Source organism: Lepus europaeus, chromosome 5 (genome assembly GCF_033115175.1).
Source record: "Lepus europaeus isolate LE1 chromosome 5, mLepTim1.pri, whole genome shotgun sequence".
Classification (NCBI taxonomy): Eukaryota; Metazoa; Chordata; class Mammalia; order Lagomorpha; family Leporidae; genus Lepus; species Lepus europaeus.
The window spans coordinates 35,250,119-35,714,970 of NC_084831.1; the positions used below are offsets into that span (position 1 = coordinate 35,250,119).

At 51.8% G+C, this 464,852-nt stretch overlaps 9 protein-coding genes and 2 pseudogenes across 20 annotated transcripts; 9 read left to right on the forward strand and 2 right to left on the reverse strand.

The window, feature by feature from the left end:
- Positions 1-20,743: 20,743 nt before the first annotated feature.
- On the forward strand, positions 20,744-65,364 carry KDM4A (lysine demethylase 4A). Of its 2 annotated transcripts, none has more exons than XM_062191121.1 (22): positions 20,744-20,851; positions 23,381-23,556; positions 25,732-25,907; positions 27,851-27,965; positions 30,203-30,396; positions 32,369-32,418; positions 33,035-33,138; positions 33,814-33,951; positions 34,512-34,759; positions 35,435-35,634; positions 36,741-37,111; positions 45,827-45,947; positions 50,663-50,844; positions 52,190-52,394; positions 52,836-52,912; positions 53,487-53,542; positions 54,746-54,854; positions 55,135-55,320; positions 58,924-59,094; positions 63,782-63,901; positions 64,181-64,273; positions 64,403-65,364. In XM_062191121.1, exons 2-22 carry the CDS (start codon positions 23,419-23,421, stop codon positions 64,541-64,543), a joined length of 3,195 nt encoding a protein of 1,064 aa, XP_062047105.1. In that variant the 5' UTR covers positions 20,744-20,851; positions 23,381-23,418; the 3' UTR covers positions 64,544-65,364. The 2 variants fall into 2 exon arrangements, with proteins under 2 accessions (XP_062047105.1, XP_062047106.1); XM_062191122.1 differs by lacking the exon at positions 20,744-20,851 and adding an exon at positions 21,077-21,147.
- A 2,078-nt stretch (positions 65,365-67,442) lies between these two features.
- ST3GAL3 (ST3 beta-galactoside alpha-2,3-sialyltransferase 3) lies at positions 67,443-300,973 on the forward strand. Of its 5 annotated transcripts, XR_009865916.1 has the most exons (13): positions 67,444-67,573; positions 95,195-95,339; positions 158,820-158,867; positions 188,083-188,125; positions 211,019-211,111; positions 271,339-271,433; positions 274,519-274,582; positions 275,342-275,437; positions 275,691-275,877; positions 293,715-293,861; positions 294,054-294,200; positions 299,247-299,379; positions 300,796-300,883. XR_009865916.1 is itself a non-coding variant. In XM_062191123.1 (12 exons), exons 2-12 carry the CDS (start codon positions 95,225-95,227, stop codon positions 300,883-300,885), a joined length of 1,125 nt encoding a protein of 374 aa, XP_062047107.1. In that variant the 5' UTR covers positions 67,446-67,573; positions 95,195-95,224; the 3' UTR covers positions 300,886-300,973. The 5 variants fall into 5 exon arrangements, 4 of the variants coding, with proteins under 4 accessions (XP_062047109.1, XP_062047111.1, XP_062047108.1 ...); XM_062191123.1 differs by lacking the exon at positions 299,247-299,379 and having other exon boundaries at positions 67,446-67,573; positions 300,796-300,973; XM_062191125.1 differs by lacking the exons at positions 211,019-211,111; positions 299,247-299,379 and having other exon boundaries at positions 67,443-67,573; positions 300,796-300,973.
- A 3,061-nt stretch (positions 300,974-304,034) lies between these two features.
- Positions 304,035-306,782, forward strand: ARTN (artemin). Its single transcript, XM_062193306.1, has 5 exons — positions 304,035-304,192; positions 304,381-304,529; positions 305,732-305,858; positions 306,114-306,237; positions 306,313-306,782. The coding sequence occupies exons 3-5, from the start codon at positions 305,799-305,801 to the stop codon at positions 306,780-306,782; spliced, it is 654 nt and encodes a 217-aa protein (XP_062049290.1). The 5' UTR covers positions 304,035-304,192; positions 304,381-304,529; positions 305,732-305,798.
- Positions 306,783-318,305: 11,523 nt separating this feature from the next.
- Positions 318,306-338,651, forward strand: IPO13 (importin 13). Its single transcript, XM_062191128.1, has 20 exons — positions 318,306-319,062; positions 320,769-321,505; positions 327,684-327,824; positions 327,930-328,071; positions 328,180-328,346; positions 328,521-328,641; positions 328,728-328,875; positions 329,328-329,509; positions 329,593-329,619; positions 329,731-329,865; positions 330,037-330,180; positions 331,448-331,528; positions 332,063-332,200; positions 332,381-332,477; positions 335,247-335,299; positions 337,453-337,519; positions 337,608-337,666; positions 337,808-337,897; positions 338,216-338,397; positions 338,484-338,651. Exons 1-20 carry the CDS (start codon positions 318,979-318,981, stop codon positions 338,578-338,580), a joined length of 2,892 nt encoding a protein of 963 aa, XP_062047112.1. The 5' UTR covers positions 318,306-318,978; the 3' UTR covers positions 338,581-338,651.
- A 2,647-nt stretch (positions 338,652-341,298) lies between these two features.
- On the forward strand, positions 341,299-344,430 carry DPH2 (diphthamide biosynthesis 2). Its single transcript, XM_062193307.1, has 6 exons — positions 341,299-341,621; positions 341,844-341,956; positions 342,166-342,389; positions 342,594-343,277; positions 343,365-343,541; positions 343,621-344,430. The coding sequence occupies exons 1-6, from the start codon at positions 341,475-341,477 to the stop codon at positions 343,743-343,745; spliced, it is 1,470 nt and encodes a 489-aa protein (XP_062049291.1). The 5' UTR covers positions 341,299-341,474; the 3' UTR covers positions 343,746-344,430.
- A 2,458-nt stretch (positions 344,431-346,888) lies between these two features.
- On the forward strand, positions 346,889-349,936 carry ATP6V0B (ATPase H+ transporting V0 subunit b). The gene is made up of 8 exons (XM_062193308.1): positions 346,889-347,064; positions 347,798-347,846; positions 348,005-348,088; positions 348,215-348,292; positions 348,471-348,540; positions 348,651-348,702; positions 348,867-349,057; positions 349,648-349,936. Exons 1-8 carry the CDS (start codon positions 346,998-347,000, stop codon positions 349,672-349,674), a joined length of 618 nt encoding a protein of 205 aa, XP_062049292.1. The 5' UTR covers positions 346,889-346,997; the 3' UTR covers positions 349,675-349,936.
- A 1,037-nt stretch (positions 349,937-350,973) lies between these two features.
- B4GALT2 (beta-1,4-galactosyltransferase 2) lies at positions 350,974-360,429 on the forward strand. 2 transcript variants are annotated; one of them, XM_062191130.1, is made up of 7 exons: positions 350,974-351,053; positions 352,542-352,897; positions 353,079-353,314; positions 355,952-356,142; positions 356,285-356,407; positions 356,522-356,626; positions 359,619-360,429. In XM_062191130.1, exons 2-7 carry the CDS (start codon positions 352,594-352,596, stop codon positions 359,767-359,769), a joined length of 1,110 nt encoding a protein of 369 aa, XP_062047114.1. In that variant the 5' UTR covers positions 350,974-351,053; positions 352,542-352,593; the 3' UTR covers positions 359,770-360,429. The 2 variants fall into 2 exon arrangements, with proteins under 2 accessions (XP_062047114.1, XP_062047113.1); XM_062191129.1 differs by lacking the exon at positions 350,974-351,053 and adding an exon at positions 351,338-352,094.
- A 617-nt stretch (positions 360,430-361,046) lies between these two features.
- Positions 361,047-364,242, forward strand: CCDC24 (coiled-coil domain containing 24). Its single transcript, XM_062191131.1, has 8 exons — positions 361,047-361,172; positions 361,395-361,570; positions 361,681-361,797; positions 362,821-362,898; positions 363,323-363,377; positions 363,682-363,751; positions 363,838-363,916; positions 363,999-364,242. Exons 1-8 carry the CDS (start codon positions 361,047-361,049, stop codon positions 364,240-364,242), a joined length of 945 nt encoding a protein of 314 aa, XP_062047115.1.
- Positions 364,243-364,577: 335 nt separating this feature from the next.
- On the reverse strand, positions 364,578-396,810 carry SLC6A9 (solute carrier family 6 member 9). 6 transcript variants are annotated; one of them, XM_062191133.1, is made up of 14 exons: positions 396,600-396,810; positions 391,155-391,269; positions 379,972-380,045; positions 379,197-379,328; positions 378,225-378,495; positions 371,037-371,169; positions 370,728-370,862; positions 370,503-370,606; positions 369,937-370,174; positions 369,714-369,848; positions 369,517-369,616; positions 369,334-369,434; positions 365,974-366,144; positions 364,578-365,842 (listed from the first exon to the last, which is right to left on the reverse strand). In XM_062191133.1, exons 3-14 carry the CDS (start codon positions 380,042-380,044, stop codon positions 365,648-365,650), a joined length of 1,788 nt encoding a protein of 595 aa, XP_062047117.1. In that variant the 5' UTR covers position 380,045; positions 391,155-391,269; positions 396,600-396,810; the 3' UTR covers positions 364,578-365,647. The 6 variants fall into 6 exon arrangements, with proteins under 6 accessions (XP_062047117.1, XP_062047116.1, XP_062047122.1 ...); XM_062191132.1 differs by having other exon boundaries at positions 379,889-380,045; XM_062191138.1 differs by lacking the exon at positions 396,600-396,810 and adding an exon at positions 380,725-380,809 and having other exon boundaries at positions 379,889-380,045; positions 391,155-391,264.
- An 18,982-nt stretch (positions 396,811-415,792) lies between these two features.
- On the reverse strand, positions 415,793-416,224 carry LOC133760725 (calmodulin-1-like; annotated as a pseudogene).
- Positions 416,225-417,777: 1,553 nt separating this feature from the next.
- Positions 417,778-418,543, forward strand: LOC133759068 (small ribosomal subunit protein eS6-like; annotated as a pseudogene).
- The last annotated feature ends 46,309 nt before the right edge of the window (positions 418,544-464,852 follow it).

The following is a 464,852-nucleotide window of genomic DNA, read 5'->3' on the forward strand; positions in this document are numbered from 1 at the left end:
TCACAGAGCTGGGACCGGCACCTACTGAGGACTGCCAAGGAGCCTCCCTGTGCCTCCTGACAGCAGCCCCACCTCCAAATGCCTCCAGTGCCACCCCTCAGCCCTTGGCACTCCAGGCACCCAGTCTTCAGATGACACCTTCCTCCCTCATCCCCACATGCCACTCATCACCAGCCCTGCCTGTCTGGCCTCTCTTGCATCTGTTGGACTGTACCTTGCCGCTGTGTCCGGGCCACACTGGACCTCACTGGGACAGCTGCTGTGCCTTCTGCCTGGTCTACCTGCCCCCAGCCCTGCCCTGGCCTAGCCATTCTCAACACAGGAGCCAGAGCAATCGTAAGCCAGACACGGGCATGACCAGGTCGCGGTCCTAAAGAGACTTTGCCGTGCCTCACAGTGAGACATAGCTCCATGGCTTGGTCTCTGTGACCTCACCCTCAGCCCTGCCCTCCAGCCTGCTTTGCCATTTTATCTCCACTCCAGACCTTCCCATAAGCTGTTCTGGAACATTCTCCCCCACCTCTGGCCAATGCCTCATCTTTAGGGCTCAGCTGAAAGCATTTCCTTCAGAGGCATCCCTAACTGCCTTCAGCGAGGTTAGGTGAACCTGCTAGGTAAGTAGCTTGAGCTCCTTCACGTGATCCACATGATGAGCTGTGAGGTAGGGCGGATTGTGCTCACTTTAACTATGAGAAAGGCCTTATCCTCTCACTGAACAGTTATCTAATGTGCATTTGGCTACGTGGTAGTCGCCGTTCTAGGTGCCTGGAGTGCATCAATGACCTGAGCTCTGTGCTCCAGGCATTTATACTCTTCTACCATGAAACATTTAACACCTATGGAAACCAGTGAAGATGGTTGGTTAGGAAGTGATAAGTGCCATGGGAGGTTACATAAAGAAGGATGGTGCTCACAGGGAAGGTTGGGTTTTTTTTTTTTTTAAAAAAAAAAAACATTTATTTTGAAAGGCAGAGTTAAAAAAAAAAAAAAGATGGGGAGTCATACAGAGAGGTCTTCCATCTACTGGTTGACTCCCCAAATGGCCATAATGGCTGGGGTTGGGTCAGGCTGAAGCCAGGAGCTAGGAGCTTCTTCTGGGTCTCCCATGCAGGTTCAGGGAGACCATCTTTCACTTGGGCCATCTTTCACTGCTTTTCCAGGCACATTAGTAGCAGGGTGGATTGGAAGTGGAGCAGCCAGGACTCGAACTGGCACCATTATGGGATGCCACCATTGCAAGCTGTGGCTTGCACTAGCTCCAAATGCTCGGTTTTTAATTAGGGTGAACAGAGAAGCCTTAACTGGGAAGGCAGGATTTCAGGAAAGACTTGGATCTGGGGGAAATTTTGCCTAAACATTGAGATAAGCAACCTCGCTGAGGGAGTCACTGGAGTAGGGCTCTGGGCAAGGTGTTGGCCAGAATGCTCTCTCTGCCCGAGGGCAAGAATTGCAAGGGGAAAAGGACAGAAATCCAGGTATGAGGGGCCAGTGCTGTGGTGCAAAGGGTGAAGCCAGTGGATGCCAGTTTGAGTCCTGGCTGCTCCACTTTCAATCCAGCTCCTTGCTAATGTGCCTGAGAAGCAGCAGAAGCTGGCCTAATTCCTTGGGCTCCTGTACCCACACAGGAGACCCAGATGAAGTTCCTGGCTCCTGGCTTCGGCCTGGCCCCTCCCTGGCTTTTGCAGCCATTTGGGGAGTGAACTAACAGATGAAAGATTTGTCTCTCCCTGTCTCTTAACTCTGCTTTCAAATAAATCTTTAAAAAAAAAAAAAAATTCACTGCACGGTTTTGGCCTGAACAACAGCCAGGATAAAGTTCACATTTGCTGAAACGGAGAAAGCTGTGCCTGAGTGAAGCAGCCTTCTCAAGGGTCCCCGGGGGAATTAGAGTTGGTGTCGCTGCCACGGCTGCCTCACTCTGGGGCTGTCTCCACCTGAGTAATGCTACAGATTCAGGTGCCTTGGGCAGAAAATGTTTGGAAGTAGTGCACCAAAAACCTGATGATGAGTAGAGAGGTTGTTTTGCTTTTTTTTTTTTTTTTTTTTTTTTGCATGTTTATAATTTTCTGAATTTAAATAGTCAATTTTACCTTAATTTTTAAAAACAATACTTCCTTATCAAATATCTCTTTTAAAAACTTTCACAGGGGCAGCGCTGTGGCATAGCTGGAAAAGCCACCATCTGCAGTGCCGGCATCCCATATGGGTGCCAATTTGGGTCCCTGCACTCCTATGGGAGACCTGAAAGAAGCTTCTGGCTTTGGATCTGCCCGGCTCCGACCATTGCAGCCATTTGGGGAATAAACCAGCGGATGGAAGATGAAAGATATCTCTCTCTTCCTATCTCTTTCTATCTCTATCTCTCTCTCTCTCTCTGCCTCTCTGTAACTCTGCCTTTCAAATAACTAAAAAATATTTAAAAATTTTATTTTAATTTTATTTGAAAGGCAGAGAGAGAGACAGAGATTTTCCATTTGCCAGTTCACCTATCAAATAGCCACATCAGCCAGGCCTGAACCAGGCAAAAGCCAGGAGCCCAGGCACTCCAATATGGCTTAACTGCAATACCAAATGCCTGCCCCATATTTCCTTTTTTAATTTTTTTTTAAGATTTATTTATTTTATTTGAAAGGGAGAGTTAGAGAGCGAGACCAGTATCTTCAATCTGCTAGTTCACTTCCCAAATGGCTGCAACAGCTGGGACTGGATCAGACTGAAGCTAGGAGCCAGGAGCTTCTTCCAGGTCTTCCATGTGGGTGCAGGGGCCCAAGGACTTGAGCCACCCTCTGCTGCTTTTCCAGGCACATTAACAGGGAAGTGGAGTGGAAGTGGAGCAACCGGGATTCAAACCGACATCCATATGGGATGCTGGCTTCACAGGTGGTGGCTTTACCTGCTGTGCCACATCAGCCCCCCCCCCCCCATTTCCTTATTTTTAAAAATAAGAAAACCCAGCCGGCACTGCGGCTCACTGGGCTAATCCTCCGCCTTGCAGCGCCGGCACACCGGGTTCTAGTCCCGGTCGGGGCTCCGGATTCTGTCCCTGTTGCCCCTCTTCCAGGCCAGCTCTCTGCTGTGGCCAGGGAGTGCAGTGGAGGATGGCCCAAGTGCTTGGGCCCTGCACCCCATGGGAGACCAGGAGAAGCACCTGGCTCCTGCCATCGGATCAGCGCGGTGTGCCAGCCGCAGCGCGCCTACCGCCGCGGCCATTGGAGGGTGAACCAACGGCAAAAAGGAAGACCTTTCTCTCTGTCTCTCTCTCTCACTGTCCACTCTGCCTGTCAAAAAAAAAATAAAAATAAAATATTAAAAATTTTTTTTTAAAAAAATAAGAAAACCCTCCTGAACTTGTCCTGTCCCCCAACTTCCTGGAAGGAGTTTAACAATTTAGTCGAGATCTTTCTGAGCATCTTCTATGATATGAACATACAGACATGTATGTGAATTGTATTTTTTTCCAGAATCATACTGCTCATATCTTTCTGAAAATTGCTATTTCTTTTAAATACACTGTGGACTTCTTTCTACTTCTGGAGCTCACTTATTAAACAGCTTCGTACTATTCTGTTATGGGTGTACTCTAATTTTTAAGGGGTTATCAGTGCAGTTTTCTGATTAAAGAGGAAATAGATGCACATAATAAAATAGATGAGAGCATTTCCCACTGTCTTGAGGGGTACAAATAAATAAAAGATAGGTTTTCTTCCCTCCCCCACCAACTCCACTTTCATTCCCTGGGATTCGGGTTCTTGCAGCGGCGAGAACAATGCATCTTTATCAGGTGGTGTCTGTTGACTCCAGAGGGGTTGAGTCTCTTTCCGAGGCCCTCCTCTCCACCTCCAGACTGGGTACAATGCATTATTACAGTTCATCTTCCCTTCGTGTCTTTGAACACTGTGTTTAAACATCCATTTCTGGGTGGGTCTCATGCAGTATCTATTGATCACCTCGATGAAGAATGAGAAAATCACTTTCCAATGACGCCTTTTCCTTATCTCCATTGTCCAGGCTTCCAATGCTTCTGGTCTTCTAATAAAGTCTTTCGTTCTAAAACTTGAAAACCGATAAACGGCATTTTAATTGTGTGCTTATGAAAAATCGTTCAGGCATCAGTTGCAAACAAGTCCTCCTCCATTCTTGCCTTTTGCACTTGGCTGTGGGATCTCACTGGGCTGCACCACTGCTGCTGCAGCACGTCGGTCCTTGGGTCTCCTCCCACGGTGGTCGGCCCCTCCCTCCACGCAGATTTTCACATTGGCTTTTAAACTCTCTCATTCTTGGGTGTATGCAAATATGCTTTACACGCACAATCAGTTCTAACTTTGCCTGGCCTGGTTTGTTTTTGTTTTTTTTTTTCATTTGAAAGAGAGGGCGTTGCCGTTTACTGGTTTACTCTTTAAGCACCTGCAGCAAACAGGGCTGGGCCAGAGCTGGGAACTCCATCCGGGTCTCCCACATGGATGGCACAGACCCGAGCACTTGAGTCATCACCTCCGCCTCCCAATGCGTGTGTCAGCAGGAAGCCGGGGACCAAACCCCGTACTCCTATGTGGGATGTGAGTGCCGGAGGAGCCAGTATCTTAACCATGAGGCCAAACACCTGCCCCTGAGCTGCTTTATGCTGAAGAATTTTCCTTCAGAAGTTTTAGGGACGTTGTCCACAGCCCTGCAATAGCCAATGGTTGAAGCAGGAGGGTCGTATGGCTGTAAATTACCCTGACCCTGGCACGTGGCCCACTTTGGTTTTGTATTTGTAGCTTTGGAGCCTGTTCGCAGGTGAACAGTGCGGCTTAGTGGTTAAGACAACGCAGTCCCATATTGGAGTCCCTGGACTCAGTCCCCAGCTCCAGCTCCTGATTCCAGCTTCCTGCTAATTGACCTCGAGAGGCAGCAGTGAGGGCCCCGTCCTTGGATTCGTGCCACCGCGTGGGGAGACCTGGATTTCAGATCCTCATCGCCTCGCTTCCACCCCAGCTGTGACCATGCTGGGCACTGGGGAAGTGACCCAGTGGATGGGAGCTCTGTCTCTCTGCCTCTCAGTCAAGTAAATAAAATTGAGAAAAAAATAGAAGACACCTGTTCAGGCCTCGCCTGGAAAGCAGGACCTTTGTGGTGTCAGGGCTGTGGCTTTCTCACCTCTGATTTTCACCATCAGTGTGGTTCCATCTGCTCATTCTGGGAGCCGTCGTCTGCTGCCTCCCAGGCTTCCTACGGGACGCAGGCGTTCCCCACTGCGGCTTCAACATGCTGCACCACCGTGCCAACCCCTCATGGAACGCTGGCAGCTTTATTACCTGACACAGCTGGTTCCCTAACTTTTTTTTATTCTTTCAAGATTATTTAGTGCTTTTCTCCCGGTTTTCTTCTGAGTGGACATTGGATTTTTTTTAATCCCCCTTTCTCAGTTCTGATTTCAGATTTTTATCATACCTCAATAAAGTTGACAGTAACATATTTGATGAATATTTGTGTTAACATGAAAGAGAAAGCTGGTTGGAGCCTAAATGAAGTTTAAATTTTGTCATCAAAAGTAAGCTGTGGGGGCTGACACTGTGGTGTAGAAGGTTAAGCCTCTTCCTGCAGTATCGGTATCCCATATGGGCGCCGGTTTGAGTCCTGGCTGCTCCACTTTCAGTCCAGCTTCCTACTAATGCACCTGGGCAAGCAGTGGAAGATGGCCCAAGTGCTTGGGGCCCTGTCACCCATGTGGGAGACCTGGAGGAAGTTCCTGGCTCCTGGCTTTGGCCTGGCTCAGCCACGGCCATTTCGGCCATATGAAGAGTAAACTAGGGGATGGAGGATCTCTCTCTCTCCAGCTTGCTCTCTCTCTCTCTCTCTCTCTTTCTCTGTAATGCTACCTTTCAAATAAATAAGTAAATCTTTAAAAAAAGAAAAAAAGCTGGCACTGTAGCATAGCAGGAAAAGCTGCCACCTGCAGTGCTGGCATCCCATATGGGTGCCAGTTTGAGTCCCAGCTGTTCCTCTTCCAATCCAGCTCTCTGCTATGGCCTGGGAAAGCAGTAGAATATGGCCCAGGTCCTTGGGCCCCTGCACCCCCATGGGAGAATTGGAAGAAGCTCCTGGCTCCTGGCTTTGGATTGGTCCAGCTCTGGCTGTTGTGGCCATTTGGGGAGTGAACCAATGGATAGAAGACTTCTTTCTCTCTCTCTCTCTCTCTCTCTCTCTCTCTCTCTCTCTCTCTCTGTCTCTTTCCCTCCCTTCCTCCCTCTGTAACTGCCTTTCAAATAAATCAATAAATCTTAAAAAAAAAAAAAAAGGTAAACTGTGCTGGAGTGGTATGTGGCACAGCGGGATAAGCCACTCCTTGTAACACTGGCAATCCATTTGACCGCGGGTTCAAATCCCGGCTGCTCTGCTTCTCATCCAGCTTCCTGCCAATGCACCTGGGAAGGCAGCAGATGATGGCCCAGGTGCTTGGGCCCCTGCCAACTCCAGGGGGAGATTTGGATGACTCCTGGCTTCCTCCTGGCCTAACCATGACTGTTGTAGACATTTGGGGTGTGAACCAGTAGGTGAAAGATCTCTGCCTCTCTCACTGTCACTGCCTTTCAAATAAATAAACAAATTGGCCCTGCCGAGAAGGAGGAAACACTGTCTGATGTCTGTGACAATCCCAGTTTCTGGAGCAGAGCTCTGATGGGATGCAAGGGTACTGGTGATTTCTCAGTGGTTCTCCAGTGACAACGGGCTGGCACCTTGGACACTTGTCCCCTTTCTCTTGTCCTGTACAAATTATTGAGGTTTCTGAAGCACATTTGTGACAACAACAGTAACTGTGACAAGGTTTCATAACAAGTGATTAAATCTGTAATATATCAAGTGTCTTTCCAATCAGTAAAAACAAAAGTAAACACTGTCATAGAAAATGGGCATGGGCACAAATAGGCAATGTCCAAAGACAATATACAAATTCCAGTAAAAACAGGAAAGATAATCAGTCTCACTAGTAATCAAAGAAATGCAAATCGAGACAAGAATGAGCTACTATTTTTTGACTATCAAATTGGCAAAAATTACATGTCAATATGGCATGGGGAACTGAGCTCACCTATGTTGCTAGTGAGACTATAAACTGGTTCTACCTTTTTGGAAGAAAAATTTTCAGTTATCTATCAAAAGACTTAAAATACGCTCTACTTCTGACCCAGCAATCCACATTTAGGAATTTATATAAAGGAAACAATCAGGCAAATAGTTTCAGAGTCTGCAGACAAAATCTCACTGCCACATGGCTGGTGGGACCGAAGCGTCAGAGCCAAGCCAAGCTGGATGTGGCCGCCCACACACAGAGTCCGTGCTCTCGCTGTGAATCTAGAGGCCAGCGGCAGCTGCATTGCTGCGGAGCTTCTCAAACATTTTATTCTGGGGGCAGGTGTTGTATCACAGCAGGTTAAGGTACCATTTGCGATGCCTGCATCCCATATCAAAGTGTCACTTCAAGTCCTGGATGCTTTGATTCTGATCCAGTTTCCTGCTAATGTACCTAGGAAAGCAGCAGATGATGGCCCCAGTGCTTTGGCCCCTGCCACATACATGGGAGACCCAGATGGAGCTCTTGGTTTCTGGCCATGTCCTGGCCCAACTCTGGTTGTTGTAGCCATTTGGAGAATGAACCAGCTGATGGAAGATATCTCTCTCTCTCTCTATCTCCATGTCTGTCTCCCTCTCTGTGTCACTCTGTCTTTCAAATAAATAAATATTTTAAATAAATTTATTTTTAGGGGCCGGCGCTGTGGCGTAGCAGGTAAAGCCACCATCTACAGTGCTGGCATCCCATATGGGCTTCGGTTCGAGTCCTGGCTGCTCTACTTCCAATCCAGCTCCCTGCTAATGGCCTGGGAAAGCAGTAGAAGATGGCCCAAGTCCTTAGGCCCCTGCACCCACGAGGGAGACCTGGAGGAGGCTTCTGGCTCCTGGCTTCGGATCAGCTCAGCTCCAGCAGTTGTGGCCATTTGGGGAGTGAACCAGTGGGTGGAAGACCTCCCCACCCGCCCCGCTTCTCTCTCTCTCTCTCTCTCCATCTGCCTCTGCCTCTCTGTAACTCTGCCTTTCACAAATAAATCTTTAAAAAATGTATTTTTATTTAAAAAAATGTATTCACTTTTATTTGAATAGCAGTCAAATGGAGAGAGATCTTCAATTCACTTGTTTCCATCACCAAATGCCCACAACAACCAGGGCTGGGCCAGGCTGAAGTCAGGAACTAGGAACTCCATCCATGTCTCCCTGGGTGGCAGGGGAGAATCAAACTACCAGAGCTGTCATCTGCTGTCTCGAAGGGTATACATTAGCAGGAAGCTGGACCCACTGTGGAGCGCTGCGTCTTGAGCCAGGCATACAGGAATGGCATGCAGGCACCCCAAAGGGCGGTGTAACTGCTGTGCCACATGCCTGGCTCATGGGAGCTTTACTGTTTGTTTGTTTGTTTGTTTTTTAAGATTTGTATTGTTTATTTGAGAGGTAGAGTTACAGACAGAGAAGCAGAGACAGAAAGAAAGGTCTCCATCTGCTGGTTCACTCCCCAATTGGCCACAACAGCTGAAACCGGGCTGATCGGAAGCCAGAAGCCAAGAGCCTCTTCTGGGTCTCCCATGTGAGTGCAGGGACCCAGGGGCTTGGGCCATTTATGATGCTTTCCCAGGCCATCAGCAGGGAGCTGGATCGAAAGAGGATCAGGCCGGGACAAAAACAGGTACCCACAAGGGATGTCGGCACCCCAAGTGGAGGCCCAGTCTACGATGACACAGCGCCAGACCCCCTGGGCAGCTTTTAAGAAATGCAAATAATGAGGCCCCACCCCAACCTGCTAAATCAGAAATTATATTTTGAGAATATTATATTTTGGCATATGTGTGAGCATCAGAATCAGAGAGGCCGGGCCCAGGATGGTCACCAGAATGCCGGCAGCAGCTGGGAGTGTTGATGTTCCCTATATACTGTGAATGCATCTTCACGTTGCTCCCCGTCTGACACATCCTCTTTTTCACAATCCTGTGTCAGGGGAGAGATGCATACTGTGCTGTGGTTGCCGGAGAGGCTCTTCCCAGCTGCCCTCCTCCCGGGCCGGTCCTCTGGGTGAGCAGCCTGTCCCTCCCACATCCTTGACCACCAGCACATCCAGCTGCCTTATTGGTCCAGTAACCACAGCACTGTGCTGAAATGATTCTTCTTGCTTCTTCAGTTGTTCAAATACTAAAATAAGGCAAAAACAGCAAGAAAATTACCCAGGCGGCACTGAAGATATGAAATGCAAATTAGCATTGTAACTATGGTTTGGTTCGTGTCTCTGCTGGACTGTGAACTTCTTGAGCACAATGACTGCGTTGCGCTTGTTTCCCAGCTTAGAGGCTGACTCCAAGTAGCAACTTGGCCCGTTTGCTGCGTGGCCCACGGAGGGCAGCTTGCCCTGGTCCTCACGAGCATCGCGGCTGGGTCTGCCCGGCTCCCAGGCTTTGGCTCTCTGTTCCCAGCTCCTCACAGGCTCTGCCTTTTGTTCCCACCCCCAGCACACACTCTCACCAGCTCCAGGAGGGCCTCCCCCTATACACACATCTCCTCCTGCCACCTCAGCCAAGAAGGACCTGCATCCTTCACACCATGCTGTCCCTCTGTGAGGAGCTGCCCCTCCCTAGTCTCCTGCATCCATGGTCCAAATGGCTTGAATGGAGATCTGCAAAGCAGTATGTTTAAAATGAATACGGGGGCCAGCGTTGTGGCACAGGTGGTTAAGTCACTGCCTGCAACACCAGCATCCTAGACAATATAGGAGTCCCAGGTGCTCCAGTTCTGATCCAGCTTCCTTCTATGAGCCAAGAAAGGCAGCAGCAGGTGGCCCAAGTGCTTCGGCCCCTGCCACCCACGTGGGAAACCCAGAGGGAGTTCCAGGCTCCTCGCTTCAGCCTGGCCCGGCCCTGGCTGTTGCAACCATTTGGGAAGTGAATCAGTGGATAGACAATCTCTCTCTCTCTCTCTCTTTCTCTCTCTCTCTCTTTCTCTTTCTCTCTCAAATAAGTAAATGAATAAATAACTTCACAAAATAAAATGAATACATAAGGGTCACTCAGGACCTGGCCCAGGATTTAGCCATGGGGAGGAGTTGGCTCCAGAATTGGGGTGATCCTCAGTCTCAAAGCCCTTGTGTCCCGGACCCCTCTCAGGAATGGTCCTTTCCAGCCTCCTCTCTGGCACAGCAGTTCCATCTGAGCTCCTCTGTGGTCCTAAATTTTTATTTTTTTTTAAAGATTTATTTATTTTTATTTGAAAGAGTCACACATAGGGAGGAAAGGCAGAGAGAGAGAGAGAGAGGTCTTCCATCTGGTGTTTCACTCCCCAGTTGGCCACAATGGCTGGAGCTGCACCAGTCCGAAGCCAGGAGCCAGGAGGTTCCTCCAGGTCTCCCTCATGGGTGCAGGGGCCCATGGGCTTGGGCCATCTTCCACTGCTATCCCAAGCCACAGCAGAGAGCTGGATTGGAAGTGGAGCAGCCAGGTCTTGAATTGGCACCCACATGGGAAGCCGGTGCTTCAGGCCAGGGCATTAACCCACTGTGCCACAGCGCTGGCCCAGAATTTTTATTATTTTTAATGTATTTAAAAGAGAGAGAAGAAGATAGAAAGATCTCCCATGCACTGGTTCATTCCCCCAAATGCCCACAACACCTGGGGCTGGGCCAGGCAGAACACCAGGAACTCAATCCAGATCTCCTATGTGAGTGTCAGGGATCCAGCAACTGGAGCCATCACTGCTGCCTCCCAGGGTCTGCATTAGCAGGAAACGGATTGCTGTGCCCAACACCAACCTGGGCCTAAAAACTCAAGTCCAGCTGGCGCCATGGCTCACTAGGCTAATTCTCCACCTTGCAGCACCGGCACACTGGGTTCTAGTCCCGGTTGGGGTGCCGGATTCTATCCCGGTTGCTCCTCTTCCAGTCCAGCTCTCTGCTGTGGCCCAGGAGGGCAGTGGAGGATGGCCCAAGTGCTTGGGCCCTGCACCCACATGGGAGACCAGGAGGCAGCACCTGGCTCCTGGCTTCGGATTGGCGCAGCACGCCAGCCGTAGCTGTAGCGGCCATTTGGGGGGTGAACCAACGGAGAAGGAAGACCTGTCTCTCTCTCTCACTGTCTAACTCTGCCTGTCAAAAAAAAAAAAAAAAAAAACACCAACAAAACTCAAGTCCAACAATCATATGATATATACTGATTAGTGCTATAATAATATCTGCTCGCATCACCAAGTATTTAAATGTGAAAGCATTTTCCCCACATTTTTAAAATTTAAGGGGCAGATGCCAATTAAAATGTCTGCATCCTAGGGCCAGCATTGTAGCAAAGTGCCTGCCACACTTCTGTCCCATATGGATGACACTTCTAATCCTGGATACTCTGCTTCCAATCCAGCTCCCTGTTAATGTGCCTGGGAAAGCAGTGGAGGATGGCCCAAGTATTTGGGCTCTTGCCACCCAGGTGGGAGACCCAGATGGGATTCCAAACTTCTGGCTTTAGCCTGGCCCAGCCCTGGGCATTGTGACCATTCTGGAGAGTAAACTAACAAGTGGAGGACTCTCTCTCTGCCTTTGATTTAAAATAAATAAATCTTTTTTTTTTTTTTTTTTTTTGACAGGCAGAGTGGACAGTGAGAGAGAGAGACAGAGAGAAAGGTCTTCCTTTTTGCCGTTGGTTCACCCTCCAATGGCCGCCGCAGCTGGCGCGCTGCGGCCGGCACCGCGCTGATCCGATGGCAGGAGCCAACCGGCGCCGCAAGGCAGAGGATTAGCCTAGTGAGCCGCTTGGCGCCGGCCTAAAATAAATAAATCTTAAAAATAAAATAAAATAAGGCCGGCGCCGCGGCTCACTAGGCTAATCCTCCGCCTTGCGGTGCTGGCACACCAGGTTCTAGTCCCGGTCGGGGCACCGATCCTGTCCCGGTTGCCCCTCTTCCAGGCCAGCTCTCTGCTGTGGCCAGGGAGTGCAGTGGAGGATGGCCCAAGTGCTTGGGCCCTGCACCCCATGGGAGACCAGGAAAAGCACCTGGCTCCTGCCATCGGATCAGCCGCGGCGGCCATTGGAGGGTGAACCAACGGCAAAAAGGAAGACCTTTCTCTCTGTCTCTCTCTCTCTCACTGTCCACTCTGCCTGTCAAAAAAAAAAAAAAAAATTAAAAAAAAAATAAAAAAAAATAAATGCCTGCATTCCATGTTGTAGTCCCTGGGTTGGATATCCAGCTCTTGATTCCAGCTTTCCACCAGTGTAGATCCTGGGAGGCAGTGGTGATGGCTCAAGTAATAAGGTTCTTGCCACCACATGGGAGATTGGGATGGTGTTCTTGACTCCTGGCTGCAGGTATTTGGGGAAGAAACCAGTGGATGAGCGAATTCTCTCTCTTTTTTTCTCTGCCTCTCAGATTAAAGAGTAAATAAATAAAAATGAATTTTAAAAAAGATTTATTTACTTATTTATTTGAAAGCAGAATTACAAAGAGGCAGCAGCAGCAGCAGAGAGAGAGAGAGAGAGAGAGAGAGAGATTCCATTCTTTGTTTTACTCCCTAAATGATAGGAGCTTCTTCCGGGTTTCCCATGCAGGTGCAAGGGCACAAGCACTTGGGCCATCTTCTACTGCTTTCCAAGGCTGTAACAGGGAGCTGGATGAGAAGTGGAGCAGCTGGGACTCGAACTGGCACCCATATGGGATACCGGCACTGCAAGTGGCAGCTTTATCTGATAAGACACAGCACTGGTCCCATAAAAATGAATTAAAAAAAAAAAAAAAGAAAGAGAAAACAAATATGTGTTTGACACATCAGGTAAATGCTATTTGGGATACTCACATGCCATATTGGAGTGTCTGGATTTGAGTCCCAGGTTTGCTTTTGATTCCTGCTTCTTGCTAATGCACACCCTGGGAGGCAGAGGTGATGGCTCAAATACTTGGTTCCTTCCATTCACGTGGGAGACCTGAATTGAGTTCTGGGCTCCTGGCTTTAGCCTGATGTGGGCATTTGGGGAGTGAACCAGTGAATAGGATCTCTCTCTCTCTCTCTCTCTCCCCCCACCTTTCAAATAAAATGAATAAAAATGAAGAATAAAATTTCTCTTTTAGAAAAAGAAAGGTTACATATGATCACGGCTCTCATAGATGTTTTGCAGGAAAAATGTGAGGTGCACTGAAAGAAGCATTGTGCATTCAGGGAGTGTTTTAGAAAAGCAGAACAAAGAAGACCGGCACTGTGGCACAGTGCCTGCGACGCCATCTTCCCATATCAGAGTGTTGGTTGGAGTCTCGGCTGCTCTACTTCTGACCCAGCTCCCTGCTAATGTGCCAGGGAAGGCAGTGGAAGATGGCCAAGTGCTTGGGCCCCTGCTACCCCTGTGGGAGACCCAGATGGAGCCCATGGCTCTTGGCTTCAGTCTGGCTCAGCCCCAGATGTTGCAGCCATTTGGAAAGTGCAGCAGCAGATGGAAGATCTCTCTCTCTCTCTCTCTCTCTCTCTCTCTCTCTCTCTGTCTCTCCCTCTCTCTCTGTCACTCTTCATTTCAAATACTTAAATCTTTGAAAAAGAACAGGAAAAAAAAAAAAAAAAAAAAAAAAAAAAAAAAAAAAAAACCAGAACAAGTGTTGGCTCGGCTGTAGGCCAGAGAACAAGGGAAGGGCTGGGCAGAACAGGATGGAGCAGTGGTAAGGGCCAATTCATGGAGTGTGAGGGACTCGGAATTGTGCAGATTGCACTGGAACCTTAAAATGGCTTCCAATAGGCAGAGAGTTAATAAGATTACCCCTAATTTTTTTAAAAAAATAGTTATTTATTTTGAAAGTCAGAGTTATAGACAGAGAGGAAAGATAGAGAGAGAAGTCTTCCTTCCACTGGTTCACTCCCCAATAGTTGCAATGGCCAGAAATGAGCCAAGCTAAAGCCAGAAGCTTCAATCAGGTCTCTCACGCAGGTAGCAGGGGCTCACCAAACACTTGGGCCATCTTTTGCTTTCCAAGCCATGATCAGGGAGCTGGATCAGAAATGGAGCAGCTGGGACATGAACTGGTATCCATATGGGTTGCTGGCATCACAGGCAGCAACTAAAGCTGCTGTGACACAATGCCAGCCCCAAGATTACCCATTTTTTAAAAAGATTTATTTATTTGAAAGGTAGAGATACAGAGAGAATGGGAGAAAGAAAGAGATCTTCTATCTACTGGTTCACTCTCTAAATGGCAGCAACAGCCAGGGATGGGCCAGGCCAAAGCCAGGAGCCAGGAGTCTCTTCTGGGTCTCCCACATGGGTGCAGGGCCCTAAGTACTTGGGCCACTTTTTGTTGTTTTCCCAGACACACCAGCAGGGAGTTGGATTAGAAATGGAGCAGCCAGGGACTATAACCAGCACCTATATGGGGTACTGACACTGCAAGCAGAGGCTTAACCTCTACACCACAGCACTGGCCCTCAATATTACTCTTTTAGGAATATCACTCTGACAGTTATTTGGAAAACAAGTGGGAGGGAGAAGAGCCGAAATGGGGACCTGTCAAGTTGGGAGGCTGTTGTACTGGCCTGGGTGAAAGGTGATGGGGTAAGAGAAGAATTCGAGATATGGTTTTGAAAGCGAGCCCAAGGGAGCTGGCACTGTGGCATAGCAGGTAAAGCCACCACCTGCAGTGCCAGCATCTCATATGGGTGCTGGTTTGCATCCTGGCTGATCCACTTTCAATCTAGCTCTCTGCTATGGCCTGGGAAAGCAGTAGAGGATGGCCCAAGTGCTTGGGTCCCTGCACCAACATGGGAGACCTGGAAGAAGCTCCTGGCCTAGCCTTGGTCATTGCAGCAGATGGAATGTCTCTCCATCTCTGTCTGTTTCTCTCTCTCTCTCTCTTTCTGTAATGCTGTCTTTCAATTAAATCAAATAAATCTTTAAAAAAAAAAAAGAATAGATGGGTTTTGACTTCGAGAGGAAGATATTTTAGTGCCTGAGATAAACAACAAATAGAACAGACGGTGGAAGCAAAGGATAACAGAGTGAATATGAAGAAGACTTGGTCCATGGGGTGCCTCGTGTTGCACCTTTGCCTAGGACACTGAGCCAATCTCTGCAGGGCAGAGTAGATCAGAGCTAGTAAGTGTCCTTGCGGGTGTGTGCCTGTCTGTCTCCATGCATTTTTATGTTTGTGTACATGTATTTCGTATATCATAGGCTAGAAGGTCCTTGTCTTCCCAACTGACTTTGTCCATGAGGCTTAATTAAGGCTGAATTCTGTCCTCCTTCCATGGACTGAAGTGACTGCAGAGGCCCCCTCCTCCGGGGCCGGGGCTGGGCAGGTCAGGCCGTAGGACGATGCCTTCCTGGCACTTACTCTCAGGGCTTCTAGAGTCCCAGAGAAGAGTGATTACTGTCAGCAGCTGTTGCCCAAGCAAGGGTGGGAGAGTGACTGGTCCAGAGGTGAGGGGCCAGAGGCATCATTAGAATTTCAACATAGTTCTTCCTGGTCGTGGAGTCAGTCCCTCGTGCACTCTCTCACACTCAGCATTCAGCAGACTACTGCTCACTTCGCCCTCGTGTCCTCAGGCACGGAATGGGGGCAGAAATGGTGCTGTCTTCAGAAGTTCACTGTGTGGATGAAATGAAGGAATATATCGTTCACTCTACAAATGTCTAGTGAGCACATACAAAGAGGCAGGGCAGTGCCAAGGGCCAAGGGTGGCAGTGAACAAAGATGCTTGTCTTCATGCAGAAGGTATTCTAATGGAGAGAACGAAACAACAAACAAACAAACAAAGCTTGTCAGGGTGGGCAGGGAAAGCTTCACTGAGGAGGTGACATTTCAGCAAGGCCCTGAGGCAGGTGAGGGAGCAAACCATTCAGACCTGTGGCTGCAACTAGGAGCTGGAGGGGTGAGGTGGGGGAGGAGCTGCCTGGAGATTGGAGGTTGGCCATTAGAGGGCTTGGCTTCTCTCCAGAGGTGGGAAGTATCTGATGGTTTAAGAGCAGTAACATGATCTGACTCTCTCTGTGTGCAGGGGCAAGGGCAGAAGCAGGCTGTGCAATTGCCTGATTCAGGCTACAGATGGCTTGCACCAGGGTGGCAGCAGTGAGGGTGGAGGGAAGTGCTGCATTCTGGGTATATTGTAGAGACAGGACATGACTATGTCAGAGTTAACATCAGTGTGCTGAAAGCACAATTTATGAAATAAATTGATAAACTGAACTTCATCAAAATTAAAAACTCTTGTGCTTCAAAAGGTACTCTAAAGAAAATGAAAAGACAAGCCAGCAGCATGAAGAAAATATTTATAAAGCCTATATCTGATAAACGATTTGTATCCAGAATATATAAAGAACCCTTCCAAGTCAATAAGAAGAAGATAAACAACCTAATTAAAAAACAGACAAAAGATTTGAATAGATATTTCACCAAAGAGGATATATGAATGACTAATAAGCACATAAAAGATGCTCAACATCATTAGTCATTAGGGAAATGCAAATTAAGACCACAATGAGATACTGCTTCACGCCCACGCCCACTAGAATGGCTATAATCACAAAGACAGACAATATGAAAACGTTGGCAAGGATGTGGGGAAATGGAAATCTTCCTATATTGTTGATGAGAATGTAAAATGGTACAGCCATTTTAGAAAACAGTTTGGCAGTTTCTTTCAAAGATAAACATAAATGTACTATACAACCCAGCAATTATTTCACTCCTAGTTATCTATCCAAGAGAAATGCAAACATACATTCACGCAAAGACTTGCATGCAAATGTTCATAGCAGCATTATTCATAATAGCTGAAAGGTGGAAGCGATCCAAATGTCCATCAACACTACAATGGCATAGTATTCAACAATAGAAGGGAAGGAAACACTGAGGCGTGCTACGGCATGGGTAAATCTCCAAAAACTTATGCTCAGTGAAAGAAACCAGACACAAAAGACCACAGATTGCTGGTTCTATTTATATGAAATATCCGGAGAAGGCAAATCTAGAGAGACGGAGAGTAGACTAGCAGTTGCCTGGGGGCGGGCCTGGGAACAGGGACAGACGGCCACCAGGCTCCAGCAATCTCACAGAGGTGGCAGATTTCAGGGAGGCGAGGGAAACGCTCCAAAATGGATTGGGTGGTGGTTGTACGACTCGGCAAATTTATTTCAAAATCTTTCAATTACACCCTTAAAAGTTGTTAATGACAACATGTATCTAAACATAAGCAATTTTTGTGTATACAAAGCAATTAGTACAGTGTTTGGAACATAATAGCAGCATAGTCAATGTAGTTAAATTTTAAGGGAATATTACCATTATTATTAGTTACATCAGGCCCTACTATGTGCTAGCCACTGTGCTGAGTGCTGGATAAAATGAAGCTCCAGGAAAATCCCTCGGCTAGGAACACAGCACACGTTTTATGCCATGGCAGGGTTTTATTTCCAAGCCCTGTTGCCATTGCAGGCAAGTCTCTCTTTTTTCACAGCAAGCACAAGTTTTGTAAATCCATTTCCTTTTGTGAGAACTTGTTTCATGTAGTCTCCCACCCTACGCTGTAAATACTGCGAGGGCAAGGAAAGGCCTGTTCACTCATAGGTGGGAAGATTCTGGTTGACATTTTGCTGGTCTGATAGAAGGAACAGGTGCTGCTGCCACTGTCTCTATCCTCCTTATCCCCCAAGCATGTGCACAGGATGTCTGGAGCTGCAGCAATCACCTTTTAACGTGAAGTACATATATGAGGGCTAAAGCGAAATTGCAAAGGATGACGGGGAGCGATGGAATGAGCCGCTAAGTCTGATGACTTTGTTGAGCATTGAGACAGTGCTCACTCACCTCCAGACCTCTAATGACCTGAGAAGAATAACTTTGTACTTGTTTAAGCCGCTGTTACATTTTTTGATCTCTGGCAGTGGAACACATTCCTAAGTCATATTACCACTAAGACCAAAGTGATATGTTTGAGATTGCATCTGGTGGAAGAAGACAGTGAGTGAATCCACGCATTTGTAAACCCTCACTTTGTGGCACTCTGCACAGGGTGAGGTAATGCCTGCATCAAGCAATTCCTCATTGGACACTGGTTTCTGGCGTACGCCATCTGATGGATGGCTGCTCCACTACCAAGCTAGAACACTTAGCAGGTGGAGGGGCAAGATTAGTTCTGGGCCTGAGGGTTTTAGATTATCTGTAGGACATCCAGGAAGGGTCCAGAGAGCAGGACCCAGGGATCTGAGCTCAGGAGAGAAGACTGAGCTGGGGGCATAGAATGGGCATCAGCAGTGTACAGGAGAGTGAAACCCAAGAGAGTGTATCAAGCTCTTGTTTCAGGCTGAGTGGTTAGCACTTATATCATCTTCATCATTATCATCACAGCTAACATTTGCTAAGCACTTACTGCCTATCAATTAGATCTTTGCTTGACCTCATCCCACTGCCTCACTTATATCCCATTCCATTCTCACAGCCGAGAAAGGAAAGCACGATTCTGATTTAAAACTGAGGGTTAGAGAAATCAAATAGTTTGCCCTAGGTCATGCTGCTGGTGAACTGTGGAACCAGAACATCCAAGGAGGGTGTGAAGAAGGGGGCAAAGGACAAACAGTCATGAGGACATCAACATCAACATCTTTTCTTTTTAAAAAGTATTTATTTATTTATTTGAAAGGCAGAGTGATAGAGGGACACACACACACAGAGGGGGAGTGAAGGAGAGAGGTGGGGAGGTGGAGAGAGAGAGTGGTGGTGGGGGGAGACTCTTTCAGCCACTGGTTCACTCTTTAAAAGCCAGCAACAGCTGGGGCTGGGCCAGTCCAAAGCCAGGAACCAGGAACTCCATCTTGGCTTCTCGGGTGGGTGGCAGGAACTCGAGTACTTGAGCAATCATTTGTGGCCTCCCAGGTGCATTAGCAGGGAGCTGGATCAGAAGCAGAGGTGGGTCTTGATCACAGGTACTGTGATAAGGAATGTGGATGTCCCACACAGCGATCTAACCACTGCACCAAACACTCCTCTAGGGTTGTTTTCTTTCTTTTCTTTTTCTTTTCTTTTTTATTTTTGACAGGCAGAGTGGACAGTGAGAGAGAGACAGAGAGAAAGGTCTTCCTTTTGCCGTTGGTTCACCCTCCAATGGCCGCCGCGGTAGCGCGCTGCGGCCGGCCCACCGCGCTGATCCGATGGCAGGAGCCAGGTGCTTCTCCTGGTCTCCCATGGGGTGCAGAGCCCAAACACTTGGGCCATCCTCCACTGCCTTCCTGGGCCATAGCAGAGAGCTGGCCTGGAAGAGGGGCAACCGGGATAGAATCTGGCACCCCGACCGGGACTAGAACCCGGTGTGCCGGCGCCGCAAGGCGGAGGATTAGCCTGTTGAGCCACGGCGCCGGCCCTTTTCTTTTTTCTTTTTTTAAGATTTATTTATTTATTTGAAAGTCAGAGTTACACAGAGAGAGGAGAGGCAGAGAGAGAGAGAAGTCTTCCATCCATCCGATGGTTTACTCCCCAATTGGCTGCAACGGCTGGAGCTGTGCTGATCCGAAGCCAGGAGCCAAGAGCTTCTTCCGGGTCTCCCACGTGGGTGCAGGGCGCCATCTTCCTACTGCTTTTCCAGGCCATAGCAGAGAGCTGGATGGGAAGTGGAGCAGCCTGGTCTCGAACCAGCGCCCATATGGGATGCCGGCGCTCCAGGCCAGGGCGTTAACCCATTGCACCACAGCACTGGCTCCTCTTACTTTCTTTTTAAAAATTCATTTGAAACGTGGAGAGAGAAATCCCCCATCGGCTGGTCTTCTCCCCAGATGCCCTCAACGGGGCTGGCTGGGTCAGGGGCAAGCCAGGAGCCAGGAACTCAATCTGGGCTTTCCGCGTGGGTGGCAGGACGCCTGCCGCTTCTGTGCGCATTGGCAGGAAGCCGGGATGGCGAGCAAGGAACGCAGGCACCCCCAGACCCAGGCGGCCACCCGCAGTGCCGGAGCCCGCCCAGGTACTTCACTTTCCCGTCTGACCTACAAGAGCGCCCCATGAGGCCTCCCTCCCCTCCGCTCTTTGTCCAGGTGATCTGGGAACTCCCTAAGGACCCCCAAACCGCCCCTGCCCCCAGAAGGGCTCTAATGGTTCCCCAGGGCCCCGCCCTGCCCCAAGAGCTGCCCTAATGACCCCCAAAGCTCTGCTCACAGAGGAGCTGCTGGTTAGCGACCCTAAGAGCACGCCCCTTACCCTCCGGACCTGTCCTGGGGACCCACGGGGGCTCTTTCCCCTTCAGGGGCTGTTCCGGCTCGGCGGCCAAGGACTCTGGACAAACCGGGGCGGTCGGTGGCCTTATGAGGCCTCTGGGGCCTCGCAGGTGTCCCCCGAGGGGCCTCCATCGCACTTCAACCGCACGCGAAGGGACTGCTCACCCCAAGAAAACTTTGGCCCAGCCTCTCGCTGGAACATCCTCACCGTCCCCATTCACCTACACGACCGGCCCATTCCTAGGTCCTCGCCACTTTCAACCCCGATTAGTTACGGGCGGCCAGAGGCCCGCCCGTGATTGGCCAGCTCCCCGACCCAGCCGGGACGCTCAGTGGCCGTGGTCCCGAGTGGTACAGCGTTTCCCCCTGGCAACAGCCCGAGCCGGCGCTGATAGGCTGAGCAGACCGACATTCCCAGACCCGGAGGCGGCTCCGGAGCGTGCTCATTGGCTAGTGGAGGGTCGATAGCCAGCCTCGCATTGGTTGATGTGTGGGGCCCCGTGCGGCTGCGCAGAGGCCGACTCTCGAGGAGGCGGAGCTTCGTGCTTTGCCTACAGCTAAAGCAGTGGGTTCGGCTAGGGGCAACAGCAGAAAACGGGCCTGGGCCCTGCCAGGGCTTTGGGCTTTAGGTGAGAACCAAAGGATTTTGGATTCCTTTAGGTTTGTTGCTGCCGTGGCCTTGACCCTGGGCTCCGGTGGGGGAGGGGCAGTGGGGTGGTTCTTGAGCGGTGAGTGATCGGCATGTTTCTCATCCAATGGGAGAAGGAGCTTCTAAAATGAGTCATGCGATTGGTCCTTTCCAATCTCTTGCGGCCAATGAACGTCGGGAGAGGGGGGCGGGTCCACCGGGCCTTATTTTCTTCTTCCTGCGGCCGGGCCTCACTCGCCTAGGCGGCGGGGCCGGGAGGGGCCGGACCTGTTCTTGGTGAGGATCGGGGATCTTGGGAGTAGGGGGCTGTGTTTGGCGCGGTGCCGGCGGGAGCGGCTGCGCGGGGAGGGTGTGGGCGCTGGAGGTGGTGGTTAGCAGCAGCTGCCTTTATTGAGTGGTTGAAGTACCGGGCCTAGTACTTGGTGTTACGCTTGCATCATCTGAGTTAACCACGGCGGGGCCGGGGGTTGGGATCCCCATTGTACAGGTGGAGAAACTGAGCGTGCGTCCGCGCGCGCGAGCAAGGTCGATCAGCTGAGAAATGGCAGCGACCTGATCTGTATTCGAAGTTGGGACTCCGGAGCCGGTGCTTTCGAACCACTCGGCTTTGTTGCTGGGAGCAGGAGGAAAGGTGTCCTGGAACGGGAGCTTCCCCCACGGCCTAGGTCGGGGAATGGAGTCCTAGGGCTGAAGAAAGGGGGTGAGCACCTGAGGTGAGGGAGAAAAGCAGTTACTGAGCAGCCTCCGAATGCAGGCTCCGTGCGGGGCATTGTTCTAGGGCTGGGCGTACAAAGATGAATAGGGCCAGAGGCGGAGGAAGCCCCGAACGGGCCCCTTTCAGGGCCCAGGGACGGGTCCCAGCCCTGTGTGGATGCGAGTGTGTTTCTAACATTTGCGGAAGCTTACTTTTGGACTCTGCTTTCTTTCTTTCTTTGATTTTTTTTTTTTTTTTTAAAGACTCGGCATTGTATAAGCTCAGGTTCCTCCGTACTTGGATCTGCCCTTGGAAAGGATGTGGTCCAGGTGGAGTTAGGCGTTAGGCAGTGTAGAGTAATGGAAAGTGGGCTGTGGGCAGATTTCCTGGTATGTAAAACCGGAATAACAGTATACCTGCCGCGCAGTTTCGGCACGGTTCATGGAAAGCACCTGGCCGGGAGCACAGCTTATTTTTGGTAGAATGGAAGCCTGGGAGACGCAGGCAGTGCAATTTGTCTACTCTCGTGCACAGGCTGTTTCCAATTTTGTACTAGATTGCTGGTGGGTTGGAGGCAGTTTTCTCCTGAGTTATCCAGCTTCAAGGGAGTCTTGGAGCAGGGCTGCGATGACTCTGGACCCCGGGGTGGGGGCGGGGGGAGGAAATGCAGTTCTGCTGACCACTTGAAGTTCATAGAGGCAAGGGTATTACTATTTTTGCTTCTACACTGCCTTTTAGCTGGGGTGGGAATGCACTTGCTCAGCTGCAGGCCTCATCTGAAAGCATTCATTTTGCCTTCTCTAGTCAAATGAAGTTTGCCCTGTATTGCCAGTTTATTGCCTGTTAATTTTGTCCTTTGAGTTCTGGGTACAGTGCATTTGAACGTGTCTCTAGCTTGACTTAAGTACTGCTGAAGAGACACCTTGTTTTAGGTAGGAGGACAATTTTCACTTTCAAAATCTCAAGTCAAGCTACTCCTTTCAGAGTACTTTTTAAACACTTAGACATTGTAATTTTGTAACCAGGTAACTCTCCTTTGAAATCTAGACTCCTATTTTAAACTATGCCCTAGAAAAGAGCCCATAGGTGGCTGTTAAAATCAGGTTGTAGTATGTCAGCACTCTGAGAAGTGATTAGCAAGGTGTGTATAAGGGAGTAACTTGAAAAGATTAGGATAGAGTGATGGTGGGAGGGGTGGTCAGCTGTAACTTTTGGATGAAAGATTAAATAATTACAGTTTCTCTTTTTAAGCTGAAACTGTCTCTGTTTAAGTGAGATCTGGATACATGCAGTTTGATATATCTGGTTCTTTTTGAAGGGAACTGTTACTGTGTGTACTTCTGGTTCATTTAAATGACTTCTAGAGCCACATTCCAGGTGTCAGGTCTTAATGCTTCAGAATTTCTGTATCATCTACTATTTTCAGCACTGACAGTCCCAGCATTTTTTTTTTTTTTTAAATTATTTGAAAGGCAGGGTTACAGAGACAGAGAGAGATACCTTCCATTTGCTGGCTCACTCCCTACATGGATGCAGTGGTTAGGGTTGGGCCAGATAGCAGCCAGGAGTGAGAAGTTTATCCTGGGTCTCCCACGTGGGTGGTAGGGGCCCAAGCAGTTGGGGCCATTTTCCACTTCTTTCCCAGGTGCATTTGCAGGGAGCTGGAAGAAAAGTGGAGCCCCTGGGACATGAACAGGTGCCCCTATGAGATGCCAGCTTCACAGGTGGTGGCTTTACCTGCTGCACCAGGACACTGGCCCCAGCATTTGCTTTTAATTACATTTTTTATAATGTGCTCTCAATGTACTTCTTCAGATTCCTGTTTGGCCAAAGTGACCTAAAAAGGAGGGAAAATGACTTCTGAATCGGAAACCCTGAATCCCAGCGCTCGCATAATGACCTTTTATCCGACCATGGAAGAGTTCCGGAACTTCAGCAGATACATTGCCTACATTGAATCTCAAGGTGCTCACCGGGCAGGGCTAGCCAAGGTAAGCAGCAGTGAGCTACTTCCTCAGTGGAGGCCAGCCCTAGGTTTTCCTGAAGATTGGGGTGGGGCGATGACTTCAAGGAATGCTGTCCTATTTGCAAGTTAATTTCAGTTGTTAACATCTGAAGCCTCTGCTTTCTCCGAGAAGTGGAGCTGCTGGGAATCCTCACCGAAGGGGACCCATCTAGGTGGAGCTGGGTGCTTTTGTTTTTTGTCCATCACTGAGCTGTTCCACTTCTCTTGCTCTCATTTCAGTCTCTTTAGGTGCTCTGACAGTAATTTGGCTTCCCCTGTGGACTTTGTTCAAGGGGTGAGAATGCACTAGCTAGCTAGCCGATGAGTATTCTCGTCCTTGTTTATTTGAAATTGGTTTCTGGTTTGTACTTTCTTCTATGAGTTGGACCAGTTATTTTTTTTTTTCCCAAGTCAAAGCAGCCCTTCCTTCCTGTATCTGTCACATTCAGGTTTCTGAGTCCCCGAAGATAAAATGACTACATTTCTGGAAGCATCTTCAAGAAACTTAGAGGAGGAAGCTTTTTACACAGTTTATGCTGATTGAATTTCCTGCCATGTACATGTGTGACTTTTTCAATATGCAAAATGAAAAACAAAAAACAAAAAAGCAAAGACCTTGATTACAGAGCCCAAGATCAGCCTTGGACCCTGGTGCAGTGAGGCTCAGGTCGGCTCCATGTTTGCTCGTAGGTGGAGCTGGCTGCTGCTGGGTGAAGGCTAGCACATAACCGGCAGCAGCCAGGACCCACAGTGCGGTGTTACAGTGCATTTGTGGGTTTTTTGTTTTGGCTTATCAGCTTAAAAAATTACAAATGAATGTGCTTGTGTTACAAGTTACATAATTCAGAGAGGTGTAAAGAGGAGGCTAATCATCTGCAGCCTCCAGTGCCATCTCCTTAAGGTAATCAGTGTTAATAGCTCCTTCCACAGCTTTTTCTCTGCTCACACAAATATATACACATGCAGTGTTGTTTTGTTTAAAAAAAAGGCATCATGCCATACGTATTCCAGTGTTGTGGTAGTTTGTGTGTTCTTTTTTCCTTTTTCTTTTACAACGTGCATTCCTCCTTCTAGGTCAATTAGGGACTCCACTCATTCTCTTGCATATTAACTAGCTTAATTTATTGTTATTGGAATAGGTAACCTACATGGATAGGAACAAAATTCTTTTAGAAGGTAGATAAAGAGATAGAGACAGACAGACACACACACACACTCAGATTTTTTTTTTTTTTTTAGACAGGCAGAGTGGACAGTGAGAGAGAGAGACAGAGAGAAAGGTCTTCCTTTTGCCGTTGGTTCACCCTCCAGTGGCCGCCGCGGCTGGCGCGCTGCGGCCAGCGCACCGCGCTGATCCCATGGCAGGAGCCAGGTGCTTCTCCTGGTCTCCCATGGGGTGTAGGGCCCAAGTACTTGGGCCATCCTCCTCTGCACTCCCTGGCCACAGCAGAGAGCTGGCCTGGAAGAAGGGCAACCGGGACAGAATCCAGAGCCCCGACCGGGACTAGAACCTGGTGTGCCGGCGCCGCAAGGCGGAGGATTAGCCTGTTGAGCCACGGAGCCGGCCTCAGAGATCTTTGATCTGCTGGTTTACTCCCTAAATGGCCAGAGTTAGACCAGGCTTAGGCTAGGCCAGTCTGAGGCCTGGAACCTGGAACTCCCGTCTGTATCTCCCAAATGGGTTGTAGGGGCCTACTCACTTGGGGCATCTTCTGCTGCTTTACCAGGCATATTAGCTTGGGAGCTGGATTGGAAATGGAGCAGCCAGGTTTCAAACCCATGGTCGTGTGGGATGCTGGTGTGTCAGGCAGCGGCTTAACCCACTGTGCCACAACTCTGGCCCCTGTTTTATTTTGTTTTTAAAAGAGCCCTGGGCTGGTAGAATGAGAGAGCGTCAACTCTTCAGCTTTCTTTTTGGTGTCTACATAAGTCGCTGAGGTTGAGAGCAAGTATTTATTACCTGGGGTCATTGCAGGGAGGCCACTAGCTGGTGGCAGACTGTGTCCAGGTTAGCATGACAGTGTGAGTTCTGTGTCCAGGTGAGCGTGGGTGAATCCAAGTTGCTTTCTAGTGAACGCAGCTGTTGGGCTTGGTAGCAGCCTGCAGGCTTCCTGATCTCTGGCCCACGAGATTTCTCACCTGTTTCTTGTGTTCTCTACAGGTTGTTCCTCCAAAAGAGTGGAAGCCGCGTGCGTCGTATGATGACATTGATGATCTGGTCATCCCTGCCCCCATCCAGCAGCTGGTGACAGGCCAGTCTGGTCTCTTCACTCAGTACAACATTCAGAAGAAAGCCATGACCGTTCGAGAGTTCCGCAGGATAGCCAATAGCGACAAGTGAGTGGGGACACCTTTTCCTGTCTTGGCATCCCCGGGGCTGTGGTCATTGCCCTTCAGGGAGCACTTTGTCCTCGCTGTCCTGTCCTGCTGAAGAGCAGCTCTGCTGTCCCGGCTTCTCATCCCTCTCTGCTCTGGGGCAGCGTTCCCCCAGCTGGTACTGCGTCTTGTCCTAAGCCTGTCTGTATTGTCAGAAGGAATCCCACTGTTTCCCCACCTGAGGGAGAATCATGTCAGTTGCAAAGGTGGTTTGGAAGAGCTTTTGCTGGATGTCTTGATACCACTCGCTCATGACAACGAGGCTTTCCTAGTTTCCCTGTCTCCTCTTGGCCCTTCTGACTTGAGTCATGTTCGAGAGCTGTCTCCTTTCCGTTTCGACAGTAGCCAACTGCCAAGCTCGTTGCAGTCTCCGTCTCTCTGGCTCCCGTCTGTACAGGCTTCTCTGCTTTAGGAGCGGCTCTTATGCCTGTTCTCCATCGTCTGTCTTTGAGCTTGGTGATATTTCACTCTCATCGCACCTCAGCTTCCCAGGGAATGCGCTCCTGTTTCCCTCATTGGGCCAACTGCTCCTTAATCCTCTTTCTTGCACTTTCTCGCTTCCCACTTTGCTCCTGAGTTTTGTGTTTCCACCCAGGATGCCCCCTTTTGCCCTGGCTTCTTTTCCAGAGCCTTTCTGATCTGTGCGTGTCTTGATTTCGGCCTGTAGTGTCCCGAACCTTCACCATGGCCAAGCCCAGAAGTCATGCTTCTGGGAGCGCTTTGCTCCTACTTTCCCATCAGGTCTTGTGCGTGCTATTCCCACTGTTGGTCTATTCATTTGACTTGCCACATCCTGATGGAGGTCTTCCATCTGTAGCTGCTGCTGGCCTGGGAGTAGATTGACAGAAGAGCAAGTGGAACAGTGCAGTGTGCCCTGTAGAGGAAGGGCTCTGTCTTTCTTTATGTCTGTGAGCAGTGCACTGGGGCCAAGCTCATTTGCTTTCTGTTTCTCACATAGGGTTCCACCAGGAACTTCAGGCATCTGTGTCTCTCTTCTCTTCCCATCAACACACATGCTAGGCTTTCTCTTCTTTCAAGATACTTCTTTTCCTTTTCAAGTAGCTAGACCTGGGTTTATATCATTCATCCGCATAAAGAACAGATTCTTAGCCCTGAATTCTTTTTTGTCATTTAAAAATTTTGATTTATTTTCATTTTATTTGAAAGGCAGAGAAGGATCTTCTGTCTGCTGGTTCACTCCCCAAAAGCCCTCAACAACCAGGGCTGAGCCAAGCTGAAGCGAAGACCTGGGTCTCCAGTGTGTGGGGGTCAGAAGTGGAGGAGCAGCAACTCAGGATCAGTGCCATGATGCAGTTGTCCCATGAGGCAGCTTAACCTGCTGGGCCACAGCACTTGTCACATTTAGTGCTCATTGGACTCCTGGTTACTCTGCTTTGGATCCAGCTTCCTTCTGATGTCCCTGGGAGGCAGCCCAAGTACTTGGCACCTCGTTTAGAGCTGGCCCAGCCCTGGCTGTTAGTGGACGTTTGGAAAGTGAACCAGTGTCTGTCTCTCTCTGTCACTCTTCCTTTGGCAAAAATTCAGTCCTGAGGCTGTCATTGTGATGCAGTGGGTTAAGCCTCAGCTTGCTAACCAGCATCTTATCTGAGCACTGGTTTGAGATCCTGCTGCCCCATTTCTGATCCAGCTCCCTGAAAAGCATCTGAAGATGGCCCAAGTGCTTGGGCCCTGGCAAATACCTCCCCACACCCCTGTCCTTGGGAGACTCTGGTAAGGCTCCTTCAGCATAGCCCAGCCCTGGCAGGTGCTGCCATTTGGGAGTGAACCAGCGAATGGAATATCTCTCCCCTTTTTAACTCTGCCTTTCAAATAAATAGATAAATTTTAAAAGAAAAACCTAGTCCCCATAAGTCATTCAACATTTCCTTTTTGACTTTTGAAAGGTACTGTACCCCACGCTACAGTGAGTTTGAAGAACTTGAGCGGAAATACTGGAAAAATCTCACATTCAACCCTCCCATTTATGGTGCAGATGTGAATGGTACTCTCTATGAAAAGGTGAGGCACTGGAAACCTGCAGCATTTTTTGTAATGTAATACTGTCTTTTTCTGCCCAGCACATAGTAGGCATCTCAAACCTGTTTGAATGGGTTAGGTGAACAAATGAATGATCTCCCACCCGCTGAAGTGCTACAGCTTAATTGTCGGTGGTTTTGCATGTGACTGGATTTCACTTCTCCCACTCTGCATGTGAATTGGATGATAAGGTGTTCTTTTCAGAGGCTGTTAGCATAGCCTGTGGGTGGTAGCTGATGAGTTTTTGAAAGGGTGGGTTGGATCACAGCCAGTGAAATGTGGGAGAGGTAGTGTGGTTTTTGCAACGAAAAAAAATCCCTGATTAATGAAAGGGGTATGTAGTTAAGAAGGGAAATATACTTAGAATTTTAGAACCTTCAAAAAGATTCTGTAGCAGGAGCTATTTTAACCAGCATTGGTTTGGAATGTAGTGTTTCTGGCATAAGAAACTTCCTTAAATCTGGTTACGGGGGCTATCTGCGACTTTTTTTTTTTTTTTTAATGATTTATTTAGTTGAAAGGCAGTGCAGCAGAGAGGAAGAGACACAGAAAAAGAGATCCATCTGGTGTTTAACTCTGTAAAATGTCAATACAGGCAGGGCTGGGCTGGGCCAGGCCAACGGCAGGAGCCAGGAACTGCATCCAGGTCTCCCACATGGGCGGCACGGACCTGAGTACTTGAGTCATTACCTGCTGCCTCCCAGACACATCAGCAGGAACCGGATTGGAAGCTGAGCAGCTGGGACTCAAACCAGCACCCTGAATTGGGATGTTAACATCCCAAGCCACAGCCTAGCCTACTGTGTGCCTCAATGCTGGCCCTTTGAGATGATCTTTGGATAATTGAAAAAAGTGTATGGCATTTAAGGGATTATCACTCAGATTAATCTCTTTTAAAAAAAATTTCAAAGGAAGCCTTTTACAATTTTTTAAGATTTTATTTATTTGAGACGCAAAGAGAGAGAGGAGAGACAGAGATTTTCTATCTGCTGGTTCACTCCCCAAATGGCCACAACTGCTTCAGGAGCCAGGAGCTTCTTCCGGGTCTCCCACATAGGTGTAGGGGGCTCAAGTGCTTGGGTCATCCTCTGCTGCTTTCCCAGGCCATTCGCAGGGAGCCAGATTGGAAGTGGAGCAGCCAGGACTCAAACTGGCACCCATATGGGATGCCTGTGCCACAGTGTCAGCCCCAAGCAAATTAATCTTACTAGTTTTATAAATTATTGGAAGGAAGGAGTTTAAAGAATGTTTGCCAAGGGGCCGGTGCTGTGGTGCTGGCATCCCATATTGGTGCCGGTTCATTTGAGTCCCAGCTGCTCCATTTCCAGTCCAGCTCTCTGCTATGGCCTGGGAAAGCAGTGGGAAATGGCCTAAGTCCTTGGGCCCCTGCACCCACGTGGGAGACCCAGACAAAGCTCCTGGCTCCTGGCTTTGGATCTGTGCAGCTAATTGGGGAGTGAACCAGCAGATGGAAGACCTCTCTCTCTCTCTCTCTCTCTCTCTGACTTTCAAATAAATAAATAAATATTTAAAGAAAAAGAATGTATTCCAAGTTTGTTGATAACAATTTGGGGGTGGGTAGTGGGAATTCAGGCTTAAAGGGATGAATGGCAGGAATTTGCTTTAATTAAGCATCTGGGATGGAGGCAGAGACACAGGGTGTGGTAACACTGCAGTTGGAGGGGGTGGGTAGGTTCCCAGCTGACCATTACAAATCAGGAAAGGGACATTGCAAATTTTAGTTCCTTTTAAGTTTTATTTATTTGAGAGGCAGAGGCAGAGGGATGAGGAGAGAAAGAGAGCCAGATAGACAATGATCGACTCCCATCAGCTGGTTTACTCCTCAAATGCCCACAACAGCCTTGTCTGGGCCAGACTGAAGCTGGGAGACACGAACGCAATTCAGGTCTCCCAGGTGGGTGGAAGGAACCCAATTACTTGAGTCATCACCTGCTGCCTCCCAGGTGCATTGGCAGGGAGCTGGATCAGAAATGGAGGTGGGTCTCTGTTCCTAGGCACTCTGATTTGGGATGAAGGTGCCCCAAGCAGTGGCTTAACCTATTGCGCCATAATGCCTGCCCCATCCATACTATCTTGACATTATTACGTGGGTTTCTCAGATGTGACAGCTTACATGTGACCTTCTCTATGATGTTTAGGTTTGGGGCCTTCATTCATATTCAAATGTAATTTGTCTTGGTCCTTGATTTCCTTTGCAGCACGTTGATGAGTGGAATATTGGCCGGCTGAAAACAATCCTGGACTTGGTGGAAAAGGAGAGCGGGATCACTATTGAGGGTGTGAACACCCCATACCTGTACTTCGGCATGTGGAAGACATCCTTTGCCTGGCACACCGAAGACATGGACTTATACAGCATCAACTACTTGCACTTTGGAGAACCGAAGTCCTGGTAAAGTCAGCCTGTGGTTGTACTTGGCTTCTCAAGCTGGAGCAGGGCTGCTCACCACCAGTGCCCCTGGGGAACTCCCGGGGTTGTGTCCTGATGCCCATCAGTAGGCTTGGCGTGGGGCTGGCACCGCACATTGCAAACCAATGTGTCCTCTCCCTGCACTCTCCGGCTCTCAGTCTGGGCCTTGTGGTGAAGGTACTGCAGAGGACAGCAAGGAGTGAGCTGGAGGAGGCACCTGCCCTCACGTGGTCAGGTGATGGGCCAGGAGATGCCAAGGAGGAAGTGTGTAGCCAGGCTCTGATGGGGAAGGCTGGGTGGGAACTCAGGAGTCCTCCTTAGGGGAAGTCACCTCCAGTGGAATGGTGGTGAGTTTCAGAGTGGAGACTGAGGGACGTGTCTGGGCAGTTGGACACAGGTGCAGAGCTCCTTGGTTGACAAGAGCATGTTGTATTTGGGGAGCCGCAGGATGTCTGCTGTGTACAGGAGGAGAGGCAGTGTGGACGCCGGAGGGGATGCTGTGGCTGGCTGATGGGCAGTCTGGGAGCTCTGCCGTCCATTTCCTTTCCTGGGGATTTTCCTTCTGTCAAGTGTTTTCCAGTCTAATCTTGGGGGTACTTTTGAGTCTGTGGTTACCCCCTATTTTCTTCTTTGTGGCTAGACTTGTAGATCCTATCAATGTAACTTCTTTTTCCTTTGTTTGTTCCAAAATTCCCTGACAGGGAGTATCTGTTCTTCCAATAAGAGAAGGTTTTCTGATTGTCCTCTAGGGACTTCTGCACGAAGTTGCCTGACATGTCCCATAGTCCTTTAGGTGACATTTTTCTCAATTTTGTTCTCTATTTTGTTTCACAATAAAGCTGTTTGGGATGGGAAGTTTTGGTTGTTGTGGAATAATCTTGAGAATAGATTATAAAGGTTAAAATTACTGGGAGTTTCAGAATATGAAATTTAAAGGTTTTGCAAAAGCTTTCAATATGAAATCCCAGGAATTCTTTTTTGGATTTTTTTGAAGTTTTTTTTTTCTTTTCCTTTTTTGGAAGATTTTGTTTGCCAGAGCAAGAGAGAGAGAGAGAATCTTGATCTGATGCTTTACTCCCTAAATGGCTGCAATGGCCAGGGCTGGGCCAGGCCAAAGCCAGGAGCCTGGAACTGCATCCATGTCTCCTACATGGGTGGTAGGAATCCATACCTTGCTGCTTTTCCCAAATGTATTAGCAGGGAGTTGGAGCAGAAGTGGAGCAGCCAGGACTCAACATAGGATGCTGGCATCACAGGTAGCAGCCTAGCCTGCTGTGCCATAATGCCAGCCCCTCAACTACTCGAGTTACCACCTGCTGCCTCCCAGGATCTCACTAGCAGGAAGCTGGATTGGAAGTGGAGTAGTTGGTACTCAAACCAGGTGCTCGAGTATGGGTTACAGATGTCCCATAGGGCAACTTAACCCACTGCTCCATGAAGAGCAGTTTCTGTGGTGTCTAGACACCTACCGGGTGCAGGACTAATTAACCACTGAGTAATCAGTATAGCTGTTATGAAGCTGAAGGGAAAATAGCTCCATGTACAGACACAGTTCGGATCTCTAATCCATCTGTACCTTGTTTTCCATTCTTTGTCTATCCTACCCCCATTTAGGCCTTGCAAGCTCTGCCAGGCTGAGGTTATGTAATGCCATCCTCCTCCCCACCCTGACTCGAGTTTTATTACATGAAAAGCGTTATACAGGAGAGAAACATTGTGCACCTAAATTCTAGCTCGTGGTGAATATTCAGTAAATGTCTTCTTAAGCCCTTTGAATACAGAAGAAATAAATTCACTCACCATGGCGTGGGCTCCCTACTTGGCTTGTTCAATCTAATATTTTGTTTCTCCAGATTGATTTCTGGTGGTTGGGAATTGAGAGCTCTGCTCTCTCCAGGTGTTTTGAGAATGGGAGCCCCTTAGCCCAGCATCTGATGCTCTCATGTGCTTGCAGGTACTCTGTCCCACCTGAGCACGGGAAGCGACTGGAGCGCCTGGCCAAAGGTACTGTGTCTCCCAGGTGCTGCACTTGTGGCTCTAAAGCATCTGTTCTCTGCGGTCAGGTTCTCATGAGGCCTTTTGCAGGCCTGCAGGAGGGGGTGAGTGGGAGCGAGCCTAACAGCGGGCTCAGCAGAGCTGCTGCAGTCAGCCTTCACTGCTCTGGCCTGACCAGGGACTTGGGCTGTCCTTGCCTCAGCCTTGCCAAACCTGAGTTGATTTGGCTGGGGATAATATACCAGTCCTGTTGGACCTGGTTCTTCTGCCAAAAACAATCAAAATTGAACTATTTTATGTTCTGATTCTCTTTAGATTTGTTCTTTGGTAAACTTGTACTTCTGGTAGATTTGTGTCCGTAGAGAGCCTGCTTCCAGGAATCCTGGGTAGACTGTCCAGTTTCCAAACTGTAAGAACAGAAGCAACTGGGGTGTCTCAGTGCCCCCAGTAGAACTGGATCACCTGTGTGTCCTGCGTGGGTGAGAGCTCAAGGGCTCCCTTCAGAATTAAAGGATGCGTGCTGGTCACAGTGGTGACCCCGCCCTTATCGTCCAGAGCGGGGCACAGGGATTGCTGAGCTAGTGGGGAGCCTTGTGCTAACCTGTTCCCATTTTTAAATAACCAGGCTTCTTCCCAGGAAGTGCTCAGAGCTGTGAGGCTTTTCTCCGCCATAAGATGACCCTGATTTCCCCTTTAATGCTGAAGAAGTACGGCATTCCATTTGACAAGGTGAGCTGCTCAGACACACGGAAGCCTGTAGGCTTGCAGAGGAGCCAGCTTTGCCGGGCTCTGCTTCCCAGGGTTTACTGCGTGGTCACCCAGCTACACTGGCTCACAGCACTGTGATCTGAGGGAGGAGTCAGAGCCCCTGAACAGTGAGAACTTGGAGAAATGTTAGCGATAGTCCTGGCACCTGCTAGGCGAGGTGTCTACATGTCTGCATTTCTTTCTTTTCTTTTTTTTAAATATTTATTTGAGAGAAAAAGGTCTTCCGTCTGCTGGTTCACTTCCCAAGTGGCTACAATGTCCAGAGCTGTGCTGATCCAAAGCCAGGAGCTTTGTCTGGGTCTCCCAGATGGGTGCAGGTGCCCAGGGACTTGGGCGATCATCCACTGCTTTCCCAAGCCATAGCAGAGAGCTGGTTTGGAAGTGGAGCACTCCGCCGGAACTCAAACCCATGTAGGATGTGCCCAAACGGGATGCCGGCACCGCAGGCAGTGGCTTTACCTGCTATGCCACAGCGCCGGCCCCATGGTGTCTACATTTCATAGCAGGCCCAAGACCCCTGTGCTTTGTGACCTATCCTTGGTTGCTCAGCTAAGTTGTGACAGAGCCAGAGCTTAGAATTCCAGGTGTGCAGACTTCTGCCGTTCGTGCAGTTACTGCAGTTCTGTTCTTGTCCAGGTGACTCAAGAAGCTGGAGAATTTATGATCACTTTCCCTTATGGCTACCACGCCGGCTTTAACCATGGCTTCAACTGTGCGGAGTCCACCAATTTTGCTACCCGCCGGTGGATTGAGTACGGCAAGCAAGCTGTGCTGGTAAGTCCACTTGCTTCCTTTCTGCAACACTGTGACTGGAGGTGTCTGGGTGACCAGCATCTTGTTGGTGCTGGGAACATTTCCTTGAACTGCTGCGGTTTGGAATCAGTCATGGGAATGTGTAAAAGTGGCAATATTTTGTGTTGATAAAGACTACAACACGCGTAGAGTGAGGTTCCATACCTAAGTCCATTAGCTGTTAAAATCACACCCACTCACATCCATCTTTCTTGCTTTAGCTACTCTATTATTTCTCTATTGAGAAACTCTTAGTTTATTTTTATTTTGAGTCCCGCAGCAGGGCTGGGCCCTTGGTCGGGAGCTTGCTGGTGTGGTCCTGGCTCGAGGAGATGGCCAAGGGCAGGTGAAAGTTGACCATCCTGGGTCCTAAGTCCAAGGACACTGCCCTCAGTCTGTGGGCCCAAACAGTTTGCTTTTAAACCTTCCTGTGCTTTTTTCCACTCCGAGGGAAGAGGGGGTGGGGGGTGGGAGGCGGGCCCAGGGCCGAGGCGGCAGCAGTGCAGGTGCGCTCACTGAGCTCTCCTGGCTCCCTGCGACAGTGCTCCTGCAGAAAGGACATGGTGAAAATCTCCATGGATGTGTTTGTGAGGAAGTTCCAGCCGGAAAGGTACAAACTCTGGAAGGCTGGGAAGGATAGCACTGTCATCGACCACACTCTGCCCACGCCAGAGGCAGCTGAGTTTCTGAAGGAGAGTGAACTGCCCCCAAGAGCTGGGCAGCCGGAGGAGTGCCTGGAGGAGGACATGGAAGGGCTGGAGGACGGAGAGGAGGGAGATCTGAAGAGGAGGTAACCGAGCCGTGCTTTGGGGCAGCGATGTCTGGACAGTCCTCATGGCCACCAAGAGGCCGTTTCTAAGTTGGGTGTCAGCCACAGCCGAGGGAGTTTGCTTCTCCATGCAGGCTCTGGAAATCTCAGGGCCAGGGTTTCCTTGTGGCCCTGAGCCAGGAACGGGAGTACCTGTAGGAGGCCTGCAGTCTGCCTGTCCCATATGATGCAGGACAGGAGGGTAGGGCACTCTCCATGGCAGGCAAGTCAGGTCTTCCCACTGTCCCGGCTGAGTGCGTGGTGGCAGGCATGAGACTCACAGGGGCAGAAGGATCCTGTGATTGATGTCTGTCTGTGTCGTCCTGTGCTGGGCTGAGGGACCTGGGCTCTGAGCAGAGTTTATCCTTGGCCATGTGGGAAAGAGAGAGGAGCACTGACTGGGAACCTGTCTAGACCAGGGACTCTGCACACTTCTTCCAGCTCCTCCCAGGCAGTGTGCGAGGTGGGTGGGGATCCCGTTTTCTAGATGGTACAAGAAGCTGAGAGAAGTGAAACGTTTTGTCTCGGGTCACACGCATACTAGGTGGCCCTGAGATTCGCCTGGCTGGCGTTACCCATTCATTTTGGCTGTGTGTGGATGTGGTTGTGTAAGTGGATGGGTATGTGGGCTCTTAAGGGTCTGCCTTCTCCTTGCAGCCTGGCCAAGCACCGTATAGGGACAAAGCGGCACCGAGTTTGTCTTGAAATACCACAGGAGGTGAGTCAGAGCGAGCTCTTCCCCAAGGAGGAGCTGAGCTCCGGCCAGTACGAGATGACAGAGTGCCAGGCTGCCCTCGCCCCGGTGAGGCCCACCCACAGCTCTGTGCGGCAGGTGGAGGATGGTCTGACCTTCCCAGGTGAGTCACCAGCGGAGTGCGTTCCACAGCCCTCACTGTTGCCCATCTGTGTTCTAGGCCCTGCTGAGTGCAGGGTTGGACATACAAAGGGGAGAGGCGGGTACGTGAGCAGGTGGCGTGCTTAGAGTGGGAGGAAGGCTCAGGTTAGGGACCTGCAAAGCCTCCTGGGTGTCTGGGGAAAGGCTCACACCACTGCTGGTGAAAGGTCAGGAAAACTTTGGGTGAAGGTGACTCTTCCGAAGAGAGATGGGGGAGGAGAGGAGCCGCCCGAGAGCAGGAGCTGGGCAAAGCGGGCAGATGGGTACCAGCAGGAGCCCCTTGTGGGTCTGCAGTGATCTGTGGTGATTTGCATGCGAGGGGTGGGGATGGTGAAGACGGTTGACAGCACGAAGTAGAGCCGAGGAAGCAGGGTAAGGGGATGCAGGGCCGCCTGCCATTTCATTTTACTCATTTTTGGAGATAAGAATTATCATGTAATAACTGCCCATGCTGGTGGGCCAGAGTGGTGATTTGATCCAGGCACACAGCGTGTGAAGATCAGGTCAGGATGCCTGCCATTGCAGGGTCGGTTCACTTGGAGGCCTGAGGGGCCACGTGTGCTTTGGGAGAAGGGTGATGTGGTCGGCTGTGTTAGAGCAGTCACCAGGATGGAGTGTAGAGAGAGACTTGAGGAATCTCCGGGGACGAAGCCAAGCAGGTCTGCCGACAGCCAGTAGCACCAGTGGCAATGACCCTCAGGCAGGCCTGGCTTCCCTTCAGTGTGTTCCCTAGTTTGAGGTGGTCAGGTCTCTGCTGAGCTCCGCCTGCACTTGCTACAGGGGTTTTCTGAGGCAGGGGCAGCTGCTACTTACTGAGTATCTGCTGTGTGACGTCCTATGTACCCTATCTGGATGCAGGACTCTCAGTGACGGGTTCCTCCCTACAGAGGGAGAAATGGAGGCCCCGCCAGGCTGCACAGTCACCCCACATCACACTGGGACCCTGTAAGCGACAGAGACAGGATTGGAAGCCAGGGCCCACTGCCAGCCCCTGCGCCTGGTGCGTTGCTTACAAGGGGAGCTGGGCGCCATCTGATGTGTGTGTGTGTGTGTGTGTGTATGTTTCAGATTACTCGGATTCCACTGAAGTCAAATTTGAAGAGCTCAAAAACGTCAAGCTGGAGGAAGAGGATGAGGATGAGGACCAAGAAGCAGCGGCCTTGGACCTGTCTGTGAATCCTGCTTCCATAGGGGACCGCCTGGTCTTCACGGGTTCCAAAAAGAAACCGTCTTCTAGCCTGGGCTCCGGTTCTTCGCGTGATTCTATTTCTTCCGATTCGGAGACCAGTGAGCCTCTCTCCTGCCAGTCCCAAGGGCAGACAGGGGTTCTCACTGTGCACAGCTATGCCAAAGGGGACGGCAGGACCACTGGGGTGGAGCCGTGCGTGAGGAAGAAAGGTGGCGCCGCCCGGAGTTTCAGTGAGCGGGAGCTGGCAGAGGTACGGACCCCAGGCAGCGCTGTGGGAGGGAGCTGCCCGGAAGCAGGGAAACCCTGTGTGGGGGCAGTGGGCCTGGGGGAGGAAGTGCTGCAGGCCAAGGAGTGCCTGGGAGACCCGCAGTCAGGGCCTTCAGCATGCCCTGTTTGTATTGAACAGAGCCTGGTGCATCCACTCCTCTGGCTTACTCTTTGCCAAGCGTTCCTTTACTCTTCTCTGTGTGACTGTTGATGGGGAGAATTGTACTGCCGCAGCCTCAGTGATAGTGGCAGATCCTCACACACCGTGGGGCACAGGGTAGAATGGCAGAGGTGGCTCAGACACTGGGGGTTTGAAAGGAATTAACCTTTCTTACCCTAAAAGTCAAGGTTTTTCCCTGCAAATCTTGTCTGCCCCGTAGACTCCCAGTAGACTACTCCAAGAGTGTCCTTCTGGAGACCAAGATGAGTTCCCAGAGCTGTCACTGCTCAACATGTTTGTTCAGGCTGCCTCCTGGAACACAACATTGTCACCAAAAGCTGTTCCCTCTTTGTTTTGTGCAAGATAGCTCTTGGTGGGTCTGCCACTCTGAGTGGGATATGGTAGAGCCCTGTTGGGTATGCGTGCGGCTGGACCCACACTGCTCCAGGTCTGCTCTTCCTTCCCAGTCTTGCAGCTTGTTTGGGTCAAGGGCAGCCTTTTGCAAGAGGTGGTGGCTCACCAGTGCCAGCACAGCAGGTCCTCTGGATTCCTCATTCCCAAACCTCTATTTTGTAGACATTTCTCTCTTGGAAGTTTTGTTGTTTGTTTTTATGAAGATTTAATTTATTTATTTGAAAGGGAAAGAAACACAGGGAGAGATACAGAGATCTTCCATCTGCTGATTCACAGCCCAAATGGCTGCAATGACCGGGGCTGGGCCAAGCCAAAGCCAGGAGTCAGGAGTTTCATCCAGGTCTCCCATGTGGGTGTGGGGGCCAAAGGACTTGGGGCATCCTCCTCTGCTTTCCCAGGTGCAGTAACAGGGAGCTGGATCACAAGTAGAGCAGCTGGGAGTTGAACTGGCACCTGAATGGGATGGCATAACCCATTGTGCCACAGCACTGGTCCCTTGGAAGTTTTTCTTAGGAAAACTTTTTTTTTTTTTTTTAAAAGATTATTTTATTTGAAAGGCAGAGAGAGAGAGAGAGAGAGAGAGAGAGAGAGAAATCAGTGTTCCATGAACTGATTTACTTCCCAAATAGCTGCAACTACCAGAGCTGATCTGATACGAAGCCAGGAGCCAGGAGCTTCTTCCATGTCTCCCACATGGGTGAAGGGCCCCAAGTACTTGGGTCATCTTCATTGCTTTCCCAGGCGCATTAGCAAGGAGCTGGATTGGCAGTGGAGCAGTGGGGACTCGAGCTGGCACCCATATGGAATGCCTACTGCAGGCAGCCATTTTGCCGGCTATGCCACAGCTCCAGCACCTGAAAACTTTCATGTACAACTAGAATACCATCACAAGGTCCCCACAGATACTTATACTCTGTCTAGTCATTAACACGTGGCCTGTTTCCTTCATATTTTGTTAGGCTGAAGCACTGACGCTGTCCATCAGATTTCCCTGGTGTTGCCAGCCTCTTGTCATGGTTGCTTTGCCCCCTTGTCTTTGATCCTCTCTGCCTTCTCTGGGTCTCAGGGCTCCATTTCTGAGACTTCCTTTTTCCCAGGTAGATGTACTTTGCTCTGTGTTGTGGTGGTTGTCAGCCAGTGAATAGATAACCACTATGTTTCCTTCTCATTGCCTCTGATTGCCACTCTGCTGTCTTAAGGCAGCTTCCAAAAGAGTGAGGTTTTCAGCTCTGAAACCCAAGTTGCCTTATACCCAGTGGCCGCCTTCACAAAGCCTTGAATTGCTTGTTGTTGCTGTGCAGATCACACTGGCCTTCTGCTATGTCCTGGCTTTTTTGCTTCAAGTTACAACCATGAGCACAAAACCAGCTACAAAGTAGCAAAGACTTACTCTATGCTAAATACTTGGTATGCATTGCTCAGTTTGTATTTGTATGACTGCGAACTTCATCTTATGCCAGAGCCAAGCTTTTTGTGGGCTTTTTTAGGGAGAAGATGCAGGGAGCCAATAAATAACAGCCATCTCTTTTCCTCTGAGATCTGGAGCCAGTTACATGATGGATATGAGGATTAGGCATATGTCACTTTATTAGCAGTTAAAATGATGGAAGAAAGTGGCTTTTAACCTGTGGCCAGTTGGCCCCGCCACTCATTTGCTCACTATCAGACAGATTACCTGCCTAGTCACTGGCAGTCTCGGATGTCCCCAGACCCCTCATAGAGACAAAGCCCCTCCTATTCTGCTTCCATGCGGTGTGGGAGCTGACCAGCATGTACTCTCTCTGCACAAGGCAGCGCCTTCCAGAAAAGTGCACTGATGTCCACAAAGTGGGGAGAAAGGCCAATAGGTAGAAGTAAGGGGGCAGGGGAAGTATCTGTTATTCAACTCCTTACAAAGAACCAGAAGTACCTTCCTGGCTCCTCCTCATTTCTGCCTGTGCTTCTCAGCTGTACCCAGGGGGTAATAAATACCCTTCTGTTCTCCATCACAAGCCATCCATCCACCCCCAGCCTGGGCTGGCTGGACTGAATTTCTTATAGTCCCCTAAAAATGTTTTGGCTGCTCTGTCCCCTTGCTCTGCTTGGTAGTCATTTATGCCCTTGCCTCCCTGGGCCAGGACTGTGCCTTCAAGGAGCTCACAGTCAAGAAGAGCAGGCCCAGGAGCAGGTGTTTCCAGTACTTCATGCTAAGTGTTGTGAGGAAGTTAGCTGCTCAGCCTAGTGGTGGGTGAGGAGTTCAGGACAGCACTGGAGAAGGAAACTTTTAGGCAGACTGGAGGTTAATAGGATCAGGTGAAATTGGAGCAAGAATCTGGGAGAAGAGTGCTGAATGGAAATGCTCACGCCAAGGTCGAAGCGTTTGGGGTCTGCAGTGGTCTCTCTCTTTTTTCCTTTTAAATATTTCTTTTATTTATTTGAAAGACAGAGTAACAGAGAGAGGTAGAGACAGAGAGAGGTCTTCCATCTGCTGGTTCACTCCCCAGATGGCTGCAACGCCTGGGGCTGTGCCAATCCGAAGCCAGGAGCCAGGAGCTTCGTCCAGGTCTCCCATGTGGGTGCAGGGGCCCAAGGACTTGGGCCACCTTCTACTGCTTTCCCAGGCCATAGCAGAGAGCTGGATCGGAAGAGGAGCAGCCAGGACTAGAACCGGCGCCCATATGGGATGCCTGTACTTCAGGCCAGGGCTTTAACCCACTAGGCCACAGTGCCGGCCCCTGCAGTGGTTTCATTTGTTTCAGGCCTGTGGGACTGGAAGGGGCCTCGGGAGGGTTACTGGAGGATGCAGTCAGGACCTGTAGTTGTCATGGGCTGCTATGTGATACTACCTTCATCCTTGTTTCTGGCACCAGCCTAGTGCTCAGGGCTTGACCCTCGGGCCCTCTGTCAACGTACAGTGAGTGGCTGGAAGGGCAGGTTTTTTTCCAGCAGGAAGCCAACATCAAGCTTAAATGGGTGGATGAGGACTGCTAGTCAAGGCTTGGAGGCTGAAGCTGAATCACTCTGCTCTCTGGAGAGCTCTGATAACGCTGTGTCTGTATTTGGTAACAGCTCAGTTCCCGAGAGCACCCTTGTGTTCCTTCCCCAATCCCGACTTGAAGATCCCCCAAGCTATAATTCAAGCTGCTTGCTGTTCAGCCTTCAGCCTGTCCAGGGTCTTTTCTAGGGCAGCCTGGTGAACTGCAGCCTTTGGGGGAGGCACCCTGGCTAACTGAAGCAGAAGCAGCAGGCTGCAGCTTTCTGTTTGACTACAAACCAGGCCACAATGAGGGATCAGCTGCATATGCACTTCATAGAAAAGTGGGTTCCAGCAAGAGGAGAAAACACTTCACAGAATAAGTCCCTTCAGGAGCACTGACCTTGACCGTGGGGTCAAGGGGTCAAGCAGAACCTGGAGCTGCAGCTCTCTGAAGGCACAGGCCTGGGACACTCTCCTGTTTATCCATTCCATTTTCATGAAGAACCCTTTGGGGCTGGGTCCGTTATCCCCATTTTGCAGGGTGGGGTATGGTGTGGGGGTTGGGATTGCTACTTGGCCAGACACAAAGCTGCTTGGTTGAACCTGGGCTTAGCCAGCTCTCTTATATTCTGAGGGAATTTAGAGATAAAAACATGTCCCCGGGGAAAGGCAGCTCTGCAAGGAGGGTGACTTGGACATCAGGGCTCCTGGCTTGGGGATAAACTCCGTGAGGTTAGAGATCACGTCTCACTCCTGTCTGCATTGCCCAAGCAACAGGCAATGTCAATAACAGTGGGTAAAGGCGTGCTCTTCCATCCCAGAAGCTGCACTTAACCCCTTGCCTCCTCTGTATTGGATGTATAGAATGATCTGTCCCCACTTCCTACCCTGTATTAGTTTTGTATTTGCTTCTATAACAAGTTACTTCAAACTTGTTTGAACACAACTCAGATTTATTATCTTAGGGTTTGTTAGTTCCAGCGTCTGAGATGGGTCTCACTGTGCTACGGTTGCAGTGTCAGCAGGGCTGGGTGGTTCCTTGTCGGCTCTTGGGGTCAGAGTCTGTTCCCTGCAGGACACACTCACTCCTTCAAAGGCAGCCGCAGCCAGCAAGGGCTTCCCTGCCTCACGGTGCTCAGATGCTCTCCTGCTTTCCTCAACCCTCACTGAGCACCCTTGTGATTGCATGGGCCCACTCGGATAATCCAGGATAATCTCCCTGTGTTGAGGTCATCTGATTAGGTGCCTTAATTCTCCTTTGTCATGTTAGCATAATGTATTCACAGGGATTAGGACAGGGACATCTTTGGGAGACGATTATTCTGTCTACCACATATTCTGATATCTCCCTGTCATAAGCTTCTTTCCTCTTTGCCTGTAAGTAGCCCCTATCTTAAATACAATATTAGAGGACATTGTCTAACCTAACTATGATCTCATTTCTTCCCTTGGTCATCTCAAACGTAGTCTGATGTGTTCACTCCCTCCTTCCTCATTCTTCCTACCAGAACTTAGCTTGACAGAAGTCCTCTGGTCACTCCCTGCTCAGCTTGTCAGTGTTCTTCCTCCCTGTGGCTCTCCTGCATGCCATTCCCTCCTTGGCTTTCTAGTATACCTTTGAACTGTGTGCTTCCGAACCTCCTTTTAAAAAAAAAAAAATAATTATTTTGTTTATTTGAAAGAGTTACAGAGAAAGGTAGAGCGTGAGTGAGCGAGAGAGAGAGACATCTTCCATTCTGCTGGTTCATTCCCCAAATGACTGCAATGGCCAGAGCTGAGCTGATCCGAAGCCAGGAGCCAGGAGCTTTTTCTGGGTCTCCCATGCAGGTGCAGGGGCCCAAGGACTTGGGCCATATTCTACTGCTTTTCCAGACCATAGCAGAGAGCTGGATTGGAAAAGGAGCAGCCAGAACTCGAACTGGTGCCCATATGGGATGCCAGTGTTGCAGGTTGGGGCTTTAACCTGCTGTGCCACAGCACCAGCCCCGTGAACTTCCTCCTTTTCTGTCTTGTCTTCTTTCTGTTCTGGAAGGCTTGGTATTCGGTCAACTCATCTTCCTCCCACAGCTTTAATTCTGAACCCGATGCTCCAGAGCATTCCCAAGTCTGCAGCTCTTGCTCCTGCATCGTTTCTGAACCCCTGGCCTGGGTTTCTCACCACCCCTGGCCATTTCCAAATGAGGGGCCCATAGACCTGTGCTGTGTGTGCCACACAGGCATGTGTGATGTGGTGGGTCGTCATCCCTTTGTGTGCACAGTCCTCACAAATGTCTCACCTGGGTGATGCAGGCCAGAAATCCCTTCCTCCATGGCTCCTCTGTTCCCATCCCTTTTCTTCTTACTCGGCTTGTTGTCTAGGTGTGGGAGTACAGGACGATTATTGTGGTACAGGGATGAAATAAAAAACTTTAATTTGATCTTTTTATGCAGCCTAGGTTTTGATAAGAGAATGAGCTCCTATCTGCTGGTTCAATCCCCAAAGGCCTGTAACAGCCACTGCTGAGCCAGGCTGAAGCCTGGGGCTGGGACTTCAGTGTAGCTCTTCCATGTGAGTGGTAGAGACCTTAGCTACATGAGCCATCACCTGCTGCCTCACAAGCTGTGTGTCAGCAGGGAACTGGAATCAGAAGCAGAGTTCAGCCCAGGACTCTGATAGAAGGATGCAAGTACCCCAAGCAGGCATCTTAACCACCAGGCCAGATGCCTGTCCCGACAGTCTGTTCTTTTTTTTTATTTGACAGATAGAGTTAGATAGTGAGATAGAGAGACAGAGAGAAAGGTCTTCCTTCTGTTGGTTCAACCCCCGCAAATGGCCACTACGGCCAGTGGTGTGCCGATCTGAAGCCAGGAGCCAGGTGCTTCTTCCTGGTCTCCCATGCTGGTGCAGGGCCCAAGCACTTGGGCCATCCTCCACTGCCCTCCCAGGCCACAACAGAGAGCTGGACTGGAAGAGGAGCAACTGGGGCTAGAACTCGGCACCCATATGGGATGCCGGCGCTGCAGGTGGAGGATTAGCCAAGTGAGCCACGGCGCCAACCCCCGACAGTCTGTTTAAAGTGTGTAAAACAGCATTAGTATATATGGTTTATTATTAGTAGGTATACATACGTTAGGGGCAGACTCCTAAATTATTATTTACATGATAATGCTATCCAAAAAGTTTGGCAAATATGGGATTTCCATTTTGTTTTCTCCAAGGAACCCTTTCTTTAGGCGAAATCCTAACTCCTTTAACAAATGTCAGTGAAAAACAGAGCTGTTCTTGTTGGAGAGGAGGGTGCACCCAGAGCCCTTCCTCTTCTCTGATGGAGGCTCCTGGAGTACTATCCTGAAGGCCATTCTGAAAACCACTGGTTTAGACAGCAGTGCAGTGCAGTGCTTGTTTGAATAAAATCTGTGTTCAGTCTTCATGTGGACCAGTGGTAAAAGGTCCTTGACGTCATCATTCCACACTACTGTGGCAGCGTTCCTGGATCCCATCCTTGCCAGCACTTCTCTGTACCTTCCTCTCCTGGGCAACTTTGCCCACAGTAGGTGCTCAGTGGGCAAATGGATCCTGAAACCTGTGGGTAATATTTACATTTGGAGGAGCATGCTCTATTCTGCCTGCGTGTGGCCTGCTCAGAATTTGTTTTCTCGTGACAGTCCAGGTGGGGTTCTGTGGAGTCTGTAGGCCCAGGGAGTCTTCTCTGAAGTGGCACCACTGTGCTGCCACTTCCCTGGGGCAAGCTAAGGCATTAATTTTTGTCACCATTGCAAAGTGGCCCTCCTCCAGGCCTCATTTCCTCACATAATGGGCTTTGCTAGCCCTGAGTTTCCCACTGTCAGTATAGCCAAGTTTTCAGTGTGTTGATTAGAAAGTTACGTACATCGTGTTACTGAGTTAGTCGTGTACATCTTAGGCTTAATTATGTTTGCTCTGGCATTATGTTAATGCAGTGTGAAATCAGCCTTCCCTTCGCCCCTAAGCCAGCATTATAGATGTACTCTCCATCCTGGCTGCTGTTTTTCCTGGTGCAGAGGAAGCTAAGTGGTGGAGTAGCAGTATCAGCTAGGGTCCAGGTCTCCACAGTGCATGAAAAGCTGGCCTGTTCTACTTTTAATGGGTCAGTTGCTTCTCTTCCCTTTGGATGTCCTTTGTCTGGTGTGTTGTAACAAGCCCTGGAAAGGGACACTCTTGCTGTTCTGGGGCTCTCAGATGCAGGCTTGTGGCAGTGGGATGAAGGGGTGGGGCGTGGTGCTCCTTTTAAGCTGGGATGGGTTTATTTTTGTTACATTTGTTTTAGGCTGCTGCTGAGAAGGCTAGGAACCACATTTATTAGACACATTTTAAAAAAAGATTAAAAGGCAGAATGACAGAATAAGAAAAAGAGAGGGAAAGAGAGGAGGGAGAGAGATCTTCCATCCACTGATTCCAAATGGCCACAATAGTTGGGGACTGGGCCAGGCTGAAGCCAGGGGCGTGGAACTCCATCTGGGCCTCCTATGTGAGTGGCAGGAACCTAGGTACTTGGGCCATCATCTGCTGCTTTCCCAGGCACATTAGTAGGGAGCTGGGTCAGAAGCAGAACACCGGGGTTAAAATTACAATTGCCATATGGGATGCTGACATTGCGAGCAATGGCGTAACCTGCATCACAATGCCAGCCCTAAAATTTGTGTAATCATGATTTTGATTAGTTTGCATGGTACTGCCATTTGGATTTTTTCTGAGAGGTGTTTTCTGTGTTTGGTTTTGTATTTCCTTTTTTTTTTAATTTGACAGAGTTAGAGAGAGAGAGACAGAGAGAAAGGTCTTTCTTCCATTGGTTCACTCCCCAAATGGACGCTATGGCCAATCCAAAGCCAGGAGCAGGTGCCTCTTCCTGGTCTCCCATGCGGGTATAGGGGCCCAAGCACTTGGGCCATCCTCTGCTGCCCTCCCGGGGCATTAATTTTCCAGTCCAGAGAGCTGGACTGGAAGAGGAGCAATGGGGCTAGAACCCGGCGCCCATATGGGATGCCGGTGCTGTAGGCAGAGGATTAACCAAGTAAGCCACGGCGCCGGCCTGGTTTCATATTTCTTAGTGTTTCTTTGTACCCTTCTCCTTTGGCTTTCATTATAAGGCTAACTTATGCTGTGTATCAGCAGAGAAAAGACATAATCTGATTTCTTCTGGTTTATCTAGGTTGCAGATGAATACATGTTTTCTCTGGAGGAGAGCAAGAAGTCCAAGGGTCGCCGCCAGCCCCTGAGCAAGCTCCCCCGCCATCACCCGCTTGTGCTGCAGGAGTGCGTCAGTGACGATGGTGAGTGTTGTCCTCTCTTCACTAGGAGGAAGGCTGCTCACTGCATTAGGACTTGCTGCGGGCAGGGAGGAGGGTGGGCCTGGCTTAGCCATTCTCCCAGACACTCCCTACAGAGGACGGTGCTTCCTCCTGTGTCTAATCAGATGCATTATGGGTTTGAGTGTCTCAATGTACCAATATGGGATAATTGCATGTAGGTTCTTTCCTTTCTTCTCCTGGGAGGTACAAGTCTGGTTTTTTAGGAGAGATAGCAAATTCTGTCCATGATGCCAAGCCCTGTGCTGGATGTGTGGATGCAAAGATAGCCAAGATATGTTTATCCTTGCTCTCAAGAAGCTTATGTGGTGGTGGGGGGGAGGGGGGCAACTGACAGGTAAACAGATCTAAAGGAGGAAGAGATGTGAATCCAGGCTGAGTGGTCAGCCTGAGTGTCCATGGAGAGAAACAGGAAGGCACCTACAGAAAACCTGTGGTAGCTCAGTGTGGCTGGGTTAGAGGGAAGGCCAGGGAGTGATTGAGTGAGGTGGGGTGAGGCCAGTCGTAGACAGTTGCACATCTGAAGCCAGACTGATGGCCTTTTCTCACAGGCATTCAGGAGCCATTGAGATATTTTCTTTCTTTCTTTTTAAAAATTTATTTATTTTTACCTATGTGAAAGGCTGAGAGAGAGAGAGAGAGAGAAAGAAAGAGAGAAAGAAAAAGAGATCATCCATCTACTGGTTTACTCCCCAGATGCCTGCAATAGCCAGGCTAGGAGCCAGGGCTGAACCCAAGAGCCTGCTGCAACTCCATTCGGGTCTCCCACTTGGGTGACTGGGGCCCAAGTACTTTATAGCCATCATCTGCTGCCTCCCAGGATGCATTAGCAGGAAGCTGGATCAGAAGAGAGGAGTCACAACTTGAACCAGCATTTCAATATAAGATGTGGGCATCCCTGGTGGTGGCTTAACCTGCTGGGTCACAGTGGCTTAACTTGTCCACCACTGGGGGGTTCTAAGCAGAGGAATGACATGGTCAGGTTGACATTGGAAAGAATGTGTCTGGTGATAACTTTGAGATGATTGTTGGGCTTTGTGATGGTCTCCATCAGATAGGAAGGTCTGAACTGGGGTGGTGGTTTTAGGGAGCAGGAAGGGAATGTAGTGAAAAGATTGGGAAGGGAAAGTCAGCTGGGTTTAGTGAATGGCCATGGGAAGTGAGAAGGGTGAGCTGAATGCTTCTCTGGTTTGTAGCTTAGGTTGGGTTTTGGAAACCCAAGTTCGGTGTCTGTGGGTGTTAACAGAGCGGGTATTTGATATCATTGTGTCACTCATGGGGAGGACACAGGGGGTTGCATAGAGTCTGGGGGTAGGTGGACAGAGAAAGGGGAGGGGAGCCTGTGAGGGAGAAAGATGGGAGCAGGCAAGGAGAACCAGACATGTGTGGTTGACACCACTGAGAGCAGACTCAGCCCACAGACCAGTGAGGTGACTGCTGAGGACCCTGGACCCTCAGGGCAAGCAGAGGCTGGGTGCTTGTTACTCTGACTAGTGCCAGCCCGTTCCCTTCCTGTCCTCTCCTCCCTCTCACGTCGCTGCCCTGTGTCTGCTGGTCTCCTTGGCAGATGGATAGTGCTAAGCTGGGGGACGGCAACATCCCTTGAGCTCCTGTAGTTTTTGTGTGGCCGGACCCCAGGTCAGGTCTGAGGAAGTCCTCTGTGTTCTTGCTGTAGCCCACGTGGGAGCAGTAGGGACTCTGGGTAGTAGCAGCCTTGTTTTGTGATTTCTCCCCCAATGCTTTAAAAGCAATATGAGTTGTAGAAAACCAGAGAAGCAGAAAAAGTGAAGAGAACAAAATAACCCATATGCCTACCCCTCAAAGATGGACATTGTGAACATTGTAATGTGCTATCTTCCTGACTTTTCTAGACATACATACATAATGCTCATATATGTATTTATTTATGTTTTTAAATAATGTCTTATTTTAAAAAAGAATTTATTATTTGAAAGTTGGAGAAAGAGATTTGTCATTCTCTGTTTCATTCCCCAAATGGCCATAACAGCCAGGGTTGGTCTACACCAAAGCTAGGAGCCAGGAACTCCGTCTCAGAGCAGCCATGTTCCGCTGCTTTCCCAGGCACATTAGCAGCAATCTGGATCAAGAGTGGAGTGGCAGGGACTCCAGCCAATGGTCTGATGTCAGATGCTGGTGTCACTGGTGTTGGCCTCACCTGCTGTGCCACACATTGGCCCCTTGTCTTTTTTTTTTTTTTTTTTTTCAATTGAAGCATAATGTATTCAGTGAAATATACACATTGAACTGTAATTGTACACCTCAGTGAAATCTTAGTTATGTGAACTGTAAAATTTGATTCTTATTAATTTTCACTTACCATAAATGCACATTTTCCCTCATCATTCAATAGCCACAAATGAATAGAAATGATCTTTGGCCACATTTGGCTCTGTGAATGGAACAGATGTCAGTGTGTTAGGTTTTTAATTGTGATTGTGAGCCTGTCTGTTTCTCCTCCTTCTTCCCATTTGGTCACTCTGGGTTTGGCCAAGATAAAGAAAACAGTCTGTGCTGGGGTTTGGGTACTAAGGCTCCTGCCTGGACCCAAGCAATGGGGGCTTTCAGGGGTGGGTTTTATTTATTTTTATTATTATTATTATTATTATTATTATTTTGACAGGCAGAGTGGACAGTGAGAGAGACAGAGAGAAAGGTCTTCCTTTTGCCGTTGGTTCACCCTCCAATGGCTGCCGCGGCCGGCGCACCGCGCTGATCCGATGGCAGGAGCCAGGTGCCTAGCCTGGTCTCCCATGGGGTGCAGGGCCCAAGCACTTGAGCCATCCTCCACTGCACTCCCTGGCCACAGCAGAGAGCTGGTCTGGAAGAGGGGCAGCCAGGGCAGAACCGGCGCCCCGACCGGGACTAGAACCTGGTGTGCCAGCGCCGCAAGGCGGAGGATTAGCCTAGTGAGCCGCGGCGTCGGCTATTATTATTTTTTTAACAGGCAGAATGGACAGTGAGAGAGACAGAAAGCTCTTCCTTTACCGTTGGTTCACCCTCCAATGGCTGCCGCGGCCGGTGTGCTGCGGCCGGCGCACCGCGCTGATCCGAAGGCAGGGGCCAGGTGCTTCTCCTGGTCTCCCTTGGGGTGCGGGGCCCAAGGACTTGGGCCATCCTCCACTGCACTCCTGGGCCACAGCAGAGAGCTGGCCTGGAAGAGGAGCAACTGGGATAGAATCCGTTGCCCTGACCGGGACTAGAACCCGGTGTCCGGCGCCGCAAGGTGGATGATTAGCCTAGTGAGCCATGGCGCCGGCCCAGGGGTGGGTTTTAATTGTCTGCATCGGCCACCTTAGGCCACAGTAGCTTTCACCAAGGCCACACACAGTGGCAGCTGCCAGTTCCCTTTAGGTGAAACCTGACTGAGGAAGTGGAGTATAGGACTCATCTCCACTGAGCGGGACTTACCAGAGGTGACAAGCATGTGCCACAAGCCTGCCCAGCAGAGCTTTCCCTGGGCTATCGCCTAGACCTCAAGGCCTCTTGGAAAGTGCTTCTATCTGGAGGACGTGAAGTCATTGGGCAGCCTTGTCGCTGGGGATACCGAGGCCCCCACGCAGCCAGATGCAGTGATCCTTTGGGATTGCTTACGGGCTGGGCTGGTCTTGGTCACACCTGCTGAAGTGTGCACTTGGCAGCTGTGGCTTCTTATTCCTTCCTCACACTAGGGAGCACCTGAAGAAACAAGTTGGGCACCAGTGTTGGTTGATACTTGCTTCTGCTTGTACCAAAGATTGTCCTCCTCACTTGCAGCCTTCAGAATTATTGTGACTTCCCCTGCTTGATCTCTTATCTGCTGGTGGGCTGTGCCCCAGTCTCACCGATTTAGGGGGAACCAGAACGCGGGCACCTTTGTCACTTATGTCTTGTTTTCCATTGGGCCTTAAGCCCCTTTCTTCTGGGGAGGTGCCTGCAGGGGAATTCTTCTTCCCCATTGGTGATTTGGGCCTGATGGCTTGAGTACCCGAAAGACTCAGGTTTGTCTTGTAGGAGCAGGGGTCTGGGAAGACCTGGGGAGCAGATATTGTAGGCTTTCCGGAGCTCACTGGCCTCTCTTTTTTTGATACTGGTCCTTTAAAAATACAACCACGATTCTTAGCTCCATGAGTGGGCTGGATGCCGCTCGCAAGCTGTCATAGGTCTGACTGTGGTCTTGACTCAGCGTTGCACCACATGACTGGGAGGGATTCACCTCAGACATGTACGTGCTTCTGCCTTCTCCTGAGGCAGAGCCCAGTGGAGTTGGGAAGTCCTGACCCAGGTCCCGGTTGTGCCATTTTCCTTCCTTGTTTCCCTTTGGCGCAAGTAAAGGGAAAGTCCTGAGAGCTACAGGCCTTGCTGTGCTCACATTTTGCCGCAACAGACAGCGTGGTTTCTGGCAAGGTAGCCCTCTCTCCCTCCGCTGTGCCTGCTGAGGGCCAGCTGTGCAGGCTGAGCTGGGTCAGAGAGAGGCAGGGTGGAGGCCATGAGCCAGTGTGGCCAGAGCAAGGGGGGGCCCCATCACCCGGGGTACGGAGGAGCCTGTTGACGACCCTCAGGACTCATCAGTTTACTCGGGCCCTGGAGGCCTGGCTGAGCTCACCTGCGCTCTGGGGCTCCAGGGAGAGCCCCAGACGTGCAGGGCTGGTGCCGACTCGTGTTTCCGCTTCCTCCTGCAGAGACCTCTGAGCAGATGACCACTGAGGAGGAGGCCGAGGAGACAGAGGCCTGGGCCAAGCCCCTGAGCCAGCTGTGGCAGAATCGGCCCCCCAACTTTGAGGCGGAAAAGGAATTCAACGAGACCATGGCCCTGCAGGCCCCTCACTGCGCCGTGTGCATGATCTTCCAGACTTACCACCAGGTAGTCGCCTGGGTCGGCTGGGGCCTGGCAGCTGGAGGGAAGCCAGGCTCATCTGTGCTCTCTACCTGTCCCTGGTAGCCTCCGTCCCAGCTGTGTGTGGGTCAGCCTTTATCAGGCAGTTACCTTAATAGTGCGGGTTTTCACTGCGAAGGCTTGGGAGAGGAGCTGAGGACGTGGCTTGGACTCCCATGGCACTCGCACAAATCACAGACTTCACCATGTGCCGAGCAGTCTGCCTTTTTGTTCTCACTCTGGCCCGTGATTATCCCTGCCAGTCAGTGTGGAAGTCTGCGACGGCTTTACTACTGCCGTCTGAATGCTGGGCGGCATGCCAGGTCCTCTAACGGCAGCCACTTTCTTTCCTGCTGCCACGGTGGGTGTTGCCTGTAGCAGAAGGAGCTTGGGCTGAATAGGGGGAGGGCGGAGAAGCCTGGTTGCTGAGCTCAGCTGTGTCCTTTCCACTTAGAGGCATTGAGGACATCACCGGTCACGGGTCTCTTTGGGTCCAGCTCCAGGGGGCCCAGAAGGCGTTCACCACAGCAGGTGCCAGGTGATCAGCTCAGTGTCAGCTGGGACCTGCACTGGGTGGCCAGTAGCTAAGTGGTCCTGCTCTGGTGATTAATGTGGTGTGACTACCGCCGAGCCTGGCAGGGCCCCAGGTTCCTGCTTGCCAAAGATTAGAACCTCAGACCGACACATTTTAGACGAACAACTCACTACTTCTTTCCATTGATAAAAAGCAGAAGCAAAGAACTCTGTGTGCCATGGCTGTGAATGGCCCGGCTGTTGCCGTCGGCACATCTGCTAAGTGGGTGGCAGACGTTCCTGAGTGCTACAGGCACAGGGCTATCAGGCCAGGCTGGAAACGGTGATGGTGCCATCCAGCGGCAGAGCCAGCGTAGTTCAGTCAGTTTACTTCCGGAAGGAACTATGTGGCCATAATGTTCTCCTGGAGGGGCCACAGCTCTGCGATAGTGCTGCGGCTCAGGCGACCTGGGACGGCAGAGGCGGTTGGTGCTGGCCCATGGGGAGCACCCGCCCTGGGTGGTGCAGCGCTCAGGGCTGCTAACATCTCAGTGCATTTTATTACCGCGTGGTTTGGGAAGATTGAAATCCCAGTTGCCTCTTACCTCGCTCCCTCTTCTCAGTTGTCCCCTAGGGGCCTCTGTTGTTGCTGCTGTGAGAAATTGAATTTGAGTCATTAGAGGTAACTTCAATTAGTAGCTCTGGGATAATGGCCATGCACCCGGGAGCCATAGGCAGAGTCTTCTCAGGGACGGAGCCTGCTCCCCGCGCTCGAGCAGGCGGGGGTTCACGGCACTGTGCACTCCTTCTCTCCCCGCAGGTCGAGTTTGGAAGCCTCAGCCAGAGCTGCGGAAGCACACCCGAGTTAGCCCAACAGAAGCAGAGGACCAAGCCATTGATTCCAGAAATGTGCTTCACCTCCACGGGCTGCAGCACGGACATCAACCTTTCTACCCCTTACCTAGAGGAGGACGGCACCAGCCTTCTCGTTTCCTGCAAGAAATGTAGTGTCCGGGTCCACGCCAGTGAGTGCCACTCGCTTTCTTCCTTGTCCTGGCCCCAGAGCCTGGCCTCCTCGCTGGAAGCCCTTGCCACCTGTTGGCCCCCTGTAGTGCTTGCTGTCCGCTTGGGGCAGGGTAGGAAGAGAGTCTAGAAGTCCAGACTTTCCGCACCATGAGGGCTGCTGTGTGTTCCCGGGAAGCTTGCTGCTGGTGCACTGACTTTCACTGTGACCCCCAGTAGCTCAGGGCAGACGTCAGGGAGGGTTCAGTCCCCGCTGCGTCCTAGGCGTTTGCACCATGCCCTGGGCCATGCTGTGGATTGAGCCCTGAGGATGCTCCCTGTAGAATCCAGGGGTTTCTGTAGATTCGGTTGTAGCTTTGGGAGGTGGTGTCTGGAAAAGCAATGCCAGTTCATGTTCTGTCTCTGACCTCTGAGTTTAATTTGCTCCTTTTGGTGGCCATTAGGTTGCTATGGGGTCCCCCCTGCGAAAGCCTCCGAAGACTGGATGTGTTCCCGATGTTCAGCCAATGCCCTGGAGGAGGTGAGCACCCACACTTCCAGGTGACTTGGAAGTGCTGCCCTGGAGACTTGCAGGATGGATGTTCAGGGTCAGACTTTCGCATTGGACTTTCTACCCCCTGCAGTGCACGTAGGGGCTGGCACGTGGTGGTGTCAGAGTGTGTTATGGGAATGAATTCTAGACAGAGTGCTTGCTGTCCACTTGGGGCAGGGTAGGAAGAGAGTCTAGAAGTCCAATCTGCTCCATTGTGGAGTTGGCAGCCCCTGTAAAGGACTTAGCATTGGGTTGCAGCCAGGGAACAGGCCCTATTGTCGTTTTCTCTGCACTGTCCCCCTGGAACCTGTAGCGGCCCCTGCAGGAAGCGGGCAGAGCCTACGTCTGAGCTGAGCATCTCTTGTGACTTTGCTTCTGTTGTTACCTACAGTTAACACTGATGAGGGCTGTGTTAAGTCTTGGGGATACTTATTTGGTGCACTTTGACCCTGAGGGGATTCTGGTTATGAGGGCCTAGAGTTGCCCACAGGAAGCGAGGGGAGAACAGATAGTGTGTTCACAACTCAGGGGTAACCACCTTCCACCTTCTCCTTTTGGGCAGGACTGCTGTTTGTGCTCCCTACGTGGAGGGGCCCTGCAGAGAGCCAATGATGACAGGTGAGTTCCCGGGCTGAGTCTCGGGCACCCACTGTCCTGAGTGATGGGTGAGGAGCTGGCAAGGGCACTGTGCGGGGCTGGAATCACATCTCCAAGACTCATTTTAAAAATGGGAGCCAAGGGGCGCCAGGCAGTCCTGGACATTTCCAAGGCGTTTCCCCCCGAGGTCCAGAGGAAAGTAGCTAAGAATGGAGCCATGAGACTGTGAGGCACTGTGAAGATGACACAGGGACTTCATGGGCTTGAAATGAGGACATCGACCTTGCTAGAGCTGGGGCCGGTATGCAGAGGTAGCCCTGGCCTGGTGAGCACTGCCCCAGCCAGCACTCTCCTTGGCTCAACCTCCTGATTGAGATGAAGGCCAGTGGGCAGCCAGTGCAGCTGTCCTGTTTCCAAGTACTGTCCCGTGGGCACTTGTGGCACACCTGCTCCAGCCTCTGCCCCTAGGAGCCTGGCATGCCGTCCAGATGCAGGGCTCTCTGCTGGCTGCTGCCGCTCCTGTAGAAGCATCCTTGTTGGGATGCACTCGTGATGATCTTCCTTATATGGAGAGAACATGGCTGTGCTGGAGCCTCTCCCCTGTACCTTGCAGTCTGTGTTCTGCTCTGCACTGCCACAGGACAGCCTTCCCAATGCGGCAGGTCGCTTCCGTGTGGCCCCAGCATTGTCTGTGGTAGGTTTTCATGTGGTCTGATTTTGAGGGCTTTCTCATCTTGGTGCATTTTAGTTTCCCAAAATGCCCAGAACCTGCCTTAATCCTGGCCCATGGGTCCAGACCTCAAGGAGGGAGTCTGCTGTGGATACAGGGAGCTGAAGGGGGAGGTTGGCTGAGCCTAGGGCAGAGGCTGGAGGTGGAACAGTGATACTGACACATTGGGGTACACTTGGGGGTACTTTCAGGAAGTGCCCAGGTCCTGTGGGGCAGTTCTCCTGCTGATTGCCACCCCTGAGACCTCCCACACCCCATTAGCTATGGCTCTGCCAATCTGCCATAGACTCTTGAAGAAGTGGCATGGGAAGTGAGACCCTGGGCTACCCTTGCACAGTGTGATCAGTGGGGACACTCCCCACTTCTCTGGGTCCTGGGGAGTGGTTGATGGAAGTCAGGGGTCACACTGGGTGAGGTCACACTGCAAGGCCCACGTTAGAAGGCCACAGGGCCTCAGACCCAGAGATGTTCAGGGCACTGTCGCCTCTTGGCAGGTGGGTCCACGTCTCATGTGCTGTGGCAATTCTGGAAGCGAGGTTTGTCAACATTGCAGAGAGAAGTCCAGTGGATGTGAGCAAAATCCCTCTGCCTCGCTTCAAACTGGTAAGGAAGACAGGATGGAGAGTGGGCCCGTGCACACCACGGGCAGCAGGGGAGCAAAGCATTTCCGCTTGGCCCAGCAGCCACCTGTGGCCCTTGGCTCTGGTCAGAGTAGGGGATCCATGCCTTGTCATTAAATGACACAGAACAAGCTGTCTGCCCTCTGTTTTGGGAGAGGCATTAGCTCTGGCTGGTTGGGCTGTGTGGAGTTGGGATGGGGGACAATGGAGGAGGCTGTCCTGTCAGTTCCTGCAGTCAGTGGCCTCCTTGTCATGTGCTGTAGAAATGTGTCTTCTGCAAGAAGCGGAGGAAAAGAGCTGCTGGCTGCTGCGTGCAGTGTTCTCACGGCCGGTGCCCGACTGCCTTCCATGTGAGCTGTGCCCAGGCTGCAGGAGTGATGATGCAGCCCGATGACTGGCCTTTCGTTGTCTTCATTACCTGCTTTCGGCACAAGATTCCTAATTTGGAGGTGAGGAGGGGGTCATTCTAGAGTCCTCCTGACAGTTTTCAGGATCATGTTCTCTGCATGCCTTTATGGTGAGTGTCATGGAGTCAAGGGCAGGGATTAAAATAAGCCACTTGTCCATCTCTCTTCCCTGCCTTGTACTTCATAATCCCTGGCACCAAAGCAGCAGTGGCTGATTCCTGTTAATGGTCTGTTAACTTGTTCCCTCTCTACCGGGATAAACTCCTTGAGGACCTGTATCTTACCAGTCTGGGTGATCTAAACCCAGTGCCAGGGACTTAGCAGAAGTGCTGGGAATGTTGAGGGCTAATCTGGAAAGCTCCTGACAATTAGCCGTGAGCTGCACTAACTGATGGGGCCCAGAGAAAGATACACAAGAATGTTAGTTGGAGGTATTAGGAAAGAGTTGGGGTAAGGTGGCATTTGAAGTGTGTTCTAAATGATAAGGTGGAGTTGTGAGCTGGCAGGTGTCCAAGGCTGCAGCAGCAGCAGAAGGAGCCAGTCTGCAAAGTATGACCATGCACGACTGCTTCTGGGAGTGTGTTGGGGTTGATGTTTGGCAACCAGCAGTGCTAGGGTGGAAGGAAGCCCTGAGCGGCCACACTGGGGAGTTTGACTTCTCTTCTTCCATTGGATGAGGAGAACTTTATGAATATTATGGTTTTGAACTACATATTTTTTTTAAAGCTCTATTTTTTGTGAGGCAGAATATAGAGAGAGATCTTCCTTCCACTTATTCGCTCGCCAAATGGCCACAATGGCCAGAGCTGGGCTAGTCTGAAGCCAGTAGCCAGAAGCTTCTTCCAGGTCTCTCACATGGGTGTAGGGGCCCAAGCACTTGGGTCATCTTCTACTGCTTTCCCAGATATTTTAGCAGGAGTTAGATGGGAAGTGGAACAGCCAGGATTTGAACTGGCGCCCGTATTGGATGCTGGCACCACAGAGAGATCTTCTAATTGCTGGTTCTATTCTGCAAATGCCTGCAGCAGCCAGTGCCTGGAAACTCCATCAGGTCTCCTGTGTGGGTGGTGGGAACAGAAGTACTTGGGCCATCATTACTGCCTCTCAGGCACATTAGTAGGAATTTGGACTAGGAGCACTGAGTAGCCAGGACTTGAATAGGCACTCTAATATGGAATGCAGGCACCCCAAGAGGCTGCTTAGCCCAATTTTATTTTTATTTTTTTAAAAAAGAGTTTCCTTCTGCTGGTTCACTTCCCAAATGCCCAGAATGGTCCTGCAGCCAGGAGCCAGGATCCCAATTCAGGTCTCCCACGTGGGCAGCAGGGACTCAACTGCTTAAATCATCACTTTCCAAGATCTGCATTAGCAGGAAGTCAGGAGTCAGACCTGGGTATTGACCTAGGTGACTTAACTGTTAGGCTAAATGCCCTTCCCTGCACTATGTTTTTAAGCAATAACTGCAGTGGTTGTTTGAGGATAGGATTCAAGGAATAAAAATTGGAGGGGCCGATGCCATGGGGCAGTAGGTTAATCCTCCGCCTGTGGCGCTAGCATCCCATGTGGGCACCGATTCTAGTCCTGGCTGCTCCTCTTCCAGTCCAGCTCTCTGCTGTGGCTTGGGAAAGCAGTAGAAGATAGCCCAAGTCCTTAGGCCCTAGCACCTGCATGGGAGACCCGGAAGAAGCTCCTGGCTTTGGATTGGCACAGTTCTGGTGGTTGTAGCCATTTGAGGAGTGAACCAACAGATGGAAGACCTTTCTCTCTGTTTCTCCCTCTCACTATCTGTAACTCTACCTCTCAAATAAATAAAAATCTTTTTTTAAGAAAATTGGAGGGTGTTGAAAACCAATTAGCCTTGGACAGAGTAAGATCTGAAATGGGAACGTGTAGGCAAAGCTTTGGGGTTGCTACTAACCCTGAGGTCTGCCCTACTGTAAGTAAGATTGACAGGGTGTGTTCACTGCCATGGGGACAGGATGCAGAGAGAGGGAGAGGTGGGGGAGGGGATGAGGGAGTAGGCGTTGAAGTTGACTCAGCTTACTCCCTTGAGAGATGGCAAAGATAATATGATGGTGCTGTTAACTGCAAGCAGCAATTGAGATGGGGCCGGGTGGAAGGCTGGTTTGGAAGCCGCGGGAGCTGTGTGGTAGAGCAACCAGTAGGCAGCTTGGATTACCTGGGAAGATGTGAATGTTACTGGCAGTTAGTGGGACAGTCAAATCTGGGTCCTGTTAGAAACTGGGCTCTGGAGATCCCCGTGCTGGGAGGCAGGTAACAGCATGAGCCAGTGGAAGCAGGAGACTGCTGCAGGCCAGCAAGGCAGCAGAAGGAACAGGAGAGCCACAAGCCGTCGGGGAAGCAGTCTGGCTTGGCGGTCATTGAGTACTGGGCAGTCTGGCGGGAAGCCAGAATGTTGTTGGGGACGACTCTGGTGTCGAAGTCTCTGTGCCTGGGTGCAGCAGTACATATAAAAGCCATTTAGGAAACAGGTAAGCGCTCAGTATGTCAGAAGGTGAGAAGCGCGCTGTGTAATATGAGGGCAGAATGAGGAGGTTGAAGGGAATGGTGCTAGTAAGTTTTATTTTATTTTTTAAAGCTTTATTTTATTGATTTGAAAGGTAGAGTTACAGAGAGGGAGAGGGAGAGGAAGATCCTCAGATCTTCCATTCGCTGTTTCACTCTCCAAATGGCGGTGATGGTCAGAGCTGGGCTGATCTGAACGGAGTCAGGAGATTCTTCCAGGTCTTTCTCATGGGTGCAGAGGCCCAAGCACTTGGACCATCTTCCACTGCATTCCCAGACACATTAGGAAGGAGCTGGATCGGAAGTGGAGCAGCCAGGACTGGAACTGGCACCCATATGGGATGCTGGCACTGCAGATGGCTTAACCCACTGCACCACCACACTGGCCCCACCAGTGAGTTGCCATTTGGATGTGAGAAGCCCTTGGGCAGACACTGGGAAACTGTGGCTCGGGGCAAGGGCACAGCAGCATGGAGACCTGAGCTGCAGGAAGAGCAAGGTGGCTGGCATGGCAGCAACGGGGTGCTTGGACAGGAGTCCTCTGCCTGCTTTGTGATCCACTTTGCGTCAAGGGTAAAGACAGGACCAGGAGGGTGATGTGAGGGCTACAGAGATGGCGGGGTCCTTGGAATGGGGGAGGGGGGACAGTCTGCTGCGCACCCAGGAAGCCTGTGTGCCCGGGCCCTGAGGGTAGAGCTGATGCTTGGGTTGATACGAAGCGTTGCCTGGGGCCCAGGGCCTCAGGTCACCTGTTAAGTCCTTTCTTAGATGTTCTCATGTGTGTCTAGGCCATGTGCATCAGTATGTGCTATTTGGTCAGCTTTTAGGGAAGTCCTGAGAGTCTTCACGGAGTTTGGGATAAGGCACTGGGGTATAAGGACCAATGTGGCCAGGGAGGAGCTGCATTTAAGGAGGAAAACATGACACTGGTTTCTTCCAGTGTCCTGGTCAGGACACAGATGCCTGGAAAGGCCTGTCACACCTCCCATCCCTTTTCTGCTTTCTGTTTTCCACACTCGTGTTTACCTTTCCCTGATAGAGAGGAGCCAAGTGATTTGCTCCCCATTTGCTGGACCTGTCAACTCAGCGTGTGAGTAAGCTGGTCTCTGTCTCTTTCAGCGTGCCAAGGGTGCCTTGCAGAGCATCACTGCGGGCCAGAAGGTCATTAGCAAGCATAAGAACGGGCGCTTCTACCAGTGCGAGGTGGTCAGGCTCACCACAGAGACCTTCTATGAAGTCAACTTCGACGATGGCTCCTTCAGCGACAATCTTTATCCTGAGGATATAGTGGTAATGTCTGCCTGGGGCCGCTCGGGCAGCTGGCGGTGGGGGGTGTTTCCAGGTGTGGCTGGCAGACTGCCAGCCTGGTCTGCTTGCCCTTTACAGCCCATCCTTGCCTACCCCGCCCTTCCCCGACAAGCAAAGGTACTGGTCTCTCCTTGCTACTAGGATACTCCACTTCTTCCCCTGGAATGTCGTGGGAATCAGTATTTCCTGCTGTTCTCTGAAATATTTATTGATTTCAGTCTAAACTGTCCTTGCTGGTCCTGGTACGCCACAGAACCCAGGCTTTGGAATCAAACCAGGTGCCAATGCCAGCTCCCTTGCCTAGCAGCTGTGTGATTGCAGGAGAATGGTCTAGTTCTCTTCTCTACCATGTCCTCTTGGTAGATAATCTCTTTGGGGACACTGCTGGCCTGCTCATGTTAGCAACACCTTAGACACTGGCGGCCTTGCCTGGACCTGATCCTAGGTTTCCTGGCTGAGTATTCAGGACTTAGTTCACATTTCACCTGTCCCACCTGCCTGTAAGTGGGGTAGACCAAGCACCAAGGCAGAGGAGTGAAGTCATTTCTTCCCTTAACAAATTGAGTATTTCCCATGTTTATACCACATTAGTTACTTAACTGCTAAAAGCACCTTCCTTAGTAACAAAGTAGACTAATGTCATGATAAAGGCATTAGTGGCATTCATAACAGTAGTATAGCGATGATTTATTAAGCTGTTAAAATATGGCAGTCACTATGTTAAATGCTTTGTATCAAATATATTTTCTCATACCAACTCTGAGAAGTTGGTAGGGTATTTTCATGTATTTATATTTAAAGGTTTATTTATTTGAAAGGCAGAGTGAGACACACATACATACACACAGCCCACATCCACTGGTTCAGTCCTCAAAAACCTGAAACAGCCAGGCCTAGGACAGGCAAAAGCCAGGAGCCAGAAACTCCTCCTGATCTCCCACTTGGGTGGCAGGGACCAAGCATTTGGGCCATTATCTGATGCTTCTCAGGTGTATTAGCAGGGAGCTGAATTAGAAGCAGAGCAGCTGGGATACAGATGGCTCAAGCAGTTGACTTGCTGTGCCACAGTACCTGACTCTGTCTTTAATTTAGAGAACAGTAATCTCAGGCTTTTTTGTCTAAAAATTAGTAAGGGCCTCGAAGCTTGTATTTTTGTGGGTTATGTCTCTATGTATATTTACTTATTAATGTAGTCAGTATATTTCAAGTAGTTCATAGATATACCTCCAAGAATATGACAGTTCCCTCCCTGCCTCCTTCCTTCCTTTTTTTTTTTTCCTTTTCTAACGTTCGTGGTATTTTTAGCTTTCTTTATAATCACAGGGTTAGTGCTTTACTAAATAAGGAGTTCAAGAAGTTAAAAGTAGAAAAACCAGTTTTTTAAAAGATTTTATTTATATATTTGAGAGGTAGAGTTACAGACAGTGAAAGGGAGAAACAGAGAAAGGTCTTCCATCCGTTGATTCACTCCCCAAATGGCCACAATGGCCGGAGCTGCACCAATCCGAAGCCAGGAGCCAGGAGCTTCTTCTTGGTCTCCCATGTGGATGCAGGGGCCCAAGGACTTGGGCTATCTTCTTCTGCTTTCCCAGGCCATAGCAGAGAGCTGGATTGGAAGAGGAGCAGAGGGGACTGGAACTGGTGCCCATATGGGATGCTGTCACTGCAGGCGGAGGATTAACCTACTGTGCTACGGTGCTGGCCAGAAAAACCATTTTTCAACAGGAATATAGACATGGGCTATAAATAATAATCAAATCCCAGGATTTCAGTTTCCCTCATATATATTGTTTTTGTTTTTGTTTTGTTCCGTATTCTATACATTAGCTGCCATAAATCAGCAACAATGTGATATTTGCCTTTTTGGGTCTGATTTATTTCAGTAAGCATAATGATCTCCAGTTGCATCCATTTTGTTGCAAAAGGCAATATTTCATTCTTTTTTAATGTCTGAGTAGTATTCCATTGTATATGTATATATACCACATTTTCTTTATCCAGTCATCAATTGATGGACATCTGGGTTGGTTCCATATCTTAGCTATTGTGAATTGAGCTGGTATAAACATGGATGTAAGTAACTCTTTCCTATGCTGATTTCATTTCCTTTGAGTATATTCCCAGGAGTGAGATGGCTGGGTCATATGGTAGATCTATTTTTAGGTTTCTGTGGAATCTCCATACTGTCTTTCATTATGGTTGTATCAGTTTACATTCCTAACAACAGTGTGTTAGGGTACTTTTTTTCCCTCCCATATCCTCACCAGTATCTGTTATCTTTTGATTTTTGGATAGTACCCATTTTAACTGGGGTAAAGTGAAACACTGGTTTTTATTTGCATTTCCCTGATGCCTAGTGTGTCTGTTGGCCATTTGTGGTTAGTCCTGTTCGTGTCCTTTGCCCATTTCTTAACTGGGTTGTTTGTTTTGTTGTTGAATTTCTTGAGATCTTTATGGGTCCATCAATATTTACTCTATTAGATATTAAAATTGATAAAATAACTTCTAGAAAAATCAACTAGTGAGAAGAGTGCCATTGTCATTTATTCACTCAACCTGTGATGATATGTTTTGGTTTAATTCTAGGATGAAAATTTGGCTTCATACAGAGACAGGGTTGTTGGAAAGGAGAGGGATACTTTAATAAGTGGCCTTTCGGATCATTATAGTTGTTATTGTCTGATAACCCACCCAGGCTCAGCAAATGGCAGTTTCCTAAGAGTGAGTTGCAGCGTGGAATCGGGAGGCACATCTGTGGGCTTTCTTACTGTGTTACGTTACAATCCACTGGACTCCATGCATGGTTTCGTACCTCATACCCTGAGTGTTCAGAAATCACTGGTGCTCTAGGCTGTGGAGCTCTTCCAAGTATTGTTACATCTTATTATAAATACAAAAAGTCACATTCATTGGTACAACCCATCTAAGATACTTTTCTGCAAGTCTCATTTTTGCTTGAAAACCTGAATTTTTTTTCTCAATAGACTGTTTTTTTCCTTGAAGTGACAGGGTCACCTCATTCATTTTCATGAAGCTGCATCATATTTGAGTCACTGTGGCTAGAATTCGTCAGTCATTATCCACCACACCTCACTCCCTCAAACCCCCCCCCCCCATAATAAAACTGGTGCTCCAGGAACAAAGCAGCTAGTGTAGCTCATTGCTCCAACAACAGCATGGGTGTCAGTCCTGAAGACAGGCATCATGCTGTGGCGTGTCTTGTGAGTACTAACTCATGTCCTCAAAGATTGAGATGTAACAAAAGGATTTTAAAAATTGTCTTAAAAAGAGTGATGGAGAGAAAGAGATCTTTCATTTGTCATTTTACTCTCCGAATGCCTTTCACAGCCAGGTCTGAGCTGGCTGAATCCAGGTGTCAGGAACTCCATCCAGGTCTCCTACTTGGATAGCAGAGGCTCCAAGTACTTGGGCCATTTTCTGTTGTTTTGCCAGGTGCATCCTGGGGCTGGATCAGAAGCAGAGTGGTCAGGACTCAGACTGGCACTCCGATACAGGATGCTGGTGTTGCAAATGGTAGCTTTACCCGCTGTGCCACAGCACTGGCCCCAGTAATTTGTATTGCTTCAGCAGGGGCATTGTTCCATGGAACGGCTTTCTTGCCCCCCCCCGCCTCCCCCAAGTATGAATGCTCAGTGATGACGAATGTAGTAACAGCAGAGCTGAGGGCCATTGTCTCAGAGTGAGCTCCAGTGCCAGCAGTTGTACCCAGCATAGATTTTACACAATCACTGCAAGTGTCAACACACTGACAAAGGCTAATGTTCTCATCATTAGGAAAATAGTCATGGCCTCACATGCTGCCCAGAAGGATCTCACAGGTTGCAAAGCATGCTGGGATACTGCTGTGAAAGGAGGTGAAGCTGAATTGCAGAGTGGAAGTGCTTTCTCAAAGAGCACGTTCATTTAAAGCTTCCGTCTTAGACTGGAGGGAGGAGATGGCTGAAGTTTCTGCTTCATTGTGAGATTCTTTCAAAACAAACGATTAGCTAGCCAATAAGTGAACTGGAAATTTACTGTAGAACTGTTTCTACTCAATAAATGACCCAGCAGGACAGCACAGACCCAGAGCCTGTGCTCCCTCTTGCCAGCTATGAACGCCATCTCTTTTCAGACTGCCTGGCCCTGCCCTCTGTGCTGTGTGCTTTTGGGCCATGTCCCTAAGGACCTTCTCCTAGTCTACCCACCAGACATGCACCCGCATGACCTTGCACGCCCTGTAGCCCGTGCCGGGAATGCCTGGAGGGTTCATCCCAGGGACCCCTTCTGGAAGGAGTAAAACTCTATTACAGTAATTCGCCAAGTCCCGTGGCAGGTGCTCCTTTCTTTTCTTTCCTGTATTTTAAGAACACATTTCTTCAAACATCGTTGAGTACCGTTGCAGCATTCCTTCATAGCAGCCCTTCAGGGGGATGTGATTCTGTCTTAGTTTACCGTAGCTGCTTGTTTTTGTTTCCTTGGTGAGCAGGATATGGGGCAGACTTTTGATACAGCAGGCAGATCTTAACCACTGCGTCTGTCGGCCTGTAGCGTGCTGCCTTCTGTGCGGGGTCTGGGCATGACTTTGTCCTGGTTTATTCCCTGAGTAGATGGAAGTTTTCATTGTGCTCAGGGGAACCTGCCTTTCATTCCTTCCTCCCTGTTTCCTCAGAGCCAGGACTGTCTCCAGCTGGGTCCTCCTGCTGAAGGGGAAGTGGTCCAAGTGAGATGGACAGACGGCCAAGTCTACGGAGCCAAGTTTGTGGCCTCTCACCCCATCCAGATGTATCAGGTAGCCAGCGTTCCTGCCAGTGAGTCGGGTATGCTTGGTGAATTTGGTGCTTCCTCTTGGAGCACAGGCAAGTCTTTGTTCTTGGGGAGAATAATGGGTTGGTAACAGCCCTTCCAGAACTAAGGTCTGCCTGTGTCCAGGCTGCCAGGTATGGCTCCAGACATGCCAGGCCTTCAGCGTTCTAATCCTATTGTGGGCTTCAAGATACTGCCACTGCACGTGGTGGACCAGGGAGAAAGTCAGGGGTATTCCAGCAAGAGACCTTTGTTTCCTTGGCAGGTGGAGTTTGAGGATGGCTCACAGCTCGTGGTTAAGAGAGATGATGTGTACACGCTGGATGAAGAGCTTCCCAAGAGAGTCAAGTCCAGGCTGGTGAGTGTGTGTTCTCTGAGCCCTTAGTTCCTGCCTGGGCGGGAGGGAGCAATTCGAGGATGTGTCCCTGTTTTTCCCTTGGGGTGGTTGGCCACAAAGTGATTATTTGGTTTGCCTGTTTTTCTGTAGTCAGTAGCCTCAGATATGCGATTCAACGAGATTTTCACAGAGAAAGAGGTAAAGCAAGAAAAGAAGCGGCAACGGGTTATCAACTCCAGATACCGGGAAGATTATATCGAGCCTGCGCTATACCGAGCCATCATGGAGTAGGTGCTTCCAAGGGTCCAAGAGGGTCCCAGCCAGCAAGCGCACTCGGGGGTCCACAGCACAGCAGACACTTGGGACTCGGAAGAAGGCCCTGCGAGTGAAGTTGTAAAAAGAAGAAGGAATGAACTAGCTGATCCCTTCACCTCCCCCACCCTCCTCGAATTCCATGTAGTGAAAGGACCAGCCGTCTCTGGACATGTGGCAGCAGCCTCTGGTCTCCCAGCTGAGGGGCTGAGCACTGGAATGCTGTGGCTGCACTGGCCCCAGTCCATAAAAGGGGTCGCCTGTGCTGGCTGGGCTGGTTGCCCTGTTCCTGGCCTGGGACTTAGCTTCCTAATGAGCACCTGCACCGACTAGTCAGAGGTGCTGGTACTTGTCCCTACCCCCTTTTTGTATTTATGTGTGTGCGTGTGTGGGTATGTGTGTTTGGTCTGGACCAGCTTCTGCCAGCCCCTGGCCTTTACTTTCTTCCTTGCCTATGTAGGGCAAACAAAATGTGAAATTCTGCCCTCAGCTGAGCTGAGTAAGGGCCCCTGGGGTTGGCCGGAGGTGGGTGTGGCATCTGTCCAGGCCTGGAACATGTCTAGAGTGCTGGCAAAGCTGCAGTATTGAGATGCTAAGGAGTCAGTGCCACCTCTTGTCCTCCCTTGAAGGAGCGCACAGGGCTAACGGGGTACAAGTCCTCAGCATTCTAGGCAAGGAGGCCGCATGGCACAGTGTTAGAGGGTGTCAATGGGGGATACCCTGAAGGGGAATTTTTAATGATGGAAGCAGGCAGAGCCTGGTGGGTGATTCAACAGAATTGCAATCATGCAGGGGCTGGGGCGGGGGGGTGTTAGGATGAACTGGGGTTGCTGGAGGCCAGGGGCAAGTGTGGATGTGCTCCTGGTCTTGGGGTGGGAGGGAGCTGATTTGGGGGCGGGGGGGTGGGACTAGAGGGCAACAACGAAGGGGTTAAACAGGATTTTGCTCCTCATGCATTTGTTTGCCTGGGCCCAGGACTGGAGGGCTTTACACCTATACCCTATGTATACAAGAATCGATTTATAATACTTCCCCCTTTTTTGTTACGTATGAACGCTATAAACCAAATTATTTTGAAAAGCGGTGCATCACCTTGTCCTTAGCAATAAAATGTTGAGCAGAGGATCGGCTTTGTCTGCCCCATGGAGCCCAAGAGGCCCAGGGTCAGGCTCAGGTGGACCTGGAGTCACAGGCCCTGGAAGCAGGGCGTGTGTTTGAAGGGGAACCAGTAAGGCAAGCTGTCCTGAGATGGTTTCTTCCTCGTCAGCTTCTGGTCTATTAGGACAAGCACAGTGGGACGGGGGAGCAGGGACGTCTTTGTGCTCCCTCTGCCTTGGAGGAGGAAATGGGAAAGGCCTAGCTTGGCTGCACTTGTGACCCATCTGATAACATTTTCAATGGGCGGGGCTGGCCTATCCTCAGCCTGGGGCTGGTCTGAAAGGGAAGTGCCCAAAGCCGGAGTCCCTGAGGCCAATCCCTGAGCTGCCTGTTTGGTGAGACAGTTCCTGGAGAAATACCAAGTTCCCTTGGCCTGGTGGGTTCCTCAGGCCAAAGTGGAAAGCGGTAGGGGTCATAGGGTAGGGAGGGGGCACTCCTGTGGCTTGCTTAGCCTGTCCAGGTGAAGGAGAGGCTAGGGGCAACTCAGTTCCTCCCAACCCTGCTTTGTGTCCCTGGGCTTGCCAAGTGGCTTACTTGGTATCTCAGTGTGGGGGAAGGGAGGAGCAGCAGGTGTTGGGCACTTTGACATGTGAACTAAGAATTCCCAGGGGAGCTGGGCAGTGCCAGGCCTTACTGGATCAGTGAGTGGGCACTGTGGTCACTTAAGTTTGCCAAAGGGACACTTCCCACCTTTCTCCATGGTGTCCCAGAGCTCACTCCCCCTCATTGAGCCCCGTCCCCATTCTTGCCCAAAGCCCTTTGGGGCTGGGTGCCTGGTGTAATCCCAAGAGTTCTCACTCAACAGTCAGCCATTCTTCCTAGAAACTTTGCACGTCTCAACACTTGTCAACAGGAATAAACCCGGACTTTCCCAGCTCACAGAACCGGCCTTGTGCTCCCCCGCTGCCCTCGGCCGCCGCCTATTTTAGGCCCCTCTAAGAAGCCTTTTGCCACAGCCACCTGCCTTCCTTGGGTAAAGGAGGATCTTTGGGTTGGCATCCAAGGATGGTCGTCCAAGTTCCCCCTTACTGCGGAGGAATGAGATTTTACATTGTTCCCGAGGGCGTACCGGGTGCGACCTCCCTGCTGGAATGCAGTGGGGTTGGGAGAGCACGGGACCCCTGCAGCACCTAGGTGGGCTGAGGCGGGGTAGGGAGGCGAACTAGACGTTTCCTACGAGGCCTTGAAGTTGCTAACGTGCCCTTGCACCACGGAGCCGGGGGTGGGGGGTGGGGGTGGGTGTCCAAGGCCTCGGGCTACGAGAGCACTAGCGGGGGTTCACGTTGCGGAGGACTACACGGGCGTGCCCTCACTTGGCACTCCCGCACGGCCGAGGAAGCGTCCTCTGGTCGGTGAAGGCGGGGAGGAGGGCTCCTCAGGGCAGCAGGACGCCGGAGAGGACGTGGCGAGGGCGTGTGCACTCCAGCTCAGCAACCCCTGGCCCGCGCATCCTGCGCTGCCCGGCACCCGCGGCGGGCGGGCCTGGAAACTCTGGGTTCCGCGCCTATTGGGTGGCCCCGGCCTGTGCCCGCCCGCTTGCTCAGCGCGGCTCCGCATTGGTCCGCACAGCGCTCCGCCCGGCTCCCGCGAGCTCATTGGCGGTGCAGGCCCGACCCCCGGCAAGGGCGCCGAGGCGGAGAGCGGGATTGGTGGTCCCGCCGTCCCCGGGTCGCGGCCGCGCGCCCCGCCCGCCGCTGCGTCCCCACTATGGCGGCGCCCATGCAGCCCACCGCGTCGTGGGCGCCCGCCGGGGTACCCCGCGGCTGTCGCCGCACCCTGCGCCGCCGCCTGCGCCTTCCTGCCTCGCGTGGGGCCGGGCACCGCCTCCCCCCTGCTTCCCTCTCCGCTGCGGTAAGGTCCTGCCCCACGCGCTTCGGGGCGCGACGGCCGCGGCTAACGGTCCAGCGCCGCCCCCTCCTCGGCCGCGGCCCCGGGTAGGGCGCGGAGCCCGCGCGACTGTGCTGGGGAAGCAGAGGTCGGGGCACGGCTCCCGGGTTCCCCGGGCTGGGAGCCTGCGCGACCTCGCCTGGGAGGGGGCTCCATGCAGGCCGGGGCGGAGGAAGGCCGACTGCTCTGCTCGCTGGCCGAGCGCTCGGAGGTCACCTGCGCGCGAGACCCCGCAGCTCTGTGGAAGGACGCGGTGGTTCGGAAGAGGAGGGAAAAGTGCAGGCAGGGAGCCCGAGCGGGAGTCGGCGCCCCCTGGCCTGCGCGCGGTCGCATCTTGGGGGGCCCCCGGGGTCACTTTGCTTGGCAGAGTACCTCTTGCGTCTGCCCTTCTGGCACTTTCTCCCCTATTGTGTCCCGCCTAGCTGGAGACGGCGGCTCAGCGAGGAGCGCGCGTTTGGTTAGGAGGGCGTCCCGTGAGCGCGTGGGGTTCCTTAACGACAGCGCCCGCTGTCACTGCTTCCTCAGTAAACCTCACTTTTGTTTGTGTTTCTCTTACATAGCAAGGAAGGAATGAAACGTGAGAACGCGTTGTCCTAATTAGTTGAGGAAGGAATAGTGTCCCGGAAAGGACACCATACAAACTTCCCCGTGGGTCTTTGAATTGTCTGTGTTGTATGTAGATGGTGAACGTAGGAACAAACCAAAACAAACCCTGGACTTATGAGACGGCTGAAAGTAAGAAGGCTCTCAGGACAAGTGGGGTTGTTTCTTAGCTCAGGTCCCTGCCCTGTCTGGTGGCTCCTCAAGGTGGGAGTCAGGCCAGGGGCCATCTGGATCGTTCAGGGGCCATTGAAAATCGTCTGCCTGAAAGTTAGCCTGCTGTAGATGTACTGAATTTCGAGGTTGCCTTGGCACCCAGGCCAAATGATTTCTTGGGCCTCATACAGCCAGTGGGCTGGACGTTCCCCACCCCTGGTCTGGAGGATTAAAAGGAAGCTGGCACAAGGATTTATGACTAAATGGTATTTTCAAATAATCTCTTAAGGCAACAACAGCTGTTAAGCTCAGGGGTTCTTAAAGATATTTGAGGTATTAAGTGGTGAATCCATTTCACATGTCTAAGTGTCTTAACTATGGTTTAATAAAAGTAAATTACTAACGATAAACCGAGACACGCATGTTCTTAGAGACCGATTTACTCTGGATCGGTCAGGTGTGTGCTGCGTACGTGTTTTGTGCGAGGCATTGGCTGAGGGGAACTTGGAGGCATCCGATACAAAAGGTAGGTTGATGGCGTCCATCCGAGAAGCGCTGTTGTGGCAGGTGGAGCAGGGAGTGACGCGCGAGAGTGCTCCTTCCTTCAGGTGAAGCTCAAGCTGACCGTCAGAAGGCACAGCAGCAGCATTGGGCTGCCGTTGTCACTTTTCTGATGAGCTACAGCTGTCTGGGGTAACAATTCCTTCAGCTACACAGGTTCTCCGTCTCAAGTTCATTCTTCTTTTCTCTCCACGTCCAGCTGGTTGCCAGGTCTTGCTGATCTTCCTGCCACCCTATTTCTGGCATCTGCTGCTTTGCACCCCTGCTGTCATTACACCACTTTGAGGAGCCTTGATACTGTTCACGTGCATTTCCCCATGCCCGTGCATTGCTCCAGGAACCCCCTAACATTTTGTTCTCATCTCCCATCTTTCCATGTGAAGTGCTGTCACTTCTGGCCAAGACCCTCAGGCTCTGCTCTCCCCACCCCCACCCTGTGTGGAGTTAGGTGCAGACCAGCCTGGCATGGACAATAGCAAATTCATTTCTTTTTTTAATTTTATTTTTTTATTTTTGACAGAGTGGACAGTGAGAGAGAGAGAGAGAAAGGTCTTCCTTTGCCGTTGGTTCACCCTCCAATGGCCGCCACAGCTGGCACGCTGTGGCCGGCGCACTGCGCTGATCCCAAGGCAGGAGCCAGGTACTTATCCTGGTCTCCCATGGGGTGCAGGGCCCAAGCACTTGGGCCATCCTCCACTGTACTCCCGGCCATAGCAGAGAGCTGGCCTGGAAGAGGGGCAACCGGGACAGAATCTGGCACCTCAACCGGGACTAGAACCTGGTGTGCCGGCGCTGCAAGGCGGAGGATTAGCCTGTTGAGCCACAGCGCTGGCCTGCAAATTCATTTCTTGCCACTCCCTTAGAATTTATTGTGTTTTCCTGATCAGTGGAAATCTTCGTGCTTTGTGTTCCATGTTGTTCATGTTGGCCTTGCCTATCTTAAATGACGCCCTTAGCCCTCTGATTGTTGTGCTTATGATGGGGAACTTCCATTGTAGAGCTCCTCTCTCCTGCTGCCGTACCACCAGGGCCTGGCCTTTTGCTATAATTGCCTTGTTCTTTTGTGTACTCGCAACGGAAGACTGAAGCTTTTGCAAAACATGAGTTGTTGGGTTCATCATCTGACACAGTGTTTTTACAGGGGAGGTACTTGACAGATACATTTTTATATTAAAGAGCTTTGACTTAGGAGGAGTGCAAAGACGATCCTTTGTGCAATCAACACGTGCATTATAAAATCTGTGAATGAAGTTACTCATGTGAGAGCATCCTCTATTGAGAGACAAGAAGTAATGGTCTGAGTGGCTTGACTTAGGCCGTATTAACCAAAAGCTCCAGACTCCAGTGGCTTCAGCAGAATGAGAGTTGACTCTTCTCTCATGCTGCCAGCCCAGCATGAGCACATGTGGAACTCTGCTCCTCACGGCCATTCAGGGCCCCAGGTAGATGAAGAGGTGGCGGTCAAGTGGTCACTGGCTTTTTTTTTTTTTTTTTTTAAAGATTTCTTTTATTTATTTGAAAGACAGAGTTATAGAGAGAGGGAGAGCGAGAGAGAGAGAGAGGTCTTCCATCCACTGGTTCACTCCCCAGATGGCCACAACGGCTGGAGCTGCACCAATCTGAAGCCAGGAGCCAGGAACTTCCTCTGGGTCTCCCACGCGGGTGCAGGGGCCCAAGGACTTGGGCCACCTTCTACTGCTTTCCCAGGCCATAGCAGAGAGCTGGATTGGAAGAGGAGCAGCCGAGACTAGAACCGGCACCCACGTGGGATGCTGGTGCTTCAGACCAGGGCTTCAACCGGCTGCACCACAGCGTTGGCCCTGACTCTGGCTTTTTAAGTTTCTGTCTCAGTGTGGCCCATGTCTCTTTCATTCACGTTGCATTGGCCTAAGCAAGTCCCACAGCCATGCCTAACTTTAAAGAAGGATAGGGGATTGCACATGCCTGGGAAGCAGAGAGCCAGAAGTACTTGATGAGCAGCACTAAAAGCCTGCTACATCCGTGGAAGATGAGAGGCACCAGGTCAGGCGGGCTGTGGAGACAGGCTTCCCCACAGTAGCAGGAAGTGGTTGTGACGGGGCCTGGGGAGTGCGCATCAGAATCACAGCTCTCACGAGTGCTTGTGAGTGCTGCTCGGAGCCAGGGACCATGCAAAGCACCGGTGAGCTAACATCCAAGGCTGTTGATGCAGGGGCAATCTGTTGTACCTCAGTTATAACACAGTCATCCCTGAGGGCATCACTACTTTATATCACCCTTAGTAATGAACATGGAGGTGGTGCTGAGGTGTTAAAAAAAAAAGGTACAGTCAGGGTATTCAATCTGAAAAGTCAGGAAGTATGTAATAATTTGAGGTGCATTTTCATTTGAGTGACTAAAATAGAAAAATCTTACCTTACCCTTTCAGGCTTGTTTAATTGGCTTTAGTAGAAGTTAGCAAACCCAGTACTTGGGGAGGCCAGAAGCATAGAATGCTGGTTGGAGCCTGGATTGGGGAGACAAGATCTGGGTTCAAACCCTGACTCAGCCACTAACAGAGCCAGGGCAGTGACACTGAGCCAGTGCCCTCTGGAGCCTGCCTTGCCCCATCAGTGCCGTGCAGAGAGGGGCTGTTGAGCAGATGAGTTAGTTTGTGTGCAGTGCTTTTCATGGTGCTTGGTTCAGAGCAGGCACTCGTGAGCAACATCAGGGTCTGAAGAAACTTGGACAAATCAGGTAAGGAAACCCCAGAGATGCAGGTGGACAGATTCCTGCAGGTTTTCCTACCTTCCCCCAGCTTCCATGGCTGGCATTCTTGCTGCACCTGTCTTGTACCTTTATGGTATCAAATGCTGTTTATTTGTATATGTGCCTCTCTCTCTCACTAGGCCAGGTGCTCCAGTCATTCCCAAGTACTCACTGAACACAGGTGTTGAGCTAGGCCTCTGTACCTCATGTTGTAAAAGATCTGTGCCTGGCCTCAGAGAAGAGCAGGGGAGCCAGTAGTTAGAACACCATTGTCCTAGAAATCCAGCCTCCCCATTATCACAGTGGTTGGCTCCAGGACAGCCATAGATACTAAAATCTATGCACACTCAGGTCCCTTATACAAAATGGCATAGTATTTTTATTTATTTATTTATTTATTTATTTATTTATTTATTTTTTTTTTTTTTGACAGGCAGAGTGGACAGTGAGAGAGAGACAGAGAGAAAGGTCTTCCTTTGCCGTTGGTTCACCCTCTAATGGCCGCCGCGGTAGCGCGCTGCGGCCGGCGCACCGCGCTGTTCCGATGGCAGGAGCCAGGTGCTTCTCCTGGTCTCCCATGGGGTGCAGAGCCCAAGCACTTGGGCCATCCTCCACTGCACTCCCTGGCCACAGCAGAGAGCTGGCCTGGAAGAGGGGCAACCGGGACAGGATCGGTGCCCCGACCGGGACTAGAACCCGGTGTGCCGGCGCCGCAAGGCGGAGGATTAGCCTGTTGAGCCACGGCGCCGGCCATATTTATTTATTTATTTTTGACAGGCAGAGTGGACAGTGAGAGAGACAGACAGAGAGAAAGGTCTTCCTTTTCTGTTGGTTCACCCTCCAAATGGCCACTACGGCCGGCGCTGTGCCCATCCAAAGCCAGGAGCCAGGTGCTTCCTCCTGGTCTCCCACGCGGGTGCAGGGCCGAAGCACTTGGGCCATCCTCCACTGCCTTCCTGGGCCACAGCAGAGAGCTGGACTGGAAGAGGAGCAACTGGAACAGAATCTGGTGCCCCAACCGGGACTAGAACCCGGTGTGCTGGCGCCGCAGGCGGAGGATTAGCCAAGTGAGCCATGTCAATGGCTAGTGGCATAGTATTTGTGTATAACTTACACACATTCCTTGTAAACTTTGTTATCTCTGGATTACTGATCATATTTAATGTAATAGCTGTGTTATCAGTTGTATTGTTTAGGGAGTAATCATAAGGAAGAAAGTATGTTTATGTCTAGTGTTTGGTTTTTTCCCCTGAATCTTTCATTCTGTGGTTGGTTGAATCTATACATGTGGAACCCTGTTACCAAGAGCAGATGCTGCACCAAGAGCTGTGGCCACGGGTCTTGTGGGATTCCCCTAAAAGAGGACCTGATGCCCCTTGGGAATATAAGTGATCGTTTTCTAGAGAAGTTTGTGCTTGACCTGAGTCTTGAAGAATGGGCCATCATTAGCTGGGTGAATGTGGGTTCAGAGGCTTCACACACAGGCAGCAATCGATCCCACGGCCTAGAAACCCAGGAGGAGGGCTACAACCTGAGGATGCTCGTGTGGCCCAAGTAGAGTGTGGGTGGGCCTTCAGGCTGCAAGTCAGTGGGGAGCAAGGGGCTTGGTGAGTGCTGGAGTACAGGCTTGATCTGAAGGCGATTAGGAGCCCCTGAAGGATTTGCAAATGCGAAGGGACTTTATCCACTTTGCCTTTAGGAACATGACCACACATGTGGAGGAGGCGGTGCAGGAAGTGCCCTGTTGCCCTGCCCTGGGAAGTTCTGAGGTTTGCAGCCATAGTACTATTGCCTGCTGCTCAAGAGTCATGCAGTACTTATGTCTGAGGGGAGACCAGGGACTGGCCTGTGGCACATAATGCTGAGCTGCAGCTTGCAGCACTGTATCCTGTATCAGAGCGCTGGTTCAGGTCTGGGCTGCTTCACGTCTGAGCCAGCTCCCTGCTGATGCATCTGGGAAGGCAGCAGATGGCCCAAGTGCTTGGGCTCTGCCACCCATGTGGGAGACCTGGCTTCTGGCTTTGGCCTGGCCCAGTCCCTGGCTGTGGTGGCCATTTGAGGAGTGAACCAGTGGATAGAAGACCTCTCTCTCTGCCTCTCTTCCTCTCTCTCTCCTTCCTCCCTCCCCTACTCAGTAACTCTGACTTTCAAATAAATTAATAAATCTTTAAAAAACAAAAACAAAAGTAATCCATCTTTTTTGGTTTTCAGATAAGGAAAATCGTTACCTTGCAAGGTGGTTCTGAGGACTGGAGGGAGCAGATGTCAGAAGCCTGGTCTTGTGCTATCAGAGACCAGACCTCTTCTGATCAAACTAGCAGTGTGAATTTCCATGTCACCTGGTCCAGGGCAGGCGGTCATCAGCCTTCAGCTCCACCACCTAAAGATGCCCACTGCTGGCCTATGGCTTTGTGGATGCACTCTGAATGCTGATGGTGTTGGGATTCATCTGAGGTCAGGAACAGGGAAGTTCAGACCCGTTTAAACAGTGTTGAAACGCACAGATTTTATGTGGTCATTTGGCTGTCCTCAGCCCTCAGAGCAAGTGCTTACGCTGTTCTGCTGGTGTTACTGCAGTGTGCTCAGGGCACAGGCAGCTAAAACACACTTGACTTCTCCTCTGTCACGGTCAGTTACTTTCCTCCTAAGATGTTGCTCCTCCTCAGTCATCTTCCCGATGAAGTGTGTGTGTGTTTATTTACTTATTTATTTATTTTTACATTCAAAACATACTGATCGGAGGCAGAGATTGATTGATTTTCTATCTGTTGGATCACTCCCCAAATAGCCTGAGACAGCTGGGGCTGTACCAGGGTAGAAGCTGGGACCCAGCAGCTCAGCCCAGGTCTCCCCAGTGGGTGGCAGAGACCCAAGTATGCAAGCTGTCACCTGCTTACCAGGCTCTGCATTAGCAGGAAACTGGAATTAGGAGCAGGGTCGGGTGTTGAACCTAGGCACTCTGGCATTTGGATGTGGGTGGGCCAGCTGACTTTTTGGCTGCTAGGCCGAGTGCCTGTCCCTGATTTAAAAAAATAGATATGTATTTTTAAAGATGACAGTGGGGTGTGAGTCGGGTTTATTCTCAGTTAGGTTCCTACCCAGACATTCTGGCTTGACCCGGGTGCCGCCTTTCTGAATGCCTTGAGCCTAGTTTGTGTTTCCAGTTAAACGTCACCCACTGTCGTATCTTGTCATTCTCTGTCTAGATATCAGTAAATACCCCTTTTCCTTGATGTCCGTTTTTCTTGCCAAGTGAATGGAAAGTGGCATGTTGATGTGTTTTTAACATTGCTTAAAACTCAGCCTTTTGGTTTGGAATCTATGAAACAAGTTAGAAAGTTCTGTTGCTAAGTGTTTCTTTGTTTGCTTTTGTTTTTGTTTTTTATTTATTTATTTGAAAGGCAGAGTTAGAGAGAGAGAAAGAGAGATCTTCCATCTGCTGGTTCACTACCCAAATGGCTGCAATGGTCAGCATTGGGCCATGCTGAATCCAAGAGCCAGGAGGTTCGTCCGGGTTTCCCACATGGGTGACAGGGACTATCCTCTGCTGCTTTCCCAGGTGCATTAACAGGGAGCTGGATTGGAAGTGGAGCAGCTGGGACTTGAGCCTGCACTCTTATGGGATGCTGGTGTTGCAGGCGGTAGCTTTACCTGCACAATGCTGACCCTGTTGCTAAATTTTTAAAGTATATTGCAGTGGTCTCAGGCTTTCTTATTTCAGTATCCATTTGCAGTTTAAACATTTTTTAATACCCCATGAATAACTTCCATCTTTGAGTTTTGACGAGGGAATTTTATCATAGGAATATACGGATACACTAGCAGGAGCCCTGAGAACAGTCCTGTAGTCCTGAGTTGTGTGGCCCCCAGGAAAATCTGTACCTCAGAAGAGAGAGGGTCAGGTGCGTACTGCCTTAGGATTCCTGTGGAAATAGTTTTAAATGTGGGATCCTCAGGAAGGGTGTTTGGTCCTTGAAGCACACTTTTTAATGCAATACGATTCTGTCTTTTTGGTAACTAACTTGCAGATGGAGGCATTTAAAGGCATCCATTTGCAGAATGTGCTCAACAGAGCTACTTTCTACAAACAGCTGGTTTCTAGCTTTTGTCAGGTGTGTCCTAGATCTGGGGAGGGAAATTGTGTGCACTCAGGGGTGATCTGCCCGGTTCTGTGCTGCGCAAAGACACCAGCCTTCTCACTGGTGGCAGCACCGGTGTTTTTTTTTTTTTTTTTTTTTTTTAAGATTTATTTATTTATTTGAAAGAATTTTAGAGAGAGAGGGAGAGAGTGAGCGAGCACTTCCATCCACTGGGTCACTGCTCATATGGCAGCAATGGCTGGTGCTGGGCAAAGCTGAAACCAGGAGCCAGGAGCTTCATCCAAGTCTCTCAGGTGTGTAACAAGGGTCCCAGCACTTGGGCCATCCTCTTCTGCTTTTCCCAGGCTCTTAACAGGGAGCTGGATTGAAAGTGGAGCATCTGAGACACAAACTGGTGCCCATGTGGGATGCTGAAGTTGCAGGCAGTGGCTTTACTGACGGTTCCACAGTGCCAGCCCCAACAGCAGTGTCTGTAGGAGATAAACATGTACCTGCCTTTATAAGAACTGTACGTCTTCTAAGTACTTGGCCAGGTAACAATGGGGGAACTTGTCTGGGGTGCAGGTGTCATGATGTCTCACCATCTCATTGTCAAGTTTAGTTATGATACTCAAGAGATTGAGTATTTTTGTGAAATTAACCACGTTGGCGCCATCTGTAATGATAAACTGCCCCACATTAGGCAGTAGGTGGGTAAGTGGCAGTGCCTGGCCCTCTGTGCCGGGGACCCTGCACGTTCCTGAGGATTCTCCTGAGCCTCACACGCTGCAGAGAGCTGATGTAGAGATGGCGTGGGAGGCCATCAGACGTTAACTATGACAGACGTTGGTAAGTGGGACTTGTGGCATTTTGTTTGGGCACCTGGTGAATCCCTGTGCCGACGTCTGTCCCCTCTGTGAAGGCAGGTGGACTGGCTCTTCTGGGGGCCTCTGCTTGCCCTTGGCCTGGCCTTCTGCCATCTGCTCTCCATGTTGCTATTTGAGCAGTCTTTCTAAAATACAGATCCATGCCCTTTCCTACACCTTTCCCTGAGGAATTCCCCATTGCCAACTGGACAGATTGCTGGCTCCTCAGCTTCCCAGGGTCACCTTAGTTTGGGCGTCGTCTCTGCAGCTCACAGACATGTAGCTCTCTGTCCCCTCTTGCTTTCTGGACGTGTGCGTGTGCATACTCACGTGCTTTGTGCTGCTCCTCCAGGGCAGGTGCCCCTTGGCCCTGCTTGCCTCAGGTGTGATAGTGGCTTTGATCTAGACTGATAAGGTGGCAGCAGCTTCTAGCATGGTTACTCTGCAGTAGCCTGACACAGCTGTTATCATGTTACACCATTTCTTTGTGTTTCTTCCCTCACCTTTTCTTTTTCTCTAAAGATATGGGCAGATAAGCAACTGTAGGAAGAGGCATTTAAAGCCTCAAGTGATAGCAATGAAGAGCAGCATGCATCTCATATTTTCTAATGACTCATTATTTCAAATGTTTAGAAACTATGTACTTACCCATCCTTAAATCGTTTTAGTTTTGTGGCCAGCACTGTGGCGCAGTGGGTTAATGCCCTGGCCTGAAGTGCCGGCATCCCATATGGGCACTGGTTCTAGTCCTGTCTGCTCCTCTTCCAATCCAGCTCTCTGCTATGGCCTGGGAAAGCAGTAGGAAGATGGTTCAAGTCCTTGGGCCCCTGCACCCACCTGAGAGACCCAGAAGAAGCTCTTGGCTCCTGGCTTTAGATGGGCACAGCTCCGGCCGTTGCGGCCAACTGGGGAGTGAACCAGCGGATGGAAGACCTCTCTCTCTCTCTCTCTCTGCCTCTCCTCTCTCTGTGTAACTCTGACTTTCAAATAAATAAGTAAATAAATCTTTTTAAAAAATCATTTTAGTTTTGCTTTCTTTAAAGAAATGGAATGTTGTATTTTCCTTAAAGGCCACTGATATGTTTCTCCTTACGCTCCCCTGACTTTGCACCAGAGAAAACCACTATCTTTGATTTAGAGGTTTTTTTGTGTTTTTTTTTTTTTTCCCTAAAGCAAAGACAATTAAAAAAAAAAACCCAACAACAAGATTTATTTTATTTATTTGAAAGACAGAGTTAGAGAATATCTTTTGTCTGCTGATTCACTCCCAATTGGCTGCAACAGCCAGGTCCAGGCCTGGCTGAAGCCAGGAGCCTGGAACTCTATCCAGGTTTCCCTTATAGCTGCCAGGGGCCCAAGTACTTGGGCCATCTTTCTCTGCCCTCCCAAGTGCATTAGCAGGGAGCTGGATGAGAAACACAGCAGCTGGAACTCGAACCAGGACTCTGATACAGGATGCTGATGTCATTATCTGTGGCAGCTTATCTTCTTCTGCCAGCTCCTAGAGTTTGTTTTTCACTCCCGTATTTGTTATTATACTTTTGCTATGCACTGTACAGTACACAGGTGAGGCTAGCATTGGAATGCAGTCCTGGTCATTGCTTACAGACTGGTGGGGTTGCCAATGTCATGCTCATGTTTATCTCCAGCTTTCTGGGCATGTTGTCATCTCCCAGCCCCACCTTCAGCTCCAGTCCCCACCTGGAAGGCCATCTTGTCAAATGCAGTTCAATTTCCCCAGGACCAGTTACGTTCTGAGAAGTCACCCTTTTCAAGTAAAAAACTATGTCTACAATCTGGAAACAAGCAAAACAAAAAGACCAGTGAAACCAAACCTTAACAGCTCCTATCAGAAAGTTTTTTTTCCCATAAAAGCACAGATGCCCTCGTGTATACAAAGCTGAAAGTTGTGTTTCCAGTTGTTACTAGTCACACCCCTACTGGCTTTTCGTCAGCTGCTTGGGGCTGTCCGTCCAGCAACAATGTATTTTTCATCTTCATCCATCTGTTTCCTACTCTGAAAGCCCAAGCAGATACCTATTTTCTTCTCAGAACCACTGACTACGCACTTCTTGGGATTCTGGCTACAGCTAGGAGGAAGAAATAAGCATAGTAACTTGAACAGACCAAGTATAAGGTGAGAATTACTGGCTGTAACAGAATGGGAATGACATGGGACCTGCAGGTAAGGGAAAGAAATCAGCCAGTGGAAAGATGGCCAGCATCAAGAACCATCTGGGGAATGCAAATCAAAACCCAAACCGCAGTCCGCCACCACTTAACACTCCCTGGGGTGTTTGGAATAAAGGCAGACAATGACAGGTGTTGGTGTGAATGCAGAAAGTGGGGCTTCCCCTGCGCTGCTGGCTGCTGGTGGGGGTTTCCGCAGGCATTCGTGTCTAGGGTTACTATCCGACCAGGCATGTTTCGTTCCTAAGTGTGTATATATAAAACCCCATTCCACTTGGGGCTGTATATCCAACAAGAGTTAAGATTTATGAAACTTGTGCCTGAATGTTCATAGCAGTCTTTGTCAGCCAAGAAAATGGAAATGACTCAAATGTCCATCAACTGATGAGTGGGTAAATAAAATGTAAGCACATTCATATTATGGACTATTCCTTGGCAGTAGAAGGCAATGAAGTACCAGTACATGCTGTGACATGCTTGTCCCTGGAAAACATCATGCTGACTGAAAAGCCGGCCATGTATGTGAAATGTCCAGAACAGGCAAATCTCTAGAGACAGGAAGATTAGGGCTGGAAAAAGAGGGGACTCTCTGACAGTAATGGAACTATTCTTTTTTTTTTTTGACAGGCAGAGTGGACAGTGAGAGAGAGAGACAGAGAGAGAGGTCTTCCTTTTTGCCGTTGGTTCACCCTCCAATGGCCGCTGCGGCCTGCGCGCTGCTGCCGGCGCACCACGCTGATCCGAAGGCAGGAGCCAGGTGCTTATCCTTGTCTCCCATGGGGTGCAGGGCCCAAGCACTTGGGCCATCCTCCACTGCACTCCCTGGCCACAGCAGAGAGCTGGCCTGGAAGAGGGGCAACTGGGACAGAATCCGGCGCCCCAACCAGGACTAGAACCCGGTGTGCCGGCACCGCAAGGCGGAGGATTAGCCTATTGAGCCGCGGCACTGGCAGTAATGGAACTATTCTAAAATTGTGGTGATGTTTGCGCAACTCTGAACTTTTTTTTTTTTTTAAAGATTTATTTACCTATAACAGAGAGAGAGAGAGAGAGAGAGAGAGAGAAATCTTCCATCTGCTGGTTCACTATCCAAATGGCTGCAATGGTTGAAGTTGGGCCGATCCAGAGCCAGGAGCTGCTTCTGGGTCTCCCACGTGGGTGCAGGGACTCAGGTACTTAGGCCATCTTCCACTACTTTCCCAGGGCATTAGCAGGGAGCTGTATGGGAAGTGGAGCAGCTGGGACTTGAACTGGTGCCCATATGGGATACTGGCACTGCAGGTGGAAGCTTAACCTACTTTGCCACAGTGCTGGCCCCAAATCTGAACTTTTGAATGTACTAAAAATTGAACTGTATGCTTTGGATGGGTGAAGATGAAACTGTTAAAGGGGCAGGCACTGGCTAGTGGTTAAGACACTGGATAAGATGCTAGCAGCCTTGGGCCGGTGTTGTGGCACAGTGGGTGGGCTGCTGCCTGCAAAGTCAACATCCATATGAGTACCAGTTTGAGTCCTGGCTGCTTCACTCCTGATCCAGCTCCCTGCTAATGTGCCTGGGAAAGCAGTGGAAGCTGGCCCAGGTGCTTGGGCCCCTGCCGCCCAGGTGGGAGGTCTGGGTGGAGTTCCATCCCCACCCTAGCCATTGCTGCCATTTGGGGGGTGTACCAGTGGATGGAAGATTCTTGCCCCCCCCCCCCACTCTGCCTTTCAAATAAGTACATAAGAGACTGGTGTTGTGGCATTCCACACTGGTTCATGTGCTGCCTGTTCCACTTCTGATCCAGCTCCCTGCTAATGGCCTGGAAAAGCAACTGAAGATGGCCCAAGTATTTGGGCCCCTGCCACCCATGTGGGAGACACAGAAAGCTCCTGGCTTTGACCTGGTCCAGCCCCAGGTGTTGTAGCCATCTGAGGAGTGAACCAATAATTGGAAGATCTCTCTCTCCCTCCCCCTCTCCCCTCTCCCCCTCCTTCTCTTCCTCCCCCCTTTCAAACAAGTCTTTAAAAACATATAAATAAATATTAAAAGATAAATATTAAAAGTGTTTGGGCCCTGCACCCCATGGGAGACCAGGAGAAGCACTTGGTTCCTGGCTTCAGATCAGCGCCGGCCGCGGTGGCCATTGGAGGGTGAACCAACGGCAAAGGAAGACCTTTCTCTCTGTCTCTCTCTCTCACTGTCCACTCTGCCTGTCAAAAAAAAAAAAAGAAAAAAAGAAAAAAAAAAAAGTTGTCAGCATCCTCTATCAGGGTATCTGGGTTCCATTCCTAGCTTCACTCCTGACTCCAGCTTCCTGCCAGTGTAGACCCTCAAGTACAGCAGTAATGACTCAAGTAACCAGGTTTCTGCCAGTCAGGTGGGAGCCCTGGATTGAGTTCCCAGTCCCCACTTTGACCTGGTCCAGCCCTGGTCTTTGTGGGCATTTGGGGAGTAAACCAGTGGGTGGGAGCTCTCTGTTGCTATCTGTCCCTGTGTCTTTGGGTGGAGAAGAAAACTATTAAAAAGAGGGCGCTAGGGGCTGGCGCTGTGGTGTAGTGGGTAAGGCTGCCGCTTGTAGTGCCAGCATCCCATATGGGCGCCGGTTCAAGTCCTGGCTGCTCCACTCCCGATTCAGCTCTCTACTGTGGCCTGGGAAAGCAGTAGAAGATAGCCCAAGTCCTTGGGCCCCTGCACCTATGTGGGAGACCTGGACGAAGCTCCTGGTTCCTGGCTTTGGATAGGCGCAGCTCTGGCCATTGTGGCCAACTGGGTAGTGAATCAGCGGATGGAAGCCCTCTCTCTCTCTCTCTCTGCCTCTCCTTCTCTCTGTGTAACTCTGACTTTCAAATAAATAAATAAATCTTAAAAAAAAAAAAAAAAAGAGGGCTCTGAAGAATATAGAAATGGCAGATACAAGGAGCAGCTGCTACGTCAGGAATGAGATAGAGCAGTGGCCAAGGATGCCCCCTTGTCCCCAGCCTGGACCGAGGTCCACACCCCAGTGCAGTGGCTCACAGCATGGCACAGAAGTGACTGATGCTACTTTGCAGAACTTACTGGAAATCTGTCCCTTGGGGTGCACGGAAGCTGCTTCCAGGGAGGAGCCTCACCAGAGGCCCTGTGCTACAGAGCGGCCCAGGGAGGTGCTCAGGAAAGGTGCTGACTGCTAGGTGCTGGAAAAGCCTGGTGCTGTGTGCAGCTGCCAAGCCCAGCACACTGGCACAGGGCCCCCAAACCGTTTTCCACCTGCAGTAGCTCTCTACTGCCCTCTACTGACAAGGCTTACCATCAGGTCGCCTGGCAAAAGAAGTATGCGTTCAGGGGTCCAGATCCATTTTTGCAGAGTAGGCAAAAAAGATGAAGGGGGGCGGGGGCTGGTGCTGTGGTGTAGCAGGTACTATTGTTGCCTGAGATGCCAGAATTAAATATGGATGCTGATTCGAGTCCTGGCTGCTCCTTGCTAATGCACCTGGGAAAGCAGCAGAGAATGGCCCAGGTGCTTGGTCCCAACACAAATGTGGGAGACCTGGATGAAGCTCCTGGCTCCTGTCTTCAGCCTGGCCCAGCCCTGGCTGTTGCAGTCATTTGAGGAGTGAACCAGTTCTCTCTCTCTCTCTTTTTCCCTCCTACCCCCCACCCCCGTGTGTGTGCGTGTGTGTACGCGCGCGCGTGCTTTTCTCTCTGTAATTCTGCCTTTCAAATAATAAAATCTTAAAAAAAAATTAACTGGGAGCTAAGAGTGGCACAGTGGGCAGTCAGGACCTCAGCACACCCTGAGCCTTTTAATTCCCTGTGGAGATCTCAGGTTGTCCTTGCCACCTTGGCCAGTGTGGTTCACCAAAGCCAGGAAACTGTCTTTGTACCAACTTCCACTCAACCCAGCTCTCTAATGGGCCACTTGTGCATATTTTTCTGTTCCATTTGCTTGGCTCTCTTTTCCATACACAAGTTTTGCTTATGCTGGATCTCTTATGACTTTCATTGCTACATATTTTTATTTGTTTATTTATGTACTTATTTGAGAGCCAGAGAGACAACAAGAAGCTGCCATCTGCTGGCTCACTCCCTAAATGGCTGCAGCAGCCAGGCTGGGCCAGGCCAAAGCCAGGCGCCAGGAAATCTGGGAGCTTGATCCAAGTCTTCCTCACAGGTGTCAGGAACCCAGCAACTTGAGCCGTCCAGAGTGGCCTCCCGAGGTGTGCATCAGCAGGCAGCTGGAATCCAAAGTGGAGCTGGGACTTGAACTCCAACATGGGGCCGCCTGACCAGTGTAGTAACAAACAGGACCGCCCTCCAGCCCCGCTGCTACATGATTTTGTTTCATAGATTGAGTTTCTTTTGCAAATGTTTTTAAACCTTTTATTGTTTCACATTGTCTCTTGCTCATTCTCTCCCCTTCAGTCTTGGCCTCCAGGACTCCTACTGAGTCCTTTTTTCCAGTGGGGTCTACTTTGTTTGCTTCCTGCCTTTCTGTGATGGTGTTGTTTTCCTTTGCTCACTTTTTCTGAGTGCTGATTTTGTGTAGTATTGTTGGTTTTATTGTTTGTCCCTAGAGATCTCCCTTTGCTCTCTCTGCCCTGGCCCTGACTTCACAGAGCCACATGGGTGGGCCTGGGAGAATCATGGTGTGGCCTCTCCCGTCTCTGCTCCCTGTGCCCCTCAGCCCTCCCTGTTCCTCTCCTCCACTTTTGTTCAGTAGTTTCGTGTAGGTCTTGCATGAAATTACTTATTTTAATTACTTTTATTTAATTATTCTGGGTTCCTAATAATTATTATTCTGATGTAACTTTTCTCATTAGTCTGAGAAGCAGTATGATTGAAGGCAGGTCTTCTGGTTTGAGTCCTGGCTCCGCCGCTTCCTGTAATCATGACCTTGGACAAACTACTTTAACCTCTGTGTGCCTCAGTTTCCTTTCTAAATTATTTTTTCCCTTACAGGGGCTTGTAATGATTTTTGAAAAATCTTACAGTTTTTATTTTTCTTTTTAACATTGATTTTCTTTTTCACTCCACTTGGCAGACAGAGACATTTCCCGTTTGCTGGTTCACTACCCTAAATGTCTGCAATATCCAGGGCTGAGTTAGGCTGAAGCCAAGAGCCAGGAACTCAGTCTGGGTTTCCCATGTGGGTGGCAGGGGTCCAGTTAGTGGAGCGTCACCTGCTGCCTCCCAGGCTGTGTCCTAGCAGGAAGCTGGAAGGGGCAGAGGCGGGTGGGAAGCTGAGTGGCTGAGAAACAGGCAGTCTGATACGGGATGCAGGAGTCCCAAGCGGTGACTTAGCTGCTGTGCCACATCTCTCCCCCAGGGACTGGTAATTAGAAAATGCACAATTCTTTGAATTACATAATTTCATTGATTACATATTAATTAACTGCCTAAAGCTGCTTGGTCATTAATAAAGTAGTAGCAGGGAAGCACTTGGGAAAATCATTCTCAAAACCTTGTTGAGGGGCAGGTTTTTGGGACTCCTGCATCCCATGTCAGGGTTCAAGTCCTGGCTCTGCTCTGCACTCCAGCTCCCTGCTAATGTGCACCCTGGGAGGAGACAGGTAATGGCTCAACTAGTTGGGTTCCTGCCACCCAGATGGGAGGCCTGGATTGAGTTCTGGGCTCCTGGCTTTGGCCTGGCCCAGCCCTGGACATTGAGGGCATTTGGGGAGTGACCCAGCAGGTGAGCCCCTCTGTTTCTTTGTGTCTCAGTGTCTCTCTCCTAAATAAATAAATAAATAAATATTTTATTTAAGAAATTACTGAACTTAGCAGTGACCTGCTTGGGAAGCTGGGTGTTAAATAGAACGTCTGATTAGCTCACCTCAGAGATCTGTAGGAGACAAGCTCCAGAAATACTTTTTTTCACTCTGCATGATTTTGTCATAATTGAGCTCATATCCGTTATGGCAGACATTTGAAGATCAACAAACTTTTGGCGTTTTAGACTAACGCCAAAATTGTTACCAGGTATACGTTCAGAGTGGCCATATGGTAGGGTGCTTTAGGATGGCAAGAGTTTGCTTCAGTGAATTCAGATTTTTACAGAGTTTTCTTTTTATGGCTCATTAAGATAAAATCTAGCTTTCTGTACCGCCTGAGCCTCTTCTAAGCGTGCGGTAGCTGCCTGAATTGCTGGTTGGTGAGCAGATCGTCTTTGAGCACCCACCAGGGATGCAGTGATGAGCAAAACAGACACTTTCCCTGCCTGGATTAGCCAGAAGGTAAATGTGAAATGGTTGTAAACATGAGCACTTCAGAAATTATATGTGCAATGTGTAGTGGACTTGGGACAGGCAGGTGTGTAGGAGTGTGTGTTGGGGAGATGGCACCTCCCTGAGGACTAAACTTTGAGCCGTAACAGAGGAGTGGGGTGGGTGATGTGCACTCAGAGGGCATGGTGAGTTCGGAACACTTGGAGAAGTTGATGCTGCAGGCTCGTAGGCGGTGAGGCGGTCACAGGTGGCAGGGGTGTGGGAGGAGAAGGCGGCGAGGGCCCTGTGGGGTGCAGATTCTGCCAGGCCTGGTTAGGGATTTGGGTCTCCGTCCTGAGGAGAATGGGAGGTTTTCAGAGTTGAAGCCTGGAAGTGAAGTCATCACAGCGTACTGGCCGCTGCGTGGAGAATGAACTGGACAGACGCAGGCATGGGTGGGGACTTGTGAGGATGCTGCTTGTTGTAGGATGGTGGTGGTGAAGAGTGAGGGGTTCAGGAAGCAAGAGGTGAAATTCGTGGGGTTTGATTGCTGGATCAGATGTGGAGGGTGAGAGTGAGGAGGAGGAGGGCAGGGTCAGGTGGTTCCCAGGTTCTGACAGGAGCACCTGTGCAGGTGCTGCCTTTGATTGAGACTAGTCTCGGAGGAGAGGGGATTTATTGGGAAGTCAGAGGTATCTGTAAAAACATGGAGGCGAGGAGTTGGCGTTAGGAGTCGTGTGCACACACGGGAAGCTCAGAATGGATAGCAAGGTGAATGGATATAGTTTGAGGCAGTCCCCCTCCAGAGGTAAATGAAGTCACGGAGGTGGATGACACTGCCTTGGGGGCATGTGCAGAAGGAGAATGAAAGAGAGCCTGGGGTTAAAGCACCGCTTAGGGCACCTGCTTCCTGTATTGGAGCGCCTGGATTTGATTCCCAGGTCTGCTTCCAATTCCAGCTTCCTGCTAATGGGCACGCTGGGAGGTGGCAAAGCAAGTACTGGTCCAAGTACTGGGTCCCTGCCACCCACGTGGGAGATCCAGATTGAGTTCCAGGCTCCTGACTTTGGCCTGGTCCAGCCCTGGCTGTTGTGGGCGTTTGGGGAGTGAATTAGTAGATGGAAGCTATTTCTGTGTTTCTCTCTGTCCCTGTGTCTTTCAAATAAGTAAATAATATTTTTAAAGAAGCTTAAGACAGTGCTCTGAGCTTTTCTACATTTAAAATTGCTGTGTATTTATACAGTATTCAGAAAGTTTATGAAAAATGGAATTGGAAGATGTTTGTTTTGGTATAAAAGGTCTTTGAAATCTATGTATAGTTTTTTCATAATATACATTTCCATGAAGTGTGTATTATATATATGGTCTTTTCATATATTGCACTGTGTATATGTGCATACAAGTTATACCTCTAGTTTGTATTACTTTTTGGAATGTGTCCACATGTTATTAGTTGAGCCTAGAGTTGGGGCATGTCATTAGAAAAAAGCTAATTTATTTATCCTTAAACATTTACTTCTTGGGTATTACTATGAATGAAGTATTATGTTGCTAAATGCTGGTGACTTACAGATCCAAATTAGATTTCCTGTTTACAAATTATATACTTATTCCCCGCAGAAACAGAAAAAGAGATGACTTTTTCTAAATGCTCCAGTAGAGGATAGCATGGGATGTTACTGGAGCACAGCCGGTAGGCTGTGATTCAGGAAGCTTCCGGAAGGAGGCAAGACTTGAACAGAGTTCTAAAGATGAGTCAGTGGTAGCAAGGCAGTGGAGCTGGAGGAAGGCTTGAGGACCACTCTGTCACCTCTTGCAGTTCTAGGTGCTGGGCAGAGGCCCAGTCATGAGGACAGTAGAGTGTGCAGTGGGTTTGGCAATTTAGAGGTCAGTGGTAAACTTACTGAGTGACAGGTGGGGTGAGGAGCCAGGCAGGATCATGGCGAGTTGAAGCATGAAGGGGAAGGGGAAGTCAACCAGAATCGTGGGGCAGTGTCGCTGTCAGGGTACCTGTGCTCTGAGCCTTGTAGGTGCCTGGGGTTTGTGGCGTTAGCTTTGGATGGAAAGGAGGCATCTCATTCTCCGAGGCTAGGTGGTGAGTGTGTGAGGAGTGTGTGCCCTGGACCTGGCTCACTGGCAGCATCTGCAGCTCTCTTCTGCCTGAGCTGTTCTGACCCAGGGCACCGTGCACACTCCCACAGCCAGAGTTCCCTGAAGGCATCTACCGTGAGCATTTTTCTGTGTGTTTCATTCTAGTCTTTCTCTTTTTCATATCCTATTGTATGATACTCATATCTTATTTTTTCACTCAATAGTATATTACAAGCATATCTCCACATCACTAAAATTTTTTCATAGATATTTTATGAAAACTATAGAAACTCATTTGGATGTTCACTTGAATTTTCTTTTTGAACACTTAAGAGTTCTTTTTCTTTTCTTTTCTTTTTTTTTTTTTTTTTTGACAGGCAGAGTGGACAGTGAGAGAGAGAGACAGAGAGAGAGGTCTTCCTTTTGCCGTTGGGTCACCCTCCAATGGCTGCTGCGGTAGGCGCGCTGCAGCCGGCACACCGCGCTGATCCGATGGCAGGAGCCAGGTGCTTCTCCTGGTCTCCCATGGGGTGCAGGGCCCAAGCACTTGGGCCATCCTCCACTGCACTCCCTGGCCACAGCAGAGAGCTGGCCTGGAAGAGGGGCAACCGGGACAGGATCGGTGCCCCGACCGGGACTAGAACCCGGTGTGCCGGCGCTGCAAGGCGGAGGATTAGCCTAGTGAGCCGCGGCGCTGGCCGAGTTCTTTTTCTTTTAAACTTTCCATCTTAGAATAATTCCAGCCTTACATAAAAGTTGCAGAAGTATTACAAAGAACCCTCATACATCTAGCTGACTTGTGGTATATCTTCCAGGTCTGCATTGTAGAGTTGCTGTTTTCCCTGTATAGTGAATGAGTATTTTGTGAGAAGATACTTTAAAACCGTGCAATAGCCTATTTCTTGTCCAACTTTCACCCATGAGTTTTAGCATCCTTTGATGTTTCTTAGTGAATTATTACTGTAGTGGTGGCCAAGCAGCATTATTCCTTCCACAGTCATCAGTTGGCATGCTGCTCTGAAGTCTTTCTCTTCTCCTCCTCCGTTAGATTCTCATTTGGTGTATAATAACCTGTTATTACCAGTCTTCATCTTGGTGCTAACTCACCCCAGATCTGCCAGTAGGAGCCCGCCAGCTGGCTGCTTTTTCCTTTGGACTTGCCCCCTCTCTGGCATTTTCCTCTTTCAGGCACCACAGGATGGTCCAGCTTGACTTGTGCCTTCTATGTTTGGGTCCCAGAGTCAGCCATTCTCCCGGGGATCCTTGCTTCCCTTGTCAGCGGAGAGTGGAATTTACAGACCAAGACCCAAGTGCTAGATGTGCTCATACCTCTTGGGATGGGACTGCTGCCAGGCCCTGTCAGTGGATAAGCTAGGGAGTGTGTGTGTGTGTGTATACACATGAAAGCTATGGAGTATGTGTGTGCATGCACATGAAAGCTAGAGATTGTGTGTGTACATGACAGATAGGGAGTGTGTGTGTATGCACACAACAGCTAGAGAATCTGTGTGTGTGCTTACACGAAAGCTAGGGGACCTGTGCACACAAAAGCACTCCATCCATATCTACATCAGCACGCACTGATCCCTCCAACTCCAACAGAAACTAAAAGACTAATTCTAGCTTTTCCCTTCCCATATATGTAACTCCCTTCTCCGTCACTGAGAAACCTGGCTCCCATTAGCCTCTGGGTTTCCCCTGTTGCCACGCCCTCCAGCCCCCAGACCCCTCCCTGCCCGTTCACCCCAGGCTGTGTGCCTGCCTTGCACAGCTCCTGATGCCTGGTGGGTTTGGAGTATTCATAAGGTAAAAAGGTGAGAATGGGAACTCGTGCCTTCTTTCCATGGGTGCACAGTGCTTCGTTTGTGGGTGCCCCCGGGGTTTAGTTGACTCTACGGAAAGACACTTGGAATGTTCATTCTTAGCCTTTTGGGTCACAGATGGCTGTGTGCATAGACTGTTCATATTTCCTCAGCCTATCTTTGGGGTAGTTTCTTGGAAGTGGGTTTACTGGGGGGGAGGGTGAGAAGCACGTGCAGTTTTGTTGCATATTGGCATGCCCCTTCCACCACCAGGAACCTGGGCTTTTCTCCACTGCTGCACCCTGGGATGTGCTGTCAAACTTCTGTCCTAGCAGAGTTTCAAATGACTTTAAAGTCAAAGTTATAGAGAAAGAGATTTTCTATTTGCTGGTTTACTCCCAAATGGCCTCAATGGCCAGGCTGAAGCCAGGAGCCAGGAGCTTCCTCCAGGTCTCCCATGTGAGTGCAGGGGCCCAAGCACTTGGGCAATCTTCTACTGTTTTCCCAGGCCATAGCAGAGAGCTTGATGGGAAGAGAAGCAGCTGGGACTTGAACTGGAGCCCATATGGGATTCTGGCACTACAGGCATTGGCTTTACCTGCTACGCCACAGTGCTGGCCGCATGTCATTTACTTTTGAAAACCAGTTTCTTCTTTGGGATGTTTGTTCCACACTCTTTGTTGAAGGTTATTTTTCTTGTTTAAATTACTATTTACTTTTATTTATTTGAGAGGGAGACAGGAAAGCAGGGAGAGGGAGAAATCTCACATCTGCTGGGTTACTCTCCAGTTATGCACAATGGCTAGGACTGGGCCAGATAGTTCTGAGGCCCAGGAACTCAATCTAGGTTTCCTATGTGGGTGGCAGGGACCCAAGTATGGGAGCTGTCACTTGCTTCTGCCCGGATGCATTAGCAGGAAGCTGGAATTAGGAGCAGAGCTAGGACACAAACCTAGGCACTTTAGTATGGGATGCAGGCATCCCAACTGAATTTTTTTCATTTTAAGATTTGTTTATTTATTTGAGAGGTAGAGTTATGCACAGAAAGAGATAGAGACAGAGAGAGAGGTCTTTTATCCACTGGTTCACTGCCCAAATGGCCTCAATGGCTAGAGCTGGGCTGATCCGAAACCAGGATCCAGGAGCTTCTTCGCGGTCTCCCAAGCAGGTGCAGGGGCCCAAGTACTCGAGCCGTTTTCCACTGCTTTCCTTTGCCAAAAGAAGAGGAGCAGCCGGGACACAAAGCAGCATTTACATGGGATGCTGGTGTCACGGGTGGAGGCTTAACCTACTGCGCCTCAACACCGGCCCCCAACTGGCATCTTAGCGAAGTGCTGCCTCTGAAGGTCGTTCTCAATGGAAAAGACTGAAATCAACAGGCGGTTAGTTCAGCCTCTCCACTGTCACGGTTGCTGGGTGAATGGGTGAGTCCGTTGACTTGGCATCTGCTGTGGGTCTGCCTCGAGCTGTGGAAACGGACAGCTGTGGCACTTCAGACAGAGAGTCTGCATTCAGGACAGAGGAAGGGACTGGCGTCATCACGTCAGCTCCTGTCGCAGGAAAGAGAAAGCTTTCCAAGAGCCGCTGCCTTAGATCCGTGGGCTGTGTGTACCTTACATTTTTAGATGTTTTCAGTGGGAAGGTTGATGAGGTATGCAGGGCTCTGGTTTCTATTTACTTTTATAAATACAAAAATAAAAATATTTGAATAGATACATGGATTATGAGAAATGCCCTCTCCAGATCCCTTTCAGAGTTCGATATGTACTTAATACTTTTTTTTAAAAAAAGATTTATTTATTTACTTGAAAGAGTTACAGAGAGAGAGAGAAGGAGAAGCAGAGAGAGAGAGAGAGAGAGAGAAAGAGGGAAAGCGGTCTCCCATCTGCTGGTTCACTCCCCAATTGGCCACAACAGCTGGAGTTGCCCAGATCCGAAGCCAGGAGCTAGGAGCTTCCTCTGGGTCTTCCACATGGGTGCAGGGGCCAAGGACCTAGGCCATACTCTGCTGCCTTCCCAGGCCATAGCAGAGAGCTGGATCAGAAGTGGAGCAGCTGGGACTCAAACCAGTGCCCATATGGGATGCCGGCACTGCAGGCAGTGGCTTTACCTGCTACGCCACAGCGCCGGCCCCCTTAATACTTAATGTTTGTGTCACTATTGTCCTTGTAGGGCCATACTATTTTTTTTTAAAAGATTTATTTATTTGAAAGACAGAGTTACACAAAGAGGTAGAGACACACAGAGAGAGGTCTTTCATCTGGTGGCTCACTCCCCAAATGATCGCAATGGCCAGAGCTGAGCCCATCCAAAGCCAGGAGCCAGGAGCTTCTTCCAGGTCTCTCATGCGTGCAGGGGCCCAAGGACTTAAGCCATCCTCTGCTGCTTTCCCAGGCACATTAGCAGGGAGCTGGATGGGATGCCGGCACTGCAGGCTGGGGCTTTAACCCACTGCGCTACAGCGCCGGCTGAGACCATACCATTCTATGAGATTTGTTTACTTGACAGTAGTTTCTGAACATTGTCCTGTGCCTGCATACGCAGATTTGCCCTGTTCTCTCCGATTGGTGCATCATGTTCTCCTGCCTCCAGACTGTCTGCTGGGCCGATCGGAAGCCTGGAGCTTCTTCCAGGTCTGGGGCCCAAGCACTTGGGACATCTGGTGCTGCTTTCCCAGGCCATCAACAGGGAGCTGGATTGGAAGTGGAGCAGCCGGGACTTGAACTGGTGCCCATATGGGATGCCAGTGCCGCAAGTAGAGGCCTGATCTACTAGGACTAAGCACTGGCCCCCTAAGCAGTGTCTTAACTGCTGCACCATGACATCTGTCTCAGGCCTTTTCTTTCTCGTATGCTTGCCTTAGAGTAACTTCTTGCATATATGGAGAAAGTAGACCTGTTCATATATGTGTGCTTCTTTCCGTATATATTTTTTTTAGGATTCATTTATTTATTTGTTTCAGAGGTAGAGTTACAGACAGAGGGAGAGACAGAGAAAGGTTTTCCTTCCTCTGGCTCACTCCCCAAATGGCTGCAACGGCCAGAGCTGCTCTGATCTGAAGCCAGGAGCCAGGTGCTGCTACCCGATCTCCCACATAGGTGCAGGGGCCCAAGCACTTGGGCCATCTTCTACTGCTTTCCCAGGCCACAGCAGAGAGCTGGATCGGAAGTGGAGCAGCCGGGACTCGAAACTCAAATCGGCGCATGTATGGGATGCCGGCGCCACAGGTGGAAGATTAACCTACTGCGCTATGGCCCTGGCCCCTCTCTGTATATCTATCTATATATCTATCTGTGTCTACCTGAGGGAGTTCATTTTTAGATTCTGTTCTGTTCCATTGATCTGTTCAGTTTTTTCCCATGGCAGGATCCATCCATTTTAGTAATTATGACTTTAAATTGGTTTTCTGCTACCTGGTAAGGCAAATTATCATCTTTTTTATTTATTTATTTGGCTCTTCTTTGGCATGAACTTCATATTATCTTTAGATCTAAGCTCAGAAAAAATTCTGGGTTTGGACTTGGCTTCAGCTGAATTTACAGAGAACTGACATATTTCCAATACTCAGTCTTCTCACTTAGAAACCTGTTATAGGGACAGACATGTATCCTGGTGGTTGAGCTGCCCGCATCCCATAACAGAGTGCCTGGCTTCCATTCTCTGCTCTAGCTCCTGATTCCAGCGTCCTACTAATGTGCACCCTGGGAGGCAGCAGGTAGTGGCTCAAGCAGTTGGTTTTCTGCCACTCTTGTGGGAAGATGTAGATTTTGTTCCCATCTTCAGGCTCTGACCTTGGCCCAGTCCTAGTTGTAGGCATTTGGGGAGGGAACCAACAGATGAGAGAGCTTGCATGTTCTCTGTCTCAAATAAATTTTAAAAACCCCTATTATGTCACATATTAACTTAGATTTTTTTTTTAAAGTCCTTTGATGAACGTCTTACCCATATCTTCCTAAGTTTATTTTTAGATTTTGTTACCATGAAAAATGGTACATTTGGGGCTGGTGCTGTGGCATAGCGGGTAGAGCCACCGCCTGCAGTGCCAGCATCCCATATGGGCGCTGGTTCGAGTCCTGGCTGCTCCTCTTCCAATCCAGCTCTGCTATGGCCTGGGAAAGCAGTGGAGGATGGTCCAAGTCCTTGGGCCCCTGCACCCACGTGGGAGACCCGGAGGAAGCTCCTGACTCCTGGCTTCGGATTGGCACAGCTCCGGCCATTGTGGCCAGTTGGGGAGTGAACCAGTGGATGTAGGACCTCTCTCTGCCTCTCCTTCTCTGTGTGTGTGTAACTCTGACTTTCAAATAAATAAATAAATCTTAAAAAAAAAAAAGCTGCATTTTCCAGCTGGATATTGCTGGTGTTGTTTTTAAGAACTGTTGGTATTTATAAATTAGTCTTGTAATCATGCACTTTATTAAGCTTCCTGTTGTATTTTGGAATTTGTATTTCTTTGTTTCTATTTTTTATTGGAAATGCAGAGACAGAGACAGGCTAACAGATCCTCCATCTGCTGGTTCAGTCCCCATTTGCCTACAGCTGCCAGCATTGGGCCAGGCTGAAGCCAAAATCCCAGAGCTGAATCTGAGTCTGTGTTTGTGGCAGGTACTCAGCTCTTTGAGCATAATTACTGCCTCCCAGCGTGCGTGTTAGCAGGAAGCTGGACTTGCAAGCAGTGCTGGGGGACTTGATCCCAGGCGCTCCAGTATGGGATGCAGGTGTCCCTAGCGGTGGCTTCACCACTGGGCCAGATGCCACCCCCAAGTAGTTTTCCAGTTGACTCTCTTGGCTTTTCTAGGTGAATAATTATATAACCTGCAAATTATAACTTCTTTTAAAAGCCATTCCACTATTAATATTTACACTTCTTTCTCTTATGTTGTGACTAAGATACCTGACTTGAGCTGATCTAGGCAGGTCGTCTTGGCTAGTGTTATTTTTATGGTGATTCTCAAAGGGTGGCACAGCAGGTGCACTATCAGGGTGTGTGGAAATTGTATTCCAGACAGGCCTTGAGGAGAGAAACAGCAGGGCAGCGATCAGGGGAATAGAAGGAAGAATGACTAAAGTCCAGGGCACATGTGAGATTTGGGCCTTTCAGGAGATGGATTGGAAGGTAAACAGGGGCTTGGTCAGAAGCCTCCAGGCCCTGAGGAGCAATTGGTTTATGCAAAGGAAATGAGAATTTAATGACAGATGTGTTTGCCAGAAGGGCCTCCGGAAGATAACCGCGTGCTGACCCCGCACCTGAGAGATGGAAGGGGCTTTGCGGACCTAGTTAAGGTTATGGGCCTTAAAATAAGGAGCGAGTCATGAATTATTCAGGTGGACTCAGTAGACTCACATGAGCCTGAAAAGCAAAGAAGTTTTCCCAGCTTCAAGGAAAAGTGAAACAGTAGAAGGGGCAGGTGGAAAGATTCAGAGTCAAAGAGACTCAACCTGCCATGGCACATGGGGACCACATGGGAGCCCTGGGAAGGGCCACAGAAACAAAGGCTGGCCGCTGGCAGCCAGCAAGGAAATGGCAGGTCAGGCTGAGCTCTGCCGGCAGCTGGGGTTGGGTGTGGATTCCCCTTCAGAGCCTCCAGAAAGGCTTGGTTTGGTCTTGTGGACTCGGAGCCTTTTCTCTACCGCATGGAGGCCTACAACATCATTCACTTAAAACTTAGCCTGCTACAGATGTCTTAAATTCCAAGTCCCACCTGCAGTTGCCTTGGCACTGCCAGATGTCGCCCACCCCTGTGAGTCCACACAAAGGACCCAGCTGAGCGGCATGCACCCTGACTTTGTCCTTCAGAACCCTGAAACAATACATTTATGTTATTCTAGATGACTGGGTTTCTTGTACTGTGCTACAGCAACAGAGCAGGGAACGAATGAGGGGGCTGAGCAGGAAGCAGCATTTTTGGGTGGTGTACTGTTGGGAGATTACTCCTTGTGCCATGTAGAAATGGGTCTGCAAATTGTTGCTCAGTTTCAAGGCAGGGCAGCTGCTTTGTGGGAATGCAGTGGTGGCACGGGCTAGGGCAGTAGTGGTGGGAAGGGGCTTGAGCTGAGATTTATTTGGGACATCAGGATGGCTAGAACTGGGACACTGAGTGGATGCTGGGGATGGGTGGGGGCCCTAGGACCACTGCTGATTTCTGGGTTAGGTGCTGGGTGATAACGAAGTTGCTCCCTGAGACAGAGATGAGCAGCTTGCATGTGCATGACGCCATGGTGTGGATTTAGTGGAGCCTCTAGATTGTTTTGCATTTGGGATGTTTCCTCGATCGATCTTTATTTTAAGCTGTTTGCTTTATCTTTTAAGACCTGTGTTTTCTTTTTTTTCTTTCTTTCTTTTTTTTTTTTTAGGTCATGTAGGAAATCGTAAATCATGTGAAGATGGGACTCTTGGTGTTTGTGCGCAACCTGCTGCTAGCCCTCTGCCTCTTCCTTGTGCTGGGATTTTTGTATTACTCTGCATGGAAGCTGCACTTCTTCCAGTGGGAGGACTCAAGTAAGTATGGTCATTGTAGCCACCCCAGCCAAAGCCTGTGGCAGGCTGTTTCTGGGTTTCCATGTGGCTGCAGCGCTCTCACGTCCTTCAGAGATGGGCAGTGAGAGCAAACAGCATTTCTGGGACACAGGCTTAGAGTCGCCTGCCATCGTGGGTGCTGTAGGCGGAGCACTTTGGTACATTTTTAAAACTGCATGCCATGGAGAGACTGGGTTCCTCTCCTGAACCCAGTGAGGATGTGCTCCTATTCTTCAGTTCGAAACCTGGAGCTTACCCATTCTTCCGGCTCTGGAAGACCTCTGTTCTTTGATTTGCTGTAGTGTATTTTCATTCTCATTTGCCATTTATTGCCATTAGGGTTTGATGTTGAAGTCTGTGTCTTCTTGTGCCCTCAAAGCATTCATCTTTACCTTTTTCCTTGAATTTTCAATTTCTCATTGTCTTTGTTTGGCTTTTCTTAAAGGAACTTTGCTTCAGCATTGAGCTTGCACCTGACTGGAGTCGTGGCTTCCTCACCCTACCTGATATTCCCTCTCTTCCGCATGTGTGTTTGGTCCTTCATGGGGTACGTGGTGATTTGCACCCGGCCCCACTCTGTCTGAGTTGGTTTCTGTGCACCCCACGCTGCCTGTGTTTGGGCTCCATTGGTGGGCACCGGCCTCTGCATGTTCTCTTCTCGGCTGCAGCTTCTGTGTCACCGCTGGCCACGAGTGATTTCCCTCTAGGTTGTTTTATGTAGTGGTTATCTGAGCTTAGTGCAGGAGGTCCTGGGTGCCCTGACGTTGTCTTCTTGAAGTGGTTTTATCTTATCTACCGGTGACCAGTAGGGAACTCTCCTGGAACTAGAGTTAGCACTTAGGATCAAGGTTAAAATGAGTTGCAAGAGGCAACTGGCAATTGACCTGTTGCACTGAGACCCCAACATGGGAACTATTCCTGGGAAACAGTTCATTTGCTTGGCCCAAACTGTTGAGGCAGTTTTATACCAGTTTTAAAATATGACATTGTATCTTTATTGTTTCTATAGAATGTGTGACTCTCAAATGGGTAGCTTATGTTTATCAGCAATTACTTAGTGTTTCAAGGGCTTATTGAAATTTCTCTGTACTGACATTTTAAAAACCAAGGACAGTACCCATGATAGAAATCAGTGCAGAATTCTGTAGTACGAGTCATTGTCTGTGTTCATAATGTGGACTCCTCTTACCCGTAATATAGATGGAAATGTGGGCAAGGAATGGGGTTTTCCTCTTTTAGGAGTTACTGACCTGTAGAAGGCATAACCAAAGATCAGATGATATTCTCAAAGGAAAAAGGGAATGGACTTTATGAACGACTCATTGTGTCTTAGGTGTGAGGGTAGATAATTTGCGGCTTTCATTTAATTTAATTCATACTTCAGTTCCATGAAGATGTCTTAATTATCCCCATTTTCCAGTTGAGCAAACTGTAGCACTTAGTATAACTTACTGAGGTTTCACAGCTACGTCAGTTCATGAATTGAATTCTTATTTTCTGTCTTTGACACCTGTCTTCAGGGCTGGCATTGTGGTGCAGTGGGTTAACTTGCTGCTCACGACACCAGCATCCCATGTTGGAGTACTGGTTTGAATCTTGGTTGCTGTGTTTCCCACCCAGCCTTCTGCTAATGCTCCTGGGAAGGCAATGGGAGATGGCCCAAGTACTTGGGCCCCTGCCATCCGTGTGGGAGACCAGGATGGAGTTCCTGGCTCCTGGCTTCAGCCTGACCCAGACCTGACTACTGGTTTCTAGTTGGGGAGTGACCCAGCAGATGGAAGATCTCTCTTTCCCCTCCCCTCCCCAGCTCTGCCTTTCACATAGATAAATAAATCTTTAAACAAAACAAGAAGTTTATGTTGCTTATTTTATTGAAAAGTATAACAAGTAGGATTAAATTCTTTATTCTGCCTGATAAAAAGAAAGAGAAAAGGGGCTTAGAGAAGAAGTGGAAGGGGTCAGGAGGGCTAGAAGAAGAAAAAGGAAAGTAAGGGGAAGGGAAAGAAAGTCCTCCAAAGAAGACAGTTTAATTACTTAATTAGACCAAGACAGAGCGCTTCTGTCCCCTAGCTCATTCCTCAAATGCCTATAATGGGTGGGCCTGGGCGTCAGAAACCCTATTCAGGTCTGCACTGTGGGTGGCAGAGACCCATGTCCTTGAGCCAGAGTGCACCGCAGCGGCAAGCTGGAGTGAGGCAAGAGCTAGGACCTGAATCCAGGTGCTCTGATCCTGCTGTGAGCATCTTAACCACTAGGCCAAACACCTGCCCCAGGCTTATCAGGTTTAGAGGTGGTGAGGTGCTGTAGGTGTTAGTGGGTTATTACTTTTTATCTGTTGTTAATTGGCTATTCAGTATTTACAGCTTTCTCATTTTTCTGACTCTGGAGGCTTTTTTGAAATTTGACTTTGAATAGGTTCTGTAGATCACTTCACCGCAGTGGCAGTGTATTATTTCTGTGCCGTAATAGCAGAGGACGGGGTGATAGGCTGTCCCTGGATGGCTCCCCAGGTCAGAGGGGGCGCCTTCAGTTCCCGAGCAGCCAAGCTAAGGAGCTTCCCAGCCAGGTGACCGCGATGTTGGTGGAATTTAGGCTGTGCAACTTCTAGATGGTGCTGCTGCTGCTAAGTGAGAATGGCACTTCATTCAGTGTCGCTGTATGTCTGTCCTGTAACAGGAACTTTATAATCACATTTGACCCTCATAGCTTTTATTGGTTATTATAGTCTTCATTTTATAGACGTGGAGCTGCAGCTTCAGAGAGGCTCCATAATGTAAAGTAGATGCCTCTCATCTTGGGAGTGTAGAGGGCATTCCCAAGTTTGAAGAACAACTGTCATTAGCGTTATTTCCCCGAACTTTTATAACATTAATAATTTACTCAGATTACCTATTGAAATTCCTACATAGTAGTGGCAAAGAGGCTAGAAGTCTTTTAAAAAATTTATTATATTTTCTTGAAACTCAGAGAGACAAGGGAGTATGTCAGTGACAGACAGAAATCTTTTTCTGTTGTTTCAGTCCTCAAATGCCTGCAGCATCCGGGGTTGGGCCAGGCTGAAGCCAGGAACCCAGGACTCAGTCCAGGTCTCTGACGTGGATGGCAGGGACCCAAGTACTCAGACATCATCTGCTGCCTCCCAGCATCCACGTTGGCAGGAAGTTGGAATAGAAAGCGAGCTGGAACTCAAACCCAGGCGCTCTGGAATGGGCTGGGGGAAACACCCACCCTAGCTTTCCACATTTTAATTTATTAATTTTAAATTTTATTCACTTTTCATTAATACATTAAAGTAGATCTTTCCTGGAATTAATTTTTTTGTGTTGTGGGACCTTTAAAAATTAATGCTACTGCATTTATCAATTATAGCAACTCCCTTTGTGTTATTGCCCATATTTATAAAAGACTATAACCAGAGAGATTATAAAATATGCATTATTGATGTGATTGCTTTGGAGAATACCATCTGCAAGTAAGTTGGAACTTGAATTTAATATTAGGAAAATGCAGGTAGAATTGAGCTTGATAGACATAGGATATTATAGTAACTCTAAGTTTTCCATTTTTAAAATAAAATGGAGGCTGGCATTTCTGGCTTGGCTTAGGTAGGCACTTTGCCTCCAATAATAAGAAAATAACTGCTATCAACACTGTATAAGAAGCCTCTATAAGAGATTATAAAATTAAACAAAATAAAGCAACAGTGTCAAGCAGTGGTAGTGTAAAATTTCTTTTAAAAAATATTTATTTATTTATTTATATTTTTGACAGGCAGAGTTAGACAGTGAGAGAGAGAAAGAGAAAGGTCTTCCTTTTCTGTTGGTTCACCCTCCAAATGGCCGCCATGGCCGGCGCACTGCGCCGATCCGAAGCCATGAGCAGGTGATTCCTCCTGGTCTCCCATGCGGTTGCAGGGCCCAAGGACCTGGGCCATCCTCCACTGCACTCCTGGGCCACAGCAGAGAGCTGGACTGGAAGAGGACCAACTGGAACAGAATCTGGCACCCCAAATGGGACTAGAACCTAGGGTGCCGGCGCTGCAGGCAGAGGATTAGTCAAGTGAACCATGGCGCCGGCCTAAAATATTTATTAATTTATTTGAAAAGCAGAATTATATAAAGAGAAGGAGAGAGAGAGAGAGAGAGATCTTCTATCTGATGATTCAAATAGACATAATATCCAGGGATGGGCCAGATCAAAGCCAATAACCTGGAGCTTCATTTGGGTCTCCCATGTAGGTATAGGGGTCTTTGCACTTGGAACATCGGCTGCTGCTCTCCCAGGCACATTAGCAGGGAGCTGGATCAAAAGTGGAACAGCTGCATTCAACTGGTATTCCTTTGGGATGCTGGCCTCACAGGTGGCTGCTTACCCTACTGTGCCACAATGCCTTGGTGATGTAAAATTTCTATCCTTGAAAGAGTCACAGTTGCCCGGCTCTCTGTCTAGGTATTTCTCAGCCCTGTTCTGAGAGTGGAGTCTGAACAGGCTATGGTGGTTTCCACTGAGCTAAGGAGGCAGAGCTCAGAGCAACTGAAGCCATTGAACTCTGCAGGATGAGCTACCACAGAGTAGGGAGTTGTGCAGAGGCAGGGTCCCAGAAGCCTGGAAGGGAATCCTTGTGGGTCTGTAGTTAAGCACTGGCCCGTGTAGACATGGGGCAAAACCACCTGAGTCTTGGTTTTTAGACAGCAGCTGCTCCAGGATGAGAGAGAAAAGGGTTACTAGAGGTCAGGCAATGTTGGGGGAGAAGCAATGCCAGACAGTGAAGTTCCATTCCTCACAGAGTGGAGACAGCTCATTAACTTTGCTCGCCCCCGTGCATCCAGCTGTGACACCTGAAAGGCCAGGCCCTGGGGATAAAGAGCTCACTCAAGAGTGTGAGCTGCTCTAGACTTGGCCCAGCACGGCCTCAGGCCAGCCGCTAGCAAGACAGACTTGGGAGTTTAGGTCCCATCAAGTTAAAGGGGTCAAAATACCATAGGCTTTCCCCAAATCCATATTATCTAAGCATAAAATCATGACTGTGCAAGTTCAGGGTGAACAGGTAGTAATTGAACTGTATGCTGAAATGTAGTCTTTAGAGGAAAGTAATGATTTTCATATTTTCTGTGTCATTTACATAGTATCTAATGGTCAAGAAAAAGTAAGATGTACAGGGGCTGACGCTGTGCCACAGCGGGTAAAGCCGCTGCCTAGCAGTGCCGACATCCCATGTGGGTGCCAGTTTGAGTCCTGGCTGCTCCACTTCCAATCCAGCTCTCTGCTATGGCCTGGGAAAGCAGTAGAAGATGGCCCAAATCCTTGGGCCCCTGCACCCGCGTGGGAGATCCAGAAGAAGCTCCTGGCTCCTGGCTTCAGATTGGCACAGCTCCAGCTGTTGCAGCCAAATGGGGAGTGAACCAGCAGATGGAAGACCTCTGTCTCTCTGCCTCTCCTCCCTGTGTAACTCTGACTTTCAAATAAGTAAATAAATAAATATTTTTTTAAAAAAGTAAGATGTACAAAGAAACAGGAAGATAGGATTTATGTTCAAGAGAAAAAAACTCTTAAGTCTGCAGGTAAGATGGCCTCAGGGGTGCACTTTGCAGACAAAGCAGGTATTATGAATATATTTTAAAAATTAACATATAGGAGCAGGTGTTATGGTGCTAAGGGTTAAACTGCTGCTTAGGATGCCTACATCCCAAATTGGAGTGCTTGTGATGGAGTCCCACCTCTACTTCTGATCTGACTTCCTGCTGATGCACCTGGGAGGCAGCAATGGTGACCCAAATTCTTGTGTTCCTGCCACCCATGTGGGAGATCTGGATGAAGTTCCTGACTCCTGCTTTCAGCCTGACCCAGCACTGGCTGTTGCAGTTACACGATGAGTGAATCAGTGGATCGAAGATCTCTGTCTCTCCCTCTCTGTCACTGTATCTTTCAAATAATAATTTAAAAACACTTTGGGCCGGCGCTGCGGCTCACTAGGCTAATCCTCCGCCTGTGGCGCCGGCACCCCAGGTTCTAGTCCTGGTTGGGGCGCCGGATTCTGTCCCAATGGCTGCTCTTCCAGTCCAGCTCTCTGCTGTGGCCCGGGAAGGCAGTGAAAGATGGCCCAGGTCCTTGGACCCTGCACCCGCATGGGAAACCAGGAGGAAGCACCTGGCTCCTGGCTTTGGATCGGCATAGTGCACCGGCTGCAGCAGCCATTTTGGGGGTGAACCAATGGAAGGAAGACCTTTCTCTCTCTCTCTCTCTCTCTCTCTCTCTCTCACTGTCTAACTCTGCCTGTCAAAAAACCAAAACAACAACAACAAAAAAACAAAAACCACTTTGGGGGCTGGTGCTGTGGCATAGGAGGTAAAGCTGCTGTCTGCAGTGCTAGCATCTCATATGGGTTCCAGTTTGAGTCATGGCTGCTGTACTTCTGATCCAGCTCTCTGCTATGGCCTGGGAAAGCAGTGGAAGATGGCGCAAATGCTTAGGCCCTTGCACCCATGTGGGAGACCCAGATGAAGCACCTGGCTTTGGCCTAGCCCAGCCCTATTGTGGCCATTTGGAGAGTGAACCAGTGGATGGAAAATACCCCTATTTTCCCCCTGTCTTTCTGTAACTCTGCCTTTCAAATAAGTAAAATAAACCTTTAAAAATTAGTCTCAGCAGAGAAACTGAATTTTAGAAGAACCAAATGTACATTCTAGAATTAAAAAGTATAGTAACTGAAATGAAAATTGCACTCAGCTTGGATATAACCAGAAATCAGTGACCTTGAAGAGAGTACACTAGAAATTATCCAATCTGAACCCAGAAAGAAAATGTAAAGGTGAGAAATGAATAAAACCCCAGGGACCTGTGGGGCAATATCAGATGGTCTAATATATATGAAAACTGGAAGCAGGCCTTGTGGCACAGGGTATTAAGTTATTGCCTGTCTTACCCACATCACATCAGATTGCCTGGGATTGTGTGCTTCCTCTGCTTCTGATTCAGCTTCCTGCTGCTATGCCTGGGAGTCAGCAGGTAATAATGGCTCAAGCACTTGAGTTCCTGCCACCCACGTGGGAGACCTGGATGGAGTTCCTGGCTCTTGCCTTCAGCTTAGTCCAACCCTCATTGTTATGGGTATTTGGGGAGTTAACTAGCAGGTAGAAGATCTTTTCCTCTTTTTTGTTTTTTATTCGTTAAGATTCATTTTATTTATTTGAAAGACAAAGTTACAGAGAGAGAGAGAGAGAGAGAGAGAGAGAGAGAGAGAGAGAGAGAGGTCTTCCATCCTCTGGTTCACTCCCCAAATGGCCACAGTGGCCAGAGCTGAGCTGATCTGAAGTCAGGAGCCAGGAGCTTCTAGCAGGTCTCCCAGGTGGGTGCAGGGGTCCAAGCACTTGGCCATCCTCTGCTGCTTTCCCAGGTGCATTAGCAGAGAGCTGGATTGGAACTGGAGCAGCCGGGACTCGAACTGGCGCCCATATGGGATGCTGGCACTGCAGGCCAGGGCATACAGTGTGCCATAGCACTGGCCCCTTTCTCTGTCTTTCAAATAAAAATGAGTAAATAAACTTAGTATGAGAATTGGGCAGAAAAGTAAATTAAAGAGGTAATGGCTAAAAATTCCCTAAATTTGTTGAAAAACAGACTTATAGACCCAAGAAACAGTGAAACCTAAGAAGAATAAATGTTGGGGAAAATATCTAGGCACATCAGTTTAATTCTGAAATCTAAAAATACACAGAGATTCTTGAAAGCAGACAGAGAAAAGGACATATTACATATGAGGTAAAAATTATCCCTGACTTCTCACCATAAACACTAGACATCAGAAGACAATAGAAGATCATTAAAGTATCCAGAGAAAGAATGGGGTGAGTATTGTGTTTCAGTGGGTTATGCCACGGCTTGGGACGCCCTTGTCTCATCTAGCAGAGCCTGTCTTGAGTCCCGGCCATTCCTTGCTTCCGATTCAGCTTTCTGCTAATGGGCCTGTGAGGCAGTGGATGAAAGCTCCAGTACTTGGGTTTCTGCCGCTCTTGTGAGAGACTTGGTTGGAGTTCTAAGCTCCTGCTGTTGGCCTGGCCCAGTCCTGGCTATTGTAGGTATTTGAGGAGTGAACCAGTGGATGAAAGATCTCTGTCACTCTGCCTTTCAAATAATAAATAAATAAATAAATTCTTTAAAACAGTATTCAAAGAAGAAAAAACCTTGTCATCCTGTAATTAACCCATTGCTCCACAACATCGGCCCCCTCCTATAATTCTTAATATAATGAAAATATACTTCAAAAATGAGGATGAAATAAAGACATTTTTCCAAATAGAGAAAATTTAGGGAAATTTGTTGCCAGCAGGGTTATGTAAAAAAAAAAAAAAAAAAAAGCTGAATTATATCCCTTTGGGCCAAAGGGAGTGTTATCAAATGGAAACTTGGATATACAGGGAAAAAAAAAAAAAAAGAGATCATTGGAAATGGTAAATAGTGCAGAAATGTGAAGAATCTTTCCTTCCTTCTTGTAACGACCTAACAGAACTAATTGCTCAAAGCAGAAGTAGCCTCATAAAGTGAGGTTTTGAACAGATGTAGAATAAAAGATAGGAGAATATTCTCACAAGAGATGAGGAGTGGGTGGATGAAGTTCACTGTGACAGTTGTTAATGCTTGTGAAAGAGGGAAGTAAGAAGTAGGAATGTGGTGTATAAACTGAGACGGGGGAAGGGTTAAGTAGGACCAATGTGATGATTTTATATTGACTCTAAATGGAATGAGCATTGTTAGCCCTAGAACAACTACTTAAAGTAACAAAAGGAAATATAGCTAGAAGTCAGCAGAAAAAATGAAATGAAGCACTAAAAAAATTTAGTTAATCACAAAGGAGGAAGGAAAGATTTTTTTAAAGATTTATTTATTTATTTGAAAGGCAGAGTTACAGAGAGGCAGAGAGAGAGAGAGAGGCAGAGAGAGAGAGAGAGAGGTCTTTCATCTGCTGGTTCACTCCCTACATGGCTGCAATGGCAGGAGCTGAGCTGATCCAAAGCCAGGACACAGGAGCTTCTTCTAGGTCTCTTTTGGCCCAAGCACTTGGACCAAAGATTTTCCTTTTTTAAGATTTATTTTATTTATTTGAAAGACAATGTGATAGAAAGAAACAGAGAAAGTGATCTTCCACCCATTGATTCACTCCCCACATGGCCACAATGGCCAAGGCTGAGCCTGTTTGGTCTCCCATGTGGGTGCAGGGGCCCAAACACTTGGACCATCTTCTCTACCTCCCCTGGTGCATTAGCCCAGGGAACTGGATCAGAAGTGGAGCAGCTGGGACTCGATTCTGCACTCCAGTATGGGATGCAGGTCTCCCAAGGCATGGCTTGACCTGCTGAGCCCCACACAGGCCCCAGGAAAGAAGATCTGACACACGTTGCAACAGAGCTAGACCTTGGAGACATTATGTTAACTGAATAAGCCAGACACAAAAAAGAAAACATTTAAATGTGATTCCTTAGAGTAGTAGCAGGGGCAGAGGAGCAATTAACGCCATTAGAACAACACACTTAAAATGGTAAAATGGTAGGTTTTATGTTATATGTATTTTACCGTATTAAAATTTTTAAAAAGATTTATTTGAAAGGCAGAGTTACAGAGGGAGAGAGCAAGCATCCATCTGCTGGTTCACTCCCCAAATGGCTATGACAGTCAGGTCTGGCCCAGGCTGAAGCCAGGAGCCAGGAGTCTTTTGGGGTCTTCCATGTGGGTGGCAGGGCCCAAGCACTTGGGCCATCTTCCATTGCTTTCCCAGACACATTAGCAGGGAACTGGATCAGAAATGGAGCAGAAATTGAGTCTGGGACTCAAACTGGTGATTGTAAGGGATGCTGGCTACCGTGATCTTTTGGAAGTGTACCAGCAGATGGGGAGATACTTCTCTGTCCATCTGTCTCTGCCTTTCAAATAAATAAATAACTTTTTAAAAAAGAGCATAAAGACTGGTAAGTAGAACTATATTTGCAAATGACATTATTGTTATGGATAAAAACCTTGAAGGATCTATCAAAGCAAAAATAAGTTCAAACAACTTTTAACTCAACAACTCGGGAAGGTCTGAAGGAAACACAGACCACTTTTTCCTACTCTCATGCAATGCTCAACCCTGCTGACACCAGTTGTGGGGTCCCCCCCCCATACACCAATTTCACTTAATTGAGTTCAGACATTATGTGCCTGGAGCGTCAGACCCCACAGGTTGAGGGCTCAGACCCACAAGGCTGATTCCACTTGAGATGCCTGTCACAAATAGTAGGTTGACACCAGTTCTTCTGGCCCACTGGCTGTAAATTGGAGTTCCCACGGAACTCAGGGAAACACATTCACCTGTTTGTTGTAAAGGGTATTACAAAGGATAGGGGTGACCAGCCAGATGCAGAGGCGTGGACGTGAAGTACAGGGAAAGCGGACAAAAGCTCCTGTGACCTCTCCGGGCGGGCCACCCTCCAAGCACCTCACAGAGATCCATGAAGCCGCCCGAGCAGCCCCGAAGCTCTCCAGACCTGGAGTTGGGAGTGTTTATGGGAGCTTCATGATGTATATCACTGACCCTTTAGCGTGTCTCCCCTCCCGAGAGGTCAGCAGGTGAGGCTAAAAGGTCCGTCGACGACCAACCCCATTCTGAGACTGTCCAGGACCCCACCAGCAGTCACTCATTAGAACAAAAGGTGCTCCTGTCACCCAGGAGTTTCCAAGAGATTTAGCTCTGTCAGGAACTGGAGTGAAAGACAAAATATGAGAATCAAAGATTTCTCGTGGTACCCCTGTCTACAAGAGTTTCAGAAATTCTGAGGAACTAGGTAGACCAAATATATGTATTTTTTTTTTTAATTTGTCCATTAACTTTTTTTTTTTTTAAGATTTATTTATTTATTTGAAAGGTAGAGGCAGAGAGTGAGAAGTCTTCAATCTGCTGGTTCACTCTCCAAATGGCCACAACAGCTGGAGCTGGGCTGATCTGAAGCCAGGAACCAGGAGCTTCTTCCAGGTCTCCCATGTGGGTACAGGGGCCCAAGGACTTGGGCCATCTTCCACTGCTTTCCCAGGCCATAGCAGAGAGCTGGATCAGAAGTGGAGCAGCCAGGACTCAAGCCGGCGCCCGTATAGGATGCTGGCACTGCAGGCGGCGGCTTTACCTGCTATATCATAGTGCCAGCCCCTGTATTTCTTATTCTATCACAGTATCACACAAGGTCAATATAAAGTTCAATTGTATTTCTATATACTAGAAGCATACAAATAGAAAATAAGATTAAGAGATTTTATTTGTAAGAGCAACAAAAAGTAAAATGCTTAGAAAAAAAAATGAACATATATGACCTCCATTTTGAGAACTATATCAAAGATACTGCTGAGAGGAGCTGAAGAAGATCTAAGTAAGAGATTAGATAATAATGCCCATGGATTGGGAGATCCGATATGGTTAAGATGCCTGTTTTTCCAAGGTTGATCTATAGATTCCATGCAGTCATAATTAAAATTCCAGTGGGTTTTTTTTTTTCCCAAAAGAAATCAACAGCTGGTTATAAAGTTTATATGAAAATGTGAAGGACCTATACTAGTCAAAATAATTTTGGAATAAGAATTGGCATGCCTACACTACCTCATCTCAAGTCATTGTGTGGTGATCCGGACAATATGGTACAGACAGAAGAGAACAGTCTAGAAATAGACTAATGTGTCTGTACTCAGTGGAATTTTGATAGAAGTGACAGCATAATTCAATGGTGTAAGGATGGTCTTTTTGGTGTATGATGTTGAAATATCTTTATATGCATATAGAAGAAAAAGAACCACAGTGTCCACCTTATACCATTAAAAAATCAGCTTGAAGTGCATCGAAGACCCTAAGCATAACAGCTAAAAGTGTAAGACTGATACACGTGAGCAAAGGAGAAATTGTTCATGCCTTTGAGGTAGGCAAAAACATTTTAGATAGGACACAAAAAACCATAAGAGACGTATAGCTAAGCTGGGTTTATTAAGATTCCCTTTGTTCTTCAAGTTATTCCACCAAATAAAATAAGTAAGACAAAGACTGGGAAGAATGTTGGCAAGATGTATCATGCAAAGGACTTGGATCAGAAAATACAGAGAACTCACAATTTAGTAAGACAAATAACTTAGTTAAGAAGTTGGCAAGAGTTTTGAACCGATATTTTGCCAAAAAAAAAAAAAAAAAAAAAAGAAGCTATAAATGACCAGTAAGCTCTTTGCTATGGTTTGAATGTTTCTGTCCCCTCCAGAAATTCTTGGGTTGGAAACTTAACCCCCAATGCAACCATGTTGGGAAATGGGTCCTTTTGGGGGATTTTTTTAAAGCTTCATTTGTTTGAAAGTCAGAGTTACAGAGAGAAGGAGAGACAGGGAGACAGGGAGAGAGAGAGAAAGAGAGAGAGAGAGAGAGAGAGTCAGAGTCTTCCATTTGCTGGTTCACTCCCCAAATGGCTGCAATGGCTGGAGCTAGGCCAGGCAGAAGCTATGACCCTGGAGTTTCTTTGGGTGTCCCACATGGGTGCAGGGGCCCAAGGACTTGGGTCATCCTTCACTGCGTTCCCAGGCACATTACCAAGAAGCTGGATCAGAAGTGGAGCAGCTGGTATGTGAACTGGTGCCCATATGGGATGCTGGCATTGCAGGTAGCGACTTCACCCAGAAGCCACAATGATGGCCCCCTTTTGGGAAATTTTTAGATCATGAGAATTCTGCCTGAGTGAAGGATTCGTGCCATTATAAAAAGGCTTGATGGAGAGTGTTTTGGTTGCTTTTTGCCCTTCCACCTACTACTGTGTAAAGACACAGTGTCTAAGGCCCTTGTCCTAGAAGTGGGCACCAAGCCCTTCCCAAACACTGAACCTACTGGGGCCTTGATCTTATACATCCCAGCTTTCAGAAATAAATTGAGGAAATAAATTTCTATTCTTTATAAATTGCTAATTTTCAGGTATGTTGTTAGAGAAGCAGAAAATGGACCAAGACATACCTCAAAAGAGATTCATCGGCTGGCGCCGTGGCTCAACAGGCTAATCCTCCGCCTGCGGCGCCGGCACACCAGATTCTAGTCCCGGTCGGGGTGCCAGATTCTGTCCCGGTTGCCCCTCTTCCAGGCCAGCTCTCTGCTATGGCCTGGGGGTGCAGTGGAGGATGGCCCAAGTCCCTGGGCCCTGCACCCCATGGGAGACCAGGAGAAGCACCTGGCTCCTGGCTTCAGATCAGTGCAGTGCGCCAGCCACAGCGGCCATTGCGGGGTGAACCAATGGAAAAAAGGAAGACCTTTCTCTCTGTCTCTCTCACTGTCCACTCTGCCTGTCCAAAAAAAAAAAAAAAAAGATTCATCATAATTAGGCATCAGGAGAATCCAAAATAAAACATCACTGAGGGATCACTGTGTACCTGTCAGAATGGGTAGAATCAAAAAGGTTGTCAATTGGCAATATTTAGCGTTGATGAAAATATGCAGCAGCTCAACTCTCTTATGTTGTTGAATGGAAAGTAAAATGGTACAACCACTGTGGAAAACAATTTGACAGTGTGTTTTTAAAAAGTAAATCCAATCCCTTAATTATTAATTATTTTGTTTGAAAGAGAGAGAGAAACAGAGATCTCTCATCTGCTGGTTTACTCTCCAAATGTCTGCAACAGCCAAGTTGAACCAAAGCTAGAAGCCAGGAACTCCTTCTAGATCTCCCACATGGGTAGCAGGGGCTTAAGCACTTGAGCCATCTGCTGTCTCCCAGGATATACCTAGATAGTACAAAAAATATTGAAATCCCTGCATATGGGAATTTTCATAAAGTTCATGGAAAACATGTATTGGAAAAAAACTGCGTGGATTTCAGAATTTTTTTTGCAAAATAACTATCTTTTAATTCTGTTTTTCTGTGAAATCTTTGAAATATCCTTGTATTTACAGGTGTGCACATTGCATCATTGTTTATTAGAAACAAATAGCTGATAGAGATTTGAGTAAATAAATACATTTGGCCCTCCTTATCTTTGGGTTCTGTGCATTCAACCAACTGCATTTAAAAAATATCGGGCATTGGGGCTGGTGTTGTGGCATAGCAAGTAAAGGCACTGCCTGAGACGCTGGCAACCCTGCTGGTTTGATTTCTGGCTGCTCCACTTCCAAACCAGCTCCCTGGTAATGTGCCTGGGAAGGCAGCAGAAGATGGCCTAAGTGCTTGGGCCCCTGTACCCACATTGGAGATCCAGAAAGAAGCTCCTGGCTTCAGATCAGTCCAGCTCTGGTCATTTGGGGAGTAAATCAGTGGACGGAAGACCTTTCTGTCTGTCTCTCCCTCTCTCTCTGTAACTCTACCTCTTAAATAAATAAAATCTTGGCCGGTGCCGCAGCTCACTAGGCTAATCCTCCACCTGCGGTGCTGGCACCCCGGGTTCTAGTCCCAGTTGGGGCACCGGTCCTGTCCCGGTTGCTCCTCTTCCAGTCCAGCTCTCTGCTGTGGCCCGGGAAGGCAGTGGAGGATGGCCCAAGTGCTTGGGCCCTGCACCCGCATGGGAGACCAGGAGGAAGCACCTGGCTCCTGGCTTTGGATTGGTGCAGCGTGCTGGCCGTAGCGGCCATTTGGAGGATGAGCTAACTAACAGAAGGAAGACTTTTCTCTCTCTCTCTCTCTCTCTCTCTCTCACTGTCTAACTCTGCCTGTCAAAAAATAAATAAATAAATAAAATCTTAAAAAAAAATTGGGTGGAAAATTGCGTCTGTACTGAACATGTACAGAATCATTTTTCTTGTTATTCTCTAAATGGTACAGCCTAGCAACTATCATATAGATAGCATTTATATTATTAGGTATTGTAAGGAATCCAGAGATGATTGAAGGTATATGGGAGGATGTGCACAGGTTTTGTGTAAATACTACAGCACTTTATATAAGGGCCTTGAGCACTCCTGGGTCCTGGTATCTGAGCGGGGTCCTGAAGCCAAGCCCCCAGGGTTATGGAAGGATGACCTGATGGTATTTACATCTGATGGGTGCTGCACAGCCATGGAAGTGGCTAATGTGAATCTTCATGGGCGGACATGGAAAGTTATATAGAGATTATCTCTCATTACACAGACACGCAGTCTCATGCGCTCAAATGCATTTCCATACATTCAAATCAATCCTTGGCTTCATTTGCAAGAAATCGACAATAGTAAACATTTACTGGGACTTTGAATATTCCTGGCGTACTCTGTGTCAGATCTTTGGGATAGAAAGATGAGTGTGGCACTGTCCTGCTTTCATGCTGCTGATCATCTCAACCTCATGAGGTGACTTAGGCAACATTTACCTGTGTGCTTGGAGCGCTCACCATTCTAAAGTACTTGGCATGCATTGTCTTATTTCAGCCCCTACTAGGTGTGTTTGGTGGTGTTTCCATGTTGTACAGGTGAGACTGTTGAGGTCACAAGTCGATGCCTGATTTGAGGTCACCCAGGTGGAGTGGGAAACGCTGGACTACTTTTGTCTCATTTTATAGATAGGAGAGCTGAGTTTTAAGCAAGTTGCTCACTAGTGGACACAGAGCTTGAACTAAGCTTTCCTGCCTTCAGCATTTGTGCTGTGAGTAACAGTCGGTACCCAGAGGCTCTGATCCCCTGCCCGATGGGCTCAGTCCTTTCCCCTGGGCTCTTCCTTACGTACTCCCTCATCACAGCAAACTTGGGACAAAAGACCTCTTGGTCCACTTGTTCTATATGTTTTTACTTTTTAGTGGACAAAGAACTGGGGATGGGGTGGAGTAACCCTCTGTCAGCAAATGTGGGGGTTTATGTGTAAACTTTAAGAAGTCACTCATGTTTGAACAGTAATTCAAGCTTGAGGTCTTGTTGTAAAAGTATGTCAGAAATCTTACTATGTCAGACGCCTGTGCAGCAGTACTCATCACCGGATTAATAACAAAGTTCACAACAAGCTGAACTAATGGCTAAGCTGAGATTTAAAAGCCAGAGTCACAGGGCTTGCATGCCATGCCCAATTCAAGACGACCCTGACGACACTGGTGACCCTCAGGCAGCTGCTTGCAGAGACCCAGAGGTGTTCTGTGTGTGGCCGGGAGCAGCTGCGCGGTGCGTGGTATACTGATGGAGAGTTTACGGAACACGACGGTAAAGTGCTGCTTTTGATTTTATCTGCACCATCTTTTTGTAACTCAGTGATTTATCTTGTGGGTTTCTAGTAACTAGGTAAGACCCAGTTATAAATAAAAATACATGTGTTACATGTGTTTTGGATGTGCTAGTGGACTATTAGAAGAACCTATCAGCAAGCATGGATCCTGCTTTGAGAATCGCCACCCTTACCGCTTTGTTCTGAGTGACGTTGGGAAGGATGAAGACAGCTCTGTGTCCCGTCTGCTCCTGCACCATCTTTGCTGACCTCATGTCCTGCACTTCAGTCTCCAGCCGTCCCCTCTAGACCGCTGACCTTGGCAGTGTCTTTCTTCTCTTTGGCTTGATGGTAGCTTTTCCCGTTCCTAATGAGCTGCTGTTTCTGAAGGGATTTCCCCAGCTAAGCCTCTGCTGACTGGGTTCTCTATAGCACAGTCCTTGCAGAGTTCACAAGACTCCTGGCTTAGGAGGGCTTCAGCCTGGTCGGAGCGTGCTCAGACCTAGCCTCGTGCTGTACCTGGAAGCTCTCTGTGCATCCCCTTCCAGCCAGACCCTCCTCTTGGCATGGTCGGCTCTCAGGTACGTTCTTCTCACCTCTCCCACCCCCACCCCCATCCAACCACCTTTAGAGAACATACCTTATTAGAGACAGCTGCACTGAAATTTCTCTGTAAACGTATTTTACGTGGCTTTCTAGATATTAAGACGTTCTTAACATTACACTGAAAAATAGAAGTGTTGATGTTAGGACAGCTGATGTGAGTAATTTAGGGAAGAGAGCTCAGAGAAGGAATTTAAGAGAGCGTGTAGAAAGGGCAGACTGGCTCACTGGATGAGGTCAGCTGCACTGGATCCAAACCCAAAGATTTAAATGAAAATGGTAAAATTTGAAAGTGATAATAGAAGAAAATAAAGATCATTTTTGTGAGCGTGGTGCTGTGGTACAGTGGGTAAAGCCACTGCCTGCAGTGCTGGCATCCATTTGGGAACTGGTTTGAGTCTGGCTGCTCCATTTCCGATCCAGCTCTATGCTGTGGCCTGGGAAAGCAATAGAAGATGTTCAAGTCCTTGGGCCCCTGCACCCATGTGGGAGACCCAGAAGAAGCTCCTGATTCCCAACTCCAGCCGTTGCGGCCGTTTTGAGAGTGACCAAGCAAATGGAAGATCCTCTCCCTCCCTCCCTCTCCTCTCCCTCCCTCTTCCTCTCTGCCTCTATAACTCTGCCTTTCAGATAAAAAAAAAAAATCTTAAAAAAAATCATCTTTGTGACTTGGGTGCCCAAAAGGAAGGACTAAAGAAAACCTTAAAAGCAGAAATTATAGGCAAAAATTTGATGAATTTATTTAAATAAAATTTAAGGAATTTGTGCTACTGAGAACATCATAGACCTATTTAATGTAGAGATACTATGCTAAGAGAAGAAATTCTCAATATTGAAAATTCACAAATATTGATATCTAGAATATACAAGGGCCTTCTGCAAATCAAGAAGAAAAAGACAGCAGCTCCAATACAAAATAGGTAAAGGATTGGAACACGTAATTCACAGAATAAGAAACCCATCGGGTTAAGCATATGAGAAATTATCAACTTCATAGGCTATAAGAAATATTTAAATCTAAACAAGATATCACTTAAACCTCTGACACCAGCAAAGATTAAGAAGTTGGTTATTGTCAAGTGTTGGCAGCAGCTTGAGAAAGTTGTAACCTGCACCCTTTGCTGGTGGGACGATAGACTGGTTCAGTGTTCCAGAGTGAAATGTATCAGTGATGAGTTGACTCGTGTGTGTGCGCATTAGCTCAGTGAACGCCTTTATTTGTATCCCACATGCCTGTCAGGGACGGGCATGCGGAGCCAGGAGTCAGAGCTGACTGCATTTCTGTCCTGAACAGACAAGGACCAGGGTGCTTATATCATGACAGACACGCAGCTGTTTGAGGTCATAGACATTTGTACACAGAACAACATGGAGGGAACTGTAAACACAGAGGTAAGTAGAAGCAGTAAGCAGAATAACACAATTTCATGCACATGAATTAGAAAGACATGGATACAAAGATATTTAGGATATAAACAGTGTAAACCATATTTTTTTTATTTGGCAGATAGAGTTAGTGAGAGAGAGACAGAAAGATCTTCCCTCCGTTGGTTCACCGCTCCCCCCCCCCAAATGGCCGCCACGGCTGGAACTATGCCGATCCGAAGCCAAGAGCCAGATGCTTCTTCCTGGTCTCCCATGTGGGTACAGAAGCCTAGGCACTTGAGCCATCCTCCACTGCCCTCCCTGGCCACAGCAGAGAGCTGGACTGGAAGAGGAGCAACTGGGACTAGAACCTGGCACCCATGTGGGATGCCAGCACTGGAGGTGGAGGACTTACCAAGTGAGCCACAGCGCCGGCCTCGTAAACCATAATTTTTTTTAAAGTTTTTTTGGGGGGAGCTGGCACTATGGCTTAATGGGTAAAGCCACTGCCTGCAATGCTGGCATCCCATATGGGTGCTGGTTTGAGACATGGCTGCTCTACGTCTGATCTAGCTCTCAGCTATGGCCTGGGAAAGCAGCAGAGGGTGGCCAAAGTGCCTTGGCTCTTGCTCTTGAGTGGGAGACCTGGAAGAAGTTCCTGGCTCCTGGCTTAGAATCAGCCCAGCTCCAGTCATTGCAGCCATTCAGAGAGTGAACCAGCAGATGGAAGATTCTCCCTCTCTCCCCCTCTCTGCCTCTGCCTCTCTATAACTCTGCCATTCAAATAAATAAGTAAATCTTTAAAAACCAAAATAAAAGAAATTCAAAACACCTAAATCTTTAAAAAATAACTTTAAAATTTTTGTTTGTTTTTTTTTTTTGTTTCAGGTTTATTTATTTGAAAGGCAGAGTTACAGAGAGAGAGAGAGAAGGAGGGACAGAGAGAGATCTTTCATTCACTGCTTCACTCCCCAAATGGTTGTCATGACTGGGGCTGGGCCAGGCCAAAGCCAGGAGCCAGGAACATCTTCTGGGTCTCCCACATGGGTGCAGGGGCCCAGGCACCTTGTCCATTCTCTGCTGCTTTTCTAGGCACATTAGTAGGGAGCTGGATCGGAAGTGGAGCAGGCGGGACTTGAACCGGTGTCCACATAGGATGCTGGCATTGCAGGCAGTGGCTTAACCCTTTACACCGCCACAACACCAGCCCTGAGATGTATGTATTTGTTTATTTGAAAGAGTTACAGAGAGAGAGAGAGGAAGGGAGGGAAGAGGAGAGAGAGAGAAAGAGAGAGAAATCTTCCATCCTTTGGCTCATTCCCCAAATGGTCACAATGGCCAGGGTTGAGCTAGGCAGAAACCAGGAGCTTCAGTCTCCAGTGTAGATTTCATAAGTTAAGCCCTTGGGTCATATGTTGCTATTCCCAGGCTGTTAAGGAGCTGGAAGGAAAGTGGAGCAGTTGGGACATGAACCACTGCTCATATGGGATGCCAGTGACACAGGTGGCAGCTTTACCTACTTCGCCACAACACTGGCCCCTGTGAATCATCAAATTAAAACCTGATAAATTAAACATGTCTGCTCTTCAAAAGACACTATTAAGAAAATAAAGCAAGGGGCTGGTGCTGTGGTGCAGTGGGTTAATACCCTGGCCTAAAGCACCGGCATCCCATATGGGTGCTGGTTCGAGCCCCGGCTGCCCCACTTCCTATCCAGCTCTCTGCTATGGCCTGAGAAAGCAGTGGAGGATGGCCCAAGTCCTTGGATCCCTGCACCCACTTGGGAGACCCAGATGAAGCTCCTGGCTCCTGGCTTCGGATCAGCGCAGCTCCAGCTGATGCAGCCAATTGGAGAGTGAACCATTGGGTGGAAGACCTCTCTCTCTTTGCCTCTCCTCTCTCTGTGTAACTCTGACTTTTGAATAAATAAATAAATCTTAAAAAAGAAAAAAGAAAAAGCAAGCCACCAAATGGGAAAAAATTTAATACTTTATGATGTTATCCAGCATTTGTATATATTCAAATTATCTAGCATTTGTGTATACTTGTGTTTGTATAAAAAATACATAAAAATTTGTAAAATAATAATGCAAAACAGCCTAATCAAAAATGTGTCAAAGGGAGTAGGAATTTGGTACAGAGGTTAAGTTGCCCATATACGATATCAAGTACCTGGTTCAAGTCCCAGCTGCCCTGTTTCTGATCCAGCTTCCTGCCAGTGCATACCCCCGGAAGCAGCAGGTGATGGACCAAGTACTTGGGTCCTGGCTTTGGTCTGGCCCAGCCCTAGCTGTTGTGGGCATTTGGGCAATGAACTAGGGGATGAAAGATCTCTCTATGTCTGGCTCTCTGTCTATCGAATAAAAAATAAATAAAACTTTTCAAAATGCTTAAAACATTTGAAGAGACTTTTAAAAGGCAGATGTATGACTCAGTACATAGGCATATAAGATCTTCAGCATTGTCAGTCAATGGGGAGATACAAACTTCAGTGAGATAACACTTGATACTGATCAGAGTGGCTGGAGTTTTAAAAGCCTGACAGCAAAGTCTGGCAAGGACAGGAGGCAAGTGGAACTCTCACATGTTGCTGTTGTAGGTGAAGATACTACAACCACTCTGGTTGTTTGGCAGTTTCTTTCTTTCTTTCTTTCTTTTTTTTTTTTTGACAGGCAGAGTGGATAGTGAGATAGAGAGACAAAGAGAAGGGTCTTCCTTTTTGCCGTTGGTTCACCCTCCAATGGCCGCTGTGGCCGGCACATCTCGCTGATCTGAAGCCAGGAGCCAGGTGCTTCTCCTGGTCTCCCATGCAGGTACAGGGCCCAAGGACTTGGGCCATCCTCCACTGCCTTCCCGGGCCATAGCAGAGAGCTGGCCTGGAAGAGGGGCAACCGGGACTAGAACCCAGTGTGCCAGCGCCGCAAGGCAGAGGATTAGCCTGTTAAGCCACGGCGCCGGCCTGTTTGGCAGTTTCTTAACCTGCTGTGCCACATTGCCCACCCCTTGGCAGTTTCTTAAAAAGGTAAAGATGTACCTGCCAAGTGATACTATCATTACATTTAAAAAAATTAAATTTACTTACTTATTAGAGAGAGAGAGGGAGCCAATCCCCTTCCGGCCATTCACTCCTCCAACTGCCTGCATCAGCTAAGGCTGGGCCAGGCTAGAGCAAGGAGCTAGAAACCCAATCCAAGTCTCCCACATGGGCAACAGGGACCCAGCTACTTGAACCATCCCATGCTGCCTCCCAGTGCACACGTTAGCAGGAAGCTGGAATCAGAAGTGGAGCCAGGGGCTAGTGCCATGGCTCACTTGGTTGATCCTCCACATGGCGCTGGCATCCCATATGGACACCGGGTTCTAGTCCTGGTTGCTCCTCTTCCAGTCCAGCTCTCTGCTGTGGCCAGGGAGGGCAGTGGAGGATGGCCCAGGTGCTTGGGCCCTGCAGCCGCATGGGCGACCAGGAGGAAGCGCCTGGCTCCTGGCTTCGGATTTGTGCGGCGCTGGCCGTGGCGGCCATTTGAGGGGGTGAACCATCAGATGGAAGACCTTTCTCACTGTCTTTCTGTCTCTTACTGTCTGTAACTCTACCTGTCAAATAAATAAATAAATAAATAAATAAAAATCTTAAAAAAAAAAAAAAAAAGAAGTGGAGCCAGGACTCAAACCCACAAATCTGACGTGAGATGTCGGCATCCCAAACCAGTGGCTTACTGCTAGGTCAAATGCCCTCTCTTAGTCCATCCCTAAGTATTTATGTAAGAAAGATGTAAACATTCATCACATAAAAGACTTGTACATGAGTGCTTATAACAGCTTTGTTCCCAGTAGTCTGAAACTGGAAATAGCCCACATGTGTAGAACAGGTCAATGGATAAACAGTGTTGTATATGTGTGTGATAGAGTACTGTTCAGCAACACACGAGCAAGTGTGATTGATACACACAGCATCACAGATGAATATCAAACCAGATACAGAAGGCAATGTGCTGTATGATTCCACAATATAACATGGAAACCAATCATTGGAACTTACAAGCAGGTCAGCCATTGCCTGGAGTGAAAGGGAGGGAAGAATGTGTTACAGAGGGAACAGGGAGTTTTCAGATGGACAGAAATGGCCTGTATCTTGATTGTGGTGTTGGTTTCTTGAATGTGTACAACTGAAAAAACTCTTCAAATTGCACACTTTAACTTATTGCAATTTATTATATGTAAATTATTCCTCAGTAAAACTGAGAAGAAAATTACTTGACATAAAAATACATGTATTAAAAGAGCATGAACCAATATGCAAGCACATGCCTATTAAACACAGTATGAGGATTACCTTGTAGGGGAAGGACATGGTGAACAGGGAGAAGAAATCTTGTGAGTTGATGTACATTACTTTCCAGAGAGTTCCATGCAAGTCCCTGGGGTGGGCTGGGGGATTGTTCTTTGAACTTGCACATTCCTGGATAGGAGGATGACCTAGGCATAAGGAGGGAGGCCTCTAGGGGGCAGAACGGCCACAATGTATGCTGAAAACCACAGATCACTGCTGTGAGAAACCAAGAATATTGAAATAGAAGGGCTGGTGTTGTGGCACAGCAGGTTAAGCTGCTCCCTGTGACGCCAGCATTCCAAAAGGGCACCAGTTTGAGCCCCGGCTGTTCCACTTCTGATCCAGCTCCCTGCTCATGGTGTGGGAAAGAAGCAAAGGATGTCCAAGTACTTGGGCCCCTGCACCCACATGGGAGATGGGGAAGAAGCTCCTGTCTTTGGCCCAGCCCTGGTCACTGTAGCCGTTTGGGAGTAAATTGGCAGATGGAAGATTGATATCTCTCTCTCTCTCTCTTTCTCTCTCTCACTTTCAAATAATTTTTTTTTTGGAAAAAGTAAATATAGAAATAGAGATCTATCATATTCATGGGTCAAAAGACATGTTACTGTTAAGATAGTGAATCTCCCCAATTTTCTTTCACGTGAAATACGTTTTCAGGATCCTGAAGGCTTAGGGTTGTTGTTGTTTTTTTAACAGCTACTGACAAGTGATTTTTAAACTTGTACTTAACCAGAAGGCCAAGAAGCGATTGTGATTTTGAAACTTATATGGAAACATGGAGAACCTTAGGGGGGCGTTGTGATGCAGCACCAGTGAGCCACTGCTTAGGTCGCTTGCATCCCATATCCAAAGTGCTAGTTTGAGTCCCAGCTATTCTGCTTCCAATCCAGCTTCCAGCTGATGCATTCTGGGAGGCAGCAGGTGATGGCTCAAGTACTTGGGCTCCTGCTACCCATGTGGGAGACCCAGATGGGGTTCTGGGCTCAGCCCTTGCTGTTGCAAACATTTGGGGACTAATCCAGGGGATGGAAGATTTCCCTTTCTGTCTCTATCAGGTGAATAAATGAGTAAACATTCAAAAAATATTTAGAGAATCTGGGATAGCCAAAACTATTTTAAAAAAGAACAAAATGGGGCTGGCATTATGGTGCAGTGGATTCAACTGCTGCTTGGGAGTCCTGCATCCCGTATGGGAGTGCTGATTCCAGTCCTGGCTACTGTGCTTCCAGTGGAGCTGTACCTCGCTAAGGAGCCACATATAAATGTTTTATTTTTGTGACTGGCTTATTCACTTAACAAGGTCTCCAAGGTCTATCCACTTTGTAGTATGTGTCAGATCTTCTTTCCTGGGGCTTGTGTGGGGCTTAGCAGGTTAAGCTATGGCTTGCGACATCAGCATCCCATATTGGAATACTGATTCCAGGCCCAGCTGCTCTACCTCTCAAGTAAATAAATAAATCTTAAAAATGGACATTATATCTCAGTTGCATACATGTGTATCAAATAACTAGGGAATCACAAAACCCAGAAATATTGATGTTGGTTGCCTTTTTTAAAAAAAAAAAGGTTTATTTATTTGAAAATCAGAGTTACACAGAGGAGAGGCAGAGAGAGAGAGAGAGGTCTTTCATCTGCTGGTTCACTCCCCAACTGGCTGCAATGGCCAGAGTTGCGCCAATCCAAAGCCAGGAGCTTCTTCCAGGTCTCCTACGCAGGTGCAGGAGCCCAAAGACTTGGGCCATGTTCCACTGCTTTCCCAGGCCATAGCAGAGAACTGGATCATAAGTGGAGCAGCTGGGACTCGAACTGGCGCCCACATGGGATGCCGGCACTGCAGATGGCAGCTTTACCTGCTATGCCAGAGGCCAGCCCCCAGTTGCCTTTTGGGAAGGACACTGGTAGCTGATAGGGAGACCAGAGTGGGTAAGGTGGGCCAGACACCTACCCCTGCAGCATTGTTTTTATTCTGTTTTGTTAAGATTTATTTTATTTGAAAGGCAGAATGACAGAGAGAGGGAGATCTACTTTCTGGTTTGCTCCCCAAATGGACGCAATGTTCAGGGCTGTGGCCAGGTCAAAGCCAGGAGCCTGGAACTCTGTCCTCGTCTTCCACATGGGTGGCAGGGGCCCAAGCACTTGGACTATCCTCTGTTGCTTTTTCCCAGGTGCATTAGCAGGGAGCTGAATTGAAAGCAAAGCAGCAGGGACTTGAACCAGTGTTCCAGTATGAGATGCTGGCACTGCAAGTGGTTGTCTAACCCACTGTACCACTATATAGGCCCTGCGGCTTTTTTTTTTTTTTTTTTTAAGATTTATTCATTGTGTTTGAAAGAGAAAGGGAGGGTATCTTCTGTCCAGTTTTTCACTTCCCAGATGGCTGCAATGGCTGGGACTGGTCCAGGCAGAAGCCAGGAGCCAGGAGCTTCTTCTGGGTCTCCTACGTGGATTCAGGGCCCAAGCATTTGGGCCATCCTCTACTGCTTTTCCCAGGTGCATCAGTAGGGAGCTGAATGGAAAGTGGAACAGCCAGGACATGTGCCCATATGGGATGCTGGCATTGCGGGCTGCGACTTAACCTACTACACCACAACATAGGCCCTGCGGCTTTGTTTTTTTTTGTTTTGTTTTGTTTTGTTTTTAACAGGCAGAGTTAGAGAGACAGAGAAAGGTCTTCCCTCCGTTTGTTCACCCCCCAAATGGCTGCTATGGCTGGCGCGCTGCGGTTGGCGCGCCATGCCGATCCAAAGCCAGGAGCCAGGTGCTTCCTCCTGGTCTCCCATGCGGGTGCAGGGCCCAAGGATTGGGCCATCCTCCACTGCCTTCCCAGGCCACAGCAGAGAGCTGGACTGGAAGAGGAGCAACCGGGACAGAATCCGGCGCCCCAACTGGGACTAGAACCCGGTGTGCTGGCACCGCAGGTGGAGGATTAGCCTAGTGAGCCGTGGCACCGGCCTGTGGCGCTGTTTTTAACAGCAAAATTTGGAAGCCATTCAAGTGCTCACTGCTAGTAGGGGGCAAACACATTAACTTCTGATTCCCCCATGCAGTAAGTGCTCTGCACCTGAGGAATGTGGTAGCTGTATGTACTGATATGAAAAGACATCTACAATATGTCATTAGGTGTCAACAGCATGGATTGGGAGTTCCCTTTGAGGCTTAGAATGTTTTCAGCTTTTGTCATTGATCTAAATGGTAGTGGAAACACTGCTTTTTTTTTAAACTTTTTATTTGCTTTTCTCTGAGCTCCCATATTTTGTTATTACGAGCTTTCTTATTATAAACAGTAGTTGGCAGGGAAGAATGGCAATGCCAAATTTTCAAGTTAACGAAATCCACTCCATTTCCGGCCATCAACGTTGCCTCCGGCTGTTAGCACCCAGATGCCCAGCGCCTCTGTGGTTCTTCAGCTCTTTTGCGGCACCTTGGGTGCAGCAGTCACCGTGAGCCACTAGAGGGCAGAAGAACCTTTTGATGGCTGGAGGATGCCCCTTTGCTGGCTGTCCCTTCTGGCAGACTCCTGCAGGCAGTGGTCCCGCCTGCTGGCCTGAGCGCACCTGGAGGGCAGCGCCTGGCTCTGAGGTTTCAGAGGAGAGAACGTGGACTCTGAGGTCACATAGAGCTCCCTTTTGCTCTCCCTCCTCTCCCCTGCACATTACGTGGTGGTGTAGTTACAGGACGTGACCTCACAGTGTGACAGTTCAGTCACACTGCATTGGAACCGATTGTGAAAGTTGAGACTTCAGGCCTGGCGCTGTGGCGAAGCGGGTTAAGCTTCCACCTGTGACATCAGCATCCCAAATGGGCACCTCTTCTGGCTGTTCCACTTCAATCCAGCTCCCCGCTAATGTGCCTGGGAAAGCACCCACATGAGACACAGAAGAAGCTCCTGGCTGCTGGTGTCAGCAGTGACCATTTAGGGGGCGAACTGGTAGATGGAAGATTTCTTTGTCTCTCTCCTTCCCTCCCTCTCTGTCTCTTAACTCTGTCTTTCAAATAAACAAGTAAGTTATTTTAAAGGGTTGAGGCTTTGGAGTCTGCCTCACCCAGCATGGAGTCCTGGCCCTCCAACTTTGGGGGGATTTGTCTCTTCTCTGTAAACCTGTGTATCATTCAGTAAGAGAATACAGATACAACTGTTGGCATTGTGAGCACCCCAGACGTGACTGCTATAATTATAATACCAGGTACACAAACAGGTGGAGGACAGATTCTCAGTCATTTTCATTATGTGGCTCTTTGTCGTGTATTTAATAATTTCTTCGATTATAAGCAAGGTGGTGGTATTTTCTTTGGGACAGTTTCAAAGCTCCTTCTTCTCAGAGGGGCTCACTGAATGTTTGTGGTCTCTCATTTTTGTTTCACATAATTAGTCTTTTAATAGTACAGAGCATTCTAAACTTTTGCAGAGTCTGTGTTTTTTGTTTTGTCTTGAGAAGGGAAGAGAGAGAGGGAGAGCACTTCCATCTGCAATGCCTGCAATGGTTCAGGCTGGGCCTGAGCCAAAGCCAGGAGCTGAGAGCTCAATTCAAGTCTGAAGTAGGTGGCAGGGGCCTAACTATTGGAGCCATCGCTGCTGCCTCCTAGGGTCCACATGAGCAGAAAGCTGGAGTCAGGAGCTGGAACCAAGAATCCAACCCAGGCCCTCTGATATGAAGTGTTGGTGTCTTCCCTGCTAGGCTCAGCACCTGCCACAAGTCTAGTCTTCAGTTATCATCCTCTCGTGGTTTTGTTTATTTCCCATGAGGAAGTGTGGTGTTTGTGCCACATGCTGAGACACAGGGGGACACCCTGATACTGCACCAAGGATTCAGTTGCCGCCTCCGGCTGAGAGCCAGGAGGAGCAAACTCCGAGACGAGGCTGGTTAGGGAGCAGGCATAGGCTCAACACCCCTGCTGGGAAAAGGAAGGAGCAGAGAAGGGCAGGGGGAGTGGCGTTCAGTCCACCCATGGAGATGTGGCGCTCGGGGTCTTTCTGAGTTGGATGAGCAGCTGAGCCCTGAGTTCCTTCCCACTGGTCCCCAAATGCCACTTGTCATCAGTGAGGACTGGCCACGAAGGGCCATGACCCTGGGCCCTGCGCGTTCTTTAGCCAGGCATTTCCTGAAGAGGGCCGGGACCGAGGGCTTTCTGTCCAGCACGATGCCAGCAGCTGGACAATGAGTTCTTCATTCCTTGAGGGGATGGCAGAGGCTCATGACGGCATCCACCACAGGGCTCAGTCACCTAAAAGAGAAAATCATAATATGCCAGTATCGGACAATGGGAGCTAGCTTTCCACAGAACTACTGGGAAGTAATACTTAGGAATGATTTTTTTTAATTTGTTTTATTTATTTAAAAGGCAGAGTTAGCGAGAAAGAGAGAGAGAGCGAGAGAGCGCATGAGCGCGAGCGAGAGATGGAGATCAGCCATTCACTGGTTCACTCTCCAAGTGGCTGCGATGGCCAGGGCTGGGCCAGGCCGAAGCCAGGAGCTTTATCTGGGTCTCCCATATGGTGCAGGGGCCCAAGCACTTGGGCTATGCTATGTTGCTTTACCAGGTGCATTAGCAGGGAGCTGAATTGGAAGTAGAACAGTCGGGTCTCTAATGGGTGCCCATATAGGATGCCAGCATTACAGGTGGTGGCTTAACCCATTAAGCCACAAAGCTGTCCCCAGCAATAGTTTTTTTTTTTTTTTTAAAGATTTATTTATTAGAAATGCAAAGTGAATGAGCAAGTGGAGAGAGAGCTTCCGTCCGTTGGCTCACTCCCTCATTGGCAGCAAAGCCAGGTCTGGCCAGGTCAAAGCCAGGAGCTGGGAGCCTCTTCTTTGTCTCCCACAAGGGTGGCAGGGGCCCATGTACTTGGGCCATCTTCCGCTGCTTTCTAGGACAGATTAGCAGATTAGCACTTGGATCTGTGATGTGGGCACTGCAACACTGGTCCGGTATTTTTAACATTAAGAATTCAGTATGTGGCTAGCATTGTGGCAGAGCATGTTAAGCTACTGCTTGTGACAACAGCATCCTATATAAGCACTGATTCGAGTCCCTGCTACTCCACTTCTGATCCAGTTCCCTGGGAAAGCAGAAGAAGATGGCCCAAGTGCTTGGGTCCCTGCCACCCACATGGGACACTTCAGATGAAGCTCCAAGCTCGTGCCTCCTGCCTGGCCCAACCCCTGCTGTTGTGGCCATTTGGGGAGTGAACCAGTAGATGGAATCTCTCTAACTGTGCCTTTCAGATAAATTCATTAGCTAATCTTGAAGTAGTAATTAAGGCAAGGTATAGAAAAATGAAATTATAAAACAGTTCAGGATAATGTCACTTTAGTACAGGTGGAACTTATTGTAATGAACTACCTCCACATTTCAGTGGTTTAGTCCAATAAAGACTTCTTCACTCCATCAGAATGTGATGTAGGTTTTGGGGATGGTAGTAGTGGTGGTGGTGGTGGTCCTATTCTATTTAATTTAGGGACACAGACTCCTCCCATCTAGTGACTCTATTCTTGTCTTTTATATAAAGGAGAATTAGCAGAACACAGAGGTGTCTTCTAGAATTTCTTCTTGAGTATCTAGAATTTAAAATTGGGGGTTATATTCCTTTATTTCCTCCATTCCTCCCACACCCATTTAATTATAATTATTAAACCAGTCACTATGCCAGTGTCTATGACTGGTATAGTTTCTAAGATTGGCACAAAAGATTTTAGAATTAATTTGATTTAATTTTTAAGGTCAAAATTAAACTGGACACACTCTTTGCTCTTGAGGAAGTTACAGCGTGGTAGATGAGATGCATGTTTTATTTCCAGCGCACTGGTTGCTGCACAGCTGGGCCTGGGTGTGCAGTGCCTGCCAACCTTTTAAAGGCCCACCGTTACCCTTAGTGGATATTTTACCCTAAATTCCTTAATTAAAAATGAAGGGAAATTCTCCTGCTCTACCTCTCCCCTTGATTTTTTAAAAACACTATTTATTTGAAGGGCCAGCGCTATGGCACAGTGGTTTAACACCCTGGCCTGAAGCCCTGGCATCCTATATGGGCGCCAATTCAAGACCCAGCTGCTCCACTTCCAATCCAGCTCTCTGCTATGGCCTGGGAAAGCAGTAGAAGATGGCCCAAGTCCTTGGGCCCCTGCATCTGCATGGGAGACCTGAAAGAAGCACCTGGCTCCTGGCTTCGGATTAGCACAGCTCCAACCACTGCGGCCACTTGGGGAGTGAACCAGCAGATGGAAGACCTCTCTCCCTGTCTCTACCTCTCTCTGTAACTCTGTCTTTCAAATAAATAAAATAAATCTTAAAAAAAAAATTATTTGAAAGAGCAACAGAGGATGGGAGGAGAAACAGAGACAGAGATCTTTCATCCGCTGGTTCACTCCTCAGATGCCTGCAACAGCTGAGACTGGGCCAGGATGAAGCCAGGAGCCAGGCATTCCACCCAGGTGTGCCAGGTGTATGGCAGAAACTTGTGTACTTGGTCCATCATCTGTTGCCTTCCAGGTATATTAGCAGGAAGCTGGATTGGAAGTGCAGGCAGAATTCAAACCCAGCACTCTGATATGTGATGCAGACGTCCCAGGTGGCAGCTTAACCGGCTGTGCTGCCACACCCACCCTTCCTTGCAGAATGGGAATTGGAAAAAGAGATACAGCATTGGGGGCTGCATGCAGGAGGTATCTGAGTAAGGGAGATGTGCATTCTCTTTGTTTTTTGAGAAGTGCATTCTAAGTAGAGGGAATAGCATGAGTGAGATATGGGGGCCCGGAATTGGGTGAGTCTTTTTTCTTTTATTAAGGTTTATTTATTTATTTGAAACAGAGGCAGAGACAAAGAGATCTTTCATGCTCTGGTTCACTTCCCAGATGGCTGCGATGGCTGAAGGTGGGCTGATCTGAAGCCAGGATCCAGGAGCTTCTTCTAGGTCTCCCATGTGGGATGCTGGCACTGCAGGCGGCAGCTTCACCCATTACGCCACGATGTAAGTCCTTGGCCCTGCACCCACCTGGGAGATCTGGAAGAAGCTGCTGGCTCCTGGCTTCTGATCGGTCCAGCTCTGGCCTTTGCAGCCATTTGGGGAGTGAACCAGCAGATGAAAGACCTTTCTGTGTCTGTAACTCTACCTCTCAAAGAAATAAATAAAATCTTATGAAAGAAAGGACGTTAAGCAGAAGAGAAATGTGGTTGGATTTGCATTGGGGGGGGGGGCAACTTTGGCAGCACCATGGAGGGTAGAAAGAGAAAGGGGGTGTCCGGGACACCAACTAGTGTACCACTTCATTGATGGGGAAGGGCAGGGGTGGAGAGAAAGCCTGGGAGGCTTCATGGCAGAGGCACTGCCCAGACTGAGTTGAGAGGGAGCGAGGAGGAGCAGAGAGTATGAGTAGGGGCATTTCTGGCTGAGGGATTGTGGGCAGCAGAAGCAGAGTGAAAGCATCCCATGTCTGGAAATGACGGGGAGACTGGCTGGGCTGGCATACAGCGAATAAGCGGGGCATGGTGCTCTCTGGGCTGGGTGGATCCTGATGCAGGGTTCTGAATGGCAGAGTTTAGACTTTATCAGGTAAATGATGGAGAAGCCACAGACCACACATGAAGCAAGTCTGGACAAGTGTCAAAGGACTGAAAGCATTTTGAATACATTCTCTGACCACAGGGTAAGTGGGCAAAGACTCAGTAACAGAAAGATAACCTGAATATCCCCGTATGGTTAGAGATGAAGACATAATCATGGGTAGTCAGACATCATCATTGGGTCAAAGAAAAATCAGGAGAATGAGGCAGCATTTGGAACTGAACGATTCTGAAAATACTATGTGTCAGTACATGTTTAATGCTACTGACAGCAAGTCTAGAGGGAAATTTATGGATATAAATGAATGTAGTAAGAAAAAAAAAAAAAAAAACCTAGCAGACCAAAATATCAATCACATAGACATCGATTTCAAGAAGTTAGAAAACACAACATGTTAAACCCGAAGAAGGAAAACAGAAAATGATAAAGAACAGGGTTTGCTGAAAAGGAAAGAAATGTACCTTACAGAAGATCACTCAACAGAGTAAAAATTTGTTCTTTCAAAAGATTCATGAGGCAGCCAGCACTTGGAATGCCACGTCCCGTACGAGCACTGGCTCTGGCCTGGCTGTCATGCTTCTGACCCAGCTCCCTGATAGTGTGCCTGGGAAGCAGCGGAGGATGGCCACCCATGTGGAGAACTGCAGGGAGCGCAGGGCTCCTGACTGCAACCTGGCCCATCCCTGGCCACTGTACATCAGCAGGTGGAAGATTCTCTCTCTCTCTCTCTCTCTCTCTCTCTCTCTCTCTCTCTCTCTGCCTGTCAAGTAAATAAATCTTAAGAAAAAAAAAAAAAGACTCACAAAACTGACAAACGTCAGGCAAGTGTGAGGTGAGGGTATGGAGTTGCAGGACAGGTGCCAAGTGCGCAGGCTAGGAATTAAAAGGGTTCACACCAAGGACTGGCATTGTGCTGCCGCTGCGTGGGACACTCACACCCCATAACAGAGGTTGTGGTTCAAGTCCCAGCTATGCAGCTTCCAATCTACCTTCCTGCTCATGTGCCTGGGAAACAGGGGATCATGGCCCAAGTACTTGAGTTCCTAGCCATTGTGGCCATTTGGAGAGTGATTCAGCAGATGGAAGATCTGTCACTCTGCTTTTCAAATAAGTAAATATTTTTCTTTTTCTTTTTTATTTTTAAAGAAAAGGACAACACCAGAGAAGCCACATACTTTAAAAAGGTAAAAAGGTGTTTTTGAATAATTTTACACCAAAAGTTCTGAAAATTTTCTGAAAATGGATCAATTTCTTGAATAATGTACTAAAACTGATTAAAGAAATAACAGAAAACCTAAAAATTCTGCAAACTATAAGTCACTGAAATCAGTAATCAGGGGCCAGTGCTATGGTTTGGTAGGCTAACCCTCTGCCTGTGACACCAGCATCCCATTTGGATGCCAGTTCAAGCCTGGCTGCTCCACTTCTGATCCAGCTCCCGGCTAATGTGCCTGGGATAGCAGTGGAAGATGGCCCAAGTGCTTGGTCCTCTGTACTCAAATGGGAGACCTGGAAGAAGCTCCTGGCTCCTGGCTTCAGTCTGGCTCAGCCCTAGCCATTGAGGCCATTTGGAGAGTGAACCAGTGGATAAAAGATTCTCTGTCTCTCCTCTCTCTACATCTCTGCCTTCCAAATAAAAAAAGAAATCAGTAATCAATATCTTTCCAGAGTTCCTGCCACCCATGTGGGGACTGTGTTCCTAGCTCCCTGGTTTGGCCTTGGCTTGGGCCCAGCCCTGGCTATTACAGACAGCTGAGGAGCGAACCTGTGGATGGAGATCTCTCCCTGCCTGTGTCTCTGTCTCTTTGCTGTGCTCTCTCAGTGTCTCAAATAAATTAAAGAAAAAATTTTTAAATATTTCCATAGAAAATCCTCTAAGCCTAGATAGCTTTACTGGAGATTTCTTCAACTGATTCCAAAGAATAAATAATTCTAGCCTCATCTGAACTCTTCCAAAAAACAGAAATATCCTTTAATAGGTGAAAAAGAAACACCCTATCATTTCAGTAGATACAGAAAAAGTCTTCACTAAAATCCAGCATTCACACATGCTGGAACCACCTAGCAAACCAGAAGCAGTAGAGAACTTTAACCAGGAAAAGGTAATCTGTAAAAACACAAGAAAGCATCTTGTTTCAGGGTGAATTATGCGTGTTCCCTCCCAGGTCAGAAACAACATTCCCTGACACACTTGTCCCCTGAGGATGTATCCCTGGTGCACTGAGGCCAGGGGCGAAATTGTGCAAGTCTAACCTGAGGAAGTAACGGGGTACAGGGGACCGTGTAGGGTTGAGTAAAGGTTAGCAAGAAGCTTGGCCGTGCCTGGGGTTCCTGTGTTCATTTATTTTATTCAACAAACGTAGATCAAATGTATTGTCTCGGGTCAAGCCTTATGGTGCAGTGAGTTAACCTGCCATTTGGGTCACACATATCCCATCCTGTGGTGCCTATTTTTGAGCCCCAGCTTTTCTACTTCCAATCCAGCTTCTTACACACCCAGGGGGGCAGCAGGTGCTTCAGCCCCTGCCACCTACATGGAAGACTGGGATGGAGCTGGGGCTCTTGGCTGGCCTGGTCCAGCCCCTGGTATTGCAAGGCGTTTGGGGAGTGAGTCATTAGATGTCACTCGGACTTCCAGAGTAAATGAGAAATAAGGAAATAATCATTTTAAAATATGTTGTTTGGGATCGGGGAAGAACAGAAAGAGAAGCAAAGGAAAGGGCCTCAGACATGTTCAGTTCCTGCCTTGGGAAGGCTCTGGACCAGATCTGTCCACATATTTTACCTCATTTCACTCTTATGTTTCTTCTGCTCTCTTGGAAACCTGTGTAATTATTAAGGAAACTGCATGAGAAAAAAGTAATGCACTGTATTTGTATTGGTTCAGAGCCATTGTTAAGAACTAGTTCAAGGTGTACTTAGGTTTTAGGAGTTTGTTGTATTTTATGTATTCATTCTCTTTTTATTTTTTTCGCTGCTTATTTTTTTTCCATATAGCAAATCTTTGAAATAGAATAGGCTGGCGCCATGGCTCAATAGGCTAATCCTCCGCCTTGCGGCACCGGCACCCTGGGTTCTAGTCCCGGTCGGGGCACCGGATTCTATCCCGGTTGTCCCTCTTCCAGGCCAGCTCTCTGCTATGGCCCGGGAAGGCAGTGGAGGATGGCCCAAGTGCTTGGGCCCTGCACCCCATGGGAGACAAGGAGAGGCACCTGGCTCCTGGCTTCGGATCAGTGCGGTGTGCCGGCCGCAGCACGAACCAACAGCAAAGGAAGACCTTTCTCTCTGTCTCTCTCTCTCACTGTCCACTCTGCCTGTCAAAAAAAAAAAAAAAAAAAAAAAAGAAGAAGAAGAAGAAATAGAATAAAGTCAGGCAATGCAAAATCACACTGATGAGCTCAGTATCCACATGGAATAATTCTTCATCTCAGTAGTGTAAACTGTGACTTGAAGACACACAGTCAGAAGATGTTTGAGGGTGAACTATGTTGGGGTCCTGGAAGCCTGGTTTGGGGAATCTCCTGGAATCCTCTGTGTGAGAGAGAGAGTGAGCTAGCTTCACAGCAACCAAGAGGGCTCAAGTCATTGACTGCATGTGCACAGATGAACACAAACAGCAGAATTTAAAAGTATTGGCACAGGAGGAAGGGGCTCTCTTGCATTGTTGTGACTTGCTGAGGTAGGACTGGTGGCAAAAACATGCTAAGAAAATGGTACATTTAATAGGGCAACAGGAACAAACTATCCTGCAGATGAGACTAGAAATGACAATGACTTGGACAGTTGTGGTCTGTTGACACTGGGGACAGTGCATCTGGTAACATCTTGCTTTGTTTCTCCTTGCTTAAAAGGGAAAAGAAGTGATTCAATTTAGAAAACATTTCTGAATTCCTATTGCATGCCAAGTGCCTGAGGTTATTTTGTTTAGTTTTATTTATTTCCACTTTATTTGAAAGAGAGAGACAGAGAGACAGAGAGAGAGATATCTTCCATCTGCTGATTCACTCTCAAATGCCCACAAAGCTAAGAGTTGGTCTAGGACAAAGCCAAGAGCCCAAAATTCCATCTTGGTCTCCTCTGTCAGGGGCAGGGGCCCAAGTGCTTGAGCCATCACCTGCCACCTCCTAGGGTGCGCATTAGCGGGAAGTTGGCTCAGAAGTGGAGCAGCTGGGTCTCAGACCCCACACTCTGGTGTGGGATGCAGGCGTCCCAAGCAGCAGCTTAACTGATATGCCCAGCACCCACCCTGTGCTTGGGATATTCAGTTCAGAGAAGTTTAAGCTCTGAGCTGGAAAAAGCTCTAATCCCTGATCTTTAGCAGGAAGAATCCAAACTTCCCCTCAAGGCATCCAAACTCCTTCAAATTCTGATCTCTGTCCTTGCAGCCTCATCCTTCACAACTACCAGGGCAGCTGCTGTCTTTGAACTTCAGGCAAGTAAGGCCCACGAAGCCCTCAATGGGATCCTCAGTCCCCTAGCTGTGGTTGGCACTCAGTGGAATTCTTTCTCTCATCAGTTGCCCCCTCTCTGGCATTTCCACCTTTTGCTTTTCTCCTACTGTGAGGAGTCGGCACTGTGGCTCAGTGGGTAAAGCCGCTGCCTGCAATGCCAGTGTTCCATGTGAGCATGGTTTGTGTACCAGCTGCTCTGCTTCTGATCTAGCTCTCTGCTAATGGCCTGGGAAAAGCAATGGAAGATGGCCCAAGTGGTTGGACCCCTGCCACCATGTGGGAGACCTGGATGAAGGTCCTGGCTCCTGGCTTCAGCCTGGCCCAGCCCCAGTTCTTGTGGCCATTTGGGAAGTGAACCAGTGGATAGAAGGACGGCAGATCTTTCTCTTGCTCCCTCTCTCTGTAACTCTGCCTTTCAAATAAATAAGTAAATATTTTTTTAAAAAGCCATGAATATATTTTATATTCACAATGAGTGCCTGATTATGTCTGCTATAAATAGATTGGTTTGTTTAGAAAATATAAATTAGAGACTTCTTATCCATATACTATGCAATTGATTCTTGGAAATAAATATAGTTAATACATTTTTTAGAAAAGATTTATTTGAAAGAGTTACAGAGAGAGATAGAGGCAGAGAGAGAGAGAGAGAGGTCTTCCATTCACTGGTTTACTCTCCAAATGGCCACAACGGCCGGAGCTGGGCTGATCGAAGTCAGGAGCCGGGAGCTTCTTCCAGGTCTTCCAGCTGGGTGCAGGGGCCCAAGGACTTAGGTCATCTTCTACTGCTTTCTCAGGCGCATTTGCAGGATGCTGGATCAGAAGTGGAGCAGCTGGGATTTGAACCGGCGCCCATATGGGATGCTGGTGCTTCAGGCTGGGGCTTTAACCTGATGCGCCATAGTACTGGCCCTGTTAATAAATTTTTATTTTTATTTGAAGCAGGGAGAGCGAGAGAAAGAGAGAGAGAGGTCTTCCATCTGCTAGTTTACTACCCAAATGGCTGCAACAGCTGGAGCTGGGCTAATCTGAAGCCAGGAGCCAGGAGCTTCTTCCAGGTCTCCCACGTGGGTGCAGGGGCCCAGGGACTTGGGTCATCCTCCACTGCTTTCCCAGGCCATAGTGGAGAACTGGATCAGAAGTGGAACAGCAGGGACTTGAACTGGCATCCACATGAGATGCCAGCACTGCAGGTAGCAGCTTTACCTTCTACACCACAGTGCTGGCCCCTCAGATATTTTTTTAATAAAGGGTGTGTGTGTGTGTGCAATATCTATACTATAGCCAGTGTGTGTGTGTGTGTGTGCAATATCTGTACTGTAGCCAGTGGTTGCCATAGTTGTGGTGATTGTACTATTAATTTCAGGAAACTGAATTTTCTTAGACAAATGGATACGTGTCCTTGTTTAATAGAAGATAGTTTCAGAGGTGCCTGCTCCTGGATGTTGGGACATTTGTCTTCCTCAGGAGCATGGATTTTAAAAGAAAAACATAGCCAATAAGAGAAAAAACGTGACTTGGAGCTGTGCATGCCCAGTCTCGGCAGTGCCTCTGTGTTCCCGTGCACAGTGCCTTGTGTAATGATGCCGCTGGCTCCTGAAATCCTGAGCACTGTGACAGGTCCAGCCTTCCTTCATGAACTCATTGCTTGTTTAGGTCTCTTTCTTGTCATCCATGTTCTCGATGCCCTTTCCTGTTTTTAAAGAAAGGTTTTGTTTTCATTTAGTAGAGCTGTTCAGTAATTAAGAAGGGGAAATATGTTTTCCCATTTTGTCTAATACTGCCTTTGTTGTCAGGTCTTCTTTGATAAATCACCGCATTAATGATTTCTTAATTGGGTTCTCAGAGCCCTGAAAAAGGAAGTGAGAAAGAAGGAAGTTGTGTAGGGGTCCGAGTGCTGTCCCCGGGGTTTGCTCACCCCCCCTTCGATGCCGTGGTCCACGGAACCACAGCCAAGCTGACTGCACGGGGTGAAGACTTGCTCCCCAGAGTCCCTGTCTGTGTTTGTGGAAGGGTTCTGCCTCACACGTTCTCTGGTGTCTCAGTGTTGACCTCCTGAGGTGACCACCTGCTCTGCTGCAGGGCTCCTATTTCTGACCCATGGTTAGTCCTCTGACTTGTTTCCCCTCAGCCTTTTGCCTTGGAAAAATGACAGAGCAGTGGAAAAGTCACACAAACAATCCAGTCAGGTTGGTGCTGTGGCGTAGCGGTTAAATCCACTGCATGTCATGGATTTAACTACTCCTGGCTGCTCCACTTCCGATCCAGCTCTCTGCTATGGCCTGGGAAAGCAGTAGAAGATGGCCCAAGGCCTTGGGCCCCTGCACCCATGTGGGAGACCTGGAAGAAGCTCCTGGCTCTTGGCTTCAGATCACCACAGCTCCCTTCTGATTGCGGCCATCTGGGGAGTGAACCAGCAGATGGAAGATCTCTCTCTCTCTTTCTTGCCTCTACCTCTCTGTGGCTCTGCCTTTCAAATAAATTAATTAATTAAAAAAAAAATCTCATGAGCATCAGGACCCTTTCAGCTACAGATTCACCAGTTTACATCTTAACATTTGGCCACATCTGTTCTCTCGTTGTAGATAGATGGATGATGGATGGATAGATAGATGGACAGACATACTTTGTTTCCTGAATATAAGCATGGGCCTGGGACATAAAGATGTCATTTTCTTTAATGGTTTATTTATTTGAAAGGCAGAGTTATAGAGAGAGGGAGACACAGGGAGAGAAATATCTTCCATTCATTTGTCCATTCACTAGTTCACTCCCCAGATAGCCGCAACGGCTAGGTCTGGGCCAGTTTGAAACCAGGAGCCCAAGTCCTCTGGCCATCTTCTGCTGCTTTCTTAGGCACATTAGCAGGAAGCTGGATCAGAAGTGGAGTGGCTGGGACTCAAAGTTGTGCTCACATGGGATGCCAGCATTGCAGGAGGTAGCTTAACCTCCTGTGCTAGAACACTGGCCCCCAGATATTGTTTTTACCTTGTAGGGAAGGAATAAACCCCGGTTATTCAACAAAGCAGTATGTTTAGTCCAAATAATGACCTTTCTCATATAATTGTATTGACCAGTGCTTCCTTGTTCATTTGACCAAAGTAAATACATTCCTTTTATATTTTATAAATTACTATTAATTTTAATCTCCAAATACCAATTCCCAACATTCTGAAGGAAAGAATAATTCACTGAATGACAGGATTTGTTAAAATTTCAATTGTTTCATTCCCTCCTATAAAGCTGAAATTTCAAAATATAATTTTAGGTTATACGTGTTTTTTTCCATCTCTTTTCACCTTTAATTCCAACCAGCAATTGGGATGGCCAGATTTTAGTGCCTGAATTAATACTTTTTTAAAAAAATATTTATTTATTTATTTGAGAGACAGAGAGAGGGAGAGAGAAAGAGAGGTCTTCCATCTGCTACTTCACTCCCTAGATGGTCACAATGGCTGGAGCTGGGCTAATCTGAAGCCAGGAGCCAGAAGCTTCTTCTGGGTCTCCCACACAGGTGCAAGGGCCCAAAGACTTGAGCCATCTTCTACTGCTTTCCCAGTCCATAGCTGAGAGCTGGATCAGAAGTGGAGCAGCTGGGACTTGAACCGGTGCCCATATGGGATGCCGGTGGCATAGGTGATCACTTAACCCACAGTGCAGGCCCCAATTGCAGAGCTTTTAACACGTACTCAGATATCTCAGCTTGCCTCTGCTAAGCCACAGTGCTACCATCACGCTAAGAAGGGCACAGTTACTGATTGCCAGGGGAAAGCATCCTATAGGTTAGGACCTTGACCATTTGATCTGATTTGACAATCACCAGTTGAGAGGCAGTCGTTGTGTACCTTCTGCAGGGACACAATAAGTGAACACTGCCCACACCGTGTTTGTGCAAAAATGCTTGACCTGAATCTGCTCATGAAAAGAGAATCAGATGGGGGCTGGTGTTGTGACATAGCCAGTTAAGTGACTGCCTGCAATGCTGGCATTTCGTATGGGTGCCAATTCGAGTCCTGGCTGCTCCACTTCCCATCCAGCTCCTTGCTATGCACCTGGGAAAGCAGTGGAAGATGGCCCAAGTGCTTGGGCCACGTGGGAAACCTGGATCAAGGTCCTGGCTCCTGGCTTCAGCCTGGCCCAGCCCTGGGTGTTGCGGCCATTTGGGGAGTGAACCAGCAGGTGGAAGATGTCTCTGTATCTTTCCCTCTCTCTCTATAATTCTGCTGTTCAAAAAACAAAATAAATAAAGATATTTTTTAAATCGATAAGGTCAGTCTCTCCAGATTGATATAGGGAGCTCCCATATTAAAAAAAATTTAAAAGAATCAGATAAAGCTACACATAGGACATGCTATAAGCCAGCTGGCCTGGACTTTTAATAAAAGGCAGTGAAATGAGAAAAAAAATGGAGGGGGTGGGCTGTTCCTAATTAAAAGAAGGCAAAGAGATAAAATAGCTGCTTTTATTAGAACCTGAATACATGGGCCTGTCAACCTTGTAATATATTTAAAATTGTTTTATTTATTTGAGAAGCAAACACAGATCTACCATGTGCTGGGTCACTCCCCAAATACCCTCAATGATTGGGCTTCAAAACCAGGAGTCTGAAACTCAATCCGGGTCTCCCACATGGGGGCAGGGACCCAAGTACTTGAGCCAACACCTGCTGCCTCTCAGGTGTGCATCAGTAGGAAGCTAGAATGGGGAGTGCAGCTGGAATTTGAACCCAGGCACTCATATGGGTCATGGGCATCCCAAGTGGAGGCTTTTTTTTTTTTTTTTTAAATTTGAAAGGCAGAGTTATATAGAGAGGAGGAAAGAGGGAGGGAGGGAGGGAGAGAGAGAGAGAAAGAGATCTTACATCTGCTGGTTCACTTCCCAAATGGCTGCAACAACTGGAAGGAAGACCTTTCTCTCTGTCTCTCCCTGTCACTGTCTGTAACTCTAACTCTCAAATAATAAAAAAAAGAAAGATTATTCATCTCTTTATGGAAGATGGAACCCAGCATCCATAGATCTGTGGGTATTCTAAAATACTGACTTTTAGAAATCAAAAAGCTGTCAGAAAGACACCTGCACTCCCATTTATAGTTTGTTGCAGCACTATTCACAATAGCAAACAAATTGAAACAACTCAGGAGTCCATCCACTGATAAATGAGTAAAAAAAAAAAAAAAGGTACATATACATAATGGAATACTATTCAACAATGAAAAAGATGAAAGCCTGTCATTTGTGACTGCCTGGGTGGAGCGTGGAGGTCATTATGTTAAGTAACATACTCCAGGCCAGAAAGACAAGCATTGCAAGATCTCCCTCATGTGGAATCTACACCAAGTTGATCTCATAGGAATTGAGAATAAAAGGAGGGAGATGGGCAAAAGTTAATTAACAGGTACTGGGTACAGTAATTAAGAGGTACAAATACAGAAAGATCTTCCATCAGCTGGTTCACTCCCCCAAATGACTGTAACAGCAGGGCTAGGCCAGGCTGAAGCCAGGGGCCAGGAGCTTCTTCTGGGTCTCCCATATGGGTGCAGGGGCCCAAGTATTTAGGCCATCTCTTGCTGCTTTCCCAGGCCATTACCAGGGAGCTGGATCAGAAGTGGAGCAGCTGAGACTTGAACCAGCACCCATATGGGATGCTGGTGTTGCAACAGTGACTTAACCTGCTGCACCACAGTGCTGGTCCTTCTGGTTTTCTCTTGAACAGAAGGGTGACTGTAGATAATGATAATGTTTTTACCATAAGCAAGTGATAACTATTCGAGGAGATAGCTATGTTTCCATGTATTGAAACATTGCATGGTATCCCATAAACTTGTATAATTTTTATCTATCAGTTAAAATAAATGTGTAGTTATTTTATCCAGAATTTGGTGTTTTTATTTCCAGAAGAAAAAAGTGAGTCCAAGATAGGATTTTTGTTTCCTGAAGATTGCCTGTTTGCAGACCGCATGTCACATCCTTTGTTCGTTCATTCGTTATTCGGCAAATATTCATTGAGTGCTGTGTGTTGAGCACTGTGCTCTGTGAGGCACACATGAATCCTCCCTTATCCAATAGGGGCACATCCCAAGACCCCAGTAGATACCTGAAATCACTGGTAGTACCGAACCCTTTTTGTACTAGATAGGGTTTCCCCTTACACACACACACCTATGATAAAGTTTAATTCAGAAATTAGGAACGTTGGGGCTGTTGTTCAAGTTCCAGCTCCACTCCCCATTCCAGCTTCCTGCTGGTGGACTCTGTAGGAGGCAGCCAGCAATGGCTCAAGTGGTTCAGTCCCTGCCACTCATGTAGGAGGTCTGGATTGAATTCCTTGCTCCTGGCTTTGGTCTGCCTAGCCCAGCCACAGCCGTAGCCACAGCCACCATAGCCATTTGGAGATTGGACAGCTGTTCTCTATTCGTCTCTGTCTCTCTCTTTCTCAAATAAATAAATAAAATGTTTAGAAATTGGCACAGTAAGGCCGGCGCTGTGGCTTAACTGGCTAATCCTCTGCCTTGCGGCGCCGGCACACCAGGTTCTAATCCCGGTCAGGGCACTAGATTCTGTCCCGGTTGCCCCTCTTCCAGTCCAGCTCTCTGCTATGGCCCGGGAAGACAGTGGAGGATGGCCCAAGTCCTTGGGCCCTGCACCCGCATGGGAGACCAGGAGAAGCACCTGGCTCCTGGCTCTGGATCAGCGCAATGAGCCGGCCGCAGCGGCCATTGGAGGGTAAAACAACAGCAAAAAGGAAGACCTTTCTCTCTGTCTCTCTCTCTCACTATCCACTCTGCCTGTCAAAAAAAAAAAAAAAAAAAAAAAAAGAAAGAAAGAAAAAGAAATTGGCACAGTAAGAGGTTGATGACATTCATAACAAGTTGGAACATGTTTTCTGTTCGTGTCTTCCACCCATAAGTTCAATGCCCTTTCCATGTTAACTAAGCACTTGTCATGTGCTATGGCCATAACTTTCAGAGTGTGATAGCAACACTAGCACATATCCATTGTTCTCTTCCTTACAATTTTATGGATAGAGGATTTCTTCTCACTGTAGATCTTAGCAACTGCAACATTTATTCTTTCCTTGGTAAATTGAGAACTTTGAGCATTTCACTTAAAGGAAGTGCCTCATGGTTTCTCTTTGGCATAGCTGAATTGCTAGCATCATTACACTTGTGCTTAGAAGCCATTATTAAGTAAAACAAGAGTTACTGAGACATAAACACTGCACCACTGTGCCTGTTGACCTGTTACCTGGCTGGCCACTCAGTGACTAGCTGGTGGGCAGTATATTTAGGGCACAGCGTGGGTACCCAGGCAGAGGCTGGTTCACATCCAAGGGCCTGGTGGAGCAGAATCGTGTGAGATTTCACCCCAGCATTCAGAATGGCACACAATTTCAAACTTAACAACTTGTTTATTTCTGGAGTTTTTCATGCAATGTTTTTGGACCACAGTTGGCCGCTGGGCATGAAAACCATGGGAACGGAATCTGCAGATAGGAGGGGCTACTGCATTTTGAAAGAGATATTAAGTGTCTTGGAATTGTCAATCCAGATGGGGAAGCCAACTTTAAACACAAACATTCAGTTACATCTGCAGCAAGTGCCCCAAAGAAAAGTTAGAGGCACTAGGAGAGAGACTAGCAGCAGGAGGCTGTGGCCTGAGGTGCTTCCTCTGGGTGCTGCTCCTACACTGGCACTCTCCTCCCTGGTGTTGGAGGAGAGCTCACCCCAAGAGTGCTTTGGATATCAGTTTCTAAAGAGAGCTTCTTAACCCTTGCTGAATAAGAAAAGCTCTCTTCACTATTGTCAGACTCTCCCTGTTTTTCAAGAGAAGCTGGGAATCGGAATTTTTATGTCAAATCCCCTGACTTACAAATGTCAACAAACTCAAAGCTTCCAGTACCTTGTGAATTAGTCTAACACACTCGTGAGCCTCGAGTTCAAAGCCTACCAGAGGCACACGAAAGTCTTGTTATGTGAGAATCTCTGCGCCAAGATTGGGGTGGGGGGAGTGGTTTGTCCAGCACTAAATTAAAAAAACAATTGTTTTTACATAAGTTGCTGAATAAAAGATTAAAAATACTGTGCCAGCCGGCGCTGCGGCTCACTAGGCTAATCCTCCGCCTTGCGGCACCGGCACACCAGGTTCTAGTCCCGGTCGGGGCGCCAGATTCTGTCCCGGTTGCTCCTCTTCCAGGCTAGCTCTCTGCTGTGGCCAGGGAGTGCAGTGGAGGATGGCCCAAGTGCTTGGGCCCTGCACCCCATGGGAGACCAGGAGAAGCACCTGGCTCCTGGCTTCGGATCAGCGCGGTGCGCCGGCCGCGGCAGCCATTGGAGGGTGAACCAACGGTGAAGGAAGACCTTTCTCTCTGTCTCTCTCTCCCTCACTATACACTCTGCCTGTCAAAAAAAAAAAAAAAAAAAAAAAAAAAAAAAAAAAAAGGAAACATGACATATAGAGATAGATATAGGTATAGAGATATAAACAGAAGAGAAAGAAAAAGAAAAAAAGAAAGAGAGGTCTTGCATCCACTGGTTCACTTCCCAAATGACTGCATGGGAGACCAGGAGAAGCACCTGGCTCCTGGCTTTGGATCAGCGCGGTGCACCAGCCACAGTGCAGTGGCCGCGGCGGCCATTGGAGGGTGAACCAACAGCAAAGGAAGACCTTTCTCTCTGTCTCTCTCTCTCTCTCTCTCTCTCTCACTGTCCACTCTGCCTGTCAGGAAAAAAAAAAAAAAATACTGTGCCAAGGTCACAAACCATTTTTTTTAAAGTCCTTTTATTTTCTCCTCAGTTCCATATTAAGGAGTAAGTAATTGCTTTCTTCACTGTTTTCTCCTCTTCCTTCCCCCAAACAGTAAAGGCCACGCTCCTTGTGAGGCCAGCCAAGGAGACTTGTCCAGGGCCAGCCTCTGCGACCACACCCTGGGCAACTTTCCCTGGTGGAGAAGGGACCGGCCTTCCACTCCTTTCTTTGTGTGCATGCATTCTTGAGATATAATTTACATACCATAACAATTTACTCATTTAAAGTTCGAAATTCAAAGGTTTTTAGTATATCACAGAGTTGTGCAAAAGTCACCACAGTTGATTTTAAGCATTGCATTTCCCCAAAAAGAAATCCTATGGCTGTCTGCAGTCTTGTCCCATTTTCCCCAACCACCACCAGCCCTAGGCAACCACGAATCTTTCTCATCACCATAGATTTGCCTACTCTGAAAATTACAAACAAATGGAATCACACAGTATTATGTAATCTTTTGTGATTGGCATTTTTCAGTTAGCATTATGTTTCAAGGTTCATCATATTATAGCCTGTATCAATATGTAATTTCTTTATTTTTTTTCAAATATTTATTTATTTGAAAGTTACAGGGGGAGAGAGAATGAATGAATGAATGAATCTTCCATCTTCTGGTTCACTCCCCCAAATGGCCACAGTGGCCAGGGCTGGGCCAGGCTGAAGCCAGGAGCTTGGAACTCCAACTGGATCTCCCACAGCTGCTTTCCCAGATGCCTTAGTGGGGAGCTGGATTGGCAGTGGAGCAAGCTGAACTCAAACCAGCACTCATAAGGCGGAGTTGCAGGCAGTGGTTTAACCCTGACACTGGCCCCAGTATTTCATCTCTTTTTATGGCCCAATATTCCATTATGGGATAATACCAGATTCTGTTTACCCATTTGTCAGCTGAGGGAGATATGCCCCCCCCCCCTTTTGACTATGATAAGTAGCTGTGCTGTGAATGTTCGTGTGCAAGCTTCTATGTGGACATAGTGTTTTTATTTCTCTTGGGTATATACCTGGTGGTAGAGTGGCTGAGTCATAAGAGAATCCTGTGTTTAGGCTGCTGAGGAATTGTGGACTGTTTTCCCAGGCTTCTGTGTCATTTTCCATCCCCCCCAACAGGGTGTGAAGATTCTACTCTCCCCATGCCATCTCTTCTAATACTTCAGATGATTGACAGTGCCAACCTTCTATTACAGCTTTTCATTTCTCAGCTGGGACACTGAGAGCTGTGTACCACCTCCCTTTTTTTCAGCATTTTAAAAAAAGATTTATTTGTTTATTTATTTTAAAGGCAGAGGCAGAGAGAGAGATCAATCAATCGATCTTCCATCTGCTGGTTCACACCCAAATGGCTGCAATGGCTGGAGCTGGGCTGCTCCAAAGCCAGGAGCCTAGAGTTTCTTCCAGGTCTTCCATGTGGGTGTAGGGGCCCAAGGCCTTGGGCCATCTTCTGCTGGTTTCCCAGGCACATTAGCAGGAAGCTGGATCAGAAATGGAGCAGCCAGGAATGAAACTGGTTCCCTTATGGGATGCTAGCACTGTAGGCGGCAGCTTTCCCTGCTATGCCACAGCCCTGACCCCTACCCTCTCCTTGTTAATAGGAAGATTATAAATTAATAGGCATGCAGAATTTCTTAGCACAGAACATAAACTGTTTTTGTTGGGTGCCACTTGTTTTTCTTCTGTCTTTGCATGCATTCTCTCTTTTTTTTTGACAGGCAGAGTGGATAGTGAGAGAGACAGAGAGAAAGGTCTTCCTTTTGCCGTTGGTTTACCTTCCAGTGGCCGCCGCGGCCAGCGCGCTGTGGCCAGCACATCACGCTGATCCGAAGCCAGGAGCCAGGTGCCTCCCCCGGTCTCCCATGCGGGTGCAGGGCCCAAGGACTTGGGCCATCCTCCACTGCATTCCCGGGCCACAGCAGAGAGCTGGACTGGAAGAGGGGCAACCAGGACAGAATCCAGTGCCCTGACTGGGACCAGAATCCAGTGTGCCGGCGCCGCAGGCGGAGGATCAGCCTATTGAGCTGCGGCGCTGGCCCACACATTCTCTCTTGAGAGTGGAATGGTGCTGTGTCCTCTAGCACCAGCCTAGCAAGTCCATCTTTGTCCCAGTTGCAGGAAAGGAATGCCATGTGGCAGATGACTCGAGACTGTCATCCTGTCCAGCAGTCTCCGGCATATACAGGTCCTGCTCTCAAGAGATTCATGCCTTTTTCATTATTTGGGTTTTTAAAAGTTTGTATTGGATTTTTGAAGCAAATCCCAGAGATCGTGTCATTGTATCCATAAACACTTCAGTGCACACTGTAACAGAGCTTGTTTTTAATATAGTCATCATGTTATCCTCTCACTTCAACAATAGTTCCTTACTATCCTCTCATCTCCAAAGTATCCTAAAAACGCCTCTTCATTAGCATTTTGGATCTGGGTCCAGACAAGGCCCACACGTTTGGTTGTTTTGTCTTTTAATTATCTTTTTTTCTATTAAATCTTTTTGGTGGGTCACATTTGGATAAGTAAGACAATCATAAAATAACATGAAGCAGTATTTAGTAAGGCATTGAGTAGGATGTGATGATACCCGAGGTGTCTGTGTTTCTAGTGGACACTTTGGGGTCCTGTTGGTAAGTATATATATGATGCATAAGTTAGGGAACCACACCAACTAGGTTGAAGCCTTGTCACTGAAGGCTGGGAAAATCTTGTACAAGTTGTTTATCCACTTTGAAGTCTTTTTGCAGATTTGCTAGATTCTCACCTCCAGATTATCTAAAAAACAAGCTGACGTTGCTTATCCTTAGTTTTCCTGTCTAGGGTATTACCTATTGACTTTCTACAGTGGGAGACGAAGGCTTAGTGCACTGTCATACTCGTCTGTCCTCTGCCACAGCCTTGCAGTCCATCTTCCCATTCTCCTAATTTAGAGCAGTATTTAGTCTATATATTATGATTATGAAAATGCTATTCGTGGATAACACAGTCATTGGTTTTTTTACTACACATTGTATTTTTCTTAAAGTGAAAAAACACAAAACTTTGTTTGCTTTTTTTTGTATGCATTTATCCTTATTCAACCCTCATCAAATTGCAGTTGCATAAATCATCCCTAACTATGTCAATGTCTTCTGCACATGTTCAGACACATTAGATGGTTGATGAGTCTCTTCTTGAAGAAGTGTCTCTGGGGCTTGATCCCATGCTCTGCTCTGGATGGCTTACCCCCAGTGTCAGCTGCACAGCTATGGTCTGGAAGCCTTCTGTCACCATCACCCTCTCGGGCTGTAGCTCACCTCCCGGGTCCTGTGTATTTTGTTTTCATTTACTTCATCTTGTACTAATCTCCTGAGAAAGGATACCTGAGAGGTAAATTTTTGGGAACTTACCTGTGTGAAATGTCTTTTTTCTGCTCTCATATTAATGGATAGTCTAGCTGGGTATAGAATTCTGTGCTAGAAATCATTATACCTCAGTATTTTTAAAGACTTGCCCCTACTTTATTTATTTATTTATTTTAACGATTTTATTTATTTACTTGAGAGGTAGAGTTGTAGACAGAGAGGGAGAGATAGAAAGAAGGATCGTCCATCCACTGGTTTACTCCCCAAATGGCTGTAATGGCTGAAGCTGGGACAATCCAAAACCAGGAACTAGGAGCTACTTTCCAGTCTCCCATGCAGGTACAGGGGCCCAAGCACTTGGGCCATCTTCCATTGCTTTCCAAGGCCTTAGGCAGATAGCTGGATCAGAAGAGGAGTGGCTGGGACAGTAACTGGTACTCATATGGGATGCTGGCACTGCAGGTGGAGGCTTAGCCCACTATACCACAGTGTTTTCCCCCTCCCCTCACATTGGATTCTTAAAATCTGTTTGTTGCTGTTCTCCCTGGAAGCTTGTGTGTTCTGGAATTTCATGATGCTATGGTAGGGGGGTGTTTCCTTGCTGTGCTGGGCACTCAGCCCTTTCAATCTCAAGCTCAAGCCCTTTTATCCTTGGAAAATATTATTGAATTATTATTTTCAGTATTTATTCCTTCCATATTTTTCCTCATTCTCTTTTTTAAAAAAGATTTACTTACTTATTTGAAAGTCATAGTTGCACAGAGAGAGGAGAGGCAGAGAGAGAGAGGTCTTCCATCTGCTGGTTCAGTCCCCGGTTAGCCAAAATGGATGGAGCTGAGCTGATCAGGAGCCAGGAGCTTCTTCCCGGTCTCCCACATGGGTGCAGGGACCCAAAGTCTTGGGCCATCTTCTTCTGCGTTCCCAGGCCATAGCAGAGAGCTGGATTGGAAGTGGAGCAGCCAGAACTCAAACCAGTGCCCATATGGGATACCAGCACTGCAGCTGACTATTTACCCACTACACCACCACAGTGCCGGCCCCCTCCTCTTTTTCTGAAACTCCTACCTTCAGACATGTTTTCAAGACTGGTACTCTAATTTTATTTTTAATGCAGAAAAATAAAAAAAAAATTTTTTTTTTGACAGGCAGAGTAGGCAGTGAGAGAGAGAGACAGAGAGAAAGGTCTTCCTTTTGCCGTTGGTTCACTCCCCAAATGGCTGCTACAGCCAGCACACCGTGCTAATCCAAAGCCAGGAGCTAGGTGCTTCTCCTGGTCTCCCATGCGGGTGCAGGGCCCAAGGACTTGGGCCATCCTCCACTGCCTTCCCGGGCCATAGCAGAGAGCTGGCCTGAAAGAGGGGCAACCGAGATAGAATCCGGTGCCCCAACCAGGACTAGAACCTGGTGTGCCGGTGCCGCAAGGTGGAGGATTAGCCTGTTAAGCCACGGCGCCGGCCTTTTCTTTTAATTTTTAAAATGATATGCTTTCAGTTTATTTTATAATCACAAGCTTAACCCTCCACTAAATAAAGAATTCAACAAGAGTCCTCTTATCTTTTTTTTTTTTTTTTTTTTTAAGATTTAGTTTATTTATTTGACAGGCAGAATTATAGAGAGAGGTAGAGACAGAGAGAGAGGTCTTCCACCCAATGGTTCACTCCCCAGATGGCCGCAATGGCCGGAGCTGTACTGATCTGAAGCCAGGAGCTAGGAGCTTCTTCTGGGTCTCCCACGTGGGTGTAGGGGCCTAAGGACTTGGGCCATCTTCCACTGCTTTTTTTTTTTTTTTTAACTTTTATTTAGTAAATATAAATTTCCAAAGTGCAGTTTATGGATTACAAAGGCTTTCTCCCCCCAAAACTTCCCTCCCACTCGCACCCCTCCCATCTCCCGCTTCCTCTCCCATTCCATTCACATCAAGATTCATTTTCAATTATCTTTATATAGATAAGATCGATTTAGTATATATTAAGTAAAGATTTCATCAGTTTGCACCCACACAGAAACACAAAGTGTAAATTACTGTTTCAGTACTAGTTATAGCATTACTTCACATTGGACAACACATTAAGGACAGATCCCACATGAGGAGTAAGTACACAGTGACTCCTGTTGTTGACTTAACAATTTGACACTCTTGTTTATGGCGTCAGTAATCTCCCTAGGCTCTAGTCATGAGTTGCCAAGGCTATGGAAGCCTTTTGAGTTCGCCGACTTCGATCTTATTCCGACAGGGTCATAGTCAAAGTGGAAGTTCTCTCCTCCCTTCAGAGAAAGATACCTCTTTCTTTGATGGCCCTGTTGTTTCCACTGGGATCTCACTTGCAGAGATCTTTCATTTAGTTTTTTTTCCCCCCCAGAGTGTCTTGGCTTTCCATGCCTAAAATACTCTCATGGGCTCTTCAGCCAGATCCAAATGCCTTAAGGGCTGATTCTGAGGCCAGAGTGCTGTTTAGGACATCTGCCATTCTATGAGTCTGCTGTGTATCCCACTTCCCATGTTGGATCCTTCTCTCCCTTTTTGATTCTATCAGTTATTATTAGCAGACACTAGTCTTGTTTGTGTGATCCCTTTGACTCTTAGACCTATCAGTGTGATCAATTGTGAACTGAAATTGATCACTTGGACTAGTGAGATGGCATTGGTACATGCAACCTTGATGGGATTGTATTGGAATCCCCTGGCACGTTTCTAACTCCACCATTTGGGGCAAGTCCGATTGAGCATGTCCCAAATTGTACATCTCCTCCCTTTCTTATTCCCACTCTTATATTTAACAGGGATCACTTTTCAGTTAAACACTTAAGAATAATCTTTCTTAAAAATTCTTTTCTTTCTAATTTTCCATCTCTTTCTGTTTTATATCCAGAGAGATTTTCTCAGTGTATTTTCCAGTCCTTTTTATTTCTGCTGTCATGTTTTAATTTTCAAGGGTTCTTTTTCTTTTTGTTCACTTAAAGTACCCTCATAAAAATCATATCCTCTGGGACCGGCATTGTGCTTAGCAGGTAAAGCTGTCACCTGTGACTCTGGCATCCCATATAGTTAGCAGCCTGGCTGCTCCACTTCCAATCGAGCTCCCTGCTAATACTCCTGGAAAAGTAGCAGAAGATGGCCCAAGTGTTTGAGCCCCTCCCACCCATGTGGGAGACCTTGGAAGAAGCTCCTGGCTCCTGGCTTTGGTCTAGCCCAGCCCTAGCCGTTGCAGCCATTTGGGGAATGAACCAGTGAATAAAAATCAATCTCTCTCTCTCTCTATCTCTATCTCCATCTCCCCCTGCCCCAACTTTGCCTTCCAAATAAACAAAATAAATCTTTTATAAAAAGTCACATTCTCTACCAGTTTCATAAACAAAAATTATTCTGAGAATTTTAATTTCAATTTTTTTCTGTTTCCATCCACTTATGTATTTTCTGTTTTTCCATGTTGCATTCATTCTTTCATTTGTTTTGGTCTGTTTTTAAAACTTTTTATTTATTTGAGATACAGAGAGTTTCATCTCAGTGATTCCCTGCCTAAATGCCAACCATGGCTGAGAACTCAGTCTAAGTACTGTGGCCATCACCTGTGGCGTTCCAGGGTCTACATTAGCAGAAGCTGGAGTCAGGAGCCAGAGGCAGGTTTCCGGCTCAGGTCCTGCAGTGTGGGAGGTGAGCATTGTAACTGGTGTCTTAACTGCTGGGCTAAATGCCTGCCCTGAGTGCCTGTTTTAAAATTAGGTGCTTTGTCTCATACCTTGCTGATCTTGGCCGCAAGCCCCTGTTCAAGGACGTCATGTCTTGTTTGTGGTATCATCTTCACTCCCACTTCCAGTGGCACCGGTGCTGCCAGTGATGGAGTCTCCAGGGAGATCTGTCGTGCATTTCACATCACAGCTGCCCTTTCCTCGCTGCCAGCATTGGGGTCAGCTTTCTTGGATTTTCTGAGTCCCTCTAGCTTATTTGCTTCTAAACTTTTCTTGCTGGTGTCTTCTCTCCAGTTCTTTTTGTCTTTGTATACGTGTGTAGCATTCTCCATCATTCTGGGGGAGTTGAGAGGGTGCAGGTCAACTAATTTAGGGCCTACAAACTGTGGTTCCCATGCCAAATCCAGCTACACCTGTTTTTGTCTGTTGTGACTTAAAAATAATTTTTGCATTATTATGGAATGTTAAGCAAAACAGAGCAAAAATCCAGCAGAATGTGTGATAGGGACCTTCAGTGGCCCACAAAACCTAAAATGTGGCCGGCGCCACGGCTCACTAGGCTAATCCTCCGCCTTGTGGCGCCGGCACACTGGGTTCTAGTCCCGGTCGGGGTGCCGGATTCTGTCCCGGTTGTCCCTCTTCCAGGCCAGCTCTCTGCTATGGCCAGGGAGTGCATTGGAGGATGGCCCAAGTGCTTGGGCCCTGCACCTCCTGGGAGACCAGGAGAAACACCTGGCTCCTGCCATTGGATCAGTGCGGTGTGCCGGCCGCAGCGTGCCGGCCTAGGCGGCCATTGGAGGGTGAACCAACAGCAAAGGAAGACCTTTCTCTCTGTCTCTCTCTCTCACTATCCACTCTGCCTTTCAAAAAAAAAAAAAACCTAAAATGTTTCCTAGCCACTTATGGAAAATGTTTTCCAACCCTCCTCTACTTAAATCTATTCTTTTTTTTTTTTTTTAGTTAATTTTTTTTTAAATTTGAAAGGCATAGAGTGACAGATACCCAGAGATCTTCCATCTGCTGATTCCCTCCTCAAATGCCTTCAACAGCTGAGGCTGGGCCAGGCCAAAGCCAAGAGCCTGGAACTTACTCTAGGTCTCCCAAGTAAGTGATAGGAACACAAGTACTTGTCATCACCAGATGCCTCCCAGGGTGTGCATTAGCAGGGAGATAGAATCGGAAGCAAAGCTGGAACTCAAACTCAGGCACTCTGTAATGTGGTTCTGGACGTACCAAGCCACATCCTAAATGCTACTCCAGGTACCACCGCAGACCTACTGTTTCCAACTGGAAGATGAATTCCTTCTACAGCCAGTGACCACGTGGCACATCACAGAGAAAATGAAGCTGTCAGGCAATCTGTACATTACTTTTCTTCCCTTCTTTCTTCCTTTCCTTCTTTCCATCTTTCTCTTTCTTTTTTTTCCAGGAGCTTCTTCCAGGTCTCCCGTGTGGTGCAGGGGCCCAAGGACTTGAGGCATCTTCTGCTGCTCTCCCAGGCACATTAGCAGGGAGCTGGACAGGAAGTGGAGCAGCTGGGACTCGAACTGGTGCCCATATGGGATGCTGGTGTAGCAGGTTGGGGCTTTCATCCACTGCGCCACAGCACCAGCCACTTTATCTTACTTTTCTGTCCCTACACCTAAACCCATAGCACATCATTCATTCAAATTGCAGTGAGTGGAGAAGCACTGAAGGCCTACTTATTACTGAATGCTGGCTCCTGTAGAGCCTCCTTCCTCACCACCTTACTTGAACCTGCTCTGAGGTCACCAGTAGTGTCCTAGTTGCCAAATCTAGAGACTACTTCTCAGCCCTTGGCGTGATCCTTCCTTTGTTAAGTGGCACGTTACTGCTGCCCATCTATTCCTGCAGTGTTCCTGCTCCCTTGTGTTCTCTCTACCATTTTCCGTGAACCTTCACCCTGACACCTCATCCCCTCCTCTCTGTTCTCTGGACAACAACCCCATGTTCAACCCTCATCCTCTCACCTGGTTCACTACAGTTCTCTCCTGTAAGGCCTTGGCTGCTGTATTAGCCTTTTGTTTCTGTAACAAAATATATGGGGAGGCTGCTGTCGCGAAAAAGAGATTGTTTAGTTGAGTTTTTGAGGCTGAAAACGCAGCCTGCATGGTTCAGGCTCTGGTGAGGGGCCTGGGGCAGCCAAGGGAGCATGAGCAGAGGAAGGATCACAGCTTCACACAGGAAGGCAGGAGTGGGTGTTTGGTGTAGTAGTTAAGTCGCCCACATCCATGTCAAAGTGCCTGGTTTCAGTCCTGGCTGCTCGCTTCCAGTCCAGTTTCCTGCTAATGCACACCCCAGGAGCTAGCAGCTGAAGCTTCCAGAAGTCCCTGCCACCCATGTGGAAGTCCTGGGTTGAGTGCTGGGCTCTTGGCTTCTGCCTGGCCCAGCCCTTGCTGTTGCAGGAATCTGGGGAGTGAACCAGTGGATGGGAGATCTTTCTGCCTTTCAAATACAAATGAAAAAAAAGTCAAACAAGCCAGAGCAAGACTGGGTGAGGCCAGGCTCAGGCTGTTGTAACGTCCTCTCCTGAGAACTAACCAGGGCCCATGAGGCATACCTGACTTCCTTGTGAGGGTACACCCCTAAGTCCTCCAACCAGGCCCCACCTGCCAAGGTCCACACCATCTCCCAATACCACCACCCTGGTACCCAGCCTTTAGCACGTGCACCTTTGGGGGACACTCAGACCACAGCTGCCTCCTTCCATTTCCATGTGCCACAGTGAAACACAAACCTGCTGATGTCATTAACTTGCCAAGAACTTTATAATGCCTCTCCGTACTCCCTCTCCTGTCAGTCGACAAAATCCAGGCTCCTAAATGGGTATTCTGAGCACATCTGGTCTACCCTTCTGCTGTCATTCTCACCCTGGTTCTTTCTCCATCCCTCCCTACGTCTCAACCCCCCTTGCCCGGGGGGCAGACCACTGCCATACACTGTGCTGAGTGCTGTGTGAGTCCTCACAGCCACCTGCGCAGTGGGACCTGTTGCAGCTCCACCCTTGTTGCACATACGAACCCCAGAAACCTTAAATAGTTTCTTCCCACAGGATTGGTATCAAAAGTTGTTTAGCAGCAAAATCTGACCTAGGATGATAGGAATTTACTTGTAGTCCCATTTAGTGTAAAAACTGAACTTTTAGCAAGAATACTAATATTTTATTACAGGACGCCACCCCAAACCTCAGGGCACGGCTGTGGTGTTGCACAGCGTGTGTTTTACGCATTTAGCTGTCTGGTTTCAGGGGCTTCAGGAAAGGGATTTGGGGCTTCTGCTACCATTTTTACAAATGAGGAGGTTAAAGCTCAGCAAGATTAAGTAATTTGCCCAGAGTCATGCAGTGGGAAAAATCCACAGAGCCCAGGTCAGCCCCTTGGTGCTTGGGTCGCTTGGTGTGCACCAGGCCACGTGTCATCACCTGTGTGGGCCCCGCGCCAACCTCTTGGGGGGTGCCGGCTTTTCACTGTCCCTGCCCCTGCCCTCCTTCTGTTCTGTACTTGGCCGCACTGGCCCACCAGTTTCACTGTGCCTCAACCAGTGCCCCTCAGCCTCAGTGGCTTCCTTCCCAGTTTCCAGGGCAGCTGTACCAACACCTGCCCTGTGTCCCTGAGCCTCCGGACCCGCTCTGCCTTGTCCCTCTCAGTTCTGCACGGGGGTTTGTGAGCAGTGCCCGCCCTCCTCCCTTGCACCTGCAGAGTTCCTGCTCCTCCCGGACTTCCTGGTCCCACCGCAGGTGCCGAGCCTCAACCAGGTGCCTTTTGTCTCCCCCGCATGACATAGCAGTTTCTTCCTCAGTCTCACCGTGACTCACTTTTTAAAAACCAGTCTTTGATGTGTCAAGGCCTTTTTTTGAAAGTCTTCATGGATTGTATTGCCTGGGTCCCTTTTAGTCACATGCGTTTTTACCTCCTGAAAGAAAACCTAATATATTCGTTAGGTGTGATTTTTCCTTCCTGAAACCACACACCCCTCACTAGCCACGCTTCAGTGCCTTCCTTAGCTGGTCCCACCCTCCCAGCGCGGCCCGTCCTGTTGGGCCATCTCAGTGCCGTCTCCCGCACCCGGGCTCTGCTTCTCTCCATAAGCAGCTCCCTACCTTGCACCTGCAGCCACTCCTCCAGGGGCTTCTGATGCATGTACTCGTGTCACAAGAGTTCTTAAACTCTTGATGTCAGGGATGATGTCGGATCTGTTTGTACAGCCTCGAACTTAGTGGCAGTAACTGTTCAGTAAGTTGAATTAACAGAATAAACCTGTGGAGCAACTTCTTTTCTTCTTTATTAAGGATTTATCTTATTGATTTGAAAGGCAGAGTTACAGAGGGAGAGAGGGAGAGAGAGAGATCCTTCACCCACTGGTTCACTCCTCAGATGGCCGCAACAGCCAGGGCTGTGCCAAGCTGAAAACAGGAGCCAGGAGCTTCTTCTGGGTCCCCCACATGGGCACAGGGCTCAAGCATTTGGGCCATCTTCCATTGCTTTCCCAGGCACATTTGCAGAGACTTGGGCAAGAAGTGGAGCAGCTGGGACTAGAAGCAGCTCCCCTGTGGGATGCTGGTGTCTCTGGCAGGGGCCTAACCCTAAGCCTCAGAAACTTCTTGAGGTGATGTCTCCTGCATCTACATTGTCCACTCATTCACTCAGAGGGGAAACCCCGCCCTCAGGCCATGGACTCTAGACGTACTCTATAGGGTTTCCCCCATACACACACATCTATGATAAAGTTAAATTTAGAAATTAGGCACAGTGGAGCTGTTGTTCAAGTCCCAGCTCACCCCCAAGTTCTGGTGCGCTCCCAAGAGTCATGCTGTGGGGTTTTTACAGCCCTCAGCTTCCTCCACCCTTCCCGCAGTTCAGTGCTCCCTCTGGTAATCGGTTCTCACCCTGTCCTGCTTCTGCCATTTCTTGGATTACATCACTCCCTTCTCTTGCATACAACCAATCCCTGTAAATTAACGGTGAGTTTTCCTTTCTCTCCGTAGGCTTTCTTTCTCTCTAGGTTTTCAGGTATCTCATTTACTCAGGTTTTGTTTCTTTGAGCTGGAGGTTGGGAGGTTAGGTGCCCCCGCCGGGATCTAGGCTCTAGTCACATAGGCATGAAAGTGTCCGGCCTTTGCGGCCGTGTGGGGAGTGAACCCAGTGGATGGGAGATTTCTCTCTCTCTCTCTCTCTCTCTCTCTCTCTGTAACTCTGCCTTTCAAATAAATTTTTTAAAAATCTTCAAAATGAAGAAGAAAGTGTCTGTTCATGGGCCACTAAACCCCCACAGTTGGGTGTCTTTCCATGAAGCTGGACTGGGGGACGAGGCTCAGGCCCGGGTCTGTGTGGGACCTCTTCTGGGAGTCAGAGCCTGTGGGCGAGTTGTGCCCTCTCAGCCAACCAGCAGGAGGGCAGGGAGGCCGCGAGGCAGCACTGAGCCCACTTGGACCAAGGAAGCTCCAAGACAGCAAGGGACGGGAGAAGACTCTCAGCACAGGCAGGCCCCGTGCGGTGGTGGTGGTGGTGGTGGTGTGTATGTGTGTGTGTGTGTGTGTGTTGCACAGGTGAGTCTCAGGCAGCCATTCCCCTAGGTTGTCCTGTTGTCCTTAGCAGCAGAGGGTGACTTCACTCTGATGTTCCCCCACCAGTGTGGCTCTTCCTCCAGCCCGGCCCACAGCCTCCCAGGCACCACTCTGCTTGTCTGCTTGCATCTCACCAGTGCCCCCAGCTCCCAGAGGTCGCATCTCAGATCTCCACGGGGTTGGCCTGGTCCGCCTCAGAGAGGGGAGGTCTGTGTAGGGACTGCTTCCCTCAGATCAAGCCACTTCCCATGGTCCAGAGAACAGGCAGGGTCGTGTGCACTGGGCACAGGCCACGCCCGTTGTCCCAAGCCCAGACTCTGGCTCTGACCATCCTCCTTTCTTATCTGTCACTCGTCTCATTGGCCCCTAAGTCCCTGCGTCTCTCCGCTTTCCAATGTGTGTGTGCTTATTTTATTTATTTATCTGAAAGTCATTTGAGAGGCAGAGTTACGGTCAGAGAGAGAGAGAGAGAGAGAGAGAGAGACGGAGAGAGAGAGGTCTTCCATCTGCTGGTTCATTCCCAAGTGGCTGCAGTGGCCGGAGCTGTGCCAATCCGAAGCCAACAGCCAGGAGTTTCTTCTGGGTCTCCCACGCAGGTGCAGGGGCCCAAGCACTTGGGCCATCCTCCACTGCTTTCCCAGGTCATTAGCAGAGAGTTGGATCAGAAGAGGAGCAGCTGGGACTCGAACCAGCGCCCATATGGAATGCCACAGGTGCTGCAGGCAGAGGATTAGCCTGTATGCCACAGCATTGGCCCCTGCGGTGTCTTTGGCACCCATCTGTTTTTCCTCTGTGGCTGTGGCTGCGGGCATGGTGGCTTCACTTCTCATCCGGAGCGTCAAGTCCTACTCATCAGTCTTGCTGCCTTCAGCCTCCCTCCCCGCCCTCCCTTTTACTCTGTTGCCAGATTCATCAGCTTGGTTCCCACAGAGCAGCCAAAGTTTATGTTCATTTTATGTGGGCCCAGGGGCCTAGGGCAGCGAGGAGGTTAGTCAGTGGGTACAGTGTTCCAGTCAGATAAGAGGAGCGAGTTTCAGTATCTGTGGTTGGCAGGTTGACTGTAGTTTACAATAATACATTCAAGATTTCAAAAAGCTTTAAGAGAGGATTTTATTTTTGCTACCAAGAAGTGATAAATGAAGTAGTAGTTTATGCTAGTTAGTCCGACTTGGCCATTATGCAGTGTATCCTTGTGTCAAAATATCACGTACTTCATAAATATGTGTAACTGTATGTCAGTCAGAAAATATGTAAATCAGATCCTGTTAGCTGATTTTGAGCAAGGGCTTCTTATTGTTGACCTAGAACACAGGTGTCTCCTGGGGCCTGTGTGGCCCCTGCAGACCTGGCTCCTGGCTTCCTTTCTGCCTTCATTTTCCCACCTTGTGCGTCCTGTGCTCTGTGCCTTGGCGACACAGCCCTCCTCTCCCTTTAGTGAGGTTGCTGTACTTGCTCTTCCTTCTGCCTGGAACTCTTGTCCTTGGACTTCCTCAGGGCATTGTAGCATGGTGGTTGGGCCCACATCCTGTGCTAGAGTGCCTGTGTCTGAGTCCTGCCTCCACTTCCCATCCAGCTGCCTGCTGTTGCGCACCCTGTGAACTTGGATCCCTACCACTCATGCAGGAGACCTGGATGGAGCTCCTGGCTCCTGACTTGACCTGGCCCCACCCTGGCTATTTGGCAGGCCTTTGGGGAGTGAGCCAGTGGATAGAAGATCTCTGTCTCTTTTGCTCTGCCTTTTAAATAAATCAACATTTAAAAAAAAAAAGAGAAAAAAAAAGAAAACCTTGAAACACTTTACTATTGCCTGTGCTTCTACCCATGGTACCTATTTCAGGACTTAATATTCTTCATAGCTCTTAGGTTTGTCAGAAATTATTTTGTTCACTTTTTGTACTTTTACAAAATCTCCCTGCCTAAAAATAAATTCCGTGGAGTAGGAACATCTTGTTCTTACTTACCGTTGTCTCCCTAAGCCTGCCGTGTAGCATTTGGTCAATAATTGGCTGTTAAATTAATGGACAGTGTCCTTCTTCCTTTTCCTCTTCCTGTGTGTCATGCTTAGCGTTCCATGTGTTTTTATCTCACCTGTTAGATTGTGAGCTGCCTGAGGGAACAGTCTTCTTATAAATTCTTTCATCTCGAGGGCTTATTCCTAGGGGATGGCAGGAGAGATGTGGTGAGTGTCCCGTGACAGGCAGTGCCCCAGCGTGGAGCGCGTCCGGTGCCCTCCTAGCTCATGCCTGGGAAACCACTCCAGTGGCCAGAAAGACTGAGCCCATTCTTCACGTTCTCTTTATATTTCTCTTATTCCGCTTCAAAAACCAGACACAGGAAACATCTGACCATAATAAAAGATTTCCAGTAAATTCTAGATTTCCTCATTGAACAAAGCCATGTGCAGCCAGGCTCTGTTGTGCTTTGGTCTGGAATTCTGTTTGGTCATTTGTGTAGCACACCACATGGCTGCCTCTGGCCTGCGAGCCAGAAACAGCTGGAGCCTGCAGCTCCTGAGTGAAAACGATGCGTTTGTTTGCCCGAGAGGCGAAAGTCTGCGTGTCCTTTGCTCTGTTTTTTGCAAAGCAAACGCCTCACTTTGTGGAACGCTCAGTTTTCCCGTGAGCCGTCAGAGTGGTTTATAACTAAAATAATCTCACATCCTTCAGAATAAACACAAATAATGAATGGCCAAACCGTTTCTGAAGTCTGTGCCTTCAGTGCTCAAAGCAAGATTCATCAAAACGGACACAAAACATGAATGTGTCACTAACTTCCTCTTGGAATTTCTAGCCTCTCACTTGTGTCCGCTTAGGTTTGGGGCCTTGCTCTCGGCAGCCCCCCTCTGCCTGCAAGACTTAGGCTTGTCCTGTCCTCCAAGACCACCAGTGCGTGCTGCTTCCCGCACTCACCCTCCTCACCCCCCAGCTCTGTGCACGCACCTGCTCGCTCGTCTCTGCTGCCTCACTCAGCCCCGGCTTTCTGTTATCTGGCCCTGGGCCTGGCGCATCACTGGCTCTTGACAATATTTGTGGGGAGGAGGGAAGAAGGGGAGGGGGAGTCTGGTCCACTTAGGGGTGGGGGTACGTTTAAGTGGCATGAAATGACCTCAGGGATGAAAAGTAGGAGCCAAGTGGCCTCTCCGAAGCACAGTGAATAAGGAAAGCCACCAAAAGACATCACCTATAATCCTATCACCCAGGGACAACCACTGTAGGCACTTGGTCTTTTTAGTCTCATGTCTCAGTCTTTTTTCTTTGCATTTTGATGAAAGTTTAAGGAGGGTCATATCAGGACTGCTTGTGCATGCGAAGAAGGTAAATTGCAAGTAGAAAACTGCTTGTCGCACTGCAGTAAGGAGTGAAGATGCTTCTTTGTTGTCGCTCATCTGAGCAGTCGGCTCCTCGGGAACCTACGCCTGAGCTCCTGCAGGAGTGCTCTCCTCTCTCCCCTGTGAGCACTTCTATCTTCCTGCGGGGAGACTGGGCCCGGAGCCCTGGGCAGTGCCAGGAGAGGTCCTCAGGACTGACTTGAACTGAGCTGCCGTCAGTGCCGAGCTTGGGAAATAACACGCAGATAACACCACCTGTGGAAGAAAGCAAGGACGTGTACTAGTTTATTCCTCAGTTCTTGAAACATGTTGACCATTTTCTGTATGTCAGTGAACTAGGCATCGGAGTCTCCATGTCCTAGTCCTCGGGGAAGCTGCAGCTCAGTGAGGAAGGAGAGAAGGGGCACAGGTTTGAATTTGGTGTGGTCCATGCTGCAGTAGACTTGCAGCAGTGGCCTGAAGAAGAGAGCAAGCCGCTTCTGCAGGGGAGGCTTCAAGAAGAGGGGCTGGCTGGCGCTGCGGCTCACTTGGCTAATCCTCTACCTGTGGCACCGGCATCCTGGGTTCTACTCCCGGTTGGGGCACCGGGTTCTGTCCTGGTTGCTCCTCTTCCAGTCCAGCTCTCTGCTGTGGCCTGGGAAGGCAATGGAGGATGGCCCAAGTGCTTGGGCCCTGCACCTGCATGGGAGACCAGGAGGAAGCACCTGGCTCCTGGCTTCGGATTGGCGCAGTGCGCCGGCCATAGCAACCATTTGGGGGGTGAACCAACGGAAGGAAGACCTTTCTCTCTCTCTCTCTCTTTGTCTAACTCTGCCTGTCAAAACAAAACAAAACAAAACAAAACAAAACAACTAAGGGGAAGGAGATAATTCCTTATTTAAAAAAAAAGAAGAAGAGGGGCTGGTTGAGGTGGGTCTTAATGGACTAGTGTGTGTGTGTGGGGGGGGAGTGTTTCACGCAGATAGGCAGAAAGAGCACGGGTGGTGTCTGAACACAGGGAGGCACATCTCTGTGGGGCCGTGTAGTCTGGCGTGTCTGGAACATGGGATAGGAGACGTGGCAGATCAGGGAAAATGGCAGCAAATTTGAATACCAGAGTTTGATGTTTGTTTTACAGGCTGTGGGAAGGCACTGAAGGATTTTAACCAGGAGCCCCGATGCAGTCTGCTGTGCTTTCTGGACTAATTGGTGTAGAGAATGGATAGAACTGGGCTGAGGTGGAGGCAGAGGTGTGGTTCCAGCAAAAAGGGTGGTTCCAGCAAAAAGGGACAGCTATATTTTCAGAGAAGTAAACCTCAGAGATGGAAACCAGCTTGGTAGCCTGGGGCTGGAGGTAGGGGTGGTGGTGAATGAATGAGCCCAGGGGGTCTGTTAGGGTGATAAATTGCTCTGCAGGTGCATTGTGGTGATGGTTGCAGAGCTCTGCAAGCTTTCTGAAAGGCATTGAGTTGTACACTTAAACGAATGAGTCTTGTGCTAGATAAATTGTACTTCAATAGCTCTTCTAAGTCGGGGGAGGCAGGGGACAGGCTTCTCCTTTATTGAGAGGAAACAGATGTGAGAAATGCTGATGAACAGGGGAATCTGTAGGAGGTAAACATTGTGTGAGATGGGGTGGTCGCCCCTCTCGGTTCAGCCAAGTGTCCCAGTTGTGCTTTTGCACTTTTGTGAAAAGATGGCAACCTCCCCTTTTCTTGGTGCTTTTCAAAGCATGTAGACCTGCCTTCACCTGGGAGGTACAGAGTATCTGTCTCTGGGTCCTCAGTGGAAGCCATGTCCTGCAGTGCACATGGTTCTCAGAGAAAACACTGATGGAGGGCTGCCTGCAGCTCTGCAGTCCATTCATCTTTCAGCAGTCGTTAGTGCCAGGGATGTGATGGTAATGGGTGCTGGGTATGGTAACGGGGTACAGCAGGAGCATGTCGTCTAGTGGTGGGAACAGGCATGGAGACAGGGAGCTCTCAGGATGAGCTTGCAGTGTTGTTTACAGATGTGACAACTGTTGTGTTGCGTTTCCACGTGCAGTGAGAGAAAATCACACACACACACACACACACTGGGATCTGGAGAATGCCAGGGTGGGAATGTGGCTGCACACCCTGGTCCTGCATGCATCCAGCTGTCATACCTTGGTCGTGAGGGAGCCTTTTGAATCTGATCCCTTTTAAGTCTGGGGTCCCCTGGGTTGTCTTGGGCCTGATGTCATCCTGGTGCCCCTTGTCATTGGATTGTTCGTTGGCTTTTACCATCACTTTGCTTTGGCTCTCGTCATAAGAAATAGCCACACTGGAGTCCGAGTGCTTCCTGCAGAAATGCTGTGGAAGATTCAGTCTTCAGCCACATGCAGCAGCCCCTTTATTAAGGCCCAGAGAGAAGTGCTGTCTGTCTCATTTGCTTTTATGTTCTGGTCTTGTGGCTCGGACGCCCAGGCCTGGTCTTGCTTCAGGCCCACACCTGGCCCCCACCTGGCCCCCTCTGCCTGGGACGCCCTAGTGCCCACTCCCCTTCTTCCTTGGTCTGGTTCCCAACACAGACTTTGAGAGCACTCCCTTTTCATTTGCATTCTGTCCATTGCTAGTTCAACGTTTCTAAACGTTTCTTCTTTGGCCCCTGATTTCCTTTCCTCTCCTGAGAGCAGGGAGATCCTGAAGGTAGAAAAATGCTTTTTTTTTCTTACTGCAGTGTCTCAAGGTCACGGTGTAGTTTTCTGCACATAGTAAGTGCCCAGTGAATATTTGCTGATCGTGTGAGTGACTGAAAGGGTGACAGTGTCGTAGGTACCCCTTTCTCCTTCTCCCCTGGGCTCTGTGCAAGCTCAGGCCCTCCTCGATTCTCCTGCAGGGCTTGCGTAGGTCCTCATGGCATGCGTTTTGTGTACTCCCATCTCCCTCACTGCAGTGTTTTTCCTGCCTTTGAAATAATAAACAGTTGGACATGTGAATATTAGAAAGAGAGAGGTCAAAGGGGAAGTGTTAATGGCTTTAACAGATGCAGGAGGCAAGTTTCATTTTGCTTTGTTTTAATTTTACTAGGAGAAGGAAGGAATCTGTGTGCCCCCTTGAAGAATTTGGGGGCTGCCCTTGCCCTGAGATGTTCCGGCTGGGGGCAGGAGGTGTGGGGTGCTAGGCCCAGCAGGGCCTGCTGGCCCGGGGATGGGTGGCATGAGCCAGGAAGCTGTCTGCCTGGCTGGCTTCCCTCCCTGGTGTCTCTTCCTCGGGAGGGTTGGGGCAGAGGCAGTGGGAGCTTGTTATTTTTTTACTGCAAGAAGAAGAAAGAAATGAACTTGTCCTCTTGTGTTGCAGATTCAGTGGTTCTTTCCTTTGACTCCGCTGGACAGACGCTAGGCTCAGGTACCATTCCTCCCCTCTGTCGTCTTTGCAGCTCTCAGTGCTGGCCGTGTTGGTAGCAGAGCCGAATGAGCTGGGGGCTGGCTGGGAGGGCAGGGGACGTTGTATCCCATATGCTCAGATACACACCTCCTCCAGGACAAGAGCCTGTGCCGTGCCGCGTGCTCAGTCTGGATGGTGTGGGCAGACACACCCCCTTTTGCCCATGTTTACCACACATATTGGTGCCCCCACCCTTTGGCCCAGACTCACTGAGGCCTAGGGTAGCTTTGCTGTCCCGTGTCTGAAGCAGTCCCCATGCTCTGCACGACTGCTTGCCACCGTCAGGTCCCTGGGGGAGCCCCAGAATGCCTTGATGTGGCTTCACTTGTACTGTGGGTGCTGCCTGTGAATACCTGGGAGACTTTGCTGGCTGTTGAGGGTGGTTAAGCCACTTGGAATGCAATTGATTGATATCTCACAGAACTGCCATGAGGTTGAGGCAGTTGTGGTGGAATGGACAAGAGGAAGGATGTTCTGAGAATATAGTCCCAGCTACCACTGTTTACTGAGGGCCTGCTTTTGCTACCAAAATGCTGAGTGCCATGTCCACCTCTCACTCATCCCTCATAATAGCAATGATGGCTCTAATTGTAGCAGAGAAACCAGTGCTTAAAGATAGGAAGCAGCCTGCTCTGGGCTGTTCGTCTCCGTCCAAACCTAGAGCCCATGCTCTCCCCCTTCCCCTATTGCCCTCTTGGACCTCATATCCTCAAGGTGCCCCCACCCCTGAAAATGCCAAAGCAGGAGAAGTTGCTTTCAGATAGAGTGCAGAGATAGAAAGAACTCTTATGTAGGTCCAAAGGTTGTATTTATTCTTTTAGGAAAAGATTGATCAGTTTTGTTATGATAGCTAGGAACTTGTTTATCAAGACTCCCTTAAGAGCAAGAAGGGACAGTTCATCTGGGCATCCACCCCAGATAACTAGCAGAGGGTTTGTTTCCAGAATAGAGACTCAAACAAAACCAGCAGGAATAAAGAGGCTGCCCAGGAGAGGAATGAGCAAAAGGCTTGAACAGGCACTTCCCAGAAGAGGGAGTCCAAATGGCCAGTAAACATATGAAAAGGTGTTTGGTGGCATTAGTGCTCAGGAACATGCAGACTGGAATCACAGTGAGGTGCCACTGTCCGTCTACCATATGGCAGGACTTGGAGCGCTAGACAGAGCCACAGCTGGTAAGGCCACAGTGTGGTGGGAGCTCTGTGTCTATACTGTTGGGGGAGGTTGAATTGGTACAACTGCTTTGGACAAAACCATGGTAGTGTCCCACTAAACTTGAATCCACATGTTCCCCAGGTCCTGGCAGTTCCTCCCATAGGTACATTCCCTATAGACATGGATGCTTTTTTATGTTTTTTAAAGATTTATTCTATTTATTTGAAAGGCAGAGTAACAGTGAGAGGGGGAGATTGACCTTCCATCCATTGGTTCATTCAACAAATGACCACAATGGCCAAGGCTGGGCCAGGCCAAAGCTAGGAATCTGGGGCCAGCGCTGTGGTGCTTCAGGTAAAGCTGCTGCCTGCAGTGTCAGTATCCCATATGGGCACTGGTTCAAGTCCCGGCTGCTCCACTTCCAATCCAGCTCTCTGCTATGACCTGGGAAAGCAGCAGAAGATGGCCCAAGTCCTTGGGCCCCTGTACCCACATGGGAAGACCTGGAGGAATCTCCTGGCTTCGGATTGGCGCAGTTCCAGCAGTTGTGGCCAATTGGGGAGTTAAACAGCAGATGGAAGAGCTCTTCCCCCACCTCTTCCTCTCCTTCTCTCTCTGTGTAACTCTTTCAAATAAAATAAATAAATCTTTTTTTTTTTTTTTTTTTTTTTTTAAGTTAGGAACCTGGAATTCCATAGGTTCTCCCACATGGATGGCAGAGGCCCAAGTACTTGGACCATTGTCCACTGCTTTCCCAGGCACATTAACAGGGAGCTATATCAGAAATGCAGTAGCTGGAACTTGAACCGGTGCTCATATAGTATGCTGGCATTGCAGGCTGCACCTTAACCCCCTGTGTCACAATGCCAGCCCTGAGAAGTAGATGTTTTCAGGTACCAGGTTATATGTGCAAGATATATGTATGTGAGGATATTCATGAGAACACTGTGGAAACACAGTCCAGCTGTCTAACAACATCTCAGTGAGTATGCAAATTATATTTGTATGGAACAGTAAAAACAAGCAAGCTATAGATAGATGAAACGACATATTGTTGAGTGAAAGAATCCAGACAAAAAGAACATATGCTGTGTTTTTCCATTTATATTAAGTTCAAAAGCAAATTAAACTGTATTTGTTTAGAGAAGATAATTTGGTGTTAAAACAATAAAGAAAAACAAGGAATTGAATTCTATAATAACTTGGATGGTAGTGTTCGAGGGTGTGTTGAGGGATGGGCACACAGGAGCTTCTAGAATGCTGTCATGTTCTTTTGTTTTTTGTTTTAATTGTATTTCTTTGAAAGACAGAGAGTCAGAGAGGGAGAGGGAGAGACAGAGACTGACAGAGTTCTCTCAGCCATTGGTTCACTCCCCAAATAATCCACACTGGCAGGGCTAGGCCAGACTGAAACCAGGAGCCAGGACCTCAATCCTGGACTCCCATGAGAGTGGCAGGGAACCAAGTACTTGAGCCATCACCTGCCGCCTCTCAGGGCTGGGAGCAGAGGGGTGGCCCAAACCCACGTGCTCTAGTATGGGATGTGGCATCCCGAGCAGCATCCTGACTGTTCTGCTAAATGCCCACCCCTGTCAGATTCTTTTTCATGGCCTGAGTGGAGCTACTGGGGTTTCCATTTTAAGTAACTTGGTAAGCTGTAAGTTTATGCTTTATGTGCTTTTCTATATATTTGCTAGATTTCACATTTTTTAATACAAATGGTTGGGTTGGTGCTGTTGTGGCATAGTAGGCTAAGCCTCTGCCTGTGGCACCAGCATCCCATATTGGTGCCAGTTCATGTCCTGGCTGCTCCTCTTCCAGTCCAGCTCTCTGCTTATGGCCTGGGAAAGCATGGAAGATGGCCCGAGTGCTTGGGCCCCTGCATCTGCTTGGGCCCCTGAAGAAGCTTCTGGATCCTGGTTTTGGGTCGGCTCAGCTCTGGCTGTCATGGCCATCTGGGGAGTGAACCAGCAGATGGAAGAACACCTTTTTCTCTGTCTCTCCCTCTCACTGTCTGTAACTCTACTTTTCAAATGAATAAATTATTATTATTTATTATTTATTTGAAAGGCAGAGAGAAAGAGACAGAGTGCTCTTATCTGCTGAGTTAACTCTATCACAGCAGGGATAGGGAATGGCCCAGAGCCAGGAACTCTCTCTGGGTCTTCTTGGTGGCAGGAACACAATTACTTGGGCCATTACCACTGCTTCTCTGTATTAGCAGGAAGCTGAAATCAGGAGCCTGAGCTGGGAATTGAACCCATGCACTCCTATGTGGGAAGCAAGTACCTTAAACACTAGGCTAACTACCTGATTCTCAAATAAAAAAATAAAATCTTTAAAAATAAAAATAATAATAATACAAATGGCATAATCTGTGTTGTCATCATGGGACAAATTGTTTTTTTATTTATGTGAAAGAGCTACAGAGAGAGAGAGAGAGAGAGAGAGAGAGAGAGAGAGAGAGAGAGGAGAAATCTATTCTCTGATTCATTCCCCAAGTGGCCACAACAGCCTGGCCTTTACCAGGCTGAAGCCAGGAGCCAGGAGCTCCATTCTGAATCCCAAGCACTTGGGCCATCTTCCGCTGCTCTTCCAGGCACATTAGCAGGGAGCTGGATTGGAAGTGGAGCAGCTGAGATTCAAACGGGCACTCATCTGATGCTCGCATTGCAGATAGTAGCTTAAGCCACAATACCAGTCCCATGAGGCTGTTTGTAGGAACAGCCAGTTCAGGAAGCAGCATTCTAGGTTGGGCTTGCCTGGGTTGGAGATGGAAGTGCAGCTAACTTGTACAGAGTGTTGACTATGTCAGACAGGGTTCTGGCCACTTTTATGGGTGCTAACTCATTTAAGTCTCATAGCAATCCTTTGAAATAGATGCTGGTGTTATCCTCATTTTTCAGCATAGGAAATTGTTGCATAGAGAAGTGGAATAACATATCCCACCTCAAACAGCAAGCCAGTGGCAGAGCCAGGATTCAAATTCAGGTACTCTGACCCTAGAATCCATATTCTCAACTGGAGTTCTCAGCCTCCATCTCTGTTCAAGTTATGCCAAGGTCATGGTCTGTACCTGCAAATGACTGTGGTCCATAGGATGAGCCTCTTGGGTTTATGCATGGTTCCGGGTGAAAGCTGGCTGGAGTGAGGGCTCGGGTGTCTTTCTGCCTGACTCTCTGAATAGAGGATTCAAAGTCTGCTTTAAATTAAGACTGATTCTCAGCTTGCTTCACAGTCAGATTCTCTGCGTGCCCTACTAGCTTCCATACCTAGTTCCACCTTATTTGTGCTTTCCTGGAATGTTCACAAGATACCAACAGTTTTGCTTACTCATTCTCTGCTCTCTATTGGTCTCGAGAGGGAATGAACAGTAGCAGGGAAGAGCCGGGCAGACGTCTTCACAGTGGACACAGTGCTGTTTTATTTGGAGAGAATTTATGCAGCATCAAGCATACCCACAATGCCATTGAAGTTTTAGAACCACAGCAAGAGAACTAGTTAACTTTCCTCCAACATTCTCCACTGGATTTAAGCAAGACCTAGAGTTTCATAACACAATATTCAAAATATCCAGGATATGAGCCAAAATTAATCATCATGTGAAGAAGCAGGAAAACCTCAACTTGCACAGGAGAAGACAATCGGCAGATGCCAGTGCTGGGTGACACAGATGGTAGAATAACTTGACAAAGGCCCCAGATAGCTCATAAAAGAGCTGTTGACATGCACGGAAAGAGAAAAGTCTTGGAAGAGGAAGAGAAGGAAGAAGGGAGTGAGGGGAAAGAGGATGAGGAGGAGGGATCAAGAACCACATGGAGATAAAAGAATGGAAAAATGAAATAACAGAACTTTAAATAACTCATTAAACTGTCTCTGTAACAAAGTGGAGATGGCAGAGGGAAGAGTCAGTGTCCTTGAAAATAACGCAGTGGAGGGGTGGGTGCTGTGGTGCAGCTGGCTAAGCTGTTGCTTGGATGCCAGTCTCCCATCTGAGCACCAGCTCGAGTCCCAGATGTTCTGCTTCTAGTCCAGCTTCCTGCTAATGCACCTTGGAAAGCAGCAGAAGATGACCCGCATGCTCTGGCTTGTGCATCCACGTGGGAGACCTGGATGAGGCTCCAGGCTCCTGGCTTTATCCTGGCCTGGCCCTGGCCATTGTGGCCATTTGGGGAGTGAACCAGTGGATGGAAGACCTCTCTTTCTTTCTTTCTCTCTCCCTCCCTCTTCCTCTCTCTCTCTCTTCCTCCCTCTCTCCCTCTCTCCTTCTCTCCTTCTCTCCTCCCTCTTCCTCTGCCTCCCATCCTTTCCCTCTCCCCCTCTGTCTCTCTGTCTCTGTGTCTCTGTAATTCAAGTAAATAAATTTTTTTTAAGATTTATTTATTTATTTGACAGTCAGGGATACACAGAGAGAAAAGGAGAGGCAGAGAGAGAGAGAGGTCTTCCATCTACTGGTTCATTCCCCAGTTGGCTGCAATGGCCAGAGCTGGGCCAATCCAAAACCAGGAGCCAGGAGCCTCTTCTGGGTCTCCCACACAGGTGCAGGGGCCCAAGCACTTGGGCCATCTTCTACCGCTTTCCTAGGCCATAGCTGAGAGCTGGATGGGAAGTAGAGTAGCCAGGACACGTACAGGCGCCCATATATGATGCCGGCACTGCAGGGCTAGGCTTTACCCGCTATGCCTCAGTAAATAAATCTTACCAAAAAAGGGGGGGGGGGGGAGGAGCTGTCCAATTTGGACCACAGAAGACAAAAGATTTTAATTAAACAGGGGCCAGTGACCTGTGGGGCAGCACCGGAAAGTTCACCGTCCGTGTTGCTGAGTCCCGGGAGAGGAGAGAGTGTAATGCAGAGGAATGAGTGGAGACACACTGGTTCACTGCCTCCCATTTGGTGGCCAGGGGTGGTGACCATGGGAATGGGAGACGGGTTCCACGTTTGAAAGTCACTCAGTGTAACCCAGCATATCAACCAGCTAAATAAAAAAGCCCACATGCTCATAACAGTTGGTGAAGAAAAGTGATTTGACAGACCGGCGCCGTGGCTTAACAGGCTAATCCTCTGCCTTGCCGCTCCGGCACACCAGGTTCTAGTCCCGGTCGGGACACCGGATTCTGTCCCGGTTGCCCCTCTTCCAGGCCAGCTCTCTGCTGTGGCCAGGGAGTGCAGTGGAGGATGGCCCAAGTGGTTGGGTCCTGCACCCCATGGGAGACCAGGATAAGCACCTGGCTCCTACCATCGGATCAGCGTGGTGCGCTGGCCACAGCGCGGCAGCCATTGGAGGGTGAACCAACGGCAAAGGAAGACCTTTCTCTCTGTCTCTCTCTCTCTCACTATCCATTCTGCCTGTCCAAAAAAAAAAAAAAAAAAGATTTGACAGAATTCAGCATCTGTTTATGGTGAACTTCCTTCACTTGATGGAGGGCGTGTATAAAACCTACAGCACATGTTGTCCTCAGTGGTAAAAGGTGGGTCTCCCCTCACACCAGGAGCCACTCCCGGAAGAGAAGCAAGGACAAGAAATACAAATCACAAAGGAAAAAATAGAACTCATAAATGGCTTGACTGTCTGCCTGGAAAGCCCGAGGTATCTCAGTGAGGCCTGCAGGGAACTGATAACTGAGCGCAGCCGTGTGACAAGAGCGGTGTCAGACCACACAAGGAGCCGTTGAAAACCAAGATTTTTAGTTAAAAATGTTTAATTATTTTCATTTTATTCACAAAGCAATGAAAAAGTCAGAGAGACAGAGATCTTCCATTTGCTGCCCCACTCGCCAGTGCCCGCAACTGCTGGGGCTGTACCAGGCTAAATTGAGGAGCCCAGAACTCAATCCAGATCTCCCACAAGGGTGACGGGGACCTAAGTACTGGAGCCACCACTTTGCTGCCTCCCAAGGTACACATTAGGAAGAAACTGGTTCAGAAGCGGAGTAGCCGGGACATGAACAGGATGTGGGCATCCCATGCTGCACCTTAACCACTGTGCCAAATGCCTGCCCCTGAAAAATCAAGATTTTCAAAAAACCTACACATTGGGGCTGGCGCCGTGGCTCACTTGGGTAATCCTCCACCTGCTGTGCCAGCATCCCATATGGGTACGAGTTCTAATCCTGGTTGACCCTCTTCCAGTCCAGCTCTCTGCTGTGGCCCGGGAAGGCAGTGGAGGATGGCCCAAGTGCTTGGGCCCTGCAACCTCGTGGAAGACTGGGAGGAGGCACCTGGCTCCTGGCTTTGGATCGGAGCAGCTCCGGCTGTGGCGGCCATTTGGGGAGTGAACCAACGGAAGGAAGACCTTTCTCTCTGTATCTCTCTCTCTCACTGTCTGTAACTCTGTCAAGTAAATTTAAAAAACAAGAAACCACGTTTAAAATAGCTCCCCCAAACTAAGACATCTATGTGTAAACCTGTATAGAATCTATATGCCAGTGCTAGCTCCTCTCCCATTTTTCTTTCTTCCTTATCTAACTGTTCAGACCACAAACCTAGGAATCTTTTTCTCTTCCTTCACTTTTCATCTCTCCCCTCCCTTTCTTTTCTTTAATTTGAGAAGCAGAGACAGAGAAAGGCCACACCCATCTTCCGATTCATTCCCCAGATGCCTGAAGGCTTGGCCTGGCTGAAGTTGGGAGCCAAGAACTCCATCCATGTCTCCCATGTGAGTGGCAGAAACCCAAATATTTGAGCCATTATCTGCTGCTTCTCTGAGTCTACTTTAAGAGGAAGCTGGAATTAGAAGCAGAGCTGGGACTCGAACCCAGGCACTGCAATGTGGATGCCCAACCTGGCGATTCAACCGCTACACCAAATGACCCCAGCCCCCGCCCTGGGTTCTGTCTTCATGATGTGTCCTCACCCAGCTGCTTTTTCTAGCACCACTGTCCGGGGAACCATCTTTTCTCCTGCAGACCCTTAATTATCTCCTAACTGGTCTGTCTTTGCTCATTTGTTAGCTTCCAAAGTCCATCCTCCATGCTGTAGCCAGGGAAGTCCTCTAGAGACACAAATGTGATCGTGATTTGTGGCGGCTGAAATCTCCCCATGCATTTAGAATCAAATCCAGCTCGGTGACTGCCAGGTCCTACCTGCCAGTTCATCTGGGTTCCTCTGCCCCTCCCTCACTGCCCTGGGGCCGAGTTGGCATTGCTGCTCTTCCTTTGGGCACCCAGGCCTTTGTGCTTGTGTGCCCCTGACTGTCTGCAGGCCCCTATGCCCCTGTCTCCCCTGCAGGAAGGCCCTCCCACACCACTTTGTCTGAAGTGGCATTCCCCTGACGCCTGCTCCTCATTCCTTCCCAGTACTCATTCTTCTTCCAAACTGTTTGCCTGTCGGCTCGCACCTCGTCAGTCCCTCCCATTACAGCACAGGCTTCATTTGCCCAGGGACCTTGTCTGCCGGGTTCACCGCTGCATTGCTTGTACTTAGAACAGTACTGGCCTGTAAGGGGTGCTCAGAAATTATTTGTTGAACAAATAGAAAGATAGGAACATGAATATCTATCATTTAATGGATGTTTAAGCATTAAATGTGGCATGTTCGTGCATGGAATACTGTGTAGTCATTAAAAATGCATTTTTGTCTATGTGACAATTTTTTTCTTTTTATATGATTTATTAATTTGTTTATATGCTTAAAAGGCAGATCAACAGAGACAGAGAGATCCATCTTCCACCTGCTAGTTTACTTCTCAAATGCCCACAACAGTCAGGGCTGGGGTAAGCTGAACCAGGAGCCTGGACCTCCATCTGGGTTTCCCACATGGGTGACAGAGGCCCAAGTACTTGGACAATCATCGACTGCTTTCCCAGGCGCATTAACAGGGAGCTGGTTAGGAAGCCGAGCAACCAGGACTTAAACCGCCATGCCGATATGGGAGCTTAACCCACTGTACAATACTGGGCCCAATCTTTTTTTTTTTTTTTAATTCTGTGTTACATGATGGGAATGGGCACCATAATCTATTTTTTAAAAAATGTATTTATTTGAGGCTGGCCCTGTGGCGTAGTGGGTAAAGGCCACTGCCTGCAATGCCGGCACCCTATTTGAATGCTGGTTCAAGTCCCGGCTGCTCCACTTCCAATCCAGCTCTCTGCTATGGCCTGGGAAAGCAGTAGAAAATGGCCCAAGTCTTTGGGCCCCTACACCTGCCTGAGAGATCTAGAAGAAGCTCCTGACTTCAGATCAGCGCAGCTCTGGCCATTGCGGCCATCTGGGGAGTGAACCAGTAGATGGAAGACCTCTTTCTCTGTCTCTGCCTCTCTGTAACTCTGCCTTTCAAATAACTTAATAAATCTTAAAAAAAAAATGAGTAAATAAAAATGAAGGCACAGTTTTGAAAAAAAAAAAAGTGTATTTATTTGAGAGACAGAGAGAGAGCTCCCATCCGCTGGCTCACTCCCCAGTGCTCCCAGTACCCCCAACCCTCCAAAGCTGGGGCTGGAGGTCTCCCACATGAGTGGCAGGAGCTTGGTCACTTGAGCCATCACCACTGCCTCTCAGGGTCTTCATTGGCCTTTGGGAGCAGAGCTGGATACTGAACCCAGGAACTCGATATGAGGTGTCTTAACTGCTTGGCCAGATACCAGCCTCCAGAATCCTTTTTTAATTGACATACAACAATTGAATTTATTTTTAATGACCTCAGAGATGTCAAGAGTGTTGTTGAATGAACAAAACAGGAACGAATAACATGCATGTTGAGGCCACATGTCAGTGAAATGATGTCTGTACATTCACAAACAGATTTATGGAAAGAGATTTCTGGGGAAATAGCCACCAAAATGTTTACAGTGATTAGGTAATGGGGATTTCAAATGGTTCTTACTTCATTCTTTGTTTTTGCGTTTGGATTTTTATTTATTTATTTTAAAATTTTTAATTTGCACGCAATAATGGCGCAAGGCTCTGGGTTCATGCATACAAAGTGTGCTGATCAAATCAGGGCAGTCAACTTCAGCATCTCCTCCCCCCCCATCGCCCTGTGTTCAGAGCACTCAAACAGCTCCCTTCTAGCCATTCATGAAATAGAATATAGGTCGGGGGGCACTATAGTCCCCTGCGTTTGGATTTTTATATTGAGCATGTGTTATTCTGTTGTATACAGTTGGGGGAAAATTTTGGGGAGGAAGACTCTGCCTTTTTTTTTGGTATATATAATTTCGTAGTGTCTTAGTGCATTAAAGCTGCTGTAACAGTAATGCCTCAGGGTAGTTTGTAAGCAGTTCTGGAGGCTGGGGAGCCCCAGTGCAAGGCCCTGCAGATGCAGGGTGTGTTGAGAGCCCAGTCGCCCTAGATGGCGTGCGTGCCTTCTCTGTGCATCCTCATGTGGCAAAGGAGGCAGACGGGCTTCCTGAAGCCTCTTAGACTTTTTATTTGAAAAGAGAGAGAAAGTGTTCTCATCCCTGATTCACTGTCCAAATGCCCAGTGGCAAGGGGCCAAAGCCAGGAGCTGCAAACCCAATCCAGGTCTCCCACGGAGGTGACAGGAGCCCAATACTTGAGCCATGACCTGCCGCCTCCCGGGGTCTGCATTAGCACAGAGCTGGGTGTAGAAACAAGTACTGTAATATAGGAGACAGGCATCTTTTTGTTGTTGTTAAGATTTATGTTATTTATTTGAAGGCAGAGTTACAGAGAGAGAGAAGAGAAGAGAGAGAGAGAGACAGGAAGAGAGAAATCTTCCATCCTCTGGTTAACTCCCCAAATGGCTGCAGTGGCCAGAGCTGGGCCAGACTAGAGATAGGAGCTTCTTCCTGGTCTCCCACATGGGTGGCAGGGGCCCAAGGACTTGGGCTGTCTTCTTCTGCTTTCCCAGGTACATTAGCAGGAAACTGGATTGAAAGTAGAACAGCCAAGACTTGAACCGGTGCCCATATGGGATGCCGGAATCACAGGTGGCAGCTTTACCTTCTATGCCAGCCTCTGTTTTTCATTTTTTAAAGATTTATTTATTAATTATTTATTTATTTGAAAGAGAGAGATCTTCCATCTGCTGGTTTACTCCCCAAATGGTCCAACAGCCAGGGCTGGGCCATGCTGAAGCCAGAAGCCAGAAACTCCATCCAGTTCTCCCACGTTAGTGGCCTGGACTCAGGTATTGAGCCATCATCCACTGCCTTCCCAAGCACGTTAGTAGGAAGCTGGATTGGAAGCTGGGCAGCAGGGACTCAGACCAGGCACTCTGAGGTGAAATGCCAGTATCACACAGTGGCTCACCCCACTGCACCACAGCCTCCTGCCTCTAGGATAAGGGTCATCTCACTCTGGAGAGCCCCGTGGCCTCCTCAAGGCCCTGCTGCTTGATACCGTGCCACTGCAGGGTCAGTGGTGTTGGGACACCCAACATTCAAGCCACAGCAGTGCGTGTCTCTGCCTTATCTACCCCGCTGAGCTGGAAGCTCCATGAAGTTTAAAGTACAAACCACAGAGTGATCCATTTCTTTGCATTTCCTCCACCAGCTGCTCTTTGGAATATCATCCCTCATATTCCTTGTGCAACCTAGTGCCTGAGGCCCTGGCGTGGCCAGGACACACCAGTCCTGGGCAGGACTGAATTCACTGCAGTGCTCAGCTCTCACGGGTCCACTGTTCTCCCAGGATGGGGTGGGAGGGATGTGGGTGCAGTGACCTCCTTGGCTGCAGTGGGAGGGGCCTCCCAGGGCTGCCACTGTGGCCTGTGATCCTCTTCCTTGGGACCAAGGGCTCCACGCTGCGTTGGTCCCTGTAGTGCCATTGGAGAAGAGCTGAGCTGTGCTGGGATGGAAGACCCCCATCACAGGCCCCCATCTTATCAGAAGCTTCTCACTGGGCCTCTCGCCTCCCCCACAGAAACACTTAGCCCCTTGAGACTGGATTTTAGTTTGGGAACTTCTGAGTTATTTTACGGGTCAGTTAATTTACTCTAGGTCAGTGGGGTTTTCTCTGTTTATTTTGTAAAACTGCTTCTCCTATTTTGGTTTGTCTTTGATAAATTAATCCCAGTTTGTGGTCTATTTCCTTGGCTTGAGACGATGTGGGAGCTGTTTGCACTTGGCCAGCCCCCCTCTGGCCCATGTGCACTCTCATGATTCATGTGTGGCATGGCCGGGCAGGGGTGGGAGGGAACGGCACAATTGTGCCCACAGCAGGCCCCCTGCGACGAGGGTGTCCTTGTTCCTCTGAGCGTCAACACGGCCAATGCAAGGGAAAGCAGCTTCAGGGTCAGCCCTGGGCCAGCTCAGCCACATCCCAGCCGGTGCACTCAGTGGGGGGAGGGGGGTGTCACAGACACAGATGCTGTCTCCCCTCTCTGAGCCCCTGCTTCCTCATCTGTAACAGGGAGACGGTACCTGCCTCCTGGGGTTGTCAGGATCAAGTCGAGGGCGTGGGTGACAGAGCAGCAGGAGTGTCTACTGGGTGCCCAGGCACATCCCACAGTCCATTTGGAACTGTTGCCAGCTTCTTCCTCCACATGGAGCTCGTGGTTAGTAGAGCCCACAACTTTTGTTGGCGGCTGCAGTGTCATTTCTTAGAAAGTGAGAGACCTGTGTTGATCAGAACAGGTCCTCCTTCCATTTGCTACTGTGCCCTTTGCACTCCGCTGTTCATCATATACCCAGCAGTGGGCACCCAAGGCCCCTTTGAAGAAGACCTGGTGAGCGGCTTCTCTGGTGGGAGTGGAGTTGTCCTGCCCAGTGGGCCCTCTTGCCCATGTGGCTTTTGTGAATTATCCTGTGAATGAAGCATTGCAGTTTTCGGATAGAACCAACTCTGTGTCTTTATCCCACAAAACCTGAAACTTTATACACCTCAGTAGTGTTCCTCACGCCGGTTGTCAGGGGCAGTGTCCCTGGTTGTCATCAGTCACGGTTATTTATTTGATTTGATTTGATAGGTTTATTAATTTGAAAGGCAGAGTGAGAGGAAGTGACAGACGCGGTGTAGGGGCAATAGGGAGAAGAGATCGATCTTCCATCCGCTGATTCTCTCTCCAGATGGCTGCAATAGCTGGGTCTGGGCCAGGAGGCTGGAACTCCATCCAGGTCTCCCACTGTGGGCTGCAGGGACCCAAATACTGCTGCCTTTTCACGTATACTAGCAGGGAGCTGGATTGGAAGTGGAGCGACTGGGGTTTGAACCTAGCGCTCCTTTGAGATGCTGGTGTTGCAGGTAGCAGCCCAACCCGCTGTACTACACCAGCAGTTACAGTTACTTGAGAAGCATCTGCTTTATGCTGAACACAGTAACAGTGGATGGGAATTGGTGGTTTTTTCAAATGAGTCAAGGGGGTGGGTCCCCTGAGACTGAAAAGTCCAGTAGCACCTCCTGCACACGACATGCAGCTGTGTTCCCTGAAACTCTGTCCTGGGGCTCCGGAGCCTGAAGCTTAGGGAACTTTCAGGAAAGTCGCCCTTTGTCCTGGAACAGGATCTCACTGCCTGGCATGATGCTCCCAAGCGCTTGCACATCAGGATATAGGCAGGAAGGATAACATTTGTACGCCAAATTAAGATAAACAGGGTGGACTTGGGGTACTGTGAAAACATAATTTTCTTTTATAATTATAGTGAGCATAAAGAAAGTATTTTTTTAAAGATTTATTTTATTACTTCTATGAAAGTCAGAGTTACACGGGGGGGGGGGGGGGGGTGTCTTCCATCTGCTGGTTCACTCCCCAGATGGCCACAACGGCTGGAGCTGCACCAATCTGAAGCCAGGAGCCAGGAGCTTCTTTCGGGTCTCCCACACGGGTACAGGAGCCCAAGGACTTGGGCCATCTTCTACTGCTTTCCCAGGCCATAGCAGAAAGCTGGATGGGAAGTGGAGCAGCTGGGACTCGAACTGGTGCCCATACTTGCTATGCCACAGCACAGGCCCCAAGAAAGTATTAAAGTATATGTGAGGAGACTTCAAAACATTAATGGAATTAAAAAAAAAAATCCATGTATAGTTTTTTTGTAATGCTCATCTCTTGTGGACCTTTTGAAGCCCCCTCGTATTAACTGTTGAATTGCTGTCAAACCTACAAGTAAATATCTTCAAAATTTTTCAATTAAAATCTCACACATTATTTCAGAGTTCATAAATGTCTATACTAGATGTTATGCCTTGGAAGGCTTGATGTAGTTCCTTTTAACGCTGCTCTCTTAAAAAGTACTCAATTGTCATCATCATAAAGAAATTTTATTGACACAAGTTAACTGATAAAAAATGTAAACCCATTTTCACAGTCATTCAGAAGATGAAACTCATTCAGAAAGTTCACAACAGTTGAACTTATATTGAAAGAGCCCAACAGTTCCTCCTTTCCTTCCATCCAAATTGTAATGAAGTTTCTCACAATAGAACAAGTGGATTTCAAACCCACTGTTGCTTTTTTGTGTCAAGTACTTCAGAATGGTGTGTTGGGATCCTGTGTTGGTGGTGCAGCCAGTGTGGAGACCATGCCAGGCCACGTGAGCTGCACATACAGAGGAATTTGGTGTCCATGAGGACTGGTGTTTGGCCTCTACCTGGAGCTGTGCCCCCTGGTTGTCCTCAGCGGGCCTGCCTGCTCCCGTCAATGTTGCTCAGAACACCAAGAACATCTGCTCCTGCAGAAGCTCCACACTGTGGGGGGAAGAAAGCCAGTTTTACTTAAAATGCCCTGGATGAAGCAGTAACAGTTGTTACATATATTAGATTTCTTCTCTGGTGCTGTAGTATTGTGGGTGGACCTGCCACCTGTCATGTCAGCATCCCATATGGGTGCCAATTCGAGTCCTCGCTACTCCACTTCCAACCCAGCTCCCTGCTAGTGTGCCTGGGAAAGCAGTGGAGGATGGCCCAACTGGTTGGGCCCCTGCACCCATGAGGGAGACCTGGAAGAAGCTCCTGGCTTCAGACTGGCCCAGCCCTGGCCATTGTGGCCATTTGGGGAGTGAACCAGTGAATGGAAAAATCTGTCTCTGTCTCTCTGTTTTTCTCTGTAACTCTGCCTTTCAAGTAAATAAATATTTAAAAAAAAAAAAAGATTTATTCCCTCCAGTGTGTGTCTTTTTAATAATCTGTGTGATGAAGTGGGAGCACACATGCGACACTTGCCATGTACCGGGAGGCTGGTTGCACTGGGGAGACACGCTGTGAAGTTGAGTGGTCAGCCGCCACATCTCTCCTGGAACATCATCTTCACTTGAAACAACAACTGACAGACAAACTGTGGTTCTTCAGGTTTTGGAATCTGACAGCTTCTCCTTGGTGGTGGAAGCGAGCTCATCACTGGGAGGGAAGGAACTGACAGTGTTTTGTTGCCGAGGATAAAATGGGAGCATTCAGCTGAAGATTAGAATTTGAGAAACATGTGCCCACTTGAGAGCTTCCCGTTGCTTACATTTTTAGTAATTCGTCCAGTTTGGGGACCTGGCCTTGTGCTGTAGCCTCACAGGTGGTCAATTTTCCAGAAAGTTCCCTGTAAACTTGAAAAGCATTTGCATTCTCTGTGAAATGTGAGGTTCTTGGCATCCGTTCACATTCACTAATCGTCTAAATCTGAATTCTCACTGGTCTTGCGAGCCCAGTCTTCAGAGTTATGTGTTTGCCACCATGGTGATGGGAGGTCCACCACGTATTTCTCCTTGTAACTGTCCACTTTGCATTCGGTGAGACATTTCTTTGTTAGGTGAGTATGCGTTTTGGTGCGTGGCTTCCTTTTGCCCATGTCCAGTTTCTGGATCTCTTAAGAGTTTTATCAGTTTTCTAGTTTTTCCCTATAATTTACATGAATCTTGCTGTGACTAAAAACATTGACTTGGAGGCAGCACTGTGGCGTAGCGGGTAGAGCTGCCGCCTGCAGTGCCAGTATCCCATATGGGCACTGGTTTGAGTCTAGGCTGCTACACTTCTGATCCAGCTCTCTGCTATGGCCTGGGAGGGCGGTGGAAGATGGCCCAAGTCCTTGGGCCCCTGCGCCTGCATGAGAGACCAGGAGGAAGCTCCTGGGTTCAAATTGGCCCAACTCTGACTTTTGTGGCCATTTGGGGAGTGAACCAGCAGATGGAAAACTTCCCCCGCCCCTCTGCCTCTGCCTCTCTGTAACTTTGACTTTCAAATAAATAAATAAATAAATCTTTTAAAAAATGGACTTACCCCTGTGAAGTGGCAGTGGAAGAATTAATGGTTAATTTCGAAGACTTTGGGCGTCTGAAAGGTGCTTGATGCACTCCCGGTGCTGACCTGGTGCAGGCACAGGTGCAGCAGGAGCCAGGCAGGGATTTGCATCACTCATGCATCACTCCCACCTGGAGCTGGGCGGAGGACACACGTGCTCCCTGGTCAGTGATTGTTGTAATCCCAGGCTGTCCAGCCTGGCTGAGGCAGAAGAGCTGTGCCCCCAGACTAAACATTTCCCCTTCACTCCACACTGCTGATTGCTGCTTTGATACCTGGGAGGAGTGTTCAGGGGCTAGGAGAACTGCATGTGACTATCCGTGCAGAGTGTGCCTGGCGGGCTGGGGAGTCCCAGGGTCTTCTGCCCTTAGTACAGATGTGGATCAGTGCACTACTGGTGGTGAGTCCTCTGCAGGCTTGCTAAGGGGAATTGTCCCTGAAATACCGCTTCATTTCCTCTGTAGGAGCCGAGTTCTCCTGCAACTCCGAGAACACATTTGTGTAGCGTGAGATGCTCTGAGGACTGGGGCTCTGTCCAAGCCCTCCTAGCAGTAAACAAGCTGTGTGCCCAGAGCATTATGGCTACACTTGCCTGGTTGCCTTCTTTTCTGGTTTATACCTCCTAACGATCATACCTAAGCTTGCCTGCTAGTCAAGGAAACCCTTGAGGAGCCGCACACAGAATCTGTAGCCTATGCCGAGAGCAGAGTACCCGTCAGGAAGGAGCCTCGGTTGACACGGAGGCAGGCCAGTCACTGGAGGCTCACTTGGTGGAAAAGATAAATTTTTATAAATGATACAGGGGCATTTTCTTGATAAGTTGTAAACCCCAGAGCAATAGCCAGAGACTGAAACAGGGAGCCTGAGAGGGCAGCAGACAGTCATGCTGGGGAAAGCTCTGTGTGGGCAGTGATGTAACGAGCTGGCTGGGCTGGGCATCAGGAATGGCCAGAGCAGGGAAGGGCTGCTGTGAGAGACGCCAGACTGGTGACTGGGAGAGGCAGCTCCTGCTGTTGCTGCCACCACTGCCACTACCAGTGGGGTGCAGGAACTCAGAGAAGCAGGCTCGGGGCTACTCCTTAGGCTCCTTGGGTCACTTGTCCACCCCTTGCATTCCTCCATTTCACTTGGTGTATTTAGGGAGCAGCAGCACTGGGCCAAGTGCTGGAGACACAGAAGCGAGTCCTGTCCTTTAGGAGGACCAAAGTGCATACAAGGACTGTGTAATCGTAAGCCACAGACACTGATTCAGGCTGACTGAAAAAGAATGAACATGGACAGAGTGACGGACAGAAATCCCGTGGTCATCTCAATAGGTGAAGGAAAGGCATTGGATAAAGCCCAGCATTCCTGCATGACAAAGACCCTGAGCAAACTATGTGCAGAAGGAATGACCCTCGGCATAACAAAGGTCACATCCATCCAAAACACTAACGTCAGACTCAGTGGGGAGAAGCTGAAGGCCCTGGAACAGGACAAGGAGGCCCACGTTTACCACTTCTGTTCAACATGATACTGAAAGTCCTAGCCAGAGAAATTCGGCAGGAGAAATAAATAAAGAGCATTCAGTTGGGAAAGGAAGATGCCAAATTGTCACTGTTTTCAGATGACATGATCTTATATATTAAAAACGCCAGAGATTCTCCCAAAAACTGTTAGAATAAACTAATTCAGCAAAGTGCAGATATGAAGTCAACATACAAAAATCAGTAGCATTTTATACACCAATAGTAAATTATCTGAAAAAGAAATCAAGAGAACAATTCTATTTCCAATTTACAGTAAAATAAAATACTTTGGGATAAACTTAACCAAAGAGCATCAAGACCTCTGCAATGAAAAACTGTAAAATGTTAATGAAAGAAATTGAAGAGGACACAAAAAAATGGAAAGACATCCATGTTCATGGATTGGAAGAATCAGTATTGTTGAAATGTGCATACTATCCAAAGTGATGTGCAAATCAATTTGCTACCTGTCAAAATATCAATGGCATTTTCACAGAAGACCCCAAATAGGCAAAGCAATCTTGAATGAAAAGAAGAAAGGTGAAGACATTACGCTGACTTTAAAATATACAACAAAGCTAAAGTGATTAAAACAGCGTGGTGTTGGCATAAAGATGGATGGCTAGATCAGTGTAGAGAGTAGAGTTTCAAAGTAAACTCATCCATCTACAGCCAACTCGTCCTTGACAGAGGCAAATGGTGCTGGGAAGAATTGGGTAGCCACATCAGAAGGATGAAACCAGAACCTCTATAATACCATGTGCAAAAACCAGCCCAGAATGCAGTAAAGATCTGAATGTAAGACAAGCTACTAGAAGAAAACACAGCGAAAATGCTTCAGGACACTGGATGTTACTTTTTCAATAATATCCCCAAAGCACAGGAAACCAAAGCAAAAAATAGACAAATAGGATTTCATCAAACTAAAGAGCTTCTGTACAACAGGAAGCAATCAACAGAGTGAAGAGACAGCATACAGACTGGGAGAAAATATTTACAAGTTGTACATCTGCCAGAGGATGACAGAATATAGAAGGAATTCGGAGAACAATGGCAAAGGATAGATAAATCAATCAATCAGTGATTCATTTAAAGAATAGGCAATAGATCTGTACAGTTTTCAAAGGAATGCATACAGCAGGCCAATAGGTACAAGGAAAAATGGTTCTCACTATTCAAGGGAATGCAAATTAAGTCATAGTGCGGGGCAGATGCATGGTTAAGGCCCTGCCTTGGTGCCTGCATCCCGCTGCAGAGCGCCTGGGTTTGAGTCCTGGCCCTGCTAAGTCTGGCCTGCAAACGCACGTGCTGGGGGCAGCAGGTCATGGTTTGAGTGCTTGGTCCCTGCTGTGCTCCTGGCTTTGGCCACAGCTGCTGTGGGCATTTAGGGAGTGAACAAGCAGATAGGAGACCTCTCCCTCCTAAAAACCCACAATGAGATATCATCTGTGCCAGTAGATTGACTATGCTCAAAAAGACAAAAGATAACAAGTGTTGGTGAGGATGTACAGAAAAGGAATCTCTTGCACACTGTTGGTGGGACTGTAAATTAATGCAGCCATTGTGAAAAACAACATGCTATTTCCTCAAAAAACAAAACAAAACAAAACAAAAACCTGTAAGTGAAACCACCGTATGATCCAGCAATCCTGCTCCTGGGTGTATACAGGAGCTCAAAGAAATATGTGCCCTCCCATGTTTATTGCAGCACTATGAGCACTATGTGCAATAGCCAAGAAATGGAAGCAACCTGAGTGCCCATCACCTAGTAAATGGGTCCTGGAAACGTGGCACATGTACCTGATAGCACGCTATTCAGCCGTGGAAGAGGTGAAATCCTGGCATGTGCAATGTGGTGGGATTGGAGGTCAGTGTACTGAGTGAAGCCAGCCAGGCACAGAACAACAAATACCACTCGAGCTCACTTGTGTGTGGACTCTGAACACGGTGACCTCATAGACGTTGAGAGTGGAATGGTGATTCCCAGGGGCTTAGGAGAGGGAGGACAGATGTGTGGGGAAAGGTTGAGTAACAGACAGGAAGTTACAGTAAGGAGAAGTTCAGGTGTTCTGTGGCACAGTAGGCTTACTGCAGGTTATAATAACTATAACTACATATAGTGTTCTAAAAAAAAACTAAGAAAGGATTCTGAATGTTTTCGCCATAAAGAAATACATGTTTCAGAAGATAGATGTGGTTTTCCCTCATTTGAATATTACAGGACTCAATTGTATACTTGTATTGAAACATCCCGTGGTACTCATAAATATGTACAACTTTTACGTATCTGTTACAAATAAAATTTAAGAAGAGAACAAGGCATTTATCAGAAGGTCATGGGTACCCACAGAATCAAAAGCTAAGTATTCAACCCTGAGAGAGGCCATGACGGGCAGCCTAGGAATCAGGACCCCCAGAGCCGGTGGTTCAGCTCTTCAGTTCACGGATTTTCTCCCTGGTGTCAGTCAGCTTAAAGGAGAAGGAAGGGTCCAGCTAACCTAGCTTTTGTCAGGTGCCTATCCTTGGGACACAAATCCCACTGACACTTGGACAGCTTGCCAAGGGTGCCTGCAGCCCCTGAAGGAAACTCAGGGGCGAGTGTCTAAAAGAGGAGCAAAACAATGGGTGTTCGCTTACTGCTTTGCACCTGATGGCAGAGTGCAACCAGTTCTCGCAGTCTGGCAGAGAGCACTGGCAAGTGGCACTTAGGCTAACATGTGAGGGCACAGTGTCGCTCATTCAGCATCTGTCTTGCATGCCATTCGCAGCCTCCGATGGTGCCGCCACGGGGAAGCCCAGAAAAGCCTCGGGACATGAGGATGAACAGAGAGGCACCCGCCCAGCAATCTGGTAGATACATGGTTCAGACTGCAGTGAGCGCTGTGCCGGCAAAGCTCCCCGCATCAAAGGAGCATTCAGAGTGGTGTGAGCTAGGAAGGAGAACGCTTGCAGTAGGGTCTGAAGAATGAACAGGAAAGGTGAGCGCCCACCTGAGGCAGGAGAAACTGCCTGTGAGAAAAAAAAATCCCTGGAACTGAGAGGAGGCCGAAATGGCCAGGCACAGAGCACAAGGCAAGAAGCCAAACAAGATGAGGCTGGGAGGCAGCAAAGCTAAATCATCATGCACCTTGTTGTACTGCAAGAACATATGCAAATGGGTTAATTGATACTTCCTCCCCCTTAATTTTTTTTTTTTTAAGTTTGTCTAATTCAAAGACAGAGTGAGAGAGAGATCTCCCATCTGCTGGTTTACTCCTCAAATGGCTGAAACAACTGGAGCTGGGCCCAGCTAAAGCCCAGAGCCAGGAACTCCATCTGGGTCTCCCATGTGAGTGTCAGGACTTACTTGAGCTATCACCTGCTGCATTTGCAGTGAGCTAGATCGGAAGCTAAGGCATGACTCCAATATGGGATGCAAGTGTCCCTAACAGCGACTTAACCCACTGTGCCAGTGTCCACCCCAAGAATATGCATTGAATTGCGCTTTGGTGCTGGCTGTGTCTTGAAGGGTGAGCACTTACCAGGTACACAGGAACTGCCTGCACTGGGCTCCGGCGTGAAGGCTGCAGAGGAAGGAATGAAGGAAGACGAGGCTGAGGAAGCAGGCTAGGCAGTGCTGCTTGGTCTACACAGCAGTGGGGACTTGGGCAAAAGCAGTGACAGTGGTATGGGGGGAAGGTCTGTGTTTAGAAACGAGAGACATGGGGCACACCCAAAATGTTTTTCTTGGAGGATTGGGTGACAATGCTGATTCTAGGAAACAAAACCCCTGGAGGTGAAGATAAGTCTCATTTGCAGCATTTTGAGTTGTAAGTGATTGTGGACCTTTGAGAACTGTGTAGGAAGTGACCCATGTGAATGGGGGTTGGGAAAAGTAGTTGAAGTGAAGGTGAGGCTATTTTGGAGCAAGATAAAATTGTTCAGTCTGGCTACCGCATAAAACATGGCAGGGGCACAGTGGGGGCAATGCAGGGAATCCAGAAGTGAAGTCGGCATAGTCGCTGGAGCCAGGTTGGGAAGGACCCAACCTGGTGCTGAGAACAAGAGTCCTTTCAGAGGTGGCAAAACCATGCGCATCTTCTAGAAACACAGCTCTGCTTACAGCAGGGAGAGCCTCTCAGAGACCTGCAAGACGGAGGCCAAAGTGCCCTGTAGGAGGTTGCCACGGTAACCCAGGTCAGAGGTGAAGCTGGAGAAAAGCAGCTCAGTTTGAGATCCATTTAGGAGGTGGAATTAAAAGGATATGGCAGTTAATTTAATGAAATAGAAGAAAGGCAGGAGTCAAGGGATTTCCTCCAGTTTGAAGCTTGGGCAGCTGGATGAAGAGTGGAAACCGTTCATTAAGATAGGAAATACAGGGGTCGGCACCGTGGCTCACTTGGGTTAATCCTCTGCCTGCGGCGCCGGCATCCCATATGGGCGCCGGGTTCTAGTCCTGGTTGCTCCTCTTCCAGACCAGCTCTCTGCTGTGGCCCGGGAAGGCAGTGGAGGGTGGCCCAAGTGCTTGGGCCCCTGCACCCGCATGGGAGACCAGAAAGAAGCACCCGGTTCCTGGCTTCTGATGGGTGTAGCTCTGGCCGTGGTGGCCATCTGGAGAGTGAACCAGTGGATGGAAGACCTCTCTCTCTCTGTCTCTCTCACTGTCTAACTCTATCTGTCAAATTAAAAAAAAAAAAAAAAGATAGGAAATACAGGGAGAGGACCAGATTCTGGGTGTGTGAAGGTGATGGAGATGAACTCTGAGCGGCACCTGGAGTTGTTTTTGAGACATACACACACACAAACACACACACACAGAGTGAGAGAGAGCACACGTTCTCATTTACTGGTTCACTCCCCAGGTACCTGCCATGGTCTGGGCTAGGCCAGGACAGAGCTGGGACCTGGGAATTCCATTATGTCTCCCATGTGGGTAGCAGGGACTCAAGTACTTGAGCCATCATTGCTGCCTCCCAGGGTTTGCATCAGCAGGGAGCTAGAATCAGGAGCCAGAGCTGGGAGTTGAACCCAAGTACTCGGACATAGGCATTTTAACTGCTAGGCCAAATGTCCTCTCCTGCATCTTGAGTTTTATGTGCCTATAGGATGTGGGGTAAAAGTGTGAATCACAGGGGAGAGGGGTAAACAGGAATGAGAGATTTGGTTTGGGTGCAGTGAAAAGATAGCTGGGTGGTCTAGGCAGGGTGTTGAGCAAGGTGAAGTCCAGACTGAATAAGGAAAGTGTGAAGAAAGTAGACACGGGGGCCAGTGCTGTGGCTCACTTGGTTAATCCTCCGCCTGTGGTGCCGGCATCCCATATGGGCACTGGGTTCTTGTCCCAGTTGCTCTTCTTCCTGTCCAGCCCTCTGCTGTGGCCCAGAGGGCAGTGGAGGATGGCCCAAGTGCTTGGACACCTGCACCCGCATGGGAGGCCAGGAAGAAGCACCTGGCTCCTGGCTTTGGATCTGCGCAGTGCCGGCCATGGCAGCCATTTGGGGAGTGGACCAACAGAAGGAAGACCTTTCTCTCTGTCTCTCACTGTCTATAACTGTCAAAAAAAAAATAGCAGAAATGACTGAAAAAAATAGACAAATATACAGAAAATTTTTTTTTAAGACATTGAACAATAGGCAGCACAGAACACCAGTCTCTCTAAGGAAGGGAAGTGATTGAGGTTGATCCTTGTAGTTGTCCAAGCTGATGGTCTGAAGAGAGTTCCAGGCACAAGACAGAGGAGAGCTCAAACAGAACCCACAGTCTTCCTGAGTTGAGTAAACAGAATTTGAGCAGACCAAGGCAGCTAGAATTCACAGGCAGATTATCAGAGAGGACAGAGTAACACATGGAGAGGGGTCTGGGGATCTGGTCCCCTTGGGCTTCTCAGCTGATGCATGTGTGTGGTTGAGGAGACTGCCGACTGCCTGGTGCTGGAGATGAACCACTGGAAGGTCAGTTGGTGTGGGCCATCTCATCGTGTGCTCAGAAGGGCATTTTTGTGGTGGGGCAGAATTAGTGATGGTACATTTTAACCCTAAAGTGCACGCTTGCCTCTTAGTCCTAGCCCTGCAAAGCCTTGAAAGGATCAAAGTGCCTCCAGGTAACTCAATTGGATTTCTAAACTAGTTAAGGAATGCATAAGTATCCTGCCCCCAACAAGATAAATTCATAAGTCTGGCACCCAGTCAGAAGTTACCACACAATTCAGAAAAGCATGAAAATAGAACCCATAATGAGGAGAAAAAGCAATTAGTAGAAATAGGTCTGAAGATGACACAAATGATAGAATTAGCCAGGGAGGTCGCAGCGTATTCCATGTGGTCAGAAGGTAAAGGAAAGCACAAGAATGTGAAGGAAATGCATGGCAGATATAAAAAGGAACTCCTAAAGAGGAAAAAAATTACAGTGTCTCAGATGAAATATATACTGTAGGGATCCTCAGCAAATTAGACACTGTAGGAGACCAGAGTAGTGAACCAGAAGATCTGTTGATAGAAAGTATCAAAATGAAAGGATCTAAAAAATAGCATCAGTGAGCTCTCAAACTTCAAGCTGCCCAATACAAGTGTAATTGTGTATGTGTGTGTGTGTGAGTAAGAGAGAGAGAGAGAGAGAGACCCCATTCCTGAGGGGCCTTTCTGTTCCAGGCAGCATACTCCTGGTGAGTGCTCCTTCTAAAGAACCATGTCTTTGCACAGTTCTGTCTCCTTAATCTGGGTTTGAGCAGGCCAGCCCCCACCCTTCCCCAGGACTTTGGCCGACAGGAGCAGGGAGGCTGAGTCACCATCCCCCTTTTGGGACAGAGCTGCAGGCTGGTGGTGGTGTTGTTGGACTTATAAGGAAAGCTGATCTGGGAGAACGAGCCAAAGGAAGGAGGCCTGATAGCATGGAACTCTGGGGTGGTCATTAAATCACCTTCATGTTGTCTCCCCTCCCTGGCCCCTTGAAATACTTCAGCATGAGAATACCAATGATGTCTTTGAAGATGATTTACTTGAAAGGCAGAGCAACAGAGAGAGAAAGAAACAGAGAGATCTTCCATTCACTGGTTCACTTCCCAAATGACCACAATGGCTAAGGCTGGACCAGGCCAAAGCCAGCAGCCTGGAACTCCGTCTGGGTCTCCCACATTGGTGTCAGGCACGTTAGCAGGAAGCTGGACTGGAAGCCAAGTAGCCTGGCACTCCCAATGTGGACAGCAAGCATCACAAGTGGTGGCTTAACCTGCTGTACCACGACGACGGCCCTTCCAGTGATGTTTTTGATACTTCTAAGGTAATAAAAATCCCATGGTCGCATTGAATTGCCAATTCCAAAATTACAGTGTCTGGTTTTATGTAATAGTTACAGCTTTCAATGCACTCAAAGCTGCAGTTGCTTCCCCTCCCCCACATGGGGACTTAATGGCAACAGGAGCCTGCTCTGGGGTAGGGGATGTGTGCTTTGTTTTTCTCCTCCTCCTCACTGCCTTTGCTATTTCTAACCTCTGTGCTATTGCTGTGAGAGGGAGAAAGTGGGTGCTTGGACCCAGGGTTGTGGCTGCTGCCTGCGGACCTAGCAGGTGTCTAAAGCTGACTCAGGTGGGGTGCTCTTGTGTGTAGGCGTTTTGTAAGCCCCTTTCCATGACCTCTCCTCCGCACTTCCCGTGTGACCAATGCACTTGCCCGGCCCGGCCATTCACTCCTCGTGTAGCTCCTGGGGACCAGGACGTCGGCCCCTACTGTCAGCTGAGGACCTGTCAGCCCCCTGTGCAGCTATATAAGGGAAAGGACCTAAAACAGCCCCACCCCAGCTCATCCACACATCCCCTTCTGCAGCAGGTTCTGGGAGTGCAGCCAGTCCCAGTGCCGCCGCCATGCAGCCCACCCACCCGTCTGTGAGCTCTAGGCCTGTCAGGCAGGAGGCAATGCCAGGCAGCCCACCGTGTCCCCCATTGGAAGCTCCCCTCACCCAGCCACAGCGGGAGACCAGGGCCACCCATTCTGCCCGAGGAGGTGGGCCTCATCGACCCCTCATCCTGAGGAGTTGTTTGCACGCCCTGGGCGCCTGTCTCCAGCACCCGGTCCCGTTTGTACTTGGTGCAGGACAGGTTCTGTAACAGCGACTCAGACGTTCCCTCTGAAAATCTGCATCTTAGTCTCGCACCTCACTCTGTCTGAAATCTGTCACCCCGGGGCTTGGCTAAAGCTACCTTTTCAGCTCCTGCTTTTGTGATTTGATGTGGATTTATGTCTGTGGAGAGCAAATAATCCTGATAATACGTCGGCAGCTACTTCTCGGGCATCTACTGCGTGCAGCCACAGACCTGGCAGGCTGGCAGTCCAGGGCAGCTGACAAGCTGCAGCCGCTGGTTCTGCCGTTGACATATTTTGGCTGATTCACGTAATCTTTAGATGTTTCTTAAATCCATTGCCAGTATTTACAAACTGAGAGATTTTACTTAAAAAAAAAAAAAAATACAGCTCTCTGACTAAGGGGGAAAAAAACAAACTCAGAAGAGGCAGTCTCGCTGGGCCTGTGCTGTTGCCTGCAAGTTAGCTCGAGGTGTGGAGGCTTCCATCCTCCGGTCTCCAGAGCATGTGGTCTCCAGATGGCTTCCATTCCCTCAGGCTCTGGCGCTGAAGCCAAGCGTCAGTCGCTGTTAATCGTCCATGGGCTCACACAGTTTTGTTTTCTTAAAGTAAAAAATAAAGTGAAATATTTCTGGTACTCAGTGATTCTGAATAAAAGAGAGAAAGCAACAGGTAGTTCAGGGAAACTATGGAGAAGGCCCAGAATTTCTTCAGATATAAAGTGTTCTATAAGGTGGTTTTTGTTTTGAGAGACAGAGCTCACCCACCCACTGGTTTACTCCCCAAACGCCTGCATCCAGCAGGGCCGGGCAGGGCCAGGCAGGGCCGGGCAAAGCCAGGAGCCAGTAGCTGGGAACCCAACCCTGGTCTCCTACGTGGGTGTAGGAACCCAGTTCCTAGAGATATCACCACTGCCTCCTGGGAGCTGTGTTAGCAGGCAGCTGGAATTGGATGTGGAGTGGAGACTCAAGTACTCTGCTGGGGGACTTGGGTGTCTTAACTGCAGGCTCAGTGCTCACCGCAGGGGTGGTGCTCTGTGCACCTGAAGGAGGAAGCGTTTTCTGGCGTCTCTGGAAGGAATCCAGGGCTGAGCTGAGGTCTGAGCGCGGTAGCACGCATGGTAGGTGCTCCAGGGTGGTCGCCACGTGGGGAACAAGCAGCAGCTGATGAGGCTGCCTTTCCCTGGAATGACAAAGCAGCATGGTTGAGAGTTGTAAACTTGAAACTAACTCTTTTTGCAAATTGTTTTTAGGATTTTAAAAAATGTAAACCTCTTTGCCCCCACCCCCCCACCCCCTTCTCACAAATTCTTTCTTAAAGAAAGTCTCCCAGCTATTTATCTGAGTTAGAGTCAAGCAGTTCTTTTGAGGAAAGGCTTCCGCCGGGTGCCCAGGGGCATTCTCTTGGGAGGGGAGCTGTCTGTGTCCTAGTTGCTATCTCCAGGCTTAAGAAGAGGACTCCTCATCACCACAGCTCAGCTGATTTTGAAAGCCCTGAGCCTGGCCTGAACTGGCTTTGCAGGATGATCCCCGTGAGGGGCCCATCAGTGTGTGTGGCTTCCCTTTCTTGGCTGAGTTCCCTGAGCCTTGCTGCCTAGCCTATTTCAGCCAGCGTTTTGGTATTGGTTTTCTGTTATATCCTCAGATCAAGCCAGGCCAGCTGAGAACTGCCTTCATAGACCATTTGTTTTAGTACACACACACACACACACATCCATCCTCCTTTTGCAATCATTGGCCAAAGCTGGAAGAAATTATGCCATGACACTTCCTACCATTTGCCTGATGCAAATGCTTTCTGAGATCACAGGGAATTTCCCTCTAACTCTGAGTACCAGGAATAGTTGCGATTCTCCCGGTTTATCTGTGGACACTGTGAACCGCAAACCCATTGCTTCCAGCTTTGTTTTTTAGCCACAGGAAGTCCAGGGACCAGAGCTGTGCGCCTCCTCTGGAGAGCACCCAGGGCCTCAACACATTCACTCTGGTGCCCTCCTTACCCCCAGAGAGAGTTACTGTTTTCCCCATGCATAGTTCCTCTTTGGCCCCCAGCCCCAAACATCCATTTTAAAATCTTGTACTCTATACAATTTGTAAAACCTTTTCAACCTCCTTAGGCAAGATACTAGAATATTAACAATGTATCATTTGTTGCAGACAGCTTGCCAATGTGTTTAAGTTTTATTTTAGGTATTTATTTGAAAGTTTATTTGAAAAGCAGAGGCGGGGCAGTAGGGAGAGATCTTCCCTCTACTGGTTCACTTCCCAAATGGCTACAATAGCCAGGTCTGGGCCAGGCTGAAGCCAGGACTCCGCCCTGGTCTCCCAAATGGGTGGCAGGGACCCCAAGCACTTGTCTGTCTTCTGCTGCCTTCGAAGTGAATTTGCAGAGAGGTGAATTGGAAGCTGAGTAGCTGGGACTCGAACCAGCACTCCTATATGAGATGCTGATGTCACAGGCAGTGGCTTAACTCACTGGCCACACAGCTGGCCCTTTAAATTTTATTTTAGCTCTCCTATTCTTTGAGCAATCAGATTTATCCCTTCTTTATGGTTCCCAGGAAGGGCATGGCTGTTACATCTTACCCCGGAGTTGACCTGGAGGGTACAGCAGTTAGATGCTTAGAGCCTAGAGGAAGCAAATGTTGCTTTTTTTTTTTTTTTTTTAAGATTTATTTATTTATTTGAAAGTCAGAGTTACACTGAGAGAGGAGAGGAAGAGAGAGAGAGGTCTTCCATCCGCTGGCTTACTCCCCAATTGGCCGCAACAATCGGAGCTACACTGATCTGAAGCCAGGAGCCAGGAGTTTCTTCTGGGTCTCCCATGTGGGGAGGGGCCCAAAGAATTGAGCCATCTTGTACTGCTTTCCCAGGCCATAGCAGAGAGCTGGATCAGAAGTGGAGTAACCGGAACACGAACCGGCGTCCATATGGGATGCTGGCACTGCAGGCGGCAGCTTTACCTGCTACGCCACAGTGCCAGCCCCCAAATGTTGCTTCTAACCTTCTTCTCCAGGGTTCAGTTTTGTGCTTTACTGAATTTCAGTTCCAAGCACCATGTTGTTACAGAAAGGCAGTTCTATGCCAGCATCAGACCAGTTGACCTAGAAGGCTTGGGAAGTGCCTTGTGTGACACTTGGTTCTTCACAGGCTTCGAGCTGAGCAGGTGTTTTTGAGACTTCAGGTTAAGCGTGGCAGGGTGCATCTGGGTCTGTGCCTTGCAGTGGTTGTATTGTCTTCTTTTCTGAGGTGGGTCTGTCCCCTGGGGTAAGATCTGGGGACTGTGATCCGCTTAGGTCAGCAGCGACCCGACTTCCTTGACATCTTCTGCTTCTTTCTTTTTCAGAGTATGATCGGCTGGGCTTCCTCCTGAAGCTGGACTCGAAACTGTGAGTAGAGTGAGAAGTGCCAGGGCTCCGCGGGGGAGGGGGCTGACCTTGGAGTCAGCTAGCAGATTCCCTGGGGCCTCCGTCCTCGTGCTGTCAACAGAACCTGCAGGGTCCTTGGAGCCTGGGGTGGTGGATGTCAGCATGGGCCTTAGATTTGCCTGGCACCAGGCAGCTCCTTACAGAGGGCTCCTGGCCCGGTTTGTGTGACAAAGAGGCCTCTGGGAGGACTTCTGCAGAGCAGAGGATGGTGGGGTCACAGCAGGAGGCGATGGCGTCTCAAAGATGGCCTGCTTCTTGGCAAGCAAAGCCTTCCCTGATCGACCCCCTGCCCCACTCCCCTCAGTTTCAATCACTGTCATGCCTGCCCCAGGTAAACCTCTTCTCACTACCCTTTTTGTTCTGCTTCTTATTGGTGCCTGAAACTCTTTCCTTGCCAGGCCACTTGGAAAACTCAAAGACCACTTCCTCCCCACACAAAATTAATTGTCTCTTCCTTTGGGTTTTCTACATCTGTTACCAGTTGTCTCACAATACTGTAATTAGCCATGTAGTAATTATTTTTTTTTTAACTTTTATTTAATGAATATAAATTTCCAGTGTACAGCTTATGGATTACAATGGCTTCCCCCCCCCCCCAATAACTTCCCTCCCACCCGCAACCCTCCCCTCTCCCGCTCCCTCTCCCCTTCCATTTGCATCAAGATTCATTTTCAATTCTCTTTATATACAGAAGATCAATTTAGTATAAAGATTTCAACAGTTTGCACCCACATAGCAACACAAAGTGAAACATACTGTTTGAGTACTAGTTATAGCATTAAATCACAATGTACAGCACATTAAGGACAGAGATCCCACATGAGGAGCAAGTGCACAGTGGCTCCTGTTGTTGACCCAACAAATTGACACTCTAGTTTATGGCGCCAGTAACCATCCTAGGCTGTCGTCATGAGTTGCCAAGGCTATGGAAGCCTTCCAAGTTCACCGACTCTGATCATATTTAGACAAGGTCATAAAAGACAGAGTGAGGATAGTAACCAATGATCCTAAGAGTGGCATTTACCAGGTTTGAACAATTATACAGCATTAAGTGGGGAAGAGGACCATCAGTACACAGAGGTTGGGAGTAGAGCCATTGGTGGTAGAGTAGAGGTTATGATTACAAAGGAATGAGGCCCAAGTGCACTAGACAGGGCCTAGAACAAAGGACAGAGTCATTATTAGAGGAGCTAAGAAAGGTGCTGTCTAAGCTACAATGAAGTTTTCTGATTGAGAGGCAAATAGAACCTGATAGAAGGGGCTTGATAATAATCTGGTGGGCTTTAGGCCTTGTAAATTCAGAGGCCCAGACCTATCTATCTCTTCACATGGGGTATATCCTAAGGGAGGTGTGAACCTCCTAGGGGAAGGCACTCTGTTGACTTTCATTACTTGGCTGGGCTGGGAGGAGAGCTGGCCAGGTAAAGGCAGGTGGCATCTCTAACAAGAAATTTACAGTTCTGCCTGCAATGTTGCTGACCCTACTTGACCATCCCCTCAGCTGCAGTGGTCATTTTGGAAGTTGGGCTGAGTGAAGGGCTTTTCAGCTTAGAGCCAATAAGATCTGTGGCTCTGACCTGGGCATCCTTCGACTCCAGGGCAGGTCCATTTCCAGTGATCCAACTCTTGGCAGAGCTGCCAGGGCTCTTCACAAGCTGACTTCTGCTGAAGCCCAGGCTTACCACATTGATAGCCACTGCAGTGGACTGGCCTGTTGGGTCTCCTTGAGGGCAGATCACTGTACAGATCAGCCATTAATAGGCCTGCCACCCATTGCTTCTGATGCCGAGCTTTCTTTTCCTCCTGGTTTGTGTTAAAGCAGACCAGAGGATGCAAGTCAAGGGAGTGCCCGTTTCCCATCTCTAATCTTCGGTGGCCTGAACTACAAGTCTATAGTCACAGGCATGTTCTGTAGTAGTTTTTCTAAGGTAGACAATGCCCATGAGGAAAATTATATTCTCACTTTCAAACTTTCTTTCCCTTTGGTCTGAAAGGGAGGTTTTTTCTACTTACTGTATACTTCGCTGATGGCGAAGTGAATCTAGCTATGAGATTATTATTTGAGTTCTTATTTTGGCTATGCTATTGCAGAAAAATGTTAGCCATCTCTTTTATAAGGTCTAAAGATTAAATTGTGCATTCTACAGATTCCTTCATAATAGAATTAGTTTCCTACCTTGAAGAGAATAGAGAAATGAAAGAACAAGTTGGGCTTAGAATAGAGAAATGAGGGAGCAAGTCCTAGATCGCTTGCTGACAATAGCAATATCACATGAATACTTAGCAAACCGTTTCAACCATTAGATAACAACTTAAGAAAACATTTACCAGAAGGTCCAATGCCTTCTATAAATTTTAAGAATCATGTATTTGAAAACACCTCTTAAATATCTAACATGGTGTAGTTTGTTTAGCCAGTAGACTTAAGCACAACCATCTAAAATGTTTTTAGTTTCTTTCTACCAACAAGTCTAAAACATATGATACACAGATTCAGGTCCCACAAATTAAAATGTATCTTTGATTGATTTTAGCAGCTTAAATTTATGGACAATCTTATCTATAAGCCATTTAAAATAAAACTCTTAATAAAATTTCCCCATGTGGACATACAATATGTACACACATATAATATAGCATAATAGACCAATACATCAATTTTAATAATAGCTTTTAAAATCTTTAACTCTTTTTGTAGATTGCCAATTGATTTGAATTGCTTTTTCTTTTTAGTAACCTCAGTTAACCATACTTTCTCTCATTTGGTACTGTTAATACATTATTGGCTTCATCTGTTTACAGAGCCATCCCAAAGTACTGAATACAATAAAAGTGGCTGGAAAAAGTCCATAGGAACCTATAGGAGGACAGCTAAACACAGAACCAACAACGCTTTAGTTTTATGAGCAGCAGATATTCAAATTTTTGAAAAAAGCACATATTTAAATAACCCATAGCTCTTAATAAAAATGCAGCTGTTTTTGAACAATTAGAATTTAACAGACATCAAGAGAACATAATAGATTACTTTAACACATTGCTTTAACAGAGCATCAGAGTTTAATTCTATGTCAAAGAGAAATTGAGCTTCCTGTGATCTTTTGCTGTGAGGTTTCCTTCCTTTACCTTCTTTCATATTGGTGACCATGTTTCTGTGTTTCTGTATGTAACACATCTTTAAGCATCTTCAGGGCAGGATGAGTGGCAACAAATTCTTTCAGTTTCTGTTTGCTATGAAAAGTCTTAATTTCACCTTCATTCACAAATGAGAGCTTTGCAGGATATAGTATTCTGGGCTGGCAGTTTTTCTCTCTTAGTACCTGGGCTATGTCTCGCCATTCCCTTCTAGCTTGTAGGGTTTCTGATGAGAAGTCTGCTGTGAGTCTAATTGGAGATCCTCTAAGAGTGATCTGACGTTTCTCTCTTGCACCTTTTAGGATCTTTTCTTTCTGTTTCACTGTGGTGAGTTTGATTACAACATGTCGTGGTGAGGATCTCTTTTGGTCATGTTTATTAGGGGTTCTATAAGCTTCCTGTACTAAGATGCCTCTGTCCTTCTCCAAACCTGGGAAATTTTCTGCTAGTATCTCACTGAAAATGCCTTCTAATCCTTTCTCCCTCTCCATGCCTTCAGGAACTCCTAGAACCCGAATGTTGGGTTTTTTAATAGTATCCTGTAAATTCCTGACAATATTTTTTAGATTTCTAATTTCTTCTTCTTTTCTTTGGTTTGCCTGTTTCCTTTCCTGTTCTCTGTCTTCTAAGTCTGATATTCTCTCTTCTGCTTCGCCCATTCTGTTTTTAAGGCTCTCTAATGTGTTTGTCATTTGATCTATTGAACTCTTCATTTCATTATGATTTCTAGTCACTATCAGAGTTTCTTGTTCCACTAGTTGTTTCATTTCATTTTGATTCCTCCTTAATATTTCACTTTCACGAGAGAGATTTTCTATCTTGTCCATGAAGGATTTCTGTAGTTCAAGAATTTGTTTTTGAGAACTTCTTAATGTTCTTATCAATTTTTTGAGATCTGCTTCTTGCATTTCTTCGATCTCATCATCTTCATAATCTTGAATTGGGGTGTCTTTTTCAATTGGGGGCGTCATAGTTTCTTCCTTGTTCTTGTTAGCTTGGTTTTTGCGTTTGTTCTTTGGCATGTTGGAGATATTTGGTTTCTTCACTGTGGTGTTTTTTCTTGTTACACTATAGCTCTATATTAAGTGGACTGTCTGCTTTCAGTGGAGCCTTAGAGGCTTGAGATGAGTGTGGACTGAGAGCTGTGTTTGGTTCCTCAGGGTTGAGGGTGTGTCAAGGATGACACTCCCAGGTTAGGTGTGGTAAATCTCTCTTTCTTTTTTTGATTTAAAAGGGAAGTAATTCCGCACAGCTGAACGTAATTGGAGGTAGTTAGCAGGCAAATGATATACCCACAGGAGCCAGAGATCGGAAGCTCTTTCCCAAGGACCACACAGGGAATCTCTGCTGCCCTCAGTGTGGGCTCCAATTCTCCTGCAGTCTCCCACTGGGTTGCCAAGTTAGATGCTAATCTCCTGTTATTTCACCCCTCCCCACAGAGTCAGGTTTTTCTGCTAGGCTCAGGGCTGGTGCAGACCTGAGGTCGCCCTGCTTATGACGTATGTCCAAAATGGCGCCTGCTCTGTCTTGCTCGCCTGTGAGAGGTGAGCGGAGAGAGAGAAACTTGTGTCCGTATCAGTCACTTTTTTTATTTTTTCCTCTCTCTCTTCTAGTTAGCCTGGTGAACTTTTCCCCACGGAGTTTCAAGCCTCGTTCCCTCTAGCCTCCTCTTTCCGCTTGCCTGCTGGTATCTCGGGCTATGGAGGTTCGGCTCACCTCGCGTTCCAGCGCTGGTGCGTTGAGTCTGCCGCTGGTGTCCCGAACTTGGGCTCCCACGCTCTCCACGCAGGTCCACTGTGAATCACTAGTTCCGGAAGAGTTTCCTCTGCTGTTTCATCCCCTACTCTTCCTTGACACTGCAGTATCTCCATTTATATTAAACTTTCTCTCCCCCCGGACTAAGTGTGCTTCCTGCCTATTCCGCCATCTTGCCGCCTCTCCACCATGTAGTAATTATTAATTTGTTAAAGGCACAGACTCGGAGCCAGGTGAAGCTTGATTCAAATTCTAGATGGACATTTATTCTTTGTGTGATTTGGAGTAAGCGATTTAACTTCTGAGAGCCTCCGTTTCACCTTAAAGAAACCGTTTCACCGTTAACTTAAAACAGTGTGGGACCAGTGCTGTGGCATAGCAGGTAGAGCCACCGTCTATAGTGCCAGCACCCCACATAGGCGCCGGTTCGAGTCTCATACTCTACTTCTGATCCAGTTCCCTGCTATTGCGCCTGGTAGTTAGGCCCCTGCACCCATGTGGGAGATCTGAAGGAGGCTGCTGGCTCCTGGCTTTGGATTGGTCCAATTCTGGCTGTTGTGGCCATTTAGGGAATGAACCAGCAGAAGGAAGCTCTCTCTCTCTCTCTCTCTCTCTCTAACTCTGCCTTTCAAATAAATGTCTTCTTAAAAAAATTCTTAATTTAGTGCTCTGGGCCCCAAACAAATTAACTATAATTCCTAAGCCAATGAAATGCCACCAGATCAGAAGAGATATAGTAAACATGAAGTCAAATCACATTGATGAACAAAGACATGTTAACTGGGACATGTGAACTACAGTATTTAAACTGTCCTCAGCAGTGTGAGGAGGAGAGGGGAGGACCCCCTGCCCCGCTGTCCTGGCAGTGGGTGGTACAGAGGGGGAGGGGAGGGGGAGGACCCCCTGCCCCACTGTCCTGGCAGTGGGTGGTACAGAGGGGGAGGGGGAGGACCCCCTGCCCCGCTGTCCTGGCAGTGGGTGGTACAGAGGGGGAGGGGGAGGACCCCCTGCCCCACTGTCCTGGCAGTGGGTGGTACAGAGGGGGAGGGGGAGGACCCCCTGCCCCGCTGTCCTGGCAGTGGGTGGTACCGAGCAGGCTGTCCGGTAGTTTTCTTTCACGAACCAGGCCACTTCCATCAGCCTGGTCTTTAGCCCAGGGAGTTGGCTTGGCCTCACCTGATTTAACTACACTGTAAGGTTCAAGCTAGAGCTTTCTTGCCTCTTACTGGAAAGGCTTTTCCAGTCCAGTGCTATCTTTAGATGACAGCACGAATATGTGAGAAGGATGCTGCTTGGGGGTGGGGAGGTGGGGGCAGCGCCGATCTTAGCACGTTCAGATCCCCCTGTGGCGTCCTGCTCTGCTAAGTGCTCTCTTTCAGGTGCTCAGGAAAGGACCTGAACTTGGATCGGAAGAACCGGATTTGGATTCTGCCTCTGCTGCTTAGATCACGTGACCTTAGATAGTTCATTTTAGCTTTCTGAATCCCAGGTTTCTTTATGAAAAATTAATACTAGAAAGTTGGTCGGCGCCGTGGCTTAACTCCGCCTTGCGGTGCCGGCACGCCAGGTTCTAGTCCCGGTTGGGGCGCCGGATTCTATCCCGGTTGCCCCTCTTCCAGGCCAGCTCTCTGCTAGGGCCCGGGAAGGCAGTGGAGGATGGCCCAAGTCCTTGGGCCCTGCACCCCATGGGAGACCAGGAGAAGCACCTGGCTCCTGGCATCGGATCAGCATGATGCGCCGGCCGCAGCGGCCATTGGAGGGTGAACCAACGGCAAAAAGGAAGACCTTTCTCTCTCTCTCTCTCTCTCTCTCTCTCTCACTATCCACTCTGCCTGTCCAAAAAAAAAAAAAAAAAAAAATACTAGAAAGTATGAGTAGGTATACAAATTTCCTTTGTTTTGTCTTGATTGGGATTCGTTAAACTTCCTGAGTGTAGAATTGATGTGTTCTGGACTAGCATTGTGGCTCAGCTGGTTAAGCTACTGCCTACAATACTGGCATCCCGTATCAGAGGGGCAGTTTGAGTCCCAGCTGCTCTGCTTCGGATCCAGCTCCCTATTAATGGTCCTGAAAAGCAACAGAAGATGGCCCAAGTATTTGGGCCCCTACCACCCACATTAGAGACCTAGAAGAGCTCCTGGCTTCTAGCTTCAGCCTGGCCCAGCCCCAGATGTAGCAGCCATTTGGGGAGAGAACCAGCAGGTAGAATTCCCTCTCTCTCTCTCTCTCTCTGCCTCCTCCCCCACCTTTCAAGTAAATATATAAGCCTTTAAAAAATTTATGTTCTAGAAATTTTTCAGCTATCATCTCTTTAAATCTTCTGCCCTATTCTCTCTTCTGAAACTTACTGAATTTGAGACCTTCTCATACTAGCCTCTGGATCTGTTAACATCTCTTTCACACTTTCTGTCTTTCGATCCTTTCCACATTGAACTCAAACCCCAAAGGACTCAGCATAAAGATGAATAAGAACTTAAGCTGCACCCTCAGCAGAACTGCAGGAAAGGTCACCATAGCTCTGAGTGAATCCGAGCAAAAAGGTAATAAAATAGCAACACTTGTTGTTCATTGCCAGAGTTGTCATCATTCAGGTGATCCAGGGGCCTCAAGTCATGAGCTCAGTTTAAGGCATTCCAGACCAACAGTGCCTGCAAGCACCTGGCAGAAGCAAATGCAAGGCCTCTCCAGAGAAAGAGGAATTCCTCACTAGTAACTATTCAAGGAAGCAAGGGGCTACAGCAAAAAGCAACTAAACTCATAAGGAACAAGCATTCATCAGTGAGAACCATAAAAAATGACAACAAAAGAAGACCCTTAAAGATTTCTGAAATTGAAAGTACAAAGTTTATGAAGCAATTACACATACACACACTATATTTAAAGAGACAAAAGACAAGCTTGAACTATATGCATGGAATAGGGAACTACAAAAAGTAAAATACTAGATTAGAAAAGCAGTGACCCATGCTGGTGCTGTGGTGCAGCGGGTTAATGCCCTGGCCTGAAGCGCTGGCATCCCGTATGGGTACCGGTTCGAGACCCCGGATGCTCCACTTCCGATCCAGCTCTCTGCTATGGCCTAGGAAAGCAGTAGAAGATGGCCCTAGTCCTTGGACCTCTGCACCCGCTGGGAAGAAGCTCTTGGCTCCTGGCTTCAGATCGGTGCAGCTCTGGCTGTTGCGGCCAATTGGGGAGTGAACCATCGGATGGAAGACCTCTCTCTCTCTCTCTGCCTCTCTGCCTCTCTGCCTCTCCTCTCTCTGTGTAACTCTTTCAAATAAATAAATAAATCTTTAAAAAAAAAAAAAAAAAAGAAAGAAAAGGAATGACCACAATTTAAAACTCAATAGATGGCTTTAGTGGCAAATTAGATGCAAATGAAGATAGTTAATGAACTGGAAAATAGATCAGAAGAAATTATTTATAAGAGGAGTTAACAAACCTTTTCTATAACAGGCCAGATAGTCAATATTTTAGCATTTTTGAGCCTTCTTATTTCTATTGCAAGTACTCACCCCTGCTGTGTAACATGAAAGCATGTCACTGTTGCATAGACTGTAAGTATGGCTGTAGTCCAACAAAACTTTGTTTATGGACACTAAAACTTTCATGTGATTTTTATGTATCATAAAATATTATACTTTCAAATTTTTTTCCTACCCATTAAAAATGTAAAAACATTATTAACTCACAGTCATACAAAGCACAGGTGGTGGGTTGGCGTTGGCCCATAAGTCAGAGTTGGCTGACCTTTTGCTGAGAATACAACACAGATAAATTACATGAGAATGATTTTCTCACCCAGGTATTTTCTGTTCTGTTATGTGGAAATATTGTTAACATTGCTGACTGTCCAGTCATAAAGTCTAGAAATAGATATTTTTGATTTTTAATATTAAACTTGTTATTTTTTATTTATTTGAAAGGCAGAGAGAAAGAGAGAGAGACCTTCCATCTGCTAGTTCACTCCCCAAATGCCTGCAATAAAAGGGACTGGGGCAGGCAGAGGCCAACAGCCCAGAACTCAGTCTGAGCCTCCCACATGTGTGGCAGGTACCCAGTTGCTTGAGCTGTCTCCCCGAATCCACAATAGCAACAAGCTGGGGCTGAAAGCAGAGGCAGGGCTCCAACTCCGGTTCTCCTATGTGTAATGCCGTCCCACACAGCGTCTTAACTGCTGTGCCAAACACCCACTCCATTCATGGTTTTCTTTTAATATTGTGTTTTTGGAATAAATAAATTGGTTTGTATTGCCTTTGAGAATTCTCTGCTGCTTGTATCCACATGACAAAGTCATTTGTTAGTGCTATGAAAATCATTCAGACTACTTATGTGAAAATTTATCTTTTAACTGCAAGATCAGTCATTCGGGAAGGCAGTAATTTTTTTTTTCTTTTTTGACAGGCAGAGTTAGACAGTGAGAGAAAGAGAGAGAGAGAGAGACAGAGAGAAAGGTCTTCCTTTTCCATTGGTTCACCCCCCAAATGGCTGCCACTGCCAGCGCTCTGCGCCGATCCACAGCCAGGAGCCAGGTGCTTCCTTCTGGTCTCCCATGAGGGTGCAGGGCCTAAGCACTTGGGCCATCCTCCACTTGGAAGGCAGTAATTTTTGGTGACTAAAAATGTGGACCATGGAGCCAAACATGGATTTTTAGGCCCAGTTCCACATTTTACTAGTCTAATCTTGAGTGAGTTATTTGAGCACTGAGTCTCAGTTTCCCACTGCAAAGTAGGGATAATAGTAAACCAGTGCAAGGATGAGATTGAACCTCTCCTGTAGCGGTCAGTGTCTGGTGAACTGGACGAGAGAGAGCCCCAGAATGCGAGCTGGACCTCACCTTGCCTCCTGCTCTGTATCCCAGATCTCACTCACTCACCATTCACTTAGCAGATGTTTCTGGAGCACTAACTATATGCTCTGTAAGCATAAGCTCTAAGCCGTAAGTACAGCCTTATGAGCTTGATGGGAAAGGCTGTCTAGGGTGTGAATGAGAAGCGAGAGAGAGGGCAAGGGTAGTGTTGCTGGTAGCATGAGCAACGAACAGCTTCCCTGTTTGTCTGTTTTGAAGTAAAAGTGACTTATTGGTGGTTTGGAAGCATGAATAAAGGACAGGGATCCTGAGGTGCATTGGGTGTAGAAGAAAGAGCAGCCCCCACTGCCGAGGGCTGTGAAAGGAGACCAGGTCTCTGTGAAAGCAGATGAAAGGAAATTCCTGGAAGAGGCTGAGAGTCTCAACGAACAGGGCCCATGGAACAATCTGGGAAGTCAGTGTGTTGGGCAAGGGGAAAGAAGTAAGAGATTGGGCCAAGGAGGAGCAGAAAGCAGTGCCTTGAGGATGAGCAACCTGACAAAGACCTAGTTGGGGGAGTGGGCAAAAAATAACCAAGATGTGGGACTGGTGAGTCGGTGGGTGTTTTTTGCCTCATGGTTGCCCAAGGATTGATCCTGTCTTCTAGGATCGGGTTGCTCATTGCACACAGCTGTAACCTGGTTGGATGATAGTTGTAGAGATTCAAGTCTGGTCTGTGGGTGGCTCCAGGTTCTCTGAACGGATCTGCTGTGTTCTGGTTCGTAGTTGAGGGTCCTGGGGAAAGGCTGAGGACTAAAGGCTCCTGCTCCAACAACGAGATGTGCACTTCCTCATTTGTTCAGCATATTTCCTGAGCAACTAGCATATATCAGGCAGTGTTCTATGCTTGAGAATATACCAATGAACAGGACAGCCAATAAACAAAATGTGCTGTAAATCAGGGAAGTTTCTGTTATCTTGGGAAGTGCTAAGTGCTGGGAAAGAAAATGGAGCAAGACAAGGAGACTGCAAGTTGAAATGAGATGGTCAGGGTAGGACTCACTAAGAAGGTGACAAGCGAGCCCTGAGTTAATGGAAGAGAAGAGGGTCAGTCCTGCCCCTGGCTGGGTGCAGAGCCTTGCAGACAGAGCCTAAGGAGCTCTTCAGTCTCAGGAGGAATATGGTGCCGCGAGCCAGGAACCTGCCCATTGCCCACAGTCTGGGTCCTGGTGCCCAACTGCATTCCTTGGGCCATGCTGAGCCTTTTGGAGCAGATTTAATTAAATGGAGGCTCCATCTATTTGAGCTACATATGGGTGAGTGCTCTGAGCTGTGGGAAATCTGTCCGTCCCTACGTTGTGGTATTTTATAATTGCCGTGTGGATGAGAGAATGGGATCTTTAATGCTCAGTGTGATTTCATGAGGAATTCTGCGTGAAGACACAAGGATGAGAGAGCCAAAGTGAAATCTTCTAACCCTCAGAACCATGTGAAAGGCAGGTGGAGGTGAGTCTACTAATTCCAGAACAGCCTGCTGCATTCCCTTTGGCTTCAAGGGGTAAGCATTCACTGAGCACCTGCTGCCCAGTGCTGTCCTGGTGCTCTCCAAGTGACCCACAGTTGTCACATTGATGCTCTCATCCATTATCATGGGAAAATAACAGAGAAAGAGGGAGATACAAAGAGGGAGAGAGAGAGAGCTTCTATCCGCTGGTTCATTCCTCAGACGGAGAAGTGGAAGAGTGGAAAGGGAGAGAGTACTTTAGAAGCCATCATAGAAGCGTAGAGTAGAACTCAGTAGAGAAAAACCAACAAAACCAAAAACTGGTTCTTTGAAAATATCAGTAAAATTATACATCTCTAGGCAGGTTAACCAAAAGACTGAAAGACTGACAGACAGAGGACACAAATTACTAGTATCGTAAATGAAAGAGGAATCACCACTGCCAAACCTTGGGTGTTAAAAGGATAATAAAGGGGCAAGTTTGAGAACTAAGGTGAAATGGACTGATTTCTTGAAAAATGCAAACTTTCAAAACTATGCAAGGAGAAGTGAATACTTGAATAGACCTATGTCTACTAAAGAAATTGAGTCAATAATTGCCTTCCAAAACAGAAAACACCAGGCCCAAATGGTTTCCGTAGTTCATTCTATCAAAATTTAAGAGGAAAGAGGGGTCAGTTCTGTAAAATCTCTTCCATAAAACAGAAGAAGGAGGAATGCTTCCTGACTCCTTCTGTTTCTATTGAAGACTTCTTTATTTGAAAGTCAAAGTTCCAGACAGAGAGGGAGACAGACACAGAGAGGTCTTCCATTTGCTGGTTTATTCCCAAGTGGCCACAACGGCCAGGCCTGAGCCAGGCTGAAACCACGTCTGATCCGGCTCCCTGCTGATGGCCTGGGAAAGCAGTGGAAGATGGCCCAAGTCCTTGGGCCCCTGTACCCGCATGGGAGACCAGGAAGAAGCTCCTGGCTGCTGGCTTCGGATCGGCACAGCTCTAGCTGTTGTGGTCAGTTCGGGAGTGAAGCAGCGGGTGAAAGACCTCTCTCTGTCTTCTTCTTTGTGTAACTCTTAACTTTCAATAAATAAAAATAAATCTAAAAACAACAAAAAAACAAAAACACAAGCCATGAAAGGAAAAAACTGGTAAGTTGATTTTATTGAAATTTAAAACTTGTGTTCTATGTGAAAGCCACTGCCTAGAGTATAGCAGATTGGGAAAAACAAGCCACAGAGTAGGAAAAATAAAATATATAAAACACATATGATAAAGAATATATATCTAAAATATACAGAACACTCTTAAAAACAACAGTCAGAAAAGAACCAGCTCAATGAAAACATGGGCAAATGATCTGAAGGGAGGTGGGACTGGCACTGTGGTATAGTGGGCTAAGCCTCTGCCTGCAGTGTCAGCATCCCATATGGGTGCCGGTTCAAGTCCTGGCTGCTCCACTTCCAGTCCAGCTCCCTGCTAATGTGCCTGGGAAGGCAGCAGAGGATGGCCCAAGTGCTTGGGCCCCTGCACCCACATGGAAGACCTGGTTGAAGCTCCTGTCTTTGGTCTTACGCAGCCCTGGCTGTTGCAGCCATTTGGGGAGTGAACCAAGAGATGGAGACCTCTGTCTCTACTTTCTCTAACTCTGCCTTTTAAATAAATAAATAAATCTTAAAAAAAAAAAATCTGAAGAGACACCTCACCATATAAGTCATGCAGATGGCAGAGAAGCACATGGGAAGTTGCTTGTGTCATATGTCTTTGAGGAAATGCAAATTCAAACAGTGATGAAATCCTATCACACACCTGTTAGATTTGCTAAAATAAAAATAACAAGACCTGGCCATCTCAAAAGCTGACAAGCATGTGAAGCAGTAGGAATTCTCATTCACAGCTGGTGGGGAGCAGAATGGCTTGGCCGCTGGGGTACAATGTAGCAGCATCTCAGAAAGCCCATCCCTGTCTGACTGACTGTTCTAGCAACCGCCCTCCTGGGTATTTACCCACCTGAGTGGAAAACTTTGTGTTCGTACGAAGATTGCACATGAATATTTTATAGCAGCTTTACTCATAATTGTCAGCAACTGGCGTCACCCAAGATGCCCTTCAGTGGGTAAACGGAGAAGCACACCTGGTTTGTCCGTGCAGTGGAATGTCACTAGGCACTCAGAGGAAATGAGCCATGTCTCCTCCCGGGACATGGAGGAACTTGAAATGCGTCCCTGCTGGCTGCTGTGGAATGCTCAGTCATGTGCGATGCAATAGAACATTAGTGACGTTAACGTGCCTCCTGTGCATCTGCACCCTGTACCCCTTACCTGGCTGCTGCGTTCCCTCTCCTTGTGACATCACCTCAGGATGCCCGCCCTACCCCCAGACCACTTTAATTGCCTTGTAGCCCCCACACCCCGTACCTAACTCTGGTTGTGCTTGTACTTGGAGGTGGTTTTTTTAGTTACTTATCTGCCTTGCTTGTAGAATAAAAGCTTCATGGGGGCAGGCAGGAGCTAAAAAAGAGAAAACTCAGACCCCTGTATTGCACAGCTTCCGAAAATTTCCTCCAGAAGAGCCTGAGTTTCAGAGCAGAAGCAACACAGACTGTGAGCAGCCAGTTTCACATGTGAAAATTGTCCAGGCCCTTTCACGCGTGATGCGTATATGTGGCTTTAATACTTCCTCTCCAGTCTTGCAGTACCTCTGTTGCTCCACGGAGATGTACTGTGCTTGTGTAAGGGCCTTTGTTACCCAGCCCCGCACAGTCATACCCACCTTAAGAAGCCGAGACGTAGTGGATTCAGGGACTGTGTTATCTGGAAATCATGATCATGACCTATGTCTTGTGCTGGGGTCCAACCCTGCGGTTTTCACCGTGGATCTGGTGAGAATTGCCAGTGGATCACAAGTCCCAGCTCCTCCGCTTCTGATCCAGCTTCCTGCTAATGTGTGCTCTGGGTGGCAGCACATCATGGCTCAAGTAGTTGGGTCCCTGTCACCCACTTGGGAGACCTTGATTGGATTTGGGACTACTGGTTTCAGCTTAGCCAAGCCCTAGCTGTAATGGGCATTCAGGGAGTTAACCAGTGGATGGAAGATCTCTTTTCCTATCTTTTTGCCTTTCAAATAAAATTAAAAGAAAGACATAGGTAAAATTTTAAAAACCAGTGGCACAGTAACTGACAGTAGTATACCTTTCAATGACCTGTATTATTGCAGACATTCATTAATCTCAGCAGTTCTATAATGGCTGCATTATTATAGCTACTTTGTGCATTGTTATAACTACTTCTAGAGTTAAGGAAACCAATTGTATCTTTTAAAAAAAAAAGTATTTATTTATTTATTTATTTATTTGAAAGGTAGAGAGGCCTTCCTTCTGCTGTTTTGCTCCCCAAATGGCTGCAATGGCAGGAGGTGAGCTGATCCAAAGCTAGGATTCAGGAGCTTCTTCCAGGTCTCACATGCAGGTGCAGGACCCCAAGCACTTGGGCCACCTTCCATTGCTTTCCCAGGCCATAGTAGAGAGCTGGATCAGAAGAGGAGCAGCCAGTTCTTGAACTGGTGCCCATATGGGATGCCAGCACTGCAAGCAGCAGCTATACCCGCTATGCCATAGTGCAGGCCCCTCAATTGTGTCTTAACTGAGGTTACAAAATTAGTAAATGGAAGAGCTATTTACTTGAACCCCAGCCTCCTTCCTTTAAGCCAGTTGCTGTTTGTTTTGTTTTTGTTTTTGTTTTTTTAATTTATTTTTGACAGGCAGAGTTAGACAGTGAGAGAGAGAGAGAGAGAGACAGAGAGAAAGGTCTTCCTTTGCCGTTGGTTCACCCTCCAATGGCCACCGCGAAGGATCCGGAGGCAGGAGCCAGGTGCTTCTCCTGGTCTCCCATGGGGTGCAGGGCCCAAGGACTTGGGCCATCTTTCACTGCACTCCCGGGCCACAGCAGAGAGCTGGCCTGGAAGAGGGGCAACCGGGACAGAATCTGGCGCCCCGACCGAGACTAGAACCTGGCGTGCCGGCACCACAGGCGGAGGATTAGCCTATTGAGCCATGGCGCCGGCGCCAGTTACTGTTACTGCCAAAGCAAAGGCTTTGCTGAGCAGATTGGTTTTGGGGTCATTCTTTTCAGAAATGCAAATAATATTTGCCTTAAGGTAGGGCTGCTCCAACTGTGTACAGAGCCCTGGCCTTTTTTGTAAGACCTCTACATTTAGCATATAGTTAAGATTCTGCCTGGGACATCTACATCCTATATCAGTGAACCTGGTTAAATCCCAGTTATTTTACTTCCTATCCACCTTCTTGCTAATTGTGCACCCTAGAAGTCAGCAGGTGATGGCTCAAGTAGTTGGGTCCCTGCCACCCATGTGGGAGACCAGAATGGAGTTTCAGGCTCCTGGCTTCAGCCTAGTCCAGCCCTGGCTGTTGCAAGCATTTGGTGAGTGAGCCAGCAGATAGGAGTGCTGTCCCTCCCTCCTACCCTCTCCTTTCTCTACCTTTCAAATAAAATGAAAATAAATAAAATCTTTTTTGAAAGGATGATGGGTCCATGAGAGGTATAATGATCTATAAATGATAGTTTAGGGACAGAAAAGATACATGTAGATATTTACTTATTATCCAGTCCATGCCCTTGAAGTTTCTTCACAGTAGCCAGATGCCATCTCTCCATTCAGGTTCAGGGTCCACCTCTGTGGATTTTGTCATCAGATGTATCGTCCCTAGCAAATATCTCCTGACACAAGGAAAAGGTAGCAGTGATGTTCTCATGACGTCAGGGCGTTTTGGGTAGATCCTCCCGCCCCTCCCACCTTGCAGTCCCGTGTGTCAGCTGCTCCTTCCGTCCTCGTGGCACTGCCTGACACCCACGAGTCCTGTTCCCAGTGGCTCTCAAATGTTGCTGGTGATGCCCACAAATGCAGAATAGGAATTAGTTTTTTTTAAGATTTATTTATTTATTTGAAAGGCAGTTACAGAGAGAAATCGTCCATCCGCTGGTTTACTCCCCCAAATGGCCACAACAGCCAGAGCTGGGCCGATCTGAAGCCAGGAGCCAGGAGCTTCTTCTGGGTCTCCCACGGGGATGCAGGGGCCCAAGCACTTGGGTCATCTCCCGTTGCTTTCCGAGGTAAATTAGCAGGGAGCTGGATTGGAAATGGAGCAGCCGGGACTTGAACCTGTGCCCATATGGGATGCCGGCACTGCAGGCGTTGGCTTTACCTGCTACGCCATAGCACTGGCCCAGTTTTATGGTGTAAACACAGAGCAGCCTGTCCTCCAGCCACGTCTTCTGGACTCTTGCAGCCCCACCTACCTGGGTCAAAGGGCAGGACTGCTTTGGAGGATTATGGTGTGAGCTAAATGAGATCATTAGACCCAGAGTCTGGCACACAACTTATGCTCTGTAAACATCAGCTCCCTTGATCTTTCCAGAAACAGGTTGTGGATTTATTCTTATGAACATATGAAAACAAAATTGAATGGGAGCATGCTTGCAGGCCGCTGTTGGAGGAACCCTGTGAAGGCTGCGTACCGCACAGGCCAGCATGCCTGGAGTGCCTATGGCAGAGCCGCCTGGCAGCCAAGGCCCTCGAGACAGATCAGGGGCAGTCAGGTCAGCTCGAGTCTGATCAAATAGGACGGGCCTGGCTCAATGGAAGCTATCACAGTGCCCAGTAGCAAGAGCAAAGAGAAAGGCAGGGCCTCCAGAGAAATTGCACAAATTCCAGAAGTCTCAGATAAAGCAATGCCTCCCCCCTTAAAGATGGAAGAAGGCGTTTCACAGCATGCCAGAGGTCACTGCAGGTGGCTGCATGGCAGCTAGAAGCTTACACTGAAGGTCACAAAGAGCCGCCCGTCAGTGGTGTGCAAGGTGTAGTGGAAGCAGATCGGCGCGCCCCAGCTGGGAGCACAAAGTCACTGGTTGTCACACAACAGGAGCCAGTGGAGGGCAGCCATCAGGAGAGGCAGAAGTTGTCCTGGAGGAGAAAGCTTCCACCTTGGAGCCCGAGCCTGTCGTGCTAATGTACTTAGCTTTCCTTCCATAGAGACTGTTTCAGAAACAACAACAACAAAATAGAATGAAAACGTTGCCGACAGAAGAGGATTTTCACAGCTAAGCAAAGCTGCTTCTGCCATGCCCCGAGTCTGTCCCTGTCCCAGAGACTCCTCTGTGGTGGCTGGAGAAATGCGTCCCCACTGGAGAGGGTGAAACGAGCTCTGTGCTGGGGTCCACTCCCGTCCTCCCCACGTGGTGACATTGGCCAGCTGTGGCCACGCTGCTCTGTTTCTTGTCGGGCATGGTCTCCTTTTCTCATAACGGGAGCTTTGAACTTTGCATCGCTGCGTCAGCACGTGGGATGAGGGAGAAGGCCTCACAGAGGTGGTTCTGAACGTCAGCTGGCTAGAGGATGGCTATCACCGATCTGTAGAGTCCATGGGAGTAACCCTCAGAGCCCCTTCCTCATTTCTTCTCTCTCACACTTCCTGTAGGTTAACCTTCCAGGTGGACATAACCAAATGAGTTCAATCCAAGATTCTGTTGAGTACTTATGTACTCTGTGCCATGTGTGTTGGGCTACATTTTCAAGGTCTGGGAGAGAAAGGCATTTAAATGGAAAGTTACTCTACTGTGTAACAAGTCCAGGGCCATAGCTGTATCCTAGTAGTCACTGCTTCCCTGACCCCAAGCCAGCGTCTGGCCCTTGGCAACCAGACAGGGTAGCATGTACTGAGTGACAACCACATGTCTGCCACGCATTGTGCCAGGTGCCAGCACTCAGTTCTCCACGTAATCCTCACAACAACTTTATAAAGTCAGCACTAGTATAATATCAGGTTTTAAAAAAACATTTATTTTACTTATTTGAAAGGCAGGGTTACAGAGAGGGGGCGAGATAGAGGGAGAGGTCTTCCATCCAATGGTTCACTCCTCAAATGGCTGCAGCAGCCAAAGCTGAGCTGATCCGAAGCCAGGAGCTTCTTCCAGGTCTCCCACGTGGGTGCAGGGGCCCAAGCACTTGGGCCATCTTCCACTACTTTCCCAGGCCATCAGCAGGGAGCCAGATCAGAAGTGGAGCAGCCAGGATTCTAACTGGCACCCATATGGAATGCCAGTGCCACAGGCAGAGGCCTAACCTACTATGCCACAATGCTGGCCCCTAGTGTCAGTTTTAAAGGCTGGCAATTTAAGGGCACACAACAATTAAGTAACATGCTCCAAGTCACACAGCTAGTAAGGGATGGAGCTAGGATAAAAATCCGCAGACTGACTCCATTGCTTCTGCATGATTGTTGAATGAAAATGAGGGGTAGAAGGTGGGCAAGAAAGAGGGTATGGGGACAGGTGTGGCGCTCAGGTGACAGTCTGCCCTAGCTAGGTTGGGTCCACTGGTGGGATGGGTTGGGTCCACTGGTGGGATGGACTGGTTCTACTTGGGAGAGGAAGTATCATGGGAACTTCTTACAGGAAGTAGTACTTGAGCAGCATCGGTTGGCCAGGGTGGGTTAGGGAGCAGAGCCTAGCTAATCCTTTTGCTTTTGTCGTGGATCCTCCCCTGCCGCACACACACTTGCTCAAGCATTCCTCCTGCAACTGTCCCATCTCTACTGCATCATGAGATTTTCTCATATTCTAGCCAGCTTATAAACATGCTAAAATATTTTCCAACCTCAAAAAATGCTGTCTTTACCCTTCAGCTATTGCCCCACCCCTCTCTCTCTCCCCACCCCTCCCTTCCTTTGTAGCAAAACTCGTAAAAATAGTCTCTAGGACTCTGGCTGCTCTCCTCCCATTTTTTCTTAGGTCCCATGAAATCAGAGTTTGCCCACACACATCAGTGAAACAGCTCTTGTCAAAGTCACCTGCGCCTCCATGTTGCCAAACTTAGCAGGCAATCATATAGTCACACCTTACCAGGCCACCAGGGGTTGTCACAGTTGGTCCCTTCGTCCTTCTTGCCGCATCTCCTTCCCTCTGCGACTATAACGTCACGTTGTCTCCTGATTAGTTTGCTACCTGTCTGATTGCTCCGCTCAGCCTCCTGCCACTTATCTCCCAAGCGCTGACCCTTCGAGGGTGCCCTCCTGCTGGGAGCCATGCAGCGGCTTTATGGTAATGCCAGTCCCTCTGGATCAGGTGCAGGCTTGAGGCTCAGAGCCTCCACATGCTGGCGGCTGGCCTTCATGCCTCATCGTACAGTAGCATCCATGTGCTGCTGCGGAGGACCGCACCTGCTTCCTCACCACATCCTCACCAGACCCTGGGAATTAACTCGGTTCCCAGTGTACACGAGGGAGCTGAGAATCACATTTCCCCCCACTTGCCCCAGGTCGCACAGCTGGTCAGCGCCCTCACTGGAAGCTTCTGATTCCAGAAACAACGGCCTTGCCGCTCGCAGCCCCCTCTGTGGCTGATTACTCATCTCGGTGAAGCGGGGGAGTGGAGTTCTGGTCCCTTCCCTGTGCTCCCCGCTGTCCCTGTGGGTGTCCCCTGACAGGCAGCGGCTTGCACCCGTCACGTTCGCGGGACAAAGGGTGCTCTTACTGGTTGCAGAGTTTCCTCTCGCCAGACGAAAGGCCAGCTGTGAGGGCCAGGAGAACAAGGGCCGAATGATTGGATCAGACATCTGTGAGGCCTCCTGGCATTTGGAGCGGGAGTGCCTGAGAGAAACTTAAGTATGCTGGCCTGAGGGAGTTGGCGACAGTCACTCTTGGTGGTTCTGACCGCACAGTGCCCCAGAGGTCCCAGCCTGCCGGATGACTCAGAATCCCCAACACTCCCCCTATTCTTCTCTTGCTAGGATACTCAGGAGGCCATTTCCAAGGCATTTTAATTTGGTAATCACTCGACGGCAGGGCCCACTGCGCCCAACTGTGCGTGTTAGAAGCCACTGTTGCTTTCGGGATGAAGGATTGATTGAAAGCTCTTCCTGCTGGCTCTGCCCTGTCCCCTGCCTTCCCTGCTGGGTTCTGGCTTCCCTGTGCTCCCCCCTGGACGATCTGAACCCGTGAACCCTGGACCGTCCCCAGCCCTGAACCTGCAAGCACCTTGCCAGGAGTCCACGGCAAGTGCTAGAGACAGGAAAGATGTGATCAAAGTGTTGGCTTGTGTCATACATTTATCTCTGCCATGCTCTGTGTTAAGAAGAGCAGCTGCCATCTGTCTTTCGACTTCTTTGTGAAACTTTCTGGGACTCTGGAAGACCGCAGGTGGGCAATGGGGGATAGGACAGGGAGGGATTCGGATGCTGCGCTGCCGCCTCGAGCCACCCCAAACACCCTGAGCACCCCTGTGCTGTTGCTGGGCCCTGCCCCTTCCTCTGTGGTCATGTGGCTGGTGGCTGCCAGGTTAGAGGGGAGCCAGTCAAATCCAGTACCTGCCATGTTCCAGCTGTATGATCTTGGATGAGATCCTGTTCTTTTTTATAAAAGATTCATTTATTTACTTGATGGGCAGAGAGAGGGAGAGAAAAAAAGGTGTGTGTGTGTGTGTGTGTGTGTGTGTGGAGAGAGAGAGAGAGAGAGCGAGCGAGCGAGAGAGAATGCTGAGGGGAGGTCTTCCATTTGCTTGTTCACTCCATAAATGGCCACAAAGAATGGGGTTGGCCCAGGCTGAAGCCAGGGGCCCAGAACTCCATCCAGGCCTCCCACATGGGTGGCAAGGACTCAATTAACTTTGGCCATCCTCCACTGCCTTCTCAGGTATGTTAGCAGGAAGCTGGATGGGAAGTAGAGCTGCTGAAACTCAATCTGGCACTCAGTATGGGATGTTGGTGTCGCAAGCACTAGCTTAACCTGCTGAGCCCATGTGTGGATTGGTCATTCACAGCACCTGCTCACATTGCTGTTAAGAGGAGTAACTGAAGGCGACCTAGAATGTTCTCATCACTGTGCCTAGGCCAGAAGCTCCTAGTGAATTCAGTAATTGCCGTGACGTTCAATTTTCATTTCTAAAGTATAGTTAGTTTGCATAAGGAAATACTGTTTTTCTCTTGTTGAAATCTTTGACTTTCTTTTGCCTACCAAATAAAATTCCAACTCTGGTGTGTCATTTACATTTCGGGCTTTGAGTTTCACTGGTAGGGAAGGTTTCAAAATGTAGATTTCTGAACGAGATCGCACATGGACGTAGGTGTGTTTGGCTCACTTACTCTGGGCAGGGCCCTGTACTTGGCCCATGGGGGTCCAGGAGTGAACCGGCTATTGGCAGCGCCATCTCTCACCGTGCAGTACAGGCACCACCAGCTTACCCCAGTCCCTGCAGAAGGCAGTGCTCACGGCAGACTTGCCTGGAGGCTGTGACACTGCACAGCAGCTGGACACCAGAGTGCTGGCAGTGGGCCCACAGGCAGGGGTGGAGGAGGTTGGGGCTTAGAACAGCCAGCCAGAGCTCACTCAGGTGCCCCACAGTCACTGAGCCCATTCACTGAAGAGACCCTGTTCTTGAGTTGTGATTTTCTCCAGGGTGCAGAGAGCAGAGTGCTGGGTGACAGGGTGGTGACTCCAGCCCCACAGTGAACCCATAAACCCATAAACCACACTGAAATCCAAAGATGATGGCAGTCACACAACTGCCAATCAGAAGCTCATTCCACAGTCCCTGGCCTGTGGGCTCCTGGGACTGCCTTGTCAGCCATGCAGAATACAATGGGGGCTATCAGGGTCACTTTGTTCCTTTGCAGAAATTAAAGAGATCTTCTGTGCACCTGTCTCTGTACAAGGAGCCAGAGGCAAAATTAACGCAGAGCCTGACCTCAGGAATTTACAGAGTGATGCGAGGACACTCGCCACTGACGATTACCAGACAGCCTGGCTAGTGTTGTCGGGTGTGCATGTCATGTGGGTGGCAGGGGAGGGACTGTCAGAGCGCAGAGGAGGCACGTGGCCCAGTCCTGGACTCGGGGCACTGCTCCCAGTGGAGCCCAGCGTGGCTATGATGAGCCGGTAGGCATTAGCAGCTGGAGAAGGACCAGGGGTAACCTTGCAGGAGAGCATGCCCCACTGAGCATCCAGTGGTTATGGCAGGAGTCCCAAGGACGCGTTTGTTGTGTCCATATTCAGGCCACTGGCCATGCTTCCCACTAGAGGGTCACAGCGTGTGTGCAAGAGAAGAGGAATGGATGAGACTGGGCATGTAGGAACATTCCAGGAAGGTGGAAAGGCAGGGCCGCTACCAGTCTCAACCCGAGGAGCTCCAAGTGCTGCTCCCTGGGACTGGGAGCCCGGATAGAGTTCCTGATTTTCTTGGTATCAGGCTTGCTGTAGAGGATCCATGTGAAGGGCAGGCATTGAGCCCACTGGGTAAGGTGACCACATCCCATGAAGAGCACCTGGATTCGATTCCCAGCTCCAGCTCCTGAGTCCAGTTTCCTGCTAATGCAGATCCTGGGATGGCTTACATAATTGAGTTCCTACCAGCCAGGTAGGAGACCTGGGTTGAATTCCCAGCTCCTGGCATCAGCCTGCCCATTCCCAGCCATTGTGAGCATTAGGAGAGTGACCTAGCAGATAGGATCACAGGGGCCTTGGTGTAGAAAAGGGCCAGAGGTGCTGCTGGGGGGGGGGGGGGGGGAGTGAGGCTTTATTCCAGGTGCAGACACCCATGTCTCTTCATGAATTGAAAGCCCAGGGACTGCTCTGTGCCTGGCAAGCTGTGACTGTCCTTCTCTCCCCATAGGCCTGCTGAGTTAGCCACCAAGTACGCAAATTTCTCCGAGGGAGCGTGCAAGCCCGGCTATGCTTCCGCCCTGATGACCGCCATCTTCCCCCGGTAAGCACTTCGTTTTCCTTCCTCTGCCTGGGCAGCCCGTGCCGCAGCCCTCTCGGCCATACACGGGTCTGCTGAGGAAACAAGATGCTGTTCTAACATCCCTCCTGTGTCCTAGAAAGGCCTTTGCTTGTGGCCACACTCTGTGCCTGGCCTCTTGGAGCTGGCACCTGGTGGTGTGGCTTGTGAGCAAGAGCCACATGGCTGTCCCAGAGAGGCACAAGCATCCATAGCAGCCAAGACCACCAATTAGAGAAGCTCCTGTGACCTGGTGTCAGAGACCAAGCAAAGTTTTTTGGAAGACAGACCCACGGCTGGCTTCGGAGAGGCCGATCCAAATAGAGCAGGGACAAGGAGACTTCTGAGGCTGAGTGTTAGCACCTCCCATGTCATTCCGTCTTGCATTCCAGAGCTCCTGGTTTCCTTGATACCAGGCTCACGGAAAATAGGCACTCAGTCCGGAGAGTTTCTTTTGCCAAATGCTGCTAAGGATTTAGGCTCACTCACTTACCCACCTTCTCCTTTTAGATTTTCTTTCCTGAAGCCGTGGTATGGAAGAGGGGCTTAAGGATGAGATTGTCTTGTGTCTTGGGGTGCAGTGAGACCATCAGGCTTGTCTTGTTCCTTCAGAAAGTGATAGGAGCTTCTGACTCAGAGGGTCTGAGGAAAAGTTACGTAGGACCCTCTGGACGTGGGGTGTGAGTAGCACATGGCCCACCAGGGGAGCCCGTGGGTGGGCTCTGCTCACTGGGGAAGGATTTGCCTCCCAGCCCTTGAACTGCCAAGGGACGAGGGATGGTACACAGTGTGCCTGCAGAGCCATGCAGAGAAACTGCCAGCCCCGGAGTAAATCCCGGGCCTTTGGGTTTTAGACTCCTTTGCTTTCCTAACGTGAGCAATCCAAGCGTAGCCCCGTGTGTAGGGCAGGGGGCTGTGCTGGCTGAGGATCCAGGGCTCAGATAGAGATCTCTTTGTCCAGGGGCCGCCTTCTGAATCGGTTCCAACTATTTGGCTTCCCGCAGCTGTTTACTGAGTGCCGCTAATGTGTCTGGCAGTGTGTTCTATGTCTTTACACATGTTTTCGCGAGCCAGCAGGACTCGGTCTTGTGGCCTAGACACCTGTGAGTTTTCTTTGACCCATGTGTAGGTTTCTTTTGCTTTTCCTAATTGAAAATAAGACAGGCATGTGGTTTTGAAAAACAAAACTCAAACAGTACAAAAGGGTACTGCCACTCCAGACCCCTCCCCAGAGGGGTCCAATGTTCCGGTAAAGGGAAACACGCCTTGTTTATTATTCTGCACCTTGATTTTTAACCCCCCACGATGTACGTTAGAGATGACCTCATTGCCAGCACATATGGATCCATCTCATTTTTGAAACAATTGCATAATATACAGTTGTACAGATGTGTCACAGTTTGGTTAAGTGAAGCTCATCAAAGTATGCGTATAGTACCAATTTGCCTCTTAGTGTAGTTCTGAGTTTTGACAAACGCATGCTTTGTGAAATCATCACAATAATCAATAGCACATTTGCTTCACCCCCAGAAAGCTCCCCGAGTGCCTTTGTAGTTAACCCCATCCCCCACCCCCAGTCACCAGCAACCTCTCATCTGTTTTCTGACCCTGTAGAGTTTCTGGGCTATGGGGTAAGTGGAGTCATATAGTACGTAGGCTTTTGCATCTGCGTCTTTCATTTAGTTGTAATGCGTTCGCAGCTCAGACATGGGTTGTGTATACCAGTTGTTTATGCCTTTTTGCATTGCCAAATCGTGTTCCGTTGTGTGGATATTACACAGCCTGCCTGTCCACTCTCAGGTCAAAAGTTCGGGGTGACTTTGAATAAAGCCACTGTAAGCCTACATGTACAGGTTTTTCTGTGGACATGCATGTTCATTTCTCTTGGGTAAATACCCAGGGGGTAGAATGCGTTTCTTTTTTTCAGATTTACTTATTTGTTTTTATTTATTTGAATGGCCGAGCAATGGGGGTGGGGGGGCAAAGGGGAGAGAAAGAGGAGAGAGAAAGAGAGATCAATCTTCTATCTGCTGGTTTACTCCCCAAATACCCACAATAACTGAGGTCAGGCCAGGCCATCCGGGTTTCCCACATGAGTGGCAGGGACCCAAGTACTTGAGCCATTACCTGCTGCCACCCGTAGTGGACATTAGCAGGAAGATGTGGGTCCAACAGCTGAATCCACTGCCCCACAACACGTGCCCCTCTAGAAGTTTTATAGGTTTAGGCCTTACATTTAGGTCTATGACCCAGTTTGAGTTTTTTGTTTGTGTTTGGTTTTTTCTTATTGGAACTTTTTTTCTTGAGGTTTTCCAGAGCCTAAATTTCTTCTAAATCGACAGTGACCCAACAACAAGTTTGGAAACTTTGCTTCTGAGGCCCATTCTCTGATCAAGAGCAGTTCCAGTTAGGGGAAGATACCCAAGTCCCAGCCTTCTCTACCTAGCATTATACCTCTCACCTAGAAAAATCAAGCAGGGGCTGGCGCTATGGTGCAGCGGGTTAACACCCTGGCCTGAAGCGCCGGCATCCCATATGGGTGCTGGTTCAAGACCCAGCTGCTCCACTTCCGATCCAGCTCTGTGCTATGGCCTGGGAAAGCAGTAGAAGATGTCCCAAGTCCTTGGGCCCCTGTACCTGTGTGAGAGACCTGGAAGAAGCTCCTGGCTCCTGGCTTCGGATCGGCACAGTTCCAGCCGTTGCTGCCAGTTGGGGAGTAAACCGTCAGGTGGAAGACCTCTCTCTCTCTCTCTGCCTCTCCTCTCTTTGTGTAACTCTGACTTGCAAATAAATAAATAAATCTTAAAAAAAAAGAAAAAAGAAAAATCAAGCAGACACCCAGGTATCCATCTTGGGCTGAAGGAAGTCATCCTTGCTTTTACCACACATGAGGTTGTCTAAGGTAAAATGCCATGGAGTCAGAAGGAGCTGCAGAAGACATCTTTGTTTTTTCCTGTAGGAGAAGGGAACACAAGGCAGCTTTTTTCCCTTTGTCCTCCCACTCCTTTGTGTCCAGAGTTGAGGGCAGTCTTTACTAAAGGGTCCATCGTGTCTCCTGTACTGAAAAGCCACCCGTGTCGTTGTCCTCCAACCATAGCAACATAGAAAACAGGGTCTGAAGTGCTGTGCAAGACTGCACAGAAAAGAACAAAGTCACTGGTAACACAGTGGCTTCCGTCCTGGGGAGGTGACCGGGCTGTCCGTCCCTGCATACAAAACTGTTTTGTTTTCTTTCACCACCCTTTAGATTAAATCCAAGCATGCAGTCAGCGGGTAAGCTGCTGCACAATCTTGTTGTCCCTTAGAAAAACGAAAACAAATTAAAAATATCAATTGTCCAAAGACTTCTGAGAAAGAAGTCAACTATAGCTTCCTTCTCTAGGAGAAAAATCCCTCTTTTCTTCCAAATATGTGGACCTGTGCATTGAAAAGAAATTCATCCACATGTGAAATCAACCTTCGTATCGCGTCCCTGTGTTTTGTAGCATATCCAAGATGTAATTGCAGACTTAGACCTTTGTTCTTGCCCAGCAAGTGAATCAGTGTCACAAGATAACCAGGATTTAAATACATAAACGTGTGTCACTATTTACCATCTCTTCCCATTTCAAGTTAGAAAAGCACATGTGGAATTTTCTGCAACAGTCTCTACTGTGCTTATTGTAATAGTGGTGAAACTGGAAGACATCTGAACTTGCTGTTTAGTCTTCTGGTTTGGAAGAAGAGGTAAAGGATTCACGACCACCACCCCCTACACCTGCTTCAAATTGAACACCAGCCTTCAGCTTGTAGAATAACTTCTTCGGAATTAGGCAGAAGACCTGTGTCCATTGCTTCTTTCTTCCTGAACAAGTTGGAGGAAAGCTGCATCCCACGGGTTTCTCTCTTGAATGTGAGAAGTGGAACAAAAGAGAAGCAGTCTTTTTCCATTCGAAGGCACAGAGGTAATGTGTAGAGAAGACATATCCTCGCTGGAAGAGCAGGGAGCCTGGATAGAGGAGTCAGGACCACCTGCTCCAGAGTCAACACAGAAATACCTGCCAAATGCTGAATTCAGAATTTTCCTTCACGGTGCATAGCAAAACACCTAAAAGTCAAGGAACATGTTCTTCCCATGATAAGGGATCCCGTGCAGTGCCACGGCTACACTCGGCCTCCCCAGGGTCACGCACCCCAGGCCCAGAGGCCACACCACACTCGGCCGTCTGTGCTCCTTTTGTTTTTTTTTTTTTTTAACTTTTATTTAGTAGATATAAATTTCCAAAGTACAGTTTATGGATTACAATGGATTCCACCCCCATAACTTCCCTCCCACCTGCAACCCTCCCATCTCCCATTTCATTCACATCAAGATTCATTTTCAATTATCTTTATCTACAGAAGATCAATTTAGTATATATTAAGTAAAGATTTCATCAGTTTGCCCCCACACACAACACAAAGTGCAAAATACTGTTTGAGCACTAATCATAGCATTAATTCATATTGAACTACACATTAAGGACAGAGATCCTACATGAGGAGTAAGTGCACAGTGACTCCTGTTGTTGACTTAACAAATTGACACTCTTGTTTAAGGCGTCAGCAATCTCCCCAGGCTCTAGTCATGAGTTGCCAAGGCCATGGAAGCCCCCTGAGCTCGCCGACTTTGATCTTATTTCGACAAGGCCATAGTCAAAATGGAAGTTCTTTCCTCCCTTCAGAGAAAGGTACCTCCTTCTTTGATGGCCCACTCTTTCCACTGGGACCTCACTCGCAGAGATTTTTCATTTAGCTCCTTTTAAAAAAAAAAGAGGACCTTTGCTCCTTCTTGAGTCAGTTTTTGTGGACAGTGAAAGGTAAGAGTGAAGTTCAATTCTTTTTGTTTTAAAGATTTATTTATTTTATTGAAAGAGTTACACAGAGAGAGAAGAGGCAGAGAGAGAAAGAGAGAGAGAGAAAGAGAGGGGTCTTCCATCTGTTGGTTCATTCCCCAAATGGCTGCAATGGCCGAAGCTGTGCTGATCCGAAGCCAGGAGCCAGGAGCTTCTTCTGGGAGGTACAGGGGCCCAAAAACTTGGACCATCTTCTGCTGCTTTCCCAGGCCAGAGAAGAGACCTGGATTGGAAGTAGAGCTGCTGGGTCTCGAGCTGGTGCCCATATGGAATGCCGTCACTGCAGGCGGTGGCTTAACCTGCTACACCACAGCGCTGGCCCCTCAGTTTTTGTTTTTTTTTTTTTTTTTTTTTTAAGATTTGTTTATTTATTTGAAAGAGTTACTGAGCGAGAGAGGGAGACAGGATCTTCCATCTGCTAGTTCACTCCCTAAATGACCACAACATAACATCCACGGCTGGGCCAACAAGGAGCCAAGAGCTTCATCCAGGTCTCTCATGTGGATCAGGGGCCCAAGTATTTGGGCCACCTTCTGCTACTTTCCCAAGCACATTAGCAGGGAGCTGGATGGGAAGAGAAGGAGCCAGAACTCAAAATGGTACCCATATGGGATGCCAGCGTTGTAGGTTGTGACTTTACCCACTATGCCGCAGTGCTGGCATCAAGAGGTGAGTTTTAAGACAAAATGAAGTCATCTTGGTGAATGTCCTGTGGATACTGAAGAAAACATTCTGCTATGGAGTAGTCTCTGACTATCAGGTTAGATTGCTTGCTGGTGTTTGCCAAGTCTCCCACATCCTTCTTGCTGGTTGTCTGTCCACTTACTCTAGCGATGACTGGCAGAGAGGTGTTGAAGTCTCCATTTATCAGCTTTGGCATCCTGTGCTCTGAAGCTCTGTCATTGGGTAATAAATGAGGACATTTAGGGTTGTCCTGTCCCATTTCTAAGATTCTTTCATTATTTTCAGATGTCCCTTGCTCTGAAATCTTCCTTATCTGATATTAGCATAACCACTTCAGCCTTTTTAAAGTTATCTTTACCGTGGTGTGTGTGTTCCTATCCATCTACCTTTCTTTGAAGAAGGAGGTTTATGTTTGAGCCATCTCAGGGCTGGTTGGGCAGCAGCCTGTCCTTTTATTTATTTATTTTGCCCTCTCTCTCCATTTACATTTAAAGTAGATCTCGTAGAAATAGCACAGTTAGGTTTTGCTTTTTAATCTAATCTGGCAGTGTTTCCCATCTGTTGGAGTATTTATAATGTTTCCATACTATTTGTATTTAGTGCAATCATCAGTATGATTGGGTTTAAATTGACCATGTTGCTGCTAGTTTCCTATTTGGTTTTTTCCCCCTTTCTTTTCCTGCCTTCTTTTGGATTGAGTATTTTATGATTTCATTTTACCTCCACTACTGGCTTAATAGCTGTACCTCTTTGTTTCATGTTTTCCTGGTTGTTCTAGAGTTTACAAAATACATCTTTAGTTTATAACCTATTTTCAAGTATTACTAGACTCTTGAGATTAACAACTTTACAGCAATATACTTCCATTTCCCTTTTCTATACTTTGTGTTGTTTTCCTCATACATTTTACATTCATAAGTATTATAAATAAACACTGAGCATTATTTTATTTTTATTGAAATAGTCAATTATTTAAAGTGATTTATTGGTGAGTGGGGAGGGGCTGGTGCTACAGTGCAGTGGGTTGAGCTGCCACCTACAGTGCTGGCATCCCTATGGGTGCCAATTCAAGTCCTGGCTACTCCACTTCCAGTCCAGCTCACTGCTAATGTGCCTGAGAAAGCAGTGGAAGATGGCCAAGTGCTGGGCCTCTACTACCCCTGTGGGAGACCCAGATGGAGTTCAGAGCACTTGGCTTCAGCCTGGTCCAATCCTGGCTATTACAGTCATTTGTGGAGTGAACCAGCAGATAGAAGACCTCTCTGTGTGTCTGTCCATCTCTCTCTCTCTCTATCACTCTGCCTTTCACATAAATAAACAAATCTTTTTTTTTTTAAAGCATTCACAAAAGGACAAATATGAGTAACTTCCAAAAAGCTCATGGAAAAATACATATCATAAAAAACTAATAAGGTTTTCAAAAAAATTTTGCACTATTGTATACTTACTTTTTTAAAAAAGTTCCAGAAATGTCTTTTTTAAGATTTATTTACTTACTTGAGAAACAGAGTTACAGATAGAGAGGGAGAGACAGAGACAGGGGTCTTCTGTCTGCTGGTTCATTCCACAAATGGCAAGGCTGGAGCTGGGCCAATCTGAAACCAGGAGCTGGGAGCTTCCTCCAGGTCTCCCACATGCGTGCAGGGGCCCAAGGACTTGGGCCAACATCCACTATTCTCCCAGGCCATAACAGAGAGCTGGATCAGCAGTGCAGCAGCTGGGACTTGAACTGATGCCCATATAGGATTCTGGCACCACAGGTTGAGGCTTAACCTACTACACCACAGCTCCTGCCCCTATATACTTACTTTTTAATTCCCTCTTCCATGAACTTTTTGAAGTACACACATATTGTTTGACTCCACTTGTATGAGGTGCTTAGACTAGTCCAGTTCATAGAGATGGAAAGTAGAACGGTAGTGACCACATGCCAGGGTAGCAGGGAAGGGGGAGTTAAAATGGATTTGGAGTTTCAGGTTGGCAAGATGAAAAAGAATGCTGAACGTTGGTGTGTGACTGTGTGAATGTTCTTAATAGACCTGGAGTGCATACCTAAGAGTGGTTCAGATGGTTTTATGCTGGGTATGTTTTAGCACAGGTAAGCAATGTTAAGGTTTTTAATGAGGAAGGTAGAGTCCTTAGGACTGTACGTACAAGCTTCACTGCTCGTTCTTCTTCCCTGTGCTCAAACATTCTATCTGGCATCCTTTCTCTCCTGTCTGAAGAACTTCGTGTAACACTTCTTGTGGGACAGGTCCAATGAGAGAGGAATCTTTAAATTTTTGGATTGGTATGCAGTTCTAAGTGGACAGCGCCCACCACCCCAGTACTTGAAGGATGTAGGTCCGTTTTCTTTGAGCTTGCATAGTTTTGGACAAAAAGTCTTCTGTCATTCTCATTTTTATTCCTTTGTGTGTAATATTGAGGGTTATTTTTTTTGGCTCCTGTTTGAGATTTTTCTTTTTATCACTGGTTTCCAGTGATAAATGTGATTATGATACACTTTGTTGTGGTCTTCTTTGTATTTATTTAGCTGGCAGTTTGTTTACCTCCTTGATTCTGTGGGTCCATTCTTTTCATTTTTTTTGTTTGTTTGTTTCATGAAATTTGGATTCCCCCCCCCCCCTTACTTTTTGAAAGTTTTTTTTCCTGCCCTATCTCCTTCGCCAGGATTCTTTTTGTCCCACCGTTCCCTGAGGCTCTCTCATTTTGAATTCTCTCTGTGCTGTGACACTGCTCTGTCTTCATGGCCACTGATGCTTTTTTGTTAGTGCCTAATCATCTGTTAATCCCATCAAGTGTGTTTTTATTTCAGATGTTGTGTTTTTAATCCCTGGTAAGTTCCATCTAGGTCTTTTTATGACTTCTGCTTTGTTCCCTATGATGTTCGTACTTTGTTCTGCCTTCCTGAACACGTGCAGCACGTTTATGGTATCTGTTTTTACATCCTTGTCTGCTATCTCTCCCATCCCTGTCATTTCTGAGATTGTTTCTGTTTGTTAATTTTTCTCCTTGTTAAGGCCTATGTTTTGCTAATTCTTTGCATGCCTGTTAATTTTTCTTTTCTTATTTATTTATGTGTTTGAAAGGCAGAGTGACAGGAAGATTTTGATGGACTTGTTCACTCCTCAAATGCTCACAACAACCAGGGCTATGCCAGACCAAAGCCAGCAGCTAGGAACTCCATCAGATCTCCCACATGTACTTGGGCCATCACCCACTGCCTTCCTGAGTACATTAGCAGGAAGCAGAGTTGGTGGGACTCGAACTGGCACCTGCTGCACCACGACATCTAGTCTGAGCCTGATAATTTTTTATTGAATTTCTAACAATGTGAATTTTACGTTGTTCTGGCTAGATATTGTTTCATTCCTTTAAATAGTGCTAGAACTCTCTTGGGCATGTATTTAAGTTATTTGGAGTCAGTTTTATCCTTTTGGGGCTTGATTTTTAAAAAGTGTTTATTTACTTTTATCTGTTTGAAGGGCAGAAGAACACAGAAAGAGAGAGTGAGTCTTCCATCCATGGCTCACTCCCCAGATGCCTGCCACAGCCAGGGCTGGACCAAGCCAAAGCCAGGAATCCAGTGCTCCATCTGGGTCTCCCACATGGGTGGCAGGGCCCAAGCGCTTGAGCCATCACCTGCTGCTTCCCAGGACATATTATCAGGAAGCTCAGTGGAAGCAGAGGTGCCAGGACATGAGCTAGCACTCTGACATGAGATGTGAGCCTCCAAGTGTGGCTCAACCTGCCATGCCAGAGCCCTTCCCGTGAGGTTGGCTGTCACATTGCTGGGGCAGGTCTTGAGCAGCCTTTTGTCTGGGGCTGGTTTTCTTTCTTTCTTTCTTTCTTTTTTTTTTGACAGGCAGAGTGGATAGTAAGAGAGAGAGACAGAGAGAAAGGTCTTCCTTTTTGCCATTGGTTCACCCTCCAGTGGCCGCTGCGGCCGGCGCACCACGCTGATGCGAAGCCAGGAGCCAGGTGCTTCTCCTGGTCTCCCATGCGGGTGCAGGGCCCAAGGACTTGGGCCATCCTCCACTGCCTTCCTGGGCCATCACAGAGAGCTGGCCTGGAAAAGGGGCAACCAGGATAGAATCCAGTGCCCCAACCAGGACTAGAATCTGGTTTGCTGGCGCTGCAAGGTGGAGGATTAGCCTGTTAAGCCACTGTGCCGGCCCTGGGGCTGGTTTTCTAATGCAGTATCCTGAGAACTCTACCCAGTGCCTCCTGTATTATGAGGAATTTCTGGGCCAGTGTTGCAGCATAGCAGGTAAAGCCACTGCTTCTGATGCTGACATCCCATATGGGCACTGGTTCAAGATTTGGCTGCTCCGCTGTGGCCCGGGAAGGCAGTGGAGGATGGCCCAAGTGCTTGGGCCCTGCACCCACATGGGAGACCCAGAGGAAGCTCCTGGCTCCTGGTTTTGGCCTGGCCCAGCCATGGCCATTGTAGCCGTTTGGAGAGTGAACCAGCAAATGGAATATCTGTCTCTCTTTCTCTGTCTCTTCCTCTCTGTATAACTCTGACTTTCAAATAAGATAAATAAATTTTTAAAGAAAAGTAAAATGAGGAATTTCCACCCTAGCAGGTTCATTCCCAATCTGCTTTGTGTGGATATGAACAGTTTCCACCCAGTGTGGACACCAGGAATTGTTTGATCCACTACTTCCCAGGGGCTCTTTCCTCGGCCTCAGGGTTTCCTCACGTGCGTTCATGGATCAGTACTTTTCTAAAGCCTTGAGGGCCTGCTCTGCAGATCTCTGGAACCGTCTGTGTAGTGCTCTCCTTCGCGGCAGCGTCGTCCTGACCTCCTTGGCCTCCCTAGACTGTGCTGTTTTCTCAACTCGGAAAGTCAGCTGAGCTCCGTTTGGGTTCCCCGTCTCTACACTGCAGGTTGGACTCTGTCATCAGGCAGTCGCGAGGAGATTGTGGGCTTGCCTCATTTGTTTCCTGTGTCTTGGGAGTCCGTTCCGTGCTGCTGCTTGTGCAGAGTCTGGAAAGTTTTCTAGCCACTTAAAGTACGGGGTAAATCCTGGCTCTGTTAGTCTGTCGCCGCTGGAAGCAGAAGTCCCCTGAGTGTTTTTTAAACAGCATTGCATCGTGTACACACATGTCCTGTGGTTGAGTTAATCAGTTCTCAGCTGATGGACATTTAGGCAATGTCCAGATAATGCAATTAGGAATCGTACTTCAATGAGTCGCCTTTTTTGTACATCATTTCCCACATGTGTGAGCTTATCTAGAGTGCAGTCATTTTTCTGGATCATCAGTTAAAGGTGTTTGTAGCTTGGGAAGTTATTGGCAAATCGCCCTCTGTCCCCATCTGTCGTCACATACACTTGGTAGTTGATGGTGCCTTCCTCTTGTTTTCTTCCATTACTTTTCTAGTTTCATTATTTATTTGAATTATGATACCATAGGGTTTTTTTGTTCTCTCCCCACCTCCCCCCTTTTTTTGGTATTAGAAGTAATGTTGGGATCTAGATTTCTTTTTTTAAAACATAAGATATAAGATTTATTTTACTTATTTGCAAGGCAGAGTGACACACACAGGCGAGACAGAGAAAGAAAAGAGATCTTCCATCTGCTGGTTCACTACCCAAACGCCGTCAATAACCAGGGCTAAGCCAGGCCAAAGCCAGGATCCCAAAACTATCTGGGTCTCCAGTGTGGGTGGCAGGGGCCCAGCTACTTGGGCTGTCACCCCTGCCTTCCCAGGTGCATTAGCAGGGAGCAGGATTGGAAGCAGAGCAGCCAGGACTGCAGCTGGCACGTCGACATGGGATCCAGCACTGCAAGCAGCAGCTCAATCTGCTGCACCACGGTGCTTGCCCTTGGAATCTTCCCACCCCTACCATGGTGGGTAGCTAGTATTTCTTGATGTTTTGAACCCCCAAAATACTGAGTAAATTTAGGGTTCTTGTTTCTATAGTATCAATATTAATCCTTGAGACTACTGTTTTTTGTGGGTTTTTTTTTGTTTGTTTGTTTGTTTTTTTCATCTTCTTAGAGAGAGATCTTCCATTTGCTGATTCACTCCCCAAATGCCTACAACAGCTGGGGCTGGACCAGGCTGAAGCCAGAAACTGAGAACACCTTCTATCTGGGTCTTCCATGTGGATGGCCAGCACTTGCATCATCATTCACTGCCTCCTAAGGCATGTTAGCAGGAAGCTGGATTAGGAGCAGAGCAGCCAGAACTTGACCTGGAACTCTGATATGAACCAGGCATCTCAAGTAGCGGCTTAACCCACTGGGCCTCAGTGCCTGCCCTAATGCACCTCTTGATGTCTTAGTTTTAATAGGAACCAAAAAAATTCAACCATTAAGTCTTTATATTTCTTACTATTATTCAAGCAAGTGCCACATGAAGATACGTTCTGCTTTCCTACACCTTACTCTCCCCTGAGCCTACCAGTCACTGACTGCCTCACCTGGATGCAGACTGGGGAGCAGGCAGTGTAAAGGGACAGGTGCTGATCTGCCCACCCATCCAGGCTGCAGGCCCTTCTGGGAGGCCAGCCTGTTCCCCTCACACCTTTGTGTCTTCTGGGAAACCCTCCTTCCTTCCCTCAAGCCTTGCCTGCCTGGGTCCATCTTTCCCCAGAGATGGGGAGGGCTGCTAGCAGATCCTCAAGAACTCAAATTGATCGAGCACCTGCTGTGCTGTGAACTTTGGATTGGGGATTTTCACCTGTTTGCTCTCCTAGGATGAAATCCATCTCACACAGTGCCTCACACATAGTTCTGTTATTTTGCTGATAGGTATGTACTGGTAGTTCTTCCCCTACCAGGGGCTGTGGACTTCTTAGCATAGAGGCAGGGTCTTATACATGGCTGCCAACACCTAGTACAGAGTAGATCCTTAATACCTGCTTTATGGATGAATATTAATTTCTGTCCTCCAGAGATTGAGAGTCCAAAGATGAGAGAAATAAGGGACCGGCACAGTGCTGTAGAAGGTTAAGCTACTGCCTATAGTACTGGCATCCCATATGAGCACTGGTTTGAGTCCCAGCTGCTTCACTTCTGATCCAATTCCCTGTCACTGTGCCTTGGAAAGCAGTAGAGAATGGCCCAGATGCTAGGGCCCACATGGGAGACCTGGAAGAAGCTCCTGGCTCCTGGCTTTGGCCCGCCTCAGCCTTGGCTGTTGCAGCCATTTGGGGAGTGAACCAGTAGCTGGAAGATTCCATCTCTCTCCCTCCCTCCCTCCCTCCCTCTCTCTCTCTCTCTCTGCCTCTGTGTAACTCTGCCTTTCAAGTAAATAAATAAATGTTAAAAAAAAAAAAAAGTTAATAAAACACTCTGAGTACAGAGGGTTATTGAAGAAAAATAATTATTATGACATATTCGAATACATGCTAGATTGGAAGGAGATCAGGCTTGAAGGCCAAAATTCTTGTAGATTCCTCACCTAACAGGCTCTGTGATCTTAGAAATTCTGAGCATTACTTAACTTGTTAGTCAAGAGAATCAATTGAGATGGTGTGTCATAGCAGCAAAATCTAATGTTAGATCCTTACTACGTGAGTTCTGCATACTCAATGACTTTAATTATAAATAGATAAGCCTTTTCAGGAAGCAATAAAAATCCCACAGTAGGTCACAGCAAACACTTTAAATTTTGGCTCAAAGCAGAAAACGTTTCTGGTGGCACTTTTCCTTCATACGTTTGAATGGTTGTTGCTGCTTTGTGTGCCACACACACTTCCTAGTGAGTCTTGTCTTTTATGCGGTGGTCAGTGAGGCTGCTCAGGATTGGAAGAAAGTATAACCTGCAAGCTGTGCCTGTGGCCGGCTCCACGCTGTGCTGCAGAGCTCTGGCAGCCAGCGCCTGCTCGGAGTTTACTTTGTATTAGGTCTTTGTGCTAAGACTTTTCCCTATTTCTTCTGTTTCAGTCCTCTCAACAGTCATAGGAGATAGCTGTTCTTATTGGTTCAGTAAATGAAGGCACAGAAGAGCCAAGCTATTTGCCTGAGTTCACACAGGTGGGAAGTGATGAAATCTGGTTTTGAGCCCAAGCACTCCGACCGCAGAGCCCACCTGCTTACCTGGGCATTCCACCTGCTCTCACAGGTGCAGTTTCATGGGCAGCATGGCTAGTGGCTACCGTAGGTCTGCCAGATGTCTGGTGATAGCTAAGGAGGTTATGGTGTAGAACCCAACTCCCCAGAGGAAAACCACACTTCTCTTGAGACGCACCACACCTTGCTTCAGGAGGGCAGCAGGCGTGCTGTGTGTCTGTGACTGTGTGATTCTCAGACTACTAGGGGGTCGGTTCCATGGCCCAAGCTGACTGGGTCCCCCAGAGTGCAAGGATGGCCAAGAACGCTTGCAGAGTTCCCAGAGGCGGGAAGTCTGGGGAGTTGACGGAGTCCCAGCTGCATGTTTTGGGGCCCTTGCGTGAGAAGGTATAGGATGACTGCACTTCCCTGGGGGTTTTGAAGGCATGCGGGCGCCTGGCCAGGGCGGCTGGGTATTCGGTACACCCACGTTCCACAGCCCCTCCCTCTCTGCCCTTGTAGAGAAAGAGCCTGGGATTTTTGTCCCTGCACCACCAGGGAGGGGTGGTGGGTTGAGAGGCATCCTTACTAAGCTTTGCCCATATCATAAATCACAGAGGAGAACAGAGTGCTCTGCACTTCTCTACTTGTTTAGTATCCTCCCCCTTCCAGACGGGAACGAGGTGGGCACCTGCCCTCCCCACCAGGGGTGGCCGTGAGGCTGGATCCAGCTGCCTTCCCTGCTGCCTCACGTCCCCTGAGGCTGTACTCTGTGTCATCCAGCGTCCCCTCCCACCCGCCTCTCCACATGCTCCTGTCCAGAGCACCAAAAAGCAGTGGCTGGCAGACCTGATGGATCCACAGACCTTCTCCTATGAAGTCTCGGAAGCGTTTGGCAATATTGAGCCCTTCCTCCATGCTGAAGTTCTCGCTTCTCACCACTTCCATCCAGATGCCTCTCTGACGGTCCCTCCTCTGCCTGCAGTACAAACCTCCCTCCCCTGAGCCCATCCTTCAAAGCTAGTGCTTTCCAGGGTCCCTCTCTTCTGACTCCGCTGCCCCCACTAGCACTCAGTGCCAGTGCCTCTCCAGTCTGATTGCAGCCCAGATCTCCTGGCCCAGCCTCCTGCTGGACAGCTCCCCTAGACAGATATAGGCTCCCAAACTCAGTGTCTGCAGCTCCCCGAACTCCACATGAACTGACCAGTGCGCGGTGCCCAGTTCAGCAAACGACACTGCTATCTGTTCTCACCTGAGCTGGACACCAGGGACTTAGTCTTTCTTCTTCCACTCAACCAAATATCCAATCAGTCCCTGGGTCCAGACACTTCAGTCATACTCGCTCTCTGCAGTCTGTCTCTCCCCCGGGGCGCAGGCTCTCCAGCCTTTCCACCTGCCCAGGAACCTGCACACCCATTCTTCATTCTTCATGCTGGCCTCCTTCATGTTGCTGTTTAATAAGACTCAGGTTTCTCCCATCTCCTAAAAATACTTCCATTTCATTCGTTTGACACAATGCCAGACAGTTTTCCTGGGTGCCAGAGCTTCAGCCTGTTCCACATGCAAAAAAACCTCTCCCCTCAAAGAGCCAGCGTCCCAAAGGCAGACATAGACACCAGTGCCCGCGAGCCACCCTGCAGGGTTCAGAGCGCTTCCCTAACACCCTGTGCTCCTTTAGCTCATTTCAGATGCCTTCACAGTAGCCTTGTGCCCATTTGATAGATGAGAAAGCTGTAACTTACTTACCCAAGGTCACAGAAGCACAGAGCCAGGAACCAAACTCATGAATCCCACTCTGTGTCCTAAACCCTGGGGCTGTGGGGGCATACGAATTCCTTTGGTTTGGAGAGAGTGTTTTAAATGTTTTCAGTAGGTGCCACCTGCAGTGAAACCCTTGGGTGCTGGGCCTCTGTGGGCAGAGCAGAGCCCGTGAGGGTAGCCTGCAGGGACTTCACAGACTAAATGCCTGACTTTGACCTTGACTCTAGCTCAAGGTTGGAGGAATTGCCATCTGTGTCCAGGGGTTTCTCTGGCATTGGTTATTTTTTCAAATATTCCTTAGCTTCAGGTGTTCTGACCTCCTCTAGAACCAGTCCATGCTCTGCTTTTAAAGCATCTTTAAATTCTATTTTATTTATTGGAAAAAGAGAGAGATCTCATCTGCTAGTTCACCATCCGAATGCCTGTAACAGCCACGTCAAGGCCAGGATCTGGAAATTCAATCTGGTTCTCCCACTTGGGTGTCAGAACGCCAAGTACTTGAGCCATCACCTGCTACCTCCCAGGATGCATGTTGGTGGGAAGCTGGAACAGAGAGTAGAGCCAGGAGTCGGACATGGGGTGCCAGGCATGTCAAGTGGTGGCTTAACCACCACACCAGACTCCCACCCCATGTTCTTCTAAGTTAACTCTGTATCTTGTCGTAGCTGCTTTCTTCTGCCTCCCCTAATTGCCCCTTATTTCCTTAGAGCTAAGTACTCCATCTTTTTCTTTGCTCTTTCAACTCTCGCCCATGATGCTACAGCAGATGGACAGAAATCTGGTTTTCTTTGGGATAACTTCCTTTTTCAGATGCCCAGGGACTTACACATCTTTGCACAGGCAAATTTTGCATCACCTGTTGCATTTTCCCTGGTTACAAATTCATCTGCTGTGGGAGAAGTGGGGAACCTCAACTGCTGGCTGTTCTGAGGATGTCAGCATGCACCTTTGTTCCTACCCCAGTTGATCTCCAGCTGAGGATCTCCAGCTCGTCCTCCTCTCACATCTTCCTGAAGGCAGGTGCCACGCGGAAGCCGACGGGCCATCAGTCTACTGGGGCCTGTTGTGTGCTGTGGAACCAAAAGCTATACAAATTTGTCTACAACAAGAGTTTTTGGAAATAGAGCAGTTAGATAGACAGAGTTTATGTTGATGAATCTAATAAATTTTAAATGGAGGCTTTTTTTTTTTTTTACAAGATTTATTTATTTAAAAGACAGATTTATAGAGAAAGAGTTATCTTCCATCTGCTGATTCACTCCCCAAATGGCCACAATGGTCGGGCCTGGGCCAGGCCAAAGCCAGGAGCCCAGAACTTCATTGAGTTTCCCACGTTGGTGGCAGGGTCCTAAGCACTTGGGCCACCATCTTCTGCCTTCCCAGGTGCATTAGCAGGGAGCTGGATCAGAAATGGAGCCGTCAGGGCCGGGGCTGGTGTTCGTATGGGATGCTCGCATCTTGCATCGCAGGCAACAGCTTGAGCTGCTGAACCACAATGCCGGCCCTTGGAGGCATACATTTTATATGTGTATTTTATTTAAATTTTCTAATCATCCTTCTTTTTATATTTATTTTGTTTATTTGAAAGAGGCCAGCACCGCAGCTCACTTGGCTAATCCTCTGCCTGCGGCGCCGGCACCCCAGCAGCTGGGGTGCCAGATTCTGTCTCGGTTGCTCCTCTTCCAGTCCAGCTCTCTGCTGTGGCCTGGGAGTGCAGTGGAGGATGGCCCAGGTTCTTGGGCCTTGCACTCGCGTGGGAGACCAGGAGGAAGCACCTGGCTCCTGGCTTTGGATCAGCGCAGCGCACCTGCCGAAGCGGCCATTTGGGGGGTGAACCAATGGAAAAGGAAGACCTTTCTCTCTGTCTTTCTCTCTCTCACTGTCTAACTCTGCCTGTCAAAAAAAAAAAAAAAAAAAAAAAGAAGAAGAAGAAAGAAAGAGAGAGAGAGAGAGAGAAAGAAAGAAAAAAAGAAAGAAAGAAAGAAAGAAAGTTAGTTACAGAGAGAGGTAGGGACAGAGAGGGAGAGGTTTTCTATCCGCTGGTTCACTCCCCAAATGGCCACAACAGCCAGAACTGAACTGATCTGAAGGAGCCAGGAGCTTCTTCCCAGTCTCCCATGTGGGGGTGCAGGGCCCAAAGAATTGGGCCATCCTCCACTGCTTTCCCAGGTGCATTGGTAGGGAGTTGGATCAGAAGTGGAGCAGCTGGGACTCTAACCAGTGCCTATTTGAGATGCTGGTGCTACAGGCCAAGGCTTCAACCCGCTGCACCCAGCACCAGTCTCTAATCATTCATTTTTATAGAATTATTATTCTGGGACAGAATTGAGAGGTTTTTTTTTTTTTTAAAGATTTATTTATTTATTTATTTATTTGAAAGAGCCACACAGAAGAGAGGCAGAGAGAGAGAGAGAGAGAGAGAGAGAGAGAGAGGTCTTCTATCTGCTGCCTCACTCCCCAGCTGGCCGCAACGGCCAGAGCTGCGCTGATCAGGAGCCAGGAGCTTCCTCCAGGTCTCCCACATGGGTGCAGGGGCCCAAGGACTTGGGCCATCTTGTACTGCTTTCCCAGGCCATAGCAGAGAGCTGGATCAGAAGCCAAGCAGCCGGGTCTTGAGCCAGCGCCCATATGGGATGCCGGCGTTTCAGGCCAGGGCGTTAACCCGCTGCGCCTCAGCACTGGCCCAGAATTGAGTTTTTGAAAGCAAAACCAGCTTGTCCATTTTCATAGGTGGTTTGAGAAGCATTGGATGGTGGTGACAAAGGATGTAACTTGAAAAGCAGATGGACCTGGGTTGGCTTCCCTTCCCTGGATCTCCCTTCCCCGTCTGACTGCCTCCCACAGGGCTAGAGAGAGGGACACATGTTCAGGTATGTGTGCTCTGGACCAGGTGAGGATAGAAGGTTGAGGGAAACAGAGGAGACCCTTAAGCCGGAGGAGTGTTGTCAGATAACTGTAGAGACTTCCTGGAGCAAGTGAGGCTTGAGCTATGCCAGGAAACGGGGCTTCTGTAGCAAGACCAGGCACCCTGGCGGACCCAGCTCTGGGCTCCAGCCCCAGAGCAAGGAGCCTGGAGGTGGGCAGAAGCTCAGCCCCCAGTGAAAGCAGGCAGGCAGGCAGGCAGGCCACGTTCCTGTGGTCTTTAAGATCGATCTTGACAGATTAGCAGCTCTGCTTTTCTTGGTTCAGGTACAAGAGCCCCATGTGGAGAGCTGTGAGCTGGGGAAGGCAGAAGCTGATGAAAGCCCAGACATGGTCCTGGCCCTTCTCCCGAGCTTGTGGGGCTCCAGGCCAGGACCAGCCCCACGCCAGCTCCTCAAGGAGAGGGAGGGCCCTAGCCTGAGCCCCACCCACACAAGTCCCTCGCAGCAAAGGGTGAGATGCTGGCACCTTCGGCTCATTCATTGTCCTGCACACTCTCTCTGCCTGGCTCTGGGGACACCAGTCACAGTGACCCAAATAAAAAGCCGGGGCCAGCCTCACCTCTCCTGGGTGGCTGCAAGAGTCTGTGCCCAGCTGCTGCCTGATGCGGGCCAAGAGTTCAGACCCAGGCAAATGAGATAGCCATAGGGAAGCCCCGGCCCTCCCAGGGAGCCGAGTTCAGTGGATCTCTCAGGAGAGAGGCCTTGGCCAGAGGAAAGCAAATGGGAAGTGTCCATCCCAAACACTGAGTGCGGATAGGACTGTCCAGGGATGGATAGGGTGGGGGCATTGGGTAGCAAAGCCTCTGCCCTCAGGAGCCCCTGCTGGAGGAAGCCCAAGCCTGACCCGTGGTGCTTCGCAAAAGTAAGCCCACTGACAGCTGGCCTTGTGGCGTCTCTGTGCCCCTGCCTGGTTCCCAAGGGTGTAACACAGGGAAGTTTTCTGTGGCGGGACAACTTGAAATCGTAGTTCAGCTCAGGTGATTGGAATAAGCAACATGCTGCTGCATATACACTCAGCTACTCAGCCCCTCCAGAGTGAGGGTCCAAGCCGGAGGCCTACTGCAAAGCCTGCTCCGAGAGGCCAGCTCCCGGGGAGCAAGACCTCCAAGTGATGCAATGCCTGGACTCAGAAACTGACGCTGGGCCCTGGTCAGGGCTGCCCCTGTACTGCTGTCTCCGCCAGCTCCAAGGTCACCATGAACCATGAACCTCTGACCCGTGAGGGGCCGGGTCTACCTCATTCCCCACCCTGCTCCACCCTGGCACACCCCAGGCTAGCACAGGGGGTAAGAGCAGAACTTGGCTTCGCACCATGGTCACCCGCAGGCCGTTTTGGTCCCTCCCAGCCCCGACCTGTGCTCCTGGGCCCTTTTCTCGCTGTGCAGAGGCTGCTGCATGCACAGGTACCCCTGGCCCTTCCCCCAGCCCTGAGAAGGGACAAGGTGAGAATGACCCCCGACTGACTGGATCCCATGTGCCCACGTGGTTCCCCGGATGGAAAGACTCCCTCCTCAGAAGCAGCAGTTCTGCTCGTGGCCCAGTCTTCCTCGGTGGAAAAGGAAAAGCCCAGGAGGCAGCAAGGTGAGCACAGCAGCCTGTGGCCAGCACAGGACCTGGGAAGGGCTGCTCACCCTGGAGACGGGGCTCCAACCCAGCCCTGTCCCCCGGGGTTCCTGCAGTCAAGAGCCTCAGAGAGGGGCATTGAGAGGACACTGAGGGCTGGGCTGCATCTGCAGGCCAGGGAGAGCTGCCAGCATGAGCCTAGCTGCACCCGAGATGCAGGTGTGGCAGGACAGGGTGAGCCTGGCACCATCTGTCTCTGCTCCCGTCCTTGCTCGCTCTCCGCCATGCAGGCACGCTCCAGGAGCAGGGAAGCACCAGCCTCTCTCTGCCCTGTGTCTGAGTCCCAGGGCTAACCTCTGAGCAGCCCTGTCCTGCGTCCTGCCTTGCTCTGAGGGCGCGGCTGGGGGCTGAATGTGTAGGGACATGCAGTACAGCCACCATGTTCTTTCCAGCTGGGGTAGCTTGATTTTTAACACAGGCCATGACAGCCTCACTGCTGGCTGCATCTCAGACCTTTCTCGCCGTGGGCCTGGACTCTAGGAAGTAGAGAGCTATAGAAGCTGGAGCAGAAGTGGCAAAGTCCCACTGTGCTCATTGGGCCTTAGCAGTGCAGTGAGGATGGTCACAGGAAGTGGGGAGGGGCTTCTTTGCCCCTGGGTCATTGATCCTCGGGCTTGGAGCCCTGCCAGCACCCATGCCAGCCTCCATGTCTCATTCATGCTGTCCTAGCAAAGACTGCCTACAGCAACACGCTCCCTTTGCTCAGCTGGGGCCAGTGAAAAGCCCTTGGGTTTGGAGATGGGCAAACCTGGCCTCCAGAGCCAGCTCTGCCACGGCTGGCTGTGTGACCCTCGACAAGCGCCTTAGCCATGCTGAGCTCCAGCCTTCCTGCCTGCAAAATGGGAGCAGAGTCTCGATTTCTTAAGACAGCTGTGGGGATTGCCTGCGATAGCCTTGCGAGGCGAGTGGCCCGGTGCCTGGCCTGACGGTGGGTGCTCAGTCGCAGGTGGAGAGTTGGGCTGTGCTGCCCCTGCCCCCACGGCTTCAGCCCTGGCAGAGCCCTTCCGGTGCTATGTCTCAGTTGAGAGCTGTCAGGACTCGCACAGACTGCGTACAAGCCCAGGTGATTGGCACGTGTTGATACAGGAATGCGTCCACATTGAGAACCACACAGGATGCAACTGATAGCTTGTAATTTGGTGGAGGAAAAAAGGCTTCTGATTACCTGACAGAGCTGTCAGCGCACTAGGGAGCTTGTGCGTCCTGGGCCCTCCCCCTGGGTGGCACTGCCCCCCAAATGGCGTGCATGCTGGGTCCTGCAGCCTGGGCTGCTTCCCCATGGCATCGCCTTGAGAACCGCTACTGGGGACCGCGTTGTGGATGGCCGCAAACCCATATCTGAGTGCCTGGTTCAAGTCCCAGCTTCTCTGCTTCCGTTCCAGCATTCCTACTAACGTATACTATGGATGACAGCAGATGATAGCTCAAGTTCTTGGGTCCGTGCCACCCACATGGGAAACCCAAATGGAGTTCCTGGCTCCTGGCTTCAGCCTGGCCTGGCCCCAGCTATTTCAGGCATTTGGGGATTGAACCAACAGATGGAAGATATCTCTGTGTGTGTCACTCTGCCATTCAAATAATAAACTCAAGAAAAAACCCAAAAACCACAACTGTTACTTAAACAGCCAGTGTGGATTCTGTTGGCTCCAAGCAGCACAAGTCCTGCCTGTGGCAGCTTCCCCCTGCAGAAAGAGCCTGGCCCGGCGCTCAGCGTGTAGGGCTGTCCACATACATGTGCCGTCTAGAGGTCACCTCCCCGCCCTGCAACTGAGGAGTCTCCTCTCTGGAAAGCTTTGCCTGCCTTGAGGCTGCCTGCCTTGAGGCTGCTTTTTTTAAAAAGCAGCATACAAGCCTTGCTTTGTTTAAAAAAAAAATCATTTATTTTCATTTTATTTGAAAGGCAGAGAGAGAGAGAGAGATTTTTTCAATGACCAGTTCACTCCCCAAATACCTGTAACAACCAGGACTGGACCTGGCTGAAGCCAGGAGCCAGGAATTCCATTTGGGTCTGCCACGTTGGGGGCAGGGACCCAAGTACATGAGCCAACACCTGCTGCCTCCCAGGGTGAACATTAGCAGGAAGCTGGAGTGGGGAGCAGAGCGAGGACTCAAACCCAGGCACTCTGACAGGGGATATAGACGTTATAAACATCTCTCTTTCCCTCTTTTTTTTTTTTTAATTTATTTATTATTTGAAAGGCAGAGTTACAGACAGAGAGACAGAGAGAGGGAGAGGTCTTCATCTGCTTGTTCACTCCCCAAATGGCCACAAAGGCTGGAACTGGGCTGATCTGAAGCCAGGAGCCAGGAGCTTCTTCCAGGTCTCCCACATGGGTACAGGGGCCCAAGCACTTAGGCTGTCTTCCGCTGCTTTCCCAGGCTATCAGCAGAGAGCTGGATAGGAAGTGAAGCAGATAGGACTTGAACCAGCACACATATGGGATGCCAGCGCTACAGACAGAGACTTAACCTACTGCGCCACTGTCTGTATTTCTGGTTTGCCTTGGGTCACACTTGTTGACCCAGTGAGCTGCGGACGCTCCCGTTTCCCTTGCCCTTACCTGTCTGTCGGCACACTCCTCAGGCTTTGGAGACAGGTGGCAGCAGGGTCCCGCTGCCCCATTTGTGTGCTCTGCTTCCCTGGAGCCTGCTGTGCGGATTCCTTCCCTGCGGCACTGCCCTCCTCCCCCACCCCCAGCAGCAGTGAGAGATGTCAGATTCTAGACCACTCTTCCCTCCAAACATCCAGTTTGATGTTCTCCCTCAACTGGCTCGTGTGTGTTCAGTCGTGTGGTGCATTTTTATTGAGTGCCAGGCACTGTGGCAGACATGGTGCAGACATGGGGCGAGTGTTCGGTGCAGTGGTTAGGATGCCGGGTGCCTAAGTTGGAGTCCTAGCTCTGCCTCCAATTCCAGTTTCCAGCTGGGAGGCAGCAGGTGATGACTCAAGTACTTGAGTCCCGGCCACCCACGTGGAGACCTGGATTGAGTTCTTGGCTCCTGACTTCAGCCTGGCCCAGCCCTGGCCTTTGTGGGCAGGGCTCCCAGCAGATGGGAGATGTCTCTGTGTTTATTTCTGTTTCTCTCTGCATGTGTGTTTCTGCCTTTCAAATAAATGAATATTTATAAAAGTAAAATGCAGTTCTGGTCTAAGTTTGCCATTAGGGGAGTAAGCTAGAGTTGCACCTCAGGGTTCTGGTGACATCTGAGCCAGGTGGAAAAGTGGGAGACTTGGCTGGGTGCACTCCCATCTCTGCATCCAAGCACCTGGCCCTGACCTGGCCACCGCATGTCTGTTACTGAACGAGTGGCGTCTCAGCCTGTTGTCCATGCGCTACTGGGTGATGCATAAGGAAAAGAGGCTGATGTGGCTCAGACTCTGGTGGCTGGACGTTCATGCAGCGTGACACTGAAGAGTAGTCCCTCGAGCCCCAGGCAGTGGTCCCCTCCGAGAGGGGTGCCCCCTGACCCAAAACTCGTGCTAGAAGCCCTACCTACCACTGAAAGGCCACACCATTACCTTGGGCCCCCAGCCTCCACATGCATTTTGCTGGGGACAGAACATATTCTAGCCATTGCAGGGGACTGTGGGGGAGGCCCCGCACCTGCCCTGGGCTGCAGGTTGTCACACAGTAGCTCTGCAGGCTGTGACAGGAATCAGAGGATGGCGGCTCTGGAGCCTCAGCGAAGCTGGCTTCCGAGGGACTTTGCCCAGACCAGGACTGTTCACAAACAGAAATGACATCTGAAAAGGCGCCTCTGAGCAAGTCTTCTTGGCACACACAGCCCAGTCAGGCCCAAACAAAAGACTGTTGATGACATTTCTTCCGCACAAGTCACGAAAAGCTTCAGACTTTGGGTGAGCAGTTTTTGCTTCCGCCATTCAAAGCCCATAAAGGATGACAAATGACTTGGGGAAGTGCGGCTCCATCATTTAAGTCAGAGCCCACTCCTTAGAACTGGGCGTGTCTGCACAGCATGTGGTCTTAATCCTGGGAGCCCCCTGCAGAGGCTCCAGCATGGCGGAGCCCTTGGGGGGTGGGGGGACCACGGGAGAAGCTTCCTCCGTGTCCTCCACCTCTGCTGGGGCTGGGACCAGGCCTCCAGCCAGATCAGCACCTCCCCGGTCCCCATCTGGACCCTGAGGTGACCATTCACCTCACCCCCCAGCAAGATTCTGTCCCCTCCCCAGCTCCCTAAGCACCCATCCTCTGCCAGGCCTTGCACAGAGCTCTGGGGGCAGTGACAAATAAGAAACAGCTGTTGCCTCCCAGGAGTTACAGTGGATGGGCAGTGTGGTGACTGCAGGCCCAGAGCAAGCCCGGGGAGCCATGCATGCTCCCAGAGGAGCACCCGACCACACTACAGGCAGGAGAGGCTTAAGGGATGACACCCTTGCCAACTGCTGGAGGACAGTTTTCAAGACTGGACGGGCGAGGAACCTGGGGAAGGCACTGGCACTGAGGAGACACAGCTTGCAAGTAATCTGGCCTCTCTGGAGCACCAGGTCGTGAAGCCTCGGATGTCATGCTGAGAAGTCTGCACTTTGTTATGAGTCAGCCAAGGTTTCCGAGCATGGAGGGAAGGACAGCATTAGATGTGCCCGAAATGGGGAGGAGAGTTGGAGGAGGGAGCCCCTGGGAGGCAGTGATGAGGGCAGGCATGGGTTCTCCAGGTTTCAGGGGAGGGGAAGTGGCATCATGAGCTGCCTGGGTGGGAGGTGGGTGTGGGTAGGAGGAAAGGCAGATCTGTGCCGTGATGACACGGTGTCTTAAATCCCAGCATGTCCCGGGTAGGGGCTGCTGGGAGTTCTCTCGGGGAAGTGCTGTGGTTGAGGCTCTTGGGCGGCATCCTGGGAGCTGGGAGCACCCACATCCTCCTGGGATTTTTCTCTCCATCGTCGACAGTATTGCTGTGAACACTGGTTTTTTTTTGTTTTTGTTTTTGTTTTTAATATTTATTTATTTATTTGAAAGTCAGAGTTACACAAAGAGAGAAGGAGAGAGAGAGAGAGAGGTCTTCTGTCCAATGGTTCACTCCCCAGATGGCCACAACAGCCAGAGCTGTGCTGATCTGAAACCAGAAGTCAGGAGCTTCTTCCAGGTCTCCCATGGGGGTGCAGGGGCCTAAGGACTTTGGGCCATCTTGTACTGCCTTCCCAGACCATAGCAGGGAGCTGGATTGAAGAGGAGCAGCCGGGACTAGAACCAGCGCCCATATGGGATGCCAGCGATTCAGGCCAGGGCGTTAACCCCCTGCGCCACAGCGCTGGCCCCAGTGAACGATGTTTGTATAGGCAGTCCTGTGGCCAACTCGTGTCCATGACCCCGTTTTGCCACCAGACTCCTCACCTCAACACCTGTGTTCCCAAACTTCCTGCGTTTCCACGTGCTGGGCTCCGTTCTGGATGCTAAGGGACAGAAGTAATCCCTACCCTCGAACCACAGTGCAGCAGAGTCAGGCATGAAGACTAAGCTGTACAGGGGGTTGTCCATACAAGGTGCCCTGAACACTCAGAAAGTGACGCCTGATTAAACTGGGGGTTCGGGGAGGCCTTTTGTTCTAAGATGGGCTTCTGGGCTCCCTTTTCCCTTGCCGTTATTGCTTGTAAGACTTCATGATCTTAATTCTAGTTATCTGCTTCCTGTATTTTTTTTTTTAATTTGATGAGTTGTTTGTTTTTTTTTTTAAAGATTTATTTATTTGAAAAACAGAGTTACAGAGAGAGAGAGATCTTCCATCCACTGGTTCACTCCCCCAAATGGCCACAACAGCCAGGGCTGGCCAGCTCTGGGCCATCTTGTGCTACCTTCCCAGGTGTGTTAGCAGGAAGCTGGATTGGAAAGTAGAGCAGCCAGATTCGGAACTGGTGCTCTTACAGGATGCTGGCCTTGCAGGCTGTGGCTTAACCTGCTGCACCACAATGCCGCCCCAGCTTCTTGCATTAAAAAGTCAGAGAAGGGGACTGGCGCTGTGGTGAGGAAGGCTAAGCTGTGGCCTGTGGAGCTGGCATCTCATGTGGGCACCGGTTCGTGTCCCAGCTGCGTCTCTTCCAATCCAGCTCTCTGCTAATGGCCTGGGAAAGCAGAGGAAGATGGCCCAAGTGCTTGGGTCCCTGCACCCACATGGGAGACCCAGAAGAAGCTCCTGATTCATACCAGCCCAGCTGTGGCAGTGGCAGCCATTTGGGGAGTGAACCTGTGGATGGAAGACCTCTCTCTTCCCCTCTATGTCTGTAACTCTACCTCTCAAATAAATAAAGAGAATCTTTAAAATTTTTTTTGAAGCCAAACAAGACCTTTTCATTGCTTCACTGGTGATGGGTGTCACCATCATTCAATTGAAAGTTCTTTCTGTGTGTCTTTGCTTTGCATTCATCAGAGGTGAGTGCTCTCAGTGTCAATGGTTAGGGATACATCATGTCTGCAGCTCCCCAAAATATGTGATCTGTGGGGCTGAAGTTTTATTTTTAAAACGATTTTATTATTTGAGAGGGAGAGACAGAGAGAGATCTTCCATCCAGTGGTTAACTCCCTGAATGGCTGCATGGCTGGGGCTGGGCCGGGCGAAGCCAGGAGTCTGGAACTCCACCCAGATCTCTCAGGAACCCAAGCACTTGGGCCATCTGCTGCTGCTTTCCCAGGCTCATTAGCAGGCAGCTGGATCGGAAGTGGAGCAGCCGGGACTCAGATTGGCAGTCATGTGGGATGGCAGCTTAACCTGCACATGATGCCAGTGGAGCTGAGGTTTTCCTGGCTTCTGAAGACCGTGTTCAGCCAGAGCTAAGGAGCTCTGTGTTTCCTTGGAGTCACCACGGTCTGCTCCACACTCCCCTAATCTTTCAACACTGCCCCTTCTCAGAGACATCAAGGTAAGGGCGTGTCTTAGCCCCCTTCCGCAGCTGGGGCAAATGCCTGGGGAGTTTCTTTTCCTCCTCTGCTGTGAGCCTGTAGCACCTGGAGGAGTTGTCTTTCAGGGTGGAAGCGGCCAGGGAAGGATTGTTGAAGAAGGTGGAGTTTCACCAAGTCTCAAAGATGACATATAGGAACCAGGTGGCGGGAACAGCACAGAGGATGCATAAACCGGGCAGGTGGAGCACGCACGAGCCCTCAGAGAACCACAGTGGGCCGGCTGGGCTGGGCCTGGTGTTGTGCCCCAAAATGCGGAACGCAAGGCCAGAGGAGTTATCCAGGGCCGGATCTGGGAATCCTTGCAAGTCATTCCCTCAGGACTTCAGATTCTGTCCAGAAGGACCAAGGGATTAGTGCCACCTCTTAGCCAAGAGACAGGAGAGTGATCTGCTGTTTTGAAAGATTATTCTGTCCCAGTATTCCATACTGAGAGAGGGAACTTGAAAAATAGGACCTAGGAAGACAGTGCCATGGAGATGGAGAGTAGAGACTGTGAGGACTGTGGGGGAAGCAACCTAAGTGTCCCTCCTCTTCTCCCAGAATGCTCTGCAGGGCAATTCTCTTCTCAGCCCACACCCCCTCCCCCCACCAGCACTGCACGGTGTGATGTCATCACTACCCACGTCCCCCTCTGGGCCAGGGACCACATGTTTTTCCTCTCTGGCCAGTCCTAGCACCCAGCAGTACCTGCTACAGAACTGACCTGAAGATGAACTGAATATGGAAAGTCAGAGAGAGGGAAGATTCTGGGCCTACTCTTAAGTTTCTGGCTTCCAAGATAGGAAAAAGGGGAGTGACTTCCATGGAGCTAGGGGACCCAAGAAGGGCAGTTGTTTCTGGGTTCAGATTTCTGGCTTTGAGCAGGAAGAGGAAAGGACAGAGGTCATGCCTGCAGTTGTGGATGGAATGAATTTGACATGCTGCTGGGGTGCTCCAGGAGAGAGGCAGATGGTCATTTGCATTTGTGGGTCTGTAGTTCAGAGGGAAGAGGTCAGAGCTGGAGGTGATGCATGGGGAATTGTCAGCGCTTGGGTGAAGTTTTGGAGATGAATAAGGTCGTGCAGGGCAAGTGTGTAAAACTGGCTCCCAAACCAGCAGCTTACAAGCCAGATCCACCTGCAGACATATTTGTGTGGCTGGCACAGTGCTTTGTTGTGGGTTTTTTGTTTGGTTGGTTTGTTTTTTGTAAAGGAGTTCCATCTCTCTCCTCTTTTTTAATATTTATTTATTATTTATTTGAAAGGCAGTTACAGAGGGGCAGAGGCAGAGACCGAGAGAGAGAGCGAGAGAGAGAGGTCTTCCATCTGCTGGTTTACTCCCCAGATGGTGAAAACGGCTGGAGCTGGGCCTATCCGAAACCAGTAGCCAGGAGCTTCTTCCAAGTCTCCCATGTGGGTGCAGGGACTCAAGGACTTAAGCTATCTTCTGCTGCTTTCCCAGGCCATAGCTGAGAGCTGGATCAGAAGTGGAGCAGCCAGGACTCGAACTGGTGCCCATATGGGATGCCGACACTGCAGAGGCTGCTTTACCGGCTACACCACAGCGCTGGTCCCAGCACAGTGTTTTTAACATGAGAAGTTTTAGGCAGCATGCAACTCCAACTTGCCACAACCCTGCTGCTTCTTGTTGTCTTACACTGGGCCCAGTGACCATACCTGTGGTACCTTCTTGGCATTTCAGTTTGTAATTCTTTTAAAAATCATGTATTTAGGGGCTAGCACTGTGGCATAATAGATAAAGCCACTGCCTGCAGTGCTGGCATCCCTTATGGGCTTCAGTTCGAGTCCTGGCTGCTCCACTTCCAATCCAGCTCTCTGCCATGGCCTGGGAAAGCAGTAGAAGATGGCCCAAGTCCTTGGGCCCCTGCACTGATGTGGGAGACCCGGAGGAAGCTCCTGGCTCCTGGCTTTGGATCAGTGCAGCTCCAGCCATTGCAGCCAGTTGGGGAGTGAACCATCGGATGGAAGACCTCTCTCTCTCTTCCTCTCTCTCTCTCTCTCTTTCTCTGACTCTCCTCTCTCTGTGTAACTCTGACTTTCAAATAAATAAATAAATCTTTTTTAAAAATTATATATTTATATTTTATGTATTTGAAAGTGAGAAAGTGACAGAGACAAATACAAGGAGAGACCTTCCCATTGCTGAGTTCACTCCCCAAATATCCCCTGCAACATTTGGGCAGGGTTTGGCCAGGCAGAAGCCCGAGAGCCTGGAACTTAATCCAAGTCTCCCACACTGGTGGCAGGGAACCAAGTACCTGCTGCCTCCCAGGGTGCACATTAGCAGGAAGCTGGAATTGGAAGGAGAGCCAGGGCCTGGTCGCAGGGCATCTCAACTGTTGTACCAAATGCCCACCCTGTTTTTAATTTTTGTAAAAAACTTATTTATTTGTTTGAAAGGCAGAGTTACAGAGAGGCAGAGGCATAGGCAAAGAGAGAGAGGTCTTCCATCCACTGGTTCGCTCCCCAGATGGCCACAATGGCCAGAACTGCGCCGATCCAAAGCCAGAAGCCAGGAGCTTCTTCCAGGTCTACCACGCAGTGCAGGGGCCCAAGCACTTGGGCCATCTTCTACTGTTTTCCCAGGCTATCAGCAGAGAGCTGGATTGGAAGTGGAGTATCTGGGATTTGAACTGGCGCCCATATGGGATGCTGGCACTGCAGGCAGCAGCTTTACCCACTCTGCCACAGCGCCGGCCCCCCTGTTTTTAATTTTGAAAGAAGAAAAAGAAAACCGACAGACAAAGTTCTGGGGAATGCCAACATGTAAGAGATTTATAAGAAGAAGAAATGATGGAGAGGAGTGGGCAAGAATGGCCAGAGATACGGGAGGAGATAGGGAGAGAACAAATTTTGTTTTCTAAAATTATGAGATGCAATGTATAGTAAAGTATAAAACGCGGATTCTGGGGTGAGTGTGCCACACAGTGGGTAAAACGCTGCTTGAGATGCCCACATGCCACCTCAGAGTGCCTGGACTCAGGTTCCCTTCTGCTTTTCTACCCCGCTTGCTGCTAATGCTCACTCTGGGAAGCAGCAGGTGTTTTCTGACGTACGTGGATCCCTGACACCCGTGTGGGAGACCTGGACGGGATTCTGGGCTGGCTTATTAGGCCCTGACCTTCCCCAAATGTTGCCGACATTTGTCGAGTGAACCAGCAGATAGAAGATGCATATCTCTCTCCTTCCCTTCCCCTTTTCTGCCTTTCAAATAGATTAAAAAATAATAATAATGGGGCAGCATTGTGACATTGGGTTAAGCCATTGCCTGGGACTCCCACATCCTGTATCAGAGCACCTGGATCGTGTCCTCTCTCTGCTTCCAGTCCAGCTCCCTGCTGATGTACCTGGGAGGCAGCAGGTGATGCCCCACAGACTTGGGTTCCTGCCATCCACATGGGAGACCTGGATGGATTTACTGGCTTCAGCCTGACCCAGCCTTGGCTATTGTGGCCACTTGGGGAATAAATGGGCAGGTAGAAAATCTGTCTTTCCTTTTCTCTCCTGTCACTTTGCCTTTCAAATAAATCATTTAAAAATAAACAAATGAAGCTTTTAAAAAAATAAAAATAAAGACACACAGGAATAGATTTTTAAAGATAAATGAAGTGGCGATTCCACTTCTGAATATTTAACACAAGGAAATAACCATATCTGTGTATGCATTAGTGGAATGTGCTTGTTGCAGTGTGTTTCCATTAATATTAATTATATGGAAATGGCCTAAATGTCTGTCGGCCAGAATGATCAATAGCCTGTGTGCACGTGATGAAATAGCATGCAGTCCTGAAAAGTGGCGGTGCCAGGGTGTGCTGACTGCCGTGACCCACACATGACTGCTAGAGTTTTTAAAAGCAAGTTTCAGAACTGCATACATGAGACACTTCCATTTATATGAAATGTCTGTTTATGGGAGGAAAAGTCTGGAATCCTTCAAACACAAATCAGAAGAACCTCCCAACAGCTAAATGTAGGAGGCCTCTCTCTGGCTTCCCTACCTTTGGCCTCTCTGTGGCTGCTGACATCACTGACCTTTCTTGGCTCACTGCCCCTTGTCTTCTTTCCCTGACATTCGTCCCTCAGGCTGGCACTCAGGGCTGAAAAACGGCAGACTCGGTCCTGGGAGAACCCTGCGGCTGGCTTATGTCCTGGGCACACCCAGAGCAGGCCACTCACTGGGCAGTGCTTCCTGGAAAGGAGCAAGAGGGCCACTGTGGCCTTGCCCTTGGTCCCCTTGAGTCTGCATAACTCTCCCAGAATTAAACCCTTCCCAGGGTCTCTGGGTACAAGGTTCCTCTTCTTGCCCACCTCCCCCACCCACTAGCAGAGTCGCCTGGCTGTCCCCTCTCTCCCACGCCTTTGGTTCAATCAAGGGGTTATTTTTAACAGTGTTGTGTATGCGGTGTTTAAATCCTGGCAAAATACCAGAGCTTTGGGATAGACACCCGAGATGGAAATAGTCTCCCACAACCTCCCCTCCTTTCAAGCTTTCCCTTTTAAAGAGAGAAAACAGCTCAACTGTAGACAGCCTTGCCGAGAGTCCCTGGACACCAGCACCCAGTGGCCGACTTGCAGCCTTGGCCGTGGAGGTTAGGCTGGTGGCTGCACCTGCTGCCTCTTCAGGGCTGTCCTCAGTCCAGCGAGTGGATAGCTCCTGCCAGTTTCCTGGGCTCAGTGGGCCTAGAGCCCTGTGTCTCAGAACCCCCATCTCATGGAGATTGCCTGGGCCATCCCTACCTAACTGTCGGGGACTCTGGGTCTGGAGAAGCAGCCTGGTCCATTTCAGTAATCGGAGAGTTTTGACTCCAAAAAGTCAAACTTGGGCTCCCTGTAATTTCCCCTGCGGTCCTGGCCCTGCCTGCCACAGCCACACAGAGCAGGCCTAACCCTTGTTCTGCAGCAGCTGTGCAGGGATTTGAAGCTGCTGTGGGCCTCCAGTCTCTCTGCCCTGGCTGTCACCGGAGTCTCTTCTGTGGGTCAGTTGCACGTGGCCGCTGTTCCCTTGAGGAGACCCCCACAGCACAGTGTGGGCTTACACAGGGGTCCCGCAGGGAGGAGACAAGGCAAGCTACTTCCCCTTCCTGGCGTTCCTTGTAAAGTCTGGGAATCTCTTAACTTACAAGGCCTAAAGCCCAACAGATTATTATCAAGCCCCTTCTGTCAGGTTCTATTTGCCTCTCAATCAGAAAACTTAATTGTAGCTTAGACAGCACCTTTCTTAGCTCCTCTAATAATGACTCTGTCCTTTGTTCTAGACCCTGTCTAGCGCACTTGGGCCTCATTCCTTCGTAATCATAACCTCTACTCTACCACCAATGGCTCTACTCCCAACCTGTGTGTACTGATGGTCCTCTTCCCCACTTAATGCTGTCTAATTGTTCAGATCTGGTTAATGCCACTCTTAGGATCATTGGTTACTATCCTCACCCTTTTATGACCTTGTCTAAATATGATCAGAGTCGGCGAACTTGGAAGGCTTCTATAGCCTTGGCAACTCATGACGAGAGCCTAGGGTGGTTACTGGCGCCATAAACTAGAGTGTCAATTTGTTGGGTCAACAACAGGAGTCACTGTGCACTTGCTCCTCATGTGGGATCTCTGTCCTTAATGTGCTGTACATTTTGATTTAATGCTATAACTAGTACTCAAACAGTATGTTTCACTTTGTGTTTCTATGTGGGTGCAAACTGTTGAAATCTTTACTTAATGTATACTAAATTAATCTTCTGAATATAAAGAGAATTGAAAATGAATCTTGATGTGAATGGAAGGGGAGAGAGAGCGGGAGAGGGGAGGGTTGCGGGTGGGAGGGAAGTTATGGGAGGGGGAAGCCATTGTAATCTATAAGCTGTACTTTGGAAATTTATATTCATTAAATAAAGTTAAAAAAAAAAAAAAGTCTGGGACCCGAGACACAGCTCTTCATGGTTGAATCACGTTGGCCCTGAGCCGATTTTCAACACACTGCACCCAGGCCCCTTTCCCTTTCAGCTTGGTGTATCTGCTGGAATTCGTGAGCCCAGGCCATGCCTGGCAAGGTGGCTGCCACTCTGCAGCTTTGTGGACTCTCCCTGGACCTCCAGCGTAAACCATTCCTTTCCTTTCTCTTTGTCTTCCATGTATCTTGGTGGTGGAGCCATTCTATCTTAGTCCAAACAGTATATGTAAAACAGGGACTGAGGTAGGCCCAGCAGGCTCTTGCCCGCGCTCCATAGGCAGCGAGCAGGATTGTTAGCCAGGCACCGGGCCCTCTGGGCAGCCTGCCTTCTAGGCCACCTTGTCATCCATCTCTCATACCTTGCTGATCCTGCCCAAAAGGGCATTTGTGTGTGGTCCCCTGGGACCTCGGTGCAGTCCACGTGTGGCCTGTGAGTGCCCCATGCTGGCACTCATCCCTTGAGTAAGTGCTGCAGAGTTCCAGACTCTGGCATCAGAAACCCTGGCCAGCACCAGCTCACTTTGACCAAATCGCTTGGCCTCTTTGATCCTGAGTGTCTTCGTGTGTCCACGAAAGGGAATATCCCACCCTTCCTTATTCAGAAAGGTTTCCTGAAGCGAGGCTGATATGGTGTAATGAAAGATCTTAGGTAAGAGAAGGGTGATGGTGATCATTTCGTGAGCGTTCATTGGAAACTTACCCATCTGTCAGCACTGAGAGTGGACCTGCAGGAGGAATCCCGGGAGCCCGGTTGAGTTGTGATCCAGCACGAGTGTGGCTGTGCCACCGGGTCACAGCAGCTGTGGGCCAGGCTATGGGAGCAAGGGCACCCAAGCCTGGGGGAAGAGAGCCCAGGACAAGGCAGAGCAAGGCCCTCCCAGGAAGGCTGGGGACAAACGGCCTTCGCTGCTCTGGTCTGGTGCCAGGACGAGTGTGGAAAGCCCATGGGAGACCAGGCAGGAAGAGCTCAAGGATGGGAACTCGAGGTGGAGGCCTTGGCGACAGCTGTGTCTCCGCAGGGGTGGGGATGGGAGATGTATGACACCGACAGAGCAGCATGGGGACACGAGGCCTGTGGTTTGTGCCCATGGACTGTTGCCAGCTGAGCTTGTGCAGCTGGGGGAGGTGTGGCCACGATTGTAGAGAGGACGTCCACAAAAGGGCCTGATGGGACAGTCGATGCGTGAAGGTCCCTAAGGACAGGGGAGAAATGGGCCTGTGGACCCAGGAGGAGTGACAGCTCGCTCCATCCCATAGCCGGGGAGAGTGGTGGAAGTCCAGACAGATGTCATGTGCAGAGCAAAGGTGGCGGGTCCCCTGTGGCGGCTTCTCCTTCCCCTGGAAAGCAGAACACGGGTGTGTGCTCAGCACAGCGGACAACCTCATGGGACTGGAAGTTTGCGGAGTGCAGACTGCTTCCTAGGATGACCCAAAGACGGCCCAGCAGCTGAGCAGCGGGCCAGGCTGGGCTGAGTGCGCTCGTGGGACTGTCCTCCGGTGGCTGCTGTCCTCTGAGTGCAGGGGCCAGGATTCTAACAGACGTGACCCCTGGTCCAGAAGCCTTGGCCCAGGTTGACCGTGCTTCCTGGGGGAGTCGTGTACATGAAACAGCCTCGGTTCCTCAAGTGAGGAGAAGAGTGCTGACTTGGCACTGGGACAGGACTGAGTCCTTCCCAGGGTGAGCAACCGGACCAGGATACATGGCTCCCAAGATGCTCCTCTCGTGGGAGGACAGCAGCAGTCGGTGGTGGCTGGGGCACACAGACACCGGCAGTCCCGGAGCAGCCTGATGGGGCGCTCTGGAGAGGGGCCTTGGGAGCCATGCTGATGGACTGTGTGGGAGGGTATAGGGCATGAGGCACCAAAGCCCCAGGGCTGTGGCTGCAAAGAGCTGGTAGGAGCATAGGACAGCTGCGAGTCTCCCCCTGTGACTGCGGAGTCTTCAGCTTCCTGATGGGAGCAGAAATGAATGTCAGGGCTGGGGGGTGCTGGCTGGGGCCGCTGGTGGCCATTGGTGAGGCAGCTCCTGCCGTCAGCGCTGCCTCTGACCTGGCACTCCCTGAGGGGGGAGGAGAGCACAGCGGATACCAAAACCTGGAGGGGAGGAAGGAGGCGGAGGAAGCTGGCAGTTCCTGAGCAACCCCTGTGCCAAGAACCTCGCACGCCTCACCTCCTTTCACATCCAGCAGAACCGCGAGATGGGAGGCATCTTCGGCCCGGCTCACATGCTTTGCTCAACAAGTGTTCAGTGAGTCTCCGCTTCACGGCAACTTCTGCCTGCAGGGCTGGAGGCGGAGCAGTGGGCAGATGTGGTGGACAGCCCTGCCTTCATGCTGTTTCATGCCAGCGGAGCAGCTGGCGGGGAACCAAGGTTCGCCCCTGAGATGTGCAGCAGAACAACGGGAAATCAGCCAGCAAAGAAACAAAACTCATCCCTAAGATGCGACAGACTGTGGGGGATGCAGCAGCAGTGGAAAATCAAAGTTTGAGGGAGGTCCACATTTTATTTTCATTATTTTGTAAAGAGTTATTTATCTATTTGAAAGGCAGTGTGACAGAAAGAGAGACAGAGAGAGGTCTTTCATCCACTGGTTCACTCGCCAGATGGCTACAATAACCAGGGCTGGGCCAGGGCACAGCAAGAGCCAGGAACTTTTCTAGGTCTCCCACGTGGGTGGCAGAGGCCCAAGCACTCAGGCCGTCTTCTGCTGCTTGCCCAGATCAGAAGTGGAACAGCCAAATCTCGAACTGACAGCCATGTGGGATGCCAGCGTTGCAAGCCGTGAATTTACCCGCTATACCACAATGCCAGCTCCCTTCATTATTTTTTATTTCTTTGACAGAGAGCTCATATCTGCTGACTTGCTCCCCAAATGCCTAAAACAGCCAGAGCTAGACTGAGGCCAAAACCAAGAACCAAGAACTCAATCCAGGCCGGTGCCGCAGCTCACTTGGCTAATCCTCCGTGCGGTGCCGGCACCCCGGGTTCTAGTACTGGTTGGGGCACTGGATTCTGTCCCAGTTGCTTCTCTTCCAGTCCTGCTCTCTGCTGTGGCCCGGGAAGTCAGTGGAGGATGGCCCAAGTGCTTGGGCCCTGCACCCGTGTGGGAGACCAAGTGGAAGCACCTGGCTCCCGGCTTAGGATCTGCACAGCGCACCAGCCGCAGCGCACTGGCCATGTGGCCATTTTAGGAGTAAACCAATGGAAAAAGGAAGACCTTTCTCTCTGTCTCTTTCTCTCTGTCTATTCTCTGTCTGTCCAAAAAAAAAAAAGAACTCAATCCAGGTCTCCCATGTGATGGCAGGACCCCAGTTACTGGATCCGTCACCACTGCCTCCCAGGCTCCGTGCTGCCAGGGAGCTGAGTCAGGAGCAGAGCAGGACTCACACCCCTGCACTGTGACGTGGGGCTGCAAGTGTCTTATCCTCTAGGCTCTTGCCAGGATCACCATTTTTAAGTTTCTATGTGTTTGAAATAAAGAGAAGATAGAGATAGATCTTCCACTTTCAGGTTCACTCCCTAAATGCCTGTAACAGCAGGGCTGAGCTGGGTCAAACCCAGGAGCTAAGAAGTCAATCCGGGTCTCCAGTGAGCTATTGGGCCTCTGAGTGCTTGAGCTGTCACCTGCTGCCAGCCAGGGAGGATCAGCATTTTAAATAGGGCAGCAGAGAAAGGCAAGGTGACGTTGAAGTAGAAATCTGAAAGAAGTTAAGGAGGAGCCTGCCCGGTATTGGGAAAAGAGAAAACAGCCCTTGCAAAAGCTCTGTAGAGGGGGGCCGGCGCTGTGGCGCAGCTGGTTAAAGCCCCGGCCTGCAATGCCGGCATCACATATGGGCGCTGGTTCAAGTCCCAGCTGCTCCACTTCCAATCCAGCTCCCTGCCAAAGTGCCTGGAAGGGCAGCGGAGGATGGCCCAAGTGCTTGGGCCCTGGCAGTCACATGGGAGACCTGGAAGAAGCTCCTGGCTTCGGATTGGCTCAGCTGCGGCTGTTGCGGCCATTTGGGGAGTGAACCAGCAGATGGAAGATCTCTTTCTCTCTCTCTCTCTCTCTCTCTTCATCTACCTCGCTCTGTAACTCTGTCAAATAAAATCTTAAAAAAAAAAAAAAAAGCTCTGTGACTATCTGGAAACAGGAGAGAGGCCCATGTTGAAGGTTTGGGAAGCAATAAAAGAAAAGGAGAGAAAGAGGAGAGAAGTCCAAGTCCTGGGACAGTCCAGGTCATGATAAGGATGGAGGATTTTGAACGTTTTGAAGAATCACTCTGGCTGCCTTGATGAGAAGAAAGGGTTGCGAGGCAGGGAGTCCAGTTGCGAGGCCGTTATAACACACTGTAGGAGAACTGACGGTAATGACTTGGGCCACGGTGGACGAGGTAAGAAATCATCATATGCAGATGTGTTCTGAAGGGAAAGCTGACAGATCAGCTGCCAGTGCAGAGTGTGGGTGTGAGAGAGAGAGGAACCCAGGCCGACCTCGTGTTTAGCCTGAGCAGCTGGGGAATAAAGGTGCTAAGCTGGAGCGATGACTGCAAAAAGAGCAGGTTTCAGGACGAGTGTTAGAAGCTCCAGTTTAAATGTGTGAAGTTAGGGATGCCTCTCGGGTATCCAGGTGGAGATACCAAGACAGGAGGGACATACTGATGTCTGAGGTTTAGGGGATGTCTAGGCTATGAAGATGAATGAGGTCACCAAATACAGGAAAGTAGATGGACAGCAGAAGCCAAGACTGAGCCCTGGGAGACACCAATATTTAATTGTGGGGCTGGTGCTGTTGCGGAATGGGTAAAGCCTCCACCTGCAGTGTCAGCATCCTATATGGGTGCCGGTTTGTGTCCCAGCTGCTCCACTTCCAATCCAGCTCTCTGCTGTGACCTGGGAAAGCAGTGGAAGATGGCCCAAGTCCTTGGGTCCCTGTATCCCCGTGGGAGACCCAGAAAAAACTCCTGGCTCCTGGCTTCGGATTGGCACAGCTCCAGCTGTGTGGCCATCTGGGGAGTGAACCAGCAGTTGGAAGACCTCCCTCTCTCTGTCTCTGCCTCTCTGTAACTCTGCCTGTCAAATAAATAAATAAATAAATAAGATCTTTAAGACATATTTAATTGTGTGAGAGATGGGAAAGAAAAAGTAAAGAGAATAAGAGAGAGGAGTGCCCGGCGTAGAAGTTGGAAAACCAGGAGAATGGAATATTCTGGAGACCAGGGTGTTTCAAGAGGAGTGGAAAGTTCACTGGGAGCAGTACTCTTGCTGGCAGGTAGTGTGATTGTGTATGTTATTGTCCAAGCTACCAACTCTACAGAGTGAAAGTGGACAATACTGACTGCTCCAGGATAGCACACGGAAACCAAGATTGAACCCAGGCAAATCAGAAGGTATAATCACTGTAGGAGTAAGTCAAGTAAGGACCTGGTGCTGCGGCATGGTGGGTCAAGCCACCTGCAACACCAGCATCCCATATGAGCATCGGTTAAAGTCCCAGCTGCTCCACTTTCCATCCAGCTCCCTGCTAATATACCTGCAAAAGCAGCTTGGAAGGTACCCAAGTGCCTGCACCAATGTGAAGACCTGGATGGAGTTCTGCAGCCATTTGGGAAGTGAAGCAGCGATGGAAGATCTCTTTATCTGTAGCTCTACCTTTCAAATAAGTAAATACTTAAAATAATATTAAGTCAAGTAAGACTTGACCATTGGATTTAGTAATGTAGAAGTAATAATCAGTGACCTTGAAGGAGCCAGTTTAGGGGTTGTTAGAATGCATTCAAGAGAGAGACTTGGTGAAGGTGAGTGCAGACAACTCTTTAAAGAGATCAGTAAATCTACATGGTAGCCATATGGATGATCACTGTACTGTTCTTTTAACTTTTCTATGTTAGAATTTTTAAAGTAATATAAAATTGGAAGAGGGCAAGTTTTACAACCTTAAAAATGAAGAGGGAGAGAGAGATTATTATGAAAGAAACAACCTATTTGTATGCTCGTGGAACTAATCCAGAAACAAGATGACGTAGGAGTCAAGACTTCTTGGAGCAGTGTCTTTCAGTAAAAGGAAAGGGATAAGGCCTAGGGCATAAAGCTGGCCTTAGGTACAAGTAGGGACAGTTCAAACAGAGAAGATTGTGAGATTGTGATGGGGTGGAGCTCCTCGCCAGTCTGTTCTCATTGTCAGATCCCTCTCTGCAGAGGTTAACAAGGCCATCTGTTGGGAACACAACTAAGGGAAGGGGTGCTGAAGTGTGGAGAGAGAAGATCTGAAGTCATCTCAGAGACTGGGAGAAGTGACTGGGCTGGTGGCACGTGGATGACTGCCAGGCAGTGCAAGGTTCTCACTTGAATTTTGAGTGAGGCCACCTAGCCACATTCAGCTGGGCAGGCCCGTGCTCTGGGTAGGGAGGAATTGGAATTGAAGCAAAGCTGTGTTTTGGCCAAGTGAGAGGGGAGTAAGGAAGCTGAGAATGAGTGCAGGGGAACGACTGTAATGATTGGCTTGGCATTTCGCGAGTGCCGTGCGGACATACAGAGGTGAAGGATGTGCACGGATGGCAGAAGTGGTGGCTGGATGACGCCAGTGTCCGGAGCTCAGCTACAGGAGCACGTGAGCTGCACTCCCGGGCCACAGCAGAGAGCTGGACTGGAAGAGGGGCAACCGGGACAGAATCCGGCGTGTGAACGGATGGCAGAACTGGTGGCTGGATGACGCCAGTGTGTTGGAGTTCAGCTACAGGAGCACGTGAGCTGCAGGCACTCACGTATGCGTAGATGGACCTATCAGAAAGTGAGAGCTTGAGATTGGGATTCGAGAGGGCTTCAGTCATTAGCAGTGACCCAGTCCAGGAGATGGCTGAGGAGCAGATAGCTGAGCTGGGGAGGGGAGGGGATGTCAGGATGGGCTTCCTTGGAGTTTACCAGTTTCTAGGTTTAGAAGGAAACTCATCTCCCCTTCTTCCTGCTGAGGAAGGAATACAATGTGAGTATTAAGACCAGTGATAATTGTGTTAGTTTCTCTTCCTCGTGGTGTTTTTTATTTATTTTATTTGAAAGGGAGAGAGACAGACAGAGATCTCCCACCCAGTGGCTCACTCCCTCAAAACCCCACAACAGCCAGGGCTAGACCAGGCCAAAGCCAGGAAGCCTCGAACTGAATCCAGGTCTGCCATGCAGGTAGCAAGGGTCCAACTACTTGAGCCATCACCTGCTGCCACATAGAGTGCACATTAGAGGAAGCTGGAGGTAGGAGGAGCTGGAATGCAAAGCCAGGTACTACAAAGTGGGTTGCACATGGTGTCTTAACTGCCACATCAAATGTCCACCCCTCACTTTATTTTTTGACTGAACCTGTGGTTGAGGTGGGGGAAGATAGAGAGAGAATGACCTGCTAAGGAACTGGGTGCTGATCTTGGCCACACGTAAGCATCATGGTGAGTATGTGGTATGGGCAAGGCTGCTAGGAAGGCAGCTCAGGTCACAGAGCAGACTTGGTTGGGAAGCCGTCAAGCATCAGAAGTGAGGTTCTCAGTTGTCGGGGCACAAGGGTGAGTAAGGGGCCATTGTAAGGTACAGTGGGCAGGGGAGCCCTGGGGTTTGCACCCAAGTCAGTAATCTGGAGCTTCTAAAGTCCTCCAAGGAGGAGATGGTGGGCTGGGACTTGCCTATCGGCTGGACTCTGTCATAGGCAGGTGCCATGTAGCTAAAGTGACCTCCAGCAAGTCTCCACTCCTTGTCCCTAGTGGTCAGCTGGATAGCCAGGGGGTAGCAGGCAGTAGAAGAGCTAGGAAGAGTGAGTGTGAAAAGAAGAAGTCAAGGGGCCGGTGCTGTGGTGCACTAGGTTAATCCTCCGGTTCAAGTCCCGGTTGCTCTTCTTCCAGTCCAGCTCTCTGCTGTGGCCCAGGAAGGCAGTGGAGGATGGCCCAAGTGCTTGGGCGCCTGCACCCATGTGGGAGACCAGGAAGAAGCACCTGGCTCCTGGCTTCAGATTGGCATAGCTCTGGCTGCTGTGGCCATTTGGGGAGTGAACCAATGGAAGGAAGACCTTTCTCTCTTTCTCTCTCTCACTGTCTGTAACTCTACCTGTTGAAGTGAAAGGGACACTATGAGAAACAGTGAATTGATCAGCCCTTGTCCTGAGTGTTGATGTACAATTTAATACTTTATCCTTTAATACTATTGGTTGAACTCTGTAATTAACACACAATTATTCTTAGGTGTTTAAATTTAACTGAAAAGTGACCCCTGTTAAATATAAGAGTGGGAATAAGAGAGGGAGGAGAGGTACAATTTGGGACATGCTCAATCGGACTTGCCCCAAATGGGGGAGTTAGAAATGTGCCAGGGGATTCCAATACATTCCCATCAGGGTTGCATGTACCAATGCCATCTCACTAGTCCAAGTGATCAATTTCAGTTCACAATTGATGACTCTGATAGGTCTAAGAGTCAGAGGGATCACACAAACAAAACTAGTGTCTGCTAATACTAACTGATAGAATATAAAAGGGAGAGAACGATCCAACAAGGGAAGCGGGATACACAGCAGACTCAGAGAATGGCAGATGTCCTAAACAGCACTCTGGCCTCAGAATCAGTCCTTAAGGCATTCGGATCCGGCTGAAGAGCCCATGAGAGTATTTTAGGCATGGAAAGCCAAGACACTCTGGCAAAAAAAAAAAAAAAAAAGAGAGAGAGAGAGAGAGAGAGAACCTAAATGAAAGATCTCTGCAAGTGAGATCCCAGTGGAAAGAACAGGGCCATCAAAGAAGGAGGTACCTTTCTCTGAAGGGAGGAGAGAACTTCCACTTTGACTATGACCTTGTTGAAATAAGATCAAAGTTGGAGAACTCAAAAGGCTTCCATAGCCTTGGCAACTAGAGCCTAGGGAGATTACTGATGCCTTAAACAAGAGTGTCAAATTGTTAAGTCAACAACAGGAGTCACTGTGTACTCATGTGGGATCTCTGTCCTTAATGTGTTGTCCAAGGTGAATTAACACTATAAATAGTACTGAAACAGTATTTTACACTTTATGTTCTGTGTGGGTGCAAACTGATGAAATATTTACTTAATATATACTAAATCGATCTTCTGTATATAAATATAATTGAAAATGAATCTTGATGGCCGGCGCCGCGGCTCAATAGGCTAATCCTCTGCCTGCAGCGCCGGCACCCCGGGTTCGAGTCCCGGTTGGGGCGCCGGATTCTGTCCCAGTTGCCCCTCTTCCAGTCCAGCTCTCTGCTATGACCCGGGAAGGCAGTGGAGGATGGCCCAAGTCCTTGGCCCTGCACCCCATGGGAGACCAGGAGAAGCACCTGGCTCCTGGCTTTGAATCAGTGCGATGCACCAGCCACAGAGCGCTGGCCGCGGCGGCCAATGGAGGGTGAACCAATGGCAAAAGGAAGACCTTTCTCTCTCTCTCTTGCTCTCTCTCTCTCTCTCACTGTCCACTCTGCCTGTCAAAAAAAAAAAAAATTTAAAAAAAAAAAAAGAAAATGAATCTTGATGTGAATGGAATGGGAGAGGGAGCGGGAGATGGGAGGGGTGCGGGTGGGAGGGAAGTTTGGGGGGGGGAAGCCATTGTAATCCATAAACTGTACTTTGGAAATTTATATTTACTAAATAAAAATTTTTTAAAAATCTTAAAAAAAATAAGAAAAGAAGAAGTCGAATGCTGTTAGCGTAAGGCTGTGACGGCCACTGCCCCGTGCACATTCCTGGGTTCCTTGGGTTTGCACAAAATGCCAGGGCCTGTTCTAGGTGTGCTGGGCGAGTAGTGGTAAAGACCGGGCATGGTGAGAAGACAGCTGGTCGTGGAGCTCCTCCCTTATTGTGCGTTCAGATACAGGGCCTCTTAGATCTGCAGGGGCCAGGACACGTGTGGAGTTGAGAACGGGCAGAGGTAGTGGCAGCAACGGCGTCTGTTTCTGTACAGGGATAGGACTTCTCGCATAGCACAGTTCTCCTGTGCATCTTGGCCACAGATCCGTGGCAGGTGAGGTTTCTACTGGTCACTGGCTTGGCCTACCCCGTTTGGCAGTTGATGAGTTGGTTTGGGAAAGAGTTCTGCCTCTGCGGCCTCATCCAAGATCTCTGAAGTCAGGACAATGCTGAGACCGCTGGACTAGAGAAGGCAGCTCAAGTACTTCCTACAGCAGCCACGTCCCGGCTGGGGAAGTTCAAGAGCAGTCTGCCTGGATACACTGCCCGTGTGGCGCAGTACCAAGGCATGGGACGTGACCCAGCCTCACAGGTGCAGGGACTTGGAGCTTTGTTGGCCAGTGCAGCTGCCCCCCAACTCCCCCCACACACACTTCCCCACAGAGAGCCGCAGCCAGGCCACATACAAGGCCCTAAGGGCAGTGACCAACCGGACAGATTTCCCCTTAGCCTGTGACTTGGATGTTCATTTTTTAATTCCTGGGGGAAAAAAAGGAATGAAAAGTCATTTCAGGGGAAGATAATGAGATAATATTCTGGTTTTTAAAAAATCTACGGAGTCTAGGAGTACCAGTAGGCCATCTCGGTCCAGATGTGCAGGCACAGCTGGATGTTTCCCAGGGCTTGGGGCTAGGTTTCAGACAGAGACTTAGCAGCCGCCGACTGGGCACAGGCATCTGCCTGTCTGGGTCCTGAACCCTCCTGTGACAGTCATGTTCCCCATGGGAAGCAGTGATGAGACAGAGCAGAAGGTGGTGGGCAGTGACTGCCTTGGGCCCCTCCCTGAGCTGTCTTCTCCAGCCCCTCCTCTGAAGGTCAAGGGTCTCGTCTGACAGGACAGCCCCTGCGTATTCCCTGCCCTGTTGTCTCCTAAGCAGAGGGAAAACGTGGCGGGACCCTTCCTGTCTAGGAATTCCCCAAGCGTGCAGGGCTCAGGACGTGGCATCCCACGTTGATTTTCCTCACAGTGCTGGGGCCACAGTCTGGAGTCGGCATCTGTAGCGTCAGCGGGGTCTTACTGTTTCCCAGTGCCCCAGGGGACGTCCCTTCCTCTCCTCTCCCGGCTCCTGGTGGAGGCCAGCATCTCTTTTTCTGTGGCTGCACCCCTCCAGTCTCGGCTCCCGTGGTCACATGGCCCTTTGTTCTGTGCTGGGTGAAGCCCTCCCCTGTCGGGGCCCAGTCAGCTAATCCAGGGTGCTCTCCTCACCTCCAAATTCTACCATGAAGTTTATATTCTACCAGAAAAATGCAGGCTACAAACAGCTAAGGCATAAATGACTGAGATTGGCATGTGGCACAGTGGGTTAAGCCCCACCTGCGATGCTGGCATCCCGTATCCAAGCACTAGTTCAAGTCCCAGCTGCTTGGCTTCCAATCTATCTCCCTGCTAATGCACCTGAAAAAGCAGCAGAAGATGACCCAAGTGCTTGGGCCCCTGCCACCCATGTCGGAGATCTGATGGAGTTCCAGCCTCCTGGCTTCAGCCTGGCCCAGTCCCGGCTGTTGCAGGCATTTGGGAAGTGAAACAGCAGATAGAAGATCTGCGTGTGCGTGTGCGTGTGTGTGCGTGTGTGTGTCCATGTCCTCTCTTTTGTTCTGTCTTTCAAATAAATCTTAGAAGAAGTAAATTATTTAATTAATTAACATTAGATAAATGGGGGAAACAAGAAAAGTGGACAGGAGCGAGTGAAAACCTGAACTAGGAGGGTGAGGGTTGGCCTCATGATCGGAAGGTGACGGTTCAGTGGAGACTGGGAGGAGGTGAGGAGACGAGGGAGGTCTGGACGAACATTCCAGCAGGGAGTGTGGCTGTGGTGCCGAGGGCCGGATGAGGTCAGGGGACAGTGAGGGAGTCAACGTCACTGGCAGCCTCGCAGGCCGTTGTCAGGACCTCAGCCTTGCTTTACTCCGAAGAGGTGGAGACACTGCACGCATGCAGAGACTGACCTTTGCCAGAAGAGTGGACATTTGCTCAACTCTCCTGGGAGGGCAGGAGGAGAAAATGAGCAGAGACAGATGGATTTGTGGGAAGCAAATGTCTGAGCTCACACAGCCAGTATTTGCTCTCATCTGTTTGGCCAGGCACAGTTCTCAGTGCTGGGGGACAGAGCAGTGAACAAAAACAGGGCTCCCCATTCACCCGGGGCTTACATTCTCCAAAGAGTCAGGAACTAGCAGACATGGGAGAGAAGGCGCCATGAACAAGGTCACTTTAAATAGCAAGAAATGCTTACGAAGAAAGTAAAAACAGCATGATATGAGAGGGGTGACTAGCGGGAGAGCCCACGGGGGACAGGCACGTGAGAAGAGCAATCCGGGGTGACGTTTGACCAGAGAGCTGAAGGAAAACAGAGCCAGCCCTGGGACAGACGAGCTGCTCTGGGAACGTACAGATGGAGACGTGTATCAACGGACCAGACCAAGGTCAGCGAGGCGCGAGGGCTGAGACAGGGGAGGCTCAGGCCCTGTGCTCTGTGGCTTAGCTTTTTCCCGGAAGCAGTGGGAAGGCTCTCCCTGGGAATGGCGTGACATGCTGGTGACTTGAGAGGATCATGCTGGCCCAACTGAGATGGGTCAAGTGTGGAAGCTGGTCCTGGGCCGTGACAGTGGTCAGGAGTGGTAAGGGGCCCCTGGGAGGGGCATGGCCATGGTGACGGGACAGTGGGTAAGTTCAGCTGTGTTCAGACTTGCTGACGAAGGGGAGGAGAGACAGCAGCCAAGAGATGAGTCAACAGTGACTCCGAGGGGCACCATCCAAGAGGGAGGATTGTTTGCAAAGTACGGGTTCCTCTTTGTAGTATGTGGGGTCCAGGCAAAGGAGACTAAAAGGGAAAAGCTTGGCTCTTAGCTCTTGTCTTGGTTGGGACAGGAGCCCCGCACCACATCTTCTGTGCCATTGCTGTTCTCACCAGCTGTTCACTTGCAACACTCACCATCCCTCTAAACAGCCGGCTGCAGCAGCAGTGCCCAAACCTGGTTGACTCCATCCAGCTGCTTCTCCTTCTGCTGCTTGGCTGCTTGGCACTTGCCCTGGCAACACCTGTCGTGGCACCACTGTGGCATCGTGGCCTCCAGGCTCGGCCAGCTGCTCAGCAGCCCTTCTGCCTGCTTGACTTACCACAGTGACCATGCCAAGCTATTTGCTGCCATAAGTCACACTGTGCACACCTCGATACCCACAACCCCAAAACCCCAAACCCAGAGGTTTCTCAGAAAAAAGGGGACTGTGGCAGACATTCCCTCAGGTCCCCTGAGCCCTACACTCACTCAGCAGAGGCGGGCATTGTGGCCCAGCGGGGCTCTGAGTCTCCTGCCTCAGCTTCCTGCTGATAAGCACCATGGGAGGGAGCAGGTGGTGGCTCAAGTGCTTGAGTCCTTGCCACCCACGTGGGGGACCCAGATAGAATTCCAGGTTCTTGGCTTTGGCCTGGCCCAGCCTTGGCTATTGTGGGCACTTAGGGGATAAACCAGTGGATGAAAAATTGACCAGTCTCTCTCTCTCTCTCTCTCTCTCTCTCTCTCTCTCTGCCTTTCAAATAAATATTTAAAAAAAAAATTAAAACTGACTCACCCAGCGGAGTCGCCATCTTCCCATCCTCCCCTTTTCCCAGGAGAAAGGCATCCTGTCTTCTCTGCTCCTCCTCTCGTCCATGGGTTCGCTCCATCCCTTCCTTGGGCTTCATTCTGTCGTCACCCCCGTCTGCTACACTCCCCTATTCTCTGCCTGCTCCTCCCCATCCAGATGCAGCACATTCCCACCCCATTTCACTCTCCAGCTTCCGTTCAGCTCTGCTGTCGCCCTCACTCCCAAGTCTCTTAAGGAGTCGCCTGATTTCTCTCTTGAATGCTCTCTCGCGCCTCTCCCTGCTCAGTCTCCCATAGTGTTTCCCTAAGGGCCTGGCTACTTTGATGTATTCCCGAATGCAATGTGGTAAATAGGAATGTAGCTGAAAATAGCCTGATCCATGAGGTCATGACAAGGACTAAACAAGATAATGCACGGGGTGCCGGGGTGCTCAGCACAGTGCCCGGAACACAGGAAGCACCGGGAGCTGCTCACTGCTGCTGGCGCTGCCATCGTCGCGACAGCACTTCATGCCTTTCACAGCTGCCTTTGCTGCTTTGCGGCCTCACCCGTCATCCACAAAGGCAGGGACTGAGTTCTCAGTGTCATGTTCCCAGCGACTGCTGCGGTGCTGGGGATAAGCTGCTGTGTGGTGCATACTGGGGAGATGGGTGGTGGACGCTCAGGACCAGGGGGCTATGCCCTTGTGCTCTGGGCTACGTAGACTCTGTAGACGGCCTGGCCATCGTCCAGGCTCTCTCTGGAGGAGGAGTGCCTGCCTCTCTGAGTGACTTCTCAGCTCACGGGGCTCTGCTCTAACTCCCCACACTCCCCTCCCCCGTCCTCACTGTGGGTGCGGGCTGTCAGCAGGAGCCCAGGCACTGCCCCACCAGGGGCCTCTGTCTCCACCCCTCCTCCCCTCCTCCTTCAGCACAGGCCTCCTGCCTGTCATACATGTCAAGCATGTGGCTCCAGCCTGTCTGGACACAGATGTGGCCATGGTCCCTGAGCAGGCGGAGGGGCTGCAGCCGGCAGTGTTTCAGATCCGGGGGGGAGGGGGGGGGTGGGCGGCTGTGAACAGGGTTGTGAACAAAGGGTCATTGGAAGCCCAGCCCTTTAGGGTAGGGAGATTCGAGTGTCCACTTAGAATCCCACAAAGGCAGCCCCACAGGTGAGCTGGAGTTCGGCCTGGACTGGCTCTGAAAGAGCCACACTAGAGGCTGTCACCCAAGCTGCCCCATGCCTGTGCAGCCCACGGGCATATACTGAGCACCTGCTGTGTGTTTGGCCGTGTCCTGGGCGTGCCAGCCAGCCTGTGGGGAGCCAGGTGCTGACATTGATACGCTTGAAGGATAGTGGCCTTCTGAGCCTGTGGCTCAGAAAAGGTGCCAGAAAGAGGGAGATCTCACAGGCAGATCTTGAGGAATGAGCAGAAGTTCACCATGCAGTAAAAGTTCCAGGCAAAGGAAACAGTAGTCTGAAGGCTTGGTGGTCAGAAGATTCTAGAAGCTGTTGGTTGTTGAATGGACTGGGCACTAGGGAAAGGAAGGAGAAGGGCAGGGTTCCGAGGCTGGAGAGGTGGACAGGAACCAGGTCACAAAGGCCGTGTGAACCCAACCAAAAAGCTAAAGCTTGGTTCACAGGATACAGTTGCTTTCAGTAGAAGCCCACAGCAGCTGATTGGAGCCGAAAGAAGTTGTCACGTGGGCAGCTGTTAAGTTCAGGAGCTGAACCCCCTTCAGGCTCGCCCATGTCTCAGACCCATGTAGCAGTGGCCAGCCCTGCTCTGCTCTGGGTGTGAGCGCTCTGGCAGTGCTCTCCTGGGAACCACGAGGATGGCCTGGGGCACAGGGAAGGTCAGATAGTAGGTGTGTGTTTTCAGCTTTGTGGGCCACACGGTCTCTACCATGGCTACTCAGCTGTTGTAGCACCGAGCAGCCATGGCCACTTCATAGGCAAACAGGCATGGCTGTGGCTTGGCATGCCTAATACAGGAATAGGTGGCTGGCCCACAGGCTGTAGTTTACCTTGCCCTGTGTAGGCTTGTGTGGGCTTTGTAAATCACTATCTGAGACAGAGAGAGACTCCCAAATCCCCCGGCGTCCAACTGTGAAATCCTAGGCAAGATCTTGCTGCATCCACTCAAGTCAGCTGCCACTTACCAAGGGCTGGGGTCTCCTGACCAGATCAGCCTGGGATGGAGTGCTGGGGGCCAGCTCGGCTGAGACTGGGGGTTGAAAAGTGGGGCACTGTGTTACAGAAGAAAGGGGGAACAATGCAGACAGCCCCCTGCAAGGTGCAACGAGCAAGAGCAGAAAGTGGTGACCCTGCTTGACATGGTTCCCAGCCCAGCCCAGCAGTGCTGATGCATGCCCTGCCGGCCTTTTCCTGCGGTTACCCCACCCCGAGGCCCTCGCCCACTGCCCCCTGCCTCGCACACTGCTCCTCCTGCCCACCTGGGACTGCAGGGCAGGGCACCTGGGGCAAGAGGACCAGGCTGAAGCTCCTGTCCTTGGAGAGTGGTTACTGTGGCCCTCTCCTGTCCCGTGTCTTTGTCTATACTGCCTTTGGCTGCAAACACCCTTTCCAGCATTCTCCACCAGGCCCATGGGGATCCGTCTTCCAAGGCTCAGCTCTGTTTTGCCACCCTCTCCTTCAGGAAGTCTTTCCTGTACCTCTTGCTATTCCAAAATAGAGGATGTGGGACTGCTGTTCCTTAGGACTCTCTCTTTCCCTGTCTCTCCCGTTAGCTTCCTTGGGCACGGCCAAGGGCTGGTTTACCTTCAGGCTCCCAGCCAGCACTCAGCACAGCATCTATCAGTGAGCGGGCCAGTTTCTGTTGTCACACACAGGACGCAGAGGCAGGAGTTCCCTGCGTGGACTGGGAACAGCTCTTCCTGCTTAGCACCAACTATTTGCCTCTGGGCCACCCCTCTCAGGACACAAGCCCACTTGCCCTGCCATCCTACAGGACACAGAGGCAGGACGGAAGCTTGACCAAGCATGATCTGGTCACCAGGAAGTGATTGTCTTGCTTGCATGGACACACCAAGGTCTTATCATGCAAGGCTAAGAGATTCTAGAAGGCAGAGCAGGTTCTAGAAGTGGCTCTGTGGAGCTTGGCTTCTGTGAATTGCCCTTTGTGGAGGCCACAGCCCGCAGATCAATCTGGCCAGTACCTGGTCCACACGCCCCCTGCCCAGCTCTGCTTCCTGGTGTCTCCTAGCCTGCCCACATCCCTCACGCTGACTGGGAGAAGTGGCAGGAGCCGGCTGCCCTACCAGATGGGCACAGATGAAGAGCCGAGGCTGACCGTGCCCTAATCCAGCAAGCCTGCATCTGGAGGCACCTGGTCCAGTTGGATGGGTGGGAACGAGGAGGGAGCCCAGTCTGGACCTGCTGACGCCCCCTACACACACACACACACAGCTACCCCCCACTGCCTATGAGGTGCTTCCCCGTCAGTTCCCACTGGTTGCTCTGGTCCCAGGACACAGCCTATATTCTGGGCCTTGCAAAATCATTTAGGTTAAGGAGCCAGGGCTGGGAACATTCACCTCCTACACCGTCCTCAGCCACACTGTGGAGCATGAATGAGCTGGAGGAGCCCTGGGCAGACCTCAGGTCACTGCTCCTGACTGGTGAGACCAACTCCCCTGCCCCATCTTATTCTCTGGTTTGTGAGCAGAGCACTCATGGCTCCCAGGGCCACAGTCCGCTAGGAGAGGCTCAGGAGCCAGATGCACCTACAGCACGTGATCTCTTCAGGCCCCAAGTCCCCAGATGACTGGGCTGTAGGATTCTAGGAGAAAAGATGGGCAGGGCCCAGGGCCACTTCCGTCACCTCCTTCCCCTGTGCCTTCTCACGCACTCACACACACCCTGCTGAAACCTGATCCGAGGGCTGTCTCCTGTGCCGGGCTCTGGCAGTGCCGGCAGGCCAGGGCCTGTCTGCTGGAGCTGCCCCACCCTGCCCAGCTACCCCCTGGGCCAGGGCAAGCAGGTCAGGAATCCCACACCCCTGGTCGTCGCTCATCTGAGATTCCATACCTGACAGGCCACGTGCACCCTGGCCGGCCTTCCAGACTGGCACACTGGTCTTGAGAGAAGCCCCTAGGTTCTTTTCCAAGTGAGGCTCTGCCAGGCCACCTGCAGAATGAACACAAATACCTCTCCCATCACCCTCCCCCACACTTCCTGTTGTGGATGGCCCCAGGCTCTGCTCCCCAGGTCTCTACAGGCACTGAGCCACCTCACAGGGGCTGAATGCAGTACACTGGGGACACTGGAAGAACACAGGTCTGCCGGGAAGTAACCCTGAAGAGAATGGGAGCAGAGGGCAGGTATCTGGTGCAGTTTGTTAAGCTGCCACTTGGGGATGCCTGCCTCCCGACTACTCCCTTCTGGATCCATCTTCCTGCTAATGCACCTAGGAAGGCAGCGAATGATGGCCTAAGTACTTGGGTCCCTGGTGCCAGTGTGGGAGATCTGGGTGGAGTTCCTGGCTCCTGGCTTCCGCCTGGTCTGGCCCTGGCTGTTGTGGGCATTTGAAGAGTGAACCAGTGGATGGAAGCTTTGTGTCTCTCCTCTCTCTGGCACTCCATCATTCAAATAAATATGTTTCAAAAAAATGAAGAGCAAGAGTGGCTTTGGCACAGTGGTTAAGATGCCCCTTGGGTAGCTCACTTCCTATGCCAGACTGTCTGGGCTTGAATCTGGCCCTGCTTCCAGTTCTGGCTTCCTGCTAATGCACACCCTGGGAGGCAGCAGGTGATGGCTCAAGGATTTGGACCCCTGCCACTCATGAGGGAAGCTCAAATTGAATTCTTGGCTCCTGGCTTCAACCTGGCCCAGCCCCAGTGACGCAGGTATTTGGAGAGTGAACCAGTGGTTGGAAGATGTTTCTCTCTGTGTGTCTGTCTCTTTTTCCCCTTTTAAAAAAAGAAGAAGAAAACTTTCCAGGAAAATAGAGAAGAAAGAGGCTTGGAGTGTGGAACAAGGACCCACATTTCAGGCAGGCTCTGCATGGGTAAATGCTTGAAGACCCCCCTGTTCAGGGGGCTACAACAGTGCTGACTAGGGGAATAATAGCCATTCTCTCAGGGAGTCAAACCCAGATTGTATGAGATTGGGGAGTAAATAGGAGGAGAGGAAGGGGACACAGACCCCCTGCTCTTTCTAGAAGTTTTTCCATGAAGGGGTAGGGAGAGGGGTTCATGGCTAAGTGCATGATTAGCAGAGTCTGTTGGGTTTTGCTTATGTCCCTGTGTGCTTCGGGGGAAACAAACAGGATTGGGATCCACAGCAGGGTAGGAAGATCCACTTTGCTGGCATCGCGGTGGGGTGGGCAGGCCAGACTGAAATCTGGACAAAGGGTCTGGTGGGTTTGTGAGCAGGGAAACAAGAAGCAGACAGGGTCCCTCTCTGGCCTCTCTGGTGATCTTGGTTTTCTCTGTGAAGGGAGAGAGAAGATCCCTGCTTAGAGAAAGCTGGGAAAGGATGGAGCTTCTGGAGTATGTGGAATGTTTGGAATAGCTGCTAAGCAACGCCCAAGCAAGGTCAAGTCCATGAGTCCATGGGGGCGTCAGTCTTCGTGAGCGTGAGTGTGCATGTGTGTGTGTGAGTGTGTGCGTGTGCGTGTGTCTACTGTGTCCTCTCATGTGCATCCCTTCAGTACCTCAAGTATAAAAGATGTAAAAATGTAGGATTCTGTTCATCTCTGGTTGAGTTTTGCCTGAAACACAATGGATCAAGGGGGCATTGGGTATAGAGGGAGACTGAGGGGTGGATGGGAGCCAGGCAGGAGGGGTGGTAGATGGGGAGTGAGCGTGTAAGGCAGAGGCTTCGCGCAGAAAACCAAGGCGTGAAGAGCAATGGAATGTTAGTTAGGAAGCTGTATTCAGAGTACTGGAAATTAGTATCTTCTATGTGATAAATGTTCCGGGATGTGGCTAGGGAATCAAGTGGCTGACATGGGAGATGAGGGTCACTGCAGTGAAGTGAGTCGTCAGGGATTTAGGGCACTGAAGTTTCTGAAAGTAATGGACAAGAACTGGGTTTGCATAGGAGATGAGACGAATGCTGAGACCTGGTGAAAGAGCGAGTGGTTAGCTTATTGAAAGCTTGGGGACGGTAGATGCAGAAGGTGGTGGCGGCGTGGCAGTGATGGAGATGAGAATGACGGTGAGAATGTGAGGGCACTGGCTGTGATTGATGTCACTCCCTGGGTCCACCCCATCCTTTCTGGAAGTTCTAGGGTGACAGGAGAATACAGAGGGTACCAGGTCCGTGTTCCTCATTCAGAAACCTGGCCCCCATGGCATGGAAGCCAGCATGTGCCCAGGGAAAGAGGAGGGTGGGGCTCAGGCGGAGCTGGAGTGAGGGGACAGCAGGGAGCATCCTTGAATCCATGCAGCTCCAATCAGTGGTGCAAAGAGGCAAAGCCAGGGAAAAACACACGTGCGGATCACCTAAGCAAAAGTAAAGAAGAGCTCAGAGAGGCCCAAGAACAGAGATGGTCTCTTGATAGCCATGCGGGAGTAGATACAACTGGGCCCAATCCTTTTTTTTTTTTTTTTTTTTTTTTTGACAGGCAGAGTGGATAGTGAGAGAGAGAGATAGAGAGAAAGGTCTTCCTTTGCCGTTGGTTCACCCTCCAATGGCCGCTGTGGCCGGCGCATCGCGCTGATGCGAAGCCAGGAGCCAGGTGCTTCTCCTGGTCTCCCATGCGGGTGCAGGGCCCAAGCACTTGGGCCATCCTCCACTGCACTCCCTGGCCACAGCAGAGAGCTGGCCTGGAAGAGGGGCAACTGGGACAGAATCCGGCGCACTGACCAGGACTAGAACTCAGTGTGCCGGCAGCGCAGGCGGAGGATTAGCCTATTGAGCCATGGTGCTGGCCACAACTGGGCCCAATCTTTATGCCAGTCAAAAGGATCAGAGATGTGAATGAAAACATGAAAGTACAAGGGAAAAGTATGAGTGACCCGTGGTACCCTGGGGACGAGGGAAACCTCCCGAGACTCAGGATCCAGAAGCAGTGAGGGCTGTCCCTTATTGGTGAGTTTCCCAGATTGGTCAGTTTGACTGTCCTGCCAAAACGTCCACTGGGGGAAAAGAAAGGAAGATGAGGACATAGCATACGCTTAGTAACTAAATAAACTGGGGGGAATATTTGTAATTGTATCTCTGAGGGCTTATATATTCACTGTATAAAAAGCTTCCCGAAAAAGAGAAGGTGATGACCACTCATAGACAAGCGAGCAGGAGCTGTGCACCTGACACATGGTCAGGTCCACTCATAATGGAAGAACTGCAAGGCAGAACGACAGCACCACGCTCTTCCCTTCCCAGCTGAGTGGCAGAATTGAAGTGATTGACATTGTGCTGTGGGGGGAGTGACGCTGCCATACATCACTGGCAGGCGTTGCCAAGTGCCACAACCCCTGCAGAGGGGCATTTGGCGTATCCGGCAAGCCCAGTTCTGGGAATCGATCCAGAGACACATTGCCAAACAGAGAAGACGTGTGCGTGAAGTCACTGATTGTAACTCCTGTCAGTGGAACCCACTTGCCAAAACTGGAAACCACCCGGGGGACTGATTGAATTTTAAAAATGACACCTAACTACGATGAGGTACTACCAAGTAGACATGACTGCTATGGAGCGGTCACCCGGATATACTGTGTGGCTAAAAGAATCAGTAAGCAGCGGGTGGTGTCGCCACTGCATCCCATGTCAGAGTGCTGGTTGGAGTCCCAGCTCCTCCACTGCAATCCAGCTTCCTGCTAATGCACCCTGGGAGGCAGCAGACGATGGCTCAAGTGCTTGGGTCCCTGCCACCCACATGGGAGACCCAGACGGAGTCCCAGTCCCTGGCTGCAGTCTGGACCATCCCTGGCTGTTGTGGGCATTTAGGGAGTAAACCAGCAGATGGAAGTCGATCATCTCTCACTCTGTCCCTTCTCTTCTCCTACCCCCCTCCCTCTCTTGCCCTGCCCCCTTTGTCTTTTTCTCTCTGCTTTTCAAGTAGATGGAAATAAACATTTTTTAAAACAATAGCAAAATATTGTGTATAGCATATTACTTTCTTAGTGTATAAAGAAGGAAAATGGATATTTACATATACATACACAGGTATTATTTGCTTATATAAAAATAACATAAGAAAAATAAAATAAGCCTGCTAATGTTCCTGAGAAAGTAGCATAAAATGGCCAAGTGCTTGGGCCCCTGCACCCACATGGAAGACCTAGAAGAGACTCCTGGCGCCTGGCTCTGTCTGACCCTACCCTAACCATTGTGGCCATTTGGGGGGTGAACCAGCAGATGAAAGATTTCTCTGTCTTTGCATCTCTATATATAGAACTCTGCCTTTCAAACGAATGAAGCAAATATTTTTTTAAAAAATAAATAAAAACGAATACTGTATGGGAATAGAAGTAACAGGACAGACACAGAGACGTGAAAGCTAGACTTCTCTGAAGGTATTTTGTTTTGTTCATTTAATTTGGGAACTAAAAAGTGTTATGTCATCATAAAACAAAATTAAATAAAATGAGGAAAAGGCAATCCCTAAAAAGCAAAATGAAACAAGTGAACCCACCTATGTATTATTGGTGAATTAAATTCAGCAGAATTATTTCAAGTGGGAAAAGCAAAGTAATTTGTTTGAACTTCTAGTGGAGTATGCCTTACTACAGCAAAAAGCACTGCAAAGAAGCCTAAAATTGTTTTCAGGAAAGCTGCTGTTAGTAATGATACCGGTGGTGTTATTTTTTGTTATGTATGATTTCTGTGTGCATATATGAGGTTAAAACAAATAACTGTGTTAATGGTACAAGAGACAAGGATGTCAGCTTAAGAGAAAAGACACATATTTAATATAAAATCAAAGAAGCAAGTAAACAGATAAATTTTATACTGTATGAATTATATCTCAATAAAACTGTTTAAAGAGAAGGTGGGTAGCGGGGGAAGTGTCACTATGTTCCTAAATCTGTATATATGAAATACATGAAATGTGTATTGCTTAAATAAAATTAAAAAAAAAAAAAGTAAAGGGAAGGTAAGTATAAATCTTGTAGCCCTAAGTTTGAGAGAATTTTTCTTCTTCCTCCTTCTTCTTCCTCTTCTTCCTCCTCTTCCTCTTATTCTTTTTCTCCTTCATTCTTTTTCTTCTTCCTCCTCTTCTTTTTCTTCTTTTTCTCCCTCTTCCTTGTCTTCCTCTTCCTCCTCTTCTACTTCCTCTTCCTCTAATTTTCTTTTAATTTTTTATTTCAAAAGCAGAGTTACAGAGACAGGGAGAGAGAGAAAGAATCTTCCATCCACTGGTTCACGCCCCAGATAGCCACAACTACTGAGGCTGGACCAGACCGAAGACAGAAGCTTCTTCCGGGTCTCCCGCGTGGGTGTAAGGGCCAAGCACTCGGGCATCCTCCTCTACTGCCTTCCCAGGCACATTAGCAGGGAGCTGCATCAGAAGTGGAGTGGCCAGGACGCCAACTGGTATCCATACGGGATCCTGGCATTGCAGGCAGTGGTTTAACTCACTATGCCACAGCGCCGGCCCTGTGACTAGCCTTAATGTCCTGAGGAAGCATGCGTTTATCCTCTGCCTGCTGAGGGCTCCAGGGAAGGTGGCTGTTAAGTCTGTTGGCCAGAAGATTGCACCTGAATCTGATCAAGCCTCCAGCCCTAACCACAGCCTCCAGAGTGCAGGGATCCAAGGAACATGCTAACCAGTGTCTGGAGGGGCCCACACTGTGGTGCAACCAGTTAGGCTGCTGTCTGTGATGCCGGCATCCCGTATGAGCACCAGTCCAAGTCCCAGCTGCTCCACTTCAGTTCTTGTTTCCTGTTAATGTGCCTGGGAAGGCAGCGGAAGATGATCCAAGTGCTTGGGCCCCTGCCATTCAAGAGGGAAACCCTGGTGGAGTTCTAGGCTCCCAGAACTAGCCCAGCCACAGCCATTGCAGCCATTTGGGAAGTGAACCAGGGGATGGAAAGTCTCTCTGCCTGTCTCACTCTCTGTCTCTCCAGCTCTGCCTATAAAAATAGTTTTTAAAAATGAATCTTTAAACAGTGTCTGGATGCAACTGGAAAAAACACAGAATGTAGGGAACTCGAGGTGACTGCAACAAATTGTAAGGGAAAACAAACAGTGAGATCTATGGATTAAGAGACACAGACCTGGCAAACACAGCATGGGAACTGTGCTTCCCTTCTGATCTCAACAAACCAGCTATCAAAACAAACAATGACAACATTAATGAGACAACAAGAATAACCTGAAAGCTGGTTGGATATCTATTGCTATTAAGAAATTACAGTTGGGGCCGGCGCTGTGGCGCAGCAGGTAAAGCCGCCACCTGCAGTGCCAGCATCCCAGATGGGCGCCGGTTCAAGTCCCAGCTGCTCAACTTCCGATCCAGCTCTGCTATGGCCTGGGAAAGCAGTAGAGGATGGCCCAGTCCTTGGGTCCCTGCAACCATGTAGGAGACCCGGAAGAAGCTCCTGGCTCCTGGCTTCAGATTGGCACAGCTCCGGCCATTGCAGCCAACTGGGAAGTGAACCAGCAGATGGAAGACCTCTTTCTCTGCCTCTCACTCTCTCTGTGTAACTCTGACTTTCAAGTAAATAAATAAATATTTTTTAAAAAAAGAAATTGCAGTTAATATTTTAGGCATGATAATGTTTTTAAAAGTTGTTTAAAAATGCCTGTCTGATTTTAGTATAGTCTTTTGTACTTTTCTTCAGAAGAAATGAATTAAAGGGTATGTGTAGCCACATCAAGTGGACTTTTTTCCTAATGGATTGGGAATAAATGCTCAACTTTAAAAAAAAATAAAGAGTTGCCTTCGGATCAGTGTGGTGCGCCGGCCGCAGCGCGCCTGCCACGGCGGCCATTGGAGGGTGAACCAACGGCAAAAAGGAAGACCTTTCTCTCTGTCTCTCTCTCTCACTGTCCACTCTGCCTGTCAAAAAAATAAATAAATAAAGAGTTGTTTAAGTATGGTTACATTTTTTAAGGTATCATCTTAAAATTAATGTTGAAGTATTTTGTGGATGAAATGACATAATTTCTTTTTATTATTAATTTCTTTGAGAGGCAGAGTTATAGACAGAGAGAGGGAGGGAAGGACAGAGGTTTTGCATCTGCTGGTTCACTCCCCAAATGTCTGCAACGGCTGGAGTTGAGCCAATATGAAGCCAGGAGTCAGGAGCTTCCAAGTCTCCCATGCGGGTGCAGGGGCCCAAGGACTTGGGCTATCTTCCACTGCTTTCCCAGGCCATAGCAGACAGCTGGATTGGAAGAGGAGCAGCTGGGACTTGAACCAGTGCCCATATGGGATGCTGGCATCACAGGCAGAAGCTTAATCTACTAAGTCACAGTGCCAGCCCCTGAAATGACATAGTTTCTAAGATTTTTCCAAAATAATAGAGAAAGAAAGCGAGTGGGTCTAAAAGAAACAAAAACTGTGACTGATGATGCTGAATCTGGACGAGACCCCTAGGGGACGCACGGTGCTGTTCTCCGCTACTTTTGTATGAGTGTAGCTTTCCATAGTAAAAAGTTGATAACATAAATCCACAGGAGGAAGAAAGGGTGCCCTTTGCGAAGCGGTGCACTGCACTAGCAGAGAGAGCTGTTGGGGAGGGGCTGGCTCGGTCTCAGCGAGCACAGAGGGAGGCTGCCTCTAAGTCACGAGGGCCTGCTAAGAGAAGGAGGAGCAGCAGCAAGCGTTTGAAAGCCAATCATGAAGGCAAGAAATGCGTAGGTCGCACGCTACAGAGTTTTGGAGAAACCTCTGTCAGGCCCACGTAATGCTTTATGCCGCGGTCTGTCTCGCAAGCTCTTTTTTGGCCGTTACTGATGGGACAGCTCCTCTTTTTTGGCCGTATTTTCACTTGGCCGTCTTTTTTGCATTTCACTTTTTGTTGCCAGCAGTTTGTGGCTTTTGTTCTTTGACCCACTGTGTCTATCTCAGGAGAAAGTCAGCCTACAAGATAATATGGGAAAAGGAAGATCAGTTTGCATATAAACCAAAAGGTTCATCGTCTCTGTCGCGGAGTCGCAGGTATCTGTTTTCTGTATCTGTGTTTTTCCAGAATTAACACATATTGTAGACTACACAAAGGTGTTTATTATGATTTCTTTTGAATCTGGGAGGCAGAAAGATAGAAATTGTTCTCCAAATACCCACAATGGCCAGGGTGGAACTGGGCTAGGCTGAAGCCAGGAGCTGGGAACTCAGTCCAGGTGGGTGGCAGGGACTCAAGTACTTGAGCCAACACCTGCTACCTCCCAGGGTCCACACTGGCAGGGAGCTGGAGCCAGGACCCAAACCCATGCACCCTGATATGGGACACGAGCATCTTAACAGTTAGGCTAAACATGCACCCCTACAGTGTTTTTTGAAGTAAAAAATTAATATAATGAACTTTCTAATGAGCTGGGGAGAGAGAATAAAAGTGGGGAAAAAAAAACAAAAACACCATGTTGAGATCATTTGGCTAGATCTCTGGAGATTTTATTAGCCTATGACATCCAGCACATATTGGGAAGCAGATAAAAGGTTGTCTGTCCAAGCCTGAGTAAGAAACTTTACAAAAAATTTATAAACACAGTCCTGACACAGAAGGAGGGTCCTTGATGCACATTTGTGCAGGGACCGTGTTTCCATGGATATGACACATAGACTGTAGCCAGGATCCTCACTGTCTATGGTAAAACAATTCATATTTTAATACACCGAGCACAGGAGAGAGGCGTCTCGATCGAGCACGGCGGGAGGGGCTGTGCTCGCTCTGTTGCTGGCACCAGAAGTCCACAGGGAAGCCAGTGTGCAGGAATGGCCTCTCAGTGGCCTCCAGTGTTGACATGGTCTTCCTCCAGCTGGTGGCGGGGGAGGGGGCAGGACTGAAAGTCTTCTGCCTCTGTCAAGTTCACGTCAAGGTCTCCAACAGTGTTTGACCTCATGTGATTACTGATACCTTTCCTCGAGGGAGTGGAGGTCAGAATGGCTTTAGGGAAGATGGGGATGAAGGATGGATAGTAGCAGTTACAGCACATTAGGAGCTGTTGATTCTGGCTTCTGGGCCCGGAGGGCGGGTCCCGTGGCCTCCAGTTACTCAGTGGGCTGATCTGGGTTGAACGAGAAAGACGTGGAGCCACTGAGGGGCACGCAGCCAGGCTGTCAGCTCCACAGGAACTGGCTGCCTCCTGGTTCCACGTGAAGCCACCTTCTCTAGGGTCTGGAAAGAGCTCACTTCCCCCCAGGCCTCCCTGCCTTTGCATCCCTTCCGGCTTGGTCTCCTCCCCATGCCTGCGGCTACCCTGCCCAGAGTGAAGCTTGCCTGCTCCCTTCTCCCCAACTCGGCATGGCTTCACCCTCCTCCTTCTCTCCCCCTTGCCCTCCCCCCCTACCCACCCACCCTGTTGGGCTCTCCACCCACAAAGGCCCTTGGGTTCCCACTGTCTGAAGCCTGTCCTCCCAGCCCTGCCCTAATCACAGTTCTCTTCTCTACCAAATGTGCATCTCCTGCTGCGCCCTCTTACCCTGAACTCTCCTCCTCCCTCACCCCGGGTGGTCCATCTCCCTGCACTGGCTGTATTTGGGGATATTTCTCTGCCGGATGGGACAGGGTCTCCTCCACACATTCCCAGGTCGCAGGGACAGTGTGGACAGCAGGAAAGGGAGGCCATGTGGTGGGTGCACAGATAACTTTGCAGAGAGCTGCCAGCTCTGCAGCCGTCCTTGCCCGGCAGACCTCATCCCTGCGCTCGTGCTGCTGACCAAATAAAGGCTCCCTAGACTCAGCCCTCCCCCAGCAAGGTCAGCAGCCACCCCGCGCACTCCGCCAGGGCAGGGAGGGTATGCTGGCATGTGGAGGGTGGTCTCCAGCAGACCCGTGGCCAGGACAGATGCACAGCAGAGCCAGCCAGTCCTCCAGTGTGTTGCATTGCTGGGATTCTCAGCGGCCCCATTGTGTTCCAGGTTCTCCAAGCCAGCACCCATGTTCCTGGATGACTCCTTCCGCAAGTGGGCTAGGATCCGGGAGTTTGTGCCGCCTTTTGGGATCAAAGGTCAAGGTATGTTGGGAACCCTGACCTGTGTGAACACCTCATCCTCTAGACCGTCTGCAGATGATCTGCCCCGAGCAGTAGCTCCTCTCCCTCTTTCCCTGCCTTCCCCTTCTCTTAGCCCTCCGCTGGCCACTGTCTAAACAAATGAAGTAGACACTTCGGGTCCCACTGCTCAGGGAGCTCCTGTCTAGCGCAGTGCAGCCACTCAGAGCACAGGGCGGCAAAGGCTGGGGTGAGGGGAGTACCGTGAACAGAGCAGGCAGAGAAGAGGCACCGGAGGTGGGAAGGCCAGGGCACTAGTGATGAGGAGCTTCCTGGAGAAGACAGGCCGCCCTCCGGGGATGCCCCCAAGTTCTTCATTCCTCCCTGCCTGACATGGCTTCATCTTCACCTGTCTCCCTGCCAATCCTTTCTTAGCCTAAGTCCCTCCCCCATACTCTCAGAAACTGTCTCCTGCCATTGCCTTAGGGACCTCACCCATCATCCAGCTCCCTCCTGACTGAGGGCTTTCCCATCCCTGGTCGTTTAGCAACTTGCTTCTTTGTCAAGTTCCTGCCATGAGTATGTCGTGGTGTGGTGACAGAGTGTGGGGTCAGATCCCCATACTGCGCCCTCACCAGCTGTGACCTTGGACAAGTTACTTGCCTGTGCTTTGGCTTCTTCATCAGTTCAAGGGAGAGGCTACTACTCTTGTATATGGTCGTGATCAAAATTAAGTAAAGCAGCTGTGAAAGGAGACTCAGGGATGCCTAAACCCTCCACATAACCTACCCACCCTGAGACGCTGGCCAGCAAAAGCATGCTGTTGAACTTTGACCTCAGAGCTCCAAGGACAAATCCAATGGGCTGAACTACGTGAAGAACTCCTCTCTCCTGCATGCAGGCATTCAAGCAGCCTGCTGTACTCTCCTAAATCCCCACTCGAGATGCTGGAGGTCCAACTGAACACAAGGAAAGTGCAATACAGAGCCCATCGGCCAGCAGAGGAAGCCACCTGCTCCCGTGTGCCTTTTCTGCTAGGGGTCCCCCCCACCAGAGGGGAAATAAAGCCCAGGCCACATCTTTGATCTTAGCCAATGGGCAACAGTATACTCTTCCTTAGAGGCAGAAGTGGGGTTGGGGGAAGAGGGCCTTTGTGGCCCTCCCTGAAGCTCACCGTGAGGCACAGCTGAAGGTACTTAGGTCTGTAGACTCCTCAAAGGTTTGTTCCCTAACCCGGCTCTCATGTAGCCCCTGGGAAGATGGGCCGTACCCCCTGCTGCCTCTTTCTCACCAGGAGATCTTACACAGTGCCCCCTGGAAATCCCAAGGGTGCTTTCTATCTCGAAGTTGACCTCGTGCCGCGCTGACGGGTGTCCCCACCCATCTTCTAAAAAAATCATAGGTTTGTTATTTTGAGTTTTGGAGGCATCCTTAATTTACATGAACTATATCAAACACATGAAAAGGTATAAAGAATAATGTAATGAGCAGCCACGCACCTTTTACCTAGCTTCAGAAATTGTAGATGCAATTAAAGCGTGAAATACAACTAAATCATCCATCTCCTCCTTCCCCGGGAGACCATTATCTTGGCTTCAATATTAGCATCCTTATCTTTGTGCTACATATTTATATCTCCATTAAAAAAGCATCCTTCTTACACCTTACAGATGGTCTCATTACATACACAAATGTGTGTGTGTGTATTCACCCATTTTTTTTTGCTTACGTTTTCTAGATTTACTATATTGGTACAGACAGATCTGGGTCATTTTTTTTACTGACTGTGTAGTATTCCACATAAAACCTTTAATGTATTTTCCTTTGTGGGCATGGAGGTTGCCTCCCATGTCTTGCAGTTGCAAACAGTGCTGCAGTGGACATTCTTGTTCAAGTCGCCGTGAGTGAAGGTGTGAGTTGTCAGTGCTGTGCACACGGGAGCAGCGCCGCAGGATCCTTATCTCCACGTGTGTGCATCGTCAGTTGACAGCAGGAAGATGCTCTCCATGGTGGGGATGCACTTAGTTTATCATTGGCTCCTCACGCATTTATCTTCTATCTTCCTAATAACTCTGCAGAGTAGGAATTAACCGTCTTCATTTTCGAGATGAGGAGACTAAAGCTCAAGGGAAATGACTCCCGTAAGGTCACAGTGCTCTCGAGTGTAGAGCCAGGATTGGACTCCAGAGCCAGTACCCTCGCTACACATTATGCGTTATGGGAAAATGCCCTCATTACACCAGGGTTTGACAGCAGAGTCATCACTGCCAAGGCCAGAAAGAGGCCAAGCAAATGAGGGTCAGAATAGTGGCCCTGGGGGTCCTCGCCGAGACAGCCTGGGTGGGGTGCAGGCGGGTAGATGGGGGTCCTCGCCGAGACAGCCTGGGTGGGGTGCAGGCGGGTAGATGGGGGTCCTCGCCGAGACAGCCTGGGTGGGGTACAGGCGGGTAGATGGGGGTCCTCGCCGAGACAGCCTGGGTGGGGTGCAGGCGGGTAGATGGGGGTCCTCGCTGAGACAGCCTGGGTGGGGTGCAGGTGGGTAGATGCCAGGCCTCGGGTTCTCTGAGAGAACCTGGTGCAGGACAGGATTTGAGATGGGCATTGTGAGTCGCAGGAGAGGTGAGGGGGGCAGTGACAGAAAGCAGGGCCCAGGTGGGCACTTGGGTCACTGGTTGTCTCCTGTGTTGCCTGACACCTGCTGGGTCGTGGTGTAGAGGTAAGCACAAGGAGGTTTCTGTCTTGAAGTTGGGGCTCCCATTTCTGGGGGAGACAGAGATGCCTCAGCTTCCAGGCAAGGCCCTGGCCCGAACCGTGTCTGGGACCTGGCTGCAGAGCCTCAGGAAGCCATGTGAGCGCTGCAGGAAAGCATCGAAGCCCTGGGAGGTGACCTGCACCCAGTCCAGGACTGGCTGCCACCGAGGCATGCCTGGCGGCTTTCCTGCCCCCATCTCCTGTCTCGGAGAAAGAGCAGTGGCCAGTCCAGTTCTAAGTCCTGAGCTGCTTATCCCCACCTCCAGCTCCACACTAGACCCAGGAACTAGCCTTTGAGTAGGGTTATCAGGCTTTATGGGAACATAAGTAAACAGTAACCTGCCTCCTCTGTCCACAGACAATCTGATCAAAGCCATCTTGTCAGTCACCAAAGAGTACCGCCTGACCCCAGCCCTGGACAGGTGAGCCACTCCTCGCCCAGCCTCCGGCCCCCCAGCTGGCCTCTCCTGGCATGGGCAGTTTCTGCGGCACAGCAGCATGTGCACACACAGTGCACAGACTGGGCTGGGTGCAGCAGGTGAGGGGAGCCCCTCCCCTGGGCTGCACTTTGCCAGCTGTCAGCACTCAGCGACACATCCCAGTCCTCAGAAGACTTGGCCTGGGATCAGCCCAGCAATGGGACTGTGAGTCTGGGTGGTGGGGGCAGCTGAAGGGGGCAGGGCCTCAGCCCAGGAGGCGGTCACAGCTCTGAAGCCAACAGGCCCTGGAGGGGCAGGGCCCCAGGATCAGGGGTGCGAGAAGTGAACTGAGTCAGGCCCCCTGGTGACTGCTGGGGGCTGGGGGCTTCTCAGTTGACTTTGGAGCCTGTCTTTGCTTTCCTGGCAGAGCCTCCAGCACAGCCCACCTTCCCCCTACCCTAAGGCTGCCTAAATCCCTGTAGCCCCTGGGGAGCCTAGACCCCAGAAAGAGACACTCCCCTGGAGGGGGGCTGGTACCTGGGTTTTTCCACACCCATGTTTTCCTAGGGAAGGGTCAGGGACCAGGGATGTTGGAGAGCCCTGGGGCCCAGCTGCCCCGCATGTGGTTCTGGCCTCCTCTCTGTTGGCCTTCTTCTGTCTCAGCCTGATCCTGGCCATGGGCATGAGGTCAAAGGCCAAAGGGCAAGGGGGGAAGGGCCTGGCGGACGTTCTGCACAGCAGCCTCCACCTCTCTCCGCTCAGCCTCCGCTGCCGCCGCTGCATCATCGTGGGCAATGGAGGGGTCCTCGCCAACAAGTCCCTGGGGTCACGGATTGATGACTACGACATTGTGGTCAGGTGAGCCCTCCCCCCAAGTAGCGCCTGGAGCCCCTAGGATCCTGGGCCAGACCCTGGGCTCTGGGCCTTGGAGAACTGTCTGTCCATCTGGCCTGGTGGCCTCAGGAACACTGGGTTGGAGGGCCATGGAATGGAGCAGCAGGATGGCCCCGCAGCCAGGGCTCCCCGTTCTCCTCACCTGGGGCCCCCCGGGTCACGGTGCCTGCTGAGGCTCAGGCCCAAGGCAGGCTCTGACTGTGTCTGCTCTCTGTAGACTGAACTCAGCTCCAGTGAAGGGCTTTGAGAGGGACGTGGGCAGCAAGACCACTCTGCGCATCACCTACCCCGAGGGCGCCATGCAGCGGCCAGAGCAGTATGAGCGCGACTCTCTCTTCGTCCTGGCTGGCTTCAAGTGGCAGGACTTCAAGTGGCTGAAGTACATCGTCTACAAGGAGAGAGTGGTGAGCTCCCCGGCGCTGGCACCTTCCGCCAAGCCCTTGGCCCAAAGCTGACAGACCCAAAAACAGCTAAGGCACAGGGGCCAGGAGACGCCACTGCCTGCCTCCGGGTACCTGGGCGCAGGTCCTTTCTCAGCCTTCTCTGGCCAGATGCCAGCAGCCCTTGTCCCTGTGGATCCCTGGGGAAGGAAAACTCTTTTTTTAAAAAAATGTATTTATTTACTTGAAAGGCAAAGATAGAGAAAGGGGTCCTCCATCCACTGGCTCACTCCCGGCAACGGCCGGAGCTGGGCTGGTCCAAAGCCAGGAGCGTTACCCGGGTCTCTCACATAGGTGGCAGGGTAGAGCACTTGGGCCATCTGCTACTGCTGCTTTCCCAGGCACATTAATAGGGTGCTGGATCAGAAGTGGAGCTGGGTCTCGAACCAGTGCCCATATGGGATGCCAGTGTCATAGGTGGCAGCCTTACCCACTGCGCCCCAGCACTGGCCCAGGGAAAACTCTGTCTCCAAGGCCATCCCCAGTAGCACTGCCAGTCTTCAGCCCTGAGCCCCTGAATTCGATGGGCTCTCTCTGCCTCTGGTCTCGTGGGTCCTTTCTGCTTTCTCAGCCAGGGGCCGAAGACCTTCTCTGGGCCCCGGAGCCATTCTGCAGGGGCAGCAGACCCCTCGGCTGAAGGTGCATCGTCCAGACTCGTGCATCCTGGCCCCTCCCCACTTTGTCCTTTTGTCACTGACCTGTAGCCAGGGGCCCAGCCCATCTGCCCATGAGTCTGGTTCCACTCTTCGGGAATGGTCAGATCTGTGCTCACTCTTAGAGGCAGCTCCTTTAGGGAGCCCCTTAGTAGGCCACCCACCGTGTCCTTCCCAGGACCTCTCTTTTCAGGCTCTGGGCCTGCAGGGATACCCGCTAGCTTGTCCAGGCCCATCAGCCCCTCCCCTCTGTCAGCTGTCACCAGGGCCTGGGGGCGGGAGCCGATGACAGCCGGCTTTCCTTTGCAGTCAGTCAGAAGCTGCTTGCTCCTTGCAGAGGTTTCCAGGGGAGCTGGGAGCAAGACCAGTTTAACCTGCCCCTGGAGTCTCAGTGCAGTCTGGTTTAACTCCACAGTCCTGTCCCAAGCAAGGCCAAGTGCAGGCAGTGTCCAGTAGGTAGTAAGCAATAGAGAAGACAGAAGTCAGATCCAGAAATCCAGGTAGGTGGGCACACAGGGCAGGGGAGCCCCCCTCAGCACCAGGCTAAGGGAGGCAGTAGGGCTCTACTGGGCTGGTCCAGCTGCCCAGAGGGAATACAGGGGCTGGGCAGCAGGGCGATCTTTTGGCCTCGAGTGGACCCACTACCCCTGCAAGCCAGGCAGAGACTGGGTGCTGCAGGAGGTGGGGCCTAAGTCTGGTGTTCTCAGAGCACCTCTCATTGCCTGTAGGGTGGTAGAATTGGTGTCACATGTGGGCACTGGGGAGGCAGAAGTGGGAGGAGGTTGGGTCTGCCTTGGTGAACCTTGAGGAGCCTAGTGGCAGTTTCCCCACCCTGGCCTCCTACCCACACCCCTCCTCTGCCCCAGCACAGGAGCCTCCCCCAGCGCAGGGCCCCAAGCCCGTGGGCTTTCACCCCTCAGCGCCCAGCCACCGTACGTGATCTGGAAGTAGCTGCAACACCAGCTCCTGCTGGGCAGACTGGGAAAAGCCAGCAGACCAAGCCAGGAGGGCAGACCAGAAGGGTGGGTCAGGGCCGACCAGGTGGGAGCTGGCACTCATTCCTTCCCAGCAAACCATGCCCAGTCAAGTCATGGCTCTCACAGCATGCGAGGGAGTGAGGAAAGGAGGAAGAGGAGGGAAGCAGGGCCTCACTTTCCCCAGGGGGATGGAGAAGCCCCAGCCTGCATGGGGCGGGGTGTGCTAAGGCCCCTGCTCACACTCATTCTGGCCCCACACATAGATCTAGGGGAGCTGGAGGAGTCCTCTGAAGTTCTGTGGGTGTTCCCTGGCTCCAGTGACAAAGGAAATGTGGGCCCTCGGAGCCAGTGTAGATGCCAGTGATGCCCCAGCCTCTCCTCTCCCAGCGCCACACCCTTGGGCTGCCCCAGAGGCTGCTTCTCAGTGCCCTTCTCCATCCCAAGCCCATGGCTGATGCATTCCCAGGATCTCTCCCTGGTGCTCCCTCGCTTCTTTGGCATCTGAAACCCAGGTAGAGGCGAGAGGCCTGCATCTCCCGGCCGCTGACACAGGCCCTCTGCAGGCTTGTCCTGCCCCTGCACTGCCGTTTCTCACCTGCAGCCTCTGGGTTGCGGAGGGCTCTCTGTACCTGTCTGGAGCCTCACCTGCTCAATTCTGGCAGGAGGCAGCTCTGTGTGCTGGAGCCAAGGCCTGGCTGGGCAGGGCTGGAATGGGTACTAAGCCATACTTACCATGTGGGCAGTTACTTGGAGCATGTAACTTTCTGGTACCCCAAAGTCCTGATGGGATGTGGAATGGGGAAATATGTGAGACAGGAAGACCAAGCAGCCGGAAGACAGCTTGTGCCAGGGCTAGCCCTGCTGTCTTCATCACACAGAGGTTTCCCCTTCACCGTGGGTGCCCATGCAGCTCCCAACTCACTGGAAATTAGCACAGAAAAACTCCAGACATGCTACAAAGGGGTCCTTTACCTGCCAGATCCCAGTAGCTCTTCACAAACTGGAAAGCAGGTATAGGAGTTTACAGCAGGCTGTGTGAGCCCAAGGCCACTCAGAAGAGCGCTGGTGGGCAGGAGTAGGGAAGCTGAGGCTAGGAGGAGGGTGGAGCCTGGGAAACGGGTGTAACTGTCTAAGGCCCTGGGTTGGCAGGGGCAGCCCCAGTCCCCGGTGAGCGAGACACCTGCAGTCATCTATGCGCTCACTCCCTTGCCAGGCATTCCTGAGAGGTTCTCTGTGCTGCCACCTCGGGGCGTGCTGGACAGCCCCACGCAGTGTGGTGGCTGCTGTGATGGGGCAATGCCTGAAGCGGCCCTGGGGCCAGGCAGGTCGGGCCCAGAGAAGCCTCCTGAGGGAGTGCCTCCTGAACTGCCCCAAAGGAGGAGGTGGGAGCGAGTCAGGTGACAGGTGCAACAGGTGAAGGGAGCGACATGTGCAGAGGCCCAGAGCAACCACTCCAGGGCTGTGAGCTGTGCACCCTCCTCCTGGCATTGGATGAAGCCTGCAGATGCCCCACTCAGTGTCCAGTGCGAGCCCTGGTACCCGTGAAAGGCAGTCCCTCGGGCCCCAGCCTCTAGCCTCCCCCACTACCTTCGGGATGTCTAGTTACCAGGGCTGCGGAGACCCCAGGGAGCTGACTTCCCAACCCTGTCCCCACTCCTCAGCACTCTGACTGGTCATCAGTTCAGGAGGTGAGGTCCTGAGGCTGGCCAGGGTTGCTATGGATGTGGCCCTAGCCCAGCACTGGTAGAGGATAGGCTAGAGCTAGGGGTTGGCCCCTAGATTGTGTGTGTGTGTGTGTGTGTTTGAGAGGCAGAGAGAGAGAGCCAGAGACAGCTAACAGAGGTGAGGCTGAGCCAGGCCGAGACTGGGAACCAGGAACTCAGTCCAGGTCTCCCATGTGAGTGGCAGGGACCCAAGTGTTTGAGCCATCACCTGCTGCCTCCCAGGGTGTGCATTAGCAGGAAGCTGGAATAGGAATCCAGCCACTCCAATATGGGATGCATGCATCCCAGCCAGAGCTGGACTCTGGATGCCCACCCTGTAACAGTCTTAACCTCCCAGCTGTGGTTCAGTCCCTGGGGAAAGAGGGGGAAGCGCAGGATCTAAGAGGTCAGCCAGAGTTCCAGGTCCCTGGATTTGGGAGCTACATCATAGTTAGAGTGAGAAAAATGGCTTAGGCCTTAGCGTTCTGCAGACTTGAGTTTAAATTTTGCCTCTGTCACTGGCAAGGTTCCCCTGAGCAACGAGCCTACGCACCCTTAGACTGTGTCTCCTCCACACAGCAGCTGCAGTACCACCCGACTGCCAGGCTTGTTTCAGAGACAGTGAGATGACTGGAGAGGCAGCAGCACAGGGAGCCCCAAAAGCCTCCATCTGCGCCAGTTGCTCGTGTCATTTGTTTGCCCGTTTGTTTCTATTACCGGTTCCTGACTCCTGTTAGAAAAGCCCGGGAGTGAAGCGTTTTTCTCTCTAGGCTGTAGGGCCTGACCCAGGACGTGAGCTAAAGCAGGCGTGAGAGGCCAGGCCTCGAGGAGGGGGAAAAGGGGAGCCTCCTGCGCCAGCAGGCCAGGAGATCCACAGGGCAGACAGGACCACCAGGCCCTGCCCAGGGGTGGAAGTCCACCTGCACCTGTGCCTGTTCTCTGCTCAGCTTGGGAGGGTGCAGAGCTTCAGAACAGACTCTGCCCGTGAGGGACTCAACCTGGGCACTCCTTCATCGCTGAGAAGACTCGGGGCAGCCAGCGTTTGTGGGCCCCACCCCGCGGTCATCCAGCTCACTGCTGGATGAGCTCCCCTGGGACGCTGTTGCCTCGCTGCCGTGCCCAGTAGTCACAGATGTTTCTACCTGGAGCCCCTAGAGCTGGCTGCAAGGGAGACAGCAGCAAGGACCAGGAGGGCCTCACACTCGCCCCTGTTACCCACCCTGATGAGTGCTCAGACACGGGGGGCACGTCAGCACCACCCTCTGCTCCTCCCCACCACTGGTCACTGCGCCTCGTAGTGACTCTCATTGTCATTCCTCCTCCTTTCCTCCTTCCCTCCTCTTCTTCCTCCTCCTCACATCATCATCATCATCACAAATGTCATCTTTTAAGCCCTCCAGTTTTATAGATTTCCAGGAATTCCTTCATTCAATTCTCATGATGGTCCTATTAGAACGATAGTATCTAGTGTATCAACTATGCTTTATTATTTGAGAGGCAGAAAGAGAGCGAGCAAGACAGAGCTCCCATCTGCTGACTCACTCCACAAATGCACATAACTGGGGCTGAGCTGTGCTGAAGCCAGGAGCTGAGAACTCCACCCAGCTGTCCCATGTGGGTAGCAGGGACCCAACCACTGGAGTCATCACCTGCAGGTTCCTCAGGTGGGCATTAGCAGAAAGCTGGAGTCAGAAGCTGCACCCAGGCATCAAACGCAGGTCCTCTGTTGTGGGACATGCTCATCTTAACTGCCAGGCCAGACATACACCCCAGGTAGGCACTATTATTTTTCTCACTTTAGAGATTGGGACACTGAAGCACAGAGAGAGTAAGCTATCACTTGCTTAAAATCACACAGCTCATTTAATGGTAAAGCTGAATTCAAACCCAGATCCAGTGGCCCCAGGGATCTTCCTAATGAGTGACCGTGACCATAAACCTCCCTGGTTAGACTCCTCCATTGCTTTCCTCCTTTTCTTCCCAGGCCAGGCCCTGGGCTACAGGATCTGCACACGTTATCTCTGCCAGCCATCTCAACAACCCGGCAGGCAGGTGCTGTGAGGAGTAGTGTATGGCAGAGCCGCACTGTGGACCAAAGTGCCTCGTTTTAGTCATTGCACTGTCTTCTCATTGGTTCACTGATTCATTCATCATTCAGCAAATTTTAATCAGTCACCAAGGTCACAAGGAGTCCTTTGCTCCAAACCCCGTGCCACTCCTTTGATGGCTCCCTCTCTCTGGCCCTTCTGCACGTCCCTCGAGGCCAGTACCAGGGAGGGGATGTCACCCATGGAGAGAGGATTTACAGCTGCGATTGTAACACATGGCGGTGTGACCTTCCCCACATCTTGGTGCAGTTCCCTGTGCCTGTGTCCTGTCCCTGGCCTTTGATACTCTCAGAACCCTACCCACACTGTCTTCTGTTCCACTCGACCTCCATCCCTCTTCCAAGCTGCACAGGGTAAACCAAAGTCATCATTGGTCAGGAGCTCTCAACTTCCACAAGTGCCCGTATCCCAGTCCATCCCCGCCTCCCCACCCCTCTACCCCCACCACGCCAAGCTGCTCCTGGGCTCTGATGCCACCTCCTCCCACCTTCCCAGGAACTGTCATCCATGAGGCCCCTTTCTCACCTTGTTACCGTGTCCTCCTCTCGTTTCCCTAAATGTGTTTCGGTGTCTCTCTCTGAAAACAAGAGCCCCATCTTTAGCTCATGTTCACCATCTCTCTCCCCCTGCCCCAGCACCTCCATGTTTTCCCGTCCATTTCTCAGCCCCTGCAGCCTGGCTCCCAAACCCATCCTTTCACAGGCAGTGACCTTCTGGTTCTAAATCCTGAGGAATCAGTGTCTGCCCTCCCTGGATTTTTAAAAATTGTTTAGAAGATTCATTTTATTTTTTCAAAAGGCAGATTGACATAGAGAGAAGGAGAAACAGAGAAACACAACTTTCATCTGCTGTTCACTGGCTGCAACAGCCAGGGCTGGGCCAGGCTGCAGCCAGGAGACAAAACTCCATCTGCATCTCCCACGTGGATGGCAGGGGCCCAGGCACTTGTGTCGCCCTCTACTGCTGTCCCAGGTGCATTAGCAGGGAGCTGGATTGGAAGCAGAGCAGCCGCGACTCAAGCCAGCTTTCCAAGTGGCCACTTAACCCGCTGTGCCACAACGCCGGCCCCTCTGCCCTCCTTTTAACAGACCAGATCATCAGCAAGCATGGAGTGCATACTGGGAACAGTGCAGCTTCCGGGGATGATCTGTGGTTCTTCCAGGCCCATGGCCAAAACCCTGTGGAGCCTCCTTGCTTCCACTCTCTTCTCAGCCTTCGGTCTCCAATCACCCAGTCTCCTGGTCTACGATTCTCCCTCACTGAGAAATCGCTCGGCCGATTTCAGCAGCTTCCTGTCTCTCTCCCCGGCTCAGATCTCCTTCCAAGCCATTCCACATCTCTGTCTTCAAAAGAACCATCTTCGGCCAGCGCCGCGGCTCAATAGGCTAATCCTCCGCCTTGCGGTGCCGGCACACCGGGTTCTAGTCCCGGTTGGGGCACCGGATTCTGTCCCCATTGCCCCTCTTCCAGGCCAGCTCTCTGCTGTGGCCTGGGAAGGCAGTGGAGGATGGCCCAAGTCCTTGGGCCCTGCACTCCATGGGAGACCAGGAGAAGCACCTGGCTCCTGCCATCAGATCAGCGCGGTGCGCCGGCCGCAGCGCGCCTACCGTGGCGGCCATTGGAGGGTGAACGAACGGCAAAAGGAAGACCTTTCTCTCCGTCTCTCTCTCTCTCACTGTCCACTCTGCCTGTCAAAAAAAAAAAAAAAAAAAACATCTTCAAGCATCCATCCAGTGGGTTCATTCCCCTACCCATGTATTCCCCTTGCCTAGACGCTGCGACCCTCAGAGTCCCTTCTCATGCCAGCAGCACCAGTGTTGCCTAGAAACTCAGCAGGAATGCATTTGGGGTGGGCCCCACTGTAGAATGTGGGGGCGGTGGGCCCAGCGATCTGTTTTCATGCGTCCTCCGAGTGAGCTGAGTACAAGCTCAAAAGCGAGAACCCCCAGGCTTGCAGGATGAAGTTGAGACCAGGCAGCACAGCACTCCACATCCTGGCCACTTCCCACCCCCCGCCTGGGCCTTCCTTGCACCCTGCACGCCCTCCCTATTCTGGCAACCCCACGGTACGCATCCTGCCTCCCAGCTCCCTCCCCAGGGCTGTGCTGGATGCTACTGCTCTTCCAGGCCCCTGGAGGGCAGGAACTGTCTTGCTTATCTCTGAGTCCATCACCTCCAGCGGTGTTTGAAGCATAGCTGGCATGTGTTATAGCAAATCAACGTGGAGACGTGGAGATGAGGCCCTGAGCAGGGCAGTGACTTCTGGGAGGGTCAGGATTCCAACCCGGCCCTTCTGGCTCTTGCTCAGGGCACTTCCCTCTCACCCAGGCCTCCTCCTCCTCTCCCTGCACCCTCAGCCTCTCTCCTGGCCTCTCCCAGGCATCTCTTTCCTCTGTGCCACGTGTGATCTTCTCTCTGCAGCTCCCAGATCCTTCTCCTTGATAAAGCCGGGAGAGCTAAACAGTCCCTGGCGCCCTGCCTCCCTCAGTTGTCTGTCCACAGCACGCGGCCTGCCCCAAGCTGACTCCTCTTTTTGTTCTTGGCTATTCCCAAATATAGCTTTTCAAAAAGGTTTTTTGACCCTCTCCTCATAGCACACATCAAAATAAATTCCAAGTGCACTCAAAAGTAAGATACAAAAATACGACCAAAGGAACTGTTGGAGAAAGTTGAATAGAAGTCAGATCCCAGGGAGGGAATGAGCTCCCCACATACCAGAGTGCTGGAAGAAATCAAATTCGATAACATTATGAGGAATTAAACAAACTTATACAGGCGCATGCACACACACACACACAAAACACATACACACACAAAATAAGCAAAAAGACTGTGCCCTAAGACTTTGAAAGTGTATTTGGGGGGAGGCGGCACCATGGCGCAGTAGGTTAATCCTCAGCCTGCGGCACCAGCATCCCATATGGGTGCCAGTTCTAGTCCTGGCTGTTCCTCTTCCAATCCAGCTCTCTGATGTGGCCTAGGAAAACAGTAGAAGATGGCCCAAGTGCTTGGGCCCTGCACCTGCATGGGAGACCAAGAAGAAGCTCCTGGCTCCTGGCTTCGGATCGGCGCAGCTCCGGCCATGGCGGCCATTTGGGGAGTGAGCCAATGGAAGGAAGACCTCTCTCTCTGTCTCTCCCTCTCTCTGTCTGTAACTCTACCTTTCAAATAAATAAATAAAATCTTACCCCCCCCCAAAAAAAAAAAAAAAGAAAGAAAGAAAGAAAGAAAGTGTATTTAGGGACTAATGTCCCTTCCAAGCAGGGCTTGGAAAACTGGCATCCCAAATCAGAGGACTGGTTTGAGTCTGGCTCCTCTGCCTTTGATCCATCTCCCTGCTAATGTGCCCGGAAAGCAGTGATGTCCAAGTGCTTGGGTCCCAGCCACCCATGTAGGAGACCAGGCTCCTAGCTTTGGCCTGGACCAGCCCTGGCTATTTCAGTTTAGGGGGTGAACTAGCAGATGGAAAGTTTCTCTCTCTCTCTCTCTCTTGCTGTCAAATAAATAAATAAATGAAACTTTAAAAAAAACAACAGTACATTTAGAAACTGTGACAAGGGGTAAATATTATGAGAGTTGACAGGGAGGTCATTAGAACCCCAGCAGGTAACGGGGCAGGAGGATGTGCAGACGACAGGGCAGGAAAGATAAGCAGAAAACAACGGGCATGTGTATCCCCTGCTGGCAGCCAGGGACATGTGGGTGAAGGTCACAGGTTGCCATTGATTGCCCCATGGCATTTGCCAAGGTGTTTAAGTTGTGAGTGCAGGGACAGGTGCTCTGAGGGCTGCTGGTCAGAGCATGAGTGGGGACAAACTTTGGGGGAAGGAGATGGCAGGCGGTACCACGGTCACCTGCAAGGAGGAATGAGCTGCACACAGAGGTTCCTGTCACAGTGCTGTTTACAGCAGCCCATCCGATGCTCGTCATGCAAACTGTGGCGCTGCCGCGGCATGGAGTGTGAATCAGCAGCCAGCCACTCCCCCGCCAGCCCCTGGCTACGAGTGGGGTTGGCGGATACAGTGCTGGGCTCATCCCCTGCCACACACAGCCCACGTCCTTGGCTTCACATCCTTCCTCTTCTGCCTGGTGGGGATCCTAAAGACTCCCCTGCACGGCCATGAGTGGGGTTGCTGTAGGGATTGATGGGGACAGTGCATGTGACAACACTGCCGCTCTGTGCTCACGGTGATGGTCATCACCACTGTCGGGAAGAGAGACAAGCACCAAAGGATTGCCTGCCTGCTGGGCACAGGGCCAGCAGTGAGCATGGCAGGAAGGCGGCAGGGAGGCAGCAGGGCCCCACAGGACGGGCATCAGGCTACCCCTTCCCTCCATCTCCAGGGTGCTTACACGAGCCCCAAGCTCCACAGAAGTCAGCCAGATGGATGTGAGTGGTTCCGGCACCCAGCACAGCACAGCAGTGAGTGTGGTGTGTTTAGTGAATTGAAAATAATTCAGTATAACTGGGGTGTGGCATGGTGCGGCACTGCCCTTAGCTCTGGCGAAAGAGTCATCTGCACTGGCCCACCTCCAGCGTACTCTCTGCCACAGAGGAATGCACAGGGACCCGGGGACAGTGTCCATCCTGGGCTCAGCTGGCCCTGGGAGACCATTAGCAGCTCCTGGAAACTCCAGCATTTCCTGCCAGTGCCACATCTGCCTCCCTCCTCCTAAGAGCAGGATGTAGTTCTCTCCGCACACCCTGAGCCCCAGGGGTTCCAACGCTTGCAGGGGCTGGGACCAGCTATGGACGTGTGAGGTGAGGCGTCTGCACACATACGCACAGTACTCCTTAGGGGGTGGAATGGCACCAGGGCAGGGGTCAGGGGAGGCACAGGCCCCTGAGATCACAACTCTGAATTCAAACCTCACCTTCCAGGTCATGTTCTTCAAGGCAAGATAAACTATATTTTATTTCTTAAAAAAAAAATTATTTATTTGATAGGCAGAGTTACAGAGAGATGGGGAGAGAGAGATTTTCCATCCACTGGTTCACTCCCCAAATGGCCGCCATGACCAGGGCTGGGCCAGGCTGAAGCCAGGAGTTTCTTCTGAGTCTCCCACGTAGATGCAGGGGCCCGGGGGACTCGAGCCATTTTCCACTGCTTTCCAGGCACATTAGCAGGGAGCTGGATCAAAAGTGGAGCAGCCGGGACTTGAACCAGCACCCATATGGGATGCTGGCATTGCAGGCTGCAGCTTAACCCACTGTGCTACAGCACCAGCCCTTTATTTTACTTCTTAACCACTTAATATCTTTATTTATTTATAACTTTCATATTTCTAGACTGCAGGTTTTAGATAGTTGGGTTTGTGGACAGCTGCTTGTAATTCTGTCCCTGGCCCCACAGATGTAGGTGGGCCCGCATGGGTGTGGTCTCAGTGGCTGGAGGTGAGATTGGGTACTCGGAGGGGTCCCCTAAGCTGAAGTGCTTGGAGTTTCCTGAGGACTGACAGCAGCAGAGCTAACGAGAGCCGACGTTGTGCCAAACCTGTTACATGCCCGGCTGTTCACTGTCCTGACGCAGACACCCCGGAAAGGAGGAGCTGGTGTCCTCGTCAGGAGCTTGCCCAGGGCCGCAGAGTCAGCAGTTGGGGGTGGCAGGGTTCAAGTTCAGGCCCATGCTCTTCACTGCCAGCTCAGGCTGCCCCAGTGGGCAGCGGAGAGCCACCGAGGAGTTTAAAGCTGAGCGCACCCAGACCAGACTCGAGCAGGGAGTGTGAACCGGGAGAGGGCAAGGTGGTGTCAGCGTGCCCGGTGTCTGTCACGGTGGCCCCAGGAGAGTCGGTGTCCTGTCCTGAGGCAGCGGGAGTGGGAAGCGTGGAGTGGACCTAGCTGGCCTGCTGGTGGCTGCCACGGCAGCCCATGGCTAATGTCTCCACCCGCAGGCCTCTCAGGCAGAATCGTGCAAGGGGGGCTGGGAGGCCTCACTGCCGAGCCTGGGGGGAAGGCGCTGTCTTCCTAGTTCCCCGCCTTGGCCCCCGCTGTTGTGCTGTTGCGCTGTTGGTTCTGACAAGGGCACAACAGGTTGCATCAGCAGGAGACTGGCGGCTGCACACAGAGCAGCTGTGTCCGGACTTGACTGAGGCGGGGACGTTCCTGGAGGAGGAGGGATTCCAAGGCATGCAGCCCACAGCTGGCCCTGAGGGAAGGTGTGAGCAGGCCAGGCCAGCGGCACTGTGTGGCAGTCGGGGAAGTGAGACGGGACAGGTCTTGGACCAGAGGTGGACACCTGCGGGCACCGGCCTCACGCACTGCAGGCCCGTGTGTGGGTGGCGGGCCTGGCAGTGTCACCCAGCAGCAAGCAGGCCTCCAGTGCCCACTGCCGCCTGCAGGAACCACAGAGAAAGGCTGACTTCCGCCATTCAGGTGCCTGGCTGTGTACAGGCTGACACCAGCCACGCCCTCAGCTTCATGCTCTTGGCTTCTGCAACACTTGCTTGTAGTACTTGTGGAGCTGTGGCCATGGGCCTCAGTTTCCCCACTCCGGAGCTTCTGCAGCGGGCCGGAGAGCATCCTGTGTGCGTGCCTGGGTGCGTCTTTCTAAGGAGAGGAAGCAGGTGGAGGCGTTGTCCGTACTTGCTGTTTTCATGGCTGGGGAAACACAGAAATGCCCAAAGCCCATCTCGGCCTGACTGTTCCTCCTTCCCGATGTGCCCAAGGAAGCCCCACACCAGGACAGTGGCAGGCGGGGAGGAATAAAAGGAGGGCTTGGATCGTGGCCTTGCTGGTTCCCACTGCTCTCACGTGGGGCTCCCTGGGCCCGGAGGCCTAAGCACAGGAGCCCTTCGCTGCAGGGTCCCCACCTCACTGCCAGCACCGAGCACACATGAAGCAGAGCCAGCGAAGGAGCCTGCCTCCACTTACCCACTGCTGCACAGAAGCAGGAAGTCAGGAAGAGCTGCGTGGGGGGGGGGGGGGGTGGCTTCTCACCCCTTCCTGGCCCATGTGACACACTCTAAGCTGCCCACTTAGTCATTTCTCCTCCAGGGAAGGATTAGGAGGTGGGGGGAGAGGCAGTGGTTTTCTCCACCTCCCTGCTGATGAGTCTCCGATTCTGCGAGGGGTCTGAGATAAGCTCCTTGCAGTAGGCCAGGGCCTCCTGTCTTGGGAGGAAACAGGTGCCTGCCAGCTGTGTGTACCCTGCTGAGTCCCCTCCCCACTCCCACCTCTGTGAAATGGGGTGAGGGGTACCAAGTGGCCCTAACTCACCTTGGAGGGCCTGGGGGAGGTCTCGCTCACCTTTAACCCCAGCACCCAGACTTCCTGGGGTCAGAACAGCATTGGTGACATAAATGTTGTGGCAAGACGAACACCCGCCGAGGGGGCTGGACATTCAGGTTTGAATCTCTGCCCAGCTACTTGCAGGCTGTGTGGCTTTGAACGTCTGCTTCATTTGTCCTTGGGAAGTGGCTGAATGTTGAAGAGACATAAATAATGTCTACGCAAACCAGCCTCCAGGCACATGCAGCCCAGCCGTGCCCCTTCCTGGCCCTCCATGTCCCTCCTGAGCAGCCCCTGCACTTTCTTCCCTCTCTTCCGGCGTGTGCGGGGCAGGCACAGGCAGGAACCATCAGTGGGAAGCTGCTGGGGCTGTGCTTGGCACGACCTGGTGCCCGCCGTTGCCAAAGCCCACATCTGGCCCACCCAGCACAGCGGGTCCTGGCTGCCTGAGGCCTTCACCACTTCTCTCCCCGCCATTCCTACCTTTACCCACCACACCCACACTCCTCTCCTGGACATGCAGGAGCAAGGGGAAACAGAGTCTGCTCACGCAGTGTGACCGGGGCTGGGACCCAGAAGGGCCCCTTCTATGAGCTGACCCTTGAGGACAGATGGAATTTTCCAGGGACAGAGAGGTTGTCACAGTGATGGGAGAGACGAGGAGGGGGCTGCAGAGGGTCTGACCAATGGAGAGCCATTTACTGTCACTGAGGCTGTTGAAGATCTTGGGCGAGTGTTATCTCTCCCTTTTTTTTAAGATTTTATTTGGGGGCTGGTGTTGTGGTGTAGTGGATAAAGCCGCCGCCTGCGATGCCAGCATCCCATATAGGTGCAGTTAAGACCCAGCTGCTCCACTTCTGATCCAGCACCCTGCTAATGGCCTGGGAAAACAACAGAAGAGGACCCAAGTGCTTAGGCCTCTGTACCCATGTGGGAGACCCAGAAGAAGCTCCTGGCTCCTGGCTTCCATTTGGCCCAGCCCTGGCTGTTGCAGCCATTTGGAGAGTGAACCAGAATATGGAAGATCTCTCTCTGTCTCTGTCTCTCCCTCTCTGTAACTTTGCCTTTCAAATCAATAAGCTAAACTAAGTTTTATTTATTTGAAGGGCAGAGTTAAAGACAGAGGTCTTCCACCTGCTGGTTCACTCCCCAAATGGCTGCAACAGTCAGGGCTGGGCCAGGCTGAAGCCAGGCACCTGGAACTCCATCTGCATCTCCCACATGGGAGTGGGGGCCCAAAGACTTGGCCACGTTCTGCTGCTTTCCCAGGCAATTAGCAGGGAGCTGTATCAGAAGCATAGCAGTGAGACCAGAACCAGCACCTATGTTGGATGCTATAGCATCACAGGTGGCTGCTTAGCTCCCTGTGCCACAACACCAGCCCTGTCAGATGGGGCTTGCTGGCCCCCAAGCTCTGATCTGCTGTGGGCGGTGGTGGTGGGTGATCTGTTGGTACTCGGCCATCTTGGTTAGGGAGGCAGAGGCAGCCCCTTCGAGGCACTCATTCCGCACCTGCTGAGTCAATGGATGGAATTCACAAACTTATTGTGTGTGTTCCAGTCACTTTTTGGGTGTTGAGCCAGATGCTCAACATAAATTGTAATGTACATTTTAAAAATTATTTTATTTATTTGAAAGACAGAGGACAAGCAGAGAGAGAGAGATCGTGCATCCTCTGTCTCACTCCCCAAATGGCCACAACAGCCATGGCTGGGCCAGGCCAAAGCCAGGATCCTCATCCAGGTCTCCCATGTAAGTGCAGGGGCCCAAGCACTTGGGCCATCCTCTGCTGCTTTCCCAGGCTGTTAGCAGAGAGCTGGATCAGAAGTGAAGCAGCCAGGACTTGAACTGGCACCCACATGGGATGTCAGTGTCACAGGCAGCGGTTTTACTTGCTGTGCCACAGTGCTGGCCCCATAGTGTACATTTTTAATGAACTTTTTGAAGACCCTTTTTATGCATGGATTTCCTTTTTTTTTAAATAGGTTTTTTAAAAGATTGATTTATTTTGCAAGTTGGAATTCTTTTCAAAAGAGAGAGAAACCAAGAGAAAGAGATCTTCCATCTGCTGTTTCACTTCCCTGATGGCCTCTGTGGCCAAGGCTTAGCCAGGCCAGTGCCAGGAGCTTTTTTGCACCAAAATACCTTAATTCCATTTTCAATTAACTTTTTAAAGATTTATTTATTTATTATTTGAAAGATTGTCAGAGATAGAGGGAGAGACAGAGAGCAAGAAAGGTCTTCTGTCAGCTGGTTCACTCCCCAAAGAGCTACAACAGCCACGGCTGCACCAAGCTGGAGCCAGGGGCCAGAGACTCCATCTGGGTCTCTCATGTGGCTGTTGGCAGGGACCCAATCACTTGGGCCATAATCTGCTGCCGTCCCAGGCAAATTAGCAGGGAACTGTATCAGAAGCAGAGCAGGGGCCGGTGCTATGGTGTAGCAGGTAAAGCTGCTGCCTGTAGTGCCAGTATCCCATATGGGCACTGGTTCGAGCCCCGGCTGCTCCACTTCTGATCCAGATCTCTGCTGTGGCTTGGGAAAGCAGCAGAAGATGGCCCAAGTCCTTTGGCCCCGGCACCCACTTAAGAGACCTGGAAGAAGCTACTGGCTCCTGGCTTCAGATCAGCGCAGCTCCAGCCATTGCAGCCATCTGGGGAGTAAACCAATGGATGGAAGACCTCTCTCTCACTCTCTGCCTCTCTGCAATTCTGTCTTTCAAATAAATCAATAAATCTTAAAAAAAAAAAAAAGTATAATCTTCATGAAGGAAGGAACTGTTTAAAAAAAAAAAAGAAAAGAAAAAGAAAGAGAGCAGCTGGGACTTGAACTGGCACTCCAGTATGGGATGATGGCTTTTCAAGCAGTGGCTTAACCTGCTGTACCATGACCCCAGCCCACCGTGTGAGCTTTTTGAAGTCCTCTATGGAATCAAAAGAACCAGAGGATCAGTAGGCACTGGAGAGGTGGAGGAGGAGGAGGAGAATCCAGAGTTCATCTCCAGGCTTTCAGTTTGGAAGGGGACAGGAGCCGACTGGGGGCACTAGCAATGATCTAGATGGCTGCCAACAGAAGACTATCACATGAATTACGGGATGTCCGTGTGGCAGAATTCTGACATACTGATGTTTCATGTGTCATGTAACCAAACCTCTGTTGTAAACTTTTGGATTTTTTATGTGTTTTTTTTTTCACTTTTATAAATAAGAATATGATAAAGAGCTTTTTTAAAAAAAGATTTATTTAGTTATTTTAAAGTCAGAGTTACACGGAGAGAAGAGAGGCAGAGAAGGAGAAATCTTCCATCCACTGATTCATGCCCCAAATAGCCGTAATGGCTAGAGCTGAGCTCATCTGAAGCCAGGAGCTTCTTTCCAGGTCTCCCACGCAGGTGCAGGGGCCCAAGGACTTGGGCCATCTTCTACTGCCTTCCCAGGCTACAGCAGAGAGCTGGATCGGAGGTGGAGGAGCCGGGACTCAAACCAGCGCCCATATGGGATTCGGGCACTGCAGGCGGCAGCTTTACTCAGTGTGCCACAGCACCAGCCCCGATGAAGAACTTTTTATAAAAGTCTTTACCACTCTGATTACTTTCAGAAAGGAAACTTTGGAGGCATAAGGTGTAAACAGCTTTGAAGCTTTTAATACACACTGTCAGATCTCTTTTTAGAATGTCTAGACCAAATTTTATTCCTATAGCAGTGTATGCACAAACACACCCACATGCATATTTTAGTGGATAAAAAGATAGTATCTTATTACTTTAAATTTATGTTTATTTGAAAGGCAAACAGATATCCCATCCACTGGTTCTCTCCCAAATGCCTGCGATGGCTAGAAATGGGCCAGGCCAAAGCCAGGAGCTAAGGAGCTCGAGGCAGCGGGGACCCAAGTGCTCGAGCCATCATCTGCTGCCCCCCAGGACGCACATTAGCGGAGGCTGGTGTAAGAACAGAACCGGGACTCAAACCCAGGCACTCAGATACGGCTGTCATCCAAAGCCGCATCTTAACAGCTGCACTCAATGCCGCTCCCACTTCCTTAAGTCATGTTTTTGTATCTCTCCATAAAGGATTATTGTTTTGTCCCTGTAGATCTCACATATCTCTCTAAGTTGATTGCTTAGAAATTCGATGTTTTTTGGTGTGGTTGTAAATGGGACTTCTCTTGTGTTGTTTCAGGTACACTACATTGTTTTATATGTGCTAAGTTCAGTTGATTCTTTTAAGTTTTCTGGGCAAATAACAACCCCACTGGAAGTAACACTGCAGTTAGGGCCCCTGGCTTGGTGATGCCTGAGGGGTGGGGCTGCGGCTTTGCTACAGCGCCAGCTCAGGAGCCCGGTGGTATCTGGGGGAAATGGGAGGAAGGGATTCATCCCCAAGCTTGGGGTCTCCCTGCAGAGGGCAGTAGAAGGCCCAGGGCAAGGTGCTGAGGGAGCTAGCGATAGAGAGTAGTCCAAGTGATTGCCTTCAGGTCCTGGTCAGGAAGGGCTCACGTACTGAACAGCAGACCAGAGAGTTGTTCCCGTGCTGGATGCAAGGAAGCCCTGGCCCTGGAATGGACACGGGCATCCGGTTTCAGGGCCGGTGCCTCTCCAGCATGACACCACATTCTCCAAGGGCAGAACAATCCCATTTTAGAGTTAGAGAAACCCAGAGAGCTTGTCCCCCAGCTGTAGTCCCCAGCAGACCAAGTGTGCATGTGGCTGTGCCATGCCATCCTGGCTTACACCCTCACTGTTTTTCAGGCTCAGTTGACTGAGAAGCAGCAGAGGGCCCGGAGTGAGCCAGCAGAGGAGATAGGAGAGGGGGCAAGTCCCTGGTGGGCCCTGAGCTGCTGCGGGGTGGGCGGTGGTGGGACAGCGGGACCCCCAAGTCTTCCTGTTGGCCCAAGAGCCCCTTAGGTGAGAGCAGCAGCACTCTGGACAGTGTCCCCTGCCCTGCAGCACCCTTTGTGTCTTCCATGTCACATCCCGTGTCCCCACCACAGGCCCCAGTGCCCCGTGGACACCTCATGCCCCTCACCTCATTCTTCGAGTATTTGCCCCAATGCACCTTGGACCCTGCCACCTACCCAGTCCCCTCCCCAGCTGTGTGCCCAGCTCATGCCCTCTTGTGCTGGGTCCACAGAGTGCATCGGACGGCTTCTGGAAGTCTGTGGCCACCCGGGTGCCCAAGGAGCCCCCCGAGATTCGCATCCTCAACCCGTATTTCATCCAGGAGGCTGCCTTCACCCTCATCGGGCTGCCCTTCAACAATGGCCTCATGGGCCGGGGGGTGAGTCCCGGGATCCCGCGAGAGGGAGCAGGAGAGCTGGCTGGCGGTGTCTTGGGAAGGGAGAAGGGCCTGGGGCGGCCACGTGGGCAGAGGGTTCAGGCCTTGGGAAGGGCGCGTGGCCCTGGGGGCCCAGCTGAGGGCTCAGCCCTCCCACAACTGCTGTCTCACGCCTGCTCTCCTCCCCTCGTCCAGAACATCCCGACCCTTGGCAGCGTGGCAGTGACCATGGCGCTACACGGCTGTGATGAGGTGGCCGTCGCTGGCTTTGGCTACGACATGAGCACCCCCAACGCACCCCTGCACTACTACGAGACCGTGCGCATGGCCGCCATCAAAGAGGTTCGGGGCTGGGCATGGGGGGGCAGGTCCTGGGCACAGCTGGGAGGGGGAGGGGGCCTGCAGGCACAGAGGCCCGAGCGTGCCCTGCAGAGCTTCCCAGGAAGGCTTGCCCCACCCTCAGCTAAGTGGGTTCCAGGCAGGTCCATCCCGCACACAGGCCTCTGGCCACTGGTACCCTACGTGCCCATCTCCCTAGCCCTTCCCCCACCCAGCGCTGAACCTGGCATCCCCTTCCTCAGCCTCTGCCCTGGACTTTTACCCCAAGCCTCTCCCCCCACCACCACCACTGCCATTCTCCTCCTCACTGCGCTCCCAGCCACCATACCCGAGTCTGGGCACCAACCCAGGGTCACCCTCAACCTGCAGGTCCTGCCTTCCCCAGAGGACCTCCCTGCCCTTCACCCGACCCTGAAGGAGCACAGCCTCTCAGACCCCCGAAGGGCCCCTGGGCCTCCTCCACCTTCCCCTGGTCACCCAGGTGGCCTCTGTGCAATGCTCCCAGCTCCTGCATCTCCCTGCACAGTGCAGATCCCAGCTGGGAGACCAGAGCCCTCTTCCACACCTTGGTGCCTGCCACTGGGCCCCCCACGGATCCCAGCCTGAGGCTGGAAACCTCTGCTCCTCTGCCCCGTGTTGGTGACTGCGGGTGTTGGTGGAAGCAGCCCATCTGTGCAGACCCCAGTGCCCATAAACCCAGGCTGTGGTCTCGGCTGGCTCCTTCCTGCTCCCTGTCTCTCTACCTGCCCCACACTGCCCTGGGCCAGAGCTCCACCTGCTTCCACCCCACCCACACTGCAGGCCCCTGTGTGCTCTGCTTGCCTTTGCCCCTCCACAGCCTGGCTCTCCTGACTTGTCACCACTGCCTCCAAGGTCCCCAGTGACCTACCTCACAGCTGCAAATGCAGTGGACGGGTCCCTGAACTCCTCCCGCCCAGATGTCTCAGGGGTTGGCGCGCGCACCCTCCCCTCTCAGTCTCTCACGGCGTCTGCTCCCCTTTGGGAAGCAGCAGCAGCAGCCGAGGCTCCACCCCAGCCTACCTGCCCTGCTTACCGGCACCTTCCCCAGGAGACTCGCATCCCACCCAAGGCCTCCATTATCATCCACCCTGAACTGGGCTTTTTGGTTTGGTCTTGGTCTATGCAGCCTGCTCTCACAATGCCGTGGACGACAGAACCTTACGTCCCACGGTCCCAGAAGCTGGGAAATGCAAAACCAAGGTGCTGGCACGTAGGGTGCCTGGTTCATAGACAGCCATCTGCTGGCTGCAGCTGCTCCACCAAGACAGACGAAGGTCGGGGAGCCCTCTGCAGTACCCCCTGGGAGGGCGCTAATCCCGCCCACTGAGGGCTCTGCCCATCACTCTGGGAGTTAAGCTTCGGTGGCTGAGTTCCGGGTGGACATGGACGTTCTTCCAGTAGTAGATTCGCCAGTATCTTCTTGCTTCTTTGTCCCCTGCCAGCACCCACTCCAAACTGCTCCCACAGCTTGTCTCTGCCTCCTGGTTTCTATTTTATCTTTGTTCTCTGACTTACTCCTTTTGGATTTGTAATTTCTATTAGTTTATTGGAAAGAGCCCTTTCATCTGCTGGTTCACACCCAAATGCCCACCCCTCTCACATACTCCTTTTATGTGAATTTTGTATAAAAGCTTTAGGTGAGGACAGGCGTGTGGGGCAGCGTTGAAGTCACCACTGGGATGCCCACATCTCACATGGGTGTGCCTTGTTTGAGTCCCAGCTGCTCCGCTTCTGATCCAGCTTCCTGCTGATCATGCCCTGGGAGGCAGCAAGCCTCAAGTGCTTGAGTCCCTGCCACCCACTTGGGAGACCTGGATAGAATCCAGGCTCCTGCCTTCAACCTGACCCAGCCCCAGCTGTTGCACACATTTGGGGAGTGAACCAGTGAATGGAAGATCTCTATCCATCTGTCTCTCTGCCCTTCAAATAAAACAAAAATAAATAATTTTAAAGGAAAAATATTGAAGTAGAAGTTTTAGGCAGAATATGAGAGGTAGGTAGTCAGCGCTATGGCATAAGCAGGTAAAGCCACCACCTGCAGTGCCATCATCCCATATGGGCGCCGGTTCTGGTCCCGGCTGCTCCACTTCTGATCCAGCTCTCTGCCATGGCCTGGGAAAGCAGTACAAGATGGCACAAGTCCTTGGGCCCCTGCACCCACGTGGGAGACCCTGAAGAAGCTCCTGGCTCCTGGCTTCAGATCAGCTCAGCACCGGCCATTGCAACCAATTGGGGAGTGAACCAGCGGATGGAAGACCTCTCTCTCTCTCTCTCTGCCTCTGCCTCTCTGTAACTCTGCCTTCCAAATAAATAAATAAATAAAGCTTTAAACAAAAAAGAAAGAAAGAGATGGAAATACAGGCATAGCAGGATCATAAAGAGCTTTGTCTGCTGCTGTAGGGAGTTTGGACTTGATGCTGAAGGTACAGGCAGGCCTGGGGGAGTTTTGGGCTGCAGATAGCGTGGAGTAGGGCCAGGGGGGCTGCACAGTGAAGAGGAGGGGGTTAAGACAGGAACAAAAATGAGTTGGGAGGCAGCAGTCAAGGCAAGAGGTAATTCCTGAACCAGACCCTTGGCCATGGTGATGAGAAGACAGGCAAGAAGCAGGATGTTAGATGCCAGGGAAGAGCTGGAAGGGCACCAGCTGCCCCATGCTGTCTCTGACGCTGCCCCTTTCCTCCCATCTGTCACATCTCTGGTTCCACCATCACAACAACCTGTGGCTCTGGGGCTCACATACCTGCCGCGTCACCCCACACACAGAGCTCTGCAGAGCACGTAGGTTCTGAAGTCAAGCGGCCTGGGTCTGGGAGCTCGGGTCAGAGCCTGGCTCCCAACCTTGCCTTCCTTATCTGTGATGGGGACAAGAACAGCACCCACCTCCTGGAGTTTGGGGGAGATGGGACATAATAATGAGTTTAGAAAAAAAAAAAAGAGAGAGAGAGAAAGGCTCTGGCACATAGGAAGCACTCATAAATGATAGCCCCACCTGTCTCTGTTATCCACCAAGCCCCTGGATGAACATTCGCTGCAAATGCTGCTGCCTGGGTTTAGAATCCCTGCCCAGGGACCAGAGCGCCCTGGCCTCCCACTGCCTCACCTTGTTCAGCTCCCCAGGCCCAGCAGGAGTGTGGGGGGTGTGGGGACTGAAGGCTGGGCATGAGGAGGGAATGGCACAGGAACTCAAAGAAAATAGGAGCAGAGAAGAATCAGGAAGGTGCAGCGTCGTGGAGACCAAAGGAGCAGCACTTTGAGAAGGGAGTGTCCCCAGCACAGAAGCCAGTGGCCACAGCCTCCGAGAATGGGGAGCGGCAGGCAGGGCCCTTGCAGACAAGGACACCTGGGAGAGAAGGGGGCAGGGAGGCAGGGCAGCAGCTGGAGGGTGAAGGGGGCTGGGACAGGAGTCTGGCCTGGGAACGGAGGTGTGAGTTGTGAGCACAGCCGTTCGTTCAGATCCAGGGAGGGCGCTCCTGGGAGTGCCCAGAGAGGGCAGTGTTGACAGCTGGGCGAGGGGCAGCCCTCCTGAAGGCAGGGGCCGTGCAGGGTGACTGCGGAACCAGCATACTAGAACCCTGCCCCAGCCGGTAGCCAGAGCTCCCGGAGACGAAACCCTGTCTGCCTGGAGGGGGAGTTAGGAAAAGAGCAGGAGAGCCACCCCCCCAAGGCTGACCATCAGTGTAGAGGACAACATAATTCCCAGGTGCCCGTCACCCTCTCTCCGCAGTTACCAACACATGGTCAACACAGCCCCCATGTTCCTCCTCTCCTGCTCCCCACGCCACCGGTGTCTTGGAAATAGGTCTCAGCCACAATCTCGTTCCAGTCACAAATACTTAACGAAGTTTCTCTAACAGACAAGGACTATACGTTTTTTCACATCTTTAAAAATGTAACGGTAATTCCTTAACATCATCAAACATCCAGTCATCCGCTGAGCTTTTGTTAGTGGAGCTAGGTGGAACAGGTTCTTGTCTTTGTGCAAGAAAGGATTCAGACATGGGAGCGAGCAGTGGTAAGCAAGGCAGCATCCGTCAGAACGGATGGGACAGAATCCGAGAGTGCCCAGTCACTCCCACTGGGGAAGGCGAGGTTACATGGTCAATGGAGAGAAAACACCTGCAGGCACAGGAAAGGGCTGAGCCCTGAGCACGCGGTCTGCATTCAGCCTGGGGCTTATAAGAGCACAGGGTCCAGTCCTTCCCCTCCCCCTTCTCCTGGACAGAAGGTTTGCTGGGTGTGAATTGGGTGAAATTCCTCCCAAGGTTTCACTGCTCAGTGCTATCAGCCTGGGGGGCCCACCTGAAGTGCCCTGTGGAAGAGGAGCTTCCCCTTGGGAACGTTTTATTGCCCAATGTTATCAGGCCAGGTAACCCATTGGGTGCTGAGGAGAGGACCCCTGGGGAGCTTTCTTTGGGGGGAAGGCTGAGACCACCTGTAAAGTTATTGGGGTACAGGCAGGACTTTGTAGTGTGAAGCACTGGGCTGCTTCCAAGGTGAGCTTCTGCAGACGCTTTTTTTCCATACACACAGGCTCATTTCTGACTTCCTGCCTCACATTTTCTTTTTTATTTATTTATTTATTTGACAGGCAGAGTTAGACAGTGAGAGAGAGAGACAGAGAGAAAGGTCTTCCTTCCGTTGGTTCACCCCCCAAATGGCTGCTACGGCCGGCGCACTGCACCGATGCCGGGAGCCAAGTGCTTCTTCCTGGTCTCCCAAGCACTTGGGCCATCCTCCACTGCCTTCCCGGGCCACAACGGAGGGCTGGACTGGAAGAGGAGCAACCAGGACAGGACCGGCGCCCCAACCAGGACTAGAACCCGGGTGCCGGTGCCGCAGGCAGAGGATCAGCCAAGTGAGCCGCAGCGGCGGTCCTGCCTCACACTTTCAACCCTCAGTGACTCCTGGCAGGTGCATTGGGTTCCTTCTCCCTCAGGGGAGAGGTGATGGTGTGGGCTAAGTGAATCGTGGCCCTGCCATTCCTCCCAGCCTGCTTCCTTTCCAATAACATTTAGTTTCATTCAACAGATACTTCCTGAGCACCTACTCTGTGCCCAACAATCCCTGCCCTCAGAGAAAGATGGTGAGCCTGAGGCCTGAGTCGTCACAGACCAGGGGTGAATCACCCCGGGTCTGCACCAGACAGAAGGCAGAGCCGCAGGTGTGCAGAGAGCGTGGAGAGGCAGGCGGCAGAGTTCAAGGAAGAAACGGCCACTGCCTGAGTGGGGGCCTGGGGGGCGCTACGACTGAGCATGTGGTCAGCACAGGACATTGAAGGGGCTGTTCACAGCAGAGGAATTTTGCATATGAGTGCCTGAGATCCGGATTTGGAAAGGTCTAGAAGGTTGGAGAGGGTTGACTGGGTCAGAATAAGGGGTGGGCAAGCCAGTAAATGTGGCTGTGAATACAGTTACCGCGGCTCAACCCAACAAATGCAGCAGGGAGGCTGGCTGGGGCCACGCTGTGGCAGGGCCCGACATTCATTCCTTCATTCATTCAGTGGAGCCTTTTCCATTTTCTGAGAGTCCTCAAAGCTTTCTGGTGAGAGGACTGGGGATGCGAAGCCACCCCAGGGCCTGTGTTGTGGCACAGCAGGTGCAGCTCCAGCATGCCATATCAGAGCGCTTGTTCAAGTTCTGTCTGCCCCACTTCCATCCAGCTCCCTGATGGTCCAAGTGCTTGGGCCTCCTGAACCCATGTGGGAGACCTAGATGGAGTTACAGGCTCCTGGCTTTGGCCTGGCCTAGCTCTGGCCACTGTGGCCATTTGGGATATAAACCAGTGGATAGATCTCCCTCTCTCTCTGTCTCCCTGTCACTCTGCCCTTCTAATAAATAAAACACATCTTTAAAAAGAAAGAAAGAACCCTGTCCTAGACCAGGAAGGCCCTGGAAGGTAGCCTCTTCCTTGTAATTCCCGTACTGTCAATAAGACTGGCCTCGTAGCAATTTTGAAATCTACAACAATGTTATTAATGACATTCTCACTACACAAAATACGTATGTGAGGTGATGGCTGTATTAAACAGCCTGATTTAATTATTCCACACTGTATACATATGTCAGAATATCACATTGCACTCCATCAATACATACAATTATGACTTGCCTATGAAAAATAAAAATGTTGACTGAGGATCCGCCTCTTCTCCTTGGGCCCCTGGCCCTTGATCTGGTAAGCAGGACTTCGTTAGCTGCCCAGGCCTGGAGAGCTGATGAGATCTGTGTCAGGCCATAGAAGGGTTCAGCCCCTGTGCCGCAGGGTGCACAGGACTCACCCTGCCCTCCAGGGACCAGACCAGGGCTGAAGTCAGAAGGCACAGGGTCCTTCCTCCAAGACATGGGAAAGGTCAGGAGATGTGGTTCTGCTGGGGCAAGGAGCCAGCTGTGAGGTTAGTTTCTCCAAATCTTGGAAGAAGGAAAAGTGGCAAGCAGCAGGGGCAGAGTAGGCCCCACTGACTGCGAGCGTCTGCCCCCGACCCCCCATTTCCATGGTCAGCACCAGTGGGTAGTGACTGGAAGAGGCCACCGAAGTCCCCAGGCGGCCCACCTGACCACTTCTCCATCTTCCCTTCCAGTCGTGGACGCACAATATCCAGCGAGAGAAGGAGTTCCTACGGAAGCTGGTGAGAGCGCATGTCATCACGGACCTAAGCAGCGGCATCTGATCCGTGGCCACCGAGGCCCAGACCCTACCAGGAACAAGCAGCAGCGGCCGCCGCCTGCACGGGAGACTTCAGACCCAGCGACGGACAGTGCCAAGAGCCCCGGGTGGTGAGGCCTTGGCGGGGCAGCCTCCGAGGCCAGCACTCAGCCTCCCTGCCAGCCTGGGTCCTTGAAGCCAGAGGCCAGGAGGCCACTGGCTGTGCCCAGCAGGCCCAGCATGCAGGAGGTGGGACATTGGGCAGCAGGGCTGCTGCCAGAATCGTTTCTCCAATCAGTGTTTGGTGTATTATCATTTTTGTGTATTTGGGTGGGGGGAGGGGAGGGATAATTTATTTTTAAATAAGGTTGGAGATGTCAAATTCGGTCCACTCTCTGTGCAAAAAGAGGCCCCTCCCCCAAGAGGGCCCCTCAGGCAGTGGTACCAATAAGCTCCCTCCCGTAGGGGAGGAGTGCCATGACCGGCCTGTACCCTGCGGCAGGCCACGGGGCGGTGGGCAGGATCTCGTGCTAGGGCCCTCCAGCTCATGGCACTCTGGCCTTTCTTGGCCAGTGGGAGGGGAAACGCTAGAGCCATCCCTTGGGAGCCACCAGGGCAGCCCCTGGGCTGGAGCAAAGAATCTTGAAGTGCAGTAGGCGAGGCCCCTCCCAGCCTTTGGGGGATGGCTGCCCACCCCAAGCTGCGCTGATCCACAGGACGGGGCCCTGGGCCCGGGCTGACCAGCTTGTGAAACGTCTGGGTTCAGCAATGAGACAGCCACGTCGTCCAGTTCTGCCTTTAGCCCGGACCAGTGGGAAGCGAGGCACAAGGCTCTTGCCCAGGCTGTGGCAGCCCAGGCAGCCCTCGTGGAAGCAATAAAGCTCTTCCCTGACGCTGGGCTCCCTCTGCTTTCTCTGATTCCCTGAAAACAGGAACCCGAGGGCTCAGCACTGCACTAACCCCAAAGGCCTTCTCTTCAGCCCACAGGCCTGCCCAGGTCAGCTATAGGACCTGGGTGGCCCCCTGGAGGCCTCTGTGCCCCATAGTCCTGTATTCCCTGCCTTAAGAGAGACTGACCAGAGGTACCATGCACGCCCCGGAGCTCCTAGTACCTTCTGGCGGAGCCAGGGCTTTGACGCCCATAGCCGTGGCTCTGCAAACACAGAAGGGGCCCCCTCACCCCCGGCACAGAGGCTCCCAGACCTTCCCCTCCCTTGCCGCAGTACCCAGCTATGCTCTGGAAAGGGCACGCCCTCTCCCCTCTGCCCCCTCCTGCGTGGAACAGAACAGGAAGGCACACAGCCCAGCTCTAGGCATCCCTGGGGAGTGTCAGAAATGACACCCCCACACCTTACCCCCTTAGAGCCCAAGAATCTGATCCCTCCCTCCCTCACCCCTCTTCTCCCACCCCCAGTCCTGGTCAGGCCAAAGAGTGTACATCTTACACCTGCCCTGAGAATATGGTGTGAGCTTCCTGCCAGACACTCCTGCCCTGGCAGCAAGCGGAACAGCTGGCGCCTGCACCTCTCTCCTGCCTACCCCACCCAAGAGGTCCAGGCAGCTCCAGGCGCTCCCACTGGTGAGCCCTAAGGACAGGGGCTCCTGGCTACACCTAGGACCAGCAGCTTCCACACCCTGTGACTGCCAGCTGAGGGGGTCGGGGCCCAGCCACGCCTCCACCTCCTGGGATGGCACGCCCCAGAGATGCTCCTGCCCCTCTCCCAGGGGGCCCCAGCTCCCAGGATACACCCTCTGCACCCAGACACCCACACACAAAAGTGTGCTCTGGATGCAGCCCGTGCAGCCCTAGGCTGAAGGGGGTCCCAGGGAAGCCGCTGGCCGCTGGCTGTGGGAGGTGGGAGGAGGCGACAGAGCAAGCAGCTCACCCCTGGGGGCCGCGCTGAGCCGGGCCTCCCATCACTGCCAGCAGTTTCCTGCCATCAGACCTCTCGTCCCCACCCCCACCCGCACGAAGCTGCTCTCATCAGAGCTGGAGTTCTGAGCCCTGGCCAAACCTCAGAATCACCTGTGCAGATCTGGACCACCGCAAGATTCTGACTGAGTTCTGTGGTGGCCGGGTGCGGGTAGTTTGGGAAAGTCATAGCCAGGGTCCAGCTGGTCCCCACACGTTCCCCTGGCCCTCACATCCGCTCCCACAGCTCCTAGTTGTTTCCAAATCGCCATTGCCAGCCCACCTCTGCACTTTGCACCAGGCTACAAATTCACCTGCAACCCAGCATTCCAACACTGAACTCTTGAGCCAGGGGGCCCCAGCTCCCAGGATGCACCCCTTTCGCCCAAACACCAGGGCCAAAAGCACACCTTTGGCCTCCGTTCTCCGCCCCCCGCCCCCCGCAATTCAGGCTCTAATGAGTTATTTCTATGCAGCCAGTGCAGCCCCAGCCGCCTCCCAACAGTGGCTACACCCGCGCCTCTGTCTCCACGCCAGCCTCCCACTACAGCCAGAACCACCCCTCAGAATGCACCGTTCAGCTCAAAACCCTCCCGGGGCCCCGGGACCACAGCCAACCTCGGCACACTGTTTCCCCGCCCCCACCCCACCTTCGGGACGGCCACAGTTAAGTCTGAAATGCTACCCTCCGGCTCCTGCTTCAAGCCTCAGCTCAAATGTTCCTCCTCCGCGACTCTCCCCTTCTCCGGCCCGGGGCACCCACTTCCACAGCTCCGCCCTCGGTGCGCAGGGATGGTGGGTTTGCATGTGGGTCCCTCCTCCAGTTCCCCGGGCAGCTCGGGAGGTGAGCGGCGAGGCGACCCGAGCAGAGTTGGGGCCCTGAGGGCCGAATGCCGGCCGCGTCGGGTGCAGCGGCGGGGCCGAGAGCGGGACCCGCCGTTCTACGCGTCCCAGCGGGCGGCGGCCGAGGCAGGGACCGGCCCGGCCCTCCCTCCCACCCTCCCCCTCCCGCCCGCCCTCGGCCAGCCTCCCGGCTCTCCACTTCGCGTGTCTATCAACTCTGAACTCCCAGTTTCCGCGCCTCGCCGCCGCCCCGCGCTCTCCATTCTGCATCCGGGGTCCTGGCCCAGGGCCCACCCCCAACCTCGGGGCTCCTAGCTGAGCCCCAGGAGAACCGGAGCCGGCGGGCGGAGTGGCCAGGTGAGCCCTGCAAGGTGGGGCGGGGCGGGGGCGCTCCGGGCCCCACCCAGGGATCCGGTGACGCCGGGGCTGGAATTTGACACCGGACGGCGGCGGGCAGGAGGCTGCTGAGGGATGGAGTTGGGCTCGGCCCCCAGACACGGCCCGCGGGCTCCACCAGCAGCAGGTCCCTCGGGCCCCAGCCCTCGCTGCGACTCGGGCTCGGAGCCCCACACCCGAGGTAAGGCGACTGCTCAGCCCAGCCCTGGACGGACGCTTCTGGGGCTGGGGGCAGTGGGCCAGACGGTCTCCCTCCCCATCCTGGGCCCCCAGCGCAGCTCTCTGGCCCACCCTGCCCCTCCAGTCGCCTGTGGGTCTGTGCTGGCCCTGCTGGCCTGCTGTAATGTGAGGCCCCCGCTGCCGCCGCAGGCCACAGACCGGCTGCCAAGGCCACACTTCGGGCTAGAAGAGGTGCTGCCAGGTGCACAGCCCTGGGCATGAGCCTTTTGAGCTGCGGGGGAAAGCCCAGCGCTGGTCCTTGGAACGGTGCCTAGGAGGACACGGCACCGACCCCCGTGGTGAGTAGCTGGCTGGGGGAAGGGGGCCAGGCCAGGGCTGGAGGACCTACTGGCTGCAGACCTCCAGGAGGGGGCTGTAGGGCCTGAGCTGCCCTTAGGGATGTGCTCCTGGGCTCCCCCTAGTGCAGAGGGCACTTGGGGCCGCCTCGCCTGGCCTTTTTCTTCCATCTGTGGGAAGTCATCTGCCTCTTCTGGGGGTCCCTGCATCCAGTAAGCCAGCAGGGGCACACTGGCCTTAGAGAGCCATACCGGGGAGGCCTGAGGACAAGTGTGCCATCAGTGTGTATGAAGGGGCGGGGCAGATGGTGACAGTTGGGACCCAGCTAATGAGGGTCAGGAAGTCTGGCGGGCTGGGGAGGCTGGCTGGGATAAGGATGACTCCAGGGTACAACTAGGATCAAAGTGAGGCTGCCAGGCCCCCCCGGAGGCCAAGCGGGGGTCAGACAGGAACCAGCTCCCAGGGTGGCAGAGCTCTCAGAGACCAGGCTGGTGTGGGGGCCTAGGTGGCCCTCCTGGGCTGAGGGTATGGAAAAGCCCACCACCCCCACGTGGAGTCTGCAGGCTTAGCAGACTCTGCCCCCTGGTGGCCACAGGAGGCCCCGGCTCAGGTCCCAAGTTTTCAGAAGGCCCATCCGTGAGCCCTCACCATCTGCTGGCTCCTGAAGGACACCTGTGGTTCGAAGACAGGACTCCGGGAGCTGTGGGGACAGAACAGAGAGCCAGAGCAGCAAGGGGCAGCAGCACAGGCTGAGGTCTGGGCCTCACTGTCATCAGATAACTCTCGGGATGCCCCGCACGCGCCCTTGTTCTCCCGGCCTCAGCTTCCTCCCCTGCAGCCCTCAGCCCTCCGTGGGAGCCGGGGTCCCCAGCAGCAGAGCAGCCGCAGCCCTGCAGCACAGAGCAGGAAGCCTTTGGGGAGAGAGGACCTCCACCCCACCCCAGCCGTGCGGGTGCTGCCCTGTGACCTTAGACAATCTCCCTTGTCTGCACCTCTGGAAGAGGAACTAAACCACTGACCTCCGGCGCTGTGAGGGGATAGTTGCCCGCACCTAGCACTCTCAAGCCGGCTCTCAGGGCAGCCACCTCCCCTCCTGGGCCGGGTACAGCTCTCCCAGCCCCTGGACCCTCTCCTAGAGAGACAGGTCGGGGGATGACCCCCTTCCACCACCCCCAAACCATTCATTCATCTCTCAACTTGCAAGCTGCTCGGAGCAGAGGGTCGGGGAGCAGGTCCACACACGCTGATGGGAGCTCCTGGTGTTGTTGGAGATGGAACTCGGACTCCGAGGCTCTTCGGCGCTGTCCCCCTGCCTCGTGCCTAGGCGGCAGGTGAGTGCCTCTCCGGGATCCCCACCGTATTGATCAGGCAAGGACCAGGACTTGGCCTGGGCAGGGGTCTGATGTGAGAGGGGAAACGGCCAGGGAGGAGGGACCAGGAGTAGGAGAGAAGGAGCAGGCTCCCTCCGCATGGTCAGTGCCCTGCCCTGACGCCTCCCTTGCGCTCCCGAAGTCAGGAATCCCATCACGCTCGCCCCGTGCTCGCCGTCCCGCGCCCACCAGGGTGCCCTCTTTCTCCCCGCGCAGCCTGCCCTGTGGCCCACCCTGGCCGCTCTGGCCCTGCTGAGCAGCGTCTCCGAGGCCTCCCTCGGCCCCGCCCCCCGCGAAAGTCCCGCGCCGGTCCTGGCGCCCCCCACCGGCCACCTGCCGGGTAGGTGAGAGGGCGAGGGGGCGGGGCAGGGGGTGACTGGCCTGGGACACCGCGCGTGACTCCGTCTCCTTCCAGGGGGCCGCACTGCCAGTCCGTGCGGAGGAAGAGCCCGGCGGCCACAGCCCCCGCAGCCCGCGCCGCCGCCGCCCGCGCCGCCGCCGCCGCCACCACCCGCGCCTCCCCGTGGGGGCCGCGCGGCGCGCGCGGAGGCCCGGGGGAGCCGCGCGCAGGCCGCGGGCTCCAGGGGCTGCCGGCTGCGCTCGCAGCTGGTGCCGGTGCGCGCGCTGGGCCTGGGCCACAGCTCAGACGAGCTGGTGCGCTTCCGCTTCTGCAGCGGCTCGTGCCGCCGCGCGCGCTCCCCGCACGACCTCAGCCTGGCCAGCCTCCTGGGCGCCGGGGCCCTGCGGCCGCCGCCCGGCTCCCGGCCCGTCAGCCAGCCCTGCTGCCGGCCCACGCGCTACGAGGCCGTCTCCTTCATGGACGTGAACAGCACCTGGAGGACTGTGGACCGCCTCTCCGCCACCGCCTGCGGCTGCCTGGGCTGACAGCGCCCCCGCCCCGCCCTCCGGGGCTTGCGTGCTGGACCTGGCCCGCGCCTCTCGCTGCCTAGGACCCGCCTGCTGGAGACTTGGGCCGCAGAGCCGAGGCCCCAGCCTGCCCTGGAGAGATGGAGGGACAGCGGATCAGGGCCATCACCCTACCGATCCCGGCCCTACAGACACCCGAGACCTCAGCTGTGCAGACCTGAGGGTCCACTTCTCAGACTCGCCCTGGCCAGGCCACGGACTGGGAGCCCTCGCCTGGAGAGCCCAACCCCGACACACTGGGGTTGCCGCCGGTGGCTGTGCTGGAGCTGCCCTTGTGCTCACTTGTGGGACCTGGGCCCCTATTTATTACTTCTAAGTTATTTATTTACCTCTGTGGTTTGTCAGATCCTTTCCTGGGCTGCGGGGAGTGGGGAGTGGGTAGAAGTGGCTGAGTGGAAGTCTGGGCCGGACCCTCCCCCTGATACCCTGCTGGCCTATCTGGTCCCTGCCTCCACTCCACACCCCCCAGCCGCACCCCTGCCAGCCCCTCTGGCACTGGAGGCATGGAGCACAGGCAGAATGGGTGGCACTGGCACCATCACTGGCCCCGTCCCACCCGCTGCTCAGTCCCCAACATTTACCTGTGGGGAACAAAACGCAGAGCCTCCTGTGGAGACAGCCCTATTCCAGCAGCCTCTGGCATCTTCCAGGGCCCTGCGTGGGGGGTGAGGTGGCAGAGGACCACACACTGCCGTACCCCTCTGCCACTGCTCAGTGTCCCACCATCCAGGGCACTGTCGTCTAGAAGGCACCCTGACAGGTGCACACACTGCCTGCATTTGTAGGTGGTGCCCTAAGTGGGGCTCACTACCCTCCTTCCGTGGAGCAGCCCAGAGTAAGAACACCGGAAAAGAGGCTGAGGGTGGGGAAGAGGGGGCCGTGGCAAGCCGGTTACAAGCGAGTGAGCCACAGCTTCACGGGGGTAAGAAGGCAAGAAGCGGCCAAGAGCCCCAGGGACCTGCATTTGGGGCTATGACCAAGACTATCCACTTATTCCTTCAACAAGTGAATGACTTTCCAGCTTTGGCTCCCGATTCCAGCTTCCTGCCAATGCAGACCCTCGGAGGCAATGGTGACAGTCCAAGTAACTGGATTCCTGCCACCCATCTGGCTTGTGTTTCCAGCCCGTGGCGTCAGCCTTAGGCCCTTGTGGGCATTTGAGGAGTGAGCCAGCAGATGCGAGAACCCGCTCTCTCCCTCTCAACTAAACATAAATTTTAAAAATTTTTTTAAAAAATTTGAGCCAGGAGAGACAGACAGTAAATAAGCAATTACATAAATCATTAAATTTAATTTGGTAACTGATTTGAACAGGAACAGGAAGTTAAGAGCTCAGTGTAGTTGTCCAAGCTTTCCTGTGCTTCCTTTTGGGCCAGGTCCTGTGCGTTTGTCAGGGTGGGGGTGGGGCTATGTGAGTTTTCCTCTTTGGAAAACAAGTAGGGGTGTGTATGCAGGAAGGATGCTGTTAGAACTGTGGTCCATCCAGAAGGGCTGCAGAAGGCAGTGCGGTATGCTGGCCTGGAGGGTGGAGGATGCTCTGGGCCAGGGAGATTGAGAACCGTCAGCTCAGAGACAGTAGCTGCAGCCAGGGGAGGGTGAGAGCACCCCGAGAGTGAGCTGGGGTCGTGGGGGGCGGGGGGTCCCTCTGGTATGTAACACTGTTTCAGAAACTCCTCCCCAGGTGCAGGTGCCAGGGTCACCCAGGCTGGAGCGAGGAGCGGGCAAGGACTCACTCGGGGCTGGACCCGTGCTGAGTCAGGGAGGAGGAAAGGGTCTGCTCTAACGTGTTCACTGGCCCACTCCTAGGTGCTCCCCAGACTTGGGTGCTTTTCTTCCCCCAAACCCCTTCTTGTCCCCTCTCTGTCTACAAGCTGCTTGAGGACCCTCAGTTTCTGCAGCCCCCGCCCCAAAGGCAATGGCACCCGTGCAGTGTGCAGAGGGCTTGTTGGGGGTGCAGGAGGACAGGCCATCAGTTCCATGGTCGTTGGGATCAGAGAGCCCCCTGCTGGAGAGACTGCGAAGCCCAGCCTAGTCCCCAAAGCCTGCAGGCCCTGCCGCCCAGACACCCCTGCTCTGAAAGCCACTTGAAAGACTGACGCGTCTTTGACAATGTCCGAAGTCAGAGGTCCAGGTTGGGAGCCAGGCCAAAGGCGCTGGCTCTTGACATTCCTTGAGGGAGCAGGGCGGGTCCCCAACGTGTGCCCAGCATCTCACAAAAGTCCCACATGGAGAAGTCGCTTCTCCAAGAACACCTTTTCACAAGAGCTAGTCTCACCTGAGGCCCAGAGCAATCCCAGTGCCTCTTCTAAAGGCAGATCTAGTAAAGCTGCCCCCACCCCCAAGAAGACAGACTGCGGAACTGCACCTGTCTCGGCAGCAGCGCAGTGGAGGGAAGCGGTCACATGACTGCTCAAGACTGCCCGCTGTTGTGTCTGGGGCCGTGGGGAGCTCTGGTATCTCCATTTCTGAATCTGGTCTTTGTCTCACATCTGCAAAACTACACTGCCCCCTTGAGTGGTCTTCCCAGGATGAAGGCATGCTCTCCTGCAGAGGTTATATCGAGCACTGCTCCTTTGCAAGACAGAAAAATTACAGGCAGTTTTGAAACAGCTTTTCGGGTTCCAGGGATCCCCTAAAACTTGCCTCTAGATTGGTTTTAGCCAGGAAGCGTGGCTCCAGGTTCCATGGGTTCCCCTGCCCACAGCTGACTGAGCCGGCAGGCGCCGTGACTAGTGACTTTCCTCCTTTCTTGCCCAGGGATTGCCATCCTTTCCCAGGCAAGACATCTGCAGGACACAGTGTGTGTAACTGAGTCACTGGGTCTTATCTTGAAAAGGAGAGGTTAGGTGGAGGGAGGTCCAAGAAAACATTCAGGAGACTTTGTGCCGGGGGATCAAGCTTTCTCGTCCATAGGGTCTCAACCTCTCTGGGGGTCGTGGAGTCCTCTGAGACTCTGAGGAGACTTACGGACCCTCTTCCCCTAAAGATGCTGAAAACTCAGTGATTTCTAAATCTGACAAAGATATTTAGGGGAGTCCACAGAGTTTCTGAGGCTCATTTGGAGCCCCCAAAGGAACAAAGCCTTATTCTCAATACTATATTGGCCGGCGCCGTGGCTTAACAGGCTAATCCTCCGCCTGCAGCGCCAGCACACCGGGTTCTAGTCCCGACCGGGGTGCCAGATTCTGTCCCGGTTGCCCCTCTTCCAGGCCAGCTCTCTGCTGTGGCCAGGGAGTGCAGTGGAGGATGGCCCAAGTGCTTGGGCCCTGCACCCGCATGGGAGACCAGGAGGAAGCACCTGGCTCCTGGCTTCGGATCAGCGCAGTGCGCCGGCCGCAGCGGCCATTGGAGGGTGAACCAACGGCAAAAAGGAAAAAAGGAAGACCTTTCTCTCTGTCTGTCTCTCTCACTGTCCACTCTGCCTGTCAAAAAAAAAAAACAAAACTATATTAATGTTGTTCTGCAGCCTGATTGTTTCTCCACTTGTACTCACGATCTCATATCAGGGATCTGTCTCAGTAATTACAACCTTCCTCATTTTTTTTTTACAGATTTATTTATTTATTATTTGAAAGGCAGAGTTACAGAGAGGCAGAGGCAGAGAGAAAGAGAGAGCATGAGAGTGAGGTCTGCTATCTGCTGGTTCACTCTCTAGATGGCCACAATGGCTGGAGCTGTGCTGATCCGAAGCCAGGAGCCAGGAGCTTCTTCCAGGTCTCCCATACAGGTGCAGGGGCCCAAGGACTTGAGCCATCTTCCACTGCTTTCCCAGGACATAGCAGAGAGCTGGATTGGAAGTGGAGCAGCCGGGACTCGAACCAGCACCCATATGGGATGCTGGCACTGCAAGCAGTGGCTTTATTCTCTATGCCACAGTGCTAGCCCCTCTCCTCATTCTTCAGGCTTTAAAAAACATATATATATACTAACTTTCCCCCTTTATTTATGTTTACTCAAATATTCCCTAATCATAACAAAAAAGATACTGTGATCACCATGCATAAGGATATTTCAAAAGGGTTGGGGATGGGCGTGGGCACTTGGTCTAGTATTTCAGACACCCGTATCCCACATTGGAGCACATGGATTTGAGTCCCAGCTCTTATTCCTATTTCCAGCTTCTGGCTGATGCAGACCCTGGGAGGCAATGGTGATGGCTCAGGTAACTGGGTTCCTGCCACCATGTGGGAGACCTGGACTGTGTTGCTGGCTCCCAGCTTCGGTCCTAGCCAGGGGGCTGTTGTGAACATTTAGGGAGTGGATGGGTTCTCTCTCTCTCTTCCAAATAAATTTTGTAAAAAAAAAAAAAAAAAAAAAAAGCCCATGGAAATGGACTTTTAGAGGGTAAGTTTATTCTGATGCAAACAGTTTGGAAGTCCTGACACAGTGCTGTCATACTATGCATTGTCATGAACTTTCTGAAGCGTCCTCCCGTATCTGTTTCCACCACTTCTCAGTGAGAGAGTTCTCGTGGAGACAGCCAGCACGCTCAGTGTCAGCAAACCCGAAGACCACGTCTCCAGCTCCAGTTCTTAGAACTCCCGGAAGTCCGCGTTGAAAACCCGTCCTGCCTCAACTCTCTTAGTCCCAGACTCTCCTGCTCGTCCTTGCGCTGTCCCGGCTGCTTGTTCCCAGAGTGCTTTCGGGTGCCTCTTCCTCTCTGGGGCTCTGTCTGAGCGGCGTTAGCCCTGTCTCTCCCAGTTACCTCCTCCTTGCTGCCCGTGCTCACGTGTGCTCTCCAGCCTTAACGCTTCTGGACCCCGAGTCCAGTGCTATCTGCGTGGCCTTGGAAACGTCTGGCCTTGTCCTGCGGCCTTCTGCTCCTCTCTTCTGACCAGCCCTCCTGACTTCCCCGCCTTGGTCTACACCTCACGCCAATGTTTCCCTGTTCCAGCCTGCACCAAGCTCTGCCCAGTGACACAGGCCGAAGTCCTGGGCAGTATCCCAGACTCGCTGAGCTCCCTCATCCCCTTCCCCGTGGTCCTCACAGGGCCATCCCCTCCTCTTCATCCCTGCGGCCATTCTGTTGAAGCCATCATGATTTTTGGGGTGGATTATTGTTTATGGTCTCTCATTAAAATGTCTCTAGTCTCTGCTCCCTCCACTCTCAACCCTATTGCCAGAGACGTCACCACTCTTGGGACTAACTGTCATGCACTGGGCTAGTTACGGGGTTGCAGAGACAAGTGAGAAGCATCTTCTGCCATCATTAGAGACGGAAGTGTGAGTAGAGTTGCCAGAGTTAGCAAATAAAAATACAGGACATCCAGAAAGATTTGAATTTCAGATAAACAACAAATACTTTAAAGATGTCTCAATAGTTATGAAATACTTATACAAAAAAAAATTTGTTGTTTATCTGATATGCAAATTTAACTGGTGTCTGAGTTTTGTGGTTTTTTTTTTTTTTTTTTTCTGGTAGCCCTAGGTAGGGTTCACAATAAACAAAAATACAATCAACTACTGCATGTCCCTTCAGTAGAAGTGTGACTGGGGTACAGATAGGTGTGTCAAAATGGGGAGGAGGCTGCCTCCCAAAGGAAGAGGAGTTGGTTTCACCTGGAGGGAGGGGGAACAGGGATCAGAAAGACATTTATTTATTTTATTTATTTTATTTGAAAGGTGGAGTTACAAAGAGAGAGAGAGTGTGTGTGAGAGAGATCTTCTGCCTGCTAGTTCACTCCCTGAAAGGCCACAATGGCAGGGGCTGGGCCAGGCCAGAACCAGGAGCCAGGAACTCCATCCAGGTCTCCCACATGGGTGTAGGGGCCCTAGTACTTGGGGGCATCTTCCACTGCTTTTCCAGGCAGCCAGATCAGAAGTGGAGCTGCTGGAACTTAAACCAGCATTCACATAGGGTGCTACTGTCACAGGCAGTGGCTTAGCCCCTTGTACCATAATGCCAGCCCCTGAACTGATCTTGAGAGGTGCACCTGCACAGGTGGTGGGGGCACTGGGCCTGCACTGGCTAATGGTTATTGCCTCAATTGCCTCTCAGCTCTGGATTCACTGTGGCCCTCATGCCCTCTGCAGCGTGGTATGCGTCTCAGTCTCAGGTGGGAGGGATGAAGGACTCTCCCTCCTAGTCCTAAGCCTCTGCAACTCCTCTACTCTCTAGAGTTCTCTCTGTTTCTTATGGGCCTATCTCTCACTGCTGCAACCCCCTGTTACAGGCCAACTTTCCCTGCGTGCTTTCTGCGTGGCTTCTTTCCCCTGATTGGACTGAGACAGAGCCAAAACCTTCCTGGCAGAGGCAGTGGCATGAACAAAGGCAGGGAAGTGTAAATCAGCAATGTCACGTAGAACCGGGGGAGGGCGCTCATCAGAACAAAAGGCTCCTGAGATCGTGAAGGGCCCAGAATGTTCCACCAAGGAGCTGGGAACTTGTCCTCACGGGGGCCACGGAAGGGTTTTAGTGTGATTAGTTAAATGTGTGTTTCGGGTAGACTAGAAGCAGAAGGGGCAAGGCAGGAGCAGCTCGAGCTGTTTCAGGCAGAGCTGTCCAGGCAACACCTGCTGGCACCTTAGGTGAGCGCAGAAGCAGTGTGCAAAGACCAGAGGTGCATGAGAGAGGCACAGTAAACAGGGGTGGCAACCACCTGGCTGGGAGTGAAGGCTGGAGGACAGAGACAGGTTCCAGGCGTCTGGCTCGGTTCCTGGTAAGGAGCACAGGGGTGTAGCCTTCATAGGCTGGGAGTGGGTGAGGGATCGGGGAGACCAAGTGCTCAGTGCTGCCTGTGCCTGTGCTACCTTCAGATGCCAGGAGGCTGGGGCAGGACATGCGGGGCTGCAACTGAGAGTCACCACTTGAAGCCAAGCGGGTGGGGAGATCCTAAGGGCCAAGGCAAGAAGCAGATCCGGCAGTCAGGGGGCAAGTTGTGGAAGAGACGAGTCAGCAGAGGAGCCCAAAGGGCAGCAGCCAGAGGGGCAGGTGGAAAGAAAAAAAAAAAAAAAAAAAAAAAAACACCGAAGAGGGGCCGGCACTGTGGTATAGCGAGTAAAACTGCTACCTGCAGTGCTGGCATCCCATATGGGCGCTGGTTCAAGTCTCAGCTGCTCCATTTCTGATCCAGCTCTCTGCTGTGGTCTAGGGAAGCAATGGAAGATGGCCCAAATCCTTGGGCTCCTACACCTGCATGGGAGACCTGGAGGAAGCTCCTGGCTCCTGGCTTCCGATCGGCACAGCTCCAACCGTTGTGGCCTTCTGGGGAGTGAACCAGCGAATAGAAGACTTCTCTCTCTCTCTGCTTCTCTGTAACTCTGCCTTTCAAATAAAATAAATAAATCTTAAGGAAAAAACACAGAAGAGGGGGAGAGAATTGTCAATTGGCACACATGCAGCAGAAAAATCAAGTTTTACAAGGACTGCAAACTGCTCATTGGGTCTTCTCGTAACACTAACTTACAAACATGGGCTAAACCTCTTGCTGGAAATAGCTAAAAATGCCAGATATATATATATATATATATATATATATATATATATATAATTAGAAATATATATTTAAATATATATATTTAAAATTAAATGCATCCATGAGTTGGCAAAAACAAAAGAAACATTGAGACCAAAAAGCAAGTACAAGCGAGAAGCTATGCAAGTAACCCTATCTCGCTAGCTGACTTTCACCTTGACTACATGCAGCCTGACCCTCAGCTCTGGTTTGCGAGGGAGGAGTCCCTGAGTTTATGAGAAAGAAGACAGAGCCCAGGGCTTACGCATCACATGGCATCAATTTAGAAACTTCTCTGTAAGGCCAAGACCCTGGCGAGCTGTTCTGCCCTGGGAGGGTGAGCCAGCATCAACCTGCCTCTCTACTACTTAACTTCTCTTCTCCAAACCAGAGGGCTACACAGAAAATGGCCTGCCTGCAACCCCGGAGGGTACTCTCCTCTTAGCATTTTTAGCTACAAGGCCCTGGTCCGGTGCTATAGAACCAACAAGTAGTAAACACACTGTTTTGGTAGATTGACAGACAAGCTTTAAGCTGATCACTTGATTTTTTTTTTATTTATGTATTTGAAAGGCAGCGTTACAGAGAGGCAGAGAGAGAGAGAGAAGTCTTCCATCTGCTGGCTCACTCCCCAGATGGCCACAACGGTTGAAGTTGTACCCATCTGAAGCCAGAAGCCAGGAGTTTCTTCCGGGTCTCCCACGTGAGTGCAGGGGTCCAAGGACTTAGGCCATCTTCCACTGCTTTCCCGGGCCATAGCAGAGAGCTGGATTGGAAGTGGAGCAGCCAGGACTCGAACCGGCACCCATATGGGATGCCAGCACTGCAGGCAGTGGCTTTATCTGCTACACCACAGCACCGGCCCTGATTACTTGATTTGACATGGATATACATTGGTGATAGTGGTTCCAGGTCACCACCAGAAAGTCCTTCCCCATTCTCTAGGCCTTTAGGTATTTTCTCCTGTGTCTGCAGGTCCCTCCCTCCCAGGGTTAACACAGGTTGTGTCCCTGTCTGTCCTAGGCTTGTGGTTCAGAGAGGAGCCCTTCTGTAACTGGCCACTGGCTCTAAGACATCCTACACTGCCATTCACATCTTCTGGAAAGCCCCTTGGGTTTGCCCCCCCCCGCCCCGAAATGCCCCTGACCCTCCCTTGGCCCATGTCAGTCCATCTGTCCCTGGTACTGTTTGGGAAGCTTTGTTTGTTGGTGAGATTTGGTTTCTTTCTCTGCTAAGGGAGCCCACAGGGATGAGAAGCAGCCCTGGAGTGGAAGCAGGAAGAACACTCACACTGACCAAGCATAGCCCTGGGCCACGCACCCTCCAGTGTCACCTCGGTCTGTCCTTCACTGGGGGAATGACTGTTCTCTTTTGGAAAAGAGGGCTTCAAAAGATGCCCCGGTTTCACAGCTGGAAAGAGACATCCACAGGAAGCCAGGCCTTAAGTCCAAAATGTGTGCTCTTAAAGCCCCAGCCCCACCCCTTCCGCCAACACCAAGCCCAGGATACTCCTTTTTTAAATTTCTTTTTGAGATTTATTTTATCCATTTGAAAGTTAATAGAGAGGTAGAGAGAGAGGCCTTCCATTTGCTGGTTCACTCCCCAAACAAAGTGGCCAGAGCTGAGTTGATCTGAAGCCAGGAGCCGGGAGCTTCCTCTGGGCCTCCCATGTGGTACAGGGGTCCAAGAACTTGGTTCATCCTCTGCTGTTTTCCCAGGTGCACCAGCAGGGAGCTGGATTGGAAGTGGAGCAGCAAGGACTTGAACCAGCGCCCATATGGGATGCCGGCACTGCAAGGTGGGGCTTTAACCTGCTGTGCCACAGCACCGGCCCCAGGTCCTGGATATTTCACACCCTAGGCACAGGCCTGGGAATCAGCCACTTTATTTTGACTTCCTGTTTCCTCTTCCAAATGTCTCCAGCCACTTCTTTCCTCCATACTGCACATAGATTTTTCTAAAAAGCAAATGCTATCCTTGTTGCCCACTGGGAACCTCATCATAGTGTCATATTACACTTAAGGTAAAGTCCAAACTCTTATAAGAGTCCATTGTCCCCAACTTGTCTTCCAACTTCATCTCCACTACCCATCTTCTCTCCCTTCCCCACATCATAGAACACCCCAGAACTGGTTGGAGGACTTGCTGTAGAACCCCAAAATTGGGTCTGCTCATTTGGCATGCAGCAAGTCAATCAGCAACACCAGGGTGATGGAGAAAAGCAAGTGTTTATTGCAACATGCAGACCAAGGAGCCAGGTGGCTAGCACTCAATTCCTGGACTCTCCGAGATCAAAGGCAGTGAATCTTCTAGTTCAATGTTAGGTTTCCAAGTACATGATTGGCTCCTGTGTGGGCCTCCAGTTGGTCAGTGATAGGAGCAGCAGGTTTCTGTTGGGATGGCAAAGGTGGGCTCCAGTCTGTCTGGGTCTAAGTGTGGTTTGGGTATTACTTTGTTGGATCAGGGGCCTGTGCATTCCTGCAAAGCTCTCAGAGTAGAGGCAAACATTGAGAGCTCTGGCTTCACCCTGTATCACTCCGTTAACTTCATGAGTTGACGTTTACCAAGGAGCAGCCAAGGAAAAGGTATGGGGCCTGATGAAGCCTACATGGTCTAGGGGTAGGGGTTTAGCATCACCCACTCCTCAAATCTCCCCTTATATGGAACATAGGTTACCAGCTGTTCTTATTTATTTATTTGAAAGGCAGAGTTAGAGAGAGAGAGAGAGAGAGAGAGAGAGAGCTCCCAACCTCTAGTTCACTCCCCAAATGGACACAACAGCCAGGCCTGGGCCAGGCTGAAGCCAGGAGCTTCATCCCGGTCCCATGTGAGTACTTGGGCCATCTTCTGCTGCTTTCCCAGGCAGCAAGGAGCTGGATTGTTTAAGTGGAGCATCCAGGCCTGGAACCGACACCCAAACGGGATGCCAGCCTCACAGGCAGCGCCAGCCCCTTTTCCAGCACTTTCTTATTGAAGATTTGCTGAATGACTGGAGTTCCACTGTACTTTTGCTTAGCATCTAAGTGAGGCTCCCTTTTCTCGGGCCTTCATCAACTTTCTCAGCCATCGCCACCTTCTTCCATTGGAACTCAAGTACAGTAGGCCTTTTGCTATTTTTATTTGTTTGAAAGGCAGAGAGAGGTCTTCCATCAGCTGGTTCACTCCCCAAATGGCCTCTGGTTCTCCGACGCTGGTGAGGGGCCCAAGCACTCGGGCCATCTTCTACTGCTTTCCCAGGCCACAGCAGAGAGCTGGATCGGAAGTGGAGCAGCCAGGACTCGAACCGGTGCTCATATGGGATGCTAGCACTGCAGGCAGATGCTACAACACCGCCTCAGCCCTTTTGCTTTTTCCTCCCTTCCCTGCAGGGGGGGCTGCCAGGAGTTCACTGGAGGACAACTGGGGGAGTGAGAGGCAGGAACTGCCAGGCCAGGCTCTGCCACCACAGCTGTGTGTCCAGGGGCAAGATAAGCTCAACTTCCCCAACCAAACTGAACCCAAGGCATGCAAAGCACTGCTCCTGGGTTTAAATGGGAGCTAGTCTTATTCAAAGCACACATCGGGGGAAGTTGCTTCCAAAAACCTCAGGAAATTCCTCGAGTACTGTCCATGGTATGTGGTATTGGGTGTTCCCGAGCCATCCTTTTGTATCCCTCCGGCGTGTAGCCCCGCTTTTCTCTGGGGGGTGCTTACGCCTTCTCAGGCCCCAACCCATGTGCCCCCGGCCTCCTCCGCGAGGTGCCGCCTTCCGGCTGGGCTCAGCACGAACTACATTTCCCAGGGTGCGTAGCGGCGGGGCCTCGGCTCCGTGGGGGCCTCGGGCGGCGCACCGTGCCACGCCGTCGCCTGCTCGGGGGCGCGCGGGCTGGCGCGAGGACAGGGCCAAGGACCCGGAATGAGTTTCCGCGCAGTTCCGCTGGGCCGTGCCGGGCAGTGCCGGGCCGTGCCGGGCCAGAACAGACAGGGGTGGGGGCCTGAGTTGGCGGTGCCGGCGACAGGCGCTCGGGGCAGCCCACGCCTTGCTGAGGTCCCCGCCCCGTCCCAGCCGGGCCGGCTCATCTGTCAGTCACTGGGGCGGAGGCAGCGGCAGTAGCCGTGGTAGCGGGGCCGGAGCGGGGCGGTGAGCAAAGCGCGGGCCAGGCCGAATGGAGAGGACCTGCCACAGCCTCCCAACTCCACGGACTCTTCGCCCCTGACTCGCGAAGCTACACCCTCGCGCTTCGTTGGACGGCTCTGTAACCCGCGAAGGGCTCTCTTTCCCCCGTGCCCCCCAGCCCGGTGACCTCCTCACGGCGCGAAAGGGCTCGCACAGACGAGGGTGTTGTGGGTACAGGCCGTCGACCCTGTGACCCCGCACGGGCTCGGCGCTCGGTTTTCCCCACAGGCCTCCCTCCTCACAGATTCTAGGGACAGAGCCTTGACCTACCACTAGGACCCCGGCCTGAGTGCCCCTCACTTACGGCTCCCTCCTCAGGGTCACCGTCCCTGGGTCTCCTCCCAAGAGTCCCCCTTTTGGGTCCCTGGCAAGCCCCCCACCCCGAAGGAGGTGGGGAGGCCTCGGCAGCCATGCCCGCCCTGGGTCCCCCGTCACCCCGCTGCTCCCTGGACACACAAGCCGGGGTCTAGCAGGGGGCCAGCAGCCAAGGGGCTGGGGCAGGAGACACATCAGGGTCCACCTCCCTGCTGGGGAGGGAGCCAAGATGGAGCGGCGGGAGGAGCAGCCGGGAGCTGCAGGGGCTGGAGCAGCACCAGCCTTGGACTTCACTGTGGAGAACGTGGAGAAGGTACGAGGGCTTTGGGGTGGGTACTCGAGTGACAGAGCAGAAGTTCTGGGGACTGACACTGAGGCCGGAGCTCAGGCCTGGGCCGGGTGCCTGCTGGGATGGTGCCCCTGGAGCACCTGGCGCTTGCGTGTCTCTGGCCAGCAGGACAGCAGTGTTGCAGTGCCCTCGTGGGCTATTTTTGGCTTTCCTTAGACCTGGGTCCTCTGTGGACAGATAGGGGTTTGGGGATGTACCACTCGCCCCGCCCCCCCAGGGTGCTGGTGGCTCAGACTTCAGCCAGACTGGCTGTTCTCCAGCTCTGTGGGAAATGCATGAGCGGTGCAGTAAGAAACCAAGGAGACCTGCAGCTCGGTCCCTGGAAACCAAACTGATGCTGAGTTATCCTGCACCTGTGTCGAGTCAGGGGCTCAGAAGATAATCTGGAGCCCAAACAGCCTGGGTTACGTTCTCACTCTTCTTGGGTGAAGGGTCTTTCCTTTACTGCACAGGTGCCGGGCCTTGGCAGGCAGCAGTGGGGCGCACCCCTCTTTGTTTTGTGCTGTGTCAAGGGGCCTGGCCCTGCTGGGAACCTTACAGGGCTCTCCATTACTCACCTGTTCACATCACGCCCTGCCCTAGCCCTCCCTGGCTGGCCCCCTGCCCAGTCCCTGTTTTCTGAGCTGCTTCTCTGATTGTCTTCAGCCTTGGGCTCCCAGAAGCCTGGAATGCAAGAATGCATGGCCCCTGGGGTGAGCAGGGACATGGGCTACCTTGCCGGAAAGCAGGGGGTGGTGGCAAAGGGTCACTTGTTACTCTTGAGCCCTGTTTGCCATAACAAGCAGTGAGGATGGCTTCCCTTCCGCCTCTGTATCCCTGAGGGACTGAACAAGGGACAGCAGCCAGAGCTGGCTGTCGGGGTACAAATGGGGTTCAGCCAGCTTGCGGGACAGGATCCTGGCCTCACTCACCCACTCCTTGGGGCTGGGCCGTGTAGGCACTGTTCTGTGTGCTACTAGGGAGAGACGCCACTGTTTTCCCACTGCGTGAACTCCCACTGGAGTTGGGACCCCGGAGGTTCTGCTAGTTGAGAGCTCCGGACTAGGCATTTGCCAGGACTGCAGCTGTGGCTCAAGCGGTTCTGGATCAGAGACCTTTACTGGGCCTTATTGGACCTTTGCGTGTGCTGCCTGAGGGTGCTCTCTCCCCCTCCCCCTCTAGACTGTCTCTGCCCGAGGGCTGCCTGGCAGAAGTCTTAGTCCTCCTCAGATTTCACGCTGGCCCTGGTGCCTGCATCTGGAGTGACCTAGTGATATCCCGGGGGGAGGGGATGACTGGAGCAGCTGTGTCTGAAAGGGTCAGGGCCCCTCAGGCTGTTTCCTGTTCTCAGCTGCCTTCATCCTTAGGGAGCCATTCCTTCCCCCTGGGCCTTGCCCTCAGGTGCCTCCCACTAGAGGGCTCCGGCTCCTCTCTCTCTGCTTCCCTGTCCTGGAACCCGTAGTGGTTTTACTCTTAAGAGGATAGGGTAGAGCACGGGCAAGGTTGAGGCGCTCAAGATGCCAGTGGCACCTCAGGCAGCTTTGCAAGAGCCTTCCTGCTGAGCCCCCCGCCCCCCACCCCCCACTCCCATCAGAGAGGGGGTGCAGTCTTGCAGGACCGAGTCACTCTGCTCTGGGCCCTGGTGGGATCCCGAGCGGCCAGCAGCTGCTCAGTCCTGTGCTGTCTTGCAGGCGCTGCACCAGCTCTACTATGACCCCAACATTGAGAACAAGAACCTGGCTCAGAAGTGGCTGATGCAGGCCCAGGTCTCCCCACAGGCCTGGCACTTCAGCTGGCAATTACTGCAGCCCGACAAGGTGCCCGAGATCCAGTACTTTGGCGCCAGCGCCCTGCACATCAAGATCTCTCGCTACTGGAGTGACATCCCCACTGACCAGTATGAAAGCCTCAAGGCACAGCTCTTCACCCAGATCACCCGCTTTGCCAGTGGCTCCAAGATTGTGCTGACTCGGCTGTGCGTGGCACTGGCCTCGCTGGCTCTCAGTATGATGCCTGACGCTTGGCCATGTGCTGTGGCGGATATGGTACGGCTCTTTCAGGCCGAGGACTCACCGGTGGATGGCCAGGGCCGCTGCCTGGCCCTGCTGGAGCTGCTGACAGTGCTGCCTGAGGAGTTCCAGACCAGCCGCCTGCCCCAGTACCGCAAAGGCCTGGTGCGGGCCAGCCTGGCTGTGGAGTGTGGGGCCGTCTTCCCACTGCTGGAGCAGCTGCTCCAGCAGCCCAGCTCGCCCAGCTGTGTGCGTCAGAAGGTGCTCAAGTGCTTCTCCAGTTGGGTGCAGCTGGAGGTGCCGCTGCAGGACTGCGAGGCGCTCATTCAGGCCGCCTTCGCTGCTCTGCAGGACTCCGAGCTCTTCGACAGCAGCGTGGAGGCCATTGTCAATGCCATCTCACAGCCTGATGCCCAGAGGTGAGCTGGCCCCCGCCTGCCCAGAGAGAAGCAGCCTGCCTGGCCAGCTAGCTGCACACCCACCCGTCTGTTCAGTAGAGATTAATTGAGTGCGTACTGCATGCCTGGTTCTTATGCTGGAGGTACAGCAAGGAACCAGCCAAGACATGGCCCCTGACCTCGTGGTCCAGAGAGTGAGGCGAACGTTAAGCAAGTAACCCAGTGAATTATTCAGTTGCAGTGTTTAGCTCTTCTCGTTCTCCCAGCCAGTCACCAAGTCCTGGCTGTTCTGCTTCTGACCATATTGCACATCTATTCCATTTCCACTGGTACCACCCTAGTCCAAGCTGTCATCATCTCTCTCCCCAAATTACTGCAGATCTTTCTCCCCAGCCTTCTGGTTTTTACTCTTGTACCCTTCATTGCCTCAGTAGCCAAAGAGATCTTTTGCAAATGAGGATTAAACTTTCTCCTTTTTGGTCAGGACACTTCAGTGGCTTCTCATTGCTTTTAGGATAGAATTCAGAATCCTTAATGCGACGCGGGAAGGTGCGGCACAGTTTGGCTTTGCCAGCCTCCTCTCCTACCACTCTCCTTGCTGCCTACACCCTTACAAGGTCTTTTCAGTTCCTTGAACGTCCTGTGCTCCTTCCGGCCTCTGATACATCCCAGGTACTTGACACATTCCCCTGCCTCAGGCTGAACTTGACTTCTGTAGGGAAGTCCTCAGTGCTTTTTAAGGCTAGGTTTGGCCCTCTCTGTTACGTTATTTCCAAGCTCCCAGTGTTTTCCCTTAGCCCATAACATGATTTCATTATAAATTAATGATTATCTTCTCATCAGCCTCTCGACTCTGTGAAGACAGGGACTCTCATTTTATTCTGTTACATTGTTCCTGGCACATGGTAGCATTCAGTATTTTTTGAAAGAATGAAAAGTAGAAGGTACCTGAATGGGGAGGTGTTGGAGGAGGAAGGAGAGGGAATGTTTCAGGCTTCGGAAACCCAGCAGAAGCAAAGACCTGGGGTGGGCAGACTCTGGTCCATTCAAAGCCCTATGAGGAGGTGAGTGTGGTGCAGTGTGTGTTGGGCAAACATTAGCTGAGCACCTGACATATCAAGCCCAGGGCTGAGGTGCTGGGAGCACAGAGATGAATACTCTAACTTGGGCGTGTCAGGAACTCACAGTCTAGGGAACATATGATGGGCAAGTGCAGGCAGCATGTTGAATTCTCTGATCCGGAAAGCAAGGGGCTCTAAGTGCCCAGAGTGGGCACTTAACCCAGTCTGAGGGTTGTGAAAGGCTTCCCAGAGGAAGCGACAGCCAAACTGTGCTTGGAAGGCTGTGTTGAGAGTTAGCCAGATGGAAATGACGAAAAGTCCAGGCAAACTAAAGAGCCCAGTGTGTGTGATGATTTGTAAGTCACTGGGTGTGACCGGGCTGCAGGCATTAAGGGCCAGAGTTGCAGGAGGTCCAGACCCAAATCATACTGTACTTTGTTGGCCAAGCTTAAAACTTTGGTCTTCATCCTGAGGGTGATATGAAAGATCTTAAAGGGTTTTAAGCAGAGAAAATGGCCTGCCGCAATTTTTTGGTATGAGTTGAACTGGAAAGGGCAAGACTGGAGGCCTGACACTGATGTTTCAGAGGTAGGACCTAGGGCAACTTCGGCAGAGTTGCAGGCAAAAATCACTGAAAGAGACCGCAAGGAGGAGTGGTTAATGAATGGCCCACGCCTCGGCACGGTCAGCTCTGAGTCTGAGTCCCAGATAGTCCACTCACGTGTGACATGTTATAAGCTGAAGGTTGTGTGGGACTCTGTGTGTGTTCTACCTTCATATTGTAAGTGATCGGTTTAATGGTAACTTTAAAAAAAAAAAAAAAAAGAGAGAGAGAAACTTTTAGAATGGGTTATCAGGAGTAGATGAATCTTGCAATGGACAGTGGACCTAACTGATATGTGGCTAAAGCTGACAGGGGATTGGTTTCCTTGTACATGCGTATATACCCACATACAAATGTATATGTGTGTGATACACACACGGAGACAATGTGCATAGCCTTGTAAAACTTCAGGTTAGAACATTGGGGTTTTTTTTTTAAATTATTTTTGACAGGCAGAGTGGACAGTGAGAGAGACAGAGAGAAAGGTCTTCCTTTGCCGTTGGTTCACCCTCCAATGGCCGTTGCGCTGCGGCCGGCGCACCACGTTGAGCCGATGGCAGGAGCCAGGTGCTTCTCCTGGTCTCCCATGGGGTGCAGGGCCCAAGCACTTGGGCCATCCTCCACTGCACTCCCTGGCCACAGCAGAGAGCTGGCCTGGAAGAGGGGCAACCGGGACAGAATCTGGCACCCTGGTCGGGACTAGAACCTGGGGTGCCAGCGCCACTAGGTGGAGGATTAGCCTGTTGAGCCATGGCGCCGGCCTGGGGTTGGTGTTAACAAAAACAAGAGTATTTGGTGTAAGACTTGGGTTTATCCTGCCCGCTGTATACTTCATAAATGGCAGCTGCTGGTATTTGGTATTGTGATTGTGTTGGCGGGCAAAATTCCTACCCCCCTGGCTTCCCAGGTTTTCTAGCTTAAGGTGGATGCCAAGTCCCAGGTGAAGGCCTCCTGGCAGCCTGAAGCTCCAGCGTTGAGTGGGCTCAGACGTGTGGTGGCTCAGGGAAACTTAGGGCGAGCGCATGGATGATGCGGGATGTCCTTGGATACAACCAAGTTTACCTGCCCAGCCAGTCTCAAGGGCTTTGCCAGGTAATTGATGCTCCTTCTCTGAACGAATGAGTGAGCAAGGAGCCAGGAGGGAACCCACAGCCTCCTAGGCGCCCATTGGCTGCAGCCCCTTGGTTGCTTAGCAACTCTCCCCATTTTCTCAGCTCTGCTCCCGGAGCTCTAATTGCAGGTCTGGGCTAAGCTCAGTGTGAGCGGCAGCCAAGGAGTCCCAACAGCCCTGCCGCTGGAGCTGACCAATTGGAGCCAGGCCTCTTGAACTCAGTCTCAGCCATGGTCCTAAAGTCGCCTCCCTGTCTCCCTCCCCCAAACCTAAAAACCTCTGGGTCCTCAGATTTGTTCCCTGGCTGCATAGCTGCCCAGGTGGTAGAAAATCTATGAAAGAGTGCCCCCCCTCCAAACCCTGACAAGTGGGTGAGCTTGGGCCTTGCTCTGTCCAGTCTAGTTTCATAGCTTTGGCTTAGAAATCACCTTCGGTGTTTTTCATTCCTGCATCATCCAGGCACCTCCTTCCCCAGGTGTCCTGACATCAGCCCTCCCCTTGGCTGAACTTGTACCCAGGTCACCCTTTTTCTGCTTTTGCACAACTGCTGCTGCTTCCTGGCTGTCTCCTTTGGGAAAAAAAAAAAAAAAGTTAAATGTTTTTAATCCTGGAAAAGCTTTTTACTGGGACCTGGGGGTGGAGAGAAGGCGAATTAGTCAGACTGATAGGATCAGAGATATAGGCTGATTTGCATAGATCCTTTGGGGAGAACTCTGGTTGGCCCCTGAAAGAGAAGTAGACCTGTTAACAGCTGAAGGGGTCATCTCAACCTGGAGCCTGTAAGTTGCTGTTTGACCTTGAGTAATACTCTGAGCCCTTCTGGGCTATGCTGTCCTTGATTTAACCTGTTACAAGGCTCAGGTGAGACAAATGAAGAATCTCCACTGAGTACCTACTGCCTGCATGAACTTTGGCAGGTGGAGGGAGTCTTGGAGTACAGCGGGATGCTGTGGGGGTAGGGCACCACCTCCTGTTTCCACTTCAACTGCTGGGGAGCTTGCAGGCCATAGCCTTGGTCCTGCCCCTGCCTGTGCTCTGTGCCAGGGTCTGGCCTGAAGGTGCCCATTGTCTGGCCGTGCAGCCTGTGTCAGGGTCATGGGACTGAAGCCATCCCAGCTGTCTCCAGGCGGCACCTTCTGGGGCCGTCTCTGGGCTAGGGATCTCCTAGTATGGATGACTGTCCCTCCCAGAATGGGCACGCGGAGGAGGCTCACATCTCTTGGCCGCTTGCCTCCCTTTGTTCTTCTCATCCTCCCACTAAGGTTACAAGGCTACTGCCTGGTCATCTGCCTGGGACAAGTCTGGCTGGAATTCCTTGCTCCTCGGTGCCTCCCCCCCCCCCCCCCCCGCAGGCTCATTAACACTGATTAACAGCAGAGGGGTCCCAAGCATCCGATCTCCCCTTCCACTGCTTAGTCTGATCTCCAGAACAGGCTGCTGGGGAGGGAGGCAGCAGGGTGGAGTTTTCTCTCCATCTCTTTTGTACACTGGGCTGCTTCTCCTCCTTTTAGGGCTCTCACCCGAGCCCTTTGCTGTTCTCTCCTTCAGCACTCTCTCCCTGGGCAATTTGCAAATACTCCCATAGCTTCAGTTATCAACCGTTAGCTAATGACACTCAAATCCGTGTCTCATGCTCTAACTTCTCCACTGGGCTTCAGAGTTTTATTTCTAGTTCTTTCTATATAGTCCCACCTAGATATCCCACTAAGTGCCTCTGAGTCAGCAAACCTGACATTGAACTTTCTGCCTCCCATGAACGGTGTACGACTCCCCTCGACCCACTCCTCCAGAGCTCAGTAAGTAGCCCCGCCACCTGTCTAGGTGGAGAGTTGTCCTTGACCCGTTCCCATCCTTATATCCAGCCGGTCACCAAGTCCTCTCCATTTTGCCTCTTGGCTGTCTCAGAATTCATCAACTACTGCTCTATTTTCCTGCTGCCGCCCAGACTGCATGGGAGCTGCACGCTGGTGGTAAAGGGTGCAGTGGATGGTGGGGATTCATACATGAGCTGTTGCCACCTTCTAAAGTTTTTTTTCAAGATTTCTTTATTTATTTGAAAGTCAGTTACACAGAGAGAGGGAGAGACAGAGATCTTCCATCTGCTGGTTCTCTTTCCAGATGACTCCAAAGGCCAGGGCTGGGCCAAGCTGAAGCCAAGAGCCAGGAACTTCTTCTGGGTCTCCCACCTGGGTAGCAGGGGCCCAAGTACTTGGGTCATCTTCTCCTGCTTTTCCCAGGCTATAAGCAGGGTGCTAGATAGGAAGTGGAGCAGCTGGGACGTGAACTGGCACCCATATGGGATGCTGGCATTGCAGGCATCAGCTTTACCTGCTATACCATGACTCTGGCCTCCCCCCCCCCCTTTTTTTTTTTTTTTTTTTTTGACAGGCAGAGTGGATAGTGAGAGACAGAGAGACAGAGAGAAAGGTCTTTCTTTTTGCCGTTGGTTCACCCTCCAATGGCTGCCGCGGCCGGCACATCTCGCTGATCCGAAGCCAGGAGCCAGGTGCTTCTCCTGGTCTCCCATGCGGGTGCAGGGCCCAAGCACTTGGGCCATCCTCCACTGCCCTCCTGGGCCATAGCAGAGAGCTGCTGGCCTCCCTTCTAAAGTCATTAACCTGAGCTTGGGATGACCCCCTCTCTCCCACCCTTTTTCTCTCCATCACTGACTGTATTCATTTCCTGGGCTGCTGTAACAGTACCACACACTGGGTGACTCTAAACAACAGAAATGTATTGTCTCATAATTGTGCAAGCGAGAAGTCTGGAATCAAGGTATGAGCAGGGCCATGTTCCCTCTGAATCCTTCCTTGCCTCTTCCTAGCTTCTGGTGATTTGCTGGCAATCTTTGGCATTCCTTGGTTTGGTGATGCCTAACTCCAATCTCTGCATTTGTCCTCACATGGCATCCTCCCTGTGTGCCCCTGTCTTCATATGGATGTCTTCTTAGAAGGACTGGCTGTATTGGATTAGGGGCTACTCCACTCCAGTATGACCCTTTTTCCAAATCAGATTGCATTTTGAGGTAAGAAAAGGGTTAGGATTTCAGTGTATCTTTTTCAGGAGGGACACAATTCACCCCATGATAGTCCTCTAGCTTCCCAAAATTCATGTCACTCCCACATGCAGACTGCATCACCTCATCGCAAACCCCCCCAAATCAACCCATTCCACCATCAACTCGTTCTAGTTGGAGGACACAGTTCAGCCAGCCCCTTTATATTTCCTTCCAGAGTTCTAGAAGGTTCTTCCCAACATTATTTGCATCAGAGCTACTGTATCTCAGAGCTCTGATCTCTTTTTAGCTTAGGATTTGATATCAGAAAGGGGCTTTGATGGAATACAGGGAGGTTGTGCCTTTCTCTCAGAGCTGGGTGGGGTGGGCAGACAGCTCTGATGGGTCTCCCCACGTCATGCCTCTAGGTACGTGAACACACTCCTGAAGCTCATCCCGCTGGTGCTGGGACTTCAGGAACAACTGCGACAGGCAGTGCAGAATGGTGACATGGAGACGTCCCATGGCATCTGTCGCATCGCTGTGGCCCTTGGCGAGAACCACTCCCGGTAGGGAGTAGGACAGCTCGGGGTGGGAAAGGAGGGCTCTCTGAGAGGTGGGGTCATGGAATCCCCCTGGGGGAGGAGGATGACTGTTTTTTGTCTCCCCCCCAGGGCTTTATTGGACCAAGTAGAGCACTGGCAGAGCTTCCTGGCACTTGTCAACATGATCATGTTCTGCACGGGCATCCCTGGCCACTATCCTGTCAATGAGACCACCAGCTCCCTGACCCTCACCTTCTGGTACACGCTGCAGGTGTGTCCGGATGACTGCTGGTGGGGCTGGCCCGAGATGGAGGAAGGTGGAGCGGGGGCTTCTGTGGCTGCTGGTGAGGTGGCTGACTCTCTTCCCTGGCCCTCTCAGGATGACATCCTGTCCTTTGAGGCAGAGAAGCAAGCTGTGTACCAGCAGGTGTACCGGCCCGTCTACTTCCAGCTGGTGGATGTGCTTCTGCACAAGGCCCAGTTCCCTTCTGACGAGGAGTATGGATTCTGGTCCTCAGACGAGAAGGAGCAGTTCCGAATTTACAGGTGATGGCAGCGGGCCAACCCTAGTTCCAAATGGAATCCCGAACTGCCGCAGGCAATGAGGCCAGGTTTACTGAATCTGGGGCTCTTTTCTCTGGGCGTGTTTGCTGGGCTGTGAGGGTCCTGGGCTCAGGGGCAGGACCCAGGTAGTATAAAAAGCCTTGCTCTGCTTCCCAGGGTGGACATTTCAGACACGCTCATGTACGTCTATGAGATGCTGGGGGCGGAGCTGCTCAGCAACCTCTATGACAAGCTAGGCCGTTTGCTCACCAGCTCAGAGGAGCCCTACTCCTGGCAGGTACCTCCCAAGCCTGATTCCCTCAGTCCTGCCTGACCTGTCGCACCCTGCCTCTCAGCTAAGCCTGTGGTACCCTCTTTCTGCAGCACACAGAGGCTCTGCTCTATGGCTTCCAATCCATCGCGGAGACCATTGATGTCAACTATTCTGATGTGGTGCCCGGGCTCATTGGCCTCATCCCACGGATCAGCATCAGCAATGTGCAGCTGGCAGATACCGTCATGTTCACCATTGGTGAGACCTGGCACACACCCACGGCCACATTCCCAGAGCCACAGCAGCCATCCCCAGCCCAGCCTGCTGGGTCCTATCCAAGATGGAAGAGACACACGCCCGCATTCCTCCCCAACCCCCACGCCTCCCACCTCCCCTAGTCGGTGTTGCAGCCAGCCGACTGTTCTGGCAAGTCCAGGGGTCCTTCCTATGGTGTGCTGAGCCAGTTTTGTGAGGCTAGTTCACGGTCAGTGGGACAGCCGCCCTTGGCCTCTGCAGAGTAACCCCTTTCTGCTGCTCAGCTGCGAGGCTTGTGTTTGAGCTTGCACTTGCATACTGGCCACGCAGTCCTTTGACAGAGCAGTGCTTAGTGCCGGGACTGCGACTTGAGCCTGCCAGGAGCTCTGCCTGCTCGGGAGTGTGGTCCAAAGCCACCCTGGCCTGCCTGACAGTTTCCCTCTTGCTTTCTCCAGGAGCTCTGTCTGAGTGGCTGGCCGACCACCCTGTCATGATCAACAGCGTCCTGCCCCTTGTACTGCATGCCCTAGGCAACCCTGAGCTCTCCGTCTCTTCTGTGTCTACCCTCAAGAAGATCTGCCGAGAGTGCAAGTATGACCTGCCTCCCTATGCTGCCAACATTGTGGCCGTCTCCCAGGTATGCAGGGCCCTAGGTGGTGCCGGGTGTCTGGTGTCCTCTGCTCTGTGCTGAACCACCTTCCTTCTTTTCCCCCCACCCAGGATGTGCTGATGAAACAGATCCACAAGGTGCGGCTCACAAATCCTGTCACCTGCTTTCCCCTAGTCCTCGTCTTATCCCCCACCCCCACCCCCCAGCCGGACGTGGTCAGGACTGACCATCCCTTTTCTGCCCCACAGACGAGCCAATGCATGTGGCTGATGCAGGCCCTGGGCTTCCTGCTGTCGGCCCTGCAGGTGGAGGAGATCCTTAAGAACCTGCACTCACTTATCTCACCCTATATCCAGCAGCTGGAGAAGCTGGCGGAGGAGATGGTGAGTGAGCTCGGGGCCCAGGGACAGTGCTGAGCTGCCGAGGCCTCCCTTTGTGTGGACTGTGGCTGCGGAGGGCTGGGATTCGAGCTACTACTCAGGTCAGAGCTGAGCAGTTCGGGGACCAGGATGTGGCTGGGAGATCTGAAGCTTGGTTTTTGCTTCTCCCCATAGCCGAATCCTTCCAACAAGCTGGCCATTGTCCACATCTTGGGTCTCCTCTCCAACCTCTTCACCACGCTGGATGTCAGTCATCACGAGGATGATCACGAAGGCTCTGAGCTCCGGAAGCTGCCAGTGCCACAGGGACCCAACCCCGTGGGTGACATTGTCGTGGCTGTTGCCCCCACCCACCCACCCACACACCTGTGGGGATGTCCTTGTCACTCCCCACCTCTGTGGGTGGTGTTGTCATTGCTCCCCAGGCCTCAGTGGCTGATGCACTTGGTCTTCTGATCTGTGGATGACCTTACTGCTGCCCACTCTGTAGGTAGAAGTGCCATTATCTTTCTCAACCCTGTGGGTGATGTCCTTGTCCCTGGCCCAACTTGGGTGATGTCACTGAGGTCCTTCTGATCCATAAGAGACACCGACATTATCCTTCAACCCTCAAGTGATGTTATTTTGGGCCTCTGTCCTATCTTCAACTCTTAGGAGCTTCTACGTAAGCATCCACTGTCCCCTGCAGGCATTGAGAATGCGTAGGAGCTCCCTGTATATTTGTTGCCTTCGGGTGGGTTTCAGTCTACAGGAAACACCTGTAAATGATTGTCACAGAGTGACACAAGCTTAGGCACAGGGGATTGGGGTGACCACTTACAAGCTGTTTGATCTGGGGCAAGCCTCAGCTTCCCTTTCAAGACTATGAACTTTGGGGTACTGGCTTGCTCATCTCATAGAACTGTATTGGATAACAGATTGGTCTCAAGTAACAATAGTCTGCGAACTTTAAAGTTCTGTAGAAATATGAGGGACTGCTTTGGTCATTGTTCCAGAACCCTCTCCAGGGTTTTTCCTAGAGAAAAGGAAGCTGCAGGCACCCTGGCCTCTGTGGTCAACTCCCCACCCCGATTTCAGGTACACTTTGGCTCCAGACCAAGCCTGGGCCACCATCATCCTACAGAGCCCCTTCTGCAGTTGTCGTCAGCCTGCCTTCCCTCGTCTTCAGGAGCTCCATCTGCTCCCTGCTCCTCATAAGCTGCCCACATCTGTGTACCCCTGCCCCAACCTGTGTGAGTGAGGCAGCGTCTCCACTCCGTGAAGAGCCAGCCCATGGCCTGGGTTTTAATGAGGCAGAAGTGGATAGGGTGTGATCGTTTGAACAGCTGAAAGAGGAAGGCATCGTAATCTTAGGGAGCACTCACAAGAACCCCGTTTCGCCGTTTGAGGCTTCCTCTGAGATGAACCCTGGAACTCCGGACATCCTCCTGCATTCATTCATTTCATTCCCCCGGCGGTCCATGCACTGAGTGCTCACTGTGCAGTCAGGGTTATGGGTTTGAGCTCCTTGTCTGCTCCCCATTACCAAGTGCTCAAGTGGGTGTCAGGGCGGGCGGGGGCACCTCACTTTTCTCTGTGTCTTCAGGTGGTGGTGGTGCTGCAGCAGGTCTTCCAGCTTATCCAGAAGGTTCTGAGCAAGTGGTTGAACGATGCCCAGGTGGTGGAGGTAAGCCCTCAGCCTCGCTTTCAGCTCCCATGGTGACTGCTCAGAGATGCGGAGCAAGAGTAAGGTATCGCCACCTCACTTCAGCTTGCGATGGCCTGGAGGAAACAGAAGCTGAATTTTGCCCTGCAGACACAAGGAGTCTTTTGGGAAGACTTTGAGGACTCCCCAGTGTCACAAGTGCTCCGCGAAGGGACTGTAACATTGGGGCCGAGTGATAGCCAGGCCACTGTTTCAGCATCAGAGACCTGTCTTTGGTCTTTTCAGTTCAGACTTTTATTGCTGTCACTGCCCTATGAGAGGAAGTAGTGGATATGTAAGTAGCAAGATGTAAGTGATGGTCACAGCCCTGTGTGAAAGGCCTTTTTGCCCCTGTCCTACAGGCTGAGGGTGTGACTTACCTTCCATCAATTGCAGGGCTAGGCAAAGCTTCTAGAAAGGGCTTCTGTCTTAGGCCTCCTCCGTGCAGGACCTCCGTCATGTCCCAGTGGATTGTGACCTCCTGACCTTTGGCTGATGGTGACCTTTCTTCCCAAGGCGGTGTGTGCTATCTTTGAGAAGTCTGTTAAGACGCTGCTGGATGACTTTGCTCCCATGGTGCCACAGCTGTGTGAGATGCTGGGTCGGATGTATAGCACCATCCCCCAGGCCTCCGCTCTTGACCTCACTCGACAGGTGGGCTTCCTGGGTGGGGCAGCCAGTGTTCTGGATTTCATCCAAGTCAGAGATCTAATCCTGGAGGGGGCGGGGGTCAAATGGCTGCGGGGGCTGGGATTGACATCTGCATTCCAGGGATGTGGACCTGTCCTGGTGAGCCTGAGCCTCAGCTGACCAGCGTTCCCTGCTCTCTTGTAGCTGGTCCACATCTTTGCTCATGAGCCTGCCCACTTTCCCCCAATCGAGGCCCTCTTCCTGCTCGTCACCTCCGTCACACTCACTCTCTTCCAGCAAGGTAGGTCCTGACGAGGGTCTCTGCTGCTGCCGCCACTGCCACTGCCTCTGCTTCCCCATTTGGGGAGCCAAAGCTGCCCACTCTGTTCTCTGTTCCCTGAGTCGCACATGGGACTTGATGGGAAACTTGTGGGATCACGCACAGCACAGCTGTCACCTTATAAGGAGTTGACACTCTGGGTCGAAGTGGACAAGAGGGTGAATGATGTCTTCTAATAGCCTGCTGGGCTCAGGGCCAGGCTGGACATGTGGGAGACGTAGGGGTGATGCTCTGAGGGACTTGGGCACTAGACTGGCTCCTTTCCTCTAGGGAATAATGAAAAGTGAGAAGAGCATGGGCTTTGAAGTCAGCTAGAGCTAGAGTCTAAGCTCATCACCACCAACTAGTTGTGTGACCTTGGGCAAGTCACTTAGCCTTTGCCGGATCTTTATTTCCGTATCTATGAAGTGGAGCTGTCACATACTTTATGTGATTGTTATAGGTATTCAAGTGGTACCTTCTGGGTCCCTGGCTTGGGGCTTCCAACATATGAAGCAGTCAGAATGTTGCTTCCTTTCCCTGCATCACGGCTTAGTCCTCTCTGGGCCAACCTTTTGTTGTGATCCCAGAAGTCAGTTAACTTTGGTTGAGGTCCCATTCCCTAGTCACTGTGGCCGTCTGCCTGAGAGAGCTGGGAGAAGGGACTCTAGGCTCCCCTGCTGTCTAACTTGGGCTTCTGACTTGGAAGCAAAACAGTGCTGCTCCACCACCTCCTAAGACTTACCTGGCTTTGTTATCCCAGGTCTGAGGCCCCCAGAGACCTCAGGCAGCCTGGAGTGCTGTGTGCTCGTATCCTCCTCATACCTGGACCTGTGATCCTGGCCTCTGCTTCTCAGGACCACAGGTGGATCCTATCTGGGGAGAAGCCTGAGCTGGCAGCTTGGTGTGTTTGCCCTCAAGTGCATCTCCCCACTCCTCATGCCACTCTGGGACAAGTCTCAGTGATGCCCCTGACTGTCCCTCAGCCCACCTCTCCCTTCCCTCCACGGCCACTGCCCAGATTGCCTCAGTATCCTTCTAACTGATATCTAACCCTTCTCTCCCACCCATTCTGCACACGGCAGCCGTAAAGTTGTGTATAACGCACAAGCCTCAGCCTTTTTTTCCTCCCTGGCTTAAGACACTGTCATTGCTCCCCATTGCCCTCAGGTTATTGTCTCATTCCCACCCACCACATACTCTGGCATACTCTGATTCCTGTCCTGCCAATGCCCCATGTCCTGTTCGCTTGGTGCCTTGCTTCTCTAGGGGAGAGCTCACCCCTTCACGCCTTGGATGTGAGGAAGACCGCGTCACATCCGCACTGCTAGTGCAGCGCTGAACACACACAGCAGTCGGCCTTCATGCCTGTGTCTGTGCCTAGCCTAAGCGCCTCAAAGGCAGCGTTGAATCTCCCCTCTGCAGAGCAGGGCAGGCCCCAGACACCATTAGATAAAGGAGAGGGAGACTCCGTGTCCTAGGAGCCCTCCTCCCTGACCATCTGGCCTACCTCTGCCAGGGGCACTGCTGAACACTGAACCTGCTGATCTGCTGCAGGACCCAGGGTCGGGGGTGGAGGTTGGCACATCGAGCCTCACTTCCCAGCACTTAGGTAACTCTGGGTTCCGATATGAATTATTGGTGACTCCACGTAGCTCGGAGAAGGAACCAGGGAAGAGATTGCCAACTACTACACAATGGAGCATATGTGGCTTGCCCAGGACCACACAGCTACTTAGTGGTATCTCAGGCAGGTATTTTTGCCTTGCATCCTCTCGTGGGTGGGGAAGCCGGGCGACAGCTCCAGGTGCAAACCTTGTTCTTGCCACAGGAGTCGTCGGAACTGGAGGCAGAAGCGTCCAACGTCACATTTGTTGGGCTTGGTGGTGGACAGGATAGGATGGCTCCTGCATCTGTGGTGCTAGCCCAGTCCTAGGCACCCTTCCCACTGTACCATGGGGTGACACATTGGCTGGTTTCCCTCTCTCCTGGCATGCTCAGATGATGGGAGCTGGTCCTCAGCCCTGAGCTTGGCTCTCTGCTGAGTCCATGTCTGTGGAGGGGCTTTGCTTAGATGGGGCTCTTGTTTTTGGCCTTACGATGCTGTCTTCTCCCCTGGGCCTGCCAGTGACTTCCCCAGCCACGCCCACAGCACACTGGGCGCTGCTGTATCCAGGCAGAGGTCCTCTGGTTTAAATGGACCCAATGGATTATTTTCCTTGACTAGATCAAGAACCGTAAACCCGTTAAAGTGAGAGGAACATTTTTACTCTAACCCTGATGCCCTGGTCATCCTAGGGCCTTTAGCCAAGCCTCAAAAGGAGGTACCAGGGACTGTGCCCATCAGCCCTGCCCTCCTCTTCAGTGGCTGCGCTGGGGAGCTGCGTGCTAGGGAGCCGTGCAGGGCTACCTCAGCCTGTCCAAGGCCTCCGCAAGTGTGTTTCTTCAGCGACATGGAGTCCAGAATTGCTCGAGCACCACAGGCTCACGGGGGGACCAGCCTGAGGATAGGTGGGGAGTAGGCGGCAGGACCCTGGGGGAGCTGGGCAGGCCCGTCCTTCACTTTGCCGTCTCTTTCTGTTGGGCTTCTCCCAGTTCATGGTTTTTGTATGTTCTGTTTCTTTATCTTGCTTCCTGCTGCTCATGTGCCCCGCGCTGTCTCCCTGCAGGCTCTCAGTCCCACATAACTATATGAGGTTGAGTTGCTGTTTGTATAATTTTTTCTTAAGTTCCATCTTTATTATATTTTAGGGCCCAGGGATCATCCTGATATTGTTGATTCATTTATGCAACTCCTGGCACAGGTGTGTTTTAGTTTTATTCATTCACGTTCTGTTCTCTCTCTTTCTCTTTCTCTTATGTTGAAATTCAATTTAAGCCTATTTTTAGCTTTCTGTTGACAAGTTTTTTTTTTCTGTTCAGTTGAATAGAGTTTCTTCATCTGTTTCCGTGGAAGTTGACAACCCAGCATCCTCCTTTAGAGCCCCTTTGCCTCAACTAGCAGAGTCTCCCACAAAGACCAGGAGAGGCTGATCCGAAGGGAGGGAGCTGGGCTGGCCTGGGGCACTGGGGAAGGACGGGGGCGCTAACTGTGCCCAGCAGCTCCTGAGTGGCTGACTTGCCCAAGAAGCTCAGGGTAGGGCTGGAGTCGAAGGGCCTGGGGTTCACTGTCCCCGTGCTCCTGCCGGGAACTGCCTGCCTCAGTGCCCTCGGCCTGCTCCTGAGAAGTAGGCTGGGAGCAGCTCCAAGGGGAGGGGCTGACAATGAGTGTGCAAGGCAGAGCCCAGGGTCGGGCCATGGGGAGGTTGTGCTGCAGCCGGGTGGAGCAGAGGGGCGCAGACTCCACAGCGAGCCCACGCTAGGATGTGTTTGCGATTGGTATGTGTTTAAGCATGTTGCACCCTCTTGTATGTTTTGAGTTTGGTTTGGGAAGGGAGCCGAAATCAGCTGGTGCTGCTGTGAGTCTGTGCGTGTTGCTTAGGGTGTTGGGGTAAGTGTGTTAAGTGTGTTCGCTGACGCGTGTGGGTGTGTGGGGCTGTGGAGGAGGATGAGGAGCGTGTGGTGGCATTGGTATGTCTAGAGTACAGCATGTCTAGTTTGGCAAATGTGTTGGGCTCTTGGGTGTGTGGAGTTAGTGTGGTGGGGTTCTGTGTGTTAGGGAGTTCCAGTGGGTTGCAGGGTGGGGTGAGGGGCCTTGTGAGTTGGGGTAAATGGAGTGCTTCTTTGCTTAATCATTCCATAGATATTCTGAATATGTAATCTATGCTTGGTACTAGGCCAGGTGCTGCTGAGCATGTAAGGGTGAACTAAAGCAGGCACGGTCCTTGGTCTCTCGAACCTAGAGTCTAGTTGGGAGGGGCAGGAAGCATGAAGAATGAGGCCTGTATGTGTGTGTGTGTGTGTGGCAGCTGCAAGGGTGTGCCTTGAGTGTGCATTTCTGGATGGGTGTGTTGGAAGGGTGTCCATGTACTGGAGGACTGTGGGTAGGTTGAAGGTGTGAGTGTATTGACACAGTTTGGGGATGTAGGATGCTAGGGTGCATGGCGAGTGTGTGTGGTCAACATGGGAAAGTGTGTGTGAGAGGTGCCTTTCAGGTGGGGGTGCATGTGGGGTATTTGCACCTGAGTAAACATGGAGGGTAGAAGGTATACGAGGGGCTGGAGGGCGTGTGCTGGGCTGTTGCTGGGGAGCAGCAGGGTTCGAGGACTGCTGCTGGAGCTGTGCGGAGCATCTCCTGTGACCTGAGGATGTGCCACTCATGTCCTGGTACCACTTGGGCCAGGCCACCTGCCCCCTTCACCCCGTTCGCTCCACACCCTCCACTCTGTGGTAGCATTGGCTCCTGGGGTGGGTATGGCTGAGAGGGGCCCGGACACAGGATGTCCTGGGGGAAAGGTGGGGCCGGGGCTCCAGGGATCCTGTCCGGCTTTTCCTCTCCCTGAGAGGAGCTGGAGGGTGCCTGAGGACTGCAGGCGGAACACAGGAGGAGGGCTGTCGGGCTGAGATCTCCATGTCCAGCTGCCACTTCTCCTTCCTGCTGCCCTGTCCACAAACCCAGGAGCTTAGCTGCCTCTGTGGATCAAAGTGAAGTCAGTGCTGGCTACCTGGAGCCTGCAGGAAGTCTGGCCCTGATAGAGGGGGGAGAAGGAAGGTGTTTGCTCAGGGAGCGACTTGGGGCCCAGACTTTCTGCGTTATGATCCCCGATCTCCAACCTCTCTCACACACACACCTGTGCATTCAGGTACACAAACTTGTCTCTATATCCCTTGGGCTGCTCTTTATTTGACCAGCTGGACTCTGGGGGTGGTCTGGGTCCCCCAGAGTCGGCGGGGTGGCTGGTTTTGGCGGCCTTTACCTGTGGTGTGGAGTTGGGGGCTGGGGTGGCAGGTGAGTGGGGGGGTGGGGATGGTCCTTGGAGCTGGCTGGGGCTGGGCTTACCAGCTCCACCTCCTACAGGCTCTGAAGCGGAAGCCAGATTTGTTCCTGTGTGAACGATTGGATGTCAAAGCTGTGTTCCAGTGTGGTAAGTGGGGCCGGGAGGACAGGTGGGCCTGGGGCTCCCCTCGGAGGATCCTTAGGCCCCACCTGATCTGCCTCTTCCTCTCCTACAGCTGTGCTGGCCCTCAAGTTTCCCGAGGCACCTACTGTCAAGGCCTCCTGTGGCTTCTTTGTGAGTTGCAAGCAGACCCCTGACTCCTCACCACCTCTGTGCCCTGCCCTGCCCGGGACTCAGCGGTCGACGTATGCAGGTTCAGTCCTCAGGGAGAGGTGGGAAGGTGCTGGGGCTGATGGGTCTCTCTGTCCTCTGCAGACAGAGCTGCTGCCTCGGTGTGGGGAAGTAGAATCCGTGGGGAAAGTGGTGCAGGAGGACGGCCGTATGCTGCTCATAGCAGTGCTGGAGGTGAACGGGGGCAGGTGGATGTTTGATCGGGGCAGGGTGGGGTGGGGGAGAGGGGTTGGCTCTCACTGCTGGGGCAGCTGGCTTTCTGGGAATCGTGAACCTTTAGGTCCCTAAGCTCTTGGACTCTGTTTCTTCCTCAATTAAATGGCTGACAGTTGTCAGGGCTGCTGTGAGGATCAGCTGGCTCTCCAAAAGCAGCGCTCACTTGTGATGTGCAGGGTGGCTCAGGAACTATTCCAGAGGCCCCGGGGGCATGGTTAGGCCTCCTTGCTGTGGAAGGGACAAGGCCCTGGTGTGCTGAGAACCCCTCTCCCTCAGGCCATCGGGGGCCAGGCCTCCCGCAGCCTCATGGACTGCTTTGCCGACATCCTGTTTGCCCTGAACAAGCACTGCTTCAGCCTCCTGAGCATGTGGATCAAGGAGGCACTGCAGCCCCCTGGCTTCCCCTCTGCCCGCCTCAGCCCGGAACAGAAGGACACCTTCAGCCAGCAGATCCTTCGGTGAGCGGAGCTGGGGTGGGCCTGGGTGTGGGTGGGCAGTGGTGATGGGCGGTGCTCACCTGCTCTCCTCTCCCTCCCTCCCTCAGCGAGCGAGTGAACAAGAGGCGAGTGAAGGAGATGGTGAAGGAGTTCACACTGCTGTGCCGGGGGCTGCATGGCACAGACTACACAGCTGACTACTGAGCGGTGCCCCCTTCCCACCCACCTCTTCACCTCACCCCTCCCTATGCCCAAAGAGTAAATGTGGACCCTCACTGCTGCCTCTGCTTCCTTCCTGCTGCCGCCGCCATCACCTGAAGAGAAGCCTGGGCCCAGAAGGACTGAGGGCAAGACGGGAGGATGTTGGGCCCAGGCGTTGGGAGGGAGTGCCTGAGAGGCAGTGAGGTGTGTGCTCACCCTCTAGTTCCCAGGGCACAGGAGGTACTGCTGTAGCCAAGTCATTGCCCTTGGGGTAGGGTGTGGAGGGGAGAGGCTGTGGTATTACCAGCCACCCCCCAACATCCATTTGGCTAGTCCCAAGGCATATGCGTGCATATGTTTATTTAATCAACAATGCTGAGTACTAGGCCCCTAGCTCTGTCCTGTACAAAAGCTGACCTAGTCCGTGACCACCATAGTAAGCTGGGAGAATGGTGAGAGAAGGGCTGCATGGAGGAAGTTTCATTTCTGGTGGGAATAGAAGTCTTCCTAGATCCATTCTTGAAGAATTGGGCTGGAAGTGAGTGGCTCTGGGTACAGTTGGGAGGGGAGAAACAGAGTGGGGCTTTGAGTTCCAGAATGGGTTTCTGGCGTGAGTTACACCAGTCACAGAGTTGATGAGGACTACAGAAAGTGGGGCTGAGTGTACATGGGAGAGAAGGCATCACGGCCCCCAGAGGAGGAGGAAAGCAGGACCTGGTGTTGTCTGAACCTGAAGCTCCCCACTTCTCTGGGATACCCAGTGCAGATGGGCAGAGCTTGGTCAGGACCAGGGACAGCACCTGCCCTGCCCTTGCTTTCCTCCCTCAGCGTAGTCTCCCTGCTGTCTCCTTGGCCATGCTTTCACCTGGGCTGCCTCAGGCACCCCAGCCTTCTCCAAGATTTGAAGGAAAGGACAGTTCTCCCCACTCCTGAGTCCCCTTGAATGAATGGAAGAACTGATTACTCCTACATGTATCCCACACTTTCCCTTTTCCCAACTTTTGCCTGAGTTCCCTGACTCCATTCTTCCTCATTCAACCTTTTCCCCCACCAGCCAGCTTAAGTCCCGCTCCATCATCTACAATCTCCTGAAGCCATCCTGTCCCCTTCTCCTGCCTCTTTTTTTTTTTTTCTTTTTAAGATTTTATTTATTTGAAAGAGCTACACAGAGAAGGAGGGGCAGAGAGAGAGAGAGGTCTTCTATCCGCTGGTTCACTCCCCAGTGCGGCCAGAGCTGCGCTGATCTGAAACCAGGAGCCAGGAGCTTCTTCCAGGTCTCCCACACAGGTGCAGGGGCCCAAGGACTTGGGCCATCTTCCACTGCTTTCCGAGGCCATAGCCAAGAGCTGGATCTGAAGTGGAGTAGCCGGGACTTGAACTGGTGCCCACATGGAATGCTGGCACTGTGGACAGCAGCTTTACCCACTATGCCACTGTGCTGGCCCCCCTGCCTCCTCTTGTGTCCTATTCTTACCTTACTCTTGATTCCTCACCTCTTGGGGTATGTGGAGATGTTTTACTTTTAGTCCTTTCTTACTACACAGTATCAAGATTTCTTCTGCCCTCTACCCCCAACCACGGGAGCAAATATAACAGAAGAGAGGAGAATGCAGGAGAGGTTTAAAGCCCAGCTTCTGAATCAGTAGACCTGTTTGATGCTGTGGCACTGGCATGCAGTGTCTTAGTGGCCAAGTGGTCCCTTCACACCTGTTTTCTTGTCTAAAATGGGATAATCCTTCCTCCACAGACTGTAAGTGCTAACAATGTCATCCCTGGTGAGCAGTAGGTGCTCAGTGTTTTCCTGATTGACAGGCTGCTATGAGGGTCTTAGCAGATGCTTTTACTGATATGCGGGGGCTACCTTGTAATGTTTTCCATGCAAGTTTAATTTGAGCATCACAACAGTCCTCTTAGGAGGTCCTTTTGTTTTGCATGTCGGGGGATAAGCCCTGACTTTATTATTTATGTCTTGTTAGCCATAGAAAAACTGGAGTGGGGGAGAGAAGTGGAACAAAAATCCAGTGACCTGTTAGCTCTGTGTGTGTGCAGGTCTGGAAAGGTTTTGTGTCTCGACAGCGACCTCAGTGGAAGCCAAACACCTGAATCCAGGTTGACATCAAAACATAAGCTCAGCTTCTTTCTTTTGTAGTCTTAATGCTCTCCTGACATCAAACTCTCATTTGCAGTCCTGGGATCTTTCACACACGTTTTTAATTATTAATTTTTTTTTAATCTAAGGAAATACTAATGCTAACACTCCACCACCACCACCACCACTCTGCAGATCAGGAAAAGGATAGACATTTCTGAGCTACTCCATAGTAGGCGGCCAAGCGCAACGTTGAAACCCATGCAGTTGGGTGCCGCGTTAGGAACACAGTGCTACCTCGCGGGTGAGAGGAACTGTGATAGCAAATAGGAGCTGCTCAAGTTGGGGTATTGTTTATTTGCGAGGCAAAAAGGAAGAGCGGTTCACTTGGTACAGGAATTTTTAGGGAGTCTGCGTTCTGGGGACCTGCCCTTGGGACTGGCGGCCCGGGGAACTACAAGACCCACAAGGCTTCGCGCCTTCCTGGGCGGCTCTACCGAGAGGGCTTGAACCGATCATTGGCTCTCCGTGTTCGGCTCGGTGGCGGGGATTGGAGGGAGAGAGCCGCGCTGCTTTGGGATTATTGGTAAGATTGCTGTAGGCCACGCCTCCAAATTCCGGAAGTAGTCTGCGCGTGTAGGCCCCATGCGTAGTGGAGAAGGGCAGTTTGGCCGAGTGGAAGTGTGGTGCGTGGGCCGCGGATAGCCTGTGATTCCACCTCCGTCCACGAAGTGACTCTGACCGTTTGAGACCCCGGAGCTGGCTGAGGGAAGTCCCCGCTGCATCCCGCCACCCAGGCTGTTGCTTCATGGAGACTACTTTCAGCAGCCCCGCGGAGGCGGCGCTGCAGCGGGAGGCGGGCGCCCCGGGACTGCTCACTCCCGTCGCCGACCTCGACCGAGTCTACGAGCTGGAGCGAGTCGTGGGATTTGTCCGCGACCTGGGGTGTCAGCGGGTGAGAGCGGGCGCAGGGCGGGGTGGCTCACCTGTCCGGGGATCAGGGTCCTGTGGGGTTTTGTGCAGACAGCGGGTGGGACAGTCGGTCGGCCACAGTGCGTGGGCCACCCCTGACCCTCTCGGTGGGCGGAGTGCCCCTCTGGGAGCACGGGCTTTGAAAGCTGAGTGGGGGCTGCGGTGAGGGAGCGGCCGTGCCTGACTCCACGGCTTATGCTTACAGGTGGCCTTGCAGTTCCCTGACCACCTCCTGGGAGACGCCGGGGCTGTGGCTGCACGACTGGAGGAGGCCACGGGGTCCAAGATGTTCATTCTGGGGGATACGGCCTATGGCAGGTGCGGCTTGGGGCTTACGTGGGCTGTGCATCCTGGGATGTCGCCTGTATGACAGTGTCTGCCTCCAGTGCTGTTTCTTCATGAGGGTGTCCTCCTGATGTTAGCTCCCCGCGGTGCGGTTGTCTTCTGTTCACAACACCGCTTCCGGCACTGATCACATTTCCCATTGGTGAGAGCAGCTCCCCTCACTGATGGTCTTTCCCCTGCAGCTGCTGCGTGGACGTGCTGGGTGCCGAGCAAGCTGGGGCTCAGGCCCTTGTACACTTTGGCCCTGCCTGCTTAAGCCCCCCATCTCGCCCGCTGCCCATCACCTTCGTCCTTGGTCAGCGTTCCGTGGCCTTGGAGCTCTGTGCCAAGGCTTTTGAAGCCCAGAACCCAGACCCCACAGTGCCCGTGGCACTGCTGAGTGAGCCGGCCTGCGCACACGCCATGGGTGAGGGGTTTTGCCTGTGTGTGCTGGAAGGAAGGGTGGGCTAGTTGCCTTGTGCTCTAATTTCCCGGTTCTCTAGTATACAGACATCTTGTGGTCGGGGCTTGGCCCCAGCCTTTCCTTTGGGGTCACATTTGGTCTCCTGGGGAGGAGGAGCTCCTGTTTTGCCAAGCCCTGACTTGTGACGCTGTCTTCCCTGTCTTCCAGAGGCCTTGGCCACTCTCCTGCGCCCACGCTACCTGGACCTGCTAGTTTCCAGCCCAGCTCTCCCCCTGCCAGCGGGGTCCCTCAGGCCAGAGCCAGAGCCCCTGGAGCGTTTTGGGCGCCGCTTCCCCCTGGCCCCAGGAAGGTGCCTGGAAGAGTATGGGGCTTTCTATGTGGGAGGCTCTGAGGCCAGCTCTGACCCTGACCTTGACCCGGACCTGAGCCGGCTGCTCTTGGGATGGGCACCAGAGCAGCCCTTCTTCTCCTGCTGCCCAGACACGGGGCGGACTCAGGATGAGGGTGCCCGGGCTGGGCGTCTGAGGGCACGAAGACGCTATCTGGTAGAAAGGGCTCGAGATGCCCGTGTGGTGGGGCTGCTGGTGGGCACGCTGGGTGTGGCCCGGCACTGTGAGGCCCTGGCACACCTGCGGAAACTGACAAAGGCTGCCGGCAAGCGTAGCTATGTGTTGGCCCTGGGGCGACCCACCCCTGCCAAGCTCGCCAACTTCCCTGAGATGGACGTCTTTGTGCTGTTGGCCTGTCCCCTGGGTGCCCTGGCTCCCCAGCCTTCTGGTAGCTTCTTCCGGCCCGTCATGGCACCCTGTGAGCTGGAGGCTGCCTGCAACCCTGCCTGGCCACCTCCAGGCCTGGCTCCCCACCTCACTCATTACGCGGACTTACTGCCCGGTGAGTGATGGGCGCTGCCCGAGCTGAGTGGGGACTCTGGGCATGGAGTGGGGGCCAGTGTGCATTTTCTTCCTCATTCCCTTTCAGGCTCTCCCTTCCATGTGCCCCTCCCGCCACCTGAGTCTGAGCTGTGGGACACCCCAGATGTGTCGCTCATTTCTGGGGAGCTGCGGCCCCCACCTGCCTGGAAGTCACCCGATGAGCCCGGATGCTCGGCCCTGAGCCCTCGGCCGCAGCTGGAGCTGGCCGAGAGCAGCCCTGCAGGTTAGTGTGCTGGCCAGCAGCCCCAGCCAGCTCCTTCGGCAGGTTCAGCCCACCCAGCCTGAGCCGCCTTCCTCCACAGCCTCATTCCTTAGTTCCCGGAGCTGGCAGGGGCTGGAGCCGCGCCTGGGTGAGACGCCAGTGACTGGAGCTGTGAGCGGAAGACGTGGGATCGCCATCGCTTACGAGGATGAGGGAAGCAGCTGATAGCACGCGGAGCCCGAGACACACCTGTGGATCGCCGCGCGGGCCTTCAGCACTCCCCGCAGCAGGTGCCTGTCGTCCTGCCGACTTCCTTGAAGAAGGCTGAAGGGAGGGTGGGCAGAGGCGGCCCCCCGCCGGGGACAGGCTCCGGCCCAGGGCCCAGCATGCACTGGTTCAGGGAATGCCTGTCAGACTGAGTGGGGAGAGGGAGGGCGGGCCTTCCTGAGGCCCTAGCCCATCAGTCCTGGAACAGCTGGGGGCCTGGCTCTTGCAGCCTCAGCATGTTGACACTTGGGGCCAGGTGATTCCTTACGGGGTGTCTGTGCTGTGTGCATGGATGTTTAGCAGCAGCACGCCCCCATCCCCCACCCCGCCTGGGACAACCAAGCATGTCTCCAGAGAATGGTGACTGTCCCGCGGGGGGCAGCACGGCCCCTGGGTGAGAACTGCAGACCCGCGTGCTCCGCAGAGCAGCCACTCGGCACACAGGGCTGCTCGCGCTTCAGTCAGGTTCCAAGCTCAGTTTCTCGGCCACACTCAGGTGTTGAGTGGCCACGGCAGGGGACAGCGCAGCCAGAGGACACTTCCGCACCACAGAAAGTTTGGCCAGATGGAGCTGGTCTGTATCGACTCAGGTTTGCTTCTCAGGGAGACCACAGAAACTCAAATAAAGCAAATACTCTGTCTGCTTCTGCTCCTTTTAATTCATCAAACACGGCAGGCCCGGTGGATGGACATGTGAATTGTATTTAGCCAGATCCTATGCTCACTGTGTGGCTGGGAGGAAGAACGGTTAAGTCACCGTCCTCACAGGGTGAAGTGGTTCCACCTTGAGGGGGGAAGCCCCAGGGCAGCTCCGTTCCCCCAAGCACCTGAGTGGCACTCCGAGGAACCTTTCAAGAGGCTACTAGTCCTAAGCTGGATCTTTTTTTCCCTTTCTTTGAAGATTTATTTGAAAGGCAGCAGGACAGAGGAACAGGAGAGACAGAGCTCTTCTGTCTGCTGGTTCACTTCCCAAATGGCTGCGACAGCCGGGTTTGGGCCAGGCCTAAGCTGGAAGCCAGGAACTCCATCCAGGCATGCCACATAGGTAGCAGGGTTCCCAGTACTAGGACCATCACCCACTCATTGCCTTCACAGGTGCAGTCGCGGGTAGCTGGATTGGAAACAGACCTGAAGTGGTGCTCCAGTAGGGATTGGTGGCAGGCAGGCAGTGGCTTAACCCACTGCACCACAGTGTCGTCCTTTCTAAGCTGAATCTTGTAGAGGGAGGGAAAAAAAAAGAAAAATCATGAAAAGCATGCTTGGGCTAAGACACAGGCAGGAACCAGCATGGTGGGTGTTTTCAAGCAAAATCTGGTTACTGGGCCTTAAAGGTTGAAGGGTGTAGTAAAGAGACGCCCCTGTTCATTTCTCTGCATTTGCCAAGAATCTTGTCCTGTTGGTATTGTCAGGGTGTTGACGGCACAGGTTAGCAAAGGAGCTGTGACTGCCTGCCCCTGGGGAGGACCCAGAGGCAGAGCTATAAAGTGACTGTGGTAAGCCGGGCAAGGTAGTTACCAATCCTATATTCTAGAAATACCACTGGGAACCCACTCTGCTTGCCACTGGAAATACAACAGTGAGCAAGAGAGAAATCTTGGTCTTTATACTCTTACCAAGGGATGTAGGCAAACAAAGCCTGTTTGCCAAGTGGCAAGGGAAGTAACCGTGAAGAAACTTTAGGGACTGTGTCCAGAGTGCACAGTTTGAGTCCTGGCTGCTCTCTTCCCATCCAGCTCCCTGCGGATGCACACCCTGGGAGGCAGCAGGGGGTGGCTCCGTCACCCGGGTCCCTGCCACCTGGCTTGAGCTCTGGGCTCTTGGCTTCAGCCTGGCCCAGTCCCCACAGTGCATCCCGTGAACCAGACCTCTCCATCTGTCTGCCTTTCAAATAACATTTTTAAAAATGAAAAAGCGTTTATGAGGGCGGGGGTTACAATATTAAACAGAATGGTCAGTGAAGACCTTATAAGGAATGTGAGCAACGGCTGAAAGGAAGTTGCAGAGGGAATGAGTTCAAGGGCAGGGAGGTGGCGTGGCTGGATAGCGAGGAAGGCAGTGCCGCCCGCGCAGTTATTAGGTGGAGCCAGGTGGAGTGCACTGGGGCTGCATCTGAGGCCCTGGTGCACCTCTCTGAGGACTTTTTAAATGGGGGGGGGGGGGGGGGAATCTCGGCCGGTGCCGCGGCTCAATAGGCTAATCCTCCACCTTGCGGGGCCGGCACACCGGGTTCTAGTCCCGGTCGGGGCGCTGGTACTGTCCCAGTTGCCCCTCTTCCAGGCCAGCTCTCTGCTATGGCCAGGGAGTGCAGTGGAGGATGGCCCAAGTGCTTGGGCCCTGCACCCTATGGGAGACCAGGAGAAGCACCTGGCTCCTGGCTTCGGAACAGCGTGGTGTGCCGCCGCCGCGGTGGCCATTGGAGGGTGAACCAATGGCAAAGGAAGACCTTTCTCTCTGTCTCTCTCACTGTCCACTCTGCCTGTCAAAAAAAAAAAAAAAAAAAAAATTGGGGGTCTCAATAGCTGGGACTTGAACCGGGATTCCTGCAACTCTGGACTGCAGCTTGGGGTTGACCCCCAAGGACTCTGGCTGAGATTCTGAGAGAAATGGGAACCGTGGGGTATTTAAATAGGGGACCGACGTGACCTTACTGAAGTTTTGTAAGCCTCACGGGCATCGTGGAAACCACGGCAGCTACACTACCTGCCTCTGGGTTAGGGAAGGCTTGCCGGAAGACTGGCTTTAGGGCTCACTGGGTGACAGCGAGGCAACGGGAAGCGCACAAGAAGGAAACTGCGTTCGCTAGGCGAGGAAGAGAGCACGGCACCCTCCGGGAACTGGGTGGCACGCAGGGCGAACACAAACGCGGCCCAAAACTTAAACCAGGAGGTCCGCACACAGAACCCGGGACTAAGCAGGGCTGCTGCGGCCGGCCGCAGGCCTCTATACTCAGCCGGCACCGCGCCGAGCCGTCTCCGAGATGTGAAACTACAACTCCCACAATCCTCAGCGTCTGCAGTTCGGGCGTCGTTCTCCGACTGGCAGCGCCGCCGCGCAGAACCTGGCCAGGGTCACGTGGTGCTCGCGCATCACGTGGGCAGGTCAGGTGACGCTGCGGGGCGGGCGGACGGACTGCGGGGTGGAAGGTGGACGCAGGGACGCGGATCTAGCTCCGGCCCCGCCGCCGATCCGACCCCCGCTGTCGTTACCGCCATGACGGGGCTAGCACTGCTCTACTCCGGGGTCTTCGTGGCCTTCTGGGCCTGCGCGCTAGTCGTGGGTGAGGCGGGGGTCCCGGCGGGCGGGGGCAGCCTCGGGGCTGAGCCGGAGCGCAGCGGAGCAAGTGGGGTGCCGGGAATGCCAGGCCCCAGCGCAGGCTCTGTAGCCTGGGCTGTGGTGCTGGCCGCACGTCTGTTGGGGCCTCTTATCCCCAGCAGAGGAGCCGCATCTCCAGCTGCTGGAGGAGGGGCGCAGGCGGCAGTGTGTGGGGGCCGCGAAAGCAGCGGTCGTCCCCTTCTGTCACCACGGCCATCGCCCTCAGCTCATCGCTGACGGCCCTTTCTTGCTCCTGACCAGCCTGCTTCGGTCAGGAGCCGGCCGTTCCAGTTCCTCTTTTCCCGGCGCTGTTGCCTCCCCCACTCCACCCTCAGCTTGTTGGGTAAACGGCGGCGCGCGCTGGGCCGGCGGGATCTGGCGGGACCTGGACCGCAGCGCCTGCTCGCTCCCTCCCTTCCTCCGGGTTATTCCGGCCTGCTGGGGGCGTGTCTGTGGAGGGTCTGGGTCTGGAAGGGTGTCATGGAGGGAGCTCTGTGCCTGGGGGAGTGGCAGAAAGTGGAGGCCTGGGCAGAGCAGTGTGCGGAAGCCGCGCTTCGTGGGGCACTGGCATCTGCCTTGACCTGGGCCGCCTACACCTTTAGGGAGTGGCCCTTCAGCCCGGCGGCGGCTTCTCCATTTGGGGGACTTCTCTCTGGAGAGCAGCCCCTGACCCCCCTTTTTTTTTCCCATTGCTGCAGGAATCTGCTACACCATTTTTGACTTGGGCTTCCGCTTTGATGTGGCCTGGTAAGGGAGGGCAGGGGAGGATTTCCCCTGGGAGCGGCTTTTCTGCAGCCTGCCCTCTGCTCTGAGCCCCCCACCCACACCCCTGGGTGCCTGGGTCATGGGGCTGTGGGGTGAGGTAGGGGAAGAAAGACTGGTTCTCTTCCATGTCTGCACACCAGGTTCCTGACCGAGACTTCCCCCTTCATGTGGTCAAACCTGGGCATTGGTCTGGCCATCTCCCTGTCTGTGGTTGGAGCGGCCTGGTGAGTGTTGGCTGGTGGGACTGGGGGAGGGGCTGAGTCATGGCAGGTGGTGTCACTGGGTTCTTAGTCACGCTGGGGGCAGTGACAGCTTGGGCCCTGCTGCTCAGTTTGTTACCCTTCCTCCAGGGGCATCTATATCACCGGCTCCTCCATCATTGGGGGAGGGGTGAAGGCCCCCAGGATCAAAACCAAGAACCTGGTGAGGTAAGTGTGTGGGCCATGGGAAAGTTGTCGGGACAGTGGGACCTGTGTGCCTGACCTGATGTGACTGCCTCTCGCCAGCCTCCTGCTGGAGTGGGTGTCAGTCTCTGGGGAGGAAGGTTGGTTTCCTTCTCATCGCTCTCTCCTCTTCACCCCCTGCCCCCACCCCTGCTGCCACCAGCATCATCTTTTGTGAGGCTGTGGCCATCTACGGCATCATCATGGCGATCGTCATTAGCAACATGGCTGAGGTATGGGGCTGGGTGGGGCTGGACATGCATTCCAGTGTGTTCTACACTGGCTTGGGGGTGGGGGTGGAGGCAGAAGGGGTGGTCTCTGATTGTTTTTCTGCTTCTGTCAGCCTTTCAGTGCCACCGACCCCCAGGCCATTGGCCATCGGAACTACCATGCAGGTAGGTGGGAGACTGCGAAAGCAAGACGCTGGAGTCTACACCTGCCTCCCCCTCTTAAATCCCACCTGCCTTGGCCGGTTTCGCAGTGTTGGGGTGGGGATTGGCCCTGTCAGCCTGTGTTGGGCCTGGCTTGAGCTCAGCGTGCCCCCTCTCCGTCCCCCCAGGCTACTCCATGTTCGGAGCTGGCCTCACAGTGGGCCTGTCGAACCTCTTCTGTGGAGTCTGCGTGGGCATCGTGGGCAGTGGAGCCGCCCTGGCCGACGCTCAGAACCCCAGCCTCTTTGTAAAGATTCTCATCGTAGAGATCTTTGGCAGCGCCATCGGCCTCTTCGGGGTCATCGTTGCAATCCTTCAGGTGCTGAACCCCCCCGGGGAGCCGTTACACCTTGCCCTCTTCTCCGTAACCACAGAGCCCGGAGCAGCTCATCCTCCTCTTCCGGTGTTCTTGTCTGATCTGGTGTCAGGGACCACAGGCCTCTGCTCTGTTGCTTTATAGCTTTCCTTCAGTCTTGTGTTACTTTGTGTATCTCTCACCTTCCTGTCAGCTGTCACTGGAAACACAGTTGATCTCTTCGTGGTCTCCGCTGGGTTGGGGTCTTGCCTGTGTCTGTCCAAGTCTGTCTTGAGTGTAACTGTGTCTCTTATCCCGAGCATGCCTGTCTAAGTTGTGTGTCCTTGAAGTGACTAAGGGTCGGCCTGAGGATCTGAGGGTGGTTGTGGGTGCTTGACTGGTTGACAGCCCTGTCCGTCCGCGGCTTCTCCCTGTCCCATAGCCTACCTCAGGTGCTTTGTGGCTGACCCTGTTCCTGTGTGTGTGTGTCCCCGAGTGTCCATTCTGGACCACTCCTCCATCTGTTGTAGTCTTTGCATGTAACCACGTGTCGCTGGGCTCTGGCGTTCCCACTCCTCTGGCCCTGCCTGACGTCTCCTGTTCTTCTTTTGCAGACCTCCAGAGTGAAGATGGGTGACTAGACCATCTGTGGGGGGGGCCGCGCCCCCTCTTATTTATTGTTGGTTTCCTGGGACAGCTGGAGCTGTGCCCCGTAGTTGTTCAGGGCGCCCCTGAACCCACCTCTCACTGCCTGTCACCTGGGAGGCCTCGCCCTCCAGGCGGAACCCTGTGTGGGGGAGTGGGCTGCTGATGGCGACGTTCATGCAGCTGTGCACCTGTGGCCCCACCTCCACCTGTCACCCCGTCCCTGTGTTTGTGAAATAAACGTGATTGTCTGGGTTCCTTCTGCTTCCGTTGCCCTCTTGCGCCACCTTTCACAGAGGAAGGGTAAAATGGGCCCAGCACTCAGCTCCCTGCCAGGCTCTGGGCAGCTTCTGACTCCACACCTGCATGCTCTGGACCTGGGCGGGCGGACTGCCTGCCGGGTGGGGAGATGACGCCGCCTGGCCGATGGCCCCCGAGCATCCGGATTGAAGGGAATGAGGGGGGCTGGGGGTATTGTGCCTGGGGCCTTAGTCCCTCATCTCACACACACACACACACACACCCGCCCCTGTGAGGCCTGGAGTCCATATCCCTGGCAGTTCTGTCCCACGGTTCCCCCCCCCCCCCCCCAGCCTCTACTCACCCCTGATTCCAGGGCCCTGCCCAGCTCCACCCACGCTGGACCCATGTCTGATTTTCTCCTAATCGTGCCCATCCTCCTCCAGTCCGCGACTTTAATAGAGTTCTATGCAGTCCACAGCCGCCTCTCTGCCGGCGACCTTTAATCATGCTCCCCCCAAGCAGCTGCAAGTCCCGGCCTCCTGCCTCCATGCGCCCGACCTCCTGGGCCCCGGATCCTGGGGAGTCCGCGCTCCGGCTGCATCCCCACTCCCCGCGGTTGGGCCTCACCGTGCACCCGGGCCCCGATCCGAGCCCCAAGCCAAGCCCTAGCTCCAGCTGGAATAACCTTCTACGCCCCTCCCTGGGCCGGCGACCCCCCCCCTCCCCCGGTTCCCCGTGCGGCCGCCGGCAGGGGCGGCGCCGGAGCTGCGCGCGGCGGGTGCGGGCGCGCTGGAGGCGGGGGCCGCGGGGGCGCGCGCGCGGGCGCGGCGGCCGGGCCTGCCCCTCCGAGGCGCCGTAGCGCGGGAGGGAGGCGGCGGCGCTGTGGTCCGTCGGTCCGCGGGTCGGTGGGTCTGCCCGGCCGCCCGGCCCCGCCCTGCCCCCCGGGGCGGCTCGGCTCCATGGCCCGCGGCGGCGGCGGCTGCGGGAGGCGGCCCGGGGGCCTCGGGGGCCGCTGACCGGGCGGCGGGAGGCGGCGGGGCCGGGCCATGGGGGACGGAGCAGTCCGCAGCCGCCGGAGCCGGGAGCCCTGCCCGAGCCGGAGCGGCATCCCCTGCTGAGCCCCGAGCGCCGGGTGAGAGGAGGGCGCGCGGCCCCCCGCCCCGGGCCCCGACATTCCAGACCCGGCCCCGCGAGGGGCACCCTGAGCGCGGCCCCTGATCCCCTCCTAGGACCCGGTGAGAGAGGCGCCCGGCCTGGCTTCACCCCACCCAACCCCCATCCCGCGGCACCCCTCCCGGGCTCCTCCACCCGCCCCCAGCCAGCCTCCCTCATTGTCCTCGCCCGCCCCGGCCTCGTGGCGCGCGGAGGCGCTCCATCCACGTCGCCCCTTCTGCCGCGGCCCCCGCCTCACATGCACACCCCCACCCCAGGCTCCACACCCACCCGGTCTTCGCTGCCTCCCCCGTCCTGGGGTGCCACGTGGGCAGCCTCCCAGCCGCGCCCAAGCGCTGCCCTCGCCTGGCGGCCGGGCTGACCCAGAACCCCTGGCCCCGAGGGAGGGGTGGGAATGCTTGCACGTGGGTCTGGGTGTGAGCTGCCTGGGAGCCTGCATGTGTGGCTGTGTAAGTCCAGGAGCAGCGGCTTTGTGGGTGAGTGTGTGACTCTGTGTGTTCCTGTCACCCGGGTGTGTCTGTAGTTTTGTGTGTCTGAGTGTGGGACCCACTGGCTGAGACCGAGGCGTCTGTGTGGTTCTGTGTACCCGGGAATGAGACTCACCCTGCTCCCTGGAGCTCTGCCAGAGGGAAGTGGCTGCCCTATTGGAACCACAGCTGGAGCAGTGGCTCAGGCAAGACCCCTTCCAGTGGCCCCACCTCCAGGGCACAAGCCTCCCCATGCTGAGACTTGGAACCCTCTGTGCTGGCAGGCCTTGAGGTCTTGGGTGAGGGATGTCTCCTGCCCCACCCCTGTTTGACCTCTTGCTCCAGTGGGAAGGGATCCCAGAAACATCATGTCCCTATTTGGAGCCCCTGGATGCTGAGGGCCACTTCCCAGCCTGGTCCCCATTGGCCTGGCCTGGCCCTGCTTGTCGCTGGGACTTGAATGACCAAACCACATGTCACCATGGCTCCTGCAAGGACTAAATGAAGTCATGAGTATAAAGTGCTACTGCATGGTAGGTACTCAGTAAGAGGATCCTGTTCCTTCCCCCAGACGGGAGGCCCCGGGTTGAGGCTGCTGCCCCATGGAATGTCTGTTCTCTGGGGCACAGGTGCACATGTGAGTCTTTCGGTCAATGTGTTCTCCTGGATAGGTGCTAACAGACGTGATCAGAGTTCTGGTGTCTGTGTTCCTGGGTCTCCCTGGATGTATGTGTGTGTGTGTGTGTAGTTGTGCAATAAGGGTGTGTGTGTGCGGCTCAGTGCCTGAGGTGTGCCTGAAGCTGTGCACGCTGAGTTGCCGGGGGCCGTTGTCTGGGTGAGTCCTGCAGTGTCCAGGGAGGCGAGCAGGTAAGGGAGCAGAGCTGGGGCTGTGAGTGGGAGTAGCTGGGCACAAGGTGGGTGGGCAGTCCCGCTCATGCCGCCCTGACCTGCTGGGTCTGCTTCTCTCCGCCCCTGCTCAGGCCAGCAGCTGGATGCCCGGGCCCACTGGGCAGGCCGGCGGCCGCCTGCGGGATGAGCAGGCTGCTGGGGGGGACGCTGGAGCGCGTCTGCAAGGCCGTGCTCCTCCTCTGCCTGCTGCACTTCCTCGTGGCCGTCATCCTCTACTTTGACGTCTACGCCCAGCACCTGGCCTTCTTCAGCCGCTTCAGTGCCCGCGGCCCTGCCCGTGCTCTCCACCCGGCTGCCAGCAGCAGCACCAACTGCTCTCGGCCCAACGCCACTGCCCCCAGCTCCGGGCTCCCCGAGGTCCCCAGTGCCCAGCCTGGGCCCACAGCTCCCGTCTTGCCACCCTGTCCTGACTCGCCACCTGGTCTTGGTGAGCCTGTAGGGTGGGGCCTGCTCATAGGGTGGGGAGAAAAATCTTGACCAGCCGGGGTACTAAGGGTGCAGGTTTGTTGAAAGGGGGGGTTCCCTTGCCCACCCCCCAAATGAGGACCGGGGCTGGTCTCCCTGGATTCCGGCGAAGACCCTGATCGCTCACATCATCCTGCCTGCAGTGGGCCGGCTGCTGATCGAGTTCACCTCGCCCATGCCCCTGGAGCGGGTGCAGAGGGAGAACCCGGGTGTGCTCCTGGGTGGCCGCTACACACCGCCCGACTGCACGCCTGCGCAGACGGTGGCCGTCATCATTCCCTTTAGACACCGGGAGCACCACCTACGCTACTGGCTCCACTATCTACACCCTATCCTCAGGCGGCAGCGGCTGCGCTACGGCATCTATGTCATCAACCAGGTGTGCTGTCTGTGGTCCTTGTCTGGGCACCTGTCCCCCAGGGAGCCCCTATGCACCTGTGGGTGTACCTGCTCATAGGGTTGTGGGGACCCATGTGCCTGCTGGTGCTTATATGGGTTGGGGCGGGGCTGTATGTGGGCCCTGTTCTGCTCCAGATCGTGTGGGTCTGTGAATGGACACAGGCATGGGGCGGGGGTCTGTGTTTGTCAGTGTGCACCAGGAAGCGGTGTGTGTGTGCATAGGAATGTTGGCGTGCACTCTGGCAGGGGTGTGCACAGCCTCCAAAGGGCCCAGCCCCATTGCCTTGATGAGCAGGCCCCATGCCGCAGTGGTGAAGGCCTGGGGGTTGCTGATCAGGAGGTGCTCTCCAGGGCCCAGATGAGAGGGAGACTCGGCGGCCACAGCTGAGGTCCAGGGCTCAACCCAGGCTCTGAGCCCTGCTGTGGGCCTGGCTAGGGCCGGCCACTAGGACCCAAACAGGATCTGAGCAGGCCCTCCCCACCCCCACTGGAACCTAGATCCGTGGAGTCCACCAGCACGATGGGGTGTGACTAGCACTGGAGCTGGGGCCGTGAGAGCACCGAGGGAATGGCAGGGGCAAGCGTTGTAGTGAGAGGGACCTGGAGAATCTGGGGCCCAGCGAGAGAGCCGGGCCTGTGTGTTTGGGAACCGGTGATGAGGTGTGGGGTCCGACACGTAGGCCAGTGCAAAGGGAGGCTGCAGGAGTTGGGGGTGGGTGGATTGAAGAGGGTCTTGGGACACAGGGTAGGCAGTTGGGTTCCCACCTGGAGGCGGTGGGCACCCCTGTTCGCTCATTAGGAAAATTGCTCTGCTCACTTGTGGAGGATGGCGGGGAGGGGGCCTCGGGAGACTGTGGGGCTGAAGGTGCGTGTGAGTGGGCAGGGGCTGCGGGATGAGGGTGAGGCGTGAGAACTGGAGACTTAGGAGAGCAACGTCAGGCCCACTCGCTCTCTCCTGGCCACTTGCTGCACCCCTGAGTCCGTGCTCATACCTGAGGGGTTTGGGTGCCTGTGGGAAGTGTCGGCAGAGCACCCAGCAGGCAGGCAGACCTGCACCCAGAGGGAACTCAGGGCAGAGGGCGGGATCCGGACCACTGGCGGGTAGATGATCCCCCTATACCCAGGAGCACAGGCCCGAGAGGAGGAAAAAGCTAGTGCCACAGGGAGGATGGCGAGAGCCAGGTGGCCGCAGGGGCCGAGACCGGCGTGGCAGCATCCCCGAGGCCCCGCCGTCAGCAGCGGGCAGGGAACGCGTGGCAGCTGCGTGAGCACTGTGGGCGAGCGAGGGGGTTGTGGCCCAAGAAGCGTCCAGTGGATTTAGCAACAAGGTGGGCCCAGTGAGAGCCATTTCGGGGGCATGGTGGGGGCGGCAGCAGATTGCAGTGGGTTGGAGAAGGAATTAGATTTGACAAAATGGAAATAACCGATCGGAGACAACTCGAAAAAGTCTGCCGGAAAGGGAAGGCCAAGGTGGGGTGGTGGCTGGAGGGAGCTCTGCTCTTCTGCAGGGGGAGCTGAGCCTGGTCAGGAGCTGCACGGGAGACCGCTAGGACCTGTGTGGCGAGGGAGCTCAGCGAGGAATGCTGAGGAGCCGGGAGAAAGGGCAGGGGGAAGAGAGGTGCCGGAGAGGCAAGAGCAGGGGCTGGGGCTGGGCAGCTTCCCTGCCCACTCGGGCTCCGGCTTGGCTGGTGTCCAGGCGGGGCTGCCATTCTCCTGCTGTGAAGGGCCTACTCACAGGCCCCTCCGCGGGGCCTCGCTGGTGGCAGGCTGGAGGCCGTGGGTTGGGACGGGGCTCTGGGCCCGCTGCCTGCCCCTTGCTCTGTCCAGTACTTGATGCTTCGGTCCACGTGGTCAGGATGTGTGCAGTCTCCTGTCTCGGGGAGGGGGAGCCCAGCCTTCCTGGGACGTGACTGCCTATAGGCCCCCTGCTTGTCATTTTGTTGGGAAGACAAGCAAGTGTAGCCCAGGCCTGTCTCTGTCTCCGGTGTAGTTGGATGTGGCTTGGTGGCTCGGTCCCCGTGGCTCCTGTGTCTTAGATGCTGGCCATTTGGGGCACTCATTGTTCGTCTGGCTTCGTGACTGTGTGCTCAGCAGGGACAGAGACCAGGGCTGCTCATCTCTAGAATCCCCACTGGCAACAAAGGCGAGGGCCACGGGGCATGTTTGATGAATGAGTGAATGAGGCAAGAGCTCTAAATAACAATTTGAACAGCCATGGGCATAAATGAAGCCCACGGGAGGGAATGAGTGATTATACTGGGGCCAGGTTGGCGCGGTTGGGGGAGCCCGGCCAGACAGGAGTCTGACGGGCAGAGGGGAGCATTCCAGGCTGGGGAGCTGCTAGCCCCAAGGCCTGCAGGCCAGAAAGAGTCCCGCCTCTTCTGCAGCTGCCGGCGAGTGCTGTGGATCTGAGGGCAGGGGCCAGAGGAGGCTGCAGCCGAATCCTGCAAGGCCCTTGAAGGCCAGGGCCAGGGTGGGAGTCTGGACTTGACCCGGGGAGCCTGGGGGAGCCACGCAGGAGGAGAGAGGCCTAGGGACTGCTCTAGAGAGTTGGTGAGGTGGCAGGTGGCTCCAGGCCCCAGGCCCAGAGTTGACCTGTCCCCTGCCGCCACCCCAGCATGGTGAGGACACCTTCAACCGAGCCAAGCTGCTCAACGTGGGCTTCCTGGAGGCGCTGAAGGAGGACGCTGCCTATGACTGCTTCATCTTCAGTGACGTGGACCTGGTGCCCATGGACGACCGCAACCTGTACCGCTGCGGCGACCAGCCCCGCCACTTCGCCATCGCCATGGACAAGTTTGGCTTCCGGTGAGGCCGTCTGCTCGGCTAGACCCAGACCTCCCAGCCCCTGTGCCCTGCTGGCCCCTCGGTCCCCATCGTGCCCTTTCTCGGGTCCCGCACCTTGAATCCCTTGGGGCCCCTTACTGACACCTGCCCTCCCGTGCCACAGGCTGCCCTATGCTGGCTACTTTGGAGGCGTGTCAGGCCTGAGCAAAGCCCAGTTTCTGAGAATCAATGGCTTCCCCAATGAGTACTGGGGCTGGGGTGGTGAGGATGACGACATCTTCAACAGGTGAGTAGGAGTGGGGTGGGGAGCAGGCGGGGTGGGGGAGGGGAGCAGTGTAGACTGGGCGGGGCTCCGGGCCCTTCCCGATGCCTGCTCCAGGCCGCCTGTCCCCGACCTCAGGATCTCCCTGACTGGGATGAAGATCTCACGCCCAGACATCCGCATCGGCCGCTACCGCATGATCAAGCATGACCGGGACAAGCATAACGAGCCCAACCCTCAGAGGTGACCGCCAGCTCCCCTGACCCCAGAGGCCCCTCAGCCCATGCTCCCCAGGGGCCCTTCCTGTGTCCTCAGGTCTTGATCTCAAGTGCCCCTGGTCCCTGACACCCTGGCCTCCAAGGTGACTTTGCAGTGCCATTGGTCCCCTGGCCTCTGACTCCTGGAGATGCCCCTGGGCACCTCGGACCCCTGTCTCCCACCTCCCATCTCAGCCTCAGCCACAAATATCTCACCCCGGCCTGGTTCCAAGAATTTAAAGCCGGAGCTCCAGCTGTCGTTGAGTAGATCGCATTCCCCCGCCGACCTTGCCGGTGCACCTTGGATGATCCCTGCTTCTACTGACCCTGCCAGAGCACACAGGAAATAGTGGGTGTTGAGCACAGCTCCTGGGGATCTGACCGAGGGAGCCCCAGCAGGTGGGGGCGAGGAGTGCAAATACAGCGCCGGCCTCCCTGAGGTTGGAGGAGGTGGCAGCTGTGTCTCCTACAAGGTAGCCACATTCGAGGTCCGGGACTGGCTGGGAGAAGGGACCGAAGGGCACGTGCAGTTAGACAAGGGCTTCCTGCTGCTTCTCTGTGACTAGTACCACACTGGGGCGGGGGACTCTGTGATCCTACGCAATACCTGCTGTCCCCCATGCAGTTCACCCTAGGTGGGCCAACAGGCATAGAAACAGGCGCTCACAGCCCAGCGTGATCAGAGCAAGGTGCTGTTCTGGCAGAAAAGGGAGTGATGGTGGGAGGCTTCCTGGAGGAGGTGATGGTAAACTGGAGTTGAATAAGAGCTATTCATTCAACAGATATTTGTCTCATGCGTGCCTTGGGCACAGTGCTGTTATGTTTGGAGGAGGCCAGGGTGAATAAAAGGGGTCTCACTGGCAAGCGTCTGGGGTGTGAATGTGCGTGACCCTCACCGAGGGTCTCCAACTCTCTGGCTTTAAGATCTCTGAAGTCTGGGCATGCCAGGAGGGGGCAGTGCTGGGTGCTGGATGGATGGGAGGGAGGGTCTTAAATACCAGTTTCCTGGAGGCACTGGGGAGTTGTGGGAGGGCCTTAGCAGGGAGGGGCAGAATCAGATTTGTAGTTGGAAGGCTCACTCTGAGTTCGAGGAAGGTGAGGAGCTGACCTGGCTGCTGGGTGGTGCAGGAGGGGGAAGTGGACTGGGCCAGAAGGAATCGCTGGACCGGGAGGGGGCAGGCTGGGGGGAGGTGGGGTTGCGGTGGCCCCAGCTTGGACAGTGAGGTTTTTCTGCCCTGAATGCAGGATGTAGAGGTGGAGGCAGTACTGGGCAGAAGCATGAGGCACTGGGAGGCCAGGGATCTGATAAAAGAGAAGTTCAGATAAAAACCATGGTCAGCAGGGAAGGCGTGGCGGACTGGGAACAGAGGCATCTGATGGAGAGTGCCCGGTGCCGGGAAGGCGCTGGGGAGCGGCTGAGAGCGGGAGTGGAGCTCTGCAAGTACATGCCAGGAACCTTGCTCCTTGTCTGGGTGCCATCATCAATTAGTAATGTCTGCCTTGGGCGTGGAAATGACGGGTGGCAAGCAGTTTGTGGTTTAAAGAACTCTGGATGGTAGCTCTGTCTAGCTAGTGGCTTTCTTTTTTTTTTTTTTTCTTTTTCTTCTTCTTTTTTTTTTTTTTTTTTTTTTTTTGACAGGCAGAGTGGACAGTGAGAGAGACAGACAGAGAGAAAGGTCTTCCTTTTGCCATTGGTTCACCCTCCAATGGCCGCCGCGGCTGGTGCGCTGCAGCTGGCGCACCGCGCTGATCCGAAGGCAGGAGCCAGGTGCTTCTCCTGGTCTCCCATGGGGTGCAGGGCCCAAGCACTTGGGCCATCCTCCACTGCACTCCCTGGCCACAGCAGAGAGCTGGCCTGGAAGAGGGGCAACCGGGACAGAATCCGGCATCCCAACTGGGACTAGAACCCGGTGTGCTGGCCCCGCAAGGCAGAGGATTAGCCTATTGAGCCGCTGCACCGGCCTGCTAGTGGTTTTTTCCCCCAACTTAGAAATTCTCCTGGATTCTTCTTTCTCTTACTCTACATGTCCAGACCATCAGCAATATACGTCACTTCCTCCCCCAAAACATATGTGAGCCCATCCATTTCCCCCCTTTATTATTGTTAATACTAGTCTGACCTCTGACCTCACCTGGACTCCCACAGGGGCCTCTGCTCATTCCCTTTGACCTTCTGTGGTTTATGACACTCCCTGCCCTCCCTACACCGATTTAAAAAACCCCTCGCCTTCTCACTTGCAAACTGTGCACTGCTTACCGTGACTTCCAGAGCTCTGCCCTTATCTGCGTGAACCTCCAGGTTCATTGCATCTTTATTTTTCGCATCTGTCCCCAAGGTGTAGCCACACAGCGATGTGAAATCTTACCCCAGTGTGGGCTCTGCAGTGCTCCGACCTCTGCCTGGAATGCCCTTTGCCCCTCCGCAGCTCATGTCACACCCCCGCCTCCTCTGGCACAGCCATCCTGTCCCCTTAGCTCTCTAAGGGTTTCCTTGTCGGTTTAGCTGGTTAGCTGTCTCCCCTGCCTGCCTGTTCATGACCATGCTCCCTGGTGCTCAGACCACAGGCTGGCGCATGGGAACACTCAGGAAATGGGTGCAGAGGGAGTCACTGAAGGCTGGGAGCAAAGAAGGATTGGGAGTGCAGACGGCACGTCTGACATAGGGCACGCGTAGGGTGCCGTAGGGCACATAGGGTGATGTAGGGCACGTTGCACTTGAGGTGCCTGTGGGTCATCTGGGGTCTGCATCTCAGGTGTGGGAGGAAGATCTGAGCGGAGAGATTTGTGAGGGTGTCACAATTCTGTGTTCTGACTGTGGGGGATGAGATGTCTGTTTTAGGGGTGCAAACCCAAGCACACAAAGGGGCTCCTGGCAGATCACCCCTGAAGGAGCGGGCTGGCCCCCGTCTGGCCCTGGAGAGCCCACGCTGGACTTGGTGGTTACAGCTCTGACGCGCACCCATTTGCATCCCCATTAGGTTTACCAAGATTCAGAACACGAAGCTGACCATGAAGCGGGACGGCATCGGGTCCGTGCGGTACCAGGTCTTGGAGGTGTCTCGGCAGCCGCTCTTCACCAACATCACCGTGGACATTGGACGGCCCCCCTCATGGCCCCCCCGGGGCTGACACTGATGGACAGCGGCTCTTGGCGCCAAGGATTGCCCGCCAGAGGACTGACCTCAGCCTGGCCAGTAGCCGCTCCGTGGGGGACCCCCCAGGACTGAGGATCTGCAGCGGCACCTGGAAGCTTCAGAACCCACTTTGGGGTGCATCCGGCCTGGGCAGGCCCCTTCTTCCTGCCCCACTCCCCCAACCCAGCCCCCCTCACTGTCAGGGTCGGGCCAGCCCCTGCACTGCCTCGCGGAGTGGCCTGGGCTAGGTCACTTCACCTCTCTGTGCCTCAGTTTCCCCCCCTTGAGTCCCCTAGGGCCTGGAAGGGTGGGAGGTATGACTAGAGGGCAGTGTCTCTTCCAGGGGAATTCTCAGACCTGGGGATCCCCCAATTCTCCCAGGGGCGGGGAAACCTTTTTCACTCAAATTGCAGGGGGCAAGCTTTGGTGTGCCCTCTGCTGAGGAGCAGCCCAGGAGGGGACCGGAGGGGGTTCTGTGTCGCTGCCTGGCTGCCTGGGATCTCGGGGTTGGCCTTTGCACGGGGCGCAGGCAGGGCTTGCATCAGCCAACCTGGTTCCCGTCTCCCGGTCTCAGAAGAGGCAGTGGCCCCAGGGCCGGCTCGTGTTTGTATATTGCACAGAAACTTGTGTGGGTGCTTTAGTAAAAAACGTGAATGGAGCAGCCCCCTTTGTCTTTTGGGGGGTAGGGACCCTGACTCTAGTCACCCCAGGTGGGTTGTGATGGCAGTACACCTGGCCCCACCTGTCGGCTCGGCAGGGCTGGGCTGGCTCTCCCTCCACTCAGCTAGAATGCACCGGCCTTAGGGGAAGAAGTGGAAGTGTACTGGGCCCAGAGTCCGAAAGGCGCCCGGAGAGGAGCCCCGGGCACTGGGGATCCCGACGCGGTGCACGGTTCCCATCGCAGGCGTCGCCCGCACGCCGGATTCCGTGAGGCCTGGGGCGGGGCCTGCAGGGGCGGGGCCTGGGGCCGCGGCGCGGTTTCCCGGGTGACGGCCGAGGCGAAGAGGCGGGGCTAAGGCCTCCCTTCCCACTGGCGGCTCCTAGGGGCCGTGGCCGGGAGTTGCGGACTCCGAGAGTCTGTCAGAAGCCGGGCAGGTGACTAGGGGCTGCGGGCAGGGTAATTCCAGCTGCAGGGGACAGCGGCGGGGCCTGTGAGCCGGAGGATGGGGCTCAAGTGGGCGGGGACGGGACCTGGGCGGGACCCTGGAGACATGCGGAGCCCGAACCCGCTGTCCCACAGGTGTGAGCGGGCGGCAGTGGCGCGGGCCGGCCATGCCCCAGGACTTCTTGTCGCTGTGGGAGCTCGTGGAGGAGCACGTTCCGCTCCCGGAGCGGCCCGAAGTGAAGAGGGTTCTGGGGGAGGCGGCGGTGGACCTGAGCCTGGAGCTGCGGGCGGAGGTGGGGAGCGGCAAGTGGGCCACGCCCCAGGCTTGCCCACGACTGGGTGGTTTCCCGTCCGCTCCGGGTCTGTGGCGCCGCCCGCTGATCCTGAGGCCTTGGCGGTCCCCCATGCCTACCCGTGCCCTCTCCGGCCTGCCTACGCCCCACCTCTCACTCCCCCCACCCCTCCGTCTCCTCACCTGGCTGCCCAGTCGCGAAGTTTCCCAGCTCTCCTTGCAGGTGGCGATGCTGCGGGCACTGCTCCAAGAGGCTCGGTCCTCCCGAGTCCCTGGCTCCCACCCCATCTCTGACCCTGCCTCCCTTCTGGCCCCGCCGCCCCTCCTGCGGGAGCTCGTGCGCCAGGAACTCCGGCAGCTGCTCCAAGGTCTCCGCCACAAGGCCATCTGCGAGGGCAGGTGGGAGCCTCTGGCCTGGGTCCCCTTCCCAGACATCAGATGGGCTAGCCCAGCCCCTGACAGGGAGCGGCTCGCCCTCCTGTGGTTTCCTTTGGGTTCCCCTTCTGCAGGGACCAGGCGCAGGCTTGGGTCCAATATAGCCCCCGAGTCCTGCGCTTTGCCTTGGAGGATCCCAGAAGTGATTTGCCAGAACATGAAACGTTGCAGCTAAGAGCCGCTGAGCCCAGGTAAAGTGGCAGTGGAAGAGGAGGGATCCATCCCTGCTTGGCAAAGGGCCCAGCCAGGTGGTGGGCCCCCTGGGCTCCAGGGAGGAGCTCCCAGTTGGGGGCTGGACAGTTTCACCTCCACTTGTGATAGGGTTCAGCATAGGAGGGCTGTGGGAGCCCAGAGCAGACACCTGCCCATCCTGGGGGCAGGTAAGTCTTCCTGGAGAAAGTGCCTGTGCTGATCTGGGTCTCAGCGCACAAGGAGCAGCTTCCCGGGCAGATGGGAGAGAGCAGCGCTTCGCAGGAAGCGTGAGGTCAGGAGGCCGTGTCCAGGGTCGGTTGTTCCTGGGGCCTAGAGCTCCATAGCAAGGCGAGGCTCGAGAGGCCAGGAGAGGTGAGACGAGAGGGCTCCAGGTGGTATTTACAAGAGTGAGGCCGCCCCAGAGGAGTGGCAGCAACTTCTCAGCCTAACTTTCTTGCAGCCCTGTGAAGTGGGCCACATCCCCTTTTTGCAAATGAGAAAACCAGAGGTCAGGAAGGAAGCGCAAGGGCCGGCGTGCAGGTGCAGTGAGTTTGGCTGCCACCCGCAAGGCCTGCATCCCGTATCCAAGTGCCAGTTGGAGTCCCAGCTGTTCCGCTTCTGATCCAGCCTCCTCCTAATGCACCTGGGACCAGAGGTTGCTGCCACCCATGTGGAAGACCTGGATGGAGCTCCTGGCTCCTGGCTTCAGCCTGGCCCAAACCTGGTTGTTGCCATTTGGGAGGGTGAACCAGTGGATGGAAGATATTCCCCCACCCCCATCCCAGCTGTCTTTCTAGTCACTCTGCCTTTAGAATAATCTTAAAAAAAAAAAAGTTACCCATTTGCCCAAGGTCACACGCAGTAAAGGGTAACAGAGCACATTTGCAAGCCCATAGAACTGCTCTGTGCTATTATGTTGCCTTTGTGAGAGGAGACCAGAAATGGTCTAGGAGAAGTAGGGTTTGTGTCCCGAAGGCCTGGGCGGGCGACATGGGCAGAGTGATGGTGACTTCATCTGCCAGCAGCAGTCACAGGGACATCAACGTCATCAAGGACCAGCTGAATGTGTCCAACATCGACCAGGTTGCTGCACACTTGAGGTGAGGCCCAGGGACTCCTGAGTGTATGCTGGTGGTGGATCTGGAGGAGCTGGGACCGAGAGGGAGAAGGGAGGCTCCCAGGGGGTGTGTGTACGGGAGGGGTCTCATCCTGACACTGGGTGGGGGTGGGGGCACAGCGGGTTTTAAGCAGGGCAGGGCAGAGCTGTGTGGGAGGATGGAGGCAGGAGAGTTGTAGGCCCAGGGCACCCGTGCGGGAGAGAGGGTGGTGCCTGCCAGGGTGGGAACTGTGAGAGGGAGGTGGGTCAGGAGACTGCAGGAGCAGCACCCAGGCAGCAAGGAGCACTGTGAGCTGAGGGGGCATTGTGGGGGCTGCTGGTAAGGCTGGAGGTTGGGGCATGTGCTGGGCTCTGCTGGGACCTGGCCCTGCGGCCCTGGTTCTGGTTACGGTGATCTCGTGTCCCAGGGGCCTCCTGGAGGAGGAGTGTCGCACCTTGGAGAGAGAGATCCCCATCCTACAGGTGAGCTGCAGCCCTGGGCCTCCCCCAGGTGCCCCGGCTGGGCGTGGAGACCCCCACTTCTCAGGCACACACGTGTGGGCGTGGGTAGGAGAGATCTGGAAGGCCAGTGTCCGGCCCGCAGCTTTCGGTTGACCTGCAGGATTTGCCCCAGGTCTTTGCCTCCTTCCTTGAGCCAAGTCTGGCACAAGCCCCACCACCACCTCACCAAGCTGGGCTCCTTGGCAGGGCTGAGGGGGTTCCTGCAGGGCCCCGGCCCCCCCACACCTGCTCTCATGCTGGGGTCCTGAGCCCACTTTCCCCGCAGCACTGCCTGGAAGAGGAGCTTGCGCGGGCCTGCCAGCCCTCCAAGGCAGCCCTGGAGCCCACCCTGGCAGGTGAGGCCCTGAGCAGGCCCTCCCCCGGCTCCCCTCACACACGCTGGAAGAGGCGAGCCTGTGCCTCAGCTCCCTGTCTCTCTCAGAGCTAAAGGAACAGAAGAAGGCCATGAAACGGGAGCTGCAGCTCCCTCTGGAGCCTCCCCGTGTCTCCCCCAACCACAGGTAGACCAAAGCAAGTGGCCAGTGGGCAGAGTGGGCTGAGCGGTCGGGCTGCCAGCCCTCACCATGACTCCTGCCCATGCAGGCGGCCACCCCCGGAGCCCTCCAGTCGGTGCCTCGGGCCCTGTGCTCCGCTCCGCAGTGCTGGCGCTGGGGGCGCGCAGGCTGTGCCTCTCCAGGGTCACCTGCCCACACCACCTCCGGAGCGCTGCCCACGACCCCGAGGCCAGGCCGCCTTCCACCGCTGGGGACGGCAGCTTCAGTGCAGTCCCAGGCCGCAGCCAGCTTCCACGCCAGTGTCCAGCGCAGCACCCCAGACCTCAACCTGAAGGGCTGGCCACAGAGCAGCCTTCTGCTTGGGCCACACTGCCCCGACCGCTGCTGCTGCCCCCTAGCTGCCAGCACCAGGTCGCGATTCTCAGGAGCGCCCTCACCAAGCCCCCCACCCCCAGGCTGTTAGCGTGCCTGCTGGCCCTTGCCCCACCCCCACCACGTCCCTGGTGCCCGGGCCTGCGTGGCCTGGCAGGATAGCCATCCTAACTGCCGTCATCTTTGGCCCTTCTCCCCTCAGGCCTCGGCGAAGGCCTGGCAGACAGAGGTCCCAGCCCAGCCCTGACTCCTGTCCCCCCAGGAGACCTGGACAAAGCACAACAGCAGCCCAAGACAGGAATAGAAATTTCATTAAAACCTATGGACTTTAAAATCCTAGTGGTGCACGGTGGCGGGGTGGGGGCACCGTTATTGCTACGGAGGATTAGAGGCGGCTTGGCCGGGGCTGTCACTGCACGGAGGACATGGAGGACGGACAGACGGACACTTTGGGGCCTGGGGCTCTGGCTCCGGAGAGGCATGGGGGCACACGAGCTGGGGCCATTTGGCACGTGAACAAGGGCAGCTCGCCGGGGAGGGCTGGGCCTTCAGCCTGGGAGAGGGAGGAGGGCAAGGGGTGTTGTGCAGGTCCCCTTCCCCAGGGGTCTGGGCGCCAACCTCCTGCTGAGTAGCTCCCAGCCCTGCCCCCAGGAACAAGTGCTTTGGGCAGGCTGCTGGACCCTGGCCTCTGCTGGCTGGGCCTGACAGCCAGGCCTGGAGTGCGCGCCGAGAGCCCAGAGCAGCCGAGTGAGGTGCGAGCAGGCCTGGAAGACAGACTGGCCCCGGCTTGGGGCGAGGGGCGGCAACCACAGGTCATACAATGTTTACAAAAATAATTACACAGATACTTGGGGCTGAGCCATGGAGCCCAATGAGGAACGCTGCGCAGCCTGCAGCCCCTCGCCCGCCCCTGTGGGAAGGCCCAGACTCGCCTGGGCAGAGGCTGGGGCTGGCTCGGAGGGCAGGAACACTGGTCACGAGGCCGGAGGCCCAAGGAAGGGGTGAGGTGGGGGGCCCACCCAGACCTCAGCTCAGAGCAGAGCGAGGGGGCTTCAGAGGCCATGGGAAGCCTGCCAGGCCTCTGGGGACCTGGCCTGAGACCCCTCTCCAAAGTGCTTTGGCCCTCTACCGCCCGGCAACTCTCCCATCGCCCCCTTCCCCCAGCTGCCGTCTTGGCATCCAAAGGACGTGTAAACACTGGGGACACGAGCACGAATGACCGCACTATCAGTGGTGGCCAAGGTGACAGCAGCCGTCCTGGCCAGGGCGTGGCAGGGGGCAGGCAGTGACACCTGTCCACAGCCTCCCCAGTCTCTGTGGTGGGAGCGCGGGGCGGGGGTGGGGCCACTCCCCTGGAATCTGTGCTCACATCCGGGAGTCCTGGAGGCGGCTGGAGCCGTTGCTGCCCACCATGGGGATCTGGGCCTTGTCTGGGTGTAGCGGCTGGACCTCGAACCCGTCTTCGGGAGAGGGGGTGATGGTGGGGGCATAGCGCCCAGTCCGGTGCTCCAGGAGGGCAGGGCCCCAGTCTCTGCTTGGCTTTGTGGCATTTTTCAGACGCTGCACGGGAGGCGGGCATAGAGCATGGAGCGGGGGGGGAGGGGGGAGGTCAGGTCTGGAGGGAGCCCTTCTGCCCCATCCATCCACCCTTCCTATTCCACGCGGCCACCCAGCCTGCCCCCTGCCCTCACCTGGACGAGGGTGTCCCCATCCGTGCGGCAGAGCTGGAACAGGGCATAGAGCGGGATGCAGATGACCGAGGACAGAGCCATGAGGAAGCCGATGACCACTGCCCAGCCTGGGTACTGGTAGTGGTTGTAGGTGATCGGCTGGTACTGGATCACCGTGAAGATGAGAATGAACTGCAAGGGAGGCGGGGCGTGAGCAGGAGGTGCCCCACCCACCCACCCAGAGCCTCTCTCAGGGCCCAGGCCGTCCCTCCTCACAGCCCTCCTTCCTCTCCAAGCAGCATTTGGGGCAGGCCAGAGGCAACTGTCAACTCGAGGGCGTTGGGAGAAGCTAGGGCTTGGGGCATGGTGGGCAGGTGGGCACCGTGGAAGAGAAGAGGCCTGTTTTCGCCATCGTCCTGAGCCGGCCAGAGAGTGCTCAGTCAACAATACGACTTTATGAGCTTTATGACCTGTGGCTCCCTGCTGCCCACTGATGGGAAAGCCAGCTCCCTGGCCTCTCAGCTTTCCACCAGGCAATGAGGAAAGACGCAGGGAGGCTTCCACGTCACTCCTGCTCGGCGCTCAGTCACTCCCAGCGTCCCCCACCCTCTGTTTATTCAGGGGAAACATCCTCTCATGTTCCTGTCAAAGCCTGTGCCACGGCCACCTCCTCCTGAAAGCCCCTCCAGGTTTCCCCTCTCGGCTCTCAGCTCCCCCCGGCACTTCCCATCCTCGGCCCCTAGCGCTGCTTTGTCTCCTGTTTCCCACAGGCCAGGCAGCTCCCAGCACCGCGAGCACTCTGGGCCTCCAGCGCCCGGCACGCTGTCTGCACGGTCCCATTTGTTGCCTTGAACTGACTTGTAGGAGAGGGAGAGGAGAGGGCCCTGCCTGCCTGTGGCTGCGCAGAGTGACCTGCGGCCTGCAGAGGCCCGGGATGGAAGTGGCGCGTGTCAGACCACTAGGGAAAGAGACGAGTGAGATGGGGAATAAAATCTGCAGCCGGGGCAGTGTCGTGGCACAGAGGGGGAAGCCTCTTCTTGGGAGACCCGCATCCCATATGGGAGTGCCAGTCTGAGACCTGGCTGTTCCAGCTTCCTGGGAGGGCAGCGGGTGATGGCTCAAGTGCTTGGACCCCTGTTAGTTCCAGAATCCTGGCTTCAGCCTGGCCCAACCCTGGCCGTGTGGGCATTTGGGGGAATGCACCAGTATATGAAAGATCTTTCTTTCTGTTTGTCTTTCTCTCTCTTTTGCTCTGCCTTTCAAACAGATGAAAATAAATAAACACTTAAAAAAATTAGCTAAAAGCTGCAGCTGCAGCAATAAAAGAGGCAAAGGGAAGCAGAGACCGGGCAGGGGGTCGGGGTCCCAGGGGGGGCCTGGCTGTGTGTGCCTGGGCTTGCCAAGCCTTCAGCTGTGTCCTTCCACCTTCCTTAGGGACGAATTCTAGAAGGCATGGCTCTTGTCTAACTGGGATGCTGCCCATAGTGGAAGCTTTATGACTAAATTCCTGAATGGGGTGGACCCTGACTGGGTGAGCGCCTAGCTGAGCTGAAAGAACGATGGAGTTTGTCCAAAAGAGCCCTGCAGGGATGGGAAGCAGGACAGGGCCGGCGTTGTGTGGAGGAGAGCGAAGCCGCTGCCTGTGATGCTGGCATCCCGTATCAGAGCCTCGGTGGAGTCCCAGCTGCTCTGCCTCCCATACAGCTCCCTGCTACTGCCCCTGGGAAAGCAGCGGGAAACAGCTCAAGTGCTTGGGCCCCTGCTACCCATGCAGGAGACCTGGATGGAATTCTGCCTTTTTTTTTTTTTTTTTAAGATTTATTTATTTATTTGAAAGACAGTGTGACAGAGACAGAAAGAGAGAGAAAGACCTTTCCATCCACTCCCCAAATGGCCACAAAGGCTGGGGCGAGGCTGGGGCGGGGCTGGGCCGGGCCAAAGCGAGGAGCCTAGAGCTTCATCCACATTTCCTACATGGGAGTAGGGGCTCAAGCACTTGTCAACTGCAGCTGCTTTCCCAGGCACATTAGCAGAGAGCTGGCTCAGAAGTGGAGCAGCTTGTTCACAAACCACCCGTACAGGATGCCAGCACTGCAGGCAGCGGCTGAACCCACAGCACCACAATGCTGGCCCTGCTGCCCTTCAAATAGGTAAAATAATCTTTTTTAAAAAATGACAACATGACAGTGCAGAAACAGAAGTGTCCCAGGGCCTGGCGCCCTCCCCTGCAGGTAGCTGCAGCCTGGCTTCCCCGGGCACAGACAAGGCCTTGACCACTTTGCCTCCATTTCCTGAGGACTCCAGACCCAGGCCGAGGCTGACTCTGCCAACCCTTCTGATGCCCGTCCTTCCTGTCCCCTGCCGTGGCAGGTGCGCCAGGTCTGTCCCCAGGGCAGCAGTGTGCTCAGTGCCAGGAGCAACCCCCGTAGCTACGGAGGCTGAGCTCCTCCCCCCACTGCAGGCCCTGGGCCCACCCCCGCCCTCGCTGACCTCCCACCCCTATTTCAAAGCTGGGCCGGTGGCCAGAGCTGGTGCCTGGGCCAGGCCGGGGGATACCCCACACCCTGTGTGCCGGAGGCTGCTGTCCTGCAGGTGCCCTCTTTTGTAGAAACACGAGCCAGCGAGCACATCCGGGGCTACACTCTGCAGTGGGCTGACCACCGCCCTGACTGCACCATCAAATCCCCCCAAACAGGAAGAAGCAAAATCAGATGATTTTTAGCCTGCTTTCCGCAGGGTGGTTCCCAGGGCAACCCTGGCCCCCAGCAGCTCCAGCCAGGCCACCTGCTCTGAACTGGGGCTCTGCTGCTTATTAGCTGTGTGGTCGGTGACTTAACAGCCCCGCGCCAGTTTCCTCATCTGTAAAGTGGAGGCAGTTATACCTCGGAGAGTTGCGTCACATAAGCTAATACACAAATGGTGCAAAAAGTGCCCAGGTCCTGGCATGGGGGGACTCCTTCCACTGACTCAGCTGCAGCTGAAGCCGGGAACTCCCTCCCACCCCTGCAGCACTGCCCCCATGATAGCTGGCATCTGACTCCTAGCATCTTCAGGTCTGGGGGCAGCCCAGCCCTCGCGCTCACACTACATCCACCAGCTCTTGGCACAACTCCTCCGTGAGGGGCTGGGGGCAGCACAGGGAGCCGGACAGAGGCAGACACAAACTGGTCTGGTGAGGGGGTAGCCTGGCTCCCTGGGATGCTACCAGCTCCTCCCACCCCGGGGCCCGGAAAGGTGGGGCTCAACACTCCCTAACGCAAGGCCAGGGCCTGTGACGCAGAGGGTCTGGCTCTGTCCAACAGGCTCCCTCGCAAAGGCCAGCTGGGGGCGCTCCTGCTCTCCCTGCACGGGGTCCCCAGGGAAGGCCACTGGGAAACTTACGAAGATGATGGCTGGAGAGATAAAGCGCCAGCAGATCTGGAAGAAGAGGGGCGGTGGGAATCCCAGCATCATCTGGATGTCCTGGAAGTAGTTGCGGTGCCCTGGACGAGAGGGCGAGTCAGCGGGGCCCTGCAGGCCAGCGGGGGAGGCCGGGGCAGGCACAGGGCAGGCCACGGCACTCACCGTAGATGTACATGATGGACACACACATGATGCAGGAGATGACCACCAGGGAGAAGCTGGCCGCGTAGTTGTCCATCAGCAGCAGCCAGTAGATTCCTGCCTGTGAGCCGGAGGGAGCTGAGCCGGGGCCCACGGCCAGGCTCCCCGCCACGCACCCCAGCACGTCCGGCCCAGCCTTTCCCTCCCGTGGCTCTCACCTGGCTGGTGAGGGGGATGCCCAGCAGGAAGCCAGCGACAGCCACGCCCAACGTCACGTAGGTCTTCTTCTGCAGGATCCACTCATTCCCCACCTCGTCCACGATGGCCGTGACCAGCGTCTCCAGGAGGCAGAACTGCAAGAAACGGCCATTAGGGCAGAGGCTGGCCTCCGGGCCTGCCACCTCCCTCCTGCAGCCACAGGGCTGCGTCCTGCGCTCGTACCTGAGTGCCCAGCCCCAGCAAGATGAGCATGAAGAAGAAGAGCAGGGACCACAGCGGGGAGATGGGCAGCAGTGTCAGTGCCTCAGGGTAAGCCACAAAGGCCAGGCCGGGGCCGTGGTCGGCCACGCGGGACACGTCCACGCCCAGGTGGTTGGCCATGAAGCCGAGGATGGAGAAAATGACAAAGCCGGCGTAGACGCTGGTGGCACAGTTAGTGATGCTGATGATGACGCTGTCCCTGCGGGGGAGGCCAGAGAAGACGGAGAGACCGGGAAAGTTGGAGGAGCAAGGGGGCGCCAGCTCCTTTTCTGGTCCGCTCTGGGCCCTTTTAATGAGCCTGAGACAATGGAGGCCCCAGCCGCCCCGAGACGTCACTGTCCCTAGGCCTCTGCTCTCCCCTGCCAGCCTCTGCCCTGCCCACACTCCAGCGACTTGATCCAGACCCAGCGATCCCCAGGACTGTAAGGCCAAAGGCGGAATGGGAGGGCTCTCTCTGGTGGGCCAGGAGGCTGCTGCTGGAGCCTGGTGGGGCTGGGGGTGGCGTTGGGGCTGGCAGGGGCCCTCACCGGTAGCAGTTGTTGTGGAACTTGTTGTAGGAAGCCATGGTGATGAGCCCGCCCCACGCGCAGCCCAGGGAGTAGAAGATCTGAGAGGCGGCGTCACCCCACACCTGCAGGCAGGGAGGGCATGGCGGGGCTGAGGTCAGAGACAAGGGGCGGGGTCTTCCCCACCCTGCCCCACTTAGGCCCCACCACCCACCTAGGCCCCGCCCCCACCCCTCCACGTCCCACCTTGGCCTCCAGGATCTTGTCCCACTGTGGGGTCAGGTAGTACATGATGCCCGTGAAGGCTCCTTCCAGGGTCACTCCGCGGACAAACAGGATGGTGAGAACCACGTAGGGGAAGGTGGCCGTGAAGTACACCACCTGGGGGCACACGGGCTCCATGGACCCCCTGGCCTGCCCTGGGCACCACCACCCTTCTGTCCCTCAGGAGTCTCCCCGGACATCCCACAACCCAGCGAGGGGAGGCAGGGCCTTCCTGGTTGGGCACAGACCCTGCCCAGGGCGGGGGCGGGGGTGGGGGGGACAGGTACTTGCTTTTCCTGAAGACTTGACTCCTCGGATGAGGCAGAGGAAGACGACCACCCAGGAGACACCGAGACAGCCGAGCAGGGGCAGCCGGACCTCCCCAAAGTTTCCAATATCGTCAGACAGCTTCAGCACGTAGAGCCTGGGGACGGAGACCCTGCCACTGAGGGCCAGACCCCAGAGGACCACGCCCCCCTCTGGCAGGAGCTCCAGCAGCCAGCCTGTGTGAGATGCCCCCTGCACCCCCCCACCCCCCACGCTCATACGGCTCCACTGCCCTGCAGCCTCTCCCAGGACCACATCCAGGAGCCTCCTGGACCAGCCTCTCTTGGCCTGCCCTCAGTCCTTGCTTGTACATTTCTGCTCTCTCACCATCCTACAGCAGCTGCCTCCTCCAGGAAGCCACCTGGGAGCATTTCATCGGAAGAGGTGGGGGAGGCAGCAGAGGCTGAGGAAAGACTGGGGCTCCCACTGGCTCCTTACGCCATACCAGCTGTGCTCCCAACCCACCGGACACCTGTGTGCCAGGCTCTGCGCTGGGTGCTGGCCACCCAGATCTGCAGCCAGCAGCTCTGGGAGGAAGGGTGAGGTGCAGGTGCCAGGAGGGGCATCTGGATTGCACTGGGAGTCGCGTGGACAGAAGGCGCCAGAGAGAGCGGAGGCTTGAGCTGAGGTTTGTGGACTGGGGGCCAGTTGGGTGCAGGGGAGCGAAGGGCATGCCAGGCCAGGGGAGCGGGATGCAGCAGGGCAGGGGGGCCGGGAAAGAGCGCATCAGGCCGCCGAGTGAGGCTGGAGCGCAGGGGCATTGAGATCGGGTTAGGGGCGGGCCTGAGGGTGATGGAGGCCGTGGAGGGTTCTGTGTTTTGTCTTTACTGTGCATGTGTGTGGGGTGCAGGGTGACAATTCAATACGTGTACTCAGCAGCCAATGAGCACGTCAGGCTAGTTAGCATTTCCATCTTCTTAAATATTAAAAAATCTGATTCCCACCTGATTGCACGTGTCATGGAGGGCAGTGTGATATTTCAACAAATGTAGGCAGCATGCACCCATCGGCCAGAGCGACTCGCGTTTCCTAACGCTTCCCGCCGCGTGTGGCTGCTTGGTGTTCAGAGCCCTCGGCAGGGGCTTTACAGGAGCCGCCTCAGCGCCTCCCCAGGGCTCCCATCTCTCACCAGAGACGCGAAGCCCTCCCGCCGGCTTCAGGCCCTGTGTGACCACCCCCCCCCCCCCATCTCTTGCAGCTCCTCTCTCCTATCTGCCCCATGCCCACTGCACGCCACAGCACCGCCTCCTGCTGCTCCTTAGGCATTTGCTGTTCCCTCTGTCCGGGGAGGGGGTGTCTTTCCCCGATAGCCCCCTGCACACATGGGTGTGACCGTGAGCCACACCAGGCCTCAGGCTGGGTTGAATGTCCTGCCACTGCTGCCTTGTAATCTTGTTGTTGACAGACAGACAGACAGACACACACACACACACACACAGAGGCCATCTGCTGGACTGGGTCTGGGTGTGGAGCCAGGAGCCAGGAACTCACTTCCAGTCTCCCACAAGGGTGGCAGGAACCCAATACTTTGAGCCATCGCTGCTGCCCCCCAGGGTCTCCAGTGGGTGGGAAAGTGGAGTCCGGAGCCGGAGTCCAATATGAGACCCAGGGGCTCCAACATGGGACTCACAGGTGTCTTAACCACTAGGCTGAACTCCCACTCCTGATCATCTAGTGCGTTTGAACAAGGGGCTCTGTGTTTTTCATTTGCACTGGCTCCTATCAATTATGTAGCTGGGCGTGTCCACAAGACTCCCTCTCTCCTCACTGCCTTCAGGGCTTGGGACACATGTCTTCTTCTCCAGTGGGGCCTTCTTTGGCTCCACTGCTTAAAATTACAGGCCTGGGGGCCGGCGCTGTGGCGCAGCAGGTTAAAGCCATGGCCTGCAGAACCGGCATCCCCTATGGGCGCTGCTTCGAGTCCCAGCTACTCTACTTCCCATTCAACTCCCTGCTAATGCACCTGGGAGAGCAGCAGCGGATGGCCCAAGTGCGAGGGCCCCTGCACCCGCATGGAAGACCTGGAAAAAGCTCCCAGCTCCTGGCTTCAGATTGGCCCAGCCCCACTTGCTGCAGCCATTTGGAGTGTGGGCTGGAAGATGGAAGACCTCGCTCTCTGTCTCTCCTTCTCGCTCTCGCTCTCTGTAACTCTGCCTTTCAGATAAATAAATCTTGGGTAAAAAACAAAACAAAACAAAACAAAACTGCAGGCCTGCCCCAGGCTAGCACTGCTCACCCTTCCCTGCTGTATTGTCCTCCCGGCATGCTGTGTCTTTGCCCTGCTTATTTTGTCTGGCAGCTGTTCCCCACCGGGCCAGGAGGTTTTGTCTATTTTGGTCACTGCTGTATCCCCCAGTGCCTGGCACAGACAGACAGGCAATAAATACTTGTTGAATGAATGGACGAACATTGTGTTAAACGGATCAGGCCGCCAAAGGGGAGAACCTGGAGGGAGACCGGTTAGATTGTTGCAAGAGCCCAGGCTCGAAGTGATGAGCAAGAAACAAACCATCGAGCTTCAGTTTCTTCATCTGTAGAATGGGGATCACAGCACCGGCTGGGGATACTCTGTGATAAATGTAGGCTCCACCCAGGCTCCCTTCTCTGCCCCCTCTCAGCATAGCTCCCATTCACAGGCCGGGCTCTGGCATTCTCTGCTAGGAAAAGGTTCAACCTTTTGCCTTTTCTTTCCAAGTCCATTCTCAAACCTCAGGGCAACACCGATAACGTGGTGGTCTGGAGCCTCTGGGATACTGGCAGTACTGGCGGTTGGTGTCTGTCCAGCCTGCCAGTCAACTGAGCCAGGCATCGTGACCCCGCAGGCTGCCCTTCACGCTATGGCCAGCAGAGGGCGCCATCCCCCCTCTGCTGCCCACACTGCCAGTCATTCTCCCAGAAGCAGAGCTGGGCTCCCTCAGTAGATGGGGAACCAGCAGACAGAGGGGGCAGAGAAGTTCAGGAGCCAGGGGACTCCTGGGGGGAGGCTACTGTCCCCTTCAGCAGGGCTTCCAGTCTTTGTCCTTTGTGGCACCCAAAGGGAAAACGATCTGTTGGCCCGCTGAGGTGAGCAGATGAAGCCACTCACAGCTGAAGGCAGCTGGCCCTGGGGCTCCGGGCTGGGGTACATCGGGAAGGGCTCCCCTCCCCGTGCACACGGCCACTGCTTGGAGGTCCTTTACTCCAGGTATCAGCATTCAAAGTAAGGGATCCATTGTTTAAAGACATTTTGCAACCTTGCCTAATCCTACAAGCTAAACTGGCAGTGTCTCAGCTGTTGGTGCAGGGCCACAGTTGACAACACCGGTGACTGAAGAGTTTAGAAGGCTGGCCTGGGAACCAAAGAATGGATTTTAGCCTTATTTTTTATGGCACTCATTTAGTTTTTCTCTTGCTTTGGTTTTGGACCATGTGCTTTTGAGATCAAACAATTAACCTAAGAACTCTGGGAACTCAACATATTTACGAGTTGGCTCTTGATACATGACCTCTCTGGAATTATTCTGCCTCTTCTTCTTCTTCCTTTTTTTTTTATTTTTAAGATTTATGGGGCCAATGCTGTGGTGTAGTGGGTAAAGCTCCCGCCTGCAGTGCTGGCAACCCATATGGGTGCTGGTTCAAGCCCCAGCTGCTTCACTTCCGATCCAGCTCTCTGCTGTGGCCTGGGAAAGCAGTAGAAGATGGCCCAAGTCCTTGGGCCCCTGAACCTGCTTGGGAGATCTGGAAGAAGCTCCTGGTTCCTGGCTTCAGATCAGTGCGGCTCTGGCCATTGCGGCCAATTATTTACCAGTGGATGGAAGATCTCTCTCTCTCTCTCTCTCTCTCTCTCTCTCTCTCTCTGCCTCTCCTCTCTCTGTGTAACTTTGACTTTCAAATCTTTTTTTTTTAAGATTTATTTATTTGGGCCAGCTTTATGGAGCAGCAGGTTGAGCTGTTGCTTACAATGCTGGTGTCCCATATTAGTGTCCCAGTTCAAGTCCTGGCTGCTCTGCTTTCGATCCAGCTCCCTGCTAATGAGCTTGGGAAGGCAGCAGAGGATGGCCCAAGTGCTTGGACCCTTGCCACCCATGTAGGAGACCCAGGTAGGGTTTCTGGATCCTGGTTTCAGCCTGGTCCAGCTCTGGCTGTTTATGGCCATTTGGGGAGTGAACCAACAAATGGAAGATCTCTCTCTCATTTTTTAAAAAAGATTTGTTTGAAAGGCAGAGTGTCAGGAGTGGGGAGGGAAGGGGAGAGAGAAAGACAAAGACAGACAGAGAGAGAGAAAGAGAGAGAGAGAGAGAGAGAGAGAGAGAGAGAGATTTTATCTGCTAGTTTGCTCACCAAATAGCCACAACAGCCAGGCCTGGACCAAGCCAAAGCTAGGAGCCAGGATCTCCATCTGGGTCTCCCATGTGGGTGCAGGGGCCCAGGCACTTGGGCCATCCTCTGCTGCCTTCCTAGGCTCGTTAGCAGGGAGCTGGATCAGAAGCAGAGCAGCTGGGATCGAATGGACTCTCTGACACTGGGTGCCAGCATCGCAGATGATGACTTGACCCCTGCGCCACAGTGCCAGCACCTCGTTTGTTTGTATTTCTCCATTCGTATCTTATCTCCCCAGGCAGATGGGTCTCTGTGCGTCTCCAGCAGTGGCTGTGGCTGTCACCAAACACGCACCACCGTTCTTAGTGATTTACGCAGCACGGCCGCATCTGTCTTTATCACAAGGAGGTGGGCGTTGTAGCCACTCTGGCTGCTGACCCTGGGGTCTGGTGGGCTCCTGAGGCCACGCAGCTGTAAGTGGAAAAGCCAAGTTCTAGGAGAGTCTGTGTGACTGCAGGGCCTCCATGAAGACACTGGGACAGGGGGGCAGCTGGGATCTGAGTCCACCACCAGGAGAAGGCCTGGCGGCAGGAGGGAGAGCAGCACAGAGGCCAGCAGAGGAGACAGTGCAGGGGTGGGCGGGGAGGGCTGGCAGTGGGACGGTGAGCCAGAGGCAGACCGGACCTCAGAAGTCTGCCCTTCCAGCTGCTCTCGCCTTCGAAGAGTCTCTTTCCTTGGGCCTGCTTTCCTCGATTGTGAAACAGTGACCTTAAAATAGCACCTGCTTAGGCTATCTCACAGGGCTGTTGTGGGGCTCAGTGACATCGTGCAGCCTTGTGAAAGGGTCGCTGGAGTATGGGCTCAGACCTCAGCACCATCCGCTTGGCACCAGGCAACAGCGAGCCAAACTGGCCCTGTGCACACATGGCTGCCAGCTCCTGAACCTCTGAGCATCCATCTCTGCCTCTGGAAACAGGGACAACGACATCTACTGAGATAATATGCCATGCACATAGTCGGTGCTCAAGAAATGAGGTGTCCCTGTGGGGCGCTCACTCCCCCACCTGCCTTGTTCAAGCCCCTCTGGGCAGCACTCTTAAGAGTCATTTCTCAGACTCCCCAGCAGGGGGCAGCAGGGAGCAGTTCTGCAGGGACGGTGTCCCTCTGGGGCAGGGCTGGTGAGCAGACCTGGCCCCAGTCCCTGCTAGAGAGCAGAGCTCAGCTGGCTGCCCAGTGGGGCCCCCAGATTTATTTGAAGAGTATCCCCCCTGAATCCACTGCATAAAACGTCTGGGTTTTGCCCAAGGTGGTCCCGTAGGGCTGGGAGTCCCAAGCATTCCGCACCCTCTCCCCCACGGAGCAGCACTGGCACATCTGGGAGTGGGTGGGCGAGACTGTGCCTCCGGGAGTTTCCAGGAAGGTTCCCCATCTCCAGCCTAGATCAAGCTGCCCAGCACATACCGTGCTCAGACGTAGGAAAACACTGACGTGGGCAGTGCCCTGCCCACTTCCCCTGCTGTCCATGAGCTCAGTCCAGGAAGGCAAGGTCTGTGGGCGGCTCACTCCCTACTCTGACTCCCCTCTGAGGACAGCCCCGTACCTAATGGGTGCTCAAGGCACGCCCCGCCCCGCCCAGGGTGCCTGTAGCACTGGGAGGCAGCGGCCCTGAGTGCTGGTGGCCGTGCCGCACCCTCCTGGCCTGGGAAGCTGAGTCTTTCAGGGTCTGAGCACTCAGGACTGCACCTGCTGTGCTTCCAAGCAGCCCAGGGCCTCCCCCTTCGGCCTGGTGCTCCCCATCACACAGCGGAGAAAGCTGCGAACGCTTCTCCTGGCACTGGAAGCCCTGGACCAAATTGTGCTGGCCAGCGCCTCCTGCCCTCTACCTCAGGGTCCCGCCTGTTCCCACGCCAGCTCTGCTTTGCCACCCCCCGGCCTCTGCTCACCTGCTCACGTCTCTCCCTGTCCTGCACGTCCCCCTGCCCCCTTTCTGACAAGCCCTGCCCTCTCCTCTCGCCGCCAGCATCCCCTTTAGAATCAACTGGTGCTGTGTGATGCCCCTCCCACACCCCTGCTCACACCTGCACTGAGACACCTGCTCCGTCTCCCCCATGCAGAGCTCCTCCGGGCAGGGGCTCTGGCCAGCTGTGGGCACACAGGGCCTGGCAGAGCGGCGGCTGGCGTCAGCGTGTGCGGAATGACTGAGCGAGACCTGCCGTAGCCCTGTGCCCACGGCTCCCCAGCGGGGCGTGGGAACTGCCTCCAGGAAGTCCTGCTGCACCCTCGGCCCACCAGCGGGGACAAGGTGTTCCAGAGCACCTTCAGCCCCAGCTTCCCTGGGAAGCTTCCCTGGGACTCCAGGTTCTTTGCCATCTCTGCACAGAGTGTACCAGGCGGTCTTGGCCATGGCACCCCTGGCTCAGGAAACTTCTGTGGCTCCCTGAGTCCCGTAGCACCAAGTCCCAGCCTTGTTCTCCTGTGCCCCCTGTGAAGGCAGGGCCCCTCCCAGGCCGCCTCCCAGCCCCCATACCTGGTACTCCTGGCTGAGAAGTCTGTCCTAAGCTGTGGGACCATCCCTACGCTTCCAGGCCCCAGGGCCTTTGCTCGCTCTGTTCTCACCTCCCTCTGCTTCTCCTCTGGACCGGCCAGTTCTCTGGAGCCTTCCCTCGCCTCTGCTGGGTGAGGACTTCCCATCGCAACCCGCCCCCTGTCTTGCACTGCTGTCTGTGGCAGCCTCTCGCAACCTCAGAGCCTGGCCGAGGGTCACGTGTGTGGCAGCAGCACCCTATGGGGTCCGCATGGGGTCTTCCATGGGGACCCCAGGCTTGCCTCACCCCCGGCCCAGTGGCACCTCACCTCCAGTACTCCTCGCTGGGGCTGGTCCTCTGCAGGCTGTGGTTGAGCAGGCGGGAGAGGTTGCCGGGCAGGGCGGCGGGCCGGGAGCCGTTGGTGAAGTTGGAGGCGTCCAGCACCCCGGCGCAGTCGGGCGTATTCCAGGGGTTACTGCAGTAGGCCCAGGGCAGCACGTGCGTCATGGAGGAGAAGAAGTAGTAGAAGGCGATGCAGATGACCACGTTGTAGTAGATGCCGATATAGGTGGACACCACCATCATGCCATAGCCCACGCCTGGAGGGGGAGGCACCGGTCAGCACTGTGGGGGGAGGGGGAGGGGAGGAGCCTCACACATCCTGCAGAAGGAGGTGCGGTTAACGGTGTCTAGGGGCCCAAGGGACTGGCTTTCTTTTTAAAAGGATTTACTTGTTTACAGAGAGAGAGAGAGAGAGAGAGTGGGAGAGAAAGAAAGGAGAGAACAAGATGGAGAGAGAGAGAGGAGAGAGGGATCTCCCATCCACTGGCTCATTCCTCAAATGCCTGCAACAGTCAGGTTTAGGCCAGGCTGAAGCCAGGAACTCCACCGGGGTCTCCCGCGTAGATGTCAGGGACCCAAGTGCTTGGGCCATCTTCTGAGCCTCCCGGATACATTAGCAGGGAGCTGGACAGGAAGTGGAGGAGCTGGGACTCGAACGGATGCTCTGAGATGCCGGCATCCCAAGCAGCGGCTGAACCCGCTACACCACAACGCCCACCCCAAGGGCAGACGTTGATGGAGGGCGGCAGGAGGGACAGGGCAAGGCTTCAGCAGGGATTTAAGCTGGGGACACGTGGTAGGAGGGGGTGTGGAGGCCAAGCAAACACGCATCCCAGCATGCATCCACGGCTCAGGTCAGCCCCCCCGGGCTCCACAGGGGTCGGCGGTGTTTGTACAGATGGACGAGCGGCACAGCACCCAGAGGCCTGTGCGCATGCGCGCCCCACCCAGGCCTCACCTTTGAACATGGGGCTGATCCTCCAGACCCCCAGGCAGCCCTGGCTTGCAAACTGGCCGAAGGACAGCTCCATGAAGAAGAGAGGGATCCCGCAGAATATCAGCATGACGAAGTAGGGGAACATGAAGGCGCCTGGCGGGCAGGGAGAGTGTGGCTCAGGGGCGCCTGGGGCTCCGCACCGCACGGGAAAACCTTCATGACTGGGTGGGACCTGAGGAGGAGGGTGCCAGGCCTCGAGCAGGAGCCCGCGTCCGAGGCACCCGCTCTGCCTAGCGGCCTTTGAACTTGACAGAGGTGCTCGCTCGGGAAGTCTGCTTTGAGCAGAATCCAGGCCCCAGAGCCAGCACGTTGGGTGGGATTGGATGGCTTAGCCCAGTGATTTCATAAAACCGGGATCCTCCTGCGTCCCTGAGCCATGTGGCGGAGAACTGAAACACAGGGCTGGAACTGGGAGCCCTGGGAAGTTGGGTGCATTTCTCCCCCTCTCCTCACCTCAGAGGAGCAGGCTGGCAGGGCCAGGCTCCAACAATTCGCCAGGGTTGGGGGAGGTCTGTGCCTTAGGCAAAGGGTACCTCCACCAGGGATGGGGTGAAGGAGACCAGGGCCAGAGGCCAGCCAGGGAGAGGGTGGTCCAGGCCCTGGTGGGTGGGCTCTACTGAGTGGGTGGTCCCTGCCCTGTGCCCACTGGGTACCTCCCCCGTTGCGATAGCAGAGGTATGGGAAGCGCCAGACATTGCCCAGGCCCACGGCATAGCCCACGCTCGTCAGTACAAACTCGATCTGGTTGCCCCAGTTGCCCCGTTTGAGGTTCTGGTCCCTCTTGGTGGCCTCGCTGGGCACAGCACCATTCTGTGGGGGACAGGAGAGAAGCCACCATCAGCAAGGCATTTGTGCTCTGTGCCTGACCCTTGGGGCCTCCCCCAGTGGGGACACCATGGACCCTGCAAGCCCCCACCCCCAGGCTTCCCCTCTGCTGGCAGGAGCTGCAGGCAGGCCTGGCACAGGACGGGAGATGGGAGGAGCGGCTGCCAGAGGGCGCCAAGCAGAGCTCCCTCCCCGGCCCCCGGCTCCCAGGGACCAGGTGCACCAGACCACCTGAGGGGCCGCTGCCAACATGCAGAGGTGGGACACCGAGGAGGGAGCTGGAGCGGAGAGTCCACCAGTCCCTCCAAAACCTCCCCTCTCCCCTCGGGGTAAGGATCTGGGAGCTGCTGAGCTCATCCCCGGCAGCCAAGGCAGGCTGGGCACAAAGGGGCCTGTGTCCAGACAGCCCCCTCCAGGGCGGCGCGCATCGCCAGGCTGAGCACGCTGCCCCCGGGCAGGCGCTGCGCGGGAGGGCGCAGGACCCCTCCCCCCACCGAAGGCTTCTTCCTGGGGGCACAGGGTGGGCAGGGCTGGGTGGGGAGGGTGGAGGCGAGCCGCTGAGCCGGGGCTAGAATTGGGAAGGTGTCCTGGGACTCGGGGCGAGAGGGGCCAGGGGGAGCCACGTCTTGCCCACAGCTGGGGAGGGGGCCCTGGGGAGGCTGACCTGGGCCACGGCTGGGGGTGCTGGGCCGTGAGTTGGGGGAGGAGGCCAGAGTTGTAGGCACCATGCCAGACTTTGAGGACAGACGCTGCTAGGGGAAACAGAGGGAGTGGTTCCAGAGAAGGGTGGCGGGGGGGGGGGGGGGGAGGGCTTTCTGGAGAGGGCTGCCTGCTGAGGTGGGGGGAAGGGGACAGGTGGTACACTGGGGTCAGCAGGGGCTGAGGAGGGCAGGTGCCCCCAGGGAGGAGCCCTGGGCCCCAACCACAGAGCTGGGGCCCACTCCACAAGTCCCTTCTAAGTGCCCTTCTAAGTGCCGGTGGGCCCCTTCCCCACTTCTCCTCCCATGGTGAGCAGGGGCTGAAGCTACCCTGAGCCAGGGTCTGGGGGAGGGCTCCCCAAGGGAACGCAGGGACCCTGAGGGTCGCCAAGAGATCCACAGTCCTGCGCATGGGACACAGCCTCCCAGAGGGCCACCCAGGCTCAGATAGCAGCGTGGCCTCTGAGAGCCAGCGGCAACCAGACACTGGCCCTCAGTTGGCAAGCGGCATGGTCAAAGACAGCAGTGGCCCTGGCCAATGAGCACGGTGGGGCCTGGAGATGCTGTCAGAGCCCGTTGGGACACACAAGCACAGGGGGCTCCAGTGGCCTCCCTGGGCCCCAGGTGCCTTCCGGAAGGACCAGGTTGGGAACGCAGACTCTGAAGGCACCTCTGCCTGGCCGGTGGGCACCGCAGCACCCGCTCCTTTGTGGGCGACCATCCCCTGTGCCACTCCCCAGCAATGCAACCAGCAGAGGGGCCCCTCCGCAGTGTCTTGGGGCACAGGCCCAGGAACCTGGGTCCCTTGGGGCAAGCCTGCAGGTGGAAGGAGCTTGCACTCGTTCATTGATTCACTGGTGTGACCGCCGAGATTCAGCGACACCTACTGCGTGCCAGGGCCTGTGCCAGGCACGGAGAATTCGGCTGTGAACAAAGCAGATGATTTCTGCCCATCCAGAGCCGGAAATGGAGTGGCGAGGAAAGCCACCCGTGGACAGCACACAGGTCGTTTTACGCGTGACTTCAATGAGCTCCCAAAGGGGACTTGCTCAGGGTCACGGGGTGTGGAAGGAGGAAGGCAGGCTGAGTTCAAGGGAGGTTGCTGTGACAAACGGCTTTAAAGGCGCCCTTGGCTCTGGGAGAGGGCGGTGCCCGGCAGCAGCCGCCGGAGCACGACACCACCTCCGGGACCTCAATACCACACAGGGCAGGGTTTTTCAGGGTGTGAAGTTCATCCATTCCCAAACAAATAGCAGCCAAATAGGGCTCCTATATGTCGACGCTACAATAACAGTTTTATTCTGTCCCGGGCTTGTTTACGTAGAGGCACAATGCAGGATTGTGCGGCTGCAGAGTGTGTGGGTGGGGTCACGAGCAGCCGTGACCGCTGTAAAAGGGACAACTGAGGGTCCCGCTGGCCCCAGGGCAGGGCAGAGCAAGGGCCAGGTCCCCGGAGAGACAGACGTCCCATCCTGCCAACCAAGTGCAGTGAGACCAGACTTGGATCGCTGAGGTCCGCTCTCTCCCTGGCATGGGTGTGTGTGTTGGGGGTGGTGGGATGATGTCCCCAGCCACGTGCCATGGGCAGTCGCCCGCCTGAGCGCTCTAGTGCCCGCCGCTGCTCTGATAATGAGCAGCACACACTGAGCCGTGTGCGGACCAGTTCAGCTGTGCAGGCTGCCACAGGGGTGGCCGGAGGACAGGGCTGGGCCTGGGGCTTGGCTGCTGGGCTCTGGAGGGAAGATCCTGATGGCACTAGAGGTGCCCGCCTTCCGCTCAGTGCCACAGCGCCCCGACGGCGGGAACCTTGCCCGCATGCAGCTCGGCTTCTGACTTCCACTCTGCCACCACGGCCGGTTGCCTTCAGGAGGCTCAGTGGGGGAGGGCTTAGTCCCGGGCACAGGGCAGTGCCAGCTCCCTTTGGGCACGGGTTTTCTGGTGTTCAGCTCTGCCCCGGGAGCCCCTCTTCTTCCCTTCCTCCCTGGCTTTCCTCTTTTCTGCTGGCGGGACAGGCTCAGATATTAACCATCCCGGCTGTGGCACTGGCTCGGAGACGCCCATGAAAGAGTCCTTTTGCACTCTCGGCATGACCCAGACTGGCTGCCCTGCTGTGGGCCGTGCTCCAGGCTTCTCCTGCCCGCCCACGTCCCCCACTGTCTGCCCCGCACGCGCTCGCTCACGCCTTGCGGTGGTGGGGAGTGGAGCCACAGTGGCAGGGAGCACTCTGGGCTGGCCTCTGATGCCCTCCTCACCTCTGCTGCCCCGGGCTACCCTGAACCCTTCCTGGAAGCCCTGAGAGACCACGGCCATGACAGAGACTCCATGCACCACTGCCGTGGGTCTGGGGAGGAGATGGCCTGCAGGACGGCCCTGCCCAGTCTCCAAGCTCCCAGGCCAGGCAGGATGTGAGCTTTGGAGCTCTCCTACCTTTGCTGAGTGAAGAGAAGCCACACACACACCCAACACTGGAACACACGGGCCCCCCACCCTGGAACCAGCCATTTGGGGGCAGTGTCCGTTCTTGCACAAACCCTGGTGATCTTTCTTGGGTGAGCAACCCCGGCCCAGCCCTGCGTGGCCGGCTGAGCCATGCTGAGCAGAGGTACTTACGTAAGCCCCTTACACAGCCCTCTGCTCAGCGCATTTGCTGCTCTGCATGAGTGCTGGAATTAAGGCTGTTCAGCTCCCAGGGCGGAAGCTGGATCTACCACTCTGCCCTGCGCTTGGCCCAGGTCGGACCCTTGAGGGGGTTAGAGCCTGGGCATTGCAGAGCCTGCTGGCCCTGTAGCCTCGGGCAAGCCACTTGCACCCTCAGTCTCTGCTCCTCCCTGGCTGCAAACCCAGGAACTGGCTAGGTTAGCCCGGCGGCCCCGACACACACGCAGCAGTCGCCGTGGACCCAACGTTCATACCTCTAGCGTGTCTGGAATTTGGCTATGTCTGACTTGCCCTTCCCACATTTCCACCGGTTCTCACCAACTTTTGAGATTACTTTTAAAAATGCTTTGTGCTTTTTTTTCCCCCTGATGATAAAAATATAATAAGCTCATCCCAAATAAATCTGGGAAGTCCAGAAAAGCGTAGAGGAAACCCAGCAGCAGAGCCCACTCCCCGAGGTACGCACGAGCAGAAGAGCCCCCTCCTGCCTTTCTTGCTCCACTCACAGGGCCTGGACTCAGCTCCGCTGCGGCTTCACCTCCCGCCCGCCTCGGTCCGTGTCCCGTGGATATTTTTGTGAATTGTGAACTCCCTCCTCCTGCTCTGGCTGGACGCAGAGGAATCCTGGAGCTGCCCTGGCCAGGCGGGCCCCGCTGGGACCCAGCAGGCTCCTCTCGTTCAGGACTCTGCAGCCCCAGGGTTTGCTCATGGGATGAAGGCCCATCCAAGACAAACTTTATGGAGGAGAACGGGCGAGACCTCACATCCCAGACTGACCTCGAGCCAGATCAGATCACTGGCAACTTTCTCCGAGCCCCAGTGGGGAATTAGGGTGGAACAGTCATTACAGTAAAAGGCGGCTGCCTCAGGGGACCACCCCCACCCCCCCACTCCCGGCAGCCCTCCGCTGGGCACTGCTCTCGGTTCTCGTTCCCCGAAGTTCTCTCCCATCAGGCCCAGGTGCCAGGTTGGCCCCTAGATAGCACCTGTCCTGCAGTGACAGAGGCTTCTCTGTTCTTCACCTGCACGAACTGAGCAGGGCCCAAGTGATCCAGCCGCGCCGGTGTCCAGCCTCAGCCACTAGCATGGGGAGTCAGGGGCTGCAGGGGGAGGAGTGGAGCCATGGGGGTGTCTACCCCGGTGCCTATCAGCAACCCCTGGGCACCTCAGAGGATGGCAGGTGATGGAGGCAAGCCCATGGCTTGTGCTGTTTAGTCACAGAGCCCTGTCGGCAGAGACGACCTGCCAGCAGCTCAAGCAGCAGACAGAAGTCCAGCAGCCCCCAGCCCTGGGGAGAGGAAGAGGATGCTGGGTGGGCCCCGGTGGGCCCTCCCCGCCCCTTGGCCTTCAGCCAGGAGGTGCAAGGCGGTGGGCAGGCTGGGTCTCTGGGAAGCGGCTTTGGTTCTTCACCCCAGCAATCTTGAGCTTCAAGGGCAGCTCTGCACACAGCTTCTCCCCTGTCCCACCCACACCCCTCAGAGGACATTCCTTCTCTGGCCCGCCAAAGGTTAAGTTTCCACGTTCTACAGGGGATGAGGGTGGCTTCCCCAGCACCCTCACGCCCCCTGCCATCAGCTGCACGGCGCCCAGCATCCTTGCCCATCCCCGGCTTCTGGGGTGAGGATACAGGGCCGCCCAGCTCCTGCGGGCCCTGGCCCTGGACACTAGCGAGAGATCTGTGGGGTCTCCCTCCTCCGGGCTGAGGCTCTCGCCCTGTCCCTGCCTCCTCCTCCAGCCACGATGGAGCCCATGGACCACATTCCCGTGCCCCCTCACCCACTCTCCCCATAGGAGTCACTGCCGTGCCCAGACAATGGGGCTGTATTGATTAGTACAATTCCTGGGCACCGCCGGCCCGTCTCCCCGGGAGCGAGGACAATGCAGCTTTGATACTCGGAGCAGATTCTCAGCAGGTCCTTGGGCTGGGGGAGCCCTCACCCCCTACCGGCCGCCTCCTCGCCCCCACCACTCAGCTAACTCTTCCTGCACTTCTTTGCACAGTTGCCACTTTCTGGGTCACTTTTGCTGGTGTCTGTCTCGCCCGCCGGCTACTCCTGTCCCTCCCTGGCACAGGCTAACCCAGCCCCTCTCCCCACCCCCCAGCCCAGCCTCCAAGCCTGCCTGGCATCGGCGAGAGGGGCTCGCCCTTCTGGAAGGTGACTGACCTGTTCTGGGGAAGAGGGGGCCGCAGGTCCACGAGCCGTGGCCATCGCGGGGCCAGCACTCGGAGCGCGCGTGTCTCCGCCGCTCATTCACACCTCTGCCAGCTCCAGCGACACTGACGCATCCCCTGCCTCCTCCACTGCCAGGCTGGGCAGCGTCAATTACTTTCACCTCATCTCCTCCCGAAGCTCTGCCTCCCCCATCCCCAGGCCCTCCCCCTCCGGCCAGTCCCCATGCAGCCTGGCGCGGGTGCTCCCAAGCTGGAGATGAGGCATGGGGTTTGTTGTGCTTTCCCCTTGTTCCCAGCAAGTTACTGGAACAAAACACACACACACACACACTCACTCACAACCACAGACGGGGCAGAGCAGGCTCGGCAGGGGCAGAATGGGGGCTTCAGTTCCCCTCCCAGAGCTGGCCTCGGGGCCCAGGTGCTGTCTGATGCCCGAGGCCTGGCACCTGGGGGGCTCGCGGCTGGATGAGTAAAAGGCTTTGTTCCATCTAACACTAGCATTGGTGGTGGACAGGGAGGTGGAGGTGTAGCCCACAGGGCACTGCCAGAGCTTCCCTCCTCCCAGACTTCTTAGGGTGCCGCGGGCTGGGAGATGTCAGGCCTTGTAGCTATACCTGACCCCTGGAGATGGGGGCCCCTTAACCAGCCACGATGGACAATGTGACTGACCATGCAGGAAAGCTCTGGCCTGGTGAGCTGTGTTGTTACCTGTCTCTCCAAGAGGGTGGTCACCACAGGGTGTGGTCAAGGGCAAGGGGGCATGGAATGAGCACCGGTGGACATTAGTGCTGAGTGGCCTGGGACCTGCATGTCGGGGAGCTGCCCGGGCTGGGGAAGGCCAGTGGGAGTCTTCATGGCCGCGCTGAGCTGTCACTCAGACCCAGCCAATCTCTCGTCTCTGAGCCCGCACTCACTGGTCAGTCTCTCCCTGATGCTAGCAAGGTGGGCATGGCCTCGGCACGGGGAAGGCATGTGGCCTCTGGAAACTGACAAGACAGCCGTAGGCCTGGTACGTGGCAGGGTCTTAGGAGTTATCCGTCAGACGGAGGCACGCATGAATTCTGGTGTAAGGACAACTTTCATGCCAGGTCAGTAGGTGTGGTCACTGCACAGGGAATACTGCCTAGGGCAGAATGACTTTTTTTTTTTTTTTTTTTTTAACGCACGGGCTTTAGAGTCAGATAGGCCCCCAGTTCTGCCAGTTTCTTACCATATAGAACCTTAGGCAAGTCACTTCACCTGTCTGGTCTCAAAACGGGGAGAATATTGACCAATCATTGATTCGAGTGAGCACCAGGAAGGAGAGTAGCAATGGCTCACACACATTAGGGCTTCCACAAGCCAGGCACGGCCCTAAGCACTTCACTCACATGAGGAGCCCCAAAAAGTTTATGGAGAACTGAATTGAAAAGATGATGAACTTTTCAAAGTCCCCTCTTATGAACTCGGTCCCAACAGTCCCATGAGGGAGGCACATTATTACTTCCACCGGCATGGGGCGGGTAGGGATAGGCCTTGGCTCAAGCAAGTGCCCCAAGGATGGCCTCAGACCCCCGGACTCCGCTGCTCGCTCGGCCAGTCTCCCGCAGCCTGATCCCCAGACACACGCCCCTGACTTCCTGCCGCCACAGACCGAGGGCCAAGGCCTGGCTGGGCCACTGGCTCCAGGAAGCCCAGTCACCCATGATGCCCAAATGCTCACTTCCACCCAGGGTGGGCTCTGGGCTCCGGCTGCCCTGGCCTGGGCTGGGTGCCCAGAACAGGCAGCCCTGGCTGGATGGCTTTCCCTGGCTCTGGCCATGGGGACAGGAGGCGGCAGCAGCCCAGCTGGGCCCTGGCCGTAATGAGGCCTCATTAGCGGGATCCAGCTGCTCCAGCCCCACTTCGGGAGGCCGACTCCCCCAGCTCCCGCCTCTGACTTTTCCTAATAAGAGTGGGCACGCATCCAGGCATCCAGCGGGGCAAGGAGTCTAGGTGCTCCGTGTCCTCTGGGGCTCTGGAGGGGAGGTCCCACCGAGCTGAGGGGAGGGCGGAAGGGAAGCTGTGTGCGGGGAGGGGAGGCCGCAGGGCTAAGTCGGTGGGCAGAGGGAAGGTGGGGCTGGAGGGCTGGAGAGGAAGCTGGAGGAAGCCTGGGGCTTTCCTCCTGGATCTAGGTCTTATCCATTTCACTAAGAACCAGCTGCACTGCTAGGTTTGGTAGAAGGCCATTTCTCTGCCTGTCCTGGCTAGGAGAGCACCTGTGCTGTGCTTAGCCCTGTGTAAGAAGGGCACCCCCTGGCCGCCAGTCCCTGAGCTAGGAGTGCATCTACTGTGTGTCAAACCCTGAGCTAGGAGAGCACCCACTATGTGCCAGGACCCACTATGTGCCACATCCCTGTGTGTCATCCCTGTGCCAAGTGAGCCCCAGTGGTGTGCTAGGCCCTGCACTATGTGAGTAGCCCATGTATGCCCAATCCTATGCCAGGAGAGGACCCCAAGGATGCCCAGCGCTGAGCTGGATGAGCACCCCCTATGCTAGATGAGTGGCACCAGGTGACAGGCTCTATACTAAAGGAGTGCTCAGGGCAGGCCAAGGCTGCACTAGCCGAGCTATCTGCCACATGCTGAGTCTTGTACTAAGGAGTGCCCCATGTGTGCCAAGCCCTGTGCTTGGGGACCTCCCGAGATGTGCCAAGCCTGTACTAGTTGAGCACTTGCTACATGCCAAGACTGGTTGGGTGAGCACCCACTGTGTGCCAGGCCCTGTGATGGGTGCTGCAAGCAAGAGGTATCCAAACCCCCATGTCAAAGCATAGAACAGGTCGGGGTGGAGCAGCCCCAGGCGGTGCTCGCAAAGCCTCTGGATTCAGGTGCTCTGGCACCCAGGGCTTGCTTTTGCTCAGCATGAGGCTTCCCAGTGGCAGAAGCAACCAAGGAGTCCAAAGACATGGGAAGAGGCCACAGAGCCCACCAAGGCCTCCACCACCCAGGACTCTGTATGAATGAGAGCCACGTGGGAAGGGGACTGAGGTGGCCGGCCTGGGGTCTCGATGGGAGGCACTGGGGCCAAAGCTGAGCCCGGGGCTCTCTCATCTCTAGTCCTAGGATCCTCTCCTCCAGCCCCCTGTCCTCTGAGAGCCAGGCATCTCTGCCCCACATGTGTACAGAGGCCCTAGGTCTCTGCGGAAAGACCACCCCACCCACCCTCCGTGCCCCAAGCAACCCAGCTGCTCCCAGGCTTGCAGGCACCCTGGCCAGCTGGGCTCTTGCATGGCCCTGTCCTAGGAGCTGCTGAGGCGTGAGGGAGGCAGCTGAGCTGGCCTGGCAGAGACCATCTGGGCTGGGAGTGGAGGGGGGAGGGACACGTGCAGCAGGCATGTGGGCCTGGGCACGTGCAGGGAAGTGGCTTGCTCCTCTATGGGGCACCTGCTCCAGAGCCCTGCAGAAGCTCCTGGGATGGCACTGGGTGTCTGTTGACAACGAAGAGACCTGGGGGCTCGTGTCCTCACACCCAAACCTGGGGGAAAGGGGACGGGAACGAGCGCCCCTTGGTGGGGCCCAGCTACCCATTCCCTACACAGTAGGGCGCATAGAGAGCGAGAGGAGGCCACAGAACAGGGAAGGTCACAGCTCCGTGGGCTTGCGTGCACACCCTTCAACCTTCTCCCTTCTGACCGCAGCATGCAAAGAAGGAACAGGTCAGAAAGGAACTTTCTTAGCAATCTGCCCTTAGGGTGACACAAGCACCTTGGTAAGCGCCGACTTAGCTGCCTGTGTCAGTTAGCAGGGATGGGGCTTAGCAGGGGCCGGCTGCCTGGTGCACCTCACAGGCTGTATCCTAGAGACGAGCACTGAATGGAGGCGGCTTCAGTTCCAAACTGGGACCCGAGAATAGAGTAGCCCAAGGTCATCAGCAGAACTGAAAAAGAGGCAGGAATAGAATCTCCAAGCAACCACTGGGGGTACCCATGGGACAGATGCTATGAGCCTCAAACACAGCAACAGCGGGCAGGAGCCAGAGGGCAGAGGGCAACGAGGAGAGCAAGCCCGGCTATCTTTAGGCACATCCTGGTGCTGGGAACGGGAGTCCCAAGGCAGCCTTGCCTTCCAGGCAGGCCGGCCGGGCTGGCCAGCAGAGCACAGGGGCCAGGAAGCTCAGCTCAGGGAGGGATTCTGAGACCTTGTGATTCATGCCCTCTGTGCTACTCACGTGGATCCCCCGTCCCTCCTCTCTGCCCTCCCCAGTCTTTCCAGGGTCACGTCTGGGGTTTCACAGGGCTCAGGCTTTCCACGCCAGGAAGGGGGCATAGGCACACCCCACTTCCTACCCACACCCATGGCGATTCCAAGACTTCCCTGGGAAAGCCAGGATGGAGTTTGGGCTCTAACACGGGATCCACCACCAGCAGGTGCTCAGGCAGGAGGCCTCCATCATGCCCATTTCTGAGCACCCAGATTTCAGGGCTGGCTCAGGGATACTTTCAGAAGCGTGCTTCATTCAGACTGCTCCAACCAGGAGGGGACAGACCAGAGCCGGCCTGAGATGCTGGGCCAAGGGTCTGATGGTAAAGGTTCAGAACAGAGCTGGAGAGAGAATCCTCCAGCAGAACCACCCGCTTCTCTCCCCAGCACTTGAACCTGGAGTCCCAGAAATCTTTGGTGGGAGACGAAGCTCATTTAGGGCAGGCCCAGCAGGCATCCCAGGCCAGCTGAGCAGAGCGACATGAGAAACCATGTGAGGAGCTGCTGAGGGAGGGCTGAGCTGCAGCCTGGCTCCCCACCTCGCCAGCATGCCAGTGCTCCTGGTCCCCAGGCAAGCTCCCAAGAGAAGCAACACAGCTTCTGCTCTGGGATCAGATGGGCACCTTTCTCCTGGTTCCCGCTTCCAGTGCTGGCCTGCCCGGACTCATCAGCGAGTCTTGCTCCTTCCGGAAGCTCAGCCAGGCCTTTGTTTGTCAGGAGATCGCACCACCGCCTCTCCTGGGCTCCCAGGCAGAGAGCAGAGGAAGAACCAAACCACGGCTGGGGGAGGTAGGAGACAGAGATGTTCTCAGAGACCAAGGGAGAGCGCTCAAACCGAAATGTTCTTTGTTGTTTTCCGAGTGAAAAGGAACCGGAGAAGCAGAGAAAACCCAGCAGGGTCTGAGGATCCCCTCTGCCGGCACGAACAACATCCCCGTGGCAGGGCCTGGGTGGGCTTGGGGTACTAGGAGCAGCCAGAGCACAGCCCTGGGTGTCCTCTTGTCTCCAAGTGGGACCAGCAACACCTTGTGGGGCCAGGATGGAGAATGTACCTCCCACCTCCTGGCAGGTCTTTGGAAGACTATGGTAGAATTTCTCCCACTGTGGGCTTGGAGCGGGGGCGCTGTCTAGCCTCTTGGGGGAGGGGCTCCCTGCCTGGGCCTGGGGCACCCCGGCACTCAGGAGCTCGGGCAGTGCTGGTCCCCGGCCCCCAGGAGCTTCCAAGGCCCTGGTGTCACAGCAGGTGGTTGGCTGGAAGAGGGGTGGGGGGAACGGTAAGGGGCGAACAAGGCTCATGAGCACCCCCCACCCAATCCCCACAAGCGCAGCAGCTGTACTCACCAGCATCCCTTTGGCACCTTTTCCGACCATGGTGGCAGTGGCTGGGGGCTCTGGGGGCCCAGGCTACACTCACAGGTTCTGCTTCTAGCACCTTTCAGACCACAGACCTCAAGAGCTGTGGAGAGAGCAGAGCGGGAGGTGAGGAGCCGGTTGTGCGTGGCCCTGTGGCTCATCAGCCCCGTCCCGCCCGCTCTGCCAGGCCATTGTCCTGTGGGCCCTCAGACCCGGCCCCTCCGAGCTCTCCTCCCCACCCTTCCCCTGGATCTCTCGGTCTCCACGCTTCATGTCCCACTGGGCAAAGGTCTATTTTTGACTCTCCAGATGCCCAATCCTAGAAAAGATAAAAAACGAACACAGAACTGGGAAGAGGTCCAATTCCTTCAAGGTCTGTGTGAATGGCTCCACCCTTTCCCCCAGGAGGCAGGGGCTCCCAACCCCGCCCCAGCTCATGGGACCCTTCCCCACCCTGGTACCACTGGGCTTGGGCTGCAGGGCGGCTGGCCCGACAATGAGCTCCGGGCCCGCCTCCTTGCCTTCACACTACCTTCCCTCCTGTCCACCGCGTGAGACTCTAAGCCCTTGAGGACAGGCCTGAAGTGTCGCCTCTCATCTGCAGCCCTCCCAGACGCCCTCCCCCACCAGGATGGACAAACTGCTTCCTCCTCTCCGATTTGTAGATTTCTATGACCGCCCTTATCATTCCACATTACACTGATTTGCTTAAAGGTCAGTCAACCGCAAGCCAGTGAGTGAGTTCATGAAGGCTTGGGACTGGGTTCCATGTCTTCCTCCATGCCCAGCCAACTGGCCCGGAAGTGGACGGGAATGAATGAGGCTGGGGCACTAGGCTGGGGGGGGGGGGTCAAGGTCAGCCTGGGATCTTGTAGGCAGCCCTCAGAGGCGGTGTAGGGTCGCTTGGCTGCAAGGCAGCAGGCACAGGGAAGCAGCAAGGCACCCGAGATGCTGCAGGTTCAGTGTCAGAGGCGATGGAAGCGCAAGCCGTTTGGACAGGCCTCAGGGAGGACCTAACCTGCGAAAGCCTGAAGGAATTCTCTCAGGCAAGAAGAACTCTGGGTCAGATGGACAAAGAGGTTAAACCTCCACGGGGCCTGGTCCCAGGAAAGATTTGTTTCTGCTTTGGGACCTTCCTGTCTTCCTAGGGAGCAACCCGTTTCAAAGGCTATTCCGGGACACTGCCCCACCCACAGTCACCTGCCCCCCACCTATCGCCCACAGGCCCAGGAAGTCACTGGGAGGCTGGAGATGAGGAAGCTCTTTGCTTATGCAAATGAGCGCCTGGCTTCCCCGGGCCCTTTGCCCCCTGGCTGGCAGCTCTGTCTCCCACAGAGCCTTCTCCTCCGGCAGGGCAGGGCAGGGCTGGTGACCGTTTCTCTTTTCTGTGTTTTAAAGATTCATTTGTTTATTTTTTTAAAAATGAGAGAGGAGAGAGAAAGAGAGAGAGAGATATCTTCCACCCACTGGTTCACTCCCCAGATGCCCACATCAGCTGAGGCTGGACCAGGCCAGAGCCAGGAGCCAGGAACTCCATCCAGGTCTCCCACTTGGGTGGCAGGGATCCAAGCACTTGAGCCCTCCTCTGATGCTTACTGGGTGCATTAGCAGGGAGCTGGATCAGAAGTGGAGCAGCCGGGACTTGAACCAGCGCTCTGATACAGGATGTGGGTGTCCTAGACGGCGACAGTCCACTGTGTCACAACGTCTGCCCCCCACTTCCTTTTTGTCAGTGGTCTCTGCCTCTCAACGCATCCTCCTAAACGGGTTCCTCTGGCGGCTGTGGTGTCCTGGAGCAGCGAGGAGCAGCCAGCGCCCTTGTCATCCCCACCCACAGCACCTCTTCCCCCACGGCGCCAACCCTAGATTTGAGCCCCCCAAAGCAGTCTGCCCTCTGCCAGGGAGCGCTGGTGACAGTGACGACAGTGATGTGACAACGCAGGCGGCGTTGTGGGGAGCCACCTTGGGGGCTGCTCGTCATGTTCTGTGGCTGTGTGAGTAGACTGAGAGCCTCCTGTCCCACACTGGCTACAGAGGCACTCAGGCAGGTCACCCCCGAGGTCCCCACACTGCTCACGGCCCAGAGATTCCTCCGTGGGGCCCAAGGCCTCACCCGTAAGCGCCTGAGCCAGGGCTTGCACTTGGTGCTTTGGGCCTGATGTTGCTGACTCCGAGGGGACCCCTCCACTCCCGGGCAGTCATGACAGCCAGCTCCTGCCAGGGCCTGAGCACTGGCTGCCATCTGGTAGCTTTGGCATTGCTGGGGGAAAGATGGCTTAGTGGCTGCTTCCAGAGAGCGAACTGGGTGTAGCTTTGCTGGTTCTCCTGCTTCTGCTGTCTCTTTTACGTGGCTCCCGCTTCCACTCAGAAAGTGCCAGGTGAGTGCCCACGATACGCCGGGCCTTCCTCCAGGTGTCGGAGACCCACGGACTCAGGTCACCCTGACAAGCAGTGGGTCACAAGGCCAGTTCAGCAGGTGACAAGCTTGCGTTCTGGAATCTGGCAGGCCTGGGCTGCATGTCTGGCTTTGCCATTCCTTAGGTATGGGATTCTGAGTAACTTACTTAACCTCTTGGAGCCTCAGTTTTGCCAGTCTGGAAGATGGAACTAAACACCATTCCCTCCCAAGTTCGAGTTTCTGCCGAATTTTTGTCTCTATCACGAGCCCTTCACATTCCCTGTCCCTCCAACCCCGTAATCCTTCCAAAGCCCTAAAGCCCTGGGGCCCTCCACTACTCCTCCACAGCCCACAGGACAGGGCCCAAACTGCTCAGCGGGCGCTTAAGGCTGGCCACGGCTAGACTCACGTATTCCATGAATATTTATTGCAGGTGTGCTCTGGGCCAGACCTGTACTAGACACCAGGAACCCAAAGAAGTCTGCTCTTCTGCAGGTCATAGGTTAGGGGAAATGAATGACGTTGGTGACTCATGCTGAATAATTCCAGACTGAGATAAAGGGTGCGTAGGACTAAGACCCATTTCCGAGACTCCACAGCAGGGCCCAGAGTCCAGGAGGGCTGCTCCAAGGAAGCAGCATCTCAAGTGCCCAAAGGGGAAACTAGGCAAAGTGGCAATGATGAGGAGGGGAAGAGGAGGAGATTCACACTTTGGGGAAAGACTGAGCCTGGGGATCTCACAGCAGCCGGGAGAGAGTGGCCAGAGATGGTGCCAGATAAGTAGGGCCAGGGCTTCTGTGTCTGGGCTTTGGCCCCCTGAAGGCTTCGAAGCAGGGATCCCCTTGGAGAAGCACCTGCTGGAATGTGCATCACCCAAGACGCAGCATGGGGAAGGGACTGGAGGGAGGCCAGTGCAAGGGCAGAATTCAGTTAGGACCTGGCCAGGCCAGGAAGGTGGACCTGGGCTGAGGAGGGGCACACCGACTTGAGAGATGGTATCGTGGGGGCCCTTGGGGGCCCTGCAGGATGAGGAGGGGTCTCCGGTTTCCAGTGGTCCCAGTTAGTGCCAGCAAGCTGGTGTCAATCCCAGGTTTCTGTTGGTGCCAGCAAGCTGGTGCCAGTCCCAGGGACAAGCATGGTGGTGACATGGCAGGTGTGGAGACAGCAGAGGATGTACTGGGTTGGCGCCTCTTGTGAGCCACCCGAGGGCAGTGGTTGAAAGGGGCCGCGGTTCTGCCTCGCTGTCTGGTGCCTTTCCCTCGGCCCCAAACAGGACTGTCGGGTGCCAAGCCCTGGATGCTCCTGCCTCCAGGCCCGGCTCAGGCAGTAGAGGGCTCCCGCCCCAGCTCCACCTGTATCTGTCCCAAGGACATCATCTTCAGGAAGCCTTCCTCGGGCCTCCAAGAGCCTCTCAGCCTTCCTGCCGTGCCCCCACCCAGTCCCGCAGGTTGCCAGGCTCGCTGTGTCCACGTCTGGCTCCCCCACTAGCTGGAGGATCTCCTAGGGCAGAGGTGTGAGTCCTCTGTGACCCCCCAGGCCAGCCGCAGTCTCCTTCCTCTGCAGTCCTTGGAAACCTTCTGGCGAGCTCACTATCGCCCCTCACCCACTATTCTCCAACCTGCGGATGCCATTCACTTTGGGGCTCTCTAACCTCTCCTTTCTCACTCCTTGTCCCCCAGCCCCACCCCTAGCCTTTATCTCTGAGCGGCCGCAGCCTCGGGCTTATTTTAACTGAAAAATAGACCAGGCTTTGTGAGGGGAGCTGTCAGAGAGCCCGGGGACGCGGCTCCTTTAAGAGCGATCCGCGAGGGGGCGTGGCCTGCGGGATGCAGGCCCGAAAGGGGGTGCGGCTCCTTTAAGTAGCGGCCGGCCGCGCGCGAAGAGGCCCCGGGCGGACGGGCAGGGGCGCGGTCGCTCTCGGGGCTGCGGCACCGCCCCGAGCACTTCAGTTCCTTGAAGCGGGGCGCGTCCGCCTTAATCGAGGTGCAGGCCGCGGGGGGCGGGCGTTACATCAGCCACCACGTGGGGACCTCTCAGCTGGCGTGCAAGCGGTGGCCCCGCCCCGGCCCCTGCCGTGGAAAAGTACCGGGGCGCCGGGTCCCCGCCCCCGGGCCGGCGCCCGCCCCTCCCGGCCCCCCGGGCAAGCCCCCTCCCGCCCGGCCCCGGCTCAGCCCCTCCGCCCTCCGCGCCCGGCAGTGGGTGCGGGGTGCGGGGAGCCGGCCGAGGGTGGGCGCCCTGCCGGCGTCCTGGGGCTGCCAGGCCCCTGCCCTCACCTGTGGCCTCCCGGGCTAGCCCCCGGCGCGCGCGGAGCGAGGGTTGCGATGCGGAGGGAGCGGATCCTCCCTAAGGGAGCAGCCCCCAAGGAACTCCCAGCCCGCAGTCCCTTCCCAAAGCTGCGGCCACGAGCGCCGCGGACAAAGAGGGCCCAAGGGTGCGGGACCCTCCCGCACGGCTTCCTGGGGCCCGCGGGCCCCGGCCCTGGACTCGGACCCGGACCCGGACCCGGCACCAGACGAGCGGGGAGGATAGTGGCCAAGAGGGGCCGAAGCAGCCAGGCCGGCCAGCCGTGTGGGGCGATGGAGCGAGTGCTAGTGCGCTGGGCGCAAAGCGCACCCTCGGTGCCCGGCCCCGCAGGCCCCCGCGCGCGGACCCCTGGCGCTCCGGACGGACCGTGGCAGGCTCAGGCTCCGGTGCTGCCCACACACCCACGCCCCCGCTGCCGACCGAGCCGGCGTCGGCACGCAGCGCCCCAAATCCGGGAGTGCCTCCCCAACCCCCATTCCCGCCCGGCTTCAGTCCCTTGGTGACAGCGGTGACACCCAGACGCGCGCACCTACCCCGACCTTTGCGGCGAGACAGGCATCGCGGTGCGTGCGCCCACGCGGCTCCCGCAGATGCCCGCATGCATGCGCGATCGCTCACACGCGCGCGCGCGCTTCCCCGGGGCTCAGCCCTGCCGAGGCGGCCGCAGGCTCACCCCGACGGCTGGACCCTTGGAGGTGCGGACCGCAGCTCCCCGGCCCCCGGCCCCTTACCATGCTGCAGCCCCCGGCCCAGGCGTGCCGGTCCGCGCCGCGGTGCGCCCAGGTGGCTTTCTTAAAGGGAAAGTTGCATCAGCCTCCCGAGGCCCGGTGCCACCGCGGGTCCGCCCGCCCCGCCGCGCTGCTCGCCGCTCCTCCGGAGCTTGTTGTGTTTTGGTTTCGAGGAGGCGGGGGCCAGGAGTTTGGTGAAAGTTTGGAGTGTGGAGAAGGCTTGGGAGACCTAGCCAAGTCCCTCCCCCTCCCTGAACGGCTCCCCCGGCCTCCCGCCCCGCGCCCCCCCGCCCCCGCCCCCGCCACCCAGGCTCCTCCTCCCAGGGAATAAAATTACAAGTCGCTCCAGCTTTCAGATGATTGATCCAGCGAACCCTCGGGAGCGAGGCTCCGTGAAGGACCCCCCTTCTCCGCCCCTGCCTCGCTGCCCTCCAGCTGGGGCCCTTGGAGGAAGCAGATGTCCCATTCGGGCTAGGCTGGAATGGAGCCAGAGGCCTGGGGCACTTCGGGGGGCTGGGGCTGGGGCTGCAGTTAGCTCGCCAGGCCCCTGGCCTTCTGCGCCTGCGTTCCCCCTAGAGAGAAGTCAAAGCAAATTCCATTCCCTTTGGAGCAGCGCCGCTAGAGACTGGGCACAGCTGGGTAAGGCCTGGGTCCTACCCCTGAAACTGGAGAGCTGGCCAGAGGGCTCTCTCCTGGAACCCTCCTTGGACCACTGCCTTGGTCAGCCCTGCTGTGGTGGTGGTGTTGGGGAGGGAGGAGCCTCCAAATGCGTCCAGGCTCCTTCTTCCTTGCGTGGTTGGCACACAGACCTGGGTTCTTGCAGTAAAATACTGGTTAACTGAAGAAGCTTTGCTGTGCCTTGGTTTCCTCCCCTGCCAAACCGAGAGGATGCACTAAGAAAACGCCTGCCTGTGTCTATGATGCACACTGCTGCTCCCTGCGGTGCTGGGCATTTGGATGGGGCTCCCATCTCTGCTTAGCTGTGAGGGCCACCAGCCTCCAGGGGATGGGGCCAGTTGGTACTGGCTGTCAGCAGGGCACCGTTCGGACAGACCATCTTCATTCTGCACCCTGAGTCCTCCCCAGTGTCTGGCCGGGCAACTGCTCTTACCTCTTCTCTGGGGACGGAGAAGCTGGTGACTACGTGCCAAGCTCGCACGAGACCAGTTGACAAGTGAGATTCCACTTTATTAATTTACAATCAGAGGTGCTGGGTGAGATAACAGGCATCAAGCCCAGACGCCTCCTGCCATGTGAGTTCCCTCGGGCCCCACACGGTTCTGCCCCAGACAATCCCAAGGTCAGGTACATGCCAAGATTGCTCCCAGAACTGACAGCCTGGTCACACTTGAGACACCCTCAGTTCTGGGAAATCACTTGTTTTCATTTTCACTTTTCTCCCAGAGATAGTGTGTTTGGGATTTAAAGTCTCCTGTGAACCTGCTGCAGGTGCACACCCATGCCTCGGTGTGGCGGTCTGCTGTGCCTGTGTCCCTGGCTCTGGGTAGGCACACCTGGAAGAGAGGTGCGTGCCTCGCTGTGGCCTGTGTAGTTGTATGTGTCCAGCTCCCGGGACTGGGTAGATGGGATCCAAGCCCCCCTTGTCTCTCCTGCCAGGACCTAACTTCCTCCAAAAACTGTTTCTGGTTTGTCCTCCCCCATCTCCTATGTAGCTCGTCACAGAGGGCTGCCACCCTAGAGGGAGGACATGGAAGAGTGGGACTGGGAGGGAAAATCCTCTTCCTCCCCTCCGCCTCAAAGCAGTGGCCTAGGGGTGAGGTGGCCCTGGGAGTGTTCTGAAGATGCTCGGTGTTCAGGGCAAGGTGGGGCTTCCCACCTGCCCATGGAAACTTTATGAAAGGAGGCAGGTGCAGGATGCTGACAGCGTGGCTCAGCTCACTAAGGCTCTGCCAGGAAGAGAGAGGAGTTTGGGATTTCCCTGGGGTGGGGAGGCAGCCTGGCACTTTAGCCTGTGGGGTGGGGGGAAGAGAAAATGGTCCTTGGGGGTGTTTGGGGAAGTTGCAGACATGGACTCTGCGGGTTTTGCTAGACTAACAATGACATAGCAGAAAGCATATTTGCGGACATGGTGACAGGTTTATGGATGTGTGTACTTTACCCACCTTGATCCAGACAGAGCTCCCAGCAGCCACTTGAGTGGAGTCCCGAGGAGACCCTTGTGAGAAAGGTTCTGTTTGAAAGCTGTCTCCACGCCGAGAAGGAACCAGAGCGGCTGGTTTTTTCCAATCTGAATGAGGTCCCAAGAGAGACAGGTTTGGGCCTAGCCCAGGTCAGAGCAGGGATGGCCTTGTCCCTGGCTGTGAGCTCTTGGCCCTGGGCAACTGGCCCACGCCAGCCCAGGCCACTACTGGGGAACAGGGGCTTAAGCACAGAGGACTGGGCTAGGAGGGTTGATGGGATCAGCCATCCCTGCCTGCTTGCTTCCCTGGGGCAGGGCAACAAGGCAGGCGGCCAGTGGGGCCAGCTGGGCCCCACCCACCATGGGCTAAGGCGTGTCTCAGGAGCCTCCAGTTACAGTTTCCTGGGAGGGCTGCGCCCAGCGTCAGATCCCCCATCCTGGCTGGGTTCCTCATTTGTCGTCATCAGCCACCAGGATCAAGGCTTCTGTGCTGGGGGCCAGGGTGAGCTTAGGTGTGTGTCTGGTGGAAACAGACGCAGTGCCACACCTGGACTCCTTCTGGAGGGCACTGTGGGAGCTGGCAGCATGGGCCACCTGGACGGAGGGCTGCCAGGGAGTTGGGGGAGGGTGCACTTGGCTTGGAGTTTGGAGTCTGCCTGACTTGCGGTCACCACCTCCCCTGGAGTCCCCGCCTCTGTAGCCTGGAGCATTGTTGGGAGTGGCCGCCTGTGCCCTGCTCTGTGTTTATCTCGGGAACTTGAGGCCCAGTGGTCAGTGCCTGGCACCTTCCCTTCCCTGTCCCAGTGCAGTGGAATGGGTTAGACAGGTTCCAGACCCAAGAGCTGTGTCGGGGGCTCCAGGTGTCTCCCAGGCACCCTGCTGGGCTTTCTCTGTCTCCTAACTGCTCTCCAGGCAGCAAGAGCCACCCCCTGAGGCTCAGAGCAGGGGTAATCAGGCCGCACGTTGGCCGCTCAGGTAAAACCAGGCATACGGAGAAGAAGCACTGACTTGGGCTCTGTCCAGGGGAGCATCCCAAACTCCAGAGCCTTGCATGCCTTGACTCCAAAATACTTTAGGACTCCCCAAATCCAGCATTCTCAATGTCCAAGGTGCCACAGTTCCCAGCCCTGGAGAGGGTCCTGAACCCGGAGTTCTCAGTACCCAGAGCCCACACTCAACACCCAGAGGGCCTTCTGCTCAGGTTACCCAGCATCTACACCTTGTGGTGCTCATAATATCCAACTTTCAGAGCACCAGTGTCCCAATCCGCTGGGAGACAGTGTGGTGGCCTCCCAGGACCAAGGTCCCTTTGGGGATGGGCGCCACCTGGAGAAGCACCCTGGCCGAAGCTGGGCGGGAGTGGTGCCAACAGGGACAGTGGGGCTTCCCTGATGCACCCGTCCTGGGTCTGGAGCCCCCCCCCCCCCCCCCCCCCCCGCCATCACTGAGCCGGTGTAATTGAATGTCCAGGTATTCACTCACCAAATATTTGCAGGCATCTGCTCTGTGCTGGGAGTTGTGCCACTCTCTAGGAATAGAGCCAGGGGAACGAAGAGTTCCCGCTCTCACTGTGGTATGGTGTGGCGATGAGCCTGTGTTGGTGTGTCTGTGTGGCTCCGTGTGGGGCTGCCTGTGGCCCGCGTGTGGCCCTGGGCGTGGCTGGGAGAGAGACTAGCTCTCGTCAGCAAGCAGATGCGTGTGGCCGACGGAGCAGGTTTGGTCATGTCCACCTGTCTGGCCATGCTCTCCCTCTCTGCTCCTCTTCCCCTCTGACCCCCAGAGGATGAGGCTCAAGCCCACTGCGGGGAGGCTGATCCCGGAGCTGCCGCAACTGCCCTGGAGAATTCTTCCCCTGCCCCTGCCGGGCCCAGAGCCTCCATGGAATGGGAAGACAGGAAGAGGGGTGGCTGGAAGCAGGCAGCCAACACCAGAAATAACTGCCTACCCTGGGGAGGATCCTGTGACCTCCCTCCAGCCCTTCCACCCGGTCCTCCCAGCCTGGTGACCTGAAGCCTGGAATGCATTCCTCTCTGACTCCACTTCCCCAGCGCCTGTCTGAGCAAGACTACAAATGATGACATCATAGAGCTATGACATCAGGAGGAGTGACACAGGCCCTGGGCCGGGGTTTAGGGTGTTGTTGCCTGAGTGGGTGGGGCTCCATCTGCTGGCAGTTTCCCCACCCCCATCCTACCCCCCAGCTCCCAGCAGCTGGGGATGGCAGAGCTGGATAAGCCCTGCTGGGGCCCCGCCTTATCTGTCCCCCCCACATGTCTGATAAGCCTCTTACCAGGGGCTGGCCTAGGGAGCAGGTGGGGAGCAGGGTGGAAACTGGGAAAGGGCCAGCTGGGGTTGGCAGAGCTCCAGGGGAGACAGCTGGGGTCAGGGAGTCCTGGCAGGACCCCCGGAAGGGGAGGTGGAGTCACTGTGAGAGCAGTGTGGGCCAGTGGTTAGGGTAGGATTCTGAGGCCAGCTGCCCTGCCTCTGCCATGTACCCCAGATCCTCTAAGACACGTGTGAGCTTGGACCTGAGTTTCCTCAGGGTTGTTCCCCAGAAATACCATTAGGGTTGCCTGTCAGCCGCAGTAGTGGTAGGAACTGGAGCAGTTAATAGCATGTGAGACACGCACAGAAGAGAGCCTGGCTAGTAGAATACGTGCTCAGTTTCCTTCCCAGAGCAAAATCTTCCCCCGGAGACGCCCACCATACCCAGCAGCAAACCAGGGTGGCCCGGGGCCTCGCCGGGGTTCCCCCAGGTTGTCCAGTCCATTCCGATCTCCACACCTACCAGCCCACGCTCACCCCCAAGCTCCCCAGGAATCCTGGACTTCTGGCATCTTTTCTTCCCGCAGCCCCCACAGACGCCTTGGAGCCCTGGTGCCCTCTGGTGACAAAAGCCATACATGGCAGTTACAGCTGGGTCGCCCAGGGCACAGGGGCCAGACGAGGTGCAGTCACTGTCTGGTTATTTTATATCATCCTCACATCAAATTCAGAAGGTGCAGATGATCTCCATCTCCTGGAGCTCAGGCTCAGGCAGGTTAAATAATTTGCTGAAGGTTACAGAACTAACGAAGGGTAGAACTTGAACCTGAACCCAGGTAGGCCTGTTTTGAAAAGCTATGCCCTGCTTACGGATGTGTGGTGTGTGTGTGCAGGGCCACTGGCCCCAGCAAGTGTTTTAAATGGGAACCTCACTGAGACTTTGAGTGTCACCATGGTTGGGTGTATGGCCATTGAGTTTCCGGGCTGTGAATATGGTTTAGGGCACAACAAGGTTGGCTGTTGGGACTTGGTGTGGCTGTGTGATTGTACTGTGTGTGTGTTTGGGTTTGTTACTTATGTTGTGTGAGCTTAGCCATGGCTCTGTGTGTGTGTGTGTGTATGACTGTGTTGTGGAAGGGTGTGTAGCTAGTGGGACTGTGGGGGAAGGTAATGGAGGGCCCTGAGTTCCCAGCGCCTCTTGCCTTTTTGGTCCCAGGACCGTCTGCTCACCATGACACACGCGTGATGGATGACTTCACATGCCTGATTCGCTCCCATGGGTTCTCACTCCCCCGCCCCTCTTTTATTTTTTGAGGAAGTAAAGCAAATAGTAGCACAGATGGAGCTGGTCTTCGTTTTTTTCCATGGGATCTTTGTGAAAGCATTTTACATGCCTTTGAGTGATATCTAAAAATGTCATTTAAAAAGTAAAAGTAAATATGACCATTCTCATTCTTTCATTGGAACATCCGTATTCAAGATATCATTCACGGATCCCTGGGAACCTCTCAGACTCTTACAGAGGATCCACAGTTATTATTTGCTGATTTCACTTGATTGATATTTGCAAGAGCAACAGTGGGTAAAACTGCTGTGTCCCTGTAGGAATCAAAGCCCAGCACCTCGATACCTTTTTAATGCTTTGTGGGGCAAAATGGAAAATGAAAGCACTTTGATCACCGGGTCATGAACTGAATTCACTGAACAGCAGTTTTACTTAAAAGAACAAGTGAGGATTGGGTGTTGGACATAGGTTTTCTAAAGAGTGAATGAAGGGGCCGGCACTGTGTCATAGAGGGTAAAGCCGCCGCCTGCGGTGCCAGCATCCCATATGGGAGTCCTGGCTGCTCCACTTCCAATCCAGCTCTCTGCTATGGCCTGGGAAAGCAGTGGAAGATGGCCCAAGTCCTTGGGCCCCTGCACCCTCGTGGGAGACCCAGAAGAAGCTCCTGGCTCCTGGCTTCGGATCAGCGTAACTCTGGCCGTTGCAGCCAGTTGGGGGGTGAACCATCGGATGGAAGATTCTTTCTCTCTCTATCTCTCTCTCGCTAACTCTTCCTTTCAAATAAATCTTTTATAAAAAAGAGAGAATAAAATGGGGCCGGCGTTGTGGCATAGTGAGTAAAGCTACTGCCTGTGGAGCCAGCATCCCATATGGGTGCCGGTTTGGGTCCTGGCTAATCCTCCTCTGATCCAGCTCCCTGCTAATGGCCTGGGAGAGCAGCAAAGGGTGGCCTAGGTGCGTGGGCCCCTGCACCTATGTGGGAGACCCGGAAGAAGCTTCTGGCTTTGGACGGGCCCAGCTCCATGACTTGTAGCCATTTGGGGAGTGAACCAGCAGATGGAAGATTTCTGTATCTCCCTATCTCTCTGTAACTCAGCCTTTCAAATAAATAAATAAATCTTTTTTTTTTTTTTAAAAGAGTGATTGAAGTGAGCCCGTCAGTTCAAGGAAAGAACTTTTGTGTTCATTGACAATGTCCAAAGTGGGACTTCTAAGCGAAAATTTGAATTTGGAAAACTTTTATTTGCTCCTTGGAGTTGGAAAGCATCCCAGTTCTGATGAGATTGGTGATTGTTGGACCTCTCAGTTGTAGAGATGCCCACTTGCTCGAGAGGACGCCCAAAAATCCAGACTCCAGACCAGTTGATGCAAAAGCATGAGGTATTTATTGTACGTTTGCGCAAACGGGCCCCCACCTAAGGCGGTGAGGAGCCCTGAGCGGCAGTTTCACACAGGTTATATAGTCAACAAATTAGCATATGGGATTGGCCGGTTCGGAGGGATAATTAGCATACCGGAGAATGCTGAGGAGAGTGCTGAGGGAACCAGCTGAAGAGAATGCTGAGGAGAGTACTGAGGGAACCAGCTGAAGAGAATGCTGAGGAGAGTACTGAGACTCTTCGAAGGGGGAGTGGCAGCTCTGCTCTGGGCATGCCTAGAGGTTCTCTAAAGGGGATAGACTTTTCCTTCCCAGAGAACGTGCCCGCTGGACCCTGGGGAACATCTAACCTCTTAAGAAGCCCCCAATATCTGCCCAGGCCTAGTTTCTTGTCCCTCTCCCCCATAAGGGTCCTTCATTCCCTCCTTTTCTTTTTGTAAAGATTTTAATCATAAAATCTATTGGACCGGCCTGGGGAGAACCTGCCTCACTGGAGGGAGGAAACTCTGTTCTTACTGGACTGGGTTAGGTTCCACGTTAACAATTGCGGAGCATGGGGATTGGAAAAACAATGGGGAAAGGCCAGGAACATCATAAATATTAAACAGTTTTTGAAAGTCTTAGCTTGAGTGGGTTCTGAGTGCGCTGGAGCTTCCATTTGGCTGGTCTATCCGGATCCTCGGGGCCCTGGGGAGGTGGTGCTCGCTTCACGTGTGAGGCGTGGACCCAAGCAGCGATTCCGTCGACCTTGAGAGCGGTGGGAGTTGTCAACAACACAGTGAAGGGGCCTTTCCACCGGGGCTCTAGAGTCTTAGATTGGTGCCTTCGGCATACACAGCATCACCGATTCGGAAAGGACGTGGGATGGTTGTCGTCCTGGGTTGGCAGGCTGCTGCAAGAGGTTTCCAGACCTGGTTCTAAATGATCTGGAATGCTCTCAACCGGGCCTGTAACCCAGGGGCATCGGCAACGGAGTCACTGGCAAGGTCAAGCAAGCCTGCTACTGGTGGGGGCCCTCCATAAAGGATTTCGTATGGTGTCAGCCCGCAATGAGAGGGCGTGTTTCGGACCCGGAACAACACCATAGGGAGGAGTTGGACCCAGTCTTTAACACCAGTCTCCAACGCTAATTTAGTCAAGGTCTCTTTAATTATTCTGTTCATCCTTTCTACCTGTCCTGAACTTTGGGGTCTATAGGCACAGTGCAATTTCCAATTTATGCCTAATGCTTTGGCCACCAACTGACTTACCTGGGAGACAAACGCTGGGCCATTGTCGGACCCGATTACCTTAGGCAAGCCGAACCGGGGGAAGATCTCCTCTATGATCTTCTTGACGACCACCTGGGCGGTTTCCCGTTTTGTGGGGAATGCCTCAGTCCATCCGGAGAAGGTGTCTACAAAAACTAGAAGATACTTATTCCCATAACTGCCCGGCCTTATCTCAGTGAAATCGACCTCCCAGTTGATTCCTGGTCGGTCTCCTCTTACCCTAGCTCCCTCCGGGAGCTTGAGGTGTCTGGCATTTACCTTGGCACACGGAACACAGGATTCAGTCACCTGCTGGGCTAAAGAGTCAAGTCCGGGGATGTAGTAAGACTGCCTATCTTCCTGTAAGGCTGCTTTTAGCTTTTTGTGTCCCAAATGAGTCCATTGATGGAGGCTGGTAATTATTTCTTTAGCCAATTGGTATGGCAGGACTATTTTCTCTCCGAGCCTCCAAACCCTTATTTGTTCATCATACTCTGCACCGAGCCGCTGAATCGTATCTAAGTCTTGGTCCGAATAGAGGAAAGGTGGTTCCCTCGATACTTGGGTGGGCTCAATTGTCTTTAACGGGAGCACCTGTTGGCTCAGGGCTGCCGCCCTAGCGGCCTCGTCTGCCATCCTGTTTCCCCTTGCTACGGGGTCGTCTCCTCGTTGGTGCCCGGGGCAATGAATTGCTGAGGAGAATGCTGAGGAGAGTGGCAGCTCTGCTCAGTTTCAGCGGCAAGGAGGAGGTCGTCCACATATTGCAGGAGGACCAGGTCCGGATGGTTGACTCGGAAGTCGGCCAAATCTAGGTGCAGAGCTTCATCAAACAAGGTAGGCGAGTTTTTAAATCCTTGAGGCAACCTTGTCCAGGTGAGTTGTCCTGAAAACCCGGTCTCTGGGTCTTTCCACTCAAAAGCAAAGATGGATTGGCTCTGAGGGCTCAGTCTTAAACAAAAGAATGCACCTTTTAGATCCAACACAGTGCACCATACGTGGGTCGGAGGCAAGGTACTTAGCAGATTGTAGGGGTTGGGCACTGTGGGATGCATATCCTCCGCTCTCCCGTTAACCTCCCGCAAGTCCTGTACCGGGCGGCAGTCACCCGTACCAGGCCTCTCTACTGGTAGTAGGGGGGGCGCTCCAAGGTGAACGACAAGGTTTTAAAATGCCTAGGTGTAACAGTCTCTGGGTATGTGGCCGGATACCTTCCTTAGCTTCCTTGCCCATCGGATATTGACGAACTGACACGGGAATGGCCGTGGGCTTCAGATCAAGGGAGGCCGGTTGACGGCCAGCCCTATTCCCGCAGTCTCTGCCCAGGCCTGAGGAAAATCTTGGAGCTTAAAGGCCCTTTTTCTGAAGTCAGTACCGAGTGCTGGGCTCCCGTGTCAATCAGGAAGGTTACCGGTCTGCCCCCCACTTCAAGGGTTATCCTGGGCTCAGGGGGGGGGGGGGGCTCCTGGCCCTGACTCACCTAGTTGTCTTCTTCCAGGGACAGGATTGGAACTGATCTCCTCTTTGGTCCCTGTGTTTTCTTCGGGCAGTCTTTGACCCAGTGTCCTCTTTCTTTACAATAGGCACATTGATCTCTTTCCACCCGAGGCTTTCGTTTGTCTCCCAAGTCCCTATTCTGTCCTGGTCTACTCCTTTCTGTATCCTGCATTACGGTGGCCAAAATTCTACTAAGCTCTCGATTACGTTTTTTGTCTCTTTTGTCTTCCCTTTCCTCCTGCTCCTTGCGGATCCTTTCCTCCTTCTCCTCTCGGATCTCCCTTTTGTTGTAAATCTTTTCTGCCTCCTTTATTAAATCTTGTATAATACGGTAGGCTTCCATTAATCTTTCTAGGAAGCCTGCCGGCGTTTCCTCAGCCCCCTGCACTACTACACATACCTTGGCCAAATTGGTGGGGCGCTTTCCAGCCCCTCTGAGACCCGCGAGGAGAATCTGGTGGTAAAGACAAAGTCGCTCCCTACCAGCAACGGTGGTGTAGTCCCAATCAGGACGAGTTGAGGGAAACGCCTCCTCGATTTCATTTAGCAGTAGGGTCGGTCGGCCATCTGCTCCAGGGACGTTTTTCCGTGCCTCAAGGTAGACACGCTGCTTTTCCTCAGTAGTGAGGAGGGTCTGCAGGAGCTGCTGACAATCATCCCAGGTGGGCTGATGAGTCAATAAAATTGACTCAATCAGCCCAGTCAGAGCCTGGGGGTCCTGAGAGAAAGAGGGGTTATGGGTCTTCCAATTATAAAGATAGGAAGCAGAAAATGGCCAGTACTGCATCTGGCCAGCCACCGAGCGAAGAGGAAAAGCCTGCGAATTCCAGACGCTTCCTGAGCCCCCTGCCTGCCCCCGACGGAGGCGCAGGCGGCTGGAGGGCGGGGGAGGCGCTGAGACTTCTTCCCCTGCCCTCGTGGAATCAAGGGGTGGTGCAGAAGGTTGCACATCCCGCTCTGGTTGTTGTGGAAGTTCCTGCGGGGGAGCAGGCTGGCCGGGAAGATAGGGTGGGGGAGAGTCAAAGCGCAGAAAGTCCTGATCAGCCGGAAGAACCGGTGGCTTGTCAGGTTTTGGATCTCGAATCTCCTTCAGAGGGTATAGGGAGGAGGTTGGCACAACCGGGATAGGAGGAGGGGGTAACGGGGTCCATATGGGCTCCGTCGGGAAGGAGAAGGGTTCTATCCAGGGAGGGGGATTACGTGAAAGATCCTCCCACGTAGTAATGTAGGGCACCTGATCAGGGTGTCCATTTGATCCTGGCTGAAAGACCCGTGCCTTAATCTGTAAAATAATATCGAGGTTAAAAGTGCCATTCCTTGGCCAGCCGACCTCGAAGGCCGGCCACTCTGAGGAACAGAATTTTGCCCATTGTTTCCTTTTAACCTCCAATGAGAGGTGGCGCGCGCGTTCTCGAACGTCCTTCCAGTGATCTAGAGTGAGACTTAAAGGGGTGGTTATTTGTTGACCCATGTGTGCAAGGATTTCAACCCAAACAAAAAGAACAGCCAATGCACAAACATATACAATAAGCAAGACAAACCCCATGGCTTGCGCTAATTTTGGGAGCGGCTACCTGACCAGCCCTCCCCGGGAAGGAGGGAGACTTGGTCTCCGACCCACCTCCAGACCACCCCGGGTGCGTCTTCCGGGGGAACAGACCGAGGGTTTCCCCTCTCATCCCGGAGCGTCCTCCGGGGCACGGACCAGGGGTTGCTGGGCACGCCTGCCTCCCCCACTGGTCCGGAACGGACCAGGGGTTGCAGGGCACGCCTGCCTCCCCCACTGGTCCCACAGAGTCAGGTCAGATACTGGCCAGTCAGAATACTTCAGTCAGAATCCAGTCAGAATACTCAAGACAAAGAACAACAGACAGAAAACACTTAATTATACCTCCAACTGGTCCTGCAGAGAATGGGTCTGAGGGCGACCTCGAGCCCCACGTTGGGCGCCAAAATGTTGGACCTCTCAGTTGTAGAGATGCCCACTTGCTCGAGAGGACGCCCAAAAATCCAGACTCCAGACCAGTTGATGCAAAAGCATGAGGTATTTATTGTACGTTTGCGCAAACGGGCCCCCACCTAAGGCGGTGAGGAGCCCTGAGCGGCAGTTTCACACAGGTTATATAGTCAACAAATTAGCATATGGGATTGGCCGGTTCGGAGGGATAATTAGCATACCGGAGAATGCTGAGGAGAGTGCTGAGGGAACCAGCTGAAGAGAATGCTGAGGAGAGTACTGAGGGAACCAGCTGAAGAGAATGCTGAGGAGAGTACTGAGACTCTTCGAAGGGGGAGTGGCAGCTCTGCTCTGGGCATGCCTAGAGGTTCTCTAAAGGGGATAGACTTTTCCTTCCCAGAGAACGTGCCCGCTGGACCCTGGGGAACATCTAACCTCTTAAGAAGCCCCCAATATCTGCCCAGGCCTAGTTTCTTGTCCCTCTCCCCCATAAGGGTCCTTCAGTGATGACATGAATGAAAGTCCCTGTTTGGTGTTTTTTGATGTTGTGTAATGAAAAGTCTTAATATTTGGAAGATCTGCAAAACTCGGTGAACCAATGTTTTCCAAATGACCAATACACGATGTTACAAAATCATGAGTAGGTAAAATATCAATCAAAAGTACAGGCCAAACCAATGGATTTTTTAAAAAAGATTTTGTTTATTTATTTGAGAGGTAGAGTTACAGACAGTGAGAAGAAGAGATAGAGAGGTCCTCCATCTGCTGGTTCTTCCATCCGCTCCCCAAATGGCTGCAACGGCCGGAGCTGGGCCGATCCAAAGCCAGGATCCTGGAACTTCTTCTGGGTCTCCCATGTGGGTGCAGGAGCCCAAGCGCTTGGGCCATCTTCTACTGCGTTCCCAGGCCTTAGCAGAGAGCTGGATCAGAAGAGGACCAGCTGGGACTAGAACCAGCGCCCGTATGGGATGCCAGCACTGCAGGTGGAGGACTAACCTGCAGACAGTGCTGGCCCCCCAATGGGTTTTAAGGTAACAGAGTGGGGAAGGCTCACACCACAACCAACCTGGAAGAAACAATCCCTCGACTTTTGGTGTAGTATAGAAGAACAGCCACGGTCAACTGGAAAGGCAATTAAAACGCTTTCCCTTTCCAACCACATGCACTTTGAGGTTAGTTGCCTTCAGATATTTCAAGCAAAATATTTTCTGATTGAGTGCAGAGGCAGAGGTGAGAATCCAGCTGTCTGCTATTGAGCAAGACATCAATGAGATTTGCAAAAGTGTAAAACAATGCCATTGTTCTACCAAAATTTTTGTCTTGCAAAATATGTTGCTGTTTTTTATAGACATTTGTCTTTTCAGTTAATATATAATGAATTTATTATTATTTTGAATTAATATTTTTAACTTTGTTGAATATCAACAGATAAAACCTATTTACACAGAATTCTGGGTCCTTAGCCACTTCTTCTTCTTTTTTGTAAAGATTTATTTATTTATTTGAAAGTCAGAGTTACACACAGAGAGAAGGAGAGGCAGAGAGAGAGAGAGAGAGAGAGAGAGAGATATCTTCCATTCGCTGGTTCATTCTCCAATTGGCTGCAATGGCCAGAACTGCGCCGATCTGAAGCCAGGGGCCAGGAGCTTCCTTGAGGTCTTCCACGTGGGGTGCAGGGAACCAAGGACTTGGGCCATCTTCTACTGCTTTCCAAGGCCATAGCAGAGAGCTGGATCAGAAGTGGAACAGCCTGGACTTGAACCAGCACCCATATGGGATGCTGGCACTGCAGGCAGCGGCTTTACCCACTACACCACAGCACCAGTCCCCTTCGCCACTTCTAAAAGCATAAAGAGGGGTTGTCGTTGTGGCGCAGCGGGTAAAGCCACCACCCACAACACTGGCATCCCATGAGCCTGGTTCAAGTCCCGACTGGTTCACCTCCAATCCAGTTCCCTGCTAATGTGCCTGGGAAAGCAGCAGGAGATGGCCCAAGCACCTGGGCTCCTGCCACCAATGTGGGAGACCCAGACCCACTTCCTGGCTCCTAATTTTGAGCTGGCCCAGCCCAGGCTGCTGTGGCCACTTGGAGAGTGAGCCAGCAGTTGGAAAATCTCTCCATCTCTCTGTCATTCTGCCTTTCAAATAAATAAATAATACATCTTAAGGGGAAATAAATTGTAGAGGGATCCTGAGGCCAAAAAGCTTGAGAATCACCGAATTAGATTTTTACTTAAGAAAAACTTGTTTTTCTTGTTGTTGTTGTTTTTTTTTCCCTAGACTATTCACAGACTGAGGCAAATGAACGTGATGGTGCTTCTTGCATCAGACCGGGCACAAGCTACAGAGTGAGCGGGTTCCCGGGGCGGCTGGCCATGGTCTCTCACTGTGGGATGTGCATATTGTCACCCTCTCCCCACTCAGCACCGTGGCTTCTTTCTAGAGGAGGAAGGAAAGCTGATCCCTGCACAGCAACAGCCTCCAGGACAGGAGACGCCGGCTCCTGCCGGCCAGGGCTCCGTGCAGTTCCTGGTGATCTTGCTTCATTTTGTCTCTCCAGTTTCTAAGCACACTTTTTTTTTTTTCCTAAGCTGTGTTATTTTATGGAGCACTTTCTGCGTTAAGAACATTACATTCATTTTCTTGTTTAATCCTTGAAGTGACTCTAAGAGCTATTGTTCCCATTTTATAAATAAGAAAGCCCAACCTTTGAGAGTTTAGGGAAACCTATAAATCTTCCTTAATCTAGAAATAAAAATTAAAGGTGACCTTAAATCTCTTTCAATTCGTATATTAAAAAATGCTGTTCATCAGAAGTTTAGCACTATGCCAGTTGCTCCTAGTAACAGATTACCACGAAAGGGAAACATCAACCCAGGTCCCGAATCCTTGGGATCCTTACCCCAAGGCCCCACATTTAGGGCGTGTCTGTCCCCAATCTGAGCCATCACACTAATGTTTTGCCAGATTTTTTTTCCCCAGAACTCTGGTCCGGAGCTCTCACATCCCACGCTCCTCAAAGGAACCCTGAGCCCAACCTTGAGGCCGCTGGCTTTAGCTCTTCAAGCCACGCCCACAACCTGTGCTACCAGATCCTGAGCAGGTTCACCTCCCCCTCCCCCCTCTGGGAGCCGCAGAGGCGGGAGTGGTGGAGATGGGGCCTGAGCTGGGAGCAGCAGCCCCTGGCCAGTCAGGAATGTTCCCAGACACTGCTGACCTCTCACCCTGACCCGCCTCAGCAAGGACCGACCGCCTCCGCCATCCCCACTTCAAGGACAGCAGCCGCCTCTGGAGCAACTGGGGCATCCCCATGGCAACCGTGCCAGGCCAGCTGGGGGGCGGGCTGGGTCTCCTTTAAAGTTTCTGCTGGCCCACATCATGGCCTGATTCTCTCATCCTGGTAACCCTCGAGGGCCCTGGAGATCGGAGTGTCCAGAAGAGGAGGGACCCCCCCACTCCCTACCATTTCTTCCAGCTCAGCCAGATGCGTCCTGAGTCAGTGCAGCGAGAGACCCAAATCTGTCCACAGCCCGGGGCCCGCACCAACACCCTGGATGTTGGCCGGCGTGTCTCACCTCGTCCCAGGGCCCCGGTGGTGGAGTTACAGGGGGTTCCGAGAGGTTCTGGACTCTTCCCCATCCAGGCTGTGTGGCTGCTGCTGGACAGGGCATGCGAGCTCGTCAACCGAGCACCCATGGAGAGGGACGGGGAGGAGGCTGCTCAGGGCTTGGTGACCCCGCCAGGCCTTGTGCGGGTGATTAGCCGTCACGTTGGCTCTAAGCTCCTTACCCTCGGTCTCGAGCTTGCCTACCCCCAGGTCTAATCCAGAGGCAGGGGAGGGGGCGCGAAGGCACCAGGCAGGGCTTAGGGGCCTTGGTGGGTCACCGGTGACCCATTTAGCATAACCAGCTGCGGCCTTGGGGCAGTTGGACCTCTCCGTCTCGCAGAGGCTCTGCCGTTGTTGGTGTCTCTGCCTCTCCCGGCCTTTGAGTGTGTGCACCTGTGTTTCCTTCTGTCCCCCGTCTCCATGTGGACTGTAAGCCTTTTGTCTTTGTGAACAGCTCCGTGCCGCTGTTGTTGGTGACAGAAGGCATGGACACCACTGGGTAATGAGTCCCACAAAGCTCAGTGACAGGATGGGGCTGACAGCACAGGGTCTGGGTGGCAGTGTGCTGCAGGTGACCCAGGGCTTGGGGGACATTGGGTTTTTGTACTGGACACGCAGCTTGGGGGATCCTGAGCTGCTAATCCAGGATTGTCTGGGTGGCTCAGTGACAACAATTCAGAAAGAATGTGGGAGGCAGCAGTGGTTCTCACCAGGGGCAACTGGGAGCCCTCCAGCCCTGCTCTGGGACACCTGGCTGTTCTGGGGACAGTTTGGCTGGTAGGAGCCAGGAGAGGGTATGCTACAGGCCTCCAGTGGGTCAGGCCAGGGATGCTCCTCACACCCCAGATACAATGGACAGTCCTCCACAACAATGCGTTACCCTGGGGGCCCGCGTTATGGCACAGCAGGTTAAGCTGACACTTACGATGCCTGCATCCCATATGGGAGTCCCAGTAGCTCTGCTTCTGATCCAGATTCCTGCTTATGTGCCTGGAAAAAGCGTGGAAAATGGTCCAATTACTTGGACCCCTGCCATCCGTGTGGTAGACCCTGATGGAGTTCCTGCCTCCTAGTTTCAGCCCCGTCCAGACCTGGCTATTGTGGTTATTTGGGGAGTGAATCAGTAGATGGAAGAACAAGGTATCTTTCTTTTTCTGTGCTTCTTTATTGTCACTTTGCCTTTTAAATAAATAAGTAAATATTATATCTTAAAAAAAATAAAACACAAAGGGGAGCCAGAGCTGTGGTGTAGTGGGTAAAGTCACCACCTGCAGTGCAGGCATCCCATATGGGCACCGGTTTGAGTTCTGGATGCTGCACTTCTGATCCAGCTCCTTGATAATACACATGGGAAAGCAGCGGAGGATGGTTCAAGTGTTTGGACCCCTGCACCCATGTGGGAGACCTGAAAGAAGCTCCTGGCTTTGGATTGGCCAGGCTCCAACCATTGTGGCCGTTTGGGGAGTGAACCAGTGGATGGAAGATTCCCTCTCTCTTTCTGCCTTTGCCTCTCTGTAACTCTGCCTTTCAAATAAATAAACAAATCTTTTAAAAACAAACCACACCAAGGATTACCATGGAGTGGGTGTTTGGCACAGCAGTTAAGACTGCCCGGGACTCCTGTCCTGTGTCCCGTAGCATTCCCACACTCCAGTCCCTGCTCCCATTCTGATCTAGCTTCCTACTAATGCCCATCCTGGGAGGCAGCAGGTGATGCCTCAAATACTTGTATCCCTGCCACCCACGTGGGAGACTCAGATTGAGTTCTTGACTCCTGGCTTCAGCCTGGCCCAGCCCTAGTATTGCAGCCACCTGGGGAGCAAGCTAGCAGATGGAAGATCTCTCTGTCTCTCTCTCTCTGTGTCTGTCTCTTTTTGTTGCTCTGCCTTTCAGATAAGTAAATAAATAAACAAACACATAAAAACTTACTAAGTAAGCCAGTGCCTTGGAAATGAACATATGTGTGTGTGCAGCAAAAATAAAAGACAAAGAATCACTCAGCTTAAATGAGGCAACATCCCCACTCTCGCCAATGCATCCACAGGCAGAGTGCCTCATCTCACCGGGGTGGCCGTGTGGCACCTGTTCAAGGTTACTGGCTCACTCTGCCTGTACTTGCACAGTGTGTGTACCCATGCCCAGCTCAAAGGGTGCTGTCTATTGACTTATAGTAGGAGCCAGCAAGGACAGACCTCAGTCCCCCTTTCCCATTTCAGCTTCTGCAGTACTTCAGACAGGCCTCTCCCATTGCCTTATGTCAGAGCGTCTCTCTGCTTTAGGCCCAAGGAACTGCTCTGGCCCTGCCCGGGAGATGCGACGGTGGTGGTTTCCCAAGGTGGAACTGCTCTGGCCGGGCCCAGGTGATGGGATTGGTGGAGTTTCCCAAGGTGCTGAGACGGGAGGGAGGGGGCAGCTAGATGGCGGCTGAGCCCGAGGGGCTGTGGGGTCCTGGTGTCCCCACGTCACAGGACGGCTCTGTGAGCTGATCTCCGGCCTCCCTCCTTCCCACAGCTCTCTTTCACACGGTCTCCTGATCTTCCTTTTCCCCTCTGGCCAGTCTCCTACACTTGGCTTTTCATCTGCTAAGCCAGGAGACGTCCGAGTGTCCAAAGCCAATTCCAGACGCTGACGCTTCCGAAGTGGCTCATGGTGACATCACGGTGGGACTTGTCGTCGCCGTGATGGGACGGTTAACAACATGAGCCAGACTTTCTTTTATTTCCTTGGAGAGACCACAATTCCTCTGTCACCAGCACATCACTGCCCAATGCCACCGGCACATCAGCGTGGTTGCACCTAGACCTGGCCTTACCCACTGCTCTATGCCCCTCAAGTCCTTTCGCACATACCCCAGTGTGGACCCTAAACGATGTGTGCCCCCACAGTCACTTACAATCTAGTGTTCTCTAGTCCCCAACATCCACAATGCAGAATCTCTCATCACTGAGCCGCAAAGAACCTCACGTCAGCAACGTGGCCGGGGTTTGTGCCTTTGGGACACTCCCCACCTGTTCATTGCCACCCAGTCTTGGTGGCTGTGGAAGATTTCTCTCTCTCTTTCTTTCTTTCTTTCTTTCTTTTTTTCTTCCTTCCTTCCTTCCTTCCTTCCTTCCTTCCTTCCTTCCTTCCTTCCTTCCTTCCTTCCTTCCTTCCTTCCTTCCTTCCTTCCTCTCTTCCTCTCTTCCTTCCTCTCTTTCTTTCCACAGGAAGAGTTAGAGAGAAAGGTCTTCCTTTTTCCGTTGGTTGGTTCACCCCCAAAATGGCTGCTATGGCCGGCACGCTGCACCGATCCGAAGCCAGGAGCCAGGTGCTTCCTCCTGGTCTCCCATGCGGGTGCAGGGCCCAAGCACTTGGGCCATCCTCCACTGCCTTCCCGGGCCACAGCAGAGAGCTGGACTGGAAGAGGAGCAACCGGGACAGAATCCGGCGCCCCAATCGGGACTAGAACCCAGGATGCCGGCGCTGCAGGCGGAGGATTAGCCAGGTGAGCCATGGCACCAGCCCCCCAGAAGGTTTTAAAAAGAGTCCACAAATGCCCCCTTGGGAAAGGTTTCCTACTAAAAATCTGCATGAATAGTGACAGCCTGACCTGCTGTACTCTTGTACACAACGCAGACACTGAGCCAACATACGTGGGGATGTCACCGGGCATGGAACTTGATCTTCAGGGCCAGGACCACCAACCAACACAAGCAGATCGTGTGTGTGTGTATGTGTGTGTACAGCGGTACTTTTGACATGCAGCTTTGCTATATAGAAACAGAATGAATAAATGAACTTTTTTTTTTTTTTTTGCAAGAGGTAAGTGGAAAGCAGGTCTTCACTTTGCGGTCAGCATCTGTACGGATTCTTCATAGCCCACATGTCCGTCTCCGGCGATATCTGCTTCTCTGATGGTTTCATCCACTTCTGCTCTGTGAGCTTTTCCCCTAGGTTTGTCATGACATGAGGCGGTTCTGCCGCGCTGATATCACCGTCAACGGCTCGGAATGCTTCGCGGATCTCCTCTCCACTCTCTGTGTCTTTCCTTTTCCTCACAGTCAAAGGTTCTGGGAAGTCGATGGCGCCATTACCCTCAGTGTCCACTTCGTTGGTCATCTCCTGCAATTCCGCTCATGCCGGCGTCCTGACCCAGCGACCTTGTGACAGCTCCAAGTTCCTTCATTGTGATGGTGCTGTCGCCATCTTTGTCAAGTAGGAAGAAAGCTTCCTTGCATTCACTAATCTGTTCTTCATTCAGCTGAGCAGCCATGATGTGAATGAAAGGAGGAGGGATCGAGGCTCCCTCCTGCAGGGGTTGTGAGGGTGGGGTCTGCGTTGCTGCCCCCTCAGCTAAGGCCCCCGAGCATTCTGTACTGTGCAGCCGCCTGACTGCCAGTTACAGTGCCATGTCCACGAGACTCGCAGCACCACTGCTCCCACCACCAAAATATATATTTATTTGAAAGTTAGAGTTACAGAGAGAAGGAGAGACAGAGAGAGATCTTCCATCTGCTGGTTCACGCCCCAGATGGCTGCAATGGCCAGGGTTGGGTCAGGCAGAACCAAGCCAGGAGCCAGGAATTTCTTCCAGGTTTCCCACGTGAGTAGCAGGGGTCCAAGCACTTGAGCCATCTTCCGCTGCTTTTCCCTGGCCATTAGCAGGGAACTGGATGGGAAGTGGAGCAGCCAAGACATGAGCTGGAGCCCGTACTGGATGCCAGCTTTGCAGATGATGGTTTTACTTGTTATGCTACAATGCCAGCCCTGGTTTTTTGTTTTCCTAAGATAAAGCAGTTGTACTTAATAGCATTAAGCCACCTATTTCTTCAAGTGGGTTAATGAGCTGTGACTTTAAAAGTTATTCATTTATTTGAATGACAGCCAAGAGAGAGAAAGAGAGGGAAAGAGGTGTGTGTGTATGTGTGTGTGTGTGTGTGTTTGTATAAAATCTTCAATCATTGATTCACTTCCTAAATGGCCACAACAGCCGGTGTAAGGCCAGATCTGAAGCCAGGAGCCAGCCAGAAACTTTATCCTGGTTGCCCAAGTGGGTGTGGGTGGCAGGGATTTGAATGCTAAGCCATCATCTGCTGCTTCCCAGGTGTGTTATCAGGGAGATGGACTGGAAATGGTGTAGCCAGGACTCCAGCTGGCACTGCAATATGGGGTTCAAGTGTCCAAGTGGCAGGTTAACCTGCTGCACTACCGCACTCACCCCACGAGTCGTGATTTCTGGTGTGACAACCTTGGGAGGGGAACTGGGGTGGAGGGAGGTGGGGAGGGAGGAAGGAAAGAGATGGTGGCCACCAGAACTTGGTCTGGACAGCACCCAGCCTGGGCATGAACTGGGGCTGGCATGAGGCTGCCACCCAATGTGGAGGGTTGGAATGATGACCCAAGACCCCACTCAACCCTTTGGCTTTCCCTGGAGCGCTGCCAGGGATCCAGCTCAGTCACATCAACCTCACTAAGAACACAGCTGCCATCCGTCACATCCATTTTGAGGGAAAGAATGCCTGGATCGTGAGAGCATCCTGCTTGGCAACCAGGGGTGGGAGAACAGGGTGCTACTTCCTTCCTTCCTTCCTTGTTCGGGCCACCTCAGTCAGACAGAAACAGGCTGGTAGGTCAGCTAGGAAGACCCTCCCGCCCCCCATCAGGAATTCGGAGGCCTCTGCAGAAGGGATGGTGTGAGGCGGGGTTATAGTGCCCTCTCATGGACACCTTGGGAATTTACATAGTGTCAGTTTGGGATGTGGCAGACTGAAGTGGGCTGAATCCGCTCTTTTTCCTGGCGCCTCCCAGGCGATCAGAAGCTTCAAAATGAAGCTGAATATCTCCTTCCCAGCCACTGGCGGCCAGAAACTCATCGAAGTGGACAATGAACGTATAAATGTCGTGCTTTTTATGAGAAGTGTATGGCCACGGAAGTTGCTGCCGACACTCTGGGTGAAGAATGGAAGGGTTATGTGGTCCGAATCAGTGGTGGGAATGATAAACAAGGCTTTCCCATGAAGCAAGGTGTTTTGACCCACGGCCAGGTCCACCTATTGCTGAGTAAGGGGCATTCCTGTTACAGACCAAGGAGAATTGGAGAAAGCACAAATCAGTTTGGGGCTGCATTGTCAATGCCAATTTGAGTGTTCTCAACTTGGTTATTGTGAAAAAAGGAGAGAAAGATATTCCTGGACTGACTGATACCACGGTGCCTCGTTGCCTGGTTCCTAAAAGAGCCAGCAGAATTCTCAAACTTTTCAATCTCTCTAAAGAAGATGATGGACGCCAGTATGTTGTACAAAAGCCCTTGAACAAAGAAGGTAAGAACCCTAGGACCAAAGCGCCCACGATGCAGCGTCTCATTATTCCACGTGTCCTCAACACCAATGCTGGGGCATGGCTCTGAGAAACAGTGAACTAAGAACAAGGAGGGGGCTGCAGAATATGTTAAACTCTTGGCCAAGAGAATGAAGGGGGCCAAAGAAAAACGCCAGGAACAGATCGCCAAGAGATGTGGGCTGCCTTCTCTGAGAGGTCTACTTCTAGATCTGAGTCCAGTCAAAAACAAGGCTTAATAACAACGAATAAATAAGATTGTTTCAAAAAAAATAGGCTGGATCCATCCCAGGGAAGATGATTTACCACGGGGCTGGCATCCAGAGTGTTTTGGAAGCAGACCCATAAGAGAGCAATGTGTGTGTGCATGTGTGCTTGTGTGCACCTGTGTGTGAGGGGGCTGTGTGGCTTCTCCTAACTTCACCATGCAGGGATAGGGAAATGGAGATAGAGGCAAAATGTGAGAGTGGCTGATGGCCATCGCCCAGAGACATTTAACAGTGTGAGAAAATGAAAGGCTGTGGAGATAGGAACTTCCCCCCTCTCGAAGGAAGGTGACTTGAATGAGTAGAGGAGACACAGCCAGCGACTCTCCCAAGGGAACTGGACGCCTGCCTGCCTGCGGTGATCCTGGGTCCTCGCTGCACTGAGAATCCCCTGCTTCCACCAGGTCCCTGACTCACTCAGAGCAGAGGCTCCAGGGACGTTGTGCCGCCGTGAGCTCGAAGGACACCCCGTCGGAGCGGGCAAATAAAGGGTCGATGGTGAGGGAGATCACAGTGTAGCCAGCGTATTCTTCCCGATGGCAGGTGTGTGTGTCCCATCACTGTGGGCTCAGCTTCTGCTCCCGCTGGGAAGTCACCGTACTCTTTGTGTCTCAGGCCAGAAGCTTTGATGAGGTTGGGTTTAGAGGCGGGTGGCTGGCCATCAGTATTGGAGGATTTAGAAAAGATTCTTTTTGCTTGGATGTCTCTCCTGCGAGAACGAATTGCTTCCTTGTTGACCTCGATTTCTCTTGGTGAAATTGTTTGTGTGTTTGGCCAGCTGATGTAGAGTTTGCTTAATTTTTGAGCCTGGCAAGATTTATCTACAAATCAGAGATGTTCAGAAGTCTATTTATTCTGAGAATAGGTGAGGTTGTGTGTGTGTGTGTGTGTATGAGAGAGAGAGAGAGAGGATGATATGTGAATACATTAGTTAAATAAACTTCCTACTGATGTAAATCATTCACACAGAAAAGTGCATCAGTCATAAGCGCATAGCTGAGTGCACCATCACAGCTGGAACTCACTTGTGTAAGCAGAGCCATCTGAGTCAGTTGGGGCGACTGTAACAGAAAACCAGAGACTGGGGGTCTGCACAACAGGCACTTCTTCCTCACGGTCCAGGACCCAGGGGCCAGCGGGCTTGGCTCTGATGAGGGCTCTCTTCCTGGCTTGGATGGCTGCTCTCCTTCTGTGTCTTCAAATGGCAGGAAGAACATGCCAACAACTTCCTGGTCCCTGCTGGCAGTGTGAGGGCCACACTCTCACGACCTTGCTGAAATGTAATCACCTCCCGATGCTCCCCCCTACCTGGTACAATCGCACTGGGCATTGGGACCTCAACGAATGCATTTGCTGGTCGGGGGGCTAAAACCTGCAGTCCATCACAACATCCACCCCGTAAGATTGTGTCCCTGTGCCACCTCCTGGCCACCACCCTCTCCGCCCTCCCCAGGGTGACCACCAGCCTGACTTCGCGCCTGTCGGTGAACTTCACGTGGTTAGAATCGCGCCGTATTCTTCTTTAGGATACCTTCCCATGCCGTTCTGTGCCGTGGCAGCGCATTTATTTCCACGGCGGTGCGCAAGGAGACAATCTGCCCGGCCTAGTTGCTCAGCTTTTTACTCTAACAAATAACCTTACGGTGCATTTACCTAGGCCTGGAATGACGGCCTCCTGGCATATGCACGTATGTTCGACGTCAGTAGATAGCATCAAATGGCTTCATAAAGTGATCGTCCCACTTTACACGCCTACCATGTCTGAGTTCAGCCACGATGAGAATATTTGCACTACAGAAATCAGTAATTTCTATGGATCCAGGTTTCCTTCTCTCACTGAGAGCCTGTTGTTAATGGCTTACTAGCTCACTGCTGTCAACATCCACTGTCACAGACAGCTCCACCTGCTTTTTTTTTTTTTAAGATTTATTTATTTATTTGAAAGGCAGAGTTATAAAGAAGCAGAGACAGAGAGAGAGAGAGAGAGGTCTTCCATCCGCTGGTTCACTCCCCAGATGGCTGCAACGGCTGGAGCTGCGCCGATCTGAAGTCAGGAGCTTCCTCTGGGTCTCAGCATCTGTGCCAGATGTCCACCTCCGGGTACGGTTTCAGTGCGTCCCCCAGAGGTTCTTTGCTGGAGGCTTGGTCCCCTGTGAGGTGCTGCTGGGGTGGTGGAGCCTAGGGGAGGTGACAAGTCAGGGGTGCTATGCCCTCAGGAGTGGCCACTGCTGGGCTCCCAGAGTGTATCAGCTCCCCTGACCCTGGGTCCCTGCCCGCGTCTCGCCGCCGTGTGGTCTCCTCCGCGCATGCTCCCGTCATGTGTTGCCATCTGTCGAGAGGCCCCCACCGGGGCTCAGCAGACACTGGCTGGAAGCCCTGGAAGCTCCAGAACTGTGAGCTAAATAAGTGTGTTTTCTTTACGGGTTACCCTGCCTGGGATATGTAGTTACAGCAACAGAAAATGAGGTAAAAGGAGGCCGGCGCAGTGGCTTAACAGGCTAATCCTCCGCCTGCGGCGCCGGCATCCCGGGTTCTAGTCCCGGTCGGGGCGCCGGATTCTGTCCCAGTTGCCCCTCTTCCAGGCCAGCTCTCTGCTGTGGCCCGGGAGTGCAGTGGAGGATGGCCCAAGTGCTTGGGCCCTGCCACCCCATGGGAGACCAGGAAAAGCACCTGGCTCCTGGCTTCGGATCAGCGAGATGCGCCGGCCGCGGCGGCCATTGGAGGGTGAACCAACGGCAAAGGAAGACCTTTCTCTCTGTCTCTCTCTCACTGTCCACTCTGCCTGTCAAAAAAAAATTAAAAAAAAAAGAGAGATAAGAGGAAAAAAAAGACAAAGAATTGAGAATAAAACGCCACGAATAAACCTCACATAATCTTGACTGAAACGAGGCCACGGCGTGGTTACCACGGCGCAGAGTTTGACAATTAGCAGGACCGAGCACCGTGTGGAGCCAGGAGGGATTACTGCAGAGGCACCAGCCAGCAGGGGGCAGGAGAGAGACTTCCGAGTGCCGGGATGGTTCTACCTTTATCTGGGTGGTGAGGAGAGGGGGTATGCATTTACATATATGATTCTTACATTTGACTGTATCTAAATCAAACCCCAATAAAGCGAAATAAACAATCTCACAGTGCCAATCAAGAGTGATATTCCTGAGTCAGATCCTAGTCAGGTGCTGTCTAAGTCTTCCCTATATTTAGATGACATTGTAATGTACTATGAAAATGCCATTTTTCAGGGCTGGCATTGTGGCATAGCAGGTAAAGCTGCCACCGGCAGTGCTGGCATCCCTTATGGATGCCAGTTCGTGTTCTGGCTGCTCCACTTCCAATCCAGCTCCCTACTAATGTGTCTGGGAAAGCAGCAGAAGTTGGCCCAAATGCTTGGGACCCTGTGTTCACATGGGAGACTCAGACTCCTGGCTCCTGGCTTTGGCCTGGTCCAGCTCCAGCCCCAGCCATTTCGGCCATTTAGGGAGTGGATCAGAGAATAGAAGATCTCTCTCTCTGTCTCTCCCACTTTTTGTAACTCTGCCTTTCAAATAAATTTATATTAAATATATAAATATACAAATAAATAAATTTATTTGAAAGGCAGAGTTAACACATACCAATTAACACTAAAAACGTTGACCCAAATGCTACAACCCCCAAACAATTATCATCAACATTTGCTAGTCATCCTTCTAGCTGCTTTCTTTCTTAAAAAAAAAATTATTTATTTTCCTCTTATTTGAAAGACAGAGAGACAGACAAAAGAGAGATCTTTCATCTTCTGGTTCACCCCACAAATGCCCAGAACAGCTGGGGCTAGGCCAGGCTGAAGTCACGGAACTCAATCCAGGTCTCCCGTGTGAGTGGCAGGGACCCAAGCACTGGAGCCATCACCTGCTGCCTCCCAGGGTGTGCACCAGCAGGAAGTTGGGTCCGAGGAGAGGAGCCGGGACTTGAACCAGGTACTCCCGTATGGTATGTGAGTCCCATGCAGCAACTTAACCACTACCTAACACCCACTCCTCTAGACACTTCTCTTGTAAACAAATACACAGAAAAAAAGGCAAGAAATAATATGATGGTGTCAGTGTGAAATGAATTCACATTTGGTGCTATGGCTTGAATGTGATTTGTTCTCCAAAGATTCCTGTGCTGGAAGCTGTCCCCAGTGTGGTGGTGCGAAGGTAGTGGAAACTTTAAAAGGCGGGACCTGGTGGGAGGTAACTAGGCACTCCAGAGAGTGAGCTGTAATTATTTTTTTTAAGATTGATTTGTTTATTTCTTTGAAAGATGGAATGACAAAGAAAGGGAGAGATAGAGAAAGATATTCCCTATGCTGGTTTACTCCCCAAATGGCTGCAACTGCCAGGGCTGGGCCAGGCCAAAACCAGGTACCTGGAACTCCATCTGGGTCTCCCACATGGTGGCAGGGACCCAAGCACTTGGGCCTCCTTCCACTGCTTTTCTAGGTGCATTAGCAGGGAGCTGGATTGGAAGCAGAGCCGATGGGAAACGATGCTCCAATATGGAATGCCAGCGTTGCAAGCAGCAGCTTAAGCCCCTGTGCTACACCACGGGTCCCAGGAGAGACGTGTCATAGGAAGCACATGGCTGGCCTCCCTGCTCGCTGGCTTCCTGCCTCTCCGTGCAGTGCACCCCACCACCATAATGCTACCAGCTCTGAGGCCCACACCAAAGGCAGAATAGAGGGGCTGCCTGGTCTTGGATTTAGCTCCACAACTGGGAGGTAAATGAACCTCTTTCCTTTATAAAGTACTCAGTCTCAGGGGTATTGTTACAGCAACACAGAATGGACTCCTACATTAGGGACGCTCTGAAGTTCACCTGCAGACCTGATCCTTGGCTCACATCTGCGATTCAACTATGACTTTGGCTCCAGCCAAATTCCTACTTCAGTATCATTTCTGACATCCTGAACTTGTGTGCTAAATTTCATCAATCTTATTTACATAATAATATCAATAAGTCAAGCAAACCATGTTATTTGGAATTATTGCTAATATCTAGATATTTGCTTTTAAGTACAGGTGACCATTCAACATGTAATGCTGTGAAAAGGTCCTTCTTTGTTGTGTCCTGGAATTTTATTAGTCAGTTGAAATGTAAGTGTATATTTAATGTTGCATGCAGAAGATGCTATAATAATGGTTGTTTGAAAGGTGCTAATTTTGCACACAAACAAAATGATTAAGAACTTTCAGATAATTAAATATGAAAATAGCTTGAAAGCCAATGCAATTTTGGGGCAAGATTTATTTATTTATTTGAAAGACAGAGTTACAGAGAGAGAACGGGGGAGAGAGAGAGAGTCTTCCATCTACTGGTTCACTTCCCAAAGGGCCGAAACAGCCGGAATTGGGCTGATCTGAACCAGGAGCCAGGAGCTTCTTCTGGGTCTCCCACATGGATGCAGGGGTCCAAGCACTTGGGCCATCCTCTGCTGCTTTCCCAGGCACATGATCAGCTGGATTGGAAGAGAAACAGCCGGGACATGAACCAGCACCCATATGGAATGCCAGTGCTGCGGGCAGCAGCTTTATGCACTGCACCACAATGCCGGCCCCGTCAGTGTGATTTTTAAGAAAAAGTATGCTAGCTATGTATCTTTGGGAAGCATTCTATATTGTTTTAAAAAAGATTTATTTATTTATTTGAAAGAGTTACACAGAGAGAGGAGAGGCGGCGGGGTGGGTGGGGTGTCTTCCATCCAATGGTTTACTCCCCAATTGGCGGCAGCAGCTGGCTGGAGCTGTGCCAATCCAAAGCCAGGAGCTTCTTCCGGGTCTCCCACGTGGGTGATGCAGGGACCCAAGGACTTGGGCCATCTCCTACTGCTTTCCCAGGCCATAGCAGAGAGCTGGATTGGAAGTGGAGCAGCTGGGTCTCGAATCGGCGCCCATATGGGATATTGGAGCTTCAGGACAGGGCATTAACCAGCTGTGCCACAGTGCCGGCCCCTCTATATTGTTTTAAAGTCAAGAATTATTTATTTATTTTTTTATTTTTTTACAGGCAGCGTGGACAGTGAGAGAGAGAGACAGAGAGAAAGGTCTTCCTTTGCCGTTGGTTCACCCTCCAATAGCCGCCGCAGCTGGTGCGCTGTGGCCAGCGCATTGTGCTGATCCGAAGCCAGGAGCCAGGTGCTTCTCCTGGTCTCCTATGGGGTGCAGGGCCCAAGTACTTGGGCCATCCTCCACTGCCTTCCCGGGCCATAGCAGAGAGCTGGACTGGAAGAGGGGCAACCGGGATAGAATCCGGCACCCTAACCGGGACTAGAACCCGGACAATAATAAAAATATTTAATAGCTGTATTATTTAGATTTATTTATTGTACCTTAGAAGAAATAAAAATGCAAGCCATAAGCAAAGGAGAAGATATTTATAACAAATATAACCAACAAATAATATCTAGTATATATAAATAAAGCTCATAAAAGGTAAGAGAGGAGTAATTCCGTAGAAAAATTGGCAAAAGTCATTTATAGAAAAAGGAAACATGTATAGTCAATAAACTGGTGAAAAATGTTCAACTTTACTAATAATCAGGGAAATGTAAATCAAGGCCAGTTTACATTTACATTCACTCAGCTGGCAAAAAAAAATGATCACACTTTCTCAAGAAAATATTGGTTAATGAGATATCCTATGCATGGAACACTTACAACTTTATATTGAGCAATAAACATATGGTGACTTTGTACCTGTGTCTGTTTTGTTGAAATATTTGCAGAATTGAAAACTTGGGAAAAATGAGTTAATGACTGGTGTATAAACTGATCAGTGACTTCAGAAAAATTATTTAGCCTTATTTTGTACTGTTGAAATTTGATTCCTGGGTGTACAGAGTGTAGAATTTGAGGCAGGTGTTGTGGTGCAAAGGGTTAATCCACTGCTTGGAATATGTGGATCCTATATCAGAGTGCTGGTTTGAGTCCCAGCTGCTCCACTTCTGATCCAGTTTCCCGCTAATGCACCTGGGAAGGTAGCAGATGATGGTCCAAATGCTTGAGTTCCTGCCACCTATGTGGGAGACTTGGCTTCAGCCTGGCCCAGCCCGGGCTATTGTGGCTATTTGAGGAGTGAATCAGCAGATGGAAAATCTCTCTCTCTCTCTGTCTACTGTCTCTCCCCCTCTCTCAGTCACTTTGCCTTTCAAACAAATAAATAAATCTTAAGGCCGGCGCCATGGCTCAATAGGCTAATCCTCTGCCTTGCGGCGCCGGCACACTGGGTTCTAGTCCCGGTCGGGGTGCCAGATTCTGTCTTGGTTGCCCCTCTTTCAGGCCATCTCTCTGCTGTGGCCAGGGAGTGCAAAGGAGGATGACTCATGTGCTTGGGCCCTGGACCCCATAGGAGACCAGGAGGAAGCACCTGGCTCCTGCCTTCAGATCAGTGCGGTGCACTGGCCGCAGTGCGCTGGCTGCAATGGCCATTGGAGAGTGAACCAACGGCAAAGGAAGACCTTTCTCTCTGTCTCTCTCTCTCACTATCCACTCTGCCTGTCAAAAATAAATAAATAAAATAAATAAATCTTAAAAAAAAAAAAAAACCTATCCGCTTGGCTCTCCGGGAGGCAGTTTCTTTAGAGAACCCTACCTGCCTAGTGTCTCCTTTATTGTCACAAATCTGCTTCCCTCTGAGCAGCTCCCACGTCAAGCTGATTATCTGGTGACTCCCCAAGTGAAAGACCCCTTGAATCTGCTGACGCAGCCCGGAGACAAGGGACAAGAATGCTTCCAGTAGCACTATTTGGTTTTTGTTTTTTAATATTTATTTGAAAGTCAGAATTACATAGAAAGAGAAGAAGGAGAGAGGCAGAGAGAGAGGGAGAGAGAGAGAGAGAGAGGTCTTCCATCTGCTGGTTCACTCCCAGTTGGCCACAATGGGTGGAGCCAGTAGCATTATTTATAAGAGCAGAAGAATATAACAATCCAAGGCTCACTGAGCAGAAAATGGGTAGATTGTGGTATAACCAGGCTGCTCAGACGCCAACCTCGCCCCTAGGCCAGACCCCCCAAGGGCTAGTGGCTGCAGCCACATCTGGTGTGAACCAGTGCATTGGTCAAGGTTCTGGGTTGCCAGCAACGGAATCTACAACAGTTTTTCACAGAAAGGGATTTAGTACGAGATTTGTGACACAAAGACGCGTGGCGGCTGACATGACATCTGGGGTGATGCTGGTTGTGAGTGACACAAGGGTCAGGTTCCCAAGAGCGGAGCCTGGCACAGGGGCTCGCACGGCAGTGACTCGCTGCAGGAGGATTCCCAGGAGGGGAGGAGAGAGAAGCAGGACATGGGAGGAGAGCTAAGCACACTGTGGATGTGGTCGCATCTGCAGAGTGCCTCCAGCCTGCTCCCACAGGGAGCGACAGAGCAGCAGCTCTGGGATACCCGTTGGGCCCTAGGGAGGGTGCGTAACTTCCGGGGGAGCAGGAGCAGCTGACTCTCCCAGAGACTGGGGTCGGGTGCCCTAACCAAGCCAGAGCACCAGTGGTGACCCAACGCAAACCCAGCTTCACTGGGGGGGGGGGGGGGGGGCCAGACCAGGACGAGGTGGGGGTGGGGAACAGGAGGGCAGCAGAGGCAGGGAAGAGCAGAAACGGGACGGTCGGTGTCTCCCCTGTACCCCAGGTCCTCTGAGACCCTGGGGCTCATCCCCATACAGCGCTGACTCCCGTCTCCGTCTCGACACGGGAAAAGCAGCTCAGCTCTTTGCTCAGCTTTTTATCCCAGGGAGAATCACACAACATCTTTTTATCTTTCTCAATTTCAGTTAATATTTTAAGCTGACAAATTGTAATTATATACGTGTCTGCAGTATGTATGTGATGTACATAACGTATATGCGGTGTATAATATAGAGTGTATGATTTTTTAAAGATTTATTTATTTGAAAGTCAGAGTTACACAGAGAGAGGAGAGGCAGAGAGAGAGAGAGAGAGAGAGAGAGAGGTCTTCCATCCAATGGTTCACTCCCCACTTGGCCACAATGGCCGGAGCTGCGCCGATCCGAAGCCAGGAGCCAGGAGCCTCTTCCGGGTCTCCCACACGGGTGCAGGGGCCCAAGAACTTGGGCCATCTTTCACTGCTTTCCCAGGCCACAGCAGAGAGCTGGATTGGAAGAGGAGCAGCCGGGACTAGAACTGGCGCCCATATGGGATGCTGGCACTTCAGGTCAGGGCATTAACCCGCTGTGCCACAGCTCCAGCCCTGAGTGTGTGATTTATGAAAAATACGTATTTCATTATTTGAGAGACAGAATTACAGAGAGAGAGGGAGAGGGAGAGGGAGAGGGAGAGGGAGAGGGAGAGGGAGAGAGATCTTCCACCTGCTGGTTCACTCCTCAAATGACCGCAACTGGGCCAGACCAAAGCCAGGAGCCAGGCGCTCCATCCAGGCCTCCACATAGGTGACAGAGGCCAAGTACGTGGGCCGTCATGCATTGTCTTCCCAGATGCATTAGCTGGAGGCTGGAGCTGAAGCGGAAGAAGCAGGGACTCAACAGCAGCTTGCTGTGATGTGCCCTTGGCAGGGCTCCTACGCCTCCAGAGCTCTCTCCGGTCTGATTCTCTGCCCTTCAAATAAAACACATACTTAGGCTGGCGCTGCGGCTCAACAGTCTAATCCTCCGCCTTGTGGCGCCGGCACACCGGGTTCTAGTCCCGGTCGGGGCACCGGATTCTGTCCCGGTTGCCCCTCTTCCAGGCCAGCTCTCTGCTGTGGCCAGGGAGTGCAGTGGAGGATGGCCCAAGTCCTTGGGCTCTGCACCCCATGGGAGACCAGGATAAGCACCTGGCTCCTGCCATCGGAACAGCGCGGTGCGCCGGCCGCAGCACGCCTACTGCGGCAGCCATTGGAGGGTGAACCAATGGCAAAAAGGAAGACCTTTCTCTCTATCTCTCTCTCTCACTGTCCACTCTGCCTGTCAAAAAAACAAACAAACAAACAAACAAAAACAAAAACAAAATACTTAGAATTGAGGGCCCAGAAACAAATTCTTTAAAAAAAAAATGTACTTAAATCATGATCTAAAATAGAGATAACTTGTTGTTAAGACGAAGCAAGTTGGGGCTGGTGCTGTGGTATAGCAGGTGAAGCCACTGCCTGCAGCGCCTGTTCAAGTCCTGGCTGCTCCACTTCCCATCCAGCTCCCTGCTAATGCACCTGAGAAAGCAGTAGAAGATGGCCCATGTACTGGTGCTCATGCCACCCACATGGGGGACTCAGATGAAGTTCCTGGCGCCTGGCTTTGGCCTGGCCCAGACCTAGCCATTGAGGCCATTTAGGGAGTGAACTAGCAGATGGAAGCTCTCTCTCTATCTCCATCTCTCCCTTTCTCTTTATAACTCTGCCTTTAAAATAAATAAATAAATAATTTTTTAAAAAAATGAAAGAGGCCAGCGCCGCAGCTCAATAGGCTAATCCTCCACCTGCGGCACCGGCACACCAGGTTCTAGTCCCGATCGGGGCACTGGATTCTGTCCTGGTTGTTCCTCTTCCAGTCCAGCTCTCTGCTGTGGCCCGGGAAGGCAGTGGAGGATGGCCAAGGTGCTTGGGCTCTGCTCCCGCATGGGAGACCAGGAGAAGCACCTAGCTCCTGGCTTTGGATCAGCGCAGTGCGCCAGCCACAGTGCACTGGCCGTGGCGGCCATTGGAGGGTGAACCAATGGCAAAAAGGAAGACCTTTCTCTCTGTCTCTCTCTCTCACTGTCCACTCTGCCTGTCCAAAAAAAAAAAAAAAAAAAAAAAAAAAAAAAGAAAGAAACATCTTTTGTGCAAGCCTTCTCACTATCTTTCAGTCACTTCTTTCCTCGCTTTCTCTTCCTGAGCACTCAGACTGCACCTTGCCACCTAACCACCTTCAGATTTGCATGGAATCTGGACCAGCGACAGCTACCTGGGGGCCATGGGAGACAGGCAGGACATGCAAGGGGAGAGCTCCACGTGACAGAAGGCTTGATGAATGGAAACAGGAGAGGGAAGGGAGCCAGAAAGAGAAATGTCCCCTCTTTTCTCCATTCGGCAGTGTGGTTCCTTCCGGCTCCTGTGGTTCCACACGGAGCATGAGCAGGTTCATGAACACCTGCTGTGTCATTTCAAGGGTTGTTGCAAAGCAATGGGCAGCATGACACATCCCATCAGATTGTATCTCTCCCTCTTTTTCAGTGTATGTGCTGCCGAAGCGAGCGTTCTCTCTCCCTCGCATCTCCTCCTCCCTCACCTCCGCTGCCCTGGCTGCACATCCACGAGAAGCTTCGGCGAGTCAATCTCCCCCTCAGGCTCTGCTTTCAAGATGAAACTGCTTGGCCGGTGCCACGGCTCACTAGGCTAATCCTCCACCTGCAGTGCCGGTACTCCGGGTTCTAGTCCCGGTTGGGGCACCAGTTCTGTCCCGGTTGCTCCTCTTTCAGTCCAGCTCTCTGCTGTGGCCCGGGAGCACAGTGGAGGATGGCCCGAGTCCTTGGGCCCTGCACTCGCATGGGAGACCAGGAGGAAGCAGCTGGCTCCTGGCTTTGGATCGGTGCAGCGCTCCGGCCGTAGCGACCATTTGAGGAGTGAACCAAAGGAAGGAAGACCTTTCTCTCTGTCTCTCTCTCTCTTTCTCTCTCAATGTCTAATTCTGCCTGTCAAAAAAAAAAAAAAAAAAAAAAATCTGCTCCTCCCCTGACAGTCTTTAGATTGTCAGGCCTTAAATCATGTTGCCCTTTTGCTGGGCGTAAGTCCTTGTGTTTTGAAAATTTAATTTGATTTCAATTTATTGGAGAGGCAGAGAGATCTTCTGTCTGCTGGTTTACTCCCTAAATACCTGCAATGACCAAGGGTGGGCCAGGCTAAAGCTAGGAGCCTGGAACTCCGTCCTGGTCCCCCATGTGGATGGTAGGGACCCAGTTTCCTGAGCCACTATCTGCCCCTCCAGAGGAAGCTGGAGCTGGGACTTGAACCCAGGAACTCTGATATGAGATGTGGCATCCCAAGCAATGCCCCGATCACTGTGCCCAATGCCTGCTTCTCATTGTGGTTTTAGTTTACATTAACCTGATTACTAAACGGATGGGCCAACTTTTCATTTTATTGGTCATGGATTTTCCTCGTTTGTGAAGTGCTTTTTAAAGATTTTGACCCACTTTTTCTATTTGGGTTGTCTGTCTTTTTTCTTTTTTCAAATTGACTTGGAAGATGCTGCCATGTAACACGTCACTCCAAAGCAGTGGCACCCATGCCTGTGGTTTCCGTGGCTTGTAGGGGTGGCTGGGTCTGTTCTGTGAAGTCAGGGGCCCCCACTGGGAGGACCCAGAGCCCAGGGCTGACCTGTGGCTGAGGGGTAAGATTGTCTGCAGGTGTTTCACTCCCACCTCTGGCGGTTGGGGCTCTGCCATGGGCTCTGTGCTTCTTCAAGCCCGTGCTTTGGCATGGTCAGAAGTCATGCACGGGAACCCAGGCCCTCAGAGCCCCCTCATCCCAAGCGTTTTGGGCAGGAGCTGCCTGGCCTGGGAGGTTTGCAGCATAACTTCCGTGGCATTCTGCTGGTTACCAGCGACCCCTCCATTGCACAGGACACAATCGCGTGTCAATGAGAGGAGCATCAAGGTCCCATCGTCCAGAGCGCGAGGCGGGGGAGATACTGCTGCCCTCACCTTTGGGAAACGGATCAGCCACATCCTGTTCCTTACATGTTCTGTATACTAGTCCTTTCTTGGCCATATATGCTCAGGACTCGTTTTTTGCTGCCTTAAGGATGACTTTAATTTCGTGAACAGACCAGTCATTTCCTCTGTGGTTGGTGCTGTAAAGGTCATAAGAACATGGAGATGACTGTGAAGCTGTTCGACAGAGTCTTCTGGACGCTTGTCTTCTGCACTTAGCTATTTCTGCAGTTACTATGCAGTTTGTTGCTGCTCAGCTGTAAACCCTCCCGTCTCTGCCCTCCTGTGTGACACTGGAGCTGCACCGTGTCACCGTTTTTCCTTTAGCAACGGACACAAGGTGAGGTCTGGCCACGAGAGGCTGCCGGAGGGACGCTGAGAAGCAGCGCCTTCTCCTCCAGGGGCTGGGGCTTTTCCTTCTTGTTCCAACACTGCAGGGACCGTCACGTGGCTCCCTGGAGAGTTCTGCTGCCATCTCAGTGGGTGGCTTCCTGCCCGGTGGACAGTTTCCTGCCTGCCTGTCCTGGTCTGTGGCCCCTTCTCTGTCACCCCGCGGAGCCCAGCCGAGAGATCTGAACCCCATCTTCGGGTTAGGCAGAGCATCCCTCCAAGTTCATCCCTTTCCTGGGTACTCTGCCTTAGCCACGAGGTGCTGGCTGCCCCTCTACCTGCTGTGCCTGCACTGTTCCGCAGTCTACACTCCTCCAAGCAGCTAATTGCCTGCGACTAGTTAGTAATTCTTTGTATTAAATTTTCTCTGATCAAATCACTGGTCTGGTTCCTTTTTTTCCTGATTGGAAACTGACAGTCAGTCAGTCAGACTTAATCCTCTTGGAAATGATTTTTCTGGATGGCGTGTTACAGATATCCCCACTTCACTATTCCCAGAGTTGTCCCAGCGCCACTGTTAAAAAGACCACTTCCTGGGGCTGGGGTGGTGGCATGGTGGGTTAAGCCACCACCTGTGCTGCCAGCATCCCCTATCAGAGTGCCGGTTGGAGTCCCGGCTGCTCCACTTCTGATTCAGTTTCCCGCTAATGTGCCCTGGAAAGCATCAGAGGATGGCCCGAGTCTGTGGGTGCCTGCCATACGTGTGGGAGACCAGGATGGAGTTCTTGGCTACTGACCTCGGCCTGATCCAGACCTGGCTGTTGAGGCTGTTTGGGGAGTGAAATAGCGAATGGAAGATCTCCTTTTCTCTCTGTTTTCCCCTCTATCTCTTTGTTTCTCTGCCTTTCAAATAAAAGAATAAATACATATTTAAAAATGAATAAACAGGGGCTGGCATTGTGGCATAGCAGGTTCAGCTGCCGCCTGCAACACTAGTATCCTATGTGGGCTCCACTTTCGATCCAGCTCCCTGCTAATGCACCTGAGAAAGCAGCAGAAAATAGCCTAAGTCCTTGGGTCCCTGCAGCCACAAGGGGGACCTGGATGGGGTTTCTGACTCCTGGCTTTGGAGCAGCAGTGATGGCCTTTTGGGGGAGTGAACCTGTGGATGGCAGTTCTCTTTTCTCTGTTTCTCTTTCTCTCTGAAATTTCACTTTTCAAGTAGATAAATAAATCTTTTTAAAAACTAAATAGTGGGGCCAGCTCTGTGGCTCAGCGGGTTAATGCCCTGGCCTGAAGTGCCAGCATCGCATTTGGGCACCGGTTCAAGACCCGGCTGCTCCACTTCCGATCCAGCTTTCTGCTATGTATGGTCTGGGAAAGCAGTAGAAGATGGCCCAAGTCCTTGGGCCCCTGCACCCGCGTGGGAGACCTGGAGGAATCTTCTGACTCCTGGCTTCGGATCGGCGCAGTGCGCTGGCCGTTGCAGCCAATTGGGGAGTGAACCAGTGGATGGAAGACCTTTCTCTCTCTCTCTCTCTCTCTCTCTCTCTCTCTCTCTCTCTCTCTCTTCCTCTCTCTCTGTGTAACTCTGACTTTCAAATAAAATAAATAAATCTTTATTAAAAAATAGTTAGAAAATAAATTAAAAGGCCACTCCCCTTCCACCTCTCAGTACCCACTCTGTCGTGTGGCAGGAGTCTGACCCTGCTGGGTTGTTCCAGGCTGCAGGTCTGATCCCCTCGTCTATGTGTCGGGGCCTGCAGTAGCGCCTTCCAGTCTTTCATTGTCACACTTCTTGGGTCTGGGAAAGCATTTTCATCTTCTCTAAAAGTATTGCATTTGTATCCAATGCCTTTTTTTCTGCTTCTAACAAAATGGTCTTACGTTTCTTTTTATTTTTTAAATTTATTTATTTGAAGGTGGAGTTACAGAGAAGCAGAGGCAGAGAGAGGAGAGAGGGAGAAAGAGAGGTCTTCCATCCGCTTTTTCACTCCTCAGATGGTCACAACGGCTGCACCTGGGCTGATCCGAAGCCAGGAGCCAGGAGCTTTGTCCGGATCTCCCACATGGATACAGAGGCCCAAGTGCTTGGGCCACCTTCTACTGCTTTCCCAGAGAGCTGGATGGGAAATGGAGCAGCCGAGTCTTGAGCCGACACCCATATGGGATGCTGGCTCTCACTACACCACGGCGCCAGCCCCACGTTTCCCTCGTCATGGTGAATTACACTGCCTGCTTTTTGAATGTCAGGCTGTGGGTCTGTCTTGCCATCACTGGTCCTGTGGGCTCTGTCTCATGGTGATTATTTCCCAGTGTGTACACTTCCTGTTTAGTTAGCTGCTCTCATCTGACCGAAATGAATCTGTAGATTCAGATCACAGACGTTTTGGCCCCAGGCTCGTGACAGGACAGGCTTGAGGGGAAACCTCTGGCCAGGCTGGTGTTCTCGAGGCCATTGCTATTATTTCCCACGTGGCCACAACAGAGGTTTCCTTGTCCTTTCCTTGGGCCTGCCAAGACTTGCCTCCTATTTCCCATAATGTCTATTAATTCCCCTGGCAACCTCTCCACGTGAGCGGATCACCCATTTCAGCTCCAGGTGTCTGTTTTAGGCCCTACAGATTTTCCTTATTTTCTAGTGGTCCTAATAAAGTTTATGAATATGAATTTATTGAAACTTATCCAGTGTTAACATATATATATTTAAAGATTTATTTATTTATTTATTTGAAATGTAAAGTAACAGAAGAGAGGGAGAGACAGACAGAGAGGTCTTCTACCTGCTGATCACTCCCCAAATGGCCACAATGGCTGGAGCTGAGCCAATCCAAAGCCAGGAGCCAGGAGCTTCATTCGGGTCTTCCACGTAGGTACAGGGACCCAAGCTCTTGGGCCGTCTTCCATTGCTTTCCCACGCCATTAGCAGGGAGCTGGATCGGAAGTGCAGCAGCCTGGACACAAACCAGTGCTCAGATGGGATGCTGGCACCGCAGATGGTGTCTTTACCTGCTTTGCAACAATGCTGGCCACTAGGCAGGAGGGTTTTCCAAAACCTGTAGCTGGTCTGGCTTTGTGGCACAGCAGGTCAAGTTACTGATGTTGTCAGCATCCCATATCAGAGCACCAGCTCGAGACCCAGCTACTCTGAATCTGAGCTAGCGCTTTGCTGATGCACCTGGGAAAGCAGTGGATGATGGTACAAGTACTTAGGCCTCTGTCACCCACATGGGGGACCCGGATGGAGTTCTGGGCTCCTGGCTTCAGTCTGGGCTAGTCCCAGCTCTTGTGGCCTTTGGGAAGAGAACCAGTGGATGAAAGACCTCTTTCTCTCTCTGTCTTTCCCTTTCTGTGATTCTGTCTTTCAAATAAATAAAAAATAAGTTTTTATAAAAAACAAAACTAAACAAAAAAAATCCAATATAGTTAGCATGCTGTGAGCAGTGGAGGTCTTTGTCATAATACCTTCTGGAGTGTTTTTATATGAGTATATGACATTACCAACTTGTTCTGTAATGTTAGATAATTTTTCTTAATGGACCTGGCAACACCAGGTACTGGAGAAGTTAATGTCCAGAGCTTTTTCCATTTCAGTTATTTCTCTAAGATTCTGTAATTCTGCTTAGGGGAGAGACTAGAAGTGGTGCGTAACCAGAATAATATCCCCATAATCACATAAGCCAGGCCAATTCCTCGGGAACCAAAAGTAAACTCATGGACCACAGATGAAATAAGTCCCAATAAATGATCACCAACAGCCTAATTGGGTAATTGAGCAACTGAGTAGCGGAAGATTAAGATGCAGTGACGTATTGAACTTGGGAAATACCCTCAGGATTAATACAACGTTCATTATAATTACATTGGCTATTGGCCACAGGAACTAACCCACTGTGAATGAAGCATTAAAGCCATTTACGGGTGGCAGCTATTTGTGGCAAGAATGTGGTGGAAGCGTTGGAAATTACGCCTGGGCCAGGTGCGCTTGCAGGGTTTACTGGTCTTAGACCAGTGGCCGTCAGAAACAACTGCTTTGTGTCCCCAGACTTCAAAAGCTTCCTCGCAGCGGGGACGCTGGAATCCCAGGTGTCCTGGGACAGCTTCTTGGTGAGCAGAAGGGGTGGTTTGAAGATAGCGTCGAATTTTCATCTCTGGATTTTTGACACACAAAACCCGTGCAGCACTGATCAGACAGAGGCCCAGCAAACATCAGGAGTTTTCCTCTGCCTTTTGGAGAGGCCTTTTCTCTCTGCGGTGGAAGATTCTCTCCACGGCGGCCTGGCGTGCCGCCCATACCCTACAGACCAGACCCACCTGGAGAGCGAACCAGCGGATGCAAGATCTCTTTGTGTCTCTCTGCCTTTCAGATAAATAAATAAATCTTAAGAAAAAAAAAAACCAGCATGCATTAAGGGAATCAAGTGATGGCTTAATCTATTGCATTGCAATACCTGACTCTTATTTTTAGATTTATTTCTTTGTTTTTTGGAAGGCACAATGACAGAAGAGGGACAGTGAGAGCTATCCAGGGGAATTACTTAGATTTCTTCTTCCTGTGAATGGGAAATGTTGGCAGTGTCCAGTAATACTTTGTAATAACCTAGCAGGATGCCAGTTCTGCATACCTGCTGTCCCAGTGGATGTCTCCCAGAAGGAGAAGGAAGTTTCCCGAGCCTGTTCAGGTTTCTGTTGGCTGCGGATCACATGGCCATGAGAATTATGGGCGAGACATCTGGACATTTGGGTCCATACAATTAAGCCAGTGTGTTTTTCAAAATCCCACCTTGGCTTTCTACTATCCTGAGCTAATTGTGGGTGATGTTAGTGGTGTCCGAATTATTATGTCAAGGGTCCTTTACATATTTATTGTGTAACTGAAAACCGAGGGCCATGATCACGGTTGAAGGTTGAAATTGGCTACACCACAGCATGAAGCTCTTTAGCAGCCTTTCATTCATGGCGTGCGTCCCTTTGCTCATGGGCCAGCATTGTGGTGTAGCAGGTAAAGCTGCTGCCTGCAATGCCGGCATCCCATACGAGCAGCAGTTCGCGTTCCGACTGCTCCACTTCTGATCCAGTTCCCTGCTTATATTCCTGGGAAAAGCAGCAGAAGATGACCCAAGTGCTTGGGACCCTGCCACCCACGTGGGAGGATGGAGCTGGATGGAGCTCCTGGCTCCTGGCTTCAGCCTGGTCCAGCCCTGGCCATTGTATCCATCTAGGGAATGAACCAGTGGGTGGAAGATGCCTCTTTCTCTCTCTCTCTCTGCCTTTTAAATAAATAAATATTTTTAGAAGATGTATTTACTTATTTTGAAAGGCAGAGTTACAGAGAGAAGGAGAGAGAGAGAGAGAGAGAGAGAGAGAGAGAGAGAGAGAGAAAGTATTCTATCTTCTGGTTTACTCCCCAGATGGCTGCAACGGCCAGAGCTGCACAGATCTGAAGCCAGAAGCCAGGAGCTTCCTCCAGGTCTCCTACATGGATGCAGGGGCCCAAGGACTTGGGCCATCTTCTACTGCTTTCTCAGGCCACAGTAGAGAGCTGGATCAGAGTGGAGCAGCTGGGACTTGAACCAGTGCTCATATAGGATGCTGGTGCTGCAGACTGGAGCTTTAACCCACTGCACCGCAGCACCAGCCCCAATAAACAAATCTTTTAAGAAGAAAAAACAAGCTTTGCTCATTGCTGACTTACACTCTGCTCTAAAAGCATGCATTGAGGTACAGTGCTGTGGCACAGTGGGTTCAGCGACTGCTTGGGACACCTGCATGTCATATTGGAGCGCCTGGTTTGGTCCTGGCTACTCTACGCCTCCTACCCAGCTTCTTGGTAATGTGTGTCCTGGGATCCAGCAGGTGGTGGCCCAAGCACTTGGGTCCCTGACACCCACTGGCAGACCCAGATGGTGTTTCTGGCTCCTAGCTTAGGCCTGGCTCAGCCCTGGCTGTTGTGGCCATTTGGGGAATGAACCAGCAGGTGGAAGATTCTCTCTCTCGCTCTCTCTGATTTTTCAATAAAAAAAAAAAAAATAAACAAAACCCCTACAAATATACATTAATTACCAAAGCATAGTCAAATGTACATTTCTTTGCGTGGTAAAACTACCTGAATATCTATGAGCAAGTTGGCATCACTGGGCAGTTGTCCAAAAAATCGTTATTGAGCACCTACTATGTACCAGGCAGGGTCCTAGGTGCTGGGGATAAAGCAGTGACTAAAGAAGGCAAACATTCCCTGTCCCATGCAATTCCCATAGCATTCCAACGGGGAAAATGTAGGACAAGCAAGGTACAGAAGCACAGCAGACAGCAAGCAGGGATGTGGTCGGTCAGAAGAGTGGGGGAGGGGGGGGTGGCCAGGAGGCTTTGCTGTCCTGGAAGCCAAGAGAGAAAATGTGTTCAAGGGGTGAGAGCGAAATATGTTCAAGGTGTTCAAGTGCTTCTGGCTGCCAGGGGGCAGCCGGCCGAGGGAGGGGCGGCCCTGGAGAAGCATCTGAGTGGAGACTGGGCTGCAATGGTGCTGGGGAGGATCAATGAAGAGGTTGGGGGTAGGGAACCCGGACAACCGGGTGAAAGATGTTGCTTTAAAGGAGAGTGGGGTGGGTGGAGCCTCGTGGTTAGGCTGCTGGTTAGGACATCCACTTCCCCCAGCAGAGGACCTTAGCAAGCAGTGGTGATGGCTCCTCACTGGGCTCCTGCCTCCCACACTGGCTTCAGCCTGGTTCAGCCTTGGCTACTGCAGGCACGTGGGGAGTGAACCACTGGATGGCAATCCTTTCTTTCTGTCTGTCTGTCTCTATCTCTCACTCCGCTTTTCAAATAAATTTTTAAAAGAAACAAAAGGAGGCCAGCACTGTGGCACAGCAGGTTAAGCCACCGTTTGTGAGGCCAGTATCCCATATGGGCACCGGTTCAAGTCCTGCCTGCTCCACTTTCAATCCAGCTCCCTGCTGATGTGCCTGGGAGGGCAGCAGAAGATAGCCCAGGTACTTGGGCCCCTGCACCTGCGCGGGACACCTTCATGGAGTTCCACACTCTTGGCTTCAGCCTGTCCCAGTTATGGCCATTGTAGCCATTTAGGGAGTGAGCCAGGGGATGGACAATCTCTCTCTCTCTCTGCTTTTCAATTAAATAGAATAAATCTTGAAATAAAAGGAGAGTGGAGAAGCAGTGGAGTAGCTGGGAGGGGGAATGAGAAGCTTTCTGTTTTAAGGGGTGGGGGAGGCAACATTGTTGTGATGCAGGGGAGCTGGGGAGTCCCAGGAGAGAGGTGAGAGCTCAGACGGCAGTCCCGCGAGGAGGCCTGCCGGGGCTGCGGAGCCGGTGCCGCTGGAGGGCGCTCTGCCAGCAGGAACTGTGGCCGTCCTCTCCCAGAGCCTCGCTCAGCGGGCTAGGAAGAGGGCGGAAAAGCTGTGAAGTGGTTAACTTGCAGAATGGGAGAGTCAATGGCCTGGAAAAATGTAGATCATGCCAGGAAGTTAAGTGCCCGCCTGAGGGACGTGGTCGCGAATTGAAAGCAGCCCGCAGCCACCCGCGGCAGCGCCGAGGCACACATAGGAGTGCAAGGCTTCCCCCAGGTTTGGGCTTTGCCAAGCAAGCAACACAAGCCGAGACCCAGCCAGGGGAGCCGGGGGTTTGCAGGGCGGCTTCTGGTTGTGTGTGGAATTTCGGCTGAGCGGTGAAACGCACCGATCCGTTTGGGTTGCTGTAAGATAACACCCAGAATGGGCGCTTACCTGGTGCGCATCTGCTTCCTCATAGCTCTCGAAGCCGGAGGTTCAAATTCAATGGACAAGCAGAGTCGGCTTCTGGGGTGGTCTCTCCGCCTGGCTGGCAGACATGCTTCTCCTTGTGACCTCCCGTGCACGGGGAGCTCTCTCGTGCCTCCTGCCACCCTCCCATGGGATTACTACTGTCCTGTGACCTGGTTTAACCTCAATGACCATAGTCACGTTGGCAAGTTACAGTGCCAACCCGAATTTTTGGAAAGACACAATTCCATCCAGAAGAGAGAGGAAGGAAGGATGCAAGAGGGCCTGGGACAGGGGCCAGATTGCTGGAGGTGGCAAGGATCATTGGCGCTGGAGTAGGAAAACGTGAGAGCTGGAAGTTGGAAGAGTTGGTTGGAGAGTGGGGTTCTGACACTGGCATGGCAATAACTTTCGATGGCAAAATCGAAGGTGTGACCATGGGAATGAATGAGTGGCTACAAGACCCCCGGAGTACAGGATACCAAGGAACCCAAGGCCAGCACTTTAGAAGGAGCAGCTCCACCTATACTGAAGTTACCGGTGCTGGGGAGGGGACTCATCTTGGATCAAAGAGGTGAGCGCCACTGGGCAGTGCTTCTCGTGGGGGGAATTGCAGCATAACCCAACACAGGTCACGGAGGAAGGGCTCTGCAACCCACAGAACCAACAGGAGCCTCGCGGGTGGAGCTCTCCCGAGGCAGAAGCTGAGCTGGACTTCAACACCAGGAAAGGAGCAGGCAGCAGCAGGATGGGGCAGAAGGAGCAGCTGAGCTGAGATGCATGCCCCACAAGGCCTCAAGACAAGGGCCGGGCACAGCGCTCTGAGGTCGCCCCAACCCTGGGCCTTCCTGTCCAGCCACTTGCGGCCACCCGTCGTCAGGTCTGGCCTGCTGGGAAGCGCATGATGGTGCAGGAGGCCGCTCTCAGCAGAGCAGGCAGAGTCTCAAACAGTGGCCACTGCTTGTAGCAGGGCACAGAGTTCTTCTTGAAATCTCTGTGTTTGTAGAGACCCTGACTTTGTATAGGTAAAGGACCCCTACTGAGGCGGCTGTTGGCGCCGGCTTAAGACGCTCTGAAGGCTGGTGCTTCCTGCCATGTGGACCCTGGGAGGCAGCAGGTGCCCGTTCAAATTGCTGGGGCCCTGCCACCCATGTAGGAGACCTGAACTGAGTTCCTGGGGCCTGGCCCTGCGCTAGCTGCTTGGCAGGCATGTGGGGGAGTGAACAAGCGGGAGGGAGCTCTTTCTGTCATCTCTCTGCCTCTGAAAAAAGTATAAAAAAGAACCCCAGCCAATCACTGTGATTTCTGGATAGGCAAGGGTAATGGTAGCCGTCCAAATCTGGATTTCTTTTTCTTTCTCTCTCTCTCTCTCTCTCTCTTTTTTTTTTTTTTTTTGACAGGCAGAGTGGACAGTGAGAGACAGAGAGAAAGGTCTTCCTTTTCCGTTGGTTCACCCCTCAATGGCCGCTGCGGCTGGCACACCGCGCTGATCCGAAGCCAGGAGGCAGGTGCTTCTCCTGGTCTTCCATGCGGGTGCAGGGCCCAAGCACTTGGGCCATCCTTCACTGTACTCCCGAACCAGAGCAGAGAGTTAGACAGGAAGAAGAGCGGCCGGGACAGAATCCAGCGCCCTGACCGGGACTAGAACCTGGGGTGCTGGCGCCGCAAGGCGGAGGATTAGCCTAGTGAGCCGCGGTGCTGGCCCCAAATCTGGATTTCTGTACAGTCCAAATAAGAAGACAGAACCAGGCTCAGCAAATTAAGTCCTATGGGTCAGGCACATGCTCCTGTAAATAAGGATTGGTTGGAACACAGCCACATGCGTTTGTACATTGTCCTTACAGCTGCTTTCCCGTCACAAGGGCAGCGCTGGGTAGTTGCGGGACAGAGAGCAGGGCTTGAAAGCTTAAAATATTTACCACATGGCCCTTTAGGAAGAAGTTTGATGGTTCCTGACAGAACAAAAGAGAAAAATTACCCTCTCAGCATCCCCAGGTGACCAGACTTTCCAAACGCTAAATTACCTGCACGTAGAACAGAAACACTAAATCCCAGCGAGGCGTCATGCGCGATTCCACTGCAAGTCTCTGTGGAGAGCACGGGCCGTCCTGGCAACGCTGCAAGAGGAGCGGTGCTGCTGCCGGTGGGGCCGAGGTAGAGATGGAATCACCGGGCTAGAGACGAAGCCCGGCTGCCCTCAAGCTCAAAACTATGGAAAAGGAATCCTGTGGCTCCCAACGCTGACCGCTAACCGCGGGAGGACTTGAAAAGGCACTGCCCGGCCATAATGGAGGAGAGTACCAGCTTTCACCAAAAAGGAAGTGAGAGGCACCCCTTGGAGATTGGATGGTGAAGGGGAAAAGAATCAAGAGGGAAAAATGTAGGGGCATCCACAGCAAAACAGAACTAAAGAATGCAGGACATATAATTCCTCCAACACACACACACACACACAGCCATCCACTAAACACAGTTCTCAAACTTTTTAGTCGTAAGACTCTTTTATATATTTTTTTTAATTGAAAGACCAAGATTTTGCTTTTTTTTTGTTTTAAAGATCAGTTTATTTGTTTGAAAGGCAGCGCTACAGAGAGGCAGAGCCAGAGAAAGAGGGGTCTTCCATCTACTGGTTCATTCTCCAAATGACCACAACAGCCGGAGCTGGACTGATCCAAAGCCAGGAGTTTCTTCCGGGTCTGCAACATGGGCACAGGGGTCCAAGGACTTAGACCATCCTCTGCTGCTTTCTCAGGCTCTTAGCAGGGATCTGGATGGGAAGTGGAGCAGCCAGGACTTGAACACACAGGCGGTGGCTTTACCCACTATGCCACAGCTCCGGCCCCTAATTCACTTATTTACTCCAGAATGCCCGATACAGCCAGGCCTGGACTAGGAGCCCTTGAACTCCACTGGGATCTGCCATGTGCTGCCTCTCAAGAGTGTGCATTAGCAGGAAGCTGAATCAGAAGCAGATGAAGGGGCAGGCATTGCAGCACAGCAGGTTAGGTCGCCACTTGGGATGTCTATCACACAGCAGAGTGCTGGTTGGAGTCCAGCTCCCAGATAATGCCCCTGGGAAGCAGCAGATGATGGCTCAAGCACCTGGGTTCCTGCCACCCACATGGGAGACCCGGAGGGAATTCCTGGCTCCAGGGCTCTAGCCTTGCCTGGCTGTTGCAGCCATTTGGAGAGTGATCTAGCAGCTAGATCTCCATCTTTCTGTCCCACTGCCATCCAGATAAATAAATGAATACTTCTTTTTCCTTAAGGAAAGCAGAGGAGACAGGACTTGAACCTTGGTGCTCTGCTGTGGGACATGATATCCAGATGGCAGCTGAACTGCTGCGCCACCCCAGTTGCCCCTACACTTAAAACATTCAAACTCCATAAATATCTTTTGTACTTGTGGGTCTCATCTATAAACATTTCTTATAGTCAATGTTAAAAGTGAAAAAATTGGCCGGTACCGTGGCTCACTTGGCTAATCCTCTGCCTGCGGCGCCAGCATCCCATATGGGTGCCCGTTCTAGTTCCGGTTGCCCCTCTTCCAGTCCAGCTCTCTGCTGTGGCCCGGGAGCGCAGTGGAGGATGGCCCAAGTGCTTGGGCCCTGCACCCCATGGGAGACCAGGAGGAAGCACCTGGTTCCTGGCTTCGGATCGGCGCAGCGCCGGCCGTAGCGGCCATTTGGGGAGTGAACCAAAGGAAGGAAGACCTTTCTCCCTGTCTCTCTCTCTCTCACTGTCTAACTCTATCTGTCAAATAATAAAAAAAATGAAAAAAATTAAAGATTTATTTATTTAGAAAGGCAGAGTTATAGAAAAAGGAAGAGACAGAGAGATTGTCTATCTGCTGGTTCACTCTCCAAATGGCTGCAACAGCTAGGGCTAGGTCAGGCCAAAGCCAGGAGCCAGGAGCTTCCTCCAGGTCTCCCATATAGGTAGCAGGAGCCCAAGTACTTGGGTCATCTTCCACTGCTTTCCCAGGCACATTAGTAGGGAGCTGGACTGGAAATGGAGCAGCTGGGACAGGAACTAGTGCTGATATGTGATGCCAGTGTTGCAGGCACCAGGGTAACCTGTTATACCACAACGCCAGTTCCTTCAAGTGAAAATTTAAAAAATATTTTAGAAATTTATTTAAAAGCAACTGTTACAAACCCATTACATGTTAACATAACCAAGTTTTAATGAAAAATAGCCACATTTTCCAAAACAAATAATTTCATGAGAATGGCATTATTTTACATTTTTACAAATCTCTTTTTTAAAAACAGATTTATTCATTTATTTGAAAGGCAGAGTTACGGAGAGGCAGAGGCAGAGAGAGAGAGAGAGAGAGAGAGGTCTTCCATCTGCTGGTTCACTCCCCAGATGGCCACAACGGTTGGAACTGTGCCAATCCGAAGCCAGGAGCCAGGAGCCTCCTCCAGGTCTCCAGTGCAGGTGCAGGGGCCAAGGACTCAGGCCATCTTCTACTGCTTTCCCAGGCCATTGCAGAGAACTGGATTGGAAGTGGAGCAGCTAAGATTTGAACTGCCATTCCATATGGGATGTTGGCACTGCAGGCAGAAGCTTTTACCCACTACACCACAGTGCCAGCCCCACAAATCTCTTTCATGTCTGGTCAAAGCAAAGATAGTTGGAATCTCAAATCCACACAACTGCACTTAATCCATCTCAATATCACATGTCACACAGCTTCTACAAAATTCCACATTTTAGAGTGAGGGTGAAAAATCCAAGTTACATCTTAGGATTATTATCCAAACTGTTCTGACTTTGTAGTTACCTGAAAGGCTTTAGGGACCCTTAGGACCATATTTTGAGAACTGCTGCATTTAAGAAACTGTACTTCATTGTGCTGACAGCAGGGGGCCCTGTTGGACTAGGAATCTAGGGAACCATGCCCAGTCCAACAAATGAATAGATGAGATGGGTAAAACTGATACAAAGTTTCTGTGAGAATATAGTAAAGGAGAACCAAAATAGCTCAAGTGAGGAACATTTCCACATCCCCTGAGGAAGATAGAAGAAACCAGCATCATCCACTAAACCATCTTCAAGTAAACACTTGAGGCCATTAAAAATTATCTTGAAACAGCAATTCAAAGATTAAAACCAGAAATGACTGGGGTCGGCGCTGTGGCGTAGCAGGTAAGGCCGCTGCCTGCAGTGCCAGCATCCCATATGAGCATCGGTTCGAGTCCCAGCTGCTCCACTTCCCATCCAGCTCTCTGCTATGGCCTGGGACAACAGTAGAAAATGGCCCAAGTGCTTGGGCATCTACACCCACGTGGGTGACCTGGAGGAAGCTCCTGGCTCCTGGCTTCATATTGGTGCAGCTCCGGCCGTTGCAGCCAACTGGGAAGTAAACCAGCAGATGGAAGACCTCTCTCTCTCTCTCTCTCTCTCTCTCTCTCTCTCTCTTTTTCTCTGCCTCTCCTTCTCTCTCTGTGTAACTCTTTCAAATAAATAAATAAATCTTTTTTTAAAAAAAAATGACATTCTCTCCCTCCTTCAAAGGAGTTCATTGAAATAAAGGAAGAATAAAAAGATAAATCATTTCAGAAATACTCATTTATCAGAGCATTGCAGCCATCTGGGGAGTGAATCAGCAGACGGAAGGCCTCTCTCTCTCTGTCTCTACCTCTCTATGTAACTCTGTCTTTCAAATAAATAAAATAAATCTTTATTTAAAAAAAATAAAAAGAAGGTTCTGACAGAGGCCTACACAGATCTTTGCAAAGTCCCCCGGCCAAGGGCAGCACCTCAGGGCCTGGAGCCCTCTGGCGAGGGCGGAGAGGGTGGCAGAAGGAGAGAAGTTCAGAGATTTCTTCTGCATCTGCTGTAGCTCCAATGTTCTCCTTTGGAAGCAATCTCCTTGTCGGTTTGGCAGCTGTTGTTTTTCTGCAGAGCTAAAAGGGACCAGAGAGAAAGTTGTCGAAGTGGAAGGCAGGCAGGAAGAAATGGTATAAATATAACTGGAAGCTCTGATGAAGAATAAACAAAACAACTGGCCAGAACTAGTATTTGAAATTATAATTCGAGAAAGTGATCCGGAAGTAAATGATCCGGCCGGTGTTGTGACACAGAGAGTTAAACCACCGCCTGTGACACTGGTGTCCCGGGTCAGAGTGCTGGCTTGAGTCCTGGCTCTCTGCTGCCAAGCCACCTCCCTGTTAATGTGCCAGAGGAGGCGGCAGAAGATGGTTCAATACTTGGGCCCCTGCCACCCACATGGGAGACCCAGATAGACTTCCAGGCTCCTGGCTTCAGCCAGGCCCAGCCCCGGGACATTGGAGGAATAAACCCCCAGATGGAAGATTTCTTTTTCTCTCTGTCTCTCTCTTTCTCTCTGTCACTCTGCCTATCTAAAAATTTATTTTTATCTAAAAATTTATTTTATTTATTCAAAAGGTAGAGTGACAGAGAGGCAGAAGCAGAGAGAGAGAGGTCTTCCATCTGCTGGTTCACTCTCCAAATGGCCACAATGGCCAGAGCTGCGCCCATCTGAAGCCAGGAGCCAAGAGTTTATTCCAGGTCTCCCATGTGGCTGCAGGGGCCCAAGGACTCGGGCCATCTTCTATTGCTTTTCCAGTCCATATCAGAGAGCTGCATCGGAAGTGGAGATCTGATTCTACAAATGGAAAACACCAAGTGGTATTTGGAAAAACCACTGGCCCATGCGGGTGTCCCTGCTGAGCTACAATGCAGGCCCTGTTGTTTAAATATATATGTTTTTTAAAATATAAATATTTATTTGAGAGGCAGAGTTACAGAGAGAGGAAGAGACAGAGAGAGAGAGGTCTTACATTGCTTGTTCACTCCCCAAATGGCCGCAATGGCCAGAGCTGAGCTGTTTTGAAACAGGAGCCAGGATCTTCTTCCGTGTCTCTTTTCTACCCACCAGAACAAAATTCAGATTTCTTTAAAGGAAGATAACAAAATCCAGTGAGTCGACAGTATAAAATTCATACTAATCAAAGTCAGACGTATGAAGAAATAGAAAAGTCAGACCCACAACCAGAAATCAAATCAACTGAAATAAAGCCCAGAAAGGGAGAGGTGATGGAATTAATCATCTTTTAAAGGGGTGATTGTAAGTACCACAAAGATGCTCAGCATTTAAAGAAATACATGGGGGCCGGCACTGTGGCGCAGCGGGTAAAGCCACCACCTGCAGTGCCAGCATAAGGGCGCCAGTTCGAGTCCCAGTTGCTCCACTTCAATCCAGCTCTCTGCTGTGGCCTGGGAAAGCAGTGGAGGATGGCCCAAGTCCCATGCAGGTGCAGGGGAGACCCGGAAGAAGCTGCTGGCTCCTGGTTTTGTTGAGGCCAATTGGGGAGTGAACCTGTGGATAGAAGACCTTTCTCTCTCTGCCTCTCCTTTTCTCTCTGTGTAATTCTCTTTCAAATAAATAAACAAATCTTTTAAAGAAAAAGAAAAATTACCTGTGGATCATTGTAATCTTTCTGAGGTATATGTTAAGTTCCTAATCGTGAGTATATGTTACTTTATTCTAGGGCATTCATTCTCAACAGGAATAACATTGACTCCAACAGGGCAAAAATTGTTTGGGGGAGGTGAAAAAAGTTTACTCTTTTAATGGATGCAGAACAGATACATACAGCACATAACAGATACATAGTATGTCCTCTGTATTAAATATTTCTGGGGGGAGCTGGCATTGTGGCCCAGAGGGTGAGCCCCAGCTTGTGACACGTGCATCCTCTAGGGATGTCCTGGCTGCTCCACTTCTGATTCAGCTCCTTGCTTGTGCACATGCAAAGGTGGAAGAGGATACCCCAAGTGCTTGGGACCCTGCCACCCATGTGGGAGACCCGGATGAGTTTCTGACTCAACCCTGGTTGTTGTGGCCACTTGGGGAATGAATCAGTGGATGGAAGAGCCCCCCACCCGGGGTCTCTCTCTCTCTCTCCGTAATTCTGCCTTTCAAATAAATAAACAAATCTTTAAAAAATAATAAACTTGGGCTGTGGCACAGCAGGTCAAAGCCCCAGCCTGCAGCCCTGCATCACTGGCATCCTATATGGGCACCGGTTCGAGTCCTGGCTGCTCCACTTCTGATCCAGCTCCCTGCTAACGTGCCTGGGAAAGCAGTGGAAGATGGTCCAAGTCCCTGGCACCTGCCACCCTCATAGGAGACCTAGATGAAGCTCCTAGCTCCTGGTTTTGGCCTGGCCCAGCCCTGGTTGTGGCAGTCATCTGGGGGAATGAACAAGCTGATGGAAGACCTTTCTCTCAGTCTCTCATTCTCTCTGTTAGTCTGCCTTTCAAATAAATAAATGTCTTTTTTACAAAGTAAAAATAAAAAGAAGAATTGGAAGTGAAAGCATAAAACTGTCTTCATTTGCAGCTTGATTTAATGGTATTCCTGGAAAACCCTTGAAATTTAATAATAAAACTAACTCAGTGTAAGAATTCACTAAGATAGCAGGGCACAAAATTAACAGGCAGAAATGAATAGTCATCAAGCATATAAATAATATTTAGTGGGTGGTAGAGAAAAAACATTTTCTTTTTTCTTAAAGCCTTTGCTTTCAGACATGGTGGAAGTATCTTACAGGTACACATGGAGCAGACAGACATGATCACAGCTGAGCGAAGACAACGAGCCAGACGTCTGACGGCCGTCAGCTAATGTGGACGCTGAAGTTCAGGGAGCGTGACATGCCAAGGGCCGAAAGGAAAGGGAAATTAGCCTTCCTCTTCTTCCTCCTCTCCCTCACCTTCAACAGAATCCACGCCAACCTCCACGTAATCCTTCTCCAGGGCAGCCATGGCCTCCGAGCTTCAGAAAACTCTCCCTCCCCCACCCCTCCCCCACATACCAGTGAACAAAGGCACACTTGGCATGCATCAGGTCAAACTTGTGGACCTTGGGGCTGGTACTGTGGCATAGTGGGTAAAGCTGCTGCCTGAGGTGCTGCCGGCATCCCATATGGGTGCTGGTTCGAGTCCTGGCTGCTCCACTTCTGATCCAGCTCTCTGTTGTGTCCTGGGAAGGCAGTAGAAGATGGCCCAAGTGCTTGGGCCCCTGTACCCAGCTGGGAGACCCGAAGAAACTCCTGGCTCCTGGCTTTATTTGGTCTTTGTCCCATTCTGGCATAAACTCCTAAATTCCTTGGATCAGAAGTGGAGCAGCCGAGTATTGAACCAGCACCCATATGGAATGCTGGCACTGCAGACAGCAGCTTTACCCGCTACGTCACAGCACCAGCCCACCCCCTCTTTTTTCAAGATTTATTGTTTAAGGGCCAGCTCTGTGGTATAGCAGCATCCCATATGGGCACCGATTCAAGCCTTGGCTGCTCCACTTCTTTTTTAAAAAAAATATTTATTTTATTTATTTATTCCATCCGCTGGTATCACTCCCCAGATGGCTGCAACGGCCAGAGCTGCACCGATCCGAAGCCAGAAGCCAGGAGCTTCCTCCAGGTCTCCCACGTAGGTGCAGGGGCCCAAAGACTTGGGCCATCTTCTACTGCTTTCCCAGGCCATAGCAGAGCTGGATTGGAAGAGGAGCAGCCGGGACTAGAACCGACGCTTCAGGCCAGGGCTTTAACCCGCTGTGCCACAGCACCTGCTCTGGCTGATCCACTTCTGATCCAGCTCCCTGCTAATGGTCTCAGAAAGCAGTGGAGGATGGTCCAAGTGCTTGGGCCCCTGCACTCATGTGGGAAACCTGGAAGAAGCTCCTGGCTCCTGGCTTGGAATCAGCCCAGCTCCAACTGTTGCGGCCATTTGAGGAGTGAATCAGTGGATGGAAGATATCTATTTCTGTGTTTCTCCCTCTCTCTCTCTCTAACTCTGCCTTTCAAATAATAAACAAATCTTTTTAAAAAGCATGTGTGTGTCCTCTCACTTGTATGTTCTTTGCCAAAGCATCGGAGGCCTTGTCGCTGTGCTGTTGGTCCTCTGGCTGATGGGCAGCAGGGCACTCCCCCTACTGGCAGAGTTTAGCAAGCTAGATCATGGACTTTGGCAAGGGTGATCAGTGAAGTCTACAGGTTTTCTTTTGATGCTTTTATATCAAAATGAAAAATAGAAAGTTGCTATTGAGGCAGTGTGTGGTTTTTGTTATTTGCCATGTATCTCTGATACAAGAGAGTCTATTACTGTAAGGAACACTCTGAACACTGTTGCTGTACTGGATGAGTGCTGTGCTTTGTCAGTGAGCCACTGTTCTTTTCCAACTATTTATTTTCAAGATTTATTTACTTATCAAAAGGCAGAGAGAGAAGGAGAGAGAGAGAGAGAGAAAGATTTTCCTTCTGCTAGTTCATGCCCTAAGTGGCCTCAATGGCTGGAGCTGAGCTGATCCAAAGTCAGGAACCAGGAGCTTATTCTGGGTCTTCCATCTGGGTGGCAGAGGCCCAAGCATTTGAGTCATCTTATGCTTCTTTCTCAGGCACATTAGAAGGGAACTGGATTGGAAGTGCAGCAGCCAGAACTGGCACTCACATGGGACACTGGCACTGTAGATGGCAGCTTAACCTGCTACACCACAGCGCTGGCCCCAACGAGTATTTCTTTTTTCTTTAAAGATTTTATTTATTTATTGAAAGGCAGAGTTGCAGACAGAGAGAGGCAGAGGCAGAGAGAGAGGGATCTTCCATCTGCTGGTTCACTCCCCAAATGGCCACAACAGTTGGAGTTGGGCTTATCTGAAGCCAGGAGCCTGGAGCTTCCTCCGGGTTTTCCCACACAGGTGCAGCGGCCCAAGGACTTGGGCCATCTTCTACTGCTTTCCCAGGCCATAGCAGAGAGCTGGATTGCAAAAGCAGCACAAGGGACACGAACTGGTGCCCACATCGGATGCTGGCCCTGCAAGCGGAGCCTTAGGTCACTGCACCACAGCGCTGGCCCCTCTCAAAGAGTATTTTTATGTGTGAAAACTGAAAGAGACATATTGTCATCATTATTAATTTCCTTTAAGGAACTGTATGCATTTGGGGGTGGGCATTTGGCCGGGCAGTCAAGAGGCAGGTTAGAATACCAGTTAGGATGCTTGCATCCCATACTGAAGTTCCTGGTTTCAAGTCCTGCCTATGCTCCCAAATCCAGCTTGCTGCTAATGTGCACCTTGGGAAGCAGCAATGATGGCTCACGCAGCTGGGTCCCTGACCCCCAGATGGGAGAGCTGGATGGAGTTCCCAGTTCTGGCTCCTGCTAGGCAGCCTGTATGGGCATTTGAGGAGCAAATCAACAGATGGGAGCTCTCTGCCTATTTCGGTCTGTCTCTCTCTGACTCTCAGATAAATAAATATTTCTAAAAGGAAGGGTATACATTAAATGAAAAAAAAAATTGAAGCAAATAAGAACAAGAATCTATTAGAGGGAATGGCGCCGAGGTGTAGTAGGTTAGCCATCTGCCTGTGGTGCCGGCATCCCATGTGGACACTGGTTCAAGTCCCGGCTGCTCCACTTCCCATCCAGCTCTCTGCTAGGGCCTGGGAAAGCAGTGGAAAATGGCCCAAGTGCTTGGGCTCCTGAACCTGCGTGGGAGACCCAGAAGAACCTGCGTGTTCCTGGCTTTGGATCTGCTTGGCTCCAGCTGTTGTAGACATTTAGGGAGTGAAACAGTGGATGGAAGACTTCATTCTCTCTCCCTCTCTGTCTCTCCCTCTCTCTCTCTCTCTGTCTCTGTCTCTCCCCTCTCTCCTTCTGTAACTCTGACTCTCAAGTAAATAAATACATCTTTAAAAAAAAATCCAGAACTATGGGCAAAAGATTTAAATAAACAATTCACAAAAACATATAAAAGATGTTCAATCTCATTCACAAGGTAAGAAGTGCAAATCTACTCCAAGATACTGTTTCTAATCCACTAGATAATTGGCTACAATGAAAAAAATGTGTGATGTGTTCTGTCGGTGTGGTTGTGGGGAACAGAGTCTCTCGTCCTCTGCCAGTGGGCATGCAAACTACTAACACCTTGATGGAGGGGAAATCAGCAATACCTAACACAACTACGTATGCATTTTCCTTCAATCCATCTATCCCGCTTTTAGAAGACATGCTTCCAACAACACAAAAATACTTACTGGGCAAGGCTAATCACTACAGAATTGTTACTAATGGCAAAACACTGGAAATGATCCCAGTGTCATACTTAGGAAGGTGATTGAATAAACCATGGTACATTCGCACAAAGGAGTACTATGCAACTGTAAGAAAGAACCCATAGGCACCATTAGAGTGATTTCCAGAATATATTGTTACATGGAAAAGGCAAAGTGCAAAAAGAATATCTATAGAGTGCTACTTTATAGCCAAAAGAAAACAAGAAAGCGTGCATGCATCTATCTGTCCACTGGGGCAAAAGCAATAGACTGGAGACATGAGAAATGCATGGCCCCTGGTCTGTAGGATGGGCTGGGATGAATGTGGGGAAGGAAGCAGGACACCAGTGTGGGAAAGGGGACAGTTACTCTGTTGAGTGGATTTTTCTTGGTGTGGGTCTGAGTTTTAGAACCATGTTAATATTTTATATTCTAAACACAAACATTGAGAAAGGGGAAGGGGGAACCCTGTAATGGACTGCAAAGAAACAAATGAAACTAATAACTTGAAAGTATTCATTTATGTTGTATTCTATTTGAAATGCAACACCAACTGGTTCACTACCAAAATGCCCACCACAGCCGGAGCTGGGCAAAGCTGAAGTCAGGGCCCCAGAACTCCATCCGTGTCTCTTATGCAGGAGGCAGGGACCCACGTCCTTAAACCATCACCTTCTTTCTTCCAGGGTGCATGTTAGCATGAAGCTGGATGGGAAACAGAACTGGGACTCGGACCCAAGTGCTTCAGTATGGGATGTAGGTGTCCCACGTGGTCTCCTAACTGACGCACTGCCCACCTCTGGAAGCAGTAACTGTTGAACAGAAGGGAGAAGACTAGGATGGACCTTGTAGAACTAGATTGGAACTGGAAGTGGTAATATGAACCCGTGGTTTGTACACACATGTGTGTGTGCATTTGTACATATAGGTTTCCTTGCTGTTCCATGTGAGAGTCTAAAAACAGAAACAATTCTGCAACAATGAGCTCATCTAGTGCCTAGATCAGATTTCCAAATCCACACCAAAAGGACCCAGGGCTCCAAGGCTATGGCTGGGAACATACAACACGAGCTTGGAATGGTTTATGACAAAAATCAGGTTAGTGCTTGGAGAGTGATGGTGACATGGCAAAATAACATAGGAGGTAGTTTGGGAGGCTCCCACTGGCCAAATGTGGGACAATTTGAGCACCAAAATAATGAAAGTAATCGATTCTGACCCACTGAGTAAGACAGGAATCCATGAAGCCATGCTGAGACACCCAAATAAATAATCAGAGAGAAGGAAAAGCTCTTCCTTACAGTTGAATGCCAACTAATAAATGAGAAAGAATGGTGTAACTAGGAAACCACCCTCCAGGAGCCATAATAGTGATAACCAATTCAGGCAAGAATACTGAAACTAGTGGGTGAAAGTAACATAGCCTCAAATGTCCACCCCACAAAACATTGATTAATTGTGAAAGGAAAAATAGATACATTAAACTCTACATACTTGGAGATTATGTAGCTTTTAGTTATCCCCATCTAGTTGAATTGTGGCCCAAGAGCAACATCCCATGGTTTCTGTTCTTTTAAATTTGTTAAGGTGTGTTTTATGGCTCAGAAAGTGCTCTCTCTTGGTGAAATGCATATGAGCTGCTGTTGCTGGATGAAGTAGTCTACAGATAGTAATTATTTCCAGTGAGTTATGGCATTGTTGAGCTCAAATTTGCCAGTACTGGTTTTCAGACTACAGGATTTATCTTCAGGGCTGGAGCTGTGGAGTAGAAGGTTAAGCCTCCGCCTGTAGTGCCAGCATCCCGTATGGGCATCGGTTTGAGTCCTGGCCACTGTACTTCCAATCCAGCTCCCTGCTAATATGCCTGGGAAAGTGGTGGAGGATGGTCCAAGTGCTTGGGCCCCTGCACTCACGTGGGAGACCCAGAAGAAGCTCTGGCTCCTGACTTCGAATTGGCCCAGCCCCAGCCATTCAGGCCATTTGGGGAATGAACCAGTGGATGGAAGACCTCTCTCTCTCTCTGCCTCTCCTTCTCTCTCTGTGTAGCTCTGACTTTCAAGTAAACAATAAATAAATCTTTTAAAAAATATATAATCATATGTCACTTAAAGATGGAATAAGTTCTGAGAAACACATTGTTATATGATTTTGTAATTGAACAAACATCATAGTATATTTACATAGACTAAGATGACTATAAAGCTGCTAGGTGATATGATTTTTTTTCAAAGATTTTTATTTATTTATTTATTTATTTATTTGAGAGGTAGAGTTACAGACAGTGAGAGGGAGAGACAGAGAAAGGTCTTCCGTCCATTGGTTCACTCCCCCAAATGGCTGCAACCACCGGAGCTGTGCTGATCTGAAGCCAGGAGCCAAGTGCTTCTTCTGGGTCTCCCATGTGAGTGCAGGGGCCCAAGCACTTGGACCATCTTCCACTGCTTTCCCAGGCACATTAGCAGGGAGCTGGATTGGAAGAGGAGCAGCCGGGACTAGAACTAGCACCCATATGGGATGCCTGTGCCACAGGAGGAAGATTAACCTACTGTGCCATGGTGCTGGCCCTGTGATATGATCTTATGGGACCACTTTGGTATACACCGTCCAGTCCACAGCTGACTAAAACATCGTTATCAAGTGCAAGATCGTAGCTGGGTTACTATCTATCATATTTGTTATTCTTTTTTTTTAACAGCTCTATTTTTTTAATTTTTTTTGACAGGCAGAGTGGACAGTGAGACAGAGAGAGAGACACACAGAAAGGTCTTCCTTTTCCGTTGGTTCACCCCCCAGTGGCCGCTCCAGTGGCACACTGCGGCCGGCGCACCGCGCTGATCCGAAGCCAGGAGCCAGGTGCTTCTCCTGGTCTCCCATGGGGTGCAGGGCCCAAGCACTTGGGCCATCCTCCACTGCGCTCCCGGGCCACAGCAGAGAGCTGAACAGGAAGAGGAGCACCCGGGACAGAATCCGGCACCCTGACAGGGACTAGAACCTGGAGTTCCAGTGCCGCAGGCGGAGGATTATCCTATTGAGCTGTGGCGCCGGCATTAACAGCTCTATTAAGATATGATTCATTGTTATCGTTTTCTACTCACTGCCCTCATTCTTTGTTTCTACTTTTGTCTTCTACCTTTGTGTGTGTGTGTGTGCGTGGTTTTAATTGAGCTTTTTTTTTTTTTTTTTTTTTTTGACAGGCAGAGTGGACAGTGAGAGAGAGAGACAGAGAGAAAGGTCTTCCTTTGCCATTGGTTCACCCTCCAATGGCCGCTGTGGCCGGCACGCTGCGGCTGGTGCACTGCGCTGATCCAATGGCAGGAGCCAGGTGCTTCTCCTGGTCTCCCATGCGGGTGCAGGGCCCAAGCACTTGGGCCATCCTCCACTGCCTTCCCGGGCCACAGCAGAGAGCTGGCCTGGAAGAAGGGCAGCTGGGACAGAATCTGGCGCCCCGACCGGGACTAGAACCCAGTGTGCTGGCGCCGCAAGGTGGAGGATTAGCCTATTGAGCCATGGTGCCAACCTTAATTGAGCATTTGAACACAAGTTTTAGGGGCTACTGCCTGCAATGCCAACATCCCGTATGAACACCAATCAAGTCCTGGCTGCTCCACTTCCTTTTCTTTCTTTCTTTTTTTTTAAGATTTTATTTATTTATTTGAGAGATAGACTTACAGATAGTGAGAGGGAGAGAGAGAGAGAAAGTTCTTCTATCCACTGGTTCACTCCCCATATGGCCCTAACAGCCAGAGCTGGGCTGATTCACAGCCAGGAGCCAGGAGTTTCTTCTGGGTCCCCCATGTAGGTGCAGGGACCCAAGCACTTGGGCCATCTTCCACTGCTTTCTCTGGCCATAGCAGGGAGCTGTATTGGAAGTGGAACAGCCAGGACTAGAATCGGTGCCCATATGGGATGCTGGCATGGGAAGAGGATTAACCTACACCACAGCACCAGCGCCACAGCTGCTCCAATTCCAATTTAGCTTCCAGCTATTGTGCCTGGGAAAGCAGCAGCTGGTGACTCAATAACTTGGCCCCCATGTAAGAGACCTGCATGGAGTTCCAGGCTCCAAGCTTTGGCCTGGCCCAGCCCTGACTATTGTGGTCATTTGGATAGTGAACTAGTGGATGGAAGATCTCTCTCTCTCTGTGTGTGTGTGTGTCTTTCTCTTTCTCTTTAACTCTGCCTTTCAAATAAATAAGTAAATATTTTTAAATAAAAAATTTATTCATTTTAAATTTTATTTGAAAGGCAGTAGGACAGAGTGAGAGAGAGAAAGGGATGGAAAGAGGTCTTCCATCTAGTGGTTCACTCCCCCAATTTCCTGCAATCGTTACAGTTGGGCCAAGCTGAAGCTAGGAATGCAGAACTCGATCTGAGTCTCCCACACAGGTGGCAGGGACCCAAGCACTCGAGCCCTCACCTGTAGTTTCCTAGGATGCACATCAGCAGGAAGGTGGATTGGAAGCTGAGTAGCTGGGACTTGAACTAGGCTCTCCGACATGATGTGCGGGCAACGCAATCAGTGACCTAATGTCTGGGTTCAACACTCACCCTTAGTTGAGTGTTTTATATTTCTTTTTTCTTACTGTATCAAGAAAAAGATATGAAGAAATCTGTGATCAAAGTCAATATCACCATTCAGAGGACAAAGAGAGACTATGGGTCTCCAGTGCACTGGGAAGGGAACAACACCATTCTTCTGTTATTCCTGCCAAAAAATGCATGACCCAAGTGAATCACTGGGGAACATCGAACAGACTCAAAGGCCGGTCGGCTCTTCAAACACGTCCAGGTTGTAAAGGGCTGAGGAACGGCTCTGGAATAAGAAGACTTGAGACATGATAGCCGAATGCAACCCATAGTCCTGGGTTTTCTTTGCCTATAATGAATATTATGAAGACAATGGGCAAAATTTGAATAAGGCCATTTAGGATTACATCAGTCTCAACCTGCTGATGATGACAGTGGTGTTGTGGGTATGTAAGAGAATGCCTTTGCTTTTAGGAACTAGACACTGAAGTGTTTATGGCTAGATGAAGTCAGTGTGGTAACTGTTTATGTCTGAGCACTCTGAGTGGAGGGTATGTGGAAATTCTTTATAGTGTTCTTACAACTTTTTTAAAAAAAGATTATTTATTTTAAAGGCAGAGTTATAGAGAGGAAGAGGGAGAAAGAGAGAAAGAGAGGGGTGGGGGGGGAGAACACCAGCTGCTGCTTTCCCAGGCACAATAGCTGGAAGCTAAATTGGAATTGGAGCAGCTGTGGCGCTGGTGCTGTGGTGTAGGTTAATCCTCTTCCCATGCCAGCATCCCATATGGGCACCGATTCTAGTCCTGGCTGTTCCACTTCCAATACAGCTCCCTGCTATGGCCAGAGAAAGCAGTGGAAGATGGCCCAAGTGCTTGGGTCCCTGTACCTACATGGGAGAACCAGAAGAAACTCCTGGTTTATCCCCAGATGGCCTCAATGGCTGGAGCTGGGCCGATTCAAAGCCAGGAGCTTCTTCTGGTTCTCCCATGCAAGCATAGAGGTCCAAGCACTTGGGCCATCTTCCACTGCTTTCCCAGGCCATAGCAGAGAACTGGATCAGAAGTGGAGCAGCCTGGGCCGGTGCTGTGGTGCAGTAGGTTAATGCCCTGGCCTGAAGCATTGGCACAGCTCTGGCCATGGCAGCCAATTGGGGAGTGAACCATCAGATGGAAGACCTCTCTCTCTCTCTCTCTCTCTCTCTCTCTCTGTGTGTGTGTGTGTGTAACTCTGACTTTCAAATAAATAAATAAATCTTTAAGATAAAAAAGAAGAAGAAGTGGAGCAGCCGGGACTTGAACCAGCACCCATATGGGATGCCAGCACTGCAGGCAGCATCTTTACCTGATATGCCACAGCGCCAGTACCTATTCTTGCAAGTTTTCTGTAGGTCTGAAATTATTTCAAAATATAAACTCAAAAATTGGGATGGTATTTAGGTGACCTGTATTCCAATGGTATTAGAAAAGTGTTTTAGTAAATGTATTTGTCTAAAGATGTATTTACGTATCTGAAAGGCAGAGTGTTTGATCTGTTGGTTCACTCCCCAAAAGGCTGCAACTGCTGGGACTGGGCCAGGCCAAAGCCAGGATCCTAGAACTCCATCCAGGTCTTCCAGGTGGGTGGCAGGGCCCAAATCCTTGGGCCATCTTCCTCTGCTTTTCTGAGGATGCATTAGCAAGGAACTGGATAGGAAGCGGAGCAGCTGGGACTCGATTTGGCACTCAAATGGGATGCTGGCGTTGCAGGTAGCAGTTTAATTTGCTGTGCCACAATGCCACCCCCTCCCATGAAGTTTTTGAAACATCCCCAAATGTGTTATATTTCATAATAAAGGTTTTTCCCCAAAACGAATGGCATTTATAAGGGATTAAAAAAAAAAAAAAAACAGAATCTCAATTTTCCACGACTTCCTGACCCTGGTGTTCTTTCCAGAGCTTGGCACCCAGGACCCCTGCAGAAACACTTTGATGCCGGAGGACAGAAGCAGCAGCGTGGCTGGGAAAGGCAAGTGGCCACCGCACAATGCTTCTTCCACGTGAGTGTGCACACAGAGCACTGGGCGAGTCTCCCTAAGCCACAGATTCAGAATCAATAGTTTGATGAGGGGCCAGGAGCCCTGCATGTCTAGAAACTCCTGTGCTACTTTGAGGAGCAAGAAGCTTAGAGCATTTCCATAGGGGAAGTCAACACCATGAGGGTTCTGAAAAATAATTTCTTTCTTTCTTCTTTCTTTTGACAGCTACAGTGGAAAGTAAGGCAGGATACAAGGACCATTAGAAATGTTGAGTTTGCCAGGAGTCTACAGGAGTCTGCAGTTAGGCATCACTTTAAAGGGGATAGGGACACACAGGAGTCATAACAGATTTGTGAGCAGGAACAAGGCGAGATGTTCAACCCCTCGTGAAGGTGGAGACACCTCTTTCCAAACCAAAATTTCCTGTGGAGAACTTCCCTCTACAATCTCACTGGGAGGACAAGATGGGTATTTTGAGGTTCCAAGTGAGAATTGTGGGAAGAAATCACTCAAGACAAGATTTCAGAGAACCTCCTCACTGTCCACGGCAGGTGGATAGGAAGGGAGGAGGGAGGAGGGAAGGGGGAGGTGGGAGGTGGGGCCAGTGCTGGGACACAAGAGGGCAATGATAAAAAATGACCAGAAGAGGGAGACACAGAGGTTGGAGATAGAGAAATCTACGCAGTCACATACAGTACTTGAAATGATCTCTTGCTCACTTATAATTCGGAAGCAATGTGAACACTATTAAATGGTGGCTACTGCATTGTTTGAAGTACAATGACAAAAGGGAAAGTCTGTAAACGCTCAGCACAGACCAACTGCTCTTTCTTGAATGTTTCTGATCCATGGTTTGTTGAAGGGCCAAGGCCAAGAGCATTTGAAGTCCAGTCTGATCCACACCTCTTTCCCACTGCCCTCACAGGTCAGGCTTAGAGAATAAAAAAGGTGTGTCTTCCCTTTCATTCAATTCCGTGTCTGTTCAGCACTCTTTTCTCATTCTAATGCAGCTGAAGAAAGGGCCAGAAATGGACAATTAGCTGTGATTCCCCCGGCTGCAGAGCGCTGCAGGACCCATTTTCAGGTGGAATGGGGAGGACGGGGTGCTGAAGTGGGCGGTGGTGCCAAGGTCATGCTGAGGGTTCTGAGCGCGTAGCCCTGGAGTTCCACGCTATGCAGAATAACTGACCAGGAGGCTGACGGGCCTGCCCAAGACATCCTTAAGGTACAGGAAAGGGAGATGCAGGCAGGGAGCGGAGCAGAATAGAACGATTTCATATTGGTGCTCCCACTGAGACCATTTATTCAACAAACCAGTTACCTGCTGTGTACAGCTGCTCCCTTCCTGAGACCTTGCACAAGTCCTTTTTGACCTTCTATGGTAGTGAGCTGGGAGGTTCGGGGAGACAGGCAAACTCAGACTCAAAAAAGCCTTGGCAGTGGGGGCTCCGTCCGGCTGACCTCGGTTGGGATTCGCGGTAGAACCTCCCAAGCTGATGAAGCCCAGCTCTGCCTTCTATTGGCGGCTGTAGTGAACCCCCAAGAGGCACTGGAGCTTTCTTCTTAAGCAAACAAAAACAATTATTTATTTGAAAGGCAGAATTTCAGAGAGAGAGAGAGAGAGACAAAGGGAGCTCTTCCATCTGCCGGTTCACTCCCCCAGATGGCCACAACCGTCAGGGCTGGGCTACATTTGGGTCTCCCACTTGGGTGGCAGGGGTCCAAGCACTTGAGCCATTTTCATTGCTTCCTCAGGCACATGTGCAGGGAAGTGGAATAGCCAGGACTTGAACCGGTGCTCATACGCAATGCTGGTGTCACAGGTGGTGGCTAAACCTGCTGTGCCCCATTGCCAGCCCCTGGAACTTTCCTCTTGCAGACTGTTTTTCCCCTTCTTCCTTCCGAGTCGTTGTTTTCATTATCTGGTGGCTGGCCAGGTCTGCTTTTGGCGACTGCTGCTCCTGGGTTTTGGGCTGTGGCCTGTTCTGTCGCTGGTCCCCAGGGGGCGTGGGTCTGACCGGAGAGCAGACTGGACTGCACTCACTCCGGAGGATTCACGTGTCTGAGGAGTTTGCCCCATGGAGTAGCAGGAAGGGCGGGAACCTGGCTTGGGGGTTCCACCACGCTGATCTCTACTCGCTGGTCGGTGGCTCTGGTCTCCGTTGGGACAGGGATGTTCGTTCTTTTTGTTTTTGAGACCAAACAACTTAAATGATGTGCCTGGTGCTGAGATCCAGCCTGGTGTGTTCTTTGGCTCTGTCCACCCTGCCTGGTAACTGGAGCTGTAGAACTGGGCACCTTCAAATGCCCAAAGCCTCCAATTCCATTGTTCGAGGTGGGACAGCTTCCTGCTGCCCGAGGGCATTAACTAATCAGATTATAAAGAGGAGCTAAAGGCGCTCTGTTCTGATTGGTTTATAGAGGCTAATAAGAGCTTATATAAATCCAATTTTGCCAAAACTCTCAGAAAACACAGAGGCTTGAACTTCTAATACTTTAAGTGGGTTAAAGCAAACCAAACAAAAACCTTCATCATGGAAACTGTTAGCTTAGAAGCACTTTTATACAAGAATTCAAGTTCATGTCCTCGATCAAGACTGATTTGATAATTTTGTCCTAAAAACAAGCATGTTTGTGTCCTGATTTTACGAGTGTAGAGAATAGTACAAACATACATTCTAGTTTACGTGATTAAGACTTGCTTTTGTCTTCTCAGGAAGAGAATAGTTCATCTGAATGTCCTAACACTCCTCTGCCGCTGCCGCTCCTGAAATAATCTCAATCACCTTTATTACGACTTTTAGCCGAGCGACTACGTTATGTTTCAGAGAGAAATGGGAGGCAGGATGGTAAGAGCTCTGCCACGGCAAACCTTTGCTCAGATCGGCAGAGTCTGTAAGATCACGTGGTGAGACCCCACAGCCACACACATCCTGTGTACACCTTAAAACAGAAGTTGTTAACACACTCATTAAAATGGCACAAAGAGGCCGGCGCCGTGGCTTAACAGGCTAATCCTCCGCCTTGCGGTGCCGGCACACCGGGTTCTAGTCCCGGTTGGGGTGCTGGATTCTATCCCGGTTGCCCCTCTTCCAGGCCAGCTCTCTGCTATGGCCTGGGAAGGCAGTGGAGGATGGTCCAAGTCCTTGGGCCCTGTACCCGCATGGGAGACCAGGATAAGCACCTGGCTCCTGGCTTCAGATCAGCACGATGAGCCGGCCGCAGCGGCCATTGGAGGGTAAACCAACAGCAAAAAGGAAGACCTTTCTCTCTCTCTCTCTGTCTCTCTCTCTCACTATCCACTCTGCCTGTCAAAAAAAAAAAAAAAAAAAAGGGCTGGCGCCGCGGCTCACTAGGCTAATCCTCCGCCTTGCAGTGTCAGCACACTGGGTTCTAGTCCCGGTCGGGGCACTGATCCTGTCCCGGTTGCCCCTCTTCCAGACCAGCTCTCTGCTGTGGCCAGGGAGTGCAGTGGAGGATGGCCCAGGTACTTGGACCCTGCACCCCATGGGAGACCAGGAGAAGCACCTGGCTCCTGCCATCGGAACGGCACGATGCGCCAGCTGCAGCGCGCTACCACGGCGGCCATTGGAGGGTGAACCAACGGCAAAAGGAAGACCTTTCTCTCTGTCTCTCTCTCACTGTCCACTCTGCCTGTCAAAAAAAAAAAAAAAAAAGGCACAAAGAATAGCCGCTTCATACCATAACAAAATGAGGTGTGTGTTAGAAGCAGCCCTGAAGAATCTGCTTGGGATGCCCATAGCCCATGTCAGAGTGCCTGGTTAGGTCCTGGCTGCTCTGCTTCCAATCCAGCTCCCTGCTAACGCTCATCTTGGCGGGCTGTGGCTGATGGCTCAAGTACTTGGGTCCCTGCCACCCATGTGGGAGACCCAGATTGAATTTCTGGTTCCAGGCTTCTGCCTGGCTCAGTCCTAGCTGTTGTGGGCATTTGGAAGAGTAAAGCTGTAGATGGAAAACATCTGTCTCTTTGTCTGTCTGCCTTGAAAATAAGATGAAAATAAATAAATACACAGGACCTGCATTTTGGTGTAGCCAGTTAAGCCACCTCAGTGACACCTGCTGTGCCTGAGCAAGTGCAAACAGAACACCACACCGTGATGAAATCTGTCAGGGCCATCGCTGCGGCGTAGTAGGTAGAGCTGCGGCCTGCAGTGCCGGCATCCCACATGGGCACCAGTTCTAGTCCTGGTGCTTCACTTCCCATCCAGCTCCCTGCTATGGCCTGGGAAAGCAGTAGAAGATGGCCCAAGTCCTGGGGCCACTGTACCTGTGAGGGAGACCCGGAAAAAGCTCCTGGTTCCCAGCTTCAGGCTGGCTCAGCTCCGGCCTTTGCAGCCATTTGGGGAGTGAATCAGCGGATAGAAGACCTTGCTCTCTCTCTCTCTCTCTGCCTCAGCCTCTCTATAACTCTTCCACTCAAATAAATAAATAAATAAATCTTTTTTAAGAAAATGACAATCCTTTATTGCCAGTGGTCAAGAGCAATCTCATGCCTAAAGAACTCTCAACCCTGAAGCTCAAAGCAACAGGTTTTAAAGTCAAAAACCCCAAGAAGACGATGGGAAATACATGGATGCTAGGGTCAAGCTGACCTAAAGCATGTGCAAAACTCATATCAATTACAATCTTGACAATACCAATTACAGTCTTGACATCAGTCCAGGTGGGACATGGACAAATGACAATCTTGACATCAGTCCAGGTGCAGCCTATCTGTTTTAAGCTTGAGCAATCATGCCAGTGGATTTCTAAGTTCTGCCAAGCAGGACGTAGTTGTACTGCCATTGTCTCAGTTTTAGTTTTAGACCACGGCCTCTTTGTCATGATGGAGTCTCCCTTGGAAAATGGAGTCCCTACTGTCAGGGGGTCATGTCCCACCAGCACCTCATGTTGAGTGCCTGTTCAAGTCCTGGCTCTCTGCTTCCTATCCAACTCCCTGGGAGTGAGCCTGGATGGCCCAAGTATCTGGGCCCCTACCACCCACATGGGAAACCTAGATGGAGTTCCAATCTCCTGGTTTTGGCCTTGCCCAACCCTGGCCACTGGGGAGTGAACCAGCAGATGGAAGATACCTCTCTCTTTTCTCTCTGTCTCCCGCCTACTCTTTAAATCTGCCTTTTAAATAAAAATAAAGAAATCTTTAAAATAAATAAATGTAAAAACAGGTGAGATGGATTATAGATATACTTGATGATCATTACTTGAGCATTCTATCTTGCTTAGAAACGACCTGGATGTCCAAAAATCATTACTTAACATTTATGCTGGCTTTAAAGTTAACTATGGCTCTTGGGAATTCCATTTAAGCTAACATAGTACAGAACTTGGCTACCGTTTATATATAAAAATATCGGCCAGAATTGTACTTCGTTTAGTTGAACATATGATTTGTTTTCCTTAATCTGTCTTAAATTGAGTATTTATCGTTCCTATGGATGTTTTTACATCTTTATTGAATATCTTGTAGGTATCCATAAATATAATGTGTGTTTTAAAACTTCCCGTAAATGCTATTATATTGCTTGAATTTCCTTGCAACTTGCTTTTCTTTGAGCTCCCATTTTTTTAAATAAACTTTTTATTTGGGAATAATTTCAGGTTTACAGGGAAGTTGGAAAGGTCCCAAGGCGGCATGGAAAGTTACTGCAGACCCTTCACGCGGCCTCTCGGGTGCTACCCCCACACGTGATGGGTTGTCAAGATGGAGAAATAAACACTGATCCATTACTCCCAACTCAAGTGCAGACTTCTTTGGATTCCAATGGTGCTTCCACTCCTGTCCCTGTTCCTGGATCCAGCCCGGGCACCACATTGCAATTTGAAGAGTGCGCTTGGGATCCATGATGCTACGTGGCAGAGACTTGTGGTGATTCATTCTAGTTAGAATTCTATCGCTGACCCTCACACACTATATTTATTCTAGTAGAAGGTTCTTGGGTTGTTTTCGGGGTTCTTGTATTGTTAGGAACTGGGGGAACCCTTGTATTTCTCTCTCAGTGAAGACTGAGCCCGCACCTTTGGAATCTGGCTCCTTCTCTAGCCTCATCTTCACCTCTAGACCAATAATCTCCAGGCTCATGGCTGGTTTCTCCAGCTCTTCTGGGGCTCCTGTTTCCCAGCTGTCCCTGTTCTAGCTGTCTTCCTGGCCCCTAGGGGCAGAATGGAGTTGCTAAGCCTTGCTTGGCCTTGGTGTACATAGACGCAGGTTCATATCTGTCTAACTCTTCCTGTGCCACGAGTTGGACACTGGCCAGGTCTCCAGAGGCTACTTCTTACCCTGTTCTCATGCCGGGTGGTCTCATTCCTGCTAATGGATTCAACTCTGAAACCTGCAGCCCTAGCCCAGACTTTGCCTCCCGAGTGTGGAATCCCTGGACATCTCCATCTGGATATCTCCCAGGGAATTCCCAAGTCGCCCTGTTCAAAATGGCACTCATCATCTGCGCATATGTTTGCACCTCTTGCAAATGGCTCCCCTCCCCCACCAGGAACTCAAGGTAAACACCTGGAGTTTTGTTTAAGAGCTCCTCTCCCCAACAGTGACAGCGCTCCATTCTGCCGGTTCTGTTGCCTTAGAGCCTCTCAAATCGGCTGTCTGCACTCATTTGTTTATTTATTCTCTGTTTATCCAATGCCTTTTTGTACCCAAACCTCTCCTGGGTTCTAGAGAAAAAAAGATAAACCAATGCTTCTTGAACTATCTGTGGCAAAGGCCTGTTTCGTTATTTTTAATGTTGAATCAGAGAAAAAAGTCCTTTTGGAAGATACAATGGAAAACAATTACTAGGCAGACAAAATGAAAAATACAACATAAAAGCCTCCATTTTTTTCTTTCTTTTTTTTTAAAAGATTTATTTATTTATTTGAAAGTCAGAGTTACACACGCAGCACCGCCCCTAACATAATTCTTT

What these genes read in the sequence shown, in the direction of transcription:
- ST3GAL3 (XM_062191123.1), top strand. Translation starts at nt 95,225, where the DNA reads ATGGGACTCTTGGTGTTTGTGCGCAACCTGCTGCTAGCCCTCTGCCTC. An exon ending in CTGAAGCTGGACTCGAAACT is followed by an intron (nt 188,126 to 211,018) that starts GTGAGTAGAGTG and finishes CTCTCCCCATAG; the next exon opens with GCCTGCTGAGTTAGCCACCA. An exon ending in TTTTGGGATCAAAGGTCAAG is followed by an intron (nt 271,434 to 274,518) that starts GTATGTTGGGAA and finishes CTCTGTCCACAG; the next exon opens with ACAATCTGATCAAAGCCATC.
- SLC6A9 (XM_062191132.1), bottom strand. Translation starts at nt 391,184, where the DNA reads ATGGTCGGAAAAGGTGCCAAAGGGATGCTG. An exon ending in CTGCTATCGCAACGGGGGAG is followed by an intron (nt 379,329 to 379,888) that starts GTACCCAGTGGG and finishes CCTGCCCGCCAG; the next exon opens with GCGCCTTCATGTTCCCCTAC. An exon ending in TGCTGGGGCTGGGCACTCAG is followed by an intron (nt 369,849 to 369,936) that starts GTACGAGCGCAG and finishes CGTTTCTTGCAG; the next exon opens with TTCTGCCTCCTGGAGACGCT.
- DPH2 (XM_062193307.1), top strand. Translation starts at nt 341,475, where the DNA reads ATGGAGACTACTTTCAGCAGCCCCGCGGAGGCGGCGCTGCAGCGGGAG. An exon ending in GGGGATACGGCCTATGGCAG is followed by an intron (nt 341,957 to 342,165) that starts GTGCGGCTTGGG and finishes TTTCCCCTGCAG; the next exon opens with CTGCTGCGTGGACGTGCTGG. An exon ending in TTACGCGGACTTACTGCCCG is followed by an intron (nt 343,278 to 343,364) that starts GTGAGTGATGGG and finishes ATTCCCTTTCAG; the next exon opens with GCTCTCCCTTCCATGTGCCC.
- ATP6V0B (XM_062193308.1), top strand. Translation starts at nt 346,998, where the DNA reads ATGACGGGGCTAGCACTGCTCTACTCCGGGGTCTTCGTGGCCTTCTGG. An exon ending in TCTGTGGTTGGAGCGGCCTG is followed by an intron (nt 348,089 to 348,214) that starts GTGAGTGTTGGC and finishes CCCTTCCTCCAG; the next exon opens with GGGCATCTATATCACCGGCT. An exon ending in AAAACCAAGAACCTGGTGAG is followed by an intron (nt 348,293 to 348,470) that starts GTAAGTGTGTGG and finishes TGCTGCCACCAG; the next exon opens with CATCATCTTTTGTGAGGCTG.
- ARTN (XM_062193306.1), top strand. Translation starts at nt 305,799, where the DNA reads ATGGAACTCGGACTCCGAGGCTCTTCGGCGCTGTCCCCCTGCCTCGTG. An exon ending in GCCTCGTGCCTAGGCGGCAG is followed by an intron (nt 305,859 to 306,113) that starts GTGAGTGCCTCT and finishes CTCCCCGCGCAG; the next exon opens with CCTGCCCTGTGGCCCACCCT. An exon ending in CCCCACCGGCCACCTGCCGG is followed by an intron (nt 306,238 to 306,312) that starts GTAGGTGAGAGG and finishes GTCTCCTTCCAG; the next exon opens with GGGGCCGCACTGCCAGTCCG.
- CCDC24 (XM_062191131.1), top strand. Translation starts at nt 361,047, where the DNA reads ATGCCCCAGGACTTCTTGTCGCTGTGGGAGCTCGTGGAGGAGCACGTT. An exon ending in GCCTGGAGCTGCGGGCGGAG is followed by an intron (nt 361,173 to 361,394) that starts GTGGGGAGCGGC and finishes CTCTCCTTGCAG; the next exon opens with GTGGCGATGCTGCGGGCACT. An exon ending in CAGGTTGCTGCACACTTGAG is followed by an intron (nt 362,899 to 363,322) that starts GTGAGGCCCAGG and finishes CTCGTGTCCCAG; the next exon opens with GGGCCTCCTGGAGGAGGAGT.
- B4GALT2 (XM_062191130.1), top strand. Translation starts at nt 352,594, where the DNA reads ATGAGCAGGCTGCTGGGGGGGACGCTGGAGCGCGTCTGCAAGGCCGTG. An exon ending in TGACTCGCCACCTGGTCTTG is followed by an intron (nt 352,898 to 353,078) that starts GTGAGCCTGTAG and finishes TCCTGCCTGCAG; the next exon opens with TGGGCCGGCTGCTGATCGAG. An exon ending in GATGACGACATCTTCAACAG is followed by an intron (nt 356,408 to 356,521) that starts GTGAGTAGGAGT and finishes CCCCGACCTCAG; the next exon opens with GATCTCCCTGACTGGGATGA.
- IPO13 (XM_062191128.1), top strand. Translation starts at nt 318,979, where the DNA reads ATGGAGCGGCGGGAGGAGCAGCCGGGAGCTGCAGGGGCTGGAGCAGCA. An exon ending in ACATTGTGGCCGTCTCCCAG is followed by an intron (nt 329,510 to 329,592) that starts GTATGCAGGGCC and finishes CCCCCCACCCAG; the next exon opens with GATGTGCTGATGAAACAGAT. An exon ending in ACGATGCCCAGGTGGTGGAG is followed by an intron (nt 331,529 to 332,062) that starts GTAAGCCCTCAG and finishes TTTCTTCCCAAG; the next exon opens with GCGGTGTGTGCTATCTTTGA.
- KDM4A (XM_062191121.1), top strand. Translation starts at nt 23,419, where the DNA reads ATGACTTCTGAATCGGAAACCCTGAATCCCAGCGCTCGCATAATGACC. An exon ending in ACAAGATTCCTAATTTGGAG is followed by an intron (nt 55,321 to 58,923) that starts GTGAGGAGGGGG and finishes TGTCTCTTTCAG; the next exon opens with CGTGCCAAGGGTGCCTTGCA. An exon ending in AGAGAGTCAAGTCCAGGCTG is followed by an intron (nt 64,274 to 64,402) that starts GTGAGTGTGTGT and finishes GTTTTTCTGTAG; the next exon opens with TCAGTAGCCTCAGATATGCG.